We start from the raw sequence: 576,716 nt of genomic DNA on the forward strand, positions 1-576,716 counted from the left end.
TAGCACCACAGATTACTTTTGCCTCATCTAGAACTCGATAGAGATAGACACTTTTGAATTGCTAATATCATATTTTTCTTCAGATGAAGCTGCTCCTGAACACATTCTCGCACTTGCATTTCCAAATCGCAAGTAATTCTAGGTGACATGCTGGTCTACCCTCAAGATTTTGTCCTTTTCTGTGCATGGTCTCTTTGTAAAATATTTTCTTCCATCTGCTAACTGCATTATACACAAAGGAATGAAAGCATGAGAACTGGTTCATCACATTGTGAGTTTTATTTAGAACATGCAAAAGAAAAATGTCTGTATTACATACACCAGTCATCTCACTGTTACACTGATGACACAGAACTAACTACTCAACCAGATTACGTGTTTGCATTTGAGATGCCCAATACAATGTTACAGAGCAGGAGAATATCTCTATCTGTTAAGTGAAACATGTATCTGTTTAGTGAAACTGGAAATCCTCCTTTAGTGGAGATGGATGTTCTTGCCTGGATCCTGACAGAATGGGGTGATGAGTAGAGGAGAGGTTGGAGATGACTTTTCCAGAAAGGGAAGGGAGACAAAAGGAGATGACAGGGGCATCAGGTGAGTGGGAGATGTGGACATCACAGCAGAAGCCTCACAAAGGAATGAAGCAGATCTGGTAAGGAGGAGGCAGAGAAGCCAACCCATTGACAACTGCGGTGGTGTCAATGTCCTTGGGGTCAACAACAGACTTCAAGGTAAACTTCTGTAAGATGGTGGTCAGGAATAAAAACAGCTCCATGCGGGCCAGGCCCTCTCCTGCACATGCCCGTTTTCCTGAAAATAACAAGCGCACAGAGGAGATGATCCTTGAACACTGTGTTTCTGACGTCAGAAAAGGAATGTATAACATACTGGATGGTATCACTTACAAGGAGAATACAGAGAAACCAAACAAAAGGTCAAGAAAAGTCAAAACTGGCAGCTGAACACAGAACTCAGCCACACAACACAGGACGGGAAGGGAACTGGAGAAGGAGCAAAAGAGGGAAGGGATGAATCCAAGGGATATGGTGATGGCTGGCGGGTGATACAGTGGCAGGAGAACTATGGGGAATACGATGATGTATTGGAAAGTGGAAATGGAAAAAAGAGAAAGGGAATTTCAATAAATAATTGATGACAGGGTGAATGGATGGATGGAACGGGATGGTTGGATATAATTGGACAAAGGGTTGAAACACGTGCTCTGACTTGAATGTTAAAGGAACAGGTACCCTCCTTACAACAAATGTTTACTCAGTATCAGCACTGTACTGAATAGTTCATTAAGGATTCTCAAATTATAACTGCCTGTTTGACACCTCAATTTTCCAGCCATATCTTTCTAGAAACACATATTTTGGCCGTGCTTTCTTCTGCATGGATCTGGTGGCTCATGATCTTCTCATTCTTCACTGTCTCAGTTCTGCACTCCACATAGACCTGCTCTCTGCCACTCTCCAATGCACCGCAAAGTTTTATATTACAGTGCTGTTCCTTTGGCAAGATGCATGACTCTTATATTTTCAGGCCCTCATACTAAATCATTTCTGAATTTGAAGAATTGGATCAATTCCCCAGTTCTGCAGTGATCTGGCTCAACGAGAAGACTGCATCATGAGGAGGGAAAGTGCATGGACACAGGGTTCGGTGCTCCTGCTAACAGACAAGCGCATCTGCACCAGCCTTGGAGAGGGTACTGTGGAAGCTCCTAACAATCCTCACAAGGTGTCTTGTCCTCTGATGCACAAAGAATACAAAAGACACACTACCTGCTGAAAAAGCCATGAAGTAGTCACTCTTCTTAAAGTTGCCACTCTCGTCCAGGAAGTGACCAGGGTCAAACACCTCTGGGTTGGGGAATTCTTTGCTATCATGCAGCACAGAAGTCAGCGACACCAATATGGTGGTGCCCTGGAAGAAAAGATTTAAAATGTCTTCTGAAGCCGTGGAGCTTCATGAAAAACCACAAGTCATTTAGTTCAATCTTAGCATCTGAAGATTAAAAAAAGCCTAACACCATGAAGGAAAGGGCATTTTAAGTCAGCCAGAATAAGTAATAACAAGAACGAGCATATGACCAGTGGCCGTGATGCTGCTAAGTGGCACCTGAAGTAGTGAGTGCCCGGACCCTCAGGTGCCAGGCCTCTGAAGTCATTCTGTTCATCATATTTAGACCTGGGGGTATTTCCTCGTCAGTACCTTGATTTTATCATTTCACTGTTTACTCATCTCATATATGGATTATGCTTACAAATGGAAATCTCTGTCTAAGCTTGAAATGTCTGCAGTTATCCATAGACCTGTTGTAATCAGACAATCAAATTAAAAATAACTTATGTGATAATAAAGTAAGTACAGTAGCAACTACACTGTCTTTATCACTGTGCCAGCAAGTGGTTTCTATTAATTCAAAAATATGGGGTATGGAGCTAGAAGGAATTATGCTCACTGAAATAAGCCAGAAGGAGAAAGAAAAATATCAGATGATTTCACTTATAACAGGAATGTAGGGGAACCAAATAAGGCATCAGTGTAAAAAAAAAAATAATAACAGTACAAACCACAACAAAGCAAAAACAGACAATTATAAACCAGAGACATACTGCAGGGTAGGAGGAGGGAGAGGCGTGAGAAGGATGGAGGGAGGAGCACAGGAGACTGTGGTGATGGTGCATGTGTACCATAGGGAAGGAAATTCTAGGGGTACTCAATCTGAGGGGGTGGGGAAAGCAAATATTGTCTAAAAAAATGTTAAAAATGATAAACGTTAAAATAAAAAAATATATAGGATATATTTCATCATAGATTGATCCCAGCCACAGACAGAAAGGATGACAAAAAGAGGAATATAGTCATTTTGCAACAACTATCTTATGATCATGAATTCAACTGATTGTTATCAAAGGATTTAGGATTGGATGAACGGTTAGGTAGCACCATACTCACAATCTGGCAGGTACCATGATATTATGTGGGGAACATAGCATGGCCAAAATGGAATAAGTGGCTTCATGTGCCCTCAGCTGCCTCACTGGGTTTCAGTGGGACATTCAGAGCACTATGTACTTCTCTGGGCAAAATCATAATGGGAAGCTAGTCCCTAGGAAACTTCGCACAACATAACTCTGAGGAATATTTTTATGACCACAGCCAGACTCTTCACAAAGCTGAATGAACTGAAAGAAACAAACAGAGCAAAGGCAACTGACCCAGAAGAATAAATGGAAAAGACAAGCAAACTATTTGTGGTTCCTTGATGGAATATAAAGAAAAGAAAAGTTATTCTGGGATAGTTTAGGGAAGCTGGGAACACTACATAGGCTGCACATTAAACATTATTTCATAATGGTAACTCTTGTGAAATCTGCTTTTCTGTCTATAAATCGTTATTTGGATATATACATTGAAGACCTGGGGTATGCAGGGTAGATGGTTTCATCCATTATATATACATGTATATACCTTTAATGTGTTCAGATTTTTTAAAATTTAATGCAAATTTGGAGAAAATTCCATTCCCTAAGTTTACCATATAAAAATTCTATATCTCTATTGGAAAAATTATTCTGTTTATATTGAAATAATCAAATATGAAAAACGTTTTTAAGATACAAAAAAGCAAAAAAAAAAAAATACAGCCAATATAATCTCATCAAGTGTTGTTCAAACAATGGATACTCATACAGAAGCATGACCACTACTTCACCACTGCTTTTGCATGAGTAAAAATTAGTTGAATGGATCAGTATGAAACATAGGAACTAAAATGATAAGTTTCAAAAATAGATGAAGGTAAACCTTGGACCCTGTGCTGGAAAATTGGGTACCAAAAAACCACAAATCACCTCACATCATTTCAAAGTGTGCTGTTAGACAGAGAAAAATAACAACCCATGTGCAATCAAGTCTATCCTATGTCTTTGGTTGACCCTGGACGTAAGCATTTTCCATTGAAAAAAACTGAGGCAGAATAAATGTCTTTGGTACATGAAAAGTGTATGAAGTCTAAACTTGGGCTTTCATAAAATTGAGAAGTAGTCACTCACATTTGTTTACAAATGTCTGTGATGGATTCCCTGCTACAATGACAGATGTCAACACTGTCATCAGATACTCCAAGCCCCATAAAATTTGAAATGTTTAAAATCTGGCCCACTAGGGAAAGTTTTTTTTACCAGCTTCTGTCTTAGACTGTACCTTGATCCGTGGATCCGGTTTGGATTAGAAAACAGTATGTCAATGGTAGAAGGCACACACAGCCCTGCAGTGCTGCCTAGTCTATGTCAGTATATCCCCAAAAAGGGGGAATGATCATTCCCAATTGGGGCAGATGGGAAATATGTACAATCCTACTTAGCCCAGTGCCCTATTGTTATTGGCCTTGAAATAGCAGAATGAGTTCAATTAAATATTGCTCTTTGACCCCATATTCAAAAAGAACTCTTCTCATTTGGTGAAAACAGTGAATTTGATCCTAACCCCTGGAACAAACTGTAATCATCAGGAAAGTACACCACCAATCACAAATGTCTCTTACACATATAAATAGAAAGGTGCTATTATCAAAATTTGGTCTCAAACAGAAACAACGCAAAACCCATCAACCTGCCACATATATGATTTTTATAATTTGCTCATCTAGTCCAGAGGATTGGACCCATGCTGTGAAAAGAGGAACTTCTGAGTAGAATCATGAGGTCAGTAAAAGAACAACCAACCTACCTTGGGGATGAGATAGTTCCTGAATCTGATGTCATGGGTCACTGCATGGGGCAGGGTCATGGGGAGGAGGTCAATGTATCTCTGGACCTCGTGCACCAAGGCTTCCATGTAGGGCATGTGGCCCTTGTCCTGCATGCTGGGGCTCCGGTGTCTGCCAATCACACGTTCTATCTCCTCCTGCGCCTTAGCTGACAAAACACAAGTAAGACTGATGAGAACACCTATCACATCTGCATATCAGTTAAGGGACACATGAAGCATTGTATCAGTCTCACAACATTAAAAACTTCAACCCTGTGCCAAGAAACACACCTAGACCTAGAGGGATAATAGCCACAATATAGATACATATAACTCTCTTATAAGCTAGGATTAAGGTATAAATTTAATACTTATATATTAGCACAAATGCAAATTTCCTATCTATAATGCCAGAGTTGTTCACTCTCTGGACTTTATTCTCCTACTGCTGAATTTCAGGAAACAAGCTAGAAAAGGAGCTAAGATTCTCTGAATTCAAGAAATAGATTTTCTTACTTAACCTATTTCCACCTGCCAGTTTCTCTGAGTGTAAGGTCTTTTCTTTTTCTTTTTTTTTTTATATAAGAACCAGGGTACAGACCAGATGCATGGGAGGGTGAGAAGATTCACCAGAAACAGAGTGGGGAGCAGCACAGGCAGACTGATGAAATACACTGCTGAGGGGAGCAGCGGGCGTAACAGGAGAGGTCTGCAGTGCCATCTGGGACCCTCGCTGCAGAGGCTGCGGACAGCTTCACAGTGTGGAGATCAACCGCATTCAACAGCAGGGGAGGTCCAGAGGGCAAGGTCTTTTAGGTTCAGCTTCTCTACATAATTTTTTAAATTCTTATTTATTTATTTATTTATACAAGCACTGGGTACAGTCTGAAGCGTGGGAGGGTGAGAGAATTCACCAGAGCCAAAGCGGGGAACAGAACAGGCAGACTGACGAAATACACTGCTGAGGGGAGTAGTGGGTGTGACAGGAGAAGTCTGCGTGCCATGTGGGACCCTCGCCCGCGGCTGGGGATCGAACTGGTGCTGCAGAAGCTGCGGGCAGCTTCGCAGCCCGGTACTCAACCGCTGCGCCACCAGGGGAGGCCCCCAACTTCTCTACATATTAAACTTCTCTCATTCTATTGGATCAAAACAAATACCTGATAAAACGAGTTGTGGAGGGAATCTGGGCAGGGAAAGTTACCTTCTGCCTACTTCTCCTCTTTCTTTTTTGACTCTCCCAAATGCTACAACCTAGAGGGATACAAATGACTTCTTCATATATGTCTTCTTCTGACATTTACATGACAACTTCCACCTTTCTACTAAGTCACCATCACTGATCAAAATGCTATTTGTGTTTTAGAAACTGTATTTGTTAACTGTTTCCTGAGTTAGTCTGTCCAGATTTCAAGGACACATTCTCATTTTTCATTGGCTATAGTCATTTCAGCAGGTTCCTCACAGGATAATATAATGTTTCTATCCATAATGCATAACTGCAACTTATTAAATGTAAAACATAAAGATCTTTGTAAAAGACAGAAAAGCACGGACCCACAAAATTCATTTTGGCAAATATCACGTTACTGGACACATACTTCTGAATTCAAAACCTTCATGCACATCTTAAGACTGAGTAGTAGAAACACACATATGTGATTTAATTTTTTGACCACTTCCTTGACTGCAGAAATTATCTCAGGCAGACAACAAGATTTCAAAGCTTTCCACTTATGTTTAATAGGGAAATTTTCATTTTTTTTAACCCAGCTTTAGAACATGCATTTTCAGAATAGGAGAGATCTCAGATAATTTACCTATTTTCAAAGGGACCTTTTCTTAGGAAAACCAATATGCAGTCCCAGGTTGATTCATATGGACGTGCTTGCCACAAATAAGCTCCCGTGAAATGCAATCACTACCTGATGGCTTTTCTGACTGCCCATGGAGACTTCATTCCTATTCATCCTCCCATATTATATAAAGATGTCCCATTATTATATCTTCATTACACTTGGGAACATTAAGCTCGTCAGATAGATAATGAAATAATGAAGGTTCTCTAAGAGAAACAGGAGGCAATGAGCACTTGCAGTGTCTATCAGCAACTTCCCTGAAACTCACCCTGCCCACCACATTAGTCATACCTGTGACCTCTGGGTGCTTCAGCAGCAGGAGGAGAGCATATCTCAGGGTGGTGCTCGTAGTCTCTGTCCCAGCTCCAAACAGATCAAATACAGTAACTGCCAAGGATTCTAGAGTTAATTCCAAGTCTTGATTGTGTTTTTCCTAGGAATGATGAAATGACAAATTATTTTGCCAGAATTATAGTTAGTCCAAAAATACTCAGACTGTTATGAATTTTTCACCAAAATATCAACTGCATGTTCAGTTCTAAAAAAATTCCCATATGGTATTCAAAACACTGGAAGTCAGTAGATTCAAGTATCATTTTCTACTGCCTCACATGTAAGGCAAGCAAGGTATATCAAACTCTTCACTGGCTTCTTTACAGAAATTACATTATGCTAAATTCATAATGAAATACAAGGGAACCAGAACATCCAAAACAACACTGAAATTAGTATCTAGAAACAAGATGAATGTATTCCACTTAATTAGCTGTTTAATTTTATGACTTCCGGAGGGGCGGAGCAACATGGCGGCGAGGAGACGCTGCGAGTAAGATCTCCCATTAAAAAAAGTTAATAGGGAGGAAAAGCGGCAGGTCCCAGTGAGAACTGGGACACGGAAGATAAACGGACGACTCCAGCAAACTGCCCGAAGAAGAAAGTTGCCATAAAAGAGGACGAGAAGGGAGGGAAGCGCAGAACCCTGCTCCCCTCCCCCGCCCACAGAGGCGGCACTCTCCGACCGGCAGAGACCAGGGAAACAACAAACCAAAACGCCCAACAAGAAAAACGGATGCAGCAAGCGTGACTGTGAGTGGAAAGGAACTATTTCAGCCACCACACCCCGTGAACGGGAGCTGAGGCGAACCCTGCAGGATCCGCCGCGGAGGTGAGCTCCACGCGCCATTAAAAAGAGCCCCGCCCCCCAGGAGGAGACCAGCACCAGCACACAGCCCCGGCCACCCGGTAAGCTTGCGCGAAAGCGGCGCTCGGATTGCAGCTGCCCAGGTCCCCGCGCCTGCGACCTAGGCTTGCAGGGAGACAGCGGAGGCCCTCCCTGAGTGAGCAGGAACAAGGTGCCCAGGCAGGGGAGCGGGATTCAAAAGGCGCCATTCCCGCGCCACTGATCTGGGCTACAGCCCGCGTCCTGGAACTGAGGGCTTTGGAACTGAGACCCGGGCGGAGGCCCTCCCTGAGTGAGCAGGAACAAGGCGCCCAGGCAGGGGAGCGGGATTCAAAAGGCGCCATTCCTGCACCACTGATCTGGGCTACAGCCCGCGTCCTGGAACTGAGGGCTTTGGAACTGAGACCCGGGGCACGAAATTAGGGGCGTGGGTTCCCCACGACGGTGGGGCACAAGGCAGACAGAGCACCCCAAAGCTGTTGAGGTGTACCCTACCATCCCCGCTCTGCTCCCTGTCCCACGGGGTGGAAAATCAGCTCCCCAAGGCCTCTAGGAGAGATCTCTGGTGCCACCTGGCGACTTGGCCCCAGCACAGGCTACTGAAGGAGCTAGTGGCCAGCTGGGGAGTTAGCCCACACCGGGCCCCTTCTGAACAAGTAGTCTGAGCCCACAGGGAGAGCGAGCACCCACAGCCGGGGCAGACCAGGCGCGCAGAAGAGTGTGCCTGAGACCAGAAGCGCAGGGAGTGTGTCCCACATCACCATTTTAGAACAGGGACATTTCTTCAGTAAAGACTACCTGCAGAAGGCTTCCTCAGGAGCCAGAGGTGAGCGGGGGAAGTTCGCCCACGCCAGACCCCCTCTGGCCTGCAGTCCAAGCCCAGAGGGGAGCAGGAACCCACCGCCGGGGCAGACCAGGCGCACAGGGGAGTGTGTCCCCACATCGGCATTTTAGAACAGGGACCTTTCTCCAGTAAAGGCTGCTTGAAACTGACAGATGACTCCTGGAAGAACCAGAGGGGAACAGAGAAGCCCACCCAAGATGCCGGCCAGTCCCAACAACACAGTGTCCCAACGCATACGGCAAATTAGAAAACAGACAGTAGGGAGGAGAAGAACCACACGCAACCTAGCAACTCTCCAGAGAAAAAGCACACCACAAAAAGAAAGCCAGCCCCCAGATTGCAACGACAATAACTTGGAAGAATTTCTGAGCCTTCCAGAAACAGAATTTAAAATTGCCGTGATTAAAAAACTGACAGAAGTCATAAAGGAAAACAATGATAAGGGAAAAATAATCAACGATCAGAAGAATGCAATTGAGTCCCTAGAGAGGGAAAACAATGGTCAGAAGAAAGAAATTGAGTCCCTAAAGAGGGAAGTAAAAGAAATGCAGAAGATCAAAGAATTAATGGAAGAACTAAAGAATTCTGGGAAAAGCCATGAAAGCAGAATAGATGAAATGGAAGAACGAATAAGTAATCTTGAAGACACAGAAATAAAAAGAACCAAAACAGAAAAGGAAAGAGAAGTACGAAGGAAAAAGAACGAAGAAAGACTTCGGGAACTATCTGACTCCATGAGGAAAGGAAATATAAGAGTTATAGGAATACCAGAAGGAGAGGAGAGAGATGTAGGAACAGAGAAAATATTCAAAGAGATAATTGAAGAGAACTTCCCAAATGTGAAGAAGGAGCTGAAAATTGATATACAAGAAGCAAGAAGAACACCAAACTTCCACGACGAAAGGAAAAATACAGCAAGACACATAATAGTAAAGCTCCCAAGAATCCAGGACAAGGAAAAAATAATGAAGCTGGCAAGAGGGAAGAAACAGATAACATTCAAAGGAAAACCAATCAGGCTGACATCAGACTTCTCCGAAGAAACACTACGGGCAAGGAGAGAGTGGAGGGACATAGTCAACAGACTCCAAGAAAACAGATGCCAACCAAGAATACTCTATCCCGCAAAGCTCTCCTTCCTCTTTGAAGAAAGAATATGGACCTTCCCAGACAAACAGAAACTCCGGAATTTCATTGCAACTAAACCCCCACTCCAAAAAATACTACAAGGAGTCCTAAAGCCAGAACCTCAGAGCGACGAATAACAATGAAAGAAGGCCAAAAAAAAAAAAAGTTATTAAAAGAATAAATAAATAAAATCAAAGGAAAGACAAACACAATGGCAAATACAGATGTTAACATATCAATATTAACTCTAAATGTAAATGGACTAAACTCTTCAATAAAAAGACACAGAGTTGCAGCCTGGATTAAGAAACAAAACCCAACCTTTTGCTGTCTCCAGGAAACACATTTAGCTACAAAAGATAAAAATAGGCTCAAAGTTAAAGGATGGAAAACAATCCTACAAGCAAATGGACCAAAAAAGAAAGCAGGAACAGCTATACTTATATCAGATAAAACAGATTTCAAACTCAAAAAGATAAAAAGAGACCCCAATGGTCACTACATTATGATCAAGGGGACAATACTTCAAGAAGAAATAACACCCATTAACATATACTCACCAAACGAAGGAGCACCAAAATATATCAGACAACTGTTGTCCTCTCTGAAAACAGACATCAGAGAAAACACATACGTAGTGGGAGACTTCAACACACCACTATCAACAATGGATAGATCAACAAGACAAAAAATAAGTAAAGAAACCAAAGCTCTAAATAAAGACCTAGAGCAATTGGGCTTAACAGACATCTATAGAACACTAAACCCCAAAAAAACGGAGTACACATTTTTCTCAAGCGCACACGGATCATTCTCCAGGATCGATCACATACTGGGGCACAAGACAAACATCAACAGATACACCAAGATTGAAATCATATCAACCATCTTTTCTGACCATGAAGGCATCAAACTAGAAATAAACTATAAAAAGAAGGCAAGGAACTTTCCTACCTCATGGAGATTAAAAACCACACTACTGGAAGACCATTGGACTAATGAGGAGATCAAAGAAGAAATTAAAAAATTTTTTGAATTGAACGACAAGGAGGACACCAATATCCTAAATGTATGGGATGCAGCAAAAGCAGTAATAAGAGGAAAATATATAGCAATAGAAGCTCACATCAAGAAACAAGAAAGAACGCAAAGAAACAACCTAATCTCGAAGCTCAAAGATCTAGAAAAAGAACAACAAAAAAACCCCAAAACCAGTAGAAGAAAAGAAATAATAAAAACCAAAGCAGAAATAAATGAAATTGAAACTAAAAAAACAATCCAAAAGATCAATGAAACCAAGAGCTGGTTCTTTGAAAAAAATCAATAAAATAGACAAACCCCTAGCCAGGCTCACAAAGGAAAAAAGGGAGAAAGCACAAATAAACAGGATCATCAATGAAAGAGGAGAAATCACAACGGACACAGCAGAAATCAAAAGAATAATCAGTAACTACTATGATCAGTTATATGGAAACAAGTTCAACAATCTAGAGGAGATGGACAAATTCCTACAACTCTACAATCACCCAAAGCTAGATAAAGAAGAAATAGAACACCTAAACAGACCAATTACAATTAGCGAAATTGAAATGGTAATCAAAAACCTCCCCAAAAACAAAAGCCCAGGACCTGATGGATTTACAAATGAATTCTACCAAACATTCAGAGACGAATTAGTGCCTATCCTTCACAAACTCTTCCAAAAAATTGAGAAGGAAGGGACAATACCAAACACGTTTTATGAAGCCAACATTACACTAATACCAAAACCGAACAAGGACAACACAAAAAAGGAAAACTACAGGCCAATCTCCCTAATGAACACTGATGCAAAAATCCTCAATAAAATTTTAGCTATCAGAATCCAACAATGTATCCATAAGGTAATTCACCACGACCAAGTAGGATTCATTCCAGGGGCACAAGGATGGTTTAACATCCGAAAATCAATCAACGTTATCCAACACATCAACAAAAAGAAATATAAAAACCATATGATAATATCAATAGATGCTGAGAAAGCTTTCGACAAAGTGCAACACCCATTCATGATAAAAGCCCTTGAAATTCTTGGGATACAAGGAACATACCTCAACATCATAAAGGCCATCTATGACAAGCCAACAGCCAGTATCATTCTCAATGGTGAAAAGCTGAAAGCAATTCCATTAAGATCTGGAACAAGACAAGGATGTCCACTCTCACCATTGCTTTTCAATATAATACTGGAAGTCCTAGCCAGGGCAATAAGACAAGAGAAAGACATCCAAGGAATCCAAATAGGAAAAGAAGAAGTCAAACTATCACTATTTGCAGACGATATGATATTATACATAGAGAACCCCAAAAACTCCACAGAAAAGCTAATTCAACTCATCAATCAGTTCAGTAAAGTGGCAGGATACAAAATCAACACGCAAAAGTCAGTAGCCTTCCTATACACAAACAATAAATCTGAAGAAGAAGAAATCAAAAAGACCATCCCTTTTGTTATTGAAACAAAAAAAATCAAATATTTGGGAATAAATCTAACAAAAGAGGTAAAGGACCTATACAAAGAAAACTATAAAACACTGTTAAAAGAAATAGAAGAAGACACAAAGAAATGGAGAGACATCCCCTGCTCATGGATTGGAAGAATAAACATTATTAAAATGGCCATCCTTCCAAAAGCAATATACAGATTCAATGCTATTCCAATCAAAATTTCAATGTCATTCTTCAAAGAAATAGAACAATTATTGATGAAATTCATATGGAATCACAAAAAACCCCGAATAGCCAAAGCTCTCCTGAAAAAAAAAGAAGGGAATGGAGGCATCAGACTCCCAGACTTCAAACTATACTACAAAGCCATAATCATCAAAACTGCATGGTATTGGAACAAGAACAGACATACAGACCAATGGAATCGAATAGAAAATCCAGAAATAAACCCACAGGTTTATGGTCAACTAATCTTTGACAAAGGAGCAAAGACTATGCATTGGAGCAAAGAAAGTTTATTCAATAAATGGTGCTGGGAAAACTGGGTCGCTACATGCAAAAGAATGAAGCTTGACCACCACCTCACACCATACACAAAAATCAACTCAAAATGGATTAAAGAACTAGCATAAGACCTGAAACCATAAAATATATAGAAGGAAATATAGGCGAAACACTACGTGATTTGCACATCAAAGACATCTTTACAGACACATCACCCAAAGCAGTGATAGTGAAGGCAAAGATAAACAGCTGGGACTATATCAAATTAAAGAGCTTTTGCACAGCAAAGGAGACAATAACAAAAACAAAGAGAAACCCCACCAACTGGGAGAACATTTTTGCACCCAACACTAATGATAAAGGACTGATCACAAAAATCTGCAAAGAGCTGATGAGTCTCAACAACAACAAAGAAAATAATCCAGTCAAAAAATGGGCAGAAGAGCTTAAAAGAAACTTTTCTGAAGAGGAAATGCAAATGGCCAACAGGCATATGAAAAAATGTTCAACATCACTTGTCATCAGGGAAATGCAAATCAAAACTACCATGAGATACCATCTCACACCAGTGAGAATGGCACATATTAAAAAAACTAGCAACAACAAATGTTGGCGAGGGTGTGGAGAAAAAGGAACTCTTCTGCACTGTTGGTGGGAGTGCAAACTGGTCCAACCACTGTGGAAAGCTGTGTGGAGATTTCTGGACCTACTAAACATAGAGCTTCCATATGACCCAGCAATTCCACTCCTAGGTATTTACCCAAAGGACACAGAAACATCAATTCCAAAGAACACCTGCACCCCTATGTTTATAGCAGCACTGTTTACAATAGCTAAGCTTTGGAAACAACCCAAATGCCCAAAAATAGATGACTGGATCAAGAAGATGTGGTACATATATACCATGGAATATTACTCAGCATTCAAAAAAGATAAACACATGCAATTTGCTGCAACATGGATGGCGCTGGAAGGGATCATGCTCAGCGAAATAAGCCAAAAAGAAAAAGAAAAATACCGGATGGTCTCACTCATAGCAGGAATCTAGAAAACTTAAATAAGGGACCAGGAAAATGAATAACTATAAGAAAGTGAAAATCAAAATCAACAAAAAACTATGAACCAGAGACACTTTTAGGGGGGCGGGGGCGGGAGGGGAGGGATTGGGGTCAGAATGGGGGGCTGCTATTGTATGGGGAATATAACAATAAAATTTATAAAAAAAAAAAAAAAAAAGTTTTTCAGTTTTTAGCTGTTAGGAATAAAATTACTATGACTGTTGTTGAACAAAAAAAAAAAAAAATAATAATTTTATGACTTCCATAATACTTAGTGTACAGGCACATACAATGTAGGTATGAAAGAGCTTGGAAGGCTTAGCCACTGACCATTGAAACATCCCTGATAAATACAGAACAATTCCATGAACCATAATATACACAAGCAATTAAGTAGAAAAACAACTGTCATTAATTTTTACCTTTTCCATTTTGATAAGGAAACAATCAATAAAGTCGCGAGGATTACTAATATCAAGAGAGGCTTTGTGTTCCAATGTTTTCTCCAAAACATAACTTTTTATATATGCACTATTTTTCAATATTTTTTTATGACTCCCAGGAAAGAAGTCAAGGAGAATAGGGAACATATTACAGATCTAGAAGAGAAAATTAGAGTTTACTCAATAAAAAAAATTACTGAAAACTTATATGACATAGACAAGGCTTGGGTAGAGACTACATTATAAATACTCATAAAATGTGGTCTATATCTTGAGGAAAATTTTTATCTTACACATGCATAATTTTATAGACAGCTAAGAAAGTTGGAGAGAGACATTTCTGATCAGGGTATCATTTTCCATTCTCAAACATCACACTTATACTACAAGCTAATTTTATGTAAATTCCCTTTTTGCTTAGGTCAATACTGGAAATATGGATGGCATAAATTACTATGACTAAGACAACAGAGATGAAGAAAGGTTGGGGAACCTTATATAAAGCTCGGCATAGTCTCAGCCATTTCTATATATGTTTAGTAGCTGCAAACACAGAATCTGTACTTGAGAACAGGGAGAGTACTGAAGATACCAGGAAACACACCTCAACATTTTATGTGTAACGTAACTGCACAATTGTAGTGAAGTGACATTTTCTAGACATATCATTATGTATCAGGCAGTCTACAAAACACATTGGAACAGCACAGGGGAAATTGTGAGATTTGTTATGGGCTAGTTACCATAAAATCAATCAATTCATCATCCCCAAAACAAGTACCTTCACAGGTAGGATCCCATTTGATGCATCAAACACCCCAGCCCTAATATGTGTTCCTTGCAGCTTCTACTGTCTCGACTATTCTTCCTCCTTGAAAGAGATATTCTTTTTCTTCCTAAATTTGCCTATTTCTGCCAGCAGTGTGAATTAGACTTCTTGAGAGTTAACAGGATGACAGAGTTCTGGGGAATGGAAGTCTTTCAACAAGGACCTGGGGTCTATTTCATTCTTTGGACATGGTTTGAGGAAGTTACCAAAGAACATGGAATCTGGGTTTTGGAGTGTAGTAGAAACAATACGAAATAGTGTCAATAGGATTGGATCCAGCTCTGTGTTCTGAGAATATGATTTCTTTTGTATCTTTAATTGTCTAGGCCATCATTCCCAGATGACCACTCTCTCAGGCTGAATCTATCTTGGCAGGACTGTGGTGCTCACACATTCAGTTCACAGCTTGGTGCATGAGGAGATTTGGATTTCTTAGACAAAAGAACGTAAACAATTCCTCTGAAAAAAGGATCAGGACCTCACCTGCATCCATGGAGAGCTCAAAATCAATACATTTTCATTAAATCTTTCCATTATGTTTAAAAGCATTGGATCTTTATAATCAAAACGATTCTGGAAAATTATTGAGCAGATTATATTGCAGGGTGCACAGGCCAAGATAAAAGTTGGATCACAGGGTGACGCTAAAAAATCAGAAACAATTTGAAAACACTATTAAACAAAATACATACAGACACACACACATATATACAGATAGGAAAACACTTTGTTTTTAGATAACAGGAAAAAATATTTAAGAAAGTTCATTCCCTTTATATAAATTCCTTTAATAGTAAGAGACATCATTTATAAAAGAAACATATCAGTGAATGTAGACTAGTGCAGGATCTATGGAAAACAGCATGGAGGTTTCTCCAAATATTGAATAATAGATCTACCATATAATCCAGCAATCTCTTTCCTAAGTGTCACCAAAGAATGCAAAAACACTAATTTGAAGGGGTATATGCACTCTACGTTTACTGTAGCACTATTTACAATAGCCATGGTTGGATATAACCTAAGTATCTATCACCAGATGATGGATAATGAAAATGGGATATGTATACATGAGGGAATACTACTCAACTAGTATTCAGGTCTGAAATCTTGCCACGAGAGACAACATAGGTGGAAAGGAGAGGATTATGCTTAAAAAAGAAGTCACAATAAAAGATCCACTGGATGATTTCATGCATATGAGAATATAAAGAAACAAAGCAAAGGAACAGACCCAAACACACCCTTGAAATCTAATTGCAGAACTAGGCTACCAGAAAGTAAGGTAAAAGAGGGGAGGAAAGGAGGAAGGAGCTCATGTACATGGTGAAGGATTAAGGGAGGTTGGGTGTGAAGCATGGTGTGGCAACATACGATGGCAGCACTGTGAAGCTATAGCCCTAAAGCATACACAGTGTTTTCAATCATGGTCTACATAACAATGATCATAAAAATTGAAATCAACCTATCACTTTTTCATTAACCTGGGACATATGGTTCAACCTATCTAGTAAATAGTGGTTATTTTTGAATATTCAATTACTTCCATTGTCTTTGTTCATACACTTTCCAATCAGGTTGACTTAATAATAGGCAAATGGAAAGAAAATAACAAAAAAAATTATTGTTAAGATTTATTTTATTTCTTTATGCATACAAGAGCAGAGGTGTAGCCCAGAGGTGTGGAGGGTAAGAGGGTCTACCAGAGACAGAGTGGGGAGCAGAACTAGCAAACTGACTGAAACACACTGCTGAGGGGAGCAGGGGACAAGGTAGGAGAGGTCTGCTGAGCCATGTGGGTAATTTCCTGACTGGGAATGGCTTCAGTGTAGTGCTGACACTTAACCCCTTGAGCCACCAGTGAGGCCTTAAAACCATTTTTATATAACTATTAATAAAATTATCAGTGTTGTACCTCACTTGTACGCTAAGTCTACAGAGTTAAGCTTCCATACAGATAGAGGGAATAGTTAAGGACTTGAAAGCTTTTTGTTTAATAAATAAATACAGGAAAATACACAGTATCAGCAGAGGGCAAAGAAAGAGAGGGAAAGATTATGGGTAAACTCATGTACTTGAAAGAATAAATACAAAAGAGTCGGACACATCAATTTGACCTACAAGAAACTAAACAAGTGAATAGAAATTATAAAACACTGGGCCTCCCTGGTGGCGCGAGCAGTTGAGCACCGCACTATGAAGCTGTCCACAGTCTCTGCAGTGCTGGTTCAATCCTGGCCAGAATCCCACATGACGAAGCAGACCTCTCCTTTCCCGCCTGCTGCTCCCCTCAGGAGTGTATTTCGTCAGTCTTCCTGTTCTGTTCCCAGCTCTGTCCCGGTGAATCCGCTCACCCTCCCATGCATATGGCCTGTACCCAGATTCTTGTATAAAAAATAAATAAATCTTAAAAAAAAAAAAAGAAAGAAATTATAGGATACTTTGTTCAAAGCAGAAATCAAAAGAGAAATTTGCATTTCCAATATAAATCCCAGGAAACTCAAACCAAAAATGAAAATTGTTAGTTTTCATTTTTTCACATCACTGGAAATAAACTACCTTCCCTAGAAATCAAATATCCATCATTTCTACTCACCAGCAACAATTATTTATTTGGGAAAAGTTATGCTACATGAACTTGTAAGATTATGTTCAGTAAGAAGAAAAACAGTAGTATTTTCATTGATTTTTGAAATTTTTCCAGTCTAGGTTAGGTCAATTCTACACTCAGTAAAGAAACAGGTTTATTACCTTGGTAAGAGATCGGCAAACCCCATTGTGGCAACTTAATCACCACTGAAAGATTGTTTAAGGTGAAGGTCTAAAATTCACCCCTGTAGATATCATTACGAAAGATTTGAATCAATGTATTGCATAACAGTGACATCAAGAAATTGGCAGAATAGAAAGTGCCAGCCATTATTCAAGCATGAAAACACTGATTTAGCAATGACAGAGAGTCTGAAAATCTCCTAGCACATTTTGTGAAACCAGCTAAGGAGTTGCAGTACTACAGGGGAGCACAAATTTCAAGCACCCATTACAACAAAACCCATAGCCTCACTAACTGTGAAGGTGTACACAGTGTCACACAGAAATTTCATGTATAAATAAAGAAAATTCAGACTCTCCTGGAAAATCTAACTAGGAATACTTGGCAGGACTTTGCCTTACAAAAAGGCAGTCCATAAAGACAGGGAAATTGTACATTTACTTAAATGTCGGATCCCCACAAAATTAAAAAAAAAAACACAAGAATTCAGGAAACATCTCTCAGAACAGGTCTGAAAGAAATATCAGAAAGTGATCCCTTAGATAGTAGCAATTACCTGCATAAGGAATTTTGAAAAGTGAGAAAGTATTTCCTAATGAAATTAAATGAGAAACCATAATTGCTTAGATTAGCAAAAGGACATGCCTATCTGATTAAAATCTATCAACAGACGGCATTATTATTGGCCAAAACTACAGACCTGGTCTGGGGCAGTGTCTATCATAAGGGTGTGAGTTCTGTCCATATTAAACACATCGAGTGAAGTGAAAACACATGTCACTTGCTTCCCGAGGTCACTCCCACTACATGCTTGGCTGGCAGCCCTGGTGAAATGTGCTGCAGTATGAAACACCGCTCTCTCACTCATTCAGAAAATGACTCAAAATATTCCTCGTGATTTCTCATTTAAAAACAGACTTCAGGAGAAAAACAGATGAAAGGACCTTTGATACCTACACTGTACACACAATTATGAATGAACACATACACACACTCATGAACACGCACACACACACACACAGCATACATACACAAATGCTCCTGACTCTGTGCTTCAAACTCTCTGTCTCCACACAAGGCTAAACAACCACCACCCCTAAAGGAAGATTTGGGCCACCCTGATGTGTCCCCTAGGATGACACTAGAGAATACAGTGTGTTAAGGTCACAGCGACTGAGCAGAGAATCACCCACCACTGGTTTTTCTCAACTCCTCCACGAGGTAGCGGGCTTCCTCTTGAATTCGGTCCTCAATGCTCCTCTTCCCCATCCCAAAATTCCGCAGGGTCATGAGGGAGAAACGGCGCATCTCCTTCCATTTCTTTCCATTGCTGAAAACAACTCCTAACAGAGGGTAAATATAAACAGGGATGGGGTCCTAGGGAAGAAGAAAGCTGACACTTGACAGGGGATGGACAAAGAATATTTAGGAGATCTTCAAGCCCCATTTTCTGTCCTCCCCATCACAATAATCATAGTGCACATGTCACACCCATACATACCTTCTCCTTTATTCATTCTTTCTGCAAGGGGGAAATTGCCTCTTCCAGCGAAGTCCTCTCCCATATCAATCAACGCTTCCTTCACTGCTTCATATCCGTGCAACACCACAGTGGGCTTCATGCCCAGATACAGAGTGAACACAGGGCCATAGGCTTTGGAGAGCTGGGAAAGCACGTGCATATAGCAAAAGAAATCATTACTTGATAATGTATTGTGCCTAATTTTGAATACTACTTTCATATTGGGTAGATTGCCCCACAAAGCCTAAGTATTTTTGAATTTAAGATATCAATATGGGTGATTATTAGAGTTGCCACTTCTGGATGGCTTGGGATGTGCCAGGAATGGCCTAAATAAGTATTTGACACATTGCTTACTATTAACCTCACATTTGAACCTTCACCAAGTTTATTTGCCCTGCTTACAATAAGGAAACTAAAATCAGACAATTTCAATGTATTTCTAGGATCCCTTGACCACTATACAGAAGATTCAAATTTGAGCTTCTTGATGGTTCTCTGATCCTTGACAAATAACTTCAGATTCCATCTATAGACCAAAACCGAGCTCGTTACTTCAGGATCACCTACAGAGTCCTCCTGAGGAAACTGTGATACAGTAGCCCTATGATGAATCCTAAAAATTTGTATTTTAAAGGATCAATTCAGTTAATTCTAATACCCAGCCCAGCTTGTGATCTGCTGGTATTAGTAACAAAGTGTGGGCACTATAGAGTCATTGTCAGGGCCAAGGCATCTGAAGGAAGGATAATTTCTTCCACCCTGAAATAGTCATTAAGATCAGCTGTGTAGACCCAAATGAATGATGTTCCCACAGTTTGGAACTGACTGGTTACGTCTTTTCGTCTTTTGGTTGACTCATGCTCTTCCTGAGTCCAGAGTCCACTCTTAATACAGACAGAATGTGTTTCTTTACAGATGTTAAATTTAGTAACAATCTCAACAAAACACACAGCCATGTAGTAGATGACTTCTGGAATAACATCTGTAATCACAAAACACTTCTTCTACCATTCACCATCCACCAAAATCAGAGCAAATGGCAGCAGAACAAAGAACACTCCTCCCTTCTGTCACTTTATATTTTCAATTCTACCATCCAAGACCTGTTTGTTTACTCACTAAATGCAGAGAAATAGCAAAATGACTGGGAGCATTTGAATTTCAAAACCTTCTTGGATAGCATGCCACCATGCTAATATTTTATTATTAGAATGGATGGGTAAACAAGAACTTTTTTTAAATTGCATTTAAGTTACTTACCATTTGCACGCCACAGAGGAACAAAAAACATACTCACGTTGCTTAGAGATTTGCTGATATCCTTAACACCTAACTGGAGGATATTTCCAATAATGGGAAGTGGCAAGGGGCCGGGTGGGAGCTTCCCTCTCTCAGAAGTCTGTTTCCAGAGAGCAAGTAGGAGCAAACAGGAGAGACAGAGCAGTAGGGCCACACTCAAGTCCATTGTAGCTTTCTCTTCTTATCAGAAAACTGAGGGTGAATTCTAAAGCTTTTATAACAACACCCCTTGTTATTCCAACTTACGCTGCTTTGCGATACAAGGAGGCCAATCAGATACATCTACTCATATTTTCTCTAAGTGGCCTTTGGTCCACTGATAAGGACAAAAAAAAATTGTTCTTTCATCTTGTTTTCTTTCTCTCCAGTCATCACTCTGGACCTTTAGTTCAACTATTGGACTAAGGACTGTATTGATAACTTAAAAAAAAAAGAAAGAAAGAAAAACCAGTTCCAATGTGCAGCCAGGGTTCAAAACCACTGTTGAAAATAATTTGATACCAAAATGACTCAAATCTCTGGACTCAAGGCAATCTCAAACTGGGAATATTTTAATTTGAGGAGAATCTGGTGTTCTACAACTTTATATTGAAAATAACTAAGTTCAAGCTATATTAACATAGGATATTTTACTGTGGAAACTGAAGGGTCCTTAAATATTTTGAAATACTGTATTTCTATTACAGCTGCCCATATAGAAAATAGTTAACTTAAACTTCAATGACCAAGCACACAACTACTAAGAACTAACAACTACCTAAGAACTAACCCTTGAAAGCTCCCTAGAGAACTGAGCCATTCTGGGACTGAGGGGATGGGGAAGTGGTGAGGACACAGCGGGAGGGAGCACAATGATTTATGGTGGTGGAGGATGAGTACTTTGGTGGTGGGAGCACTGTGGTAACAGCTCTACGAGGGGGAGCCCATATTTTCAAAATACTAGAACAATGTAAACTGAAGTGATCTCAATAAAAAATTTGAAAGTAAAATAAAATAATTAGCTAAATAGATTTCCATGTCTTTTACCATGTTATCCTTTCTCACTGCCCTAACTCTGAAAACACTATAAAAGAGATATTTGAAAGGGGAGAATGGTGTCTCTGGGTAAACGGGATGTCTATGCAGTGTCCTATCACACAGCTCAAATTGATTAAACCAGGATTCAAAATGAGATGTGAGTTCATTGAATGCTCTCACACACCAGGTGCATCAAGAACAATTTTAGCAAAACTAATCTCCCAAAATCATTACTCTTCATATAATACTCCCTTCTGCCCCCCTATCCCCCATTCTGGGCACAAAATTAACAGGCTTACTTGTCACTTGATTCCAAGAATAAAGGGGTCATAGATTCTCAAGAAATTTAAAACTGGGAAAAAGATTCTACCCTCTGTATCACTATGGTGAAACTTGCTCACTATAAGTAATTGGAAGAGCCAAGTGCAGAGAATTTAGGGGTAAGGATTAAAAAAAGAATGACTTCCCTGATCTGCCAGTTGCTTTCTCCCAGCACAGCTGCTTTTTCAATGGGCTTTTGAATCTGTATTGTGGGAAAAAAAAGAATGAAGTATGCAGATCAAGGAAAGGAGACAAGAGAGAGAGAGTAAGAGTTTTGCATCCAGTGGAGGACTAGAGTCAGGGACTTCATTAAACAGACCCACAGCACAAACCACATATGCAGACCTTAATAAGAAATGGTACTAAGAGACCAATGGAACTGAATAGAAAACCCAGAAATAAACCCACAGATTTATGGTCAAATAATCTTTGACAAAGGAGCAAAGAAGATGCACTGGAGCAAAGAAAGTTTGTTCAATAAATGGTGTTGGGAAAACTGGGTCGCTACATGCAAAAGAATGAAATTTGACTACTACCTCACACCATACACAAAAACCAAATCAAAATGGATTAAAGAACTAGACATAAGACCTGAAACCATAAAATACATAGAAGGAAATATAGGCAAAACACTACGTGATATGCACATCAAAGACATCTTTACAGACACATCACCCAAAGCAGTGATAGTGAAGGCAAAGATAAACAGCTGGGACTACATCAAATTAAAGAGCTTCTGCACAGCAAAAGAGACAATAACCAAAACAAAGAGAAACCCCACCAACTGGGAGAACACTTTTGAACACAACACTAATAATAAAGGACTGATCACAAAAATCTACAAAGAGCTGATGAGACTCAACAAAAACAACAAAAATAATCCAGTCAAAAAAAATGGGCAGAAGAGCTAAAAAGTAACTTCTCCGAAGACTAAATACAAATGGCATATGAAAAATTGTTCAACATCACTTGCAATCAGAGAAATGCAAATCAAAACTACAATGAGATACCATCTCACACCAGTGAGAATGGCACATATTAAAAAAACTAGCAACAACAAATGTTGGCGAGGATGTGGATAAAAAGGAACTCTCCTGCACTACTGGTGGGAGAGCAAACTGGTCCAACCATTATGGAAAGCTGTGTGGATATTCCTCAACCTACTAAAGAGAGAGCTTCCAATGATCCAGTAATTCCACTCCTAGTTATTTACCCAACAGACACAGAAATATCAATTCCAAAGAGCACCTGTACCCCTATGTTTATAGCACCCACTATTTACAATAGCTAAGCTTTGGAAACAATCCAAACACCTAAAAATAGATGACTGGAACAAGAAGATGTGGTACATATACACAATGGAATATTGCTCAGCAATCAAAAAAGATAAACACGTGCAATTTGCAGCAACATGGATGGCGCTGGAAGGGAACATGCTCAGCGAAATAAGGCAGAAAGAAAAAGAAAAATACTGGATGGTCTCACTCATAGCAGGAATCTAGAAATCCTAAATAAGGGACCAGGAAAAAGAATAACTATAAGAGGGCCTCCTGGGTTGCGCACCAGTTGAGGCTGTTGCTCAGCCTCACCAGTTCCATCCCCGGCTGCTCCCCGGCTGCTCCCCGGCCACCGGAGGAGGGTCCCACATGGGGTGCAGACCTCTCCTGCCTCCTGCTGCTCCCCTCAGTAGTGTACTTCCGTCCTTCTGCCTGCTCTGCTCCCTGCTCTGGCTCTGGTGAATTCTCTCACCCTCCCGTGTTTCTGACTGTACCCCGTGCTTGTATAAATAAATAAATAAATAAATCTTAAAAAAAATTTTGATTTAAAAAAAAAGAATAACTATAAGAAAGAAAAAATCAAAATCAATAAACAACTATGAACCAGACACTATGGGGGGGGACAGGCGGGGAAAGGCGGGATTGGGGTCAAAATAAGGTGGTTGCAATTATATGGGGAATATAAAAATAAAATTTAAAAAAAAAGAGAAAAATCTAAATCAACAAAGAATTATGAACCAGAGACATACTATAGGGGGCGGGGGAGGGAAAGAGGGATTGGGGTCAAAATAAGGGGGTTGCAATTGTATGGGGAATATAAAATTAAAATTAAAAACAAACAAACAAAAACATAAATAAATAAATTATTTGAGTGAAAAAATAAGTAAATAAATAAGTAAATAAATAAATAAAGATAAAAATGAAATGGTACTTAGTGGTCATAAGACTAAATATCAGTGGAATATCTATGATACATTACTAGGTCAGTAATGACAATGCTTTAGAAACATAAGTTCTATAAGGATATGGTTATGTTTGTTCAGTCTTTTTTTTTTAACATTTTTTCATTTATTTATTCATTCGTTCATTCATTCAAGCACTGGGTACAGTCAGAACTGCGGGAGGATGAGAGAATTCACCAGAGCCAGAGCGCGGAGCAGAGCAGGCAGAAGGACCGAAGTACACTGCTGAGGGGAGCAGCGGGCGGCAGGAAAGGTCTGCGCGCCATGTGGGACCCTCCTCTGGTGGCCGGGAGCAGCCAGGGATCGAACCGGCGCTGCAGAGGCTGCGGGGCAGCTTCGCAACCCAGCACTCAACCGCTGCACCACCGGGGAGGCCCGTGTTCAAACTTGATTAGTACAGTTTTTAAGCTCCATTGGTAAGAAAAATAAGGTTGTTTTCCAAGACCAAATTAAAAAATTCTATTGCTCATGAATTTTCATACCCATCTTTTCTCTTTTGATTCTCTCATTACCTTCCTTGAGATAAACTTAGTCCCATGTTAGGGATGAGGAAACTTGACCTGAAAACTTCAAAACTTGTACCAGGCATGGTACCTACAGGTAGTGGTCTGAGACTAGAACCCACATCTCTTGTCATGCACAATCCCCTCCAAGCAAACATGCAGTTCATCAGATCATCCTATTTACTTAATGTGTGCTATGAATCAACATTGCATGATTCATCCTCATGGTGACCTTCCAGTTGTATTAGTTTAGTTAATAATTACATTATTAACTAAAATGGGGGTCAGAGAAGTTTACCCATAAAACCCTGCAAATTGAGTAAGTCCAAGACTCAATGTAACCTTGCCCAGAACAAAGAAAAGCAGCAATTTGATGGCTTCTTCACATAGTTCTATAGTCTAAAAGAACCTCACCTACTTATTTTGTATAAAAGAAATTCACATTCTTCGAACATCTATTTTATCCTTTGAGAATTAAACATCCCTCTTCTATGAGAGTCACACATATTTTAAAGATACAAAGCAACTAACCTTTATTTTTTTAAATGAGCAGTTGTGACTCAGTAAGATAGAGAATCACCATTGCATTAGTACAAGACCTTTTCTTCTATAGGATATAATAAAAATATAAACAGAAATAAATGAAATAAAATTGAAGAATAATCCAAAAGATCAATGAAACCTAAAGTTGGTTCTTCAAAAAATAAAATAGACAAACCTCTATCCAGGATAATGAAGAAAAATGAGAGAAAACACAAAAAATAGCATAGTAATTGAAAGCGAGAAAGTAGAACGGACTCAGTAGAAATCAAAGGAATAATCAGAGGTTAATGTGAATAGTTACATGCAGACAAGTTCAACAATCCAGAAGAGATGGACAAATTCCTAGAATAATATAATCATCCAAAGCTAGATAAAGAAGAAATAGAACACCAAAACATAGCAATTACAAGCAGTGAAATTGAAACAGTACAAACCCTCCCTAAAAACAAAAGCCCAGGACCAGATCTGCTTCACAAATGAATTTTACATAATATTCAGAAATGAATGTTCTGGATGTGCCTATTCTACACACACTCTTTCTTTAAATTGAGAAAGGAGTATCACCAAATATGTTTCATGAAGTCAACATTACACTAACACAAAAACAACACACAAAAAAAAACTACAGGCCTATCTTCCTAATGAACACTTAGACAAAAATTCTCAAACCCATCCTTGCCAACAGAATCCAACAATGCATCAAAAGGATGATACACATGACCAAGTGGGATTTATTCCAGGGACACATGCATGGTACAAAATCCACAAATCAATTAATGTAATCGAACACAACAACAAAAAGAAAAAGAAAAACCATATGATCGTTATCAATAGATTCTGAGAAAGCATTTGACAAAGTTCAACCTTCATTTATAAGTAAAGCCCTCGAAAGATAGAAGGAACATAGCTTAACATGACAAAAGCTATCTATGACAAAGTCATAGCCAATATGATTCTCCATGGTGAAAAGCTAATAGCCTTTTCATGAAGATCAGGAACAATGGGCCTCCACTGGTGGAACAGCGGTTAAGCCCTGGGTTGTGAAGCTGCCCGCAGCCTCCACAGCACCAGTTTGATCCCCGGCCTCGGGGCGAGGGTCCCACATGGTGCACAGACCTCTCCTGCCGCCAGCTTCTCCCCTCAGCAGTGTACTTCATCAGTCTGCCTATTCTGCTCTCCGCTCTGGCTCTGGTGAATTCTCTCACCCTCCCACGCTTCTGACAGTACCCAGTGCTTGTATAAATAAATAAATCTTTAAAAAAAAATCAGAAACAAAACAAAGGTGTCCACTCTCACCACTGCTGTTTAATATAACGCTGGACATACTTGTCAGAGCAATAAGTCAAAAGTAAGACACAAGGAATTCAAATGGGGAAAGAAGAAGTAAAATTATCACTATATGCAGACAATATGATAATGAAGAATTCTAAAAACTCCACAGAAAAACTAATTAAAATAATAAACCACTTTAGTAAAGTATCAGGATACAAAATCAACACACAAAAATCAGAAGCTGTCCTATATGCAAACAATCCATTTGAACAAAAAGAAATAAAGAAACCATCCAATTTAAAATCGAAACAAAAAATATCAAATACCTGGGAATAAACTTAATGAAGGAGGTGAAGGACCTATACAAAGAAAATTATAAAACATTGTTAAAAGAAATAGAAGAAGACACAAAGAAATGGAAAGACATCCCTGCTCATGACTAGAAGAAGTAACATTACTAAAATGGCCATCCTACCGAAAGCAATATATAGAGTCAATGCAATGCTGATAAAAATCTCAGAACAAATATAGATGAAATTCACATGGAACCACAAACTTCAAACTATACTACAAAGCCATAATAATTCAAACAGTATGATACTGGAAAAAAACAGACTCACAGACCAATGGAGTCGAATAGAAAATGCAGAAATAAAGCCACACATATATGGACAACGAATCTTTGGGAGAGGAGCAAAGACTATGCACTGGAACAAGGACAGTTTGTTCAATAAATGGTGCTGGGAAAACTGGAGCACCACATGCAAAAATTTGAAACTAGACCACTACCTCATATCATGCACAAAAATCAGGCCTCCCGCCCCTCGCGTGCGGGGCGGTGCTCCGGCGTCTCCGCTTGTCCGCTCGGCCTAAGATGGCGGCGGCTTTACGCGCCGGCGCCGTCGCGCAGCTGATGTGGTCCTGGATCCGCCCGCCGCCCTGCTCCAGGCGGACCCTGCACACTAGCGCGGCTTGCGCCAAGAACCGGGCGGCCCGAGTTCGAGTGGGTAAGGGAGACAAGCCAGTGACCTACGAAGAGGCCCATGCGCCGCACCACATCGCCCATCGCAAGGCCTGGCTTTCCCAGCACACAGGTAACTTGGATGGGGAGGACCATGCTGCAGAGCGAAGTGTGGAAGATGTTTTCCTGCGAAAATTCATGATGGGCAACTTCCCAGGGTGCCTGGCTGACCAGCTTATCCTAAAGCGCCGGGCCAACCAGGTGGAGATTTGTGCCCTGGTGCTGAGACAGCTGCCTGCACACAAGTTTTACTTCCTCATTGGCTACCGTGAAACTCTGCTCTCTCACTTTTACAAGTGTCCTGTGCGTCTGTACCTCCAAACTGTGCCCTCGAAAATTGTGTATAAGTACATCTAGATAACCCCAACCCGCACCCCCCCGCTTTATTTATTTATTTATTTATTTATTTTTTGCAACAAGCTCTCTTCTTCAGGGGACAGAAACACCAGGAAGGGGGGGGGGGGAGTATAAATGGAGAAGTACTCAGGCTTTGTTTTCAAAGTGCCACTAAATAAATAGAACTTACTTTTTACTTTAAAAAAAAAAAAAAATCAACCCAAAATGGTAAAAGCATTGAACATAAGACCTGAAACCATAAAATATAGAGAAAAAAATATAGGTAAAACACTACATGAATATATCTCAGTAACATCTTTAAAGACTTATCCCCCAAAGCAAAGAAAGTGAAGAAAAAGATAAACAGTTGGGAGTACATCAAACTAAAAAGCTCTGTATAACAAAAGAGACATTAACCAAAACAAAGTAACAGCCTACTGTTTGGGAGAAAATTTTGCACACAATACAACTGAAAAGGGGCTGATCACAAAGATCTACAAAAAAACTCACATGACTCACCAAAAACAAAGTAAACAATCCAGTCAAAAAAATAGGCAGAAGAGCCAAAAGGACACTTTCCCAAAGAGGAAATGCAAATGGCCAAGTATATGAAAAAAGTGTTCAACATCCCTTATAATAAGCAAAATACAGATCAAAAAAGCAATGAGATACCGCCTTACACCAGTAAGAATGGTACATATTGGTCCTCCCCTGGTGGCACAGTGGTTGAGCCCTGGGCTGCGAGGCTGCCCGCAGCCTCTGCAGACCCTGTTCATCCCCCAGCAGCCGGCGAGGGTTCCACAAAAAAAAAAAAAAAAAAAAAGAATGGTACATATTAAAAAAACAGGAAACAATAAATGTTGGTGAGGATGTGGGAAAAAGAACCTTTCCTACACTGCTGGTTGTAATATTAACTGGTCCACCACTATGGAAAGCTGTGTGGAGGTTAAAAATGGAGCTACCATATGACCCAGCAATTCCACTCTTAGAAATCTACCCAAACAACACAAAAATATTAATTCAAAAGGATACCTCCACACATATGTTTATTGCACCACTACCTATAATAGGAATGATATGGAAACCATCCAAATGCCCAAAAATAGATGACTGGATCACAAGGACATGGTATACATGCACGATGGAATACTATTCAGCAATGAAAAACCATAAACTCATGCCATTCGCAGCAACATGGATGGAGCTAGAAGGGATTATTATATTCAGTGAAATAATCAGAAGCAAAAAGAAAAATATAGGATGCTTTCGCATATAGGAGGAATATAGGGGAACCAAAAATGGATCAGGGAAAAAAATAATACCAATAAATTTAAAAAATTAGTAGGCAATAATAAATCAGACATTCTTCAGGGGAGGGGAAAGCAGAGGGAATAAAACAGAGAAGGGCAGGCACAAGGGACTATGGTGATGTTGCGTGGGTGAATATGGGGACTACAATGAGAGAAGAAAGCAAACATTGTACAGACGAACAATGATGTAAACTATATATAAATAAATTATATATATAAAAATGTATTTAGACAAAAAAAATATCTATTCTTCTAATCTCAGATTTCCCTCCCAGTTCAATGATATCTCATATCAAATAGCCATCCAATCCCTATCCTACGAACAAGAGGGCATTAAGCTTTCTGGTGTCACAGAGTAATGTAAACCTCACCTTGGCTAGACTTGTGATTTAAGGATTTTCTTTTTTTAATAGGTTTTTGAGTTTTTTTTAAGTTTTAGGGTCAAAGCAAAACTAAATATTAAGTACATGTTGCCATATGTCCCCTCCCCACCCACATGCAGTCTCTCCGACCATTAGGAACCTCACCTTCTGTTGTGTTCCATTTCTTACAACTGATGTAACAACACTGACCTTATATATAAAGTGCATAGATTACATCAGTATTCCCTCAAGTGTTGCACATTCTATGGATTATTTTTTTAAGATTTACTTTTTAAAACCTAAATAAGGGACCAGGAAAAAGAATAATTGTAAGAAAGAAAAAATCAAAATGAACAAACAACTATGAACCAGAGATACACTATGGGGGCGGGGGTGGAGGAGCAACTGGGGTCAAAATAAGGGGTTGCAATTGTATGGGGACTATAAAAATAAAATTAAAAATATTTATTTTTTATTTATAAAATAGCTGGGGTACAGGCCAGAGACGTGGGAGGGTGAGAAATAAAAAGAGGAGGACATGTATTTAACATAGTATCACAAGAATACTTTCACCGTCCTAAAAATCGGTGCTGCATTACTAATCTCTTCTATCCCACCCCTGACAACAACTGATCAGTGGTTGAGACAAAACTACAGCTAATATCATACTAAAGCACCAACAACCAAGTAACGAATCATCAAGGCACAGAAAAATCCCAATACCCTGAACAAGCGCCCCTAGAATCACCATCCTCTGAATCAACACAGCTCTGGATTCTAGAACGACGGATTACTTTTGCCTCTTCTAGAACGCAATAGAAATAGACACTTTTGAATCGCTGATGTCATATTTTTCTTCACATGAAGCTGCTCCTGAATACAACTTCTCTCACTTGCAAATCCAAACACCAAGTAATTCTAGGTCACACGCTGGTCTGCCCTCAAGCCTTTTGTCCTTGTCTGTGCAGGGCCTCCTTTTATAATATTTTCTTCCATTTGTTATCTGCATTACACACAAAGGAGGACAGCATGAGAAATGGTTCATCAGATTGTGAGTTTTATTTAGAACATGCAGAGGAGAAATGTCTGTATTACATACATCAACTATCTCACTCTGTCACACTGATGACACAGAACTAACTACTCAATACCAGATAAGTATTGGCATATGAGCTACCCAATACAATGTTACAGAGCAAGGAGAAGCTATACACATATTTGTACCGTGGAACTTTGGAAATCCTACTTTGGAGATGGATGTTCGTGCCTGGATCCTGACAGAATGGGGTGACAAGGAGAGGAGAGGTTGGTGACAACATTACCAGAAGGGGAAGGAAGAGAAAAGGAGATGACAGGGGCGTCAGGGGAATGGGACTTGTGGACATCACAGCAGAAGCCTGATGGTCTGTCCTTCCTCACAAAGGAATGAAGCAGATCTGGTAAGGAGGAGGCACAGAAACAAATCCATTGACAACTGCGGTGGTGTCAATGTCCTTGGAGTCAACAACAGACTTCAAGGTAAACTTCTGTAAGATGGTGGTCAGGAATAAAAACAGCTCCATGCGGGCCAGGCCCTCTCCTGCACATGCCCGTTTTCCTGAAAATAACACAGAGGAGATGATCCTTGAACACTGTGTTTCTGGCCTCAGAAAGAGAATATGCAATAACTATTTGACGAAAGCTGAGGTATGATGGAAGGCAGGATGGTTGGATAGATAGATGGACAAAGGGCAGACAGGAATGCAATCCATCTAATGTTAATGAATAGGTATCCTCCTTTCAACAAATGTTTACTTATTATCAGTCCTGTGCCAAACACTTAAGTATTCTCACATTACAATCACCTGTTGAACACCTAAATTTTCCATCAATATTTTCCTAGAAACACATACTTTGTTTTGTTTTCTGCTGCATGGATCTGGTGTTCATGATCTTCCTCGTCTTCACAGTCTCAGTTCTCCACTCCAAGTAGACCTGCTCTTTAGCAATCTCCAACACACCGTGAAATTTCAGGTTTTATATTACAGTGCTGTTCCTTTGCGCAAGATGCACTAATCTTATATTTTCAGATGCACTAATCTTATAATCTTATATTTTCAGATGCACTAATCTTATAATCTTATATTTTCTCAATCTAAATCAATTCTCAATTTGAAGAACTGGATTAATTCCCCAATTCTGCAGTGATCTGGCTCAATAAAAAAACTGCATCATGAGGAGGGAAAGTGCATGGACACAGGGATGTCCTGCTAATGGTCAAGAGCACCTGCACCAGCCCTTGGAGAGGTTTCTATGGAAGTTCCAAACAATCCTCACAAGGTATTTTGTCCTCCGATGCACAAAGAATACAAAAGATACACTACCTGCTGAAAAAGCCATGAAGTAGTCACTCTTCTTAAAGTTGCCACTCTCGTCCAGGAAGTGGCCAGGATCAAACACCTCTGGGTTGGGGAATTCTTTGCTACTATGCAGCACAGAAGTCAGCGACGTCAATATGGTTGTGCCCTGGAAAAAATTATTTAAACTATGCCCACGAAAAGGTACAAATCAGTCAGTCAAATCTTACCATTTAAAGATGAAAAAACCTAACCACGAAGGAAAGGACATTCTAAGTCAGAGAGAACAAGCAATAAATAAGAACTAGCATAACACCAGTGGCCATGATGCTGCTAAGTGGCATCTGAAGTAGTGAGTACCCAGACCCTCAGTGCCAGACCTCTGAAGCCATCCTGCTCATCACATTTAGACCTGGGGGTATTTCCTTGCCAGTACCTTGATTTTATCATTTCAGTGTTTACTCATCTCATACATGGATTATGATTGCAAATGGAAATCTTTATTCAAGTTTGAAATGTTTGGAGTTGTAGACCTTTTGTAAATAGACAATCGAATTAAAAATAACTTATGTGATAATAAAGTAAGTACAGAAACAACTCATTGCTTTTTTATCAAGGCCCCAGCGAGCTGTTTGTATTAATTCAAAAATATGGCATAGGACCTCCCTAGTGGCACAAGGTGTTAAGACGCAATCTATGAAGCTATCTGCAGCCACTGCAGCGCAATTTCGATCACCAGCCAGGGAGCTAGCCACATGGTGCCGCAGACCTCTCCTGACTTGCCCGCTGCGCCCCTCTGCAGTGTCAATCTGCCTGTTCTGTTCCCCACTCTGTCTCTGGTGAATCCTGTCACCCCCCACATCTCTGGCCTGTACCCCAGTTTTGTATGAATAAATAAAACTTCAAAAAAATATATGGCATTGATTTCATCACAGATGATCCCAGCCACAAACACAGAAAGGATGACAAAATTAGAAATATAGTCATTTTGAACAATTCTGTTAGGATCACTAATTTAATCGAGTGTGATCAAGGGATTCTAGTATTGGAGGAACGATTAGACAGCACAATACTCACATATTCCTAAAGCACCACAACACAGATTTTGATTAATGAATGTAAAATCCACAACCTTTGCCAAGGAGAGATCTGACAAGTACCATGTTATCATGAGGGGAACATAGCATGGCCATAATGGAATAAGTGATTTCAGGTGCCCTCATTGGGTTTCAGTGGGACATACAGAGCACTTATGTGCTTCTCTTGGCAAAATCATAATGGAAATCTAGTCTCTAGAAAACATAACTCTGAACTGAAAACCCAGAAATAAAGCCACACATATATGGTCAACTGATCTGTGACAAAGGAAAAGAGATTACGCAGTGCAAAAAGGAAAATCTTTTAAATAAATGGTGCTGGCAAAACTGGACCGCTAAATTCTAAAGAACGAACTAGATTATTACCTCACAGTACACACAAAATTCAACTTAAAATGGGGCCTCCCTGAACATTTCTGCACACAACACTGATAAAGGACTTATCACCAAAATCTACAAAGAGCTGATGAAACTCAACAAAAACAAAATAATCCAGTCAAAAAATGGGCAGAAGAACTAAAAAGAAACTTCTCTGAAGAGGAAATGCAAATGGCCAACAGGCATATGAAAAAATGTTCAACATCACTTGTAATCAGGGAAATGCAAATCAAAACTACCATCAGATACCATCTTACACCAGTGAGAATGGCACATATTTAAAAAACTAGCAACAACAAATGTTGGCGAGGATGTGGATAAAAAGGAACTCTCCTGCATTGTTGGTGGGAGTGCAAACTGGTCCAGCCACTATGGATTGCTGTGTGGAGATTTCTTGACCTAGTAAACATAGAGCTTCCATATGATCCAGCTATTCCACTCCTAGGTATTTACCCAAAGGACACAGAAACATCAATTCCAAACAGCACCTGCACCCCTATGTTTATAGCAGCACTGTTTACAATAGCTAAGCTTTGGAAACAACCCAAATGCCCCAAAATAGATGACTGGCTCAAGATGATGTGGTACATATACACCATGGAATATTACTCAGCATTCAAAAAAGATAAACACATGCAATTTGCAGCAACATGGATGGCGCTGGAAGGGATCATGCTCAGCGAAATAAGCCAGAAAGAAAAAGAAAAATACCAGATGGTCTCACTCATAGCAGGAATCTAGAAAACTTAAATAAGGGAACAGGAAATGAATGAGTTCAATTACTCTTTGACCCAACTATAAACACAGGAAGTATTTTCCTCATTATGTCCTTTGGTGAAAACAGTGAATGTGATCCTAATCTTTGAAACAAAGCTGCAATTATCAGGCAAGTCCCATTATCTCTTAGCAAAGCCATTAATTCTCTGTTCTCCAGAGACAAGCATTAGTCTTGCATCTTATTATATTCTTTCCTCAACAAAATACTAATGTTAATTTATCTCATTTTTAAATTTTATTATTTTTTTATATATTTTATTTTATTTTATTTTTAAGATTTATTTATTTATACAAGCACTGGGTACAGTCAGAAGCACGGGAGGGTGAGAGAATTCACCAGAGCCAGAGCGGGAAACAGAACAGGCAGACTGACGAAATACACTGCCTGAGGGGAACAGTGGGCGGCAGGAGACGTCTGCTGCACCATGTGGGACCCTCGCCCAGTGGCCAGAGATCAAACCTGCGCTGCAGAGGCTGCGGGCACATTCGCAACCCAGAGCTCAACAGCTGCGCCACCGGGGAGGCCCTCATTTTTAAATTTTAATAGTAAATATCCTGGCTTCAAATTAAATAGTAGTTTGCAGAATACCAAGTGGGAGGTGTGAATAGACACAGAAATTATGCGTTAGAAAGCACTGAATGGAATAAGAACACACAGATCAATGGGAGAAAACTGAGAGTCCTGAAATACACCCCAACACATAAGGAGAATTAATAAAGACCAAGGAGTCAACAGTAAATGATAGAACAAGCAAAATCTCTTCAGTAAATAATGCTGGGAACACTGGACAGCCCCGTGCAAACTAATGAAAGTAGACCACCATCTCACAGAAGTCTCTTACAAATAGAAATAGGAAAGTCCTGAACAAAATGTAGCAACTCAAATCAAGCCGTGTGTATACTTAAAAGAGATATCTAGCAGGAAAAGTGAGGCCAATATGGAAAGCCATACCAATAGAGACAGAAATTGATATTATAAACTTGATATACATTATGACAAAAAGTGATAAAAAATAAGAGGATACAGTTCCTAATATGATGAAGAGTATCTTCCGAGATATACAAAAGACAACATTTCCAACAGTGAGATGATAAATTTCCACTCTCCTACATATCAGAAAGGAAATAAAGATAGCAGCATGATATATGCAGAAATTACAAAGTAGTCTAGGAACAAAGTATCAGTAATCACTCTGAAGTTAAAAGGTTCTTGGACCTCCCTGCTGGTGCAAGTGGTTAAGTGTCAGCACAATGAAGCAATCCGCAGCTACTGCAGCACGAGTTCTGCAGCATGAGTTTGATCCCTGGCCAGGGAGGTGACCTACATGGCACAGCAGACCTCTCCTGTCTCACCTGCTGCTCCCCTCAACTGTGTATTTCAGTCAATCCGCTTGTTCTGCTCCCCACCCTGTCACTGGTGAATCTTCTCACCCCCTGCACCTCTGGCCTATACCCTAGTTCTTGTATGCATAAATAAATAAATCTTAAAAAAATAAAAAGGTTCTCTGTGTAAGGTCATCAGAGTTTAAAAGTGATTTTACTTCACTATGACAGATAAAAGTAATGTAAAGGGACTTAAAGATTATTGTGACAAGGGCCTCCACAGTGGCGCAGCGGTTGACCTCTGGGTTGCGAAGCTGCCCGAAACCTCTGCAGCACCGGTTCGATCCCCGGCTGCTCCCCAGCAACGGGAAGAGGGTCCCACATGGCGCGCAGACCTCTCCTGTCACCTGCTGCTCCCCTCAGCAGTGTATATTGGTCCTTCTGCCTGCTCTGCTCCCCGCTCTGGCTCTGGTGAATTCTCTCACCCTCCCACGCTTCTGACTGTACCCAGTGCTTGTATAAATAAATAAATAAATCTTTAAGGGAAAAAAAAAATTATTGTGACAACAATAACATTAAGTATTTAGGAAAAATCAAACACAAAATTTGCAAGCCAATGTACTAAAATAAAGAGAATATTAAAGAAAAATTCAATAACTCTTTCTGAATTGATCTAATATAATCCAGAACTCTCTTTTGGAATATTGACTCAGTGGTGCTAACATTATTTGGTAATATAAATAGTAAGATTAGCCACTCATTAAAGAGACAAAACAAATGTGAAAGACTTATAGTGCTGGTGCCCAAAACTAACATCAAACTTCGTGGTCTCAAATGTAAACAACACAAAACTCATCAACTTGTCACATATATGATTTTTATATTTTGCTCAGCTTGTCTGGAGGACTGCACCCATGCTGTGAAAAGAGGAACTTCTGAGCAGAATCATGATGTCAGTAAAGATACAACCAACCTACCTTGGGGATGAGATAGTTCCTGAATCTGGTGTCACGGGTCACTGCATGGGGCAGATTCACGGGGAGGAGGTCAATGTATCTCTGGACCTCATGCACCAAGGCTTCCATGTAGGGCATGTGGCTCTTGTCCTGCATGCTGGGGCTCCGGTGTCTGCCAATCACTCGTTTTATCTCCTCCTGCGCCTTAGCTGAAAAAACACAAGTAAGACTGATGAGAAAAGAGAACACCTATTATATCAGTCCCCCGACATCATTATTAGCATCAATATGTACCAAGAAATACACCTAGACATAAAGAGGTAATTGCACCATAAATATATATATATTTGTTTATGGAGAAACAATCCAACATGACAATTGAAGTTAATGAGTTTATGTCCAATGCATTTCCCATATTAACAGCTATTTCTTTAACTAGTTACCTATAACATTTACATATGGTACAGTCATACAGGCTAGCTTATTAATTCTCATTTAAAAAATATAATTATACATCTTTATTTTTTGTCATTTAAAAAAGTGACTTTTTTCCTTTTTTAATTCCCCTACTACCATTGCACATGTCGCCTTGTCCCTTTCCCTGCCCATCCTTCAGAGCCCTCAGAATGTTTATCAATGTCACTGATTTTTGAGTATTTTATGCTGTCAAATTGTAAATGCTTTGTAAATGCCCAGTATTTGTTTTTATCATTTTGACTTTCTTTGCTGCATTAAATCCCTTAAGGTTTCTCTCTATTCGTTACAATGGCTGCATTTCAGAAAGGCATAGAAAATTTACTTAAAAAAGTAATCTCAAAAAAACATCTCAGGGCCTCCCCGGTGGCGCAGCGGTTGAGCGCTGGGTTGCGAAGCTGCCCACGGCCACTGCGATGCCGGTTCGATCCCCGGCTGCTCCCCGGCCACCTGAGGAGGGTCCCACATGGCGTGCAGACCTCTCCTGCCGCCCGCTGCTCCCCTCAGCAGTGTACTTCGGTCCTTCTGCCTGCTCTGCTCCCCGCTCTGGCTCTGGTGAATTCTCTCACCCTCCCACGCTTCTGACTGTACCCAGTGCATGTATAAACCAAAACAAACAAACAAACAAATAAATAAATAAATAAGACATGCCTCTAGAAAATTAAAAAAAAAAAAACATCTCAACCTGTTAATTGAACCAGATACTGTAATCCAAGAGACCCAAAGAACTACAAACAAAATAATACCAGTCCTACATACACCAAGACACATAATAATAAATCTGTTGAGAACCAATGACAAAGACAAAATATTAAAAACTTGAAGAGAAAGAGGGTAACATAGGAGGTTAGCACCCATTGGATGTCAGCAGTAACATTACAAGCATTAAAGGACTGAAAAGAGGGCCTCCCTGGTGGCTGATTTCAATCCCCGGTGTTAGGCCCATTGCTCCCCTTAACAGTGTATTTCAGTAGATCTGCCTGCTCTGTTCCCCACTCTGTCTCTGGTGTATCGTCTCACTCCCTGCACCTCTGGTGTACATCCGAGTTCATCTACACAAAAATAAATAAATAAAATCTTTTTTAAAAAGTGTTTAAAGAGAGATTGCCAGCCGAAATCTTTTACTCAGCAAGATTAAAACATGATAGAAGGAAGAGATAGGAGCTTCTTTGAAAAGCAAAAAATAAAAGAATTCATCAACACCAAGCCACAAATGAAGGAAAGCCTAAAGGCATTATTATACAGCAATAGAACAATGAATACTGAGGCAAGAGACACCTAAATCACTTCACTGGAGGAGGAAAAGGAAAGCAACAACGTGGTCCACCAGAACAAGCCAGAGTTCCAACCATCCAGTGGGTTACACAAATAGCCCGTCATATACTCTCCCCAGTAGAAGCTTCAAAAAAAAAATAATAATAATAATAGGAGTAACACATAAAGACAGAGAAGTGGAACTTAAAGAAAATACAACAGGAATCCTCAAAAATAAGAATGACAAGATAAGCCAGAACAAAAACCAAACACAACAAAATGGCACTTAAGTCTCAATAATCACCTTAAATGTAAATGGCCTGAACAACACCAGGCAAAAGGTGAGCTGAATGGGTCACTTCAAAACAAAGTCCAACCTTCTGCTTTTACAGGAAATTCATCTTAATAACACAGACAAGAAAAGACTTCAGAGTTAAAGACTAGAAGGCGATTATACAAGAAAGTGGTCACTGACAGACTCAGGAGCAGCTATACCTACACCCAATAAAATACTTTCCATTAAGAAAGGTAATAATGGGCCTCCCCTGGTGACGCAGTGGTTGAGCACTGGGCTGCGAAGCTGCCTGCAGCCTCTGAAGCACTGCTTTGATCCCCGGCCACCAGCGAGGGTCCCACATGGCGCGCAGACCTCTCCTGCTGCACCTGTTACTCCCTTCAGCAGTGTACTTCGGTCCTTCTGCCTGTTCTGCTCCCCACTCTGGCTCTGGTGAATTCTCTCGCCTCCCTGTGTTTCTGACTGTACCCTGTGCTTGTATGAATAAATAAATAAATAAATCTTTAAAAAAAAAAAAAGAAAGAAAGGTAATAAGACACGCCAGGCGCCATCTGGCCTGCAGTCCCAGCCCAGAGAGGGAAGCGGGAATCCACCGCCAGGGCAGACCAGGCACGCAGGGAGTGCGTCCTGCATCGCCATTTTAGAACAGGGACATTTCTTCAGCAAAGACCGCTTCACCAGCAGAAGGCTCCCTGAGGAGCCAGAGGTGAGCAAGTTCGCCCATGCCAGGCCCCTTCTGGCCTGCAGTCCAAGCCCAGAGTGGGAGCAGGAACCCACCGCCAGAGCAGACCAGGCGCGAAGGGGAGCGTGTCCCTGCATTGGCATTTGAGAACAGGGACCTTTCTTCAGTAAAGACTGCTTGAAACTGACAGATGGCTCCCGGAGGAGCCAGAGGGGAGCAGAGAAGTTCACCCAGGATGCCGGCCAGTCCCAGCAACACACTGTCCCAATGCATACGGCAAATTAGAAAACAGACAGTAGGGAGTAGAAGAACCACATGCAACCTAGCAACTCCTCAGGAAAAAAGCACACCACGAAAAAAAAATCACCAGCCAGACTGCAACAACAGTAACTTGGAAGAACTTCTGAGCCTTCCAGAAGGAGAATTTAAAATTGCCATGATTAAAAAACTGACAGAAGTCATAAAGGAAAACAATGATAAGGGAAAAATAATCAACGATCAGAAGAATGAAACTGAGTCCCTAAAGAGGGAAGTAAAAGAAATGAGATCAAAGAATTAATGGAGGCACTAAAGAACTCTGGGGAAAGCAATGAAAGCAGAATAGATGAAATGGAAGAACGAATAAGTACAGAAATAAAAAGAACTAAAATATAAAAGGAAAGAGAAGTACGAAGGAAAAAGACCGAAGAAAGACTTCGGGAACTGTCTGACTCCATGAGGAAAGGAAATATGGGTTATAGGAATCCCAGAGGAGAGGAGAGGAGAGAGATGTAGGAACAGAGAAAATATTCAAGGAGATAATTGAAGAGAACTTCCCAAATGTGAAGGAGCTGAAAATTGATATACAAGAGCAAGAAGAACACCAAACTTCCACTATGAAAGGAAAAATATAGCAAGACATATAATAGTAAAGCTCCCAATAATCCAGGACAAGGAAAAAATAATGAAGCTGACAAGAGGAAAGAAACAGATAACATTCAAAGGAAAACCAATCAGGCTGACATCAGACTTCTCCAAAGAAACACTACGGGCAAGGAGAGAGTGGAGGGACATAGTCAACAGACTCCAAGAAAACAGATGCCAACCAAGAATACTCTATCCCGCAAAGCTCTCCTTCCTCTATGAAGAAAGAATAAGGACCTACCCAGACAAACAGAAACTGCAATTGCATTACGACTAAACCCCCACTCCAAAAAACACTACAAGGAGTCCTAAAGCCAGAACTTCAGAGGGACGAATAACAACGAAAGAAGGCCAAAAAAAAAAGTTATTAAAAGAATAAATAAATAAAATCAAAGGAAAGACAAAGACAATGGCAAATACAGACGTTAACATATCAATATTAACTCTAAATGTAAATGGACTAAACTCTTCAATAAAAAGACACAGAGTTGCAGGGTGGATTAAGAAACAATATCCAGGGCCTCCCTGGTGGTGCAGTAGTTGAGCTCTGGGTTACAAAGCTGCCCGCAGCCTCTGTTGCACCATTTAGATCCCCGGCTGCTCCCGGACCTCCGGAGGAGGGTCCCACATGGTGTGCAGACCTCTCCTGCCGCCCGCTGCTCCCCTCAGCAGTGTACTTCAGTCCTTCTGCCTGCTCTGCTACCTGCTCTGGCTCTGGTGACTCTGGTGAATTCTCTCACCTTCCTGCGCTTCTGACTGTACCCAGTGCATGTATAAACAAAACAAACAAACAAATAAAATAAATAAATAAATAAAGCATGCCTCTATAAAAAAAAAAAAAAGAAAGAAACAAAATCCAACCTTTTGCTGTCTCGCGGAAACACATTTAGCTACAAAAGATAAAAAATAGACTCAAAGTTAAAGGATGGAAAACAATCCAACAAGCAAATGGACCAAAAAAGAAAGCAGGAACAGCAATACTTATATCAGATAAAACAGATTTCAAACTCAAAAAGATAAAAAGAGACCCAAACAGTCACTACATTATGATCAAGGGGACAATACTTCAAGAAGAAATAACACTCATTAATATATATTCACTAAACGAAGGAGCACCAATATATATCAGACATCTATTGTCATCTCTGAAAACAGACATCAGAAAAAACACATACGTAGTAGGAGATTGCAACACACCACTATCAACAATGGATAGATCAACAAGACAAAAAATAAGTAAAGAAACTAAAGCTCTAAATAAGGATCTAGAGATCTTGGGCTTAGATCCAAGAAAAACAGAGTACAGATTTTTCTCAAGTGCACATGGATCATTCTCCAGGATCGATCACATACTGGGACACAAGACAAACATCAACAGATACCCCACGATTGAAATCATACCAACCATCTTTTCTGACCATGAAGGCATCAAACTAGAAATAAACCATAAAAAGAAGGCAAGGAACTCTCCTAACTCGTGGAGATTGAAAACCACACTACTGGAAAACCACTGGATTAATGAGGAGATCAAAGAAGAAATTAAAAAATTCTTTGAATTGAATGACAAGGAGGACACCAACATCCTAAATGTATGGGATGCAGCAAAAGCAGTAATAAGAGGAAAATATATAGCAATAGAGGCTCACATCAAGAAACAAGAAAGAACTCAAAGAAACAACCTAATCTCAAAACTCAAAGTTCTAGAAAAAGAACAACAAAAAAAACCCCAAAACCAGTAGGAGAAAAGAAACAATAAAAACCAAAGCAGAAATGAATGAAATTGAAACTAAAAAAACAATCCAAAAGATCAATGAAAACAAGAGCTGGTTCTTCAACAAATTCAATAAAATAGACAAACCTCTAGCCAGGCTCACCAAGGAAAAAAGGGAGAAAGCACAAATAAACAGGATCATAAATGAAAGAGGAGAAATCACAACAGACACAGCAGAAATAAAAAGAATAATTAGTAACTGCTGTGAACAGTTATATGGAAACAAGTTCAACAATCTAGAGGAGATGGACAAATTCCTACACCTCCACAACCACCCAAAGCTAGATAAAGAAGAAATAGAACACCTAAACAGACCAATTACAAGCAGCAAACTTGAAATGGTAATCAAAAACCTCCCCAAAAACAAAAGCCCAGGACCTGATGGATTTGCAGGGACACAAGGATGGCTCAACATCTGAAAATCAATCAACGTTATCTAACACATCAACAAAAAGAAATATAAAAAACATATGATAATATCAATAGATGCTGAGAAAGCTTTCGACAAAGTGCAACACACATTCATGATAAAAGCCCTTGAAATTCTTGGGATACAAGGAACATACCTCAACATCATAAAGGCCATATATGACAAGCCAACAGCCAGTATCATTCTCAATGGTGAAAAGCTGAAAGCATTTCCTTTAAGATCTGGAACAAGACAAGGATGTCCACTCTCACCACTGCTTCTCAGTATAATACTGGAAGTCCTAGCCAGAGCAATGAGACAAGAGAAAGACAAACAAGGAATCCAAATAGGAAAGGAAGACGTCAAACTATCACTATTTGCAGATGATATGATAATATACATAGAGAAACCCAAAAACTCCACAGAAAAACTAATTCAACTAATCAATCAGTTCAGTAAAGTGGCAGGATACAAAATCAACACGCAAATGTCAGTAGCCTTCCTATACACAAAAAACAAATCTGAAGAAGAAGAAATCAAAAAAACCATCCCTTTTATTATTGAAAAAAAAATCAAATACTTGGGAATAAATCTAACAAAAGAGGTAAAGGACCTATACAAAGAAAAGTATAAAACACTGTTAAAAGAAAAGAAGAAGACACAAAGAAATGGAAAGACATCCCCTGCTCATGGATTGGAAGAATAAACATTATAAAAATGGCTATCCTACCAAAAGCAATATACAGATTCAATGCTATTCCAATCAAATTTTCATTGTCATTCTTCAAAAAAATAGAACAATTATTGATGAAATTCATATGGAGTCACCAAAAACCCCGAATAGCCAAAGCTCTCCTGAAAAAAAAAAGAAGGGAATGGAGGCATCACAAGCCCAGACTTCAAACTATACTACAAAGCCATAATCATTAAAACTGCATGGTACTGGAACAAGAACAGACACACAGACCAATGGAATCAAATAGAAAATCCAGAAATAAACCCACAGATTTATGGTCAAATAATCTTTGACAAAGGAGCAAAGAATACGCACTAGAGAAAAGAAAGTTTGTTAAATAATGGTGCTGGGAAATCTGGGTCACTACATGCAAAAGAATAAAGCTTGACTACTACCTCACACCATACACAAAAACCAACTAAAATGGATTAAAGAACTAGACATAAGACCTGAAACCATAAAATACATAGAAGGAAATATAGGCGAAACACTACATGATATGCACATCAAAGACATCTTTACAGACTCATCACCCAAAGCAGTGACAGTGAAGGCAAAGATCAACAGCTGGGACTACATCAAACTAAAGAGCTTCTGCACAGCAAAGGAGACACTAACCAAAACAAAGAGAAACCCCACAGACTGGGAGAACATTTTTGCACACAACACTAATGATAAAGGACTGACCACAAAAATCTACAAAGAGCTGATGAGACTCAACAACAACAAAGAAAATAATCCTGTCAAACAATGGGCAGAAGAGCTAAAAAGAAAACTTCTCTGAAGAGGAAATGCAAATGGCCAACAGGCATATGAAAAAATATTCAACATCACTTGTAATCAGAGAAATGCAAATCAAAACTACAATGAGATACCATCTTACACCAGTGAGAATGGCACATATTAAAAAACTAGCAACAACAAATGTTGTCGAGGATGTGGAGAAAAAGGAACTCTCCTGCACTGTTGGTTCAGAGTGCAAACTGGTCCAGCCACTATGGAGAGCTGTGTGGAGATTTCTTGACCTACTAAACATAGAGCTTCCATATGATCCAGCAATTCCACTCCTAGGTATTTTCCCAAAGGACACAGAAACATCAATTCCAAACAGCACCTGCACCCCTATGTTTATAGCAGCACTGTTTACAATAGCTAAGCTTTGGAAACAACCCAAATGCCCCAAAATAGATGACTGGATCAAGAAGATGTGGTACATATACACCATGGAATACTACTCAGCATTCAAAAAAGATAAACACATGCAATTTGCAGCAACATGGATGGAGCTGGAAGGATCATGCTCAGCGAAATAAGCCAGAAAGAAAAAGAAAAATACCAGATGGTCTCACTCATAGCAGGAATCTAGAAAACTTAAAAAAGAGAACAGGAAAATGAATAACTATAAGAAAGTGAAAATCAAAATCAACAAACAACTAAGAACCAGAGACACTCTATGGGGGTGTGGGGGGCGGGGAGGGGAGGGATTGGGGTCAAAATAAGGGGGTTGCAATTGTATGGGGAATATAAAAATAAAATTTATTTAAAAAAAAAAGAAAGGTAATAAGAGATAGAGATAGTCACTATATTATGATTAAAGGTCTAATACAACAAGGAGAGAACACTCTTAATACTGAAGTCCATGGGGCCTCCTTGGCTGTGCATGGGTTAAAGTTTCAGTGCTATCAAGCTATGCCAGCCAGGCACTGTGGTGTGAGCTTGCTCTCTGGTCTGGCCTGCTGCTCCGCTCAGTAGTGTATTTCAGTAGATCCCCCTGTTCTGCTCCCCACTGTGTCTCTGGTGAATCCTCACACTCCCCCCTCCAACCCCACACCTCTGGCCTACACCCCACTTCTTGTATGCATAAATAAATAAAATAAATCTTTAAAAATAATAGTGAAGGACATATATCACAAATCAACAGCCAATATAAAACCCTATGGTTAAAAAGTAAAAGATTTCCTCACATGATCTGGCACAAGACAAAGATGCCTATTGTCACCATTTCTGTTTCAGTTGGTACTAGAGGTTTTGACCAGAGCTATAAGGCACAAGAAATAAAAAGAATTCAGTCAGAAAAGAATAAGTGAAATTATTACTATTTGCAAGTGATATATATACACTATTACATATGTGTGTGTGAACAAATATAAGCTTTAAAATACTCCATCAGGGCCTCCCCAGTGGCGCAGCAGTTGAGCGCTGGTTGCAAAGCTGCCTGCAGCCTCTGCAGCGCAGGTTCAATCCCCGGCCACCGGGCGAGGGTCCCACATGGCGCGCAGACCTCTCCTGCCGCCCGCTGCTCCCCTCAGCAGTGTACTTTGCTGCCTGTTCTGCTCTCTCCTCTGGCTCTGGTGGATTCTCTCACCCTCCCGCGCTTCTGACTGTGCCCAGTGCTTGTATAAATAAATAAATAAAATCTTAAAAAAAAAAATAAAATACTCCATCAAAAAATTATTAGAAACGGCCTCCCTGGTGGCACAGCTGTTGAGCGCTGGGTTGCGAAGCTGCCCGCAGCCTCTGCAGCGCCGGTTCGATCCCCGGCTGCTCCCCCGCCACTGGAGGAGGGTCCCGCATGGCGCGCAGACCTCTCCTGCTGCTCGCTGCTCCCCTCAGCAGTGTACTTTCGTCCTTCTGCCTGCTCTGCTCCCTGCTCTGGCTCTGGTGAATTCTCGCACCCTCTCGCGCTTCTGACTGTGCCCAATGCTTGTATAAATAAATAAATAAATAAATAAATAAATAAATAAATAAACAAACAAACAAACAAACAAACAAATAAATAAATCTTTAAAAAAAATTATTAGAAACAATTAAGTGAATACAGCAAAGTGACATGTTACGAAATCAACATATAAAAACAATGGCTGGGCCTCCCCAGTGGCGCAGCGGTTGAGCGCTGGGTTGCGAAGCTGGCTGCTCCCCGGCCACCGGAGGAGGATCCCACATGGTGCGCAGACCTGTCCTGACGCCCGCTGCTCCCCTCAGCAGTGTACTTTGGTCCTTCTGCCTGCTCTGCTCCCCGCTCTGGCTCTGGTGAGTTCTCTCACCCTCCCGCGCTTCTGACTGTACCCAGTGCATGTATAAACAAAACAAACAAACAAACAAATAAATAAATAAATAAAACATGCCTCTATAAAAAAAAAAATAAAAACAAAGGCCTTTTATATATATAATTAACATGTAGCAAAAGAAACTAAGACAATAACTCCATTTATAATTGCTTCAAAAAGAATTAAATACCTCAGAATCACCCTGACAAATGAGGTAAAAGACCAATACAATGCGAAGTAGAAAATGTCATTAAAGCACTTAGAGAACAACAAAAGGATATAGAAGGATACCCCATGCTTATGGATGGGGACAATCAATAGAATCAAAATGACTATCATGTCTAAAATGATTCACAAACTTAATGAAATCCCCATAAAAATACCAGAAATACTTCTCAAAGAAATAGAACAAAAAATAGTGAAATTTATATTGAACCACGAAAGGTCTAAAATTGCAAAAGTAATCCAAAGAATAAAGGAGAGAAATCGAGTTATTACATTACCTGACTTAAAACTTTACTACAAAGCAACAGTATTAAAAACAAGATGTTACTGGTACAAAAACAGATACACAGACTGATGAGACAGACTTGGAAGCCCAGAAATAAATCCATAGAAGTACAAGCATCAAATCTATGATAAAACATTCATGACCATAAAACTGGGACAAGACAGTTTTTGAACAAATGGTGCTGAGAAAACTGGAAAGCCATATAAAAAAATAAAGTTGCATTCATTACTCAACTTCACAAGAAAACCTCTATATGAATTAAATTTAGATATATAAGATATAAATTAAGACCTACAGCAATGAAATACACACAAAAAAATAACACTGGTGATATGTTCCATCCTATCAACAGTAAAGATACTTTTGGTGACTTACTATTCATGGCAAGGGAATTAAAAACAACAATAAACAATTGGGATTACCTTATCAAAGAGCTTCAAGAAAATATAAGATGATTAAATAGACACCATCCTAAACAGGAGAAAATATTCACATAATATATAACTGACAAGGAATTAATACTCAAGATATATAAATTCAAAAATAAATTTATACAATTCAACAATCAAAAACAAATAATCCAATTATAAATGGGCAGCAGATAAGAATACAATCCACCCAAGAGGTTACCCAGAGGCCAAAACATGCATGAAAAAAGGTTCATCATCAAGCCTAAAAAGAGAGATGCATATTAAAACTATTCAATACAGTGAGATAGCAAGTCACAGTTGTAAGAATGGCTCATGGTAAAAAGGTCCCCAACAAACATACTGACGGGAATGGGGTGAAAAAGGAATGCTGTGCACCAATAGTATACTATTATTGGTAGGAATGTGAACTGTTGCAATCATTATGGAAAGCAATATAGAATTACCTTAAAAATCTAAAAAGGAAATAATGCATAACTCAGCAATTCCACTCTTGGGTACATATACACAGAATATGACACCATCGAGAAAAAATCCTACATGTTCCACAATGTTCACAGCACATTACTTAAAATAGCAAGAACATGAAAGCAGCCTAAATGTCCACAGACAATTCAATCAAATACACAACACAAAGCATCACATAGTCATAAGGATCATTATTTTGAAAGTTGCATGTTATAAACTGTTTTAAAGTTGGAAATAGATATATACAAAAACACATATGCACATAAACATGTCTTAAATTTGATTTGTAAAATAAATGTCTATGAGTTCATAGCTCAAAAAAAGGAAAATAATTATGTCAAGAAATTACAGACACTGCCGGAAAAAAGGAATCAAACATCAAAACAACACATGAGTTGAAAAATGAATTATATTGAATCTACATGAATGTGTTCTAGTGCTTTTCTATATTGTATGCATGTGTTCAACTTATAATAGGACTATTCATCCTACCACGTGCCAAATGCTACCAATTTTCTAGCTGTTTCTTCGGAAATTCATGCTCCATTTCTAAACAGGGACCTCTGTTTCTATTTCTTAACCTGTTTTTAGAAAGTATCTGATTTTCTGGAATGGGAGGTGAGAGTTTACATCTCCATACCCATCTCATACAAAATACACACACACACAAGCACACAAGCACATTCTCTTGCTCTCTCCCTTTATTCCTTTTCCACTAATATGTTCACACAATTTTGACTGTTAGAATATTCATTATAACACCATTCTGAACATACAAACAATTCTTCCTATAAGATGATTATAATTATGTTTCATTTATGGTGTATATATATATTTTTTTAAAGATCATTTTTTTTTAAAGATTTATTTTTTTATTTATACAAGGACTGGGTACAGTCAGAAGCGCGGGAGGGTGAGAGAATTCACCAGAGCCAGAGTGGGGAGCAGAGCAGGCAGAAGGACTGAAGCACACTGCTGAGGGGAGCAGCCAGCGGCAGGAGAGTTCTGCATGCCATGTGGGACCCTCCTCTGGGGCCAGGGAACAGCCGGGGATTGAAAAAGCGCTCCAGAGGCTGCGGGAAGCTTCGCAACCCAGCGCTCAACCGCTGTGCCACTGGGGAGGCCCTCTAGCAACCCTTTTCATACTCATTTTCTTTCACAAGACATCCTGATTCCTAGAGCCAATTTTCCCTCTGACATGACTTCAGAAATTAGGATGAGAAAAGGGAAAAAGGAAGAGCATTTTTTTCAAATATACATTTCTGCTAACATCCTCTTTTAATTCATGCAAATTTGATAGTTACTTTTAAGCCTTATCCTTCACATATGACCTAATTATGTCATACATAAATCAAAATAACTTGTTATTTTTTCTCCCTGGTTAAGCACTGCACTATGAAGCAATCTGCAGCCAATACAGCACCAGTTTGATCCTGGCCCGCCATGGTGCAGTTGACTCTCTTGTCTCACCTGCTGCTCCCCTCAAAAGTGTATTTCACTCACTCTGCCTGATTTCTCCCCACTGTCTCTGTGAATCCTCTTACCCCCTGCATCTCTGGCCTGTACCCCAGCTCTTGTGTGCATAAAATAATAAATAAATCTTTAAAAAAAAAGATTCATTTTAATTTATTTATGCATAGAAAAACTGGGGTATAGGCCAGAGGAGCAGGGGGTGACAGGATCTACCAGAGACAGAGTGGGGAGCAGAACAGGCATCTATTGAAATACACTGCCGAGGGGAGCAGTGGGTGAGACAGGCCATGTGGGTTAGCTCCCTGGCCAGGGATGGAACTCATGTCACCATAGTTGCCTACAGCTCGAGAGCACTGAGATGTTAACCCCTGGGCATTCAGTTAGGCTCTATGCATGTCATTCCTTTCCTGTTTCTACCAGCATCCCTGAAAAGCAGTCCCAGGAGGATTCATACTGGCTCCCAGTATAAACACTGCCACAAACAAGCTCTCATGAAATGCAGTCACTGCATTTTCCTATTGTCCACAGTGTCTTCACTCCTCCTATCAATCTCCTGTATTATCTCTTCATTAAACTTGGAAACATTAAGCTGGTCAGATAGATAAATAATGAAGCTTCTAAGAGAAAGAGAAGAGAATGCAGCACTTGCAGAGTCCTTCAGCAACTTCCCTGAAATTCACTCTGCCAACCATATTGGTCATACCTGTGACCTCTGGGTGTTTCAGCAGCAGAAGGAGAGCATATCTCAAGGTGGTGCTCGTAGTCTCTGTCCCAGCTCCAAACAGATCAAGTACAGTAATTGCCAAGGTCCCTAAAGTTAACTTCACTTCTTGAATATGCTCCTCCTAGGAATGATTTGATGAAATTACTTAGCATATTAATTTGCCAAAATTATAGTTAATCCAAAGTAAGTCATATTATTATAAAATTCACCCCCAAAATAAACAGTAAGGCAGAAATAAACAGTTTTAGAAAAACTCCCATATGGTATAAAACACTGGAAATGAGTGGATTCAACCATCATTTTCCACTGCTCACCCCAAAGGCAAGCAAGATACATTAAAATCTTCACTGGCTTTTTGACGGAAATTACAACTTTATTCTAAACATAATGAAATTCAAGGAGCCAGCACAGTCAAAATAATTCTGAAAAATTCCAAAAAAGGACTCAGGTTTCTTAATTTCAAAAAAAAAAAAAACTTCTATAAAGGTAGCATTTAAGACTACCAGAGAATGTACTAATGACATAGGAATGAAATACCTAGGAAAGATCTTTCATCAACACAAAAAAGGGCCCTTACATTTTCAGTCAACTGATTATTGACAAGAGCGCCATGATGTCTCATGTGAGAAAAATAGTCTTTTCAACAAATGGTTCAGGATTTGTGCTTACAGATATAAATCTCCAACACCATATCTGTGCCAATATTATCAGTTAACTTCTCTCTTCATTCTACCAGCTCTTTCCCACCACACACCTCTGTACCTCTGCATATATCATTTACATATGTAAACTTCCCTACCCTATCATTATTGGAAGTATATTAAGATTTATCTCCAACCAGCAGACATGCAAGAAGTCCAGCCAGGCTGAGTCACTTCTTCCATTCTCTCATACAGTGTATGCAAAGATCATGACCATCTTCATATCATGGCATGAGATTTTGCATTTTCTAAATTGTTTGTAATTGTTTCCATTTCACCTGAAGTGTCACTTTGACCCTCCCATGTAGATTATTAAGAACCTAAAGAACAAAATCCATGCATTCCACTTATTTAGAAAATTAATTTTACCCCTTCCATAATGCTTAGTGTAGAGGCACATACACAGTAGGTACTAAAGAGCTGGGAGGCATTAACTGCCTGACCACTGAAACATTCCAGGTAAATACAGAACAATTCCATGAACCATAACATGCGCAAGCAATCAAATAACCCAACTGTCATTAATATTTTACCTGTTCCATTTTGATAAGGAAACAATCAATAAAGTCCCGAGGATTATTAGCATCTAGAGATGCTTTGTGTTCCACTGCTTTCTCCAAAATATAACTTTTTATATATGCAATATTTTTAAATAATTTGTTATGACTCCCTGGAAAAAAGTCAAGAAAAACAGGGAACATATTGCAGATCTAAAAGAGAAAATTAGAGTTTATTAAAAAACAAAATATTTCGTGAAGAATTATGCCACATGCCAAGCCTAGGTTAGAGATTACAATAAATGTTAATGATCTGTGTTAAGGGAAAATTTTTATTTTATACATACTTAATTTTATCTGCAGATAGACATATTAGAGAGAAAAATTACTGGCCAGAGAATCAAAATAATCATTTCCTATTATCACACATCATGTTGATAGTGTAAGGGCATCTTTATATCAATTCTCTCATTGTTGACATCAACTCTGGAGATATAGGATGACATAAATTAATATAATTCAGACAACAGAGATTAACGGAGGTTGGGCAACCTGTTATAAAGCAGAGTAGATCCAGCTATTTCTATTTGTCTAGTTGCCTTAAACACAGAATCAGTACTTGAGGACTAGGAACCTGGGTTTTGGAGTATAGTAAAAGAAACACGAAATAGGATCAATGGGATTGGACTCCAGTTCTGTATTCTGAGCATATGTTTTCTATCTATCTGTAATTGTCTAGGTCATCTTTCCCGCTCTCTGAGACTGAAGTCTAAGCAGGACTGTCCTGCTCACACATTCACTTCATAGTTTGCTGCATCCAGAGGTCAGGACTTTTTAGAGAAAAGAACCTAAACGATTTCTCTGGAAAACAAGATCGTGGCCTCACCTGCATCCATGGAGAGCTCAAAATCTTGGTGTTTTCATTAAGTATTTCCATTATGTTTAAAAAAATTGGATCTTTATAATCAAAACGATTCTGGAAAATAATTGAGCAGATAATATTGCAGGGAGCACAACCCAGAATATAAGTGGGATCACAAGGTGAACCTAAAAACCAAAAACAATTAAAAACATAATTAAAAAATATATGTACTAATTTTTATAAATATATGTGACTATGTGAACACACATACATATATACACATATAAGAAACACTGTTTTGAGATAATAGGTAAACATAATTTAAGAAGGTTAAAGCAATATCTAGCATATTAATTCCTCCAATAGCAATATATTCAAAATGTATAAAATTAACATATCAGGGGATGTAGATTAACACAGCTTCCATGGAACATAGTATAAGGTTTCTATTAAAAAAATAGATCTACCATATGATCCAGCATTGTATCTCCTAGGTATCTACCCGTAGAATGCAAAAAAAAACTAATTTAAAGGGATATTATGCACTGCTATGTTCATTGCAGCAGTATTTATAGTAACCAAGACATAAAAACAACAGCGGTATCCAACAACAGAGCAATGGATAAAGAAGAGATGATGGAATACTATTCAGCTACAAAAAAAATGCTGAAATTCTGCAACAATATGGACAGAACTAAAGGGGACTGGGCTGTACAAAGTAAGTAGAAAGACAAATACTGGATGATTTCATTCACAGGAAATTTGAACTTACAGTGCTGCAGTCAGACAACAAAGAACAGAAGTTCATAAGCACCTGATAAACTAGTAGTTTCACTAACTATAAAAACATATGCACAGATGCAAAGAAATTGCATCCACCAAAAGAAAAATGGTTTAGAGTTCCCAGAATCTCAAGACAGGATGAATGGTGAGGCTATTGCCTTTTACAGAATCAACCCATAGAGACTGACAGAAATGGCTATTTTCACATTTTTGGATCTCAACACAAAATTACAAAACATACAAGGAAGAAAATATGGCTCACGCAAAGGAATAAAATCAATATCTAGAATGTGATCCTATTGAAATGGAGTAAAAGCTATTGACTGAACAAAGAACTTTGTAAAGTGAGAAAATGACCTTCAAACTCAACAAATGATAAAAAGAGAAATAATTATTGATGAGATTAGCACCAGGACATGCCTATGGGAATAAAACCTAGATGGCATTATTACAGGCCAGAACTTTAGCCCTGGGCTGGGAAGTGAAGGTCATATGGGTGTGAGTTCTGACAATATAAACATATCCAAAGAAGGGAAAACACATGTCTCTTGTTCCCACCACAACACTTGGCTAGCAGCCTTGGTGAAATATGCTGCAATATGAAACACAGCTCTCTCACTCTTACAGAGAATGACTCAAACTATTCCACGTGATTTCTTATTTAAAAACAAATAGACCTCAGGACAGAAAGAGATGAAATGACCTTGTATACGGACACTATAATCATGAGTACACACACACACACCCCGACAACACACACAAGCATACATATACAAAGCTCCCTGACTCTGTGCTGCAAATTCTCCATCTCTGCACAAGAGTTAACAACCACTAGTCCTCATGAAAGACTTGGGCCACCCTGAAATGTTCCCAACAATGTCACTAGAGAATGTTAAGGTCACAGCTACAGAGCAGAGAACCACCCACCACTGGTTTTTCTCAACTCCTCCACAAGGCAGCGGGCTTCCTCTTGAACTCGGTCCTCAATGCTCCTCTTCCCCATGCCAAAATTCCGCAGGGTCATGAGGCAGAAGCGGCGAATCGTCTTCCATGTATTTCCATTGCTGAAAACGATTCCAACTAGTAGGAGACAAATAAACTAGGATGGGTCCTAGGGTAGGAGGAAACTGACACTTGACAGCCATGGGGTTGGACAAAGAACACAGATATTCAAGTCTCCATTTTCTGTCCTCCCCACTCCCATAAATAATGGTGTATATGTGCACACACACACCTACCATCTCCTTTATTAAGTTTTTCAACCACTGGGGAATAGCCTCTTCCAGCAAAGTCTTCTCCCATATCAATCAGTGCTTCCTTCACTGCTTCATATCCGTGCAACACCACAGTGGGCTTCATGCCAAAATACAGAGTGAACACAGGGCCATAGGCTTTGGAGAGCTGGGAAAGAATTGCATATAATAATAAAGAAAGTCACTATTTGATAATATAGTATGCCTAAATCAGAATGCTATTTTTATATCTGTTAGGCTGCCCCACATAGCCTGAAATATTTCTGAATTTAAGACATAAATATGGGTGATTGTATTATAGCTGCCACTTAAGGATGACCTGGGTGGCAGGAAATGGCCCAGTAATTGGTACACTGGTTACAAATATCCCCATATCAATACCCCACAGTTTCTTTGCCCCACTTACAAATAAGGAAACTGAGAGAAGACAATCTGAATTCATATCTAGCGTCTCATGGCCAGTAAATAGGAGATCCAAATTTGAACTTCTTAATTGTTCTCTGTTCCTTGACTAACTTATCAATCCCTAGTTTTCACCTTTGGACCAAACCCAGCTGACTCCTTCAGGATCACCTATAGAGTCCTCCTGTGGGAATCTGGATACAGTAGCCCTGTAATGAATACTAGAAATCTTAATTTAAAATTCAAATCTGGTAATTCTATGCCCACGCCAGCTTGTCATCTGCTGGTATTACTATCACAGACAGAGTGGGCACCACAGAGGCATTGTCGAGGTGAAGACATCTCACGGAAGAACAATTTCTTCCACCCTGAAACACATCTGTCACGGAGATCAGACACCAGGTAAATCATGCTCCCATAGTTGGGTCCTGACTGATTACTTCCTTTCATTCACTCATGCTGATCCTGAGCCCAGAGCTATTGGCTGACATTGAACAAAATTTGCTTCTTCAGGGAGGTTATCGGAACAAAATACATGGTTTATATAAATATTAGATGACTTTCAGAATAAAATCTATAACCACAAAACACTTCCTTTACCATTTACCTTCAACCAAAATAAAAACAAATGGTAATAAAACGAAGGGAAGCAACACTCCCATCTTTTGTCACTTTAATTATTTTGATCCTGCCCCCAAAAAGCTACTTTGTCTACTCATTCCACTATTTATAACAATGAAAGACTGGAAAAGGCAAGAGAAATACCAAAAATTAAAAGGAGAAATTTAACTTAAAATAACCTATTTTAACAGCATGCTACTGGGAAAATACTGTTCTTTTTAAAATTGGGGTAGTGAATGAGTAAATTGCCAAAGTTCAAGCTAATTTACTTACCCTTTGAAAGCCACAGGAGGGACATAAAACATACTTACGTTGTTTAAGGATTTGCTGATGTCCTTCACATCTAACTGCAGAATATTTCCAAAAATGGGTAGAGGTGTGGGGCCAGGCGGGAGTTTCCCTCTCTCAGAAGTCTGTTTCCAGAGAGAAAGGAGAAGCAAACAGGAGAGACAGAGCACCAGGACCACAACCAGATCCATCGAAGCTTTCTCCTCTTACTTTGAAAATGTGAGATTGAAATCTAAAACTTTTACAACACTCCCCACTAGGACAAGTGCCACTCTGAGATATAAAGAGACCAATGAGCTGCTCCCACTTTATATTCTAAGTGGACTTTGGCCCTATGATAAAAAGAGAATCAGCTTTCCTTAGTTTCATTTTCCTTCTGTCCAGTGAACACTCTGGAGATTCTAGTTTAACTGTACTGGAGTAAGGTACAGGTAGTGATAATTTAAGGGGGAAAAAAAGGTGGTTCCAAAGGGCAGCCAGGTTGACAACCACTCACATAAACAATTAAATTTCTGGATTCAAATCAATGACCCGTTGTGCATTTGTGACTTTTAAGGACCAACTGTTCTATGCCTTTTATAATTAAAATGAACTTGTAATGCTATATTAACATAGGATACTGTGCTGTTGAAAATGAAAGATCTTAAAAACTGTATGAACTTTATAGCTGCCTCTATATAAAAGTTAATATAACTCAAAACATCTTGGTAAACATTGAAACAGAGAGACCGTCACGTTGCCTCACAGCCACCAAGTCGCAGTCTACTTCCCCAGTCTACACTGGGCCTTCTGGGCTCCTGGAGCAGACGCGGAAGCCCAGGGCACAGGGAGGAGCTCCGCCCCCCGGTGGGTGATCGTCATGTGACCGCGCAGTCCACATCCCCAGTCTACACTGGGCCTTCTGGGCTCCTGGAGCAGATGAGGAAGCCTAGGGCATGGGGAGGAGCTCCGCCCCCCGGTGGGTGATCGTCACGTGACCTCCCGCCTGCGCGGGACTTCAGTACTTTGGCGCCTGGCGTGTGCCCAAAGGCATGGAGGCGTCTGTGGGACATGGAGGGAGTCCTTGGTGGCGAGAGCTGCAGCAGTGCAATGGCCGGACTGTGGCTAAGGCCCCACGGCAGATTCACAAAATCGCAGAAACTGAATCACGCCTGGGCCATCCAGCAACACCTCTGGACCCAAGTGTGCAGGTAGGGCAGCTTCCCAGCTACAAAGTCAAGACAAATCTGCCTCTATTCCAGCTGAAAGAAGCTGTTAGATGTTTGAATGACTAAGTAAACTAGAGAAGCAACATTGTTTCCCTGCTAGCGGGGAAAGCATTTTTGTGTCAACTTCCTTTTAGAGGAAAGTGATGGAATATCTAAATATATTCAACTTTATTGAAGGCAGTAGGGAGGGGCTAGAGCAATTAATAAACAAGGTCGTCGGTTATCCTCTGGCACAGAATGAACCTTGTCTTTTACGTTTTTGCAGGATATGAAATTAGTTCTCCACCTAAAACATACCCGAATTTCAGCAAATGCCAAAAACAACTTTACTGTGACTACTAATGATGCATATGCACCAGGGAAGAAATTCTAACTTTAGCTGCCACACAAAAACTGGCATAACATATCTAGTTTGTTATAAACTGTTTTGTTTCGGAAGTTGTCAAGAATTTAACTTCCTTTGGTGAAAATCCCTCATTCCAGCCTTTCTATATAGATAGCTTTTCCTTGCCATTTTATTTTACTCCGCACTACAGCCTCCCAAATCTGTTACTCCATTATAATCTGCAGTGTTCTAAAGTTACTGACTTGGTCTTGTATACAGTTCTGTCATGTTTGTTTCTTAAATCTGATCAAGTAGAATAATTTCCTTGTCCGCTTTCTAATGTGATGCCAGCTTACTTAATTTGTGTACTACTACACCACAGGTTTCCCATTTTCCATGTATAAATTACACAGGAGTGTACAAAGTATCTCCTCCATCAGATTTGTTAATAGCTTCTCCATGAAAGATTAATGAGGAAAATCTTTATATTCAGTGTAACAAATCAATGTACTAATGTAAGATTTTCAAGTAAAAATCCATTTCTGAAAATTAGCTCAGTAAATTTACATGCCTTTCACATGAAATTCACCCTCGCCAAAACACTGCAAATTAGAGACATTATTTCATACATTTCAAATTGGAGAAAAGGTGATTTGGGGGGAAGAAGCTGCCTGTCCAGTGCCCTTATCACTCAGCTCAAATTGATAAAACAGAAATGTCAATTGTGATGGGAGAAGCAGCTGTCCTGCCTGTGACTATGCTGGTGTTTTCCACAAATCTTTTCCCTTTGCAGCTTTGTGCTTGCTTATGTCTAAGCATCCTTTTATTTTTTTTTGTAACAAACCTTCCCTTCTGGATTAAAAAAAAAACATGATAGGTTTACTGTTATGCACTTACATCAGTGCATCAAGTAGTTTTAGCAAAACCAGACTAACCTCCCATATTACTCTGCATTTATACCCCCAGTGTTTACAAAATAACAGGCTTCACATTAAACATTTAGAGGCAGGGCTTAAGAACTTGTGACTTAGACCAGCCCCACTTGCCCCCAGTCATACTTGCTTTCTCTGGGGCTTTTTAAAATGTGGAAAATAATTAAATGAAGTATGCATAGCAAAAAAGGGAGATTAGAGACAGAATAAAAGGAGCAGATTTAGCCAAGGATTGGAAACAGGGATTTCATGAACACACAGCAAGGAAACACATGTACAGATCTTCAGAGATGTTTAGTGGTCATGGGACTGAAAAATCAACAGAATGGAATACATTACTAATCACTAATGACAATGCTATACAAACAAGCTCTATAAGGATATATTTTGATTAACTGCAATTGAACAGTACAGTTATTTAACTACAGGTAAGGGAATTTTTTTTCAAGACTAAATTGGTTTTCTCATGAATTTTCACATTTATCATATCTCTTGATTCTCTCAACTACCTCTGCTGAGATAAAATTATTCCCACCATTCCCACTTGGCCTGAAAAATCAGTACTTGGACAGAGGGCATAGTATCTGCAGAGAGTGGAGCTTAGACTAGAACCCACATCTCCTGACTCATGCACAATCCCCTCTAAGCAAAAATTCAGTCCACCCAAGTTACTGAATGTGTGCCATGAATCCACACTGCATGGTTCATCCTCATCTGTTTATCTCCAAAAACCTTTAGTTAATAATTATGTCACCAGTTCATTAAAATGGGGGTCAGAAAAGTTTACCCTTACAGATGTACTTTTGTGCTCTTTCAATTTGAGTTCACAATTCAGTGTAAAATTTACCAGGACAAAAAGACAGCCTTTTGCAGTCTAGTTGACGTAACTTTAAACTCAGAAAGAACCAAACCACCTGACTGGATGAAATAAACATCCCTAGAACAATGGTTTTATTGACATTTGCAAAGGCAGCAGAGGATTTTGGACTAAAGAGTGACAATTATCTGGTTGAACTGAAACAGTAACTCTGCTAGATTGAGGATAAACAGGAAGAAGGGTGAAGGCAGAAGGATATGCCAATAAAGGATGACAGTGATGTAGATATGTTGAGACTCATGAGATATATATTTTTTTTTTAAATTTTTTTTATAGAGGCATGTTTTATTTATTTATTTGTTTGTTTGTTTGTTTTGTTTGTTTATACATGCACCAGGTACAGTCAGAAGCGCGGGAGGGTGAGAGAATTCACCAGAGCCAGAGCGGGAAGCAGAGCAGGCAGAAGGACCGAAGTACACTGCTGAGGGGAGCAGCGGGCGGCAGGAGAGGTCTGCGCGCCATGTGGGACCCTCCTCCGGTGGCCGAGGAGCAGCCGGGGATCGAACTGGCGCCGCAGAGGCCGCGGGCAGCTTCACAACCCAGCACTCAACCGCTGCGCCACCGGGGAGGCCCTCATGAGATATATATATAAAGAAAAGGAAGTTTAATTTCTTGTACAGTCAGATGTCAAATGTGAGCAAAGGGGAGGAGTCAAGAACACCAAGACTTTTGTTCGTAACAACTGAAAAATGTAATTGCCATTTATTGAAACAAGAAAGATGCCAGAGAGGCTAAGTTGGACTGGAGAAAAAAGAAAATTCAGATTTGGAATAATTACCAGGCAATCACAGAAAAATGTCAAAGGCATTCCAAGAGAACCTTGGGCAGATCAGATTCTGACTGGAGACACCAATTTGTCATCACATAGATGGTATTTAAGGAAGGAGTTAAGACTATAATGGAAGTCCCAAGACATGCTAGGGACATTCTAAAGTCTAAGGATCAAAGACCTATGACATAAACAGGAAGGGAAACCAAGAGAGTGAGGAAAACAGAGCAAACGTGTTGCTAGAAATTTAGCAAAGAGAAGAAATCAATCAAGATTAAACTGGAAGGCCTCCCTGGTGGCTCAGGGGCTAAAGTTATCAGGGCTATCAAGCTATCTACCAGCCACTGTGACGTGAGTTTCATCCCAGCCAGGGAGCTAACCCACAAGGTGCAGCAGACTTCTTCTGTCTCACCAGCTGCTCCCCTCAGCAGTGTATTTCAGTAGCTCCTCCTGTTCTGCTCCCTATTGTATCTGGTGAATCCTCTTACCACCCCGCACCTCTGGCCTACATCCCAGTTCTTGCACACATGAATGGGAAAAAAAACAAAAACCTCTATTTTCTTTCAGCCTTCTCTGTATCGACTCAATGTCCAGTAGAAATCTTTATATAACATATGTGTACAGCACTAGTGAGTGAAACCAAATCAGCATAATGTGGAATCTCAATGGCAGTGAATACTGTTGCTATTATTTTACCCCAAGCCATTCTTTTTCTGAAAAATGATTTGATGAAATCTTATAACAAATATTTATTCAGCAAACTATTTTATAGAAATAGACCTTAAAATCCAACAATTTCTTATTAAAACATCAGAAAACAGAATCCCAATCTCTCCCCCATCAAAAGCCTGCTCCATAGCTTAAGTACCAAAAGCCCATGATTGTATTGCTAAAAGGGGGATAAAGGCATTTATTAAACTTCCACAGGAAGAGTGATTAATTCTGGCAGTGGTTAAGTACACATCAGCTTGTACCTAAAGAGTACTACAGAGTCTGAAAAATTAACTGAAAACCTAGACTTAATATGTCTTTGCTCTTAACAAGGCTCAGATAATTACTATCTATTAATTATGCAATGGTACTAGTTATATAATCTGATATAACCAAAAAAGGTAGACAATCTTAATTTCAACACCAACAAAGATATATCATTAGATATAAACAATAATATTTTAAAGATATTCTTTAGCTCCAAATTAAAACAAACATTCAGGACTGGAATCTTCAGAATTTGCTAGTATCTTGAAAATCCCATTCTTCTCTTTAATTGGTCTGGAGGCATTCATTTGATCTAAGAGAAAAATATCAAAAGAGGTACAGTATTTATTTTTTTAAAAGTAAAAGACCCTAATAAATCTTAAGATATCCAATGTTAGAAACATGAAACACTGTTTAAAATTTTAAAACCCCACCAAAATATGGGCCATTTTATCCTTAATTATTAAGTAATATAATAAGAGCAGAAATGTACACTGATCTCATTATAATTAGAATTGGCATCCAGGGAACGCAATCTGAAACAAGTTAGCTAGGTCAATCATGGTTAATTTAAAAGATGCAAAGCAAGACACCATAAAAATTCATGTGTACTCCCATTGTCAATATATGGTCTTCTACATTTTTTGTCAGTGTGAATTAAACCTTTAATTTGCATTACTCTGATTTCTAGGGAGGTTGGATCATCTTTGTATATTCACTGGCCTTTTTTTTTTTTAAACAGAAAACATTAATAAAATAAACAGTAAATTTATCTTATTTAATAAGCTAATCCAACACCTTGATTAATCTGACTTTAAGTCTTAATACCTAGTATGGACTATTTTGTTGCTCTTCAAAATTACCCTGGCCCTTAGCCCTTTAATCAGACATATATTTTTTTAACTTAAATTATAACCTTAATTTAAACAAAACCAGTTTGTTTATTTTTTTAAGATTTTTTATTCGTGCATACAAGAACCAGGATACAGGCTAGAAGTGCAGGAAGGTAAGAGGATTCACCAGGACAGAGCGGGGAACAGAACAGGCAGACTGAAATACACTGCTGAGGGGAGCAGCGGGCGAAATACGAGAGGTCTGCCACGCCATGTGGGCATCTCCCCGGCCGGTCAGGATCGAACCCGGGCTACAGAGGCTGCAGACAGCGTCACAGCGCCAGGCTCAACCACCTGCGCCACCAGGGAGGCCCCAAAACCGGTTTTTTATAGTTTTTTAGAAAGTCATATTGGAATTTTAATTAAAAGATTAATGGGAAGAATATTAATTTGGGGAATACCAACTGATTTTTGTATTAAATATCCATATCCATGAATAGTTAAATAATTCTCAGTCTTTCTGGTAATGTCCCTCAATGCTGCATAATTTTCTCCATAAAAAGCATTAGTTAGTGTCGTGGTATCATTGCTAAATTTAAAAACCCAAGCCCCCATTCTCACCATGTCATCTAGCTAACAGCCCTGGTTAAATGTGCTACAATATAAAACACTACTCTCACTCTTTCAAAAAATGACTAAAACGATCCCTTATGATTTCTCATTTAAAAACAAACAGACCAGGGTCTCCCCGGTGGTGCAGCAGTTGAGCACTGGGTTGCGAAGCTGCCTGCAGCCTCTGCAGCACCGGTTCGATTCCCAGCCGCCGGCGAGGGTCCCACATGGCACGCAGACCTCTCCTGCCACCCGCTGCTCCCCTCAGTGGTGTACTTCGGTCCTTCTGCCTGTTCTGCTCCCTGCTCTGGCTCTGGTGAATTCTCTCACCCTCCCGTGCCCAGTGCTTGTATCAAACAAACAAACAAACAAACAGACCAGGGCCTCCCTGGTAGCCGAGAGGTTAAGACGCAACCTATGAAGCTATTCGCAGCCACTGCAGCAGAAGTTCAATCCCCAGCTGGCAAGAGAGATACCCACACGGCACAGCAGACCTCTCCAGGCTTGCCTGATGCTCCCCTCAGCAGTGTATTTCAGTCAGTCCACCTGTTCTGTTCCCCACTGTCTCTGGTGAATCCTCTGACCCCCTGCACCTCTGGCCTATACCCTAGATCTTCTATACACACAAAAACGGTAAAAGTAGAAGAGACACTTACCAATGAGATCACTTCGATCTAACAACAACTCTAGATCTTTATCACTGATGACCTTCTCTCTTGATCCTTTTACTTCCCTACAGACGACAAAACATTCAAGTCTATCAGATAAATCAAAACTATGAATATTATTTTTCCAAAACTAAAATAAGAATCTTACCTCTCATAATCTCTAGATTTCAATAATTCCATTAACTCCTTAGGATCTAAGAAAGTCTTAGATTGATTTAATCCAGACTGACCACCTTTGAAATGATCTAAAAAAAAATTTCAAGAAACTCAACATTCAAAATTGCTTTTTAAACCAAAATAGGATGCACTACAAACTAATCAAACTAATTTTCATTAAAAAGGTCAAACAAAAAAACCAACTGCTAGAAAGTTTATTCTTATACTTTCCTAGTGGCATGTGCCCACAAATGGATTGACAAGAGCAGCGTATAAGAATTAAAACCTGCAAACTCCAAGGTTAATCAATAGAATGATCAACACAGTATTCAGCAATTACTTAGACAAAAACTTTACAAAACATAATGTCAATATTACGTTGAACAAAAATAACCAGACCAAAAAAATACATAAATACAAATTAATTCACCTATGAAATTAAAGGAAAAATGAAGTTATATGACAGAAATCTTAAGTGACTGTACTCTAGTGAGGGAGAAGGGGGCATGGGTAATGACTGAAAAGGCTGTATGAGGAAACTTTCTTGAAAGAGGGAAAAGTTTATTACCTTGTAGATTACACATAAGCACATGTTTCTCAAAACTCATTAACCTATACACTTATGATTGGGCATTTTGCCATATGTCCATTGTATGTACTCAAAAACCTGCCAACACTTTAAAAATTCCCTTCTCATTGTTCTCGGAAAATCTCTCAAAATACTGCAAATAGAATTTGTTAAAACTATATAAATCTAGCTAATTAAGCTAATACAATAAACAATTTTATTTATTGCATTATTCAAATTCCTACAGGAGCTCAAGAAAAAAATTAAACAAAATCTTACTAGTTTTCCTCTCTCCATTGCAAATTCCAGCTATAATCTGAAGGTTCCATCAAGTCAAATAAATGATGTCTAAAACACAACTCATATTGCCTTCAAAATCAGATACCCAGGAGAGAGTACTTTCAAGTAGAAAAGTAGCATAAAATAGTGACTTTCAACATTCTAATGCTTCCAATTTCTTTAGGCTTTATATCTTTTTTAAAAAAGATTTATTTATTTATACAAGAATATTTATTTATTTATTTATTTATTTATTTATTTATTTATGCAAGCCAGATGCGTGGGAGGGTGAGGGGATTCACCAGAGCCAGAGAGGGGAACAGAACAGGCAGACCAGCGAAATACACTGCTGAGGGGAGCAGCAGTGAGGGGAGCAGCAGGTGAGACAGAAGAGGTCTGCCGGCACGTGCCATGTGGGACCCTCGCCCACCGGCCGGATTTAATCGGCGCTGCAGAGGCGGGGGACAGCTTCACAGCACTGCGCTCAACCGCCTGCGCCACCAGGGGAGGTCCTAGGCTTTATATCTGCCATGGGTGAGGCAGACACCAAATTTGACACAACTGTTTACTAAAACTTTTGTAGATTAAAAAAAATTATTTGTAAAGGAGCAATGTGATCAGAACTAAAGAGCATTTTGGCATCAAATAGTTTTTGAAAAACTGGGTTCAACAAACTAGACTATTTTTTAGTACTCAGTATCTTTAAAACAATCTAATATTTAATATATTGAAGTTACAAGAAAAGATATGAATTTTTTCTTCAGCTTTTTTGGCAGGCAAATCTATCAAGTATAGGTTTAAGTCAGTGAAACACCCATTAGAGTGTAGACTGGCACTTCAAAATTGCCCTGAGCCTCTAAGTTCCTCGGTTCCTCATGTAGACATATGCTAATGTTTTTTCTACATTTATAGTCACTAACTTAATATTGCCTTTATAACTCCAAATATCCCACACTACCTACTCCAATCCTGCACTGATCAAAGTGCACTAATTTCTTTTATAAAGAAAATGGTAACAAAAATTCCAACACACAACAGAAGCAAAAAAGCACTGGTATTTACTTTTGTGGATGATCAACTTTTCCAGTTTCCTTTTAGCAGCTGCTCTTTCCACAATTTTCTGATCAATAGTATTTGCTGTAACAAGACGATATACAACAACTGGCTTTGTCTGACCAATTCTATGACATCTGTCTTGGGCCTGAAGATCAGACTGGGGATTCTTAAAGTTGAAAAGAAAAACATTGAACAGGTTAAGGTTATAATTACTTAAACTAATACTATGGGGTAAATTCAAGTACATGAACCAATCAGAAACTTTTAATTGTTTTAATTTGACTTCTGCAGAGGCTTCATTGATAACATATCCAAGTCTTTTGAATGCAGAATACCTGACAAGCTATTCTTATCTAACAATGATATCTTAAAAAAAAAAACAAACAACTCCCCTCTGGGTATTTTGAAGATTTATTTATTTATTTATACAAGCACTGGGTACAGTCAGAAGTGCAGGAGGGTGAGAGAATTCACCAGAGCCAGAGGGGAGAGCAGAACAGGCAGACTGACGAAGTATGCTGCTGAGGGGAGCAGCAGGCGGCAGGAGAGGTCTGCGCGTCATGTGACACCCTCCCCTGGAGACCAGGGATTGAACAGGCGCTGCAGAGGCTGCCGGCAGCTTTGCAACCCAGCACTCAACCGCTGCGCCACCAGGGAGGCCCTAACAATGATATCTTTCACAATGAATGAGATCACAATGTGCACATAGAAGGAAATGCTAAATATCGAGAATGAAAATATAATCAGCATATTGCTAGATGTAAACTTACCCAATCACTATCATAAATGATAACTGTATCTGCTGCAGTCAAATTAATGCCCAGGCCACCAGCTCGTGTACTCACTAAGAACATGAACACATCTGGATCTGTGTTGAAGTTGTGCATCTGAAAGCAAAATGGATGCAAACACAGGAATTAAATAATCAATAAAACGAAGGAAGAAATGATTTTTAATTACATGATTAACGGCTTATTCAAGTTGGCCAAACTGGTTAACTGAGATCTATAAAATTACACCAATAAAACATGCTCATGTCAATTCCATTTATTTTCCAAATACCTATTGTATGAATCACATCTTAACTGCTTAAAAAAAGACCCAATCAGGGGCCTCCCTGATGGAGCAAGAGGTTAAGGCGCAACCTATGAAGCTATCCACAGACACTGCAACATGAGTTTGATCCCCAGCCAGGGAGGTGACCCACATTGCACAGCAGACCTCTACTGACTCGTCTGCTGCTCCCCTCAGCAGTGTATTTCAGTCAATCTATTCTGTTCCCTACTCTGTTTCTGGTGAATCCTCTCACCCACCACACCTCTGGCCTATACCCCAGTTCTTGTATGCATACATAAATCTTTAAAAAAAAAAAGGGGGGGGGGGGACCCAATCATTACAAGATAAGTTAAAGGGACAAAATATAATATTCAGAAAAAATAATTGAGGCTATCGTTCTTCAAAAAGAGTGGCTGACTTGGGGAAAAAAAAAAAAAGAGTGGCTGACTGGGAGTTAGGGTGGGCAGGGAAGATGGGCTGACAGGGAGAGGGTATGAGGAACTTTCTGAGTTGACATCTCAATAGAAGGTTAAGTTCACACATACATATGTGTTCATGACAACACAGGGAAAAAACCCTTTATTTTATTCATTCCAGGATTTTACTTCCAAAAGACAACATGCTTAAGAAATTAGAGATGCATCATCTGTAGTTTATTCTGAAAAGCAATCAAAAAGGTAGAATGTTGGGCCTCCCCAGTGGCGCAGCGGTTGAGCGCTGGGTTGCGAAGCTGCCTGCAGTCTCTGCAGCGCCAGTTCGATCCCCGGCTGCTCCCGGGCCACCAGAGGAGGGTCCCACATGGCGCGCAGACCTCTCCTGCCGCCCGCTGCTCCCCTCAGCAGTGTACTTCGGTCCTTCTGCCTGCTCTGCTCTCCCCTCTGGCTCTGGTGAATTCTCTCACCCTCCCGCGCTTCTGACTGTACCCAGTGCTTGTATAAATAAATAAATAAATAAATAAAAATAAATCTTAGAAAAAAAAAAAAAGGTGGAATGTTGAATGGGAACTAAAATTGAAGTTACCTTATAGATATGTGATTAAAAAAGGAACTATAAAATTGTAAATCAAATTCTACATGATTTACAGGTGGTTATTTTAAAATTCTATCAAGTGCTGTATATTTGAAATTCTATTGATAAAATATTGGGGTGTAGAGAAAAGCCAAAAATTTAGGAGAAAACATTTTATCACTTCAATATTCTCACAATGGTAATTAAGTGGGGTAATATTCTGTAAGGCTGTGCCAGAATATATAATTTTAGAAACATTAAGAATTATTAATACTAAATCAAAATGACTGTTGACAGCATTGCAGGAGTTTTGGCCTTTCATACTTTTTTATAAATTTGTAGGTCTATTTTGAACATTACCTCAGAAAAAAAAGGAGCTATAGATAAGAATTCAGTATGTATAAGCAGTCTTACATTTTTCTCTCTTGCTGAATAACTCATTGATCCATCAAGTCTGCTAAAGTTGAAATTTCTAAAGTGGCAGTAATCCATCAAAATATCCAACATTCTCGTCATTTGGGAAAAAAGGAGCACCTAAAATTCAAAAATAGCTTAGTACTACCTACTTTGATAAAACAAAGGATAATCACACAACCAAAAAGTCCAATAAAAGTTCTACCTTGTGACCTCTGGTTTTTAGTTCTGGAAGCATTCGATCCAAAATTAAGAACTTCCCAGAATTTGTCACTAATTCTTCATCGATCTTAAAAGTGGGCAATGGGGAAAAAAAAACCACATTAAAAAAATCATAATAATCACTAATAACTTGTTTTTGAAAACCATGTGTACAATTTAATTTTAATGGCAAGTCCCAGTAAAACTTTCTAAAAATTTGAAATTGATTTATTAAAGAAACCAAGGGGCTTATTAAGCGTAAATATTTAAAATACTGAAATTTTCCTCCTTCTGATGAATATCAACCACCTTCTCAGACTATCTTTATTACTCAACAAAAAATTGCTAAAGCAATGGCTCTAAATGGGGACAATTCTGCCCTGTATCCCCCAGAGTATTTTTGGTAATACCTGGAGACATTTTAGGTTGCCACAATGAGGGGCAGATATTATTGTACTAGAATCTGGTGGGTAGAGGGCAGGGATATTACAAAACATCTCAAAGACTTATTGGCCTCAAAATGTCAGTGTTACCAGGGGTGAGAAAACTTGTTCTCAAGTTTTATGAAACGAGGTGGTAGAATTGTCATCTTAATACGATGCTATTTTTCTATCAACTGCCCAAAAAGACACTTTTTTTCACTTAATCTGAAAGCCCACAACTCAGTATCAACTTTCTGGTTGTCATGTTGCTATCTGTTGCTTTCAGCAATGAACAGTCAGACTGATTTTCAGCAAGCTGAACATCAACTAAAAGGAATTTTGAAAAGCTGACAACTACCTCCAAAATAAAAACAACATTATTTTCAACAGTACTCTCAATTTAATATTCACATAAATATGTAAATAAAAATATTAGGATAACCTCCCCCCCTCCAATAAATATTGGTTAAATATACAATGACTTTCATTCTAACTCATAAAGTTCTCTGAATTTAAGGATGAGAAGACAGTCTCACTTACTGGAAGAATTACAATCATCATACAACGAATAGGAAACTTATTTAAATAATAACAAATGATACTTTCCATAATCATAACAAAATTACAAAAACTGAAACATTACATTATTAAACGGTATTCACCTTAAATTCTTGTGTGACTGGATCTATTGGATACTCAATCAAATATGGATGATTACAGCATTTACGAAGTAGCATCATTATATTCTGCAGCTTCAGATTAACTTCAGATTCTACAGGGATATTCACTTGTACAACAGTTCTGCCATAAACACACATAATCCACAAATGTAAGAAACAAAACATACCACAGTTTAAAACACACTTAAATTTATTTTTAAACACACCTTTCTCGTTCTACCTCTGGCTGTATTTGACTGATCAATTTTTCCAATTCATTAGGGAAATCATCGACTTGGCTGTAATTTATTGATTTTCTAGTTCGCCGTTTTGGTCGTCCAGTGGGACTTAACTCAATTGTTTCTTTCTAAAAAAGAACAAATTAAAGAAATGTGTTAAAAGATATACCCTTAAGTTATACATCTATACAAACTGAGGCATATTTTTAGGCATAAAATGTTTTGACTTAAAAAATTAATTTTTGTCTTTCATCATCACCATAAATCAAGTATCCATAGACAACTGATATTATGTCAACACTGATGACAATTATCAGAGAATGAGAATAAATGCTTTCACATAACTGAAAACTTAAGAACGGATAAAATAGCTTAGAGATGAAGTAATGCTCCATAAATCAGCATTACAGAGGATATAATCCTTGGAATGGTATTAACACTACAATGTGTTCGTTAAGTATACAATACTTATACTTCTACTCTTAAGTTGCTAACAGCTAAAAACCAGATTATAATGAAAATAGGTGAACAGAATCTAATGGTTATAAAAATCAAAATATATAACTGTAAGCATTTTGAAAATCAATACATGTATGTAAGAGATAGTCAAAAACCTGAACATTTAAATGTTTCCTAATCTTCATTTATAAAATAATCACATTGCACTTCCATCTTTTGGGATATGGTGGGTGATTAACGAAAATATTTCTCTCAAATAAAGTGTTTTTGTTAAATTTGGGGGCTATCAGAAACGTAAAGGGACTGTTTGGGGGGAGAGGGAACATCTAGTTGTTAAGTACATAATAGGGCATTTTCAAACTACTATGTGTTTATTCATATATATTTCCAAGTGCAACCAGGGGATAACATGATTAAGGTTAACTTGGGATAGGTATGAGAAATCCTAATCAGCATTCCACATGACTACAAAGCAATTAATGCATTAGCAAACACTTCAATTTTAGCAGACAATAGACTTACTAAGAGAGAATTTTTGTTACTGGCTGTATGATTTATAATCCAGTTAGAAGTTCACTCTCAAGTTAATGCTGAGAACAGGTGACGAGCAGTAAGACTAAAATCAAACATGAACTTTTCCCTATTAACTGTAATTTACAATATATTTCAAATGCCACTCTACCTCACTGGATCCAAACATGTTTGCGATTGTGCGATTCACAATGGCTGTATAAAACATCTCTTGTTTCTTCGAAAGTGGTGCATACACAACTACTTCTCGTTTGGGAGGAACTTCAAGAGCAACATCAGATTTCAATCGTCTCAGTAAGAAAGGTGTTAGAATCTAAAATTTAAATGAACACACATGAATATTAAAACATTCCTGTTTTGAGTGGATACTCTCCCACATATCTCATACTTCATTTTTTCAAAATGTGTTTTAATAATTTAGCTCAAAAGGGAATTTGTTTTCATGTATATAACACTTTAAACTAACATTTTAAAAATGAATACAAATGAAAGGAAAAACAAGATTCCTAAGCATTGTTATCTCTAACTAATGCTCTTAGGACTGCCCTTTTCTCCAAATTAATTTATTTTTAACTGAGGTAACACTGGGGTACCCGGGGTACCCCTATCAGGTATTAGCACTTCAGTGCACCCACATTCTATCACCATAGACCACTGTGCTTCCCTCCCTTTGTTTTTACCTTTCTCTCACCCACTCCCCTCCTTGTTGCTTTAGTTCTGTAGTCAGCTATAAAGGGTTAGTTTTTAAGCTTGTCTTTATCTGACTATTAATTTAGTTACTTTATATCCACGTTAGTGATATCATCCCACCCTTATACCTTTTTTCTTAAATACTATCAAGTATTAAAAGGACAGAAACTACATTATCACTATCTGCGTGGGATATTAAGTACATAATCCTAAAAGGCAACATAAAGTACTAAATGATGCAAGTATTATTGACAAACTGACCAAAATACCAGTAAACATTAGGAGTGAAAACACATGAAAAGGGCAAAATTTCAAAAAGCATTTAAATGTTGCTAAAAGTCATGTGAACCCTGGGAGTGGAGGAAGGGCAGGCGAATTAAGTTAAATTGGGGTGAGGGAATCTTCATTTTTCAAAGTCTGAAAAGAGATGCAGGGTTTATCACTACTGCTAGGGTTCCCTTAATAGTGTTTGAGTCTACAATAAGCAGAATAAGAAGGAAAAAGTCAAAACCTGGTGCAGCATATGCAACACATTCTGTTCTCTTTCTTTAGCAATAATATCTTCAGCAGTTTCAGAAAGACTAGTGATATCAAACCAAGACTCAAAGCTAGAAAAGAAAAAAGATTACAAGTTAACATACCATAAGTCAATTATATTAACATGCTTTATATTTTTAATTTTACATTTCTGTACATAAGAATCATGAATATTATCTGATAGGCACATTATTTCTGATCTACAAATAGCATTACCAAAATTTTATAATAGTATGAATAAACAAAAAGAAGTATTAAGATACAAATTATTTAAATAGATGCAGAAATGAAAACTCACTTCAAACCAAGGCCTTATGGTCTCTCTCTTTGAGTATAAACAACCACAACTAATGTTTTTAAAATTCAGTAGGGCCTCCCTGTTGGCAGAAGGGGTTAAAATCTCAGCACTGTGAAGCTAGTGGCAGCCATTGCAGCAAGAGTTCAATCCCCTGGCCAGGAAACTAACCCACATGGCATAACAGACCTCTCCTGTTTTACCTGAGAATCCCCTCAGCAGTTTATTTCAGCCAATCTGCCTGTTCTGCTCCCCAATCTGACTCTGGTGAATCCTTTCATTCCCCGCACCTCTGACCTGCACCCCAGCCCTTGTATGCATAAATAAATCTTTAAAAAAAATTCAATATACACATGCCTTGATAAATATCTATACCACATATTCTTCGTTCTTTCTAATGTGTTTATTAAAAAAACTATTAAAATAAGCAATTAAGTATGTCTTACTAGGTAACACTGTAAGTGTCAGGAAATCCAACTGGGAGAAATACTAACATTGAAGTAGTTTCTAGGTGAGATATTCCCAAATCTGGATTATATGAGGTACTACCTCAATGTTATCTCAGTAGGTCTGCATAAAACCATTAAATCTTGTCCTTTAATTGCTATTCTCCCACATGAACTTTTGCCCTTTACTTATCAAAATAAGTATAGGCCATTTTTTTGCCCTCCTAATTTAATATTTCTATCTTCTTAACTTTTCTTACCCATTCTATGAATACTAATTTTTTCACAATTATTTGTATGGTTTTGTTTTTTTAATATGTAAGCTAAGATTTAAAAGTCTCTAAACTAAAAAGCACTAGGTTGAAACCAATAGAGCTTTGTTTTACTATGGCTCTGATATTAAGAAGTTTGTTATTAAAAATAACTTTCCACCTGGGTTTTTTTTTTTTTATTTTTTTAATAAATCTAATTTTTAAAAAAGATTTATTTATTTATTTATTTATACAAGCACCTGGTACAGTCAGAAGCGCGGGAGGGTGAGAGAATTCACCAGAGCCAGAGCGGGGAGCAGAGCAGGCAGAAGGACCGAAGTACACTGCTGAGGGGAGCAGCGGGCGGCAGGAGAGGTCTGGATGCCATGCGGGACCCTCCCCCGGTGACTGGGGAGCAGCCGGGGATCGAACTGGCACTGCAGAGGCTGCAGGCAGCTTCGCAACCCAGCGCTCAACCACTGCGCCACCGGGGAGGCCCACAGCTGGGTTTTTTTTTCAAAGATTTATTTATGCATACAAGAACTGGGGTACAGGCCAGAGGTGTGGGGGGTGAGAGGATTCACCAGAGAAAGAGTGGGGAACAGAACAGGCAGATGTACTGAAATACACTGCTAAGGTGAGTAGTGGGCAAGTCAGGAGGGGTCTGCTGCGCCATGTGGGTAGCTCCCTGGCCGGGGATGGAATTTGTGCTTTAGTGGCTGCGAATAGCTTCATAGGCTGCATCTTAACTCCTTGTGCCACCATCCACCTGGGTTTTCTTATAGGTCAGATAGAGCCTATCCTACTTGCTTGTTTTAAGACAAAATGAGAAAAATCCATTTTTTTTTTTTGGTGGGACCCTTGCCGGCGGCCGTGGAACGAACCAGCGCTGCAGAGGCTGTGGGCATCCTCGCAGCGCAGCGCTCAACCGCTGCACCACCAGAGGAGGCCCGAAAAATCCACTTTTTAACAGTTATTTAAGACAGCCTTCAATAGCTTTTATTTAGTCGATGTGAACAAAAACTTATGATTTTTCACTTACTTACTCTTACATAATTTGGGTTAAGCAGAAAATATATACTTCAAGAACTTGCCAAAAAAAAAAAAAATTTTAATCAAGGCTAACCGGAAGAAAGGAATCAATTACAATTAATGAACAGATTCTGAAAAGGTTGGAAAATACAGAAAATTGTTTTAAGTAACAGTTTACCTACCTTTTCAAGTCATCAAATACATCTGGCAATAAGAAGTTTAGCAGAGACCAAAGTTCTGATAAGTTGTTTTGCAAGGGAGTACCAGTCAGAAGAAGTTTGTTATCTGCATTGAACCGTTTTAATTCCCTGATTAGACGGCACTTCATGTTCTTAATCCTGTGTCCTTCATCTACTATTAAGTATTTCCAGTAGCAATGCTAGGAAATGAGAGAAATTTTTTTTACTAATTTCACAATTTTCCCTAAAGTTATAAAATAAACTCCTCTTTATTAGGGCCTGATGTCCAATTTTACCAAAGGGCCTATCTGTATAAAGATGTTTTCTTTTGATCTATAAATGGGATAAGGTTATTCTTAAAACTGATATATTACTTGTTATTGGAATAGATCTCATGAGGCCAGAATAATTAAAGTTCACCTACTACATATTTTAAGATTTCTCTAGTCCTTTGCCTTGTCATTTTGGTGTCAGTATTATACTTCAAGATTCCTGTGAGTTCAACGTTACTTGTTCCACATGCTCTGAAACATTAAATAGTATTAGAATTTTCATTCTTGAGTTCTACATTTAAGATCAACACTATTTCCTGGTGTTCTCAATTTTTTACAACGCTTGGTTTGTTTAGGTTTTCCTTTTCTTCTGGAGAGAATTTCATTGGTATCTTCATAACCATTTATGCTCATAATGTTAACCTCACCTTTAACACCTTTCTTCTTTTATGCTGACCAAACTTAAGAGTTCCTCTATTTTATTGTATAAAAATTTAGAAATATGTACTATTTCTGGAATATAAATCCCTAAATGACAAGTGTAGGTAAAATTAGGTAGCAGGATTTGGCAAATTGGTAACAGTATGAAATATGGCAACTTTAATCATATTTTATACATTCATAGCAGAATGAAAGATGAACTTCTTTAATACAACATTTTTAGCGAAAGCAAGTTGGAAAGAAAACTCTTTCTGATAACATGGCAAAGCAAATCATCTGAATTATTGCAGAAGACATTGACCTAAAAACGCCAAATACAAGCAAAAGAGAAGTCAATGAAACACAGATAACAAGAAATCTGAAACACTAAGCAAAGTTTCAGAAACTTTGACTGCTACTCAGAAGGTGATCCCTGACCAACTCTCCCTACTCCCACCCATCCCTAAGTCGGATCCTTTAATGTAAATTCATTCAAAGAAAAAAGTATAATATACCAGCCGTAATTCTCAGGTATCATAATTGCTTTTTTCTTAGTACTTTTGTATGATTTTTCCTAAAAACACCATGTATTACTTTTACTGTAAAGAAACAGTTTTGATACTTCTTAATGTAATTCATTTCTAACATAATTGACAATCATTCCCGTATTTCATCAGCACACAAGTACGATTTGATATACTGTTCAAAACATCACAAAACTAGTTGATAAGATATAAGCCAAGGTCAACCTTTCGATTATATTTGATAACAGTAGCTACAACATTTAAAAAAAAGACAAATATTACATGGTACATCCATTAAGAGTGTCTTAAAATTAATGTGCTGCCTTATTTTACTGTTATTTGATTAAAATTAAATGGGTAAGTCCTACATACTTAAACTACAGGTACAGATATATTTAGTTAAGGTCTATGGGTATTTGACTGTAAGACAGCTAAGTATATTAGTTCTACAGGTTAAAATGCCACAGGTTTCAATTTTGTTACAGATTATAACCTTGATCTAAAACCGTCTGTTAAGGGCCTCCCCGGTGGCGCAGCAGTTGAGCGCTGGGTTGCGAAGCTCCCCGCAGCCTCTGCAGCACTGGTTCGATCCCTGACTGCTCCCCGGCCACTGGAGGAGGGTCCCCCATGGCGCGCAGACCTCTCCTGTCGCCCGCTGCTCCCCTCAACAGTGTACTTAGGTCCTTCTACCTGCTCTGCTCCCAGCTCTGGCTCTGGTGAATTCTCTCACCGTCCCCCACTTCTGACTGTACTTGTATAAATAAATAAATGCTTGTATAAATAAATAAATCTTAAAAAAAAGTCTAGGAAGAGACTTAAAAAAATAATAAAAATAAAAAAATAAAGCCTTCGGTTAATATAAAATTCGTTTCTAAATGAAAGTGCACAATACAATCTATTCTATTAGGAAAAAAGCTAAATGTTACTACTGGATTGTGAGAAAATGTCATGAATTAGGAAAATTATGGTTTATGGAAATTAAAAGAAGAATCCAATCAAAACCAATAATACCTGTAATGCATTTCGGTCTCTCATGGCTATTTCAAATGAAGTGATTACCACAGGATGAATCTGCAGTGTTCCCTTCTGTTCATGAATATTTTTCACCAATTTTCGACGCTCCTGCTGGGTCCCATGATATAACATAGTAGGAATCTAAAAGATTTTATTCTGATTTGTAATAAACTTTAGAACAAAAGGTAAACAACTTGGAAAATAAAAATCATTATTGAGAGAATAAAGAATTTAACTTAATCTTATTTCTATTTTTCCATAAAAAATGAGGCAATCAATTCTAATAATTTACAGCATTACCAAGGAGAATAAAAAAAGACACAAACAAATCAAGTCTAAGGTGTGGCAGATAGCAAATTAAGTCAAAGATATGACTTAATATCTTTACAAAAGGAAAACAGGGTAATATGAACAGAATTTTAAATTCTACCTACATTTGCTCAAGTGAATCAAAGTATTCAGTGCACTGAAAATCATCCAAGGATATTTTTGACAAGATATCAGAAATTACTAATGCTTAGTCGTCTATAAGCTAGATATACTCAGTGATGATTAATTCAAGTATGTGCTTACATAGAAAACAATATAATTGGAGTTAAGAATTCTACAATTCAGACAACAAAGCAGAATAAATCATTTACAATTATCATATTTAACAAAAGGAAAAAAACATTTCTTACTTCTGGTGTAAATCTTTGGAATTCAGCCATCCAGTTAGGAAGCGTAGACAAAGGGCCACAGACAAGAAAAGGTCCAGGCACTCCTCTCTGAATCATCAATGCAATTGTGGCAATGCACTGAACTGTTTTTCCCAATCCCATTTCATCTGCCAAAATGCCATTAATTCCATTTTCCCAGAGCATCTGGATAAAACAATACATACTGTATTTAAGTTCAATTATAAAAAATTATCAAAGTAGGACCTCCCTGGTAACATAGGGGTTAAGCCTCAGCGCCATCAAGCTTTCACCAGCCACTGCAGCATGAGTTTGATCCCCGGCCAGGGAGCTGACCCACATGGTGCAGTAGACCTCTCCTGTCTTGCAGCTTCTGCAGTGCTGGTTCAATCCCCACTGGCAGTGGAGCAGCCCATATGGCGTGGCAAACCTTTCCTATCTCACCCGCTGCTCCCCTCAACAGTGTACTTCAGTAAATCTGCCTGTTCTGCTCCCCACTCTGTCTCTGGAGAATCTTCTTAACCTCCCCCGCCACCGCACTTCTGGCCTCACCCCAGTTCTTACATGCATAACTAAATAAAAAGAAATCTTTAGGGCCTCCATGGTGGCGCAAGGGGTTAAGTACCACACTATGAGGCAATCTGCAGCATGAGTTCGATCCCCAGCTGGCCAGGGAGCAACCCACATGGCAAGGCAGACCTCTTCTGTCTCACCAGCTGTTCCCCTCAGCAGTGTATTTTAGTCTGTCTGCCTGTTGTGTTCCCTACTCTGTCTCTGGTGAATCCTCTCACCAACCCCTCCCAGCACATCTCTGGCCTGTACTCCAGTTTTTTTATTTTTTTTTAATAGAGGCATGTTTTTTATTTATTTATTTATTTGTTTGTTTGTTTGGTTTTTTGTTTATACATGCACTGGGTACAGTCAGAAGCGCAGGAGGGTGAGAGAATTCACCAGAGCCAGAGCCGGGAACAGAACAGGCAGACTGACAAAGTACACTGCTGAGGGGAGCAGCGGGCGGCAGGAGAGGTCTGCGCGCCATGTGGGACCCTCCTCCAGTGGCCGGGGAGCAGCTGGGGATCGAACCGGCGCTGCAGAGGCCGCGGGCAGCTTCGCAACCCAGCGCTCAACCGCTGCGCCACCGGGGAGGCCCTGTACTCCAGTTTTTGTATGCATAAATAAATAAATCTTAAAAAAAAATAAATAAATCTTTAAAAAAATTATCAAATTAGCTTATTTCTTCTTTTTATCCTAAAGTAATAATTATGATGAGACTAATTAATATTGTAAGATATAATCACATGTATGGGTCATAGAATCACCAGTCATAGAAGTACTACAGCCTTTATTCCATAATTTTAGTTCTAAATATCTACTTTGAATAAATTGGAAAGTAAGCACGTCCACAATTCTTTTTAACCTAACAAACATGAACGAAAAAAACTCAAGCTGTGCTACATAACACTGTATATCATTATGTATATATAAATGAAATAGTATCTTATGCTAAAAATGAAAATTCATTACCCTAAGCCATTCCATGCCTTCCACTTGGTACCATCGCATCACTCCTCCTGTGAAGTATTTTGGTTGCTGAAAGGGTACTGGCTGTCCATTACATTTCCGAACCGGGTCAAAAAAGAATTTAGTATTCTGCCTCACAGTTTGAGACAATCTATTTTTAATTATACTATTTGAATCTTTGTTTTTCTGAAGATCTTCCACACAGAGATTAGAAGAGGAGCTATCATCCTGTGAAGACGTAAGTTTTTTATTAGAAGTTTGACACATGATGTGGACCTCTACCAGAAAATGTTACTAATCAAATATATACAGTCCTATAGACATTAGGTATAATGAAATAAAAATATGTTCAATAAATCCTAATAAAGTTAACACAATTTCCCCCACACTTGCAAAGCCAATGAAAAAAATTACTAAAATATCCCTTATAGATTACAGTAACATTTTTTAAATGACCTTAAAAAATACCTCTCCTTTCCAAATGTCTACCCAAGAATTTGTAAAACTATTTTAAAAATAATTATTATAAACTTAGTATATTATCTTAATAATTCCCTTTACTCACAGCTAAGAAAATCAATGTTATAAAAAGAAAAATAAAACTCTGAAAGAATACAAAAATGTTTACTTCCACATAAGTAATTATATTTACAGCAGAGAGCAGCTCAAAGTAAATAAGGTTTAAAAACACTACATCAGGGCCTCCCTTGTGGCGCAGGTGGTTGAGCGCAGTGCTGTAAAGCTGTCCGCAGCCTCTGCAGTGCTGGTTCAATCCCTGCTGGCAGTGGAGCAGCCCACATGGCACAGACGACCTTTCCTATCTCACCCGCTGCTCCCCTCAGCAGTGTATTTCGTCAGTCTGCCTGTTTCCCTGCTCTGCCTCTGGTGAGTCCTCTCACCCTGCCGCACATCTGGCCTATACCCCAGTTCTTGTATAAATAAAATAAATCTAAAAAAATAAAAATGAAAACTCTACATCACAGAGTGAGAATGTCAAGTAATCTGTGACAAACTACCAACTTGTGGTCAATGATAGGTATTACTTAGTGAGCAACCCACCATTCCATTTTAAGGATTTGAGCTTTGATTAAGTCAATTCAAAGAGAGAAGTCTTATAAATAATGCTAGCACAACTAGATACACAAATGGGAAAATATAAACCTTGAATTTCATCACTCCATCCACAAAGATAACTGGTGATGAAATCATACCCTAAATATCAAACCTGGACCACAGGACTTCTAGAAAACAGAGTATCTTGATATTTTGTGATAGGTTGTAGAAGCACTGACCACACCAAAGCAAAAAATTAATTAAGCTGTTACAAAATTTCAAACTTATGTGTATTAGAAGACATAATAAAGAAAATAAGTAGGAAGTCACAAACTAAAAGTATAGTACACATATATTTAACAAGGAACTTGTGTCTCAATTATTAAAGAATAAATAACCTATTAAATGTCCAGAAGATATGAACAAGTTTACACAAGATGAAAGTCATTAAGGACATGAAAATCATTTGCAATTAAGAAAATACAAAATAAATCCACACAAAGATATCAATTCAATTCAGTGGAATGGCTAAAATTAAAAAGACTGACAACATCAAATGCTGACAACACACTCAGCTGAAACTTCCTATATGTTGTATAGAAAAATGGTGTTTAGTTTGAAAAAAGATCTGAAACATACTTTACTATATAGCCCAGCAACTCCTTTCCAAGCTATATACCCAAAAAATAAGAAAACTTGTCCATACAAATTGTCACAGCAGCCTTCAACATAAGTCATAAAATGGAAATAATCCAAATGACCACCATGAAACTTAACAATTTATAGGACTATCAGTGATAATAAAAGATCAGAAAATTAAGGAAAAAAAAATTCTTGCATTTCATTTGTATGAAAACTAAGTGTAAACAGAAGTTTAAAAATTGGGCAGAATTATTTTGGGAAAGAAATAAAAAAGTGGTCGCCCTATAGGGGAGGAAAAGGATACAAGGGATTTGTCTACCGTAACCGTAATGTTCTATACCTTGACTTGGATTGTGGTTATATATGTGTGTACACACACACATATACACATTTGCCAAAACTCATCAAAATGAACATGCAATAAAGAAAATATGCAATAAAGCATCTAAAGTTGCTATTGTAAGAAGTACGTTAAGGCAAGAAGTGAATAGTTTTTTTTTTTTAAATCCTAAGAAATAGGAGCCTCCCTGGTGGCACAAGGGGTTAATTCTCAGCATTATGAAACTATCTGCAGCCACTGAAGCACAAGTTCGAGCCCCAGCCAACGAGCTAATCCATAGGCACAGCAGACCTCTCCTGCTGATCCCCTCAGCAGTGTATGTGGGTAGATCTGCTCCCACCTCTGTCTCTGGTGAAACCTCTCATCCCCCACACCTCTGGCCTACATCCCAGCTCTTGTATGCATAAAGAAATAAATCTTAAAAAAAAAAAAAAAAGAAATAGGATGTATCATGAGACAAAAATGTACACTGGTGATTGTAAGAGTAGGCACCAATGATCAGGGAAGAAAATGACTTCTAAATTTAATTATAATTCTCTTACCTCATTCTCCTTTTTATTTTTTTTAGCCACAGACAAAATTTCCTAAAAAAATTGAGAAAACAAAAATAGTGATATATAAGGCTCATTCACTTACTCAATAAATACTTGTTCTGTTTTGATTTCATGCCAGAAATAGGGACAAAGTTGTCAAAGCAATTAAAATACAGAGACTTCAAACAAAATTAAACTGTACTTTCTTGTAAAAGTTTGAATTAGGGCCTCCCCGTGGCGCAGCGGTTGAGAGCTAGGTTGCGATCCCCCGCTGCTCCCCGGCCACCGGAGGAGGGTCCCACATGGCGCGCAGACCTCTCCTGCCGCCCGCTGCTCCCTTCAGCAGTGTACTTCGGTCCTTCTGCCTGCTCTGTTCCCCGCTCTGGCTCTGGTGAATTCTCTCACCCTCCTGCACTTCTGACTGTACCCAGTGCTTGTATAAATAAATAAATAAATCTTTTTAAAAATTTATAAAAAAAAAAAACTTTAAAAAAAAGTTTGAATTAGCTGGCAATATTTAAAGATGTTTACTTTTGAATTTTACAACTTTTTAAATCAAAGTTTAGTTGAATAGACTAACTTCAAATTAACAAATAGCAACAATCCTCTAGTACAGGGGTGGGAAGACGACAACTTGCAGACCAACTCTAGCCAGCAATCTGTTTTTACAAATAAAATCTAATTAAAACAAAGTTAAGCTCATTTGCTTAAACTTTGTCTATAACTGCTTTCCAGTTATAATGACAAGATTTATTATGAACAATTACCCACAAAACTACTCAAAGAACATTTACTATTTGGTAATTTATGTTGTTTCCCAAATCTTTATCTAGATTCAAGTTTTGACAACTCCCTTTATTCAAGAACTGACTCTCAAATGTTTCATAGTTCCAACTCCACTCCACTATGCCTCAGTGGACAGATATCTGAGTTTACAGTCTTGAGCAAGAAGCAATGACAAATTAAAAGTACAAAATAAAAATGTTTGTTTCAAAGTGCCTAGTAAATGCTAAGTATGAAAACAAAGCAATACCTGAGACACCTAATGACTTAAGTATTATTTGACATCAAATAATCTGGAAAAATTGTCACTAGGGCATAATCATTAAAGACAAAGTTAGGATAGATTTTAAACTGAGAATAGGATGTACAGAAGACAAAGAGGATGAAATAGTATGATACATTAGAGAAATTTTAAGGCACTGCAAATTAAAGATGCAACAGAGACTAATAGGGCACATTAAGTAATTTATATACATATATATGTGTACATCATGTATATGTATAGAATTAAGTATGAATAATTCTTATTCTAAGGTCGAAGAGATCTTGTATCAGGAACTGACATCTCAAAATGATCACATAAAGTGAACAATTTTGGAGAACAATTTGTGAATGAATCAAAATACAAACACAGAATCACCTGTGATGTATTCTTTTTAAAAAATAAGCCCCTGACCCTGCTTCTTTCTACAGATGCATCCTTCACTGCCCTTTCATTTATATACAAACTGAAGTCAAATATAATCTTAAGTTTTTTGAACTGGCCAGTATCCTTTATGCTTCTGAATACTTATTAAGTGTTATTATGTCTTCCTAGAATACTTCAATACAATCTTCTCTGTATCTTGCTATTTTCTTATTAACATTATCATCTTTAAATGATTTAACATTAAATCCCTCAAGCTGCAACTCAGGTGGAACTTCATAGATTAAAAACTTTATGAAATTCATGCCCAAGTTAAGAGCTCCTCTCCACATTCTGAACAGCATCCAATTTTCCAATTATGGTTAAATACTTACTTCTATATATTGCTCACTGCATGTAAACTAAAGCCAAGACAATTTTACCTTTCTTTACTAATTCATCTTACCCACTTAAAGATTACCCAATAGCAAACACTCCTCAAACATCTGAAAAATAGCTGTGTCTGGCTAAATATCAATAAATCACAATAATAGTGTTTTTTAAATGAGTAAAGGAAAACAGAATGCCTAAGACAGAGATTATGTAAAATTTTATATTTTACACTTTGTAAAAATCTACTTTTTTTAAAGATTTATTTATTTATTTATACAAGCACTGGGTACTGTCAGAAGCGGGGAAGGGTGAGAGAATTCACCAGAGCCAGAGCAGGGAGCAGAACAGATAGAATGACAAAGTACACTGCTGAGGGGAGCAGTGGGCGGCCTGAGAGGTCTGCGCGCCATGTGGGACCCTCACCGGGGACCAGAGAGCAAACCAGTGCTGTAGAGGCCGCGGGCAGTTTCGCAACCCAGCACTCAACCGCTGCGCCACTGGGGAGGCCCTATAAAAATCTAAAGAGTTTGAATTTTAGGGAAAAGAAAAAAATGCAGTAGGCACTTAGAATTTTTCTTATGTATGTACATGATGCCATTAAAATATGCCTAAGAAATATTTAAGGTTTGTGAGAGTAAGATGCACTCTTTAATTCATCCCTAGTTTGAAATAACAAGTGAGAAAGTGATAAAATGATTTGGCTTTAGAAACGGGTGTATGGGGCCTCCCCAGTGGCACAGCGGTTAAGCACTGGGTTGCGAAGCTGCCCGCAGCCTCTGCAGCACCGGTTCAATCCCTGGCAGCTGGGCAAGAGTCCCACATGGCGCACAGCAGACCTCTCAGGCCGCCCACTGCTCCCCTCAGCAGTGTACTTCCTCAGTCTGCCTGTTCTGCTTCGTGCTCTGGCTCTGATGAATCCTCTCACCCTCCCACGCTTCTGACTGTACCCAGTGCTTATATAAATAAATAAATCTTAAAAAAAAAAAAAGGAAAGAAATGGGTCTATGATTTTAGTTCTCTAAAGGTTTTCAACAAAGAGTAAGAACAAAATTCTTAAGATAAGGTGTCATGGTTATGAGAAATGACTATTTTCTAATTAGGTCAAGCTCATATTATACTCCTTCAACAAACCAGGAAGATGGTGCTATCTTCCTTACAATACTCAAAAAGCTGAGAGGCCACATGAGTAACAGAAATCCACACAACTTCACTATGGTTCAAAGCCCACAAGATTTTTACTCAACATGGAATCATAAGTGCCCCAACCCCTTAAAATTTTTACCTCTTTTGACATGACCTCTGAAATATTGTATGATTCATCTTCTCTTCCTCTTTTCTTTTTCATAACTATAAAAAAAATCAATTTGTTTTGACAGCAATTAAAGCAAAAATATTATCATAATTCTTCAAAACTAGACCAAGGAAATTTACCTGAATTCTCTTCACTTGCATCAGTGGAATTTTTACCCTACAAAACAAGGACTGAGAATATTACTTCTTCTAAAGACTACACGGTATATATTAAAAGGTACTGATTAAGTAAATGTTCCTTGCAATTGAATAACTTTTCACTACTATACTTACCCATAATCACATTTTTCTGGTTTTCCCTATTATAACTTGTTACCATATCCCTTCGGATTTTCCCCAAAGATCTATTTTCCTCAATATTTTTCCATTTAAGAAAATTTCAAAATTAAACAGAGGGCATTTTTAATTTGTGATTACCATGTACACCTTTTATAAATGTACAATATGTCAAACAGTAATGGATATAATGCAGGAGTATATTTACAGTCAAATCTTAATACAACTGAAAGCAGGGGACAAATACTGCATGCAAAAATATTACTGAGATATGAGAAAAAAAGCTATTCTAAAACAAAGTTTCAAAATGAGAACTGGAAGCATTAATATTATCAAGTGTAGGTAGGCAACATATATGAGAAATCAAAATGACAAACCCTGATATAAAAAGTTAAAAAAGGCAAAAGGTTGGGGTCTCCCTGGTGGTGCAGGGAGGGTTAAGTCACAGAAGTCACAGCACTATGAAGCTATCGCCAGTCCTGCAGCATGAGTTTGATCCCAGCCAGGAAGCTAACCCACAGAGCTCTCCTATCTTACCTACTGCTCCCCTCAGGATTATATTTCAGTTGATGTGCTTGTTCTGCTCCCCACTCTGTCTCTGGTAAATCCTCTTACTCTCCTCCCTACCCCTTATACCCAGTTCTTATATGCATATATAAATAAAAATAAATCTTTTCTTTAAGAGCAAAAATCAAGGGTGGATTAAATCAACAGGTTGAAGGATAGGCAGTGAGAGTTAAGCAAGAGAAATTATCTCCTAATGTATGTTCTTCAAAATACAAAATAAGTTCCTAGAATGAGCAACAGAATTAACAAGTATCTCTTTCCAAAAATTACTCTTGTTGCAAAATTAGGTACTACTACATAGTAGAAGTGGTACTATGTAACAGACTTAAAAAAAAATCAAGTCACTGAACTTAAGAGTTCAGTATTTTATTTACTGGCATTTTTTTATTTCCTTAACCTCTGGTTACATTTTCATCAACCAATCAATATATAAACCTGTTTTATAATATGTTGCTATTTAAAGCCATCTTATTTAAAATATATGATTAATATTAAATTCAGGGACAAAAGCATTATAATTCAATCTGAAGGAAGCTTATCCAACATACATTTTCTTGATAAGACACATCAGTCTTTTTACATTAGAAACACTAAATAGCGCTTCAGCACAATGTTGCTTGTATAGACTCAGCACAGTATTAGCAAAATCAATCAAAATGCTAAAATTGTGGTATTAAAAGACTAAAAAAGGAGAAAAGGACAACTGTGTACAGTATGACAAATAAGGCAGTTACCACCTTGACTCGTACATGTTGGCTGACTCAAATTGTCATTCACGTCTCCCAAGAAGACATACAGGTAGATAGCCAACAGGCACATGAAAAATGCTCATCATCACTTATCATGAGAGAAATGCAAATCAAACCTATAAGATATCACCTTCATACCTGTGCAGAGACAGTAAGTATTGCAGAATATAGACTGATCTAGCCCTTAGCAAAAAGTGTGGAGATTTCTCAAAATCTGTACCTTATGATCCAGCAATCCACTCCTACATAACTACCTGAAGAATACAAACTAACTCACTCAAAGGGATAGACACTCCAAAATTCACTGCACTCTATTATTACCAATAGGCAAATATAGGAACAACCTATATGCCCAGATGGGTGGACTAGAAAGATGTGGTGCACATGCAAAAACAGACACACAAGGGCCTCCCTGGTGGCCCAGAGGTTGAGCCTCAGCACTATCACCACTATAGCGTGAGTCTGATCCCCAGCAAGGCGCTAACCCACATGGTGCAACAGACCTCTGTTACTCCCGCTACTCCCCTTTGCAGTTTATCTCAGTCAACCCACCTGTTCTGCTCCCCACTGTCTCTGGTGAATCCTCTCACCACCAACCCCTCTCTTGCCTACACCCCAGTTCTTCGATGCAAAAATAAGTATTGGAAAAAAAAAAACTCTTGCCATTTGTGGCAACATGGATGGAATTAGAGATTACACTAAGTGAAACTAGTCAGAAGGACAAATATTGGATGGTGTCACTTAATGTGGAATACAGATAAACAAAACAAAGGGCTAGATAACAAACCCTAGAAATCTGACTATAGAATTAAGGCTACCAGAGGCGGGAGATACAATGGACTGTGGTGAAAGATGGTGTGATTTAACATACATCTGAATCATATATGGGGTTATAAACCAATACTGTCTCAATGAAAGAAAAAATCTTTTGTCATTTTGCACACACAAGTCCATGAATGACCACTAAACTCAAGTACTAATTTTTAGGTTACAAATAAATTTTATCGAGTGGGCTTATTTGCAAATACGGAATCCACAGATAACAAGGATGGACTATACTTCGTCTCCTTGCATTAGCTTCTTTAAATATAAAATGGAGATAACGGTATCTCTTCCTAACAGAGCTAGAGCTGTTTTGAAAATTAAGAGAAAACATGAAAAGCTTACAATACCTAATACATACTAATCAATAAAAGTCACCTTTATTCTCTTCCCACTAGGTTCAACATTCTTTATATAATTCCCACCAACACCATTTTAAAACATATTCCCAAAGAAAGATCACATCTAAAATCAGGCAGTCCCTAAATGACTCCTCTATTAGGTAACATTTTATTAACAACACCATCTGCTCCAATTTTGGCTGCACTGCTGCAGTACACGAAAGTTACAAATTTTGATTACTGTTATGGTTGCAGGTTGACAAGACTTAACATGTTTCTATTAGACTGTAACAAGAATCTAAACAAGAAAGGTTACTAGATAAAAAGATTATTTATAGATGGTCAATAAAGTGAAAAGAACACAAAAGAAACTTTATTTAAGGTTGTCAGGGCAAGCCTCATTAAAAATAGTTAAATATGTAAAACATTCTAGCTTAGTATATATTACCTTGGTTACTTTTAGAGATTCCTTTTTTCTTTCCAGTCTCTCTTTCTTCTTCTGTTCCTGTAACAATATATTTTCTTACTCTAACAAGTAGAAAATGTTAAATATAACACACATCACAAGTAACATGGGTTACAGTGAAAAACAATAAAAATTTACAAACAGGAACAAAGACTAGTTATCCTCCTACCTTAAGCTACTAAAATCCTAACAAAAAATATTAAATGAATTTTCAGATGACATGCAGCAAAGGATAGTGAACACTGAGAGAAAGTGTGGTGCATTTATTTTTTTTTTTATAAATTTTATTGTTATATTCCGAATACAATTGCAGCCCCCCCATTCTGACCCCAATCCCTCCCCTCCCGCCCCCGCCCCCCTAAAAGTGTCTCTGGTTCATAGTTTTTTGTTGATTTTGATTTTCACTTTCTTATAGTTATTCATTTTCCTGGTCCCTTATTTAAGTTTTCTAGATTCCTGCTATGAGTGAGACCATCCGGTATTTTTCTTTTTCTTTTTGGCTTATTTCGCTGAGCATGATCCCTTCCAGCGCCATCCATGTTGCTGCAAATTGCATGTGTTTATCTTTTTTGAATGCTGAGTAATATTCCATGGTATATATGGACCACATCTTCTTGATCCAGTCATCTATTTTTGGGCATTTGGGTTGTTTCCAAAGCTTAGCTATTGTAAACAGTGCTGCTATAAACATAGGGGTGCAGGTGTTCTTTGGAATTGATGTTTCTGTGTCCTTTGGGTAAATACCTAGGAGTGGAATTGCTGGATCATATGGAAGCTCTATGTTTAGTAGGTCCAGAAATCTCCACACAGCTCTCCACAGTGGTTGGACCAGTTTGCACTCCCACCAACAGTGCAGAAGAGTTCCTTTTTCTCCACACCCTCGCCAGCATTTGTTGTTGCTAGTTTTTTTAATATGTGCCATTCTCACTGGTGTAAGATGGTATCTCATGGTAGTTTTGATTTGCATTTCCCTGATGGCAAGTGATGTTGAACATTTTTTCATATGCCTGTTGGCCATTTGCATTTCCTCTTCAGAGAAGTTTCTTTTTAGTTCTTCTGCCCATTTTTTGACTGGATTATTTTCTTTGTTGTTGTTGAGTCTCATCAGCTCTTTGCAGATTTTTGTGATCAGTCCTTTATCATTAGTGTTGGGTGCAAAAATGTTCTCCCAGTTGGTGGGGTTTCTCTTTGTTTTTGTTATTGTCTCTTTTGCTGTGCAGAAGCTCTTTAATTTGATGTAGTCCCAGCTGTTTATCTTTGCCTTCACTATCACTGCTTTGGGTGATGTGTCTGTAAAGATGTCTTTGATGTGCAGATCACGTAGTGTTTCGCCTATATTTCCTTCTATATATTTTATGGTTTCAGGTCTTATGTCTAGTTCTTTAATCCATTTTGAGTTGATTTTTGTGTATGGTGTGAGGTAGTGGTCAAGCTTCATTCTTTTGCATGTAGCGACCCAGTTTTCCCAGCACCATTTATTGAACAAAGAAAGTGTGGTGCATTTAACAATTACCTAGTTTATTGCCTAAAAGCAATTTCCAATAATAATGGAGAATTGAAAATCAGTTCAACAGACTCCCTGAGCTGAGACAGAGTACAAAACAGAGCAGTCACACACACAGGGTAAGTACCAGAGAGGTGAGAGCTACACAAAGCCCTGAGATCTAGCGTTGTCTTCTGCCTGAGTACCGATCTGTACATGAATGAAAGAAAACCAAGCCTAGGAACAATTTCCATTCCTCTTAGCCAAGGTGGTAAGAACTCCTCACATACAGAGCATCAAGAGGCTTAATCCCTCAAGAAGGACCAAGTTATTCAGACTAAAAACTCCTCCAGGAGGAGACTAAATGGGTAAAGGGCATTAGGTGTGTGAAGGAGAAAGAGGTATCAATTTAAGATTGTCAGGGAAAACCTCATCAAGAAATACTGAAGCTAGGGCTTGAAAATAATGAATTTAGTCAAACAGATAACCAAAAGGTGGTTCCAAGTAAAACACTGCCATTGCAAAAGTCCAAAGGTAAGAGACACCTAGAATGAGTTCTAAAAAGGTTATAGGGTTGAGGCACCCAAACTGTTTTATAGTTTTGTAGGTCATTATAAGAACTTTAGATTGTCAGAAACAATGTAAACTAAAAGCAGTTAAACACCGTGAAATTACTGAGGTATTACCCAAAAGAGGGGGAAATCCTCTATTCAGTAAAAATATCTTTCAAATAAAAAAAAGAAATGAAGACTTTCAGTCATATAAATGCTAAAAGAAGGTAATACAGTCATACATACATAAAGAACATACCCCCTACAGAAAATGCAAACGAATGCTCTAAGAGAAAGGTTATCTGTTAATAAAGACAGAAAGTGAGGAACTAGAATTTAAAAAGGCACAGGAAAATCTTTTGGAGTTGACAGTTATGTTCTTAGGTTGATTGTGGTGACTACTAGTTGACCATCAACACATAAATGTGTACGTTTTAAATGTGTGCATCTTAATGTATGTCAATCATATCTAAATAATGCAATTTAAAAAGAAAAACATCTGTAAACTTAACAACATACACTTTTTACTGCATGTAATTTATATCAATAACTTTTTTAAAAATTAGCTAAAAAAATAAAATTAGCTATTAGCTAGTCAATCATACATATATATGTATATATACCTCTAATTGCTGCTGTTCCATTTTCGTCAATAAAAATTTGGAGTAGATATTGCTTTTTTCAAGTAAATGTTGAAGTCTGCGGTACCGAATGTCCACGGACTCTCTATCCCAAGACAAACGAGCCTATGTAAGAGAAAATTTCTATAATTACTAACAAGTTTTCTGACATTTATATTTGCATAAAGTATATTGAAAATGGCTGAATAAATGCTTTAGTTAAATCTATTTCCTTGAAATTAATGGGGGAAAAAGAAAGACAAGATATGAAATCCATTTACTAAAAATATTTTCCAAACTACAACCTAAAATAGCTGAAAATATGAGTAAGTTCAATAGGCAATCTGGTAAGATACAGTGTGAATATCATATCATTGAAATAACAAGTACTGGACATACATAGTCACTGCCATCCACTGAATTGAGGGTCCAAAATTAAATTTTTAATTGAATTTGGATTTAAGTGTTTAAACGACCAGTTTTATTGGAAAGGGCATTAAGACCTAAAAAATAATTTCACTGACTAAGGATGAGAACACATTTACAATTTTAAAACTATATTGTCAAGATACTTCCACATGCTAAAATAAAAGATTAATTTCTTCTTCTCTTTCCTTATTGTATTCCCCAAAGCTTTGCCCTTAACCATTTAGCTTTCTTTGACATACTTATTAGCCTTTTACCTTTCACCCCTGCACACCTTCCAACTACAAATCACTGTTTTTCATATTACTTTCACACACCATTACTGCACTGAATGATTTCAAAGTGTCTACAATAGTCTAAAGGGTGAAGAGGAACCCTCAACTTGCACTGAGGAAAATAAAGTATTTTAAAAGAACAGTACCTGATGGCAAAAGATAGAAAACAAAGTGGGATCCACAAACCTTTCTGTAAAAACCCTAAGAGAAAATAAGTAGTCTGTACTACAAAACAATTCTGCCCCCCTCTAAGCCCCATAAGAATAGATTACATATAAATGGGGAGGAGTTAAAAATGTTATTTACATAAGCAGGCACAGGTCAAATTCAGTTCATAATTTGCTAACTCAATATAATTTAAATTCAAATAAAAGCAATAAATGGGCTGGAGTGCATCAAGTGAGAACTGAATTCATCCACTAAAGTAAAATTCATCCACTAAAGTAAAAACATCTTACCAGCAATTTCATTCCTAGGACAAAGTGTGTGTGAAAGAGACAAATTAAGAAAAACCTAGCTTAATTTAGATATTACACTGTAAACAAGACTCCAATGTATACTGGTTTTTATTTCGTAAGTTATGTCATCTCTAGTTTTATATAAAGGTTAATTTCTGCCATAATAAAACAGTAGGTATCTATGAATACAATTAAATACATAATTGCAGAATTAAAAAAAAAATTTTAAAAATCACCCATTTATTTAGCAAGAGATGAAAATTACTTAAAACTTTATAAAAATGGATTCTAATATTTCCAACTTTTAAAATTTAAGATTTTAGTTACAATATTTTGGGCTTAATTTAGCTACATCTACCTGTTACCTTAAATTCTGAAATTAGCATATTTTTGTAAGTAATTAAAGGTTCAAGGTGCTGTCTTGGAATAGTAAATTATAATTTTAATGATTTGAATATGATGCCAATTGCTGATATTCAATCCTTCTGTATTTCAAAAATAATCTGCAGTAGACCTTATCTATTATTGTTGTTTCTTGACCTAGAAATTTTATTTTTTTGCTATATATTAAGGTAAATTTTAGTTCGACCATTGGAGAGTACTAGGTGCCTGGCAGGGCACTCCTAGAGTAGAATTTCTCCACTGTGCACCCCCTTTCTTCTCCCCACAAGGAGAGGGAGAAGCAAGGCAAATTTCAGTCCACAAGCATTAACTATTTCTTTTACCTCTGCAAGAGGTCTCTCAAGTCTTACCTTTCTCCCTTCCCCCACACTACATACCAGTTAATGCCACTGTTAAGTCCCCAAGACTAATTAACTATGACTTCTTTCAAAAGAAAATGCAGGTGAAAAGCCAAAGAAAATAACCCATACAAATGAATGTCAAAGTCATTCTACAGGCTCTTCACAAACCTTAAAAAATCCTAAAGGAAAGTAAATACATTTCATTGTAGGACTTAAGCTACTTCTTCCTCTCTTGAGTACTCCTAAATGTGTGCCCATAAATATGGTATTATCCCAAAGGAAAGGAATCTTTTACTTTTGTGTAGTCTGTTTTAGGCTTCCAAGAACATGTTCAAATGGAGAGACTCCTTAGAACCTTCTCCATAATCATCTACAGATAACTCATAAAATGTCAACTGCACAAATTAATATTTTTTTTCAGTATCTATACATAAAAACAAGGTAACAACGGACCACAATATCGGTAGATTTTTAGCAAATCATGCCACATATTAGAACTGAAGCAGTAAATGCTTGCTAGTGAAGAACTGAAAGTGGATTAAGAATGGTGTTTTAAATTCTATAATGCCTAACTGTTAAGGAAAAGCTAGTTACATCATAACTATCCCTCGACATCAATTCCAAAAACTTTTAGGGCTGATTGCAAAATAGTTGTTCATAGGTTTGTAAATAAACAAGAAACTCACCAGTCACAGGAATTGGTGGCTATCATTGTTCCTGCCACATGCAATGATTAAGCAGCAGAGGACTTTATTACTAGAGTTAAATATACTTAAGAATTGAATTTTCAACAAGTTAAAAACTGCTTTTAATAATCTTCAGATGCCCTAGACCAGAAAGCCACAAGTGCAATAACTTGGCACTGAAAAAGTACACCACATTTTTACCCAAAAAACCATATTTAGCAAGAGACCAGGAACCCAAAAAGAAAGCAATACGCAAATGGACGACTGAGGTGGACAGCCATACTTCAACGAATTCACTACTGATTTTGGAACAATCATAACGGTTAAGCAGGTAATTTAAAAGCTTCACTTTACACTTGATAGAACAAGAGGCTCTCCCAGAAGCGTGGCTCAAAGCACGTGCAAAGGCTTCTCCAGATAGCATCTGTAAACACAGCCGCCTCACAGACCTGAGGAGAGGAACAAAACCACACCTCCGAGGAAGCACCACCGCGCGCTGACCCTGCGCCCCAACTTACCTTTTCCAGCATCTTCCGCTCTCTCTCCAGCCCAGCAGCCTCCAGCTGCTCTTCCTCTTCCAGCATAGCGGGGGTGATCACGGCGGTCTCCGCTTGCTCACCCATGTCTGCAGCTGGGTTCCCTACGAGGAGAGAGGGCTTTTGAGGTTGCAGCTTTAAAAAGCGACCTACTGCCCGGCTACCACAGTCAACAGCCTTCCTCCACTTCCCAGATGAATCTGAAGCCCAAGCTGAGCCGCGGGAACTCCAACGCCACCTCTCAGAAGACATTCTAGATTTTCACTATGTCGCCGGGACCCCAGTTTACAAACCAAGAAGCCCGACTGTGTAAAAACTGCTCTATCCGCAAACAAGTGCGAACCCGGGGTTCTCCACGGCTCTTAGCCCTCCTTGCCTCGGGCTCCGGCCGGGGTCGACCTCCCCCCTCCACCTCGGCTGCAGCCTCCATGCTGCCCCCCCACCCCCTTCCCGCCCAGGACGCCGCCGCCCGCGCCCGCGGGGAAGTTCTGGTCACTCACCGCCCGCAGGCCGTTCGGCCGGCATGGCTGGACACACTCTGAAACCAGGTCCCCTCCCCTCAGCGCCTTCGACGCCGCGCGCTAAATTCCCACAGGCGCCGGGGATCCCAGTCTTCTCACCAAATCCTGGGCCGGGGAAAAACGCGCGCTTCTCCTTCGCGGGAAACGTCATCGTATCGCGAGACTCCGCGCTCCAAGCCCCGCCCCCGACTCCCGCAGGCGCGAGATTTGGGGCGGTTTGGCTCGGCCCGGCCCGGGTACCGCCGCCGCGAGCGCGCCCCGGACCTGGCGTGGGGGGCTGGGTTCCGCCTCGGGGCGCGGCCTTTGTGTGTCCCGGGGGCTGGGCGAGGCTGCTCACGCTGCGGCGCCCACTTCGCTCTCGTGTTGGCTCGAGCTGCTGGACGACGCGGCTGCGGTTTTCAAAAACGAGCTGTTCCTGCCTCAGCGGTCCTAGTAACTTCCAAGTTCTCCCCGGCGGGCGCGGGCGCGCGGGTCCTCGGGGAGGCGGGAGAAGCAAGGGCCGCGGCCGCCCGCCCCGCCCAGGTCACGCTTGGAGTGAAAACACCCCGGAATTACCCGGAGAGCCCTTTTGGGGGTAGAATGCGAGAAATAGGAAATTGAACGAGTTCAAAAAGTTGTCTGAGGGTGAGGGGACCGAATGCAGTGACAAACCAAGAGGAATGGGCCGTGGAGGAGGCAAAAGTCGGTAGTTCTGACCTGCCAGTACTAAGACTGGGCCCGTGAAGAAGGAGCAGAACGTTCCTGTTCTGGGTTTTCACTTAAGCTTTCCTCCCTCCCATTCCAGCTTTTCCTGTTAGCATTTTTTAAATTCCTTTCATTTTTGAGCCCAACAACTTTAAAAACTGTATTTACACAAAACTTAAGGGTTTAGAATGCGCTTGCATCATAACTATCCAGCAATCTTCTAAAGCGCTCAGATTAGCAGGGTAGATTTTTTATTAATTTATTTTATGTTACTCAGCAATTAAAAAAGATAAACATGCAATTTGCAGCAACATGGATGGAGCTGGAAGGGATCGTGCTCAGCGAAATAAGCCAGAAAGAAAAAGAAAAATACCGATGGTCTCACTCGTAGCAGGAATAAATAAGGGACCAGGTAAAGGGCTAATTATAATAAAGAAAAAAATCAAAATCAACAGGGTAAATATTTTTTTAACTGTCCTAAATTGTTCATTAGGTAAGAATTTTACAAACATTATTATCAGCGATAGCGGTGGAGCTGGAGAGTATTGAGCCTTCTCCAAGCTGCACGGCAAGAACCACCAATAGTGGTGGAACTTGTGGCCCTTTCCGAGACCACGGCTCTTGTGGCCTGCAGATGTTAGCCCCCGCGTCTCCCTGTGCTTGTGGACTGGTTTAGTGATCCACTGGGTGTCAGGATTTCTGATAACTTTATGGAATGGATAGATGAGGATAAACTCAAAAAATTTTACGTGGAATCTTTACCAACCCAGTAAGAATTCAGAACTCTCAGAGCTCCACAGTGGCGTCCAGCTCGCTCTTCAGCAAGATTGAAGGCTTCTAGCAAACTTCAGCTGATTAACACCATGGTGGACTGGCTTGCCATAGGTTGCATCCTTTGGAACTGGACGTTTGGGGCCACCACTGCGCACACTGCTGCACCTCCCCCTGCAGTGACCTTTAGGGCTAATGGCTTTCGCCACGGTCCCTAGGTCAGGCTGGGCAAGGAACCAGCGCGCAGGGGAGTACAGCAAAGTTCGCTGGTCCGCGGCACACACGAATCCGATACATGACATAACCGTGCTTGGCTTTGTATCCCAGTCTTCCCGCTTTATCCCGCCGGGTGGGGCGTGGTGCCCTGTGGAGGGCTGACAGCTGGCGATACTGCCAGCAGCGCACCCTGAGAAGAAAGCGCATCACATCAGACTGCTTCTTCCTCCATAGTTCCTGGATGTATTTGTAAGCGCCCATTTTGGCTTACCTGATGTCTGCCGCCAGATGGAAAGAGCCCTTCAGGGTAGATTATTTTTAAGTGAGAAAACAGGCTAGGATAAATCAACTTGTCCAAAAAACTACAGTTGTTTTGTGATAAAACAGGAGTCAAATCTAGGTCTTTTGACACCTGATCCAGTATCAAGACAAAATGTAGTCAATAATTACTCTTAAATCCTACCTCCTAATGAAAGATAATAGCTGTTAGTATCACTAAGATTTTTCTTAAGATTTATTTATTTATTTATACATTTATACAAGCACTGGGTACAGTCAGAAGCACAGAAGGGTGAGAGAATTCACCAGAGCCAGAGCGGGGAACAGAACAGGCAGACCGACAAAGTACACTGCTGAGGGGAGCAGCGGGCGGCAGGAGAGGTCTGGGCGCCATGAGTATCACTAAGATTTTTGACCCTCACCAACCTAGCCTCCAAAATTTCTTTCCCTCTCACTTTTGAAACACTGCATTTTGCAAGGTCTTCCCCTAATATATTGAAAATCTTTTCTTCTTTGGAGTTCAGTTGTGGCTCAACTTACATCTTCCATCTGTTGGTTTTCTGTATATACTTTGTTTCCGCAGCAACTGCTGTACAGGATTCAGTGATCGGCTCAAAATTGACAGCTTCCCTTTTCATTCCCCACAGATTGGGGGCGATTTGGCCAAACACACATGGAATTCAAGACAATTCCATCTGATTCTCAGAGGACAGACACCACATCTAACAGCTGGTTACCACACTTAATACAAGTACACTGGTGCATTTCTTGCTCTGTGCCAGAGCCATCCCAGTGTCTGAAAAATTTTGTTCATTCACTTTTATGAGTCTACTTTTAAGTATCTCCTGGGTGCCAGAAACTTTTCTAAGAGTTATACAGCAATGGACCAGACAAGACCGCTGGGTAATATGTGGTTTGAATCTATAACTTCCACCTAGGTGGAGAGGTTTCACATATGACTCAAGTAAATGATATATACTTAACCATCACTTGTTGGAAAAACACATTACAATAACACAAGCATAGAATTCAATTAGCAATAAAGTGGGTGGCGGATGACAAAAATCAAGGCAAGAGAGTTATGGTGTTAGGGGTTGGAATGTCCCTTGGCTTAGCTAGTTGAAAGAAGTAGTGCTTTTTTGGGCAGAACTTCCAACAGGTTATTGCCAAAATCCGGAGGTTTCAGACACGTAGACATGGAGTCTAAAGCATCTCAGATTGGCTTAATTTAGCTCCTATATTAATATTGCTCTAGAACTGTATTATCAGAGTCATAGGTTAATTTTTTATGCTTGGTCCCTGCACAAGGCTTTTATCTGTCCTTGCCTCATGTGTCTGTTTATCAATGTCCTCATCAACAATTGGTCATTTTGATTTCAAGTTACGCTGTTTAAATTATAACCATTTCTTTTTTTTTAAATTATAACTATTTCTTGATCAGTTAGGATCATTACAATATCAGTATATATAACACCTTGATATGAAACTTACATTCAGGAATTAAGTAGCAGGGGGATAAGGTTGAAATTGTAGAGATAAGCAGTGCCCAGAACAGATAGGACCTTGTACAGCAGGGTAAAGAGTTTGTGTCAGTTTCTTATATTCCTTCAAATCTATATTAATTGTTAACATTTTTAATACAAAAATTTCTTTCCAAATATATTGTATTATTACAAAATCAAAATCATAAATAAAATTATAAAAACACTTTATTTCAATGTTAAATAAATGAAATACCTTTGCAATGCAACTTTTTTAAAGCCAAATTCCCTTTCTGGTGTGTATTAGAAAATAAACTTAGCCCATAGAATGAAATGCACATAGTAAAACCTCATTAGTTGGAACCAAAAGGAAGTTCAATATGAACTGTAGAATGTTTGGGAAAAAATACAATTTTGCTAACTTCCCAAACCTTTTAACTTTATATTGGCTATCAAAACATTGAGACAGTGTCTGTCACATAAACTTGGCTTATCAAATGTTCCTAGATTCATTTGAAGTCCCAAATATTTTGCTTCCTTTGTAACACTATTAGTAAGCAAAGAATAATCTTATGAAGCAAGGCTTTCTCTCTTTAAAGTTTCCCTGAAATTTTTAAAAAACCTCTATTGAATTGTTTTTACATGTTGTAAAGCAATGACATTCTAATTAATGAAGTTGTAATAAAGTTTACATTAATTCTAATTAATGAAGTTTACTAGCTTTGGGCATTTATATTTTGGCCACTGCTTTGAGAACAGCAAATTAGTACAAAAATCACTTTTTCCACCAGAGGTATAAGACTTTTTTAATCTGACACTGTATAGTGATGGTAAATTAAAATCTGATTTTTCAATGCTACCTCACTTGTTTTTGCTGTTTTATACTAATCTCTGCTGTCTGAATATGCACATGGAATACAATGTAACTGCCTTATCCAAACAAAATAGGAAATAAATTAAACCACGTGGCATTATGAAAATTATTTCATGATTAGATTGCTTTAGCATTAAACACTCTAACAAGGTAAGTGTTGATGAGTTGAGTGTTCTAGGTAAAAATAATATTAGTTCCCAAAAAGCTACAATGAAAGGCTGTTTTCCTGAAGTCAAAGACTTTTGGAAACACTACCTAATTTCTTTTTAAAAAAGATGTATGTATGTATGTATTTATTTATTTATGCATAGAACTTGGGTATAGGGGCAGGGGTGAGAGGATTCACCAGAGACAGAGTGAGGAGAAGACCTACTGAAATACCCTGGTGAGGGGAGCAACAGCGAAACAGGAGAGGTCTGCTGCACCATTTGGGTTAGCTCCCTGGCCAGTACTGAACTCAGGCAGCAGTGGTGATAGCATGAGGCCTGAGCTGACACTTAACCCCTACACCACCAGGAGGGCCCAACACTAATTTCCATAAAGTCAAACAAATATACTGAATACTCTTATATGAAGGTCATCAATGCAAAAGAAATCAGCAAGAGCTGACTTCAGAAAAATAAGCTAGTTATTGGAGTCTTACTAGTATTTAAATAATATAATGTAGACCCGGGCTGAAGAAAGATTAAAGTGAAAAATATATATTGAGTAAATAGAAACAAAACACCATATTATTAAATTTCACATTTGCAGATTTTAGGAAGAGTTATTTTTAATTCAAAATATACTATAACTGAAAAATAGTCATAAACTGACAATGTGAATAAACCCATACATACTACCTGCATCTAAGGTTCAAGGGAAGATACAGTACATATCTTAGCTAGCAGTACTATCTGTCTCAAGAAACTGAAGACCTAGTAATTAGAGAAATTTGGCAAAAAAGGTTATTCTTCTTCCCCCCCAAATGTAATTAAATGAACCAGATAACCTAAAATAATAATGACTAATTTCAAGTAATTACTCTGCTTATAAGTTTTATTTACACAGTAATTGTTAATAGTGGTTTTAGTGAATTCCTTGTATTTACATTTTATATATATACATTTATACTTGAAAGGTAAAGAAACTGTACAATCATAAAAATGAAAAAGAGAAACACAGTAACTTAAATCCACCTTGGAAAACAAATACACAAAAGTAAGATTAAGTTTAGTAACACAGCCTCAAAGAGATTACTGCCAGGTGTTACATTTCCTTTATCAGCAGCCAATAGCAAGGAAATTGTTACCAGAATTAAAATGTCATTCTACCTATTCAGACTCTAGTACTCCTTCAGTATTTTATTATATTACTGGCTTTTACTAAGCAAGCCCCTATGATAGTTGTTAACTTCTGAGGGTTCCACTAGTAATTCCTAGGCTAGAATGACCCATGGATAAAATATATGGGCACTGTCTGTTCCAATATTCCTTAAAAGGCAGTCACTACACTAATAAAAAATCTCAGGCTTGTTAGCTTGAAGACTATCTACCACTAACAGAAATAGGGTGCTTAAGTGTTGTTTCAAAATAGAATACAACATAAAAGCACACTATAAATCTATTAACCAAATAGCATGTTAAACAATATCACTCTTTAATACTCAAGTGATTTATTTTAGGTTCAAAACATAAATATATAATAAATTTAATGTCAATTTAACAATAATTAATAATTTCTTTACTATACCATCAGTTAGACTCATAAGAAAAAAGTTAACTTTATCTTTTTTTTTTAACTCTTATTTCCATTGATTAAAAAATTATGCCATAGTGTTTTATTATAAGACATGGACTTGGCTACATACTAAGATTTCAAATTTCAAACTGGAATTAACATATTTTGTTTCTACAAAGTCAAGGAATTTTAACTAAAAAATTTAGTCCTGCCAAGTAGCATGCTATTTAACAACTCTCAGAATTCATTACTTATTACTCTTACCAGTGAAAAACTTCATTTATATTTATGGACTTAATCCCAATAATCAAGTCTTCAGTCCACTAAAGTGCAAACAACTATATCCTCTTATCAGTTAGCTTTCTTAAATTACCAGATGAACAAAACCAGAAACCAAAAGGCAAAAATTACAGAAGAGAAACAATTTCACTTCAAAACAAAAAGACATGATACTTTGAAAAAAACATCTAAACAGATGCTAAAAAAACTCCAGTTCCCAGGTAACCCAATTTGTCCCAACCTGTGAGTAAAGATAAACAACTTCAGTGACATAAATAATTTACAATCAAAGTTGCTTCTTCTTCGTTAGTGGTATCTATTAAAAGTTGGAACTGGAGATATCTGTACTGAGGTGTTTATTTCAAATGGTACTTTGGAAGTTAAAGTAGTATTTAACAATCCTGCTCTGACCTCCAAAGTGCCTTTATGGTAACTGTAAAAAAAGTAAAGATGTTGTAAAAATTTGAAATATCTTTCCAAAACTGTTAGAAAAATTTATTGCATTAAACAGTTCACTCCAAATTATGGAGTACGAACTAGTAATTTAAACTTTCTCCATTGTAAAATCATTCTGCCTACAAAATACTTATTAATACTGTCAATAAGTTACTGATTTCATTTACTTTAGTCAAAGAATTTAAAATCAGCAATTTTCCATGTCTTGATCCTTTTAGATTTCTCCAACATTTTCTCCCATGCTTTTTACATTGGAAACAAAAAACTTTTATTAAAAAATCCATTTTTTAAAATTTCAATTAGTCTGTACACTTTGAAGATTAGCTTTTCAGAGCAGGACTATTATTCTTGTCTCCTTCTTTAATATCCTTCATTACAGATGCAAAGACCTGGAAATTATATAAAGTGAAGATTAATTCTCAAAAAATTACCATGCAGATTAAAGAGATTTAAATTACTGTACGTGAACATAAAAAGCCTAAGTATCTTAACTATCCTCTATAAGACTGCCATTCTCAAATTCTCTTTTTATACCCAATTTTATGGATATATATATATATATATAGAGAGAGAGAGAGAGAGAGAGATTCCAGTTCTTATCATATGCCAAAATATTCTGAAATTACTACTTGGTAATAGAACAGTTTCTGGACCAATATACTCTTATATATAATGTGAGCTTACATATATCTATATACATATTATATATATATTAGATATCTATACAATGCATTATATACATAATGCATTTTCTATCATTAATGGAAGAAGTGATAATGCTCTCTTTTATATGTCAGTTAAAATGTCAATATATTTGCTTCCCTAAAAATACTCAGCATCTAAAAAAGCAGGATATACATTATTTCTGTTGTGAATCCTCAGTATATGGCAACTATTTCATGCAATCATTGCTGTTTGAAATACCAAAGTAATTATATAGTTGCTCAAGCAAATACATGACTACTGTAGTTTGTATTTCACTAGCCTAAAAAACATTGCTGGACTAGCATAAAAATACAGACATAGGTTTGGAAAGATGACAGAGCAGCAATCTGTTTTTAAACACTTGCTTTTTCAAAGTAAAAATCTGAAAAATCTATTTTAAAAAGATTCTTTTTTTAAATTTAAGCATTAACATTTGAGAAATACATAACTTATTTAGAAGAAATAAAACGGCTGCATATCTACTAGAGACAAGGAAGTGTAACTCTACCTGAGTCCATTTTTTGGTGCTATTCTGCATCTGAATGGCTGCAATACAGCTGAACAGCTTTTCTGATGTGATATCGTCTGGCAATTTAGTAAGAAACTGTGCTATATGGATAAAGTCCATCTGGAGGAGAATATCTTCATATAATCGGAGGATTCCTAATCCAGTCCTAAATAAAAATTCCTCCCCATCTCTGCAAAATACATCCCAGACTCGACAGGCCAGATCAAGTGGTAGTGATTTGCTATATAGTGTGAAGATCCTAAAATTAGGAGGGAAAATAGTTATTGAAATTTTTCATTAACTTATTCACTTATTAAGCATCTCTATATAAAAAGAAGACAGCTTAATTAGGTATAAAAAAAATAAGATATGGAAACTTCCCCCAAAGAATTTAGTGGTGGAAAATTAGTAACAAAAAATGAAATTATGTGAATGTCCCACCTTATATAAAAGTACAGCCCAATACAAATAGGAGTGGCAGAAGAGCCTAATGGTTAAGGGTATGGGCTCCGAAACCAGAATACCTAAGTTTGAATCCTGGATTTGCTATTTATTACTATTACCTTGAGCAAGATATCTAGTCTTGCTGTGCCCTCAGTTTCCTCGTGGTAAGTGTAATAACAGGAAATAATACTGCCTATTTCTCAGGATTGTTCTAAAAATTAAAGTAGTAAATGAAAAGTGATTAAAACAGTCCCTGGAACATGAAACTGTTCCATAGAATTTATTTATTACTATATAAGGAATATAAGCATCATCTTTTAGTAACCTAAACATATACCCATAAAGTCTGATTTCTCTCTTTTCCTCTCTTCATCAAACTTTACTTATTACTACTTTCTCACTACTTACCTGTTGTTTTTCTTACCCTCACTTCATCAAATTTTACTTTTTTTGGAGGCATGTATATCCTCCCAAACAATCACTAGATGGCTTTTCCCATCTTTTCTGACAATGCCTGATCGTGAAATTCTTTATCCAGGGGTGCTTCAGAGAGGCATTCTGTTTGGTTAAGTAGGGTGAGTAGGTGCTAAAAAAACTGTTCTTGAAGTTCATTGGCAAACAAAGCACACATTTTTTATGAAAGACTTTATTTTTTCAGGTAATACTGATGAAACTTGATAAAGTAAAATAAAGTGGCAATAAAAGCTCTCCCACATACACAATATTACCCATTAGCACTGGTACATATTTATCCCCCTCCCCTTTTTTTTGCATAACTGATTCTGGGATTTATATTAATGAGCTCAATATTGGCAGCAAAACAAAAATCAAGTTTGCTTCTTAAATCATAAATACATTTAATTGCAAAAACAAAACCATACTCTTGGTAGTACAGAAAATACTCACTGTTCAAAATGAGAAAGAGGACCTACCAGCAGTAGCCAGGCAGTTTCTAGTACACAATGCTCATTATTAGTTTCATCCTACTTCCTATCTTCCTATATCAACTGTGATCCTGATTTGCCTCATATTCATGTTCCTCAATACAGAAAATTGTGGTTTTCTTTTCACTTTTTTTTTCTTCTTTTATTGGTTAATTTTAAAAGGACAGGTTCATTTGGAAAAGGAGAAAGAAAAAGAGAGGCCTCCCTGTTGGCCTAGAGGTTAAGTATCAGCACTATCACCACTATGGCCAGAGTTCGATCCCCAGCCAGAAAGCTAACTCACATATGGTGCAGCAGACCTCTCCTGTCTCACCTGCTGCTCCCCTTAGCAGTGTATTTCAGAATATCTGCCTGTTCTGCTCTCCATGTAGGAAGAGAAAATCTGCCTGTTCTGCTCTCTTCTCTGTTCACTCTGTCTCTGGTGAATCCTCTCACATCCCGAACCTCTGGCCTATACCCCAGTTCTTCTACACATACAATAAAGAGGCACCTACATAGTTACAGGTGGGCAGGAGAGTTGCTTTCTCCCCCCTTCTTTACAGACGTGGTATTTCTATAAAGAAGTATTTTGGGCTGCATGATATAAAACCTTTGTTTTCCCCATTAACTTGGGTTCTTCTCAGAGGAACTCTAATGAGCGAATACATTTAATATTAATTTACTTTTTAAAAAAGCCTAAATAGGGCCTCCCCGGTGGCGTAGCGGTTGAGCGCTGGGTTGCGAAGCTGCCCACAGCCTCTGCAGTGCCAGTTCGATCCCCGGCTGCTCCCCAGCCACCGGAGGAAGGTCCCACATGGCGCGCAGATATCTCCTGCCGCCCGCTGCTCCCCTCAGCAGTGTACTTCGGTCCTTCTGCCTGCTCTGCTCCTGGCTCTGGCTCTGGTAAATTCTCTCACCCTCCCACGCTTCTGACTGTACCCAGTGCTTGTATAAATAAATAAATAAATAAATAAATAAATAAATAAATAAATAAATAAATCTTTTAAAAAAAAAAAAAAAGGCTAAATAAAAGAAAGCCGAAACAACTGAGAAGATATATTTGCTCAATGTCATATTTCTTTTTTTTTTTTTTTTTAGATTTTATTTATTTATTTATACAAACACTGGGTACAGTCAGAAGTGCGGGAGGGTGAGAGAATTCACCAGAGCCAGAGCGGGAAACAGAACAGGCAGACTGACGATACACTGCTAAGGGGAGCAGCAGGCGGCAGGAGATATCTGCGCGCCATGTGGGACCCTTGCCAGCGGCCGGGGATCGAACCAGCGCTGCAGAGGCTGCGGGCAGCTTTGCAGCCCAGCGCTCAACCGCTGCGCCACCGGGGAGGCCCAATGTCATTATATTTCTATATTAAAACTTAACATCATTTACATGAAACCCACTGATTTTTAATGACTTAGGTTTTAAATAATTCAAATATATTCTTGGGCCTCCCTGGTGGTGCAAGGGGTTAAGATGCAACCCATGAAGCTATCCACAGCCACTGCAGCACAAGTTCGATCCCTGGCCAGGGAGATACCCACATGGCGCAGCAGACCTCTCCTGTCTCGCACATTGCTCCCCTCAGCTGTGTATTTCAATCTGCCTGTTCTGTTCCCCACTCTGTCTGTAGTGAATCCTCCCACCCACCCCACACACACACCTCTGGCCTGTACCCCAGTTCTTGTATGCATAAACAAATAAATCTTTTTAAAAAAATAATTCAAATGTATTCTTAACAATTCATCTTAAGATCAGCTACTTCATCTCATTGGCAAAATTCACTTCCCCCTCCACCATGCTATAATTAATTGGCTACAGCTCACCAAAGTCCTAGGCAAACCCTCCAAGTTAAAATTGAAAAGCTAGAACTACAAAGTTGAAAAAAGACATAAGAATTTAAGGCATCATTTCTCTATCAATCATGATTTGATATTTTCAAATCTTGGGGGAAAAAAACAAAGCCCTTTTTAAAGAAACATCATCATAGCTATCATAAGCTTTTGTGTGTTAAGGACAAAGGAATAGCAACTAACTTTCTGAGAGCCTGGCATTTCCAAGGCATTGAATGCAATAATCCCTGTAGAGCCACTCACAACTCAAACAGTTATTATTTCCATTTCTAGATAAAAAACTGAAACATAAACTAAGAGATTCTGATTTCAGCCCAGAGTCTATGCTCTTAATCAATGTCTTCCCCACAAAAATGAGTTTCTTTATTTCTAAGAGGATTTTTTTACATGTATGATCCTATGAATGAGAGTTACTCTAGTTCCTAAAACACACAACAAATTATACTTTGTTTCCTTTTAATTATTGTATTTTATGTATGTTATGACTTACCAGTCTATCAAGTATATATCTGGTGTAAGACTGTAAGATTTGAAATGAAGAAATAGCTTGGAGAGATTTTCTTCAAAAAATACTTCAAATGTTGCAAAATATTTCAACATCTAAAGATAGAAATATCAATAAATTTATTAAAGAATATACTCTAGAAATAGAAAAATTAAATCCTTTATCATAAATTAACAGAAAATCTTGCTTAGCACCTCTTTCTGAGTATTCAAACATTCACAAAACTATAATTCAATTAAAAGTATATTTTATATCAGATTATATTCAACTTTTAATTGTTTTTCATTCTAAAAGGACATTCATACTACAGAAATCAATAGTCAATGGAAAACACAATCCATTCTAAATGTTCCTACCATGCTGTGATCCACACGGAAAAAAGCTAGCTGGCATGGTTTATTCAGGAGATTTGCAAATGCAATGAAGGCATCTGCCTCTTCCAAATTGAGAATGAGTACAGCTGCAATGAAAGACATCCCTTGGACCTTCAAATGGAAAAGAAATTAATCAAAATGTACTTATAATTCTATAGTTTATATTACATTGTATTCTTGAAAAATTACAAATATAACCAAAATTTAATCAAGATTTCCAAGAATTAAACAAATAAAGATTTCATTTTCCAAAGAAGGTAAATACACAAAACCAGCTAATAATGATGAAATCTTCCTGACTTTACATTGCTCAGTCATGTATTGAGATTTAAAAAGTATTAGGGAAAATTTTGGGAAAAAAAGAAAAAAGGTATCAATTTTCATTTGCTACAAAAGCCTAGGTCAGTGTAATTCCTAGTTTTCATTTTCTCAGTCTGATGTCTCTGAAAATATAGTACATTGAAGAAGCTTAAAGAAAATCAAGTAATTGTCTTCATTGTTTTAACACACCTGTCTTAGGTAGAAAGTGAGAAACCAAGAATGGAAATAATGGTAAAAATTAGAAAAAGGTGAATGTATTTCTAAATTGTGAAAGGCCTTAAGTAGAAGGCTAAACTACTTTTTAAAGAAACAGTTATGTTTGCTAATCATTTATGGATACCTAGCTGTACACTTCTGAGCAAATAATTTGGACCTGCTATTGAAAACATATAAATTCTTTTATTATAAATAAAAGAGTTTATCAAGTACTTCTCGAAGAGATTGGTATACAGGATCTACAGAGTGAGACCACTAAAAATGTTTGCATTGATATCCCTGTCTCTTTTTCCAGCCAAATATTTTCAAAGGGTTGTCTACATTTACAAATTTTACTTTCTCAGTTCCTTTAAACTCTTTCAAATGCTCATTATGGAGTCCCACTTTCATTATTTTACTGTCCAAAAGGATGACCAAAGATATAAATTAAAAAATCAAATGAGTACTTTCTTAACCTCTTAATAGAATTTTCTTAGCTTCTGTAATCCAGTATTTCTGTTTTGCTTCTACTTTGCTGCCTTCTTCTGAGTACTTTCTGCAGACTCTATAATAATTACCTATTTGATTTTCTACAATATAAATTCAATGATGATAAAGCCTGTGCTAAGAATAATTTGCCCAAAAAATATGGACACCCTAATCCCCAGAACTTGTGGAAATTATTACAATATGTGATTAAGTTAAGGGTTTGCAAAGGGTAGATAATCCTGGATTATGTGGCTGGGCTCAAAGTAATCATCATGACAGCCCTCATAAGTGAAAGAGGGAAACAAGAGAGTTAGACTACACTGCTGGCTTCAAAGATGGGGCTAAAGGGATCAAAAGCCTCCAAAGAATATAGGCAACCACTAAAAGCTGGCAAAGAAAGGAAAATGGATTCTCCACTAGAATCTCCAGAAGCAACACAGCCCTGCCAATACCTTTACTTAAACCCAGTAAAATCTATTTTGGACTTCTGACCTCCAGAGCTATGGTATCAGATAATGAATTTGTGTTGTTTAAAGTCACTACATTTCAGGAAAATTTGTTGCAGCAATGGTAAGGAAACCAGTCTTTTAACAATTGTATCATCATATCACAATGTCTGCTGAATGGCTATAAGGGGCAAACTGTTAACTTACAGTAGGGTAGCAAACTGGCAGGAATTAAAATATATTTTATTGAACTCAAGATGCTGTTTATAATAAAAAACATTTTACATACCACTAAAAATGAAAAAATGCTGCTCATTACACAATGGCACTGTTTTCTTAGAATATTTATTCTATGCACATTCATAGCTATTTAAAGCTCATTTATATTTACCAGGTATCATTTTTACATACATAAAAAGAAAGTAAGTAAAATTATCTCTACAATATCTTCCAAATCAAATTTCCTGAATATTCTTTATTATTTATCAACTTGAAGTGTGATGCACTGAAATAGGCATATCATTTATGTAGTATTTCTGTGAAAAATGTATAACTTTAATCTAATTGAGGAGACGATAACACAAAAACTGCAAAAAAGATCACTGTGAAAACAATTAGGCTTGAATCTTCAGAAGTGTCACTATTGTGACAGATACAAAAAAGGCAAACAGGGCTAAGGAATAGCTCTAGATTAAAGGAGGTATGATAACTAAGTACTATATGAGACCCTGACGGGATCTGTAAGGAACCAGGGAGAAGAGAGCTACTGCAGCTTTTCTGTTAGTCCAGAGTTGTTTAAAATAAACATTTGATAAACAAACAAAACCCCACAAACAAACAAAAAACTCCATACCTACATATAAACCATCCAGTTTAAGAAAGAGAACTTTATAGCTACCTTATGTAACCCACCCACGTTCTGTTACTTGAAGTCTTTCTTTCCCTAAGCCTAGATAGGACATGGGAGAAAGTCACCTACTCAGATTCCCCATCATTTATTATCCTTGGAAACATGGATAAAATAAACCCCCCCCTCTCTTATTTTCAGGGTTTTACTGATAATCACTACAGAGAAACAGAGTTCTAATGAAAAAATGTGAGAAAGCTATAATTCTTAGAAAGTTGTTATGGTAATATATGAGTCCCACTCTACAGTTTCTGACCTGTAGATATTGGAAAATTCAGTCTCACTTTTCACATTCACTTTTACAATCTATCCATCTTAGAGCTCCACAATAGTGCAGGCTGAGTTGCTGTATGCTGACTGTATGCCCCAGGCAAATAATAACTACTACCTCTTTGCTTCAAAGGAGAAAGCTTACATCAGAGAATCATCAGACATGGGATACTCAAGATTGAGTTTTACTATACTCAGAAGATATCTCTAATCATTTCCTCACAGTGGAAAACTAATACCAACAATCTCAATAGCAGTAGCCTTAAACAAACATATGTGCAGTCTTGAAATCCATACTTTTGATAGTGTACACTATACCCTGTCACAAATTATTTATTTATTTTTTAAATAATAGATTTTATTTTTATATTCCCCATACAATTACAACCCCCCCCCATTTTGACCCCAATCCCTCCCCTCCCACCCCCCACCCCCAAAAAGTGTCTCTGGTTCATAGTTTTTTGTTGATTTTGATTTTCACTTTCTTATAGTTATTCATTTTCCTGGTCCCTTATTTAAGTTTTCTAGATTCCTGCTATGAGTGAGACCATCTGGTATTTTTCTTTTTCTTTCTGGCTTATTTCGCTGAGCATGATCCCTTCCAGCGCCATCCATGTTGCTGCAAATTGCATGTGTTTATCTTTTTTGAATGCTGAGTAATATTCCATGGTGTATATGTACCACATCTTCTTGATCCAGACATCTATTTTTGGGCATTTGGGCGGTTTCCAAAGCTTAGCTATTGTAAACAGTGCTGCTATAAACATAGGGGTGCAGGTGTTCTTTGGAATTGATGTTTCTGTGTCCTTTGGGTAAATACCTAGGAGTGGAATTGCTGGATCATATGGAAGCTCTATGTTTAGTAGGTCCAGAAATCTCCACACAGCTCTCCATAGTGGTTGGACCAGTTTGCACTCCCACCAGCAGTGCAGGAGAGTTCCTTTTTCTCCACACCCTCGCCAACATTTGTTGTTGCTAGTTTTTTTAATATGTGCCATTCTCACTGGTTGTCATAAATTATTTAAAAGGAAATCATTCCCATATCCTCAATTTACATGTCTTCTTTTCTGAACAAGGTTTTCCTAAAAATGTCACTATTCCCAGCAGCATGTGAAAATCACAATCCTTAACCATTGCAAAACTCAATATGGTAATAAGTATAAACAAAGGAATAATTTTAAGTGCCGATTGGGGAAGTCTCTGAATTCCTGTCATATATATGAAATATGGGGGAACAGAGATGAATGAGAACAATTTTCATCTAATGACCTCGTCTCTCCCACACCACGTCTTTCTATCCAGGAGGCATACAGCCCTGAGGGAGAGTCACGGAATAGCAAGCAAACCAAACAGCAGTACAGAATTGGCTCACAGGTCTTTCATATTTAAGTAGAATATGAACCATCACCTAATTTTTTCAGTGTGTAGTAAATTCCAAGGATAACATTTTTGTGAGATTTATTTATACATTTTAGCATGTGTTATTGATTTTGTCAAATCACACCATTATATATATATATATATATATTTGAACAGTTCAGGGTATTCATATCTTGTAAAATAAGTGGTTTGGTTTACTGATTAACCAGTGGCGTTACCAGTTAAATTATGCTCATATGACATAAATTCAGTAAGTTGATAAATCCACATATTCTATAAAATATTAATGAAGAGTATGCTTATATATTATTCATTAAATGAATCACATATAAAACATTACTGTTTAAATTCTATTGGATACTTTTTTTTTAAGATTTTTATTTATTTATTTATACAAGCACTGTGTACAGTCAGAAGTCAAAAGCACAGGAGGGTGAGAGAATTCACCAGAGCCAGAGCTGAGAGCAGAACAGGCAGACTGATGAAGTACACTGCTGAGGGGAGCAGCGGGCAGCAGGAGAGATCTGCACGCCATGTGGGACCCTCACCCAGCGGCCAGATATCGAACCGGCGCTGCAGAGGCTGCCGGCAGCTTCGCAACCCAGCGCTCAACCGCTGTGCCACTGGGGAGGCCCGGATACTTTTTTAAAGAAAAATATATCTTATTTTAAAATGTCCATATTTAACAAGTATTAAAAATTAAATCCTTTACAATTAATCTTATGATGAAAAAATGTGAAGGGGTCATGTGATGTTTTACGATTCTACTACAACATGAGCCAGACAGCTTAAACTCTGTTCAAATTTTACTTTATAAGAACTTCATAATATTGGGCCTCCCTGGTGGCGCAAAGGGTTAAGACACAACCTATGAAGCTATCCGCAGCCAATGCAGCATGAGTTCGATCCCTGGCCAGGAAGGTGACCCACATGGCACAGCAGACCTCTCCTGACTCACCTGCTGCTCCCCTCAGCAGTGTATTTCAGTCAATCTGCTATTCTGTTCCCCACTCTGTCTCTGGTGGATCCTCCCATTCCCCACGCTTCTGGCCTGTACCCCAGTTCTTGTATGCATAAATAAATAAATCTTTAAAAAAAAAAAAAAAAGAACTTTATAATCTTCCCAAGACTGGCACTTTCCCCTCTTTACCATCATGCTTTTACCACAGCACTCATATCCTTTTTAAATTTACATAAGATATACTGTGTGTTGTTCATTGTCTGTCACACCATCTAAATTGTAAATGTGAGAAGGAGAATAATCTTTCTTTCATTCACTGAGGTATCTCAAGAGCCTAGAACAATGTCTGGCATATAGCAATAGTCACACAATAAATATTTGCTGAATGAAGGAAAGAGGATACAAAAAACATGCAACAAAATAGAGTAAGTTGTAACAGAAAGCCACCCTACTGTGTGGTCTCTAAAATTCTTCCAGTTTAAGACAAAGGTAAAAAGATGAAGGTGCTATGACTTAAATCTTATGACTTTATGACTTTCAATTTGTAATTTCACGGCAATTTGAAGACTTAGGTTTTTCTTTGTTCCCTCTCAAACTCACCTAAATAACAGCAAAGAAAAAATACTAAGTGAAGAGAACAGAGAATGAAAAATAATATAAACAGTAGATAAAAATTATCAACAGCATTTTAGAAATTTCTGTCTAACTAAATGGAGAATTCTGAAACCAAACGATCAGCAGGAGAGGACACCAATAAACAGCAAGCCAATTCAGCCACAAAGGCTGGAATGCTTAGGAACTAAAGTTATTAGGTCTCTGAAAGTAAGGGAGAAGACTCAAATTAGGATTGTTAGAAAGTCTGCAAAATGAGCCAATTCCCTTCTCCATGCTATCTGGGCAGATGTCTGTATTTTTCTCAAAATGGCAGGATCTGAGAGATTTATTCTGCAAAGGCAATCAAGAAAAGAAGGGTTAGGAAGAAGGGGATTGCCCACACTGACGGCAATGGTAATGTAAGTTTATAAACTGAACGGTAAAATCCTGAGCTGTTTTCTAGAAAGCTGGCAACCAGACTTATAAGTCCCCAGTAGAAGATGGGAAGATTCCTTTGTGTGTATAAATTAATAGGCTCAAGAGAAAAGGGCATATGGATACAAACAGTTGGGACTTAATACAACAAAGTATCAAAGATACTTTGATAAAAATATAAGTAAAATGGCTATATTCAAATAGCAAACTTACATAACCAACATCAGGTCTGTAACATGTATACGCCCCTAAGACACTGTGTAAGACATCATGGTATGGGCCACCCTTAGAAGAGAAAAAAGAAATGTCAAACTATACAAATAATTATCTTTAAGCTAATTCTTAATTTACATGTGAATAAACTTTAGCATTTCCTCAATGACTAATTTTAGTATATTTAGTCATTGTCAAAATATTCTAAATACATGCTATCAAGATGTTTTCTAAAGTATTAATAAAACATATTTAATACTACACAACAACAAACAAAAGCCAAGTAAATTCACTTGAAGGATATAGCAATATATCCACTTATGGCCAATTTTAAAGATTAGATTAGGCACAATAAGATTATAATGAATACAGGTTATTCCACTTCATATAAGACAATTTTAGCAAAGAAAACCATCAGCTACAGTAAATTAACATTTATTCATAAAAAATAAAAAATGTATCTCAGTTTGCCTAAAGATAGAGGGATTCCACGTATAAAGATTTTAGTCACAATAAAGTATATGTAAAATGTAATCATTCTCTTATAAAGTATTAGCAATTTCATAACAGCCATTGCACAAAAAATACCCATTTCTTCCCATTTCAATAGTAATTCTGAAAAATTTTAAGCTATCAGACAAGATTCGTTATATTTTAATAATTTAGAAGGCAAAAATTCAAGTATCCTACAGAATAAAAAGGAAATTCACTTTCATGGAATTTCCTCAGTACCTTCTACATAAAAGACAGTATGTGCTTTAAAATTTTCCCACTAGTTTTTGCGTTTTAAAAAAATAAAACCTTGTAGTTAGAGAATTTGTTCTCTTCAACTCAAAGTGAAAAGGTAACACAAACTAGTCAGAAACCCTCACCTTCTGAAAAATGTAGAGAGATGGAAATGTACGGGATATGTCCAACTTAATCAATTCCAGACTAGCCTCCCGATCAGCAACAGACACACCTGCATTTTCTAGGAAGATAAAATTACAATGATTAATTGATATACAAACTTCAATCTTGTAACCACAGAATGACACATAGCATATTATTTAAGGAAGCTTAAAAGCTGAATACATAAGAGACTTAAAGAAATGAAACAAGCTTTTGCTAGACCTTATCGCTTCTTTTTAATGATGAAAATATCTATACATGTATCAGTTATAAGCTGAAGGATTTCTGCTTCTAATTTTTATAGAACATAGGGGCAATCTACCATTCACACAATGACAACAAAGAAAAAAACAAATAAACTTCCTTTTTAAAACAGGCATTAGAAAGTTACAGATTTAGAGAGGTGTAGATGATTTAAAATCCCAGAGGGGAAGAGCCTTTCCTAGGTGAGTGGATTACCAGTGGCCATTTTTCTTTCTAGGAGCATCTGCCAAGACTGGGCATGGGCTCAGATTGAGCCAGCCATGGACAAAGGTACTCTGCTTGAGCAAAGAAAAACCAGAAGAGTTTTTCATGACCAAGTAACAGTGTGTGGTTGAAAGGGTTTTGAGGACCCTAAATATGGATCTGGCTTTCCCTAATGGGCTTTTTGCTGAGTACTAATGTCGTGCAGAAGGCTAGGTTAACAATTGAGAACGAAGTGACCCAAAATCAAACGATCATTAGGAGAGTGAGAATGTCTCATTGGAGAGGGACGCCTATAATCAAAACAGGATAGTTCTTCCAATCAAGAAATTTGAAACTGAAGATTAAGTCCATCTAAGCTGCAAACTTTCCTCAATCTATTTTACTTACTGACAGAACTGAAGTGATGGCCCAACTGCCTACCAGGAAAGAGCATACTTCCTTTGAAGAGGAAACATCAGCTTCAGTTTATAAACTTTTTACATACAATGAATGCCAACCAATTTTAAAACTTAAGATATGCAAAGCAGCCGGAAAATATGAGATAATCAAGGGAAAAAAATAAGTCAACAGAAAAGACCTACAGGTGATCTAATGCTGGCATTACAAGAAAGCTACATGTTATAAATATGTTAAAGAATACAGAGGAAAGATGGGGAGAAATGTATGGGATAGAAGGGTGAAGAACTCCCACAAAGAATTATCAATTTACAAAAGAAACCAGGTGGACATTCTAGATTTGCAAAGTATAAAATGTGAAATTAAAGACTCATTGCAGATTTAATATGGATATAGGAGAAGAAAGGATTAGTAAGCTTGATTACATGTCAACAGACAACATTTAAACTGAGGTACAGAAAGAAAAAGATTAATAAAAATGTATAAGAGACTTATGGAACACTGCTAAATGATCCAACATTCATGGAGTTGGAGTTCCAGAAGAAAAGAGAGGCAGAAACAATATTTGAAAGTTAATAGCCAAAAAAATTAAATAATAACTACAACTATAAACACCAGGAAGAAATCAGAAATTTCAATAGAATATTGCTCCTGATTGGAACAATTATTCATTTAATTTCCTACTAAGTACAATTTTTGGTGACAAAATATCTCTGAGTAAAGGCTTACAAATGAAATTCTTATACTTTCAATATTTTGAATTTTAAAAGGATGAAAAAGCTGAGGTTCTGATTAAAAACTTCTTATATCATTATTTTCCTCGCACTTTTAGTTCCCACAAATAGCTGACATTGGGATGATACTTAGGGAACCCTTCTGGAGATCCAGTCATCTCTCTGACCTTGTTTAGTCAATTTTCCCATCCCACTGTTCACTTTTCTAAAGCAGAAACAAGGGTATTCAAGGAATTTAACAGAGTTGTTCACATATTCATAGAAGATCCCTATGAGATATACAATTTCTCTACACTAAGCCATGTTCATTTTTAGTTTTACTTACAAGCAAGAGAAGAGGGCTTTGTTTTCTCTGAAGTAGAATAGAGAAGAGTCAGACAAATAGCACCCCATTATTCAAGGAAAAGATATAGTTAACTAAAATGCCTATAATAAACTATAACAGGAGAAAAAGTATTCCTGCTTTCTCCAAATTATTAGGAAAAAAATCAGTGTGAGTGGCGCAAAAGTGGTCTATGAATGAAGTCAACAAAGCATAAGGCATGATAAGAATTATAAATACTTGGAAGTGAGTGAAAGTCAGTGGAATGGGGAGATAGGAGATCACAAATGAGGCGTGACGATCAACTGTCTTTAAAGAGTTGGCTTAAAAGTACTTCGTCCATAGCTTAGCTATTATAAATAGTGCTGCTATAAACAAAAGGTTGCAGGTGCCCTTTTGAATTAATGTTTCTGTGTCCTTTGGGTAAATACTTAGGAGTGGAGTTGCTGGATCATATGCAAGCTCTATCTTTAGCAGGTCAAGAAATCTCCACACAACTCTCCATAGTGGACCGTTTTGCACTCCCACCAACCCAAATGCCCAAAAATAGATGACTGGATCAAGAAGATGTGGTACATATACACAATGGAATATTACTCAGCAATCAAAAAAGATAAACACATGCAATTTGCAGCAACATGGATGGAGCTGGAGAGGATCATACTCAGCGAAATAAGCCAGAAAGAAAAAGAAAAATACCAGATGGTCTCACTCATAGCAGGGATTTAGAAAACCTAAATACGGGACCTGGAAAAAGACTAATTGCAATGAAGTAAAAATCAAAATCAACAAGCAACTATAGACCAGAGACACTACAGTGGGGGGCGGGGGGAGGAGAAGAGGGATTAGGGTCAGAAAAAGGAGGTGGGAATCGTATGGGGAATATAACCAAAATGAAAATGCATACATTATGCAAAAATGAAAAATTATGTAAGAATCATATAAAATAATTCATTTAAAAAAAAGTACTTCATCCAATTAGTCTTACTATTGTGATTAAATCTTGGGTTCTGGAGTCAAACAACCACCTAGGTTTAGGTATCACAGCTTCATTGCACTGAAACTTAGTTTCCTCTTTTATCATTCAGGATAATACTACCTACTTAAAGGACTATTAACATTAAAGGAGATAATGTATGTAAAGCAAGTACATACATTATGCATGACACATGGTAAAAATCACTATAATCTTCAGTGAATAGATTTTCATCCAAAAACTTTCATTTAAAAAAAAAAAATCAAACCTTCTGTATCATTCTCTGAACCTGATTCACTGAAGCTTTTCCACCGTTCTTTTGCTCTTGAAAGGAAGATTTCATAAAGTTCTGGGAGGAAAAAGAAAAATTCATAAATAATAGGAGAAAATATATTTATGGATTTTTACTTTTACTTCTAAAAAATAAAGATAGAAATCCTATTATAGGCCAGCTCTCCCTTATATAGCAGGTATCAAAAATGTGGCAAACTGAAGTGCTTGATTCTATCAATGCTGTTTATTACACAACCAGAAGATAACAAGTACGAAAACTGCTGAGTGGTTATACAAATATCTAAATACAAAACATCTGTGAGGTAGGAGGAAATGTTTCTCCTGAAAGAGTGTCACTGTGGACTGGCAGAAATGTAAATGTTTGGCATTGGTCAGACCTAAATTCAAAATCCAGCTCTACTACAATTATGACATATGGTACTTTAAGAAGTTATTTGGTCACACTGGAACTTGGCTTTCTTGGTCTGGTTAGTGGAGAAGCTAACACCTACTCACGGTGTTCTACCTACGGTGTTACCGATGATTAAACACTATAATTTACATAAAGTTCCTGACACCTTGCAGATCCTCATTAAAAGCTAGTTTTTATTTTCCTTTTCTCTTGAAACTGTTTTTTTCTATTATAATATTGCTATCTAAAACCACCTAAGTTATCTAAAGATACCCAAACTTAATTCACACAGGTGTGGTCAAATAAAAATGCTACCCCTAACTTTTTACTTTAAGTGTAAAGGATCACTCTATGCTTCCATATGCAGGATCTCACTAAAACTTCAAGAAACCAAAATTTTTTCTCAGTTTTCAATTTTTTTTAAAGATTCATTTTATTTATTTATGCATCCAAGAACTGGGGTGTAGGCCAGAGGTGTGTGTGGAGGGTGGGTAAGAAGATTCACCAGAGATAGAGTGGGGAGCTAAACAGGCAGATCTACTGAAACATACTGCAGAGCGGGGCAGCAGGTGAGACAGGAGAAGTCTGCTGCACCATGTGGGTCAGCTCCCTGGTGGGGGAAATTGAATTCATGCAGCAGCAGCTAGCAATAGCTTAAAAGCACTGAGACTTTAACCCCTGTGCCACCAGGGAGATCCTCAGTTCTCAAATTTTAATTATCATTATTTTATAACCATTACAGATATTTTGACTAATTATCATTATTTTATAACCATTACAGACATTTTCAATTACTTAAAAAAGTAAATTTCACTGACAGAAAATAATAAATATTTCTTGCCCAGATACCACACCAACATTTATATATTGCCCAAAACATCAAGCAAAAAAAGATTCTTTTTGCTTGAATTACTCTTTTAAAATTTTAATTTTAGGGCCTACCTGTCTTACCCAAGGGGTTAAGACACAACTAGGAAGCTATCCGTAGCAACTGCAGCATGAGTTCAATCCCCAGCCAGGGAGCTACCCACATGGCACAGCAGACCTCTCCTGACTCGCCCGCTGCTCCTCTCAGCAGTGTATTTCAGTCAGTCTGCCTGTTCTGCTTCCTACTCTGTCTCTGGTGAATCCTCTCACCCCTCACACCTCTGGCCTGTACCCCAGTTCTTGTATGCATAAATAAATAAATCTTTAAAAAAATAAAATTTTAATTTTGTTTTCTAAAATTCAAATAGTACAAATAGTTCAGAGTGAAAAATAAATTTGTTTCCCTCAGATGATATGCTTATCTGAGGCGCTCTCATGAACATTTCCACAAATGAAAATATGCACGTAAAAGAATATACATATATTGTTGCCTTAAAAAACAAATCACAACACATTTTACACACTGAACTATTGCATTTTGCTTTATTATATTAGAGTTTTTCTGTACTAGTAAAATAAATCTGCTTTAGCTTTTTTTTCCCTAACAATTGCACAGTATTTCAATGTATGACTGTATCATTGTTAAGTATTCTTTATCGCACAAAATCAGATCACTGTAAAATAGCTGATGAGGGTGTTTCAAACAGACTTATTATTCTAATCTTTTCTGCCTTCTCTTCACTTTTCATTACAGTCAACCCTTTATACTGGTGGGTTCCATATTAATATGTCAAAAACACTTACTATGTAAGTACATATGTAGTACATATCTAAGCACATATGTGTAACTACTATGTAGGCCTATAATGGCGGTGTTTGTATAGAACATATAGATTTTTCCTTTTTGTCTTTATTCCCAAACAATATAGTATAACAACTAGTTACATAACATTTACATTGTATTAGTTATTGTAAGTAGATGACTTTAAGTCAGAAGATGCAAATATTACAACATCCCCTTAGGATACTAAGGGATGACTACCACTAATAGTTTGGAAAGAAAAAGTTAAAGAAAAAAAATCAAACAAAATGTTTATTATTTGTGCTCACCTTCATCAGTGATTTAGTAGGAAAAAAGGCTATGATTCTAATATGTAGCTATACCATTTATTTTGCAATTAGTATCAAAGTAATGTTCAGATTTTTTATTTCAAACTGATTCTAGGTCAGATCCAATTTCACTATTCTCCCAAAATTTTATGATTATCTTGGAAGCAGAAAGGCTCATTAAACAAATCCAACACATGGAAATCGCAAAATCGATCCACTAGTAAAAATATGACAATCCATTTCAAAATACCAAACACCATCTCTACATAGAAGACTGACAACGCTTAGCTATAAAAAGATCTGCATCTCAGTTATGAAATTCTATGCTTGACTCCTCATGTCACACTTAGTTTATTTTGAACCTAAAAACGTTGAAGTAGACTTAATGAGGTACCTTGAACTTGAACAGAGAATACCTTGAGATCAGAGTATGTTTAAATTTTTTTTCTTCTGAATAGGATAGTCAGCAAATTTTACTTTCACTGTAATTTTACGTACACTATTATAAATAACTTTTAGAAAAATCCTTTAATACGCTAATGATCTAACACACAAACACAAACACATTTCATAAATGAAGAAAACTAAGACTTCTAGATGTTAAGTAATTTGCCCAAGGTCACAAACCCTAATACACAGTAGACCCATATATAAACGACATTTGAGTGAGTTTGGTGGCCTTATTCTTAGTTATTATTCTCTAACGGTCATAAATTTCATGAAAAAACTAATGTAAGAGGTAAGGAATCAAACCATCAGAGACATTGAAAGTAAACAAAGTTATCAAAAGTAAATTTACTTCAATAGAAATTTAGCATTTTTCCTACCACTAATGGAAACCTAGAGAATGAATATCCATTTCATTCCTGAATACTTAACTGTTTAGCAGAGAAAACAAATGACCCAGTTATGTAACAAACTATAAATTTCGACCTTAGGAAAAAAATTTGTTTGTTACAGTATAAGTAAAAGTTAATACCAACTTAACCAATATCTAACACCTAAATTATCAGGATGCCTAACATTTTAAAACCAAAGTTCTCAAAAAAAAACATACCGGAAAGAAAACAAAGCTTCCAACAATCACCAATACATCATCCCCTTATGTGTATACAAAACATTTCCAATAGGCTCAACAATAGGATTTTAACATCTAACAGAGTTCTGAGTATAATGTAAAAACATTTCTTTTTAATGTGTTCAAAGTACAAATGGTAAAAGAAACCTGTTTTATTTAAAGAGAACAGTTAAGTCAAGTATAATCTAACCTTTTCTAAGCTGTTTGAAATTCTAATTTCTTAAAGAAAATATTTGAAGTTCAATTAAAATAATATTTTCATTAAAGATGAAAATCAATTTTAAACATCATACATAATCATGCTATTAAAAGTTGGCATCACTTTTATGACTAAGCATTTACATTTTTATTGTTTTTCTGTCCAATTACATATAATGCTGACTGCTGCAATGAACATTTTTGTAGAAAACATTCTGCACCCAATCCCGATTACTCCCTTAGAGTAATTTCTTGGAACTAAAATAAAGAAGTCAAAGGTTATGATTTTTGAGGCTTTTGGTAACTATTTCCAAATTACTTCTAATCATATTTTCTGTAGTTAATTCTCATTCATTTTAATCACTTGTAACTTGAGAGGTGAAAAACAGCACCTTGACATTGTTTAAACATTTGTGTCTTTGGTTTGGTTATCACCAGGAAACAGTTAAATAAATTATAGTACAGCCAAACTGTGGTAAACAGTGCAGCTATGGTACGTATAAGGCATACTCATATGTACATGAAGGATGCTCAAAATAGATTATACTGTTTAAAAAAAAAAAAAAGCAAGCCACAGAATAATCTTATAGCACAAACTCCTTTTTGTGGAAGGGGGGAAAAGGGGAAGAAAAATAGAAGTCTTAAAAATTAATATATAAAGACATACGCATTTTTATGCACATAGAAAAAATATGTGGAAGAACATACACTATATTACTAATTTATACTTATACCTGGATCAAGACCAGCAGTTTGGGTAGAAAAGGAGAAAGAAATGAAGCTTATACTTCACTACTGCTTGACTTCTCAATAAATGTGTAAATAAAAAGTTTTTAAAGTAACAGTAACAATATTTATATTAGTATACTACAATCCCTAAGACTTTCTGTGGCACCAGTGTCTGTCTAGCATTATGATTTATCATTTGGACCTATTTACTACTTTTTAATATTAGCTATTTATATACCCCCTATTTGATATACTAATTGTATTTAATTTTTAAACAGTCATCAAAACTACTCTACATTTTAATCCTATCCTTCATGGTTTTAAGAAACTTAGAACAATAATTTGAGAATCTTCTTTTTTTTGTTTAACTTTATTTTTTTTAAATAAAAAATACAGAAGGACTGTTTTGGAGAGATGTAAAAAAAGAAATTTCTGGCCTTCACCCAATTTTTTTTTTTAAATAAAAGGGAACTCTTCCTACAGTTACACTAATTTAAATTTCCTTGTATATATAACTGTATCTCTAGTACTACCTAGAATCCCAGTTTTTGAAATTACCTGCAGTTATTTTTGTGTCAAGAAATTGATTGTTGTAAACTAAAGGAAAATCAACAAGTCTATTTACATAATATGAAATATAATAACTTACTGAAATCATACCAATTTTTAGAGGGGAATATAGAACGAAGCATGCTCTTAAAAAGAAGCTATACGGTAATAAGTTTTTAAATGCCCAACCTACTAATCTGCTTTGTAACTCTGAAGATAGCTATTTGTATATGTGGGAGTAACTGAATATAGAATACAAACCAGGAGTGATATTTAGTTCATTTCCTATAGCTAGACTCCAAACTTTCCCACGAACACTAGGGGGCAATCCCTGCCACCACAATTCTCGAACTCTTCTCGTACTACGCCTAGAATTAAAGGGGGAGAAAAAAGGAGAAAGTTACTTTTTATACCAAAAATACTGGCTGCATGATGGTTTACCCTAGTCTATGGTTAAGTGATCAAATGATTTTTAAGAACATAGAGCGTAATTTATGTGATACATTCTTTCCTTTGGTTCATGGTTGTAGACAACAGAAACCTAAAAAAACTAGTGTCCTAAAGGACAACAGTATATAAGGAAACTGCCTTCCACAGCTGCCACTTACACTAACAATACAATGAGAGAATCAGAAATATGTGGACAACTTTGAAAAAACAAGATGATGTTAAATACAGTAATATAATAATCTGTTGTCAATTCAGTACCAAAACAAAATCACAAAGTCTTTACTAAAGTAAAGCCCTAGTCTTTGAGAGGAAGTGTAGTCTGCTGAAAGAGTGTGGGCTTTAGGATCAGATAGACCTGAGTTTAAATCTCGTTTAACTATTCATTAATTATATAACCTTGGGCAAATCACTTAACCTCTCTGACCTTGACTTCCCTATAAGTAGGAATAAAGGGTGTAAGAATCAAATGTGATTATGTAAAGAGCCTAACGTAATATTTGTCACACTGCCAATATTCAACCATTTCCCCAAGCATATCCTACACTGCAGGTATTGCAGAAGACAGAACCTATAGTCTATTCTAGAGGGAAGATGAGGCAAGTTAAAAAAAAAAAAAAAAAAAACCTCAAAAAAATCAAAGGCAAAATAGGGCATGAAGTATGTTAGTCTCAAAATATAACGGAATATTACAGAGGGAAATACATATACTATATTCTCCTGATTATGAGAAACACACTAAAAATTGCTTTAATATATTTAAGATTTAATAACATATTTTGCAAGGAATATTTTCTTTGCAAAAACCTGCTATTACATCAGTAGTACATTTTATAATATCTGGTGTATTAGAATGAAGAAAATATGGTAACTGAGGAAATTAAAAGTTTCATGTATATAAACTAGCATGTCAGATGGGACTTAAAGAATATGTAAGATTTTGACAGACATAAAGGGTGTCAATAAAGGAAGTAGGTATTAGAGATTAAGGAATTTATCAAAGCAAAGGCACAGAGATAAGTATTAAATATTTCAGACTATGGTTAACAGTATAATTACTCAGAACATTTGAGAAACATACTCAAAATATTAAAAAGATAAATTGGAAACATGAGATCTTTGGAGACAGACTGGAATTCAGGAAAAGTCTGCTTACTTACATTACTTCCCAATTGGGCAGGATTTCATTGATCCAAATTACCATTGCACTTGCAATATTTTCCTCCTGTTTAAATCGTTCCTTCATTATTTTTTTTCTTTTATGCGCTTCTTTAATTTCTGTTTTAAACAAGAATCATTTCAATATCAAAAAGTTAGATCAAACCCCCTCTCTTTCTACTAAGTCTACAAAAGAGGTTTTCTGAAAGAGAATAATCTGATAACAGTAAGGAAAGAAAATAAAAAGATGGACTCGCAAAAGGAAGGGGGGAGAGGAAGGAGAGGAAAGAAGAGGAAATAGGGAAGAAGAAAAAGAGGAAAAAAGGGAAAGAAAATAAACTTGATTAAAATAATTTTGAAAATAACATCTCCAATTCTACAAAATAAATGGAACAATGAACAGAAAAATCATTTAAATTGCCCTATTGCATATTCTATTTGTATTTATAAATTAAAATTTGCCATGAATTTACTATATAAAACAGTTGCCTTTTTTCATATCAGAGGTTTATGAGTTTCCTCACATGACATTAAAAAATTATTTTGCCAATGACACTGCTACAGTGAAACTTCTTTAATGTTTTCATTTTAGATTGAAACTTTAAAATGCCCCCAACACATAGACATACACACAACACCCTCTGAAAACTGGAAAATTTCAGAACAAAAGAAGCTTCACAAACAGAGAAGTGAGTTATTTAGAACTGGAGGGGTCCTCAGAAATCAAACTGCTTTCTAGTTGTGTTTCACACGGTACCTAACAAAGCATCTTAAGGGGCAAGGCGGTCAACTAAACAGCTCCACATTCTTGTTTCACATATTCAGATTCTACGTAATATTTCTCTAGAGAAGATTCCACTGCTTAAAAAGAAAACATTTTGAAGGAGAGGTTTGAAAGTCTAAATCTAGTCGAACTGCTGCCCACATTTTACAGATGAGAACAATAACTTCAGTTATGTTTAGAGCATCACATCCAGATAGTGTCAAACATGATTAAAGCTGTGACCATCTGATTTCCCAATTCAGTGTTATTTCATTCAGATTTTGTTAGGATCATCTACTTATCAATAACTATATTAAATGTTAATTAAATAGAAAAGTCAGTGTTGACAATCAATTAAAAATTTGAATGTTAGAAATGAACATATTCAGTAAAATTAACTCAGACAATGCTTAAATTAGTCCTTTTAGAAAGATAAAACTAGACAAGATTTACTAGCATTAAAGAATTAATTTCCAAAATAGTGACACAAAGTAGAACTGTATACAATTCTAACACTCCATTCACTTAACCCAAAGGAAAAAAAATATTGCTTGTTAATAAGGCATATGCCTAAAAAAAATACATACCTGTGTAATATATTCTAAAAAATGTATCCTGGACTACTGGTAGTTAACAAATAAACACTGTTAAATTATCCTTATATTTTGGTTGGAAGAGAGAATAAACTGTGAATTTATTTATTTGTTTGTTTGTTTGTTTATATTTATGAATACAAGAACTGGGGTGTAGGCCAGAGGTGTGGGCAGTGAGAGCATTCACCAGAGACAGAGTGGGGAGCAGAACAAGCAGATCTACTGAAACACACTGCTGAGGGGAGCAGTGGATGAAACAGGAAAGATCTGCACCATGTGGGTTAACTCCCTGGCAGGGAATCGAACTCACACTGCAGTAGCTGTTAACAGCTGTGACTTTAACCCCTGCAGCACCAGGGAGGCCCCCTATATGTGAATTTATATATGAGTATATACATTTATATTCCTTTCCAAATGACCCAAATGAGACTACAGAAAACTTCATAAGCCATAAAAGCAGATTTTAATTACAAGTCATATTTGAACCATATAAGAAAGTTATCTTAAAATGTTAAAATTATTTAGTTACAAAATATAAAAAACCTAAAAATTATAAAAGTGAATTTCATTAATAAATTCATGAATGATGCCTCTGTTTATAAATTAAGATAACAGTAGTTGGGGCCTCCCCTGGTGGTGCAGCGATTGAGTGCTGGGCTGCGAAGCTGCCCACAGCCTCTGCAGCACCGGTTCAATCCCCAGCCAACAGCGAGGGTCCCACATGGCGCGAGAGACCTCTCCTGTCTCGCCCGCTGCTCCCCTCAGCAGTGTGTTTCATCAGTCTGCCTGTTCTGTTCCCCACTCTGTCTCTGTTGAATCCTCTCACCTTCCCACGCTTCGACTGTACCCGTTGCTTATATAAATAAATAAATAAATAAATAAATCTCTTTTAAAAATTAAAAAAAAAAGATAATAGTAGTTTAAAGTCTATAATTGCAATTATAAGGTTTGAAAAAGTACATGATCCTAATATGACCTTTCATTTCTCTCTTTTTTTAGAAGATTTATTTATTTTTTGCATACAAGAGCTGGAGTGTAGACCAGAGGTGCAGGGAAGGTGGTGAGAGGATGCACCAGAGACAGAGTGGGGAGAAGAACAGGCAGATCTACTGAAATACACTGCTGAGGGGAGCAGCAGGCCAGACAGAAGAGGTCTGCTGCACCATGTAGGTTAGCTCCCTGGTCGGGGATCGAACTTATGTTGCAGATGCTGCCCATAGCTTCATAGTGCTGAAACTTAACCCTTTGTGCCAGAGAGGACCATGACATCTCACTTCTCTTTAAGAATAAATTTAGGAAATCAGCATCATCTTACACACAGACTTGATCGATTTTACCAACCACCCTCCTTTTGAAATTAACCAATTAGTTAACTTCCTGTGAAAGTCAGTATATCAACTAAAATTTAGAGTTAAATTTCATACCTCGTTTTTTAGCCTCAGCCACCATTTCATCATATTCTTGTCGATGACGTAAAGCTTCTTCCACAGATTTGGCAGGAAGATTTCTGGGGGAAAATTTTTCTTTAAGTCATTTTTTAAAAAGATTAACTTTAACATGTATTACTTTATTTTTATAGATAGAAACAAAGAATCTCTAAACTACCCATATCATTTCATACGTTAAGAAAGCAAACAGTTTAAAAGAACTCTGCATTATGAAAAAGAATCAGAATCCAGATTGCTAATAGTTGATATATATATGTCACATGTATATATGCTTACATATTATTTAAACATGTCAAATCTTAGCCAATATTTGTTGAACAAACTTACCAGAGTTTTCTTAATTTTTTGATATATCATTTATACATAGTAATATTTACATACATATAATCTGAACAGATAGAAGTACAATTTGACTAGTTTTGACAAACCTACATACCCGTACACACAATCAACATACAGAACAATCCCATCATTCCACAAAGCATTCTGGTGACCCTTTTGCACTCAATATTTACCCGCTTCATAGGTGATCACATCTCTGTTTTTTATTTCTTAGTTTTAAGATATATGACAAACTTTAAAATTTTACATTTTACTTCTTCTCAAATTAGTCAGATTCCTCTGCAATGTTGTGGCAGGGAGGAATAAAAGCTCAGATTTCTGCTTCAGGCCATAGTCTATTAAGAGTAACCAGGATTACCCTGATCTTAATTTATTGAAAACTGAGCAAAATACATTAAAAACAGTTTTTAGATACTGGACAACAGTCAGTACAACACAGTGATCCTTATAAAGGAAGCAAACAAGATAATCCTACAACTACCTGAGTATAAAGCCTGGGGTTTCCATAGTCTGTTTCTATAGTCTTCTTTCATGAAGAGAATGCCCACATAGAATCCATCAGTTTTGTCGAGTTGAAGAAACAGAGTTTGAAGTTGCAGAGTTTGAGACAGCTAGAATTTGCAGATCAGAGAACCAGACAGAAGGGAGATAGAGAGGAACCCTCTCAAGTCTTTGAGTTCTGATCTATGCATGTATATGGTAGCCAGAAAAAGAAACACCAAAAAGAATAGGAAGAACATTCTCAATGATCACACTGAACCAGCTAGAGTAGAAAGACCACTCAATAGATAGGTTATCTGGTAGAGTCCTTAGAGTGTGACTCAGTAGTAAGGATAAATTAGGCCTAACCTAAGGCTGTTTTAGAACACCTCTAACAATTGTTAGATCAAAGCATCTAACCAATTCCAAGTAAATGGTATGCAAAAGGTCAAAAAATATATAAAAGAATACAAAAAAGTCCAGCATACAACTGTTTAAATCACAGTATCTAGTACATGCACCCCCCTCCAAAGAAAAATCACCAGGAATACAAAGAAGCAGAAACATACACTCCATAATAAAACCAATATTACCTTAGTAAAAATTAAAATAAATACAATCCATAATAAGTTAAAAAAATCAATCAACAGAAAGTCAGATAATGGTATAACTCAAGGATGATAAAACTGCTGTTATAAATATACTCAAGGACCTCCCTGGTGGCACAAGGGGTTAAGTCTCAGCACAATGAAGCTATCCACAGCCACTGCAGCACAAGTTCGATCCCTGGCCAGGGAGCTGACCCACATAGCACAGCAGACCCCTCCCGTCTCACCCACTGCTCCCCTTAGCAGTGTATTTCAGTCAATCTGCCTGTTTTGCTCCCCAATCTGTCTCTGGTGAATTCTCTCACCCCCACAACTCTGGTCTATACCCCAGTTCTTGTATGCATAAATGCATATATGCATAAATAAATAAATAAATAAATAGATAAATATACTCAAGAGGTAGAAGAAAGCACGTGTAAGAGAAACTCAAAATCTAAATCAAACTTTGTTTTCTAAAATGAAAAACACAAAGAAATGGGACTCACAAGTTTTACACTGTATGAGAAAAAAAAAATCAAGTTAATTTTACAATAGAAACTATACAAAATGATATAGAGGATAAAATATCCCCCCCAAAAAAAATAAGCCAAAGTGAGCTGAGAGACCTGAAACATTATCAAGCAATATACTATATGTCTCATTAACATCTCAGAAGAAAGCAGGGAGGGAGTAGAATAAGAAATAATGGAAGAAATAAAGGCTAAATTTTTCCAGAGTTAATAGTAAACCATAAATATACAAATACATTAAGTTCAAAAAGAAAGAACATGAGGAAAAGCACATCATATTCAAATTCATGAAAATCAAATGTAGAGAAAAATCTGAAACTATTCAAAAAGTAAAAGAATTTACAGACAAAAGACCAGCATTACAAAAAATGTTAAAATAAAATGCAGCAGAAGGAATGATACCATAAGGAAATGTAGAGTTTAATAACCTCTTAAAAAATAAAAGGTTAGGGCCTCCCCGGTGGCGCAGCGGTTGAGCGCTGGGTTGCAAAGCTGCCCGCGGCCTCTGTGGGGCCAGTTCGATCCCCGGCTGCTCCCCAGCCACCGGAGTAGGGTCCCACATGGCGCACAGACCTCTCCTGCCGCCCACTGCTCCCCTCAGCAGTGTACTTCAGTCCTTCTGCCTGCTCTGCTCCCCGCTCTGGCTCTTGTGAATTCTCTCACCCTCCCGTGCTTCTGACTGTACCCAGTGCTTGTATAAACAAAACTAAACTAACAAATAAATAATAAAAATAAATAAAACATGCCTCCATAAAAAAAATAAATAATAAAAGGTTAAAGAAAAAAATAATAAAATGTATGGTGTATAATAGTTAATTTTATGTTAACTTGGCTGCAGAATGTGTGTCCAGTTATTTGAATAGCCATTATCCATCACCAAAAAGGTGAATAAGGAAGAATTCAATCCTTCTCCTATTCCTCTCCGTATCCCTTTCCTATATTCCTGTATTTGAAGTTTCTATATTTGAAATCTTCTGACATTTAATATACCTAATGCTATTAAGAAGTTTTAATTATAAAAACCTAAGAAGTCAGTAATTATAAATGTTTCTGAAAATTACAGAGGCAGAGAAAGGAAAAACAGCATCAATTCACAAACTCCCTTTCCTAGGGTAAACTTATCCTCTCCTCATAATTATCACTTTGACTTATGGAAGAGGAAGTTTCCATTATCAATTCCATGCTGAAAAAAACACTGCCTCTTTCTCCACCCCCTCACAGAGGCTACTTCATAGAGGAAGTAATGGCATCACCATAAACCACTATAACCAAAATCAAGAGAACCTACACAAATCTCTGCCCCAGCTTACTGGCCTATGAAAATATGGGCATTAGTTGGCCCAAAACCATTTGGTTAGTATTCTGGGAGACAAAAAGTAGGAAATGTTCTTTAATATCCAAGTTGCACCCATGTACTCTCATCTGATTTCACCCTGAATAAAACTGAAGCTTACATTATGACTTGCTCTCTATATCTATTTCCCAACTGATGTAGAAAAAAGAGAGATGAATGATTAGGAACCACCAATATTCCAACATCATGGAAAACCTGTTCACTGGTTTTAGTTACATAAATGTAAGTCATATAAGTTGATTCCCCCAAAAATGATCTCTTCAAATTTCACAAAGTGAACAAACTTTTAATTTAAATCACATCAGGGCCTCCCCGGTGGCACAGCGGTTGAGCGCTGGGTAGCGAAGATGCCCGCAGCCTCTGCAGTGCCGGTTCCATCCCCGGCTGCTCCCCGGCCACCAGAGGAGGGTCCCACACGGCGCGCAGACCTCTCCAGCCACCCGCTGCTCCCCTCAGCAGTGTACTTCGGTCCTTCTGCCTGCTCTGCTCCCCGCTCTGGCTCGGTGAATTCTCTCACCCTCTCACGCTTCTGACTGTACCCAGTGCTTGTATAAATAAATAAATAAATCTTTAAGATGAATGAATGAATGAATTAATTAATTAAATCACATCATCTCAAAGATGAGCGGAACGGTAGCTATCAGGCTGAATCTCTGTATTAGATCTGAATAAACTCATATGGAAATGAAATAGAAGCAAAATTTATTATATTAATTTCAGACAATAATACAGTGAAAAAAGATTATTATAGCTGTTTATACATATGTGACACAAAGGTCCTTTTAAAAACTTACTGTATCTTGTGTATTCAGGTTTCAATTTCATGGAACTACTTGCACAAGTCATAAGAAAAATTTATAGCAACAGTTAGCACTGAACGTTGAAGTCAAAAAAGGCTTGAAGCAGAAATAAGATCATTGCATTCTAAGTGGGGGTAATAACAAGAGCAAAGGCATGACTGCAGACTTAAAAGAGACCAATCTGACTGTAAAACAGAGTATCATGTAAAGAAAAATTTGTCCCATACAAAGTCTAGAATACAGGCCTCCCTGGTGGCGTAGTGGGTTGAGCGCAGCCTTGTGAAGCTGTCCGCAGCCTCTGCAGTGAGGGTTGGATTCCCGGCCACCAGGGAGATACCTACATGGCAAGTCAGACCACTCCTGTCTCACCCGCTGCTCCCCTCAGCAGTGCTTTCGGTCTGTCTGCCTGTTCTGCTCCCCACTCTGTCTCTGGTGAATCCTCTCACCTTCCAGGGCCTCTGGCCTGTACCCCAGCTCTTGTATAAATAAATAAATCTTTATTAAAAAATAAAAAATACAAAACTTTCACATGTTCTCATAACTAAATATCTTTGTTAACCAATGGAAAAATGACTATGAACATATTCATAGTATTGGAATTAGAATTCTTTAATATAAAGGAATGCAACAAGAAAAAGAAAATAATGTAGTTATGTCTAGTCTTTTTTATTTTTCACAACATCTAAAAACTATTCACCTTTGCCTTTTTGGATCTAGATTCTATTATATATATATCAGGACAATGGACAGAACAAACTACAGACCAGAAAAAAGATATGGATTTTTTTAACACTGAAGGAAAGAGCAGTCAAAAAGAAAAAGAATAGATTCAGAGAACCCAAGAAGTAGAAAAGGAGTTAATAACTATGCAATGTTGCTTTAGGGAAGATGTACTTTGTTTGATAACAAATCCAGAGACACTATTTTTCTTTACAATTTTTTTTTTAAGATTCTTTTTTTTAAAGATTTATTTTATTTATACAAGAGCTGGGGTACAGGCCAGAGGTGTGTGTGTGGTGGGGTAGGGGTGAGAGGATTCACCAGAGACAGAGCGGGGAGCAGAACAGGCAGACGGACTGAAAGCACTGCTGAGAGGAGCGGCGGGCGAGGCAGGAGAGGTCTGCCTCGCCATGTGGGTTGCTCCCTGGCCGGCCAGGAATTGAACCTGCATGCAGAGGCTGCAGACAGCTTCACAGCACTGCACTCAACCTGCTGCACCACCGGGGAGGCCCCAGAGACACTATTTTGAAGAACAGCACCATTGTAGAAGGCTGAGATTGAGGAAGACAGAAATAGGAAGAGAAGAATTTAGGATGTGCTGAGTATTCAGGATCTACATCTATCCTTGGGTCACAGCTGTAATCTAAAAAAAATTAAAGCTGGGTCAACAAGATGTTGACAAAGGAGGTTCTTTTACTTTGCTTCCAAGCAGAACATCTAATAGTTAATGATAAGGACTTTACAAAGAGAGTTACACAGCTTAGGGTGAAACTGAAGTGCCCTCTGGCAACACAACTGCAGACAGGAGCCTCTGGAGAGATCCATGCTTCACTGAACAGGAGAGGGTAGAGAGAGACTCCTAGAGACAGGAGTCTGGGGAGGAGAATACAAAAGACAGAGCTGCCAACTGAGAAAGAAACCTCAGGGAAGGGAGAGCAGAAACAATGCAGAAGCACACACTCTTGAAAATGGGGAGATAGTACTGAGGAGTTTGGGTGCCCCAGGCAGGCTGTCCCAGATATGGAAACAAAGAACAACAGAGAGCACTTTACACTACACAATCCTTTCCCCAAACCTTGGAGACAGTACTGACCTCATAAAATGCACTAACAGTGCATATTGCTGAGTCTCAGATCTGGAACTCCAGAGAAGAGGGATAGCAGAGGTGCTACAAACACTAATAAGTCACCACCTCATCCTAACTCCAAGCACATTACCAACTGTGGTTGAACCCCTCAAGACCTCTCCCCCACTCTGCTGACTCAGCAACTGCAAAAAACCAACAACAACAACAACAAACACACACACACACACACAATTCAAATCAAACTAAGCACCACCTAAGGAAAAGCAGTTGAACACTCTAAATGTAAAGGTTCTCTAAATGCAAGGAGATCTACACCAAGATACATAGACATGAAACTACCAAAAGTTCAAGTCAAAGAAAAAATATATTTAAGGTGGCTGGGGCAAAAAGCAGATAAATTATAAAAGTACTCCTGTCAGGTTTTCATCAGAAGGAGATTGCCAGTAATAGACCTATTCTACAAGAAATGTGAATTGAGGTCTCCTATCCAAATCAAAGAAAAAAATCCACAAAAATTGAACAAGGAAATAGAACCAGAAAACTAAAGATAAAATTGCAGTAGAAAGCTCCCAATTATTAATCATCACCATTAATGTAAATGGAATGAATTCATCTATCAAAAAGGCATGAGTGGATGGCTGGATAAAAAAAGAAAACCCAACTTTCTGCTGTCTCTAGCAGACAATCTGAGCTAAACAGATAAACATAGGCTCAAATTAAAAGGTTAGAAAACAAATCCTACAAGCAAATGGTACCCTAAAAAAAGCAGAAACAGTCCTATTTATATATATTAAATAAAATAGACTTGCAATTAAAAAAGATTAACAAGAGACAGGAATGGACACTATTTAATGATTAAGGGATATACATCAGAAGGATAAAACATTCAACATATATATCAAATCAAGGAGCATCAAATATATAAGACAACTTTAAATCTAAAAACACACCTAGGGGGCCTCCCTGGTGGCACAAGGGGTTAAGCACCACACTATGAAGCAATCCACAGCCTCTGTAGCATGAGTTCGATGCCCGGCCAGCCAGGGAGCAACCCACATGGGGCAGCAAACCTCTCCTGACTCGACCGCTGCTCCCCTCAGCAATGTACTTCAGTCAATCTGCCTGTTCTGTTCCCCACTCTGTCTCTGGTGAATCTTCTTAAACCCCACCCCACACACACACACCTCTGGCCTGTACCCCAGCTCTTGTATACATAAATAAAAATAAATCTTTAAAAAAATTAAATTAAAAAAAATAAAAACACACATAGGCAACAACATAAAAATAGTAAGGGGCTTCATTGAGCTTACGTCAATGGACAGATCAACCAGACAGAAATTCAACTTAGAAACAACAGTTTTAAATGAGGAATTAGATTAGATGGTCTTGATAAAAGGCACTGCATCTCCAAAAATGTTGGAGCATTCTTCTGAAATGCACATGGAATATTCGCAAGGATACACCAAATGGGGTCACAAAACAAGTGCCAATAAATTCAGAATGATTCAAATTATATCAAATACCTTCTCTGATTACAGTGGTATCAAACTAGAAATCAATCACGAAAAGAACGTGAAGAAAAATCCTCAGATATGTAGAGACTAAATAATGTGCTACGGAAGGACTATTCAATCCATGAGGAAATCAAAGGACAAATTAAAAACTAGCAGATGAAATGAAGACACAAACAACCTACACCTATGGACACAGCAAAAGCAGAGATGCAAGGATAGTTCAACATACAAAAATTGACCAATGTAATTTACACCAACAAAAGGAAAACTAAAAATGATATGGATCCTATCAATAGATGCAGAGAAGATATTTGATAAGCTTTAACATCCATTTATGACAAAAACTTGAAAGAAAATGGGATAGAAGGAACACAGCTAACATCATACTCAAAGGAGACAACTGAAAGCTTTTGCTCTAAGATCAGATATAGGGAAAGATATCTACTTTCACTACTACCGTTCAATAGAATATTGGAAGTTCTGGTTTGAACAACTAGGCAAGAGAAAGATATAAAAGGATTCCAAATTGCCACTGCAACACAAGTTCAATTCCCGGCCAGGGAGCTACCCACATGGTGCAGCAGACCTCTCCTGACTCGCCTGCTGCTCCCCTCAGCAGTGTGTTTCAGTCGATCTGCCTGTTCTGTTCCCCACTCTGTCTCTGATGACTCCTCTCACCCCCAACTCTGGCCTGTTCCCCAGTTCCTGTATGTATAAAGAAATCTTTAAAAAGAAAGAAAGAAAGAAAGAAAAACAGAAGTAAAACTATCACTATTTACAGATAACATAATATACACAAAAAATTCTGAAGATTCCACTAAAATACTATTAGAAACAATAAATCAGTATAGTAAAGTGGCAGGCTACAAAATCAATGCACAAATACTTGTTGCATTCCTATATGCAAACAACAAACTAAAGGAGGAAGAAATCAAGAAAATAATCTCATAATGCATCAAAATGAATTAACTATCCAGGAATAAACCGAACAAAGGAAGTAAAAGACCTCTACAACAAATACTGTAAGATATTAAAAGAAACAGAAGACACACAAAAATGGAAAGATATTCCTTGCTAATGGATTGGAAGAATTAATATTGTTAAAATGGCCGTCTTGCCCAAAGTTATATAAAAGCCAATGCAGTCCCTATCAAGATTCAAAGATAGGGGCCTCCCTGGTGGCGCCGGAGGTTGAGCGCAGCATTGTGAAGATGTCCACAGACTCTGCAGTGCTGGTTCAATCCCCGGCGACCATAGTTCAATCCCCGGCAACCCACATGGCACAGATCTCTCCTGTCTCATCCGCTGCTCCCCTCAGCAGTGTATTTTAGTCACTGCCTGTTCTGTTCCCCAATCTGTCTCTGGTGAATTCTCTCATCCTCCTGCACATCTGGCCTCTACCCTGGTTCTTGTATAAATAAATAATAATAGTAAAAAAGATTCAAAGACATTCTTCAAATACAGGAAACATCACTGAAATTTGTATGGAACCACAGAAGACCCTGAATTATCAAAGCAGTTCTGAGAAGAAAAAGAACAGAAGTTATTACACAACCAGCCTTCAAACTATACTACAAAGTGATAGTAATCAAAACTATATAGCATTGGGCCTCCCAGGTGGCGCAGCGGTTGAGCGCTGGGTTGCGAAGCTGCCCGCGGCTGCAACGCCGGTTCGATCCCCGGCTGCTCCCGGGCCACCAGAGGAGGGTCCCGCATGGCGTGCAGACCTCTCCTGCCGCCCGCTGCTCCCCTCAGCAGTGTACCTCGGTCCTTCTGCCTGCTCTGCTCCCCGCTCTGACTCTGGTGAATTCTCTCACCCTCCCGCGCTTCTGACTGTACCCAGTGCATGTGTAAACAAAACAAACAAACTAACTAACTAAATAAATAAATAAATAAATGCCTCTATTTAAAAAAAAAAAAAAAAACTATATAGCATTGTAATAAAAACAGACACATAGACCAATGAAATCAAATTGAGACCCAGAAATAAACCCACATCTATATGGACAGTTAATCTACAAGAAGTCATGTATACAATGCAGAGAGGAAACTTCTCTTCAATAAGTGATGTTGGCAAGGGACTGTGGCAATGGATCACGGGTGTTATGGTTTGGGGAGAGCTACAGGGACTACTGCCCAAAAATTAACAACAATGTAAGAAAACAAATTTTTTTTAAAAGGGGGGTGCTGAGAAAACTGGACAGCAACAAGTAGAACAATGAAACTAGACCAATATCATATCACACTAAAAGATTAACTCAAAAGGGGTTAAAGACTTGGATGTTAAGACCTGAAACCATCAAATACAAAGAAGACAACACAGGCTTCGGAGATATATTCATGAACTCAACTCCAAAGGCAAGGAAAACAAAAATAAAAATAAATAAATGGGGGGCCTCCCTGGTGGCGCAGTGGTTAAGCGCTGGGTTGCGAAGCTGCCCGCAGCCTCTGCGGCGCCGGTTCGATCCCCAGCTGCTCCCCGGCCACCAGAGGAGGGTCCCACATGGCACGGAGACCTCTCCTGCCGCCTGCTGCTCCCCTCAGCAGTGTACTTCGGTCCTTCTGCCTGCTCTGCTCCCTGCTCTGGCTCTGGTGAATTCTCTCACCCTCTCGCGCTTCTGACTGTACCCAGTGCTTGTATAAATAAATAAACAAATAAATGTTAATAAATAAATAAATGGGACTATATTAAATTCTGCACAGAGAAAGAAATTATCATTTTTTAAAATTTGTTTTATTTATGCATACAAGTACTGGGGTGTAAGCCAGAGGTGTGGGCGGTGAGAGGATTCACCAGAGACAGAGTGGGGAGCAGAACAGGCAGATCTAATGAAATACACTGTTGAGGGGAGCAGCAGCAGGTGAGACAGGAGAGGTCTACTGCGTCATTTGGGTTAGCGCGTTGACTGGGGATCTAACTCATGCTGCAGTGGCTGGCAATAGCTTGAAAGTACTGAGATTTCTGGGTTACTAAGGAGGCCCAGAAACTGTCATTTAAACAAAAAGACAATTTATTGAATGGGAAAATATATCTGTGCATCATAAATCCAGCAAGAAGCTAATATCCAAGATCTACAAAGAACTTACACAATTCAACAAAAGAGAAAAAACAAACTACCTAATCAAATAATGAATGCTAAAAATGCTAGAAATGCTAAAAATGCTAGAAATGCTAAAAAGACACCCAATAAAGTGACAAATAGATGGCCAATAGACACCTGAAAACAATGCCCATTTCTACTTATCATCAGGGAAATGGAAATCAAAAACACATTGAAGGGGCCTCCCTGGTCGCTCTGGGGTTAAAGACAGCACTATCAAGTTATCACCAGCCACTGCAGCATTAGTTCGATTACCAGCCAGGCCAGGGAGGTGACCCACATGGTGCAGCGACCTCTCCTGTTCTTGCCTGCTGCTCCTTTCAGAGTTAATTTCAGCATATCTGCCTCTTTTGCTCCCCACCCTCTCTGGTGAATCCTCTCACCACCCCCCTCCACACCTTTGGCCTACACCCCAGCTCTTGTATGCATAAATAAATCTTTTAAGACACACACACAGGGCCTCCCCTGGTGGCGCAGGCAGTTGAGTGCCGCACTGTGAAGCTGTCCACAACCTCTGCAGCGCCGGTTTGATCCCGGCTGGCCGGCGAGGGTCCCACATAGCGCAACAGACAGACCTCTCCTGTCTCGCCCGCTGCTCCCCTCAGCAGTGTATTTCGTCAGTCTGCCTGTTCTGTTCCCTGCTCTGTCTCTGGTGAGTTCTCTCACTCTCCCATGCATCTGAGCCTGTACTCCAGTTCTTGTATAAATAAATAAATAAATCTTTAAAAAATTTCAATTAAATTAAAAAATAACACACACACGATGAAATAACACCTCACTGTCAAGAGAATAGCCCATAAAAAAATAAAAAAAAATACCAGAAACAATAAAGGTTAGCCAGGATGTGGAGAAAAATGAACCCTTATGCATTGTGAGAGCATAGACTAATCCAGCATATATGGAAAACAGTGTGGATGTTTCTCAAAATATTAAAAGTGAATCTACCATATGATATAGTGGCTCCATTCCTAAGTATCTAGGCAAAAATGCAAAAACACTGATTTGAAGGAATATATACATTCCTACGTTCACTGCAGCACTATTTACAATAACTTAGTTATGAAAACAACCTAAATGCCCAATAACAAATGAGTATATTAAGAAGATATGTTATATTTACACAACAGAATACTACTTGGCTATTTAAAAAAGATGAAATCTTGTTGCTATTTGTGAACCCATGGATGAAACATGGAAATAAAATAAGTCAGAAGAAAGACAAGTTATCCATGATTCACTCATTTAGAATATAAACAAAATAAAGTAAGACAAAACTAAACCAAAACAGATTCTACAAATCTGACTGCAGAATTGAGGCTACCTAAAGGGGAGGGGAAAGGTGGGGATAAAAGAGAAAAGAGACCCAATGGACTATGGTGGAGGATTATGGGTGCTTTGGTGGTAGGTGATGTGTGATATATACCTGAAGAAGTGTGAAACTACACCTCTAAATCACATATGGTACAAACTAATATTACCTCATTAAAAAAGATACAATTTTTAAAAACAGAATCTATTCTTAATAATAGTAAACTAACTGGTAAACAATTGGCAGTTACCCAGCACAACAGGCAAGGACAAATATAAAGTATGTATTAAATGTCAAGAAAAGAAAAATAATTGCCATATCATGTTAAAATAAAGCAGAGTAGGGTTGAAATAGTAACTGATATAAAAACCAAGCTTCAGTATTTCATACATTGTTTCAGAGACTTCTAGAAAATATGCATGATGCTTGGGTATCAATAATATATTCTTCCATAACAGTTTTAGGATACATGACAGGAATTTAACTTTTTATAATAAACCAATTTCTTTATCTAATTTCTCAATCTTTTATGTGACATAATAAACATAATTAAATTATGTAACATAATTAAACTTAAATTAAAAATATAAACATTGTGCCTGACGATCACTAGAACACTTACGATGGCCGATCCTCAAGAATCAGGGCAGTGGTAGAAAGGGGCTCAAATTCAAAATTCTTACGTCTTGAAGACTGAGGTGGTGGTTTACAGGTCCTCCCTGTTCGTGCTTCATATTCCTAGAATAGGTAAAAAAAATACTTTATGCGAAAGTTCTCAATTTTCTGTTTGTATTATTAGATCTGTATCACTGAGGATATACTATAATAAGGGGCACATTCAATTCACATATTAATTTGGTAAGAATATCAGGGAGACAAAGAGAAAGTCACTTATTTCCCCCTGAAGCAGCCTAAAATATGAATTTATATTATCAAAGTATGTTGAGAGGCAGACAGAAATGCAATAAATAAATTAGGCAAAGTTTTAGGGCAATGTTCTTGATGCTTTTAATGGTATCAGCTAGGCAAATTCAGTTTTTTTTTTAAAGATTTATTTTATTTATACAAGAGCTGGGGTACAGGCCAGAGGTATGGAAGGGTGAGAGGATTCATTAGCGACAGAGTGGGGAGCAGAACAGGCAGACTGACCAAAGCACACTGCTGAGGGAGGCAGCGGGCGAGGCAGGAGAGGACTGCTGCGCCATGAGGCAGGACAGGTCTGCTGGGCCAGCCAGGGGATTAAACTCGTGCTGCAGAGGCTGCAGACACCCACTGCTGCACTCGACCCACTGCGCAACTGGGGAGGCCCAGGCAAATCCAGTTTTGAATAATCTACAGGCAAGCATACTTTATAAATCTTCAGCCAGATCACTGATGAATATGTTGACACAAGTAACAGGTTATCCCTTGTAGTACTCAGAAGAGCTTTCTCAAAGCTGACATCAAAATTTTGATCAAAAATTGGCCTTGGGCCTCCCTCGTGGTGCAGCGGGTTAAGTGCAGCACTGTGAAGCTGTCTGCAGCCTCTGCAGCACGAGTTTGATTCCCGGCCAGCCAGGGAGATACCCACATGGCGCAGTAGACCACTCCTGCCTTGCCCGCTGCTCCCCTCAACAGTGTGTTTCAGTCAGTCTGCCTGTTCTGCTACCCGCTCTGTTTCTGGTGAATCCTCTCACCCTCCCGTAGTGCCACTGGCCTGTACCCCAGTTCTTGTATGCATAAATTAAATCTTTAAAAAAAAATGGTCTCAGATTTCAGTCTACTTTGACTCTAACTACTATGAATCTATCTTATTACTCTCAATTTAATTCACTAACATATCTTATTCAAATGGGGAAAAAAAGGTCAAGTACTTCACTAAAATTAGAAACTGTTACAGTATTTTTCCACTTACTCAAAACCACTAACTCTGCTAGATAGAAATGAATAACTTCATTTGAAGTTTTATTTATCTTCTTAGTAGATACAAATTTCTAAATTTGAGCATTTTTTTCATAACTTCACAAGCTTCTGAAATTTGCTGATAGTTGCTTCTAGAAATATTGCAAAGATTAGTAATAAACTTACTGACTTATAATTTCCAGAAGCCCATTTTTCCCTTAGGACAAAAATCAAGCCAGTTTGATTATCTCCAATAAACAAATATTTTTTTCATGTAATTCTCAAAGATTAGTCAATGATCTCATGAGGCAATCTGCAAGTTCTTTGGCAGGTACAGAAAAAATTAATTTAAATGAAGAAAATTAAATATACTTAAAGTGGTCAATGATTTTACTTACTATTTTTCCTACCACAGCTATCATTCTTTTTATATTACCATCTTTCCAACTCTTTAAAAAGTATTTCTGGGGCCTCCCCTGTGGTGCAGCAGTTTGAGCGCAGTGCTGTGAAGCTGTCCACAGCCTCTGCAGCACAGGTTCGATTCCTGGCCAGCCAAGGAGATACCCACATGGCGTGGCAGACCTCTCCTGTGGCACCCACTTTTCCCCTCAGCAGTGTTTTCGGTCTGTCTGCCTGTTCTGCTCCCCACTCTGTCTCTGATGAATCCTCTCACCCTGCTGCACCTCTACCCTCTCACAATGCATAAGGGTTCGTTTTTCTCCACATCCTGGCCAACCTTTATTGTTTCTGGCCTGTACCAGCTCTTATATGCATAAAAATAAATAGATCTTAAAAAAAAGAAAGAAACATTTACAAAATAAAAAAAAATGCTGTAAATTTTTAGAGAACTAAAAGCTTAAAAACATATCAACCCATTCTTATCTAAAAATAGGATTTATATATCCTGAATGATTCAAATATCTGCTGAATAAATTAAAGATGTTATTCTTATGTGATTAGAATTACAAATTAGAAATAGTGAAATCTTAAATCAGTACTTTCAAAATTGACTACAAAGTGGTACTCTAATTATTGGCTACGTTTTTTATTATAAATAACAAAACCCCAACTCAAAACAGGTTTAGATGAATTTATCAGATTACAGGACAAAATATTCCATATGATTGGCTAACTTCACACTGTTTGAACTAGAGGTTCACAGCATTACTGAGACTCCTCTACAGCTGTCAGCTATGCCCTCCTCCCTGTGTGGGCTTCATCTAGAGGCTGCTTGCTACTCAGATAAATGACTGTAACTCTACTTGGCACATCCTTATAGCATTTCTCAAAGATTCTCCCAGCTGCTCTTCTAGTAACCTTCACAAAAGGGAATCATTCTTGGAAATTCCCAGTGTATATCTCATTCTACATACAATCAGAATGACCTGCAAAGTAAACTTTATTAATATGATGAGTTAAAGTCAAAAAGGCCTACCCCTGTAGCTGAGGCAAATCACATGATTCAAATAACTCAAGTTAAAAACAGTAGAGTGCTTAAGTAACTGAGAGACAGCTGAAATATGTAGGACTTCATTTAAAAATATAAACAAATACAATCTCATAGGTGAAATTCCTGAGGTCATTTTCACTACAAATTCATGTGTATCACACCATACAAATTCCCCATATATTTCTTCTATAGATACTGAATAATGACCTAACTACTGATAATTTTATAGATTGTAAAGAAACCTTATATTACTAAAGAAAATTGCAAATATCATAGTCCAAGGAAATGAGTAAGTAATGCTACCTATAAAAGATTCACTACCTGAAAACAATGAATCAGACTGCCTCATTTTCTGTAAACAAAGTTCAGTTTTTACTGACTTATTTTATGAATAGTAACGAGATACCAACCAAATGTAACACAGGCTTTTATTCTTTCTTTTAATATACAGAACATATTTCTATAGGATGCTGTAATAAAGTCTATTTTTTAACTTAACTTTCATTTCCCACTCAAAAGGTTCTACATTTGAAATGTGAAATGTTTAACTGGGGTAACTAGAATAGTAGATAAAACTAATGCTGGGGCAGGTTGGTAAATATCTGCAGGATAATTAATTTTACCTACTATAAGAAAATTTGGGCCAAAGAGGCTATTTATTCTAAGCTTGATCAAGAGATGATAGGCAATTTTTTATGATCTCTATTTTTATGATCTCTATGATCTATTTTTTATGATCTCTATCTCTAAATTATTTACAATTCTCAGCCAAAGAAATACTGTATGTACATAGAAATAAAAGTTGTTTTTCAAAATAAATAAGTAAGAGAGGGAGAAACTGAACACAAAGTAAAAAAGGATTACTGGTCATATAACCAACCAAAAGCAGTTTTAAACATTATCTTAAAAAACAATTCTACTAGGTTGTGGAGATCATAATTTTCTATCTATAGAAAGTAAAATATAATGTATTTGGAAATTTGTGGCTTTGGACAAATTTTCCAGTATCGATACAATACATAGGCTTAAAAAAGCACTATTATCTCCTACAACTTGAATAAAAGTGAAAATGATATGCTTTGGGTTAAAAACCCCAATCTGGGCATAGCAATGCCTATCAAGTGTGTATACACTTTTAAGTAAAAAGGCACTATTTCCTAATATACTTTTAAATAAGTGATTTAAATATGTAATTCTAAATTTAAATAACTATTTGATTTCATCTGTATTCCTAAAAGTAACATATATACATGTTGGCCAAAAAATTTCTTCAGAAAATAGGGTATACTCCCAGTTGGTGGACTGGGTAGTTCACACCAACTTTTTTTCTTTTAAAAGATTTATTTTTTTATTTATACAATAGCTGGGGTATAGGCCAAAGGCGCGGGAGGGTGAGAGAATTCACCAGAGACAGAGTGGGGAGCAGAACAGGCAGACAGACCGAAATACACTGCAGAGGGGAGCAGCGGGTAAGATGGGAGAGGTCTGCTACACCATGTGGGAATCTCCCTGGCCAGCCAGGAATCGAACCCACGCTGCAGAGGATGCGGACAGCTTCACAGCGCTGTGCTCAACCCGCTGTGCCACCAGGGAGGCCCCATACCAACTTTCTTGATGAAAATAATTTTGTGACACCTGTCAATGGGAAAACAAGCAAGGTGAAGCTAGCAATCACCTTGTTGTGCATGAAAGCAATTCTGGACATCTATGTAATTGGCAACTCAATGAAATCCTGGCAGTTAGTTTGAAGTGACCATGCTTCTGAAATGACAGAAGCTGTGGTTTAGAGTAGCAAGAAAAAAGGACTCAATTGAGAAAGAGTTCCAAGTCCTCTGAATCTTTAGCTTAATACCAGTCTGCACATGTATTTGGTGAGATACGACAAGGATGGGCAAAAACAAAGTCTGACAGAAAATAGTTAACAAGGAGCAGGAAGCTAAACAGTTTCCAGAATTCATCTAGACTTCAGGAGTATCTCTATTCCACTAAGCAGAAAGGAAAGTCTGAATACCCAAAACAGGAGAGACAAGTCTGTTCAGACTCACCAGCAACTCTGCAAGTCAGAAGACAATGAGAACATTTTCACAATGCTCGGAGAAAAACAGTAACAAAGCTAGGGCAGCGGGAGGCTATTAGAATCCTATAATAAAAATAATAACCCAATTTTAAAATTAAAAATATAAAAAAAAAGTTTATACACAAATGAAAGTTGAGAGAACAGCTTGTCAGTAGACTTGTACTGTAAGAGATTTCAAAGGAAATTTCTCAGACAGACAACTACAAATCAGAGACCTACTGCAGGGGAGGAAGAGGGAGAGGGATCAGAGGGAGAGAAGGAGGAGTGGTGATGGTGGTGGTGATGGTGCACGGGTGCCTTGGGGAAGGAAATTCTATGGGGACTCAACCTGAGGGGGTTGAAAATATTGTTTAAAAAAAATTAAAAATTTTAAAAAAATTAAAAATTTTTAAAAAAGGAAATTTCTCAGGTAGAAAAAAAACATATAGTATGAAAGCATGAATCCACACAAAGAAATGAAAAGCACCAAAATAGTAAATGTGGATAAATACAAAAGGCATTTTAGAAGACATAAATAAAAGACAAACTATAGACAAAAAAAGAGCAAGTCATTATTTAAGTTTTTAAAGGGTATCTGAAAACTAAATGCAAAAATTATACCAGGGGGCCTCCCCGGTGGTGCATTGGGTTGAGTGCCATACTGTGAAACTGTCTGCAGCCTCTGCAGCGCGGGTTCAATTCCCAACCAGCCAGTGACAAACCCACATGTCATGGCAGACCTCTCCTGCCTTGCCCACTACTCCCCTCAGCAGTGTCTCTTGTCCATATGCCTGTTCTGCTCCCTGCTCTGTCTCTGGTGAATTCTCTTACCCTCCACACCTCTGGCCTGTACCCCAGCATAAATAAATAAACCTTTAAAAAAAATAGTGCTAAAACAATGTTGAATGAAACTGTTATGTGCTAGCATAAATCAAGGCGATGACAACAAGTTGTACAACTATTCATTATATTCTTCACAACATGCACTAAGTTAAAAAGGAGTGGAGGGACAAGCTTTACTTAAGAATATCTATGATGAAACAGTAAGCATTATTAATTTTATTAAATCTTGACTTATCAGTAAACATCACTTTAATGTCCTATATTATAAAGGGAGAAGTATACATAAGGAACTTCTGCTGCACACCAAAGTACAGTGGTTACCTATAAAGAAAAGTACATGTGCAATTATCTGAGATGTAGACTTTTATCATGAACATTATTTTTACTTAAAAGAAAAACTGACAGCAAACTAGTTTTCAGAATTGGGTATCTGGCAGACATTTTCTCAAATTAAGATAAAGTGGGCACTTCATCACATTGGTATTCCCCCTTCCATAAAGCATAACCCCAATCAAATCATAAAGGAAATAAAAATTGAGAATGTGGCATGAAAATATAAATATGGCATTAAACACACACACACACACACACACACACACAGTCTCTGACTTATTTTCTGGCACACAGGTCCTAAAATCCTTTGAACTCTTGGGGAGTGATAGGCACTATTTTGTGAACAAATGACTGTTGGCTAAAGGTTCTTGGACACTGCGGCTGTTTGCTAGGGAGACCAACCAATGAATTAGAGGGCTGGAACTTTCAGCCCTATTCTCACTTCTGGAAAGGGAGAGGTTGAACCAACCACTAATACTAATACTTAATCATTTCTACATAACAAAGTCTCCATAGAAACTGAAAGGTAGGGCATTCTTGGACAAGAGAGCCCTTAACCTGTGGGATCTGATGCTAACTCCAGGTAAACAGGACTGAACTGAACTCTAGGACCCCAGCAGGTGTCAAAGAGTTGGGCAGGGGCGTGGGGAGAGGATTCCAGTTGGTATTAGAAATACATAGTAGAGAACAGTAGCTTTTCTTTTACAGGACATTCTAAAAAATACCTGGCCAGTCCTCCTCAAAAGTGTCAAGGTCATAAAAACAAGGGAAGATTGAGAAACTGTCAAAAGCCACAGACAAAAAAAAAAAAAAAAAAAAAAAAAAAACACCCATTGTAATGAAATACAATATGTTAATGAAATCCAATCCTGGATTAGATCCTGAAACAGAAAAGGACTATTAGTAAAGAAAGTAGCAGTTTCCAGTGAAGGCTGAAGTTTACTGAAAGTAATATACCAATGTTGATTTCTTAGCTTGACAAACGTCCATAATAATGCAAGATGTTAACACTAGGGAAAACTGTACTTTCTCAACTTTTCTGTAGCCCTAAAGTTATTCCAATATAAGAAGTTGATTAAAACAGGCACAAAAGAAAGTGAGCCAGTGATCTCAAAGAAATCAACAGAAATAAATGTTGCAATAAGAGTCAACCTTTCAAGTGAAAATGACATTCTGCAAAATCTATAAATGCCACCGTGTTTAACAGTTCCCAATACTTAAATTTTTCAGGAGTGGCAAGTGTTGATATTATTGTGATTTTTGGATACTATATAATGAAATGTTACCACATTTGAATTATCTGCATAATTTCGTAAGTCACTATTTGTTAAGCACGTTACAAAATCACAGATAGGTAAAAACACTCAATTTAAATGCAAGAAAGACCAGTGGATTTTAATGCAACAAAGTTACAGGGCTTCAGATTCTACAATATAACTTACCTTTGAGAAACTACCACTTGTTGAGTACTGGAGTGGTATTAAAGAAAAATATCCACCATTATCTAAAAAGGTTTTTAAAGTCCTGTTCCCTTTACTATCTACATATCTGTGTGAGATAAGATTTTCTCCATACTTAAAGTAAAACTACATACAGCAAGAAATTGAATATGGGAGTAAATATGATTATACAGGTGTCTATTAAACCAGACATGAAAGAGATTTACAGAAATGTAAAACAACAACCCCCTCCTTCCCATCAATTGCATTTTTAATACGTTTTACTAGAATTAACATAAATAACATGGCATTTGTTCATTTTTAAATTATTTTAAAATGAATATTTCAATTTTTCAGCTTTAATTTTGGCTACAGTAATAATTGATAATCTCTATAAAACAAAACTCTTTGAGGTCCTTAACAACTAAGAATCCAAAGGAGTTGTGAAACTAAAACACTTGCGAACTGTTGACCAAGAGCAACACTGAAAAACTAAAACAATATTATATCTAATAAGTTAAAAATGAAGATAAAATAAAGTATAAACTATTCATTTAATCACACACCAAAAAGGGGAGGCCGGGGGAAAAAAAGACCAGACGGAATAACTTAAAATGAAATAGCAAGATAATAAATATGAGCCAATAATGACATTTTTTAAAAAGCAGATGGGATTAGACAGCATATAACAGATTCAAATATATGTTGTACCAAAAAAAAAAAAAAAAATTTAAATATAAAGACATAAAAAGTAAAGGAGAGAAAAACAAGTATCATGCAACGCTAACTAAAAAGCAAGCTGCAGTGCCTAATTTAATGACACCAGACAAACCATCTCAATAAGAATTATTACCAAGACAAAAAAGTTTGATACTAAATTAAACCTGAAAAATTATGGTGCTGGTGTTCAAAAGATTAATGAAAAATATTTCCTTCCCACCTCTCCCCCAAAAAAGACAAGCATTAAGAGGTTAATTCAAGACATTAAAACAAAGTTTCAAAATACATGGAACAAAAGGAGAAACAGCCAAATAGTTTATAGTAAAGATTTTATTACTCTTCTGTCAGTGACTTATTGAACAAGTGGACTGAAAATATAAAAATCATATAAGACTTGAACAACACTATCATCTAACACAACCAAATAAATATGTATAACAACATTCACCTACCATCTGCAGAATATATATTCTCTTCAAAAGAATATGCTATACCTGGGGCATCCCAACCAGAAATTACAATGTATATGACCATAATGGAAAAATTAGAAATCATTTATAGGACTATATCCAGAAAATTCTGAAATACTTGAAAATTAAAACAACACACTTCTAAATAATCATGGTAAAAGAACACAGAAAAAGAGAACACATTTTGAACTGCATGAAAATGAAAATACTGAAACTTGTAGAATGCACCTAAAGCATGATTACAGGGAAATTTATAGCTTATTAATACACTTACATGAAAAAAGATGAGTGATATAAACTCCATGAAGGATATAAAGTGATACAAAGTCAATACGTGGGAAAAAAGCAAAACCAATCCAAAGCAGAGGAAAGGACTAAAGAACAAAAATAAATGAAATAGAAAACAGGGAAAGTAAAAATCACTGGGGAAAAAGTTGTTCATTTGTAAACATCAGTAAAATGATAAACTTCTGGTAAAATTGACCAAGAGAAAATCCAAATTAGTAAAATCAGGAAGGTAAGAAATAACTTCTAACCATATGCATTATCACATATCCAACAAGATTTAAAAAAAAGAGATTATGAGTAATTTTATTCCAATGAATGCAACATAGATGAAATGTAAAATCTCTTCAGTGATTTGTTACCAAAACTGACTCAAGAAGAAACAGAAAATTCCAGTCCATTATCAATTAAAAATATAACATTTATAATTAAAATTCTACTAAACAACAATAAAAAACCCTCCACATCTGTTTTACAGATCCTCTCAAATGGGATTGATTTTGGTACTCAAAGGGTGTTTGGTAATATCTAGAGATATTTTTAGTTGCCAGAACTCTGGGGAAGTACTACTAGTATCTAGTGGGTGAGGCCAGGGATGCTACTCAATATCTTATATTGAACAAGAAAGTACCCTCAATAATAATTATAAGACCTAAGATATCAATAGCTGAGACTGAGAAAACTTGGTTTACATAATCCCACTAGTAATGTCTCTCAAACACTTAAGGTAAAAACACTAATTCTACACAAATTTTTTTGGAACAGAGGAAAGAAATAATTTCCAATTCATTCAAAATAACACTAACCTGATACCAAAATCAGATAAAGACATTAAAAAGAAAATTACAAACAAACTTGCTATAAAGCTTTTAAAAATATATATAATTATAGAGCAATATCTCAAATGAATATAGAAGTAAAAAGTACTTAACAAAATATTAGCAAAAAACTTGTGGTTTCTGGTCCAGCATGCAAAAGAGTTCAGAAGTTGCCACTTTATTGTGGCAAATAAAAAGTAAAAAAAAAAAATTTTAAAAACTAACTTCTTAGATCCATCAGAGAAATGAGTTCACGGAGCACCTACTGTCTAATAGATCAATTGATACAGAGAATCACAATTTACCATTTGTGGGAACCATTGTCGGAGCTGGAAACCTGAACTGTAATTGACAAATTGCCAGTGAGTCAATATGGAAAGGTCTGGGAGAAAAAATTCCATGAAGACACACTTCTTTACATTTTTATGAGTTTTAGCTCAGGAACTCTTCCAAGTCCACACAGTGAATACTAGGAAAAAAGTATCTCTCCTGCTTATAGCAGTGTAAGGAAAGAGGAACAATTTTGAAATATTCTAGAACATTCTGTTCCTCTTAAACAAGGCCTGAGCTCAGGAGAAACTATTTTACCATAAGCAAACATGCAGGGATTTTATCAGAGTCAAACCTATCTGCCACTGTAATGCCCAAATCCAGCTCCCTCTTACCATCCACATGAAGTTTAAAAAAAAAAAAAAAAAAAAAAACCCAACTTTCTCCCACCTGAGAAGCATTGGTAAAATTCAGAGTCCAGGGGCACAGGACCACCAAAAGACTGAGAACTAATCAAGGAAGTATCGAACTGTAGTATAATCAAACTACTCAGCACTATAAAGAAAAGGGCTATAAAGACAGGAAGGAAACTTAAATGTATATTACTAATAGAAAGGGTTAATTTGAAAAGGCAGAAAACAGCCTGACTCCAATTATATGACATTCTGGAAAAAGCAGAATGATGGAGACAAAAAATAGGTAAGTGAATGCCAGGGCTTAGTGAGGTAGGGATGAATTAAAAGGCAGAGTAGAAGGAATTTTAGGGTAGGGAAACTATTGTGTGCAATACTATAATGGTGGATATGTCTCTACACATTTGTCAAAACCCATTTAATGTATAATACCAAGAGTGAATCCTAATGTAAATTATGATTTTAGAGTGATATCCATGTATCAATGTAACTTCACTGACTTTAACAAATATACCACACTGATGAGGGATGTCAATAGTGGAAAAGGTTGTAAATATGCTGGGGCAGAGAATATATATAGAAACCCTCTATATTTTCTGCTCAGTTTGGCTGTGAATCCAAAACTGCTCCAAAACCTAAATTTCACCCATTTAAAGTGTATGTAATACATATATACATACTTGTATATATACACACATACATGTATATGCAAACTGAATCCAAATATGTATAAAATGGATAATATATGACTCCTCAGAGTTTATCCCAAGAATACAAAGTTAGTTTAACAATAAGAAGCCTTTTAACAATTTAATAAGAAAACAGATTGCATATGAGCTTTGCCTCATCTGAATGGATGACAAAACTAGACAGGCAGGTATCATGAGATACCTGAGACAAAAGCTCCAATCTCTAAATGATGGTTATCAGCTGTGCCTTCAAATTGTTTTCTACATATGTTGATTCCAATATTATACCAGTCCCCAAGCAAAGGTAACCAAGCACACAGAGAGATAAAATAGTATCTGCTAACAAAACTAGGAGCAACAATATTCAATATAGACAGACCTACATTATTTCCAGACATTGGAATTATACACAGGCTAGGAAACAACTATACTTACTATGTTTAAGGAGATAAAGGCCAAGCTTGAAATTTCAGCAGGGAACTGTAAACTGCAAAAAGTGATATAGCAGATTTGAAAAAGAATCAACTAGAACACAAGAATAGAAAAACAAAATTGACATTAAGAACTCAATGTATAGGGACAAGGGATTTGTATTCACTATGTAATTCACTCTGTTTGGGAACCAGAAGAATAGGCTACAATAAATATTAATGTCCTAATTTGTAAACCCACACTTTTCTGATTTAATTTCTACAATGCCTACAAATTTTTCTAATATATGTATTTGATGTCTTAGTACCTTACTTAAAAGTATTTTGGATAGAACCCAACTTTCAAATACTGTGATTAATGACCCTTCACTCTCTACCCTATATCCCTGATGTGAGTATGGCCTATTAACTAAACAAGTCTTGTGCATTCCTATCTGCTCAGGGAACTTCTTCTAAGTGAAATGGCTTTCCCCATGTCTTATCTACCTGGTGAATTCCTACAAATATACTTCAAAACACAATTTACATGTCATCTCTGGACAGAATTAATCACTTTTACCTGTACCCTCATATATTGCCCACGCTACTACTCTTCTCATCACACTGTTAAAATTGTGTATCACCTCCTCCCTCATTATACTGGAATACTGCAAATGATACAACTGATTTACTTATATACTAAGAAACTGAATCATAATTTATATACCGGCAATATATGTTGAATAAATTATACAACTATTGAAGTTGAAAGTCAGACAATCTTAGAGAAAAATTTAAGACCAGTTCAAAAGTTTTATCCCTCAAGTTTTGCTTAGAGTTTGCTAATGTGCAGTCACCTAGTGAATTGGTAGTAAGAGTGTTCTACCACAATCTAATGCCTTGGGCTCTTTATAAAGGATGCACAGAAAGAAGGTGTAGTAGGAGGGAAATGTGAGAAAAGGTCAGACTATAGGTTCACAGGAAGGGAAGGCAAGAATTAAAAGTTTCTTTAGGAACTAAATACAGGAATTGGGAAAAGGAAAGAATAGAAGCTTCTCTTCCAAAAACAATGTCAAAGTCAAAATAACCTGATATGTATACACGGACTCAACCTTGAGTTTCAGTAGACAGTGAGACCACTCCTCCTAAAATGGTTAATGTTAAACCCACATCAGTAAGTAAATCCTCGTGTTGTAAACAGTTTATAGACAGAAAAACATTTCAGAAATAGAATAAACTTCCCCATATGGACATTTCTACCACCTCAAGATCATGTCTGCTCAAGATAAATGGGCTCTTCTCCACAACTTGAGCTAAGAGCCAGGGAAATAATCAAGTTTGGAGTACAGAGGGTTGAACCAATTCTAATCCCTTTATTGGCATCAGAATTTTATTCTAGAATCTGTGAATTATGTGCAGTAAAACTATAACCCATCCCACAAGTCAAGCTTAAAGGAAACCCTGGAGTGAAACATACCATCTCTCTCTGGCATACAGGAGTGCCTTAACAAACTTCATTTTGCAAAGTTATTTGCACAATTTTGTTTCATTTTGCAAAGTTATTTGCACAATTTTGTTTCTTTAATCTAATCTGAAACCTAATATAGAAGTCTGACATAAAGACAAAGTTTTAATATAACTTGATACTCAAACTATAGTGATGAAAACAACAAGTAGTATTTTCAAATTGCAAGCCCTTTCCAAGGCCAGTCTGTCTCTAATAGGGAAAAATTTCCTCCAAATCTTACCCTGCCCAATTTGTGAAAATTTACTATTTTATTCTTTTCCTTTTTAAAAAATAATTTAAACTTTTCCCCTTCTGCCTGATACTTCTCCTCACTCCGAGAAGCATAGGCCCAGAATGTTAGGAATTACTTTCTCAAACTTCTGACCACACAAACTAAGTTTTATGAAACCCATCTATTCACACATAGGAAAGATAGAGTAATTTATCATTAACTATAAATAAAGAATACACATGCAGCTGGAAAGGTAGTTATTCAACTAGCTTTTCAAGGTTGACAATATATTCAGGAAATAAAAATAAAAATAAAACATGCAAGGGTGTAACAATTTTTGGGACTTTTCAAAAATAAATTCCGAACATAGTTCAGTTGCTCCACAATTTAACAATGAAAGAAACAGTTAAAGCCTCAGTCTAATTTTACACCAAAGGTCTCTATATATCATCATAATTAAAGCCACCAAACTATTTCAAATGTTCTAATGCTATACCAATAAAGTTAATAAACAGAAAAGCTATCTCTAAAACTTCTAAAATATACTTAACTAATGCTAACAAAGCAAATGTATTCTAGTCCTTTCCATAATGATGTTACTGCAGAACAAAATTTCAAAGGCAAATGCTTAATGAGGAGAGTGACTTATGCTACCTTTAGAAAATTTGAAGTGCTCAGATTAAGAAATGAAGTGTCTTAAAACTTTCTGTACCTGTCAAAAATTAAACTAAAGCTTAAGCCAGAAAAAGATGACTGATGAAAAACTTGAAAGATCTGCTAAAGTACTATAATCTCATCTTCTCAATAAAGATGTCAATATGAAAACAGTGCCTAGCAAAAAAGATCATTTTCTAATGAAAGATTGTCAGTTTGACATAAATAGGGTATATTTAATATAGTATGCAATCATGTTACAATTATACATGACATGGCTCATTTGAAATCTTTCTCACTTGCAATTTAAAAGTCATAAGATTGATGATGTAGTTGCATTCCAACTTCAGCCTATTAATTTAGAAAAAATAAAAGCTTGGGTCAATTGAGCTACAATGTTACTGAAATGTATTTATAATTAATTGATGCAATTATTTACATGGCTCACCAACTGGTTTAAAAGGTCACAAGCAGGAATTTCACACCTGCCAGAAAACACATGTAATAATCCTCATAAAGTAATATTATGAATATTCATGATTTGGGAATTGATTGTCAAATTAAATGCCAAATTGAGTCAGTCTGACTTTGTTATTGCCTAAAATGGTTTTTATATTTCTTTACTGTTAACATGGAATTGTTAACACTAAAACTGATTACACCTTTAGTAAAACTGAATTGAATTTTTAAAAAAATATTTACCCTAAAAGTATCTTTTACTTTATATTAACATTGAAAAGCTATAGGGGGCCTCCCCGGTGGCGCAGCGGTTGAGCGCTGGGTTGAGAAGCTGCCCGCAGCCTCTGAGGCACCGGTTCGATCCCCAGCGGCTCCCCGGCCACCGGAGGAGGGTCCCACATGGCGCGCAGACCTCTCCTGCCACCCGCTGCTCCTCTCAGCAGTGTACTTCGGTCCTTCTACCTGCTCTGCTCCCCGCTCTGGCTCTGGTGAATTCTCTCACCCTCCCGCACTTCTGACTGTACCCAGTGCATGTATAAACAAAACAAACGAATAAATTTAAAAAAAAAAAAAGCCTCTTTAAAAAAAAAAAAAAGAAAAGAAAAGCTATAGGTGCAAAAATGCACAAAGTTAAATTTAAAAATATATATGCATATCTGGTGACTTTATTCTTGAATTATAAAAAAATATATCTAACACCATATATGTAAAAAGATAGACACATAAAAATAAATATGTGATTTCTGTACAAAACATGAGTTTAGAAAGGTCTAAAAATATGAAGGAGAAATAAAATGAGACATATCTTCCTATGTGTTATATTTTAAATAAAAAATATAACTGTCACTTGCATAATTAACAATAGAGAAAAAAGCTTATAATTAAATCTTACTTTTCTATATAGTTTATAATCTTATAAGTGTCTTTCCACTTAAAAAAAAATCTTGCCCTAGTACATAATTATACCCATAGTTAGAAATATTACAACTCCTCTCTGAATATCTGTTTTTATAAATTATTCCTATGAAATAATGCAACTACTAAAATTTACCAAAAAGTCTCACTATTTTGCCACTCAAAAAGCAAAAACTTAGGTCAATTGAAAGCTCAAGGGAATTTACTTTTTCTTAGTATTTCTGGTGTTGCCTCACACTTTTTCAGGCAGTTTTACATTGGAATTACTAGCTACCTTCATATTCTACATTCTTTTTGTGTGTGTGTGATTACTTTTTTTTTTAATAAAAGATTTATTTATTTATTTATTTATTTATTTATTTATTTATTTATTTATTTATACAAGCACTGGGTACAGTCAGAAGCGCAGGAGGGTGAGAGAATTCACCAGAGCCAGAGCAGGGAGCAGAGCAGGCAGAAGGACCGAAGTACACTGCTGAGTGGAGCAGCGGGCTGCCCACCATGCGGGACCATCCTCTGGTGGCCGGGGAGCAGCCGGGGATCAAACTGGCACTGCAGAGGCTGCGAGCAGCTTCACAACCCAGCGCTCAACCGCTGCACCACCAGGGAGGTCCCCATTTTCTACATTCTTAATAGCAAAGATGCTACCCTAAAACATAACAGAAGTATCCTAACACTCTTCATGGCTTTTCTGGAATATCTTAATTTTTTATTTCCTATTCCACAATTATAATCTATTTGAAAGTATTTCAAACATAGTTTTATAGTCATGTCTTACAGAATTTAAAAACCAGGTTGTGAAAAAAGTTTTCAAGTGAAAGAGACACAAAATTCTAAGATTTCCATTACCATAAATAGAAAATCATGCCCACCTTGAAAATAAAAATTGCAGGGAAGAAGAGAGCAAAGTCTGACAAACAGGGAGTAGAGGAGTCACACAGAAGTAGGGAAAGAAAAAGGCAGAAATATGTTCCATTACATGGTGAAAAAGATAGTGATTATAAGGGTAGAAAAGGGTCAGAGTAACAGTGACTTCACTATCCATCACACCTTCCCAAAAACAAACACAATCATGGAAAGACACCAAAATGCACACTAATACCTACACAAGAATGCAAAGCTCAAAAACTAGAAGTAGCTGGGAGAAATGATCATCTGTAAAAAGGCCAGAGAAGGGACCACTGAGGACAGCAACTGCTTTTCCACTCCACTCCTCTTCCATACAAAAATAACATCTGTTCTTTTCCTGACCACTCTTCAAATTTTCACAAAATACATATAAAAAAGAATGTAAGGCCTTGGCTTATCAAAATGAAAATAGCACATTAAGAGCATAAGATATGAGTAAACAGATAATTATCCAACCAGTAACTGATCTAGAAACCTATATATCACATAATGTTAGTTCACATGATATAAAAGTCTATGCACATGCATATTTAAAGTAAACTACCATAAAGAATACAAACCTTCAATAGCAAGACCACTGTTTTGCCTCTAGAGGGCGAACTTGGTCTTCCGGAAAACTCTAGACAAAAGAAGTTATTTTCAGACTTTACCAAAAAAAAAAGTTAAGTTAAAACTTAAGATGATGAGATAGCAAAGATTCCCAACATTTCCTAGTTAATAATGTCCTTAGTGTCTCAGTACTTTTTTATTATGTCCCCTAAACCAATAGAAATATCTAATCACTATTAAATAGTTATGTCCAATAAAATAAGGATCGAAGTCCTAATGCTGAGTAACCATTTGAAATTTAATACACATAAATAGAAAGGGGAAAAAAAGTTTTAGTTCAACTGTAAATAACCACAATTACTAATTGGGTGTGTATATCTGATGTGTACTTTTAATTTCACAAGTCTTGAAATCAGATTGAACACCATTTTACCCTCCTTTCCTGTTCCATACTGACACTTGCACAATATTATTATCGCAACCTCAAAAAATATCAGATTCACAAATATACAATGCCACAGAAAATAATATAGTGCCATTTAATATTGAAAGTGTATACTACCTCAAGCTAACAATATATACCTATCCAAAGTTGTGGGGCATCACTGAATTTCTCCTGCACAGTAGCTGCAAAGTAGATGTGCATGTGCTTGGGCACACAGCTTGAGAAGCACTGCAGTTTAAGTTCCATAGTCATAGTTTTATGTACCATTCTATACATGTACTTGGTAAATAAAATTAACTGTAACAACTGGTTGAAGATCTAAAAATTATTTTCTTATATATTTTTGAAGTTAATTAAATGAATACTATTAAATCCTTAAAGAACGAACTTGAATGACGATTACTGGCTCGATATGATTATTTTTATAAATGCTGGTTGTATTCAATCTGTCCACTACAACTGAGAAGAGAAAAAGTTTATAAAACATATGCTTTTGAACATCTCTGAACTTAAATATGCTAGACATTGATTCATTCCCACTGCTTCTATGTCTCACTGATCTCCTAGGACTGAGGGGCAAGTTAGGAGTAAATAAGACTGAAAATTCTTAAGAACTCAAATATCGAAGTATCAATAAAATGATGAAAAGCATTGGCTCCTAAATTACCAGAGAGAGATCTATCTACTCACCCATCTCACCAAGGCATTGGTTTAGGCAAAACACCAGAAAAGTGACCAAGAAAATAGTTTAGCTTCATAGTCTATCACCCAGTTTTCGCTTTCTATTGTTTCATCAGTTTACAACTACCTATATTCATAAAATCTATGCCAATGGAAAATGTTACCATGTTCAGTTAGAATTTTTACAACCACAAAAGATAATTGAAAATGTGTCCTGTTTATTTAAAGAAATAGACCTTAAGATTACCACAAATACTGTAGTCTAAAACTGTGCATGTAGGAAAACATGAATGAAAATTACCAAGAAAAGAACATTTGAAAAGCTAAGATAAACTGTATAGCTATATTAGTACTTACCTGCTGAATGATTTTGGAAGTTTTCTGAAGATTTTCTCTTGGAGGGACTTTACCAAATAATTTCCAGCCAGGGGCACTATGGACAACTGATTTGAGATCCTTTGCCCTTTTTGGAAAAAGGTTTCTGAAACACAGAAAAGTTACATGAATTTTGTTTTTGGTTACCAGGGAAGTACTTAATTTTTAAAGTATGTATATTCCCATGACAAATACAAAAGTTTTAACTAAAATAATTTTTACTACTTGTGACTGTTAAATTAATAAGACTCAATTATAAACACCTGGCTTATGCAGACATACTAGGAAAATCAGCAGAGAGATATTAAAGAAATAAGCAAATATGGAGAAAAATAACAGCCATAAATAAAATGGACATATTTGCACTGAACAGCTATATAGTTTACATGTACTTGACAATACAAGAACTTAAAAACAAAAAAGTTAAAGAGAACCTATGCATCCATGCATCTACCGAACCCCCATGGTGTTAATGTGTATATGTAAATTATTTTTCTGAGGATAGCCAAGGCTCTTCTTGCTTCTGCATCTCCATACTGCTTGTTAACAGAATGGATGCTATCTGACCACATGTTAGCCAATCAATTTCTCTCTCTTTATAGTTGCCTTTGTAAATAAAACTTTCTATTTTCTATTTAAAAAAAGAGTAAAAAAAAGAGTAACCAAGGAAGAAAGTACCTCTCACTGAAAATTTTTAAAAATCTGCACAAGATTAAGGATTTTTTTTTTACCTATTACCTTTATGTCTTAACAATCAAACAAGGTATCTATTGCACATGTAAACAAAGATGAAATTCAAAACACATATTCATAAACACACCATGGGCCAATCAGAAAAGTACTGATGAATCCACCTGGAAAATCAACCCATCACCTTAAGGTGTGATATAAATGATCATAAAGAAAATTTTGGTTTGTACAAATAGCTCCAAACTGAAGTCCCAAATAAACTGGCTTATCTACACTCAAAATATCATGCAAATATGGAAATATAGTGATAAGGAGGTAAACTTATAGCACAAAATGTTCAGGCTTTTCTTTAAAGTTAGAGAGATATCAGTGGACTCCTACAAAATCATGCAAGTTAATAAACACTCATTTCCTTGGTGAGCAATGGAAGAAAACAGATGACAATGTAGAGTAATTTCATTTACAACACTCAAGAGTTCATCTCAAGAGACCATATAAAATAATTCAATTGTCTATGAAATCTGTAGGTTAGAGATTTTTGATAATGCTTACACTGAAAACTGGTATATGTATAACAATTTCAAGTCTCAAAGGATGACCTATAAATTTAAACAAGGCTTGATATCTTGTATGCTGTTTATCAATTTATTACCCTGCAGCTCTATAATCACCCTGCAATATAAGCTCTGTAATACAGACAGAATTTCTGAGCTTTTCCTTTAATATAAACATAAAATTGTTAAGCTTTCTCAATAGAAGGCACTGAAGGGACATTAGAGAAGTAAAGGGCTCTCCTCTGGTTTCTAACTGCTGCAGAGTAGGTTAGTGGTATGAGGTGTGAGGATGTAGGCTGGCACCCAAAGTTTTCCTGCCAGTGTCAATGTACCTATCCCCTGTATAAGCCCCATCAGCACACCTGTATTTCCCAGAGAACTCTCTCCAAGTCTTGCTCCCTCTATAAGCCCTTATGTGGTCTGCCTACACTCCAAGTATGCTATCCAGTCATGCCAATGACAGGAAAAAATGTCACCATGGTTTATGCAAAGAATTCTTGAACATGACATCAAAAGCATGATCCATAAAAATTTTTTAAAAATTGACAGTCACACCTAAAACTTAATGTTGTAAATCAATGTTACCAAAATAACAGAAAAAAATTGATACTGAACTTAATCAAATTAAAAACATTCATAATTCAGAAGACATCACTATCACAAAATGGAAGATGTAGAGCATTCCTTCTACCAAAGTAAAAACTGAGCTGGAAAGAGCAGCTGAAATTAACCATTTTAGAACTTAGAAGGTACATGAAGGCAGAGGCTACTTCTGTTCCCTCATAAGGGACCAGGATGTATGAACCAACTACCATCCTCATTTCTCATTCTCCCCCTCCTGTAACAGTGGTTCCTAGAATGACTGACACTACCAGGAAGGAACAGTTGGGACTATGTCCTTCTAAAGTTAGAGGTTGGACATTTTGGTTGTTCTGGCAGAGCCCTAAGGACCAGCAGACACCATTTAGTTTCAGTCCTTTCTGCAGCAGCAACCTCCACTGTCAGAACTTGAGAGAGATAACATTTTTTGTCCCTCTGTTTGGAACCACACATTTAAGGAAATCTTTCTCAGATCACAAAATGACTACAGAAATAATAGAAGAAAATTGTGACCCACTTCGAAAGTATTACACACTTTTTTTTAAAAAAAGATTTATTTATTTATGCCTACAAGAAGTAGGATACAGGCCAGAGGTGTGGGCAGTGAGAGGATTCACCAGAGACAGAGTGGGGAACAGAACAGGCAGATTGACTGAAATGCACTGCTGAGGAGAGCAGCAGGCGAGTCAGGAGAGGTCTGCTGCGCCATGTGGGTAGCTCCCTGGCCAGGAATCGAACTCATGCTTCAGTGGCTGCAGATGGTTTCATAGGTTGTGTCTTAACCCCTAGTGCCACCAGGGAGGCCCAAGTATTACACACTTTTGCTGTATACACTAACGTTGAATCATTATGCTGTACAAATGAAACTAAAATAATGTTGATTATACTTCAATAAAAGATGTAATAAAGAGTAATCTCATTATCAACAACCCACTACACACCCTAAGGAACTAGAAAAGAGCATACTAAATCCAAAGCTAGAATATAGCAAATTTAATAAAAAAACAGAGTGAATAAATGAAAGAGAATGGTTAAATAACAAACTTTAAAAAACAAAAGGTTGTCTCTGGAAAAATTAACAAAATTGACAAACTTTAGCTAAGTATAAGATTCCAATTACTAAAAGCAAAAATTAAAGTACATTACTATCTATTATCACCACTACTATCTATGCAAATACTACAAATAATTATTTACAATCAAATCAGATAAGTAAAATGGGAAAAAAATCTAGAAATATACTTACACCAAAATGGTAGTATGATCCAAGAAGACAAAATCTGAATAGACTTAGAAAGAGATTATCAGTAATCAAAAATCCCCCAACAAAGAAAAGCTGAAGACCAGGTAATGTGATTGGTGAAATTTATCTAACATTTAAAGAATACCACCAATCTTTGTCAGCTGAAAAACTCATTACAGGAGACAAGTATCACACTGATACAAAGACACATAGACAGTACAAGAAAACTACACACCAATATCCGTTATGCACAAATCCCTTAGCCACAAAAATTCTCAACAAAATGCTAAGAGAGAATTTAGCCGCTATTATAAGGATTATATACTACAATCCAGTACAACTTATCCATGGAATAAAAAGATGGCTCAATATGTTGAAATCAATCAAGACAATTCACCAAAGTAATAGAATAAAGGGTTAAACACAATCATTTTAAGTGATGTAGGGAAAAAAATGACAAAACCTGACTCTTCTGTGACAAAAGGATCCTTTTACAATATATAATAATTAACTCAAAATGAACCAAAAGATCTAAATTTAAGGGTCAATAAAACTCTTAGAAGAAAACAATGGTGTCTTAAGTATGCCAAAAGCATGGACAATAAAAGAAAAAAAATGATAAACTGAATTTCATCAACATTAAAAACTTCTGGGCATCAAAAGACACAATGAGAGTCAAAAGACAACTCACAGAACAATAATAGGAAATTATGCAAACATTTATCTAAGAGTCCAGTATTCAGAACATCTAAACAGCTCCTACAACAATAAAATCCAATTAACAAATGCATAAAGGACTTCCAACATTTTTCCCAAGAAGATCTAGAAATGGCCACAAAGCACATGAAAAGATACTCAATATTCTTAGTCATTGGGAAAAAGCAAATCAAAACACTTATTAATCATACCCATTAGCATGGCCATAATTTAAAAAGAAAGTTAAAACCAAAATAACTACTATTGTAAAGATGCACAAGCACCGGAACCCTGGTGAACATGTAAAATGGTACAGTCATGGCGAAGATCATTTTGCTGGTTCCTCAAAATATGAAATGTAAAATATCTGAATGACCCACAACTCCAAACATATAGACCTGAAAGAATTAAATACTGGTGTTTGAATAAAAATGTGTATACTAATGTTCATAACAGCATGATTTACAATAGCAAAGAGGTAGAAACAATCCAAGTATCCATTAATAGATGGTTTGATAAACGAAATATGGTATATGCACGTGTTATGAACTGAACTGTGTCTCCTCAAAATTCCTATGTTGACATTCTCTCAGTCCCTTATAACATGACTATATTTTGACAAGAGTGCCTTTAAGGAGGTAATTAAGGTTAAATCAGATCTATTGGTTGGCCCTAATACAATCTGACTGGAATACACAAGAGGAAGAAACATCAGGGAGACAATTCAAGAAAAGAGGTCAACTGAGGACACACAGGGAGGCAGCCATCTACAAGTCAAAAGGAGAGGCCTCAGAGAAAACTGAACCTTCAGACAGCTTCCAGAGTTAGCAAATAAAGTTCTGTTGTGGAAGTCCACCAGTCTGTGGTATTTTGTCATGATAACCCAACCAATGTAATGCAGCATACAATGGAATATTAATCAGTCATAAAAAAGGAATTAAGTTCTGATACATGAGGTAGTATGGGTGAACTTTAAAAACAATATGCTAAATTTAATAAGCCAGATAAGAAGAGAGAAAACATTAATAAATAGAATCAGAAATGGGGAAGAAATCACCACAGATAGCACAGAAATACAAAGAATTATAAGAGATTACAATGAACAATTATACAATAAATCTGATAACCTTGAAACAATGGACAAATTTCTAGATCAATTTAGTTTATAAAAACTAAACCCATGAAAAAGCAAGAGTTAAATAAACTGATCACATGCATGGAAATTGATATAACAATTAAAAAAAATTCCCCGTAAACAAAAGCCAAGAACCAGAAGACTTTACAAATGAATTCTATCAAATCTTTAAAGAAAAAACAATCCCCTTCTTGCTCAAAGTATTTCTAAACATCCAAGCAGGAATACTTCCCAATTATGATGCCAACATCACCTTAATGCCTAAACCAGATAAAGACAGACAGCACAAGAAAAGTACACACCAATAACCCTAATGAACACTAATACAAAAATCTTCAGCAAAATACTAGTAAATGGAATTCAATAATATATCATGAGGATTATTCATCATTATCAAGTGGCATTTATCTCAGGGAAGCAAGAATGGTTTCATATATGTAGACCAATGTAATACATTATCATCAACAGAAAGAAAAAAAAATGGTATGATTATATCAATAGATGTAGAGAAAGGTATCTGGTAAGATTCAACACCCATTTATGATTAAAAAAACACTACAGGGCCTCCCCGGTGGCGCAGCGGTTGAGCGCTGGGTTTCGAAGCTGCCCGCAGCCTCTGCAGTGCCGGTTCGATCCCCGGCTGCTCCCTGGCCACCAGAGGAGGGTCCCACATGGCGCGCAGACCTCTCCTGTCGCCCGCTGCTCCCCTCAGCAGTGTACTTTGGTCCCTCTGCCTGCTCTGCTCCCTGCTCTGGCTCTGGTGAATTCTCTCACCCTCCCACGCTTCTGACTGTACCCAGTGCTTGTATAAATAAATAAATCTTTTAAAAAAACACTACACAAGATGGAAATAAAAGGAAACTACCTCAACAAAACAAAGGCCATATATTACAAACCAAGAGCCAATATTCAATGGCAAAAACTGAAAACTTTCCCCAGAAGATGTGGCACAAGATAAAGATGCCCATTTCACCACTTCCATTTAACTCAGTATTAGAAGTTTTGGACAAACACAGGAAGTAAAGGTAACCCAAACAGAAAAAGTAGTGAAATTATCACTATTTACAGACAACATGGTATTATTTCTAGAAAACCCTAAGAAGTCCATCAAAAAGTTACTAGAAACAATAAATGAATGCAGCAAAGTGGCAGGTTACAAAATCAACATATAAATCCATAGCTTTTTTATAAACAACAACAAACAAGAAGCAAAAGAAATTAAGAAAATAGGCGCAGCAGACCTGTCCTGACTTGCCCACTGCTCCCCTCAGCAGTGTACTTCGGTCAGTCTGCCTGTTCTGTTCCCCACTCTGTTTCTGGTGAATCCTCTTACCCTCCACACCTCTGGCCTGTACCCCAGCATAAATAAATAAATCTTTTTTAAAAATACCATAATACTATTAAAATAATGAGACAGCTCTGTATAAAAGAAATTAAGAAAGTAACTCCATTTATAATTGCTTTAAAAAGATTTAAATACCTTGGACTCAATGTAACAAGGTAAAAGACCTAGACTAGAAGAACTATAAGATATTATTAAAGGACTTAGATAGCAACATAAGGGAATGGGAGGCTAGTCTGTGCTTATGGATGGGGACAATCAATATAAGAAACATTATCACCTTGCCTTAAAATGATACAAAAATTTCACAAGATCCCCATGAAAATCCCACAAATATTTTTCCAAGAAACTAAAAAATACTGAAATTTTGGTGGTGGGTGAAATATGGTGGCAATACCTGATGGGAGTATCCAAACATTACCTCAATTAAAAATTAATTGATTCTAAAAATATATTGAAATTTACATGGAAATACAAAAGGCCTTCAGTTGCAAAAGTAGCCTTAAGAAAAAAGGTAAGAGGGCCGCCCTGGTGGTGCGAGGGGTTAAGCACCACACTATGAGGTAATCCACAGCTTCTGCAGAATGAGTTCAATCCCCATGGCCAGGGAGCAACCCACATGGCGCAGCAGACCTCTCCTGCCTCGCCCATGCTCCCCTCAGCAGTGTATTTCAGTCAGTCTGCCTGTTCTGTTCCCCACTCTGTCTCTGGTGAATCCTCTCAACCCCGCATCTCTGGCCTGTACCCCAGCTTTTGTATGCATAAATAAATAAATCTTTTTTAAAAAAAGAAAAAGAAAAAAGGAGAAAAATGGTAGTATCACATTACCCGACTTCAGACTTTACCATAAAGCAACAGTATTAAAAACAACAAATAGCCAAAAAGTCCAGAAATAAAACCATGCATATGCAGCAATTAATTTACAATAAAACACTACAAACATTGAAGTATAGTAACCTTTAACAAAAGGTACTGAGAAAATTGGAAAGCCACACATAAAAGTTGAATTACTAGCTAACACCACAGACAAAAATAAATTTCAACTGGGGCCTCCGCGGTGGCGCAGCAGTTGAGCACTGGGTTGCGAAGCTGCCCGCAGCCTCTGCAGTGCCGGTTCGATTCCCTGGCTGTTCCCCAGCCACCGGAGGAGGGTCCCACATGGCGCGCAGACCCCTCCTGCTGCCCGCTGCTCCCCTCAGCAGTGTGCTTCGGTCCTTCTGCCTGCTCTGCTCTCCGCTCTGGCTCTGGTGAATTCTCTCACCCTCCCGTGCTTCTGACTGTACCCAGTGCTTGTATAAATAAATAAATAAATCTTTAAATATATATATATATTGCTCTCAAAAAATAAATAAATTTCAACTGGATTAAAGATTTAGATATAAGAACTACACAAAAAATACATAGAAGAAATTTGTCAAATCACTGGGGTTACATTCCATGATACAAATAATAAAGGTACCTTGGTGAAACCTTTGGCAAGGGAATTGAAAACAATTTAGGGCAACTTCAAGTTAAAAAGCTTCTAAACAGCAAAATAAACACAGGACAATTAAATAGACACCCAACTGAATGGGAAAAAGTATTTATACAATCTATAGCTGATAAGGGATTAATATCCAAGATACATTAAAAACTCGTACAATTTAACAATAAAAAAGTAAATAACCCAACAAATAAATGGGCAGCAGATATGAACAGACAATACACCAAAGAGGATACCTAGAAGGCCAAAAGACAAATGAAAAAAAGTTCATTATCACTCCAATAAGAGCCATGCATATTAAAACTTAATGAGATACCACATCACACCCATGAGAATGGCACATATTAAAAAGGCCCAGAAACTTGTGCTGGAGAGGATTTGGAGAAAAAGGAACTCTTCTTACACTGTTGGTTGGAATGTGAACTGGTAAAAGCATTATTAAAAGCAAGTGGATTTACCTATAGAAAAAAAAATATCAATAAGACCTGGTAATCTCACACTTGGGCACATTTTCACATAAGATGAAACCATCAACAAAAAAAACCCATATGGTTTTCAATATTCACAGTATCATTATTTACAAAAGTTAGGACACGGAAGCAGCCTAAATTTTCTTGTATCAAAAAGATATGGTACATACATACCATGGGATATTGTACAGCCACAAGAAAGTGAAATGCACCCATTTTCAACAAAATGGAGAGAATTTCGGGCCTCCCTGGTGGTGCAAGGGGTTAAGACGCAACCAATGAAGCTATCTGCAGCCACTGTAGCACAAGTTCAATCTCTGGCCTGGGAGCTACCCACTGGCACAGCAGACCTCTCCTGACTCACCCGCTGCTACCCTCACAGCTGGCTGTATTTCAGTCAATCTGCCTGTTCTGTTCCCCATTTTGTCTCTGGTGAATCCTCTCACCTTCCACACCTCTGGCCTGTACCCCAGTTCTTGTATGCATAAATAAATCAATCTAAAAAAAATGGAGGGAATTTCAAAGAATTATATGCAGCAAAGCAAGTCACAATGAAAAAACAAATACTGGTCATTCATATAAACAATTTGATAATGTATAATGATTTCAAAAAGAGCTGAACATCAAGCCTCCCTGATGGCCCTGGGGTTAAAGTCTCAGTATTATCAAGTTATCACCAGCCACTGTAGCATGAGTTCGATCTCCAGTCAGTGAGCTAACCCCCATGTCAGCAGCAGACCTCTCCTGTCTCGTCTGCTGCTCCCCTCAGCAGTGTATTTCAATAGATCTGCCTGTTCTACTCCCCACTCTGTCTCTGGTGACTCCCCTCACCACCACCACCCCCAACACCTCTAGCCTACACCCCAGCTCTTGTCTACATAAATAAATAAATCTTTAAAAAATCATCACCTCTTTAAACCAAAAGAGACACTCTGGGGTGCCTCCCTGGTGGCACAAGGGGTTAAATCTCAGCACTATGAAGCTATCCCAGCAACTGCAGCACAAGTTCGATCCCTGGCCAGAGAGCTAACCCACATGGTGCAGCAGACCTCTCCTGTCTGCCCTGCTGCTCCCCTCAGCAGTGTATTTCAGGAGATCTGCCTGTTCTGCTCCCCACTCTGTCTCTGGTGAATCCTCTCACCACCACCTCCCCCTCCACACCTCTGGCCTACATCCCATCTCTTATATGCATAAATAAAACTTTAAAAAATATGGGACACTCTCTACCTCTCCCCTTCTATCTTTCCTATGTACTACAATAATCAATTTCTTAAATTTAAATCAACACTACACTAAAGGATTCTTGGCAAAACAGACAAATGTGTCCAAGAACTCCCAATTTTTTATGGATTCTGGAGGTAGAGTTTGACTGTATAAATGGGATTTATACAGAAGTGTTGGGGTAAGGGTTGCTCTTACTCTGTATTCCTCACATTTTGTAGAGCAGGGAGGGATACCCTCTCTCTGTCCCCTTATTTATCTCCATTTGAGGGTTTAATTTTGCTGACAGACAATGCTGCCTAACAGTAGAAAGAATTCAATTTGTTCTGCTTTCCAAATATAAGCCTACGCTTCCTCTTAGCCTCTGTCCCCCACCCCACAGGAAAGGCAGTGACTCGTTGTATAAACTTAATTCAGGTGAAGTATTAGGAGGCCCACTGAAGTCAAAAGCATGTCTTTCATCCAGATTTCATTAGTTGTTTTTTTTTTTTTCTTCCAGATTTCATTAGTGTTAAAGCTGGTATTCTGAGGTCCCATTTGTTTGTGTCCCATGTCTTTTTTTTTCCCCTATTGATTCCAAACTCAGATGGGCTAAAAAGAAATGTTATTTACTGGTTGTCCTGAAACCCCAAGGTGAAAAGCATCTTATTCCTGTAGATAACTGAAAATACTTAAAGCCACATCTTTTTTTTTTTTTTTTTTTTCCTATTCTGTGACATATCTTATCAGCACATACAGAGAGCAGGGAATGGTACAGGTAATCCACCTTTGAATTTCTGCCATTAAATTCATTCTTCACCCAATCAATACTATGTTCACATGCACATGTATCTACAGAGACACAAAAACATTTTCCATTCTCTCCACTAATTTGTGCCCACTCTTTTTACAAAAAGAACCTGAGAAAATCTGTTGCCGTTAAGAACAGCACCAGCTGAAATATGGCAGTTCAATGTTTCTATCTTACTAAAACCTAAAACAAAAAAGAAGGCACACAAGAAAAAACAGATGTGGGGATTAGGAGGAATGGGGAGGTATGGATCTCTTAATGGCTTGTGGTAATAAAGGTTGACAAATGCCTCTTGCTTGTTAATATATGTTTAAAATGCCTGTGTTTCCGCTTTCCAAAATTTCTTCATTTCTTTTATTACATATGATATGAGTCAGACCGCTTGCCTACTATGCATTCGAGGTGTTGATGGTGCCCTGCAGCCCAATTTCCAACAGGTGTGTGGGTTCTGAGAATTTCCCACACCAACAAACAATTCTTGGACTCCAGCAGGATGCCCAAAAATTCAACTCAATTCTGACATTATCTACCCAGAGATGGCATCAGGTGCCACAAGACAAGGGCACAGTCTCCCAAGACCACCCTCCACTTCAGACACTGAACACAAGCCCCAGGCAATTCCACACTTCAACAAATGGCCACAGATCAGGGGATCCCATGACTTCCTCCTCAGACTTCACATGCCAGTCCTAAGCCCCATATTATCGATGCTTCAAACAAAGTGGCTATGAACTAGAGGTTCCTAAGAAAACACCCACCTCAGGCTCAATCAACTTGCTAGTAGGGCACAAAGAACTCAGGAATCCATTTACTCACTAGATCACCAATTTATTACACAAGATGATAAAGAAGAGGAACCACAAGTCAGATAGATGAGATGTATAGGGGAAGGTATAGGAAGAAAGCACAGAGATTACATGCCCTCTTCAAGTCATTCTCCCCCAAATCTTCACTTCTTCACCAACCTGGAAGGTCTCCAAAGGCCCTTCCTTTGGGCCTTCATGGAGGCTTTAGCACATAGGCACGAGTAATTATCCACCTCCAGCTACTCTCCCCCAGGAAACCTGGGAGTGGGGTTGAAGGTCCCAGCTTCTGTTCAAGTTGACAACCAGTCCCCACCCTTTCTAGAGTTTCACACAAGTTATCTTCACTGAAAACAAGCAACACCTTTTCACACACTCAACACTTAAACTCCTAGGAAAGCTGGTGAACCAGGACTGTGGATGAAAATATATTTTGGTTATCTGAATGATCAAATACATTTTTCTTAAAAATCACATTGTCATAATGTTATTAAAGGATAAAGCTAACAAAAAAGGGGCAAAACTTATTTACTCCATGGGAGTGGCTGATCATGATTCCTAAGGTAGCAGAATATACAGTGCTGGGGTCATTTACAAATTAGCAAACTCACTTATATATCTGAGACAAAGTCATATAAATTCCACGGTTTCTCAGAATATGGAATTTGACACTACAGAAAATTGTGACTGTTCTAGGGGAAAAAAAATTCACTGTTTTTGCCTAATGTTTACATCTGCATGACAATTTTAACTTTTTAGATTCATTAGATAAATTCTAATCATCACTTAAATGGAGTTGCACATTAAAAAGGTGTTACAGTATTCTTTCACACAGGAAAAAAAACAACTTCCATCAAGTAAAATCAGTTTAAAAAATTAGAAATCATGACCTGATCTTCAAACTGTCTCAGTAGGAGTCAGACTGCCAAAAATATATCAACTTCCTGGATTTTGTATGTAAGTTTCCCCAAAGTATAATAATAAGCCCAAAAGAAAACATTATCTAGTGATCATGGAATGCCACAGTTGACTATATAATTAATTCAAGGAAGTGTAAGTTCTGTCTATTTAAACTATATAATTAATTCAAGGAAGTATAAGTTGTCTATTTAAAAGTCAGTACACTGACTACCCTTGAGTATTTTGGATTAAAGATCTGGCATGTAGATTACTTACATTCTTTCCAAACTTCAATCATTTTTTACTTGAAAAAGACTTTCAGCTCATTATATACAAAAAAAGTACTTTTTTTTTTTGCCAGAAAAATTCCAGGAATTTTCCTTTTTAAGCTGGATCTTCTCTTTGTCATTATTACAAATCTTAAAAATCAAAAAATTTAAAAAATAATTATTTATTTAATAAACACTGTTTAACAAACCTAAGTATTTTTAGAGATCAGAACTATCAAAAAAGAACAATTCAGATTCATTTACTCTTTGCCAAAAAAAAAGAATTTCAAGGGCCTCCCCTGGTGGCGCAGCTGTTGAGTGCTGCAGCACTGGTTTGTTCCCTGGCCACCAGCGAGGGTCCCACACACACACAAAAAAAAAAAAATTCAAGACTAAAAGTCAATGCTATAATTTTTAAAAAATATTTTAAGATTAAAGCTGCAAGGACCACAAAGGTAAACCAGGTCAGAGGTTCTTTATTTACCACAGATCAATGAACCCACTGAATGGGCTGGGGGTGTGGGAGAGAAGAGGTGGATGTAGGGGAGAGGGGTATGTGGGGGGAATGAGAGAGGGGGAGGAAGGTGTTCAGCAGTCTCTTCAAACTGTATGCACAATGTGAAGTAAATGGTGTGCTTACAAACATTTTCTTGGGTCTACAGTTTTTATCAAATTCTCCAAGGATGCAATGTGCCACCCTCCACCCCTCCAGGGAAGGTTTATGAGTCCATAAAATCACCCGCCAAGTTTCACATTGCTAATCAGTGTTTAAGCCCAGTCTCTGCAGTTCCTTTTCTTTCTAACCAAACTTATTGACTCATATCCTTCACAGAACAGTCAAGATGTAAGAGTTTCACAACTCCTTCATCCTACACATTGCCAAGATGCCTCTTGATACGCATTTAAACATTTCAGAAACAGAAATTATTTTCTTATCCCTCCTTTATTCATGCCACCAAGTCACCTTGCAGTATGTCTTATTTCTTACAGTAAATGAGTTTCAGGCAGTATCTTACTGACAGGTCTTTTATTACCGTTGTTTCAGAGGAGGAGGAAAACAGAATATAGTTAAGGTGAAAAGAAGAAAACAACTGTATAAAATATTCTTGCTTTTGTGCTACATAGTTATCACACCATGAATGGAATGCTCCATGAAGAGAATTTCCACTGCTTTAAACCCAATGTAGTAGCTAAGATATTTAGAAGGAAAACAAACCACCATAAGATAAAAAGGATATAGAAGAGAACATTTAGGACAAGTACAAAAGTATTAACAATAAACAATATCTGCAGAATATGAGCAAAATATTCCAGTCACCATAAGCTATCTTTTTTTTAAAATAAATTTTATTTTTATATTCCCCATACAATTGCAAACCCCTTATTTTGACCCCCATCCCTCCCCTCCTCGCCCCCCACCACCTACAGAGTGTCTCTGGTTCATAGTTGTTTGTTGATTTTGATTTTCACTTTCTTACAGTTATTCATTTTCCTAGTCCCTTATTTAAGTTTTCTAGATTCCTGCTGTGAGTGAGACCATCCAGTATTTTTCTTTTTCTTTCTGGCTTATTTCGCTGAGCATGATCCCTTCCAGCACCATCCATGTTGCTGCAAATTGCATGTGTTTATCTTTTTTTTTTTTTTGAATGCTGAGTAATATTCCATGGTGTATATGTACCACATCTTCTTGATCCAGTCATCTATTTTTGGGCATTTGGGTTGTTTCCAAAGCTACCATAAGCTATCTTTTAATCAAAGAGAAACCAGGTAGAGAAAATAACAATATGTATGACTCTTTTCCATTTATTCCTCTTCTATACACAAAACAGAAACTCTGTTTACAATAAGGGTAATACATCTTCACATATATTTAATTTTCATAATGGGTATAGTTTCTTTGGGGGATGATAAAAAGGTTCTAAAACTGACTCTGTTGATGGTACACAATTTTGTGAATATAATAAAGTCCACCAAAATGTACACTTTAAAGAAGATGAATTGCATGGTATGTGAATTACATGTCAATAAAGCTATTTTTTTCAAAGTGAAAAAAATCAAAAGTGGCAGTGTAAAAAGAAAAACAAAACCAAATGGGATTTATCAGGGAAAAGAAAGCCCATGCAATACTCAAATCAATGTAATCCACAATATTAAAAGTCTAAGAAGAGGGCCTCCCCGGTGGCGCAGCGGTTGAGCGCTGGGTTGCGAAGCTTCCCGCAGCCTCTGCAGCACTGGTTCCATCCATGGCGCACAGACCTCTCCTGCTACCCGCTGCTCCCCTCAGCAGTGTACTTCGGTCCCTCTGCCTGCTCTGCTCCCCGCTCTGGCTCTGGTGAATTCTCTCTCCCTCCCGCGCTTCTGACTGTACCCAGTGCTTGTATAAATAAATAAATAAATATTTAAAAAAAAATAAAATAAAAGTCTAGGAAGAAAAACTACATGATCTTATCACGTGATGGAGTTGACAGTATTCTCATCCACTCTTGATTCATAGATAGACAGCTAGAAATAAAATGCAAGTTCTAGTTCTGGGCATCTATGAAAAAATGCTACAGTTAAGGTGACACTTCATTGTGAAAGACCAAATGTTTTAGGGATTGGAAACAAGGTAAGGCTGTTAGCTCTCATCATTTCCATTTGAAATCATATTGAAAATTGTATCAGTGAAAACAACAAAAATTCATCTCATAGATTTCAAAGGAAAAACCAAAATTTTCCATATTTTCAGGTATTGTATATAAAAACAACCACCATAGAATTCACAACAAAGTTCCTAAAACTAATGTTTAGCAGACTTTCAGGATATAAAAGGCAAACAAAAAACAATCATATTTCTATATACTAGCAATGAATAATGAAAACTAAAATTTTTTAAATATTTTATAATTTCAAAAATATGAAATAAGTATAAATCTAAGAAAATATGAACAAGATGTATGCTGAAAACCATGAAGCACTGATGAAGGAAATCAAGAAAGAACAAAATAGATGGAGAGATAAACTGTGTTCAAGGAATGGAACATTCAGCATAGTAAAGATGTCAAGTTTCTCCTAGTTAATTAACAAGGATCATCTGTACATAAAGACAAGCTGTAAAACTGATATGGAAGGCAAACAAAGTAGAACAGTAAACAGAATTTTGAAAATGTAGTTCGCTGTTATCTTCTGTAATATAAAGGGCACTCCAGGACATTACCACTACATCAGAATATGTGCTCTGTGTTTACCGCTCTATCCCTACTGCGGTGCTTGCACACTCGTGAATGAAAGTCTGCTAATTTAGACAGCTATGAAGACAAAAATAAATTCTGTCCTCAAACTTAGTTGCCTCAGTTCAGGCTACTATAACAAAATACCACAGATTTTGGTAGCTTGGGAATAAAAGAATTTTATTTCTTTCCATTCTAGAGTCAGGGACAAGGTAATGGTAAATTCAGTGTCTGGTGAAAGTCCTTTTCCAAGTTCAAAGACAGCTTTTTCACTGCATCCTTCAAGGAAGAGAGGATAGGGAGCCTTCTGGGGCCTCTATAATTCCATTCCTGAAGGTTCCACCCTCATGACCTAAGCACCTCCCAAAAGCTCCTCCTCCAATTACTATCACATTGAGGATTATGTTTTAGCATATGAATCTGGAAGGTAACAATCAGTCAGTGCACAGCATTAATGTAATGGAGGACTAGCAATCTTATGAGTCTTTATTTCTATGAACTTTTCTTCTTGACAAGTCAAATCTCCTATGAGTTTATTCTTTTGTGATACTTTTCACTTTTCACCTTATATACTGATCTGAATGCTATTTTTAAACTGTAAGTGCATTGAGAACACTATTTGTGTAACCTTCACACTGCCATGCAAATGACATATTTAAAACAGTAAAACTTGTTTAACAGAGTAAAACTGACTATTTTTTTTCTTTTGGTGTACAGTTTTTACAAGTTTTACCCCTTGTAAATATTTGTGTGACTACCACCAAAACCAAAATACAGAATAGTTTCATCACCCCCCAAAAAAACTAAGGACCCCTCTCCCTTACCCTGTAAAACAGTATTGCAATGAGCTGGTAGATGGGCTTACAAGTCAAATTCAGAGCCAGAGAAGTAAACCTTGCTTCCTACAGCCCCGGTTAGCAGCATATCATAACATTTCAATTTATGTTTGCATGTGAACATCACTTGCTTCACCAGAAAGGCCTTAATCTATCTCCTTCTTTTCCTGGAATATATTTTGTGCTCAAATATGCTTGTTGAACGAATAGTGAGGATTCAGATAAACAGAAATTAGAGAGGGAGAAAGAAGATTCATTCTTGCCAGAAAAAAATGCAAAGTATAAGCAGTTAAGTCTACAGCATTTCATTTCCTTGCCCCCCAAACCTACAACACTTCACAAACATCTATGGAAAAATTTTAATTCTTTATCCTAGCATTAAAGGCTTTTCACAATTTAAATTCAAATTGCCTTTCTAATTTAATTTCTACTATTCTTTCTACAACTTGGGAAAACGTATGTGGCAACAGCACACCTGCAATCAACTCCACTTCTTTGATAGTGCCTTTGCCTCAACCCCTTCTGAAAACAGTTGCCCAAAATGGCCATATCTGTGTATTATGCTCTTGACCCTCAGTAAGTGATTAGACTACATTGTTGACAAAACAAAGAAAAAATTATACATGAGCGGAGACAATCAGATTCCCAGGATTTTTAAAATAAAGTCTCAAGATGTTGCATCACAGGACAGTAGGTGTTTGAACCAGTAAATCATGCAGAGTTGGGAAAGACGTTATAGGACTTTGCAGGCACTAACCATGCACTGAACAACCAGAGACAGAAAGAAACTAAGAAAAACCAATCATCTCTTGAAAAGTAGAGGAATCGGGCCTCCCCGGTGGCGCAGTGGTTGAGCGCTGGGTTGCAAAGCTGCCGGCGACATCTGCGGCGCCGGTTCGATCCCCGGCTGCTCCCGGCCACCAGAGGAGGGTCCCACATGGCGCGCAGACCTCTCCTGCCGCCCGCTGCTCCCCTCAGCAGTGTACTTCGGTCCTTCTGCCTGCTCTGCTCCCCGCTCTGGCTCTGGTGAATTCTCTCACCCTCCCGCACTTCTGACTGTACCCAGTGCATGTATAAACAAAAAACAAACAAACAAATAAATAAAATAAATAAAACATGCCTCTAAAAAAAAAAAAAAAGAAAGAAAAGAAAAGTAGAGGAATCATTGTTCCAGGTACTTCTATCTTCAAAATGTCCACAGAGATGCCTATTACATGTCTATAATTAACCATCCTTCAGATAAGGTAGTAATTAGATTTCTGTTCCTTAAAACTACATGAATCCTATCATATTCATCAAATTACTCTCACACACTTTACCACTTCTGTGCTCTAGACAGCTACAAACACACACACACACACACATACTCCTTGTTTCCCCTATTAAAGCACAAATTACTTAAAACTGTCATACACCAAATTTAAAAGACCTCTACTTTTGTAAATCAAATGATACTATCAGTAAAGTATTCAGAATACTTTAGGGATTATAGAATAGGGATTTTACCGTGGTAAAAGCTCTACAATGGACCGCTTTGCAAACTCACTGGTAATGAAAGTGTTTTAGGCTCCACCAAAATTAAACTGATAAAGCTAGATCTATCCAAAACAACGAAGTTTAAGGGTGGTGTACTCCAAGTATATGACCTGATTTAATCGTTCAAAAGAGTACCAGAAGTCAAATTATTTATGCCTGTTATCCAAGCCTCAACTATTTACATATTATGTCTAATTGTTTGCCTGAGGATGAATCTATTATACTTACGATATTATTTAGTGTACGTATTACGTTTAACATACAACTGAACTTGCTCAGTTGGCTTCCTAGTGTATTTTGGCTATTACTGCCTTTCAAAATTCAATTCTTCTGTTCTATTTTACATTAACCCAACTAATTTCTCGCAGAAAATTTCCCAAAGACAAGTAACAAACATACAATGAGAAATTATTATTGCAGCAAGAAGTAGAGAGGCTCCCAGAGTGATCATTTTAAAAAAGGTTCCAACCATTTGACTATATAAATTCTGGTACCTTTTTAAACACTTTAATCCAATAGATCTGTGTTCCTATTATAGATAAGGCTCTATGTCACTATGCAGAGACATAAAAGCAAAAAGAGATGGATTGATCACTATCTCCAAGGAGTTTGTATCTTAGAAGAAATATACATGCAAACAAGTAATTATGAAAAGTGTTGGTAGTTTTGTCTTTACCTCATTCAAAAATGACTGATGAGGGCCTCCCCTGGTGGCGCAGCGGTTGAGTGATGGGCTGCGAAGCTGCCCGCAGTCTCTGCAGGGCCGGTTTGATCCCCTGCACCTGCGAGGGTCCCACGTGGCACGACAGACCTCTCCTGTCTCACCCGCTGCTCCCCTCAGCAGTGTGTTTCGTCAGTCTAACTGCTCTGTTCCCCGCTCTGGTGAATTCTCTCACCCTCCCGCGCTTCTGACTGTACCCAGTGCTTATATAAATAAATAAATCTTTAAAAAAAAATGACTGATGAGTACACGGCCACTATCTAATTTCATGAAGCTCGAGGGGAGTGGGGGAAAGCACAGGTAGAACTAGAACTTGAGCAGTGGATACAGCAAGTTGATTTTACAACAACTTTACTATCTTGGGGTTTTTCCTAAAGTTACTTCCTTTCTGATTCACTACAGTAGACTACCAGCTATTCTGGCTCCTCCCCTCATCAAATTCCTATAAAACATAGCAGACAAAATTTTCACATGACTCTCCATTTCATATCATTCCTTTTCCCTCAAAACAAATACCTGGGGCCTCCCCGGTGGCACAGCGGTTGAGCGCTGGGTTGCGAAACTGCGCGCGGCCTCTGCGGCGCCGGTTCGATCCGAGGCTGCTCCCCGGCCACCAGAGGAGGGTCCCACATGGCGTGCAGACCTCTCCTGCCGCCCGCTGCTCCCCTCAGCAGTGTACTTCGATCCTTCTGCCTGCTCTGCTCCCCGCTCTGGCTCTGGTGAATTCTCTCACCCTCCCGCGCTTCTGACTGTACCCAGTGCATGTATAAACAAAACAAACAAACAAACCAGCAAACAAATAAATAAAGCATGCCTCTATTAAAAAAAAAAAAAAAAAAAACAAATACCTGATTCAGAATTTGTTTTCATTAAAATTCATTAAAATTTCACAAAAAGGCTACTGGTATAAGCAAATGTACTCATTTTGTTAGCCATCCCTTCTGACAAGGCCTGAAAATAATGTTATTTACATAAACACTCTGGATATCATATTTTAATAGAGACCCATAAGTCACAAGTGTATCCAAGCCCCAGTTTCTCAAGTCTCAAATTAACTCCATACTACTACAAGAGTCACTGTTCTGAAATGAAATTCTAAGCATGCTGCCCTTATTTTAAAACCCATCAATGGTTCCATCCCTCATGGAATCAATTCAAATTTTTTCGTTCTTGACATTATTAACATGCTTCTGGGAGTATATTACAAAGATGGACATCCTGGTATTTGCTCAATTACTATGCTGGTTACTTTATGTAATAATTATCTAACAAAAGCTTTATCTTATTATTCTTTAGATAACAAATTTGGTGTTCAACACTCAATTCTGAATGACAACAAATCTTCAGTTTTCCAAACAACACCAAGAATTATCAATTTCTTTAATTCTAGGTAGTACCAATGAATTTTGAAAAGCAATTCAAAAGGAATAGGGTGACGAGTATTCAGGACCATGTAAGCAAAAAAGGCAACTTTAATTTTATCACTCTTCAAAAACAAAGAAATTAGTTAGGTGAGACCTTTTACTCATTTAAAACTTCAATGGGGCCTCCCTGGTGGCCCACAGGTTAATAAATCTCAGCACCATCCCTGGTCAGGGAACTAACCTATATATGGTACAGCAGACCTCTCCCGTCTCATCCACCTGTTCTACTCCCCATTCTGTCGCTGGCCCCCACCCTCATATCTTTGGCTCCTACCCCAGTTCTTCTACACATAAATAAATAAAATCTTTTTTTAAAAAAAAAACCTTCAATAACTTACTTTGAAACTTAAATTTCTATGTGAGATAGCCTCCTGGCAATTAACAATATATTTTCTCCTGATGAGTGAGAAAGATTTTAATTCTGTTAGATTTACCATAGCACTTGTAAGAGAATTTTCGGGTTTTTTGTTTTTTTTTTTTTTTTGCACTTGAACCAAAGAAAGAATACCTTGTGTAAAACTATATGTTGTATTTACTTTATTCTTTGATTCATGTACTTTTTAATACCTGAAGTTACCATACTAACAACCTAAACTTTTAAGGGCTAAATCAAACCATATATATACAATCTGTCACTAAAAATACTTCAGCAACAAAGTCTGTGTTTAAGAGGTCATGATGGGGTAAGAACATCAAAGAAGAATGAGAGGGATAGCGAATAACTTTAGAAAAGTTGTCAGAAATATCTATAGAGTTTAAAAAAAAAAAAAGGACATAATTTATGGTAACACTCTGAAGCCCACAGGTCAAAGTTTTGAGTACAGGGCTAATTTCTAGCTAACATTTATTCTCTCCAGCTATTTTTCTCTCTACAACCTCTTCAAAATCATTCTTTCACAGATTCTCTGGTCTCTAACCAGGCCTCTACATCCTTCAATTTTCTCTCTTTTCTTTCTTACCTCCTTAACTGGAAGAGTATTGAAAAAATTTTTACCTTTAGTTTTATTTTATACTCCCTGTCCTACTTTGCGAAAGCAGATAGTGTGACCATTTTATGTTTTCTAATAAAGAGTCAAACTGTTGTAATCCATAAATAACTTTTTCCTGGGACAACAGAGAAGTGTTCCCCCTACATTCACTAGAAGATAACCACAAACAATGAAGATAAAAACCAGATTTGGAAATTCTTTATAATGCCCAGTGTGTGTGATGGGCAGTTATAAATTGCATTATTTGAGAAAATAGCACAGATTTTTATTTCAAAACTATCATGTGCAGTACCAAACTAAAAATGTTTCATTTAATCTCTGTGGGGCTAGAGATAGGCAGATGGAAATATTTTTAACCAAGAAATGTATCCAAAATAAAATTCAAATTAAGAAGAAAATGAAGGGACTCCCTGGTGGTGCAAGGGGTTAAGTCTCAGCATTATGCAGCTATCTGCAGCCACTGCAGCACCCAGTTCAATCCCAGGCCAGGGAGCTAACCCACATGGCACAGCAGACCTCTCCTCTCTCACCCACTGCTCCCCTCAGCAGTGTATTTCAATTGGTCTGCCTGTTCTGCTCCCCACTCTGTCTCTGGTGAATCCTCTCACCCCCACATACCTCTGAACTACACCCTAGCTCTTGTTTGTATAAATTAATAAAATAAATCTTTAAAAATTAAAGAAGAAAATGAAAAGTCTAATTCAAATTTAAATACATGACCAAGTTCACTCTTAGGCTATTTCTAAGTACAATTTGTAGCTTGGTTTCATAAAGTAAACTTCTCTTAATTGCAGGAAAAAGCCTGCTGAAAAAACCAGACAGTCACATGAGTTTTCCTCTCTTTTCTTCCTCTAGCCATAGAAATAAGAAGTGCAAGAAAGGCTGAAGCAGTCAATTTTGGAAGGGAATGAACCACGTGCAGGATTTCTTCTTAAAGGCATGGAAAAGAGTAATACCTAGCAGCAGATGGAAAGAAAAATGACACTTTTTTTTTTTTTAAGATTTATTTATTTATGCATACAAGAGCTGAAGCACAGGCCACAGATGCAGGGGGTGCGCGGATTCACCAGAGACAGAGAAGGGAGCAGAATAGGCAGACTGACTGAAATACACTGCTGAGGGAAGCAGTGGACGAGACAGGAGAGGTCTGCTGCGCCACGTAGGTTTCTGAGACAGGAGAGGTCTGCTGCACCACGTGGGTTTCTCCCTGGCGGGCCGGGGATCAAACTCCTGCTGCAAAGGCTGTGGATTGCTTCACAGTGCAGTGCTTAACCCCTTGCAACACCAGGGAGACCCAGTACATCATTTTTTTTTTTTAATAGAGGCATGTTGTATTCATTTATTTGTTTGTTTGTTTGTTTTGTTTATACATGCACTGGGTACAGTCAGAAGCTCAGGAGGGTGAGGGAATTTGCCAGAGCCAGAGCCAGGAGCAGAGCAGGCAGAAGGACGGAAATACACTGCTGAGGGGAGCAGCGGGCGGCTGGAGAGGTCTGCGCGCCATGTGGGCCCTTCCTCCAGTGGCAGGGGAGCAGCCGGGGATCGAACCGGCGCCGCAGAGGCCGCGGGCAGCTTCTCAACCCAGCGCTCAACCGCTGCACCACCGGGGAGGCCCCCAGGACATCATTTTTAATAAACCATCAATAAAGAGAGGTAAAGTTATGAATCCATGTTGAAGAGGCCTGAGTAAAGTTTTGGGGCTTAGTGCTTCTCACAAAATAGGCAAGCATGACTATCTAAACACAATAAAATCAAAGTAGAAGATCCTTCTCATAAATAGAAAGGAAGCTAAGATTTAATTAGGCAGAGATAATTTGCAATCTAGACAGCAAAATAATTCTACATTTGTATTCATATATATTCTCTGTTGTACCTCTGTTCACACTATCAATTACATTATACTTAAATTTAATGACCCAATTTTAAATGAATAAAACAATGTGAGCTATGAATGTAAGTTATACCTTCTTTGGTTATTACCTGAGGAGACTTTGCTATAAACAATTATTTCAGTAATTATTGTCTGGGAACCACCTACATCACAATGCCTTGGGAGTCACTGGTTAAATACTGTATGTGGATTCCTGTTTGGCCCCATTTATGATCTACCAGGGGATGGAGGGTGGGGAAGAGGAGTGGGCTTATGGAAAATGTATTCTTAATAACTTCTCCAGGTTCATTTAAATGCTGAAGTTTAAGAATTACTGTAGGGTCCAAGCAACTATCAACTATACTTCCTGGGGACAATTATTAGCTAACAGAGTTCCTAGGAAGAAATAAGACTCAAAAAGAACTGACTTTCCCTTTCTGAATACATTTAGAGATGGATAACAGATGTATCACCTCAAAATCACCAAATGTTTCCATTCATTCCAAGCTTTCCTACCACAAGGTCCCAACTATGAAATGTATGCATGAGCCAAGTTAAACATTCCACAAACTTAAACTAAAAAATTGGCTTTGCCTGTCCATAAAATTCCTTAAAACAATAAAAGATACAAACATTTGAAAATCTTTCTCAATATTATCTCTTCTAAGTTTCTTCTGCGATTTGCCTCAAGACTTTTGGAAATGTGGTATCACTACACCAAAATCTATTTTAATACATATCCAATCCCAAATATAAATTATGTTTACAAATATACCACATAAATTACATAATGTTTCTTCAGGTAGTACACGAAAATTCATTCCAGTCTCTTCCTTTCTTTAAACCAGTCGATTTCAGTGATGGAGCTGGGGAAGAAAGATTTCGGTGGTCCTATTGTAGTTGAATAGTAACATCTGAATCCTGACTATATATAGCACATAATAAATACAATACACTTAGAATGGTCTCTCATTCAACCCACTTAAAAATCCCATGAGGTGTCACTATTATCCCTATTTTATGGGTAGTTGCCAAAAGTTCAAAGAGGTAAAGCTTGTCCAGAATTACACAGCTGATAAATTGATTAAAATCCAGACAGTCTAATTCTAGAACCAGCATTTTAACCACCACACTATAGTTGGAAGATGCCACTTGTCAAAAGCAAGTCCTCTGAATCTGACTAGGTACTGGTTGCAGATTTTGTAGAATCTAATTTTTTTTTAGTGTACTTCTTTAGGTGATTTTGAAGTATAACAAGACCAACAACTACTGCACTGGGCTGCAGTTCATCAAAGCGGAACATGGACAACCTCTGAGAAATAACTCATGATCTAGAAGTTAAAGTCTCAAATTCCAGTTAATTGATTAATCCAAATTTACTTATTATCCTGTGTTCTCACTCTACCAGCCCCTGGGACATAGGGGAAATAAGATCTAGAATTTGCTATTTAAAACAAAACGAAAAGGGCCTCCCCGGTGGCGCAGCGGTTGAGCGCTGGGTTGCGAAGCTGCCTGCAGCCTCTGCAGCCGGTTCGATCCCCGGCTGCTCCCCGGCCACCGGAGGAGGGTCCCGCATGGCGCGCAGACCTCTCCTGCCGCCCGCTGCTCCCCTCAGCAGTGTACTTCGGTCCTTCTGCCTGCTCTGCTCCCCGCTCTGGCTCTGGTGAATTCTCTCACCCTCCCGCGCTTCTGACTGTGCCCAGTGCTTGTATAAATAAAGAAATCTTTAAATAAACAAAAAAAATAAATAAATAAAACAAAACGAAAAAACCTAGAACTGCTGGCCTGGACTTTCTACATATGAGAAACTAAACAAAAAACAAAGATCATAGATGTTTACCATGATTACTCTGAGGCGTAATTAGACCTTTACTGAAAAAAAATACTGAAGGTACAATTTAGAATTGAATAGGATACTTCCATCTCTGACAACCTTCTCATTTTACAGATGAAAGCACATCATTTTTTTAAAGCATCCTCTTTAATTTCATTCATATTTGTAATATACAGCCAGAGAACATTTTCTATAGTCTGTACAAGAATCCTTGATAAAATATCACAGTATACTGGACCTGGAAGGAACTCTAATTTCATAGATAAGGAAACTAGTCTAGATACTTAGTGATGTGCTCAAGGTCACACAACTACTTTATGGCAGAAGCAGCTACCCAGGAGAAAAGCCAAGTTTCATCTCTCTCAAGCCAAAAGTATTACCACTACACCAAAAGCTATGTTTTCAGGGCCTCCCTGGTGGCGTAAGGGTTTAAGACGCAGTGCTATGAAGCTATCTGAAGTCACTGCAGTACAAGTTTGATCCCTGGCCAGGGAGCTGACCCACATGGCACAGCAGACCTCTCCTGACTTGCCCGCTGCTCCACTCAGCAGTGCATTTCAGTAAATCTCCCTGTTCTGCTCCCCACTCCATCTCTGGTGAATCCTCTCACCCCCCCTCACCCCTGGCCTGTGCCCCAGTTCTTGTATGCATAAATAATCTTTTAAAAAAAATAATAAAAAGCTATGTTTTCATCTACAAACTTCTTATACTTAAATGAAATCAGCACATTATCTTCAAACCCTATACCTAAAGTCTAGCTCTTATTCTTCTGTTAATTAATTATCTGACTTTGGGCAAGTAACTGTAATGTAAAAATAAACCCTACCCTTACTAGATCACTGGAATGTTTCAGGATTCAAAAAAGAAAACTTATAAAGGAATCACACATGAAAATAATTTTGGGAAAATGTGAAATTATGAAGAATTAAGATATATTTTCACAAGTTTTTCTGAAGGCAAATGAGCACTGGTTTCTTAATTATAACAAATGTACTGCAGTAATGCGATGTTAACAATGGGAAACTAGATGAGAGGTTTAGGAGAACCCTGTACTACCTTTGCAAGTTTTCTGTGTATCTAACACTATTCTAAAATGAAAAATATTTTAAAATATAAAAGGTAAAACTTACAAATACAAAAATTAAATCTGAATAATTCAGAAAATTTCTACCAAACAAGTGATATCAGAGTTAATAGTCTGCTTTGCTTATCAGGTATAGTGTTAAAATGTTAGTTTAGTACTTCAAAATAATATGCTTCAGCACTGAACATTATCTTAGTCCCACAAAAAATTGCAGCTTCCCAATACCGTCTGCACCATTTATAATTAGGTATGTTTATATTTATTACTCTAGGCATGTATTTATATGCTCTAGGCATCCACTTTAACAAGGATTTCTAAAGTAAAGTTCTTGAACCAATGCTGTTTTTCCAAAGCTTTAATGTTAGTGTTTTCTAATTTGTTTTTAAAGAAAGTAACTGAACTGAGGGAGGAAAAAGTGTCAAACGCTGGGAAAAGATATAAAAGGCTCTTAAGCCATTAACTACCTAACCTAATATTATAAAAGGTAGCTTCACAACACTCTAAAAGCCTACTAGGCATTTTTATTCTAAAGCAATTAACTACACATTCTTTCTAGCTTTCTCTAAAACTTTCAACATTTTACTTATATTACTATATAAGTAATGTGGAAAGGGGTTTCATTTGTGACATAAATGAGTACTTCTGTATTTACTATGATAATCTCACATAAAAATTTAGTATTTAGGGCCTCCCTGGTGATGCAAGGGGTTATGAAGCTGTCCACAGCCTCTGCAGCACAAATTCCAACCCATGGCCAGCCAGGGAGCAACCCAAATGGCACAGCAGACCTCCCCTTTCTCATCCACTGCTCCCCTTAGCAGTGCACTTGTCAATCTGCCTGTTCTGTTCCCCACTGTCTCTGGTGAATCCTCTCACCCCCCAACACCTCTGGCCTGTACCCCAGCTCTTGTATGCATAAATCTTTAAAATAAAAAAATCGGGGGCTCCCTGGTGGCCCAAGGGGTTAAGCACTGCACTATGAAGCAGTACACAGCCTCTGCGGCACAAGTTCGATCCCCAGGCGGTCAGGGAGCAGCCCACATGGCACAGCAGACCTCTCCTGGCTCTCCCGCTGCTCCCCTCAGCAGTGTACTTTGGTCAATCTGCCTGTTCTCTCCCCACTCTGTTTCTGGTGAATCCCCTTACCGTTCTCCCGCCATCTCTGGCCTGTGCCCCAGCTCTTGTATCCATAAATAAATCTTTAAAAAAAATTAATTTAAATCAAGATAATCTTCATTCTCTTTATAAATAATTATATTATACCTGTTAAAAGAACTGCTTGCTTTGGAGAGCTATAAAAATCTCTTAAAATTTATATGAAAAAAAATTTATAAGAAGCTTGATATTTTACTTTTTCTTTATTGAGATGTTAGGAAGGAACTGTTTTCAGAAATTGGCTTTAAAACTAGTAGTTTTATTTTAACTGGCTGTAAGGAATACATACTGGAACAAATAAGGGAACCTTATTTGACAGAGGTCTGTGATGCCCCACTCAGGTGAATTATGATTCTGTCGAGAATAAATCTGGATGGAATAAAAGAAAGTGGTGGATTCTGTTGTTTCTGAGGACCTTTAGATGTAGGAATTTTAAATTCTCAACATATTTCTTAAAAGAATATATTTTCTCAACAATTTAATATTAGGAAAAATGAAGACACTTCAGATATGAAAAGAAATCACTAAAAAATGTCCTTAGCTTCCCCTACTTAGCCAAAATGTAATAAAAAGAGCTCTATGGAAAAGCTTTTAGCCACAACATATAGGGAGTTTCAGAAGTTAAAAATTACAAGGAAAGGGCCTCCCCAGTGGCGCAGCGGTTGAGCGCTGGGTTGCTAAGCTGCCCGCGGCCTCTGCGGCGCTGGTTCGATCCCCGGCTGCTCCCGGCTACCAGAGGAGGGTCCCACATGCTGAGCAGACCTCTCCAGCCACCCGCTGCTCCCCTCAGCAGTGTACTTCGGTCCTTCTGCCTGCTCTGCTCCCTGCTCTGGCTCTGGTGAATTCTCTCACCCTCCCGTGCTTCTGACTGTACCCAGTGCTTGTATAAACAAACAAATAAATAAATAAATAAATAAAACATGCCTCTATTAAAAAAAAAATTAAAAAAAAAAATTACAAGGAAAGTTACATGAATCTATATATTCCAGAATCTATAGCTAATTTTCTTTTTATATAGAAGGGGGAAGAAATCTTCAATACTTACTTCCCTACCTTAGCTACGACCTTTAAGAACACAAAATTCATATGGTTCATCATGAAGACTTTGTTTAAAAAAAAAAAAATCAACACTACCAGGAGACACAGATAGATACCTATGTGTTTCTAATAAACACATAGAATTCTGCAAATTCTGCAATTCACAGAAGCCTCAAAAGGATTAAATGGCTTTAAAAAACATTTATTTATAGAGTGTACTATCTGAAAAATGAACCATTCTAGCTTGAAAACAATTAAGATATAAATTTGCTTAAAGGACCCATGGACCCATAGAAAGTTTTAAATCTAGATTACTGTTAAAAGACCAAACAGATCTTTGAAGAATAAAGGCTAGCCTGGAAAAACAAGAGACTTGTTAAGTTTACATCTTCTCCTCAATGCTGAGTTGGTGACAGTGGGGGCTGGTATCCACCTAGCACTTCAAAACATTTATTTACAGGTGAAAAAGGGCAAAGAGTCTGAAGAGATGTTGTTACTTCCAAGGCTCCCACAATCAGGGGTCTATAAACATGCAGAGACCCCCAAAGTAAAGCTAAGGTAAGAAGACCCCCAACAATGACTGAAATAGAACGAACTTCATCTGGAAGGGAGGAATGCAGTACCACCCAGGACCAAATTCCTGTATCATCTACAACACTTCTACCCTACCTATGAAGCTCCTGTCAATGAACTCATTTGAACTTAAATTTACAATAGTAGATAAACTGCTGTAAAATGTTTTCCTTCCTTATTGTTCAAGACAGAATTTAAAACAAACATGAACTATTTTTAAAGAGTATTTCTGTTACAGATTTTTGCCCAGTTAAGGGAAAGAGGGAAGTGGGAAGAAGAGAAAGATGGAGGATAATCAGGTAGGAGAGAAAAGAGCCACAGGTAAATGAAAATGATCAGAGGTAACCCTAGACTGGAAACCAGGAATCCTACTTTCTAAACCTAGCTCTGCCATCAGCTAATTAAACTGCCTAATTTTTAAAAAAGTATTTATGTATTTATTTATGCATACAAGAACTGGGGTCTAGGCCAGAAGTGGGGGGGTGGGGGGTGGGTGTGGGTGAGAGGATTCACCAGAGACAGAGTGGGGAACAGAACAGGCAGATCTATTGAATTACACTGCTGAGGGGAGCAGCAGGCAAGACAGGAGAGGTCTGCAGCACCATGTGGGTCAGCTCCCTGGCCAGGAATAGAACTTGTGATGCAGGGGCTGCGGATAGCTTCATAGTGCTGAGACTTAACCCCTTGCGCCACCAGGGAGGCCGCTAAACTGCCTTCTTTAGACAGTAAATTTCTGCATCAACAAGTGAAATGGGGTTGGGGGTGCAACCACGAATAAGAATAGATCTCAGAACAAAATATCCCTAAAGGAAGTTCTCAGAGCTTAAGAATGACAACAATGCACAGAATGGGAAAAACCCTCTTAGGGTGCAGGGGCAAGGTAAATTTCTAATAATTCTGCCTGAGGATCAAAGAGATGTTCAAATTTACAATGCCTAGAGAATAAATAGTAAAGAGGGTGAGCCCACATGTTGCCAATTCAACACAACCTGACCGGGGTTCTTCATACCTGCCCTAGGTATCATAAGTTCAGAGAGATAGAAGTCTCCACCTTTAAGGTGTTCAGGATCCAATTAAAGCTTTGGCTGAATGCTAAGAAACAAAATGTGCCTCTACCTGACTCTGACATCTAGGATCTGGACATTCAAATCTCAACTAAGAAAAATGAAACAGAGTAACTTCAGAGCAGCTAAGTTTTCTGACTTCAAATCTAGTGGTGAGGCACATGATTAGTGTGCCCAAATGAATGTCAACTAGCTGGATTAATTTAAAGTCCTATTAATCTACTGGTTTAAAAAAAAAGGATTTTCATTATATCAAAAAAATTTTAAATATATCAAAATTCCTGCTTACTGTTAATAATATCAAAGTCTCTTAATATAGGTTTGCTTGTTACTATTGATAAATTGCGATGCATACATAGCCACTTATCTTCAAACATACTACTATGCTCACTTCACCTCGAAGTCAGGCACCATTATCCAAATCCTCTCCATTCCTAATGGGTGGCACGGTGGGTGTATGGTTGAATTAGTGATCTCCAAAGGCCCTTCCAGGTCTAAAACTGCCTGACACTGCCATCAAAACAGGGCAAGAGACAGAATGACCAATAAACATACAAAGGCCAGCCACAACTCACCTTGACAGCTTTTAAAATATAGTCACTATAACCTTTAAGTATATTTTGCAACTATAGGTACAAATACATATCTCACGAGCATAAATTTTGTCCCATGAGTAACACAAAGTTAATACAATTTAGTCTTTATAATTTACTTGTAAAGTTCCAGAAGAAAGAAAAATAAGGGGTTAAAAAGTAGTAATAAGAAATAGTAATAATCGGAATATTGTGCTGTGTGTCTACTATGCCCACTGTTAGTATAATCCTCTAAAACTTGAGTTTTGTTTTTTTTCCCCTGGTGTTTGTCAGATCCCTAAAAAAGGGAACCAACAAAAAAATAGGACAGAGAACTCTGAAAGGGAAGGTTTTACAAGTTTAGAATCCTTTTCCATTTGCCTAGAGATTTTTTTTTTAAGGGGGGGGTGGTAGGAGGGATGGTAGAGAGGGTGTCAAAATTAGGCTTAAGGGAGACTGCTTTTTCATTAATGCGCAGAGATGAATATTTCGACCGCTTATTTGTTGCCATTAAACCAACAAAACCCACTTCTGAAATCTACAATGTACACCACCATAATTTAATTTCAATTACAGCAAGTCAAACACAAATACAAGCCCTAGAAAATTAAAAAGAAGTTGCTGGGGAAAGTGAATTCTGCCTACTTGCCAGAAACAGAGAAAAGGGAATTTTCCAGATAAAGCACCATAGCAATTTGACTTAAAACTCTGGGATCAAATTCTAAACACCAAACGGACTGAATTCCAATAAAGGTCCCAGAAACAAATGGTTTAACACCATGAAACGCAGCCACCTCTCATTTCCAGAATTCCCAAACGACTTGAATCCATTTGCACTCCACGCAAAAAAAGACAGCTCTGCAAAATGACTTCCCTTTCTCTTTCACAACCACACCCGAACACGCCGCCCCTCTCCCCCGCAACCCTAATTCCCGCAGTACGTTAAGAAAAAAACTGGGGCCGGAAAAGGTGGTCGGCTTTCCTAGAAGAGGCCAAGCCGCGGACCCGGCCGGAGCAGGTTCGCAGAGCCCGGCCACCCTGGAACCCAGGTGTGGGAGGCAGGTGCGGCCGCCTTCAGCCAACCGAGGAGCAGCCGGTCAGCGCTGCCCACAAAGCCCGCAACTTCTCGGGGACAGACCGCAAAGCCGCCCCAGCTCCCTTCCCCGGGGACAAATCACGGCGCGGCCCGACGCCGGCGACCCCGCGCCGCCCGCGCCCACCCCGCCCGCGCCCGCGCCGCCCGCGCCGTACCTGGCGAAGAAGTCGGCGAAGCCCCCGCTCCGTCGGGTCCGGGCCGAGGCGCCCGCGGGGCCCTGCTCCGCAGTCGGGGGCGGCTCCGGCGGCCCCGGCGCGGGGGGGAGGTCGCCGGCGTCCTGGCGGATCCGCACCTCGAACGTGTTCCGCGAGCTCCAGCGGCCGTCGGGGCAGCCGCGCCGCGGCCCGGCGCCCGCACCCCCGCGAGTCCTCGCGGCCGCGGCGGCGGCGGGGGACGCGCCCTCCTCGGAGCCGTCGGCGCCCGCGGCGCCGGGCCGGGGCCGCTCCGAGTCCTCGCTGCCGCCGCTGCTCCCGGCCGGGCTGCCCCCCGCGCCGCCGGCTGCGCCTTCGGGGTCCTCGGCGGCCGCCAGGCAGCAGCTCCGCAGCGGGTCCTCCAGCGGCGCGGCCCAGTCGCACGCGCCGCCCGCGCCGTCCGCGCCCGGGGCGCCAGGCCCGTCCTGGCGGGGGGCGCGGGGGCGCGGGCCGCGGCCGCCCGGGGCCGGCAGGAAGCCCGAGTCCCCGTTGGTCATGCCGCGGGGGCGCGGCGGGCTGAGGCGCGGGCCGGCGGGGGCCCGGCAGGAGCACAGCCCCGACTCCAGCTGCCCGCCGGCCGCCGCGAGGTAGCGCCGGAGAAGCTGCTGAGGCGGCGCCTCGTCGTCGTCCTCCCCCTCCGGCAGCTCCGCGGCGCCGGCGCCCCCGCCGAGGCCGCCCGTGGCCCGGATCGCCTTCCCGTCCTGGCCCGCGGGCTCGGGCGCCGGCACCGGGAGCAACTTGGGGTTTCTCCCCGAGCCGGCGCCGGCATCCTCCGGACCCACCATCTGGGGCCGGGCGAGCGCCGCCGCGGGAGGCGGCGGGCAGTGTGGGGGTGCAGGCGGGGCCGGGGACGAGCCCTGGGTGCCGGGGCCGCGGCGGCCGCCGCCGCAACCTTCCCAGGCCCACCCCTCCCACCCCGGCGCTCGGCTACTGCGGGAGGCGGGCGCGCGCCTGGGTTCGCGCACGCGCAAAAGCCGACCCGGTCAAGCGCTGAACTGGAGACTCCCGAACCATAGAGACGGTGGCTAGAGAGACCCGCTCCAGAGCACGCCGGCCGCCAACCTGGGATCCGCCATCTGGATGTGGGAGGTTGGCTGGCCAGGTCCGGCGTCGTGCTTCCTAACAGAAGCACGCTTAGGGCTCGCCTAGCAAAAATTCTCTTAAGACGTGGTAGTAGAATGCACAATATTAAAGGCGAGTAAGTCCTTCCAGCTCTGGTTGGTCATCGGGCTGCTCTACTCTCTGATATTCATCTTCAGCATCACTATTGCCCCAATTTAGGGCTCCATCGCCTCACGCCCACACCTTGCCTTTGCCACGTCATCTTTCTTGTCTAGCACTATGTTTCATCACATGGCTCTTCTTAAATTTTTCCATTATCACTCAGTGAGGGAGAGGAAGGGGAATCAGGCAAAGAGGGACCACTGAGATAATTCCAGCACCCCTGTGATAATGGATTAAAATGGGGTGATCATTGAGTGAATGGGTGTGTTTAAAGTAGAAATCACAAGATGTGAAAACTGGTCTGATCTGAGGAGTAACAGAGGGAGAAGAACCAGCAATAACTACAGAACTCTGGAGACTGAAATTGGTGTGGTTTGAAACATTAGGTCTTGGGGGCAAAAGAACTTGATTGTATGTGTAAAATAAAAAGACAGATAATAAAATATGGAAATCTAAAACTTGAGATGGGGTTAGGTTTGCAGATGCAAATCGAAGAGTCAGCTGAATAGCTATTGCAAGGATATGAGTCATGAGTGACATCGCCTGGGAAGAAAGAATAAAGATGGAGGTGGGGCAGAGTCTGAAAGGCCTCATTATTTCAGGATGGACAAAGATATTGTGTTATAAGGCACACGTTGTGGGTAAAATTCCAGGGAAATATAGACTACTCATTCTAGAAGTATGTCAATGACAAGCAGGACAGAACTCGGAGAATGGAGTAGTATGAAAAGTTTGAAAATTGCAGGAAGAAAATTGCAAGGATAAATTCTCTAGGCAGAGCTGAAAAAGGTTGAAAAGACAAAAAAAAATTGAGATTATCCTCTCAGCTACAGTCATTTTTGCCATTATATAACATACTTACATCAAGACATTTCCTATATTAAATTTTTATATTAAGGTGAAATTCACATAAAGTTAATCAATTTAAAATGTACAAGTAAGTGCCATTTAGTGCATTCACAATCTTATGCACCACCACCAATATCTACTGCCAAAACACTTTTTTCTCACCCTGTAAGAAAACACAATATCAATTAGGCTGTCCTTTCCTAGTCTCCCCACCCTTCCAACCAATTGCTGTCAATCACCAATCTGCTTTATTTCTCTGTGAATTTAAATATTTTGGATAGTTCATAATGAATTTTGAAAGATATGACCTTTTGTGTCTTGCTACTTGCATTTAGCATAATGTTGTCACATGTGTCAGTAATTCTTCCCTTTTTATGACTCAGTAATATTCCATAGGATGTATATATCTTAGTCTTATTATCCATATCTCTATTGGTGGCTATTTTGATTGTGACCACCTTTCCATTATTATGAATAGTGCTGCTATGAACATTCATTTACAGGTTTTTATTTGAATACCTGTTTTCAGTTCTTTGGGATATACATGTAGGAATAGCATTGCTGGGTCCTGTGGTAATTCTTTGTTTAACTTACTAAGAAACCATCAAACATTTTCCACAGCAGCTGTACCATTTTACATTTTTTTTAAAGATTTGTTTATTTACGCATATAAGAACTGGGGTGTGGGCCAGAGCTGCAGGGTTGGGGTGAGGGGGAGGGGATTCAGCAGATCTACTGAATTACACTGTTGAGGGGAGCAGCAGGTGAGACAGGAGGGGTCTGCTGGGACATGTGGGTTAACTCCGTGGCAGGGGATCACATGGATGCCCCAGTGGCTGGCGATAGCTTGATAGCCTTGAAATCTCAACCCTTTTGCCACCTGGGAGGCCCCCCATTTTGCATGTCTATTAACAATATGTGAGGAGAGTTTCACTTTCTTCACATTCTTTCCAACATTTGTTATTTTCAATTTTTCTTTAATATAGTCATCCTTGTGGGTACAAGTGGTATCTCATTATAGTTTTTACCTTGAATTTCCTTACTGAAATTAAAATTTTCCCGAACTTCCCTAATTTCTTTAATGCTACCATTCTGTATGTCCCTCCCTTTATGAATTCATTCTATTTTTAAACTGCTGTTTCTCTAAATTGTTTTTTTTGTTGTTCAGCTCCTTTCTCTCCCAGTATCATTAGTAACAAAGATTTTATGAACCACAATGGCTGCATCCATCCCTACTATTTTCACAGTGCTGTCTTCAAAATGGAAATGCATATTTTCTAACTTTGCCTACAATAAAAAGTAGTGCATAATAAATTATATTATAATTTTGCCATATTTCCCACTTCCAAAAGTAAAAGTTTTTGTCTTATAATATGCTATATCCTATTTTACAAATAAAAAGGATATACCTTCGGGGCCTCCCCGGTGGCGCAGCGGTTGAGCGCTGGGTTGTGAAGATGCCCGCAGCCTCAGCGGCACCGGTTCTATCCCCAGCTGCTCCCCGGCCACCAGAGGAGGGTCCCACATGGTGCACAGACCTCTCCTGCTGCCGGCTGCTCCCCTCAGCAGTGTACTTCGGTCCCTCTGCCTGCTCTGCTCCCTGCTCTGGCTCTGGTGAGTTCTCTCACCCTCCTGCGCTTCTGACTGTACCCAGTGCATGTATAAACAAAAACAAACAAACAAACAAATAAATAAAAAATAACACGCCTCTATTAAAAAAAAAGGATATACCTTCAAGGTATAGTATATTCCTTTTTGTGGGCCTTGAGAGTTTGATATTGCAACTTTTGATACCATATCACATTACTACAACTCTATACATAAATAGTATAACTTGTACATTCTTATAAATCAGGTGAAACTATTATGAAAGGATAGCATCAATTTTTGCAATAAAAATTAACTTAGTTAAAATATAGAAAACTTGTTATACTTGGATTTTAGAATTCCTAGGAAAATTTTACTGTCAGATAGTCTCAAAAAACATATAATTGATCCAATTCTACATGTATGACCTAATATTCATTACTAATATTAAATATTGTACCAAAATCCCATGTTTTTATGTTGCTACAATCATACTCAAGGAGAAAATAAAGTCCTCAAACCAAAGGCTTCAAAACTCATACCTTTCTTTAAACTTCAACCTTTTTCTTGAATATTGGATTCAAACATGAGCCACCTTCTGTCATTTAAATCATCACTATTACCACCCACATGCCATTAGAGCTATGTTTCTCAAACTTAGCTGCACTTTGGAAACATTTAAGAAGTTTTAAAAAATACTGATGTCTGGGCCTCACCCAAGGCCAATTAAGACAATGTCTTTGGTGGAGGAGCATTGGTATTTTTAAAAGCTACTTGGGTAATTCTAATTTATAGTCAAGATTGAGAAATACTGTCTTATAGTTACAATCTTATTGCTCACCTTCTCTGCATAAGCAAATGTCTTTTTTTTTAAGATTTATTTTTATTTATTTATGTGTATAAGAGCTGGGGTGTAGGCCAGGGGTATGCTGGGGTGTAGGCCGGTGGCGGGGGGAAGATTCACCAGAGACAGAGCGGGGAGCAGAATGGGTAGAGCTACTGAAATACACTGCTGAGGGGAGCAGCCGGCAGGTCAACTGTGTCATGTGGGTCAGCTCCCTGGCTGGGGATCATACTCATGCTGCTGTGGCTGCTGATAGCTTCATAGTGCTGAGACTTAACTCCTTGTGCCACCAGGGAAGCCCCACAAGCAAACTTCTTTAAACATGTTTCTTCATTGGGCACCTCCCATGTCCATGTGATACTCTGAGAAGGATACAATGTAGCTAAGAATGTATAATCTGGATCTAATTACGCAAAAATTATTAAACTCAAAATTGGGAAGATTCTATTTTAAAAAATTAATTTTATTCTTAAAAAAATGCCAGTATCATAAAAGGCAAGGAAAGGTTGTGGGCATGTTTAAGGTGAAGAAGATTAACACAATATGATAACTATGTGTAATACCTGCCCCTAAACTGGATTTCATACTAAATAAAGAAGACATTCTATGAAGGATTAAATGAGCCCACACAACTGTCATACACAGTGATTAAATAAAGCTGTTATGTCTGGAGGTTCCTCACTCTAGTAGAAATGGAACTACCATACCACCTGGCAATTCCACTCCTAAGAATCTACCCAAAGTACACAAAAACATTGCTTCAAAAGAACACCTGTACACCTATGTTTATTGCAGCACTATATACAATATGTAAAACCTGGAAACAACACAAAGGCCCAAAAATAGATGACTGGATCAAGAAGATGTGGCATATATACAAAATGGAATATTATTCAGCAATCAAAAAAGATAAACTCATGCCATTCACAGCAATGTGGATGGAGCTAGAAAGAATTATGCTCAGTGAAATAAGCCAGAAGGAAAAAGAAAAATATCGGATGGTTTCACTTATAGCAGGAATATAGGAGAACCAAATAAAATATCAGTATAACAAAATAATAACAGTACAAAACACAACAAGGCAAAAACAGACAATTATAAATCAGAGACATACTGCAGGGGAGGAGGCTGGAGAGGGATCAGAGGGAGGGAGGGAGGAGCACAGGGGACTGAGGTGATGGTACACGGGTGCACTGGTGAAGGAAACTCTATGGGGACTGCACCTGAGGGAGTGGGGGAAGCAAATATTGTTTAAAAATGAACAGTGATGTAAAAAATAAAAAAATTAATATAAAAAGGAAATAAATAAAGCTGTTAATGTAAATATTGATATTAACAACTGATAATAGCAATAATAAGGATTATTTCTATTGTTAGCAAATGCACACTGGATATTTAGGATAAAGGACAAGGATATATGCAATTTATCCTTAGGCAATTTAGAAAAAAATTATGCATGCACATATAACCACAGAGCAAATAATAAAGTAAATGAGAGAAAATGTTAACAATAGGCAAATCTGGGGAAAACATGATTGTTCTTTTTGCGATTTTTATGTCTGTCACCTTCTATAAGTTTAAGGTTTTGTTTTTTTTTTAAATGTAAGATGTTTCCGGGCCTCCCCAGTAGCGCAGCGGTTGAGCGCTGGGTTGCTAAGCTGCCCGCGGCCTCTGCGGCGCCGGTTCGATCCCTGGCTGCTCCCCGGTCACCAGAGGAGGGTCCCACATGGCGCGCAGACCTCTCCTGCCGCCCGCTGCTCCCCTCAGCAGTGTGCTTCGGTCCTTCTGCCTGCTCTGCTCCCCGCTCTAGCTCTGGTGAATTCTCTCACTGTACCCAGTTGTATAAACAAACAAAACAAACAAACAAATAAATAAATAAATAATACATACCTCTTTAAAAAATAAAATAAAATAAAATAAAATAAAATAAAATAAAATAAAATAAAATAAAATAAAATGTAAGATGTTTCCATTTATTCTGAAATAGCTTCTGTCCAGAATGCTCTCATTAATGACTTCCCTATTCCTAATCCAATAGAAAATTTTCAGTTGCCATCTAGCTTAACATTTCCAGCAGCATTTGCCCCGGTGATCACGCCCATCATTTTGAATCTCTCTGCTAGCTTTCACCTTTTTTTACAAAAGCACCTTTTCCTTCATTGCTTCTTACTCTATTGTCTCCATTTTTGCTCCTACTTTTTTATTTTTTTTTGTTTCTTCTAAGTATTGTTTCGAAGGATTTCTTCTTTCTTAATCCAATGTAGTGGCTTCTTTAAGACTATAGAGAAAATGTTTTTCATGATCTAAAAAGTTCTTCATGGTCTTTCATTGTCTAGTTCCTCTCCCACACATCTCCCAAACAACTTGAGCTTCATTCACATCAGTCTTTTTTTTTTTTTTTTTTTTTTTTTGGTGTAAACTTTTCTTTAATTGGAGGTTTTTTTTTTTTAATTAATAAATTTTATTTTTATATTCCCCATACAATTGCAATCCCCCCATTCTGACCCCAATCCCTCCCCTCCCGCCCCCCACCCCCCAAAAAGTGTCTCTGGTTCATAGTTTTTGTTGATTTTGATTTTCACTTTCTTACAGTTATTCATTTTCCTGGTCCCTTATTTAAGTTTTCTAGATCCCTGCTATGAGTGAGACCATCCGGTATTTTTCTTTTTCTTTTTGGCTTATTTCACTGAGCATGATCCCTTCCAGCGTCATCCATGTTGCTGCAAATTGCATGTGTTTATCTTTTTTGAATGCTGAGTAATATTCCATGGTATATATGTACCACATCTTCTTGATCCAGTCATCTATTTTTGGGCATTTGGGCTGTTTCCAAAGCATTCACATCAGTCTTTACTTGTACTTGCTGCAATACTCCTACAAGCTTCCGTCTATATCTCTCTCTGTGATGATTGGGTCTTTTTTTTTTTTTAAGTGGATTGTTTTTAAAGATTTTTTTTATTTATACAAGAACTGGGGTACAGGCCAGAGGCACAGGAAGGTTAGAGAATTCACCAGAGTCAGAGTGGGGAGCAGGACAGGCAGATGACTGAAAACACTGCTGAGGGGAGCAACGGGAGAGTCACAAGAGGTTTGCTGTGCCATGTGGTTATCTCCCTGGCCGGGGATCGAACTTGTGCTGCAGTGGTGCGGACAGTTTCACAGGACAGCACTGAACCCGCTGCGCCACCAGGGAGGCAATTGGGTCTTTATTAAACTAACTTTTTTCAGCCTCTCCAGCCTCATCTCCCATTTCTCTTCTCACTCATCTTTTAGACACAACCCCCTTTCCTTTGTTTCTGACACTTCATTCTAAGCCCTTTCTCCCTAAAGGTCTTCACACAAGTTAATCCACCTGCTTGGGGACTCTTCCTACCTTGACCTCACTAACTCTTAATCTTTCCTCAAAGCTCAGCTTTAATGTCATCTCCTCAAAGATGTCTTCTCTGGCCTACCATCCAGTTCTTAGGCTTGTTAAATATTTTCATAATGTCCTTTGTATTTGTAGTCAGTATTATAGCTGTAACTTTATAATCATTTGTACACACACATACACACACACACACACACACACTCTACTACAAACTTGTGAGGAAAGAGAGTATGTCTCATTTGTTCATTTAGCAATAGTATCTAGCCCAGTGCCATAGCATAGTAGCTATTTGGTAAATATATATTAAAGGGATCCAGGAATAGATAGATAAATAAAATCACTATCAAAATATGTAGCTGTTGCTAGAAAATTTCCAAGTCGACAAATTAAACCTATCTATAGCCCTCAAGCCATAATGTGAAACAACCTAATCCTGATTCTTATTTATATTATATAACACTCTTTAATACATGCAATTTCATCAACCATGGATGAACATTTCACCTAAAGATAATTAGCTATGTGTGAGCATGCATGAGTAAAACCTAAAATAACCATATGTTGTCCTCACTATATGCTGACAGAAAAGCTGCAAATCTTTGACGATGAACTGTTTAAACAAAAATGTGGTCAATATGTTGCTTTGAAAACTGGTGGACAAAACATGGAATTCATTTGGTATCAAAATCCAAAAGAAAGTTCTATATGGATGAAGAATGTACAATCTTCTGTAGGACTGTGCAACTTATATTACTACTGAAGTTATCTTTAACTTCTGCAAATGGTTTAAATTCCATGCATGCCTGGTAAAGCCTCAGCTGGTGAAAGAGGGTGACTAGGACTAAGGTTGTCGATTATTGTTAGATAACATGTCCTGAAAGGATGCAGAATGCTGATTAACTCAGCAGAGTAAGATAAGAGTGGCAAATGACCACAGACCAGTTGCTGTTTGGTAAGCCACCGAGGGGCAGCCACAAACCAAGAGTTAGATGAAAGATTTGAGAAATGCACACTGATCCTTTGGGGAAACAAATTGATGACACATATCAATGAGGCCTGTGATTCTATTTCTGGGACTCTTTCATAAGGGAATCATGCAAAGCTATACAGATTCTCTCTCTTTTTAAAAAGATTTTATTTATTTTTATGTAGAAGAACTGGGGTATAGGCCAGAGGTGTGGGGGGTGAGCTGATTCACCAGAGACAGAGTGGGGAGCAGAACAGGCAAATCTACTGAAATACACTGCTGAGGGGAGCAGCAGGGGAGATAGGAGAGGTCTGCAGCACCATGTGGGTCAGCTCCCAGCTAGGGATGGAACTCCTGTTGCTGGGGTGGCTACCAATAGCTTCACAGTGCTGAGACTTAACCCCTTGCACCACCAGGGAGGCCCCCATACAAATTCTCATGCAAAATATTTCATAGTTAAAAATTAGAATTTTTACTAAATTATCAATTCTGTGGGAAATAACAGGAAACACTGGGTTTATCAGTGAAATATTATGAAGGTAACTAAAATAATAAAAATGCAGACATGTGGAGAAATTGCACATATTGTATTAAATACAGACACAGTTGCATACTATAATTACAATGATATGTTGTAAAACTGCTTATTTCACTAGATAAAGGTAAAAAGGATAGACATGAAAAGAGAATGCAGTTTTTTAAAAGATTTTTATCCTTTTCCTTTTTACATTTAAAATTTTGATTAAATAGTAATCTTTTAAAGCAATGTTTCTAAAATACTTTTCCAAGTGTAAAGAAACAAGACTTGTAAATATTTTTTATGCTCCCACAGGGCATTCAGCTATATTGAATGGAAAAATTATCAGCTTGTATATGAAAACTATAAACAGATTTACAAAAACAATGATATTTATATAGTAAACTTTTGCAGATTAAAATAAATAAAAATAATAAATAAAGACCTCCCCTTCTTCCCTAGTTATTTATATTAGTGCATATTGCCATGTTCTCATTTTATTCTGTATGTTATAAAACATTATTATTATTTATTTCATTGCTGAGATTGTCCCATGTTTGTTCACTGGGAGTCCCTAAAGTTGACTCTTGTGTCCTTTTGACAGGTTCCCATCATTTTTTTGAGCAACTTTCTTCCTAGAACTTCAGGATATTCTATACTCTGTAGTTTTCCTGCCTCAAGCTTGAAAAGAGCCATTTCTCCAAAGAACCCTCATTCCTTTTATTGGAAAATGGTATGTATAAATTAAGATATGGCCACTAGGTATGCTCATTGATCCTGGAGTCTCCTTACTTCTAGGCCCTCTCAGCAAACAGAGGTAAGAAATACATGTGCACAGATACACACAAATAGACACTTATGCATGGGCCTGTATCTCTATAGCAACTTTTTGCAGCTGCATCTAAAGGAGCTATCTTAGAGCCTAGTCCTTGACCCTCAGAGAGGTGTTCAAATGACTATAGTCTTAACTTTTACCCATGCTGAGCCTTTAGAAACCAGTACCGTCTTGCTAAGTGACTGCTAGTATTCAGACTCACAGAAGCTGTGTAAAATAATAAATGTTTCTCATCCAACATTAAAATAACATGTAACGTGGATTGTATGTCCACCTGAGTAGCCGATAGGAGGCAAAAATAGAAGCAAATAAATCAGCCATCCTTGGAGGAGCCTGCTGGTATGGAGGAATGGGCTTTGTCTTAAAGAGAAATCAAAGGATTGGGACTTCCTGGTGAAACAGGGGTTAGAGTCTCAATGCTATCAAGCTATCACCAGCCACTGTGGCATGAGTTTGATCCTCATTCCCGGAGGTAACCCACATGGTGCAGCAGACCTCTCTTGTTTTGTCTGCTGTTCCCCTCCCCTCAGCAGTGTATTTCAGTGGATCTGCCTTTTCTGTTCCCCACTCTGTCTCTACTCTGTTTCTGGTGAATCCTCTCACCTCCCTACCCCAACCCTGCACCTCTGGCCTACACCCCAGTTCTTGTATGCATAAATAAATTTTAAAAAATTTAAAAAAAGAGAAGCCAAAGGATTGCAGGTAGAAAAGGGGATGTGTGACCAGTTGTATCCAGCAGGTTGCCCATTTGTTTAATCTACCCATGGGGAATTGGCAAAGGGGAAACTGTCCTACCAATGAAAGCTCTTTTATTTTTTTTAATTTTTAAAAAAGATTTATTTATTTATGCATACAACAGCTGGGGTACAGGCCAGAGACACAGGGGCTGAGAGTATTCACCAGAGACAGAGTGGGGAACAGAACAAGCAGACTGACTGAAAAACACTGCTGAGGGGAGCAGAGGGCAAGACAGGAGAGGTCTGCTACACCATGTGGGTTTCTCCCTGGCCGGCCGGGGATTGAATTTCTGCTGCATAGGCTGTGGATTGCTTCATAGTGGGGTGCTTAACCCCTTGTGCCACCAGGGAGGTCCCGAAAGCTCTTTTAGCCAAATTAGGTGCCAGATCTGGTATGAGGAGAATCTGTTCAGTCCTATGCAGGGAAGGTCAGCAAGGCCTGCCCAAGCTCTGCAGCTTTCCCAGAAGGTGTGCTGGCCTCTTGAAAGGGATTATCTACTGGTGGGTTCAAAGTCTCCAGCAAGTGCCTGTCTTCCTCTTCCTGCACCTCTCCTTTTACAACTATCGAGGTGAGGGTAAGACTGCTCTTTTTTGTACTATCAAATAGGACACTGATTTTTCTAAATCTAATTTATGTAGGGACGTGAAGTATGAAATTCCTCTAATTGACAAGTGAGCTTGTCCCAGTTAACCAGAATTTGTCCACACTGAATCTCAGCTAGAGTAGAAGGCTTACCTTCTCTTGAACCAGAAACAACACTGTATAAAAACACTTTAACACATGCAAAAAGATCCCCAGAAGCGCAAGTCCTAAGCTAAAGTTGAAAAAGAGCTCCTAGACGTATGCCCACAGAATCTCCCATAAGACAAAAATCAACTACCGTACATCAGACCTTATCAGGTTCCCCAAACCAAAACTTAAAAGTAAAGGAGAAACAGAAGGAGGAGGGAGGAGAATCATCTAAAAAAAAAAGGTTGTATTCCTGCCTAAATCAAAGTACACACCTAAGAAGAATCCTACTGAAAACCAATCTTCTCTAAATCAGAGACATCAAAGTCCTGCTACATGTCCAGCCATTGCAGTGCACTTGTGCTCAAGGGCAAGGAGGAGTCCCTTGGGCTGACCAGCCATGGGCATCTGGCACTACATTGGGTCCCAAGTTGAGGCTGAGCAAACAGGGGGGAGCGGGGAGGAGTCACCTGGTTGGTGTTGGTGTGTCCTCACCCCAGTATTTACAATTGCGGGACACCTATCAAAAACAGGCACACAGGGAGAGATAAGAGGATTTATTGGCAGGGAAAGAGAAAAGGGAGAGGAGAGAAGGAAGGAGGGAGACAGGGAGAGAGAGAGAGAGAATGATTATCCTAATCCTGCTCCAGATTGTGTAGGAGGTTCAGCATTGGGAGTCCAAGCAGTAGCCAGTTGTGGCAAGATGGTGGCACAACCCCACCCCCTCCCCACTCCCAAGCAGAGGTGAGGAGGTGGGAGAGGGAGAAGAAGCTGACTGAGCAGAGAGGGTTAGCCTGCAGAGGCCGGGGTGCAAACCTTGGGAGCTGGGGCTGAACACATGGAGTGGGGAGCCCAGGTGGCCCACTGAAGACTTGACCTAAGAGCTCCAGGATCTGGTGTCATCCATCACGGAAGAGCTGAGTGCGAGGGAAAAGCACATCCATGCACACTGCAGTCCACAGGAAGAAGCAGGGGCTGTTGCACGTCATGTGGTTTATTTTGACCTCCAGGGCAGCTCTGTCTGCCCCTTCCCCATGTTACTGGGCAACCCCTGTGTGAAATGGGTTGCCCAAATGTGGGTTCTCACCAGTGTGCTTAAAAGGGACTTATGATAGGACTCAACTGCAGGCACACACAAAAAGGTTAATAAAGGGTTTACTTATAAAAGAAGGAGAAATGAAGAAATGAATACCTCAGGGAGAAAGCGAGGGAGATAAATTGGTGAATGTGTCCTACCAGATCCGCTGAGCTGGAATCCCCAATAACACACTGACTGAGAGCCTTGAGAAACCAACAGACCCCAGGGCCCACATATGCGGTTATACACAAAACCTGGCTGCTTAACTCCACCCTCAGTTCCCTGTAATCCTCCCTTCAATGGTGATGACGTTATGGCATTTATAGTCCTTGGTGTCTTGGATCGCTTTGGTCTGGGGTGGGGGTGGAGTCCATAAAACCTCTTTGCGAAGTTTGTTCAGGACAGCCTTTCCCCCCAACTCCAGGAGCCTCTTTGCTCAGGCGGTGGAGTTCAGATCCTATGTTGCCTGCACCCACTCGGGGAGCTGGGCCCCAGACGTTCAGGGCTGGTGTCCCTCCTCTCCTCTTCCAGGTGGCAAAAGCACCTCTAGTGTTCAGTGCTAGAGGCTGTGCCAGCCAACTTGAGGGCCAGGGACGCAGGGATCAGCCTTCCTAGGCTGTTCCTCCAAGAGGGGCTGCTCCCACAGTATTGTGATATACACTATATCATGATTAAAACGTGGCTGTTTTGGGTCTGACTCACTGCCTCCTCCTCCTTTTCTCCATTGTTTTTTTTACCATGTCCATGACATCACAATTTCTTTTTTCCTGCATTTTAGAAAGTCCTTAATAGAATATTCAAAAGTCCTTTTACCCTAGTGGTCCCAAGAAAGAGATTCCTTAGTGGTTGACCTTTCTGGTGTGATAGATATTGGAGGGCTATTAAATCATCCAGACCTTTCATCTATCTGTTCATAGATAGCCATTTATTTCACTTATGTTTTCATATATTTGCCCCAGTGGATTCTAACTACAGCAGCGTTAGCTTGGAAAATGAAGGAAAACAATCAGAAAACCATATTGCAGGATAAGTAGGTGTTCAGGGTATATATGGATAAACTCATTAGTAGGAGTGCTTTCAAACTTGTAGCGAGAAGGACTTTGAGCTTCAGAGATAAGTGAAGTAGAGAGTAATAGAATAAGCAGGGTTGACCTCTAAGGAGGTGTGAGAATGGTACATGATGTTAGTTTCATTCCATATAGCCCCTTGGCTGCTCTGCTGTACTTCCCAGCAACAGAGGCTTAGAGACAATGTGTCCTTGTTTTACAAAACAATCTTTCACAGAGAGCTCCTAGCAGAGTCTGGTACAGAGCAGAGAGTGAGGAACTATTTCTGCCAAAGGAACTATCAGAAACTGTGCAGGATTTTGTGCATGGAATCTACTTCCCCTTCTGGAGAGATTTTAAAAAGCAATGAATAAAGACTGACAGCAACAGTCAGTGCAAGTAAAGAAAGAGGAAGTGCCTCCTGGTGTGTGGGGAAACCCAATTGCTCTCTCCAGGTAGCCAGTACTCAGGGAATTCTACAGATAAGTGTAGACTCTGAACTCCCTATGCCAACTGGAAGTCAGGATAAAGATGATTTATGGGATAACCACTCATGAAGGCCAAACTGACCAAGGTGAGCTCAAGTTTTGTCTTTTAAAATGAGGTAATCCTTTTTCCTCTGACTTTAGAAGTAGTATGCTTGGACCTCCCTGGTGGCGCAAGGGGGTTAAGCACGGCACTATGAAGCTAGCTGCAGCCTCTGCAGCGTGAGTTTGATCCCTGGCTGGCCAGGGAGAAACCCACATGGCGAAGCAGACCTCTCCTGCCTCGCCCACTGCTCCCCTCAGCAGTGTATTTCAGTCAGTCTGCCTGTTCTGTTCCCTGCTCTGTCTCTGGTGAATCCTCTCACCGCCCTCCCCACCCCCGCATCTCTGGCCTGTACCCCAGCTCTTGTATGCATAAATAAATAAATCTTTTAAAAAAAAAGTAGTATGCTTGGGTTTTTTTTTTTGTTTGTTTGGTTTTTTTTTTAATGTTTAAAGGCCTCCCTGATGGTGCAGGGGTTAAAGACACAGTGCTATCAAGCTATCACCAGCCACTGCGACATGAGTTTGATTCCTGGCCAGGGAGCTAACCCACATGGCACAGCAGACCTCTCTTGTCTTGCAGACTGCTCCCCTCAGCAGCGTATTTCATTCAAGGTGCCTGTTCTTTCCACTCTGTCTCTGGTGAACCCTCTCAACCGCCCCCACACCTCTGCTCTGCAACCCCGTTCTTGTATGCATAAAATAAATAAATCTTAAAAAAAATAATAAAAATGCTGGGCCTCCCTGGTGGTGCAAGGGGTTAGGCACCACACTATGAAGCAATCTGCCGCCTCTGTAGCACAGGTTCGATCCCCGGCCGGCCACAGAGAAACCCATATGGCGAAGCAGACCTCTCCTGTCTCACCCGCTGCTCCCCTCAGCAGTGTATTTCAGTCAGTCTGCCTGTTCTGTTCCCCGCTCTGTCTCTGATGAATCCTCTCATCCCCCTGCATCTCTGGCCTGTACCCCAGCTCTTATATGCAAATATAAATAAATCTTTAAAAAAAATAAAAATGCTTACACATTACAAAGAAGGAAAAAATAGCATTCATATAACAACATATTTATACCTGAATCTGTAACTATGGATAGTGAGTGTGAGTTCTATTATTTTTAATGATAAATTTTTGCACCCTCTTGACTTGACCTTGGGTATTATTAGAGGGGTGATCACACAGATTGGTAATGAAATCACAGGGAACAGAACAGTTAGACTAGGAAGAATCGGAAGATAGTAGGAAGAAAAGTGCAAATATGAAGACTTTTCTGTGTTGCTGGTTGATGTTGGAATTCTATGATGTGACCGAACCTTCTAAAAATATACACAAATTCCTCCTGGAGACAATGTAGAAGATGCCTCAGAGTTGTCCTTCCTTTGAGGAGCAAGAACATTGGTACACAGCTGACCCTTGAACAACTGGGGGACTAGGGACACCAGTTCAAATAACTTACATTGTGGTCCATCAGGAAATTAGGCTGCAGTATCTAATAATGAAAATTATAACTAACATAAAATAGTAAATTTTTTTAAAGATTTATTTACGCATACAAGAACTGGGGTAAAGGCAGAGGTGCGGGGCGGGGGTGGGGTGGGGGGTGGGGTGGGGCGGTGGTGGGAGGTTTCACCAGAGATAGAACCAGGAGCAGAACAGGCAGATCTACGGAAATACACTGCTGAGGGGAGCAGCAGGCGAGACAGGAGAAGTCTGCTGCGCCATAAGGGTTTCTCCCTGTCCAGCCGGGGATCGAACTCGTGCTGCAGAGGCTTCAGATTGCTTCATGCTGCAGAGGCTTCAGATTGCTTCATAGTGCGGAGCTTAACCCCTTGTGCCACCAGGGAGGCCCAAGAATCTACTAAATTTAACATACCTTTCAAAAAGGCTCACAGGATGTCTGGCTACAAATCCTGTGAGGCTAGTTTGGGATAATCCAGTGGCCTCTCTCACTTCAAGTGTTCAGGGACGATCTGGAGGATCTGAGAGGATCTAGAGCCCACATTGAACATAGCAGTGGATTGAGTGAATGGGAAATGACACAAAACCGGAGATAGTAGATTTCAACAACCAAAAGACCAATAAGAAAAACCAGTAAGTAGGAATCATAGAAAATATCATTTTTAATTTTGTGTTTAAACAATAGAGTGCTCAAATGCAAGAGGGGAAGGATTTAACTTGGTAGCAATTGCTTCAACATGATCCAGAGATTTTAGTTGATTACAAACTTAAAATGTGCCAAGAGTATTACTTCATTCCTAAAAAAGCTAGCACAGGCTGGGCTGTGATAATTGATGATACACAGAAGATAGAGGAATAAAAGAAGTGGAGGCACCAGGATAATACTACTTCTTTGTAAGTAAGGACACACAGGGAAGGAGTAAAATTAAACAGCAGTTAAAATGAGCCATTAGAAAAAAAATGCAAGGATGGACGTGATTTGAATTTGTTCACAGCTGAGTGGAAGGACCTATTAGGCAGGATAAGAACACAGGGGAGAAGGGATAACTAATTATACGGGAATCTGAGAAAGTTTGAACTGCAAGTTGGTTTTGAACTGAAAGTTGGTTGAATCTGAGAAAATTGGTTTGAACTGAAATCCTTAGGGAGACTGGAGAGAAAGCTGGAAGGATGGGAGTGACCACAGATAAATTGCTGTGTTTGAGAAAGAATTCATGCACTTGGGAAAGTGCATGGGCTAACGTTTTCAATTTATTTGATGACGTAATACTCCTCAGGGACAGGACTGCTGTTTCTGAGAATGTGTGTGGAAAGAGAGCGAGCAACAAGGAAATTGGGGAAGTTGGAAGAGAAGAGAAGTTCCAGATAAAATAGGATTCTTGGTTTTTGAAACAGCATCCAGAAATCAGCAGGTTTCTTCTGGGTCCCTTTAAGATAAACACCCACTAGCGAACTCAGAATTTTATGAACCTCTGCTGGCTTTCCCCACCTGACTCAGGACTGCCAGTCCAGGCTCAAAAATGCGTTCATGAATCATACTTAAAAAAAACAAGCTGAAGTGAAGTGGAATTCTTACTCAGGAAAAAAAAAACCTTTGAGACATTTTGAAAAACATTTCTTATTCTGGCAGTGTGTAACTTCGGTGGAATTACTACACATATAGAATTTACACAGAGGTAATAGGTGTAAAATATTGAAATAGGCAAATGAGTCTCAGTGATACAACTATCAGACAATGGTTAAAATTAAGGAAAAAAAAAACTTTCAAAATAAAACTTCAAGAATCAGATCTGGAGGGCCAGTTCATGAAAAATCCTTCACCATTCCACAGGAGCGCCCAGAGTCAGTTGGGGGGCCGGCATTACACAAAAGGAGTTTTTCTCTGCCCTCCAGATTTTATTGAGAAATACAGACTACAAAAGTCAGGATTTTTTTTTTTAAGATTGATTGATTTATGCATACAAGAGCTGGGGTGCAGGCCTGACAGGCGTGGGGTGAGAGGATTCACCAGAGGCAGAGTGGGGAGCAGAACAGGCCGACTGAAAAGTCAGCATCTTCAACAGAAACCTAAGTTCCGAGGAGAGGCAGAAAATACAGTAGCAGTAAGGTAACTGAAAAAAATCAAATTTTTCGTTCCGAGGGTAGGAGACCTATTTCTCAACACAGGGAAAGAAATGCGACGACAGTCACAAGATCCTAGAAGAGAGAAGAAAATCCCTCGGGCGAAACCAGCATTTGCCCAGCGCAGCCCTGGGCGAGGGCAGCCGAGGGGCAGGACAGCCGCCACCAGAGGGCGCAGGCCCGAGTCTGTCTGTGGAAGTCCCGCCCCCATTTCCGGTGACGCAAATGGGGCGGGCCCAGCGGGAACTTCCGGCTTGTGTGCGGCGTCGCGATTTCCGCACGTGTTTGATCCTCTTGGCGTATCTGGATTCTCCCTGCGCCTAGAGAATTTGTCGGGCCTGGGCTCCGATCAGCCGTGAGGATGAAGGCGGTAAGTCTTTTCAGAAGCCGGTTCCCGCGGCTCAGGTCCCCTTGATTGACAGTCACTGCCTGGTATAGCCTTGCGGCTGGTTTTCGCCCTCGTATAGGGGCGGTGACCTGGTTGTATAGGGGCTCGCTCCTGGCTGTCACTCTTCCATCGGGCGGTCCCACCGCCCACCTGAGCTTCCCTCGCTGCAGGGGCGAGATCAGCGAGCTCCGACGTGTATCCGGAGGATGTCAGACCTTGTAGGGTTGTTGGAGACCAGCTTTCGGACTCCTTATTTTATTGCTGAGAAGCAGAGTTCTGGCCTCAGTGAGTTTTTGAGTCTTGGGACCTGAGGCAAGGCTATTTTTGCCAATAAAGGCTAAGGGGAGAGGGATAAGCAAGTGATCTGCTACGGTTTTCACAGAAATTGGAGTCATCAGCTGGAGAGTTTGAATTCCGTTTCGCCTTCCTTAGTTTAGAGGTCTTTGACAAGTTAACACAATCTCTTTAATAAAGCCTTAGCTTCATCAGTAATGTAGAATGATCACAGCAATCCCTCAACTAGGGTGTGTTGGGATAATGTAGCAGTTTGTAAGCGGGAAAGTAGTATGTCAATATCTGTTATTGCTAAAGAAACCAGCTAGCATTTTTGCGCTGAGATGTTGAGCTGACCAGAAATAACTATTTGCCATTACATTTAGTGGTTCTTAACATTTTTTGTTATTAAGAGCCTTTTGGATAATTGTGTATTAACTTGAATAACTGATACCTTATGGCTGTTTTGTAGGATTAACACCATAGGTTTTTTTCTAGCGTTTATATGCAAGATTCATGGCTATGAGGCATTAAAATTGTGGGACTGGCTTAAGGAAATTTGTAATAAACTTAACCTAATCTTAAAGACAAATTAGTTTAAGTCCTTGGATATGCAGTGCTTCTCTGTTGTTTTCTAGAGAAGAAATAAAAAACAGGTCCCAAGCTTTCGGAAATTGATAAAAACCAGTAAAGTCAAACTTGAAAACAAGCTTAAAAATAAGCAATTTAAACAACAAAGCACTCTCAAGAAGTATCGAAAAGAACAGAGGAAACTAAGGCAAGCTGTAAAAGATGCTGTGTCTAAGAAACCCATTCCACTGGAGCACCCGAAAGAAAAACGACCAGGTAATTGTGAAAGTATTAATGTGCTCTAGTTTCCATTGATTTGTTCTAAAATGTACTTTATGAAATCACTTTGCTTTCTAGTAATCACTCTTCTTGTTCTCATATTTTCTTAAGAATAGCTAAGGTAAGGTAAAGATAGTTTGCTTTATTTTAGTATGAGAAATAATTCAGTATAGTATTCATTGTGAAAAAGAGCCTCTGCTTTTAGTTTGTATGGAAAGCAGAACTGAAGATAACACTATTTGGGAAAACAAATTCATAGCAGCCCTATAAGTGAATGTTTGTTCCCATGCAGTGCCACTTTCCCGTTCACTGGCAGTTAGCTGAGAACATTGCTCTTTCTTGGTGCATTTTTGACAGTGTTGCCAAGGTTAGCTTAGTTTTGTAAACTCTGGGCTTTGATTTGGGAACTTGGAGTGAAATAGAGTTGTGATTGTCAGGGTTATTGTTTTGTAAAACTATTCAAGAATTCCAACTACTCAAAATAGCTATAGAATAAGACCATTTTGAGTCAGACCAGTTCTTTACAAACTTAAATTATTCAGTCTTCTGTCATTTCTCTCTTAAGCCTGACATATTTAGTTTGATAACTTTGTGACATGATGTGATTGATAAAAAGACATTGGACCGGAAGTTAGGAAACTGGAGGTTTTCCCTTGATTTTTGTTGTGTACCAGCTGTGCGACATTTATTTATTTTGGGTAGAAGAGTTGGGGTGTAGGCCAGAGCTCTGTGTGTGTGTGTGGGGGGGCAGTGTTGAGAGGATTCACCAGAGACAGGGTGGGGAGCAGAACAGGTGGATCTATTGAAATCCATTGCTGAGGGGAGCAGCCTGCAAGACAGGAGATGTCTGCTGCGCCATGTGTGGGTCAGCTCCCTGTCTGGGGATAGAACTCAGGCTGTGGTGGTGATAGTGCTGAGATTAACCTCTAGTCCACCAGGAGGCCTGTGTGTGTGGCATTTAGTTTTCAAGGGTCAGAGATGCTAGCATTTTGCCTAGCTCAGGACATCCCAGTACAACAAAGAGTTGTCCAATATGGCAGTGGTGCTTCCATTTCAAAATACTGGTCTCAGGTATTAGAGAAGCATACACTTTTCTGATTGGGACATAAAAAATGCACAGTCGTCCATCTTTAATACTTGTTTCTCTCTTTTTAAATTTTATTTTATTATTTTTTTTGGTGGAACAGCTAAGCGGATTGAGAGGGAAGAGGAAGAAGAAGAGGAAGCCCTTCCTTTAGATATGATGGATGAAGATGACTTACAATTATTGCAGGATCTAGGACAAAGAGCCTCTTTCTTAACAAGAGATCTTTCTTCTAGGTAATGACTTCATTTAGATTATAATCAGATACTTTTGGGGTTAAACACTTGTATCTGATTTTTACTTAGGTGGTCAGTGCAAGATGTTCACCTCTGAACACGATGTGTTTCTTTTCTAAATAAAGAATGTTCACAAATAAAGCTGATTTTATTTAGTGTGCACCTTTTTTTCTTTTGAGTTAGAATAGTGAAGTAGAGGGAAGATGGGATGAATGCTATTCTCTGAAGAATGCTTTTCTCTCTTTGGTGGAATGGTTCTGAGTTCTTTTTGATTATTTTGTTATTCTCTACATTATTAAAAAGGCATTATTCCTATTCACGGAGGAGAAACTAATGCTTTCCCATAATCACAAGTAGTGGATCTGAAATTTAAACTTAGAATTTTTTTTTTGACTCCTAAGTCCATACTGTGCTCTGAAGGTTTTTGGGAAAGTCAAACAGCATGATGTCACCCTTGATTCTATAGACGTCTTCAAAATCAGATCTGCTGTAACTTTCACAGTGGGCTGCATCTTCATGGTAAACAGTTCATTTATTCATTTACTATTTTGAGTGCCTGGTCTAGTTGCTGATAATCTACATACTTGTTGAAGGTCTCGTTAAGTAGTTTGTTTACCTGTGTCTTAGGTTTCTGGCTTCCTTTTTAGATGCATTAAAACTGAAAATTGAAAATTTTTTTCTGCAGTGAGCCTGTTCATGCCAAGAAACGAAAACATGAGCACATTATAGATAAATATGAAAAAATACCAAGAACTCTGCAAACTGCACCAGAGAAGGAACTGATTCACTTGCTTCCCATCAAAGATAAAAGTGGTATAATCCCGCAGACCAGGGAGAAGCCAGGTAAATTTAAACAGCCAGTGTATTCAAAATATAGTTTCTCACTAGAATCACATTTTTTTAATGTAAAATTTTTTAATGTAAAATTAATTTTATTTTGACTTTTACCCATATCTACAAAAAACAGAGGTAACTACAATTAGTCATAGCATGCTTGATGATTTTGGCCAGAAATAATTATCTAGGGTGTCTGTTTTACTTTAAGTACCATTGAAACTGCAGTGTTAATGTGATTTTTTTTCAGAGCATTTCACCAAATCTTGTTTCTAAAATTAGAGCATATTCATATTGGTCAGCCCTTTTTTCTTATGTGTGTTTTTATTCTTGTGAAATAAAATACACAGAAAAGTCCAGAAACCAATGTTGTGAAAAACTTTGCCATAAACCACCATTGAGACAAGATACAAATATTGCCAGCAATACCCAGACACTTCCCTGGTGTGCCCTTTAATCACTAATTGCTCCTTCTTCACAAAAGTAACTACCTTGCTGAGTTTTATAATCACTTCCCTACTTTTCTTTGTGATGTCCCCACTTACATATTTTATCACATTTATAATATACATTTTCCATGTAGTTATTGACAGTAACCAAGAAGAAGAGGATCAAGAAGAGCTGGAACTTGAGGAAGGTAATATGATGCATCTTTATAGTTAGTAAATTGTTAGTTGAACATTACATTTTTTTGCGTAGTCAATAGTATGCAATGCGAAATGTAAATCAATCATAGGTGAAATCTGAAATGTGTATTTTTGAGTACTGGTCATTTCAACATCATTTTGAACATTTTCCCACATTTTGAAAGTCTCATTTTGTGGAATTTAATTCTTTGTTGCTTTTATTTGGAAAATTCTATGCATTTATGTGTGTAATATATAGGCAGGCATGACAAGTCTTGTACATTGGTAGTTTTGAATTCTTTTTAATTGTAAGCGAAGGACTTAGACTTGTCTACAGATAGCTTTACAAAATTACAAAAATGATTCTGTGATGTGAAATCATTTAAGTTCTTTCTGCGAGCAATTACACTTTACATATGTCTGTTTTAGGTAATCACATGTAGGTTTGTAGTAGCTACCACAGTTTTAATCAAAGTTAAACTGAATATGTTATTTGAAACTATTGGTCTGGGATAGAACAAGCTGGTTAAATTTGCTTTCACGTACAAATCTTATTAGTATAAATGAAATTACAGGTCAGAACTACTTAATTTTTTTTTTTAATCGGAGGACCTTTCTTTATTCTATTTTTTTTTTTTTTAAGATTTATTTGTTTATTTATACAAGCACTGGGTACAGTCAGAAGCACGGGAGGGTGAGAGAATTCACCAGAGCCAGAGCCGGAAACAATACAGGCAGACAGATGATACACTGCTGAGGGGAGCAGCGGGCTACAGGAGAGATCTGCGTGCCGTGTGGGACCGTCGCCCAGTGGCTGGGGATCGAACTGGCGCTGCAGAGGCTGCGGGCAGCTTCGCAGCCCAGCGCTCAACCGCTGTGCCACCAGGGAGGCCCAGAACTACTTAACTTTTTAATCACCCTATATAAGCTTACTATAGATTAGTTCTTTATGAAACCTAATTACATATGACTTTCTTCAGGTGGATAGATTTTGCATAGTTCAAAGGACTGCATAGCGTTGAAAAGAAAGGAGAGAGTATTCAATACTCTTAAAAAAAACTAAGTCCACTACCCCTTTCCCTTAATGAATATGAATTGTAATTTTATTGGCATAGTAAAGAGCATGAATTCAGAGTCAGGCTCTCTGGGTTTGATTCTTATTCTGCCACATTTATGAGCTTAGACAAGTTACTTTCCCTTTGCATCAGTTTATTTAGCTACAGTGTGGGGCTAAAGATTGGACCTGCCTCATGTGATTTTTTGAGAGGATGAGGTGTAGTAATCTTGTCTCATGGCAAGTGCTCAATAAAAGTTAATATTATGTATTATGTTAGTTAAGGTGCTTGGATATAGTAAATAAGACACACTTAAGATAGGAAACCTCTTCTGTTTCAGAGATCATTGAAGAGCCCATTAGAGAGCTGACATTAGAAGAACATTTAATTGAGAGAAAGAGGAAACTACAGGAGAAGAAAATGCATATTGCAGTCTTGGCATCTGCCATATTATCAGATCCAGAAAGTAATGTAAGTAACATTAATTTCTTTAGGCCCTTCATGTTATATGTGGTTTAAATATTTAATATATTAAGATTCTTTTATTAAGCTATATGTAAGAATACATAAAGCAGAGCCACTGGGTTATAATGAAATAGTAGACAGAATCTTAGCTTAATCCTGTGTCTGAATCTATTACTTCTGTGATCTTAATAAAGCCACTTGAACTGAATCTTATTTTCCTCATCTCTAAATGAAGCTGTTGAGCTTAATGTTGTAACTCTGAAAGTTGTGAGTGTAAACATGAATTGTGCTGGAGAAGAGAAATTTACTTCCAGGTTTGCTTGGCTGATCTATAGAGTTTTTAATAGGAACTAAGTCAGTGAGATTAGTTCAGTAATACTTTTAAGTGGAAAATATTTTTGGTGAAATTGGTCAGAAAGTTATCAGTGGTATAGTGTGAAGAAGGTGATAATTATGATGTGTGGACTCAGGAAATCTGAGATTTAATTCTTTGCTGAGGACTATCAGACTTTGGGTATGTTGCTTTACCCAAGATTTATTTTCTTCTCTAAAAAGTGGATGGTGCCTACTTAAAAACTTTATTGTAAGGACTGAATGATAAAATATACATGAACTCATTTAATGGTATTATTATATTGTTTTATTGGTGTCCCTTGCATCCTCCTGTGACAAATATTTGTTTATTGGACAATAAAATAGATATATACATTTATAGAAAAAATTTCATGTGAGCATGCTTTGGAGTATTATTTTTTTCTAATAAAGAGAGGGCATGATCGGGAGCAGAATTGGGAAAGGGAATTTGGACTAGTTCTCGCTTGTATTATAACTGAAAAACAGCCTTAAAAAATTCAAGTGGAGCCTCCCCTGGTGGTGCAGCGGGTTGAACGCAGCACTGTAAAGCTGTTCGCAGCCTTTGCAGCACTGGTTCAATTCCCGGCCAGCCAGGGAGATACCCACATGGCGCAGCAGACCTCTCCTGTCTCGCCAGCTTCTCCCCTCAGCAGTGTATTTCAGTAGATCTGCCTGTTCTGCTCCTTGCTCTGTCTCTGGTGAATTCTTTCACCCTCCCATACCTCTGGCCTGTACCCCAGTTCTTGTGTACATAAATAAAAAAAAAAAAATCTTAAAAAAAAAAATTCAAGTGATTTTTTTTTTTTTCCCCCATATTTTAACACTACATGCAACCCAGGTCTTCTAATTCTGGAGCCAGATGCCTCATTTCATATACATCAGGGATTACAAAAAGTGGTTTATTTGTGTTTCTATGGTGATGAACATTGCTAACCAACCTGAGTGTTGTTTCTTAAGATATTGCTCCAGCAGTAGCAGTAATTCATCAAGCCTGGTACATTTGTTGAGAACAATTATTCAACTTCTGCATTACATCAGATAAATAATCTTCGTATGAGTCTTGTTGAAGCTAGAGTTAAATGGATTATATTATATTTAATTCATGGATAGGTAATTAATATATTTGGTATGTCTTAATATATTTCAGTAAGTATGGGTAGAATTTGCAGTTATTATTTATTTATTTATTTACTTGTTTGTTTATTTATTTATTTTAAAGGTTTATTTATGCATACAAGAGCTGGGGTACAGGCCAGAGGCGTGGAGGGTGAAAGGACTCACCAGAGACAGAGTGGGGAACAGAACAGGCAGACTGACTGAAATACATTGCTGAGGGGAACAGCGGGCAAGTCAGGAGAGGTCTGCTGCGCCATGTGGGTTGCTCCCTTGCCGGCCGGGGATTGAACTCATGCTGCAGAGGCTGTGGACTGCTTCATAGGTTGTGTCCCAACCCCCTGCAGTTTTTTAAATTAAACAAAATTATGACTTACAACTTCAGTGATGTATCTGTTGGTAATATGCAGTGTGGAGTTATGTAAAGCTTGTCTAGACTCTTGTGAGTCGTGTAAATTCTTATGCCAGATATGGGGCTGTTGTCATTTGTTCGTAATTGTTTTGCCATGATTTCTCTAACCTTACAAGTTGTTTCTTTCACAGATTAAGAAATTAAAAGAACTACGTTCCATGCTGATGGAACAGGATCCTGATGTGGCCGTTACAGTTCGAAAGCTGGTGGTAGTTTCTCTAATGGAATTATTTAAGGACATTACTCCTTCATATAAAATCCGACCCCTAACAGAAGCAGAAAAATCTATCAAGGTAATTCTAGTTGTAGTTATTGCACAAAATAAGCTGAAAATTTTAAAGAGCTAGAGATGGGAGAAATATAAGTAGGTTTTTTGTTTATTTTTGCAGTAGTGGTGTAAGTAGTGAGTAGGCACTCACAATTTATGCTAATTTAAAGATTTAATTATTTTGATTTAAAAAAAATTGCTGAATTTTTTTTTTTCTTTTCAGACCCGCAAAGAAACTCAAAAGTTAAGAGAATTTGAAGAAGGCTTGGTTAGCCAATATAAATTTTATTTAGAGAATCTGGAGCAAATGGTTAAAGGTATAATAAGCATATCTTAAAAATATGTGTCATACATAGCTTTGGTCAGGAAAGTGAATTCTATATTCTGTGTTGTTTGTTGAAAGTCAGATAGTGTATGGTCAGGAAAAGAGGCTAGAGTCAGCCTTTTTCCTCAATATTCCATTGTATCTATATACCCCATTTTATCTGTTCACCTGTCCATGAAGTCTTACAGCTTTAAAAGTAAATAGAGATAAGGCTCTTAGTTACAGTAAGTACAGTATGTTAAAGGAAAAATTAAATATGTGAGAAGCAAGTTTAAAACAAAGGTACTGTCATCCGTATTATCTTTCTTATTTCTGTGTATGATGGAGAGGTTTTGAACCTACTCTAGGAAAAATAGCATATTTTCATATTCTCATAATAACATGCTGTGACAGGGGAACAGAATATGTATATAGAAATTCTAGAAAAGGGGTACTGTGAGTAATTAGTTACTTTGAAGGAGAATTTAAAAACTCTTTTGGACCTCCTGGATAAAAGATACCATAGAATATCAGCAAGAAGTTTGAAATGATGTTTTAAGTTCTTGGGGTTTTGCAACATGAAAGAGACTGTCAGAGAGTTTGGAATTTGCTCATATTCCTTATTAAATTAGTAGATGACTAGGATTTGAATGCAGATTTCTTGTCTTAGATCTAGTTTTTAGGGAAAGCCTTCTTAGAGCCCAACCCAGGGACTCCTTTAAAATATCCAGCTCTCTGTCGCTCTTTCTTTTCTTACTCTTTTTTTTTTTTTTTTTAAAGATTTATTCATTTATCCATACAAGCACTGGGTACAGTCAGAAGCATGGGACGGTGAGAGAATTCACCAGAGCCAGAGCAGGGAACAGAACGAACGAAATACACTGCTGAGGGGAGCAGCGGGCGGGACAAGAGAGGTCTGTCACGCCATGTGGGACCCTCGCCAGTGCCCGGGGATCGAACCGGCACTGCAAAGGCTGCGGGCAGCTTCGCAGCCCAGCGCTCAATCGCTGCGCCACCAGGGGAGGCCCCTCTTTTCTTACTCTTGAGGATGCTTGTCCTCTTAATATATCTTGTAGATTATAAAAAGCCAAGATTCTTGTAATTGTTGCTAGAGCCATGACGTGGATGACGGCAGACAAATTTGAATGATAACATTTGTTTTTTTAAGATTTATTTATTTATGCACAAAAGAGCAGGCCAGAGGCATGGGGGGCTGAAAGGATTCTCTAGAGACAGAGTGGGGAGCAGAACAGGCAGATCTACTGAAATACACTGCTGAGGGGAGCAGCGGGCGAGTCAGGAGAGGTCTGCTATGCCACGTGGGTAGCTTCCTGGCTGGGATCAAACTCATGCTGCAGTAGCTGCAGATAGCTTCATAGGTTGTGTCTTAACCGCTTGCGCTACCAGGGAGGCCCTGAATGATAACATTTGTACTGTGTGTAAGTATAGACACAATTCATTTAAGAATTTCCATGGTGTATTGAGTTTTCCTGTTATTTATATTATTACTGATTTTTGTGAATGAAAGCTAATTAGTAGAAGTGACAACTAATGAGTAAAGTAACTGTAGTTTTCTTTTGATTAGACTGGAAGCAAAGGAAGCTGAAGAAAAGTAATGTCCTTTCCTTAAAGGCATACAAAGGCCTGGCCGAGGTGGCTGTGAAGAGCCTGTGTGAACTGTTGGTGGCTCTTCCACATTTCAATTTTCACAACAACATCATTGTATTGATCGTCCCTCTCATGAATGACATATCAAAAGTGGTGTGTTGCTCTAAATAATTGTTGCTGTTGCCCTTAACAGAAAATGACAGATGATGTGATTTTTTAAAAAAGATTTATTTATTTATGCATACAGCTGGGGTACAGGCCAGAAGTATGTGTAGGGAGGGTAAGAGGATTCACCAGAGACAAGTGGGGAGCAGAACAGGTGGACCGACTGCAATACACTGCTGAGGGGAGCAGCGGGCGAGTCAGGAGAGGTCTGTGCCATGTGGGTAGCTCCCTGGCCGGGGATCAAACTCATGCTACAGTGGCTGCAGATACCTTCATAGGTTTCATCTTAACCCCTTGCGCCACCAGGGAAGCCCTGCAATATTTTTTTTTTTTAAATCTCAGATTTCCTTTGGAGTTTTTATTGCTAAAATAGAGAGCCTTTGATAAACACCGTGTCTGTAGGAAGAGTCTCTAGACAGTAGTTTAGTTCCGAACAGGAGGCTGTTTTGCCTTCCAGGGTATAAGAGGCCAGACAGTTCTGATTGTCATGATTGCAGTGGCGGAAGGTATTATAAGACCAGGAAGGCTTTAAGCTTCCTACAGTGCATAGGACAGTCTCCACAATGAAGAATTTATTTGGCTCAAAATGTCAGTAGTGCAGAGATTGAGTACATTGGTTTATTATAACATTTTATTTTTCAGATATCTGAAATGTGTTGTGAGGCAGTTAAAAAACTTTTTAAACAAGATAAATTAGGTCAAGCTTCCCTTGGTGTGATTAAAGTGATTTCTGGTTTTGTGAAGGGCAGAAATTATGAAGTTCGGCCAGAGGTAAGTAAGCCTTTTGTTTCTTTACATTTTATTGTTTTTAAATTACAAGACTGATTTTCAGTTATGTGGATTTTATTCCTTTTAGAGGTATAGAAAGTAAAATTACTCAATTTCCCAAATGCAATCCCTCTTGACAATTTGTTGTGTATCTTTATAAGATGTTTATCTATGCAGATGTAGACATATGTGCTTGTTTATATTTCAAAATAAAAAATGGGTTTATACTGTGGAAACTTTGTTTTAAAGATTTATTTATTTATGCATACAAGAACTGGGGTGTAGGCCAGAGGTGCAGGGGGTGAGAGATTCACTAGAGACATAGTGGGGCTAGGAGAGGTCGGCTCTGCCATGTGGGTCAGCTCCCTGGCTGGGGATCGAACTCAGGCTACAGTTTCTGGTAACAGCTTGATAGCGCTGTGTCTTTAACCCCTGCGCCACTAGGGAGGCCCCTCTTTTGTCTTTGTGTTTAAATGGTTGCAGTGGCCCATAAAACACTGACTTCCAAATTAGTTTCTGAATTTTTTGAATGATTTAAAGCCGTCCTTCTCATTGAGGTCCTTGGGCCAGCATTGGTTGGGAATTACAAATACAAATTTGGGAGCCCCATTTCGGACCTTCTGAATCAGAAACTCTGGGGACATTGAAACTAGCCATTTGTGCTTTAACAAAGCCTCTAGGTGATGCTGATGCTTGTTGAACTTGGAGACCTATTGGCTTAATGGAAAATAAATTGTCTTAAAATGAATAACACTAGCCTTTAAGTTATTTTGTTTTGGGGAAAAAAAGATGTTGATTGATACTATTGACTTCATAACTGAAACTGATTTGATAAATTAAAGCTGGCTTAGAAATACCTAATTTATGTTCTCTCCTTCTGCAGTGGTCCAGAGATGTTGTTAATTAAATGCTTGTTTTCTCTATGGTTTTTGAGGGCAGAATAAACATTAAGCTTGTGTTTGTGTTTTTATCAATATTAGATGTTAAAAACTTTCTTGTGCCTAAGAATCAAGGAAGTAGAAGTGAAAAAAGATACTGAGGACATTAATAAACCAAAAAAGTTCATGACTTTCAAAGAAAAGAGAAAAACCCTGTCAAGAATGCAGAGAAAGGTTTGATTTATTTCCTTTTCTGTTTTATTTGATTTTAAATTAAAATCACAGTGTAGGCATAAAGGAGTGGGGAAAATGGCATTTTGTTGAACTGGATACAGTACCTGGTCTTCTGCATTGTGTGTAAATAGATGTAGGAAGTACCATTAATGATTGTACTTAGATGATGTAGCAATAGATGATGTAACAATAATAATTTAGGGCCTCCCCCGTGGCGCAGCGGTTGAGCGCTGGGTTGCGAAGCTGCGCGCGGCCTCTGCGGCGCCGGTTCGATCCCCGGCTGCCCCCCGGCCACCAGGGGAGGGTCCCACATGGCGTGCAGACCTCTCCTGCCGCCCGCTGCTCCCCTCAGCAGTGTACTTCGGTCCTTCTGCCTGCTCTGCTCCCCGCTCTGGCTCTGGTGAATTCTCTCACCCTCCCGCGCTTCTGACTGTACCCAGTGCATGTATAAACAAAACAAACAAACAAACCAGCAAATAAATAAAAAGCATGCCTCTATAAAAAAAAAAAAAAAAAAAAAACCTTAAAAAAAATAATTTGGTGAGGGGCGTGGCATGTTCTTTCTTTCTTGAAAACTTTATATTTAAAATACAGAACATTTCAGAGACTAATATAGCATATCCCATGTATCTGCTATTCCACTTTTTTTCTTGAAAAGAAAGAAAACATCAGTGACAGTTGGAATCTCCTTTGTTCTACTCTCTGATCTCATTCTTCTGCCTTCCCTCCCAGGAGGCACTGTCATGAATTTGGTTTGTGTGTGGTGCTTATCCATGTTTTCTATAATTTTCTCATATTTCTATCCATAGATAGCCAATGATGTCATTGTATGAGATTTACAGTATTGATATATCATGATTTTGAAGGTTTTTTTCTCACGGGGTACATACTTTTTTTTCTATCTACTTTCAGTGGAAGAAAGCAGAAGAGAAATTAGAGCGAGAGCTTCGGGAGGCAGAAGCCTCAGAGAGTACTGAGAAAAAACTTAAACTGGTAGGCAGTTTCCATTCTCTTATGCTTTTAAAAAAACTGGTTAAGTGATTTTAACGAGAGATTTATTGCTTCAATTTGCTGTATAATGTTGATTTATTTCAGGAGGCTAAGGTACGTGGTATGAAAGAAACTGTGGTGTGATCACTGTCAGTTTTATGAAATCACCAGATGTGTGTCTTCATTCAGTTTTGCTGGCGCTCCTAGATTCAGTTGTGGCAGGGTGGGAAGGCAGAGCTTTGAGAGTCACAGTTATGGTGTAACTCAGGGGAAGGATAATAGATCACTGAAGTCTTTTTGTCTGTTTCGTCTCCCAGCACACAGAGACTTTGAATATTGTGTTTGTAACCTACTTCAGAATATTGAAGAAGGCCCAGAGGTCACCTCTCCTGCCAGCAGTTCTAGAAGGTCTTGCCAAGTAAGGGCTGTGTAGGTTGAAACCTTTTAGATTCTTTCTAAGTAGACTGATGTAGCCATGAAATTTACATAGGGTTCACTAACGATCACCCAGTATCCTTCTCACGTCTCATCCTCTTTTTTTTTTTTTTTTTTTAAATTTATATAAGACTGGGGTACAGGCCAGAGGCGTGAGAGGGTGAGGGGATTCACCAGGGACAGAGCAGGGAACAGAACAGGCAGAATGACCAAAATACACTGCTGAGGGGAGCAGCGGGTGAGACAGGAGAGGTCTGCCATGCCATGTGGATATCTCCCTGGCTGGCCGGGAATTGAACCCGCACTGCAGAGGCTGCGGACAGCCTCACAGTGCAGCGCTCAACCCATTGCGCCACTGGGGAGGCCCGGTCTCATCCTTTTTTCACCAGTCACCAGTCTTTCCTTGAAACTGTTCATAACACTGCCTCTTTTGGTTTTTTCATACCTTTTAATTTTCAGCTCTCCTTCACTAACTCCTTCCTTTGCTCACTAAATTCTAGGTGTCCCTAAGGTTCATCTGTCAGGTCTTGGTTCTTTTTTGCCCTGTAGTAGTTATCTAATATCACAGTTTGAGTGGTTTGGGCAGATGTATCTTGAGGCTTTTCTGCTCCAGCTTGCACATCATTGCTCTAGTCCAGTCTGTCAATTCCATTGAGCCTTTGGGAGATATCAGCTAAGTAATGGTTTGTCAGGCCTCCTGGTGGCGGAAGTGGTTAAGACACAACCTATGAAGCAATCTGCAGCCTCTGCAGCATGAGTTCGATCCCCGGCCAGGGAGCAACCCACATGGCACAGCAGACCTCTCCTGACTAGCCCGCTGTTCTCCTCAGCAGTGTATTTCAGTCAATATTCCTATTCTGTTCCCCACTCTGTCTCAGGTGGATCCTCTTATCCACCTCCACCTCTGGCCTGTACCCCAGCTTTTGTATGCATAAATAAATAAATCTTTAAAAAAAAAAAAGTAATGGTTGTCATGATAGTTACCTGCAATTTGAGGTGGCATCATGTGGAATTATGTTGTATATATTGTTCTGTAAATTTTTTTTTTTAATGTGAATTACTTCTTTTTGGGTAAATAGTTACTCTTGGTATCTTTCCACGTTAGCTTGTGTAGATCCATTTTTTTTTTTTAAGGTTCATAATACTTCATTTTATGGCTATATTATACTTTATTTGGCTAATCTCCTGTGCTGCACTGGAGTATCTTAGTTTTTAGCTGGTTAATTTCTGTTTTTTGGTTATCTTTTAACTAAGTTTTGTTTGATTCTAGGTTTGCTCACCTTGTAAATGTGGAGTTTTTTGATGATTTATTGGTAGTTTTACATACTCTCATTGAGTCTGGTGTAAGTAACTCTACTTATGAATTGTTTTTAAGATGTAAAAGGTAATTATTCTTCTTAATATTTTTATTTTTTTTAATATGGTCTTTTTTCTTTTTTTTAAAAGGACTTAAGCTATCAAGAGAGTCTTCACTGTGTCCAGACTGCTTTTCATATTCTTTCTGGGCAAGGTGAGATATAAAAGCAGGTTTTTTTTGCTTTTCCTTTGGAGACTGTAACACACCTAATTGATGTTTGTTGTCATTTCCAAGGTGATGTTCTGAATATCGATCCAATGAAATTCTATACACATCTTTACAAAACATTGTTTAAGTTACATGCAGGTATGTATGTTTAGATAACTTTAATAAATATTTATCTTTTAAGACTATGTTGTGACCAGAATTATAATCCATGAAATATGACAAGTAGGAGTTGATGTATCAAATGCTGGCCTGCTAGTCTGACTTTACTCTCATTTGAGACTTGGGGAGAGAGAACTTCTGGAATTGACTGGGTATGTGATTCAACCAACTGCATCTCTTCAACAGTGAGCACCCCTTTCTTGGGTTGGGTCCTGATTTGGGATAGGCATGACAGTTCATCTTGGGTTTTTCTGGAGTTCAGTGAGGTTCATAAAGAGAACATCCCTGATGGGTCCATCTACTGTTCTAGGTGCTACCAATGAAGGTGTCGAGATTGTGCTCCAGTGCCTTGATGTCATGCTAACTAAGCGCAGAAAGCAGGTTTCTCAGCAGCGAGCTCTGGCCTTCATCAAGCGCCTTTGTACTCTTGCTCTTCATGTTCTTCCAAATTCAAGCATTGGCATTTTAGCAACAAACAGAATATTAATGCATGTGAGTAATGATACAGATGAATAGGAGCTTAGGAGCTAAGGTTTTTTTTTTTTTTTTTAAAGATTTATTTTTTATTCATACAATAACTGGGGTACAGGCCAGATGTGTGGGAGGGTGAGAGGATTCACCAGAGACAGAGAGGGGAGCAGAACAGGCGGATCTACTGGAATACACTGCTGAGGGGAGCAGCGGGCGAGACAGGAGAGGTCTGCTGCACCATGTGGGTTTGCTCCCCGGCCAGGGATCAAACTCGTGCTGCAGGGGCTGCAGATAGCTTCATGGTGCTGTGCTTAACCCCTTGCTCCACTAAGGAGGCCAAAACAATATTAACTTAGAGTCTGTCTTGTGACTTTTTTTTTAATTCAAATTTTATTTTTATATTCCCCATACAATTGCAACCCCCTTATTTTTACCCCAAGCCCTCCTTTCCCCGCCCCCCACCCCTCGTAGAGTGTCTCTAGTTCATAGTTGTTTGTTGATTTTGATATTTTCTTTCTTATAGTTATTCTTTTTCCTGGTCCCTTATCTAAGTTTTCTAGATTCCTGCTATGAGTGAATCTTGTGACTTTTTTTTACAGACTTTTCCCAAAACAGATCTGTTGCTCGACAATGAATCTCAGGGAAGTGGGGTCTTCCTCCCTGAGCTGGATGAACCCGAGTACTGTAATGCTCAGAATACTGCTCTTTGGGAATTGCATGCACTGAGGGTAAGAGTAGCTGAATTTATTTATTTTAATTTTATTCTTTTTTGTGAACCAATTTTGTAAAGTTTCCCCCTGGTAGTTATAATTGCGAGTACTAATTTATTATCAGCTTCATTTTGTGTTGAGTCCTAGCCAGTTTCAAGGGGGTTTCACCCATGTTGTAATCCTGCACTGTGGGTAGCATTAGAGTGAGACTACAGAAAATGCTGACTAACTTTGTTTATACTTAAAGACATTTTGCATTTTGATTTTTCTTTTCATACTGTAAAATAAGACTAAGCCACATGATCGGTAGCTTGGTCATCAAATGGATTTGTGTTGTAATGCTGTGAAAAAATGATAGTCTTTCTGTGGATATGATTCGTGTGAATTACATACACATCTTTTTTAAAAATTAGTGTTTCTGAAAGAAAATCTTTGCTGTAGTTATTGATTTACAAATATGGTTGTCCGTTCCTGTTTCAGAGACATTACCATCCCATAGTGCGGAGATTCGCAGCTCACCTGATGGCTGGAGCACCTTCGGAAGGCTCTGAAGCACTCAAACCAGAGCTGAGCCGCAGGTAACGTTCAGCAGTGCCTCATCATCAAACTCCAGTTGCAGTGGGTGGCTGTTTACTGTGAGAAGTCTGTTTTGAATGGATTTTGAAACATAACGTGCTTGTTGATTATCTGAATTTGATCTCACTGCAGACCTGAATTACTCTAAAGAGAAAACTGTGATTTTGTTGTTTTGTGTAATCACTTAAACTTTTTTTAATCATAAAATGGCTCACAAATAAGAGAAAGAATAGTACTGTGAATCCTCACGCGCCTGAACACAGGTTCATGCAGTTAGTAAGAAAATGTGGTATTCGCTTTCTGTGAAGACCCTTGAGTTCCAACACAGCTTTACTCCCCCTCCCCCACTCCCTTTTTTTTTTTTTGAATGGTCTTTAAGGGACAGAAAGGGAGAGATGAGAGAGAGAAGTGACTTGGAACCTACCCCCCCAGAAGGGGTGCATTTTGTCTCCTTGGCTCTTGCGGCTGCCTCTGTACAACACCCCGACCTGCAAGAAGCCTGGATAGCTTCTTCCAGCTTTCACCTGGCATGCTTCCAGATGGGGAAAAGAGGCCTCCTAAAAAAGAAGTGGTTTACCCCCAAAACACAGAAATGTTGAAAATATAGTAATAACTTCCCGCTACAAAGCAACTTGGAAGTCCTTCAGTTACACAGAAAAGAAAATGGTATAAAAGACACCCTTGAAATAAAAAAAAAAAAAAAAGAAAAAGAAAAAAAAAAAGGACACCCTTGAAATATACCCACCACTCAATATTTCCTGTAGGTTTTTCTCCTTGGCAGGCCCACTGGTTTCTTAAATTCAGAGGTCAAACTCAGACGCCAGCAGGTTGATTTTTTTTTTTTTTTTGTCTCTTCATAGTTTAAACAAAAATTGAATTAGTTGCTCTTTTTTAAATATTGGGGGAATTCACCTAAAAAATCACACGTCCAGCTTCTCTTAAAGTACTGGAAGATTTGGAAAAAATGGTCTGTATTCTTACCTGGCAATAAGTCAGCTGCTTCCCCCTCTAAATGAGATATAAACTGTAGTGTCTCACAAACTCTTTTCCTTCTGGGTAGGATAAAAACGACTTTTGGCCTTACTAAATAATGGCCATTTATTTTTCCCCCTCATACTTCCCACCTATTCCCGAGCATTTTCTTAATTTTTCCCCAATTTTATTGACTTGCCAATCATTTGCACAGTGTAGAGGGCAGGACAGGACACAGTGCAGGTTTTCTGATCCCATGCAGACTGGGTAAAGGAGGAGTCAGAGTCCTCAGTGGTTTTGCAGGTTTTTATTGGGGTTCAGCGGGTACGTGGCAGGCAGGGGTGCTGGGGGGCTGGGAGGCTGGCAGTCCTCCCAGCCCCCAGCAAATCTCCACTCTATCTGGGCTCTCTGGCCTTTTCTGCTTCTCCTTCAGCTTCTGCTGCTTCTCGGCTTCTTCTGGCGTCCCCGTGACGCCGCCCTTAAAAGCCCAGTCTTAGCCCAGGTGAATCCCATCTACCTATGACCACACCCTATTCCAGGTGCCCGCCATCAGGCGTGCATTCAGGACTGCAAGGATCCATCATCTATCCTGACGGTGGGAGGGCAGAAAAGCCTGATATTTTTCCTTACCCTACACACAGCTATATAGTTTAGGGTTAGGATTTCACACCTTCATATGTGCACATGCTTGCTTCACTCACCCTCCACCAGGGTCCCAGTGCCGGTAGCCAGTCACCTTCCCTGTCCTACTCCCTCCTAGGTATCCCCACTGGTAATCATTTATATTTTTTACATACTATAAGAATTAGTTTTTGTTGTGTTTTGTCAGTTTATTTCCTTCCTTTTTTTAAAAAAAGATTTATTTATTTATGCATACAAAAGCGGGTACAGGCCAGAGATGCAGGGGGCTGAGAGGACTCACCAGAGACAGCGTGGGGAACAGAACAGGCAGACTGACTGAAATACTCTGGCCGGCTGGGGATTGAACTCGTGCTGCAATGGCTGCAGATTGCTTCATAGTGCGGTGCTTAACCCCTTGCGCCACCAGGGAAACCCTCAGTTTATTTTCTTTGGTTGTTTTTATTCCATAAATAAGTAAACCCAACCAGTAACTTTTACTTTCTTATTTACTTCTCTTGGTATAATCACCTTGAGATCCATTGTTTTTTGTCCCAGAAGGCACTCTGTCATCTTTTTTAATAGCTGAGTAGTATTCTGTTGAAGGCATATTCCAAAGTTTATCCAGTGTTTTGAAAAAGGGAGGAAAAACTTTTACTCTTTCACGATGCTTTTCTGGCACATTTTTGTCATATATCCTGAATATTTGCTTCAAGCCAGAAATTTATGTTTTGGGAAGAAAATGAGGAACAGGTTTATCCCAAGGTTTGAGAAGGGAGGCTCAAGATGATCACCCCCTGAACAATGTAGCTTGGGATGTGAGCTTAATTGCAACCCTTGGGTCATTGCCTGTCTCTTTGGGAGAATGTACACTTACTCAGAATCATTAAGAATTTGTTCACATCACATAGGTATAGATATGTATTCTGTCCTGAATGCCCTCTCCTTGCTTTGAATCCACGCTAAACGAAGGGTTGAGTACTTTGAAGCCCTTGGAGGATAACTCCGTTCTCCTCTGGCTCTAATGACTAAGTTAGACTTAGTTGCTTATTGTTCACATAATGGCTGAGTTGGGATATGATAGTATTGAGCATGAGATCTTCTGCTAAGTGTTCTCTGTCCAAGCCCGTATTTACTGATCCGACTCCTGAGAGGTGGATTTTTAGTTGGATGGTGCTGGGAATGTAGGATTTATTTTACATGTGTTGTTGATGTGTTTGTTTCAAAAGCAGGATTATAATGAATCTAATTCATTATATTAGGTATAATTTGGGTATAATCTAATTATTTTCAAGTTATACAAAAGATAAGTTGTTTATATTTCTTCTATTTGTGATTATAGATCAGCTGTAGAACTCTTTGAGATGTATAGCATGGCAGCAATGACATTCAATCCTCCTGTTGAATCTTTAAACTTGAAAAGGAAGGTATGTGATACTTTTATTTTTCTTAAAGTAGAAATGAAAACTAAGGTAATATATCTGTAAATAATGACTCCAGGTTACTCAATTGTTTTATAGGCCGATTTTTTTTACATTTCGGTGTTGATGGTAGGGTGAATTTCTGGGGTTGGAATTCTATAGAGACAGTTAGGAGACTACTTGATTCACTACACAATATATCCCAAGCCTGACCCAGCACTATCATTATTATGTTTCATGTACTGGTTTGGTTGTGTGTTTGCTTACCTGTTGGCTTTTGCTTATGACCCATATGAATTTTTAACTTATATATACAATATTTTTTTCCCCAGGATAAAGTTTTACAAGGGAATTCATTTTTGGATGAAGATTTAAATCAGCTAATAAAGAAACATTGCAATGAAGTTGCTACTGAGCTGCCTCTGGATTTCACCAAATATTTGGAAACATCATTACGGTAGCAAAAGAAAATGAAACATCAATGGACTTTCTTGTATCTTTGTGTGATTTTGCAGATACGTATAGAGACATGTTGTTAACTTAGGGCCTTTTCTTTTTATATAAGAAAGAATTCCTAAGAATGATTAACAGAGGAGGAAGAATTACCCTTTGCATACCACAGGGTTCTGCCCTGATTCTGAAAATGTCATCTTGATAAGAAAGAATAGTTAAAAGCCATCCCGGGTGCCGCTGGCGGTCACGTGTCCTGCCGCGGGCGTGTGCGCGGCTGAGGAGCTCGGAGGCGGCGCCCGCCGCGGGGCGAGAATACACATTATTGAAAAATTAATTTACTACTCAACATGGAAAATCATGAACCAGGTGATACTGCCAAAGAAAACTTAATTTTCATTATAGCCAGAAAAATTAACCAACTTCCAGAAGCAGACAGGAATCTACTTGAACATGGGTCAACGTATGTTGGAATTAACGCAGCTCTCTGTGGACTAATAGCAAATAGTCTTTTCCGGCGTGTCTTACATGTGACACAGGCTCGTATAGCTTCTGGCTTACCGATGGCAGTGATCCCATTTCTGACAGCGGATTTTTCTTACAGAGGTTTTGTAAATTTACCTTTGAATACAGGTGACTTAAATTGTGAAACTTGTACCGTAACACGGGGAGGATTGGTTGGTCTTGCTTTGGGTGGTCTTTACCCTGTTTTCTTGGCTATTCCTGTGAATGGAGGCCTAGCAGCCAGGTATAACTCAGCTCTGCTACCAGAGAAAGGAAACATCTTAAATTACTGGATTAGAATTTCTAAACCTGTCTTTAAAAAGATGCTGTTTCCCATTTTGCTTCAGACTGTGTTTACTGCATACCTTGGGTCTAGACAGTATAAATTACTTATAAAGGCTCTCCAGCTGCCTGAAACTGGTCTAGAAATTCAATGAGTGTTAAGCAAATGTGTATGCAAAAATAAAATTGTGCAATGAAAAAAAAAAAAAAAGCCATCCCCCCATATTTAGAAGTTTTATTTCTAATGATATTGCCTTATTAAACTTTTATATATATATATATTAAGTTTCACTGTTTAAAAAATCTTTGAGGGCATTTAGGTTTAATTCTGTCCCCTCAAATCCATAATGTTAAAGTCTAACTCCCTGTATCTCAGAAATTGTCTCTGGGGAGAGTCTTTGAAGGGGTAATTCAGCTAAAATTAGGTCACTAGGATGGGCCCAATCCAATGTGTCTTTATAAGAAGAAGAAATTTAGACACAGATAAAGAGGGAAGACCATAGGAAGACGCAGGGAGAGGACAGCTAGCTAGAAGCCAAGGAAAGAGGCCTTAGAAGAAACAAATCCTGCCTACACTTGATCTCAGATTCCTAGAGCCCAGAAGTATGGAAAAATAATTTCTGGGTATTACAAAGAATCTTTGAACTGAGCTTATTGAAATGCTAGATTAAAATGAGGGTTATGAGCACCAAACAATCATGGCTGAGACTGCTTTTACTGTTCGTTGACTGTTTATAACCAGGAACTCTGTAGCTAAGTGAGTCTTATTTTTATTGTATTACCATAGGAGGACGTGAGAAAAATTCTAAATTTGATTGAGTCTGTTTTATGATGATTTTGAGAAAAGAAAAAGTAGCTTGAGCTTGGATTGCAGGTTCATTGGCTCTCACTGGATTATATACTTCAAGAGTAACCTAATTTGGCCTTTTAAAAAAAAAAATGAATGTTCATTATGGCTATTTTGAAAGTAAGTTTGAGGGTCCCTTCAAAATTCTTCCATTTTCTGACAAGCTCTGGGGGAAGTTGGGGAAGAATGAGTCCAAGGTGGGAAGACCAGCCGCAGACTTTACCATTCTGCATTCTGTCTTAAGGATAAAAGTTACTCAGTGAAGGGCTTTTTTTTTTCCTTTTTTTTTAATAGACAAAATGCTTGTTTTTATGAATACAGTTAAAGCAGTATTTTATATAACAGCTATTGCCATATTCTAGGAATGGCCTATGAAGTAAATGTTTTTATGACCAGTTATAAATATTCTCTACTGTAAATATTGGAATAAAACAACTTTTTTTTTCCTACTCTTGTGATGTGAGAATTTTTTATAAAATACATAGCAGTTCAACTATATAGAGCTCCTCTTACTTTAGAGAAGTAGAAGCCAATTCTTGGGATACTAGCTTAACCATGCACATTAATCTTTCAGCATGTACTTATATATGATTTTTTAAAGTTTAAGATTGATTTTTTTGGCTTGATTATTTAATAATGAGAAAGATATGATTCAGCATAAAATTGGCTTTTAATCCACCTTTAGATAGAAAACAAAGTCCAGGAATGTTATGAATAGTTGTATGGATGACCGAACGGTCTGTCCCCAAGAGCACAGTGACGAATACATGTCACAAATCATTTATTTTTTAAACATGCAAATACATTTATACTTCACTTTGGCAACAGAATATAGGTGAAAAAATCAGTTTTGAAATAGAAATTCATTAGCTGTTTCATGCTTGTATTATACTTTTAACCTTGTTACAAAAAGAATCACAGACCATAAAATTATACATCTAGTATTTGAGTATCCTGTATGAATTTGATGAAAGTTAATTATTCATTCACTTATAGAGCCTTGTATTGATGAGTTTCACCTTCAGAACTAAATAGTTAACAATACACATACACATGACTTGAGGCCGTACTAAGCTACAGCCTTAGTTTATTTTTAACTAGACGAATATCGAGCACCTACTATGTGCTTAGCACTGTGCTATGCACTTAAAATGAAGTGGGGAAGTGGGTGTAAGATAGAGCCTTCCATGATCTTGCCCAGTGAGTCAAATTATTCACAAAACACTTCCAAAATGTGACAAATTCCCAACTCAGTGTCAGAATGAGTTATTTCAAAGTTCAGAGAAATGTCATCTAAAATAGGGACGGTTTCAGAGGCCTGCTTGATGGCAGACTTGAATACAGTATGTTTTGGATTTAAGAAATGTATATGAATAGCTTGGTAATCAGAATTCAATTAGTATTTAAAAAATACTCATTTCAGCTATTTGCAAAATCCTTAATCATCAGCCAAGGGTTGCTTTTAGGAAGTGCATACATAAAACCCACAGAGAACACATCAGTTGTTAACAGTGCACTGTGTCAAGGAAATACTGACCCAAGTTTGGACTTATTGTAGTAATTTTTGGAGGTCTCACACATTCATCTCTTCTTGCTTTTGCTGATGTGAGGGAAGGAACTGAAGGGACAGAGGCAGCCACCTAGAGTAAGTGAGGTTGCCTCTTACTCCAAGTATAAGATCAATGACCATCCAGGAAAGTCCTGCTTTTTATTGGCACAGGAGTGGATGGTGGTGCCTTGAGGTTTAGAGTTAATCTAATTATACCAGGCAGGTAAGCAAGTTTTTAGTACTTTTCAGGGTTGAATAAAAATTGTGAGTATATGGGCAGAGTACGAGAAGCTTACAGAGATACAAGAGAGGGAGAAAACAGATAAAGTGGAAAATATAGTTTAAAAAGAGCACCCACTTGCATTCATGAGCCGCCATTGTCTTCAGAGTGGTCCAGATGCATGAAAACAAATTTGATTAAAAACAAGGCACCTGTCATTAGCTGCTGTTGTGTCTGGACTTCCTATTTATCGCCAAACTGGAGAATTTATGAGTAATTTGTATTTACTAAGGATAACAAAAAAGAGGCTTTCAGTCAAGAGGGCACTTTCTGCAAAGGTAGTATTGTACAACAGTGTTGTACAATCTATACAACATATTGTACAGATTTGTCCTTGATCTTCAGCTCTTTAACATCCTCATGTAATCTTAATTTTGCAAAAAAAAAATTTCAGATGAATTGGTGGCCAAGAGGAAGTTAACCTGCTTCTTCTAGGCCATCACCCATTATGCTGGGTTCTTACTCCAACCCTTTCTTACCAACTATAGGTTTTTTTAAATGTTGGGCCCCATCTAACGGTGACAACTCGTGCTCCTTTTTTTTTTTTTTAGCTTCAGTTAATTGCCTTGAAATAATTTTCTTCAAACTCTTGTAATAAACCCAGCTTGCACATTTAGATTTGTTTCCATATCAGCCTTACTGATAAGTGATTTTTATCCAGATTTTTAGTAATCTGGAAGCTATTAAGTGGTAATGCTTATAGTCTGGGTGGCTATTTTAGATGCATTCTAAATAAGAGGCTAATTTCATCCATTAATATACTAATATAACTTTAATTCAGATAGCTGTAAATAAAAAGTTCATATTTTTGTGCTAGTGAATTGTAATATAACAGTATCGTAGACCCTTTACATTTTGAGCAATGTCTCCTAAAATCCCCAACAGTCAAATATAATGGAGAATGTACTTTAACCTCAGTGGAATGAACAATCAAGTGGGGTTGCAACTCGCTAAAATCCAGTCTTATGGTGCGTTTTGAATTTTGTGCTGCAGCCATCGCAATTATATAGTAAAGGCCATGGTGGAACGGGGTGGGCTGCCATCTTAGAAAGCATCAAGGCCAAATGACATTTCTAGAAAGTCTAGTCTGGTTTTTCATCATTCCTCAGCAGTTTTCATTTTGACTCTAGCCAGATGGACCGGTAACTCAGTTTTCAACAAGCCAGAGGAGGTAATGCCTTTTCGTTTATAGAAGTTGATAAAGTGTCTGGAGTATTTTAACAAGTGGGGCAGCATTGAGCATTTGTTATTGACTGATTAGTTCATATACGAAGAAGAAACCTGTAGCATGGTACAAACCTTGTCAAACTGGTATAGCCAGCATTGTCAACAAGCAAATGGTGGTTTTTCATGCTTTAAAGTTTTGAAGGAGTAAGAACTTCCACTGACAGGGGAGTTGTGGGGTGTAATTTTAATACTTCTGTTTTCAGAATATGCTAAAAATAGGTTTTATTCATTTCTGTAATTGGTACAAACTTCAAAACTTAGGATTTTTAGTGTTTTATCATTTGAAGAAAAATGTCTTAATATCAACGGGAATTTAAAATTTGGATTTCACTTTAGAGGAATACATATTTCATTTTAAAAGATAGTTTGCTTCATACCAAGAATAAGGAGAATCCTTTATACTTACATGATAGCTTTATACAGCAAGGTTTTAATAATTTACATTAAGCGGCAAGTATGACTTAGGTCAAATAGCTCTTCAGTTAATGAGATATGAAAAGGAAGCTTTTCGATGTGAAATTCTGGCCCATTTCAGGTATTCAGATCATACATTTTCTTTTTAGGAGATTTATCTTCAAATAGTGAAATAGAACCACTAATGCTTCAACCCATAAACCATAACAATGTGATGTATAATAAATATACAAGTACAGTGTCAGTACAAAGTTTGCAAAATAAATAAATTTAAACACCAACTCAATCTACTTTTGCTTTTAAAAAATGGTTAAGTTCCCTTATCTAGTATCACAACTCAGTAGATATTAAATTATACATCATTTTAAAATCGTTTTATGAAAACCGAAAGTGGAATAATCTGTGACTATATAAGTAATAAACTTCAAAAACCCAACATCATCTACATGTAAAAAGAAATCCGAAAGAGGAGTACTTTATGGTACACAATATAGAAAGTAAATTGAATTATTTTTTAATGAATCTTATAGGACATATTTACATTTGCAATGCCCCCAAACTTCCATTTTTCAGCTATAAATTGTATCACTAACTAGCTTGCTACTTGTCAGACCTCTTGCCTCTTGTTCCCAGTTCTAAGTTGGGCCAGAAAACTCTGGCCCCTAGGCCAAATGCAGCTGCTATCAGTTTTTGTACGGCTCTGGAAGAACAGTTTTTAAATGACTGAAAAAAAAAAAAGGAATATTCGTGATGCAAAAATTATATGATGTTTCAATTTCAGTGTCTGCAAGTGGTTTTATGGGAACACAGACACTCACTTGTGCATTGTCTATGGCTGCTTTTTGTTCAACAGCAGAGCCAAGTAATTGCAACAGAGACATGGCCCAGGAAGCTTAAAATAGTTAATACCTGGCTCTTTACAGACAAGATTTTCTGACCCTTGTTCTAAGTCAATTAAGGCAAGCCTGGCAATGGTATTCCAACCACTGACATTTGTAAAATGATAATCTCCTGGACTTGCTTCTTTCATCTGTGAGTTGGTCGGTAGCTAACCTTGAGCCACTTTGCTTTTCCTCACATCGCGTGAAGAAGGCTTCAGTTCAGAAATCATCAATTTCCAGTTTAAGCCTAATAAAAATAAAGAAATTATATTTATAGGTTCCACCATATTCATTCTTGACTTTAATTTCTTGTCAAAGAATTTCACTTGGAAAATTGAACATATGGGCTTATTAGTATATTTATTTTTTTAAACTTTTTTTTTTATTTATGCATACAGGAACTGGGGTGTACGCCAGAGATGCGGAGTGGGGGAGGGTTGAGAGGATTCACCAGAGACAGAGTGGGGAGCAGAATAGGCAGATTTACAGAAATCCACTGCTGAGGGGAGCAGTGAGTGAGATAAGAGAGGTCTGCGCACCATGTAGGTTAGCTCCCTCACTGGGGATCGAACTTGTGCTTCATAGTGCTGAGACTAATCCCGTGCACCACCAGGGAGGCCCTTATTAGTATATTTAAAAGGAAGAAGCAGGAACATTTAGTTTGTAGCAAGGGTTTAGCTTTGTTTAACCAACAGAGACCCCCAGTTCTGGTTGCTGTGTGTGTGTGTGGGGGGGGGGGCTGTTTCCTGTAAACACACTATTATTACTGTTAGGCTATTTCTGCCCTTCAATACCACATTTTTTAGAAATATATTTTTTTAGGTCACAATCAAATGAAGTTCAACTTTTCCAAAAAGGTGACATTCCTTTAACTAACTGTATTCATTACTTGCTTTTCATCTTGTTTCTCATTACACTGTTTACAACATAGGCAATTTACCCCCATGCATGTATCAATAGCTATTTTTAAAAAGAAGCTCTAAATTTTAGCAAAACTGAGGTCAACTACATGCTTCTGAAAGTCTGTTTGTTATAGGAAAATTGGTTGAAGGCATTCATCTAAATCATCAGCCTCCCTACTCTCCTAAAACATAAGCAATTAATAATGCTCATTATGTAAGCATTTTAAAGTCAAATTTCTATGGAGTTGTGTTCTTATGGACTCAGTGTTTTCTTGAGACATGCTGAGGCCTCATCTGCAGAGTGGATTTTTACTATATTATTATGAGTGTGTGTAACGTGACATCTGGACACCCATGATTTATTTCATGCTAAGATCTTGAAATGGAAGACGATATTTTCAGTTCTGACAGTGTCCTTGGGGAATGCTCACAGACACTACCATGATGAGTCATTTTCTAAAAGTTGGAGAGTTTTGGCTTTTGAAAAAGGTATAATTGTCTCAGTGACACTAAGGCAGAGAAAAAGTGAGCCTAGAACTTTTTTAAAAAGTTCCTGCAGGGAGAAATAAATGAAATTGAAACTAAAAAAACAATCCAAAAGATCAATGAAACCAAGAGCTGGTTCTTTGAAAAAATAAATAAAATAGACAAACCTCTAGCCAGGCTCACAAAGGAAAAAAGGGAGAAAGCACAAATACACAGGATCATAAATGAAAGAGGAGAAATCACAACGGACACAGCAGAAATCAAAAGAATAATCAGTAACTACTATGAACAGTTATATGGAAACAAGATTAACAATCTAGAGGAGATGGACAAATTCCTATAACTCTACAATCACCCAAAGCTAGATAAAGAAGAAATAGAACACCTAAACAGACCAATTACAAGCAGCGAAATTGAAATGGTAATCAAAAACCTCCCCAAAAACAAAAGCCCAGGACCTGATGGATTCACAAATGAATTCTACCAAACATTCAGAGACGAATTAGTGCCTATCCTTCACAAACTCTTCCAAAAAATTGAGAAGGAAGGGACAATACCAAACACGTTCTATGAAGCCAATATTACACTAATACCAAAACCGAATAAGGACAACACAAAAAAGGAAAACTATAGGCCAATCTCCCTAATGAACACTGATGCAAAAATCCTCAATAAAATTTTAGCTATCAGAATCCAACAATGTATCCATAAGATAATTCACCACGACCAAGTTGGATTCATTCCAGGGACACAAGGATGGTTTAACATCCGAAAATCAATCAACGTTATCCAACACATCAACAAAAAGAAATATAAAAACCATATGATAATATCAATAGATGCTGAGAAAGCTTTCGACAAAGTGCAACACCCATTCATGATAAAAGCCCTTGAAATTCTTGGGATACAAGGAACATACCTCAACATCATAAAGGCCATCTATGACAAGCCAACAGCCAGTATCATTCTCAATGGTGAAAAGTTGAAAGCAATTCCATTAAGATCTGGAACAAGACAAGGATGTCCACTCTCACCACTGCTTTTCAATATAATACTGGAAGTCCTAGCCAGAGCAATAAGACAAGAGAAAGACATCCAAGGAATCCAAATAGGAAAAGAAGAAGTCAAACTATCACTATTTGCAGATGATATGATAATATACATAGAGAACCCCAAAATCTCCACAGAAAAACTAATTCAACTCATCAATCAATTCAGTAAAGTGGCAGGATAAAAAATCAACACGCAAAAGTCAGTAGCCTTCCTATACACAAACAATAAATCAAAAAAACCATCCCTTTTATTATCGAAACAAAAAAAATCAAATATTTGGGAATAAATCTAACAAAAGAGGTAAAGGACCTATACAAAGAAAACTATAAAACACTGTTAAAAGAAATAGAAGAAGACACAAAGAAATGGAAAGATATCCCCTGCTCATGGATTGGAAGAATAAACATTATTAAAATGGCCATCCTACCAAAAGCAATATACAGATTCAATGCTATTCCAATCAAAATCTCAATGGCATTCTTCAAAGAAATAGAACAATTATTGATGAAATTCATATGGAATCACCAAAAACCCCGAATAGCCAAAGCTCTACTGAAAAAAAAAAGGAAATGGAGGCATCACACTCCCAGACTTCAAACTATACTACAAAGCCATAATCATCAAAACTGCATGGTATTGGAACAAGAACAGACATACAGACCAATGGAATCGAATAGAAAATCCAGAAATAAACCCACAGATTTATGGTCAACTAATCTTTGACAAAGGAGCAAAGACTATGCATTGGAGCAAAGAAAGTTTGTTCAATAAATGGTGCTGGGAAAACTGGGTCGCTACATGCAAAAGAATGAAGCTTGACCACTACCTCACACCATACACAAAAATCAACTCAAAATGGATTAAAGAACTAGACATAAGACCTGAAACCATAAAATACATAGAAGGAAATATAGGCAAAACACTCCGGGATTTGCACATCAAAGACATCTTTACAGACACATCACCCAAAGCAGTGATAGTGAAGACAAAGATAAACAGCTGGGACTACATCAAATTAAAGAGCTTCTGCACAGCAAAAGAGACAATAACAAAAACAAAGAGAAACCCCACCAACTGGGAGAACATTTTTGCACCCAACACTAATGATAAAGGACTGATCACAAAAATCTGCAAAGAGCTGATGAGACTCAGCAACAACAAAGAAAATAATCCAGTCAAAAAATGGGCAGAAGAGCTAAAAAGAAACTTCTCTGAAGAGGAAATGCAAATGGCCAACAGACATATGAAAAAATGTTCAACATCACTTGTAATCAGGGAAATGCAAATCAATACTACCATGAGATACCATCTCACACCAGTGAGAATGGCACATATTAAAAAAACTAGCAACAACAAATGTTGGCGAGGGTGTGGAGAAAAAGGAACTCTTCTGCACTGTTGGTGGGAGTGCAAACTGGTCCAACCACTATGGAGAGCTATGTGGAGATTTCTGGACCTACTAAACATAGAGCTTCCATATGATCCAGCAATTCCACTCCTAGGTATTTACCCAAAGGACACAGAAACATCAATTCCAAAGAGCACCTGCACCCCTATGTTTATAGCAGCACTGTTTACAATAGCTAAGCTTTGGAAACAACCCAAATGCCCAAAAATAGATGACTGGATCAAGAAGATGTGGTACATATATACCATGGAATATTACTCAGCATTCAAAAAAGATAAACACATGCAATTTGCAGCAACATGGATGGCGCTGGAAGGGATCATGCTCAGCGAAATAAGCCAAAAAGAAAAAGAAAAATACCGGATGGTCTTACTCATAGCAGGAATCTAGAAAACTTAAATAAGGGACCAGGAAAATGAATATAAGAAAGTGAAAATCAAAATCAACAAAAAACTATGAACCAGAGACACTTTTTGGGGGGTGGGGGGCGGGAGGGGAAGGATTGGGGTCAGAATGGGGCGTTTGCAATTGTATGGGGGAATATAAAAATAAAATTTATTATTTAAAAAAAAAACACCAAAAAAAATGTTTTATACAAGCAGTGTACTCTGTATGAGTCTTTTAAATGAAGTGCTAGAACAGGTGAACTAAGGTCAGGTAGGGAAAGCAGGACCGCAGTTGCCTCTGGGGTAGGGAGGCATGCCATTGATCTTGAACACACGAAACATAACATTCTGGGGTGAAAAAAAAAACCCAACATATCAACATATCAAAAAAATAACATGCACAGATGGGAAGCATGTCTCAAACCTCAGAGAACATAGTGTGTGCATTTCACTGTCTGGACATTTTACACAAAGAATGAACATGAAACTCTAGTTAACAGGAAGTGTGTGAAAACATTTAGGAAGGTGTGTACTGATGTATGCAGTGTACTGTAAGATTTTTTCAACGAGATGGGTTGCAGGCTGGATAGAAGGACAGGAAGAGGGACACACATGTGATACCACAATATGGTAAGATGTTCACGCTGAAATCCAGGCGGTGAAAGAGCTCACTGAAAAGCTTTCAACTGTGTTATATGCTTAACATTCTCAAAGGAGCTTGGAGGAAATAGAGTATGTACAAAACAAAGGACAGGGTTCCAGGGCTAGATTAGGTGAGGAGTAAACCTATTAAACTATTAGTTAATATACATTGTCTCACGTAAGCAAAAATAAATAAAATCAATTGATTGGGTATCAATCATGAAAAAAAAAAAAAAAAAGTTCCTGCAGGGCCTCCCTGGTGGTGCAGCAGTTGAGCACTGGGTTGCGAAGCTGCCCACAGCCTCTATAGCGCCGGTTCGATCCCCGGCTGCTCCCCGGCCACCAGAGGAGGGTCCCACATGGCACGCAGACCTCTTCTGCCGCCCGCTGCTCCTCTCAGCAGTGTACTTCGGTCCTTCTGCCTGCTCTGCTCCCTGCTCTGGCTCTGGTGAGTTCTCTCACCCTCCCGCGCTTCTGACTCTACTCAGTGCTTGTATAAATAAATAAATAAATAAATAAATAAATAAATAAATAAATAAATAAATAAATAAATAAATCTTTAAAAAAAAAAAAAAGTTCCTGCAATGCCGGGTGCTCTTAGTAGAAAAGGGGCTGAGCCCTTTCAGAGTCTGATATGCCCAGAGCTTCACTGCGCTGGCCATGTCCATTATCTGCTGCCATTGGGGGTGTGGGTTGCTCCCATGGAAAGAACTTTCCTCCCAACGAGCCTTTGCGTACAGACCCTGAACAACCTGGAATTCTTGGAAGAGCTGTAATGGAGACCTACGGGAGTAGGCATGTTCCTGATTTTGGCTCTGTCTATTCTGCAAGGGCACTGGAGGTGTGAATGGGGCACCACTGATTTTTAGCTGATGCTCCTTAAAATAAGAAACATGAGCTTCATGTATTGGGTCTTCTTTCAGACTGTTATAAATCAAAATTGTCTCTGTCAAAAGGTGTCAATGATTTCTTTAATTCTAAACTTAACACAATTTATGCAAGAAACTTCTGACTGATAAGAGAGATGAGAAAGCTCTGCAGCATAAGTTATGATGCTTTCAATGTGCCTTTGGTATCTTGCTCAATTTTAAATCTTAGCACTACAATGGAACAGGGAATAATCCCTTGACATCATTTAGAAACTGAGTGACAGAAGAAATTTTTATGTGTGGTTTCTTACATGTTTTTCATTCAGGTGCCGTATAAATAATTTGCTTTAAGATAGAATGAAATTTACTCTGTATATGAATACCAAGCAGTGGGGCTGGCAACCTAAGTTACTGCAATTTCAAGATAGCGACTACTGCTTATTTTGCTTTCTCTTAAACCATCACATCCAGGATGACAGATTTTTTAAAGAAAAGATTTATTTATTTATATATATAAGAACTGGGGTACAGGCCAGAGTTGTGGGGGGTGAGAGACAGAGTGGGGAACAGAACAGGCAGATCGACTGAAATATACTGCTGAGGGGAGCAGCGGACGAGACAGGAGAGGTCTGCTACACCATGTGGGTAGCTCCCTGGCCGGGGATCGAACTCGTGCTGCAGTGGCTGCGGATAGCTTCATAGGTTGCGTCTCAACCCATTGCGCCAACAGGGAGGCCCCAGAATTTTTTTTTTTAATTGAGGCAGAAGAAATTGAGCTTGTTGAGGCTAAATCAAGCCTAAATTAGAAGAACATAAAACTAGAAATCCAAAGGAATATAAACTGGATGACTCACAGCAGCCTGTCAAGAATGTTTATGTGAAATTAAACTTTGTAACTGACTCTCAATAAAAACAGGCAGTACAGGGTCTCCCTGGTGGTGCAGGGGTTTAAAGTCTCAGTGCTATCAAGCTATCATCAGCCACCGCAGCATAAGTTTGGTCCCCAACTAGGGAGCTAACCCACATAAGGCGCAGCAGACCTCTTCTGTCTCACCTGCCGTTCCCTTTGGCAGTGTGTTTTGATGGGTCTGCCTGTTCTGCTCCCCACTTTGTCTCTGGTGAATCCTCTCACCCCCCACACCTCTGGCCTATACCCCAGTTCTTGTATGCATAAATAAATAAAAATAAATCTTTTAAAAAAGTGTTTATGTGAGTTATCAGTAATTAAGACAGATCTATTCTGATGAAATGAAGCTGCTGTAATACTTGGGGGAATGTTGGTTGTTCTCTTGGTGCTTTGTTTAGTTTTCTACAAAATGAGATCTAAAATTATAAATGCTGGGGCCTCCCTGGTGGCGCAAGGGGTTAAACACTGCACTATGACGCAATCCACAGCCTCTGCAGCAGGAGTTCAATCCCCGGGCCAGGGAGCAACCCACATGGTGCAGCAGACCTCTCCTGACTCACCCGATGCTCACCTCAGCAGTGTATTTCAGTCGATCTGCCTGTTCTGTTCCCCACTCTATCTCTGGTGAATCCTCTCACCCCCCCACACTTCTGGTCTGTACCCCAGCTCTTGCATGCATAAGTAAATAAATCTTAAAAAAAAATAAAATTATAAATGCTGAAGTTGAATTGCTCTTCAGAGCTCTGTTCCTGTTTTAAGGTACCATTCCTACTTGCCTTCCAGGGACACCCTCCTCTTAGAAAAAAATAAAAGGTACTGTCAAATAAGGTCTCCCAGGTAGTCTAAGTTGACTCCATTTCAGAATGGGCAAAGACTGTACCTGGGTAAAACCTGCTTCCCTGGGTCACTGCCGATAGTCTATCACGTCGGTGGAGGACAAGCTGCCCACAGGTTTCTCCTCCTTATTTTGGACACTTTCTGAAGCCAAGACCAGAGATGGTGATGTAAGTCCTCGGGGCTGTTTGGTTGACTTGGTGAGCTTCTTGAATTCACTTGCAAAAGAAATGCCTTTTCTTTTGTCTTCTCGGGATGCCTGTGATAAAGAAGAACCTTCCATTGATGTTAGGTTAAAGCCAGTATTCTTCATCACCTATCAGAAGAAACCTTTCCTCCACCTTCTTTAGTAAGTAGAGTTTTGGAAAGAAGGGCTGAGGTCTCCCCTGGCAGGACTGCTTACCTACAGAGGTGGATACATTTCATACAGAGAAAAAGCCAAATGTTTCCTCCCAACCAAATTCCTTGACTCAGGCACTTTCTCCTAGATTTCACTAGCTCCCATTACATTGTAGTTATAAATAGGAGATAACGTGGGAGGAGAGTGAGATAACCTTGAACTTTACCTGCACCTGCTCTTTCAGCTTAAGGATGAATTTTCCTGCACCTTTCCACTTGCTTTGGACTTGAAACACACACTCCTGATCCAAAAGGACCCTCTGGGAGGACTTTGGAGCAGACGTCTTCTTGTTGGTAGTGTCCTTCACCACCTCTTCCAAAAGCACGTAGTCACTTGGGTTGGGGTTGCTCAGGATGCTATAGGAATATTTGGCTTTGCATAAAGTCTGAAAGGTAAGTTATAATCAAGTGAATAAACACATTGCTTTTAAAGGCAAACATGTGCTCTGAGCCGAAATGAAACTTGAAGGTGGACAAATGTCAGAGACTTTAGAGGGGGTCATTCAGGTCCTCGCATTTCTCATTTCATGTGATCGTGTACTGTCCCACATGACCTCACTTAGCTGTGCAACATTCCACGATTTGGGTTTTCTTATCCCCATTTTCAGACAAAGAAATGTAAGCTGATAGAGGCTGCCCTAATTCCAGAGCATGCACATAATAAGTAGAATAAGGACTTGAATGACTTTCTGCATGCACCAAGGCTCACAGACATGATACTCAAGCAGGGTGGGACAGACCCCTGGCCCTCTGGGGTCTTGTTCCATTAGCTGCCTCTCTCGCACGGTCTTGGATGTTGAAGGCATTTTAGAACTCATCTGTTATCACTTTTCATTTAGTGCAAGATTATCATTCACTTACACATTTATTCACACATCAAATGTTTCATGTCCCCGACACTGTGGTATTGTTTGGGAAGACAGAGATGGACAAAAGAAACATATATGTGAGAACTCTTGGAGTACAAAGTTGATTAAGGAGACTGATGTTAGCCAAACGATCAGGCAAGAATAGTAAATAGCAAATAGCACTTAAATAGTGCTTACCATTGTACTAGGCAAAGGACTTTACCTATATTCACTTAGAATCTTCACAAGCACTGGGTGAGGAAAACACTACTATACATACTTGGGCCATGCTATCTATGTGATGACTTACTACACAGGCACATGTTAGAGACAACTGAAGTCGGGTGTGATGGGTGTATTTATAAACAGCAATTGGCAAACACTAAAAATCTGGGCCTTTTGTTATTATTATTATTATTATTATTATTTTAAGATTTATTTATTTATTTATTTATTTATTTATTTATTTATGCAAGCACTGGGTACAGTCAGAAGTGCCAGAGGGTGAGAGAATTCACCAGAGCCAGAGCTGGGAGCAGAGCAGGCAGAAGGACCGAAGCACACTGCTGAGGGGAGCAGCGGGCGGCAGGAGAGGTCTGCGCGCCATGTGGGACCCTCCTCTGGTGGCCGGGGAGCAGCCGGGGATGGAACCGGCGCTGCAGAGGCTGTGGGCAGCTTCGCAATCCAGCGCTCAACCGCTGCGCCACCGGGGAGGCCCTGTTATTATTATTTTTTAAGATTTATTCATTTTTTATACAAGAGCTAGGGTACAGGCCAGAGGTGCGGGAGGGTGAGAGGACTCACCAGAGACAGAGCAGGGAGCAGAACAGGCAGACTACCGAAACACACTGCTGAGAGGAGCAGCGGGCGAGGCAGGAGAGGTCTGCCATGCCATGTGGGAATCTCTCTGGCCCGCCGGGAATCGAACCTGCACTGCAGAGGCCACGGACAGCTTCACAGTGCTGCACTCAATCCCTTGTGACACTGGGGAGGCCCGTAGGCCTTTTATTATATATTTTTAGAAAGCAAATTCACCAGTGTACCACTGTAACAAAGACATGGATGCTTAAATAACTGGCCCAGGGTCTCAGAGCTAGTAAGAGGTATAGCTGAGGCTGGAACCTGGAGCCCGGGGATCTAGGGTCTGTGCTGTTGACCTTATGCTAGTTCTCAAATGGGTGTTTAGGGAATGCAAACCTGACAAGGCCTTGGAGGAAGGAAATATAGTTTTCTGAAACCATTTTACAAAGAAGCATGACCTTGAGGAGGGGAGAAGATCAGAGTGAACCTCTTGCAGGTCCTTCCAAGGATGCTGGAGAGATCAACAGTGGGTACCGGGGTATGCATTTCTGGGACAGTGAATCACTATGTGGCAGGGCCAACTAATGAATCTGTTATTATCAGTTTTTCACAAAGAGCCAGACGCAGAATAGGAACCAGGTAAGTATCTGTTGCAGGGATGGATGAACTAAAATGTCCTAAATATCTGTTGCAGGGATGGATGAACTAATATGTCCAGACCTTAAGAGGCACATTCTCCCTTTCTGGGATCCTATTGTTTTAGAACTTCATTCATAAAAAGAGCTGACATCTGATTTTTCCCAGTGATTTACACTGAGGCCAGGGCCAAGGGGAGGAAGGGACGGCTTGCACCTGCTGGATGACGTCCTGCGCAGTGCTGACGCGAGGCGCTTTGATGACCGTTCGAGGTTGCTCTGGGGAAACGTCGTGGACCTGGACGAAGAAACTCTCCATCTCTGAGCTCAAGATCACCTCCTTGTCGTCTTGAACGATGCATTTCTCTTCGAAGTTCTGTGTTAAAATAGAAGAAATGTGGGTAAGTGGTGAAACGATGCAGAATAGGAAAAAAATCCAGCAAAAATTTGAGATGTATCTTGGTAGTGTGGAGACAATTTCTTAGTTTTCTATTTCAAACACTAGTTAATATTTCATCAACGATTCTAAAAGGATATACATGACTTTTGACAAGAAGAAAGCAAGGTAGGGATTTCTGCTGATGTTAACAGGATGATAAGGTCTGACCCATAAGAAACCAGATCTGCTACTATCAGCTGCGGATTTTGTGTTCAAATCAACTGCAGGTAAATTTGTAAAAAGGTGATACAACACTCAGTGAATTGCCAAAGCCCAATAAAAACAAGGTAAACCTCCACCCCCCACACACACCTGGAGCATTTAAGAAATGCTTGATGTCTGAAAAGTGAAATATGAGAAAGTGACTTTCAACTTGGCTGGACAAATAAAAATCCACAGTAAAAAGGCTGAAATAATGGCTGAAGGTAAGTCACATTGAAACAAATATTGACAAAAATCTTGATAATTATAAGAACTGGTCATCAGGTTAGTTCAATTTTTATGAAATGATTCTCAGTGAATTTTTAAATATTTATCTGTATTACCATAATTACATAAACCTATAGGCGCATGTATCTTATCAACAGTATAGAAATAAATCAATAAAAAGGCAAACTTTACTATTCTCACTTCCCCTTTTTCTTCACATACATCAAAATCACTGTTGCTAGGTTATATTTGCTTCTAAACAATTTCTATGGGTACACAAAGGTATTTTTTATATGTGGATAAATATGCACTGGAATGATGTGAATTTAGATATAATGTAATGGTCAAAAGGCTTCTGTGCTCTGTTCCATTTCAGGAAGTGAGCATTTGGCAGGAAAGTCCTCAGCATTCTCAGCCTAGTCTCCTCAGATCAGGCCGCTGAAATGGTGCTAACCAACCACAGACTTCAAGAATAGCTCTTACTATCCTGGACGTTTCAACCAGTCATAGGACCCAAAATTGTCCCCACTGATGGAAGGCAGAGTGGACAACTGCCACCAGGTGGCGCCAAACTGCAGCCAGGACCAGAAAGGACTGGCTCCCTCGTGGCCAACCAGCTGCACAGGCTCTGGAGCCAGTCTGTTCATTCCTCCTGCAGTCTGAATCTCCACCATTTATATGACTGGATTTTTCGGTTCCCCATTCACTATACTATAGGTAGCAGGGGGAGAGCTATTTTCTATTTTTATTATATACAGTGAGACTGTCCTCTACTATGTATGCTGTTTCACAATTTGCTTTTTTTCTCATCACTTCAAAGATTGTGGTCATCATTTCCACGGTAATTCCTAGAGATTTTGCTCCCTAATACATCATGGCATTGACCATAATTTATTTAACAAGTTGGAGAGTATGTGGGGCTGGGTGGTAATTCACATGACATGTTTATAATCATAGAGTCCTAAAAACCAAGAAGCAAGCAAGCAAGCAAGAAAAAACTAGTTCTAATTGTCACATAAAATATTCCAATAACCATGCAGTAAATATTATTATTAAAATTTCTCTTTAGAACCTCATTCAGAGCTTATATATATTTTTCTTTCTTTTTTCTCCCATTTTAATTTATATATTTTTTACATCGTCATTCATTTTTGTACCATGTTTGAATTCTCATCTCAGGTGTTGTCCCCATAAAATTACCACCACCAAGACACCAGAGTTTATATATTTTTAAGGAGTGTTCAGCTGCATTATAAGTCATAGGTGGTGGTTGTAACAATAGCCCTCAAGGTAACCTTTTTGAGCTAGAAGGGGATGATTTCTACTATGTAGATTTTACTAATTAGGGCACAGAGCTTTACAGAGGTCAGATGAACTGTCTAGGCTCATCTAGCCTGTGGCAGAGTCAGGTTTGTCTGATGTCCAATCCAGCAGGTGTCAGAGGAGGATGTTGTGACCCCAGGAAGAAATGATACCTTGACAGCTTGACAGACCAGGAGACAAACAAATCATAATAGGCAGGAAGGAGAGATCCAAGGTCACAGTTCATGGACTTTTAATACAATTGCAAACTGCTTACATATCTTATTGGTTCCACAGAATAAAATAAACAGAAATACTTAAAGCTGAAATCCATTAACTTTGCTATTGTCCACTTGTGTTTAGTAGCATGTGAATTCATTTGTCCAATTAGCAAATACGTATTATACATCACAATGTACCAGGTCAGCCTAAATACATTAAATGTGATATTAGGTACCCAATAAATATTCATTTCATCAAATTATTGAACTAGCTTAACTGCTTCATTATGACATCTCATGATGCACAATTGTCTATGTTGGTGAAATGGCCTTATGTCATTCTAAAAAATGGCAGAAAGTTAGTGGGGCTCTTATCAGTTTTTCAGGAAAAAAAGTTGCTTCAGTAACAAACTCCAATAGGAGCCAATGGGTCTGGAGTGGACATTCAGTTACTGGGGTGTTTCCTCCATGGCCATTCCAGTGAACCTAATTGCTTTTACTAATTCTGACCAAGCCTGAGAGATTATTCTTATTTTGTAGTATGAGGTGATGGAATATTTTCAAATAAACACTGTTGTTTTACTTGTAAGTGCAGGGCCTTTAATGAAAACTTTAATAGGTGTTAACAGGAATTCAACTCACCCCCAAAAGTGAAATGCCCACAGGCCTTGCATGACACAATACAGTGACTTCACAACCACGTCCTTTCACACATATAGACAAAATACTAGGTCGATGGTCAATGACACACATACAGTTTTGCTCCCTTTTGTAATATGCGCAGGAGGACAAAACATCTTTCCACATTTACTTAAGAAGAACAATATAAAACAAGTTGCAAATATAAGAAATTCTGAATTTCTTAAGTCCAGCTTAAGGGGGTTAATTACACTTTGAGTTGTTACCACGTAGGCTGTTCCCAGACACACTTACTTCCTGCTGGGTTTTTAAGACAATCCTGCCAACATATCCCTCTTCTGGAAACCAGCTGCTTAAGATCTGGGAGATCTCTTCTTCAAGACCGATGACTCTCTGGAACGGTTGTTTCCTACATTCATTCTTTTCTTTAGATATAAAATATTTTTCTTCCATCAAAAAATAGTCTGTGGCACTAGGGCTGATGTCTTGTTCAATGGTTAGAATCTTAAAAAAAAAAAAATAAAAAAGCAAAGGCAAATTTAGGCACACCTCTGAGAAGTGGGCAAAAGCTTTAATTCAAAACAAGTCTCTTCATGGCGTTCCGATAGGCTCCATGTGCAATTTACAAGCACAACCAACTCAGAGTGTTGCATAATTCTTTTTGGAAGCTCTAAGAATTCTCTTATGTCCAAAAAGGATTGTTTATGTCTATTCTGGGCAATGACACAATTTATTCATAATCCCCAGACAGCATAACTATTTTTCCCACTGCTGGAATGAAGCTCCTAGTGAATTAAAAACTTTAGATTTTTTTAATCTATGAATTTAGCTCTTCTTGATCTTGCGCCCTAAGGTGGAGGGCAAGGGACCCAGAGCAGCTTTTACCAAGATAACGCCTTTTTCTCGGTTGGAACTACTCAATCATTTTCTAATCTCATCTGATCTAAGTGCCTGGGAATTCTCCTTTCAATAACTCTTGATGGTGTGTCTAGAGGCTTGTTTCCTGTGTTGGCTACTGCCCCTGGGCAGGGAAACAGAGCCGTGGAGACAAGGCGCCCTAGAGCCAGACAGACCTGGGTCTGAGATCTGCCTTTAATATATACTGGCTGTGAGGTGTTGGGCAAGATAGTTAACCCCTTGCAGACTCAGTTTCCCCATCTATAAAACGGGAAAGTAACAACCTCTTAATTTTGTATTGTCATCTGATGGTGGCACTGGTTGTTTCCACCAGTTATAAACCACAGGCACATGATGAGAACTGAATAAATACTAGACATTATTATATTTGCTGGCCCTGGTATATTCTTTCACATTCATCCGGTACAGGTTACTGACAAAAGGCTGAGCTGTAGTGGGTGATGGTGGAAGGCGGCCACCATCTGGCCTGGTGAAGCAAGCATCCTTCTAAGGCCGCTCCCTCCCCCCCAAAGATGCAGCTGTCAGAATCAGCACTTGGCGCTGCTGCTCCTCCTTGCTTGGAGGAACGGCAGATGAACTGAGGATGGTAGGCAGAAGAGTCTCAGGAAGGCTGCTTCTTTCACCCAAGTCTTGGCCTATATCTATGTCGGGCTACTGGTTCTAAGGGGCAGGGCAACTACTACAATGTAATTTATGATGTGAAGCTTCCAAGAGTAGGATGGTTTGATAGGGGGCTAGGAAGGAAGGGAATACACCAGACCTAGTGCACTAATCTGCACATACACACCTAGCACAGGCTGTGCGTACCCACTTAAATGACTAATGATGTGTTTTCTTCAAACTAAAACCCTTGTTTGAAACTGAGATTCCTGTCCTGATGGTGCCAGACATCAACACCATCAGAAATTAACCAAGCAGGCCAGGATGCACCAAGGTCAAGATAACCGAGAGGCTGATAACAAGCTCTGGGGACTGAATGTGATAAATACCAGGAACATCAACTGTGACGGGCTGTTCTGATGGGCTCTTTACTTATGCTGTCTTTAGCAGACATTATAAAGAGACCAGTTTGAGATGAGAGGTAAGAACAGTTTCTTCTGGGTGTATACTCATTGCTGGCCCACAATCTGAAGGACGAAAGCACCTATAGATTCAATTCCTGTCTCTGCTTATTGGCTTTCTGGGAGTGACAGGCAGCACCAGACATCAGCCTATTCTGCTATCAGAGCCAGTGTCACTCCCTCCTCAGTTCTGCTTTACACCATCCATGCACTTATTCACATAGCAATCATTCAAAATTCTTCTCTAAGTTAAGGTAACAAGGTCCCTCAGATCATTCTTATGATGACCTCAGTGTTGAATAACAGGAATAAAAAGGAAGACCATCAATACGAACTTCTGTATATTTCTGCATGCATGTGCACACATGCACACACACACATGCACACACACACATATAGGTTAGAGGTTGGAATCTCCCAATCAGGGGCTCTGTCGACTTACCTGTTGGAGAAGCTGCTTTGCCTTGGTGCCTCCATTTATACAGAAAACAGTAAAGGGCTCTGGACCTGGGACTCCATGTACTGTGACCCTGTGAGTCTGCAAATATTTTCTTTCTTCTGTGTTAAACATCTGTCAAGGAAGACGGTGTGACTGCTTATTCATTCTAAATAACATGTGATTTCTAGGCTATATTCCACACAGAAAGCAAGGTCTTAGAAGTGGTGCAAGGGGTAAAGACACAGCACTATGAAGCTATCCGCAGCCACTGCAGCATGAGTTCGATCCCCGGCCAGGGAGGTGACCCACATGGTGCAGCAGACCTCTCCTGACTTGCCTGCTGCTCCCCTCAGCAGTGTATTTCAGTCAATTTACCTGTTCTGCTCCCCACTCTCTCTGGTGAATCCTCTCACCCCACCTCACCACTGGCCTCTACCCCAGCTCTTGTATGCATAAATACATAAATCTTTAAAAAAAAAGAGAAGTATGTAGAGGACATGTCAATGAAAAAGAAGAGAATTCATCAACCACCAATGATTTATTCAATCTGGCCTATGCAATGAAACACTCAAAAATGCCCAAAAGATGCAGTTCTGGGAACTTCTGGTGCAGGGAGGGTAATGTGCCCAGAGAGGGTATGGAGGAGCTGCACCCCCTTTTCCTGTACCTCACTCTATGAGCCTCTCCCATTTGGTTGAGTTATATCCTTTATAATAAACCAGAAATGGTTAATTAAAGCCCTTTCCTGAGTTCTGCGAGTCATTCCAGTGAATTAGTGAGCCTGAGGAGGGAGTGTGGGGGTCCTTTTGAAATAGCAGTTGGCTGTCAGAAGTACCAGTGACAGTCGGGACCTGCTGTTGGCATCTGAAGTGGGGCTGGCTCATGGGAAGGAGCCCTGGTAGCATTAACCCCGGGAGGATAGTGCCAGGGTTGATGTGAACTGTAGGTCACTGTGCTCTTCTCAACCTTGGCAAGACATCAAAAGGAAAAAGGGGGAGAACCAAAGAAAACTAGTTCAGCCACAGAAAAGAAACTCACAGGGTAGGGGAAAGAGAAGCAGGGAAGCAGCAAAGCTATTTGGAGGTGGCAACAGTGGTGAAGCCAATGCCCAGGTGAGCACCTCTGGTCTTTCCAAGGCTTGTCAGAATGATGCTGAAGGGCAAGATGGACATGACAGCAAACTGATGATGAAAGAGGTGACTGATGGACACCCTTTCAAGCTAATTCTTTAAGAGCAAGCATAATGGAATTAGAGAGCCCATTCAAGCAGGGGTACTTGTTTAGGCAAACAACATACTGGAGCTGAGCATTGCTGGGGTGAGCGCTGGGCCAATGATTTTCCAACTTCAGCAGGCACAGACATTACCTAGAGGACTTGCTAAAACACAGATTCTGCAACTGTGGCACTTGTTGCCATGCTCTTCTCCCATTCCCTAGAGCACAGATTTTCTGTCTCTCTATGTGCCAGGGTGCCAGTTATGCGCAGCCGGCAGGGCCTGGCTGTCCACCTCAATCTGCTTACCTGTGACGTCTGTCCCTGCATCACTGGAGAAGCAAAGGCTTTTCCTAATCTAAGCTCAAGTTTCTAAGTATCGTGATGCTTTCGAGCAGGATTGGCTTAATTAACTCTTTCCCCACGTTGCTATTTTTTTGCTCCCTTCTTCGGCAAGCACCACGGTGTGCTTCTGTGAGTATGGGCTTTGGCACTAGAGAGCTGTGTGATCTCAGACGTACTGAGTTCCCACCCTTCCCATCTGTGAAATGGAGATGGAACTAATCACTATTTCAGGAAGCTATGAGAGCACTGAGTTAGTATGTGAAGTGCTTAGAAAGTGCCAAGTACCAGTCATTGTTATTATTTCCAGAGCTACCTGATTAGTGAACCTAATTGACCACATTCCTGAACCACCAGAAAGCTCCTCCTGTGTAATAATGCCCACAAATATACTGAGTGAAATAGGATTTAATTACCAAAGAGGCTGGCATCGTACTGCCAGAGGGGTTTTCTTCCATCCTTCTGCTGTTAATGAATAAACTAGAGATTTCCAAGACTTCATTGTGGAGGTTTCGCAACTGAAGATGTCGATATCCTGGAATGATGCAGAATTGGGAACAGCTTGTTATTCATGCACTGCAGGCAAAGAAGATACCTCAGGATGTCAATAAATTTCAGGTAGAAATAAGACAGAAGATGGCAGATGGCAAAGGGAAGGCAACTAAGAGGTGTCTTTCACTGTGTAATTCTGTCCCTGGTAGTTTTTTTTTTTTTTCCAGCATTTCATTTATTTTTATTTTCTTACATCATTGTTCATTTTTGTACAGTAATTAGTTTTTCCCCTCAGATGCAGACCCCATCACCATATTCCCTTGTGTTCTTTCCTCCCTGGGAATAGCTTTGGGCCACCTAGTGGCAATTAACTTGTCCATTAGTTAAATAACTTTTTTGTAACTGTATTCAGCAGAAAAGGGTAAACTCAAACAAAACATTATACAAAAACCTGATCTTTTTTATATCAAGGCATCTATAATCAGTTTTACAATTTTTCCAGCTTAGAAAGCTTAAATGATAATGTAGTCTAACAATAAGGGGTAATTAAGCAGGTTATGGTGTGTTTGTACGTATATAAAATGGAATACCATGCAGCAAGTAAAAGTATAATGTAGGTGTGTAGTTATTAACATGAAAAGTTGCTCACTATATATAGTAGTGAGTAAAAACCAGTAAGTTGCAAACATTGAGATTAATAGGCATTTCATTTGTTGAAAATATATATTGTATGAATATGTACTATATGAAAATATTTACTATATGTACTACAGGCTAACCTATATATCCAGGGGAAGAAAAATAAAGCCTGTAAAAAGACACACATAAAAAGTGATTATTTTGGAGAGCTGGAATGATAGAAAATTAAACAAAATCATTTTGCTTCTCTATTTTTTTTCATATTTTCATAGTAACTTTTATAAACTCAGTTGCATCTTCCCTAAATTCACATGTTGAAGGACTAACGCCAGGATGCCAGGTCCTGAAGACAGGACCTTTAAAGAGGCTATGGAATTAAAATGGGTCATTGGGGTGGGCTCATGTAGGGTAAGGTAAAAGGTATCAGGCTTTTCTGCCCTCCAGCCACTAGGACAGATGACGGAACCCTGTGGTCCTGAATGCATGCCTGATGGCAGGCACCTGGAGTAGGGTGTGGGCATAGGTAGATGGGATTCGACTGGGCTTTTAAGGGTGGCGTCACCGGGACGCCAGCAGAAGCCAATGAAGAAGCTGAGAAGCAGCAGAACAAACAGAAGAGCAGAGAAGCAGGGAGAACGCCAGAGAGCCCAGATAGAGTGAGGATTTACTGGGGGCTTGGAGGACTGCCAACCTCCTGGCCCCCCAGCACCCCTGCCTGCCATATGCCTGGTGTAGGGTAAGGAAAAATGTCAGGCTTTTCTGCCCTCCCACCATCAGGATAGATGATGGATCCTTGCGGTCCTGAATGCATGCCTGATGGCGGGCACCTGGAGTAGGATGTGGGCATAGGTAGATGGGATTCACCTGGGCTAAGACTGGGCTTTTAAGGGCGGTGTCACGGGGACGTCAGCAGAAGCAGAGAAAGAAACCAAAAGAGAAGCTGAGAAAGAAGTAGCAGAAGCCGAGAGAGAAGCAGAGAACACCGGAGAACCCAGATAGAGTGAAGACTTGCTGGGGGCTGGGAGGACTGCCAGCCTCCCGGCCCCCCAGCACTCTTGCCTGCTGTGTACTGTGTAAATCCCAATAAAAGACCTGCAAAAAACCACTGAGGACTTGGACTCCTCCTTTACCCGGTCTGCTAGATCTGAAAACCTGCTCAGTGGCCATTCCTGCCACTAGACCTGGTAATCCCAATAAAAACCTGCAAAACCACTGAGGACTCTGACTCCTGCTTTACCTGGTCTGCTGGATCATAGAAAACCTGCACAATGTCCTGTTCCTGCCCCTACAATTGGCGTAGTCAGCAGGATGATCCATGCAGACAGGTATAGAGCCCTCCGAAGACCTGGAGGGACTAAGGGGTAACAGACTGTGTTTGCCTGTGATGACGCTGGAGATGTCATGGTGGCACAGGAGATGGATGAGGTCCGGGAGCTGTGGGACGAGACCTCGCATGGAGGAGATGCCCGAGAGGACCAGCCAACGACCCCCGAGGCAGCAAGAATCATGGGGGAAGAGAGGACCGCGATTCGGAGCTCGCCAGTGTTGATGGAAGGGGAGGCCTAATGTACTTGGACTAATGTACTTGGACTGATGAACTTGGACTGACAATCCCGCCAGAAGGTGGAGGAACTTTGGCAAGTTAAATTTTTAGGACCCTGGGGGAAGATGCTATTGTTTGTACACCACAGGAGATGGGAATCTGGGGGTGGCCAATGAGCCTTGATAGCCAAAAGCAGCCTGTGTATGCCCAGCAGCTAGGCAGAGGAGAAAAGCCAACTGAGAAGGCAAAAGCTGGTGCTGATGCTAAGTTGAGAAGCCCTGAGTGGCTGTTAAGCAGCCCAAGTATGCTGAAGACCAGTGAGTCTCGTAAAATCACCTGTGGGTGATGCCCTGCTCATTCTCGAGTGAGGGTGAGGAGCTGAGGAACAGTCCTTGGGGGACGGGTGGGGAATGTGGCTTGGGGTGGAGCCCAAGCCGCATGTAGAGTTTGGATCCCCGACTCATGTGCTTGTGCAGTGGGTTGGCCTGAGTGCAGGGGTCTGAGTGTTGCATTGGTGGCTATGAAAGCTGAGTGTTGGAGCGACCGCAGACAGAAACTCTGAGGGTTGGGCGATTACCCCCAACAGTAGAATAGAATCGCCAATCCCAGAGTGAGTGCTTCCTGGGGGTAGATGCTGTGTGTGGCTTGTAGCTGAGACTACAGCCAGAGAAGGCCAGGCATGTGGTCCCGAATGCATGCCTGATGGTGGGCACCTGGAGTAGGGTGTGGGCATATGTAGATGGGATTCACCTGGGCTAAGACTGGGCTTTTAAGGGCGGTGTCACGGGGACGCCAAGAGAAGCAGAGCAGAAGCCGAAGCGGAGAAGCAGAACCGAGAGAGAGAAGCAGAGATAACACCACAGAACGCCGGAGAGCCCAGATAGATGAAGACTTGCTGGGGGCTGGGAGGCCTGCAAGCCTCCCGGCCCCCCAGGACCCCTGCCTGCCTTGTGCCTGGTAAATCCCAATAAAAACCTGAAAAGCCACTGAGGGCTCCAGGACTCCTCCTTTACCCCATATGCTTGGATCATAAGAGATCCTGCTCAGTGCCCATTCCTGCCCCCACAGACAGATTGTACCTCGTCTGAGTGCCTTGAGGGGGATGATTCTCTGAGCAGTGATTGCCGAGCTGTTGTTTTCCACGACTGCAAAGCGAAGGAACAGGAGATCTTCAAAGTGCACCCGGAAGAGAAACTGCTCATTCCACATGGGGTTCAGGGTGTTTCTGTGGATGGGCTTCGTGCGGAAGTGGCAGCTGTCCAAAGGCATGCCGAGGACGTCAACTTCGATACATGGGCTTCCTGTGCTGTTGCTGGGGCACACATTTTGACCAGAGACAATCTGAGGGGGGAAGGAAAGGCTCAGAGTCATTCAAGATGAAAAAGAAACAACCCAGCCTCTGTACCTCACCACACCCCTCCACAGTGAAAGAAAAAGAGCACGTGGAGTGACCGGGCAAAGGGCTGCATGATAAATGACAAAGCTGCTTAGAAAAAGAGTAATTGTAATCATCACTACAGACTGGGATCATGTGAAAGGCTTATTTTGTCAACAGCATTCACCTACCTACAATCCTTCACTGTTAAAATGTTCAAACCTCTTCTAAAACTAAGACATTAAGGTAAAATTTAATTTCTTACAGAAGGTGAGAGACAAGAACAACTTAGGCACTGGGACCACGAATTTGTTGCTAACATTCTGCGCATTTTATAACTTCAAAATCTTTTCCTTGAATAGTTTAGTTTTGGGGTAAGTTATAGGGAATGTTGTTAAAAATCAATTCGTTGCCTTCTGTAAACAGACTAAACAATACTTGACTATAGCTAAAATGGTCAAATAGAAAAGAGGCTTTGCCCTACTGTTTCAGGGAGAGAAAAAATCAGTTGGGATGGTAGGGACACCTGTGAGCAGGGCTCTCCCGGGGTTGGGGGTGTCAGAAACAGGGGCTGTTTGGTATTCTTCCTTTGGAGGGAAATAGACAAGAGCCAAAGATGGATAGAAGAGATTACTTTATTCTGCTTGTCATTCCTATCACCAATCCAGTGGTTTTCCCCCCTTGCAGTCAGCTAAGAGGGAGAGAACAAGGAAATACGGTTGAGTAATGAGCTAACATGTTTCTGCTATTAGGGAAAACTGTGGAGTTTTGACAATTAGTTAAGTAGACAATAAAAAATAAGGAACAGTCCAGGAATGAAGAAAGTCAAAGTGTAAAGACAAAGGATATTTAATTGTATTGGTATACTGATGCCTGTTTGATCTTCTAATGGCTTGTTGGAGTTTAAGATGAGCTGCTGTAATAAGGAGCTCAATCTTTAGGGGAGACACTTATAGTTCTGATTTTCAGATCCCTGGAAAATAGAGGTACAGATATCATTACATAGGTGAAGCAGGGCACTTATAGCGCCATCTACTGGGTTCTGGCAAAACCAGCATATCTAGACTATGAGAATATAGCCACTGCTTTCAGAGAGGTGAAGAAATTTTTTAGGAATTTCTAACTATTTAGGAAATAAATCAGCAGTGACATGACAGCTTTGTAATGTCTTCAATCAAAACTAGTACACATTCAGGAAGGTTTCACCACTTTATTCTATTCCAACAATAAGGCCATACTTACAGTTAAGGAATAGACAGCAGGCTCCATGTTGTCTAAGTCTCTTTCCAAAGGAGAAAATTTCTGATACATGGGACAATTCTTGTCCCACAGAACCGGGGGTTTCAAAACATAACCACAGCCACCATTGGCCTCAAACATGGCAGCATTTAAATGTAAAGGGAGATCTGTGAAACAAAATCAACGGTGCTGGTTATTTTCGTGCTTAGGTGTCATCTTACACATTTACTCTGAAGTTCAGAAGTGCTCTGTATTGATCTTCCTTAAGCTTAAGAAAGAAGAGATAACTATTCATTCCATAGAGTAAGCGCCTGCTGTGAGCCAGGTTGTGTTAGGTGCTGGAGATACAGCAGGTAACAACACATAAAATCCCTGTCTCCCCAGGCTTACAGCTATGGGATATATCCAGTGTTCCCACTTCAACCCAGTTTCTACTGCTTAAAAACTCTTTTTGTAAATAAAAAATTTCAACAACAATCTGAAAAATCTTTGGGCCACTTCATTTTATACTGAGTTTTAGAAAGGACTTCTTATCCCCAAATGCTAAACCATGCAGACAACTATATGACCAAAGCTTGCTTTTTCAAATATAAGATAAAAACTTAATTATTTGTGAAAGAACAGAATAGCCTGAAAACCTATCATTCCTTTAGATCTCAATTTCAAACCATAAATCACAATACTTTACTTCTTTCTTTGTAGTTAAAAATGAAAAAAAATAAAACCAAAGCCATTACATGTGATTCACATCATGTCCCCAAATTCCCTAATCATAAACTCTGGGAACCCTGACAAAGGGCTTCTAATCTTTTCTGGTCATATTTTATCTGGCATAGTTCTCTGATGAGTGATTGGATTCCAGCATTGTGTTTGGGCGCTTGCATATTCATAGGCTCATCTGACAGCTCAAGTCTGTCTAAAAGTTGCCCAAATGAGCAAAAAGTTTATGGGATACACCTGGCAAATGTTCTCTCTGATAGATAATTTCCATGTGTAGAGTGAACTCTGCTACATGGACCAACTTCAAGGAAAAGTGTGGAAAGCACTGTAAGGGATGAGAAGCTGGCCTCCACTCGTCTCATCCATAACTTTTTTTTGGTGTGTATATGTGGGATTGGCTGGGATTGGGTGCAGTGATGCCTTGGGTAGGATGGTTTTTGACATGAAAGCTTCTTTGGCCTCAGTCTTATCTGTAAAGTTAGTGGCCTGAACCCCACCTCTCATGACCCATGCAGCCCCCTAATGGAGCTGATTTATTGAGGCTAATTGCTTTGCCTGCAGGGGAGAAAATTCCCTTTCCAGGCTACTCTGACACAGATATAGACATGGGCTGGGATGGCTGTGTGAGTGAAGCAAACTAGCTCATGACGGGTTGGTGAATGAGGAAAAAAAAATATGTAAAATGAATAACAGTAACAGCAGCTCATACTTCCTATGCTTATACTCTGCATCGGGTTCTATTTTAAGCACTTTTGTGCGGCAGTGCCTTCTAATCATCCATAAGATAGATTTTCTTAGTAAGCGGTGGATGCTAGGGTTTGAATTCAGACTGCCTGACCATATTCCCGTCTTACTACCCTGCCATATAATGTACATCTCATCAGAGTTTCATAAAAATAAATCAGCTGATGTATGAAAGTTCCTATCCCAGCATATGGCACATAGAATACTCTCAATGAACAGCAGCTATTAAATTCTAATTATGATGTCAACACCCATTTGGTCTTGAAGTCTGATTGCATTAGCATTGTGTCTATCCTCGTAACTTCCTAAAACCTTAAGGCATTTTTTCTTAATTAAAAGCTTTTTTGGTGATTCTATATGTAAAACAGATCCATGTGGAGCTTTGCCTTTGAAATACTGATAGGCCCTCATATCTAGTCCTCCTACCACCTCTTAGTCTCAGAACTTTATCAAGGGCCATTGTCACAGGCCCCTTAGCCAAGTGAGAGTGCACTTGGATCCCCAGAATCCCAGCATGCTCTCTGTCAGTGCACGTGACAGCAGATCAAACACACCATACTTTTATGGCCTTCTGTTCATTTCACAACCCTGTATTAAGCAGACTCCAGTATCACAATAATTACTCCTTTATTTTGGGAATGGTAAAGTCATCCAAAAAGTTGATCATTCAACAAAGCACAGCAGTATTAGCAGGGTGCCTTAAAATTCAGGAAGTAGAAAGGCATTTGGAACTATTTGGAGGCTGGAGGACACTGAGAGCAGTTCTCTGCTGTTTGATTTGGTTGCTTTATGGAAAATCATAGGCATACTTTTCAACAATTAAAAAAATAGTGATTCTACTGTTGACTCTTATCTATTTGGACCTGTAGTTCACAGAGAAGCACCTAGAAGGGATCTAGAGTGAAAATAATCAAGAACCACAAGTGAGGTTCACAAGTAGGGTGGATAGGGACAATCTGTTTCAGCCCAGCAGACATTTATTGAGCATCTACTGTGTGCAAGGTCTTGATTAGTCTCTACCCCCATTTGCAGAAAAGAAGGCCATTTTTATAAATAAACACACTGAAACTACATGCCCAGCATGGGCAGATGTTCAGTCATTGCTTGCAGCATTGAATCAAGAGAGGGTACAGGGCAGCACTCACCCCTTCTTGAGTTGGAAGTTTATGTGGAAGAACTTAATTGTGAACCCCACACATAACCATCTGCCTCCCTTGAGTGGAGCAGCTCAAATGAGTACTCCTGGTTTGATTTGGGAGGGAGTTAAGGCCTTTAGGGGTGTGTGGGGGCCATGCTTCAGCCTCAGTGTGTGCTTTCAACCTGGGGGGGGGTGTCCCAAGGAGGGGCATTACCCTGGATCCTTCAGCTATGGTTCCCTTTGCCATGGATGCAACTGGTGTGTCTGTACAGCCTCAGCCTTCAGGAGAAAGGGCACATGGAAAACCAAATTCAAGTGCAGCTCAGTTTAGCTTCAGTATAAAAACTACAGATTTTTGTATAGCTAACAAGATTCTTTGGAGAGAAAATACTTTTTAAAAAATGTAGGTTGTAGCTTTTTGAGGAGCTACTGCATACAGTTAGATTTTAAAGCTTCGGATGCTGAATATTTCTAAATATTTGGTGGTTTCTTTAATTTCTTGACTTGTGTCTGGTAGCACAGCAAACTTGAAAGAATTATCAACAGAAAATGTTTGGGTTTTTTTGAATGTTACATTTTTTTTAAATTGCAGTAAAATTATACTAATAACACCAAATGTATTACCATTTCCTTGAGAAAATCATTTTGCTAGTTATTTCAGTTTGCTTAAAATATTTCTGTATCATAATATCTGAGAGTATCTGTGGACACAGGGCTACAGAAAGGGCCAGAGATGTGAGCCCACAAGCTACGTGAGACCGAATGAAAAGATTTTTACAACTTTGAAAACATTCATTATCATTTCCACTTGTGAGTCCAAATACTACTGCTTTCATAACTTATCAAGAACACTGACGGACAGCTAGCACTTGTGGAATGCTTTCTAAGTGCCAGGCATGCCATAAGGTGTGGTGCTTTACTTGCATCATTGTCTCTAACTTAAAGAAGGAAATATTAGAAGGGCCCCAAAAATATGACTGCAATCCCTGACCAGACAACGTAGGCCAGCCACAGATGGGGGCTGTTGGTGCGGGTGCCAGGCAGTGAGGTGGACCCCGAGCTACAGCTGTGGTTTGGCCTTGGCTGGAGACTGGACTACGCTGCGGTTGATGGTCAGCACGGTTACTTAGGATCTGATTTGCTTTATGTGAGACGCATGAGGACTGCTTGCTGCCTGACCAGAAGAAAGACTGGACTTTGAATGTGCTTCTAGGAAACATTCCTCATCTATTCTTTCATCCTCTGCAGTTCCTCCTTTTCTCAGCCCCCATAACCCAATAGAAATCAAGTGCTTCATCCTCTAAATCCCTAGATGCCTTGACTTTATTACAAGTCATTCTGGGACCTTGAAGAAATTAATTGCTCTGTCCCTTGGTTGGCTCACCTGAGAAATGGGGATCATAAAGGCATCCATGTCTTGGAGCTGTTGTGAAGATTAAATGGGATGACATGTGGTCAGCACTAGCTGTCCCTCTGGGGGTCTGGGCTCATCGGTTATGCCTGTTCTGAGCGTCTGACAGTGGAGAAGCCTGGACTCTACCTTCCCTGTCCATGTCACTCACACACTTGCTTTGTGTTAGCTACTCATGGCTCATGACCGCTAATCCCATGTCAGCCTCAAAGGAATGAGAAGAAGCCAAAACAGTTTTCAGTTACACAGTTTGGGAGCAACACTGCTATTGACTGTAAGAACAATAGCCCAGCAAGACGGCTGTGCTAGTGGGTGTTAGGAAATCTCTGCCCTGAAAGATCTTTAAAAACAAACTGGACACAGCTCTATCAAGAGCAGTCTCATATTTAAAAATTGTTCTAAAAAGGGGTCAGGAACAGATGATATTGGGGAGGGGGGTTTTCTTCAAGGTTCTCTTCTGTCACCTTAACTGAAACATCAAGGGCACACACACCCCAGTATCGAATTCACTTCTGTTCTCTGCCATCTGCATTCCCCCCACCCCCCTCACTTATGGGGGGGAACCTTGACCCTTTAAAAAAATGTTCGTCAGACTATGTTACTGACATATAAGGTGCAAAAGGGAGCGGAGAGGCTGCACCCCTGGCCCATTACCATCTGTCTGGTAGTTGAGTGCCACGAGCTGTATCCCATGGAGCCAGAACATGAGGGGGTTGGGGTTGGAGGAGTCGATCCGGGTGGCGGCCGGGTAGGCCCTCAGCAGCTGGCAGGCGGTGTGCTGGATCAGTTTCTGAGAATACCTGCGACACAGACGTTTGGCGGCATTTTCATTCAGCGATGAGATATGGTAACATTTGGGAGTTCTAATGATAGCGCTGAGGGATGTGGTTGGGTTGAGGGGGGAAGAAGATTCCTCCCAGGCCTGTCGCATTCCTTCACAGGAACCTAAACCCCCCAAAAGAGTAGCCTCAGATTAGTGCAGAAAACTAAATATTTTAGAAAGATAAACCCGAACAACATCCCAGTACACAATCATAACACATGGCTTGCTCCTCAGAGGATGCCTGGAGAGTTAGTCCTCCACCTTGAAACAAAATGATAGCTACTGAGTTGTAAAATGAGTGGAGTAACATTGATATGAGTGGAATGTGTCCAAGTCCCCTGTAGCACTTCACCTGGCCTGTGCCTGTATTTTCATAAATATACAACAGCGTATGTACAAGGGGGTTCATTCTAGCAGGTTTTTTTTTTAAGAATTATTTATGCATACAAGAGCTGGGGTAAAGGCCAGAGTTGTGGGGAGTGGGGGTGAGAGGATCCGCCAGAGACAGAGAGGGGAACAGAACAGGCAGATCTACTGAAATACACTACTGAGGGGAGCAGTGGGAGAAACAGGAGAGGTCTGCTGTGCCATATGCGTCACCTCCCTGGCCGGGGATTGAACTTGTGCTGCAGTGGCTGTGGTTAGCTTCATAGTGCTGTGTCTTAACCCCTTGTGCCACCAGGGAGGCCCTCTAGCAGTTATTTTATAGCAAAAACAAAAAGTGCCAAAAATTTCCAGAAGCAACCCAAATGTTCTACCCAGTTAGCAAACAGTTAAATGAATGACAGCGTATCCATACAATGGTGTGTCCCAGAGGCATTCAGAAGAATAAGGGGATGTGTGGACAGAAAGCTATGGGAAAAGTTATAGCAAGTTATACAAGTGTGTTCAGTTTTACCCCATTTGGATTACCTTAAAAAGGATCTTATTTTTCTGAAACAAAACATAATAAATTTAATAGTGGTTACCTCTGGAGAGTTGGACTGGGACACTGAGAGTGGAAAGGAATTTTAATAATACTCTGTATTATTTGAGTTTTTAACTATGAGAATTTATTACTTTTATAATAAAAAGTAATTAAGGATAAAATGGATATATCTTCCTGAGTTATAATGGCGAAGAGGGAGGTTCCAAGAACCACTAGCATGTTCCAGGTGGCTCCAGTTTTTACTTTTGAGGCAAACACTGCTAGGACATCTTCAGTGAAGTGCTACATTTTTTAGAAGTTGAAAGGATACTATACCTAGGTAATATGAACATTCATGAAAATAAAAATAATTTAAAAGTTCAAGGCATATGCTTAGAGAGTAAAATATCGGAATCATGCCATGTGCAGAATCAACAAAGATATTGTCAGAAGGTAACTTTACTTTTTCCAGATGTTTTGTTAAACGGTGCTGTCTCCCCTGGGCTCATTCTGCCCGGATTGTTGCCAAAAATGGACTTCCTGCTTTTCCTTTCTTTTCCTCTGTTAGAGCCAGATGCATTTAGAGTTGACAGGCCTGTTCCCATAAAATAAAAATAAATAAGCCAAAAACTACAAGCAAGAGAACTCAACATTTTCCATCCCTTTTAATGTTTATTTTAAAGTCCTACTACTCCCACGTAACCTAGTACAGAAGATCTACTAGCATTTCAGCACCTTTAATAATAGTATTGTAGGCACTGATAGCCAAGTTCCTCTGTCTGTAGGCTAATATGACAAGAACTGCATGACTATTACAGAGCGACCATGGAATCACATGTACCTGCTTAATTGTGCACTGGAAGGACACTGAAAAACTGCAAGAAAAGAAAGTGCTGCAGCCAGCATTTAATTCTCAGGGCCTAAATACTCAATTCAGGGAGATGAAAGAATGGATAGGGGCCTGAGATGGAATGTTACATTGTTTAGGTTCAGTTCGGCCATCTACCTTCTCCATTCCTCGGTTCCCTTATCTACAAAATGGATGTGATTATGGGAACTCAAGGGTTATCCGAGGATTAAATGGAAAATGTATGATGATGAGCATGATAGAGAGAGCATGGCTTCTCTTTCTCACTCCTGGTTCAGTCATTACCTGGAACCTTCCTGCCTGGCACAGTGCCCGGGGCAGAGTGGGAACTTAAGAGATACTTGCTGAATGAGGAAACAAATGCACATGACCAAGATCCGGCTCCAGCGCAGGAGTGATTTAAAGGCACCAGCTGAAGCCAGAGTTGCCTCCAAATTGTTCCCACTGTCTACAATCGCCAGTGCCATTACAGGGTAATTCCTTCCGCTGAAGCAGCATTCAGGAAGTCCCTTTGAGGGGAAAATACACCTTCCAAGAACATCATCAGAGAAGATAGGATGATGTAATAGAATGTAGATGTTAGGGTTAAAAACTGTTCCCATCAATCTATCAATCAACCATCTATCATTTACCATGTTTTGGTAGGGAAAGCGCTCAGTCCATAGCAGCTGTGGGGTTTTGAAATTTTCTCTGGAGTATCCACAACCACAAAGTTGCACAGTACTGGACTACTGAGTTTCTATGCTTCATCTAAATATTTTATATGAATATTTCTCTACAAATTGATGTAACAATGGATTTTCTCCTATGCAAAACTGATGGAGGGATGTGTTCATTTGGGGGCTTGGCGCACAACATGATGTCTGTAGACAGCCTGGGGTACATGGGCCCCTCTGTGCAGAGCCTGGTTGGGGGAGGAAGCAAGACCACCAGGGCTGTGTGGCCTAGAAATGGGAAGGCTCTGGATTGTGGGAAAGGTCCAGAGAAGTAACTGAAATGTAACTGAAAAGTAAGAAACTTCAATTAGTGAAACAACCTTCCCCTGCCCTGTTGGCACACTTACTGGTGATGATAATCACTGTCTCCAGAGAATCAACTTCTTTCTAGATAGTGTGTGTAGGGTAAGGGAAAAATGTCAGGCTTTTCTGCCCTCCCGCCATCAGGATAGATGATGGATCCCTGCAGTCCTGAATGCATGCCTGATAGCGGGCACCTGGAGTAGGGTGTGGGCATAGGTAGATGGGATTCACCTGGGCTAAGACTGTGCTTTTTTGAGGGTGGCGTCACAGGGACGCCAGCAGAAGCTGAGAAGAAGCCAAGAAGCAACAGAAGCCGAGAGAGAAGCAAGAGAAGAAGAAGCTGAGAGAAGGCCGGAGAGCCCAGAGTGTTGACCTGCTGGGGGCTGGGAGGCCTGCCAGCCTACCGGCCCCCCAGCGCCCCTGCCTGCCGTGTACCTGGTAAACCCCAATAAAAACCTGCAAAAAGCCACTGAGGGCTCTGACTCCTCCTTTACCCGGTCTGCGGGATCATAGAAAACCTGCCCAGTGTCCAGTCCTGCCACTACAGTGTTAATCATATTATATATTTGCTGAATTTTACAGTCCTGCAAGTTAGCACTGATATGTCTCCTTATAGATAAGGAATCCAAGTGCAGAGGAGTTACATCAGTGTCCTACTCAAGGTCACTGAGGAGCTGAGCCCTGTACTGAGGTACGTTCATGACTTTGGAGAAATTATTTTACTTCTGGGGAAGGTGGTACCACATGATCTTCATGGTGCCTCCCAATTCTTAAGAATTTTTGTATATGGTTCCTTGGAAAAGATTTGGAATGGAGAAGGATGAGATGCATTGAAATTGATAAAGTAGCAAAATTAAAATTGCTAGTGTAGCAAAATGAACATTTTATGGTATTTTCCTCATGACCATCAGACAAGTCATAATAACAATATATCTTTAGATGATATTATAACAGTGATTTTGGCTATGCAATTTAATTATTTTGAAAGAGAAATAAATTAAAATATAGTATATCTATAAAGAATGTATGCAACATAAGCACTTTAAAAAACACACTTGGCATTTAAAAATAAGCCAAATAACCCATGCTTAGTCTTTGCCTCAAGTCAGAAGCCAGACTAAAAGACCTCTTGTCTCTTTCACAATTCTTATTGATACAGAAACTTTATCTTTCACATTGACTTTAACTATTTTGGAGGATCTCTATTTTTTTTTTTAAGATTTATTTTATTTATGCATCAAGAACTGGGGTCTAGGCCAGAGGTGCGGGGGGCGAGAGGATTCACCAGAGACAGAGTGGGGAGCAGAACAGGTGGATCTACTGAAATACACTGCTGAGGGGAGCAGCGGGTGACACAGGAGAAGTCTACTGCACCATGTGGGTCAGCTCCCTGGCTGGGGATCAAACTCATGCCACAGTGGCTGGAGATAGCTTGACAGCACTAAGACTTTAACCCCTGCATACCAGGGAGACCCAGGATCTGTGTTTTTATTGATTTAGTGCTTGAGAAGGAAAGACATGCTAGTGGGATGATTTCGGTGTAGTACTGGCTGTATTTATAAAGAACAAGAGATGCAGACAGCATGGTTCCTGGTCAGAGTGGTCCTCACACGTGATGGAGGCTACATAGCCCTGAGACTCTTTGACAGGCTAAGGGTTTTAGCCCATACTACAATTTCACCAGCTCAAATATGTTTATATTGTACTTAAGTGACAGAAAGTTTCACCATCTGTGAAAGTCAACCTATATGACTAGGTTCTTGTATTTCTTTGAAATCTTCACTTATTCAGTCATATTCTCAATAGAATTTTCTAGCCATGTTGCTGCCAAAAGTTTAAGTTTAGGGGAGAAAACAAAATCAGGTTGTATTAGCAAGTTGTACCATCTTGAGATCACAAAGGGAATGGGGGGCCAACACAGTGGAAGGAGAGTGAAAAATGGGGAGAAAGTCCTGGATCTAGCTATACCAGAAACTTGTGAATCCCTTCGTTTCAATACATGAGCTAATAAAGTTCCTCTTTGCTAACGTCAATGTCTGTTACTTTGAAACAAGAGTCTTAACTGATACACTCTGAAACTTAGGCAGATTACTTCATCTCTCTCACTTTGTTTTATTTAAAAGTGGGGATAAATCCACTTACTTCATACAATAATTATGAGGATAATAACACATGTAAAATAGCACAAGTACTGGTAGTTAAGAGCTTAATAAATTTTAGCTATTAGATAATATCACTATTATGAAAATACATAATGTGATCTGGAAACTGAACAATTTATGATGCTTTCCTCATGAACATCAAAGCTAATAATAATAGTAATAAATATTTAGAAGACATTTTAACAATGAGCTCAGTAACAACTTAATTGCTTTGAAAGCATTCACAATGCTCAATTAAATAGCACATTTTTATCTTTTGGTGTCCTTAAATGTTATAGATGATATTGATTACTCTTACCTGGAAATTTCACTGCTTGGCAATAAATGACAAGGTCAGAAAGCTCTGGTGCAATCTGTCTGCTTTCCTTTTTATTCTGTGGAAGATAAAATTCTTCTCCCAATTCCATGTCATAAACCTATGAAGGGAAAAATGAGGCCATTTCACATGGCAGGTATAAGCCTGCCATGAGTCCCCAAAGCTCTGAGTCCCCAAAGCTCTTTATCACCAGTGTGCTTCACTGAGTCCCCAAAGCTCTTTATCACCAGTGTGCTTCACCTTCTTCTGCATTTATCCACATGCACACCCCAGAATCTTTCCTAAAGTTTTTTGAGTGCAAAGGATGCATCTAATTCATCCTTCACCTCTCATCGGGGCCTAGTCCAGTGTCTTAGATGTGGAATGGTCAATGTACATTTGCTGAATAACAGATGATTACATATGTATCTTCGGTGGCTCAAAGTTGTGACATATTTTATTATTCTTTTCTCCAATAATGTCACTGAGACTACGTTTACAGATTTTCTCAGGGTCTGTAGACTGTGAGGCACTGGAGGGGAGTCTGGATGTCTCCTTTATCTTTTTATTGCCCTTCCTCTGTCACAATCTAGCCCTTGTTTATATTTTGGTTATCCCAAATGCCTTGACAACCTTTCATAATTCTGTGAAAGTGCCAGTCTGTCCTGTTGGCTTGAATGCCCTGTTTTTGTCTGCCTGGTCAAATCTTCCTTTTCCAACATTATCATCCCTGATCCTCTGATAACACTGTGTAGTCACTGCTAATTGTACTGATGTGGAAGCACTGTCCACATGTTCACTTCCACCATCAAATTACCTCCTGTGCCCCTCAATGCCTGTTACACATGCACCTTCAGTGGAAACTGGCAGGAGAGAAGTCCAGCATTGAGCCACCCATGCACCTTCAGTGGCTAATGGTTGGATGAATCTGTGACTAACCTTCTATAGGAGGCAGGTGGGTGTCCCATAGCATCACCATGTGGGCTTTGACATCTAATGGAAAGTGAGGGGAAAGGTGAAGGGCTGCGAGAGGGAGGGAATGAAACCCCACCTGAAACTGAGAAGAGTAGTGCCTTTCAAGTGCCATTAAACAGAAACTGTTCACTCACCTTTCCTTTATTGTAAACAGAAGTATCTGCTTTCTTTATCCTCTTGGGAATTTCTTCATTATACTCAAACTGAAGCTTGTCATTACATGATTTATTTTCAGGTCTGTCTTCTAGAATGTTGTCTGAAAGTGAGTTGGCAGGCTTCAGTGAACAAGAACCAAGTACTTTCTAAGAGCTATATCTACATCATTGCAAGGACATCCAGGGACTTATGCTTGGCTACCAGGCTGAGGCTCCAGCTGCCTGCTAGCAAAATGATGGGTTGAAGTATGATGTTTTTTAAAGTTGTGAAATGATGTGGTTATTTTTATTGAATAGACTCAGTTTCCAGTAGTTTTTGTACTATATAGACATAATCCAAATGAGAAAGGTTCATTTTACACAGCTGATTTGAACTGTGCAAACATTATGGGAAATACCCTGTGTCAAGATTTAGTGGTTGAAGCGTCTAGATGTAAATGTATGTATTAATTAACTCTCACTTTAAAATGAAGTTATTACCTTCTTTTACTTCTAGAAATGTCCAAAACAGAAGAAAAAGGACTGTTATTTCCAGTGCAATGTTTTCACAATTAGAATTAATTGGAAAGTAAAGTTTTCATGAATGCTTATAATTAAGTGAAAATCTTAAGGATAGGAGTTAAAACATATCTAAAATAAAGTATGGCAGGTAACTTTACACTTGGTTATTGTTTTGGCTCTTTTATTCAAAACTCCTGTAAAGGTATTGGATGATTATCATAATTACCATGATCATGTCTTTTTAAAAAGAAAAACAAGAAAATTCATTTCTCACCGAAGACTTACTATCTCATCAGAACACAAATACTTAGACCAAAATATCCTTATAATAAATCAGGGCCATGCAGGTTGCCAAGAAGTAAAAGACATCAACCATTTTATGATATTTTTATTCATGTACGTCACAAATTCATGCGAGTCAGGCCTAAGAAATTGGAAATAGAATTCTAGTATTCATGCAGTTAAAATGCTCAGTTCAAAAGGCTTTACCTTCCTGACTGTTAGCAGCAGGAGAAGCAGTAAGGATATCTGTTACAGAAAAACAGAATCAGAAAGGAGAAAAGAGTAACGAGAATTAAGACAAAAAGCCAGAAAAATTAAATTAAGGTCTGAAGCAAAACATAAACAACAACAGCTTAGGTTACAAGATAAATGAAATAAGAACTTTCCACTGATTTAATATTTTGACTAGTATGAGACACGAGGGCTAATAGTAAAAGAAATGCAAATGCTGTGAATGTTAGTCATGCTGCCACATTCCTATTACATATTCTCAGTTCTGATTGAGGTAATACTTCCAATCATATGGAGAGAAATTGATTAACTTGTTAGAATCATGCAGTCACTGTCACAGAACATGCCTAAATTGCAAGTTCTAATGTGTTACTCCATTGCATGTTTAAAGCCAGTCAAGATAAATAGCAAGGTTGGGGAAAAATTAACCTATATTTATTTAATGAAATTTATTGAAAAAATACTCATTAAGAACTCATTGACCAGGGACTCCCCCGGTGGCGCAGGCGGTTAAGTGCTGAGCTGTGAAGCTGTCCACAGCCTCTGCAGTGCAGGTTAGATCCCAGCCGGTCGGCTGGCGAGGGTCCCACATGACAAGCAGACCTCTCCTGCCTCGCCCGCTGCTCCCCTCAGCAGTGTATTTCATCAGTCTGCCTGTTCTGTTCCCTGCTCTGTCTCTGGTGAATCCTTTCATCCTCCCACACATCTGGCCTGGACCCTAGTTCTTGTATAAATGAAGAAATAAATCTTTAAAAAAAAAAAGAACTCATTGACCAAAAGGTAAGGTAGTAATTAGCCTCATTTGTAACATCATTTACCAATAGATCTTCTGGAAGTAACTTTGTGGCTGGAAATCATTATATTTTTTATAGCCAAATGTGACATTAGACTAATTCTCTTGTTTTATACATATAAAAACTGAGTACTATAATTGTCAGAGATCAACGGGGCAACTGGAAGATAGGTTCTTTTTTTTTTTTAAAGATTTATTTATTTATGCACACAAGAACTGGGGTACAGGCCAGAGGTGTGGGTGGTGAGAGGATTCACCAGAGATGGAGTGGGGAACAGAACAGGCAGACTGACTGAAATACACTGCTGAGTGGAGCAGCGGGCAAGACAGGAGCAGTCTGCTGTGCCATGTGGGTTTCTCCCAGGCCAGGGATCAAACTTGTGCTGCAGTGGCTGTGGGTAGCTTCATAGGTTGTGTCTTAATCCCTTGAGCCACCAGGGAGGCCCCCCCGGAAGAAAGGTTCTTAACCTGGAATCGCTGTGAGGGCCTCAGAAGACCTGGGAAACTCCTGCAATTGTAAGTAGAATTTTGAGAACCTATCTATTTCTCTGAGGGGACTGGTTACAACTTCCATCTCATTTTCGAAGGGACCCATCAAAACAGGACATTTAAGAAACTTTGAGGTCTCCTGTCTACTTATAGCAGACAGGTTTCTCTTTTCTCATCTCAGCTGGCAAAAGCAAAGATCACAGAGGAAGGTACAGAGATGGGTGAGGTACCACCAAGCATGACCAACGGTGTAGATGGTAGATGTTCATGCTAGAAGGGAAAACATCAGCCAACATAACAGAGACTTTTCATTATACATCGAGGGACCTACGGCTAGAGTGCTGAAAGGATCATACTCAAGGTGTCTTCATCCATTGGAGCAGAATCTGGTGGGGCCCCTTTCCAATATACCCCACTCCAGTCTATGTGGATTTTAAAAAAGCAGGCAAGTATCTTAGAAATTCAGTGGGGTGGGATTTAAATTTCACTCTCCTAATTAAAAACCAGAAAGCACCTCTTCATTTAGTTTTGCACATCAAAGACATCAAAAATTAGTATTAATAATAATTCTAAAAATGAAAAAAACTCACCTTTCCTGTTCTCAAAGGTACAGAAAAAAAAAAAAAGAGTAATTTAGGATAGTGAATTTACCTTTAGTGGACTAACTTCTTACAGGGAAAATAACATCTGGATTGGTTGATTTCTCAAGTGAGCTTTCCATTCCTTATCTGAACAAATTTGTCTATGAGATGAAGTCACCATCATTGTATCAAATCCATGGGGAAGAATAAATCAACATAAAATATTCATAGTCTCACAACTCAAGGAATAGGATATAAGAAATTATTTTGACTTTTGATTTTTCTCTCTTCCTACCTCTCCATTAGAGAATAGGCCCTGATGGGATTTCAGGTCAATTAAACTGGCTTTCAGTGGATGACATGAAGCAATCAATTACTACTAAGGATGACTATTAAGGGACATCGACTAGTAGCATCATTGTGGGGCAGAAATACACTGGACCATAACTGCTGGCCATGATGGAGGCTCAAGGAAACAAACAGGACCAGTGGACAATCCTGCAGTGTGTGCAGCAGGTATTTGGGGAAGTGGCTTGGCTGGCTTGATGCCAGTGGGAAATGGTTGCTGGTCTGGGCATATCTGTTTATTGCCAAAACAATTATCCTACATCGAAGCAATGTATTATATATTTAATGTTTATGTAAATACTTTGCCATTTTTTCATTACTATACTGCTGTTTTCCACGAATCTATGCAACAGTCTATCATCAGCAGTGGCTCCTGAGGAAACATTTCACAGTCATTGAGTGCAAAAGAAACATCTGAAACCTAATTCTCACAGGAAGAATCCTTCCCCTATAGATAACATCATTCAGGTGACTTTTGGTATCGTATCATGAGCCATCTCTAATGTTTTATCCCTTTAGAGTGGTCAGAAGGAAATGTTGTGATGACTTTGTAATGTGAGAGCCAGGGAAGGTGGGAAGGGATAGGATGCTGCTTTCTTTCTGACAGTCCTGGAAAGCAGGAGCAGAGCACAGAGCCATGATGCTGCCTCCTGTTTGTAGTGCAGACAGAAAAGATTTAGCCACAGTCTCTGATTCCTATCAAGAGCATCAGTCACGACAGAGACAGAAAGGTTGAGGATGGAGTCCCTTTGCTGTAATTCTACCTGTCTCTGGAAACCCACATAGGAATGACCCCAATGTTGCTTCCCCCGTCTTCTTTCTTTGAGTGATGGCAGCGTGGCTAACAGAATTCCTCTTTTTTGCTAAGTGACAGGGTTCAGAAACTCTTAGGTAACATTACAATAATTTGTATTATTGGTTTATGAAGTGCCAGACTTATTTTCTGGGAGAAAAAAAGACATACACGCACAAAACCAAACCCATCAGAAAATCATCCAGGCATTTCCCTATGTACAGCCTTGGTTTTTGTTTCTCTTACCATCAGAGAGGGATTCATAATCATAATCATATTCATCCTCTTCATCTTCCTCTTCCTCATTATTAGCAGGTGCAGAAGTGGCATTCCCACCATAATAAGCCTGAGCTTGCATGGATGCTAACTGATGAGCCTGCAAGATATTAATAATTAAAGTTACTGAACTTTCATTTGTAGTTTCCATTTATAGTTTCCAAAGTTAATACCACAGTCATTAACAGTGCTTAATGTGCTTTGATTCTTTTGACAAAGGAAACAAAAATCTAGATTCACTTAAAGTGCAATATTAATACTTGGGTAAATACTAATATCTCTACAGAAGGAATCCTGAGGATTTTGGAAACAATTACAAGGAATCCTTGTGTGGGGACCATTCACAGACATGCAGGAGAAAACTTGATAATGGTTTCCAAGAGGATGAAGAAGTGAATCAGCCCATCAGTTTTGGAAAAGTAAATCTCTGCTAAGAAATAATTTTTCCCCTTCTTAAAATAATATCTAAATATTTGACCTTGAGAAAAAATGTTGGGGTCCCTATGGACAAAGAGACCAAAAGAATAGTTGTTGGCTTAAATAAAACTTCTTCACAGACTTTATCTAAACCATCAATTAGATAAACAAAACAGGCTAGAAACTTGATGTGCGCTGCCAGGGAGGTCGTGTGCCTCTCAGTGGACCAGAATTACTGTGAGGTGATATCACAGGACTCAAAGTTAGTAAAAGTGAGCATGCATTCTTTTTTCCATCTAGTTTCACGAACCCTCCTGAATTCTGTCTGTGGATATTACCAAGGTTAATTTACCTTTGTAACACAGGTTATGTTTGGCTTTGGAATTAGGCATTTTTTTTTTTTAAAGATTTATTTATTTATATTATACAAGCACTGGGTACAGTCAGAAGCACGGGAGGGTGAGAGAATTCACCAGAGCCAGAGCGGGGAGCAGAGCAGGCAGAAGGACCGAAGTACACTGCTGAGGGGAGCAGCGGGTGGCAGGAGAGGTCTGCGCGCCATGTGGGACCCTCCTCCGGTGGCCGGGGAGCAGCCGGGGATCGAACCGGCCCTGCAGAGGCCGCGGGCAGCTTCGCAACCCAGCGCTCAACCACTGTGCCACAAGGGGAGGCCCCTGAATTAGGCATGTTTTAAGAAATGTTCTAATAAACATGTATAATAATAAATATGTACCTTTATAATAAACATGTACACTCAAGGAAGATACAATTTAGCCTGTTTACATACAGTCTACATACAGATAAAATATTTTACTATGCAGTACATGCTAGATATCTGACATTGTTCAGGCTGGGATTTCTCAAGTGGGTTTTAGGGTACACGAGCTCAATGGGTGTTAATAGCGATGATGTAAAAACTGACAATTAACAGTAGCTATGAAACCACAATGGAAGTCTGAAACAGCAGCCTGAACGACTGAGACTTGTTCCTGCTATAGGGTTTCACACTGCCTTCATTTAACATGCTAAAGTGCATTCCTCACAGATCTCCAGTGCAGCATTTCCCAGGCTTATTTAACCAGGTAATTTTTTTTCCTTTTCTCAGCGTGTCTCATAGGATTAGTGTTCAAAATTTTGGGGAATTTGCTCTAGGCAAAAGCAGGTAAGTCTATTTATCATGGATAAGAGAAGGGCCTTTATACAGTATGCATTCAAGGTAGAGCCATGGGCTGGGAATGGCGGTGCAAAGGGCCTGGTAGAAAGTGTCAGACTGTATAAGATCCCTGCAAAGACCCATGGACCAGCAGTGTCAGAAAGAGTAGCAAGTCCCTTAAATGCTTAAATATTTCCATCAGTGCAGAATTACATGAAGGGTGGCCAAATAGGCAGCTAGGTACTGACCTCCTTATTCTCTGCAATATCCAATTTATTCTAAGGCAGAAAAATATGACCCCACTCGTGGAACAAAGGCAATTCAGGGGCCTCCCCAGTGGCGCAGCGGTTGAGCGCTGGATTGCGAAGCTGCCCGCAGCCTCTGCAGCGCCGGTTCGATCCCCGGCTGCTCCCCGGCCACCGGAGGAGGGTCCCACATGGCGCGCAGACCTCTCCTGCCGCCCGCTGCTCCCCTCAGCAGTGTACTTCAGTCCTTCTGCCTGCTCTGCTCCCCGCTCTGGCTCTGGTGAATTCTCTCACCCTCCCGCGCTTCTGACTGTACCCAGTGCTTGTATAAATAAATAAATAAATCAATAAATAAAAATAAATCTAAAAAAAAAAAAGGCAATTCAGATATGGGTAAGTTCCCTCCTAAATAGTTTAGGCAGTGTCATTCTGTGGAATAAGTAAGAACAACCTGACTTATGGACACAGTGGTCCTGGGCTTTTACTTTCTCAGGGATCCTTGGGTTGAAGGCCTTCCTGAACAGGCAGGTTTGTGATGCTTGGGGCATAGATCTCCATGGGTGAGGTGGGTGTAGGAGTGTCTCAGGGTTCACAAGCCACAGTAGTACACTGTGTCAGCTCCCATGCTGGCTCCACAGGGTTGCTGCTGTCTGAGTCCCATTACTGACTTCAGGAGTCACATCCTCATATCTAAGGGTGATCCCTAATGGGGGCTCTTTCTCAAGGAACAGTGGAATCCATAAACTTGAAGCCGAGTCCAGAGACAAGGTCACATACTACCCTGCTCAGAATTAATTATCAGAGGTACATTCTCCATGGGAAATGAATTTCACAGAACAAAATTTTTGGTAAGTGGGATGAGAGTATTTATTGGTCCATTAAATGGAAAGCCAACACCAGAGGGGGAAAATAAGGGTGAGAAGCAAAGTGGGGAGAGGACCTAATGGGCTGTGGTGGAGGATGTTGGGTGCTTTGGTGGTGGGTGGGTGTGGTGTGGTAAGATATATCTGAAGAGGTATAAACTCATACCCCTGAATCATATGTACTCTAGTAAACCAATGTTCTCTCAATAAAAAATAATACAAGGAAAAAGAAAGGTAACAAAAAATAATACTTGAATAAAGAACAAGATTCTAGGACCTTCTGGGTTCATGAACACACAGATGTTCTTGTGGGGGCCTGCTCATCCCAAGGAAATACAGAATCTCTCTACCCACTAAACCCCACCCATATCTACCCACGTTGCCCTCTGCGTGTCTTTCCTTTGGGTTTTACTGAGTTATATCCCTTATAACAAGCTGATAATGTAAGTAAAGTAAAAAAAAAATTCTTTATAAAAAAGAAGAAAAGTCAAAAATTAAATGTATCATTCAAGGAAATGCAATCTTTAAAAACTGGTTAGCCAGCAGGTCACCTGACAGGTTAGAACAACATTAATTTCTTTGTTCTGGGCATGCAGCACACACACAACCACCTAAACAAGGAGAGTACCTTCTGCTTTAAGATATCTACTGGCGTCTGATGGGCTTTTAGCTTCTTATTTTTAAGAAGCACTTTCCTCCTGAGTTGGTCAGGTGAAGGAAGCATTGGGTCATCTGAGAAATCACTCTCAAATAAAAATTTAGCGACCAGTTTTTCTCCAAACACAGTCTAAAAAGAACAAAGGAAAACATATAATCAATGCCTTTTACTTATACTTAAATTATTCAACTAGACATCTCAGCACAATTGAATTATTCTAAAAATCCAAGGAAGTGGATTTAGGAAAGTTGTGTCCTCTCCCTCCAGAAGCCGCAGTTTCCTTCTGGAAGGGAGGGAGGTATTTAGAAGGACAGGAGAGAGGTCCAGCCATTGTGCACATGGGCCCAGCTCTAACCATGTAGGGAGGCACTCTGGGGTCTGATGTACTAAAGAAAACAGAGATTCAGTTAGAGGCCACTGTTTGTGGGATGTTGTCTTTTCCTGATGTGGATAAGAAGTCAAAAGATTGGAAATTTTGAATAAGTAGGGGGTGGGGACAAAGATGTAAGATACGAGGTAGCATCTGTCTCCATTTAGTAAACCGCAGACCCCACCCTCACAGGGATTTTTCTGAGCATTGGTCTCCAGAGTGAGATGAGTGTCCTTTAAGGAGGTGGGTGGTGGGGGTGGGCACAGGATGACCCAGTGGGGTGAGGGCAGAAATTAGGGCAATTTCTATTTCTAGTTGTTTTTTAATTAGAGAAGCTTACTAATTTAAAAGTACAGACTGAAAACTGCGGCCTCCCTGGTTTATATGCCAGGTGCATGAAGGAAGTCCCTGAGGCACAAGGGGGATCCCCCGATAGTGGTTTGCCTTAAGTTCACTGAGACATGTGTGGTTTGGGTGTGGTTAGCTTCACAAAAAAAGAAAACTTTTCTTCAAAGTATTTTATAATTTGGTGAAAAATGACTATGAAAATCTTTTATACCACATAAGATTCCACACTATATTATGAAGCCGCAAGTAAGAAGTCTTCTTGTTATGCTTTTTTTTTTTTTTTTTTAAAAAAGAGTACCCTGAAAGTTCTGGCTTTTTTTATGCTCACAGTGTGTGGTGGTACTTAATGTTGTTACTACAGAGCAATAATGGTAATAATAATCATCTCACATTTTATGTGTTAACATAAAAGTTCTGATAAATGCACACTCAAGAAACCTGGATGTTTATTTTCTGATGGTTAAAAAATCTTACAAATGCAGGGTATTAGTGGAGTTTAAACTCATTTGTTAAAAATATCAAAGATCACTTTTCAACAAGAAAAACTAATTGATACCAGGAAGCACCCCGAATAGTCTAGCCAAATTTCAACAAAAACCGTAATACCATTCATGGCATTGAGACGTGAGTACTATGATGTGACAAGTACAGCAAACAGCCTTTTCCCATCTGGATACATGTGTCTTTATAAGGGGTCCTTATCAGGTTATGTAGCTTAAAACCACATACTGAAAAAATAAAACTTAAAACCCCCAGAGAGCCATATTTCTGCAAATACCTCCAGCTCTGAAGGAAGGTAAATGTAGAATGTACATCTGCCCTCAATCTGTCTGCACCATCATTCCCTTGTATAAAGAGGGGCAGAGTGTTAACACAGCAACTGTCAGGTCAAGCTCTTTGCCAACTTGGTTCTGTGTATCTACAGCATGGGTCACAGGAGATTCGATTTATTATCCCCTGAGATATTTTCAGCTTTTCCATATACAACTAACAGGTCATCCTGGCATCCATGATTTCAGAAACAGAAGCATTGCTCTTATCTCCTAAGGCTTCCTGGAAAGGGTCAGAAGACCACAGAACAATGCTTCTGTCACCCCAGCTGAACTGTTCAAGAGGGAGTTCAAGCTCCCAGGGCACCCCCACTTATCAGATCTGAGGGACCCTAACTGTACGTGCTTGAGGGCTGAGCTTCAGCTGTGGTGTGATCCATGGGGGCCCAAATAAAAGTCAACAACAGTTGCAAGCAAATACCATTCTGCTACTTAGCTCAAAGTTTACCTTGAAAATTTCTGCCATTTTTCGTTGCTGAGGCAGCGAACAGTGGTTCTCAATGGATATGATGATTGGCAGGTCAGAGTTGATGAAGGCACTGCGATCTATGGCTTCTACCACCTCCTACAAGAGCCAAAACAGCTCATTAGAGCCCACATATCTGCCCAGGGTGACACAAGACAAGGAACTTATAGCCAAGCATCTAAATTGTTGTGTGCAGAAGACGCTGGCCAAAGGTGATTTTTATCTGTTCAAATACATTTTCAAATGAAGCCCAAGATAATGCTACTTTATATAAAGAAATTAAACTTTTCATGTTGAGTTTTGTCTATATACTATAAGAAACAGCTATGAGCATGCTGAATTTAACAACTCAATGTGCACACACGTACATGCTTACATATTTATGTATATATATTGAATATACTGTAGGTTAAAAACTTTAGTTATAGCATCAAAATAATATGTAAGATATTTTCTGAATATAAGAAGTTTATAATCTACTTGGGACAATAAAACATATATTTGTGTGTTTATAAAAACAGTTATCAACTCCTCCCTTTAATACAAAGTACAAGAGTTTTAAAAGGGCTAAACAGGAAAATGAGCTAGAGAGAAAAACACATTTTAGCCATTATCACCACAGATAACATGGAAATAATATTCCTTCCCAGCCCAGGCACAATTCAGAGAAAAATGATGGCATACAACCCAAAATCCTCTGAATGAGTATAGTAATTGCACAGTGAACTAATGAACTACTTAGAATTTGAATCAATAATCCAGTCAGACCAGTATTCTATTCTATATTTCACCAATATTCTTAGGTGAAATCAATTATCATTATTTTATAATGTCAATTATTTAATTTCCTAAAAAATGTTGGCCTTTTTAAGCAGGACACCAGAACAAATGACCTTTAATTCCTATAGCTTTAATACACCCATGAGCTTTAATAGCCCCTGCCTTTTATAGACCATTTTATGATCTAAAAGTTGCAACAATATTATTAAGTGATAACTAATTTAAGATAATGGTTATTAAATTTTGGTTGAGCGAGAATCTAATGAGAGTTCTAGATCAGAACTTTCTAGATCAGAACCCCCACCTTAAAATGCAATTAGGTAGAATCTTTAAGTGATGAATGAAGATAATGGCTCTATGTGAATTAAAGAAAGTCAGGAAGCATTACCTTGAAGGGGATCTTAGTTGTCAGTGTGTGTCCATGATAAATGATGGGCATCCCATCATCACCATCCCAGCAGTCCAACTCTACGCTCCTACAGCCTTGCAGCAGGACCTGTGTGGGCAGTGAATGGACCCACCCCAGTTGAGCAAATGTAGATAAAACCTTAGATTAAATCTAGCCCTGCTTCTGCCTCTTTAATATGTTCACATATCAAAGTGGACATGACATAAATGGCTAGAAAGGAAACAGGGATGGAAATTCCAGGTGAGAACAGAACTTTTTCTCACTTTTCATCTGCCCCACAGAGCAATGTTAGAAGGTAACTGAAAGGGCAGGGAAGAGTGGGTAGAAATGAAGTGAAGGGGTCTCATAATAAGGTTAATTTTGTCTGTGAGTCTTTGGTGGGGCTGTGTCTTATTCAAAGCCTGTGATGATCTTGACTTGACGTGTAATGCCAAAGAGTTAAGAAAAACTTGGAAGCCAAAAAAAGGAAGTGAAGTAGGGAACTGGCCCTTGTTGTTTTCCTAGGAGAAACAGACACAGGTACACACACACATACACACACTTTTTTTTTTTACCCTTTATCTCTTTCCGCTGGAACAATGAATCTGAAACTTCTTTTAACGTTAGAGCACAGTGCAGATGGAGGGCCAGCACTTACAGAGCAGAAAGGAGCAGCACTTCAGCTGCAGTGGGGGCAGGGCTGGGACCTTTCCTACTCTACAGGTTTCTTATCACAGAGTCAGCAGCTGATGCCCCATGGCAGACTGCTATTTTGAAAATCACTACTTTAAGGACACACTTTAATTTCATAATAATAGTCACTTAGTTAGATTTTAGTGTTTACAATACATATTCATATTAGATAAGATTTGGGGCAGAAATCTGAACCCTCCTTTGAGGAATATCTAGATTAATTTGGAAAACAAAGGAATCTCAAGCCTGCTGGGTTTGTGTAAATAATACAATTATAATTTTCCCACTTGGAACTTTCCCATATGTGAACATATACACATACATACATACAACCACACATTTATATCTCCAAGACCTAGCCCAGCTCCTTCCTGGTAACTCTTCTTGTAGGCATTCATAGAACCGGCAGCAGAGACGAGGAAGTGGCAGAAAATAAAGAAGAAGCAACTGACATGGAGATTATTGAGAGCTCGATGTTTAGGTTAAAAGAATGTGCTTCTTCTACTCCACAGAATCTACTGAATTTCAAAGAACATTCCCATGAATTTAAGTGTGTAGGGACAGTGCCTATGGTCTGTGCAAATTTTTTTTTTTGTTATGTCGGTTACCATAGGGATGGATTGATTGTCTAACAAATTGCAAAGCAAAACAAAAATATTTTGGGAATAACTTTGTAGTAAGTTGCATTTTCTACCATGGTTTCCCACTACAATATATTGATTTATTTAGCATTTAGGGAAACGATTAGATAATTTTCCCATGGGAAAATCTAATTTTAGTTGGAGTAGGTCAGACTAGGATCTAAAAGCTATGAGTCTCAAACAAATGCTTTCTTTTTTTGCCTGGAATAAAAGTTAAGTATAGATAGAGGGAAAAAAAGAAAACAAAAGAAGAAAACAACTGTGCATATAGGCAGTTTTCCTATATACTGTTCCTCACACTTCACATGTAATAGTTTATAAATTCTTCAAAGGACTCTGAGGTCAGGATTTTGTGACTTTGGGGGTTATGTAAATAGGTTTAATGACGTCCAGATTTCAAGTGGAATTCTCTGTACCTGGCTGTAGAGTTCTACTGAGGATTCTCCTTTGAGCTGATGGCCTGTGAGGTAGGTGTTGTGTGAAGATGCTATGTAATAGTAGGAGAGGGGCAGCTGCAACTCCTTAGTGCTCTCCTGTGACTCATCATTTTTCGAGGCAAAATTATCTTTATCCATCAGAAACCTAGAGGAAACAAATTTTCTTAAGACCACATTGGGAGGGCCTCCCTGGTGGCCTAGGGGTTAAGTCTCAATACTATCACTGAAGTGGCCTGAGTTCAATCCCCAGTCAGGGAGCTAACCCACATATGGCGCAGCAAACATCTCTTGTCTCACCCCCTGCTCCCCTCAGCAGTGTATTTCAGTAAATCCGCCTGTTCTGCTCCCCGCTCTGTCTCTGGTGAATCTCATCGCCCCCATACATCTGGCCTGCACTCCAGTTCTTCTATGCGTAAAATAAATAAATCTTTTTTTTTTTAAAAAAGACCATTTTTGGAAAAATATATACTTTTAAGTGATGTGCTAAAACTATTTTAAAAGTTACCTTGCAAATCCTTCAAATGACATGAGGCCCTGGTGACACATACTAACACTAGGCTCGAATTTCTGCAAAGGACACAAAGAGTGTTAGTTAGGTAAAGGAAACTAAGGGGAAAAACAACATATCATTTTTAAAAGCTGTTCTTTTTCATCAGGAAACATCTAAACCAAATATTTGAACAAATTTAGCTATGCATTGGTAAGACGTAGCTTTTTAGTACAAAAGAAAACATTTATTTTAAGTGAGTTTATCATATGGAGTGTATTTAAGAGAAAATGAACAGTAAGAGAAAAGAATAAAGATAGTTTATATGAAAACAAACTATCAGTTTATCTGGGTGAAAATGGGAATAAGGGCAGTTACTACAGAGTTGGCACAAGTGAAAGGGAACACTCAGTACAGTGCCTATACTCAAAGCTATTGTAGCGAGGATTCAATCATGTGACAGCAATCTATTTTCAGGATTTCCAGAGATCAAATTTAACTGTTGGACAGCTAATCCATGAATTACCAATCAGTTGACAAGGGAGGCTGACAACCTAGACTAATTTCCATCACCCTCTAACTGAAGTCATCACCATCTCTTGCCTAGTTTACTGTGACAGCTTCCTATCTGGTTTGTTTCCACTTCTTCCCCAGTACAGTTTATTCTCTGATGTGGCCAGAATGTGTTCTTAAAAACATAAATCACATTACTTCCTTGCACAAAAATTTTCAATCACTTTCCTTTTCCCAAGGACTAAGGTTAAACTCATGGCCTAAAATGTCTAAATGATTCTGCCCCTGACCAAGTGTCTGAAATCATGTCTACCTTTGTGTCCTTGTCTTACATGGCTCCCATTACAGCAGCCCTTTTTGATATTCTTCAAAAACCTGAGCTCGCTCCTGCCCTCAGCCATCAGTCACATGACTTCTTCATCCAGGGTTCCATCCAAGTGTCACCTCCTCAAAGTGGCCTTTGCTTACTCCACTTGGCCCTCCTGCATCATTCCATTCCTTTACTCTGCTTGAATTTTTTTCAGAACCCATTATGATCTGAAATTATACTATACCTCTGTTTATTGTCTGCCTCACGCACTAGGGTCAAAACTTGATCTTATTACTACTATCATCCCAGTTTGTAAAAGAGTGCAAGTTCTGTAGTCAAAGCTAATAAATGTTAGTGAAATGACAAAAGAGGTTGAAAACTTAGATGAACTCAGTTGTATTTTTTAGAACAAGAAATACAGATTCCTTATAACAGTTACTGAGTATGAGAAGGCCTGGGACTTATGTTAATTATATGTTAAAAAGGAAGCTTATTTGTTAGAACAAGAAATACAGATTCCTTATAACAGTTACTGAGTATGAGAAGGCCTGGGACTTATGTTAATTATATGTTAAAAAGGAAGCTTATTTGGTATTAAAAAAAAAACCCTCTGTCTCTGCCCTAGACTTGAAGATTTGGGAAAGAAGTAGGAAGAGTAAACATTCACCAGGAAATAATTAGAATAGCAAGGCTTCACACATACAAACCTGGATGATGCTGAGGATCTCATCATAGGTCCAGTGCTCTCCTTGGCAATTCACGAGGAAGTCATTGAGCTGGAGTATGCCAACCCCGAAGATGCCCAGAGACGTGCTCTCGACCCCAGTACCATTTGTCACGATGCTTGCAGCAGCAATGGCATCAGATATCTGCCTTTGGTTGTCCGACAACTGCTGTTTACTCTTAATGAACAAGCCCAAATCTGAGACATTTCTGGTCAACAAATCTGAAACAGAATCCACAGAACACAGACATGCTAATCAGCATCTTTTACGAAGTTTATATTGGAGATAATGGTGCATGGAATTATGCTGGAATAAATCTTCACTAATCTTGCTGAACAAGCCATCAATCTCAGTGCTTATTCCTATATTCACATAGCTGAAGGAATAAAAAATGGACCAATGAATAAGTAAATAAAAGAGAACGATGCTTATGATCTTGAACTCCTATGAGCTTTAATATTACATGGGAGTTTTGATATTACTTGTATACATTTATACAAAATGTGTATTTTACTGGGGACCTGAGGCTGAATTTGGATTTTGGTTTTTGAGAATAACTACTGTTACATTTTTATGTTTGCAGAGTCTGAAGATGTACCCTTAAATTTACAGTTTATCTATATTTTAGAAGGGTAACCATAAACATTTGTGGGCATGTTTCTGTATGATTATAAGTTTTCAGTTCATTTGGGTAAATACCAGAATGTAATTGCTAGATCATATGGTAAGAGTATGCTTAGTTTTTGTAAGAAATTGCCAAACTCTCTTCCAAACTGACAAACCATTTTATATTCCCACTGGCAAGGCTCTAGTTGCTCCACATTTGCATGAACTTGGTGTGGCCAGTTGTTGAATTCTGGCCTCTTTGTAAAATAACCTGGCTGTTTCTTACAGAACTACACAGAGACTTACTATACAGCCCAGCAATTGTGTTCCCTGGTGTTTACCCAAATGAGTTGACAACTTATATCCACACAAAACCCTGCACACATTTATAGAAATTTTATTTTTAATTGCTAAAAATTGGAACACCAAGATGTCCTTCATAGGAGAATGGATATACTGTGGAATATCCATACAATTGAACACTCTTCAGTGATAAAAAGAAAGGTGCTATGAAGTCATGAAGAGTCAGGAAGGCACCTTAAGTATGGTTGCCAAGCGAAAGAAGCCAATGTGAAAAGGCTAACTTATTCTATGAGTCCAACAATAAAACATTCTGGAAAAGGCAAGACTATGGAAACAGGAAAAAAGATCAATGGTTGTCAGGGATTCAAAGGGAGGGTGGGAGGAATAAAAAGGTGGAGCATAGGACAATTTTAGGGCCACCTTTAGCCTGAACTCTACAGGTCTCAAACCTCTGCTGATCTTTTTTTTTTTTAAATTTTTTAAAATTTTTGCATAGAAGAACTGGGGTATAGGACAGAGGTGTGGGGAGTGAGAGGATTCAGAGAGTAGGGAGCAGAACAGGCAGATCTACTGAAATACACTGCTGAGGGGAGTAGCGGGTGAGACAGGAGAGGTTTGCTGCACTATGTGGGTAGCTCCCTGGCAGGGGATCGAATTCAGGCCATAAACGTAATAGTGCTGAGACTTAACCACTAGGTCACCAGGGAGGCCCTAAGCTTTGCTTTTAGATAGAAAGGCCTCAATGGGAAATACCATTATACAAACCGAGGTCAGGCTGAAGGTCGCTGGTGTTCTCATCGATTGTCAGGTTGGTGTAGAGTGGGGCTGGCTCGGGGCTGGCTCGGTTGCAGGGTACTGCGTAGATGTCAAAGAGGTCCTTCAGGTCCTTGCGGCTCCTGACACTGGGCGAGGGAAGCAAAATGCCTCACGTTTAGCGTGGCGATAAACATGGCAGGCTGAGAATGATAAGAAGAACGTGCCTTACCTGAATGATTTGAACAGCTCAATGAATTCAACAAAACTCATGTTACTGTCTGAAACCATGAGGTTTTGAAAGCCCTTCATTCCTCCTGTGATCCGCCCATGCCAGCTGCTGCTGCTCCATGCACTGTAACAAAGACAGGCTTACTAGGCAAGACTGGGCAGTGCCCACCATCTGCCCCCGAATGTTCTCGGATTAACAGCATGAGCTGAAAGGTGGGTTGCAGGCCGTTTAAGGTCCAGGCTATTGTCCATACTGTCTTTTCATTTCTCTCAAAGTTAATCTATACTGTGTCAGGAGAAATGTAGCATCTTATGCACTTAAACCATTTCACGTATGGAGCCTATTCAATAAGAGTGCAAGGCTGAGGTTCATATTTCTCTGCTAATCATAAAAGGTCTTTGAGATCACAGGATGATGGGGGGAGGGTAAAAAGCTCTAAGTTCAGTGTTTTTGAAGAAAAATAATATTAGAGTCCCAAACTACTTGTCATGATCTATGGAGAATAGTGCATGTTATTTCTAAATTATAGAAACATTTAAGAAGGAAGTCTTGAATGTATCAATGTCTTCTCTTTTTCCTTTTTGAACTGGTTCTTAGATGAAACTAGGGGAGGGCTTTTAATATTTTTTTTTAAGATTTATTTATTTATACAAGAACTGGGGTACAGGCCAGAGACACGGGAAGGTGAGAGAATTCACCAGAGACAGAGCTGGTAGCAGAAAAGGCAGATGGACCAAAAACAATGCTGAGGGGAGCAGCAGGTGAGACAGTAAAGGTTTTCCGTGCCATGTGGGTATCTCCTGGCCTACTGGGAATCGAACCCGTGCTGCAGAGGCTGCGGACAGCTTCACAGCACTACGCTCAACCCGCTGTGCTCAACCCGCTGTGCTCAACCCACTGCGCCACTGGGAAGGCCCAGGGCTTTTAATATTAATGGAAAACGTGAGTCACAAAAACTTGAAGAATGGAAAACACCTTTCAGGGTTAGATTTGCACCTGCCCAGGCTGTTGTTACTCAACATAAAGATATCCATCACTAGGTCAAAAACTCAGTCTAGCTGTTTGACAATATTTTAAATTTCTTACACTGGTTCCCTCATAGGATAGTAAGAGAAATGTTTTGATTATGGTTTTCAGTTAAATTAATGAAGAGTATCTTTCTTTATGTCATTTTTCAAGACCTTTTTCATTTATTAGTATTACTTTTTAAATTTAAATATTTCAAATATATTAAGAGAGCATAGGGAATACTGTAATGAATAGCCAGTGGATCTTCAATCCTGCTAACAATGCTTATTCATGAGAATTATTCTGTGTTGGTATCTGAAGGTCACCTCCATTAAAGTAAGAGTATCCTAAAAGGATGGATTAATAGTTCATTGCAGGCATAGGTTGTGGAGCCCCAATGTGGTGTAAGAACAGAAGGTAGAGGTTCAGGAAGAACAGAAAGGTCAGATGAAGGGATTTTATCATTTGCATTTAGACAAGCACATTCCTGTCTTCCTTCCTTCCAGTTCCAGCTTTAGCTACCGTCTCTAGGTACCATTTCCCTCTGACTTTTATTTTTTTAAAAAAAAGATTTATTTATTTATGCATGCAAGAGCTGGGGTACAAGCCAGAGATGGGAGGGGGTAAGAGAGTGGGGAGCAGAACAAGCAGATGTGCTGAAATACACTGCTGAGGGGAGCAGCGGGTGAGACAGGAGAGGTCTGCTGCGCCATGTGGGTAGCTCCCTGGCTGGGGATTGAACACGTGCTGCAGTGGCTGCGGATAGCTTCATAGTGTTCTGTCTTAACCCCTTGCACCATCAGGGAGGCTTTTTCCTCTGACTTTAGGAAACTGTACTTGTCTTTCCCCACATGACTCAGTCTTACTTGAACAGTGTTTTTGGGCTGATTTTTCTTCTCCTGCCTTGTCTTTTCTTTCTGGTTTAGACTATTTGGTGGACACTGGTGGGGTCCTGTGATCTTGTACCTGGCATGTTAGTTTTTTCCTTCCACCCTATTTGAAAGTATCTTCTCTTACTCTAACCTTCCTTTCCTGGCTCATGAGTGGTTGAAATAAAGGGGACAGCCACTTAATCCAAGTTATAGTAGCTGAAAGGCGTAAAGAATTCTGATTCTTTACCCCGGCTGCTCCCCGGCCACCGGAGGAGGGTCCCGTATGGTGTGCAGACCTCTCCTGCTGCCCGCTGCTCCCCTCAGCAGTGTACTTTGTCAGTCTGCCTGTTCTGTTCCCCGCTCTGGCTCTGGTGAATTCTCTTACCTTCCTGTGCTTCTGACTATACCCAGTGCTTGTATAAATAAATAAATAAATAAATAAATCTTTAAAAAAAAAAAAAGAATTCTGATTCTTTGTAATTTTTTATTTTGTTACTAAATTTGTGGAAAAGTTGCAAGAGTGGTTCAAAGAATGCTCATGTACCCTCAACACAGTTTCACAAGTGTAGAAATCTGAATGTATAAAGCATTCAATTTTGTTCATTATTACACTGTGAAAGAAATATTCCATTTTAAATATGACTTATATAGGATTCTTATTGAGAGAGAGAGAGAAAGAGAAAGAGAGTGTTTAGCATTTCCAAAGCCAATGTCTGCACAGTCCCAGTTCCTCCTCTTGCCCTTTGATTAAGTGGAATGGCTGTTTTATCTTGGTTCTGTCTGGAATCTCTATAGTTCTTAAACTTTAGTGTAGGCTAGAGGGGATGGGCTTGGCATTCTGGTTTCAGTGAAACCAGCAGAGATGATTCTCACCTTGTAATTTGCATGGATCTTATAAAATGATTTACTATTAATATCAGCCTGAGAATTATATCTGAACATATACAACTTGCTATAATAGAGCCATGTCTCCAGGCATATATACTACATATAAAAAGAGAGTATTAAACTGTATTTCAATAATTAGTAAAGGGTAAAGCAGCTTATATTAAAACTTAAGTTATAAAGCAGTGTTATCGAACAGAACTTTTAGCAATGACAAAATTGTTCCACATCTGCACTTCAGTACAGTAGCCTCCAGCTGCTTGGAGTTGTGGGGCATTTCTAACATGGCTGTTGTGACTGAAGATCTGAGTTTTAGATTTAATTTGCATTTAAAGAGCTACTATATTGGATAGTGCAGATTGGAGAATCACAGCTTGCATTTCACTTCTGAATGGTTGGTTTCTCAATTAGGAGCAAGTATAAGTAATATGACAAGTAGGAGTATAAAATCAGGAAAACTAGCAGCACTTAAATACATATATACATATATGTGTGTATATATGTGCACACACACACACACACACACACACACACACATATATATATATAAATTTTCAATGTGATTGGTAAGTTAAAATTAGAGACAGTTTTTCCATAGTGCCCTGGAAGAATGCACCCTTCTATACAATTTGAATGATGAGAAGGGTCCCTCTGTTTTATCATGTTAAGGCCCCACCTGGATGGGATCTTGTTTGCAGACAGCACAGGGGAGGACACTGGCCTGATGGGAGATGACGTCCCGGCAGCCAAGTTAGGGGAGTTAGCCGTGGTCAAAGAGTGGGCTCTTCTGGAAGGGAGAGGGTTAGGAGGGCTAGCGATGACATTCGCCTCTGTGAGAGTGAAAGACAGAAAAGAGAATGACTTCGATTATACTTCCTCTCAGAAGTCAGATGAAAATCAAAGATGCTTCTAAATGTCTAAGCAAGTCAATCTCTCTGCAGGCAATTTCAACACTAGTAGCATTCAAATATTTTGGATGAATAGACTTATCTGGTATGTTCTCGACCCTGGCTATACATTAGAATCATCTGGGGAGCTTAAAAATATATAGAGGTCCAGGTTTCTGAATAAGTTGGTCTGGAGCATCCTTGTCCAGAACATCCAGACATTTTGTTTTACAAGCTCTAATATTCAGGCAGGGTTGAAAGCACTGGTCTAATCTATCAAATTGTATCTTGTAGAGCCAATAATCCTTATCAAAACTGCAAGTTAATTAATGGGACCTTTCTTCTAAGCACACCAGGCTTGCAGAAATACTTCTTGGGTTCCATTATTGAATTAAAAACAAAGCCAAAAATATTATCAATAAAAAGAGTAGTGTTAAGAAAGCCCACAGTACTTAAACAACAACTTAAAACTTAATGCATATTTTTTCCATAAAATTAAAAATAAATCTCAGATGTGGAATATGCTGCTTTACCTGATTCTTCTTGTTCATTAACGTCTTGAGGGTCAGACCCACTCCGGCTCCGACACTCTTTGTGCATTTTAGCCTTTCTGGTGGCCATCTCGTCATCAGTTGCCTCTCCACTCTCACCCTGGGGACACAAAACTCAGTTTCTCATTCTGTATTTCTCTCCTATGACTATGTAAGTTCAGGTAGGTCCCTGAACTCTGAAACCAGCAAAGACCTAAGCGAAGCCTGGCCATTTATCTTTCACTATAAAGCAGCATGCCTCAGGGAGCAGGCCGCCACGATGAGCCATCGGGCCCTGGAGTCTCTGAATAGAGATATGTCTGTATGTCTCAATATTCTACGAAGCAGATGAAATTTTATCTAGGCATCAACGGCCTCCCACATGCAAACCATGGAAAAATATATTCCATGTTATAATGATAATACAGATAATGTAACACATGTGATATGGTATATAATATATAGTGATAATTATATATATTTCTATTATTTCTACTTCAGTTATGATAATGTACTGAAGGTTCATTCACATTGTAGCAGATGGCAAGATTTCCTTTTTTTTTTTTTAAGATTGAATAATATTCCATTGTATGTATATGCTACATTTTCCTTATTCTTCATGTGTGGATGGACATTTAGGATGCTTCTTAAGCTGTGCTCTGTATTATTTTGGCTACGAACCTTCAATATCTGATTCCTTTTCTTGCTATTCCTTCCTTGCCCATCAGCAGAGCCCATGTTCCCACTTGGAGTATGATCCCATCACTGCATGTGCTTCTTTGAACAAGTCAAATCCTTTTCTGCCTCTTGGTTTTATACCACCTCTTATCCCAAACCAAATGATCTAAGGGAGTTTATAGTGGTGAAGACCATTCAGTAGTCCTGGATGACTGGGATTGATGCTTAATAAATAAGTAATACTTTACTCTCATAAGGATTTTCTTCTTTTTCTTGGTGGTGCTTATGCCCAAGGTGTTGTTTCTCTGCATGTTAGGCTTCTCGGCACTCTTTGCTGATGTCCCAGGGCTGGGGTTTCGAGTACTCCATCGTCTGCCACCAAACAACTCCACAGCATGAGCCAAAGTTGGGCCTTCATATCGCCCATCATCCTATAAAAGAACCACATGCCAAACACATAAGGGAACAGCAGGCATGTGGAACTGAACATATTAATGACTTCCAATAAATTCCCAGAGGTGCAATTGCCCTGGCAACCAAAAGAATAATGATCTGTCCACACAAGTGGCTGTTTTCTAGCTATTGGGATTTTCTAGTGGACATTTCATAATGTCCTCTGTTGTCCTGATCAAATCTCTGCTAATATGCTTGATGGGCCACATGCAACTGGAATTATCAAATACATATTTTTCTTTCCAATTTCAAAGTTTATGTTCCAATGTTACCATTGTAGGAAAAGTCATTAAAACATAACTCGCAAATCAGGGCTTTGGTATGTATGTATGTATCTATGTAAGTAAAATCAAGTTCTATTTGTTATTGTATCTCTCCAGGTAGATTTTCACCTAGTTTGATGCTTGGGACAGTCTGACTTGAAATACAGGGAATTCATTTGGAGGGCTCTGGGGAGCACCTTAAATAGTTGGACAGCTATCCTCTTGAATGACAAATATGTAGGGATAGAGAGCCTGGGGGACTTGAACACCATGTATGTTATGATGCTGTGAGTTGCAGAAACATAAGTGAGGGGCAGGTTAATGGACTATAATAGTTGCTTCTCATAAGGCAATTCCATATAATTTACACTCAGTAGCAACAGTGATTTATTAATAAAACAATGGTCAACAAATCTCCCTATAAGTCAGGAAAGTAAGTTAACAAACTACTAACATTTGCATATGAATCAGAGATAATATTGATGATATTTCACACGTTGTGGAAAAGGACTCTTTTAAAATTAATTTCCATTTACTCTTTTAACTTTCTTCAGACTTTGAAGATTAGTCCTCTTGTGCAATTCTAAAGGAATGCTTATAAATACATTTTGCTTAGTAGTAGATAATATGTAAATGATAAAGAGGCTTTGAGTGTGTGTGTGCTTCTTCATCCTAATGGTCAATGACTAACTGATTTTGACTTAGTTGTGACCTCCCACTTCCTGTATCCTGTTTTGGATCCCTGGATGCTAAGTAACTTGGATACTTGATGTGGGAAACATTTTGGTGATCTCTGGTAGTGGATATCTGTGTCTTATGCCTGTCCATTAATTATTTCTCTACTCTTTCACTATACCCCAACTTTACTTTATCTCTTTTCCACTGGATATAGTCTTGGGAAACATCCTCCCTTGATCAATGGTTGTCACATGACTCAAACAAGGCAATCAGAATCTCCATCCTGGAAAATGAATCTTGACTGAAATGTTACAGAGATGAAAATGGTTGAGACAAGTCTGCTGAAGAAAGTCCTTTTAATAAGTCACTGAAACTGACTATGAAGAAAAATAAACATTTTGTTTCAATTTCATAAATAAGTTTTAACTACTTTATTGAATAATATACTCTGACTCTAAAAGAAATTTTGTAAAAATTGTGTCCATGAATTTTAACCATTGCATCTTAAAAATCTTTAGTAGAACCCTTCATTAATATAAAAAACTTTTGCCCTGCAAAAGGCAATGTCAGGAGAATTAGAAGATAAGCCACGAACTGGGAGAAACTATTTAGAAAAGTAACATTTGACAGAAGACAGTTATCTAAAATATATGAGGAATTCTTAAGTTCAACAGTATGAAAACAGATAGTCCAATTAAAAAAATGGGCCAAAGGTGTCTTAACAACACCTTGCTGAATTAGATATACAGATATCAAGTAAGCATATGAAAAATGGCTCCACATCATACATGTGTCACCAGGATTCTGCAAATTAAAACAATGAGATACGACTACATACCTATCAGAATGGCCCACATTCAGAATATGGATGCCACCAAATGCTGGTAAGGATGCGGAGCATACTCGGATTGGGAATGCAAAACAGTGCAGACACTCAAGGCAGTTTGGCAGTTTCTTATAAAACTAAACATACTCCTTTCATATGATCCAGCAATCACACTCCTTGTTATCTACCCCAGAAAGCTGAGAACTCATATCCACACAACAACCTCCACACCAGGATGTCCTTTGTAGGCAATGGATAAATAAACTTTGGTACATCTAGACAATGGTATGTTATTCAACACCAAATAGAAATGAGCTATCAAGCCATATAGACATGGAGAGATTTTATTTTATTTTATTTTTTTAAGATTTATTTATTTATTATTTATTTATACAAGCACTGGGTACAGTCAGAAGTGCGGGAGGGTGAGAGAATTCACCAGAGCCAGAGCGGGGAGCAGAGCAGGCAGAATGGCGAAGTACACTGCTGAGGGGAGCAGCGGGTGGCAGGAGAGGTCTGCGCGCCATGTGGGACCCTCCTCCGGTGGCCGGGGAACAGCCAGGGATCGAACCAGCACTGCAGAGGCTGCGGGCAGCTTCGCAACCCAGTTCTCAACCGCTGCGCCACCGGGGAGGCCCAGACATGGAGAGATTTTAAATAAATATTAGTAAGTGAAAGAAGCCAGTCTGAGAAAGCTAAACATAGTTGGATTCCAATCATAAGACTTTCTGGAGATGTAGAACTATGGGACAGTAACAAGATCAGTGGTTGCTAGGGAAGACTGGTCTGGGGTCATAGGAAGGGATGAGTAGGCAGAGCACAGAGGACTTTTAGGGTAGTGAAAATACTACATATGATATTATAATGGTGGATATTATATATTATATATTTGTATAAAGCCATAGAATGCACAACACTATCAATAAGAATGAATTCTGTGGTAAGCTATGGACTTTGGGTGATTATGTGTTAATGTAGGTTCATCCTTGGTAAAAAGTACCATTCTGATGAGTGATATTGGTAATGGGGAGGTTATGCAAGAGTGAAGGGGGGTTTATGGGATATTACCCTACCTTTCTCTCAATTCTATTGTAAACCTATAATCTACACACAAAAATAAAATCTTTAATTATAAAAACAAAACCTTACTAAATCCATTACCTATTATACATGAAAGAATCAGCATCATTAGCCTGTAATGCTTTGGTTTTGCTCAATTTAGATCATCCCAGCATGTTAGCCCTACTAATGGAAATATGTTGGGCCTGAAGAAGCAGAATGCTTTTGTTTAATCCTTTAGGGAGACTTTCTGGGAACTAAAATGTCATTTTGAATCTTGTTTGGAATGGGTGAAGGATGTATCTTCCTTTTTAATGTGGGGGAAGGACTGTGGTTAGTGAAGTAACATTTTCAGTTTTAGAAAACATTTCTTTTTTTTTTAAATTTTATTTTTATATTTCCCATACAATTGCAACTCCCTTATTTTGACCCCATCCCTCCTTTCCCCGCCCCCACCCCCCATGGTGTGCCTGTGGTTCATAGTTGTTTGTGGATTTTGATTTTTTCTTTCCTATAGTTATTCTTTTTCCTGGTCCATATTTAGGTTTTCTAGATTCCTGTTATGACTGAGACCATCCGGTATTTTTCTTTTTCTTTCTGGCTTATTTCGCTGAGCATGATCCCTCCAGCTCCATCCATGTTGCTGCAAATTGCATGTGTTTATCTTTTTTGAATGCTGAGTAATATTCCATGGTGTATATGTACCACATCTTCTTGATCCACTCATCTACCTTTGGGCATTTGGGTTGTTTCCAAAGCTTAGCTATTGTAAATAGTGCTGCCATAAACATAGGGGTGCAGGTGCTCTTTGGAATTAATGTTTCTGTGTCCTTTGGGTAAATACCTAGGAGTGGAATTGCTGGATCATATGGAAGCTCTATCTTTAGTAGGTTGAGGAATCTCCACACAGCTTTCCATAGTGGTTGGACCAGTTTGCACTCCCACCAGCAGTGCAGGAGAGTTCCTTTTTCTCCACATCCTTGCCAACATTTGTTGTTGCTAGTTTTTTTTTTTTTTAATATGTGCCATTCTCACTGGTGTAAGATGGTATCTCATTGTAGTTTTGATTTGCATTTCCCTGATTACAAGTGATGTTGAACATTTTTTCATATGACTGTTGGCCATTTATATTTCCTCTTCAGAGAAGTTTCTTTTTAGCTGTTCTGCCCATTTTTTGACTGGATTATTTTCTTTGTAGAAAACATTTCTTATGGAAGTTGGTATTAGAAAACTGATTCTCTCAAAATAGCCATACCTTTTAATCCCTTGGCTTATCTTTTTTTAAAAATTTTTAATGTACCATTATTTTACACCCTTGTTTGTTTTTTCACAATATAAGATTTCTCCCCTCAGGTGTGGTCACCATTGTTTCCCACCACCAAAGTAGTGACAGTCCTTGCATATGATATCTTGAGGACTGTTAAATCCTTTGATGACAACACCAATCTCCTGGAAGATAGCCAAAATCTGTTTCTGCTACTCATGACCAAAGACATTTGCATGATAATCCTGTATTTGACTTTTTCATCTTCCCAGGGATCTTTCCAAATACCCAGGATTATGGGTCCTCACCTCTTTCCATGATTAGCTGGAGCAAAAGCTCACAATACCAGTCTTCAAGCCATATCCCATGTTAATTTCCCTGCAGTTTATTTTCTTGTATTCCTAGACTTCATTAAATATTACTATTTCTTCTTGTCTTCTACTTAGTCTCCTGTTAGGTCCATTTACATTTAATACTAAAATATTTTTGGTATTTGAAAGTAACTTTACATACATTTATCACACAAGGGAACTCAGATATGGAAAGATTATTTTCTATATAAGCCCTTTTCAAACTGGAGATGAAAAAGAAATACACTAAAGGGTTGTTAGCAGAAGTTTGGAAGCACCCAAGACTTCTCATAATTTTTTTTTTACCTTATAGTTACATTTAAATAGTTTTCTTTTGTACCTTAGATTTGCTCAGAGTCTTAAACGGGCTAAAGCTATTATTCTTAGTCACTAATAGGGGCATGTAGCAGTTAAGCATGGTGTCTATTTGACCTTTTATCCTCTAACTACCAAGTTAACATCTTTTGACTTTATTTTCTAAGACAGTTTGGGAAGTGGTCTGTATGATGTGAAAAGACCATTGATTTTTTTTTTTTTTTTTTTATAGAGGCATGTTCCATTTATTTATTTGTCTGCTTGTTTGTTTGTTTTGTTTATACATGCACTGGGTACAGTCAGAAGCGCGGGAGGGTGAGAGAATTCACCAGAGCCAGAGCGGGGGCAGAGCAGGCAGAAGGACCGAGGTACACTGCTGAGGGGAGCAGCGGGCGGCAGGAGAGGTCTGCGCGCCATGTGGGACCCTCCTCCGGTGGCCGGGGAGCAGCCGGGGATCGAACCGGCGCCGCAGAGGCCGCGGGCAGCTTCGCAACCCAGCGCTCAACCGCTGCGCCACCGGGGAGGCCCAGACCATTGATTTTTTTCACTTCTTTTTTCAGAAAAGAAATCTTGACTGTCAAATCTTGAGAAATATTATTTGTAAGATGTATTGTCTATCTTCCGAGGTGACTGATACAGAACAATAAGGGGAAGAACAGTATCTGTGTTTTCAGAAATGACAGGCATATGGAGCTCTTTTGCTTTTATATTTGCAACTGTGAGAAGGGATTGGTGTGGCTGTGTTTGCAACTGAGTGTGCTCCAGGTCATTTCATTCATCCCTGATCCAGCAGTACCTCTTACCTCTTATCTGCTGTTCATGATCTCAGCCACTGCCTCCTTCAGCAAAAACTGAAGGCTGCCACAGTAAGAAAGAAACCAACTAGACTTTATGCGTTAATTCAGTTACTTATGCTATAAGCATGGGAAGGAAACAAATGGAGCAAATAAACCACATTGGCTTTGTGACAGTGATTGTAATTGAGTTCAAAGATTTTGCTTTATCCAGGTTAGACGGATTTTCATGATTCTAGAGGGCTGGAGCATGATTAAAATTAAAAATCAATATTCATAAGACCTTTCTTCCAAGCAGCTAACTGCATTGAATGCTCCCTGTGGAGTAGATAGGAAGCAGATAACTTGGTTTCCATTTTAGATGAATTAACTAAAATGAGTTAACTTTGTGCTGAACAGCATTAGCATGATCATACGCACAGCCCTATCTGATTTTAATTAATTAATCAAGTTAGTTCCTCAGGATATCATATCCTGAGTACATAGTACTGCCTGGGTATGGGGAAAGAAAATGGAAAAGCAGTCTATGTTCCTTTACTAACTTCCCAGAGGGAAAGCTGTTTAATGATCAGAAGTATGTATGTGAAAAGTGTATGAAATCAGTCATGTGATTACTTTAAGTCACTGTTCTATATTTATGCTGTGACACTCTTAAAAAAAAGGCAATTCTTCCCTTAAATGATAGAAAAGCAGAACAAAGAAAAACGGAACACTTTGATATAACTCGTCAAACAACGCCATTTCAATAGTGTCACGTGGCTGGGTTTATGACTCAATTTCCAAGCAATCTCTGCCTCTGCCCTCTCTCCTTCCTTTCGCCTAACACGTGAGTCTGGTTACGCTGCACCTGACTTAGTGCAGTCTGGCTGCCATGCTTCAGTGGCATGTTAATGTAGCCAATACCTTGGGGCTATGGAGAAACTCACTCAGTTTAAGCAGCTGATGTGAGAAACTGTCTCCTAAGGGCTGTGGCTACTACAAATCTGCTTAGGAAGCTCTTCATGTATGATTTACCCCAAATTTGGGAAAGTTTCTTTTAACCTTAGAAGTTCTAGTTAGAAACAAACATACAGTAAGTTAAATAACTAAGAGTCCTGTAAAAAGATTCTAAAAGAACCAGCTAATCCCAAATTAGTAATAAAAGCATCCAGGTTGCAATGTTTTCGATTGGGATGTTGAGTAAGTTAAAATGATTATATGAAGTCGTTACTATCCAGATGTGAGAAGTACAATGAACACAGTCACTATTTGCATATAAAATAGTATTGGGACCTACTGTGAACCAGACATTCTCCTTTCACAAATGAATTTACAATATGGCAGTGCACATATTAACATGGTTAAATCTCATAGTCACCCTATGAATAGGTATCATTATTATTTCCATTTTATAGAGAATAAAAGGAGAGGTTAAAAGCTGCCCAATATCACCTGGAGAGTAACTGACTAAGCCAGGAGAATGAGTTATGGCATCTTATTGCCACAAGTGTGTTCTTACAAGATTTATGTCTTGAGAATTATGCTACTTGAGAATTATGAAGAAAAAGGGAAGGCATTACCTGATAGAGGCTGACATACTGTTTCCTCAGCCACTGCTGTCTTTGGTCGGGAAACTTCCTCATCTTTCTTACAGCTCTAGTGAGTTCCAACAATCCACTGAAGAGCATTTTAGCTGTGTGCTTTGGGGCCACAAAATGCAATAATCTATTATCTGTGGTTTGAAGTCCATAGAGCAGTGTCACACCAGTCTCTGCGAGAAGCATGCTACCCAGTTTGTTCTGAACACACACAGTGTGTATATCAATGCTAGGGTGTCCCATGTACACAGCCTTCACTGAAAACAGGTCCAAGACCCCCTCTGCTAGGCCACTTAATCCAGCACTGCCCAGTAACGGAAATTTACCAGGCTCAGATGTGTTACTAAGCACACCGAGTTTTGCTTTAGTACTGGCTGAAGAGGCCGTGGTGGGCTTTGTCCAGGTCAAGGTGCTATTGTCAGGCTGAAGCTGGAGGAAGCAGCGGGCAGAGAGGTGAGTGTCCTGGTCATAGTGGATGACTGTGGCCCCCTGTAGCAGGAACTGATGCACATCGGCCTGGATGGACAGCACATACCATGGGATGAGCTCTGTCCCATGGTCAAAGGCCTTCTGTGGCTCCTCTGACCCATAAAGGTCCCATTCTTTAGACTGTTCAAAGATGTCATTTTCAGAATCCAGCAAATCTCCGATTATAAACCTGATGGAAAGAGATACAAATCTGTCTTAAAATCAGAAGTGAAAATTCTCAAGACCTCTTACTGACAGTAGACTTCATTTTTCATTTCATTATGAATTCAAAATAGGGTAGGAAATATAAAAGTCACAGAACAATTTTTAATATTTGTACTCTAAAACCTGACATTTAGCAATATATCTAACTTAGGCATAAGGAAAGGAACTACTAGATCAACTACTGTATCTTTTAATACTAACAATAATCGTGTATTAGTTTTTTGTGTGTCAGAAAATGCATTAATACTTTATGTATATTTTGCATCTAATTTGATCTACTTGTGAAGTATTTTTGTTTATTTATTTATTTATTTGTTTATCTATATATTTATTTATATATAAGGAAACTGAGATTCAGAAGGGGTGAGAAACTTGGTCCAGATGACACAATTCAGAAGAGGCTACTAAAGGCAGGATTTTAGTCTGATTCTTTAGCCTGGAATCTTCATAGCTAGGTTTGTTTGTCCTCTACTTGATCATAAACAAAGTCATGACCTGAATACATTAGCGCTAAAACAGGCAAAAAAAGACTTAATGAGCTGGCCTGAGAAGTGTCTCTGCTAAATACAAAATACAAGTAGTTCAAAGATGCTCACTGGGAAATATAGTAATGGTGGCCGGAGGAACAAGAATAGCTCTCCTTGACTTAGTCTTTGATTTTCAGTTTGTGTGTGTGTGTGTGCATGTGTGTATGCACTTGCACATAAGGGACTTGTCTGCTTGGAAAATTTGGCAACTCAGGAACCTGGATATTAGGGTCAAGAGGACCTCCAGGAAAGGGAACATGTCTTACCCCTGTTGACAGTTACCTGACTGAGGTATTGGTCATGTTCCAATGTAAAGTTACCTAAAAAGAAATAAAACTTCTTTCTACACAGTCCTCTTTGGAAGGAACTCACTACGAGCAGCTCCTATTTAGGGAGTAGGGAGTTATGCGCTGCCTTCTAGAGGGCAGAACATTCAGTTTAGTTATTTGGAATTATTCTGCTTGGGAGATTTATTTCATTCTCTCCATTTGTTTATTAATTATGTACATGGACTCATGGACTTTATTTTATGTTTTGGACTATAATCTCATACTACTATATTTTGCTGCTCAAATGGTTCTGGTTTTGTCCCTCAACTTCTTTTATTTGGTTCTTTTGTCCCATTGCTATATGCCATTATTATGGGATTTTCTCGTTTTTTTTCCCTCCCTCCCCACCCCTTTTTCTTCCCCCTCCTTTCTTTTTACTTTCTAGCACAATAAGATGCTCCAGGCTCCTCCTCTGTATTTCCTACACCAGCCCTAGAACCATCCATTTCTCCAAGGACTTTTGCTTTCTTTTATTGAAAAATGCTTTTAGAAATGAAGATCTGGGTGCGAGGCGCAAATATATTCTATTTTATGCACTTTTATTATTATTACATTTCACCATAAAAAGTGAAGAAAGAAAGAAATCCTTTGTGTCTAACTTAGTTCCATCCCTCTGAAATTAAGGGAAAATCAATACTTCAGTCCTCTTATATAATACTATGTCCATGCTTCATACATGTGGTCTGGTGGCTAGGAACATGCCCTCTAGAGTCACCCTGGACTTAATTTGCTGTGTGACCTACTCAAATTGCTTAGCCTCTCTGAATCTCACTTTACTTATCTGTTCATGGCAAAAAGGCAATGACAATTTTACAGAATAAACATGAAGTTCAAATAATAAATCACTTGTTAAGTCTTCAATACAGTGTCTGACTCAGTAAAGTACACCACTGTAACAGAAGATAGAAGACTGTGGTTTCATTCCTGTCACCTCTCCTTTCTGTCCCCCCAGGCAAAGTCAGTCCAGCTGTTTCTCTAGCGGGGATTTCTTCAGGGCCACATCCAAGCCCTTTAATCTTTTTATTTCTCTTTTCTGGGACCATATCCACATTCTCCATATCACACTTCTTGTTGCTGTTTCTGTTTTAAGAACAAAAAGGATTCAACTGGTGAGCCTCAGTATCCATGAAATACAACGTATGTAACCTTAGACATAGACCTTCTGATTTTAATTTAGCAAAAGAAAGGGGGTTTCCCATATTCCTTTTAATTTGACTTCTGAGCTAACTCAAGTAATTTTCCAGTGAAAAACTACAGGCATTATGAAAAATAGTGTCTGGAAAGAAAAATGATGAGGCATCTCTGGAGCCCATTACTGCTGTGCTGAAATGATGTAAGCTGGGAGGACACTGTCTTTCTTAGCATCTGGTTCTGTTTTAGAACACAACACAAGAATGAATGCTAGGTGCTACTAATCCACCAAAAAGCATGTTTTGGGGACTGATGTCCAAGATAAAATTGACAATTGTTTATAATGACAAATTCATTTCAAGAAGGAAACTAATAGCTTTGTCACTTAGATCATATAGTGAATATCATACACTTGTGTGCCTGGTTCTCTCAGGAGAAAACTTTCTGTGGCTTGATGTGAAGGAATAGGTGGAACTTAATGGGTTATTAAGGAGCCAAATAACATTAGCCAAAGATCAAAGACGTGGCTTACCAGTATAGAAACTACATTGTCAAACTTAGGTCACATGCCTTAAGAAGAGGACCAAAGTCCAACCACTATGGAGAGCTGTGTGGAGATTCCTCAACCTACTAAAGATAGAGCTTCCATATGATCCAGCAATTCCACCCCTAGGTATTTACCCAAAGGACACAGAAACATTAATTCCAAAGAGCACCTGCACCCCTATGTTTATAGCAGCACTGTTTACAATAGCTAAGCTTTGGAAACAACCCAAATGCCCAAAAATAGATGACTGGATCAAGAAGATGTGGTACATATATACCATGGAATATTACTCAGCATTCAAAAAAGATACACACAAGCAATTTGCAGCAACATGGATGGAGCTGGAAGGGATCATGCTCAGTGAAATAAGCCAGAAAGAAAAAGAAAAATACCGGATGGTCTCACTCATAACAGGAATCTAGAAAACCTATATATGGACCAGGAAAAAGAATAACTATAAGGAAGAAAAAAATCAAAATCAACAAACAACGATGAACCAGAGACACTCTTGGGGGAGGGGGAGGGAAGGAGGGATTGGGGTCAAAATTGGGGTTGCAATTGTATGGGGAATATAAAAATAAAATTTAAAAAAAAAAAAGAAGAGCACCAAGGAATGAAAGTGAAAGATATTTGTATCCAGTCTCTGAAGGGGTTCTGGAGTATCTTTTAGCTAGAAATCTAAAGGAAGATAAAGGAAGATAAAGAATTTTTCTAATGTTCCCTGATGAAAATCTTTCTTTTTTAAAAAATTGAAATATAATTGACATGTAACATATTAATTTTAGGCATATCCAGTAACAATTTGGTATATATATATATATATATCCCATGAAATGAAATGAAAATCTTTTATTAGAGGGTAAGTGGACTATTTGTTAGCCTGGTGTTGTATTTTCCTCAATGGTTCATGACTTCCTATAAATTTAATAAGATTACATGAGCATGATTCATCAAGTGATAAACATAACCTAAATGGAATCTTTCAAGACTGAAGAAAATATACACTTTTCCCAAAGAACTGGCTGCAGCTGCTCCCTGTAAAAAATTCTTGAGTTTTAAGCTGACTTCTGGCAACTTCTTGCTTTTAATTAACCTAGCACCTTCCTCAATACAGGCAACTTCTAAATCATATCTGGACAGAGTGTGGCCTTTGGAGCCAGCAGCCTAAGGTTAAATCCTTTGCTAGCTGTGAGACCTGAATAAAACTATTGTGAGGATGAAAGCATTCAGTTTATGTAAAGTATTTAGGAAAGTGCTGAAAGTTGCTTGTCAACAAAAAACAGCATGTTAAGTAGCACTAATAATATTATTGTCTGGACTATATTTACAAAGTCAATGTCCTAGAACATAGCCACTCACACAAACATTGCTTCTGTGTAAAAACGGTATCCAAGTTCGAAGTTGGGATTCCAGTAATAAAAAGCTTAAATTAAATACTATGTAGACAGTGGGAAAATGGCTTTCCTTGTCACAGGTCATTGAAGCAGGACTGGGAGGACTGGGTCTCAGGTACAGGCCAAGGAGACAGGAAGAGAGAAATAGAAGGTTCCACGTATTCCTGGCCCCAGAAACTTCCAGCAAAGTTGTGATCAGGGTGTGGCAGACTGTGAAGAGGCCTGTCCTGAAGCAGTCAGCTGTACAGGTTAAAAGGAGTGTGTTAGTAAGTTTGGGACATGTCTGCACCATCCCCTGGAGAGTAAACTGATTGGTCTCCTATCATTTTATTATTTTGTGCAAGCGTATGTACATGTGGTAAATCCTGGTAACTGTTATCTTTTTGCTAATACTCTACTTTCTTAGAGCTTTCTTATTTTATATCCCTGTAGGGTTATATCTTCAGGCAAGTCTCTAAGGAGCTTGTTGGGATTGGAGGGTTCTGGAAAACAGCTCTTCCAGTGATGGAGGGGTGCGCCAAAAATGGAGTCTTCTACCAAGTTGCCCAGGACCCTCAGCTTGGTATGTGAACAGTGAACGGGCAGACATTAATTATAACAGTCACCATTTATATGGCATTTAGAATATAAACTTGCTTGTTTCACCTGCATCATCTTACAAATTCTCATGGCAGCCTCATAAAGCAATGTGATCATTCTTATTTCACAGATGAGAATGCTGTAGCTTAGTAAGATTAAGTCGTCTACCCAAGTGATACAAATAGTGATCGAAGTGGTGGTGGTAAGGTTCAGTTCCAGGCAGTGTGACTGCAAGTTTGAGCTCTAATCAGCTCAAACCACCGCCATTCTAACACTATTTTAGGAAATACTTGTTATCTAATTATGACCAAGTTGTCCAAATGCAGCTTCTTAAGCTGCAGCATCTTAGAGAAGGTCAGTAATACTGACAATAAGAACTTTAGTTCCAATATGACTCAAAACTTTTCTCCACACTCTGTATATTCTTAATTTCCATTTTCTAATAGTGGTGCTGCTCTATGCCTCTTTGACTTGCACATACTCACAGAGGCAAAGTCTATTTATTCTTCACGCTGTTAACTTTAAAAAGTCATTATTAAAGAGTTTATAGGTCATATGAAATGTAATTGGAAAGGTTTTAGAATTTAGATTTTCCTAATCTACAGGAACAAGAAATGAAAAGAAGCTGGGAGTTCCTCTACATTGATATTTTGATTCTCTCAACCCTGTTCCTTTCCTCCTGAGGTTTTCAACTTTTATGATTATTTTCCTGGAGTTTCTGGAGTGCTTCTAATGGGTTTTCTAGCAGGAGTGGCTGAGAGATTTGAGAAAAATTACAAGAACATCTTGCAGCTGAGAAAACCACAGGAACATGAGATTTTCCCTTCTTTCTTTCATGTAATTTTCACGGGGTGGTGGCTGCCTCATGAACAGAAGCTGGAGATTACTGTTTATAGAGTCTTTCTTTCAGCCAAATCAACAAGAAAGCATGGTTTATATGAGTTGTGGGATCTGGAAATTCCTTTGTCACACACAACCCCGAGCTGGATATTTTGATATGGGGCTTTGGAGGCAGAATGGATTCCCAAGCCCTTACAAATTGTCCTAGAAACAGACCTTGCTGATATGGTCTCACTGAATTTTATTACACAACCTCAGTCCCATCTTATATGTCCATGGTTCTTTTTAGTACAGTCCCTCAGGGTAAGGAAATGATTACTAATACTGAGGTATATAGATTTTATTGTGAGGATTTCAGCATGACATCATAGACTTATAAAACAATTGTTTGCATTATTCTACTTTTTTCCCTTTAGGAGTGTTTGCACTCCTAAAATTCTGGAAAATGGGAATTGAAAGAGAAATATTCTTAGGATGTAGAGGATAAAATGTTTAGGAAGGGGGCAAGGGAATAAGCAGAAAATTGGAAATAAATATGTCCATAGAAGAAAATAAAAAAAAATAAAAAACAAACAAATGTCACGAGAGGTAATGGGGTGATGCAAGGAATTTATCATTTGAAGGAATACCAGGGAAAGGAAAGGAGGTAAAGGGATCTCAGAGGCTAGGTCTCTGGGGTTCAATCATGGTAGCTTCCTAAAAGTATTTTAGAAAGGTTGACACTTTAGGTAACACACACACACACACACGCACACACACAATATTGACAATAAGAACTTTAGTTCCAATAGGACTCAAAACTTTTCTCCACACATCTGTATATTCTTTTTATTTTATTTTTTTTAAACGTTAGGTTTTTTTTTTTTTTTTAAGATTTATTTATTTATTCATACCAGCACTGGGTACAGTCAGAAGCGCGGGAGGGTGAGAGAATTCACCAGAGCCAGAGCCAGAGCAGGGAGCAGAGCAGGCAGACTGACGAAGTACACTGCTGAGGGGAGCAGTGGGTGGCAGGAGAGGTCTGTGTGCCATGTGGGACCCTCGCCCGGTGCCCGGGGATCGAACCAGCGCTGCAGAGGCTGCAAGCAGCTTCACAACCCAACGCTCAACCTCTGTACCACCGGGGAGGCCCATATCTGCATATTCTTAATTTCCATTTTCCAACAGTGGTGCTGCTCCTTCTGAATGTTATTATGAAAAGGTGCCTAGTGAATGTTATTATGAAAAGGCACCACATCATATTCATTATTTTATCTATTCAGTATCTTCGATAATAGGATAGAAGGAAGGAATTTTGTAGATCTTGTTATAGGGCAGCCCTGATACAAAACGGGGTGCCTGACTGTGGGTCCTCACCTGCATGCTTAAAAGGACTTATCAATACTCTACTGCAGGCACACGCGAAAGGTTAATAAAAGGTTTATTTACAAGGGAAGGGCAAATGCTGAAATGTACAACTCGGGGAGAAAAGTGGGAGACAAAGTTTTAAATGTGTCCTACCCTATCCGCTGATCAGGTATCCCAAATGGCACTCTGTGAGCTGGCCGTGAGCCAGGAGTCGTGAAGCCAGGAGGCGGGCGACAGAACGAGAGACCCCAAGGCCCACGTGTTTGGTTTTTATACCCAACCTGGCTGCTTAACTCCACCCTCAGGTTCCAGCCACCTTCCCTTTGGTGGTGACGGGATTTGTCTTTCCCAATGTCTTGATAACTTTGGTCTGGAGTGGGGGTGGAGTCCACAAAGCCTGTATGGGATTAGCTCAGAACATCCTTTCCCCCTAACAATCTCAGTGTGAGGAAAAGGTACACATCTCCCAAATATCTCTGATTTTTCTGGAAAACACAGTGACTCTTGTAATGAACGGTGACTCACAAAGTTTAGTTATTATGTAGACTGTATAGTACACATTTATGAATATACTATTTTTTCCTATCGTATTTTTCTTAATATCCTCAATAATTTATATTTATTCTAATATGCATTCTGTAAAATCTTTGTGGAAGGAGACAAATATATACATAGATATATTGATCACTATATAAATAGATAGGCAGAAAGAAGTAGATCTAGATTAAGGACTTCAATGGGTATAAAATGCTTTCCAAGCAGAAAAATGCTCACTTGTAGATGATCCTCTCTGTATCTACAGATTGCCACTTGTGTCAGCAAGATGTAGTAAGAATATATTCAGCTGACCTCTGATTTGAGATAAGCCTAATAAGAAAAGGTACTGTTAGAAGATACTTGTGAGACACTGTGGGAAGCACAGTCACAGTTAAACTTTGAACACCTGGGTCCTCTATGGAGCGATGGGCTGGAAAGTGAGGTATGGAAGAAAGCTCAGAGGTTTTGGAGAATCCGGACTATATAAATTTACCTCCTTAAAAACATAGCAGTGTTAGGGGATACAGACACAAGAGTTCATTTCTGTATGCACAATTGATTCTAGGGATCTAGCACAACAATGCCAAAGAAGTTATTTTCTGGAAGCAATGTAGGTTCACACACAGAGACAACCAGGGAAGGCTTTGTAAGACAAAAAGCAGTATCTTATGCACATGCATACATAGGTCTCAGACAACTATGAGGTCTTACTCATGCATACTGACTACAGATAAAACCTTTCCTGGCAAAGTGTCAAGGTCAGTAGAACTATTGTGGATGGTGCTTAAGGAGTCCTCTGGCTGGGCCAGGTTTTGCCACTGAGTTAGGTTTGGCCCAGAAGAGATGCCCCAGCACCTCTGATTTCTGCACTTTTCATCTGTTTGTTGGTGAGCATGCCTGCCCAGACCACAATGCCTGCAGACAACCAGTTGTTGGAAAACTGAACAATGACTGAGCTGCAGCTGCAGAGTTCACCTTAAAACATCGCACAAAGCACTCTTCTGAACCCCTGGTCTAGAATCAACTAGAAGCTGGGGTGCGGGGGAGGGAGGGAGAGCTGCTAAAAATACTGATTTTGGGGGTATCTCTCTAGCTCTAATACATCAGTATAGTTAATTCAAAAATATGTTAATACTTGCCCTATGTCTCATCAGTGACAAAAACCCCATTTTTATAGAAGCTAGGAAATAAATAAAAGATCATGGTTCTAATACGGAAATTGAATTTTTTAGAAATGGCAGTCTAGCCTTAGTTTTTTTGTTCTTTTTTTTTTGGGGGGGGGGAATAACAGCAGGAAGTTTAATTATTTGCAGTAATTTTAAGACAAAGCAACCAGGATAGAAAGGTCAATTCTAGTTCAGAAATGGTAAAGTCTAAAGATGAAGAGCATTGTTATCAATAAGAAATGGTGGGTTTTGAATTGCTGTCTTTCTGAAACCAAACTGAAATAGGAAAAAGAACAAACAGGCACTCCAGCTCTTAAAATATAAAACTTACTGCCATCGGGCTTTATCCTTCAAGGAATTCTTCCTGGAGCTGCTCCCTTCCCCCAGGCAGTCCTCTTCCTCCGCCTCCAGGCTCCTGCTGCAGCTCCTGATGATCTGAAAGATGCTGTTGACTGTGGACTCCTTCTCCGAATTCTTTAAGCCATTTTGCCCCACTCTTTGTAAGAAATTATCTTGTCCACTGTAATCGGCTACAAACTGCAGAAAAATATATGGAGAATATGCTATTGCAACTTCATATAATACCTCTAACTACTTGGTTTGGGAAATGAAATCATAATAGTCATAAATAATGGCATTTGTGCTTATTTTATTGGGAAGAAAAAGAACCTCCAGGAAAAACATTTTTTCACTTCACCACATAAAATATCAAAACTCACTCTTGTTTCCACTAAGACAACTTTAATCCCTCTAGGAATCTGCGCTCCACTTTGAATTTAAAACACAAAAAGCAATGTTATTCCAAGGTTCCCTGGGGAGGTTAGCCACTTTACAGAGGAAAGACTGGGTTATTTTATCTTGTAGTGAGAAGCTAGAAAAACCATGACAAAAGTATATTATTCTACGGAACCAGTTAAAATGATTGGGACCCAGTGAAAAGAATGAGAAACGGTGACATTTTCCTTTATTTTCCATATATCTTAGTGTAACATGCAGCCTGCCTGGTGGTTTTTAACCTCTATTGTCTGGATTCTTGATCAGGAAGTTTTTCTTGTCAGTGGGAAGAGCTGAGCTCGGCTTGGAGAGGCTGTGTTTGCTCCCTGAGAGGCTGGTGTGGGCATATCCTTGATACTTGCTTTAAGCCACGTTTCCTGCACTTTCACCCCCTTAAATAAGCCAGAGAGATGCAAGTTGTAGGACTGTACCCGCCTGTACCAGCTAGGGGCTCTCATATCTCTCTGATATCAGTCCTTTGTCCCCAGGAAGAGGCTAAAGTGTAGCAGTCTTCCTACTGCTGCAGAGAAGGAATCTGAGTGAGTGAGTGAGTACACGTGTGTGTATAGGAGGGGTCGGTGCGGGTTGAGGGGGAAGAATATGAGAATGTGTAAGTTAAGTTATGAGTGCCGTCACTTTGGTGAGAATCATCCTAGATTTAGGTGTGAGACTTCCAGGTATGGGACATCTCAAAATTTGCCATGAAGTTCCCCCATTTTAGTCCCTTCTTTCAAGCACCTGATGGGGTGCTTCTTCTCTCCCTGAGAGAAGAATGTCCTGAGTCAAAGCTCACAATGTCCTCTCCACTCAGGTACAAGAAGCAACTGACGTGGGAGAACTGAGGCAGCTGTGATCAGGAGCTGGAGCTCATCCTCAGACACAGCACCTGCTTCCCCAGGGTCCTCCCATAAAGGATGGAGAAAGGCAGTGTTGACTTGCCCCTGTCCTTTGTTCCCACTGATCTGGAAAAGTTAATACTCTAACTTGATTTCTCTTATCCCCTGCATCCAGATATTCCCACCCAAAGAGAGATGAATCCCCACCAACTTTACAAATAAAATCAGAAAGTATCAACCAATTTCATTTATACTTTGTCATATAAAATCAACTTTAATATTAAGCCCCAAACAGTACTGGTTGGCATTCTTTTCTCTGGAACTTTCAAGAACCTACTGTTACCCAGTACAGCAATGACTACTAATAGCCCTAGGCCCAGTAAGTTACCTCTTCTTAAGGTAATAAGGGATGACTAAGTAGACCTTGAGGTGGCCATGCTGGCTCCTCAGATCACAAGAACTTTGAAAGGCCTTACCTCTAAAGTTTCTTCTTGGGAATTGTACCTCGGGCAAAGCTTCATGAGGCCAGAGGCTCCATCGAGCACTTCACAGAGCTCCTTCAGAAACACCCCACAAAATGGAACCACTTTACAGCCAGGGATGTGCAGTGCCCGGGTCACCACCTTCTTGTACTCGCAAGAAGATTCGTGCTGAGCCATTGCGTCCTTCAGGCTCCTCATGGTCTCCAGATCAGACTGGTCCATGAACTGCCACATTTTTAAAACTTTTCGTGACCTGTTGCAAGTAAATGATATTTCAAAATTTTAATTAAAAATTAAATTTTTAAAAATTTATTGAGGTAATGATGGTTTATATTGTCATTTGTATTTTAGGAATATAGGACTCCCCCACAAAATAATATTCCATTGTGTGTGTGTGTGTGTGTGTGTGTGTAATGAATGAATTATCCATTCATTCATTGATGACACTTAAGTTGTTTCCATATCTTGGCTAATGTAAATAATGGAAGGAACATGGGAGCACATATATCTTTTTGAGTTAATGCTTTCATTTTCTTCATATAAATACCCAGGCAAGGAATTGCTGGATCACATGGTAACTCTATTTTTCATTTCTTGAGGAACCTCTTTGTTGTTTTCCATGGTGGTTGGAATGTATGTTCCACAGTGGTTCCAATGTATGTTTCCACAGTGATTCCAATGTATGATCTCACCAACAGTGCATGAGGCTTTCCTTTTCTCCACATCCCTTAACATTTGTTATTTCTTATCTCTTAAATAATAGCTAGTCTGACTTTTTTTTTAAAGAAAAGTAACACAAATTCTTTGTAGAAAATTTATCACAAAGAGAACCAAGTCATCTGAAATAGCCTTCTGTTCTTCTAGAATTTTTTCCTTCTTTGAGCCATGCCTGGTGCATTTCTAAGACTATTTTAAATGTCAGTGACATGTTCATTTGAGTTTATTCTTAGTTAAGAAAGTTCAAAAGGACAAAAAAAATTCCAACTCTGAGAATTTTCCTCTCCTCTCCCAACCCTATGTAGGGACCTGGAGAATCAAAGAAAAAAAATCTTGATTATGTTAGGAAGCAAAATCTATTTATAGTGAGAACCCTGGTTAGAAAGAACAACAACTATAGTAGATTCTCTCTATAAAGACTTTCTATAAACCAGACACACATGCTAAACAATTTAGATTATCTCATTGTATCCAAAGTAAAGAGGTAGGTGCTTTTATTATTGTCCCTGTTTTATAGGTAAAGAAACTGAGGCTCCAGGGAAAGAAAATGAGATGTAAGTTCAAGTAACTTACACCTATTCCATGGGGGAGACAGGATTTGATTCACTATTATTACGACTTGGCAATTCACATACTTTGTCCTCATACACCATGCTGCCTCCCACAAGTATGAAGGGCAGCTGATAAGGATTGTGACTAGCTTGCAGGAACTGAGTTGTGCAGCATCTGTGAGGAACAGGACTCATGGCACTAGCAGAAGACAATATGTTTTCTAAAAACGATCATATCAATTGTCTAGTTTGGGTAAAGGTGGTCACCTGGCAACTGATTCAGTATCATTCAGCTGGTTTTCCCTCTATCCATACCTGAGGCCAGCCAAGAACTCCATGACAGCGTTGTAGTTGCCCATGTTCCAGCAGCATTTGGCCACATGCACCAAGTATGAGAAGACTTCCCGCTTCTCCTCCATGGAGCCTGCAGTGAGGATCAGCCACGTCACCCAGGAGCTCACCTGGAAAACGCAGAGGGGGGCATCTACTGAAACTGTATGTTGGCCTTTTATAATTATTTTCCTGGAGTTTCTGTGAGTGCTTCTAATGGGTTTTCTAGCAGAAGTGGCTGAGAGATTTGAGAAAAATTACAAGAGCATCTTGCAAGCAGAGAGAACCACAGGAACTTGACATTTTCCCAGTTGAGAAATCTGAGGTGAAGCTCTAACCATCACTGCTGTGCTCTGGGTTTCTTCATTTTCGTCTTTAAAATCAGAAGGCAGAAATGTAACTCAGAATTCCCCTAATCTATAAAATTCTATCAGGATGTAAGAAAATAAGGCCTAAAGATAATATTGATTTAAATATATTTGATGGGTGTACAGCAAGATTAAATATAATCAGTGTACTTAGCCTATAAATGAATGATATTTATCAATAGTAAATTACATAACATCAAAGGAAAAATTACAAATATATATTTGAACTAGTTTTAGTTCTGTGATGCTGCTCAGATAACTAAATAATGAGAAAAACAAATACTTACATAGCACTTACTATATGCCAGGGCTTGTTCTAAGCTCTATATACGTGAACAGATTTATCTCTCACAACAATCCTAAAAGTCAGGGACTATTATTATCTGCATTTTATGGATGAGGGAACTGAGGGACAGATAGCCTGAGAGACTTGCTCAAGGTCCCCTACCAACAGGTGGCAAAGCCTGAATTTGAATTTGGTATGTGCCCCAGAGGTAGCACTATTAACCACGCATTAAATGCTTAATGTGTACACACGATCTTTACTGTTCTCATGCTCTGGGCTTAAATGGATTCTAATGTGATTTGATTTTTCTACTACATAGACTATAGTATGTAACAATAACCCATTACAAAGTCCCCCACTTTATATATACAGTCTCAAGATCCTCTGCTTAATCTCCTAAGATTATTTTCTGCTACCTAAATTTTGTTGCTTGGACACCAGAGTCCACCTAAGCTATTTCTCTATCTTGGCTTATGTCTGAGCTGATAAGTTGCTAACAAACCAGAGAATCCATTCTGATGGCCACCAGCCCTCCCTGCCTTGTGGCCCATAGCTGCACTTGGTCCAGCAACAGTGCTGGAACCTGGGGAGCACTCAATTTCCTGGTCTGAGTGAGAGGTAGAGATCATGGTGACCCATGACAATTGCAGGGGGAGAGCTCAAGGTTTCCGACATTAATAAAAGAATAAAAGAATGCCATTTTGAGCTGGCAACAAGCACTACAACAGTAAAGTCTGACTTTGTTTTTCCAGATCAAGAATCATGGCTCATGGGAGAAGTCACAATTCTTGATGTTAAAACTAGGACTCAGGTGCTCTTCCGTTTGATGACAGGTAACAGGTTCCTTAGACTTGGCACTGGTTAGATCATTCTAAGGACTCAGTAAGAGCTGCATATTTGATGACAGAACTTGAGTACCAAAAAACAATTAAAGAAATGGAAAAAATAGAACAGAAGAGATTGATGCTGAACAACTGTTTTCTCTCCCTACACAGAAACAAATAGGGAAATAATAGCAACAGGGAATTTTTTCCTTAGTGATAAAACAGGATTTTATTTTCTGATACCAGCCAGGGGGACTGAATTAATTATCTGCCTATTTCCTTCTGAAACTGGCTGATCCAAAATGTAATGGGTCACTTGTATCCCTGAGTCCAGCCCCCGTTCTGTGGGCTCTGAACATGCACCTCTGCTCTCTACCTGTTCTGGATTTGCAGGGCTCTTGATCAACATCTGGAGAACAGATTGGAGTGAGCCCCTAGGGACAAGCCCTGGTCCAGACTATCCTGGAAGACATTCAGATCCTCGTGGAAAGAAGACAACTGTTGATTTGCTTTAGATGAGCTCTCTCCTACTATGGGAAATGATGAGCAAACACTCAGAATCATAAAATCTTCGACTCTGAGCTGGAAATTCAAATCCCTCTTACAAATAAAATGGTTCTTCAGAGATCCCTCATGCATTAGTTGCTGTGTTCTCTTTCCATGGCTTTGTTCTTTTCCTGTTGAAATTGATAGCAAATCAGGGTCTCTGGAAATTCACTGATCTTCCAGGTTATTCTGGCAATAGCAGTGACTTCTTAGTCCAGGACCTGAAAGGGTTAACTCACCTCCCCTTGGAGAGGTCTGCTTCATGCAACAGGTGCACACCACTTGGTTCGTGCCCCAATCCTGATCACACATCCAGATTTATCTCCTATCAGTCAAATAATTTTCCATATACTTTCCCACAAGGCTAGGAAAAAAATAGCGATACTGTATTTCACATGGAAACCTAATTTAAACCAACTGTTCCATCTCCAAGTGTGAGTCCCCAGGGTCTGGTTGTTGAGATTATGTAAGCACTGTTATAAACACACACACATGCACACACACACACACACACCAACATCTGCTTACATAACTCAGGAATAAATCTTATTATGGCCTAACATTCATATTTTCATAGGTAGTCAATGATGAAAGTGTTATTACCAATTATGAAAAATAAGTGACACAAAAAAGGAAATAAGGATTTGGTAAAGATGGTAAAACGTTACCCAAAGCACAAACAGTGGTCACATTTACTAAGTGGAAAATGAGATGTGTTGTGGATCTGAAAAGAATTTTGGGACACTGAAATCATACCCAGACTCACAAATATTCTAAATTACCATAACTCAAGTTCAGGGAATACCCCGAGAACATAGAGCAGAAAGGTGTTCAAGGTGGCAGATTATTTTGCCTTATTTCAATTGTGAGCACAGAAAGAAGAGAGAATCTGGCCTCCAGCCCAGTTCTGTGAGCATTCCTCCCTGTGGCTCTGTGCTCATCCCATGACCCTGGGCCCTTGGTACATGTCCACAACCCTCCACAACTGCTCCTCTCCAAATGTTTTCTTCCTGCCTTCTCTTGCTTTTCCCAACATTCTGAGCTGTAGTCAGCTTGCCCCCTCTTCTCATATCACATGTCTTATAGGCATCCTACAAGCTCATTTTGGAAGGAATGCTTTTGCGTCATTCAAAATGAGCCTTCTCTTGTCTACCCATGTTCTCTGTAAAGCCAAGTCCTTACCTTAGGTCACTAGGCCCCTGTCTGTTCTCAAAGTCATCTCAATTTCTGCCCCCATTCCCCACTTTTAGAAAAGTGAACCAGGTTTTTCCAATCTCAGGGGTCATATACTGGTTGTTCCTTTTCTGGGAAGGTTTTCCCCATCCCCTGCCTTGTATTTAGCAAACTCTTACTCAACCTTTAGGCAAAACTGCCCTTTGACCCTGCAGCCAGGATCCCTACCCTGGGCCCCATGCTTTACAAGGTCCACAGTGTACTCTTGTCCACAGAGTGAGAAGCCTGTGGGGGGAGGGAATATGTCTGCCCACTGGCTGTGTTCTCACTTCCAGATTATTCACCTCTATAGAGCTGACTCTCAAATTCACTCACCAGAGAGCCTCAAGCCTACTTCCAGGCCTGTCTGGGTCAGTTCACCTGAGGTAGATCATAACTCTAGGCCTGAAGACTGACCCAGGGGTGGGACATGTGCCTCCGTGTGTGTGTGTGTGTGTGTGTGCACGCGCGTGTGTTTGTGGGTAGTCTGAACTTGAGGCCGAAGTGTCCACCAGCACAGGAGCCAGGACTGAAAGAGAAGATAGAGGCCATGGGCTGAGGCCTCCTTTATACTTAGAACTGGCTTCCCTAAAATCAGGGCAAAGCTGCGTTCAGGAATGAAAGCAGCACTTTCTTGAGGAGGGCTGCCTACTTGGGCTGGGGTGCTGTGCTGTTATGCAGGGTCCCCATGTCTCCTTGTCCCCAAACATTCTGCACAGTCAGTACTTTGTTCCCCAGTAGGTGGCATCTGGTGAGTGGTGCTTGCTGGCAGCAGTGCCACTGTGGGTGCTTAATGAGTTGGCGAATGCATGGTGGGTGGATGTGACCACCTCTTGGGAAGCTTTTCTGATGGCCCACCTAGTACCTCACACTCAGTTTTTTCCTGTTTCTTTTTTATTTAACATTGAACCTTGAGTCCAAAATTATGTCTGCATTTGCATTCTCACTGCTGCATGGATTTGCATCTGGATTATTTTAGTTGTATCTGTGGGCCTGACTCTTTCACATGGGTTTGTTCTGTCTCCCCCACCAGACCTTAAGTCCTCAAGGACAGAGACCATCTTTCCCACATCTCCAGTAAGGGATGCTTGGTGCCTCTGACCGACAGGCAGGCCACCCAGAGTCCCAGGAGGCTGTGGGCAGTGAGGATTCCCAGCCTCCAGATGCTCAGGGATTATATTTGGGAAAAGGCCTGAACGCTTCCTACTGTTGTTCCCAGGTCCAGAAAAAAGGAACATATGACTTTCTGCCAAATTGGTTTTTCAAATATACTGAGCAGAAGTTTTCATAGAAAGATGATGCTTCTATAATGGGTATCTGATAGCGCTAACTGGCAAAGGCTGGGTTCCGAAGGCGAAATCCAAGGAAGACAATGACAGCATAGACAGAGATACTCTAAAGGCAAAAGCCATGACTTATTCATGCTTGGACCTCAGTACTGAGATTGTCAGGGCCATCAAGTTACACACGCCCAGCCATCTTCCTTGGCATAAAGTGGGTACAGAAGAGGCTCTGGAGCTCTTGGTGCTGCTTGGCATGTTTCTACCCATGTCTTTTTTAGGTGTTACCCAGAAGGGAAAAGGGAGGTACCTAGAAGAGAAGCCCCAGACACATCTTGGACTCTAGGTCCCCTTTCCCCTCAAACTGCATCATCAGTAACTATCAAACAGACGCTAAACCCTTTTTTATGGTGTTAGAGCCTGGCACCATCTGATTCAATATTCTATCTCTAGCCTTAATTTCCACTGTTGCCCACCTGTCTGGGGCCACTCACCTGTCTGACATTCCTATCCTAACACTTTATGTATCATTTCCTATTCTCCATCTGTTTCTATCTCTATCTGTTTCTATCTCTATGGTATTGTTCCAGTGGCTTCCTTGTGTTGTAAACATATAGGGGATTTTGTTTGTTTACTTGTTTTGCTTTGGCTGGCCAACATCTCTTAGTTGAATGATCCTTTTTTATTTTAATATATACAGATTATCGAAGCTGCCCTTTCCCTGCCTTTAGGCCTGGCCTCAGCAATTTGTTAAAAGATGAGTGTATGACCCAAGTCAGGCCAAGTAGAGTCCTCCTTGAGTCTTCTGCTGAACGTAACAGGAAAAGAGACAATTTTCTTCGTTGGAATCACAAACTGCAACATGAGCCTGGAGCTATGACAGCTGTCTGCCACAATATCAGGGGAGCATTCCTGAGAGTGACACTAACATAAAACAAAGATAGATATGGATTTCCGAGGAAACTGGTCATATTCCAAGACCCAGTCTTGAGGCTCTTGGAAGATTCCATATACGTAAACCAACACTATCCCTTATTTTGTCTAAGTAGGTTTGAGTAAGGTTGTTAAATTTAAAACAAAAATAAAGGGCCTCCCTGGTGGCGCAGGCAGTTGAGTGCAGCGCTGTGTAGCTCTCCGCAGCCTCTACAGTGCCGGTTCAAACCCCTCTTGCCTCGGAGCAGCCCACATGGCGAGCAGACTTCTCCTGTCTCACCCGCTGCTCCCCTCAGCAGTGTATTTCATCAGTCTGCCTGTTCTGTTCCCTGCTCTGTCTCTGGTATATCCTCTCACCCTCCCGCACTTCTGGCCTGTGCCCTGGCTCTTGTATAAATAAAAAAAAAGTTAAAAAAAAAAAGAAAATAAAAACTTGACAGATATATCTGATGACACCTTTTCTTCTAATAAACACTTATTGAGCATCTGTTATGGATTGTGCATTATGCTGGATACTAGTAAACATGGCAGACATGGTATCTGACCATGGAGAGTTTGGAGCTTTGTGGAGGAAAATGACCTAAGCAAATAATTAAGTAGTGGTATGGTTGATATTATGATTGGGTGCAATGCCAACTTTACTTACTTATATACTACACCATCTTTGGAGGTTCAGTCTTTCTAATCTCCTTGGTTCCAGTTACCCTCCCAAACCACTTTATTTATGTCTCTTCAACAGTTCTTATTCTTTCCAAAGCTACAACTTGTGAATTTGCTAGGAACTATGCTAGGCAAGGGGGCAGGAGGGTTGAAGTAAGTATAAGGAAAGTAAAATACCATACCCTGCTTGGCAATTGTCAGTTGTATGTACATCCACCTTCTCTAAATTGTTAACTTCTTGAAGATAGAGACCATGTTATTCCAGCACCATCTTTCTATAGGTTGCAGAATATCTTGTCCATAGTTTATAAAAGATAGTTGTTTATTCTCAAATTCTTCAAATTCCTTAAATACTCAGAAATTAGTTTCTAAATTCACTGGAATTACTTACTGTTTTAAAATCAGCTAGTAGAAATATTTTGGCTTAGACATGCAAATAGCATTTCTAGTTGAAACAACTTCAGAGAATTGCCAACAGCTCTGCAGATGCATTATCCTCTTCTCTTACATATTCATTTGAATGGACAGTTCATTCTGCAACCAATTATTAAATGGTATGGCAGAGGAAGCCTCATTTCACACATATTCTCCTTCTTGTGAAAGCATTTATTGATAGCCCTAGAATAGTATCTTTGTTATTTCATCCTATTTTAATAGGATTAAAACTCTTGGCCAGCAGCTAACATAAAAGGTGTTGACATGAATGAGCTGTTAGCTCACAACTATCATAATGTTATCGCAAGGCTACTTATGAATTAATTTTTTCTCCTCTTTTCATGATTTAAAAAATGACACAGGGCCTCCCCTGGTGGCGCAGCGGTTGAGCGCTGGGCTGTGAGGCTGCCTGCAGCCCTGCAGCACTGGTTCAATCCCCAGCTGCGGGTGAGGGTCCCACATGGTGCAACAGACCTCTCCTGCCGCACCTGCTGCTCCCCTCAGCAGTGTACTTCATCAGTCTGCCTGTTCTGCTCCCCACTCTGTCTCTGGTGAATTCTCTCACCCTCCTGTGCTTGTGACTGTACCTAGTGCTTGTATAAATAAATAAGTAAATCTTTAAAAAAAAATAAAAAATGACACAAAAGCAACAGCTTCCAAGATAGTGGGCATGTACTTGTGACAGGAACAGTGCTTATCCCACCTAATCATCAGTCCTACATGGCTGGCCTCATTTTATGGAGAAGGAAGTTGAGGTTCAGAATAGCCTGCCCACAGTTACACAACTAGGAAGTAGCCAATCTTTTGCTACCAGCCAGCTTTTACCACCTTCTATTTTCTCTAATGAAAACTTGACCAAACAGTGAATGCATTACAGCTTTTAGCACTGACAGCCACCCTGATCTGCTGAGTGAAGAAATGCCTTGGCAAAGGCTACTGGGAGCTCAGCTTCTTAAGATCTGAGAAATGCAGCCAAGTCACATCCCCTTTAGAAATAGAACGTTAATGTGCTGAGAAGTCACAGAGAATGTAGGGCTGGCGCTCACTGGTTGTTTACCAACATTCCTTTTCTGTCACCCTACAACAATTCTAAGTTTTCTATGACACACTCAATAGGGAAGGATTTTCCTGAATTAAGGAGTCCAGTAGTAGAAGGAGTGTGTGGAGAAGTTCAGGGAGAGCAGTCCATTTCTGCAGCTCACTCATGGAGAGAGAGCCAGGAGCCCCAGGCCTATGAGAGTCGGGAGATTTCCCCAAGAAACCTGCTTCCACAGCTGCTGCCACTGCCGAAGCGTTCCACCTCCTTCCTGCTCCCTGCAGCCTCTTCTCCTACCTATGCTTTAGCATATACAGTATTAACTGGTAGCCCCCTCAGGAGCGCCACTCTGTCCAGAGCGGGCACTGCTCTGGACACTGGGGCATGCAGTGAACAAGGCACAGTCCCTGCCCTCCTGGGAGTTGGTGGCATCTGCACTGCCCAGCATGACTGTCCCATCCTGTCCCAGCTGTGACTTGGCTCCCACGAGGGCTCTTTTACTTGGCTCACCAGGAATCTAAACTGGGCAGAATCAGTTGGCATTGAGAGTCTGACTCTACCATGAGCTGTCTTCACACTTCTTTGACATCAGTGAAACAATAATGATGTCAAATGCTTTTATAGAGTCTACTTAAGTAGATCCTGAAAATCACTTAACATGTATTAATTCATTTAATTCTACAATAACCCACTGAGAATGTTTTATTCACTCACCCTCAGTCACACTGTTAGTAAGTCGTGGAGATGGAATCCCAGCCCAGGCAGCCAAGCCCCAGAGTCCATGCTCATAACATTGTCCTCAACTGGCATGAGTCAGGTCTTAAATGTTGGTGTTTCTTAGGGTCTGTCTTCAGCCCTTCTTTGATCTTTTTTGCTCCAGGAGAGCAAAAGTGAGCCCAGCAAGTCATGATTTCACTTGCTGATGTGGATGGGTGAGCAGGTAATAGGAGACTAACAACTACACCAATACTAATAATTAAGAAGGAAAAGAGAATGATGAGAATAGAATGGTTTCATGTTTGACAGAGGACAAATCTGTGTGAAGAAATAAAGGCTTGGTATCCCAACAAGATCAATTACATCCTGGCCCTGCTGGACACTGTCAAATATAATAGATCATTAAGAAGAAAATTAAATCTGCTGTCTGTGTAGCACATGTGTGTAGGGGTGAGCTTCTGTAAATTAAACTTGTTAGGGAATAAATCTTATGAAAACCAGAATTCTGTCTCTTTAACTTCCTTGTTCACATAATGGGGCCAGGGGAGGAGGGTATGTGATGGTGAGAACAGAGGATTTAGACCCAAAGAAATGCAAGTTCCTTTCTTGGTACCATTTTTCACTATTTCTGTGACCTTGAACAAGTTTCTTAGTTTCTCCGAAAAGCAATTTCTCACCCATAAAACAGGAATAATAATAAATGTCCTGTATCATAAGGAGTGTGGTAACTAATAAAAGAGGTAATATATGTATATGTAAAGGATGCTTGGAGCAGAGTACATACTTAAGAAATGTCAACTAATATTGATAATTTTAAAAAATAATAAGGAGCTCCTTCTTCAAGATGTTCTGTTTGTAGAAATAATGTTGGCTTTTTTTTTTTTTTAAGTGCCAGCTTCCTTTTCTATTTAGCAGAGAGGGACTTCCCAAGGATTAGATCCTCAGAAAGAATGAGCCTTTATTTCCTTTAAAGAGGCCAAAAAAGAGAGGCAGAGGGAAGATGGAAAGAAAAAAATTCAGAAGAAATGTGTTAATAGAAAGTCTAAGGAAAGTTGGCAGTGAGAATTGGGAAGAGGAGATGAGGAAGTAGGGTGTGGGGGAGGCGAGGAAGTAGGGTGTGGGGGAGGCGAGGAAGTAGGGACACAAGTTGAAAAAAAAAGGTACATGGTTTGCTAGGAGGGGAAGTGTTGGAAAAGCAATGCTGAGTACAGATTGGTTCTACAAGGATAGCTGCCTGGAGAGCCCAGGCCCTTTCCCAGGCCTACTGGGCTGAGCTATACCTGAGCAACGAGTTCAAGGACAGATGTGGCACTGGGCATGTCAGCATCTCTCTCGCTTTGTGAAAAGGTGGGTCATTTTTTTCTGGTGAAAGAAAAGATTCCAATTCTGAATCAAACCCAACAGAACCATACATGAAAGGCAAACATTCGAGGAATTTCAGCACTGGATAAAATTACTGGATGTGTCTCACTAACCACCTAGTCGATAAAAATAAACAATGAATGTCCTGCGATAATATCATGTAACAAGCTGAATGGTGTCTTCCCTGGTGGAGTAAAGCAAAGAACTGGAGGCTGACAGCTGAGAGCATGGAAATTCAATTCAGGAAGTCAAACAACTGCCCAGGGGCCCAGTTCCAGAGCTTCCATGCTATGCTTGAACCTCATTTGTCTTGCTGTTGACTGACCTGTTGATTCATGTGTGCCTGTCCCCCTGTAGCTTTAGATTTTGAAATTTTTGACTGCCAGACACTTAATCTGCTAATTTTGAATTATTCACATATGTTCTACATATTGTAGGTGCTCAATAAATATCCCAGCAGCTGCAGTTTTCCTTTTCTACACTGAAGACCTAGAGAGAAATAGGTCATCAATGTTTTCTGGTAATGTTTCACAAACTGTGTTCCAGGAGATATGTTCTACCAGATGTTAAGTATTTTGTGAGGAAATTGGGGTCATATCTGTTTTGGAAATGCTTTATCAGCAAGATTCCTTGGAACTTTTAATGTGCTAATGTGCATGCGGGAGCTAGTAATCATTTCCCATCTTCAAAAGAACACTAACATCTAGAAAGATACTGAAATATTGGCAGTGGGTATCTCCAAGCTCCTTTAGCCTGGAGTGGACATAGCCAGGGGTTTGTCTCCACTGGCAATTAAATTTTTTTAATTATTTTATACTGAAGTAATGCTGGTTTACAATTTATGTATGATTTTAGGGGTGTGGGTTCACCCTATGTCACCACACCACACCCACCACCAAGCACCCATAATCTATCACCATAGTCCAGGGGGTACCCAAACCCCTTTACTCCCTACCCTTCCCCCTCTCACTCTGGTGAGAGCCTCACTTCTACCATCAGATGTCTAGGGTATGTTTTGGTTTAATTTTACCTAGTTCCTTTGTTTTGTTTCCCTATATTCCACATATGAGGCAAATAATTCAGTATTTGTCTTTCTCTTTCTGACTTATTTTGCTTAGCATAAATAATTCCCTCTGTTCTTTCCATGTTCTCACAAAACTGCTGGTAGTTCTGGAGACCCCTCCCTGAACTGCCTAACCTGATAGCACATCTCTTCATTACTACAAACCACGTGGGGTAGATGAGCTTCTGGAAATAAGAAGAGTCAGAAATTGTAGGGCATGGCTTTACAGCTAGTGTCTTAAATCCAGAATCAATACATCATTTGAAGAATTCTAAAACCAAAGCACAAAACTTTTTCTTATAATCCAAAATGAGGAGATTAAACCTTGTGGGCAATTAATATTTCTTAGCCAAGCCTGTCCTGAGGGAAAAAAAATCTCAGTGAGCAGAATGGCTTTTCCATGACTTAATGTGACAACTAAATATATCAAAAGCCCTTAAAGGTTATTTAGTCCACTTCCCTTATTATATTGATGAAGAAACCAAGAATTAGAGAGGTAACTTGCCCAAGGTAACCAAGCTAGTCACTGGCAGACTTAGGGCTAGAACTCAGGTGTCCTAACCACGGGGGGTCCTACAGTTACAACCTGTTAGGCTTCTGTTGTTTCTGTGAAGAGGACTTGATGCAATGCCAGCCCTGCCTCCCTGCCGCCTCTTCATGCGGGTCCTGGGAGGCAGGTTCCTTGGGGTTGCTATTTGGCCTTTGTCAGGTGGGAGCTGACCTGGTGTGACAGAGAAGAGGACAGCTGGAAGTGCAGAGAGTTGCTACACTAACTCACACAGGCTGCGAGATGATGACAGCAGTGGAGTGGGTCCTAGTGGGCAAAAGCCGAGGAATAAAAGGGAGAGGGGTCAGAGCAAGGAAAATGAGAGTGCCCAACACAGGGCTGCCACTTTGCAGTCCTCAATGGGCAGCAAAGCTGCCTGCAGAACTGGAGACATACTGAGTCTTGAACTTTTCCCCTCCATCGTCAGCCCAGAGAAGGGGCTCCAGCTCTGCACTTCAGACCAATGGGAGGGAAAGACACAAGAGGTTGGAGATTTGGTCAGAATTCTAGAAGCTGGGCCAGAAAGACAACGGGAGAAATGACAAATAAAAGAAGTTGGTGTGGTTGCCATTTGTTTTCATTAGGCAGGGCAGGAGAGGTCAAAGGAAAAGGTAAGAAATTTCCTCTCCCTTGTGAGGGGAGGGGGCTGGCAGGAAGAACTCTTCCAGGAAAATTCCTGCCAGGATCTGTGTTCAGGAAGGGAGGGAATGGCTGCTCACTGGCTTTGCCAGTGGATTATGGGCTGGGGACCCTGATTAACAGCTCCAAGGGCACAAACCCAAGGTTAAGAGCTGTAGAAATTCAAAACCTTGGATGTGGGGAGGCTGAAGTAAGCTTCAGACCAGCAGAAGGGATTTATTTTGGAGATGGGGCCATGTGGCTGGCAGGGCTTCCCCGTGATTTTGCTGAGGGGGCTGAAGCTAAAGCCTGCTTGTTTTCTTCAGGAGAGTCAGGTAAAGAAGTTTGTGGGGGGAGGGATGTTGACAGTTTCTGAGGATGTGTTGACAGTCCTGCAAAAGTGACACACATGATTGGGTTTGGGGGACTGATAATTTGAGGGTTACAGGGAGTCATGGTAAGAGGAGTGGTGCCAGAGACCAGCTTTGCTTTTCCTGTAGAGAGACTGGGAGTTATAACTCCAAGGAGGAAAGACATGTTTTATATCTGGATCAAGAAATCTCCTTGGAGAAATATTTACTTGGAAAGTGATTAGATTGTAGAGGATAGAAAATTAAAAGTTAAAAACACCTTTCAAGTATTAAAAAGTGACACATCATCTACCAAAAAAATGAAACCAAAAAACCAAAAACAAATCCAACCCAACCCAGACCAAATCAAACTAGACCAAGATCATGTTTTGGGCAAATCGAATGGACAAATATTCTTCACTAGATGCAGTTGGAGGACGTGATGGGGGGTGCCTGGGCTTAAAGTCAGTGGGTTGGAATCAAGTCTGACTTCTGACATTCATTAACTGGGTGATCCTGGGCCAGTTGCTTCATCTCCTTCAATTCCTTCATTTTAAGCAATTTAAGCCTATGAGCAAGAGCTCTCTTATGGAATTGTAGAATTAAGGGGGAAAGGTGAAATTGCTTTATATACTTATAAGCCCAGGGGAAAGGTTAGCCAATTTTTATATTTTACTATTATGAACAGGTACATGTTCAATGGCACCCAGAAAGGGCATTTTGTTTTGCGACTATCTGGTACTTCTTTGAATGTAGAAATAGTACTTTTTAAAATTCCTATCTTCTTGTTTCCCTTATTGTTCCACTGGCCTCTCTGCTCCATGGTAGGACTGGAGAACATCATGTTTTAAACTTGTGCTAGAAAACACCTATATTACACTCACCCTCACTCTTTAAATTCTATATTTTTGTATCTTTCTTGTGGCAGAGGAAATTAATAAAAGAAGATGCCTGGTTGTGTTCATGAGGTACTATAGGTAACTCATAATGAAAGCTAATTTTGTTACGAGTTCATGAGAATTGAGCTAAACAAAGAACATCTGAAAACTAGACATTTTCATATAAAATTGGTTAAAGATTCTATTTCCCCCTAATTTTTTAATAGCTGGAAAAACAGCATAAAACTGAAATGCTTTTAGTCAAATGTTTGTCTGAAATAAAATGTATTCATTTTTTCTGATAACTCTAAATGAATAGACTACAGTCTTCTATCAAATATTTCCAGCACCTGTAGTATATAAATGCAGTCTCAGATTTCCTAAAAATGCTGCACATGTTTGGTATTTTAATGATAAAACCCAGATGTCTTGTTTTGCATGCCCTGGAAGAAAAGAAACATACAACAGTACAAAGAACACTCACCATTTTAAATCTGATTAAACTCTATGCCAAACAGGACTGGGAAGGAGTATGCTGTTTGTACAAACAATCTTTTAAAAAGTATTTTTCAAATCCACTTAAATGTCTTGGAAAACTCCTGATATGTGAACCAGCAATATTTATTTACATTCCACCCTCCTGCATTGGAGTATTAGTTTGGGGTCACATCTTGGTGCTTGGAATAGGAGTTGTAATGATCAGCTTATTTCTCTAATCTGTGTTCCGAGGCCCAAGTGGAATGCATCCTGCTTTGATCATTTATGCACAGACATTACCATTTAGATTCTGGTGGTTCTAAAATATGGCTCAGCATAAGACTCATCTGGGAGAACTTTTTTTTTCCATTATAGAATTAAATTTTTAAAAATTTAAATATTTAGTATTTTATTTTAATTTATTAATTTGCTTTTATTGTGGTAATATTGATTTTCAACACAATGTGTTTTAGGAGTACAAGTTATACTTTTTCGAATATATGCTATCATAGTGTTAGGGGAAAAGGATGTCCCAAAGCTAATTCCATATAGGCTTTGTGGACTCCACCCCCACCCCAGGTCAAAGCCAAAGACACTAGGAACTCCAAATCCCATCACCACCAAAGGGAAGGTGGCTGGGACCTGAGGGTGGGGTTAAGCAGCCAGGTGGATATAAAAGGCAGACACGTGGCCTTTGGGGAATCCCCCAATTTTGGCTCTCCGCCAGCTCACAGCGACCGGCCAGCTCTGAGAATGACTTTGGGTTTCCAGGTCGTCGGATCAGGTCGGGTAGGACGCATTAAAGACTTTATTTCCCTATTTTCTCCCTGAGTTGTACATTTTCCTTATTTCCTTTTCTCTTGTAAATAAACCTTTTATTAACCTTTTGTGTGTGTCTGTAGTAGAGTATTCATAAGTCCCTTTAAAGCGCGCGGGTGAGGACCCACAGCCAGGAACCCGTTTAATATCGGGGTTGCTCTATAACAATAGCACACCTACTACCAAAGTCATAATAACCCTCCACCACCTCCACCACTGTCCACTGGATCCCCTCCACCCTTTACTCTCACTCCTTTTCTCCCTCCTGTAACCTCAGTTCTGTTGTCAGGATGCAAGGGGTTGTTTTGCTTTGTCTGTTTGCCTTGCTGCTTTATATTACACATAGGAGTAAAATCACCCAGTATTTGTCTTTCTCCTTCTGATTTATTTCACTTAGCATAATCCTCTCAAATTCTATCCATGTTGAATATGGCAAGACTTTGTCTTTTTTTATAGCTGAGTATTACTGCATTGTGTGCACTCTCTCGCCCTTCCACCCCTCTGTCTATCTCTCTTTCTCTATGTTTATAGTTCTTATATATTCTTATTTAGTGCACATATTTTTTTGAATTAAAGTTTTACAATTCTTTGGCATAAATTTCTAAGTAGATACCTAGATGTGGAACTGCTGGATCATATATGTGACATTTTAATTTATAAGAAATATGCATTTTGGTCATTCAGATGAAAAAATATGTACATTTCTCATAATTTTTTGGCCTTTCCCCAGTTTGTGTCTTACAGCTCTCCCCAAAGCTTTAGAATTTCCTAAGAATCCAGCTAATGTGCCTTTTGTTACGTTAATGAAGGTAAACAAAGCACCTTTGATATGTTAATGGAGGATAGCTGAGGTTGGGGACTGGTTACTAGGGAAGCCAACTTGAATGGAGGGTTGGGACTTTCAGTCCCATCCCCCTGTCTGGGGAGGGGAAAGGGGTTGGAGATTGACTTCAGCAGCCAACGACTTTGTCAGGCATGCCTATGTAATGAAGCTTCCATAAAACTCCCCAAAGGTAGGGCTTTGGAGAGCTTTCAGTCAGAAAGGAAGATAAATGCCAGATGATGTCACCGATATGTGGAATATAAAGTAACAAAATTAATAGTCAGGTAAAGACAAGCTGAAAAAGTAACCTTTGATAGCTGACTACAGACCTGAAACACCAAGATGGTGAGGGGACTGGGGAGTTGGGGGCAACAACAAAGAGGGAAAGAAGCACAATGGTCTATGGTAGTAGAATATGGGTGAGCTGGTGGTGGTTATACTATGGTGGTAATATCTGATGGGAGTACCCCAATATTGCCTCAGTGAAAAATAAATTAAAAAGTACCCTTTTAGTGTCAAATTTCATATACTTAGGGAGGGAATTAGGTAGGTATGTATCCTTTAAAAAAGACTTCCTAAGCAATTCTGCCAAAGCCTTGTTTTGGGGAACTACTGATCTAGGGCTCTTACCTTGACTCCGACACAATTTCACATAGAAAGAGATATGAAACTGTGAGAGAGAGGTGGAGAAAGAGATAGAGAGAGACAGAGAGAGAGAGAGACTGAGAGAGACAGAGACAGAGAGCGCAGAAAAGAAAAACAAAACGGAACTCAATGGTAGTGTAACAGGGTGGTCCCCAGGAAAGGGGGAGGTTCCAGGTTCCCTGCCCCACCCAAGGAAGGGTGGAGCTGAGCAGGAAGAGGAGAAGCTGCAGAAGAGACTGAGGAAGAAAGGAAGCAGGATGGAGCCAGGAGACCTGGAGGAGGCGCATGGAGCCTAGAGACATGTGAAGAAACTGTGCTTGTCTTTTGGTCGTGGACTGGGTGACACAGATGTGGGTGAGACCCGTGGGGAGGTGACCATGGCAGCTTTTATCTTGATGTTGATTTTGCTCTTTTCCTTCCGGGCTTGTCCAGTTGTTTGTGACCCTTTTCTGTGGGTCCCCACTGGAAGATGCTTTAGACTTGTAGCAGGCTTTGGGGCCTTGCTCTGGGCCGATCCCATTTGGATGGACTTTTACCCACGAGGGGATGGGTAACTTTGGGTGCTTGATTTAGAAACTAGATTCTTCGCCTTACCTGTATTGTTTCCTAGTTTTATTAAAGTTCCTTCCCATTAAAGTCTCCTATGTTTTGTGTTGATGCGGCGGATGGCAGAACCCATTTAGAATAGGCAGGTTTGCGGGGTTTGGGCTGCCCCTCTCCTTGCCCTCTAACAGTAGAAGCATAGAGTACCCAATAGAAAAATATAGAGCAATGAAATTGAATTATCCACGGCTACACATATCACAAATTTTCAAAAACATAAATGAGACAATCAGTTAGAAGGGAATATACACAGGACTATAAAATGAAGTTTCTTCAATAAAAAATAATATAATTTAAAAAAGAATATACACAATTTGGTCAAAGTCTTTCAATGACTTCCCATATCATTCTGGATAAAACCCAAAGGCCTACAAATGTTTTACTTGTCTAAATCACGTTGGGCGCCAAATCTGTTATAGGACAGGGAGAGGGGCAGCCCAAGCCCCGCAAACCTGCCTATTCTAAATGGGTTCTGCCATCCGCCGCATCAATACAAAACATAGGAGACTTTAATGAAAAGGAACTTTAATAAAACTAGGAAACAATACAGTTAAGGCAAAGAATCTAGTTTCTAAATCAAGCACTCAAAGTTACCCATCCCCTCGTGGGTAAAAGTCCATCCAAATGGGATTGGCCCAGAGCAAGGCCCCAAGGCCTGCCACAAGTCTAAAGCATCTTCCAGTGGGGACCCACAGAAAAGGGTCACAAACAACCGGACAAGCCCGGAAGGAAAAGAGCAAAATCAACATCAAGATAAAAGCTGCCATTGTCACCTCCCCATGGGTCTCACTCACATCTGTGTCACCCAGTCTACAACCAAAAGACAAGCGCAGTTTCTTCACGTGTCTCTAGGCTCCATGCGCCTCCTCCAGGTCTCCTTCTGGCTCCATCCTGCTTCCTTCCTCAGTCTCTTCTGCAGCTTCTCCTCTTCCTGCTCAGCTCCACCCACCCTTGGGTGGGGCAGGGAACCTCCCCCTTTCCTGGGGACCACCCTGTTACACTATCACACTGCCTGACCTCAGTTCCTAAGCTTCTCTTCTCTACTCCCCCACAGGTTTCCTCCATCCCAGCCACACCAACCTCCTTCCAGTTCCATGAAAGTGGCAGGCATGCACCCACCCCACACCCATCTCGAAAGGACATTTGCCCTCTGCTGTGAATGATCTTTCTGATGTCCACATAGCTCCCTCCTTCAATCCCTTCCTATCTTTAGCCAAACACCAGTGTCACAGTGAGGTCTTCCTTAATTACCCTACTTAAGTTACAATAGCCACCCCTCCTCCATTTTCCCTATCCCTCTCCCTGCTCTATTTTTCTCTCCAGCACTTATCACGACATGTATTTTACTTAATTTATTTTTCTGCACTTAAGCAGAATCTAATCTCTGAGAGTAGAGATTTCATTTGTTTTTTCATGGCTGTATCTCCAGAGCATAGAATTGTGCCTGGCCTATAGTAGGCACTCAAATAATATTACTGGATGAATGGCTGAATGAACAAATGAATGATATTCCAAAAGTGGCCTTGAGAAGCAAGGTCCTAGCCAACTGATGACAGGAGGAAGAGCTCATTCCCAGTTATGCTGGTCCAGAAGAGTGTTACTGGCAACCTGCCTCTGACAAATCTAGTTGACAGATGAACCCATTTGGGAATTTGAGGGATACATTTTGAGGCTGCTCATCCTAGAAAGGGCTTTAGATGTTGTCCTACTCAACAAAGCATTTTAGAGAAGTCAAAGCCCATTTGTTTCCTAAATGAGGTGGCCAGTTGGCAAGCTGGCTGGTTCTTGCTTCCATGTTCAATTTATTTAGTCATTTAACAAATATTTGTGGGGCTATGTCTAAGTGACAGGACTGCATACGTTTATTCTTTCTGTTAAACAGATCTTTCCACATTTATTTGCATGCAAATGTTACTTCATTTCTTCATTCTCTCACCCTTTCTTCTTTCCTTCTTGTCCACTCTCCTAGTCTAAGGCTTGATATCAATTTCATTATATTGAGTAATACAGATTTGTTATGAAAACAAAGATCTAACTATATAGCATTCTATATAATAGAATATAAAATTCTCTCCCTGCTTCCCTCATTCTGGGTCACCGTAATAGTAAGATGTGATGGCCCTCTGGGCAGGTATATATGAGAATAAAAAGGTGGTGAAAGGGAGGAGACTTTGCAAAAACCACAATTACTTTTATATACAAAAGGACTTGGTAGAAATCTCAGTTTTTCAACTGTCTATAGCATGCCATACATGTTAAAAATGTGGCTGAGGCAACTGGTATTCCAGAAATACATCCTAAGGGTGATACCAGGCATTCACTCATTCATTAAATTTCCCAAGCTTTATCCCTTCACCAAGTAAGACTGTCAGAAGGCAACACATGTGGGCTAGATTTTCTTAGCTCTCTACATGCAAACCTTTAAAGAACAATGTTATTTTTTAATGATTTCCTTTTATTGAGGGTTAGTAGACAATATGACAGAAGAGACTGTTTCTGCAAGTGTTTTTGTCTTCAATACTGCTCTTGAAGACTATCATATCTTAGGAGACATTTCATCCCAGAGTTTGACTTGGATTTTCTCACAATCTGATTTCTTGCTTATTTTTTGCTTTCTTCCTTTTCTTCCTTTTCTTTCCCTCTATGCTGTGCTCCTTTTTCAGATAATAAAAAAAAAGAATCCATCATATGTTTCTTCTTGTGTAGGCTACTAGGAAGTTCTGAACAACTGGTCAATCAAAGCCATCAGTGTGCTTTTGCCTAGGCATTCTCTAGTTTTCTTGCAAGATTCTAGGCTTTTTACTCCATTGTTTTAAAAAGTTTCCTGAATTTTTTTCTTTCTTTTTTTTTTTTCTTTTTTGCAAGGAGGATCAGAGAGACTATCTTTGCTAAGAGTCACAAGTACTAGTAAATGGAAACTTTCAGACCAAAGCCCAAGGGTTTCTACCCTATTAGTGTCCTATACAGTTTCAAATTAAACACTGATGAAGTAAAAGCTACTTTCATACGATGTGGATATTCATTCAGCTTGAGTTCCTTTCTGACCTGCTTTGGGAGAGAGAAGTTTAGTCTATGGGCTGTATGATCTTCTCCCCACTCCTCACCATCAATGCCCAGGACTGACAGGTCTAGGAGGGAAGGAGATATCATCTTACATCTTTTATGCTTATGGAGATCCAGCTCCAGCAAACACCGTATTCACCCAGGACCTCAGACATAATAATGGGATATATAGACAAAATAAGTAAGAATCGAGGTATTTCTGAGCTCTACGTTTTTGTTAAGGAGTATAAGGTCACTAAATGGCAGGATACAATAAGATTATTGCAAGATGAAAAACTCCAATATTAACCTGAAAGTAAAAAGTCCTATTTGCACTTTTATGTTTCCTTGTATGGAAAAATAATGTCAAGTAAAAAGATGGGTCATAGGAGTGCTACTAGCTTGGGTAACTATTCAGAGTAGGCAAACAGTGCTGCGGAGATGGGGGGAGGTCACAAGTTGTGGAGAGAGGAGAGTGTGCGATTGAGCTGGTTGAAGTATCAGTGTATAGGACTTAGGGTTGGGATCCCAGCTCTCCACTCACAGCTTTTGTTGTGTGTGTTGTGTTGTTGTGTGAACCCCAACATGTTTTCTAAATTAGTTGACCTATAGTGTGCCCATCTATAAAATGGAAACACAGTAGCTACACCCTACCCACAGGTAGATGATTTAAGAAGGCTGTTTCTTTGATGCACACAATGTACTTCTGATCTATTTAAGTGCTCAACTAATCTTAATTATTGCCATTTCTGAGCCAGGATAGAGCAAGAATTATAGCTCGTCAGTAACTATTTTACTTAACTAACTAGGGAAGAATCATAAAGGAAAGTTGGAGAAGACACAGTAGTCACAGAAGGACCCAGCTGAAGAGATACTATGTCCATTTAGCTGAGCATAGAATGAACACCCTGGGGTAGCTGCAAAGATCACAGCTGTCAGGCTGAAATGACCACAGGCCAGCCTGAGGGTAGGGCAACTCAAATCAATGAATGAACTCCACACCTTGTAATTGTCTAACTCTATTGGACTTAGGGAACTTGTAGCCAAGAGGCCAGGTTTCTTTACATTGTCATCAAGTCATAAAAGGCCAGCTCAGCACATAAGGAGCCACCATATCCCTGGAGATTTGAGGGAAAGACTATAATCTTACTCAGAGCCCAAGGAGAAGAAACCCTCAGGCAGCCCTGAGTTGGGGGTGGGGGTTGGGGGTTGGGGTTGGGGAGCATAAGCTTCTATGGGGGTTGGTGATGTCAAAATTCTTGGCTCAGTTTTGTCACAGACCTGTGATTTGGATCTGAATGTAAAAACAACCTGGGAGAAACTTTCTGATACAGGAAACACATCAGAAAGCAATGAGAGATTAAACTGCTACATAGCCTTTAAAGGCATGGCTATAATCTAGGGAGAGGGAAAGGGTACTGTGGCAGGAATAAATTAAGTTGATAAAAGCAATATGGGAGTTCTCCCTTGGTATAAAACATCTTGATTGCCTAACCAAGACGGTCCAGATGTTTGTACATGGACATATTCTACATGTGATGGTCACATTACACAAATATTGGGTTCTTTAACATTTGAAGTAACTCTTGTTTGTATAGTTGCTCTTATTGGTTGGTATGAAAAGTAAAACTAAGTAACATTTTCAAGAAAAAAAACCCTAAAACCAAGCTTTGACTTCATTTTTAAGTTGGCAGAAGTTTGATTCTGTGCCAGATATCCTATGCTGGATATACTGAATCTGCTGGCTTAATTTTCTTTTTCTTTCTTTTTTTTTTCCTAACCAATTAATTCTTCCATATTTCTTTAAGCTTTAGAAAAGAAATGCTCCTGCAAATGTCTATAATCATTTTTCTCTTTGGGTATCTTAATGAGCAAAATATAAAAAAAAATTATAATAAGTGTTTCATTTCAGCTCACATGATCCATGTCACATAACCTTAAAATGAACATATATTGTTTAAAATTCCATCCAGATTCAACTGAAATTCTTCAGAGAATATTTTTCAGTGGGACAAAATGTTCTAAATAAACAGAAGAAATTTTACATCTTTTTACTTATTTGTGAGGAGATTTTTTAAGTAAATTTTTTATTTTAGAAAATTTTAGATTTATAGAACAATAGCAAACTTGACAGTTTTGAGAAATATTAATCTGGGATTTTGTAGACTATCCTTAATTGGGATCTGTCTATTGTATTCCTAAACGTTAGACTGGTGAGAAAGGCTATGATAGCTGGTGAGCTCAGCTATCATACTGATATCCCTGTGGAAACCTTGATCACCTGGCTGAGGTGGTGTTTGTCATATTTCTCCACTGTAAAGTCACTTTTTTCCGGTCTACACTATTCTTTGGAAGAGAGTCACTATGTAATACTCAGGAGTAGGGAGTTAAGCTCGGTCTCCCAGAGGGTGCAGTTTCTATGCTAAGTTATTTGGAATGCTCTTGCATAGCAGATTTGTCTATTTCACCCATTTATTTATTCAATTATTTACTTATATCAATACAGTTTATGAATATTTATCTTATACTTTGAATCATGCTGGAGTTGCTCATGGTGTTGCTGCTTTGGCATCTATTTGGTGTATCAAGCTGCCTGTGTGTGTGCGTGCGTGTGTGTGTGTGCATGTGTGGTTTGCACTGACACTGACCTCTCTTGTTACAATGTCCTAGAAAACAGCCTGTAGAGTCACATGTAAATATAAGTTCCTGATATGACTCTCCCCAAGACCCTTGAGATAAGCATTCTCCTCGGCTGCTCAAGACTTTCCCCTTCCTTGTGTGCCCTTTAAAACTTACTGATACCTGCTCTTTTAGGTTTCAATTGACTGATTTGGCCTTAGTCTCAGAGCCCCAAAGCATTCTACCCACAGACCCCAAAATAATATATACCCCAGGTTCTGTTATGCTCTCCTCCTGCACTGTGCCTTCACACCCCCCCTGTGACCCTCAAGGCGTGCAGTGTGCCTCTTCCTCTAGTACCATTGGCAATAAACTTCTCTATTACACTTTCCCTAGGGGCCTTTTGTTGGACCCATCATTCTGCTTAACCTATACTACTTAATTTTGTTCAAATTTGTCCAGCTTTGGTGTCTGGGAGCTCTTTTGGTAGCTCCTGGACCTCACTGACATATTCCATCATTGTGGGTTTTTTTTTTCCCCACTCCCTCATATTCTCGCATTACTAGATACTTCAGGTTCATCTTGAATACTTCCTGCCTGGTCATTTATCCAAGGAGCCCTGGTTCATTTTACTGAAGAATGGTATGAGGCCCCCAATTCTGAGTATGAGGTGTGCTTGTTGCTACTGGAGTGTCAGTACCATGAGGCCCTTTCAGGTAATAGGGCAAAGAAATAGATGTGTGTATATGTGAATATTTCTATATGCAACTCTGTATATTACACTAAATATCAGTTCATATGGATGTTAAGGAGAAAACTTTTTTGCTTGTTTATTACATCTTTCTGTTTTGAACATGAGAAAATGAAATTTCAAATTTGAAAAAAGTAAGTTGAAATGATTGGTTTTTATTGTTAGTTTTCCAAATCATCCCTTCCACCTTCACCAGAGTGGGAGTATTTAGACAGCCAGTCCTCTTAATTGCTGCAGTAGTCCTAAATGTCTTACCCTGGGGACACTGCCTGCATTTATTTCTCCCACAGCATGTCATACTGTCTGTCCAGCTGACTCCACTCCTGCTGACTTCCATCACATAGGGTCATTTTTCTTCACAGAACTGACTCACACTTGATGATTTACATCTTGGTCATTTATCTGCTTCTGTGAAAAGTTCAAAAACTGGAGCCAAAACAAATTCTAAAATGTATCTAAGGCAAAACCTCTTGTTGCTTTAGACTTGCTGTAACTCACGTTGTCTGCCAAGAAGTAGAGGGAAAAAATGAAACATTTAGCTCATGTGGGAACCAACTTTTACTTCTAAGTGGACATGATTACATATCATCATAAGCAGCAGTATTTCTTAAGTAGGCCTAGCACTTTAGTTTAAAACACTTCCGTTTATGCTGTTTCACTTTTGTTTCTTTCTATGATCCTGAGAGAGTAGTATGACAGGGAATGCTTGTTCAATTTACAGACAAAAAAACCTGAGGCTATGAAACAAGTGCTGGCGAGAATGTGGGGGCAACTGGAACTCTCATGTACTGTTGGGAATGCCAAATGACAGTGCCACTTTGCACAATATTTTGCAAAATGGGTTAGTATTTAGCCAAGAAAAATGAACACATATTCACATGTTTGAGAATGTTTTTAGTGGCTTAATTCTTAACAAGAAAAATAAAAAGGAAAATAGCCCAAATATCTTTCAACTGGTGAGTAGATAAATTATAATAGTCATAGATTGGAACATTAGAACAAATTGCTGATATGTGCAATAATATTGATGAATTTCCAATGTGGTATGCTAAATGAAAATGTCAGGCCCAGGAGGCTACCTACTGTGAGAATCCATTTTTATGATATTCTGGAAAAGGCAAAAGAATAAAGAGAGAAATGAGATCAGTAATTCCCAGAGGTTTGCAGTGAGGGGAGGAGACTGACTACAAAGGGATTAAGGGACCTTTGGAAATGAGTGAAATATTCTCTCTCTTGACAGTCATTACATAGCTGTAAGCATTTGTCAAAATTAACCATAAACCAAAAAGGATGAATTCTACTGCATGTAAATTTTACTTTAATTTTTTTAAAAAAGGGAAAAAACACAAATGAAAAGGAGGAGTGAGAAAGGGAAAATTTAAAGAAGCTAAGTTACCTAGTAAGCAACTTGTTCAAAGTCACCAAGTGAAACAAGGAATTGAACCCAGTCTTCTAACTTCACATCCAGAAATTTTCTATTGAGAATAGACAGAGTCTAGAAAAAAAGTAATTTTCTGCCTTCTTTGCTTATAGATGTCATCCCAATTAGAGTGGGAATTCTAAATGCTGACCCTTTCCTTCTTGCCTACATTTGGAAGTAGAGCTCTCACTTTCCCTATCTTGGACACATATTCATACTAAAGTGCAAGAATAATAATAGCCAATCCATGAAGGACGCGATTATATCTTTATGTTTGCTTCACTGTCAGAAATGTGGCAAGAAAGGATTAGGATGGAGAACACTGCAGAGAAGATACACAAGTAATAGCACATGAAAAGGTACTCAACATCATTGGCCATTTAGGGACATAAAATCAAAACCACAATGTGTTATCACAATGGGTTATCACTTCCCATTAACTAGGATGGTTATAATAAAAAAGATAGGATAACAAGTGTTGTTAAGGATGTGGAGAAACCAGAATCCTCATATGTTCCTGGTGGAAATGTGGATTTGTGCAGACACTTTGAAACACAGTTTGGGAGTTCTTCATAATGCAAAACATTGAGTTATATATAACCCAGAAATTCTGCTCCTAGGTATATACCCAAGGGAAATAAAAACATACCTTCACACAGAAATTTATACATGAATGTTCACATTGTTTACAGCAACATTATTTATAGTAACCAAAAAGCAGAAACAACCCAAATGTCCATCAACTGACGAAAGGATAAACAAAGCAAGTATGTACAAATCATGGTATACTGCTTGACAAAATAGAAAGAAGTACTTGCATGCTAAAAGCAGATAAACTGTTAAGACATTATACTAAGAAAAGAGGTAACACACAAAAGACCACATAATGTATGAGTCCATCAGTGTGAAACATCCAGACTAGGCAAATGAATACCCTTGACTAGCAATAAAGCTACCAAAGCAAACTATGGTGATTGCACATGAGGATTGAAATCCTACATTGCAAAAAAAAAAAAAAAAAAAAAAAAAATCACAGATGTTTAAAAAATTACAAAAAAAAAAAAAAAAGAATGAAGAGCAGAGAGCTAACTCCTGGCATTGTCACAAGGACAGGGAATGAAAGTAAAAACCAAATGATAAGAGTATCTGCTTGTTAATTGCTGTCACATATTTCCTATCTATGTTACTATTGTCACATGACCTACCCACATCTAAGGCAAAAGTTCTGTGATAGGGTGGCTAAGCTATTAGATAAAGTAGGATATTTAACTCTGTATGGATTTTTATTAGCAGAAAATTTGGTCCCCTCATTGTCACATAAAAGGTATCATGTTTTATTTGGAATAAGGGCATTGACTAAGTCCCTGTGTCAGGCTTGAAATTCTCCATGGATATCAATTATGCTTCAAAATAGTGCAAAGTGAACATTTATGAGATGTTAATAAGGAAGTCACACTGTAAGAAACAATTAAAAATGTGCTTTTCTCATTTCTGGGTATTTATCTCAAAAATACAAAAACACAAATTATGAGAGATATGTGTACCTCGTGTTTGCTGCAGCATTATTTATAATAATTGAGAACTGGAAATAACCCAAATTGCCATAGATTGACAAATGGTTAAGATGTGGTAGACATACACAATGAAATACTACTCAGCTATTAAAAAGTGGGCCCAGGGCCTCCCCTGGTGGCACAGCGGTTCAGTGCTGGGCTGCGAGGCTGCGTGCAGCCTCTGCAGCAATGGTTCGATCCCGGGTCACCGGCCAGAATCCCACATGGCGTGCAGACCTCTCCTGCCGTGCCTGCTGCTCCCCTCAGCAGTGTATTTCGTCACAAGTAATTCTGGTGAATTCTCTCACCCTCCCACGCTTCTGACTGTACCCAGTGCTTGTATAAATGAAAATAAATAAATCTTTAAAAAAAAAAAAGTGGGCCCAGAGAGACTTATGCTTAGTGAAACAAGTTGTACAAAGACAAACACCATATGAGTTCACGCCTATGTGATTATAATATAGAGGAAACAAAGAAACAGATGAACTAAATAAAATGAAAACAAACCTTTGGACTATAAGACTGATTAGTGGTTATCAGAAAGAAGGGGAAAGGGTGGGTAAACAGGGAAAAAGGTGACAATGGTATGATGGACAGATTTGGACTTTTAACAGTGAACTTAATCTAGTATATACACATGTTGATTCTCAATGATGAACACCTGAAACCTCTATACTGCTATAATGCAATGTTGCTTCAACTAAAAAATGAAATATGAATTTAAAAATACCCCACCTGCAGAAAAAGAGTTTTATACAACCCTGTCATTGGATTTAGCATGCTTATCTCATTCACTGGTTGGAGACCAAAATTTTAAGCGCTTCAGCAGGGAAGCCTGTCTTGTGTTTATGTGGCAGTAGAGAGAATTAGTTTCAACTCACTTGCAGAAGTGGATTTCAGAGGAAGGGATTTGACAAAGTTGTTAAATCCAGTGAAGGCAGAGAGGAAAGCTGGACTGACTATATATCTGTGCACTGTCACTCTGAAATTCATTTTGGCCTCCAGGGTATAAATACACTTCAGTATTTTTGTTAAGATTGCCAGAAAATCAGCAAGTGCTCACTTTCTTTGGCCAACAAAAGCATGACTCTCTGTGCAAAAATTTTCTGCACATTTATAAACAAGAACATTTAGAAAATCCCCTCTTGCTGAGAGATATGACAACAGATATATTTAACTGTACCATAAAATAAAGCAGATACTAAGAATACCATTGGGCTCATCCAGCACAGGAAAAGTTTTTGTCTCTCTGACATAAACTTACACGTCTTCCTGTCCACCCCCCCACCCCCTCCAAGCCCCCAAATAGCTTTCCTGTACCAGGCTGGTCTGATGAGCCGCCATCCAAATTTGCACCTTTGTTTACTGTTAGCCTTCTCCAGCAAGTATTCCCAACCCATCACCTATATTTTCTCACCACTGCACTCTGGTTTCCCTCCCCGCACCTCTTGCGATGGTGATCTCTATGTACTCCATGGCCTCCCACCCCAGTATAAGGCAAAAACTTCTTCCCCACAGAATCTCCAATAACAAAATGTCCACAGAATTATCTCTAACTTTCTGGCAAACTTTTCTGTAAAAGGCCAGATCATTAATATTTCACCCATTCAATTTTTGTTGCAACAACTCAGTCCCACCACTGTCATGTGAAAGCAGCCAGTAGGTTAAATGAATGAGCATGGGTGTGTTCCAGCACAATTTCATTTATGGACACTCAAATTTGAATTTCATATGATTTTCATCTATTACGAAATCTTCTTTTGATGTTTAAAAATCATTTTTAAAATGTAAAAACCTTTCTTAGCTCACAAGCTGTACAAAACAGGTGGTGGGGTGGTTTTGGCCAGTCGGCTATAGTTTGATCTAAGTCAGCCTCCCAACCAAACCAGACATTTGTTCCTAGTCAGCCAGCCAGCTACGCTGTGTATGAAATCTTTCCAGTTATGTGAAGCTCAGGAGACACCTGCTCTAAGGCCAGGATAAAATGACCTGGACTAGTTGTTTGCTAAAGTCACAAAAAAATAACAACTTCCTCTTCGCGGAAACCCTTCAAAGGCTGACATGTGTACACCCTGACCACCTCAGAATTCTCCCATCTTGGCAAAATAGTTCAGGTTTCTTTCCTTTTTTTTTAATTTTTTAAAAAAATTATTTATTTATTTATACAAGCATTGGGTACAGTCAGAGGTGCAGGAGGGTGAGAGAATGCACCAGAGCCAGAGCGGAAAGAACAGGCAGACTGACGAAGTACACTGCTGAGGGGAGCAGCGGGCGTTAGGAGAGGTCTGCGCGCCATGTGGGACCCTTGCCCAGTGACCGGTGACCGGGGATCAAACCGGTGCTGCAGAGGCTGCGGGCAGCTTCGCAACCCAACGCTCAACCGCTGCGCCACCCGGGAGGCCCCAGTTCAGGTTTCTTTAACTGTTGCTTGTACAAACATTTTTTTTTTTTAGTGTTATCTCTGCTCTGGTCCATAGAAATCCTTCTGCAAACTTGGCCTCTGAATACATTTCAGGCTTGACAGGTTTAGGGCACAGGCGAGTAACACTAAGTCATTCTGTGATCTGTTTGCCATTCTAGACTGTCTGCACTTCTCCACTTTCCTGGCTCAGGATAAAATGCTACCCATCCCTGCAATTCTCCCTGCTTGGTTTCCATAACCCAAGCTGCCTGCTGCTCTTGTGATGTCCACATTCTCCTTGTCACTGGATCCTTTTATCTGCCATGATGGTGGGTGTTACCAAAGTTTGATGCTTGGAACCTGTGATCTCTTTTATGCTTGATGTTTTTAAAAGCAGATTAATTCTCGTGGTTCACCCCACTCCTTCTACAGGAATTACTCCCAAGTGATCTGTACAGCCTCCATCTTGAAGTACGTGACTTCCATGCTCATACTCCATGGCCTACTTCCAGATCTTATTTAACTCTCACCCTAAAAACCGCATGTCCCAAATTGAATATTTGCTCACAAGATGATGACAATGATGGTGATGATATAATAGATGAAGTAATAACAGAAATAACAATAACATTTGTTGAGCACTTTATACTGTGCTAAGCACTATCCCAACCTCAGGATTCTATATCTTAACCTTTGCAACTACCCATAAGGAAATGCCTCTTAACCCGTTGTGTAGTTGGGGAAATAGGCTCAGATAAGTAAAGTAATTTGGCCAAATCCATTGTGCTAGAAAAAGGAAAAGGTCAGGATTTGAACCCTTGTCTGTTTAAATCAAAGCATGTGCTCCTAATCACCTTGGGAAGTCTTTGAAACTGCCCAGATGATGTCCAGATGCCCTGTCTAGAAGTCTGATAGCAGTTTTGATTCTTTTCTCTTCTTCAGTCTTCCTACCTAACCAGTCACTGCACTACTGGGTTTCAAATAATTGGCAGTCACTTTCCCCTTTTATTCTCACTAGCATCCTCTTCCAGACCCCTTGTTATTTCCTGCTGTTCACTCTAACTTTCTTCTGAGAGGCACCTGTACCCAGATTCCCTTTTCAACCCATGTGTGCTCCTGCCCAGAATATGTTCATTCAAGCTCTCACTTGAAATGTCTTTCCTGCCACCCACTTCTTTATAATTACTTGTTTCATCCACCTGGAAACTGTCCAGCCCTAACTGACCTGGAGTCCTCATCTTAAGGGGGAGCAGAAGAGGAAGGCTGGAATGTGTGTTAGATTTCACATGCATCTCTTTTGTTCGTTAATATTTTTTGTCTTTGGTTGTATCAAGAACAAGCTGTTCTGCAACACCAGAGAAGAGGCAGAGTTAAAGCTCCAAGTGAAATGCATTTGAGAAATGTTAGTGAATTAAGTGTCTTTATTGCTGGACTTCTTGAGCCTTCAATATGCTAATGAGCATTGGGACTATCAATCAATATACAAGGGGAATAGAGCTGAAAGCTGTTTCTGGAAGGTACTGAACTATGAATCCTTTTTATTTCTTTCTCTCCAGCCCATGTTGAGAAACCAAGTTTCTACAGACTATTTGTAGGATAAGTCACTCTAGGAGTATCTACCCAAATGGTAGGCAGGTAGCAAGAGTGACAGGCAGCAGTGATAGAAGGGTCAGAGCCCTGGACTCAGAGACGGAAGTACACAACAGAGTGCTAGATCCAAAACCAGAGTCACCTTGGAGATAATGCCTGTGAGTTCTGTGTAAGTGTAAAGGCAAGGTTTGTGTGTACAACTGTTGATAAAGGGTTTTAAGTATACCTTAAAAATTTCCCCCAATATTGGTTGTTGGTTTCTCCCGTTAAACATTAAGAAATTATGTTTTCCACAACAAAGAAAGTTTAGAAAGTATTAAAGGACTTAAATGGGCAGATTTTTATTTTCTCTACTGCCAGGAAATATTAGTTGTTCTTAAATATTTGATCCAAATAACTGCCATAGGTATATGATGATCTTGTTTTTCATTGAAGAGAGTATTTTTACATATTACAAAATGATTCATAACAATAAGATAAAACAGATTTAGCATGATTTGGGGCTGTTCAGAGGACTGGGTGTCTCATAGGTGCTGTGGGTACCCAAGAAAAGGGGAGAGGGAGAGAGAAAGAGATGGGTGTGGTGGCTAGAGATGCCAACAAACTCATTGGCTACATTTTTTGTCATGGCCAGTCCTGCATGCTTTCTACTCTAATGATTTATCCTTAATTCTCATGTCTGTATAAATTTTAAAGTATGAGGTGTAATGATAAAGGAATGAAACTTGTGTTTGTATGAGGTTTATGAAATCCTAATCATGAGATTAAGGTCTCACCTTGTAAATCCATGTGGTCCAGACTCATGTGCCAGGATGAGGGGGCGGCTAGACTTCATATTCCACAGCATGTGCCCTGCTTTGACCTAGAAATAAATCCTCACTTCTTTCCCTGATTTTTTGGTGGTGACTAAGTGACTAAGTGCTTTGGTCAACTCAGTTCAATTTTCTCCCCTCTACGACATACCACTCATCTCCCCTACATAACGGTTTCTGTAACTTGTACTGGCTTAAAGATACTCAGCACTCAAGTGTGTGTAAAACGCTGCATTCTGAAAGTACCCCAATGTCTATTAGCAGAATAAATGATCTGAGAAGTCCTGCAATGAGGAAACTTACTTGTCACTGTTTGCCCAGCATGTGGCATATGTGTTTGGACAATGGGGCACCGTTTTTTCACAGAGTGCACACTGACATCCACACAACTCAGTTTGGGAGATGTTGTTCTAGTTCCACTTGGTTACCCCTAAAAGCTCTCAAGTAAACTAGCACTTTATGTCTCCATTTCTCTTTTCATGATATGTCCCATGACAAGTATTTAGTGAGCAAATAGATGCACAGTGCTATAAGCATATAGCAACATAATAAAGAGTTTGTGCTTTGGGGGGGTCAAAAACCCTGAGTATCATTTTGACTTGGCCATTTCCTAGCTATGTGATATTAAGCAAATTATAAAGCCTTTCTTATATTCAGTTTTCCTATTTGTAAAATAAAGCAATGATTCCCATTTTTCAGGCTTGTGTGAAAGCTAAATGTGATTAGGTATGTGAAGTGCTTGGCACAGTCCCCACTGAAAGGCACAGAATTAACAGTAGCTATATCATTAATTTCTCTATCATCATCATCATCAGCAGCAGCAGCAGCAAATGGAAGAAAAATTAAACATCCTCTAGAAGCTTACTGTCAAGTTAGCCAATTTTTTTCTTTCCTTTTGAGAGGATAACTTGATTTACATGTCAAGAACGTGTCTTGGTTTTAGGAAGTTACTTCACAGAGTATCTCAAGTAATAAATAAATAAAATGAGAAACATCTGTTGGATGACTGTCATTAAGGAAATTCACATCTAGCTTAAAGACTCCATAATGAGGGGATTAATGGTTCAAGGCCAAGTGATGAACAGTGTCTGGTGATATGCCACAAGGCTTTCCACTAATTCCAACCTGATTTGACATTTTTACCAACAATTCAAATAAATATACATGAGATGTTTACCAAATCTGAGTATGAAAAAAAATCAGGAGTTGTAGGTAATTCAATACATGACTGAATTAAGATTCAAAATTAAATTTAATAGCCTTAAAAAGCCAGAAAGACAAAAATTTATATACAAATATAAATTATCACATCTATGTAAGAAAATAACTTATGCACAGGGGAAAAAATGAGGTTGGTGGCCATTCATACACTAAAATTTTAGGAGTTTTAGTTGAGCTTCAGCTGGACTAATAATTAAATAACATTGAAAGAAAAAAATACACTATCATGTATTATGATCAGGATGGCCTAACAGCAGGATGGAAGTGTTGAAACATTGAAAACAGATCAGGGAGCCTCATTTTAAAAAGGAATATTGACAAGTGAGGATGATATGGAATTTTAATGGTATGGACAGTGTCCAGCTTCAAGAGGACTAAACCACAGAAAAACAGTTTCTGTTCCTTTCAAGTGACAGTTTGGCTTAAGGAACAAATCAAGCTCCATCAACAAGGTAGGCTCACTGAAATGGAGTGCATTCTGTCTTTGAAAGTTTTTATCAAGAGCTGGGTAAGATTCTGTAAAGGAGTGACTCTTACATTTGGTAATGATAGCAATATATACTGTAACCTCATCAAAGATCAAGTTCATAACTGGGCCTGGCAAAAGTCCTCCCAAGTTCAAGGCTCTGAAGCCTTGGGTCATCCACAGGGGTGCCTCTAGGAGCTCTCCCCAACACTCACAGTTCATACAGTCCTCATTATTCATTTGCATGAAATCACACTATATACCATTTATTGAATATCCATCATGTGAGATTATTTTATGTACTTTATTTTGTTTATATGTCCCAAGACCCATGTAAAGTTGACAAAATTATCCTGTCTTATAGGTGAGAAATGAAAGCTGAAATCAGTTTGTGTCAAAGTCTCATAATGAGTAAATTACTTACTTAACTTACTTACTTGCTCAGAGTCCCATAATGAGTAAATGACAGAATCAGGACTCAAATCCAGACTTAGCCATAGAATCACACACTTTCCATTAACCCACAGCACTTTTCCAACCATGCTTTCTCAGATGATGACTAATGTTTTGCATTACTTTGTAAAATGGCACATTTACTACTTTGTATCTCTTATACGTTGAGCTAGAGTGTAAATTCCTCAAAAGACTCTGTCTTTGTATTTATATAGCACTTACTTAAACATTTGTTAACACTTGCATTATTCATTCATTAAATACTTATAATACTTATAATAACTTGCATTATTCATTCATTAAATACTTATTTACTGAGCACCCATGATCTAGCCAGCGCTTTGTGAAGAACCGGACATATAGCAATGAACAAGTTAGACAGATTTCTGAGGGAAACAAAGTAAGCAAGTCAATGGCTTCCCTAACTTGTGAACTGCCACTTGACCAAGAGACAAGAGCATCTGTGGTCTGACCTGGGGGAAGAAGGTTTTGGGCAGAGGGAACAGTAAGTGCAAAGGCCATGTGAAAACAAAATTACTCAGCACGTTCACATACAGAACAAAGGGCAGTATGTATGGGATGGAACCAGAGAGGGGTGGGGGTGGCATAAAGTTAGGCTGGAGAAGGAGGCTTGGGCAAGATCAAGTAGGGTCTTGGCATTTTGTATTTTATTTCCAATGTATAGAATTGTCATTATGAGACTTTCAGCAGGGAGTATCCCGAACTGCTCTGTTTATAGAATATCATGCTGGGTGGAGAATGGATTATAGGAATGCAAGTATGAAGGCGATAGTAGGTGGAATGCTAAGGAGTGGGCCAATTCAGGAAGTATTTTACGAGCAGAGCAAATGGGACTTGCTGATGGTGTGGATGTTGTGGGTTTGGGGACAGAGAGTGAGCCTAGGTTATTAGACTGAGTTCTTGGGTAGCTATTGAGATGGAGAGGAGAGTGTGTGGTAAGTGGGAAATATACTAGGGGATAAATGAATGGAGAAGTCAATAGTTCCATTTAGACATCTTTGAGATGCCTTTGACACATTAATTGAATATAAGCTCTGTGAGGGCTGGGGCTCTGTCTTGTGTGTTGTATCCCAAGCACACAAAACAGCACTTAGTATATAAGCTGGTACTTGATAAAATCTGGTTGAATGAAAAAAGCCAAGAGGAGGCATTGAGAAAACATTTGGATTTATGAATGTTTAAATCCCTTGGGAGAATGTAGATTCCTGGCTAAGCATAATACATTCCTCCCTGGCTCCTCCATGTGCAGTAAAGATCTCTAAAAGTGGCTTTTCAAATAGCTGACTTAAACATTGTAATAGGGTCAGTTAATGCAGCTCTGGATGAAGTTCAAAATCCCATCCACTGACTCTGGTATACCTGGTCTTTCCCAGTGATCAGTGCTACGGAAGTGATGCCTGGGTGGCAGACAACAGCCACCTGAGGTGCCGCTGCACTGCTTCTCTGTGTCTGTACTGCTTCTCTGTGTCACGTTTACTGTTTCTAATAATAACAAATGGTAACACTTCTCACATATGCCCATGTTCTTACTTGTCTATGTGCTGTTTGTCCATTGAATTCATTCTTATTTCTACCAGACCGAGGATTGAAGTGCTAATACACATGGAAATGATGTCCATTTTAAACAATAAAACAGGTCAGAGGTTAATGGTTTGGGTAGTTGACCTTCTGGATTGGTTAAATCCTAGAGACATGCAAGACGCTTTAGGGAGGCTAACCAGGAGAATACAAATATCCTGTCATAGGAGCAAAATATTGATAGTTTGGATAGATAAGACTTCAAGCACAGTCCTGTACTGCAGCCATAGGTCCAAAGAATGAAAAAAAACACAAAAATAAGGGAAGGAGGGAGGGAGAGAGGGACAGGGAGAGAGAGCAAGCAAGTGAGCAAGCGAGAGAATACCATGCATTTATTTACTTTGGACAATTTTCAGCTATCTGCACTAAACAATGATCTTGAAGACAGGAATTATTTTCCTCCTGTTTCCTTTGTTCTCTTTGAGTATCAGTGTGGCTGGTGATCCAGAGCAGCCATTCTCAACTGATGACATCAGAATTATTCTTTGGCACTTTTTAAAAATACAGAGGGCCTACCATGTATCCATGAATCCAGTTGTGAAGAAAATGGTTTTACTGAGGGTAAGAAAACCAAACTAAGGAGAAAAGGCTCCTTCAGCTCTGGAATCCACAGCTCCAGGTGGATGAGTCAGGAACAATGGCTCTGGAAGTGAGGTCACCTGGGTTCAAGCCCAACCTCTGAAACCACAGGTCACAGACCACTTCTCTGTGCTTTCTTGTCTGTTAAGTAGAGGAGTAACAGCAACAACAATGGGATCTATTATAATTACCAGTTATTCTGAAAACGCAGTTGTTTTAGTTATTTTAGTTTTTGGGGGGATAACCAACATCAAATTATGACGGTGTCTTGGGTCCTCACTAAGTACTTTACACATGTCATTTCTCTGAATAGTCACATAAACCACTTGAGATAGGAATACTATCCCTATCTAAAGATGAGGGCTTAGGTATTTGGCTCAAGTGTACACAGTTGGGAGCGGTGCATTAGCACTCAGGCAGGCCACCTCCAGCACTGCACCCTAAGGGAAGATGTACCTGGACACCCACCTCACTTCCAGCCAAGCTGTTTATTGTTATTGTAAGTGGGTAGAATTCTGTGGGTGCTGATTGCCAAGAACTACTAAACACGATTTGCTATCAGTTGATTTCAGGGCAAATGAGCCCTTACAATAATCTTACAACTAATCTTGCTCTAAAATAGTCACTGCACAGCTGAGCCTCTATGGTTTGATCGCCTACTATATTTGTTAGTACAAAAACTTCTCTACTAAAATTTCTGTTAACCCAGGAATGTGCAGTGAAATATCCTGGGGAATGAATACAATGTCTGCTTTCAGAGGTGTGTCTCTGGGGAGATGTGCTTCCCAGGGAGAAAACTGGTCTCCAAAGTGAGCTGAAATTTCTGTTATCCAAGTGCTTTTTAACAGTTAATCTCATGAGGGCCCATATGTGAGGGAGAGACTTTGTGTAACAGCCTTGAACAGGTGATTTGCTTGCATAAAAGGGGAGGAAAAAAACTCTGAAAGGAAATTTTCTAACATGGTTAAATGTGCAAATTTGAAACCAATATTTTAAGTGAAAGTACACATTTGGGCATGAGGACCATCCCTTCATTATTCTCATATCATACTTTTTCCTAACTGTGCTGAAATGGTCTTTCCCTGGTTATGACCAGACAGATTTTTTTAGATGCTGTGATCATCACTTACTAAATATCTAAGGCCTGAAGGAACCAAGCTCAGACAGCCTCTCTCTTCCCAACTGGTTTACTTATTCTTACAATTTTTTCAGTTAAGCTCCACCTTGGTATTCTTTAAAGAGGGGGTGGCATTTTAACTGTTGAAATGATGTCTGGTGAAACCGACTGGATGAAAGGAACAAATGTCACTTTGGCTGTCCACACTTGTGGGCTGGAGAAGCATAATAATGGTTATTTGGGGGAAGGGAAAGGTCTGGGGCAAAAAGCCAGGTGGAATCGCTCCCAGAGTCTTCTGGGGTCTGAGACTAACTGTGGGCTCAATCTTGGGCTCATGACTTGCCCTTGGGCCAACTGGTCTAAAAGAGGAGCCCAGAGAATGGTCTCGGTAAGAAAATTCATAAGCAAAATTAGCCTTCTTGGGCATAGGAAAAAGTAACCCCTTGAAGCTAAAAACCAGCCCTCAGCCAGAGCAACAGACTGTTCTACAAAAGAGTGCCTGGCAGAGATAAGTTATGGAGATCCTGAGGACCAGCTACAGATGTAGACCATGAGGAATTCCAATCCCAAAGATGGTCAGTGAGTGAACAACAGGACAGGAAGCTGAAGCCAGACTGAGGAGGCATAAGGTTTGAGAACTGGTAGACTCAGAAACGTGATCCAAGAATAACCCTCTTCCACCCTCCATATTCCATCACAGTCCTTTGCAGGAAAAAAAGGTATAAAAGTGAAAGAGGTCAGACGAACTTCAATCTCTATTTACTTACCTCTCATATGTTTTTAACTGAATGCACTAAAGTATGTGATCTCTTTGGCGAAGTTATCGACAAAAAATGCCTTTCTGTTGCCTCTAGAAAAGATAAATGACTCTGGAATTTGTTCTAAGAGAAAAAAAAATTAGTAAGATCAAAAGGAATTTGAGCCAGAAGTAGTGGCTAGATAGGGGAAGGAAAAGGAAGGGAGAAGAAAATGATTTGAGACTGTCAAAGCAGGAAACTTCCTGGGTGGCCTGAAAGTGAGGTTGCTCAACCTAAAAGGAGAGTGAGAACACTGGCTTCTTGGAGCTGCAGATCAAGAATATGACTCAAGGGAGGCATCCAGATCAAAAGGGTTCAGGAAGGGCCTCCCTGGTGGCACAAGGGGTTAAGACACAACCTATGAAGCTATTGGCAGCCACTGCAGCAGGAGCTGGATCCCCAGGCGGGGACGTGATCCACACGGCACAGCAGACCTCTCCTGACTCATCCTCTGTATTTCAGTAGATCTGCCGGTTCTGCTCCCCACCCTGTCTCTGGTGAATCCTCTTACCACCACCTCCTTGCACTTCTGGCCTGTACCCCAGTTCTTGTATGCATAAATAAATCAATCTTTAGGGGCCTCCCTGGTGGCGCAAGGGGTGAAGACACAACCTATGAAGCTATTTGCAGCTACTGCAGCACGAGTTTGATCCCCGGCCAGGGAGGTGACCCACATGGAGCAGCAGACCTCTCCTGACTCACCCACTGCTCTCCTCAGCAGTGTATTTCAGTCAATTTACCTGTTCTGCTCCCCACTCTCTCTGGTGAATCCTTTCTCTTTTCTTGAAATTCTCCAGTGTGTCAAGGAATATATATATATGGTTTTGACTGAGGAAAGTGCACAGATTTTGTATACCCAATTTCGACAGAACCAAAGTCTGGGCAAACAATGCCATACATTTTCATCATATACTGCTAATTTCTTATTTAAAAGGACATTTTGACACTTTGATAAAAAAGAGAAGGTTAAGGGGTAGAAGGTTTTCAATGAATATCAGCTAAGCCTTGGGTGAATGAATGAATGAGCTACTGATGGCACAAGTCTAGATAAAAATAGACACAGAAAGAGGAATAGAAAAAGGACAGATGCACAAGAGCTACAGAAAGGAAGCAGAAAGAGGAGAGAAGTGGGAAAGAGACCTGAGGGTCAATAAACTCTAACCAGACATTCTGGTTTTTCCACTAACTTGAACTTGATAATTTGACCAGCAGAAAGGCAAGGCACTAGGGTGAAAAGAGAACAGATTGAAGACAGATATCTGAATTCTGACTTTTACTTAGTCATTGTGTGACCTTGGACAAGCAACTCAACCTCTGTGAACTTTTTTTTTTTCCTGAAGAATTTTAGATTTACAGAAAAATTGCAAAAATAGTACAGTGAGTTCCCATTACAGCCTTCATCCTGCTTCTCCGAAGTTAGCATCTTTCATAACCACCAAAACCAGGAAATTCACACTGATATATTAGCACATTACACATTTTATTAGAATTTCAGTAGTTTTCTAGCCCAAGAACCAATAAAATCTATACTGTGTTTAGTGGTTATATCTCCTTGTCTCCTCTAGTCTCCGGTCCTCAGATTTTTCTACCTTTTAGGACCTTGATACTTTTGAAGAGTAGGCTGTCCCTCAGTGAGGGGTTGCCTGATTTTCTCCCCCTCATGATTAGTTTTGGGTTATGCATTTTATTCATTTATTGATTCACTGAGTCAATCAAGAACTCCATGAAGATGATGACATGCCTTGCATAAGGCATCCTATCAGGAGGTACTTACTAAGTATCATGTCTTATTACTGATCATGTTGACCTTGAGTACTTATTTAAGGTCGTGTCCACTGGGCTTCTCCACTGTTCTATGATTTCTTTCATAATTAATAAATATTCCATGCAGAGATACTTTGAGACCAGGCAAATAGCTTATTTCTCACCATATGTTTGCACAAAAATCTTAGCACTCATCAGTGACTTGCCTGTAGCAATTTATTATTGTGGTGTCCTAAACGAGATTCCTATTCCCTCTTTCCTTCTGCATGTACTAATTAGAATTCTTCTCTAAGGAAGAGCTGTACCTTTCCTCTCCTTCCACTGATTTATTTATTCAATTATTTATTTACATCAGTATGGACTCATGAATATTTATAATCCAATACTATCAGTATTTACTTTGTTGTTTAAGCTTCATTTTCCTCATCTGTGAGTCGGGGATAATTAGAATGGCCTTACATAACTGTCATAAATATTAAATGGAATTGAAAAATGTGAAGGTGTCCAGTGCACCTACAAAATAAATTCTAGCTCCTTCCCTTCCTCTTTTTACAGAAAGCGAAATATGAATTTATACATTTTCTTTGAATGCAATGCTGCTTTTCTACCCTAAGGTATACAAACAACTAGCATTAGCTATCTCTGCATTGTCCAGTGGAGGTTATTTGGAATCTATTGTAATGTCTATGTAAGGGGGATTTTGACTTTATTTAGTGTTTAAAATATAGACCTTTTTTTGTTATGATGTTACAGGATTACTTTGATTCTTCCAAAGAAGAAGTGCATATAAAGAAATTTGAAACAAAACAGAAAAATAGCAACAAAACCAATAGCTGGAAAGAGACGTTTGGAATATCCTACCTTACTATTTTCAATACTAGGATTACCACTACTATGATATAAGCACAGACCGATGTTTCAGTCAACAAAGGACCACATATACAGTGGAGGTCCCCAAATTCCCACTGTTTAGTGATAAGACTGATTTTTAATCAGCATATCATAATTTATATGAAGATAGATGTTTGAGAATACTTGAAAACAGTGTTCTCTAAAGTAGTTTAAGTGTTTTTCCAGAAAGCTTATTTATGTTCTAAAGTTGCTTAGCTAAACTATTTTCAGAGATAGTCCAAAGCATGTCTTGACCCAGCTGGAGGTCACATCATCACTAATTCTGAATTAGTGAAATCACTGATTCCTTTCTGATTTCTAAGGTCATGGTAGTGAATGGAAGAAATTCAAGTTTTCCTTCTCCAAAATAAATTTAAGAGTAGAGTTTAAAAGCTCAGGCAAATCACTTTTAAGTCCAAGTGGAATTTCACAACAACAAAGGGCAAGGATAGAGGCCTAAGGGTGCTTGAGTGAGTAGATCCGGAAGTTTAAAATAATTCATGAAAAACAATAAAATCCACTAATAAAATTACTCCGTTCACTAGAGCATTCACTTTCCACCTCCTTTTTTTCCTGTTTTGAATTTAGAGAAGAGGAACTAGGTTGTATCCTCTGCTGCTGTGCATTTTTTAAAAATGCAGATATAATTGATATTCTATCCTGTCTTTATCAGTAAGGAAAATCAAGAACATAGGTTTACTTTTGCAAGCAACTTCGGGGCAGTGTGGTTCATGAACTCTAGGTGAATTCTCAGAGTCTGCCTTACTCAGTTTGGTATGGGACCAGAAATCTGAATTTTTAGCAGGCGTCACTCTCCAGCATGAGCCTGATATAGGACACTTCATGGTTCAGAGCTCAGTTCTGGGGCATGACGATGTGGGTTTAAATCTTTCGAGTGCTTAGGCAAACGACTTCACCTCCTGTTCCTCAGTGACCCTCTTGGAAAGATGGGGTTAATGAAAGTATCTGCCTCGGACAATTATTGTGAAGAGAAAATAAGCAAATATTAAAGATTACCATGCTTGATGGATTAAGCATCTGCTGTCTTTATCGATAGCAGACCTCCCCTGAGGAACAGTGTCCAGGGCATGTCTGGACACAAGGGGCAGACTGCGCCTAATGCTTTCTGCATCACTGGGCCTTGCTGTGGTTACTGACACAACCTCCACCCGGGTCATGATTGGCAGGCCACAGGGCTGCAAGGTGAGTTGCTATAGTTAGAAACGGTCTAAGTAACGGAGGTTGATCCTCTGTCAATTACAGATACAGAACCCAGAATTAGAGCATCCTCTTAGCACCTAGGTAGTTTATTAAATGACTAAAATAGGAAACTTCTGTGTTTGTTGAGTTAAGCCAATCAACAACCAACAAACACTGAAATTTTGTGTTTTAATGGTCAAGGCAGTAGAAATCAAGTCTAAAAGAATGAAAATGCACAGTAGAAAATGCTGAGTGTGAGATTATACTGTGGAGACAAAAATGCTCTCTGACTCCAGCATTGCAACAGAGACATGATTCTCATTCCTGTCCCTCATCCTGGCCCCAGGGCCACAGACACCAGCCATTAACTTCCCATTCCCACATTCTCTCCTTGGGCCCTAGAATTGCACAGTGGCTCCCTTCAGTGTTCCCTGACTCTGTTTACAGCAGTCCTTTTCATAACTAGCTCTAGCAAGGTCTCAGAGGCCTTGTAGGGCCTTTCTGAGGCTCAGGATCTTGATGTGATACCCTTCAATCCCACATTCCTCCCTACTCTCCTGACCTGACAATGCTGGTTTTTTGGTTTCTGTGGAGGAGGCCTGGTAGAGGGAGAGGGGTGAGCCATCTGGATCCCAGGGATCATGTTGTCAAAACTCAAAATTGGCACCTCTGGCCTTAAAAGACCTTTAGGAACAGGGAGAGAATATTGGAAAATGGGTCCAGAGAGAATATTTGGGGGACTTGTTGTCCTAAGGGGCAAAGCCTGTGGACTTGGTAATGACAAGAAATGGAAATAGGCTTAATGAGGCTTAAGGGTACGTTGGAATGAAGTGAAAGGAAGGACAACAGTGTGTTTTTTAGCTCATTGCCTGGAAACAAAGCAGTTATCATGGAAATGGCAAGCAGAGAGGCAGCTGAGACATCAGTAACAGGCAAAACTAAAAGGAGAAATATGCTTAAAAGTTATTTGCTGTGATTCAGTTAGAAAATCATCCTAGAGTGACTTCTTACCTCATTGAATCTCATCACAAGATCTTCAAGGGCATTGTGTTCTCCATTCTGGGAGGTAAGAATTGCTGCTGAGATGGATGCTTTAAGGGAGGGCAGGGATCTCTGACATTCTGGAGTGCCCAAGTCCCGAGTTAAGAAGCAAAGGTAATCAACCGGCAAGACCCTCCGGTAAATATTCTGTTCCTGCTCCATTAGGATGCTGGCGACTTCCTCTGGGAACTGGATGAGGGGCTGTAGATCAACCAGTTCTTTGCTGATCCCAGCTGAACTTGAAGGGAGGGCACTGGAATTAGCCATAGAGGTACCTGGTTGGCGTTCTGAAATAAAGCAACAAGAGTCAGGGTTACACCACGGCTGGCATTTCCAAGAACAGAAATTCACCTGCAAACCTTTCAAAATTTTGTAGATTTTTTAAACCAAAGTTGCCACACTTTCTTATTATGAAACCATCTTTGGTAATTGTCTTGTATTTTCCAGATGGAAGTGGAATGAAGGGTGAGGGGGGCAGAGATAAAGGTGTAGTTTTCCATTTTAAGGAGCATCATTGATCTAGCACACCATTCTGTAACCATTTCTCTACCATTTGCTTCCTAATCTTTCATCAGAATGAAAAGAAATGAGGCCAATGGAACTGAGCTAATGGAAATGGAAGATAAAGAAGGCTGTAGGGAGAGGGGATATTACATGTACATGGTGTGTAAACATAGAGGAGACTTAGGGACCTTTTGCACCTAGGTTTTAAAACATATTTAAAAAACTTGGACCGGGCCTCCCCCGTGGTGCAGCGGTTGAGCGCTGGGTTGCGAAGCTGCCTGCGGCCTCTGCGGCGCCAGTTCGATCCCCGGTTGCCCCCCGGCCACCGGAGGAGGGTCCCACATGGCGCGCAGACCTCTCCTGCCGCCCGCTGCTCCCCTCATCAGTGTACTTTGGTCCTTCTGCCTGTTCTGCTCCCCGCTCTGGCTCTGGTGAATTCTCTCACCCTCCCGCGCTTCTGACTGTACCCAGTGCATGTATAAACAAAACAAACAAACAAACAAACAAATAAATAAAAAAAACATGCCTCTATTAAAAAAAAAAAGTTTAAAATAAAAAATAAATAAATAAATAAATAACTTGGACCTACCCCTACCAATGTCTCTTAACTTTCTGCCTATAACTCATTCATTTATTCATCTACTTAACCATTCACCCACCCAATCTTTTAAAACACTCTGAAAAGCTATCATGAGTTTTAGAACAGGATTTCCCAGAGTATGAGTGGTTTTATGACCAACAAAGTTGGGGAAATGTCACATATTCACATCACACATCTCTTCATGGGAATACATGAGGCACATGGGTATACCGTTAAAGGTGCGATAAAAAATTCCATTTACATTGTTCAGCCGAATGTTCCTCTAGAGTCATCCATACTTTATAGAACAGGGCATCCTGGGAGACTAGCATTCCTTGGAACCACTTCAGGAAATGCTGCCTGTGGGTGAAGCTGCTCTCACTCTCCATCTAGTTCATGTCTTCTTTCTGGCTGTTCCTCCCTGGCCAACCTCCTTCCCCCTCTTCCTGTGCTTCAAGAGGGGACTGCATTCTGCTTGCCCAGAATCTTTCTTTACATTCCTAGTTGCTGGAAACACCCCTATTGACTCCTTGACAAAATCAAGCTCGTCTGTCCTCTCATGGCACCAGAGTACTCTCCACTGACTGTCATCTGGACTTGAGCAGAGGGCATAAGGATGACTTCCCCCACCACAGGCCTCAGTCTCCTGAGACTCTTTTTGTCTCTCTGTAGAAAACACTGGATTCATCACTTCCAAAGACTCCACTGTATATTATTGAATTCTAAGGTCATTACCCCTGAATTTGACCTTTTTCCTTCTACCCTTTCTGTTCTACTAAATTTTCTGTGTTTTCAGCAGACTTCTAGATCCTTGGTCTTGGTCTGGATGTGTGGCTGGCTTTTTAACATGGCACCACCAACATCTAAGCCCCCTTACATTCACCCTGACTTTCTATCACCTGTACTTCCCAATCCTAGACAAGCTCAACCAGTCATCCTTGCCTTCTGGGCTGCTTGCTACAGGGTCATTGACATCTGCACTTCTTAGCAATAGGACCTTTTGTTAATTAATGTTATCCAAATTCAAAAAAAAATTCAGCAAGACAATCAGGACTCCTTCAAAACTGACACGTATTTACAGCTGACCCATGAACAACATGGGTTTAAACTGTGCAGGTCACCTATGAGATTTTTGAGGACATAAACTTATGGTATCAACAAATTGGATTAAATTTGGGGCCTCCCTGGTGGCGCAGGCGGTTGAGTGCAGCACTGTGAAGCTGTCCACAGTCTCTGCAGTGCCGCTTCAATCCCCGCCGGCCTCAGAGCAACCCACATGGCTAATGGACTGCTCCTGTTTCGCCCGCTGCTCACCTCAGCATTGTATTTCATCAGTCTGCCTGTTCTGTTCCCCGCTCTGTCTCTGGTGAATCCTCTCACCCTCCCACGCATCTGGCCTGTACCCTGGTTCTTGTATAAATAAAATAAATCTTTAAAAAAGAAATAAGAGTAGCATCACAGCATCAAGGAAACATCACAAGGAAATTTAAAAAAAAAATTGTAGGCAGTTTTTTTAAATTAAATATTAGATTCATTAACTATATTTTAATCTTTGAGTGGCACCATTCCAATGATATAACCTAAGACAGAGAAAGGAGGGATGTTGATTCCTTTTTATAAATGATTTAGAGTTGGCTTAAAGACTTGAAATCTCAGGCAGAGTTGAAAATTGCTTTTCAACAGGGAGGCGATAGGTTTAGAGAAAGTTTAGTTAATTGGAGAGTCTCATTATCTGTTATTGGTTCTCAGAGCAACAAATCAATCTTGTAACATGTCTAGCTTGTCCTCAGTCTACTTGAGAAAGGTTAGCTCACAAAATCAATGAAGCATATTATTTTTTAGTCAGCACTTCAAAGAAAACAAAAAACAATATGCTTAGGTTGAGAATTAAGTCATATTCAGATAAAATAGTTCATCATACTGAAAAGCCTAATAGTAGAAAAAAATCTGACAGAATTCCTACTAGTAAAAATAACATCTTTCCAAAGAGAGATGATGAATTCACTATAAAAGCATGAAAAATCTAGAGACTTATAAAGAAGAAAATAAAAATAATCTATAATCCCATGCCCAGGTATAATTGTTGTTGCTAATATTTTTGTTGAAACATTTCATATTTTTTCTATAAACACACAGTATTTACAAAACTTTAAGTTTTTAAATAATCTTACTCTATGGTACACATTTCTCCAACTCTAAAACTAGTCTTCTAATATTTGATTTAAATAACTCTTTTGTAGTCAATATTTATGTTTACTACCTTTGATGCAATTTTAAATAATACTCTGAGGAACAGTGGAACAGTATTGTAAAAATATCTTTATATGGACTTTTTATGTCATATAATAATATTGCACATGAGAAAAACTCACATTGGAAAATTTCTAGGGAGCAGTAGTTTCTTTTCTTTTTATAGTACAGTAACTAGTGGTTTTAGCAGTATCTCCTACCTATTTCTGATGACCTTGGGTAAACAAAACTAACTGAGCAAAAATTCATTCAGTAAGCAGCAACAGCATGTTGCTCTGTGTAGAGTACAATGTTGAATAGAATTGGTGAGAATGGATATCTTTGGTTCCTGATCTTAGGTGGAAAGCTTTCAGCCTTCCACCATGAGGTATTATGGTGGATTTTTTACAGATGTTCTTTATCACTTTATGCCACACTTGTCATAAGTGCAATTTATCAAATGCACAATATTAAAATATCTGTAGTATTCACAACAGAATACCCTTCTGCTTCTATTTTTTGAATGCTTTTCTCTTAAACGGGTATTAGATTTTTGTCAGATGCTTTTTCTGCATCTACTGAGATTATGATGTGGTTGTGATCCAATTGTTTATTAATGTGGTATGTTAATCTGAATGATTTTCTTGTTTAACTATACATTTATTTTCATATTGAGATACTACACGTTTAAGTACAGTCTGAGAAGAGCTTCATGCAAAAGCAAAAGACATTTATTGTCTATTCTCCATTCTGGTCCTAATTTGGATCTGTATATTGGACAAGAACAGATGGCAAACTGGGGCATGATAGTAACCATGGATTAAAATCACAAAGTTTCAGGGGCCTGCTTAGTTGCTGAGGGGTTAAGTCTCAGCACTATTACTGCTAGGGCCTGAGTTTGATACCCAACCCCAGAGCTAACCCACAGATGACGCAGCAGACTTCTGTCTCACCTACTGCTCTCCTTAGCAGTGTATTTCAGTAAATCTGCTTCTTCTGCTCCCCATTCTGCCTCTAGTGAATCCTCTCACTCACCATACCCCTGGCCTACACCCCAGTTCTTCTACGCAAAATAAAGTTAAATAAAATAAAATCACAAAATTCCCGATACTTAAAAAAAATGGCTTGTTTTAAATAAAGGAAATATATATTTTTAAAGTTCATATTGAATGTGCATTCCCTATTGTTGTTGTATTAAATCACACTTTCAATCCTTGAAGATATGAGTGTTGATCAACAAATCTCTATGACTTGTAAGATAATTAGTGCTAATTCTGATTTAGAACATTGTAGAAGCTATCTCAACCAGACTTAGGATAGGTCAAAATCACTTAATAAGAAAAACACATATGAACCTGGAAATTTTTTTTGCCTGTAAAAGCCAAAAATAATAGTACCAATTTCATTACTTGCTAACTATTTAAGTATCTACTTTAGTTCTCTCTACTACTAAGTATGATTGATATTCTACTTTACAGTTGAGGGAACTCAGAGAGGTTAAGTAACTTGCCCAAATATTCACAGGTAGTAAGTAGTAAGGCCAGGATTCGGATTCAGGCCCATATGACTCCCAAGACCAAGTTTCTTACCATAACTTGCACTTTGGGTACTAGAATTTAACTTATGCACATACACAAAACTATTTATTTCCCTTTTCTAGTAAAATGGGGCCAAAATATGGAAGGTCATATGATTCACAGTGTCCTACTTGTTGACCAAATGCTATTTCAAGTCAAAGACTCACTACTATGGGAATTCAACTATGTGATGTACTATTTAGTAGTGAACAAGGCTGTACTGGAACTGCTTTGTATTTAATTATGCAGTTAATGACTTTTGGATTATGATTGATTTTAGTAGATGATATTCACTAACATAAAGCAAAACCCATCTGTAACAAGGAAAACCTAGCAATGCTAAAGTGGTTAATGATATATTTGAGGAAATTATGACTTAGGGCATTAAAATCACCAAAGAGTTGTTGTGTACAGGGAGCCTGATAATCTCCAACTCTAAACATAACACCGTGGACCAGTGTTCTGGCTCTGGACACTATACTATGTTGGCTTTCCTTTCAACAGCGATGGTACTGGTTTCTGGGTTTCCTTGTAGCCTTTAGCCTGAACTCTATAGGTCTCAAGCCTCTTCTGATCTTTCTTTTCCTTTCTTTTTTATTTTATTTTTGTGTACAAGAACTGGGGTGTAGGCTAGAGGTTACAGGATTCCCCAGAGACAGAGTGGGGAGCAGAACCGGCAGATCTACTGAAATACCTGCTCAGATGAGCAGCGGGTGAGACAGGAGATGTCTGCTGTGCCATAGGTGAGTTAGCTCCCTGGCTGGGTATCAAACTCAGGCCTTAGCCATGATATCAGTGAGACTTGGGGAGGACCTGATCTCATACTGGAAAAGCTCATGTTAAGGTATAAGCATCACAGGTAAGTTGATGCCTTGAAAATGTGTAATTCCATTTCTGACCTCTCACTCGATTCTATCCTAATCTTCTGTCGGGAGTATCTACTTGAATATATAAATATCTCAAAGTCAAGAGATATTTAGATATTCATTTATCCATATCCCAAATCTTAGAGGCATTTGCTATTTGTCCATGCCCTGTGCTGAATCCGCATTCATTCATCTATCTCTTGCGAGAATTGGTCTCTTCCACTCCATTCTCATTGTTTTCCCTCACTCACATTTACATGCATGTCTGTAAGGGTCTCCTGACTGTCTCTAACATGAGAGGCCCAGAGGAATCTTTACAAAACTCCTCTTAGTCAACATCCAGGGGCTTAGAAAGGCCATTTGACCCTGTGAGGTGATGTCCATGATGGCAGTAGAAAGTAGGAGAGAGAGGAGGTCAGCTCAATAGAACTCGTAAAGAAAACATGTGGTTTATACACATCTGGGAGAGATCTCATACTTTCTGAAGTCAGATCTTCTCTGATTTACTATAAAACAGTCATAAGACCTGGAAGAACAAGCTGCTCTTGGGTGAGTTGAGCATCAGAGACAACAGGTATTGGTTGGAGAAATGAACTCTGGAGGCAAGAACCAGGAGGAGCTGCTGGGCAGGTCCTTGTCCTGAGGTTTGCCTTGACCAGAACCCACCTGTAGATCCAGAAGGGACTCCAAACCAGGGCGCCCTGCCCAGCTCCTTATCCCATGGTTCCATCTGTGTTCCCTCCATCCTGCCAAAGCTGACATCTTGAAAGCTAACCCTAGGTGCTTGCTGTTTTTGAAATGTCTTTTTTGCTCCATCTCTACATTTTTATGGCTTTTTGACAGACTGCTGATCACTTTATATTCATTAACTTTATCCCATTATAATTCTCGGAGATATCACTCTGCATCATTTCTACTTTACAGGCAAGATGATGAAACTCAGAAACAGAGGAGTTAAGTAATTTGCCCTAGGTCACACAGCTTGTTTGTGGTAGATCTGGGAATTTAGGGATATCACCTTATCACCTGTCACCGAAGTTCATACTCTTTTTTTTTTTTTTTTTGAAGTGGTCTTTGCCAGTAATTTATATAACATGGCTTACTGTAGAAATTATAATTTATAATAATAACACAAGCCAATCCATACAGTATAATATCTCCTAATAAGTCAACAAATAAATAACATATGCCAAACCAATGATAGATTATCAATACTGTTCCAAGCAAAGGGGAACTTCAGAAATAAGATGCTTGGGGTAATCAGGTGTCCTCAGGTGATAAGCTGCTGAGAATTGTGAAATATAACTGATTTCTGGTTGTGTTTTGAGTATTTATTCTGTCCTGTCCGTGATGTAAGAAGCCAAAGTCCATACTCTTAATTGCTAGTATTTGCCTCCTGCGTATCACACAGCACCACGTAACCCCATGTTCATGTTAGTCTCCTTGTCAAGTAAATCACCATCTTGTAGAGAGTAAGAACCATCATGGTTTCCACTCAGTCAATGCTCCCTGTGTTGTGCTGTATTTCCTGGAATAGACAAGAGACAGCCAAGAGCTTCAGACCAGGTCCCATTATCCTCTTTGACCTCTGGGTTTATGAGCATTGGGACTTGGTTCTTAGCTACTCTGGGCCTTGGTTTTGTCATTTTTCAAAACCAAGATTGAACAATGGGGAGGGAGGGGCATTGTTTACTTCTTCCATCTGCCCCATTCCCCGTCCCCACATCATGCCCAACACAGTGGCCAGTCCACAGTGGGCTCGAAGCTTACTGCATGGTGAATGAATGAACATTCATAATTCTCTGTGAATGTACCCCCCCAATTAAAAAGGGGAACAGAAAAAGAAAATATACCACTTATCTGTTATGGGGAGAGATGCACAAAGTCAAGCTATTTTATGATATAGAAACTAACTAAACTATCAGACTGGAAACAGTGACAAAGGATATTGAAAATAGAATTTGAGGTTGGGAACTTACCAAGACCCTGTCTATGGAAAATGTGAATGCTCCCTGGAGCTTTTCCAGCCTAGTTCCTGAGCATGCAACACAGTTCCAGAATATTTAACTTGAGCTTTAACATCCCATTAGCAGAAAAAAAAAAGTATTGTGTATGTTATAGGTTCACAATGCCATCCATTTGTGGGTTTACAACCGAGGTGTTAGGACACTTTGTGAAAGACTCGAGTGAAGCAGCTGAAATGAGACATTAACCCACCCGGAGATCTTTGAGGCCTCCAGCCTTTCCCCTTGGGTACCTCTGAAAGACATCCAGCAAGTTCCAATTTGGGCAGGGGTTTGTTTATTCTGCTTGGTTCAAATCAGGGCTACAGATCCCTAATGGTTTTCATGTCTCTAAAGGTTTTCCACATTTGGGCAAGATCTATGCCTTGTGGAAGCCCGAGGAGGCCCTGCTCCCAGCCTCTCTGGCTGAGCTGAAGCCACCAAGAGCGCTAAAACACCCTGGCTCTGGGGAGAAGGTTAACAGTGTCTACCCCTTGGCATGAGCGGGTAGATTTTCACAATGGTGCTGTGTTGTAGTAAAAATGCCTCCATTCTTAACCAACTGCAATTTTTATTACACTTCATTTTTTTCCCGGTGATGCTAAATTTTCAAGACTAGCCTTTTTCTGTAACGAGTGCCCTGTGCCAAGGAAAACGAAAAGGGCTCCCGCTGGCTTCTGGTCCTTTATTTTGAGTGCACCATTCCTAATCTGAGAATAATTGCTCAGGTCTGCCATGACTCTCCTTCCTCCAGAGGGTATCCCTGCCTCCAGACTCTGGGCCTAATATGCACGGTTGATCTAATCTTCCTAAAATCCAGTCTGCTGAAGAGCCCAAGATGGTTCTCTGATACTTCAGGTTCACATGATTTGTCACCTCCTCCCTGAATTGTCACCATCCTGGCCAAATGAACCTTCTCTCTCATTGTGTCCAGCCAGGAGATCATTGCTGAGAATCATTCCCTATTTGTTTCCCAGGCACTGCCCTCATTCCTGTTCCAGCCCGTTACCTCCTGTGCTTTTCCTGCCTGTCTCCCAGGGAGACACCGAACCAGCAATCAGTTCAAAGATGACTTGTGTGTATCTAGACCCATCTCCCCTTTATCCCAACTTCCAGCCCAGTCTCCCACATTCGTGAACTGAAATCCTCGACAGCATGTGTGAATCTCAGAATCATCCAGTGCAGAGCCAAGCCGTAAAACAGTGAGACCCCCACTTGGCAGAACCTTGAAGTATGGCCATGTGTGGCTGGGGAGGGGGTGTGGGTCAGGGCCAGCCCACCCCTCAAGGGAGAATGGTGGCCTGGGGTTGCTGAAGGAGTCAGAACTCTATAGTTTATTTAAAAGAATTATTTATTTATTTATACAAGCACTGGGTACAGTCAGAAGCGCAGGAGGGTGAGAGAATTCACCAGAGCCAGAGGGGAGAGCAGAGCAGGCAGACTGACGAAGTACACTGCTGAGGGGAGCAGCGGGAGGCAGGAGAGCTCTGCGCGCCATGTGGTATGCTCGCCCGGAGGCCGGGGATCGAACTGGCGCTGCAGAAGCTGCCGGCAGCTTCGCAACCCAGCTCAACCACTTTGCCACCGGGGAGGCCCAGAACTATATTTTAATACATTTCCTAACATGAAAAATACTGCCGTTGTTAAAGGAAAACCCATAACCTGGATTTGGCCTGTGAAGGAGTTTTTACACCCCAGGTATAAGCAGACTCTACCACGTCTCTTAGAACACAGTGAGAGTGGCATGTGGAGGAAGAAGCATCAGCAGTCTTCAAGGACCTGGAAAGTGAGTGTCTTCAATCCCTTCTCATCCACACCATAAGCCTCTCTTCTAAATTTCTTGGAATGCTGTTACCAGGAAGTAGAGACAGCTGGGTTACTAGCCCATTCCTCTTTCTCCCACCTTCTCAGAACAACAACTCAGCACTTCAGCTAAGATGATCTGGATCTCCATTTCAAATAATCACTTGTTTTTGGATTCAATAGCCATGGCAATTTTAAGTGTAAAAAATTTTATTTGGGGTCTAAAGGTTGGAAAAGGCAGTGCAGGTGGGGACATCTCTAGTTTGTTTTTATCAGACTTATCCTTTTGTAACAAAAAATTTATTATGTTGCTTTTTCAGGTTAAAACCATCTGTTGGTGTTCCATTGGTCCTAGCGATAAAGACAAGGAACCCTTAACAAGAGCCTATATAATTTGTTTTGCCTCACACATGAAAATAGGTGCCTTAAATGAGATAACACCTAAAGACAACATCAGGGTATAAGCACCCCATACCTTTGAGTCCTTGTTCTGACTTTCTTGATGAACCCTCTACTTCTCCATTTAAATCTCAAACATGTCGGGCCTCCCCTGGTGGCACAGCGGTTGAGCGTTGGGCTGCAAAGCTGCTGCAGCGCTGCTTCAATCCCCGACAGTGGGCGAGGGTCCCACATGGCGCGCAGACCTCTCCTGCCACCTGCTGCTCCCCTCAGCAGTGTACTTCGTCAGTCTGCCTGTTCTCATCCCCGCTCTGGCTCTGGTGAATCCTCTCACTCTCTCTCACACGCCTCTGACTGTACCCAGTGCTTGTAGAAATAAATAAATAAATCTTTTAAAAAAGTGTTAAAAAAATAAATAAATCTCAAACATGTCACGTTCCCTGCTGCCACATAAATTACTTCTGATGAGAACACTCTTCTAGTTTCTCCTCTCTTATTTATATCTACTGGAACTTTAGCCCTCAGTTGAAACTTTGCCTCAGAGAGACCTTCCCTGCTTGGGTCAACCCCCACTTCTAGATGTTTTCATGTAGTCATGTACCTCTCCCTTGTAACACCAAGGTGACACTGTCACTTTTTTTGTAACTACTTTTTACCTACTGATCTTTAAGTTTCAAGTGCAGAGGGGATAATGTCTGGTCTGTAATCAGAAACTGGTAGTGCAGCTATTTAATAGTTATAAAGTAGGGCCTCCCCGGTGGCGCAGCGGTTGAGCCTGGGTTGCGAAGCTGCCCACAGCCTCTGCAGCGCCGGTTTGATCCCCGGCTGCTCCCCGGCTACCGGAGGAGGGTCCCACATGGCACGCAGACCTCTCCTGCCGCCCGCTGCTCCCCTCAGCAGTGTACTTTGGTCCTTCTGCCTGCTCTGATCCCCGCTCTGGCTTGGTGAATTCTCTCACCCTCCCGCACTTCTGATTGTACCCAGTGCTTGTATAAATAAATAAATAAATCTTTTAAAAAAATTAGTTATAAAGTAAATAAATTCCCACTACCAGTGGCTTCTCCTTGGTGTGCTGGGGCAGGATAATGGTATGGAAAAAGGATTTTCCCCAAAGATACAGAGGAAATGAGATGCCTCTCCTAACTTGAAGGTTGGAGAACAGAGGTGACCTAACCTCTTTGCTTAGTAAAGAGACTCCTGGACCTTCTAGTGCAGGTTTAATGCAGAGAGTCAGAGTCCTCCTTCTCCCTTTCTCTTTTCTCAACAACATTGTGGGCCTACTTTGCAGAGATAAGACCTGCAAGAACACTTATCAACTGGCCCTGGGTATGAATACAGATGGGACGCTATAGATACAGACCAGAGAGAAGGCTTTCTGTCTCACAGTGGGTCAGCCAATAACTCCCAAGAGGACAGGACTCTCCTGTTCTGAGACCAATGAAAATCAAAGGTTTAAATGTGCCTTCTATGGCTCTCAGATGACCTATTTTCTGCAGTCACCTTCAGTCACACTGGGCAGGGTCTGGACAAGTCCAAATGATTTTTGTAAATGAGGCCTGAAAAATAATCTTGCTAGTAAATTAATTTTTTATGTTGTTGATGTTCATAGGATAGTATCAAATGGCTTCAAATATTCCTCCCTGGTTTTAGTATATATAACTGTGTGTTTATCTAGACCTGTGTTTCTGGGTTCAAAAAGTACTTTCTGAGGTCCTTTGCTGTACCAGACATTGAATGGCTTTTATTTGTAGAGAACAATACACTGGTTTGGTCCATTAGCTAACAGGAGTCCCTTTTCTGATTTGATTGATTCTATGTTGTTATTACTCAGATGTAGGAGGGAAGATTTCCTCATCTACCCTCATCATACCCTCCAGAGAATGCCATGGAAGTGAGGGCTGCCCCTTCACTCACAGGGATGTCCTGAGGTCCTTGGAGGTCACTAGGTCAAAGAGGCAGCAGGTACACAGGAAAATGATCAGTTTTGGAGTTAGATGGATCTGCTTTCAGATGGGGAGTTGTATGTATGTTGTACTTATATGTGTATACACACACACACACACGGTCAAGACACAGGCTGAAACCTGAATGGGAGATAAAACTGGAGTGTTTCCTAGTGGTTAAGAACTTGGATTTGGGCATTAGTGAGATTTGGGATCAAATGTTGGCTTTGCCCCCACCCCAGTTAAAGGTTTTGGTTCTGGATTTGGTAGTCTATAAGCCCAGATCCTGTGAGTTGCCAGGCTCTCTGAAACTTTTTGTACTCTGAGTTCCCTTCAAAGATTCCAGATTATCTATGATAATAACTGTTTGAAATTGATTTTAGATGAATCTGTTTATTAATGCAAAAATGACTCTAGGTATAAATAGGAGTAAAATACCCATCATTGAAACAAGGGTATTTCTAGTGATTGCAAAATCCCCAGGGAAAGCATCAGAGGGGTCATATATTTGTCCAGGCCTTCACAGAGTCACTTGTGGGATTAATATTATAGAAATCATCAAAAATATTAGTTGTCATAATGACATACTTTGTTAAAATACTTAAAATACTAAATACATACTTTCATTTGACAACATTTTAGACTTCCTTGGAGATGATAAAACACCTTGTTAGAATTCAGCCTATCATAAACACTTTTACAATGCCATTTAGATGCTTTAACTGGACTACTAATTTCTTGGTTTTTAGACTCAATTCCAATAGAAGTTTAAACAATGACTCAGACTATCTTGAGATTTTCTCTTCCCCTCCTCTTAAATATTTGCTACTGACCCACATGTTATTATAAACAAATTATAAGCATATTCCATTATGGGCTATAAATGTTCTCATGGACAAGAATTTTCATAGCTCATTTAAATGAGCTTTACTTCTTTAAAAGAATAAACAATTTTAGAAACACTCAAAAGGATTAGTTACATGTATGGAAAAACCTCATTTAATTTTACTGTAATGAATAATGCATCTTCATAAAACTGTACAAAGTTTAATTTGAACAGTAAATTATATGCCAGTAGTAGCTTTTTAGACAGGGGTCCCGATCCCAGGAGTAAACGCTTAGTATCATTTCTATTCTGGAGGGAAGAGAGATGATACAGCAGAGAATGAAACAGAAACAGAAGCTTCATAATATAGGTGAGGGCTTGTTTTCCTTATTAAGTAGGTGTTCATCTTTCTCCAGGCTCTTAAATGGTTTTAGAAACCTTAGGCTTCACTCAAGATGATGCAGGGACTTCCTTCTGAACCCCTACAACATATGCTGATTTCAACTGTAACTTTGAAACCATTCTAAAACTGCATGTTTATTTGTTGTCTTTTCCACTAGCAAGTGAATTCCTTGAAAGTTAAAACTATCTTATTCACTACTTCATCCTCAGAGTCTAGCACATGCTTGGCAAGGACTAAGTGCTCAGCAAATGTTTGCTAATTAAATGATGAATAAATGAATAATCTGATGCATGTGTTCTAAGGAAAACTAACTAAAGAAGTTATATCGGGTGGTCTAAGCCACTAGGTAGCTCCTCTTAGGTGTCCTATAAGGTGTGACTGCCCTGAACCCACAGCCAGGGAAACCTGGAGGACTCTTTTCCTTCTTGTGGACATCTGTGACTGAGCAAAGAGTAGAATTAATAACAGTGGTGGGCTGTTTTTGAAGGTGCTAGCAAAGGGTGACAGCAATCATCATTACCACATTGTCCTCCTCAGCATCACCATCATGATCCTAACATATACTGGACATATATTAGGTAGCAGATACCACATTTGTAGGACTTTCACAAAATATTCAGTTTACTAGCTGTTAAGCAAGTTTTTCTGGAAAGCCTTAGAATCTAATTGCTGCAATTTCTTTGGGTGTAGAGTTTCAAGTAAGTATCTTGCAAATATGTTTCTGGAACACGGCTCATTCCAAGTTTCTGTAAGTAGGACATGACATTTTTATAACCAATTCAAATATAGGAACTCCAAGTGACTAGGATTCTGGAGTTGCTGTCCCCACCAATCACCTATCTGAATTCAATGATTAGGATTTAAGCCATCCTTAATATCTTCATTTCTTGAAGTGATAGGGGGCCAGTGGTGAGAGTATGAGCAAATGACTTTTTATTTATTTATTTTTAAAAGATTTATTTATTTTTGCATAGGAGAACTTGGATGTAGGCCAGAGGTGTGTGGGGGGGTGGTTAGAAGATTCACTAGAGACAGAGTGGGGAGCAGAACATGTAGATTTTACTGAATAACATTGATATGGGGAGACAGGAGACGTCTGTTGCGCCACATGGGTCAGCTTCCTGGCCTGGGATGGAACTCAGGTCTTAGTGGTGATAGCACTGAGCCTTAACCCCTAGGCCACCAGGGAGGCCCAGTGTACACTTTTCATGTGTTCTGCACCTACACCATGTGAAGTTCTTTCCTTCCACACCAAGGACAAGCATCTGAGGTATCAGAGACTTCTAATTCAGAAGCCCAGAAAGCTATACATGGATATTCCTGCTGGGTGATCCTGAGTCAGGCAGGTTGAGGATGATACTCTAAGAAGCCTCACCTTACATTACAACCAGATAGCTCTTTCTAGAAGCCCAATTTGAGAACATCATGGTTTTACTTTGAACATTTGTGCCTCTCACTTTTTGCTAGGTAGAACCCCAAGCTCTTTATCATGAAGTACAGCTCCTGGAGACCTAGTTTCAACTGTACCTCCAGTCCTGTGTTCTGCTTACTTTCTGTACTGACCAGCTTGGGTCAGAGCAGCCTGGAAGACCAGCAGTTTCTCCACCTGCTCTCTGTCCTCTGGGGGAGGGTCCCTCATTAGCCAACACTCTAGGTCTCTCTCTAATCCACCAGGTCATTCTTTACAAAGTTTCACTGGGACCCACTGCAGAAAACAAAAGATTATGTTTTTATTTTTCGTAAGATGGGCTGGTATAGTTAAGGGGGGCTCTGGATCCCCAGGGGCAGCAGGGACCTGGGGATGAGGGGAGAGGAGTTCATACTAGGAAAATGGAAGGTCCCAGAGATAACCCAGCAACTGAGTAGGCCAGCACTTGATGAATTCTACTAGGATAGTAAGGGCTACCTTAATAGACCTGAAGCTTAACATTACATTTTCCCTGAAGCAAGAAATATTATTTTACAAATTGAAGACTTCCAGATAGGGTATTTTTCATTTTTCTTAGGAGTGACAAAGCACTGGGCCATAGTGAGCAGCAAATGAAATTTTTCAGTTGAATAACTGGTAAAGAAGGAAACCTCACATTATATTCAAGCATACTTTTAACCATCTAGAAAATAATTTCAAGGTCACAATACTAATAATTCAGGGGTTTCTTTAAATAAACTTAATTCTTGGAATTAGAACTATGTACTTTCCCTTCCTAGGCCTGATAAGCATGGAAAGGGTAATTGTTTTGACTATGAGGAAGTCAACTAAGACAACCTTTATATACCAAATTATTGATGCGATACAGTCAATAGGTCAAATATGTGTGTATTCCTATTATGATTACTTATTTTTATACTTCAAGGCATCATCTTCGGAAAATGACTTAAATTGAATATACTGAAAAAGTAAAATAAAATTAGTTGAAAATTTGTTGGAACTTTCTATTAGAAGAAAAATATTTCTATTTTAAAATAAGAACATTAGATATTTAGGGAATGTTTTGTTTTCATATTACTATCTATTTAAGTGTATATGACCTGTAACTTTACAGCTATTTTATATATACATATATATATATATATATATATATATATATATATATATACACACACACACACACACACATTGAGACTGGATAAAAGTGGACAGTGGTGTTTTCTTTTTTCTTTTTTAAAGATTTACTTTATTTATTTATACAAGCACTGGGTACAGTCAGAAGCACCAGAGGGTAAGAGAATTCACCAGAGCCAGAGCGGGGAAGAGAACAGGCAGACTGACGAAGTACACTACTGAGGGGAGCAGCGGGCGGCAGGAGATTGTTGCCGGTTGTTGGGATTGAACCCGTGCTGCAGAGGGTGTGGGCAGCTTGGCAGCCCAGTGCTCAACCACTGCACCACCAGGGGAGGCCCAGTGGTGTTTTATTTTCTACCACATAAGTTAAATTAAAGTTAAAAGCAAGTAAGCTTTGTCATGGTTATATGTAATTAATAAGCCCTTAATTTATCAATATGGGAATGAAAAATTGAGTTTAATGTATAAAATTTACTATTTTGGCTGGTACAATCTACATATTTGAAAACACTTAGTTGCCTTATATAGGAAAATCCCCTTCCTCATCACAACTTTATACTTCCAATTTTGCTATGTCAGTGCATTACCTTACTGTCACCTTACCTGCATTACCTTTCTCTTTCTTGCTCTTTTTACTTAATCTCTCTTTTGTAATTTTTAATAAGTAGCATATTGGAAGAAAAAAACAAAAACATGATGGATTTAGAAAACTTCCTGAGTTTGAAGACAATAATTCTTTAGAACTCTACTGCTATATGGAGTTGATCTTGAGATTCTAGTAAGATTCATGCAGATGGAAGAAGGGGACCCAGTTGGCAAGTAAAGATCTTAATTTTACCAAGCCAGTGGATGTCCCCAACAGGATGGTGTAAGGTCTCCATTTTGAGACAGCATACCCTCACAAGGCACGTTCTTGCTGATCAGTGTTTCATGCCAGCAATATTTTGCATTATTTGGCAAACTTTCAACTGAGTAGACAGACCATGCTTGATGGGTCTGAAGGCCCAAAACCAGAATGCTTGTGGACTGACTGTTGCCTATCTTTTTAGAGCCACCTGTACCACTGCAGGTATTCAAGCTCATACAGATATTGAAAAGTTAGCTGTATCCTGCAGACTTTGTGGAAGTTGCTAGGGTACAGAACTTTGACCAGTCAATCTCCTCCTCATCTTTGAATTTTTCAATTTTTTTTTGGAGTAAGATACATAAAAACTAATCTAACATCTTAACACTTTTAAGAGTACAGTTCAGTGGTTTTAAGCATGTTCATATTGTTGTACAGCCATTGCCACCATCCATCTCTAGAACTCTTTCATCTGCAAAACTGAAACTCTATGCCAATGAAGTAATAGCTCCCCATTCCCCTGCCTTCTGCAGGCCTCCTCCTCACCCCCCAGTTCCTGGCAACCACCTTTCCACTTTTTGTGCATTTGAGTTTGACTATTTTAAGTATGTCATATAAATGGAATCATACAGCCTTTGTCTCCCCCCCCCCCTTTCCTCTGCCTTTCTCAACGCTATTTAATCCACTTCAAACATGATCACCCTAATAAAAGATGTCATTCTTTTTGACTCTCTTCCTTATCCTCACTCTGGGAAAATTTTTTTTAGAAACTTTTCCCTGCCTCCCTTTTCCCTTCTTCACTCCATTTATAAAGCTTTCCATTTAAAAAAAAGTTACTGGTACAATACTTTTCTGATTCATTCATATGATGTGAGTCTTGAAATGTAATCAGCCATAAGAAAAAAACCATAGCTTTCAGCATCTAAAATCTCTGAAATAGCCAAAAGTTCTTCTCAAAATACCCATAAAAGTTTTACTTGAATTCTATACTCATCTTAATTTAGACTATTTCCCTTTAACAAGAAATAATCCTTTTAACTCACTTGTATTTCATTGTTCTAGGAGGCTGATTCCCAGTGTTTCAATAATCACATTTTGATTTTCATTTCATGGGAAGTGTGTAGATTTCAACTGTTATGTTAAAGAGGCTTTTGAGGACTAAAGTCTGGGAACCAAATCACAAAGTTTATAATACCCCTGCTCCAGGAAAGTGTTCTAAGTTCCACACAGCTCCTGAGAAATGAAACTGGAACACAAACCATTTATGCACTGGGTACTGAGTGTGCCCCACAGATACAGTTCATAGATTTTCATCAGCAATACAGAGATGAAGGCTGTTGGATAATCTGATGCCAAAGGACACACACTAAACAGAAGAAGAGGCAGACAACCCAGACACAGCAAGCAGACCCTCTGGATTGCCACCAGAGCTCAAGTCCCAACTAGTCAACATGCTGAAGTGCATCCATGATTCTATAAACACTCTGTCACCTCAAACATTCATATGGTTTCTTGATGCATTTTCTCCCACTGCGTGATGAAGCAGCATGGTTCAATGTGGCACATACAGACCCTTGAAAAACTCAAGGGAGAAAGCACCGAAGTTGAAAATGGTTCCAAGAGAGCAAGCCAGGAGCTGCAGAAATAAGCCTGGAGCAGGAAGCAGCTATCTAATTGTATTATTCAGTAGATGATACCTCCAGAGAAATGTCAGAAACCATTAAAAAGCTGAAAAATAGGAAAAAAAAAAAAAAACCTGTTCCCAACTCTTACATAAAATGACAATTTCAAGTTAACATACTAGCTGATGGGCCAGTGAGTCTCAGTGCAGGGAATGTGGATCTATGAGCTTTTGATCTGAATCAAGTCATGCAAATAGCAATTGAGATCAACAGACACACTAGCCAGCAGTTTCTTTTTTGTCCCCAGTAGTCAGTGTCAGACTAGAGGCAGTCTGCCTGGGTGAGAACCTGGAAATCTGTCCCTTTGTAATTAATGGAAAAGAAAGAAAGTAGCTTTTATTGTATTTTGTTTGTTTGAGGCCAACCAACCCATTTGTCACCGAGAACATTAATTCTTTCTCCAAACTCTTTGATCACTTAGAGCTACTTCCACATTATTCAGAATGTAATCTCTGTAGTCTCATACTATTCTTTGATTACTTGATACATGCAAATCTGGCTTTCTTGTTAGGATCACAAATAACTTAAGGCAAATAACTTGACTTGCACTTCATCAGGACCTCTCATAATACTTACACCCTGCTGGGCACAGAGCGGGTGTCTGATAAACATGGGTTAATTAACTTACAAGATGGAGCCCTCGGCTGGAGTCACAAACACTGAAGCAATGCCAACTCCACATGCCAATCTCAACCCAGCTTCCCAGAAAGAGCACTGATGCGGAAGGTAAGCTTGGCAGTCACCAAAAGCCGTATCACAGAGAAATCTTGAGTGCTCTTCATAGGGAAAGTGTTTACCTCCCAGAGACTCTAAGATCCATGAAGGCAAGAGCTGTGTTTTTTTCCCTACCCAGCACCTAACACATGGTAGGGGCTCAGAAAAAAAACAAAAACACAAAAACCCACGATGCATGAATGAAAAACAGATGAAACCAAGTTTTTCCCGTTTAGTCTATTTTTAACCCCTTGGCTTAGTGTTCCCATATCTTGAATGTTTCTTTCTTCACCATTTATAACCAATTCACAGTTCAGGTCACTCCAGAAAACAAACTAACATGATACCCAATGGTACGCAGGGAAGCATATAAGTCTTCTCTAAGAGTTCAGGGTATATACAGGGGCTTGGGGAGGTTGAGGATAAAGGTCATGGGCCTGTGAGCCTCGAGTCTGGGGTGTGCTGAGGAGGGACAGTAGATGCTCTTCTTGAGAGTAGGAGCCAGATGTCAGATTGAGCTCTTGGCAGCTCCCAGGCAGTGGAACGCTGCTCTGCGTGGTCCCCGTCTGGTTGGCAGCTTCCTGCCAGGGAAGGTTGCCAAGCGGGTTGTGACAGCTGTGCAGTGTGCAAGTCTCCGAGGCTCTCTGGTGCACTGCCTTTCCTGACCTGCCTGTCTGCTCTTCGTGGGAAGTAGCTGGGAGGTTCAAATGCCAAGAGACCCCGTTTTCTATTGGTTTTCATTTTTCAACAGGATGCCTGACTATCTGTCTCTCAAGATGGGAATCACTGGAAGATGGCCTTTAGCTTTCTGGTCTACACACACCTACTGATTCTGTTTAGGAGGGAGAACTCCATGCCAACCGCTGTCGGCTCTCATTGTGACCACATTTGTTGAGGAACTTGTTATCATATAATTGTCATCTGTCATGAACTACCACTAGGAGAAACTACCTATCCGAATAAATTTTTAAAAATATTAAAGATAGCCTTATAACCATTTATGCTTTTTGAAAAAGAATCATTAAAATCTTAATGTTATTATATGTCATGCTTACATCTTATAGGATTTTGAAAAAAGACTAACTTTTTACCTTCATTAAAAGTTGCTGATAAGTAAATTGCATCTTCCATCAGATACATAAATGTTAGCTTAGATTCTTTTCTGCACTCCAAGATGAAAGGTTGAAAGTGAAATTTCAAACATTACCTTTCAGCATCATGCGTCCAGTGGATCCTCCGAATGTACTGAGTAGGCCACTTCTTGCTCCTAAAGATGTGGTCGCTTCTAGGAGAGAGCCGGTGATGTACTGAGATATGGAAGTCCTTTGGAGGGTAGCACGATACTCACTTACGGTGTCCCGGACACACGGCTTTAAGCACGGGCCAATGCTAATCCTTTCATGGGCTGCCTCTGAGGTTGGGAGCTTTATGAAGAAATGGAGAAGAGATCCAATTGTATCTTCTGTTTCTTTTCCCCTTCTCACTGCATTGTAGATCTGTGAATAGCACACAGCACAGGAAGTATAAATCTAGTTTCTTAGAAAAGCAAATTAACTTGTTGACAAAATGCCAAGATGACTTATTAAGAAAGAAGGCTCAGTTGCTCTGAGCGCAAACACTCTTGAGCACTGGACTCATGCATTAACCTGAACATTCTACAGACACCATTTATTTGGAAAAGCTATGTGTAGTTATGAAATAGGCCATTTAAACAACTCTGCTATCAAACAGAGCACTTACAAGTTGTACCAACCAAAAATATATTCAGCTCCAATTTCTCCTCCTCTTTCTGCTCAGCAGAGCAAATCTCTTCTGCAGAGTGACAAGGGCAAATATTTCCATTTTGTCCTTTTGGACTTTCCTGAGCAATTGTCCCTGGTCTATTGGCCTCCAAGGAACACAACAGCTTAACATTCATGAGGAATCTTCTCTCCATGCTCAGGCTGAAGTGAGAATGAGAAGGTCACGGGAAGGAAAAATTATATAGCTAATCTCTTGGACATAATTCTTCGATCCATAAGCTTGGAGCAAAGTCTTTGAATTTTTGCTCTCTTCTTCCTCCCTCACCTCCCTCAGCTAATGAGTTGACAGATCCTGTCCATTCTTCCTGTTCTGTCTTAATCACTATTCTGATTTTCTCATCCCTTTTCACCTGAATTCACCAAGAATTATCCCAAGGAGACTTGGATCAAGACTATTAGGACAGATTCTGAACCATGATTCTAATCCATCCCAATGCAATTGTTCAACATGCATTTATATAGCTCCTGCTTTGTGGAAGGCACCGCGTTGAAAGATACGGGGTGTGTGCAAAGGATAACATGTGATTTTCTTAACTAGCAGGAATTTAGCAAACTTGATGCAAAAAAGGTCTTAAAAATACTTGTGCTTTGACAAACTTTGAAAGCTGACCATCGATCTGAGACATCCAGGAAGAGAGAGGGAAGGTAAAAATATCGAGAAGGTGGGAAGAGCACAATGGACTATCGTGAGGGGCTGTGGGTGCTTTGGCAGTGGGAGAACTACAGTGATAGAGCATACCTGAAGGGAGAGACCATATATTGCCAAAAAATTCACAAGGATGTAAGAAAAAGATACTTCATTAAAAAATAAGTTAATTGAAAAATGCTTGTGCTCTGTGGCTTGTTTTTTTTTTGCTGCTTTTGAGAACTCTGCAAACAATTACCATGTGAAGTCAGAGCTAGTTTACTGGAAGATAAGTAAACACAGCCCAGTTACTCCTGTCACCTTGGCTGCAAGCCTGCCAATAGCCAGACACACAGTGAAACTATCTTAGATCTTAAATCATCCAACTGCTGCCACACATACATGAGATAGCCCAGCAAAGAGACCAGCTGATCCACACAAGGAGAAATGCCCAGTCAATTCATAGAAATAGGAGCTAGCCAAATGACTGCTGGGAAAAGTCACTACGTGTTGGGAGTGTTTTTTTAACAAAGCACAAATTAATTAACAATGATGATGTATTGGCATGTACTGGCACAATGGTAAGTATTTATGCGTATGAGATTGAATTCAAATACTAACTCTATGAGGCTGATTCATTTTGCAGATGGGAGTGTAAGTCTAGAGAAATGGAGAAATACAGTCAACTTTACAGATAGTAAGAGACTGACCCGTATTGAAATTCATTTTTTTTGAGCTCTATGATCCAGCTTTATCCATTTCTCTAAACAAGGTCACAGTCAAAACCCAAGCAGTGAGAATAAAAAAAAAAAAACAAACCAAAATACCAAAAGAAAAACCAAAAAACATTGTTTGACAAGAGTTTTAAATGGTGACTACACTGTGATTTTATTGCTTTTATTTATGATAATTCCTTTCATAGTTACCCTAAATTACTTTTGAAAATAGTAATTTTATGAGTTGGTCATAATTTGATTAATGAATGACCACATATGTTTCCTTTATATGGAGATTTATAAATTCAAAATAAAAAGTGAAAAAAACATATAAATGTTATCTCATTTGATTGAGGTAGAAACTAGACAGACTACTGCTCTGTATGGGCCAACATCTTTCTTGAGATAAAACCAACATGTCACAACATGGAATCTGAAATTGATGAACAGACATGTGCCAATTTATTGGTTTAACAATTGACTTACATTTCTTGAGCACATACGATGGGCCAAGCCCAACTGCTGAGGATCCAACAGCAATCAAGAAGAGTTTTATTTTAGTGGGGAAGACAGACAATAAATTAGTTGGCCAAATGCATTAGTTAAAAATTGCAAACTGTTATATATAGTGAAGATGTATTTTGGATGTAGACTACAGGACTTGAAGTTGTCAGGAGTGAGGAAAGGAAAGAAATCAAAGTTTCTATATTTGACCATCATTATGTTCTGAATGATTTAAGATTTTTTATAGAGAGCTATAGATCAAATGCTGCAAACATAGCCCACATGGTCCCTGTATTTATTCACTACTGTAAATGGTGAATGACCCTCTCCATGGAATTATACTACTCCCACTATGGCAGGTGCTGCATTTGGGCAGAATGGCCTGGTTCTTATGGTCAGAAAAGCAAGCAGTACTTAGACAACACAGAGAAGACATTGGCAGTTTCTTGTGACTCAAGAAAGAGGGATGCCTTGTTAGAAACCAGCACTGGGACATGAAGTTCAGGCCCAAAACAAAATAAAATAAACATACTAAGGCTGAAAAGAGCCAGGGTAATTCAGACAGAGACAGACTCAAAGAGTTTAGTGTACCAAAAGGCATGAAGCAGCCAAACACACCATGTCCACAGCACCGACCTCGGAAGAAAGCTCCTTCCTTTACATGGCCAAAAAGGACTTTGTCTTGACTTCGGCTTGGGTCAAAGGGGGCACTTATTAAGAGGAGTCAATTTTGTACTTGCTCTGTTTCAAAACCTATCTTTTTGGGGTTATTGAGGAAAACTATGATGTTCCAATATCTGATAATATACCTTATGAAATCTTAGAAAGCTTGTCACTTATATATCCATTGACTCTTAGTAAGAATACCTGTAATAAGCTCAGTATTTATTTAGTGCTTAAAGTGAACTAGGGACTGAATATTGAGACCTGATTTCATTGAAACCTCAGGACACACATATGAAGAGTTCTTACTATCATCATCACTTAAAATAAGGAACTAATGTGCATATAGATAGCTAAGACTCACATTAGGACTCTCTATCTCTAAACTGGGATTGCTAACCCCCAAACTGAACAGTTAGGGAATTCTACTACTGATGTCAAAGAAACCACTTTCAAGAGAGAAGTAATTATAGCAACAATCTGTCCCTCTCTTTTTGTTCATTGTCTCTTCCTCTAGCATGTCAGCTTCACGAGGACATTTTTTTCATTGCTGTATCGCCAGCTTCTCAATAAGTACTTCTTATAGCTTCTCAATAAATACTTCTTGATTGAATCTTTCTATTCTACATCTTCACCAAATTTTGCTAGGATCTGCCAGTTTTGTGGTGATGAATCCATTGGATCCATGTCACATAGGTGACATTGTATTGTCGTCTGTATTTGCTGAACACCAAATTAAAAATAAATCACATGAAACGTTATCAAATTCTTACAAAGTACTCAGAATATTTGTAGCCAAATGAGGCTACTAACCAAATTGGGCCTATTATGAGAAATTTACTAATAGTTTAACATTATTCTACTATCATTTGCTGATTAGCTTAGAGTTAAGAATGCTTAATATTTTCTTATTCATCATCCTATTTTTTGTGATATGGATTCATATATTGGCTTTTCTAATTTTCATGCAACAAATACTGAGTTGTAGTTACAGACACTGCAGAGATGCTTGAAAACAATGACAGAAGAAAAAGAGAGATGAACCCTGTGACTGAAGCCACCCCTTTCTCCACATTATTCTTATCTTTAACATGAAGAGGTCAGCGAAAAATACCTCCAGGGTCTCTTTCAATGTTACTGTTCATACTCCTGGCTTTCTTAAGTGGGAGATAGGGGTTGTTAATTTCCTAATTGTGGTGGTAATTTCATTATTCTCTAATGCATTGTGTAATTAGGGGCTCATGTTTCCTTCCTTTTTATCAGTATTTCCCTGCAATATCAGCTGTCATTTTTTACTTGAGACTATATATTTACTTCTAATAGCACCTTTATCTGACCCATGATGTGATTTTTAAAGTACCTTGAGCAAGAAAAACAAATAATAATATTTATCTTAAGTATGTTGACTCTGAGTTAATATGCTGGCTAACAATGTTAGGGCCTCCCTCATGGAATCAAGTGTAAGAGACTTGTGCTGTGGTTTGGAAACCTCTTTTACTGCTCTCAAAGGTCCCTTTCCTAACTTCTGGAATCTAAATGGTTGAGTATGTTGGAAATTTGATTTCAGATGGATTTGTATATCCAAACAAATGCAATGCTATAAAACCTGCCAAATCTCCCACAGGGTCAACAGAACCAATGTGGCTGCTGGACAGGGGGTGGCTGCTGAGGTAGCGTGGACATCCAAGGGGCAGTAGGATGGGGAGTAGGATTTTGGTAGCAAGCTGTCACTTCCACTGTTCTTGATTCCACATTCCTATCAAGTGCTTGAGCAAAGAATTCCAGTCTACTGATAATATTCAGACAATGTACGAGACACATACTAACTGAGCTCCAGAGAGCCAAAAATACTTTGCTAAGGTCAGGCCAGTTAACCAGAGCTGTGCCACTGACCTCTACAGGAAGTAAGCCAAACCTCTGTCAGTACAGGAAACATCTAAGGTGCATGAGAGGATGTCCCAGGACATTTGATAGTCTGAGGATTTAATAGGGGAAATACCATTCTACACAACTTCTTTCAATCCACAATTTACGCATATATTAATTAGAATTTTGCCCTCTCCATGTACCCTCTCATGGACTTTAGCAAGAAATAAGCATTTTGTGCAAATTAAAACCACACTAAGATAACACCTTACACCAGTAAGAACAGCACATGTCAAAAAAACAAGCAACAACAAATGTTGGCGAGGATGTGGTGAAAAAGGACCACATCCTCCTGCATTGCTGGTGGGAGTGCAAACTAGTCCAACCACTATGGAAAGCTGTCTGGAGGCTTCTCAGTCTACTAAAAAATGGAGCTACCAGACCACCCAGCAATTCCACTACTAGGGATCTACCCAAAGGACACAAAAACAGTGATTCAAAAGAGCACCTATACACCTATGTTTATTGCAGCACTATTTACAATAGGTAAAACCTGGAAACAACCCAAATGCCCAAAAATAGATGACTGGATCAAGAAGATGTGGCATATATACACAATGGAATATTATTCAGCAATCAAAAAAGATAAACTCATGCCATTCGCAGCAACATGGATGGAGCTAGAAGGAATTATGCTCAGTGAAATAAGCCAGAAGGAAAAAACAAAATATTGGATGGTTTCACTTATAGCAGGAATGTAGGGGAACTAAATAAGACAGTGTAAAAAAATAACAGTACAATACACAACAAAGCAAAAATGGACAATTATAAATCAGAGATATCCTGCAAGGGAGGAGGAGGGAGAGGGATCAGAGGGAGGGAGGGAGGAGCACAGGGGACTGAGGTGATGGTGCACAGGTGCACTGGTGAGGGAAACTCTATGGAGACTACACCTGGGGGGGTGGGGGGAAGGAAACATTGTTTAAAAATGAACCATGATGTAAAAAATTAAAAAGTAATTAAAAAAATAAATGTATAAGTCCTGGAAAAAATAAATATTAATATATAATTATTAAAAAAAGATATAAGCATTTTGTTTTCTCTTTTCCAATTGTCTGTATGGGGATTCTATATGCTTCCTTCATTTTTGTGAAGTAGGGAAGTCACTGCTAACTCCTGTTGCAGGCTGTGAGTTCTGAAAGGGTAGAGACTATGTGTTATTCCACATTTTGCTTCCATCACAGAGTACACGACTTAGCATGACACAGGCAATGAAGAAACATCTGGAGCCTGAGATCCAGGTCCACAAAGTGTGGGTCTTAAGAAATGCAAATTCTTGAGCCCCGTCCCATATCTATGGAATCTAAAATTCTGGGGCTGGGGACAAACAGTCTGTATAGCAACGAATCCTCTAGGTGATCCGGATGCCCCCTTATGTTTGAGACTCATTACCTTAGGCTTTAAGAAGAGCATATTACTATTCATCGCTCACTGCACTTCTCATATTGTCCATCCCAAAAACACTCTCATCCATATGGTCTTCCTTTTAAAATGGGAACTTTTGCAGGCAGGGGTTATTAAGGTCCTACTAGTCTTTATTTCCCAAAGCTGGGAGCTCAGAGTCTAGTGCAAGGCAAACTTGGCTAATGCTAGCTGAAGGAAGGGGTATCTCTGGCAGGAATTCCCTGTGGTTGTAAATGCAACAGGCCTTTCTGTAAATGATGTGTCCAGCTGAATGTTTCCAAAGATGAATCACTTCGGAGATACTAATTCTAATGGGAATTACCATACAGATGAATCATATTGTAATGAGAAGACCTGGCTGCCAAGGATGCCTCTTGAAAAGGAAAAATCAAATCAGGACAAATGGATTATGTTGTTAGGCTTGTGATGTCAGGCTGTGAATTAGTCTGACAGAAGGGATTTAATGGTCTGAACTACCAGGCTCCCTGTAGCTCTAAGAAGCAACGGGTCAATTAATGAATCACATGGGGACAAAGTCCCTGCAAGACACAAAACAAACTTCCACAATTCCTATAGGTTGTGATGTCCTGACTCAGGGCTCAGGGGCAGCATCCTTGCTAAGGTGTGCATGTCTGAAGATGTGAGGGACAGAAAGTTCCTGATGTCCTGTAGATCCAGGTGTTGTGTGTCTACAACAGGTGGAGGGGACCAAGGCCAAGCCAATGGGCCAGGTTATTTGATGCCTGTAGGTCCAAAGTACCTCCATTCACATCATCCTGGCTTCTAAATCCTTCCCTGTGTCCAGCTAGATAGGGTCGGTGTTGCCACCTATGCTCATGGTGCCCAGACGCCCCTTTCTGCCTGGGTCATCGCTACCTGGACTGATACGTTACTCTCCTTTGCTCTTCAGTTCTCATTTGGCTGATGACTACCTGAGACTGATCGGCCAGAACACACTGCTCTACTGAAATGGAGAGGTAAGAGTCTGGTTTATTGCTTCACACTGGTCATGCTGGGGACAATGCAACATGCAGTAGCAGTGAGAGTATCACTGGTGCTTCTTTAATGGAGATTACTGGAGAACATCACAGGCAGTTATAAGCCAGGATCAAATGGGAAATGTGAGTTCTTTATCTTTAGTTACACAGCCCGTGAGGATCCCAGTGGTAATAATAGCATCAATGCCTGAATCTGTAGAGTTTCAAAGTCATGCCTGCTTATAGGACCTGAGACAACTTTGGACTCTCAAAAGCCACCACCTATACTTTCTAGTTAGTTACTAGTATTCTTAAAGTGGTGGGGCCTCTCCTATGCTCAAGACTAAGTTTGCTTGTTTTTCCACTCAACTCTCCTTGTTGAGGTGCCTGCACTAGCCTTTGCAGCTGGCCAGGCTCTACCCTCTGATATTGGGGCTGGGAGTTGGGGAGATCAGTCATCTCCCAGCCTCCTGAGAGGCATATGAACTCATACGGAGATATCTTGTTTGTTTTCTGGGCCACAGCTCCACAATCAGTCATATTCTGAATTCACTTTGGAATTAGTGTACCAAACTATGCTATAAATGCAAAACCTTAGCACCGTGCTTGGCACATAAGGGACACTCAATCAGTAGGATCTTATTAGTCCTCTTCTTTAATATGGGAGTTATGATGAATTCTCCTGTTTTTCCCTTTCTCTCAATTCTCTGCTTTTTTCTTTCCCTTTAGGTTGATCATGAGGTGTTTTCTCCAACTTTCTTTTGTTTCCCATGGCTTTTTTACTCACAATTTTTTTATCCCTTATTTCCAGATCCCCCATTTTATTTTCTTTTTTACATTCATCCCATTTTTTTTCTTGCTCTATCCTGATCTTGTTTTTCTAACTCTCTCCTTATCTTCTCTTTATTCCCACTGCCCATCTCTTTCCTCTACCCTTCTATTCTCTTCATTCTGGATCCTCTGACCTTTAGTTTCAGGTACAAAGGAAGGAGGGAAGAAGAAGGGGGTGAGTTGACCAGTAGAGGCTGCAACCAAAGACCCTCATCCATTTGTTAGAGGACAACATTATTGAACATGGTGTTATGTCTTCTACCAGAAAGCTGAGGTGATTTATTTCTTGAATGTCTTTCCTCTAGTGTAACCAAGATAATAGCCACCAGAAAGAAGCTGGGGCATTTTCCCCTCAGTCTCCCAAGGAAAAGGAACTCAGTAGTTGAACAACACTAGACCCACCTTTAGGAAGTTGGTCTGACCTTGGCTAATTGAGCTGACTGCAGGAATGATGGCATCTACTTCAAAGCCTCATGTCCACTAACAAAACGTGAGAGCTGTTTAGAACAAGCAGTACTGACTCTCAAGTTTCATCCAGGATAGAATCAGGCTTAACAATCAGTTAGTGAATACATTTCAAGCAGAGTGAATGGAATAGCTAGTGATGGGTGAAGAGAGTCCATCAAACTTCCAGAAGCCAAGAGCTGGCACTGAGCTCAGATGTGTCAAGAGGACATGGAATGTGGGAGATAGGTTACTGCCTGCTATGGGAAAGACAGAAGGGGCTGGGACAGGATAAAGTGGTTCAGGAAGTACAGAATAGGAGGATAATGCAACCTGGTGAGGGAATGTTGGGAGTAATATGTTCTAGAAGGCCAGCAGCAGGCAGTGTCAAGCAAGTGAGATGTTAAGAGGAGGGAAACATAGTATTGGTCCAGAAGCAATGACCTGGGCAGAAATGGGCTTCTGCAAGCTCTGAGAATAGATAGGCACACTAATCCTATCTGGTTGGGCAAAGGGAAGGAGGATAGATGATGGAATGAGGTAAATGGGGCACAGTCCTTGCCATTAGAGGGGTTGCCTCTGGGAGTAGCAACAAGGCTTACCCAAGAGAGTCCTCTGAGAAACTTGGGCAGGCAACCAATGAAGACACCATCTCTGGCTGCACTTTAATTTCTGAAGGGGAAGAAATCTATACCTACCAATGTCTTCCTTTGTTTGGGCTTCACCCATTCAACAATTACTTACTATATACTTTGTGCCAAATAGCATTCCAATGGAGAGACAATGAATTTTGCATAAAACTCCATGACAGTCTTCTGTTCTCAAGAAAACCAATTATCAGAGAAGGTAGGCAAGAAATAGGTGATTCCACTACAGCATGTGATTCTGCAAGGGTGTGAGCACTGAGTGCTTTGAAACACAGAAGAGTTTTAGAAGGTTTTAGAAGGCAAAATGTGGAACATTTTGCCCAGAGGTTACCTCTAAGACACAACCTAAAAACAATAATAGTTAGGCAAAGTGAGGATGGAATAAGATAAGAAAGAGGAAAATGTTCTAAACACAGGAAGTATGTATGCATAGTGGCTCCACATGGTTGGAGCTAAGAGAGGGCAATGAGTCTAAGGAGATAAGCAGGGTCCTTTGAGTCCTTACAAGTGGATACAATTCCAGTCCTGAATGAGTTCCTTTCACGAATATTTTCTAAGTCAACTACTATGGAAGTGATTTCAATAACAACAACCACAATAAAAGTTTACAGCTAGAGGGTTACATCTCCTATACCTGTGGATGCCCATCACCCTTCTAGAGGTTTCATGCTAAATTCCACAGGCAACATCAGAAAAGACGAATACTTGACTCTTCAGGCAGCCAGTGGGATGAAGACGATTGCTTCTGTGAGTTTTTATAACTTGATGGTTTCCTTGATACTAACAAAAACCAACAGGAAGGGACAAATTATGTACCCAACATGACCTACTATGTTGGAACCGGATCGAGATCATCTACTTCATTCATTCACACCATGGAGAGAGGCATCCCACAGGGTGGGCAGCTATTTAGAACTTTCCTGTCTTGTTGGAGGTATAGAGCCAGAAAGGAATTGGAAGTCTTCCAAAAAACCTTCCTCTTTACCTTTGGAAGATAAGAGTGGAAAGGTAAGACTTCAAGAAGATTCCAAAATGTTGGGGACTAGAAAAAAAAAATAAGCAGATGATGGCATTAGAATTGTACTGAATTCATGGAGAGGGGTCAGGGATTCTACCTGTCTCCAGAGAGTGTGTCTGTCTTTCTACAAAGGCTCTCAGCTATGTGTTTGTATGAGCCCATATGTTCAGGGGTGGTAGGATCATGCAGAGAGATTGAAAGTCAAAGATGTCATGCCTGGAGGGCTTGGGATGTGGGAAGTCAGCACCTCCCACCTCCCACATTTGTGCCTATCTTGTATTCATGTAAGAAAGCTATGGTCACCCCCAACTGTCTTTTAAATAATTCCATGGGTAGCATGAAAAAAAAAAAAAAACAGGCTGAAGTTGGTTAACATTGAGGGCTACAGTCATATTAAAAAAACAGCTTCTAATTTACATTCCAAAAATAAGGCATTTTAGCCCTTCCATTTTATCATTTAAAAAGCCTGTTCTGTTGTTTCTACTGAGCTTAAGGTTTTTCTTGGCTATCAAAACAAAGAGGTCTTTTGTTGACAGAAACAGGCGACAGTGTTTTGGTGAAAAGATTATATACAGAATAATGGTATGAAGCTCTATTGTGTAAAGAATAGACTTAAGAGCTTTCCCTGTCTCCGGACTCTCTGGGTTTCTTGCAACAATCTACAATCCTGTTGTCCTTCACTTTGTGGAACCCTAACAACTGGATACAGGCATTATTCTCTAAGCGGTAATAAAAGATACTTTGCCGAGGTGATGACATGTAACTAAGGTGATGTCAACAACAAAGTACATACTAACTACAGCTGTGCCCAACCCCACAGGGATCAATCACATGTAGGAGTCCCCAGGATTTTCTCTTATTTGTATTCTCCATGGCATGTTGAACTGCATACAGTTGGAACCCATGAACTATTCCTTGAATTCACTACAGCTGGCTCTGGGCATCTACATTGGTCAGACATCATCAGTAATGTCAAAGGCAGAGGGAAAAGATAATGCAGCCAGAGTTGTCACAGCAGTCCTGGGCCAGGTGGGCTGGGAGGGGTTGGGTCCCTCCTTGCATAGAGTGGGAAGGAGTCAGAGAAGATATAGATAGGGTGCTTAATTAGAAGAAGGGGCCTTCTCTATGACGCTATCTGCAGCCACTGCAGCATGAGTTTGATCCCCAGCCAGGGAGCTACCCACATGGCTCAGCAGACCTCTCCTGTCTAGACCGCTGCTCCCCTCAGCAGTGTATTTCAGTCAGTCCGCCTGTTCTGCTCCCCACTCTGTCTCTGGGGAATCCTCTCACCACCCCTCACCCCTGCACTTCTGGCCTAACCCCAGCTCTTGTATGCATAAATAAAATAAATCTTAAAAAAAGAAGAGGCTTTCTGTTGGAGCCACACTTGGGTGTAAGTTCCAGTCATTTCTGCAGCTGCTTTGGACATCAGGAGCATATGACGACTCAGCTGGTGGGTTCTATCATCCATGGACCAAAAGTCAGACCACCTTTTGTTCACTGAGAAGGTCATTCCTTACACTGTCTTTATTCAAAATCTTGTGCCTCTGTTCAAGAACTCTAACTGTGCTTAACCATTACTGTATGTGCCCGAAAGGGGGAGGACAAGAGTCTAGTTACTGTTCTCATAATGGTCGGGGAAGAGCACATGTGGGGGACCTGGGGCCACACTGATGAACAGACCATGGGGGACCCTCACAACACTTGCTTATTTGTGAATCAGTATGACATGAGGGTGTGCTACAAAAAAGGACGCAGAGGCATTTGGGATGCAGCCGGGGCTGCTAGGAGACAGGCTCTGGGGGTGCTCTCAGAACTTTCTTTTCTTTTGATGTTTTCCTTCCCCTTGCGGCCATGGAGAAGTGAATGCAATCTCTTCTAGGAGGGAGGACATACTCTGTTTTAGGAAGGAAGACACGGCTGTGCTCCGCTGGCCCAATTTCGGTTTCCCACAACAGGTTTCATCATCAGCTCGTCCATGTTTTGCCTGTACACATTCCCAACAATTCTCAAGACAGACTTGGCAACCTTTTCCTATTGAAACCACAGATCCTTTCCTCATTTCCAAAATCAGAAGCCACACACAAAACATTAAAAGGATCATAGCATTATTTTCAAACACAAGATATAGAAAAACATCGAGAAAAGCCAAGTGCTGTGCGTGTAGCAAACGAGAGGATAGGTGAGGTCTATATTGTGAGCAGTTAAGAAACTGGGGGTGAGGGGGTGGGAGGAATTTGGCAAAGAGAGAACCCCAGAAAGATACAAGGCTGAAGCTAGTGAGGGAGGGAAGAGGGAGGCCAAGGCAGGAGAGTGAAAAGTGAGATGAGTGTATCTGAGATTAGTGTGCGCCTGAGAGGCCTGCTGCTTGTCGACTTCTGCACATCACAGCCATTAGCACTCCTCTGTCCTACCCTGGGAAGTCCTCACCCAGGACTGATGACTCGCCCCTCCACCCCCCATCCCCCCTTACATGAATCGAGTGTCTCTTACATGACCAGGGATGCCTGGGAAGGCAGGGCAGGTAATGCAGAGAGTTAACTAACAGGATGTGACAGGAGATAATAAGTGAGAAAAGAGAGATTTCACCAGAATGTGAGCAGCTACTAAGCCTAGAATGATGCAAGGGTAAAAATTAAACAAAGGATCATCGAATGGACCTACTGTGAGGCAGGGGGATGAGGAAATAGGAAGGAAGAGCTGTACTGCGACCTGGTAAGTATGTGCTGTAACGTGGAGATTATACCACTGAACAAAGCTACCTCTAAGTGAGGGGTGATGAGACCTGGTATAAAAATCCAAGCACAACGGGAAGCGAGAACAGGGGGATCATAGAAAAGTCTTCACACATTAACTAAGCCCAAGACAAAGCTGGACTAGGAAGGTTGAGGGGATTGTGTTCAGGGGGATGAAAAGCTGTAGCTGTAAAGTGCAGATTCAGGTTAGAGATCAGATGTCAGCCTGAGAAGCTAACGGGCACAGTCTCCGCATCCCTCCCTCCTCTGTCCCTTTTAGCCACATACTGTCTGCCCCCACCTGTCCCAGTGGGGAGGGGAAAGGGCTGGGAAACACAATTTGCTCCAACTTTGGGAAAGTGAGGGGGCCAAGCAAGACAGGCTTTCCTTCCCCTTTGGAGAGTTCACCTCTTTGGTTCAGGAGACTTGGTTCCAAATGTCCTGAGCAACTGCCCCTCTACTAGACAACCACTGCTCTGCTTTCTGTCTTTATAGATTTGCCTGTTCTGGACATTTCAAATATTCCCCTGGCTTTTTAAAGGGGCCAAACTCATTTTTTTTGAGTCATCATTAATCTCTTCCCCCAAAATACCCATCATAAAACTAGGCACATTACAGGCACCCAATAAATGTTCTGTGGAATGAGAACCAAAACATGGGTTCAATCAAGTTAAACTTTTTCTTTTCATTTTATCTTTGGACCTTGTTGGTCCAAAGCAAGATCAGGAAAATAGGTCAGAAGCAGAGTAGCTGAGTTTTGTTTTTCTAAGTCTTAGAAAAGTTTTGTTGAGCCTCCTCAAAGTGAAATTCTAGTGCAGTTGTTCTCCGGCCTGGCTGTAGCATAGTGTCACCTGGGGAGCAAAAAATATGGACGCATGAACTTTCCCCTCTCCCTCCACACCCAAGGTTCCAATTTATCAGTCCAGAATAGGTCCTATCAGTTTTTTTTAAGTGTTCCTCAATTTTAAATATGATTCTATGATCAGAGTTGAGAACTTATGTTCCAATGGAAACAACCATTTTAAGCAAGAATAATCTGTTGAATTCCATCCATGCCCAGGATGAAACTTTGCCAAAGTTTTCAACTCTGTCTTCAGGGAAATGAATCTCTGAATTTTTAAGGAAACAATAAAAAGCAAAATATTCATTTCTTTATAGCTAATGTCACTATAGACTGAACCATATGAAAGTGCTGATATTTGACTGTTTGTGCATGAAATGGAAATTTCATATCACTCAACCTATTTGAATGCATTTATTTCATGAAATAAAAGATACACATAAAACTCAAGCTGATGTACCATTTTACTAATCCACTTATTCATTCCTTGTGTTTCTCAGACTTTGAAAAGGAACATTTTAAGCTTTATTAAATACATAGTTCTAGTAGAGGATGGAAAATAAGTTAGCCATTAAAGAAGACAAAATCCTGACAATTTGCAAATAGATTAAACAAACACCAACTTTATAGACAACCTTCATTTTTGGCTATGCATTATTTCTGGAAAGCACATCATAAAATGGACTCTCATAAAGCCAGTTATATTTTCCCATAGAAAAAAAATTTATGATTAGGGATTGTGTTCCTGAGTAGACATCATATAAATCAGAGATATGATCAACACAGGTCACAAAAGCAAAGCTGCACAGCTATAAACCTCCATAAACATTTAAAATAATAAATGTATTATTCAAGCGCTATAAAATGCCAAAATTATATTTTACCCTTTGATCGTCATACTGTCACTTTGAAAGGTAATTTAGCACTGCCCCTTAAAATCCAGGGTGCAGATCCTTTGATTCTCTTTTAGAGCTTATCACTATAGGAAAACTGGTTCCATCTCTTTCCCCACTTAGAGGACTAAGAATAAGCATCTCAGCCAAGACCTGAAACCCTGCACCATCTCACTTCTGATGGGCCAGTGCCCTCAGGGCCCTTGCTCACCTCCCACCTCCTCACCCGAGATTCCTCCTGCCCAGAAGGTGCATGCAGGCCTGGTCCTGAGGCCAATCAGGAGGAATTAAGGAGCTTCAGTTTTCTGGTGCAGGCCCCCAAAGTCTAGTCAACTGCACTTCTGTTCCCATGCCCACCTTGGCTGGGAGGCTGGGTGGCTTCTACTTTCTTCCTGTGACTAAAACTTGATCTCAGTCCTTGAGACTCAAAGAGTCTTGTTGCTTGCCAGTCCCCCCACCCCCACTTCTGCCCCTGCTACTTCTCTGCTTTACTCCATTTCTGCAAGGGGCTGAAATCCCCCCTTGAATCCCACCGCATTGCTGGAATGGATCCTGCTACTCATTGCCACACTTCTCTAATGCCATGTGCCTCTCTGGCAAACAAGTCTTTCATGAAAGAACAAATTTCTAGATTTCTCCATTATTGCACACAACTGGACAGCCACTGCTACCTTTTGGGAGATCTCCCTGAGTCAGTTGGTTCTTGGGCTGCTGGCCACCATGGCTTCTTTGTGAGAATCATGTTTTGTGAACCCCAGCTCAGCCTTCCTGATTTCCCAGCATCTGCCTTACCCTCCCTGTTCCTTCTTCCTTGCTACACCAATATAAGGCCTTATGAAACTCTTACACAAAGAGTTATGTTGATATTTTGAAGCATCTCAGAATATTAAAAATAGTTTACCACATGATCCAGCAATCCTACTGCTAGGTATTTATCCAAAGAATGTGAGAACATTAATTCAAAGAGGTATATGCACTCTTATGTTCACTGCAGCACTATTTATAGTAGCTATGGAAACAATCTACATGTCCCACAACAGATGAGCGGATAAAAAAGATGTGTTATATACACAATGGAATACTACTCAGCTATAAAAAAGAAGGATGAATTATGCTAAGTGAAACAGTCAGAAGAGAAAGACAAATACTGGATGATCTTACTCTCGTGTGGAATATAACGAGACAAAGCAAAGGAATAAAACTAAACAAATGCCCCCCCCCATACCCAACCCAGAAATCTGATTGCAGAACTGAGGCTGCCAGATGGAGAAGCTGTGGGCTGGAAGCAAAGGAGGGTGGGGCCTCAATGGACTATGATAAGGGGTGCTGCCTCAATGGACTATGATGGGCCTCAACGGACTATGATAAGCACTGGGCCTCAATGGACTATGATGAGCACTGCTGCTCTGGTGGTGGGTGTAGTGTGGCAACATACAATTGAAGAGGTATGAACCTACATCCCTAAAATATATATAGTATTGGAAATGAATGAAGTCAATAAAATGAATAATCAGTTTTAAACTTTTTTTTAAAAAATCTCTCCAGATCAATCCCTGGACATTCTTTTTCCAACTTCCTCATCTCTCTGGTCTCTCATACACTGCACAAAGGGTGCATGTTTGCTAAGTGTTAGCATATGATTCTAGAACAGTGGCTCTGCTCCTGAGGTGATTTTGCCTTTAGGGACTTTTGTCAATGTGTGGAGACATTTTCTGGTTGTCACAATGAGGATATGGTATTGACATCTAATGGGGAGAGCGAGTGATCCTGCCAAACACCCTATAATGTGCTGGGCAGCTCCCACAACACAGGATTATCCAGCCCCAAATTCACTGAGGTTGACAGATGCTGTTCTAGAGAAATCAAAGAAACCTGTAGTACTGTGACCAGATCAAACTGAAAATTACCAACCTAGAAGGATGTTTCAGTTTTCAGTAACAAATTTTTCCCCATCCAATGATCAAAATTCATGCTCATTATAGAAAAAGTAGAAAATAAAGAAAAGCAAAAGATTGCATGTGATACCATAATCACTCTATTTTTACATACCTGTGACTGTATTATATATAACTGATATTCTGCTTTTTCTATATAACATGACAGTCATACTTTTCTCCCTACTAATAAAAGACATAGTTGTTATAGGACACCATTCCCCATGATCAAAGCACAGTGTACTTAGTCAGTCTCTTGTTAAATTTCCATTGTTGCTAGGTTTTCACTATTATAAAAGTTGTTGTGTTATACATATTTCTGCAGAAAGTGTTTTGTACATAGGTGGTTATTTGCTGAATGGTCCTTAGAAAGGGTTGAAGCTCCTGCAATAATAGTTGAAAGACAAACAGGACTTGCCAAACATCAAAACCCATGCCATATGTTCCCCTGGCCCCTGGCCCCCAGCTCTGCTCTGGTTTGAAAACATCCTCCAAACTTGCAAACTAAAGAGTTCCCATTTGAGCAAGATCAAAGGGGTCAGAAAATAAAATCCATTCCAGAGCTTTCTGAAGACAACAGAGCAGTGGATCATGAGAACAAAAATGAAAGGTCTTGTGATTTCTGGCACAAAGAGACATAACTAATATGTGCTTAAGATGGCAGGATTTACCGGTTACAGAAGCAAAATTATTTTATTGAGAATCTTTCTTATAAGCATTATGCTATTTTTTGTTCATTAAAGTAGTTCAGTTATTTTATTTTGTTTTTGGTTGTGTTTCCCTATTATTTCACGTATTTATTTAGGCCTTTGGGAATGCAACAATTTTGACAAATATCTTAACAGCTATTTGTTCGGATGAATTCAGAACATTTTGAAATAAGAATAGGTCAAAGACAAAAACTTATTTTTCATTAACACCCAAACAGTTTTCCTAAGCTTTAGCAGCTGATTGCAGTGTTGTTATAGAGAAGTAGACATTAAATCCTTACTTTTCTCCTGTTCCCAGAATCAAAGGAAAACTTACAAGCATATGTAAATGAAAGCAAGACATTATTTCTTGATGCGTAAACTCAAATGATGGGAGAAAATAAAGAAGAAATTGGGAATCGGAGGACGTAGGCTTGTTTGTATCACTTGCTGTGGTAAGTCACTGATATTTGGTTCTCAATTTCAAAAGAGGAAGACTATCAAATATGAAAAAAATGTGAAACAGAATATGCTTCTGGAGATAAAGTGCACTTCTCTAAATATGTTGAAAGCACAAAGAGGGTTGTTATTGTGTGTTTCTGAGTATCATGCAGTGTCCTTTATGGTGTCAACTCACATATAGTCAAAGACAGAAAAAAAAATCAACACTGAGCAGGCGAGCGTGGGACTAGAAAGCAGCAGGCAGATGTCTGTGTGGGGAATTAACGGTTCAGAAGCAGTTATCATTAAGGGAATCAAAAGTCCCTTCAAGGTCACACGTCTGGGAACCAGGATATTAGTAGTGATGGTAGGAGGCATATAAGTGACCAGCAGCAACTAAGATTACTGATACCACTGTTTACCTTACTGTAGACTCTGCTAAATATTTTACTTCCACTCTCTCAGTACACCTCATAAGTGTCTGATAGAAGCTGTTACAGAAACATAGACAAGACAGAGAGGCTTAGCGAGGGCTTCAGAGTCACACCAAATCTTACCATTGCAAAATGACCAAGCAGACATTTCAACCCCTGTCTTCTGATTCAGAGTTCAAGGGAAAGATCAGACAAGAGTAGGAGTTAAATGAGGAGCTCAGTGACAGCACAGAAGAGCAAACCTATGAATCAGGCTAGGGTTGAGGCTGAGGCCTCCCTAATTCTTCTTCCTCAGTTACATAGCAGGTGAAGCTCCTAGGGGGGTCATGGCTGCTGCAGAGCCCAGACCCTACCTGGGGGCCGGGTGGGGTGCAGGCCTGGAGGTTTTACAGATGGACTAGGCTTGTTCCATAAACGGGAAACAGCTCTTGCCTATGCACTTGCCCTCTCTTTCCTTCCTCCCCCATGGCCGGGACAGGAATGGACCAGGACACCGGCAGGCTCTGATCTCTATTATGGGAGCGAGGGGAGCGGCTTGGTCGATGGATACAATCTGCCACAGTGCGCTAGACTCACAGTCCATTCAGTTCAGGGTTCGTCTCCAACAGTAAAACCAAGCAACTAATGCAATGGTTTGCAGACTTTATTTTTAATAACAAAAAATTCTTTTCAAAAGAAAGTTCAGCATTTACAAATGCTGAAGTATAGAGATTCTGGTTTAAAGAGAGAGGAAAGAAGCCTTCTTCCATCTATTCCACCCATAACACTTTTGACCCTAACCATGGTCGGACCCCTCAACATCAACACAAACGGCTTAAGACCCTAAGCAGGGCCTCCCTGGTGGTGCAGGCGGTTGAGTGCAGCTCTGTGAAGCTGTCCTCAGCCTCTGCAGCATGGGTTCAATCCCAGCCAGCTGGCAAGATACCAACATGGCGCAGCAGACCTCCCCTGTCTCACCTGTTGCTCCCTTCAGCAGCATGTTTCAGTCAGTCTGCCCGTTCTGTTCCCCACTCTGTCTCTGGTGAAACCTCTCACCCTCCTGTACATCTGGCCTGTACCCCAGTTCTTGTATGCATGAATAAATAAATCTAAAAAAAAAAAGACCCTAAGCACTCTTACCTCCTTAGAAATCCGGTGGCAACCATGAACACACAGTTTTCTAAAACCTTAAAAAAATCCCTTTACTTTTTCTATCTGCACTGCAATTTTAGTTACAGTGTCCACCACTTATTTAGCCCTTTCAGAAGCACCCCTTACTCAACCTCTTACCCTAGACATTCTAACTTCAAGGGGTATCTTCTCTTCCTAGTAGCTAAAGTAGAACAATTTATGACTTTAGAAAATTTGTTCACATCCTCCTCCTCTTCCAGACAGAACATTCCTAATCTGTTTAGTCTGTTCTGAGTGGAGGATTAAATGCAATAACGTATGTAAAGCACCAAGCAGGGGAAGCAGCAGAAAGCGGGGGCCAGCAAGCACGATGCCTGTACCCTTCCTGTTCCATCTCCTTCGTCATTTAACAGGTTCTTCTCTAGTCTCATTGTGACCCTTTGTTCCTTTCTTAATCATACTCATTGCTGTGCCCCAAATAAGGGGAGCAAGATGATGGGGTCATCTTTACCAACATGGTCAAACACCGATACTGCCAGGCTGTGACCATCAACCCAACCAGCACCATGCAAAACATCATCACAGCCGGGAACAAAGAGTACAAGCTTGTCTAAGCCTGGGAGTTCCCTTGATAGGAAAATCAGGCAACGAAATGGTGGCTGGAATGAGCATCTCTCTAATGTTTTTACATAACTGAGAGGGGACAGAAAGGATATAGAGAAAAAAAAAGGGTGGGTGGAGAGAGAGACAGAGGGGAGGAGAAGCACAAGTGTGATCAGGGAGGATTTGACGTGGTATAAATATGTCCTCACTTAAGACTGTCCATAGGTTCTGGGAAACTGACTTGTGATATTAAATTAATACAATTTTGCCATAGGATAACTGATAGAAGAGTTAAGTTTCTTTTTTTTAAAGATTGATTTATTTATGCATACAAGAACTGGGGTACAGGCCAGAGGTGCGGGAGGTGAGAAGATTCACCAGAGACAGAGTGGGGAGCAGAACAGGCAGAGAGACTGAAGTACACTGCTGAGGGGAGTAGTGGGCAAGACAGGAGAGGTCTGCTGCGTCATGTGGGTAGCTCCCTGACTGGGGATCAAACTTGTGCTGCAGTGGCTGCAGATAGCTTCGTAGTGCTGACTTAACCTTGTGCCACCAGAGAGGCCTGTCTTAAGTGTTTTTTGTGTGTTTGGAGGGAGATGATCAGGAAGACCAAGGGGTTATCAGTCAGGAGGCCACTGCATTGTTTGGGTGATGAGAGCCTGAAACACAAAAGGGGTCCAGGTGGCCCCTTGTGCTGGTGCAGTAGTGCAGTCAGGAAGTGTCAGACAGGAAGGGGCAGTGGGCCAGAGAGGCTCTCAACACCAGATTTTCAGAATTCATCTCAGCATCAACCAACTCAGTTGGCATTGAGTCAAGCAACCCAGTTCCAGTCCCAAGTTCACCACCATGGCCCTGGAGAATGGAACTTCTCTGGGCCTCAGAATCCTCTTATAAAAAGGAGAGAGTCACCCTGGATCAAGAAGATGTGGCATATATACACAATGGAATATTATTCAGCAATCAAAAAAGATAAACTCATGCCATTCGCAGCAATGTGGATGAAACCAGAAGGAATTATGCTCAGTGAAATAAACCAGAAGGAAAAAGCAAAATATTGGATGGTTTCACTTATAACAGAAATATACGGGAACCAAATAAGACATCAGTGTAAAAAAATAATAACAGTACAAAACACAACAAAGCAAAAATGGACAATTATAAATCAGAGACATCCTGCAGGGGAGGAGGAGGGAGAGGGATCAGAGGGAGGGAGGGAGGAGCACAGGGGACTGAGGTGATGGTGCACGCATGCATTGGTGAAGGAAACTCTATGGGGACTACACCTGGGGGGGTGGCGGGAAGCAAATATTGTTTAAAAATGAACAATGATGTAAAAAAAATAATAATATTAAAAAAAAAAAAAGGGAGAGAGTCACCTTTGATGACCTTCAGGTCCCCTGTCAGTTCTAACATGCTATGTGGAGCAGAATGTCCTTTCCCGTACCAACATATTTTATGCCAGAGTTAAACAAGAAGTCATTACAACATAGGATTCAGATGTGAAGAATAATGTATGAGAAGGCTGTTTACATTCATTTTCTTTTTGAGAAAGCACCTATTGAATTTTAAGCCAAATCTATGTGTCAAGGTCTGAAAATGGGTTACTCAAATAATTCCCTTCCGTACGTGCAGCTGTTCTAAAGTATAAACCACACTTGTCCAGTAAAACAATCATCTGTTCTATCACGAATATGAGCATTCATCAGGCCCTTATTTTTAGAGTAAGAGGTCAAATGCACAGGGGTGAAATATAGTCGAATCCATTGTGCCAGAGGCAGACTGGAGGTGAAGGCCAATTATAAATCATAATTTCTGAATTTGTGGGTATTTAAATTAGATGACTTAGAAGATCAAAAGAAATAAATCATGGAATATCAAAGTGGCAGACAGAAGCTGCAAACAAGTCCCCCCCCCCATTTGTTCATTCATTCAGTAAATTGCTCTCACAAGTAAATCACCAAAATAAACAGGCCCTGACTCATTTCCCATTGCTTGTTGGAGTTGGGTTCTTTTTTTCCCTCCAGGGTTATGGAATATGTGAACTTCTTCAGGCTTACACTGTGTGAGAAAAACCCCAAATGAAGACAATCATGCGTGTTAAAAGAATCTGTAACTTGCTACCACCCACCAGTATCAGGCACTGAAGTTAGGCTGCCTAATCCTTGATCTAGCTTTGCTTTGGGCAAGTTGCTTAGCCCCTTTCTGCCCCAGTTTTCCCCTCATTGGGTTGAGGCATGAATGTTGCTATTTCTACATTGTTTTGCACAGCGCCTACTGTACAGTACAGTAAGCCCTACACATGTGTTTATAAAAGAAGTCTCAAGGTAGCCGAGAGCAAAGGCACTTGGATTCTCTCAAGGACACTTCATCTTTGCTCATCCTACTCACAAACGTGCTGCAGAAAACCATACATTCGATAATATGTGAGTCAGCTGTTCTTCGTTTTTACTTAGAAAGGGCTGGGAAGAATTCATACAGAAAAACCTCCTGCTGGGGTGACTGAAATCAAAATGACTCCTCTCCTTAAAAAGGAGATACGAGTTTGTTGGTAGGGATGATATGAGGTTGCCTTGGCATGGTGCCCACCGGCCTCCCAGTCTGTAATTTCAACCAACTGTTTGCTAGAGTTATTTGAATCCATTTTATTCTTAGCTGTTCTGGCCTCTGAGTGAGTTGTGTGTGTGGGGTGTGTGTGTGCCTGCATGTGTGTGCGAGCACATATGTGTGTGTGAGCACTTGCATGTAAGGTGGGGGAAGAGTAATCACCCTGGAGGAGACAAGATTTACTTGAGTGCCTGTGTCTGGGTCATTTTAGCTGCAACACTGAGAGTTGCTACCTAGTCTTAGCACCTCAAAAACTGCAACTGAAAAATAGTATTGACAGGCAGTCTTCTGTAAGTCTTTACTGCGCCAGAACCTATTCAAGGTTTTGATTTTATAATGATTGCCCCACCCCCACGCTCCCAGGACAGCCAGCAAATTGTGGCCACACTGCTGGTTAAGATATACCTGCAGAGTGTCTGTCAGAGCAAGTAATTAAGAGCAGACATTGGATTCATGCTGTACAGTCAAGCCCCAGCTTTGTCACTTATTATTTTGTGAACCTGGGAAAAAAATCTTTATCTAAGCCTCAGCTGTGTATCTGTAAAATGTGATATGTGATGATAACAGCATCTATCTTATCAGGTGGCTGTGGGGAATAAATGGGGACACTCTAAAAACACCTAGCATGATGCCTGACGGTGCTCATTAAACATAATAATTAATCTTAATAATAGCTGTTCTTGTCCCCAAGTACCCCGTGAGATATTAGGTATATTCATCTTGGATTGTGATGGGCAGTTTATTAGCTGGATTTTATATTACCTTTTAAAATCCCCGGTGAGAACTCTTAAAATATGCCATCTGCTTCCTCCACTATTTTTCTTTTTTTAATTTAAAAAAAAAAAACCCGGCTATTTAAATTTCAAAACAAACCAGCTATTTTAAGTGAGAGGTTACCTATTATTCATCAGAAGAGATACCAGATTTTTTGTAGGATACACTGGTCCAAGAAGCTGTCTGTTCTGTTCTTTCTTCCCTCTGGACAGTCCCTGCAATGACTGGAGCTTTCAGTACTTTCTGTCCAGGTGGTAGGACCTGGGTGGTGGGAGTGCAGCTGATGGTGACAGGCTGGAGGAGTCGGCCAGAGAGTTGGGAGGGATTTTTGGCCCTACTCCTTCCAGTAATTAACTGTGTGACTTTGGATAGGTCACGTAAACTCTGGAGACTGTCCTGTCTTCATTTGAGACACGAAGAGACCTAGCAATGGGCAAAAACCAGGAAAACACACAATGCACCCAGGAGGATAAACAGAAAATACACTGCTCCCTTCACGAATTAATCAAAGAAATGCAAACTATAGGAATATAAGATCATTTTTATATTTATTAAAATAAAAAATTAACAACAATGTTGCTTGTGTTTTGCATTTCTGGGAGACTTGGCAAATTAGTACAGCTCCTTGCAACTGGAAGACACTTTCTATTGTGTCTCAACAAAGAGTAGGAGATAAACTTGGGTGTGAAACTGCATCTCTGTAACTCACTAATTGCAAAGCTCAATCTTTTTGAGACTGCTTTTTTACATTAGAGGAAAAATGAAAAGTGGGGATGATGATAATAACACCTCCTTGAAGGGTTATTGTGAGGTACAGAAATAATGCAGATAATAGATGTAGCCTAGTGCTTGGCACATAACAGATGCTTGTACTGTTGTGAAGAGGAAGTTGAAGATGCTGCTGCTGCCCTATCTGCCAGATTGTAATGCTGCTGGAGAAAACTCTTTCCCCTCTCCTTTCTTGGAATGCTTGTCAGAATCTGTCTTCTCAGCAGGCAGAGCAGACTGCTCAGGTGCGGACCCGCTTCCTAAGGCATTCTGATGCATGGATCCACGGGTTCCCAGGCAATGCCAAGTACATCCCCCACACAAACATCTACTGCACACACGTATAACCACAGGTCAGATGCCAGTCTGGCCTGCCTGCCTGGCACTCACTCAGCCTGCAAACAGCCTTCTATCGCCAGGGCCAGTCCCCTGCAAGTGTCTGCATGCAGAATAGGGACTGACATCTGTTTGCTGCACCCCAATGTTTGCCAGTATCTCCCTCCAAGCAAACACCCCTCCCAATTGCTTAAGCTCTCTGACACATGTCTGCTGTCACCATCACTCTGGCTATGTCCCAGCCACAGCCACCATATTTACCAAGTAACTTATTCGACCCTGGGGAGGCCCTCATCATTTGTTTTCAAACACCCATTTACTCCGAGGAGCATTTTTCTCTTCTTCCTCACATTTGTCCTGTGACTCATGTCTTGTTTTTTGGTAATTCAAACCCAACTTTGACTTGAATTGTCACGGAGTCTTTATCTACTCAATATCAAAGATGTTTCTTCTCAAATGTTTCTTTGAATTCTTTCTCAATACCAGGTTCTGTTTCTGTTCCCATTTTGCAACCTAATAAGGTCTGAAATCTGTTTTCAGTAGTTACTTGATTTTTTTTTCTTTTCTCAGCCTTAAAAATAATTTCAGAGCTGTTGAGCAGAATAACTGAAAGGAAGCCATTGAGTCCTCACTTCATTCATGAAAAACTGAGGCCCTGAGGGTGAGCTTTGTGGTGGTTGGGCAGTGGAGAGGTACCCAGGAGCAAGGTCACAGGTGACGGACTCTTAGGAAGGGCTTCCTACCTCTCAGCCTGTCACATGCTAACCCAGTTTTCCGTGGTGTGGCTTCTTACAGACAATCGCTGTACTTCCCCGTGGAGAGATATGAGGCTCCTGGCAGTTTAGCAGAAATAGCTGCCCCCAGGTGTCCCAAATCCATCATGGACTTGTTCCTCTTTCTCACCTCTGGCCTTTGGCAAATGCTGCTTCCTCTTCCTGGTACTCTGACCAAGTCACATTCATTTTCTAGGTGCTTTCTCCAGGAAGGGCACCTGACCCTCCAATTCTAGGGAGGGAGCCCCGCACATGTCCCCTGGCTGTGCTTTTTACACCCTCAGCAGGTGTTCCCTACTGGTTTTGCAATGGATCATTATCTATTTGCATCCATATTCCAACTGGTCTGCATGCCACACAGGGACAGAGCAGACACAGTTAACTGAGGGATGCTGCTAAACACAACTGCATAAGAACAGCCCCACAACAGAGAATTATCCAGCCAAAACATCACCACGGCTAACATGAGAAACCCTGCTCTAGCATAATGGTTTTCTTGCTTATCTTTCCCACATGACTACCTTATTCATATTTGTATTCTCAGGACAACGTCTGGGACATTCTAGGTGTTCAAAAAAATACTCGCTGAGCAACGGGATGAACTTCACTCCAGTTTCCATTTCTCATTACTCCAACTTGCTTTGACCCTGACTAATTACTTGTACTGGCTTCTCAGTCTCATTTAGCCCAAATTCGATTCTGACTCTGACTAGGTCCTCCTAGTCTACTCCCGCTCTATACACTGCAGGCCATGGGTGATAAAGAATGAGGACTACCTGCAGCTAAGCAGAGAATACTGGCTTACTGGATGACAAGATCAAACAGGATTAGACGCAGTCAAGACCATGAGAAAGGGAAGGAAACCTGGACCAGGTGGGAGCAGGGTCGGACCTCAAGGCAACGGGGCAGCTGGGCAGTGCAGTCAGGGGCTCAAAAGCTGTTCAGTTCCAAACCCTCCACATGCCTTTATTTAATCAAAGGACTGTGAGTGTCTGTTCCCAAGGCTGCAGGAAACTTCTGCCCCTTAAAGTAGCACTACATGATGCACACTTTCTTGAGTCACTGCCCATTTGTCTCTTTATGCTTTTGCTCCGGAGGTCACATGCAGACATATAAGTTTATTTTACATGGTTGGAAAGGGTTGGGTAATTCTCAGCAATTTCAAGAACGAAATGTTCACAAAGACTTTCAAGACTGTGATGTAATACGGTTGGGGAATTTAAAATCGCTGCTATGTCTTCCTATTTGATTTATTATATTTCATGTCTTACTTATATATTCTAATTTATGTTCCAATAATGTAGCACAGAGATGGAGCCACAATTGTACCAGACAGTGACAATTTTAGGGAGTGGCTGGGTTTCTGAAGCTGGAAATTAGTTGCTTTTACCAATAGTGCCACAATTTCATCCTTGAATTCCTTTGGCACTCTTGGATGAGAGCCAACCTGTCACTGTGATTTAGCCACATCCAGTTTGTCAGTTAGGTCTAGAACATTCTGTTCATTTATGACTACTGGATCTAGTACCTCTGCTTCCAAAAATGATTTGAGAGCAATATCCTTTTTAATAAATTACTCTGCCTGCTGCCTCCTTTTCATAGATCCAACGGCAAGCTCTAAGCCTCTCCAAAGGTTTGACTAGGTCTTTAGCTGGCTCCTTCACCTGATTACTTTAAAGGCTCTTATTTTTGCTTTTATGTCTATTCTGTATAAGAATACTCCTTAAATTATGTGTGGATCATTTCTGTGGTTTCCCTATTTTTCTGAGTGAATTAACTCTCCATGTTTTCCAAAAATATCTCTTTGTCGTGGATCTGTCTTTGGTCTGAGCATCTGTAAACAGTGATTATCATCCCAACCTTCAGGGGGATGATCACAACCCAAGTCCACAGCATGAAGAGGGCTAGGCCTGATGCAGAGGCACAAAGTAAGTTTTTATGCAAACATTTATTCCTATTGTTTTGCCCAAGGAAGGTGGAGTAGGAAAAGGAAGCAGGTTCTTCTTAAACCCACCACTCAAAATGGCTTTTTGAATCCTGTTATACTTTTTGTTTCCTCAAGGGTAATGTTTCTTTAAAAAATTAGTTGGCAAGATTTCTGAGGTTTATTGACAATTTTTTCATAGTTACTGCTTATGTTTTTCTTAATTCTCCTGTTATGTATATATTACCTTGGTTTTCTGGTCCTGCACCAGACTGTTCATCTTAAACCTATTAGGGTCATTAAATTACAGTGGTCACACACAGATACTCCCTGCACCTTCTATGATGCTTCTCTTCCTCTTCTGCAAAATCATTAGCACGGGAAATGATCATTTGTTCTAATTCACCCCAGGGAGGTAATCTGCCAATCTACAAGCGAGCAAACACCCTCATTATTACTAATTGGCCTGATATTTTAGCATGGCCAGTCCCATTGCAGTTTCCAGCTCAATCACATTATCTTTGTCAGGTGACCCATAACCCTTTTCTACTGCCATATTTTCATTGACTACAGGCTAATTTCCACCCACTGAGCATTTCCTGATGGCATTTTTATACTGAGGTTCCTTAGATTTCTCTACTATTCTGAAATCTGTTTCATGATCTTGGTTTTTTTTTTCACCCTCCGCTGACAACTGTCTCACGAGATTGTTTTATTCCCGAGAAACTCAATAGCTCTGTCTCCGTACTCACTAAGACCCTCAAATTCTACCTGTTTTTTTGGAGCTTTGTACTACTGCTATATAACGGACGGTGGCCATATTTAAAAAAATGAGTTGTCGATCAGTAATGAGCACAAAAAGACTCTGATCTTCAGCTTTTTTCTCAGCTCACCAAATTAGCCTGCTTTGCTCCCAGGTGGTGGTACTGGGCTTGTGGAGAGCTGGGTATGTTACCCCTAGCATTTCCTACCTCTGCTGCCATTCTTCTCACCAGATGGTCTTTACCCAATTAGTGCCAGTGTGCAATTCCCTCTGCCAGTGGTTGCAACAAGGGCATCACTGTTCTGGAAAGCTCAAGGCTTTCCTGTGTCCTGCACCTGCCTAGGTTTGCAGACCTTGCCACATTTCTTTCCTCATGGGTGCGATTTGCTGACCCCACTGGATTCCTAAGCTGGGCTGACTCACATGGAGAAATCACTGAACACACACCACCTCTGGCAAAGCCCCACAACTCACACATTCACCTGCTGCTTCTCCATCCCTGTATTGTAGCTGAGAACGTGGAAATTACTAGAATGACATGTGGAAGCAGTGTGAATTCAACCGGCACCTTGTCATCACGTGTGTCAGAGTGTGAAAAGAATGTTAGTAAACAGAGGCATTTTTCCCTTTTTGTTTTTGCTGCAAAAACTCCTTTGGGAAGTGACAGGAGTGGGTGCCAAATATGCATGCTCTCTGTGAATGGTACAGTGCTGACTGTTGAAGTTACAGCTCCTGCCTCTGAACAGCAAACTCCTTGAGGGCAAGAACTATGTTTTACTCTCCTGAGTATTCCCTATAGTCCTAACATTAAGACTTGCACTCTGTGTTTAATTCAACAAAGCATGAACTGGAAGAGATCCATCCATTCAACCAGTCATTTAGTAAGACCCTAACTTTCTACCTTTCCCTTCTCAATCCCCATGCTAGGCCATCCCTTCCTTTCCCAGGAATACCTACTGTACATGAAACTTCATATGAGCAGGGACCATGCTTGTCCAACTCACTGCTGTATTTCAGGGCCTGGCAGTGTCTGGCACTTAAGGACCCCAGTGAACATTTATTGAGCCAACAAATCAATGACAGCAAATCTGTTTCCAACTCGGGTTGGTATCACAGAAAATACTTTGCTCAGTACCAAAGTGGGAGCCAAGTTCATTTGTGCCCAGCAGATCCATGGATGTCACTTGTCAGAAGCCAGCCTAGGTGTGCTGACACTTTTGGGGAAGCAGAGGTGAGAGGGCAGAGTCAGGGTCATTTTTCTAGCATGTATGCACATAATTAGGGTAAATGTTCAAAATTACAACTTATAAAAGATTTTTAATGGGGTCTGTACTTACTTGCGTGGATGGCATCATTTCAGATGTAATCTAGGACAGAACTTATACTGCACCAACTGTAAGGCCATGCTGGTCACTCAGCGAGTGCATTTGCTAAGTCATCATTATTCACACAGATACCTTCCCCATCACTACTTCTTTACTCCAGTTCAGAGTGTAGATATGAGTTATTTGCTGCTGCAATTTTCTCCCAGTGGGTTATCATGAGTATTAATTTCAGTAGAAGTTGTTCTGAAAACTGGATGCAGAAGAAGGAGGCATTCGGTTTTAAACAATGTTACTTGAAGTGTGGTCCTTTGCTAGAAATGCAAATTCCAGGGCCCAATTCCTGTGTTCTAGAATCAGAATCTCTGGGGTAGAGCCCAGAAGCTGTGCTGTAACTGATTCTGCCAATGTCACTTTTGCATACTAAACTTTGAGAAGCACAGTTCTTAGGTACTGCTTATTCTTTTTCAAAATTCTCAGTCATTGCCTACATGAGAATATACTGGAATCCATGGAGGAGGTTTTTCATTATTTACCTTCTTATACTGTTTGAATTTTTCCCAACCACTACATGTCTTATTATTTCAATAGAAATAAAAACAACAAACAAGTCAATGGGAACTTTATCAGGAGCTCATTAAGAAGGGTATTACAGCAACTGTTTCTGGATGTTTCTGGTGTAAGATGAATTGTTCCTCAACTATTTACCTGGACAATTTCCCTTCTTTCCAATGTAACAGGTGAAGAGGAAAAAGATAGATGCGGTAATATGTTGAGTTAGATTTTGTTTAGATCTTCTAAAAATATTAGAGGACTGAGGACATCCCTTAACAGATACCAGTATGGCAATGAATAAAATTGGGACAAGGCCAGGGTTTGCCATTTCCACACTATCCAGCATGCTTTTTTAATGTAAGCTCAATTATGGAAAGTATTTATAACAAAACTTGTCTAGCTTCTTCAATAATCAAAGGAGAATGGACACGGCATAAACAGGAGTGTGTATGTTTTAACCCTGTGAATGATTTTCTTTGCCCAAAGAATACAGCTGCTCTTACACCATTTCAAATTGAGCCTCAAAAGCCTGCCTTATTATTAGCCATTCCACTAAAAAGAAAACAGAGAGGCCATAATTCTAGATCTCAGTGATACAAAACACAAGAGGCTCTCCTGCCAAAGGAAAAGCACAGAACTACGTGAAATAAAAGGGCTCATCAAACAAAAAACAGCAAGAACTGGATGCAGATTTCCTCTCACCCAACCAAAGTTGCAGGGTCAGATCCTACAACATTTAACTTTTAATAAAAGGTTTTCAGTAAATAGGAGCAATCAAGAGAGCCTCACCTACCCCTCTGCCACACAGCACGGGCATTCCCTCTTACCAAGGCTCCCCACGCCTCGCCACATGTTCCCCTTCCTCACTTTGACACCCCACCATTTTCCTAAGAAAAAATGAGCTTGTGACAAGAAGCTGAGACAATTTCCCATGTTATTTTCTTAGTGTTGTTGTCCACCTCCTAGGACTGTAGAAGTAATGAACACGGAAATAAAAATTTTAACCCTAATACACATAAAACATCAAATATTCTTGAAAAGGGTTATAGAAATTTGCAGATATAATTGTGTAAGCCACTTTAAGAGTAGTCTTCATAGCTTGAATTCCTTAAACATAGTACTTTGCAATGAAGTTAGCCAAATACAGAGAAACAAAACAGTTTTCAAGTTTTATTCTGGGTTATTTTTAACTGCAGATTTTTTTTTTAAAGAAAAGGAACAGAATTTGGAATTGAGTTGGTGGAGAGCAGAAAACTACTCTTTCAAAGATCTATTCTGGTCCTATTCTTATCACAGGTCTAACTTGCTTTTAATGTTTGTGAATAAAAAGCTTAACTACACAGATAAACTATATTAGCTTTCCCATAAATTACGGGCATTTACACTAAAAATTTTATTTAATGAAATCTATTTGAAGCATCAACCCGGGACGCAATCAAACCAGTTTGCATTGAACTGCTCAGTATAGTTTTTTCCCTCTTAAAAATTAGGTACACTTAAGGATATTCCTTACCAGTACAATATTCACAAAAATCAAAAGATAACAAAAGGAAACAACCAATCAAGTGTACAAAAAAGATCAGCTTATTCAAAAGGTAGCATTCTGAAGAGCATCATGAATATAGTGAAGTTTTCATGAAACAAGATGTTGATACTTAAAACACAGGTCATTACAAAAAGAGGGAAAACGACATCTAACAACCCATGAGGATTCTTTTCAAAATCTTGTACAGTAAAAATGCAAAGAAGCAATCTCATGACTGTGATTTCAAAGAAAGAAAAATTCACCTTTCTGTAGTTATTTGGGGGTACAAACATTTTAGAAACTTTCTAAACAAGGAAAGGAACTTCCCTGAGACTCTCTGTGAAATGTCTCAGAGGAATTGTGTCTTGGCTAACTGCACAGCAGTGAGAGTAAACGGAACGGTCCCCAGGATTCATGCATTAAGAACATCAGGGCACTTGCACACTGGGAATGCTTACCTGGTCTTCTTTAAGCCTCCAGCATCCGCATCCATCCTTTAATAAGGTAAATTGGGTACCGCAGAGAAAAGGAAGAGCGAACCACCCCCTAAGGCAGGCTGAGAGCATGTGAAGCCACAGCTGACAGCCTGCTTCCCTCTCCTGAGGCTCTCTGCCTAAGAGGCTGCACAGAAACCAAACTCGGTGCCAAGTCTTAATCCCTTAGCAGAGTCTCACATGGAGCTGCCTCACCTCTTCCATTCCCGCAAAGCCGCTTCCTGCTGCACTTCCTTCTGAACCATTAATCACCGCCATGACCCACTGAGTGGAGCCCAAGCTCAAACTGTACTGAAAAGTCCTGCAACACACAGGGTGATGAGTGTTTACATTAGCTGAAATGAATGATGTAATATCCAGAATCGGGGAGGGCCCCCATCCAGAGTCAGGGCGTTGTAAGAACCGCTGTGAAATACAACTTTTCCAGATGAAAAAAAATTCACCCTTTGGGTTTTATTAATCTGGCCTCTGTAAATTTAGGGTGATTTGGGTTGTTTTTTGGTCTCATCAAGAGGACCACATGCTTTCCAAATAGAAACTCCGAGAACTTCTCAATTACCCGTAGTTTTAGTTTGGGGGGGGGAAGGAAATGGAACCCAAAGTGCACTCAGGTACAAACAAGTTGGTATCAAGGGGTAGTAGGTGGGGGCCACAATCCAGGGATGTAGGCATTTGCTCTCCTGCCAGATACCAGATCCCACCAAAGATGCAAACACCTTCACAGTAAGGGAAACCGCCAAGACAAGCAATGTTTGAGTCCAAAGTCTTTTTTCTTCCTATAACTTGTGATGAAAGAGGAAGCACAGAGTGATCTCACACCCATCCTGATGGACTGCTATTGATGACTTCAGGATTTCATGGCCCCTACCTGGAGTGGGATGGGAAGACCAGGAGGCCATGGTGCTGCTGAATGAGAGCAAACTAGAAGAGGGGAATGGTTTTTCAGAAGCACTTACTGGGGAAAGAGACCAGGTAAGGATTCACAACTGATCAGAGGTTAGCTTGACACTAATGGGGATACCAGAGGTAGACTGTTTATTTGGGATATGTTACTGGTCATCCTATGAAAAATTTAAAAATATTCAGGGTGTCCCAGGCATTGTGCTGAGCCCTTTACACACATACCTCTGTTAACCCTCACAATGACCCTGATAGATGCTATTCTTGTCTGTTCTACCAATGAAGAAAGAAACCAAAGCTCAGAGAGGTTAAAGGGTGATAAGCTGCTAGGTATGGGACCAGGTTTGTCTGGGGTGTGCTCTTTAACTTGCAGTCTGTTGCTCCTGCCAGCTTTATCAGCTACACACCCATATCACCATCAGCATGCTCCTCACTCTGCAAAGTGACCAAATGTTACTACACCAAGGTGTGGGAAACATGTGCTTGTAACTCCCCAAGTATATATTCTAAATCTTAGCTACCACTGCCTACGAGCACCAGGCCCTCAAGATCCTGGCTTGTTTATAAGGCTGTGGGAAGGTCAAACCTCCACATGGAGGGGCAAGAATCAAATGCCATATAAAAAGAGTTCTGGCCTGGCACAGCTCTGCAGTGTCCAGTCATGTGACCTTAGCCAATCCACTTCCCTTGTGGATCTCAGCAAATTTAGGAGGTCGGACCTCGATGAGCTCTAGGGCTTCAGGGCTCCTCCTACTGCATATGATTGCAAATGACATGACTTCTGGGTGTGTTATTTAAACACAACACCAGAATCTATGCATCCAAATAAGAATTCACTCCAATATCATCACCGTTACCACTGCTACTTCCATTTGTTGTGTACTGTGCAACTGACACAGTACTTAGGACATTCATTACATGGTTATTTTCTCTTGTCCTTATAAATATCCCCCAGGAGGCAGTTTATTATGCCTACTCCACAGCTGTGGAAATGGAGACTCAGGGGGAATGAATGATTTGTGTAAGGTCGCCACATGGCTGGAAAAGGGGTTGGGTCAGATCTGGTCAATTCCGGAGCCTGCATATACCTGTCTACACACACTGCCCACTGTTTCAATGGCATCCTTGTTGCTTAGAGCAATTCTGGAATGGCTTTTTGGAAACTTCCTTCAGATCCTGTACGTTGCATTTAATAGATCTGTATATTCAATACACAGATTCAAAATATCTGCTCCATGCTGGGCAGAGGGTATAGACATAGAGTCCTGCCTCCCAAAGGCTCCTCCCTCCTCTGCAGGAGAAATGGGGGACTGAAGCAGGTTAGTAGGCTACATGGGAGGTGTGTTACAAAGTGTTACAACAGAGGCACCAAGGATGAGGAGGGTTTGGGCAAGTGAGAAATTATTTCAGAATTATCCAAATTACTGCTAATATGCTCAGTGGTGATAAATATCCATCCTTAGAGGGTGGATATAACTTTGGCTCAAGGGAAGTCCAACAGAGCCAAGTCTGGGGAGTAAAGTGGGTCATCAAGCTGGGCAATACCATTTTTGGTCACAAGCTAGGTGTGGCTATAAAATAGTGAGAAGGATTTTCCTGTGTGGCCCAGACCAGCTCTGAACACAATTCCTAAAGGGCAGTTTCAAGAATGTTTCCAGCAATGATACCATCTCCAGATAAAAGGCAGCGCCACCCAAAGCGATTCCACGAGACAAGGCTTCCCTGAGCACAGCACTTGAACATCCCAGATACAAAAGCCTGCAGGATCATTTGCTGTGAGCAAACTGTTGGCAGATGTAGATCAGCTTGCTTGTTGTTCTACCACCCCCGCCCCCAACTCCCTGGTACCTGGGATGGTGCTTGGCAGAGAGGGAGGGTCCTATTTGTTTGATGACTCAATGAGAGATACTTTTGAAATATGAAAGTTATGGATTATTTGGTCTAAAAACTGTCCCATTATTTGGTCACACTTAGACATCAGAAAATTGATGGTGATTCCCAGTTGAGCTCTATGACCAAATCAATACTATATTTTCCCAGTCTGTCTACCAGAAGACCCTGGGCGGTCAGCCCAGCTGTAACTGGCTGTGACAATTTCCCATCCTGCTCCTGCTCATGGCTGTTCTCGCATTTGGTGCAAGAGAAGTGAGCAAAGGCACTAAAGTTGCCACCAAGGAGGATTTGCCCGAGACTTGAAGCCCAATGGGCTGACAGGTTCCTTGCGTACTACCAGCTCTGGAAATCAGACCACCACTGAGAAATGCTTCTACAGGGTCATCAGGGGTGAGAAAGGCACCTCAATGGACATGTAAAGCACTCCCACAGCCCAGCTGGTCTCCAAACAGACCTACATCTGAGGGAACCTGAACTGCTCCAGCCACCATCCCCCAACCTCAGTTCACCCATACACAGTCAAAAAAAAAAATGGGGGTTGACACCTCTGAGACTCCATAGAATTCCCCAAATCAATAGAACCAACTGGAGTTCAGAATAGATTTCAGGGTAGTCAGAAAGAAGAAAAGTTTCTCCAGTCTTCTGTAGTCACCAATTTCACAGTCCATCCTTGCTTTTATTCTTGGTTTCTATTTGTTAGGGGTTGGCTTTCTAGTGACCCACATCTCTGTCTAAGGCCTATCTGCTACTAGGAATTCCAGGAGCAAAGGCATTCTTAGGTTCTAATGTGACCCCCAGGGCCTGTTTGTCCACCACTGGTGAAGAAAGGCAGTGGTCTCTCACCAGCTGTGAGATCTTGCCAAGCTATGTAACTTTCCTTTATCTTTCAGACCCAAACACACATTGTTGAATGAGAAAATAAAGTACTTGGGAAAGGGTGAGGCCCAGAGTGTATCCTTACTCCATATTGTGAAGAAACAGCCAGAAGACAGAGGTGGCTGACAGTGAGGAAGAGGACCCATGCATTTCTTCACTGATTTACTATTTCATTCTCATAGATGATTTGTGACCTGCTTAATGCCACTAAAATTTTCGGTGTCATTTCTACATTAAATACATAAAATCAAACAACAACAATATCCAGGGCTAAGAAGGACTGAGACCTGAGATGTCTGAGGGAAGCCACTATCACCGACCACTGCGTTTAGCTCTGAGCTTCTTGGCAAAGGGAGTAATGAGAGAAACATACTGAGGGGTATTACAGATGTTGTCCTACCAGAAAAAATGTAAGGGTTCAAGCTGAGAGACACACTCTTTCCTGGCTTCAAGTTTCCACAGGAATTTATAAACTGGGATATACAGGCACTGGGAAACATAAAGGACCATGCCTTCCTGAGACTTGCATTAAAGATACAGAGGCATCTTTCCCAAGACCAGGACCTTAAGTCTTCCCCATAAAAGCCCAAGGCTCATGTTAAACTGTAGTTGGAGGGAGGCGTTTATGGTTTCACAGAATGTCGGCACTGGAAGGGACTTAGTCCATGGCCCTTGGTTTTATAGAAATAGAAAAAGCAGCCGGGGAGCTGAAAGGACAGCTGGCTGGGGACCCAGACTCAGCTTCCAGTGCACTGCCCCCAGCCCCCACGCATCTTATCCCTCATTTCTTCCATCAACAAAAAGAAGCTTCTCTTCGTCTTTTTCCCTGTGGGAAATAACAAAGCAGCCATTTTCACACTGTGGGAATTCCTTTTCTTTAAAAGTTTGGTTAAAAATAAACTTGAAGGGCCTCCCCGGTGGCGCAGCGGTTGAGCGCTGGGTTGCGAAGCTGCCTGCAGCCTCTGCAGCCGGTTCGATCCCCGGCTGCTCCCCGGCCACCAGAGGAGGGTCCCACATGCTGAGCAGACCTCTCCTGCCGCCCGCTGCTCCCCTCAGCAGTGTACTTCGGTCCTTCTGCCTGCTCTGCTCCCCGCTCTGGCTCTGGTGAATTCTCTCACCCTCCCACGCTTCTGACTGTACCCACTGCATGTATAAACCAAACAAACAAACAAATAATAAATAAATAAATAAATAAGACATGCCTCTAGAAAATTTAAAAAATAAATAAATAAATAAACTTGAAAATGTTTAAGTTTTCAAAGTCTAGGCTGGAGTCTGCAGCACAAAGCTGCTCTCAGTGCTGAGATGCACTCCTTACCCAAGGTCCAGATTTAAAAGGTTGTGCTTTAGCAGCTAACATTCTTAGAAGCTTTCTAAGTGGCCCATGGTGTGCTAAGTGCCCTATGATAGCCTCATTTAATCCTTCCAGCAACACCACGAAGGAGTTTCTATTATTAAACTAGGAATTGAATCTTACAGGTTGGCTTCAGAGCCCAAGGCCTTTGGGGTTTGAAGTTACTCTCAGGAACTTTGCAGAATGAGTCCTTAGTGGGAGTTATAAAGTTTGGTTACAGTTTAAGCAACAAAATTTCTGAGGCCAACACTTGTCAAATTATGATTGATTATCCTGAGGTTCTAGGTGATTCTCTGGAAAGATAAAATTGGAATAATTCTTTAATTGTGGTGTGCTGAGGGCAGTATCAAAACAAGGCCCCAAAGTGAATCCACATGCCATAAAAACATAACAGGGAAAATCACTAGTCAATCACAGGAAACTGTGGTTTGCTATCATGGGCTAGAGAAAAGTGGGGGCTACAGAGCTGGGTGGTTGGGTGAATAGGCTGTACATTTCCCAGACCTGGGTGTGGTTTCTGGCTCTGTCATATGCTAGGGTGTGACCCTGAGCAAATGGCTTAGCTTCATTGGGCCCCAACTGTCTCTTTAGCTTCATTGGGCCCCAGCAGTACCTTCTTTATAGAGTTATGGGCATTATATGAGGTAACATCAGTGACTTTGTTTAGAAAAGTGGCAGGCACACATTGTGGGGAAAATAAAAGTTTGCTAATGACAGCAAACATGAGTTTTAAAGCAGATATACAAATACAGATTAATGGTTGACATCAGTAATACAAGGGTCCATAATATAAATCCAACGTGGCTAAATGTTCGAGGCAGTTTTGCATTTTCTGTGTACAACCTGATTTTATTTTACCTATGGGTTCACCTAAATTCCTAGAAACACCCTTTATTGGCAACAGGTAATATCCAAGACTCTTGACCAAGAAGGAAAACTCTAATTCTGTTTTTCCTTCTTACTAGGAACTTGGATAATAATAATCTTGGATAGTAACAATCAGAGAGAAATGTGAAGAAGTATGTTCAGCCTATCTATTTCTTCTAAAATCTTCTTTTTTCCTCTTTTAATAAAATAGCTATGAAGCTTTTTTATCTTTTTTTTTTTTTTAGCAAACAGAATAAGTGGTTAAAATGTATAGTTCTTGATCAAGTCAAATCATTGGAAAACCACATACATAACGTACCAAGATTTTTACTTCACACAATTTTTTTTTTAATGAATTTGCACCTATGTCATTGGTTTTCAGTGCACAAGTTTTGCACCACTGTTGTTAAATTTACTCCTAAATATTTTATTCTTTTTGATGACAATGTAAATGGAATTTTTGCCTTCATTTCACATTGGTATTGCTCATAGCTAGTGTAAAGAAATACAATTCAGATGTATAAGATTACACCTCCATCGTCAGACTTCTAGGGTTTGTTATTTGCCTCTATCTTGCTTTTTGTTTTGTTTTTCTCTGTTTTACATATAAGTAGAGCCATCTAGTATTTGTCTTTCTCCTTCTGACTTATCTCACTCAGCATAATCTCTTCCAGTTTCAATCACATTGTGACAAATTCTATTGTGTATAGGTATCACATCTTCCTAATCCTCTCATCTGTCCTTGGGCACTTAGGTTAATTCCATAACTTGGCTCTCGTAAATAGTGCTGCTTATATCTTTTTGAATTGATGTTTTTGCATTCTTCAGGTAGATATCTAGGTATGGAATTGCTGGGTTGCATGGTAGATCCATTTTAATATTTTGAGAAATCTCCATATTATTTCCCATAGGGGCTGGGCTAGTTTACATTCCCACCAACAGTATACGAGGGTTCCTTTTTCTCTATATCCTTGCTCACACTTGCTGTCTCTGGTCTTTTTTTTTTTTTTAATAAATTTTATTGTTATATTCCCCATACAATTGCAGCCCCCCCATTCTGACCCCAATCCCTCCCCACCCGCCCCCGCCCCCCTAAAAGTGTCTCTGGTTCATAGTTTTTTGTTGATTTTGATTTTCACTTTCTTATAGTTATTCATTTTCCTGGTCCCTTATTTAAGTTTTCTAGATTCCTGCTATGAGTGAGACCATCCGGTATTTTTCTTTTTCTTTTTGGCTTATTTCGCTGAGCATGATCCCTTCCAGCACCATCCATGTTGCTGCAAATTGCATGTGTTTATCTTTTTTGAATGCTGAGTAATATTCCATGGTATATATGTACCACATCTTCTTGATCCAGTCATCTATTTTTGCGCATTTGGGTTGTTTCCAAAGCTTAGCTATTGTAAACAGTGCTGCTATAAACATAGGGGTGCAGGTGTTGTTTGGAATTGATGTTTCCGTGTCCTTTGGGTAAATACCTAGGAGTGGAATTGCTGGATCATATGGAAGCTCTATGTTTAGTAGGTCCAGAAATCTCCACACAGCTTTCCACAGTGGTTGGACCAGTTTGCACTCCCACCAACAGTGCAGACGAGTTCCTTTTTCTCCACACCCTCGCCAACATTTGTTGTTGCTAGTTTTTTTAATATGTGCCATTCTCACTGGTGTAAGATGGTATCTCATGGTAGTTTTGATTTGCATTTCCCTGATGACAAGTGATGTTGAACATTTTTTCATATGCCTGTTGGCCATTTGCATTTCCTCTTCAGAGAAGTTTCTTTTTAGTCTTCTGCCCATTTTTTGACTGGATTATTTTCTTTGTTGTTGTTGAGTCTCATCAGCTCTTTGCAGATTTTTGTGATCAGTCCTTTATCATTAGTGTTGGGTGCAAAAATGTTCTCCCAGTTGGTGGGGTTTCTCTTTGTTTTTGTTATTGTCTCTTTTGCTGTGCAAAAGCTCTTTAATTTGATGTAGTCCCAGCTGTTTATCTTTGCCTTCACTATCACTGCTTTGGGTGATGTGTCTGTAAAGATGTCTTTGATGTGCAAATCACGTAGTGTTTCGCCTATATTTCCTTCTATATATTTTATGGTTTCAGGTCTTATGTCTAGTTCTTTAATCCATTTAGAGTTGATTTTTGTGTATGGTGTGAGGTAGTGGTCAAGCTTCATTCTTTTGCATGTAGCGACCCAGTTTTCCCAGCACCATTTATTGAACAAACTTTCTTTGCTCCAATGCATATTCTTTGCTCCTTTGTCAAAGATTAGTTGACCATAAATCTGTGGGTTTATTTCTGGATTTTCTATTCGATTCCATTGGTCTGTATGTCTGTTCTTGTTCCAATACCATGCAGTTTTGATGATTATGGCTTTGTAGTATAGTTTGAAGTCTGGGAGTGTGATGCCTTCATTCCCTTCTTTTTTTTTTCAGGAGAGCTTTGGCTATTCGGGGTTTTTTGTGATTCCATATGAATTTCATCAATAATTGTTCTATTTCTTTGAAGAATGACATTGAAATTTTGATTGGAATAGCATTGAATCTGTATATTGCTTTTGGAAGGATGGCCATTTTAATAATGTTTATTCTTCCAATCCATGAGCAGGGGATGTCTCTCCATTTCTTTGTGTCTTCTTCTATTTCTTTTAACAGTGTTTTATAGTTTTCTTTGTATAGGTCCTTTACCTCTTTTGTTAGATATTCCCAAATATTTGATTTTTTTTGTTTCAATAACAAAAGGGATGGTTTTTTTGATTTCTTCTTCTTCAGATTTATTGTTTGTGTATAGGAAGGCTACTGACTTTTGCGTGTTGATTTTGTATCCTGCCACTTTACTGAACTGATTGATGAGTTGAATTAGCTTTTCTGTGGAGTTTTTGGGGTTCTCTATGTATAATATCATATCGTCTGCAAATAGTGATAGTTTGACTTCTTCTTTTCCTATTTGGATTCCTTGGATGTCTTTCTCTTGTCTTATTGCCCTGGCTAGGACTTCCAGTATTATATTGAAAAGCAGTGGTGAGAGTGGACATCCTTGTCTTGTTCCAGATCTTAATGGAATTGCTTTCAGCTTTTCACCATTGAGAATGATACTGGCTGTTGGCTTGTCATAGATGGCCTTTATGATGTTGAGGTATGTTCCTTGTATCCCAAGAATTTCAAGGGCTTTTATCATGAATGGGTGTTGCACTTTGTCGAAAGCTTTCTCAGCATCTATTGATATTATCATATGGTTTTTATATTTCTTTTTGTTGATGTGTTGGATAACGTTGATTGATTTTCGGATGTTAAACCATCCTTGTGTCCCTGGAATGAATCCTACTTGGTCGTGGTGAATTATCTTATGGATACATTGTTGGATTCTGATAGCTAAAATTTTATTGAGGATTTTTGCATCAGTGTTCATTAGGGAGATTGGCCTGTAGTTTTCCTTTTTTGTGTTGTCCTTGTTCGGTTTTGGTATTAGTGTAATGTTGGCTTCATAAAACGTGTTTGGTATTGTCCCTTCCTTCTCAATTTTTTGGAAGAGTTTGTGAAGGATAGGCACTAATTCGTCTCTGAATGTTTGGTAGAATTCATTTGTAAATCCATCAGGTCCTGGGCTTTTGTTTTTGGGGAGGTTTTTGATTACCATTTCAATTTCGCTAATTGTAATTGGTCTGTTTAGGTGTTCTATTTCTTCTTTATCTAGCTTTGGGTGATTGTAGAGTTGTAGGAATTTGTCCATCTCCTCTAGATTGTTGAACTTGTTTCCATATAACTGTTCATAGTAGTTACTGATTATTCTTTTGATTTCTGCTGTGTCCGTTGTGATTTCTCCTCTTTCATTGATGATCCTGTTTATTTGTGCTTTCTCCCTTTTTTCCTTTGTGAGCCTGGCTAAGGGTTTGTCTATTTTATTGATTTTTTTCAAAGAACCAGCTCTTGGTTTCATTGATCTTTTGGATTGTTTTTTTAGTTTCAATTTCATTTATTTCTGCTTTGGTTTTTATTATTTCTTTTCTTCTACTGGTTTTGGGGTTTTTTTGTTGTTCTTTTTCTAGATCTTTGATCTTCGAGATTAGGTTGTTTCTTTGCGTTCTTTCTTGTTTCTTTTTTTTTTTTTTTAAAGATTTATTTAATTTATTTATTTATACATGCACTGGGTATAGTCAGAAGCGTGGGAGGGTGAGAGAATTCACCAGAGCCAGAGTGGGGAGCAGAGCACGCAGAAGGACCGAAGACACTGCTGAGCGGAGCAGCGGGCGGCAGGAGAGGTCTGCGCGCCATGTGGGACCCTCCTCCAGTGGCCGGGGAGCAGCCGGGGATCGAACCGGCGCTGCAGAGGCTGCGGGCAGCTTCGCAACCCAGCGCTCAACCGCTGCGCCACCGGGGAGGCCCTCTTTCTTGTTTCTTGATGTGAGCTTCTATTGCTATATATTTTCCTCTTATTACTGCTTTTGCTGCATCCCATACATTTAGGATATTGGTGTCCTCCTTGTCGTTCAATTCAAAAAATTTTTTAATTTCTTCTTTGATCTCCTCATTAGTCCAATGGTCTTCCAGTAGTGTGGTTTTTAATCTCCATGAGGTAGGAAAGTTCCTTGCCTTCTTTTTATGGTTTATTTCTAGTTTGATGCCTTCATGGTCAGAAAAGATGGTTGATATGATTTCAATCTTGGTGTATCTGTTGATGTTTGTCTTGTGCCCCAGTATGTGATCGATCCTGGAGAATGATCCGTGTGTGCTTGAGAAAAATGTGTACTCCGTTTTTTTTGGGGTTTAGTGTTCTATAGATTGATGTGGGCCATTCTCACATGTTTGAGTTGGTATCTTTGTGGTTTTGATCTGCATTTCCCTGGTGATAAGCTATAATGTGCATTTTTCCATGTGCCTGCTGACCATCTATATGTCTTCTTTGAAGACATGTCTATTTAGCTACTTTGTCTATTTTTTTATTACATTATTTGTTTTCTTTTTGTTGAGCTATATGACCTCTTTGTAGACCTTGGATATCAACCCCTTGTCAGATGCATGATGTACAAAATATATGGTTAATTTTTGTGTATTGCTCATATACCTAACCAGAGACTTTTATTGATGGATATTATAAATTGTATTTTTTTTCATTCAAAAAATACATTATGATGCCTATTATATGTCAGACTCTGGTGCTGGGTTTGTGTAGATAATGAAGATTATAATAGATATGGTGTTCAAGTCGATTAATGTCAAGTAGAAAAAATAGGTTCAGCTAAGACACAATTCCCATTCTGAGTTACTAGGTGGTGTAATAAGACAGGAAAAACAAATAAGAAGTATAAAGATGGAAACAGAAGAAATGTACCCAACTACATTTGGCAACTTGGTTGTAATAATTTAAATTTCTACCTAATTACAGAAATAAATCCCAGATGAGAAAAAAGCGAAGCACTTAAAACTTCTTGAAGAGAATATCTTTTCAATCATAGGATAGAGGATTACTTAATAAATTAGAAGCAGAAGTCATATAAAGGAAAATGCTAATTGACCTTAAAATCTAAAATTTTTATATAATACATGATACTGTAGATAAAAGATAAGATATGAACTGGAAGAATGTATTTGCAACATACATAACAAGCAAAGGAATAATCTGAATATACATGGGCCCAGAATGGGAAATAGGATGTCCTAGAGAGAAGACAGGAGAAGAACAATATAAAGGCCAGCAGATCCAGGCAGTGGAAAGGACAGGTGATTGATGGCAAGAAACAACCACATTATAGAGAAAATATTGGTCCAGAAAATAAAGTTTAAAATCTGAGGAGCTGTTTCTCTGGGAGTCCAGAGAAGTACAGGCCTTCCTTGTCTACTCACTGCACAAATATTTATGCATTGGAATATTTTACCCAGTCCCTGGCCTAATACTATATGCAGTCTCCTGTTAGAAACAGACTCACAAAATAATCAGTAGTGACTGATCTTGACTACAGGCAGAGGTATAGTGGCCTGGGAAGGTTTCCCTGAGACTGAAGTTAACCATCAGATACAAAGAGACTGGTTGGTAGAAGAGTGTGTCCTAGTCAGAGAGACCAGCATGTACAAAGACCCTGAGGCAGTGAGGATTTTGAGTCTGTGGTGTGGTGCAGAATCTAAAGAAACCTCTATGAAAAAGCGCTGTGATGAGGGGTCAAGGGGAAGGTACCTATGTCTTCCTTAAGGTCCAAAGAACAGAGAACTCACCCAGGGTGAAGGTCCAAGGGTATAAAATTGAAAGATACCTTAAAGGAATAACCAATGCCAGCAGGAAAAGGAATAACAGAAGTATTAACTGGTCTATAAACAGTTTATACCCTGATATTTCCTTTCATTGAAGTAAAATCAATTATCAACTTGACACTGTAAAACAAGTCAGTAGGTTGAGCTGCAGAGGACACAGAGGAAAAGGAACATTGGAGGCTTTGCCTACAAATGGGAAGGTTTCTTACATACTGACTTTGGAGAAACTTAGAATCAGGAGACAGCAAAATGGATCATGTCAGCGGCAGCTTAAAAAAAAAAAAAAAACAAGTAGCATCCTTCTTGGATGCAACCTAAGCTGGTTACACACAAAACATTCAGTAATCACAAATTCCAGTTGGCTTGGTATATTGGCTCTGCTGTAGAGAACAGAAGATAATATTTTTTACACCTGCAATTTTCATAATGGAAACTGACATCTTCTTGGGATCAAACCAAGAGAAATAAATATAACTGAAAGCTTTCCTTTAATATCATATCAAGGCCAGATTCCAGGAAGGACATTCACATTTTCTCATTTTAAACAATGCTCTGGGCTAGAGTTCACTGGTAAAAGAGCATGTGACCTCAGATTTGCTCCAATGGCTTTCTCTTAATGTCATGATGAAAATACCCGTTTGACTTGAGTGGCATTTGCCTATTTGCCCTCAAGTCCAAGTGCAGCCCCTTGAGAGAAAAAGCAACTTGGGACTAATTTTTTTTTTTCAGATTTTTTTTAAGTGTCCACCAATGCAGAAATATTAAAACTCTGTCCATACGTGGGAAAGTGAGTTGGAGTAACATTGGAGAGGGTGTAGCATATACAACCGTAGGCTTGGGTCTACCTCTTTCCAGATTTGTTACTTTGTCCAATTCATCAACTTTCTGAAATCCAATTGCTAAGAATAAATTGAAGATAAAAGTCCACCTCCCAGAGGTTTTATAAAAGTAAGACCTGGTAATGTGTGTTAAGCACAAAGAACAGCAAGCACTCAATTGTAGTTATTGTTTATGTTTTAAGTGATTTTCATAACTATCAAGGCAAATAGTGCTTCTCAAGGTCATATTTCATGTTTCCTAAGGGGGTAATTTGCATGGAAAACTACAAGAATAATGGCTTAAAAACATGTAACTTTTCTTGCTAGGACCAAAACTACCTTTAAAATCGGGGGTTTAGATGCTGAGAACAAAGTTATCACAGTTTCCACTCCCTGTTCATTTTCACATGAGAATTATGAGTTTAAATACTGAAAGTCATTATAATATTTAGCAAAAAGTTTAAAGAGCTTGGAAATAATTTTTTTCAGATTTAGAAAAATCATTGGATTGCTTATACCATATATAGTGCAACATCCTCATCAGGGATCGACGCAGTATGCTACAATCTCAAAGCAACTGAATATTAACATTAAATGTAATTAATAAAGATTAAATAATTAATATAACTACCTTCATGCCAGTTCAAGACAGATGTACCATCAAATGAACTTACTGTGATTTTAAGAAAAATGTTCATTTTTTAGGGATTTTTACTTTCAAAATGAAATTCCTGTCCCCAGGCATTTTACTTTTATGTATTTTTCTTGCAGAAATAAAATCTCACAGTGCACAAAGATGTGAAAAAATGTTTACTATAATCATTTTTATTCGCAAAGAGTTAGAACAGCCTAAGTGGCTGCCAATAGGAAGATGGATTAGGACAGGCTAGGAAATCAACACTATAGAATACTACACACCCATTACAAGGAATAGGGCTCTCTGGCTCTCAACCTTGGCACTGTTGACATCAGGAACTGGATTAATCTTTGTTGTGGGGGCCATCCTGTGCGTAGTAGGATATTTGCAACACTTGTGACCTCTACCTAGTAGATTCCAGTAGCTCCCAGCCCCACAATCTAGTTGTAACAATAAAGATGTCTAGTCATTTGCCAACTGTCAGCTGAGAGACAAAATTAGTTCTTTAGATGAGAACCAATGTTCTAGAGACAATCATATATGTGAGTATTCCTAATACACTAATAAATGAAGAAAATAAAATGCAGAATGAAACTGCATGGCCTCAATTTTATTTAAATGGAGGTATATAGTTGCATATGTACAGCAATATGTCTAGAAAACTATATTACAAACTCTTAAGGTACAACTTGAGAAGCTGGGGTGGCCATAGGTGGCAGACTTTCCTTTTCTACTTTATCCATTTACAAACTGTTACAATTGATAAATTTTTATTCAGAAATGCAGTTTTTGAAAAGCAGTCACGATACACAATTTGACAGTAAATATAAAGGTTTAAAACCAGGACTAAAAGACTTGGACAAGAAAAGGACATGTGGTGGGGACAGGGAAAAGCCCCCACTTGAGATGGGTGTCTGGCAGGGCTCAGAAAAGAACTGTGATTGCCAGCGGCTCCTTCCAGTATTCCAGCCTTGCATGAGACTAAAACCATTACTGACCATCTGACTACAGAGAAGCAATCCTCTAGCTGCACACTGAACTTCTCATGAGGCCTTTTTTTTTTTTTTTTTTTGTAGGCAGAAATGAAAGGAATCTTGCCTGAAAAGCAAGAGCTTAAAGATTCAGTTCTGTTTCCACCTACTGGTAGGAAAAAAGACAACAAGGCAAAGTTCAGAAAAGGCAGCACAAGCCTCCAACAATTCTCCTTGACCTTCTCTCATCCTCATAAAGACCTCTGTCCTCTGAACACCTACTGCAATGAACCAAAGTCTTAGAAATCACCTGACAGTAATATAAACTTACTGATCAAATCAACCACTGTACAGTTTTTATAGCATCTGTATTTATGTTGGGCTGAGCGCTTCTTAAGAAAATACAAAGTATTTCTTCATTAACTTCCTATGAACACTCTCTGATAAGGGCATCCCCAGGGGCCATTCTATTTATTTAGCTCTGTTATGAGGTTCTCCAGGAAGGCAGCATAACATGAAGATAAACAGACACATCTGTGGTCAGAAAGAGCTGGATTTGAATCATAGACTACTTGCATTTGAATCATAGACTACCTCAAGCAAGTCACTAATCTCTCCAAGTTGCTGCTTCCTCTCCTGTAAAATGGGAGCCCTAGTGTTACCACCTATAAAGCTGTAGTTAGGATTAAATGAAATCATATATTCAGTATAATACTTGACTCATAGGAAATAAATGCTAGCTATTTTTTTATTTGATAATTTCATTGACTTCCACCCATTTCCCATATGGAAAACTGAGGCAAGGTATGACTGATGCTTGAGAGGAAGGGAATGCAAAACAGTGGGACACTTTCTGAATGTTACTCCCTCATCCAGGTCATGATGCAGGCCTCCTCAGAATTACTGCTTTTCCCATTTTACTCAGGAAGAGGATATGATCTGTTGTCATAACAGAAATTCTGGCGTGTTTGTCTCATGACATGCATGTTTCCACTCATCTGATCCAAATACATTCCCTTCGCTCAAATGGAGGTAGACTCAGTTTGAGACAGACACCAATACCAATGCTTTCACCCTGTGGCACTTTTATTGTAAAAAACAGAATGCCAGCAGTTTAGTCACTAGAAAAGTCATTCCGTCTTCCAAGATGAATGATTCTCCAAATCCACACTTATGGAATGGTCAACTAATTTTACACCAATTTTGCTTTTGTCAGCACGAACACAGATACATTTGTACAAAATGAAAATTGCACTAGCCTAACATCTAAAAAATGATATACTAAAATCATTTAACCAAAAATATCAAATAACAAAAAAAAAAAAGGATGCATCTGGTGATTGCATTGTGCTGGGGAAGGGGAGGGTGAAAGGTGAGGCACATAACTGGCCTAAAAGAGGGACAAACCCATCTGGAGTAGTGGGCATGTGCCCTAAAATAGCCATTCTGTAAAGGTACAAAGAAAAAGTGCTACAGAGTGGAGAAGAGGGACTGGTCCTGATGGTGGATGTGGCAGTTCAGGAAAGAGCTCACAGGAAAGATGATTCTTGAGCCAGTTATTGAAAATAAGGATTAAATGTCAGAAGGCAAAGAGGAAGAAGGCACAATGGTGAGATCCAGAAAGGCTCAGGGGCTTGAAATCCTATTGTCTTTATGGAAAAGATGTTGTTCAGGCATAAGTTGTCTATTGGATAAGAGAGAAAGGGAGCTTATTAATATAGCAGTTGCAATAGGCATTACAGAAATTATTCCTCAAACATCAATACCAAGTTCTGGAAAATGAATCAGTACAAAATTGAAATAGGAAATAGCTATTAACATCAGTAACCAGACTAATGTCACCTTTAAAAGCAAATGGATTTAGATATCAGTTAAAAGGACATTGGTGTATCTCTATGGAATTTATATCCCAGAAGAACAGTACCATACCGTTTTTGAACAATTATATTAATGCAGTTATAAATGAATGTTTATAATTCTCACTGAATAAAATCACTCATAATATATTCCCACTGAGAGACAAAAGTCACCAGGTTGACCAAAACCCAGGACAAACAGATTTCACATTGCATGCCAACTTTAATCCACTGGTAGAAGTATTTTGGATGTTTCATTATGAAGGATTTTTAGGTCATGCTTGGATTTGCCAAAACAAAGTGTTCTGATAATTAGTAATGCCTGCCCTGGTGCCGTACACATGTACCCAGCATTGCCATCCCTGACTTGAAGCATGAAAGAAAGCTACAGGGAAGGAGAAACTAAACCATTCAATTGGCTGTTGTTTACTGAGTAGTAAAAACCCCTCCCCACTTCCCTTACACTGTCTCATATCGATTCTCCTCTTGTCTCTTCACTCCCCTGTCTGGAATATCTCCTTTCCAACTTCTACATATCCCTCAAAGTCCAATTCTGGGGCTATTTTCCATGAAGCTATTCCTGATTTTCAGCCTCACTGAGCTCTTTATGACTTTAGACATATGAGTTATACATTTATAAGCCAGTCTGGGATTCAGAACATATTTACTCATAGAAAAGGTAATATAAATGCTGATTAGTATCCTAAGCTAGTCTATAAAAATATAAGTAATGACATAAAAATGTATTTATTAGAATGCTTATTTAAAGATAAACTGTGATGAGTTGCTTGGGGTTTAAACACCAAGAAAATGTCCAGAGTTTGGAGGAGGCAGGAAGCTGGATGTGGAAGGATAAAGACAGGAGCTAGGAAAGCTGGATGCTCCCAGGGGGTGGGGATAGTGGGAAGGGAGAACTTTTGGTGGCACCTGGCAGAATAGACTTTGCAGCTGGAGGATTCCAAGTTGTTCTGAGGAGAAGGTGATGTCAACTCTCTCCTCAACTAGACTCCTAATTGCTCACCGATGCTTCCATGTGAGGACTTGATGCTTTGGGGGAGAGCTCTAAGAGGAGGATGACCTGAGGACACCCAGTGTCATTCACAGACCCTCTCCCATGCCATTACATAAATAAATGGAAACAGAAAACTCTTATTACAATTCCAGGAGTTAAATGTAACCAAAGGATAACATCATTGTTGCTTAAGACAAAAACTGGTTTATTTGGAAATTAGTGGAGATTTTGGAATAAAGATATTGATGGAGGCATTCTGAGCAGTCTCTAAGTTTTAACCTGTCTAGATCAGAAATTCAAATACCTACAGGAGTCAAGCAGATAAATTAAATGGGTAATCTGGGCAAAGAGGTGGAAATAGTGCAGGGGAAAGACAAGGTGCTGTCTAAGAACATTCCAGTTCTAATTTAGGTTTAAATAATAATGATAATACCCCAACATTCAAGGAATATCACATATTGACTTCAGTGACTTGTCTCATGCCTATTTTATAGATGAAGAAGGAAGAGATTCAGTGTTTGTGTAACGTGAGACACAGTATAAGGAGTAAAATCCAGGCAGAAAGATTGTCCCACCCTAAATCACACCCTGGGCTATGGCTCTCTTAATCTTAACACTGTCCAGGTATTTTTCAGCTCCTCAGTGAAGTAAAAAGGGTGAAAGAGAAAAGAAGCAGAAATAGGAAGATGAAAGTTTCTATAAAGGACAGGGGAGAGAGTACAAATATAACCAACAGAGAGGAGAGCAATGAGGTAGCGAAGAAAGAGGAAGACTTTCTGTTATAACCAGACAAGGGCTGAAAGAGGGAAGCAGGTTTAAGATGCATACATATGCTCAGAAAGTCTGATGAGCAGGAATGGAAGGCAGATGAGCAGGAAGAATTGTGTTGAATACCTGTTCCCAGAAGAGCCAGCAGCCAGGCTTAAGTGATGCCACCAGCTCAGAGAAATATATCCTGAGCCAGGAAAGCTGTGGGGTGTGAGAGGAGCAGAAAAACAGGATGTGAGTACCAACAATGCCTTCATTCCTTGGTCTCAGCATGGTGTTGCCCAAGTTAAACATTCTTGCTTTGGAAGCAGAAGTGCTTGTTTCACAGAATTGACAGGTAAACCCAATATCAAGGCTTGGATTCCAGCTCCAGTACTTACTAGCTATCTGATCATGAGCATCATCAGGGATGCTTAGCCTCCCTGAACTTCACTTGCTCACTTCAGAAATGCCTCTTTCCAGATTTGTTGGCAAGATTAAATGTGTTAATGGGTGAAAAGAGTCCAGCACAGTGCCTGGCACATGGCATGGACAAAGTTGCTGTCAGGAGGAAAGAATTAACACCAGCAGTACTATAAGGAAGGTTTTATAGAGGAGGGACCCCAAAATGGGTAGGATTTGAAAAAAAATGAGAAAGGGAATTGAGGGTGAGGTGGTAGAGGTGATGGGAATTGGTGAGAGAGTGCTTCAAGGCATAGAAGCACCAATGAACCCAGATCTGTTCTCTGTGGGAACCAGGGGGGAGGTATATCCAATTAAAGGGTTAACTGTCAGGGCATTGAATTATGGAAGACTAGAAATATCTTGAGAACAATGACCTAGTAGTTGGCAATTAGAGTTAGATTGAGATAAAGGGAAGAAGAAGCAGAGACTTCCAGGCACTAGGAGAGAGAATACAGTGGCCTGTTGTGGGGTCAGTATTCCTAGCGAGTAAAGGAAAGCCTGATTTTTCTCTTTAGGATGAAGCTGTTAACAGGGGGTTATGGGTTTAGAGGAGGACTATCAGACCTTGGGACACTTCTACAGTGATGTCCTTCACATATTTGCTCAACATTTACTTGTTGGAGCAAGGACAAATACTGATGCTCTATTAGTAAGAAAATGCACACCTCACTCAAAAATGCATATTCACTTATAAAGAACAATTGATTACAGTCACCCCTCCCCAAGCCATACATCTCTAGTGTTTTAAAATTTAGATAATAGGTCATTATCATGCCACATGTTTTTCAGTTTCAAGATTTATTGGTACAAATGTATAGATTAATGTTTTGTATTTTTCTTGAAAACAACCTGTTATGACGGGGGAAAAACATGGACTTTGTAGTCACAGGGACTTGGACTGAATTAATAGTATAGGTCATGACAGTGCAAGTTATTAGTGACTCTGAGTTACTGTCTCCTTAAATGTAGAGAGGGGATGTTTGCAAAAAATTCCTTTCCTCTGGTCACCATTCATCATCTATTAAATGTCCCCTATTTGCCAAGCTCGTTACTGAGCATTGGAGCAAGGCAAGGGTATAATGAGAAAAAGATAAATAAATCACCACCCTATCCATGTGAGTTCACAGTTTAATAGAGGAAGACAGACATGTGAATAAATTAATGCAGTCGAGTAGTACTGGGGCTGTGAGACTTTATACCAGCGTGGTTAGCAGTGATAGTCAGACTATCTGGCTTCAAAATCTGGCTCCAGGGCCTCCCCGGTGGCGCAGCAGTTGAGCGCTGGGTTGCGAAGCTACCTGCGGCCTCTGCGGCGCCGGTTCGATCCCCGGCTGCTCCCTGGCCACCGGAGGAGGGTCCCACATGGTGTGCAGACCTCTCCTGCCGCCCGCTGCTCCCCTCAGCAGTGTACTTCGGTCCTTCTGCCTGCTCTGCTCCCTGCTCTGGCTCTGGTGAATTCTCTCACCCTCCCGCGCTTCTGACTGTACCCAGTGCATGTATAAACCAAAAAACAAACAAACAAATAATAAATAAATAAATAAGACATGCCTCTAGAAAAATTAAAAAAAAAATCATAAAAAAAAAAAAAAAACCAAAATCTGGCTCCATCAATTATTAGGTAGGCGATCTAATGCAACTTTACTTAACTACTCTGTACTATAGGGATAATAGATTTGAGGTGAAGATTTAATTAGTTAGAATATGCAACTTCTCAGTGCCTGGCACACAGTAAGCACTCCATGCGTGGGGCATGATGGGAGCAGAAGGGGACGTGGTCAATTGTTTTTGGTGAGGAGTCTGAAGAGAGACTTCGTGGAGATGGTGTCACTCCAGTTTAATTCTTCAGAAGATTTGGCAGTGGTTAGGTGAACAAGAACTGAAAGGGGATTACAGGCTAAGGAAGTCACACTAGCAAAAGACAGCTTGGGAAGGCCCAGAGTTCCTGCAGTCTACACAGACTGCAGGGGAAGGAGGGAGGCAGGAGGAGGAAGCCTGATGGACAAGGATATTGTGTGCCACCATAAGGGTTTGACCCCTAGTCTATGTGCAGTGCTTAGGAATCCATACTGGGTAACTTCTCTGTGTGTGCTCCACTTCCCTCTCCTACCTCCCTAAATCCCACTCTTGTCCCTTCTTCACCAAGCTTCATGCCCAAACTTGTATGTCACCAGAGGGGTTCGTTTTGTCATTTCTCTCCAGTGGTATGTGGCAGTCCATGGCTAGAAGTGGAGAAGGCAGTAGCCAGACTGATTACAGTTGGGGTCTGCAAAGGGTTGCACAGGTGTAATAGAAAGACAAGGGGCCCAGGGTGTTGAAATCACACACAACCATGGGAGCAGCAGCACTAAATCATGAGGGGGAGCATCCAACAGATGCTGTCCTTGGTCCTGAACTAGCAATGCATGCCAGGGCATTGTCATTTTACTATGAAGTGGATTGGTGCATGGTCCCCTGCTCCTCCATCCCACCATACAACACTCATGGTGTTAAAAAATTATGCATCCAGATCCACATCACTGTGACTGTGTTAATGTGGAGCCAACACTCTGATACCATCATTTGCTGAGAGATACAGTTCCAATATTTAAGGAATTAATTTAACAAATACATATATACATATATACATATATATATACATTTTCCATATGCCATACATTGTATTGAGCAGAATAGATAGAGCAGTTAAAAAATACAGAGAAAGTATGTATTTTGACCACCCCTAAGTTTGCATTCGCTACACATAGACCTTTTACTATTGTTCTCCTTCTCCTTGGGAAGCCATTGTTCTGTAGATGATCTTAGCTTCTCAGCCAGCTGGAATACTACCTCTTTTGGAAGAGAGAGCAAATGGAAAGCTAGAAAAAGCAACAGTAGTCTTCAGCAGGCTAGAGAATGAAGAAAAGTGAAAATCAATATGCTAATATTTATGTCATATCGATCTTTAGAAAGTCCTCCCTAAGCAAAGAGGGAGGCCACCTCATTGACTCTATTAGCTGATTGTGGAAACTTTCCCCAAATAACTGGAAACCAACAATAACATCACACATTCCTGCTCTCTTCAATCAGTCAATGGTTCAATTCCTTCAGGAGGGCATTATTTGATCCTAGTGTTTTTGGCAGGGTGACAATTTCCACTTAATTTTGAAAAATTTTAATTAAAGGTCTTCTTTTAGTTTCTAGAGCCTGAACAAAATGCTGGTAATACAGAGATAACTAAGGACAAACTCTTTCATCAGAGATTTCATAATTTAATATTTTCAGACAAAAATGATGCAATAAGTTCTATGTTTCTCCCTAACTAAGGTACACAAAAAATGAGGCATAGAGAGATGAATTATTTTTTGGTATCATGAGCCAGAATTGGCAATAGGAATCAAAAAGTCATGTTTCTTACCTAGGAAGAAATAAAGAAAGCAACAGTACTAGCTAGCTTTTACACATAGGGAATTAGGCCAGAGAAGGCTGGACATAAGTCTGGGTCTAGGACTAGAAAACAGGGTTTAAGTTTTCCCTAGTGGTAGGTGTCAGTGGCAAGTCTTGGCTCCAGAGCCAGTAGGTCAAAAGGAGAGAAACGAATACATAGCTATCACCTACCCAACGCAATCCAAGATTCTGGGACCAGATAAATGGATAGTGGAAGCCAAGACAACTAGGTCTCAATGATCAGGCCAGACAAGGGTCCAGAACCCAGGACAGGTAGAGGCAGAGCTCAGTGAGCAGTGAGTGGGAAATACAAACATAGGGAGTGACAGGCAGAGACAAGCTAGTGCAAGGCTTGAGAACAGATAGTTTCCCAAAGGAATGCTGAGTGAGAATCGGAGGCCAGGACTACATGTGGGAGTCAAATGCCCTTGAGAATAGAACAAGGTCATATACTAAAAAAACAGTTGCAGAACAAACCATCAAAAGTCTAACCTCTCACCCCATTATTGCTCATGGCTCTACTGAGAAAGGTAAAGAAACAGCAGAGAAATGGCTGGGTTATTCTCTTTCCTATTACACAAAGGCTCTAAATGCATCTCCACCTTGAACAAGCATTGCCAAGTAAAGAGCAAATAATATGACTCAAGTTCTGTGCTCAGAGATTTTGTGGAATTTGTTTATTTAATCTTTACCAAATGCATATGGCAAGGATTTTCACCTTAAATTTTGTTTTTAAAGATTTATTTATTTATTTATACAAGCACTGGGTACAGTCAGAAGCGCGGGAGGGTGAGAGAATTCACCAGAGCCAGAGCGGAGAGTAGAACAGGCAGAGTGACGAAGTACACTGCTGAGGGGAGCAGCGGGCAGCAGGAGAGGTCTGCGCGCCATGTGGGACCCTCCTTCGGTGGCCGGGAGCAACCGGGGATCAAACCGGCGCTGCAGAGGCTGCGGGCAGCTTCGCAACCCAGCGCTCAACCACTGCGCCACTGGGGAGGCCCCTCGCCTTAAATTTTAGATGAGAGAATGTAAGCTCTGAGAGGTTAAGTTGCCCAAGATAACACAAAAGTAGGTAATGAAAATAGAATATTAACCACAACTGCCCAATAGCAGAGTTCATGCTCTTAACCTTCCCACTAGCCTGCTCAACCACGACTAATCTGCTCTGGATCTGGTAACTGTTATCACTTTGAGCTGGAGATAAGGTTAAAAGAAATTTATCGGTATAAAAATGTATGATGTGTAGCAATATCCAGGGCAAGAAAGCACTTATACAGAGCTGATGACCACAATATTAAGGAACATCAAAGATTCTGAAAATTAACGCTGAAGCCCCCAAGCCTGGGCCTTGCCCACTTCTCACAGTCCTGAGCTTCCATCCTGGCTCATGTGCTGCTGGTCTTCCTTCCGCCCCATTAAGTGTGTACTGTGCTTCTTTCCTCTCCTGGACCTTTGCATATGCTATCCCCTGCCTGCAATACTCCTTCCTCCTCCTCTACTAGCTACCTTGATCTAACCAATTACTATTCCCCTTATACTGTAGAAATGAACCTTGTTTCCTTATAAAAGCTCTCACTGACTGTATCTATTCTCCACAGAATTCTGAAATTTTTCTTTAAACATCACAATTCTCATTGATTTGTTTAAACAATATATCCCTCTCTTAGTGAGAGTGAAAAAGGAATTAATGATAGGCACGTGGGGTCAAAGTGGTCAAAAATCCTGCTGGTCGATAAGCTCCTTAGCAAGAACCATTCATTCACTCAGTTCACTCAATACACATTAGAATGCCTACTATGTGCCAGATTTTGTTCTAGATGTTCTCAGTATGGGATTATAAAAACAAAATATGGAAATATTACAGCACAACTACTAACAGATGGCATGAGCATCATATGAGAGTCAAAGAGAGTTGGCAAGTCAATAGTCTACTCCCAGCTCAGGGCAATGAGAAAGCCAAATACTCTCTTCCCCATAAAGAAAGTGAGGCTTCCATGAGTGAAGAAGGAAAGAACGTGATGTATTCGATTAAGGACGAAACTGCTGTAAAGGAAAGGACAGAAAGGAAAGTCATGAATAAGGCAGAAATACAAGGTCTGCTCGCAGCAGACGAACTGTTCTGAAGAGAGCAGGAAGGAAGTGGGTGGGGAAAGCATCCAGGTGAGATAGGGCTGGTTAGGTTTTTGGGAGCTGGGACAAAGGCAGCAGGAGGGGAAGGGGTATGAATAGTGGGTGTGAAGCCACGGATGAGTGAGCAGTGGAAGAAGGTGCTGCTGGGTGACAAGAGTGGGTCAAAGGAAGTGAGGACATCAGGGAAGAAGGGTCTTTAGGAGATCTGCTAATATAATCACATTTTTTTGTGAAGTTCAGAAGTACAGAGTTGAGAGTCTTGTGATGATTCATGCACTTTCCAGGAACCTAAAGTGTTGCCAAGATCAGCTATAGAATCCCGTGTCTGGAGAGTAAATTCAGACAGACAATTGACTGTGTTATTTGGAGGCCAACATAAAATCTGGGAAGGCTCTTCCAGCAATGGGAGGTGGAGATGAGCCCCCATTTCCAATTTTCTGCCTGAGGACTAAAACTATTTTTGAAATCTGAAGACAGGAAAAAATCAAGAAACCAATACGTGACCCTGACTATGTTTGCTATCTACCAGGCACTGTATGAATCATGAATCGCTTTGTAAATGTTACTGTCCTATCAGCCCTATATATAAAGTAGGTATATAAAATAGGCCTATAAAGTAGGTATATATTTAAAAAACATAAGACCATGAGAATTTAAGTAACAGGTCTAAGGTTGGCTCACTAGGAGAACGGCACACAAATTCAGGCCATATGTATCCAGAGCTCATACACTTAACCACCAAGTTATCAAGATAGTTAATCCATACCCAGGGCTTAATTTGTATGTTAAGGACTGTTCTTAACATTATACATTTATGAACTTCCATTTTACAACTCTGAGGGAGATATTGCTATGCTGCCATTTTAAAGATGAGGGATCTGAGCATGAGGAAACATGGTCAAAGGTGGCCGGACTGTCTGGCAAGCAAGTCTGGCTCCAGAGTCTGCTCTCCAGCACCACAAGGGCTTGTCACATGAGCTGCCCCACCAAGAGGCATGAAAACTTTGTTTGGCAATTTAGATGCCATTGGGTAAACTTTCACTTCCCTACTTGCCTGAACAAAAAAATGGATAGAAAATCCTGGAGGTTACTTTCTTGATCACATAAGTATAAAAAGCAATTTCTCTTTGGTTAATGTCAGGCACTTTATGAGAAATCCAGTTACAGTTTTGTGTGCCCTGGGCACCTCCACTCTAGGACCTGGTCTTTAGCACATTCAAGCCCCCCTTACAGGTTTCCTTGGGTTTTTTTCCCTTTCTTTGGACTCCCAGGGGACTACAGTAGAGATCACCTCCTTAAGGCCACCTTTTGATTTCCAATAAAGGAGCTTCGTTTTTATCACCAATCTGTTAAAATCTTCCTACATAACTGGTTTCTCTAGCTTGTCTCAGCAAGAAACACGTTTTGTGGGATGTTCTCTCAGACCAGAGGAAAGCAAAACGGGCTTTGCTTGAAACTTGCCTTGCTGAGCATCCAGTACCTTGGCCCCACAGTTTCCTCCTTGCTGAACAAACACTTGGAGGCATGCTGTCACTTACTTACTCTCACAACAGAGAAAACAGTAAGGTTTCATAAGAGTTGAAAAGGGCAGGAAAAAAAAATTACCAGTAATTGTGCCTGGGTTCATACTAACATTAATGCATCACAGCTGCAAAAAATATTTCCTACTTTGCAATCAGAGAGTCCAGGAGTTCAGTATGAATGTACTAATCCTTGTAATTTTCTTGTAAGGCAAGCCACAAGAGTACTCATTTCTTCAAGGCACAGGGAAGTAAAGTCTTGCCAAGTTTACAAAACTAAGAAGCAGACATTTAGGACAAACTAATCTTATGTCCCCTATTCTCCTTTATTTTTAGATCTCTTTATTCTTCTCTGTATCATCATAATTTCTAACCAATTTTATTGGCTATAGACCTCACATAGCTCCATGCTAATAATAATAATAATGATAATAATAGTCCCTATTTATTGAGCATTTACTAGGTGCCAGCCACCATGCTAAGCTTTTATGTATCAACTCAAACCTTACAACCACATTAGGAGCAAGTAGCACAATTACCTCCACTTGACAGTTTGAGAAAGTTGAAGTTTACAGAGGGAAAGTAACTTGACCAAAACCAGGCATATGGTAAAAGTTCATTTCAAAGCCACCCTGCCTCTCCCACTACCTAGGCCCTAACCTACATATCTCATGCCATTAAAGTGATGAAAATTTTTTTGTAATTTTTTTAAAGATTTATTTATTTATTTATACAAGCACTGGGTACAGTCAGAAGTGCGGGAGGGTGAGAGAATTCGCCAGAGCCAGAGCGGGGAACAGAACAGGCAGACTGACGAAATATACTGCTGAGGGGAGCAGCGGGTGCAGCAGGAGAGGTCTGTGGGACATCGTGCCATGCGGGACCCTCCCAGGTGGCTGGGGATCAAACCAGAGCTTCAGAGGCTGCGGGCAGCTTCGCAGCCCAGCGCTCAACCGCTGCGCCACCAGGGGAGGCCCCTAAAGTGATGAAAATTAAAGAAGTGTCCATGTGGAAATTGTGTTTAGCTGTCTTTTTAATTTTAAGAAAGCAAATAAAAAATACAAATAGCACTTTGACTATTTCTTCATACAATTTAACAGCATGCCAAGTTTAATCAAACCCAAGCACTTCTTCCAAAGCCATTGTGAAAAAGAAAAAAAAGCCATTAGGCGCAGTAAGAGAATGCTGAGTGCTTGAATTGAAACAGGGACCACTCATTACCTTTACAAAGACATAAAGAAGTAAATGGAACTCGAAGAGCAGTATAGATGGCAACTGTATTGAAGCATTGTAATAAATTAACCCTTGAACAAGGCAGAAAATGTGTTAAGTGGAGTACAAAGATACCTTCCTAGTGCAACAGGATATGAGTAAATAAGATTGGTCTGTAACACAAATATTTCTGATAAGTGAAGCAATGGAGTTTTTGTTTTGTTTTGTTTTGTTTTTTGTGGGATCCTCGCCGGAGGCCGGGGAACGAACTGGCACTGCAGAGGCTGCGGGCAGCCTTGCAGCCCAGCGCTCAACCGCTGCGCCACCAGGGGAGGCCCAGCAATGGAGTTATTTTTATTCCCAGTCCCACTTCCCAATGTGCTTGCCTGTACTGTTTACCAGCTAGGAAGCCAGCTAGACACCTCTCCACTCTTCCAGATCTCAACATACCCTGTGAAAAGTATCATTTCATCTTTAAATCAGTTTCTGTATACCTTCCCTGTTACCACCAATGACACCATTTCCTCTTCCGAGATCTCCATCTTGGAGTTACCAGTAGTTCCTCCTTCTCCCCCAACAAACAGGGCCTCATGACCCTTCCTCTGCACAACTCTAGTCATGGCATCGCCCACCTCTGCCCACCATGGCCTCCTGGTCTTAGCAGCAATGATCTAATCTGCACAGATAGAGCAAATGTCAATGCAGCACAGCTCACTAATTGGTCTACATCACACTTTTCATAATGTGAACTCTCCGCACAGCAACTAGTGGGGTCTGCCAATTAGTCTCATGTCATTCAAGGTTCTCAATGTATTTCTTTCTTCAATTCCACTACGACTGTGTCCTTTCAGCTAAATTTCTTTTCTCCTTTTCCATTCATATTTCACCAGACTGTGGGTTTGATATACAGGAGCATACACATGAACCTGTTATTTAGACAGATCAATGTAAGCTGTACACTGATATACATAAGCATTCATGCTATGGGACTACTCAAAAATTCATGAGGAAAGATTCCTATGAGCCATTTGCTTCTCAGAACTCCAACAGATGACTCTGATTTTTGTTTTTGGTGTGACTTTTGTTATTATTCTATTTTTGGCAAGGTTGTGTTAATGAGAAAATTTTCCTTTATATTTTATAATAAAGTAAATGACAGAATCCTAAAAAGCTAGAATTAAGACTTGAAGGTACCTACTAAACATAGAGCTTCCATATGATCCAGCAATTCCACTCCTAGGTATTTACCCAAAGGACACAGAAACATCAATTCCTAAGAGCACCTGCACCCCTATGTTTATAGCAGCACTGTTTACAATAGCTAAGCTTTGGAAACAACCCAAATGCCCAAAAATAGATGACTGGATCAAGAAGATGTGGTACATATACACCATGAAATATTACTCAGCATTCAAAAAAGATAAACACATGCAATTTGCAGCAACATGCATGGCGCTGGAAGGGATCATGCTCAGCGAAATAAGCCAAAAAGATAAAGAAAAATACCGGATGGTCTCACTCATAGCAGGAATCTAGAAAACTTAAATAAGGGACCAGGAAAATGAATAACTATAAGAAAGTGAAAATCAGAATCAACAAAAAACTATGAAACAGAGACACTTTTGGGGGTGTGGGGGGCGGGAGGGGAGGGATTGGGATCAGAATGGGGGGGTTGCAATTGTATGGGGAATATAAAAATAAAATTTATTATTAAAAAAAAAAAGACTTGAAGGTATAATTAATTCCCCATCCTCATTTTACTAAGGACTAAGTAGCATCCTAGATGAGTTAGGTGACTTGTCTAGATTCTCAAGATTTACCCCTTCAGAGTCAAGGTTTAGATGACTCACTCAATCCTGTTTCACTGCTCACTGGAGATGCAGACATCAGAGTGCCCATAGCATGCTCATTCTGTAACCAAGGATACTTTCATTCACTAATTGAAACATGTTCCTTACTGAAGAACTTCTCAAATGTTCCTATGTCCCAGGGATTTTCTCAGGAGCTTAAGAAGAGTAGGAATACCAAATGCAATGTTCCCTAAACTTAGTTATCATGGGATGCTTGGCTCAAAAAATTATACTTTCTTGGCAAAGTGGATGTTTCTCAGGAATTTGAGGTCCATCCCCTTAAGAGATTCATGTCTTTGTGATCGGGGTTTTTTGATGCCATTTCTGTGCTGTTTCGGGATTGGTTTTGTGTGGTGTGGTTCCTGGACTTGGCCATATCTGCACTGAATCCTGCAGCCCTGCAGACACCCAGGCTAAGGATATTGGCTACAATACAGGTTTCCAAGGGCTCCAGAATAGAGAACCCTGTCTGCCCACATGGGGACAGAAGGACTGGTGTCACCCCTAGGCTGCTGTCTGCAGGGCTCTGTTACCTTCCAGTGTTATTTTTTTTAAGATTTATTTTTTTATTTATGCATATATAAGACCTGGGGTGCAGGCCAGAGGTGGGGAGAGGTGAGAGGATTCATAAGAGACAGAGTGGGGAGCAGAACAGGCAGATCCACTGAAATACACTGCTGAGGGGAACAGTAGGCCAGACAGGAGAGGTCTGCTGCACCATGTGGGTCAGCTCCCTGGCCGGGGACCAAACTCATGCTGCAGTGGCTGCAGATAGTTTCATAGGGCTGGGACTTAACCCCTTGCGCCACCAGGGATGCCCCTTTCAGTGCTATTTGTACAAATAAATATGGAGCAGAATTTCTCCAAACAAAACAAAAACATGTATTTTTCAGGACTGGAGTCTCACAGAATCCACTGGTGAAAAATCTGTTACAATTATTGACATCTTTGCCTTTGAAGTTTCTGATTCCAGAGACAGACATAATCCTGAACAGAACTGAGAGGCTATATCCAGCTCTCCCAAAATGTGCACACCAGGAACAATAGCTATGACTTGGGTAGCACTTGACCAATTTTAAAAAGCATTTTAACATGTAGTAACAAGCAAAAGAAGTATTAAATCTCCATTAAAAAATGTCTCTTTGTCACTGTTAATTGAAAGGGTCCCCTGAAAGGCTGTGTGACACAAATTCAGTTATAGTTAGGTTTCTGTTGCAGAAGGATGACCATGTAGATAACAAACTGTAAAATGCTAAAGTAAAACTAAAATTAATCGATCACTTGTTCTCAAACTTAATACCTGTAAAACATAGGAATTCAATTACTAAAAGTACTATGCCTCTTGCTAGTTAAAAAAAAAAAAAGTCACTTAATAGAAAGCATGAGAAGGAAATGCCTTCTGTCAATGGCCAGGAACTTGGAAGAAAATCCCAAGCTCCAAAATGCCAATAGCAGCCCCACCTGACACCTTGCTTTTAGCCAGGTGAAAGTCTGGCAGAGAACAGAGCCACACCATACCAGATTCCTCTTCTACAGCAAAGTGAGATAATAAATTGTTTAAAGTGATATGATAAATTGTTTAAACCACAACTACACTTGTGGTTATTTGCTATACAACACTAGAAAATATATATATTTTTGCTAGGTACTCACTAGAAAAATAGGCAAAGGACATGACAAGGGCCATCCATACAGTCTGGTGCAAATGCAGATGTTAATCTTTCTTAGAGGAAATGTGCACTGCTATCAAGGCTCAAATATGTCTATGCCCTTGACCTAGCCACTCTACCCCTGGCAATTTATTCAAAAAAAAAAAAAAAGAGAGAGAGGAAGACAAACAATGCCATTGCATCATTATTTAAAATGAGAATAATAATAGCTCAATATGAGGAAAGTGGGTGACTTAACTAACAATGTGTAACTACAGCTATAAAAAAATCATAATTTCAAAAAAACTAATGTTTTCAAAGAAAATTTAGCGACACACACGGATGATTGTGAAATAATGCTAGATGAAAAAAACAGCTTATTAAACATTACAAAAAGAATACAGTCATTGTGGGAAGTAATTTGGTGATTTCTCAAAATCTTAAACATAAATGACCACAGGACTCAGCATTCCTCCTCCTAGGTATACACCCAAGATAGCAGAAGACATAACCACACAAAAACCTGAATGTGATAATTGACAGCAACATTATTCAGAATAGCTGGAATGTAAAAACGAGCCAATGTCTATCAACTATTGATTGGATAAATAAAAAGTAATGCGTCTACACAATGGAATATTAGTCAGTCAAAAAAGAAATGCAGTACTGAAACATGTTACACACAGATGACCTTGGAAACACTGTTAAGTGAAAAAAGTCAGTCACAAAAGGCCACCTATGTATGATTGCATTCATATGAAATGTCCAGAATAGGAATAGAGACAGAAAATAGATCAGAGGTTTCGAGAGGCTGAGGAAGGGGGGATGGAGTGTGACTGTTAATGGGCATGGGGTTTTCCTTCAGAGTGATGGAAATGTCAAATTGACTATGGTGATGACTGTAGAAGTCTGTGAATATGCTAAAACAGAGTTGCAGGCAACCACAGAGTTGCATGCTTTTAAAGAATGGATTTGATGCTATGTAAATTATATTGCAATAAAGCTGTTCACTTTTCTAAAAAGTCTAAGAAAAAATATATGTGATATGAGTCAAATAATGTAGAACAAATATGTGCAGAATAAAGATTGGAAGGAAATTTGCCAAATACAAACACTAGCCATCCTTTGGTGATTGTATTTCACATTATTTTCTTCTTTTTCTCTTTTATGTATTCTTGATTTCATGGAACAGATACATAATTACTGAAAACTGAAATTATTAAATGTTAAATATTAAAATACTTTATATCATGATATTCCTAGCTATTTTATGTTCATATACAGCATTTCATGGTGTTTGACAGAGGAAGCCATAAATTCTAGGGGATCTTCCAATTGCAAAAAAAAAAAAAAAAGGAATACTATCTAGTCCAATCCCTTCTCTCTCGTCAAGCCCCCCTTTTATATTGATAAAACCCGATACTAATTAGTATAAATATAAGAATATGGTGCCATGTTTTAAAAGGAAACCAAAATAATGAATCTTAGCTTTCTGGGAATTCATACTTACTGCGGTAAGAAAGAGTGCTCAAAAAAATAATCTTGCTCTACAGATATGCATAGAATAACCAACGCACAAAAATCCACTGCATGCAGACTATTCAGGGGGAGGAGGAACATGCCTCAGAATAGATTCAAAGGTTCTTTGACAATTCAGACCACTTGTAGCCACAATAGTGATATAATGACTCACATCCCCATGAAATTACATATCGCTTTGAATGGTTATTCAATTCTTGTGTGTCATACCTTCTTACACGACACTCTGGTCTCTAGAAGCAGGGATCACAGAGCCCTAGTCCAGGGCAAGAAATCCCTAAAATAACTTGAAGAGAAGGTCACAGATTTGTGCATGAGCCACTGGGGAGGAATCCATAAATGACCTCATAACTCCTACAGTAACTCTTAGGTAGGTACCCAGTAACTCTTAGTATGTGTTCTTAGCATCTCCACAGGTGAGGAAACTGAGGCTTAGAGAGATTAGGTAATCTGTCCAGGGTAACAAAAAGAGGCAGAGCTGGGATCTGAATTCAGAAAGTATAACTGAAAAGTAAGACAACCAAAACAATAAATAATTTATTACAATTTAGGCAATACTTTCATGTTTTATTAATTTTTGTATGCAATTATTAGCTTATTTATGATGCCATATTAACTCACTCAATCCTCAGAATAGCCCTATGATAGAGCACCAATTATTATCTCATTATATTTCCTCTTTTCATAATAAAATGATTCATATTTCTCTTTCAGATCACAGCTCTCAAATTTCAGCTCTTCAAAAGTGACTAATCTAGTTAAGGTAATCTACTTAAGATGGCCCTTGCATTCTCTAATTGAGAGGGTATTTTTCTTTTACCTGAATAATTTGTGTGGCCGTTTAATTTTTGTCTGTTCATCTGCACTATAAGGAATGTTATTAATGGCTCAGGAAATTCCCATGACTGTGAGGGAAACACCCTGAACTCTCAGGGACATCACAGACCATTTTATTTTGGGTTCATGCAGTCAGTTAGGAAAGGATCAGTCAAGTCAGATTAGCAGGAAGACATTCTCGTTGCCATTCGTGGAACCAGGCTCCTTGCATCTTGCCCTCTGCCTCTCCTGAGGCCTCTAGTCCTTTGCGTCCAGCAGATGAATAGGGAAAAGAGAGACAATGTAAAGGATCGACTAGGCGGTTTAGTGGGCCAGGCCTAGATAGGGTGCATTTACCTTTGAGCACATTCCAGTGGCTAACACTCAGGCATGAGGGGTCTGGGAATAGGGCCTATCTGAGCACTGAAGAGGAAGAGAAAAAGGGTTTTGTAAACAGAACTAGCCTCTCTCACAAAATGGATCACAGACTTATATCTTTACATCTTCTGTTAGTGCCAGGGATTATGCAGAAATGACAAACTAGCCACCCTTTCATAAGCTCTTTTGGTCTGACTCAATTTCCATGATGAAGAAAGTTTCCACAAGGGAAACTAGGTCTTTCTTATTTTGTTCATCATAATTTGTGTAGAGTTAAAATGCTTTTTTGTTAGGACCTGAAAAAAATTATTAAGTCCTGAAGCAAAAATATGAAAGAAAAAAATACAATATCAAGATTAATAGATGAAATTTCTTCCAAAGGTAACATGTCAATTAGTAAAATACAAGTACAAGTCAATTAGTAAAGTACAAGTTTACATGGTCAGGCAGAAATTTAACAAAGCTGAAAAAGCAGAACCATATCATTTATTATTTAAAAAACTAAAAAGGATAAAAGTCCCTTCAAAAACAAAAATTCTACTTAAAATGATTCATATGATGGGGGAAGAACTTCAAAATAAAAGTCTATCATGGGGTGAACGAGATCATCACTAAAAGGCCCTCCCATACAGCATTGCATACTTAGAAGGTATTATGTTGCCATTTTCAAACACTATAATGTTTGAAAACAATAATAAAGACCTTTGAAATTCTTAACTAAAATCCCAGAAAAGCAGAGGTCTTAGAAGAAGGAAACTGAAGGTTTGGTGAAGATGACCTGGGGTAAAAACAGTATTATCTATCAGAGGGTAAGGGGAAACAGAAGGTAAGTGGAGTTGGACTTAACCTTGCTCTCTCTGGCCAAATCTTTTCTGGGTCTCAAGGGTTTAGCAGGGAAAATCTGTCACCTTCTCATTAACAGACCTATTCAAGAAAATCTGCATTTTTTCAGTTGGGGTAGGTTTGATTTTGTCAGTGGGAAAGATCAGCAAGTTAACTTCATTGACAGCTGATGCTTTTGGAGCTGACTATCCTTACCTCCCACGTTGTAAGATCAGTTATTTATTTTTTTTAAATATGCCCTAGGCTCTCAGACCTGCATTTTATTTGCACTGACACTCTTACTGCCTATTTCTTCAATCTGGACTCTGGGAATTTACAAATCTGAATTTCATTTACTTTTTATAATTTAAAATATTTACTAGAAAAAGAAATAAACTAATCTGTCCCCTGTAAAATGGACTAACTTCTGTTTTTCAAATCTGTTCTACTTTTCAATTTCATTCAGAGACTGGACGGCTGCCTCTTACTATGGTGACTAGGTCCTTGGCAGCCCTAGTTCCTGGATGTCATGAGAAATCCCAAATCCCTATTTCTACCCTTCATTCAAGAACTGTGAGGATATTTCTAAGACAGAACCCTCACATTGGAGCAGACTGGAATCCAGCCCTTCACTTACACCTTCCCAGTGCAATTCAAAAAACCGTTCTTGAGGACCCACTGAATGCAAACCATTCTGAGAATTGACCAGCAAATACAGAGCTTAATATTTGATATATGTAAGAATGGACCAGGAGGTATACAATTGAGGAGGGGCAGTGGGCTACAAATAACTACCATTCAGCAGATAAAAAAAATAAAAAAATATCAGGTGTGTTAAAGATACTGGTAATGTATATAATATTTGCTCTGACAGAGGATACATTCTTTCATTATGGAAATCACAATTCATTATTAATAGCAGCAACAGTCATAGAGATCATAACCATAATAGCACCATTAAGATTTGTTGGAATAATTTCTATGTGCTATGTTCAGCATACTATCATATAGCTAATCCTCACAATTCTGCATTAGGTGTATTTTCATTATTCTCATTTTACAGGTGAGAAAAACTGAAGACTAGGGCGCTCAAGTAAATTTCCGAAGGCTCTGTTGCAAGTTAACAGCAGAGCCGGGACTCCTTCCAGGGTCCAGCATTTAACAACTCACTAGGCTGCCTGTATAACACATTCCACACTTATGAAAACTCAGAGAAATGGGGGTCCTTCCAGAAGTTTTCCCTTCAAAAAACACTCCTCAGGACAGTATACGCTTCAGATTCACGGAGAGGATTTTAAAGCATGTCCATGGCAATTAATCAGGAATGGCTTGTCGCAGTCCAGATTTTTTCAATTTGCAAGCACCAAATAAACGTTTAGTCATGGAGTTGGAGAATAATAAAATAAAAATGAAACCTTGGGGGAATAATATGAATCATACCTTAAGACTATATTTTTTTAGTCTTCCAAAGACATTGTTCTTTATATTTAAAGACAAGTACTGATTAACTAGGGACGAGACATGATGCTCACTACCTTTATTCCCAAAGCAATAATTACTTTTTCAGTCCAAGTAGGAAAAGACACTTGGATTTTTTTTCTTTCTTTTTATTTTTAATTAAAAAAAGGAAAGAGGGAAAGAAAAAAAGTTCTCTGCCCATGTGCTCAAGGAAATAAAATATAATGTGTTCAAATTGCAGTGTGGAGTCTAGATATGTTTTTACCAGCATAATTTCGAGTTTCTCCAAAACACATCTGTAAAAGAAATTACCAATAAAAATACTCCACAGCAAATTTTAGAGTCAGGTGATACAAAATAACAGATTAATCTACTGCTAGGTCCCTCTCCTGTCCTGCTCAGTCTCCCCTTTTCACCACCCTTTGGGGGTGTAAGAAGGAGAGGTAGAAGAGGAAATCACGCACACCCCTTCTCCAGGTTTTATTATCTCCTTGCAATTTGGTATTAAGGGGGAAGGAAGATATAGAAAAATAGCTATCAGAGGGCTTCTTTGAAGGTTGTTAGTGCTATTTCTTACCAAATGCAATTGAATTGAACTTCGAAAACACTGCTTTTGGCTTTTTACAAGCCCCTAATTCCCCATTTGGGCATTCGTTTTCCCAATCCCGATTTAATCAATCGTGAGTCAAATACACATGCTCTAAAAAGTTTTACCAAAAGCACTATACTGGGTAGAAAGAGTTACAACATTAAATAAGAAAGTCAAGAAGCTTAAAACTTACATAGAATTCACAGGAAAAGAGCTAGAACCAGAACCAACACAACTGTGAATTTAGGGGTAGAATAAGGATGGGGGAAGAATAGGGAAGGAAGAATCAATCACTTAATATTTTTGTGCACCAAATTTTCTTTACAAGGAATGTGTATTACTTTCATATTTTTAAAAATTAAAGTCTAGTTACAGAGAAAATATACAAAACTACAAACTATGGATCTGAGAAATGGATCATATGACCATAAGCCCACCTGTGGGTCTGTAGGTGGTTTGCTGGCCACTGTTCACTTTGGACCATATTGATGAGAATATTGATGTTCAGCATTTTCAAGTACCCTCAAGCACCAAGGGATAGACCCTATTCAGCCCCAGCCTATTTTGATTGTAAGTCCATTTTTTTATGCTAGGGGTGACTTTGAATTATTTCAGGACTTTCATGATACAGAATATACTTTAATTATGTCACAGTCCCCAACATTGCATGTTTGACTAGAAAGTTCTGGCTAGCTCTAGTACACATGTGCTTATCTCCAGAATTTGTGGAGTGATGTATCCTTATGATACATAATTGTGAGTCAATTATGTATTATATGATGTACCTGGCTCATATTTTCTCCTTGAAGAAGGATGAAATGGATGTTATCTATCCTAATCACCTGTTATACTTATTGAACTCCTTTTACTGTCCCCTTTCTAGCTCACATGACAAGTGAGCTCAGTTTCTACATGTTTAGAAAAACTTTCAAAATTCCTTCTTAGCAAGTAGAATCTGGATAATAATAATCTTATAAAACTTTTTTTCAAGAACTCTTCCCAATATTGCATTTAGGGTTCAACTCATGGGCAACAAGCTTAAATGTCCTGACAGAGAATAACTTGGTATATTGAGTAGACTTAGAAATGTTCACAAAAAGGATAGGACGTACTTACCAAGGCTTTATAAAATGACCAGAATCATAAATAGTGAAATGAATGGGGGTATGAAAGGAAGAGAGAACCAGTTTGGACAAGGGCTTACAGGCTGGCAGGAAACCTAACAGCACCACTCATAACAGCTTCAAACAGAAAACAACTTAAATGGACTGTTAACAGTGGAATATATAAAGAGTAGAATATTCATAAATTGAATGGAATAGTAAATAGTAATGAGAATGCACTGAATACAACTACATTCAGTAATATGGATGAATCTCACAGATAAAATTTGGGGTAAGAGAAGCCATACAAAATAGAAACTACTGGATTCACTTATATAAAGTTCAAAAATAGGACAAACCAATCTATAATGTTAGAAGACAAAATCAGTTATTTTGGAGGGGGAGGTAGAGCGAGCAAGAGACTGGAAGAGAATATAAGAAAGGTTTTGGGGGTTCTAATGCTCCTTTTTTAATTTGGTGCTGGTTATATCTCTGCTCACTTTGTGAAATACATTGAGCTGTTTACTTTGTGTCATTTGTATGTTCCTCTGTAGGAATGTTGTACTTCAACAACAAAAACAATAGTAAAAGAATAAAGAGCCAATAGTAAGGATATCTCTGAAAACAAGATGTTAGGACTTCCTAAGATTATTATTATTATATTATGATAATTACATTTAACATAATATAATATCATTGCTATTATTCCTAATATTATTATAATAAGTTAACCAGCGAACTAGATTAAAGGGCTCAGAGAAGACCAATGCATGTATGGAATTCTGGTTTATGACAAGGGTGGTAGGTTAGAGGTGGAAAATGGACATAAATATAGAAATAAATCAAAATGGGATCCCTGACTCACACCATTTGTAAAATCAAGGTTTTAAATGGATTAGGGACCTAACTGTCAAAAATAAAACTTTAAAATAAAACTAAAATTTTCTTTCTCAAAATAATTCTAAAAAAAAGGAATGCCAATGTGAAACTAGAAGTATTTCCCATAACACAAACAAAAGAGGATACTATCAGAAATATATGAAGGACTCTGGCAAATCAATTAGAAGCACAAGCATTCAAGTAGAAGATGGGCAAAATAGCTGAGACATTTCACCTAAGAGGAAAAACATAGGGGCAATGACAATATGAAGGTCTGATTAACATCATTAGTGATCAGGCAGATGCAAAATTAACCACAGAGAAGTATTTTTATAAAGGCTTGATCAGCAGATATCAAGAATATAGAACAAGAGAATATTTTATATATCATTTCTGGGAGATTGGAGGAGAGTCTAAATTGATGCAGTCACTTTAAAAAAAAAGAGTTTGCCATTAACTCCCAAACTGAATACTTGCATACCTATGTTCCAGAAATTCCACTTTCAAGGACAAAATTTTGGACATGTATAATAAGCAGCATATATAAAAATGTTAGTGGAGGTACAATTTAAAACAGCAAAGACATGGAAACAATCTTAAAATCATTTGACTACAGACCGTGAGTAAACTATGGTATTTTATACAGCAATCAAAACAAAACTATAATGGCATATAACAGTATAAACACAACTTAGAAACATTTTGTAAAAATAGTTTTAAAAATTTACATGTAGTATACCTTTATGTAATGTTCAAAACAATTAAAACCTTAAAAGTATAGATTTTTTAGATTTTTTATATATTTTTTTAAACATTCTTTTTTTTTGGTATAATGTTTGCTTTTTTTTTTAAGATCTATTTTTATTTATTTATATAAGCACTGGGCACAGTCAGAAGCGCGGAAGGGTGAGAGAATTCACCAGAGCCAGAGCGGGGAGCAGAGCAGGCAGACTGAAGTATACTGCTGAGGGGAGCAGTGGGCGGCAGGAGAGGTCAGTGCTCCATGTGGGACCCTCCTCCGGTGGCTGGGCAGCAGCCGGAGATTGAACCAGCGCTGCAGAGGCCGCGGGCAGCCTCGCAACCCAGCGCTCAACCGCTGCGCCACCGGGAGGCCCTATTTTTTAAAGCATGTAATTCAGTGGCATTTTGTAAACATGTTTAGTTCTTAAGAATACATGTAGAGGGGCTTCCCTGGTGGCACAAGGGGTTAAGTCTCAGCACTATGAAGCTATCCACAGCCACTGCAGCATGAGTTCAATCCCTGGCCAAAGAGCAACCCACATGGCTCAGCAGACCTCTCCTGTCTCATCTGCTGCTCCCCTCAGCAGTGATTTTCAGTCAATCTGTCTGTTCTGCTCCCCACTCTGTCTCTGGTGAATCCTCTCACCCAATCCCGCACGCCTCTGGCCTATACCCCAGCTCTCGTATGCATAAATACATAAATCTTAAGGAAAAAAAAAAGAATACATGTAGCTGGAACAATATGTAAAGAAAGGAGAGTAAGGGAATAATTAGGGAATGACAGAAACAGCATTGCGTGGCAGGCTGAGGTCTGATGTGACAAAAGAGGGGGCTTATATAGACAGACATGATTTTAAAAATCCTAGCTTTAGTTTTGACTGATGAATTTATAAGTGTTTATTTCATTATTGAAAAATGATCAACCATATAAAGAAACAAACAAATAAATAACCAAACCAATTCTCTCTGCCTCTCATCAACAAACATTACTGATAACCTCTTGCAAAGTACGAAGGCAAATTTCACATTTGAAAACAAAACAGGAAAATTCATATTCTATTGAGAGAAATTACATTACTTAATTTTTTAATTGTATCTTTTGTCTTTTTTAATTGTATCTTTTTCATTTTTTTTTAATTTATAGCACTGCATATAATTTAGGTGTATGGTGTATGTTACCATGCCACACCCACCACCTAAGCACAATTAATCCTCCACTGTAATCCGCTGGGCCCCTCCTCCCTTTGCTCTCTACCTCTCCCCCTCCCTCTCGGGTAACCTCAATTCACATGAAGTAATTTCTTTGGGGAAAAATGGCTAAGATGAATGGCAAAAGGCCAGAATAATGGAACATTCTGCTTTCTCATTGCTGGAAGATGAGCAATCTTAACTCCTGAAAGGAAATCAGTTGATAGCACACCTCTTCCAGGAAGCTTCATACTACACAAATCCTCTTACCACTCTTACAGCACTTCAAGGTCATATTCCATGATTTAAAGTTATTCTGTTAGGGTCCTTAGAGAAAAATCTGTATTTATAGGGAGATACCAAGGGATTTTGGTTAAAAATTAAGATTTAGGAAACAAAGAGGAAAGAATTAAGACTTAGTAATCAAAGAGAAATAACAATCACAATAGTAGCTCCAGGTATTGTTCTAAATGCTTTACAATAAGAATATTTTTTGTTAACAAGTTAATATTGACATCTAACAATCTATTAATCTTTACAACCTAAAGAAGTAGATTATATTATTATTCCAACTTTAGAGAAGAGGAAATAGAGGCACAGAGAGGTTAAGTAACTTTCTTTAGGTCACAGAGCTAATAAGTAGAGGATCAGATTCTGAATTTATGTAGTCTGGCTCCTGAGATCATAAAGTTAACCACTATGAACATCAAGCCCTCAATAACTGTCACAATATACTCATTTCTGCTCCAAACCTATGGGTTGGAAATAGTGTTTGGCATCTGGCACAGGGCAGGAGCAACCCAGATTCTAGGCCTGATTCAGAAACTGATGCCTGAGCAGACCTGGGCAAACTTTGCCTCTCTTTGAGCCTCAGTTTCCTTCTCTGTAAAATGAAGTGTTGGACCTGATGATCTCCAACGCCTTTTTAGAGCCGATGTTTTATGAGCCTGGGATTCCTGGCTCAATGCCGTGCATCCCAGGCCACATTGGCTTTTCTTGGGTCAGGTCTGGCTCCTCCTGCTGGACTCAGTGTCTTGTATTTGGCTCTGCTTCCCATAAATAAGAGAAAAAGAACAAGGGAAAATATCCTCCTGAGAGACTGGGAGGGATACCATGGCTGCTCTGTATGCTTTGAAGAACTTACAGTCATTAACCAGAGAGCTACCTGCCAAGTGAAGGATGGAAAGAAACTAGACTAAGGGGAGAAATGAACTCACAAAACTTGGCTGCATTCAAATTAAAAGGGCACCTCTGAGTACTTATAGAACAATGTAATTGCAATAAGATGAGCCAGTTTCTTAAAGAATTGAAGACAGGATAAGCTATAAAACTTGGAATGGATGGGAGAGTACAGGGAAAGCCTGATAAATCATGTATCAACCAACTGCATTTACAACTGGGGAAGAGTGGATTGCATGAAAGAGAGCCCACCTATCTGCCTCTCCCACCATGAGGTCTTCCAGGCTGGCACTGCGTCAGGAATCTATGCATCCCAGGAACCATAAAGGTAATATGGTTCAGAATCAGTTGACATGAACAAAGCCTCTTCTATGTGACAGGCTGTATTATATATTTGTATCCCATTTTAGAGTTGGGAAGACAGTCTAGGCAGATCCAGATGTTAGTTCTGTCTTCCAACATTAGCTATGTGAGCCTGGTCAAGTAGCCACCTGTCTAGTGTCTTGGCTACCTTATTCATAAAATAAGGGTTTGAATAAAGTTATAGGAGATGAGCCTTCGAGTGCCAGAATACTGTAGATCATTAAGTTACCAAATACTTATTTTATGTTAACCTAGAAAAACATTCATGCTGGTCTGATTTAATTTGTTTATGATTCAGACCATTGGAACTCAACAGATCTCATTGAGTTGAGCACATAATAGGGACTCCAAGAGGAAAACAACTGTAGCTCTCGACTTTAGATCTTCTGATTCTCTTCCATGTGGTACTACCCAGAACGTATGGTTGGGAATGCTGTGCCCTTTACAAGGACATCTGGTCAAGAGTGGTGGGGGAGATACAGGTAAATTTCAGTTTTCCCTCTTGCCTGAACCCTGAGTCCACAAGGTTGAGTCTGAACCAACCAAGGTGCCTTATGGGTTGTGGGTTCTTCTAAGTTAGCCATTGACACTGAAGTAAAGTATTGAGCAAGGCTGTGAAGCAATGGCCAAGTCTGTATTGTTTGCAGAATTTGTAATTTTACCTTTGCTCGCTCGATACACATTCAGATACTCCTTCCTGCAGTCAGTGTATAAGCCTTTCAATAAAACGAATGCTATCCTTTATAGTTATATATTGATACTGACCCAAATCACTATTAGCTGGGGTACTTGAATGAACTATTTCTAAAATCACAATCCAAGTTCAGAGGATTAAGATATTTGTATAATGGCTACAATAATGGAAAATTGGACAGCTCTTCAAGATACTTCCTTAGAATGGGATATCCCTTATTTAGCTGAGCTTGTCCTGGTGTTTAACATAATCTATTTCATTCACTTCACACTTCCAAAGTAAGGTAGTTGCCAAATACTTGGCAAAAATACAGAAAAATAACTGAGAAAAATATTTGCTAGATTCCATTCTGGGTTTGCAATGTGTTGTCTTTATTTTGGATAGTGGTTCTTTGCCACTACCACCACCATGTCATTTTTTTAAAGAGTCTCCTGATTTTTCTAGCAAGAAATTAGGTTTATAGTAGTTTATTCAGATTCTTTTTCCTTTATATTGAGATCAACAGCCACCTAGACCTTTCATTCTGGATTTCCTAGGTCAGTTTCAATTTCAAATATCCTGCTCCTCTCCCCGTCCAAAACTTTTTATGTGGAAAATATGGTTACCACAATAATGGCATTACCCCCTACAAAATATCAGCCATGCTGGAGTCACATCATCATTACGGTGTTCATATTTAGTTTGCGGCCATCAAAAGGAGAAGTTCAGGGCCTTCCAGGCCCTGAAACCATTTTCTTGGTCTCATTAAAGAGAAAAATAATGCATGTGCTAAACAAGTTTTGGAGTCACCAATTAAGAACTCAAATGAACTTTCCCCTTGTTCTAGAAGAGCTTTTCAAGGCTAAGAAATTGCTATTTGATGGAAGGGTGCACAATCTGGAAAAACTGAGACCATGGGGCTTCCCAGCTGCCAAACTCCCACACGCTGGCACCCACAACACATCCACACTCACTATGAAAGTGTCACTGTTTATAATTTGGTGCTGAGTCTTTCTGAAGCTAGGCTACTCAACATGACCTACCAACAAATTGATTCCTTATTCTGTTAAAACATGGGTTGGTGATAAAAGTTACCTAAACTCAAGTTGAAAAAAAAAGTTGCTAAAACTAGGCCAGCGTCATGAAAGGGAAAGCAGAGTTGGGTTTCAGTAAACATGTTCAACTCCAGGTTTCCAGGGTTCATGAAAAGAAGCAGGCTGACTCTGGTTTTATTTTGCTGTCTCTGCAATAGTTTTGAGTTCTCTTTCCCCACAGGTACTCCTCTCAGAACCCTAAGAACATGGAGCAAGAGTAGAAAAGTTATTTGCAAGGATATTTTATCACGTTTGCTTGAATACACAACAATCCAGTTTTCTCCTCCAGTCTCACAACCTTGTGACAAACTAGGTGAAACCTTCATTTTAATGGTGTGACTGTGGAAAGAAATGTTACTGAGTAATGTTTTTCATCCACAGGTCAGCTAGTCAGAACCCTTGAAGATCTCAGACAACATTAAATGAAAATGGAAAAACACTAAATTATGGCCCCACTAGTTTTGGTTATTTCAGCCTGATCATGAATAAGCTATAGATTCTGAGTCAGATGTGTGCAGTTTGCTTTGGACTTTGTTCTTGCTTACTTACTTATAAAACTTTTAAAATGTACTTCTAAATTACAGCAATTCAGTAAAAAATTCAAACCTTCAGGCTCGGTTTCCTCCCCTTAGCAGGCTGAGTCATAAAAATAAATCTTAGCCATTTCAATAGCCAACACGCCCCTCACATTAAGAATTGGTATTGTTCCCCAAGTCTCTCATTTCATCCAAAGGTCACACCCAGCTCACATTTGAAGAAAGAAACAGCTCAAGGACTCATCCAGTTCAACATTTGCACATTTAATAAGAGAAAAGATCCTCTGCCAAGTTATAGGGGTGAGTTACATCAGAATCTTCCAGGGGAACTTCTGAGGAGTGGTAATGAGTATAGGCTTTGAAGAGCCAACCTGGGTTCAAGTTTTGATACTGCAACCTTGGTCATTTTACTATAATGAGCATAAAATGGGACAGTTCATAATATCGACCTTGTAGATAGTTGCTGTGAAAATGAAAGGAGAGAAAAGAGAAAAGATGTCCTGGAAACACAGTGCCTGGCACAGCAGCCGAGCTTGCTGATATACAGTTGCAGGCATTGTAGGGCTTAGCCAGGAGGAAAGGGTGTCCTACTACTCCAAGTGCTGGAGAGAGACAAGTTCCTTTCCAAATCAAACCTCAAGGAGGTACTGCTGGGGAGATGGAAGATGCACTCAACCCCACCCCGGCTACCGCTGATCAACAAAAGCTGGATTCCCTCTGCCTGTAGAAACTAGGGGTTCTGAGGGGCAGGAGAGAATTCTGAGGTCTCAAAAAATGGGGGCACCTTTCCTTCCTGGCCCACTGTAGAACACAGCAGTCTCTGTCTTTCCCCTGGGATTTTACAGCTGCTAAAATTTGCTGGGGCCAGGGTGGTAGGGGGAGACACAGGGAGGCTAAACATGATCGCTCTTTGTCATTTTGGCCAAGTTTGTGGAAGTGAAAGCATGGATCTTGGGGTTCACTGGACAGAAAAAGACCCTTTTGAACTTCAAGCTCTGTGGGTCAGGGGGATGCCAGTTAACAGTCCTGCATTGTGTCTGGGGAAGGAGAGGAGATATCAGCTGCAGGTATAAACTGCATTTCTTCACTTACAACTCAGGGAGTCATTCTCTGAGCACCGTCAGAGAAACTTTGGAGTGGGCTTCAAGGTGTAGGAAGGGGGCTGGCAGGAAAGACCACCCACCCAGACTATGTGAAATCTAAGCTCAGGACTAAAGGATGGGTAAAAATTATATAGGTTAAAAGGGGTGTCCTTAGTCAGGGAGAGACAAATTTTTTCTGCAAAGGACAAGATAACTAATATTTTATTCTTTGCTGGTCATAGACTCCATTGCAACTACTCAACTCTACTGTTACAGGGTCATAGCAGATACAATAGATTGTATATGAAGGAAGGAGTGTGTGCCTGTGTTCCAATAACCTTTACTTGTGAACAGTCAAATTTTATTTTGTGTAATTTCCATGTTATAAACTATTCTTCTTTTGAAAAATGAGGAACCACTCTTTGCTTAAATGTTAATGCCTGTATTAAGGTATACTGGTGTTCAGTCAAGTTTATTCCTGAACTAGGAAGATGATACATATTTCTAAACCACAGATTCTCTTAGACCCTGATACCCAGGGCTAGGAATAGGATGAGAGAATTGAACTGTCTAGGACTCAAAATATAAGGAGGCAGTCACTAATAAGTACAAAGTTAGCACTTGTGAGACCCTACTGAGGTCCTGACTCTTTTTGGGCCACTTTCTAACCGGGGATGGGTACTTTCCAGCTGCCATTATGAGGGGCATTCAGTGGGAAAAGGTGGGAAAAATCATATTGCTGATACTGTCCCAAGAGCACCATGAAGATAATCGTGGCCATGAATACACTGACCTAAATTTAGAGGACTTTTTGTTCTATTTTTTACCAAATCTGAGCCAATGGAAGTCTATTTATCTTGGACTGTCTCAATGTAGCTAATAAGGAACGCCATCCCATCATCACAGAACTGCCTTCTGATAAGTGTGTCACATTTTCCACTGATCCATTAGGGTGACTAAGTTGCACAGGGGGTGACCAGCCGCTGATTTCCTTTCACTGTGATCAGCAAAAGGGAGTCAGCATCCTTCTACGTTAATAATCTGACATAACCCTGAGTAGGAAGAAGAACCTGGCTTGTCTCCAAGGCTTTCATTCTGTCCTCAGTACCTTGTGAAATTATAATTATTTCAGGTCCAAATTGTACCCAAGTTGCAGGAAGACTGAATTTCCAGATAAGAAAATAAGACATGTTGCTACTTCAATAGCCACTATTCTAATACCAAACAGCAGGGCTCAACTGGTATTTGATAATCCACAAAAGTTACAACTTAGAAGATGAATTTAGTATAATAGAGACATTTTATCTCTCCTAAATTCAACTCAAATAGAAAGACAAAAAATAGAATAAAAATATAGATATATTCACACAGGTTAATTTAAAAAAATGTTCATTGCCTCTTAAATTTAATTTTCTCTGTAGAAAGAATAATAAAGTGAGAAGGAAAAAAGACACATTTGCAAAGAAGAGAGCAGAACAGGTAGCAATATAGAAGTTGATTTTGACTCTCCTTTTTAATTTACACTTTTCTAGCCTGATATTTTAAGAATAAAACTTCTTTTTTTCTATATCGGACATATATTCTATTTTTAAAAATAAATTTATTAGTTCTTTTAATTGAAGTGCATTAGAATTCCCCCCACCAGTTGTCATACATAGTTTTTTTTTTTTTAAAGATTTATTTACTTTATTTATACAAGCACTGGGTACAGTCAGAAGTGCGGGAGGGTGAGAGAATTCACCAGAGCCAGAGAGGGAACAGAACAGGCATACTGACGAAGTACACTGCTGAGGGGAGCAGCGGATGCAGCAGGAGAGGTCTGCGAGCCATGTGGGACCCTTGCCGGTAGCTTCGCAGCCCAGCGCTCAACCACAGTGCCACCAGGGAAGACCCCATAGTCTTGCTTAGTAGGTCCTCTTGTGGATCAATGTGGGGAAATAAATGAAGCTCCATTAGAGAAGCTGGTGGACCTTCTGCCCGACCCCCTCACTTTCTCCATCTGCAGTGCACATGGAACTAGGTCACATGACAGATTCCAGCAGAGGCAGAAACTGCCTGTCCTTCAATATTCAGAATAACTCTAACTACCGAAATTACCCAAAATTCAGGCAGGAAGCAAACTTTTTAAAAGGAAAAACGCCCTTAACCAACCTTTAACCTGGAGACGTTGGCCACCTGCCAAAATATGTGACTTGTTCAGCTAATAAACCGAGAGTTAGAGAGGAGTATGGCTGTAACTGGATGAGGAGTAGGTTTTAATTTTTTCACAAGCAGGGGGAGGAGGATACCAATATGGTTAGTAAGTCAACAAGCATTAATCCTTATTAATGTCTCCCGTTCAAATTTATTCTTCTCTACACAGCTGTGCAAATACAAATTAATTGCAGTGTTTTGATGAAGGCAGGCAAGAAAAACATGTTAATGTGAGGCAAAGGAACTAACTGGACAAATAATAAATTTTCAAATGTGTGGAAGACTTGCTTAAGCTACCTCATCACAGATTGCAGGATATACTGTCAATGTCACATGTGAGAAGCCACCAAGAGAAGTAGGTGGGGACAAGCTTGCAACAAAGCATGTAATAAATGGCCAGAGTGAGCATGGGCCTCATTCCTTACCAGGAACTGAGCATAACTCTTTGGCATTATTTCATTTAATCTCCTAGTAAGACCACCATTCTTTGTTTACATAGAAGATAATTAGAGACAAAGCCATTACAGAACTTGCACAAAGTCACATGGCCTGTTAGTGGTGGAGTCAAAGCATTACTTTCATTGCAGGCTGATTGATTCCCTGAGACTGTGCTTTCAAAGAAGGACATTATCCTGTCTTTTTGATATTTGACATTTTGCTTGCATTATGAAGAGTAGGAAAAAGATAGGGCTGCTTCTGGCCTTTATTACGTTTACAAGCTGATTGAGAAACCTGGATGGCCACACATGAAATATCAGAAAATAGGATCAGGAGCTTAGTCTTAGGTCTGCAATTTTAAGATGAAAGATGCAATTTAGTAGAGCTAGAGGGAAGTGACTATAACTCATCTTTTGAGAAGGACTCTAGAGAGACTTTGACTTTGAGAAATCCACCAGGCTCCACACTAAGAAATGAGCAGCAGAAAAAATAGCATATTTTAGAAAATACTGATTCATTCCTGCTATGATGTGTTTGAACATTCAAAAAGGACTCTCCCTTTCAGGAATCTGAACAGCCAGCCCATCCCCCTGCTCTGTTTTAAGGATTAATAAAAATGCTCAGAGCACCCTGGGACCTGGGAGAGATATTCCTGGAGTTCATTTTGAGAGAGGTGTGGCAGCCTCTCCCATCCTTCAGAGGGAGATGATTTGAATCATCTCTTTGGTTCTTCTCATTGGAAATTAACCTTTCCAGCAACTGACAGAAAGGGGATGGTTTGGGCTTGGGACCCAAGAACATTCTCAGAAGCAGCAGCAGCTGGGCTCCAGAAACTGGAGCAATGAGTATTGGCATGCCAAAATTATTCTGAAATTTATACCAGCTTCATGACGCTCGTGCCTGTACGTGTGCAGGGAACTATGATAATGGTTCTCAAGCAACCAATTTCCCTTAGCTTTGTTATATTTAAATTTTTGTAACCTTCTTAATATTTAACTTCAACGGTATGTGAATTAAAAAAAAATCACTGCCTTTTAGTGGGACAATGCGTTGCTCTCAGCAGCAGTTCGTGGTGGGGAGAGGATCACTGTGTAGGCAGAACACATGCCTAAGATGAGCTGCTCTCTCCCTGTGTGGACAAAAGTCCATCAGGAGAGCTGTGAAGCATGTGTACAGCTGATACCACCTTATGTGGGACTCGGGTTTCATGAGGAATCAAGTGAAATCTACCACTTTCTGGAGAAAGTTGAAAGTACAGAAAGAAGGGCCAGCAGGCTGTCATTTTTCAGGCAGACTCCCAGGTCAAACCTGATACCCTAACAGTCCAAATAGTGTCAAGGTCTTTAGGCAGAGCAAATATTCCTGAAATCACCTGATCAAGAAGCAAAGAGCCCAATGAGTTTAATTTCCTGATTAGAGGTTTTTAACGCTATAGAATATACAGAATGCAGGGAATCACGAACAGAACTTTGAAAAAAATACGCATGCAGTACCCTGCCATAACAATTCTGATTAAGAGGGTCTGGGGTGGGGTCTGGACACTGTGATTCCAACACATAACCAGAGTTAAAATCACCAAATCTAACACGGTCGAGTCTGAGAAACCATAACAGACTGGGTTACTCAATCAGCAGATGCTGCAATGAACAGAATCCTCTATTAGTTCAAAATTTTATTCTAAATTTTCTTTCTTTCTGGATTTTGAGAAACTACCTAAGAGTGTCAGCTGCCTGAATTACAATCCTACTTATACTACTTACTAGCATAGTGATCTTGGAAAAGGTATATGACTTCTTGAGACTCCATTTTCTTAGCAATACGTGGGATTAGTAGTGATACCAATACCAGAGAGTAGTTGAGATAATTGTATGAAATCAAGTATGCAAATTGCTTGGCCTGATACCGGGCACATGTAGAGCACTCAATGCATGGTATCTACGATGACTGATGATGGCGAAGTAAAAATATAGTAGATCTTTCAATAAAATAAACGTTTTCCTAGACTGAGCATTTAGGGCCAAATTTTAAGGAAGGAACGTGAAAAACTGGAATGTGAGAGTTTTAGAAATGGTTCCTCATGAAGATAAGTTGAAAGAAGCAGGGCTGGGCCTCCCCGGTGGCACAGCGGTTGAGCGCTGGGTTGCGAAGATGCCCGCAGCCTCTGCGACGCCGGTTCGATCCCCGGCTGTTCCCCGGCCACCGGAGGAGGGTCCCACATGGCGCGCAGACCTCTCCTGCTGCCCGCTGCTCCCCTCAGCAGTGTACTTCGGTCCTTCTGCCTGCTCTGCTCCCCGCTCTGGCTCTGGTGAATTCTCTCACCCTCCCGCGCTTCTGACTGTACCCAGTGCATGTATAAACAAAAAAAAAAAAAAACAAACAAACAAACCAGCAAACAAATAAATAAAGCATGCCTCAAAAAAAAAAAAAAGAAAGAAAGAAAGAAAGAAGCAGGGCTGATTAGCCAGAAAAAAAAAAAAAAACTGAGACAGCACCAGCTCCAAATGAAAGGATCAGGTACAAGAGTGGGCAGCCTGATCATGTGCATTTTAAAGCAGGATTCTCAACTTAAAAGGAGGAATGGGGTGGAATTCAGAGAGTCCAGAAATTTGGATAAAAATATTTTATTAATCTCAAATAGAAATTTAGCATTTGCTTCAATTATGAATGCACGCACCAAACCTCAGTAGCACTGGCAATAACTGTGATCATGTCACCAACAGAAATCACAGATGTTTCCATTTATTACAGTCAGGGTAGACACCCTAAACCAGTATTAACATTTAGGGTGATGAACTGCCCTGATTTGTGCAGGACCAAGTGGTTTCCAGATCTCGGATTTTCAGGCCCTAAACTGGGAAAGTTCCAGTCAAACCATTCCCTACTTACAGTCATCATGACTTTGAAAATAAGACAGTTGTCACATACTATTTAGTATGTTAATGAACCTTGATACATCACAATTTTAAAACATCTTGATAAATGTATGTGTACAAAATTTGTCCCCTTTATAATGCTTCCTTTGATGCATTAAAAGCATTATTATGAGTTTATAACTTCACCGCATTGCCAAAGAGGTCCACAGGCCTTCCTCCCAACACACACACACACAAACACACACATAGACACACAAATTGAGAGGGGGAAAAAAAACTAAGAACATTGGTTGGAAAGTGGAGGAAATGCTCCCTGAACATGAGCTACATGGTAGAAGAGTGTGTATCTCCAAAAGACAGAACCAGGTCATCATCCATGAACTTGGTTTCCCACTACCAGGAGTATCTGTTCTATAATCTTGTGTACAGTAACCAGATAATCTTCCTAATTTCTCTGCTCCAGATGACACATGCATGTGTGTTTTGTTACTTACTTGTTTCACTGCAGATTTAGCTCAATCTTGACAACTTTCAACTAGAGTACGTTAGGTTTCCTAGCTTCCAGTAATGACAAATGAATCCCCTAAGAATCATAATTTGACAGAACTCAAATTTTCCCACGAATTAGGACAGTGAGAATTTGAATTTTTAAAGAGCAAGTTTAAAGAAAGGAATAAAAGAACATTAAGGCTTACCAGATACCACTGGGCTTCTGGCTGATATCGCCTCCCAGCTTGCCGCATCACTGCTGACAGACGTTCCATCGCTCTTTTGCGAGGCAACAAGAGACTACTTCTTTTCTGATCAACGTAACTCCAAGCTCCCAGTCCAATGTGACCAGAAGGCAGAGTTCTCACAATTGCCCTTGTCCCGGTGTACACAGATTTTTTAACTTCCCTGTCATTTTTACAAAATCTCCTCACTAACAAAGTAGACCGCTCCTTTTTGCTCTTAAAAAAATCTTCTGCATCTTCACAGTTATCAGGGAAGTCCTCAAAATGACTCAGAAAGGTCTCAGCAGGTGGACTGTCAGCAATCTCCTCTCTGCAAAAGCTTTTGCTTGAAAATACTTCGTTGGCCTTCTGGCAAGAATCTTTAAAGCACAAGTATTTGTCATTCAAGGTGTCACAATGATCACACCGCAGCTGCCCATTCTTATTGTCACAGTTATTTGCCAGTTCCATCAGTTCACAAGTATATGCCATGTACTTTTTCTTTTGCTCCCTCCCAACACCAGGCAGTGGTACACAGTTTCCACAATCATCCAAAATCAAGTTATCTGGGAGGGCACAGAAAGGGTCTGACATTCTTCTGTCAACTTCACAATGAAAGTGAAATACTGCCACATTGCTGTCAGGGAGTGCCGTGCCGGGTTCTTTGATCTCTGATTGATTTCCTAAAGGACTGATGTCCATGGGAGGTCCTTCTACTTCCAGTTGAATTCCAGGGAACACCTTTCTTTCCAGGGAAGAAGGGATTTCAGTTTCCAAACACAGGCCTTCCTCTGCACCAGAATCACATGTTTCATAAAAGTGGCTCTGAGGAAGGCCACACTGATGGTTTTTCAGTATGTTGTTGCAGTTAATGTTAAGATTTTTCACAGAATCTGGCATGCTTTCCTCCCAGCACTTTTCATTACTGTTCTCATCACTCATTATTTTCTCCCGCGTTATTGAGAGAATCTCAGGCAAGTTGCTTTCAGAAGACTCTTCTCTAAGCTTGTTCAGTTGTGAGATGGTAAGAGAAGTCTGCCTGACTGTATGCACTTTTGAAACGCTGATGTCTGAGATGTTTTCACTACTTTCATCCATAGCTGTCTGGGAAGGAATCACTTTTCTCTGAGTTACAGGTCTCAGAACAGAAGCTGCCATTTCTTCCGAAGTCATCTTGACTGACACACAGGTTTTAGCTGCTGCTCTGTTATTCCTTCCTGGTAATCATGTGAAGATTTTCAAACAACTGACTATTAAAATAATTCAGCTTGAGAAATAAAGTGGTGATTCCTTTCGTTTAGATACATTAAGAGCCAAATATATTTTCCCAGTTATTACTTTCCAATCTGTGCAGTGTGTTTTTCTAGATCAAAGTTTTAAGTTGGTAGATCAATTTTAACTCCGATATTTGAAGCAAACACATTTGAAAACTTTCATTGACTGTATTCTGCAACTTCTGATCCATCACTGACTTGCAATAATTAAAAAATCTCATTTGAACATTTCCTGTAAGAAAAAGGAACAATGTTAATGACTTTGGCATGAAGTAATTTTTAAAAATGAACTCATAAATCTGAGCTCGTGAAAAATACAAACAAATTTTGAGGAAGGAATTTTGCAATTAGAACTTAATTTTAACGTTTTAGCTATTTTTCTGATTGAATATTTCAGAACTTGTGTTTTCAGTCAAAATGGAATAACAGAGACCAGATTCACCCTCCTGCCTTAAACAACCGAAAAAAAATCAGAGAAAAAGGAAGTAACAGTTTTCAGACATTGAACAAAGACAACACTGAACAGTGATCTCTGAAAGAAGCAAAAGAAAAAAAGAAAACCTAACAACAACAACAAAATCCAAATGAGATGAGTACTATAAATACCCTATGCTGTAAGAGGGGAAGGGGATGCCAAGTAGAACTCAAAAGTCTGCATGATTTAAAGAGAAAAAGCTGAGAGTTCACTGAAATGAAGGAAACTGGAGGAAGAAGACACGTGAAGTAGAGAGGAGCAAAGGTAAGGATGATAACAGACTTTCCATGAGAAGCAATGCAAGTCAGAAGACAGTGGAGTAAATCTGTAAAGTAGTAAAAAAAAAAAAAAGAACTGCCAATTCTATACATAGCATATATAGCTTTCAAAAAATGAAAGTGAGATAAAGACATTTAAACAAAAAAACTAAAATAAGTCATCATTAGCAAACCTGTATATAAGAAATGGTAAAGGAAGCCCTTTACCATTGACCATGAAAAGAAAATGACATCAGAAATCTGGAGCTATACAAAACAGTAAAGAGTCCAGAAAATAGTACATGGGTAAATACAGCTTGTATTACCTTTCAAATCATTTAACAAGATAATTGACCGGCTAAAGCAAAAATAATAACAATGTGTTATGGGGTTTCTAACAAGTACAGAAGTAAAATGGATGACCATAATAAAACAAAGATGAAGAGAGAGGGAAATGAACATATAATAAAATCATTTTCCACATGGATTGGCATAATATAAATTTAAGGCAGACTGTATTAAGTTAAAGAAGCATACTATAAGCTTCAAAGCAACAGTTAAAGAAAAGATATATGAAATAAGTCAAGATACTAGAATCATAAAAAATTTGAATAACAAAAAAGGCAGAAACAGTAGAAAAGGTGGACAAAGAATAGATGTGACAAATGGGGAACTAATGGTAGATTTAAATCCTTATAAAACAGATCTAAGCAGTGTTTTCAACTTTCCCGAATATATTTATTTAAATCCCTGTTTCATTTAACAAGAAATTATTCAGCTGAATGTCAGAAGACACAAAATTGTTTCATTTAAAGGCATTATTACAAAAATAACTTATCTTTATTCTCCAAATTATTGAACTCTGCTCTATGTTGGGAACTATATATTGAGCTAGAATGCAGGACCTGCTTGCATGGTCTATTAAGAGAGAGGTAGAACTGAACCAAATTCAATTTATCCGATGCAATTATAAAGGTTATATAAGGTACCATGGTACCATAGGTTACTGGTAATTCAAAACTATCATTCCTGCATCAGTAAAGCTATCTTCTCCAAGGCAATGGGTGAAAATTCACACTGTTGTCCACACCAGATTCGCCCTGTCTTTTCTCTTTGCCACACAGAATTCTCTCCTCCCCTTGTTTCCTCTTTTCCTCTTTTCACCAAGAATTATCAATCATCCCTTGCATATATATGTCTCCTCAGACCTAATCAAAAACTCTTACCTGCTCCCAGGACATACAGGTCTTTACAACTACCTGAAGGGTCACAGGACACGCTGTCAGTCAGGTACTTCACAGGGAACAAGCCAGTCCCCATTAAGCAGCAATGTCCTGGCTCAAATCCTAGTCCTTTCCACATCTTTCTTCCATCTTGGTTTCCTTTTTTTTTCCTTTGAAAAACGCCTCTGCTATTTTTGTAGATATATTCTTAGTGTAAATTCAAACAATGCAGAAAAACACAAAGGGAAAATTTTTTTTTTAACAACACAAATTCTACCACCCAGAGATAACCACTATTAATATTTTGAGGAAACTCCTTCCAGAATTCTCCCTATCCATCCATGTACAGAGAGACAGACAGACAGACAGACAGGTAGATAGAAAAAATTACACAAATGCCAGACCATATTGTACATGATTTTTATACCTGCTTTTCAAAATTCAAGACATGAACAGCTTTTCATGTCAGATAACTTCAATTGTAATGGTACTAACTTGGTTTTAACATACTTGCTTTATTTTTAAGAGACACTTTCCAAGCCAAAGCCTTCAAATTGACAGCAAATATGTCCTTTCTCACCAAGAGGAAGGTAATTCAAGTGAGTTGCTGCTTAAGTTCCATTCTAAGCACTTTGCAATTATTATCAAATAATCCTCACCCAGCCCTTTAAGATAGTGCGGTGGTGCTTAAATATGTGCACACATTCTTTGATACTGCTCCCTTCAAAAGGTAGAGCTTACTTTCCCTCCCCTTAATATGGGCTGTCCTTAATGACTTCCTTTTGATATATACAATGTGGTGGAAATGATAATAACAGTGTGTGATTTATGAGAATAGGTCGTATAAGTCATTAGGGTTTCCCTCTAGCTCTTCCTATCCTGCTTACTCGGCAGGGGGTTGGGGGGGTGGATAAGTTACCTTGTAAGGAGAGTTCCCTGTGACAACAACTGAGGCCTCTAGTCACCTGCCTTGGGAGTGAGTCATCTTGGAAGTGGACCCTCCAGCCTCAGTCAAAGCTTCTGATGACTGCTGCCACAGTCTACATCTTGACTGTGACCTCATGAGTGACCCTGAACTTAGCACCTTTCAAATTCCTGAACCACAGAAACTGTGTGACAGTAATTGTTTTGTTTTGTTTTGTTTTGTTTTGTTTTGTTTTGTTTTGAGATACTAAGTTTGGGGGAAGTTTGTTGCAGAAATAATTTCTATCATTAACTACATTTGACAGATTAGAAACCAAAGCACAGAAAAATGAAGTCACTGCTGGGAAATGGAAGAGTCAAGATCAAACCCAAGAAACCTGACTCCAGAACTTGGCTATTCACCATAGATGGTGCTGCTTTCTTTTCTATCTAGTCTGAAACCTCATGGGTTTGAGAGTCTGATGTTCTTTGGCTGCAGAGATCCATGACTTCTTGGATGATCCTTTCATTTGAGTTTGTCTCTGGAAAGCTGATGTTTTTGGTTTGCTTTCTACTGTAGTTAAGAATGAGCAATATCTCAGGGGGCTTACTCACTTTGTTCTATCTCAGGACATTTCTTTATTCAATAAGTATTTATTAAGTACAAAATTAAATGAGACAGGAATCTCACCCTTGCTTTCCTTACATGCTAATAAATCATTAGGTAGGGTACAGTACAAATGGAGCTACAATCTGGGTTAATACAGATGAAGAACATCTAAATAAGATGGTGGAGACAGGATGGGGGTGATTGCCAGGGAGGGTTTCCTGGAGAAGATGATGATCAAGCTGAGTTTTGAAAGACAAAAGTTAAATGGTCAAAGAGGTGGGGTTTGATTTCTAAGAGAAAAGCAAATGTGGACTCTATAGGGAAAATGGATGTTGGGACTTGAAGCCTTAGGCAAATATTTTTAACAATTTGGGATTTGATATCCTCTCCTCTAAAACAAATAAAATCACCTATTATTCCATAAGGGTCTGAAAGAAATGCTTTGAAAACCGAAAGTTCAGTGCAAATGTTATTCGGCACCTTGTGAACATCTTGAGGAAAGAGGATGATCAAATCTCAGAAGCTCTGCTGTACCCATGATAAGATGTTGAATTTACTTTTAGCAGAGGTACACAGTCTACTCACGAGGTCCATTGAAATTTGAATTGCAGCCTAGAACTGGAATCAACTCCTTGAAACTCAGTTGCACAATCATGAGTTGGTTAAATTACCAATCCTGAGTTACACTTTCTGCATCCAGAATATTGTAATTTAACATACACATTTTATGTCAGCAGCACCTGACCCATCAATATAATGGTAATTTTCTACCTATCTCCTCTCGGGCAGCTCTAGGCTGGGTTAGACTAAGGTTATAGTTAACTCTAGACTATTGATTGAAGAAAGCCTGAAACACAGAATGATGGCTATAGTCTAATAGGTTTAAGGAAGAAAGGGATGGAAAAAGGGATTTTACATTTCTTAATGTGGACATATTTGTGGGGAAGATTGGAGAAGAGCCAGTCTGGGAGAGGTCAAGGGATGTGTGGACTAAGAACATGGCAGAACAAGAAGAGACTTGTCATGGTTACATTTCCAAGCTAAAGATGACTTGCAGTGGATAAATCTGGCTGTGTGAATGGCCAAAAAACAGAGCTTTGGAAATGCAGCCAGTGGTAAAAATCCTAGCCAAAGTAGTAAGATAAGAAAAAGAAATAAAAGGTATAAGAAGAATCAGGAGCGACAAAGAAGAAGTTTTCTGTTGGATAGGGGAATAGCAGTCACAAATATCCTTGTTGATAAGTTTCCAAGGGCTAAATCAGAATCTGGCAAACCATAGCCTAAGGCCAAAGCTGGCCTGTTGTTTTTGTAAATAATATTTTATTGGAACACTGCCACTCATTTACAGAATGTCTATGGCTGCTTTTGCATTACAATGACAGAATTGATAAGTTGTGACAGAGACCATGTGGCCCATAGGGTCAAAAATAGTTACCATCTGGCCCTTTACAGAAAGTGTGCCAAACCATGTGCTAGATAAATAAAATAGCTGTTTAGAGAAAGAAAACTAAGTGGAAGATTTAATAACTAAGTGGAAGGCAACTCTTCATATATTTGAATAACTGAGATGAGGAAATTGACTTATTCATATTGCTTCAAAGGATAGGACCAGAGCCAAAACAAGTGAATAATTGGGAGGCATGCTTTGGCTTAGTTTAATGAAGAATTTCCTAACTTTTAGAGATGTTCAGTAAAGGACAAGCTATTTGGATGGAAGTCTACTTCTGTTGTTGATAGAGGAATTTAAACAGAGAGGCACAGTATCCAGCACAGCAGGTGTTCAATATGTATTAAACCAGTAATGGGGTGAATAGATGACTGCCTATAATGGTTAATTTTTAAAAAAAGACCAACAATGGCTATACTTACTGAACATGTATCATGTGACAGGCATGTTCTAAGCCAAGTGTATATATTGTCTCATTTAATCTTTATAATAACAGTATCTGCAGTGTGGCAGAGATTGCTAATTGTCCCCCAAAATTTGTTTTCATTTTGCTCAATAATAGAACCTCTGAATTTTAGCCAAGTACATGGTTACTCCTTTATCAGCCTCTTTTGCAACTAGATGTGGTCAAGTTACTGCTATTGAGATATTAGTCACACTGGTTAGCAACTTCTAAAATATGTCATTAAAGAGAGAGGGCATGATCTTCTTTTCTTTCTTCTTTTTGCAGGCTGGTGGGAAGGACTGATGGCTGAAGCAGCCATACTAGACCATGAGGATGGATACCTCACACAGCAAAGAAATAAGATAGGAGCCTGGGGTACCTATTTCCTGGATTTGGGAGAGAACATAAATTTCTCTCTTGTTTAATCACCACTATTTTAGGTTCTCAACTGTCACTTGCAGCCAAATCTTTCTTAACTAATAAAGGTGAATACATACTAATACCATTCCCATTTTATGGATGAGGCTCAATTAGCCTCAAATAGCATATTCAAATAGCATATCTAAGAATACAGAGATGTGCTATTAAAAGGAAGGTCTCCAGAAAAGTCTTTATTGGAGGAAAAGTTACATGTATTAATTTCTAGTATGTTTCCAATTTTATGGCTTTATCCCAAACCAAGTTGAATCCTTTGTGTCATAAAGAATAGTTAATTTAGAACCATATTAATTATAAACATACTATCTCTTCTGATTGTAGATGTTAAAAGAAGGAGGGAATTAACAACAACAACAAAACTAATTTATCAGATAACTATCACTAAGTTATTATGCACCTGTTAAATTCCAAAAGTCAGAAGGTGAAAAAGAAGCCATTGACCAGATCAGTAAAGCTCCAATGGAGGGGGGCTTTAATTGGAACTTTGTAGAGATGTAGCAAAAACTTGTATCTATAGAGGGGAAAAGAGACACTGGACAGAAGGAACAGGGTAAAGAATGATTAAGAAGTAGGAAAACACAATGCATAATCACAAATTCATCTTAAATTCTTAGGAGAATATTTCATCTAATTAGACAAAGTGAAAATCAGTAATTTCACCATCATGGAAAAGAAACACTAGGATATCTATCAAAGCTGGCAACAGAATTTAATAGTTTTGATAACATCTTTAAACTTACAAACTATTATGGAGTCTCTTTGATTATTGTACATATGACCAAGTTAGTTATTTACTTCTGCATTCTCTCCCTTACAGCCCATCTTGAAAGAAATTAAAGAAAACATTTTGTCTACACAAGCCTTTCCTCCCTGTTTTCTTATCACATGCACACATTTTAAGTGCATGCACACTCATACCCAAACTCTACGTGATGAGTCAGCCTCTACTTTCTACTGCACTCAATGTCTGCTGCTCTACTTTCTCTCCACCTCCTTTTTCTGTCATGATGAAATTCCATAACTCATAAGGAAACAAAGTTTAAAAAAAATTCCCAAAAGGCACTGGTGTATTAATCTAGGTCTTTTTCTAATCTGAGCAGGAAACTCCAGAGAAGAGTTTGACATTTGCTGTCAAATTCATTGACAACCACAAAGAATTTGCTGTTTTGAAAGTGATGGCTGAGAGGCTGAGATGTAGATTACCAGTTTATTAAAAATGGACAGAACTGAGGAGTAGCCAGAGAGAAGAGATGCATAGAGCAGAGTATGGGGGAAAAATGAGGAGTTTCCTGCTCTCCAAGAGCACCACATGCCCCAAATCTGTTCACCAACTGGGAAACGCCACATATTTCATCCTCCTCCTTTTTTTGTCTTAGGCATCTGAAGTCTGTATGTATTCTGAGTACTCTGTTTATGCTTATGCATCTAGTTTTCAAGTCATAGAACCAACTTAAGTGCCCATCAGCCATGGATAAGAAATTGTGGGTCGTATACACACATATCTTTATCCCAGTATTTTTTTTTATCTGCATAGAGGCCTTACATATCTTTTTTTTAAAAAAAAGATTTATTTATTTATACAAGAACTGAGATATGGGCCAGAGGCGCGGGAGGGTGAGAGGATTCACCAGAGGCAGAGCGGAGAGCAGAACAGACAGACAGACCGAAAGTAATGCTGAGGGGAGCAGCGGGTGAGACAGGAGAGGTCTGCCGCACCATGTGGGTATCTCCCTGGCCGGCCGGGACTCGAACCCGTGCTGCAGAGGCTGTGCACAGCCCAGCTTCACAGCACTGCTTTCAACCCACTTTTGTTAAATGTGTTCCTATGCCAGTGCTGCTGTTATAAATGGAATTATTTTACATCTCATTTTTCAGTTGCTTGCTATTAGCATGTAGAAGTAAAATTGATTATTGTGTGTAGACATTATAATTTACACCCTTGCTAAATCCAATTATTACTTCTAGCAGATATTTTGTAGGTGACCTAGAATTTTCTACAGGGGCATTCACATCATTCTCAAGTAAAGGTTCACTTCTTTCTTTCACTGCTCTAGGATGGATCTCCAATTATGACGCTAATATAAGGATGAAGAGCACACATCCTTGCTCTGTTCTTAGTTTTAGAAGGAAAGAACATGTGTAAGTTATTACACGACTTCACAAGAATAGAAAAACATAATCCCTGGGAATCATTTGCTATTACAGAGTCATAAAGAAAAAACACAGGATATGTGCTAATATAAAATAATGAAATGTATAGCCCAGGCAGCTAAAAAGTGGAGGAATCATTCAATGTGTGAACTGATTGTGTAACAATTAAAAAAAAAATGAAGATAGAGATGACCGAGATTAACATGAACTCATGTCATCAGCAAAACTTTCCCAGAAAATGGAAGAAGGAGAAGCCTTTGCTGCATCTCATAGATGGTACAGAAACTCCTGGCTGGTGCAAGGAGGCTATTCTTCCCTGGCGATGCATAATCTCAGAAAAGGTAGTAGAACTGTCTTGGACAGCTGGAAAGTTATCATACCAGGTTAAGGCAGCACATTTTGGAAGCCTTACATCAAATGGAGAGAAGGGAAGGACCCACAGATGCTTCCTTGAAAGTCTTGCAATGCCCATCGCACAAATCAAAAATATAACAGATTTCCCCAGCAGTTAATTGGCACTATTTAGTTGGAGTACCTGTAGCTCTTGCTACATGCAATTTTTAATTAATTGATAGACAAATCAACACACCCATTAGCTAAATGTTTTTTTTTTCAAACTGGTATTCTACAAGTCATTTTTTAATTAATGTAATTGTCTTTCCAAAGAATTAAAAATACATGTGATGAAAATGAACTCACTCTGGATGCGATAAACATAACAGAACTGCTCTTCTACCCTAACACATTCTCACATTACAGGTGCTGGGTAAAACAATCCTGATTTAATCAAAATAAGACATGATTCAGCTCCTGCAAACTCTTTTCTCAGCTATGCTTTCCGCACACCCTCTCACCTGGTTGCCCACATCTCATCACTAGCTTACATTTCATTATCACATGGACAGGAACAATTTCCAGATTAAATAACTCCAGTTTCATAGTTTCCCTCCAAAAGCCCTATCCAATGGGTAGCATTTTAAATCCACATACTCAAATATATTAAGATATGCATTTCTAGTCATTTTCTTTTGCATATTTACATTATATTTAACACTAGTACCAATAAAAGTCTGGTGGAAAAATCAAATACGGTATAAAAATTAACAACGGTGTAAGAAAATAAATAATAAACAAAAATTAAAGAAAGGAAAAAAAAGTCTTCAGAGGTTTCTCTAGTCAACAAGCTTAAAAAATTACTCCTATTCCTCACGGATGCCCACCAATGACATCACATACTGGGTAGAAGCCCAAGCCAACAGCTGACTCAAACAGTTGATGTCATTCTAAGGGCTTGTTTTGGTAGAGTCAAAAATGCAAATAGAACACCTCGTTAAAACTCAAAGTTCATTTTCACTGTGCCTCTGATTTATCACTGAGAAGTCACGGTTCAAAGGTGAGAAACAATATTATTCATACTTTTTATCTGACTGAAAAATAACAAAGTGAACTAGGTGTGTGTGTGTGTGTGTGTGTGTGTTGCCATTATTTAAATTTGGTAAATCTGTAAGCTAATACCTGGGAACTTTTGCTATTTTTCAGGATGGTGTAACCCAAGGTTCCAGAGCTGTTTGCTATCTTCAATCTGAAGCAGGCTGAGTTACTCTGACCTGTACTACCAGCCTCAAGCCATTCCTGAGCCTCTATCAAGGGGTGGAGGATGAGGGAGATGCAGGTGGAGGATGACCAATTGATATGGCCAATTTCAGGATCTAGATGGTATGGGTTCCAAAATAAATGTACTGTGTCACACAACATAGGCAATACTTATACTGGGTTAGTATGGTAAATCCAGTTCAATTTTGGTATCATTATGTCATTATTTCTCTTATCAGTTGTGATTTTTATAAGTACTAGCAATAAAAAAAAATAAGTTTGACTTATTTTTATCCTGTAAGAATAATATTGTTTAATATTATATTATCTAAAGAAAAGAATTTTAGATGGAATTAAATCTATATAAATGTTAGCAATCCCTTTCCCAACATTCTTAATGTTTTAAAAAGGGATCATGAAAAATGATATGCCCTGCCCCATGAAATCATAGCTTAATCTCATCTGTTTTAAGTATTTGTAAGTCCTGCTCCATCCTTGCAGTATATGCACTTCAAGATCACTCAGTCTTTCTTCTAAGGCTGAACACTAAAGCATATGATTCATTTACTCATTCAACAAATACTTTTGAATACCTACTATGTGCCAGATTCTGTGCTGGGACTGAGTACAGACTGTAAAACTAGTGGATCTAGTTGAAATTTATCAAAGGGATATTTGCTAGATTTAGATGATACTTTATGGTATTTAATTAGGCTAAGGAGTCAGGATTGAGAGTGATCTGATCAAAACTAGCCTCTCCAATCTACCAAGTTGAAAACTACCTCAGTGAGGGTGGTCAAGCCTCTGTTCCCTAAACTTGCCTATTCATCCCTGTTCTGTGCCCTGCTCCCAGATCCATCCACCTCTCTGTGCAGCCACATTATATGCAAGAAGCTTTTCTTCCCAGTGGTTGTAAGCCTCAGTCTCAAGCAACTATAGCATCAGCCAATCAGAATATTCTTCAGACAACTCTAAGTGGGAAGGAGCTAAATATCCAGTACAGGTGCCAGAGTTTTTCTTTTTTTTTTTTTCCCATAGTTTATCCCATATGCATTACTACTTAATCACCCAACCAGTCTTCTCAGAAACTACTCCTAGAAATCCATCCCTAAGAAGATTTTTCAAGAAAAATATTACATCTCAGATGCCATCCTGACTGATAAGTTGCATGATCCATGAGGAAAGGTACAACTGTGAGACATAAGGTAAAGAGACACAGGCTCCCAGCTGGTCCTTCCTCAGTCTGGGGCTGCCTGTGTACTCTCCAAATTGAGGTGACAGGGCCCATGCTGGGCAAGTGGTGCAGCTCACTTCAGTCCACCTCATCCTCTCCCTACCCCAGCTTGTCCCTCACAAAATTCATGGATTTCCAGGGACATGGCAAAGAGGGGAGAAACCCACGGGAGCCAGGAGAATCTGCTTCAGGGCTTTGAAGTTCCACCCTGAGACCTTCAGGAAGTCACCCCACTTTCCTCAGGGTCACTGGACCTGTTCCTTCTCACTTTTCCAATTTCAGCTCAAGTGTCATCTCCTCAGAAAGACTTTGCCTGATCTAAAGCAGCCACTCCGCCATCCCCCATCACTCTCTGTAATATTATCCTGTCTGATTGTCTTCTGAGCATTTACCACCACTGGAAATTACATTTATTATTTATTTGTATACTAGTTACTTGACTAGTTCTGACTGAAACCAGAATTTCCCAAGAACTGGAAATGTGCTGGTTTTGTTCACTGCTATATTCCCAGCACCTCACAAACAACCTCATTTGTTTCATTGTGTATACTCAGCAACTTCTATGACCCAAAGTGATTTGCAGGAAAGGTCAAATGAATCTGGGTGTGCCAAGGGTGTTTGGTAAAAGAAAAGACTATGTGTGAGGTAGGGTTGTCCCTCATGGGGGAGGAGGTTGGGGGGTAGTGCCAGAGAACCTTCCAGGGCCTCTCCTGTAACCTAGGCACAAGGATGTGGTCCCTCCTCACTTCTCCATTCCTCCTAGGCAGAGACTTTATTTGGAATAAAAAAATGATGACGTTCTACCCCACAGACCAACCAAACACAACATAACCCAATTCCTCACTGCCAGCAGAGGACCCTCAGTAAGTCTGCTCACTAACAGAGCTCAAATAACAAACTGCTACTTAGGAAGTCAGGGATCTGCCCAGAGGGCAAACCCAGAAAAACCATAAAGCTGCTCTGTGCCCCAGCCCTTTGGCTTCAACAAGCATGAGCTGAATGGCTGGTAGCATTTTCTGCCCGTCTTCTTTCTTATCTGCTTCTTCCTCTTGCTTACTACTAACCAACAAACATATCCCAGTTTCTGCTGGAGTCTCCTATATATTGCAATCTATAAATACCTGTAAGATGAATAGATAAAATAGATATACTCCATTGATCAGGGAATGACTCATACCCAGGAAAGCAGATCTAGAAAAGCTGAACTGGAGAGATTTCTAGAGCATATTGTTACATTAAAAAAAGACAATGAACATAGTATAAGCTTATTTATATAAAACAAACCACACAAAAAAGCCAAATATATGCCTTTATGTGTGTGTGTGTATAACTATATAAATACAATGAAAAACAATCTGTAAAAATCCCACCAAACTATTCACAATGATAAATCTTCAAAAAAAAAAAGTTATTTATTTATTCTTACAAGCACTAGGTACATTCAGAAACGAGGGAGGGTAAGAGAATTCACAGAGCCAGAGCAGAGAGCAGAGCAGGCAGAAGGACTGAAGTACACTGCTGAGGGGAGCAGGAGAGGTCTGCGCGCCATGTGGGACCCTCCTCCGGTGGCCAGGTTGCAGCTGGGGATTGAACCGGAGCTACAGAGGCTGCGGGCAGCTTCGCAACCCAGCGCTCAACCGCTGTGCCACCGGGGAGGCCCTCACAATGATAACTTTTAAAAAGAAAACAAAATTGAACAGAAATTAATGGGGTCTTTTACTCTGTTGGTAGTGTTTACATTCTTTACAATCAACAATGTATTCATGTATTAGTTGTAATTAAAATTAATTAAAATATAATTTTTAACCCTACAATTAGATGAGATTTTTTCTCTTGCAGAACTTTGCTTTAACGAGTTAAATAGCTCTAGGAAGGCTGTAGAATTAGTTCCCACTCAGGCACCGGTTTTTGTTTATCCTGCTTATCTCAAGTTAGAGCAAGCTATGCTAATGATTCTGAATAGCACTGCCACTCCCAGGCCTTCCCATCCCCTCCCACCCGCTGCTTCAACTATCACCTCTCTGTGGATGACTCCCAAATGCCTCTTTCCAGACACAGCTTCTCCCACGGGCTACTGCCTTTCCCTTCCTGCTGGTAGAGCCAACAACCCAAACTCAAAACCAGACTCCGGCCCTCCCTTCTTTCCCTAATTCAGTTCTTTCAGCAACTCCCTCCTTTCTATTAACTGGCACCTCCTTATCCCCAGGAAACCAGAAAAGAAACTTCCCAGTCATCTCTAGCCCTCTTTACCCACACACCCACCCAGTCAGTTGTCATATTCCAGTAATTTTTCTGAAAGGATTCTTCTCAACTGGCCACTGACACCACCCCAGTTTAGATCTTTTCCATCTGCCACCTGAACTAGAGCAAAATGAGATTAAAAATGATCTCTTTGCCCCTGACAGCTCTCATCTACCTGATAGATAGATGCCTGACTTCCCGTTTGGTGAAGGTCCAACATTCCAGCCTATCAAGGTCATTTTAAGCTTCCATTCCATCACCTATTGTATTAGCTATTCATACAGCTTTGAATCATCTGCAAATTTGGGAAAAATGATTTTATGCCTTTGTCCAAGTATCTGACAAAAATGTTAAACTGGGTGGAGCCAAAGACAAGCTCCTAGACTACAGATCTCTTTCCAAGGGAACTCAGAGCTTATCCCTGGAGGAAAGAAAGTAACTTAAAAAAAAAAAAGAGGTCCTCCCTGGTGGCGCAAGGGGTTAAGTGGCAGCACTATGAGACAATTCACAGCCACTGCTGCATCAGTTTTGTTCCCAGCCAGGGAGCTAAGCCATATGGCACAGAAAACCTCTCCTGTCTCACCTGCTGCTTCCCTCAGCAGTGAATTTCAGTACATCCGCCTGTTCTGCTCCCCACTCGGTCTCTGTACCTCTGGCCTGCACCCCAGTTCTTGTATGCATAAACAAATAAAATAAATCTTTTTCAAAAAAGAGTATTAGTGTTACTTTTTTTTAAAAAAGATTTTATTTTTATTTATTTATACAAGCACTGGGTACAGTCAGAAGCGCGGGAGGATGAGAGAATTCGCCAGAGCCAGAGCGGGGAGCAGAGCAGGCAGAAGGACCAAAGTACACTGCTGAGGGGGGCAGCGGGCGGCAGGAGAGGTCCGTGTGCCATGCAGGACCCTCCCCCGGTGGCCAGGAAGCAGCCGGGGATCGAACCGGCACAGCAGAGGCTGCTGGCAGCTTCGCAACCCAGCGCTCAGCGCTCAACCGCGTGCCACTGGGGAGGCCCTAGTGTTACTTTTTTATACAATATATCATTTATACCTTACAACTATCCTTGATAGGTGGTATCATTATTCTAATTTTAGAGGATTTAAAACTGAATTGAGACTGGTTAGGTAATGTGAGATAAGGCTCACAGCTGTTAAGTGGTATTGTATTGATTTGCATGCATGTCTATTGATTCCAGAGCTCAAGGTTTTTCTACCCAGAGTGAGAACCTTTCATGTTGAGGATCTTCAGTATTGAGGATCTTCCACAATCAGCTCTGAATTTACCTCTGCAACAGAAGAGACTATACTATGTATAGAGATAATGTTAGACATGCTTTATTTCATTTAATCCTTACCACACACCTATGCAGTGGTACTATAATTATGTCCACTTCATAGATACAGAAAGGGATGCATAGTGGGATAAAAAATAACAATCTGGGGCCTCCCTGGTGGCACAAGGGGTTAAGACACAACCTATGAAGCTGTCTGCAGCCACTGCAGCACGAGTTTGATCCCCCAGCAGGCCAGGGAGATACTCACATGGCGCAGCAGAGCTCGCCTGTCTCATCTGCTGCTCCTCTCAGCATTGTACTTAGGTCAATCTACCTGTTCTGTTCCCTACTCTGTCTGTGACAGGGTGGTCCCCAGGAAAGCGGGAGGTTCCCGGTTTCCTGCCTCACCCAAAAGAAGGGTGTTGCTGAGAGAGAGAAGAAGCTGAAGAGACTGAGGAAGGAAGGAAGCAGGATGGAGAGCAAGAAGGAGACCTGGAGGAGGCACATGGAGCCGAGAGACACATGAAGAAACTGCGCTTGCCTTTTGGTCGTGGACTGGGTGACACAGATGTGGGTGAGATTCGTGGGGAGGTGACAATGGCGGTTTTTGTCTTGATTTTTATTTTGCTGTTTTCCCTCCGGACTTGTCTGGTTGTTTCTGATCCTTTTCTGTGGGTCCCCACTGGAAGATGCTTTAGACTTGTGGCAGGCTTTGGGGCCTTTCTCTGGGCCAATCCCATTTGGATGGAGTTTTACCCACGAGGGGATGGGTAACTTTGGGTGTTTGATTTAGAAACTAGATTCTTTACCTTTCCTGTATTGTTTCCTAATTGTATTAAAGTTCCTTCCCATTAAAGTCTCATATGTTTTGTGTTGATGCGGTGGATGGCAGAACCCATTTAGAGTAGGCAAGTTTGTGGGGTCTGAGCTGTCCCACTCCCTGCCCTGTACCACGTCTCTGGTGAATCCTCTCACCCCCCCCATATCTCTGGCCTGTACTCCAGCTCTTGTATGCATAAATAAATAAATCTTTTTTAAAAATCTGTAAATAAAAAATTCTCTTAAAAATTTTTTAAAAATAGCTTAATTAAGGTTACCCAGGTAGTAAACGGTAAAACTGGATTCCAAAACTGGGTCTGCCTGATTAGAGAGATATTTGGGAGGGAGAATGGGCAGGAAGTTCATACAATCAACATATATTTATTGAGCATCTTTATCACAGTCTCAAAATGTGATGGGGCTGAAGATAATGAAGTGAACTCTGACAAGAGTCCCTGCCCTCGGCTGCATGGATCATACACTGCATTGGGAAAGACACTGAAATGAAGGCAGCAGATGAGGAGCATATAAAGAAGGAACAGCTCCCAAGTGCTAAGAAACCACTGAGTCAGAAGGAGTGATCTTGGAGAGCTGAGGTTTTTGGTCTCAGCAAGACCATCAATAGAGGCTCTAATTCACTGCAATGGGGAATACAGGAGAAAAAGCTTTGGGAAAAGATTGAGTTCAATTTGAGACATGAGTTTGAACATATACTGTTGCCCAGAATATGCAGCTCTAGAGCTCAGAATGAGAAGAGGGTAGCAGATAGGACTGGAATTGTTGATATAGCGGTGAAACTCAAGTCATGGAGGTGAATGTCAAAACTCTAAGGAACCCTATTATATACCCTGTCTGCCTAGTCAACTAATGCTCTCCTGTGCACAAGCATCCTAAAGATTGCTTTACATCTTCCCAAGCAAGAACACCTTTCCATCCTTTTCATCAAGCCATACCCTGTCTCAGTCATGTCCTCATTCTGCATAAGAAAACTCCAGTTCAGAGCTCCCTCTCCTGGACTCAAGCCATTTAACAGCTGGCCAGAGACAGCAGTTTCTTGGTAAGGACATAGAAAATTTCAGGTATCTGTGTGCTGTCTCCTTAACTGGACTAAAAGATTTTTGATGGCAGACTGTGGGCATGAAATTAGGAATACAGTACACATTCACTTTATACAACCAACCAAAAGTACGCAATTTAAAAGTGTAGTAATGCAATAAATCAAGAGCATAGCATTCTGTGAACTAGTTACTCCAGATGAACCTGAATGCCTTCCTCAATACAACAGTAACCAAAGTCCTGGGCTTTCTCCCAAGTTTCCCCCAACTCTCCGCACTGAATAGAGCTGGTCACCAGGTAAGCATTTGTGGTCTTCCCTTGTGCATTCTATTTAAGATTTATTTATTTATTTATTTATATAAGCACTGGGTCAGTCAGAAGCGCAGGAGGGTGAGAGAATCACCAGAGACAGAGCAGGGAGCAGAACAGGCAGAAGGACCGAAGTACACTGCTGAGGGGAGCAGTGGGCAGCAGGAGAGGTCTGCGCACCATGTGGGACCCTCACCTGGCAGCCGCGGAACAAACCAGAGCTGCAGAGGCTGCAGGCAGCTTCACAACCCCGCTCAGCCACTGAGCTACCAGGGAGGCCCCTCCTTGTGCATTCTAGTCTATTCCGTGAGATGTGTTGCCTAAATCCCCAGCTGCTCTTGCTTCTAAAATTCTTCAAATTGAAAAGATATTTCTTCAGAAAGGGACAAGGGTGAAGACCTTTTTTACTTGAGAACACGCCATGGGCCAGCAATCGAAGTTTTTCTCTCCCATGAGTCAAATCACAGAATTTTAATCAAATCCTTTCAACAGAATTTGTCAAAATTTACAACTTTTAAGTGATTCCTCATTCATGATGCTTTACCCTACACTTCCATAAATAAATAAATGTCTGAAACACTGAGAAAGGAGGCGAGTCAGTGACATATTTTTTCACAAATGATAGAAAGTTTCAGGTTCTTACCTGCCTTGCTACCTGACTCAAGCAAGCTCAGGTGGGTTGAAGCCCCCTGGGAATCCTGCTCAGCAGAAACCTCCAGCAGCCAACTCCTGACACATAAGAGTGACTGAAAATGACTGTTGATTGGTTGACCATTGAATGGATAAGAAAGGTTGGGGGAAAAAATGAGACAGGGAATGCCAAGTGCAACACGTGAGTAGCAAGAACATGAAGATGCCTAAGGTAAAGAAAGCACCACTTCCTACAGCAAGGCTCAGCTTCTCCTCAACTTGTCCACAAAGATATCCACACAATAGCAAAATCTTTGAATCAGTTTCTTAGTCCCACAGCTGTCCAAAGCACAGGTACAGTCTTCACCACTTGCTATTTAAGTTTTATAACTGCTTCCTAGTTTCCTTTCTATGCACCTTAGGAACACCTTTTTTTTTTCTTTTTAACCTTTCACCTAAAGTAGTCTTGACAGTGGATTGACCACGCTAGATTCTAAGGCAATGATGCAGCATAAGCTTTGGCTTTCAAGTTTGCTGTCCTACTATTTAACATCCCATTACTCCAGAGAGAGATTCACATTGTGGAATTCTCAAGGAGCATACCTAACCCTCTAATGGTAGTTCCAATTCTGTCTCTCTTAAGAGGAGCAAATGGAAATAAGAGTGACTGAATTTTTTTTTAAAAAAAGAGGCATTGAATTTTTTACTCAAAGAGCCCTAATTAGCCAATCTATGGTGTACGCTTCAACCTTTCTTACGCTCACATAAAAGTGTCCTCAGCTCCTCAGTACATCTGGAAGCTGCCCCTGTCACTCTCAGAAAAGCATAGGGTAGGGGTGGGGGACCCCTTGGAATTCAATCTACACATACCCTGAGCTGCAAGCTAATTTTAATATCAGCCTTTGATGACCATGGGTAGTGTTAAACACACATTTTAAAAATCCAAAGTACATTCTACATGGGTTCTAGATTAATATCTATTTTAGAGATAAAATTTATTAACAAAATGATAGTAAACTTCCGCAGGGTGCAAACCTGGTTTAATAGGGAACAAAATAGGAAATCAGTTAACACACTGCATCAGTAGGTTAAATGTGAAAAAAAGCACACAATCATCTCCAAAACTACTTTTTTTGGCATTTGAGAAAATACAACTCCCTCTCATTTTCTTTTTGAAATCCAGGAATATAAAACCATTTCCTCAAAGTGATTTAAGGTATTGCAAATCAAAAGCCAACATCATGTTTACTAGTGAACATGAAAAGTATTTCCATTAAAATCAGGAATAAAATAAAGAAGTTTAATTACCCTCTCTCAGTTATTAATGTTCTGGAAGTTCTGATTTAAAAGATAATCAATGTTTGTGGATTTTATAACTTGACCTGAAAGCTCAGGAGAATCAGGTAAATATGCAAGCTGATGAAATAAAAAAACATAACATTTTAAAAAAAACAAGAAATATATGATTAGCATGAAGACTACAAGAAAACTAAAATGAGATATATAAAAACATGGTAAATTAAGAAATATATGAATATGAAAAGACTAAATACTGTGATGTATTCATTTTTCCTGAATTAATATATAGGTTTATTATACCGCTATCAGAATCTCAGTGGACTTGAGCTTTTAACAAAATGTTTCCAAATTTAATTTGCAAGAGTAAACAAAGAAAAATAAGGAAAATTTCAATAATTATAATGAGAGGGAACTTGTTCTATGTGATGTTAACATACAAACCTAACATAACTAAAAGTGTAATATTTATTCAAAAATTTACAGATAGGTATCTTAGACTTAAAACTTACACAAAAAGCAATTAGAAATTGTCTAGGATTTTCCAACAAATATATTATTTAAGGCAATTATACAAAATTTATGAATATAGAAAGGAAATTAATTTAGAAAACTGGTTGTCTTTAATTCACAACATATAGAAAAAACTGATTTCAAATGAAAAGCTGAATATAACTAAAAAGCTAAAAGGTATAGTTAATTAAAGAAGTAATAAAGACTACAAATTTAAAGGCCATGGAAATAACTGTCAGAAAAATACAGACCATCTGGACATATGGAAATTAAATTTGGGGGGTTTATTGAGAAACTATTATTTGAAATCATTTCTTCTCTCTCTTTTTGCACACCCATGAAAAAATCCTTCACACTAAGAGTCAGCTTACTTTGCCTTTGTGTACATGGATGGCCTGACTGCTTTTATAGTCTGCTCCCCTTAAATGCTTGGGGTCTCTCTCTGTGTACCCCTAGCAGTGAAACACAACTACTAAATGTCTAACAATAGGGGAGTAGGTAAGCCCTCTACAAAACCACATGGTAGAACGATATTCTGCCACTGACATCAAGGTTTGGAGACAATTAGTGGCACTAAAACACTTTATTAAAATGTCAAGCAATAAATCCAGGACCCAGATTATGTTTTTGGTATTATGTATTTACAGTATGATATCAATTCTGTTTGAAGCAAACACAAGTCTCTGTTCTGCCATTCCCTAGCTAGGTGGCTTGGGTCAAATCTTCAAGTTCAGTTCTTTCAACTCTAAAAATGAGAGGGTAACACTTGGATTCCCTTCTTTCAAGCCCTCAATTTTCATTATTGTATGACGTAGCATTTCATAAAAAAGCAATAAATGAATCATAAACCGATGCATACTGTCTGCATTAATAATCAAAAGACAGACTTGTATTTGTTAAAAGTGCTTTGGATTAAAGATTCTTTTCTCTTAACTCCTATATCCTAAATAGATGACATTCTTTAGACCTGACTGCTTAGACAGTGAGAATTCATTAGAAATATGCTGCATGGCTAGAAATAAGCACACTCTCGGTGCTCTGTAACGAATTTGATCTGGGCTTGCCTGCCTGAGCCTGGAACATACTTCACCTGTTGTTGGGTATCCCATGACTTGGCGTCGGTGAACCTGGCTCCATTCACAGTCAATAAAGGGTAATCAAAAACCTAGATCCAAGAGATGTCACAGGAGAACACACAGGCTGTCTGAATGCTGTGTTGCACTGACAGAGAAAGAAAATCACATTCTGGAATTTTTTGCACATTTATATATCCTCTATGCACAGCTCAAAAAAAGTTCCTGCCTCCCTCTTGTAGATTCAAATGATAATTCAGCATATTTCTTTCACAACTGTCTTAAAATGTACCAACCCCTCCCACTGGGAATTTTGAAACCGTGTCAGGAACATAGTGAAAGACAAACCTCGCGCACAGTTAAACTGGCTGTGTAGCAGAGAAGTCAACAGGCTCAAACTCCAGCAGTTACCAAACTGCAGACCAAGTGAGCACACATTCTGCCTGTTATCCAAAGGTATTCTGCCCTTTGAGGGGCGGGGGCAGGGGTGAGGAAGAATACAATTTCATACCCAAAGTATTTAACTCCTGTGAGTTTTATCCACCTCTCTGAGACTGACAAGCCAAGCGATCAGACAGTGTCTCAATTCTTTCAGGCCAACATTTCATAGGTGAAAATAGGATCATCAATGAAATCTGAGTTTGTGTTAATAATAACAACAAATGAATTGTGACTTTCTTTAGAAATGACAGTAACTTGAACCAACTCCAGTGATATCCAAATTAAACTGTGTCATATGATATTTTAATCTCAGATGTGTATAGTATGTGCTCAGTCACATGTGTTTTCCCCAATGATTTTTTTCCATTCCTCAGATTTTCCATAGTCAGTGATATTATATAGCTTAAACCTAAAATGAAGTCATCAAAACAGACTCTCTCCTTGCTTCTGCCTCTTCCTTAATTCTGAATATAGCAACCTTGCCATTTGACCATTATAATCTAGTTGCTCTCACAAAGCAACAAAAACACACAAAGGCTGGGACGTTTGTTATAGCTCTGAACTCCTTACACATGCAATCACCAAACAGACCTTCCAGTGTTTTTATAGATGGAGTGCGTTTTCTTGGGGTGACCATGGAGCAGATCACTCCACAGAGCCAGCAGCAACACCCCACTAGGTAATAAAGACACAGGCCAGCGGCCAGCACTGTTTGCCAACAACGCTGTGAAGCTTAGTTGCCCTATTTATGTTCATTTTTTGCTCTGCTTTCAAAATTTAAACCTTAAGGGTAGAGAGCAAAAGATTCTAGAGTAATAAGTCTGTAGCAGAGAGCAATATTTTGGAGAAGGGAAGACTCAGGAGTTCACTCTGCCCCTTCCATCCCAACCCCTAGAACTGATAGGAGTGGGGAGGTAAAGAAGAATGGTCCTGCTAGTTCTGGAAAAGGAACCTTGCTTCCTTCGACATGTGGGCCTGCTCCATGAGAAGCAGCCCATGTTAATGCACCTGAAGTTACCTGTGGTCAGGGACGACGGGCATTTCAGTGACAACCAGGCTGAGAGAGGGGTATAGGAAGTAGAAGTCCCAGCTGCAGTAGCACCAGAGAGCAGAATCCATTGGCAGAAGAAAAATCATCATGAGAGGTCGTGCTCTGTTGATTTCTTGTTGTATAGCAGGCACTGTGCTAGCTTCTTTACATGAGTGACCTCATTTATTAGGTAGGTATTATTATTATCCCTCCCATTATCTCTGAGAGGAAATTGAGGCTCTAACAGACCAAGCATTTTGCACAAGCTCATATAGATTGTCAATAAGCAGTGGAGCCAGGATGTAAATGAATCCAAGTAACCTGGCTCCAGATCTCCAATTGTAAAACACAATTAGAGAAAAACTAAGTGATATTTCTTATTTATCCAATTCCTTGGGATAAAGATCATTAAATACAGTGCTTGAATTCAGGATTAGTTCTTGTCAAACTCTCTGTTTCTCCAGCAATAGGACCCCCTTTTCATCCTAAATCAAAGGCAGAACCTCAATATATCAAATGAAAAAGAGCAGGACTGCTCAGAAGCAGGGTGAAGGGCTGGAATCCTCATTTCTCTCATCACCCTCACCCAAAAGAGGCCCCAAGCATTTCTGGAACATAGTCTGAAAACCACTGGTCCAAACCAGTATCACTCTGAATTATGTGCTTAGAGACAAAAGAAACATAGTTAGAAAACCAGTAAGAGCTAGCAAATAAATCAAAAGGAAAAGGCAAAAATATCCTCTCATTCACTGTCACAGAGGTGCCACCTCACAATCTGGGCCTGGACAGTAACCACCTCAAGTTCGAGCATGAGAGCGGCCAAAAGGAGGTAGAATTCAGGGCTGGAGTGAGAGTCAGAAAAGAGGCAAATCCAATAAACAGGCAGAGGTGGGAAGCAGAGCCAACTGAGTGCCAGGGCCAGCGGTCTGTGGTAAGCGAGCGAGGCTGCTGCAGGAATAGAGGTGGGAGCGTGAGAGGGAGGCCAGCACAGGAACTGCTCCCCCAGCCAGCGTCCTTAGGCTTCAAGCTGTCCACACATATTAAAGGAGGTAGCAACAGCAAAAACCCACCACATACTGCAATAACCAGTTTATGGGGAAAAAGTGCATGGCCTTCCTTCTCACCAACCCACATATTGCATTTTCCTTACACACAGCAACATACTGTTCAATGGCTAATACTGTTAGACTTAGCAGAGAAATGCCTGCATCTGGAAGCAGTGTGGTTAACAGTAAAGAGTGCCAGACTGCTGAATTCACATTCCATCTTGACCCTTTACTAGCTGTGAGACCTTAGTTAGGCAAGTTACTTGAACTCTCAGTGCCTCAATTTCCTTCTCCGTGATATGCAGATAATAAAAGTACCTATCTCACAAGGTTGTGAGAATGACAAGTTAATACATATGAAACACTCTAAAGAGTACCCAGCAAAGTTCACCCTCAATGCTGGCTGTTATTCTCTTATTTTGAGAGTTTTCATTTCACCTCCTGACCACTTCTTTTTTTTCATTTTTCTCTTCCATTCTATAGTAGCTTCTGTTTGCTGCTGTGACAAATTAATTATATTACATTTAGTGGCTTACACAGTACAAATTGTTATCTTGTATTTCTGGAAGTCAAGAATCTGAAGTGAGGTGGCAGGATTACATTCTTTCTGGACACTCTCAGGAAGAATTCGCTCTCTCGCCTTTCCAGCTTCTAGAGGCAGCCTGCATTCCTTGGCTCTTGGTCCCTTCCTCATATTACTCCTACCTCCTGCTGGGGACCAATATGCTAAGCCTCTCTCTTTAAAAAAAAACCTTTACAATTAGGTTGGGCTCACCCAGAAAACTAGGGATAATCTCTCTCTCAAAATCTTTTTAATGACATCTGCAAAGTCCCTTTTGTTATGTAAAGTAGCATACGTACAGATTCCTGTATTAATATTTGGACACCTCTGAGAGGTCAGTGGCATTATTCAGCCCACTACACAAGCTTCTCCAAAGTCAATGATTAAAGACCAGCAAGACTTAGGTGGGTCCAATTTAGCCATAACTCAGTCTAAAACTTTCTAGTGAGCTCAGTTAAAAGCTACTTGGTTTCATCCAGTGAAAAGAATGCCAGTCATTTGTTTTGGGCAACAAATCCAGAGCGCGAAGCACAGTAGCCAAGAGAATGGACTCAAGCCAGCCTGCTCTGACTGAATGCTGGCTCTGACAGTTTTTCTGCTGTGGTTTTAAGAAAGTTACTTAAACTTTTAGTTCCTCAGTTTTCCCATCTTTAAAATGGGCATAATAATGGAGATCTATATGTTCTTATCCAAAATCTGAAGGGCAACTGTGATTCAGAAGCTTTTGGTTTTTTTACACTGGTGGGACAGTACAGGTGCCATGGGGTCCACAACCAACATGTTCATAATTTCTGAAACACAAATGACTGATTCATTTTCACCAGGGGAGAAAAAATTATAATCACATCACATCAGCACAGACCAATTTTGTAGCCACACTCAAGAAAACCAGTTTTCAGATTGCAGGTAAAGAATACTAGATGGTTGGTACTTACTGCCTCATGCTGGAAGGATTAAATGAATTTATAGATGTACAGTGCTTAGAATACTGCCTGGCATGTAGTAAGCACAATACATATAAGTGTTAATCAGTAACAAATGCAGTTGACCCTTGAACAACACTGGTTCTGGTTTGAACTACCTGGGTCCACTTATATGCAGATTTTCTTCTAACTGTGATTCTGCAATCTCAGATTCAACCAACCACAAACAAATTGAATCCCAGGATGGGGAAACTCCCCTACAAGGGACTTGAGAATCCTCAGATTTTGGAATCATAGAGGAAGGTGGTCCTGAAACCACTTCCCCCAGAGATATGAAAGGATGACTGTAGTTATACTCAGTCCTAGGGGGGGTGGAGGGGTTGGGTGTTGGCACACCTGACCATCACATGCTCATGGTCAACTCTACCATTATTTTCTTTTTCTTTTTCTTTTTTTTTAAAGATTCATTTATTCATATGAGAACTGGGGTACAGGCCAGAGGTGCAGGAGGGTGAAAGAATTCACCAGAGATGAGCGGGGAGCAGAACAGACAGATGGACCGAAGACACTGCTGAGGGGAGCAGAGGCGAGTCAGGAGAGGTCTGCTGCACCATGTGGGTTGCTCCCGGCCGGCAGGGAATCGAACCAGTGCTGCAGAGACTGCGCACAGCTTCACAGCAGGCGCTTAACCTGCTGTACCACCAGGGAGGCCCTACCATTATTTTCATCTAAAAAAAACTTTCCAGGAGACAAAACAGAAAAATTTTATTTCATAACTAAATTTGGTTTGGAAATCAGTACTTTGGAGAAGAATAGGCATTAACTCTTTAGAACAATATTCTGGGGCAGAATTTCTGAATGATGGAAATGTTCTTCATGATCCAGTATGAGAACAAGTACCAACTATTCAATGTAGCTCCTGAATACTTGGAAAGTGGCTAATTTCATTTAACTCTAATTAATTTAAATTGAAATGTGGTTTGTGGCTGCCATATTAGTCAGCACAGCTGTAGAGGGCTGTGTTCCCAATTTGGCCCAAGGAAACCTCTTTAAGCCATAATGAAGATGAATTATAGTTTTAAAAACAAGCCCAAGTTCTGCACCCTGGGAGCAGAGAGCAACATATGATACATGAGAGTTTTATCTTTTCTTGGCCCTATCACTGACTCATGGCAATGTGCATCTTTGATAACTTCTTTTTTCCTCTACTACCCACTCTTTCATCTCCAGCTCTTCTCTTGGGACCCCTCACAACTGGGCCATATGCTTCTCAGAGCCCACATTAATACCTCCCAGCCCTTCTTCAGGAGAACTGTGCTTCCCAATCAAATTCTAACTTCCCTTGACCAAGCAAATTCCCACGTGTTCAATTCCAAAGATCTCAATGAAACATCAGGAGAAAAGCATCTTGATCATGCATATTCATACTGTAAGCTGTTATAGCTTCTCCTTCTGCATCCAGTATCTTGAAATTTTTGTGTCCGCCTCCGCCCCCCAGTCATCCTCACCTCCAACAGAGGTAGCCCAGGTAGGGAGGGGCCCCCCACACTGAAGCAGCCACTATGCCAGCCGGTGTGTGGAAGGTGGGGACTAGCTCTGTGCAAACACCTCCTTTCACCCACATGGGAATCATTTCAGAGTCTCTGCTTTAGAAAACTATACTATCATGCACAATTCTTTTTAATCTTCCTTTATTCGTTTAGAAATTTGTAGTTAACAAATCAGACATCAAATGAATTTTCAAAAGTATACCACAAAAATCTAGAGTAGGCTGTGACTAAGAAGGATTGCAAATAGAGAAAACCAACCAACTTCATTTGAATCTAGCTACACCACAACTCACTTGAGCATGGAATTTTTAATGGCACAGGTCAAACTTGGGACAGATCCAAGGAGCTTATGTTACTAGAAGGACGGGAAGAACATCCCTCCAGCTAATCTCACTTCTCACTTGATCCCAAGGCATAGACCATAGATGATTATTATACACAGCTTCTGGGTATAGAGAAAATTTCCCCTGTGAGGTTGTAAATGGAGGACAATGTGAATGGCAAATATTATGCTTTTCTCCAAAGCCTTTTGATTATATCTCTCCCAAAGCAGAGATTTGTGAAGAACCAAACTCAAAACATTTAAAACGGATTCACAGTCATTTCTAGAGGGTCTTCTAGGTGCAAGCACTGCTCTAAAAAAGCTACAGTAAATGTCTTCAATAGGGAAAATGAGACGTGTGCACAAATAACTTCACAGAAAGGAGAAAGAGTAGGCCAGTTAAAATACTGCAGGAATCAGAATACTGGAAAGGTGAGTATTTGGGGCTGGGGGAATCACAGAAGGCCTCACAGCAGCAACAAACTCAGTTTAAAGGATGGTTAGGATTTACAGTGGTGGAAGTTGGGGAGGAAGGGCTATCACAAAATAAAAGGACCGTCTAGATGAAAGCATGGACAGGCATTCTTCAGTAAGCATTTGCAAAGACATGGCTGCAAACAGCATCCCGAGATCGTCTACCTCTCTGGTCCACCGTAGGACAACCGGGCCCCCATACAGGCATCTATGGGGTCACCTGCATTCATTTCCCAAAACAGGCTCTCAAAAATCGTCCCTTTCGGCCTCAGCAGTGCTCATTCTGTGGCAACGGCCCCACCCTCTCCCCAATAGGGGGTTCCCACAAGAAACAAGGGAACGAATTAACCTTACAGATATCTGAATGACCTATGGGTACATTCTGTATAATGCAACTAAAACTATAAACAAATAAAACCTTTTTGGTGAAATGAATCCTACCGAACACCTATTCGGGAAGCTCACTATTTAAAATGATGCTGCGCTGATAAATCTTGAAACGATAAATCTTTCTTACACAGCATAACTGGTTGAATCAGTTGAACCAAGGATCTCACGACTAAATTACCAAGTCAGCGGTGGGGTCGGGAGGGGACACCCCTAAAGGTATACTGTGCATTTCACATTAGCCAGGACGGAGGGCTTCTAACTCAGTTACTCATTGTCACAGCATTAAAGAAGTTGAACAAAAAGGCGTCGCCATGCTTCCAGTGAGTGACCAGCTAGAGTGGGACCAGGTCCAACATCGCATTTCCTAGGACTTGCTCTAGATACATTTCTCCAGAATAATCTGAGCACCTTCCATGAAATACTGTTGCTAAGTACTGCCCCTGAAGAGTTTACATTTTACTTCTTCGTACCGGCCACCTCCACGCGGCACACCAGCATGAGGTGGCGCCCTGAGGCGAACCTCGGAGGGCAGGCGTGCGGGGCACCCGGGGGCTGTCCAGCCCGGGTGAAGGCTGGGCGCGTCCCCGGGGTGGCGGGGGCGCGCGGTGGGGCGCAGGGGGGTACACCCTTCCGCCAGGTTGGCGGCGTCAGACGCTGCCCCTGGCGGGGCTACCCGGGCCGGAGCTCACAGCCCGTCTCTGCCCGTGTCCACGCTGCAGGAACCGAGTTACAGAGTCGCCTCCTCACCTTTCCTCTGCTAGCCCGTCGCGCGGAGTCCCCAGTGCAGCGCCCCGCGGGGCGCGCCGATGGCTAGCGGCGTCGGGCGTCCCGGCTACTGTGTGTCAGAGGCAGGGCGGCTGCCAGGAGGCGCGAGAAGCAGGCAAGTGCCCGGGAGGCAGAGCCCGGGGCGCGCCCGCCCCGCGAGCCCGCCGGGGTCCGCCGCCCCCGCGCCCGCCCGCCCGCCCCGCCGCGTCCCCGGTGCGCCCGCGAGGGCGCCGCTGCCTCGCTCCGCGCCCGCCGAGCTCTGCGCGCTGCCCGGACGGCTGCGCGGGCGGCTGCCGGGCCCCCGCCCTGGGCTGGGCTTTCCCAGAACTCGCCCGCCCGGGTGGAGAGGCCGCGAGCGCCGCCGCGGGCCGCGGGGCGTTCGGGGGAGCGGCCTGAGCCGGGCCCGCCCCCGGCTTTCGGGAGCGCGGGGAAGGCGCGCGCGGGGGGCGGACCCCTCGACAGCCTCGCTGTCGGCGGGCGGAGGCGCGACCCCCGCGCGGCGCTGGCGGGGCCGGGAGGGTTGCGGGGAGCCGGCGAGAGCGCTGCTCTGGGGAGGGCGTGAGCGCTGCACGCTGAAGGCCCCGGGGATTTAAGCCACCCCCACGGGACTCCCTGCGTGACAGACATGGAAACTGAGGCTCATGGAGGATATTTTGCTGTCTAAGGTTACTCTAGTAAGTGGCAGCACCAAGTCTCGAAATTCATTAGGTCATTGGTCCATTTAACAAATATTTATTGAGCGCCACAGTGTGCCCAGGCGGTGCCAGGCTCGTGCAGGTAACTCTGTTTGCCCCTAATAGTTGCCCTCGAATGCTGTGGTTTCCGAAACCAGCGCTCTTTCATTCTGAAGCAAACTTGGAGATGGTCACAGCTGCCAGAAATCACGAATCATTCCTTAGCCGCTGGAAGAGTTTTTGTAGCCAGCTGGCAGTCTCAGGAGGGCCTGGGACCTGGAGAAAAGTGGAATGCTCATCTCTTCCTTTTCCCCTAAACCTGTGCCTCTTCCTTCTGTCCCCCTTTCTATGCTTCCATAGTTCTGACCTCTCCTCCAACGACCAGGGGGACCCACTTCTGTGGCTAGTATCCCTTACATTCTGTCCTCTCCTAGGAACAGAATCATCCCTCACCCACAGCCGTGTTCTTCAACTCTCTTCTGTGCAGGAGTATTCATTTTATTTTATTTTGTTTTGTTTTGTTTTATATATTTTTTACATCATTTTTCATTTTTACACAATGTATCCATTTTCATCTTGGTTATAGTCCCCATACAATTCCCACCGCCTTATTTTGACTGTAACCCCTAGTGTGTCTCTGGTTTATAGTTGCTTGTTTATTTTGATTTTTACTTTATTATAGTTAGTCTTTTTCCTGGTCCCTTATTTAGGTTTTCTAGATTCCTGCTATGCGTGAGACCATCCGGTGTTTTTCTTTTTCTTTCTGACTGATTTCTCTGAGCATGATCCCTTCCAACTCCATTCATGTTGCTGCAAATTGCATGAGTTTATCTTTTTTGATTGCTGAGTAATATTCCATTGTGTATATGGACCTCATCTTCGTGATCCAGTCATCAGTTTTTGGGCATTTGGGTTGTTTCCATAGCTTAGCTATTGTAAATAGTGCTGCTATAAACATAGGGGTGTAGATGCCCCTTTGAATTAATGTTTCTGTGTCCTTTGGGTAAATACCTAGGAGTGGAATTGCTGGATCATATGGAAGCTCCATCTTTAGTAGGTTGAGGAATCTCCACAGAGCTTTCCATAATGGCTGGACCAGTTTTGTGCAGGAGTATTCCTTGACTCCCTACTGCCATCCAAATTAACTCCCCAGGACAAGTGCTGGTTCATATGGAGCACCCAGCATGGTGAGTCTCTCACCACAACTTTACCTGTCTTGGGCTGAGCTCTACCTGGAGCATCACCACTTCCTCCCATACACTTCCCTCTGTTCAAGTTTGACCCTTTTTTTCAGGTCCCTCTTAACAGTGACCTCCCCTTTTTTCAGCCTCCAGGGCATAGGAGAGGTTGGAACAAGAATGCACGGGAGAGCACCAGGGAATTCTGCCTATACGAAAAATCTGCCAGCCTGCTCCTTAAACTGTTTTTCTGTTTTCTCACCACTAGGATTTTAATGAAAATCAACATTACCTCCTCCCTTGAGAGCTGGTTTTGGAAAGGTCTCTGTAGAGGACACTGAAGAAACTCTTTGTTCATTAAGAGCTGGAAATTTTAGCGATAGAGCAATGGGGAGTGATTATTTACTGCAATACTTGAGCCTACACTGTCCTGGGCAGGTGAGTGGAGGAGCCAGGAAAAAGGAAGCATCACCAACGATAAACAAGGTAGGCTTGTTATTTTATATGGTTTTGTAATTTTTTTATTGAATTTAGTAATGTCAAACATCACCAATCACCTGATGACCCCGAAGATGAATTATTTTTTTAAACTGGGCGCATGGGAATTAGATTACTACAAACCGATGGATGCATAGCAGTTAACATTGAGCTTTCCAAATGAGTCATTACTGTAAGTAATCAAAGCAAATCTAGGTCCACTAAGCAGAAAAGTATCTGAGTGTGATAATCAACATCACCCCATCCTGGAAAAGATCCTTCTCCAAATCTTTGCAAAGAGAGCAGGTTCAGATCAATGTCCTTTGCTTACCCCCTTACTCCCTCCCTAAATGAGGCTGGAGGGAGCCCTGTCCCTGAGGCTGCCTCACCACATTGGAATGTCTGAGCTAACAGTGCTTCCAGAGGGTTCATTTCTCCTCTGAACAGCACTGCCCAGACTTTCTGGAGATTTTAATTCACTCCCCAACCTCGCCAACAGTTGCACACAAGGTGCCTTTTTTACACCCTGCTCTCTGTTCAGTGAAACACACAGACCATCTCAGGGGAACAATGGCCCCATTCAAGACTTTTTCAAAAGTGCAGCATATAACCTCCATGCTGTGGGTTGCTGCCAGCCATTATCTGGAGGAAGAAAGACTGTCAGATAAAGTGCTGCGAATTGGAGCACTGAACAGTTTCCATGGAAAAATTCAGCTTCAATAAGCTAAGTTATGCATCTTGGTCTACAAGACCATTCAGTCTAGTCAAAAACAACAACAACAAAACCCCCAAGATACAATGCTGTGGAGACTTTACGTAAATATGGTGCATCTATGTTTGAAATTTCAGAAGCAAGCCCACACCTCTTTTGACCTTGTTACATAACAGTCTCCATTTGATGGAAATTGATTTAAATAGGTGATAAACATTGGAGCTAGGGAATTTAGTAGTAAAATCATTTTAAGTAATGGACTCATCTTCCTACTTTCTTTCTTTCTCTCCTATCCTGCAATTTTTCAAATGAGGTAAGGGTAAGGGGGTGGTCTCTGACTCCATGGGTATTGCTGCCAATGGGAGGCCCCACACCCCCTACTGCACATAGAAAAAAGATTGGCCTTTCGCCACTCTCAACAAACCAGCCATCATTTAACCCATTTTTAAACAAATCTGTAGGCTGGGAACTGAGTTATCAGTGTAGGCACGATTGACAAACATATGGATCTTTGTTAAACAGGAGCTAATTTGGAATTTGCCAACAGACATCTGGGTAACCTTGAAAGCCAAGGAACCACTGAGGAATAAGCCCTAAGTTAAGTAGCTGCCATTTCCTTCCACTCCATGACACTGTATCAGACTGTACAAGGTTTACCAACTAGGCTCATGAATTCAGACAGTGAGGAGAGAGCCAGAAACACACTTTCCAGACTTAGTACTGTGAAGTTAGCAGGCTAAGGCAGTTTGAGGTTGATGAAAACAAGTTTATTAAAGTAGTAGGTGACTCCTTGAGGTGGTTAGGAGTGAGGGTGGAGAAACTCTAGTGGGAACTCTGAGTGAAGCACAGAAAGATGATCCTAAATATGATCTGTTAACTCAGGCAGTATGAGGAGCACAGAAAGGGATGACTTAAGTTTCACCCTCTAGCTATGAACTCTTGTGCTGGTTACTTACCTATCTGTGCCTCATTTTCCTGTTCTGTAGACTGTACCTAACCCCTAGGGTTATTGTAAGGATTTGTTAATTAAGTAAATAAAACCCAGAATTTTATTTCCATTTATACCTGTAATAATTAAAATCCATTATCTCCTTTGAATATTGCAAATATCTTGCTAATATATTGATAGAAATTCATTTTTTTTCATGGGCCATTCTTGAATCTCATTGTACTATTAACAAAAAGTTGGTCCACTCAATTGTCTCAGGGAGCCATAACTAAAAATTATAAAAGCACGATTTTAAAAAATGTTTCAGCTTTTCTAGTACTCTAAAGCATAGATATCTACAGTAGAGTTCTGTAGATGTAGTTTTTAAGGTTTTATGTTGTCTTAGTGGTCAAAATGTTCCTTAGAGGAAGAGAGTCTGATATAATTATGAAAAAAGTAATATGTTTGAAAAATATAATTTTTTTTTTCCGAAAACTTTGTTTGATTAAGTCTGTTAGGAAAATGGCTGTGCCTCCTGCGTGACCCTAAGAGCTATTAATTGTCAGTAGATCAGACTGGCCCCTAAAGGTGGGGGGAGGGGATTTGCCTAGGCCAATTTTTTCACTGATTCTTTATTTATTTTTTTTTTAGATAATAAATTTTATTGTTATATTCCCCATACAATTGCAGCCCCCCCCATTCTGACCCCAATCCCTCCCCTCCCGCCCCCGCCCCCCTAAAAGTGTCTCTGGTTCATAGTTTTTTGTTGATTTTGATTTTCACTTTCTTATAGTTATTCATTTTCCTGGTCCCTTATTTAAGTTTTCTAGATTCCTGCTATGAGTGAGACCATCCGGTATTTTTCTTTTTCTTTTTGGCTTATTTCGCTGAGCATGATCCCTTCCAGCGCCATCCATGTTGCTGCAAATTGCATGTGTTTATCTTTTTTGAATGCTGAGTAATATTCCATGGTATATATGTACCACATCTTCTTGATCCAGTCATCTGTTTTTGGGCATTTGGGTTGTTTCCAAAGCTTAGCTATTGTAAACAGTGCTGCTATAAACATAGGGGTGCAGGTGCTCTTTGGAATTGATGTTTCTGTGTCCTTTGGGTAAATACCTAGGAGTGGAATTGCTGGATCATATGGAAGCTCTATGCTTAGTAGGTCCAGAAATCTCCACCCAGCTTTCCACATTCACTGATTCTTTAACTGGAAACTTAGTGCTGGTTAGTTATATAAGTCCCTAAATGGCTCATTCTTTGGTTTCTCCACCACTTCTCATTCCCTAATGTTAGTGTGTTACTATCTGTTCACCTTCCCAGACCCTTTATTAATAATTATCATCCTAAGAATATCCCCAATCACTTTTTCTGCCAGAAAATGATAATGATGGCTGGAATTTAGTGCTTACTACTGTGCCATTCTTTTATTCATTCATTCAGTAAACATGCATTGAGCACTTAAGTGACAAGCATCATTGTTCTAGGTTCTAGAAATGTATCAGTGAATACAACAGTCAACAAAATCTCTGCCTTCGTGGTGCTTATATTTCAGCGGGAGTAGACAGATGATAAACTGTAAAGAAGTAAAGCATATAGTATACTACAAGGGGATAAATGCCTGAGAGAAAGAAGGGAGGAAGGGAGACAAAAAGCACTGCAGGGCTCGAGAAGGACTGCGATTTTATTTAGAATGGTCAGGTAAGAACTCCATGACAGCTACCATTTGAGTAAAAATTTGGCAGAGGTGAGAGAGAGTATAATATGCTGCTTGTTTTCCTTCAGTATCTATTCTCCATTCTGTTGCTGGTTTTTGGTTACAAACTACTCTTCTCCACCTTATTTTAGGTGGGTTCACAATTGCCCACTGCTTTCACACACTTTTTAATCTGTGTATAGTCAAATGCCGGCAGCTGGTGTGTGAACAGAAAGTAAGTATGAAACATCCAGTAGTGTCCTTCAGGTTGAAGTGCTTGCCCTATGGTTTCTTTTCTCCCTTGCCATTTTCTGAGAATTGGCAAGGTCAGGGGTATCTGTCTTGGCCCAGATATGGCAGCACCATGTAGAGCAAGCAGAGCTTTCTCAATAGCAAGGAACCACTCCCTTTGGAACTACAATGGGAAGTCAAGTGAGGCTTTGTCTTTTCCCAGCTGGGTGAATTAAACATGTTGCTATGTGGATTAGGCTAACATTTGAAAAAGTAGATAATGCAGAAGAAATAGTGTGAATTTGTGTAAAAATCTCATTGAGTGAATGAGAGGGGCTGAGATATAATTCTCAAGTGAAAGGACTGACCTTGAACTGGAGCACAGTGAGTTCTTTTAAAGAAACAGAGGAGACGACAGATTGTATTTTCCAGAAGTGACCGTGGCAATCTCCTTGGTCCTACATGCTTTTCTAGAACTTTGCCACTGATGTTGATTGGAGTCTAATTCCCCTCCTTGCAAACATTGGGGCAGCTTGGGTGGCTTCTTAACCAATAGAATATGCTGGAAAGATGCTGCATGACTACAATGCCTATTTTATGAAACTTGGTTATTTCATTCAAGAACTCAACCTAGGAACATAGACTCTGTGTTATGAGGAAACCCAAACCACGGTGATAGGCCATGTGTAATAGTCCAGCTAGTCATCTCAGCTGATGGCCAGCATTGACCTTGGACATGTGAGTCAGCATGCCATCCGGGGATTCCAGGCCCCAACCCTCAAGCCATACCAGCCATAGCAAGTAGAACAGGCAAAAATTACTTCTTCCAAGTTCCAAGCCCTGCCCAAGTTGCAGGTATGTGAGCAAAATGATTGTTGTCAGTCTTTAACCTACAAGTCTTGAGGTATTTATTACATAACCTTAGTAACTGAAACAATAGGAGTGGATGTTGGGAGGTGGGCAGAGTTGATAAAAACTTGTGCAAGTTTTCTTCAGCTTGCTTCTATTTTCTCAATAAAATGGTAAATAATATCGTTAGGGTAGGAGCTGCAAAAAGTTTCAGAGTGTATGAGGAAAGTGGAATAGGAATGCATAATGCCAGATATTAAGTATTCATTTTTTTCTCCTAAATGTAAAGTGAGCCAAGCAATTATGATTATATGTATATTTTTTCAGACAGGTTTGGTCCAGTGGGTACTTGAGAAGAAAATATGGAGAATTGGATTTAACTACTGCTGTTAACAAAGCAGGAAAGGAGTAAGGATATAGGATACATGAAAAGGAATATTTATAATGATTGACCATAAAATTAAACCAGGAAAGTAGGAACATGAAGACATATGACTTATGAGGACCAGGGAGAGTGAAGCTTACTGTTCAGTGTGCTATGGATTTTATATCCACGATGTCTTGTAGTTATTTTCACAAAACCCCAGAAAAGTATTGACACTACTACAATTTCCATTTTAGAGATAATTAAAACTAGAGTTCAGAAAGGTTAAATAATTTCCCCAAGGTCACACAGCAATATAAACTTGAATCCATGAGACTATGGCAATGATAATTTCATCAGCTGGACATACCTATGTGAGATGTAGATTCAGGAGTGAACAATTTGAAGGAGGCTCTGTATAGAATATATTTTGCGGTGAGAATCACAAGAGACATTCCGCTTTTGGGGGAGGTTGTAAAACTAGATTCTTGGTGCCAAAATGGCTTCAGTTTTGGTAGAAGGTGGGGTTCCAGAAAAGTTCAGTTCCTGCAACACTGCTAAATTATAGCCTCCATTGCCTAAAGTATGGTTTGGGGCATTATTCTTGGAAGCTTTGAGGCTGATTCTTGAGATCTTTCAACAACTCTTCATGCTACTGAAATTCCTTTTGGTAAATTGCTTTCCTGCCTAAGTTTGTTTCTTTTACTTGCAACTAAGAATCCTGATTGACTCAATGATCAATGAAATAAGTTAGAATAACTAATTCATTGCTTCAATATTTACTGAGAGACTTTTAGGGTAGGAAGTGTGGAGGGTACTAGGAAAACAGAAGTAACCAGGATGGACTGAAACAAACTCTACCTTCATAAAGCTTCTAGTCTAATGGAGTATATATCAAAGAATCCTCACCAAAAAAAGTTCTAGCATGGTGTTTCCAAAGTATTTTCACAGCACTAGTTCATTAATGTAAAGGGGTTCTGTGACCAAATAAATTTGAAAATCCTGGAGGGGTGCAAAGCACTTTGACATGTTATGGGAAGTCCTAAAGTGGACAGTAATTTAAGTTGAACCCAGAGGTTTCATTTGTTCCTTCTAAACTTTCAATGGGTATAAATCAAATGTTCATAAAATACTTTCCAAAGCAAAGAAAGTATAATAATTTCCCCCAATGTGTCTAACCATGAAAGTCCTCAATATAATATAATCAAACTAAATTCAATAGCATATTATAAAATCATCCACTGTGACCAATCAGGGTTTATCACGAGTTCTAAAGATACTTGAATACTAGGTTATCTAATAGTAAGCATATTCAGTTCCATAAATGAAAAGAGCCAAGTTATCTCAACAAATAACTGAGAGTAATTTCTTAAAATTAAACACTGCTTTTTGCCTGATTAAAAGTATTTTAAAAACAAATAACTGGATCTTGCCCCTTTTGGTCCAAGCCATTTTCTGAATCTCCTCCAGCCTTCCCAGGGATTCTGATATATTCTTTTCCCACTTATATTACTTAGACTTGGTTTTTGTTATTTGCAACCAATAAACCTAACTTGAATGGCTTAGAAAAAAATTTCATAGCTAAAGAGAATCATAACGGAAATTATGAATACTTAAAACTGAATAACAATTAAAAAACCAACAAACTACATATCAAAATTTGTTGGCTCTATCTAAAGCAATACTAATAGGAAATTTGTACCCTTCAAATGCATTAATTAGAAAAGAAGAAAGACATATAATGAATTGTTTAAGCAGTCAACCCAAGAAACTGACCAAAGAGCAGAGGAAACCCTAAAGAAGAAATAATAGATTTTAAAAGGAATTCTTTAAATAAAAAGGTGGATTTCTTTTTAAAGAATTATTTTATTTATTTATGCATACAAGAACTGGGGTGTAGGCCAGAGGTGGGGGGGTGGTCATGAGAGGATTCACCAGAGACAGAGTGGGGAGCAGAACAGGTGGATTGACTGAAATACACTGCTGAGGGGAGCAGCAGGTGAGACAGGAGAGGTCTGCTGTGCCATGTGGGTAGCTCCCTGGCAGGGGATTGAACTCAGGCCACAGTGGCTGTCGATAACTTGATAGTGCTGAGACTTTAACCCTTGTGCCACCAGGGAGGCCCTCATGACCAATTTTAAAAGACATTTGGCAGTCTGGCTCTGGAGCATCTATTCTTCACTATTGTGCTAAAAATTAACATAACTAGAGCTTTAGTAGAGCATAATTGTCACATGACAATTCTATTAAAAATTATGGCATTAATTTTGAAAAGAAATGAAATGAACAATTTATAATGTGTTATATTTTTGTTTGCATTTAAAGCAAATTTATGTATTAACTACCAGACAATGTAGTCTTCTAACTTTGTTGTTCTTCAAGGTTGTTTTGGCTATTCTGGATCCCTTACATTTCCATATGGATTTTAATATCAGCTTTTCAATTTTTACAAAAAAAGGCAGCTGGGATTTTTGATAGGAATTGTGTTGAATCTGTAGACCAGTTTGAATCCTTTCGTCTCTGTTTATCAAGGTACATGGAAAAAAATTCAGACATATAAACATAAGTTCCTTCTCCCCCATTATTCTCTACCACCCATTTTCCTGACCCAGACACAATCACTCAGGCATGTTCCCAGGGTTGTCCTATGCATATTGGAATCTTTATTTATACCTTCTTAAAAATATATATATAGATAACCTGTCATGTAATATGTACCTTGACTTTTTCCTCTGACAGCCTATCCCAGAAGTTTTCCCACAGTTGTAAGCAGTTTGTCAACAGTCAAACTCTAGGATGTAGTCATTCTATTACTTATGTTACCTAGTCCTTGAGTTGTTTCTGTCCTTTTGCTATTATAGAAAAGGCCGCAATGAATAGCCTTGTGTACACATCATTTCACTCATGTGTAAGTAATATTTGTGCAGGAGAAATTGTTATGTGTTGGATTGCTAAGTTTTAAATTTAAAAATTACTGTCAGATTGACCGTGACAGAGGATGTAACAATTTATATTTCTACTGGCAAGGTAGGTGAGCACTTGTTTCCAGCCCCCTCCAACAAAGTGCTTTTTAGGCTTCTTGAGGTGCTTCCAACATGGGATTGTTGGATTTCCCTTCAGGGTGTGTTATTTTCTTTGGCTTCTTGCCTCCTTTGTGGGTGGTTTGCAGCCTTGGGTGTCTTCTTTAGGAACTTCCTCACACCTGTTTAGCCTTCACTGTATTTGGCATCCTTTCTTCATGTGCTTAGAAGATGTCTGAGGCCAGTATTAATTTTTTCTTTAAAATGATGGGATCCGCAGTAACATGGATGGAGCTAGAAGGGATTATGCTCAGTGAAATAAGTCAGAAGGAAAATGAAAAATATCGGATGATTTCACTTATATAGGAGGAATTGAGGTGAACCAAATAAGACACCAGGGGAAAAAAATAATAACAGTAAAAAAAAAAAAAACAACAAAACGCACACCTGGGCTTCCTTGGTGGCGTAAGGGGTTAAACACTGCACTATGAAGCAATCCACAGCCTCTGCAGCACGAGTTCAATCCCCGGCCAGCCAGAGCAACCCACATGGCTCAGCAGACCTCTCCTGTCTCCCCCACTGCTCCCCTCAGCAGTGTATTTCAGTCAGTCTGCCTGTTCTGTTCCCCACTCTGTCTCTGGTGAATCCTCTCAGCCCCCATGTCTCTGGCCTGTACCCCAGCTCTTGTATGCATAAATAAATAAATCTTCAAAAAACAACCACAACGAAACAAAACAAAAATAAACAGGCAACTATAATCAAAGACATTTTGCAGGGGAGGGGGAGAAGGAGGTATCAAAATGAGGGTACAAAGAGCACAAGGGTCTATGGGGATGGTGCACGGGTGAATTCGTGGTGGAAAATTTATGGGGTCTACAGAGAAAAGAAAGCAAACACTGTAAAAAAGAAAACAATGCACAGTGATGCAAAATATAAATAAATAAATAAATAAATAATGTTTAAATAAATAAAATGATGGGATCATTTTCTTTTTTTTTTTAAATTTATTTATTTTTATACAAGAACGGGGTATAAGCCAGAGGCACGGGAGGGTGAGAGGATTCACCAGAGGCAGAGCAGGGAGCAGAACAGCAGAAGACAGAAATACACTGCTGAGGGGAGCAGCAGGAGTGACAGGAGAGGTCTGCTATGCCATGTGGGATCCTCCTGAGCGGCCGGGATAGAACCTGCACTGCTGAGGCTGTGGACAGCTTCACAGCACGGCGCTCAACCCGCTGTGCCACCAGGAGGCCCTAATGGGATCATTTTCCTGGGTGCCTAAAGGACTTTTTTTTTTAAAGTATGTCACATAACTTTAATGTTTTATTTATTTTTCAAAGATTTATTTATACAAGCACTGGGGTACAAGCCAGAGGTGTGGGAGGGTGAGAGAATTCACCAGAGACAGAGCAGGGAGCAGAACAAGCAGAAGGACCCAGATACACTGCTGAGGGGAGCAGCCAGCAAGACAGTAGAGGTCTGCTGCACCATGTGGGTATCTTCCTGGCTGGCCGGGAATCAAACCGGTGCTGCAGAGACTGGGGACAGCATCACAGCACTGCGCTCAACCTGCTGCGCCACGGGGGAGGCCCCTAAAGGACTCTTTTTTTCCTTTGATAGCTGACATACAGGAGTCTAGATGACTCTGGAACAGTGGATAAAAGAAGGAGACATACTCTACCAAATTTAAAAAAAAACCACTTTATAACACTTAGATAAAATATAGGATAATCAATCAGTGTCTCAGAGTAGAAAAGGCTTTCTTAGATGGTATTCTTTAAAAAAACTAGAGAATTAGAGAAAATTGGTAAATTTGGCTCTAACCCCATAGCCTATATTATTACAGTTATTGTTAACAAGATTGAAACAAAATCCAAAGCTTGGGGAAGAAAGTTGCAATATACATAACAGACAAGTTATTTGTGTCCATTAAAGAGTGTCTTAAATCAGTTGGAAAAATGGAAAATGGACAAATGACATGGACAGGCGATCTATAGAAGAAAAAGTAAACCAAAAGGATGATAAAATATGAAAACATGCTAAATCTCATTTATAATCTGGGAAAAAAAATTTAATAAGACAGTTCTTTATTTTTCATTTTTATTTTTTAATTTTTAATAATTTATTTTCTTACATTAGTGTTCATTTTGTAGAATATTTAATTTCTTCCCTCAGGTGTAGTTCCTGTAGTTCTCCCACCACCATAGCATCCATGAACCATCTCCATAGTCCCTTGTGCTCTTCCCTCCCTTGTTTCAAGCCCCGCTTTTCTCCCTCCCCTATGGTATGCCACTGAGACAGTTCTGTAAACCAACTTCTTGACAAGGAATTTTAAGTCTGGTAAGAACAAATGTTAGCATTAAGGATGTGGGAATTCATATGCCAGTGGTGAGAGTGCAAATTGGTACAACCACTTTGAACAGCAGTTAGTTCTAGTAAAGTGGAAGATAATTGTTAACATTACAAATTCAAGTTCCACATCTATGTCTATGTTATGAGGAATTGCTGCATATACACTTAAGGAAATGAACTATAGATTTTTTTGCCGCCTTGTTGGTAATTGCAAAATTGGGGATGGGTGGAGATTGAAACAAGCCTAAATATTCCTCTATTGGGAAGAGCATTAAAACATTCATTTTTGTTTGTTCATGTCACAGTTGCTATTCAGTAAAGTGAGAATGATTAGGTTTTAAAATATCAACATGGATATATCTCAAAAATATGATATTGCATGAAAAGAAATGTTTCAGGATAACATGTACAATATGAAGTGATTGTAAAAGTTTAGAGTAAGATATCTGGTTCATGAGTACATGTGAAATGCGAGTATAAAAACATGGACAGAGGTATGCATATGAACCTCATAGTGGTGATTTGTCTCTAGTAGGTATGGAAATGGAAAGGTATAAAAATTACTTCAATTATATCTGTAATGTTTTTGGTCTTTAAACATATCTGAGATCAAACACTGTATCAAATGTTTTACATGGTGTTCTTATTCAGTCACCAACTCTATAGCATTGGAATTTTCTCCTCTTCATAGATAAGAAATCTAAAGTTCAGAGATATGAAGTTCAACTATGGGAAGCAAATCACAGTGGGTCATGAAAGCAATTTAGTGGGTGTGGCTAGGAGTCATGGTGATGGTGGGGAAATTTAATCTGATATGAGGTATTAGCCCAGCTTGGGTGGAGAAAAATCCAGGATCATTGACAATAAAGTGATCCCAAAGGTCAAATCTGAAGTTGAAGACAAGGATTAAAATGGAGGGATGAACTGCCAGGAGGAGATGGCTCAGAACTAAGGCAGCAAACAGTGAGATCATGTGTGAAAAGCTACCTGGACTTGCAGGTGTCAGAATCATGGGTCAGTGTTTCTGCTGTGCCTTCATGGGGGAACTTGTATCCCTTTTCTGCCCAGTAGTTCACATGTGCCAGGCAAACACCCTGGAGCCAGCCAGGTAATGGTGTGCAACAGAATTCCTCTGACAAGTAAACAATGCCACCTGTCATTGCCATGGGCCTCCATGTTAAACGACCTTTCCAATCACCCATCCTCTAACCATCAATACTTGAAACAGACCATTGCCCTGATAAGTGACAGTAGTTACCATGTGTTTGTAACAGCACTTACCCTGTGAGTTGAGAATATCATGGAATCCTGACATTGACGAGGAACAAATATTAATAGTGCATATTTATTGTGTGACTGCTCTGTGAAGGTCTTTTAACACATTCTCTTTATTTTTCCCTAAAAAGAGCAAACAAGATAATTTTCAGAGTTTGAGGGAGGAAGGTGGGTCAGGGAACAGACAGGCTCCACCCAGGTCCTCCCTTTTAGTTATGCCAAGTCTTCACAGATGCAGAGGCATTTCCCAATACAGATGTATGTCCAATTAAATCATTTTAAAAATGATTTATCATAATATATCTTAAGATAGTCCTACTAATACCCAAAACATATGACTTCAGTAGAAAAATATGTGATTTATTTCACAGAACATTGATATATATGCCCCTCACTGCTAGCTACTGTGTAAACTATAACACCTTTGAATAAATCGCAAATACAGTTTCCTTTATTTAAGCAATGATGTTTTTACACCATGGCTCCAGAACTTACTATATGATACAGTCATTGGATAAAGTAAAGTAAGCACCAGCCTCTGTGACTGAAATAACCAGAAACATGCATCAGCTATGGCAATAGCTGCTTGCAGAAAACTCCCAGAAAGCTACCAGCTGCTTGCAGAAAACTCCCTCTGACAATGTTCTCTGGATAGAAATTCCTGGAGCGATCTGGGAGTCTTACTCTGTGTTGCTAGGAAGTGTCACCCTAGAGGTAAAATAGAAGTACTGGAATCTCATTTTGTACTTATTGTCCCCAAAATATTCCGTAGTGCCATCCCTCAATCCCTTCAGGTCTTTGCTGAAATGTGCCTTGATTAATGTAAACTGAGTAAGTATAAGTTATAGCAACATTCACTCTCCAGCATTTTTTGTCCTCTTTATCCTATTTTCTTTCTCCATAGCACATGTGGATGGAGAGGGTTTGGGTTATTATGACATCAAGACTTAGGATATAGAGATAAGCATGATTGACCAGGCTCTGTAGAAACAATCTAATAGAAGAAACAGATTTTTAAGAGAAAATAGTAACAGAGAACAACAGTTATAATAGAAGGATGCCAAACTATATTGGTGGACACAAGAGGAACACTGAGGAAGACTTAATTGAGACTGCAGATGAGGGGGGTTAGGAAAAGCTTACAAGCAGGACAACACAAGCTGGGTTTAGAAGGGCATTAGTGAGTCAGTCTTGAGAGAAGTGGGGTGTAGACATCCTAGTGCAGCAACAGTATGGACCAAGGGCAGTGGCATGATGACCACCATAGCTTTGTGAAGCAAGAAAAAAATGAACATATTTTAACTGTTGGTTGTTAGAGAGACTGTTTGATCCAGCATGGACAGTGGAGGAGGATGGGGGTGTGGGAAGGAGACTTTGTTTTCCCTCTGCCCAGAATATAGGTGCTCTGGGTCTTTGGGTATAGACATGGCTGAGAGGTAGGGAAATTAGACAGGAGAGTGAAGGCCCCAATCTCAGCTTCAGGGAAAATTTATTCATTTTTGTCCTCTAGTGCCAAGTTCAAGCTTCTGCAAAAACTGGGTGTTCCCCCAAATGCTTTAGACAGACTGGCAGAACAGCAATACAGGCAGCCAAAACTGTGAACAGGCTCCCCAATTGTTCTGGGGCCTTGCTGTTGTCCAGCCCTTTACCCTGAGGGACTCTGAAGGCTAGGATGTTGGGGCCTAGTATTATCTGCATCGACAGAAATAGCCTGGAAAACCAGGCACATAATGGGAGCTACAAACCCGGCTATGTGGGTGTGTACTCGAAGATGCATTTTTACCCTTGAAGTAGACATTGAATATTTCTGACTCTTTTCCACAACAAAAAACTTGGACAAAACTGCCTGTAAACAAATTAATTTCTCCAAGTTTCTGCCTTTCATCATTTAACAATTCAATTGCAATTTATTGGTTTCTAGAATTAGATTAGTCGGTAGTCATTGATTCTTATTAAAATAATATCTGCCAAAAAGAAAGACTCCAAGTTGGTTTGAACTTAAAATGATTCAAAACATAATATCCATATTTTCTATCTTATGTTCCTTTTCTAATCCTATTAGAACTATCTGAATTTTGTATAAGTTTCATTTGTCTTGATCAGAAGGTTAATAGACAAAATTATTATATTTTAGATGGCTCTGAAGGGGATTAAAATTTATTTTCTTTAAATTTACAGGAAAGTCTGTTTAAGCTAAATTGACTTAACTTCAATAGCCATTTTTCTTTTGTGAGGAAGTCAAGTGAGTTTCAGTGGCAGAGAAATAAGCAAAACTGGTCTCTTTCTTTAACAAAGTATAGCATTTAAAAATTTAATCAGGCCATGTCTGAGTGGATTGACTATTTCTATATGACCACAACAATTTTTAAGTGGCTGTTTTAACTCTCTCCCCTATCTTCAGTCATAGAAAAATATAATAACTTGAGGAAATAAACGGAGCATACATATGTCTACAGACAAGCAGCAGAATGGTAAAACAGGTTCTAGTTTCCTGGTGGTGGTGATGGCCCCACTTTGTGGGAATACTAAATCGTACACCTTAAAATGTAACCTCTACCTCAGTTTTAAAGAAACTGTAAATTTGACCTCAGTTTTAAAGAAAATGCATGCACTGCTTCACAGGATCATCAATATGGGGAAGCTTACATAAAAGCCTTGTAGGATTTTGTAGAACTGTGAAGATCAGTTGTACTCTTTGAGAAGGTTTTCTTTTTTGTTTATTTGGTTGGTTGTAAGTAACAGAAACCTAACTTAAGGCTTTGCCGATTCACATAACCAAACTGCAATTGCACTTAAACATTCCAACGGGGCTTCTTTCCCTCCACCTCTCATCTTGGTTTTTTCCAACCTCCATTCCCTCAATTGTGGCCAGGGATAGGTCACTAGACAGGCCACCAGACAGGCAACTTTTGTCACCAGAGAAAGGTCAGGATCTTCGGTTATCTGGCTTGAAGTTCAAAATGACTCCTGTTGGCCTCGTTTGCTTAAGATATGTAATCTTGGAACCTGGGGCTTGCACCTCCCTTGCATCTTGGGAAGTTGTGGGTCCAGTCAGGTCCTGCTGGGCCCTCAAAGAAAGTTTCTGCATCAGATCTGCCTACTATTGATGCTCTAGTAGCCTCTCTTCTACTTTGGTCTAACCAAAAGAAGGAGCCTGGGGTGTGAAGAGAAAGGAGATGGCAGCCATACACCCAGATAAGATGGTGGACTAGCAGGATCCTGGAGTCATCTCCTCCAGGGACACAGAGGACCTGCTTCTGTGAGGGAGCAACTGCCTTTGGAAGAGAACTACATTTCTAATGAGGTCTTAATGACCAGTGTTTCCAGAGGGAGGAGAGACAGAGACTATCAGAAAAGGTAAGAAAACCTGAGATATGGATCTACCAGGAACAATGTTGGCTCATTGGGAAAGGCACTGGCCCTTCTGTGCCCAGACTCACCAATACTTCCTACTGCTCCTAGCCTACTGTAGCCAGGCAAGTGTAGTCCTCCCTGAGAGAACACCGTGGAACTGGCATGGAATGCATGGCACATAGGCTACCACTGAGGCTGGCTTCAGTGGTTACAGGACTGGACTCCCACCTCGACTTCCAGAGTTTCTGGTGGCTTGCTGGATTGCTGTAACCAGGAAAGCATACATCTTCCCAACAGAATGATTTCTGCAGGATAGGTTGAGAATGGGCACAGACACTGCCCAGGGCTGCTTGTGGCTAGCACTGGTGGTCCCAAGAAGCAGCTGCCCCTCTCCTATATGGACAGCCTAACTACTACACTGTTACCAACTTCCTGAAGTCCTGCCTGAAGCCTGACCCCACACCCTCTCTACTTGTGCCTAAGTCTCAAGGGAAAGGCTCTACCTGTAAAATCTGCTGAGATCAGAACTAGGTTGCAGCTGAAGGATCAGTTGCCTTCCAGGGCTTCTGGAAGAGCATAGTCAGTGAACTCTGCCTTGACCAGGCAGTGATTACAGATCCCTCCCTAAGCTCACTCAGCTGTCGCACACCAGGAGGTATATGCCTTTGGCACTCTCTGGCAGCAACTTCTTCACCCTTGTAATCCTGGCCCACCTTGTAGCATGGGTTTTTCAACTACCACCCTGTGCTGTCTCTTGAGCTCCAATCATCCTGATTGGTGAAGAAACCTCAATCAATACAACAACAGAAAGCACAGCAAGCGAGGCCAGTACCCTACAGCATTCGATTCTAATGTAAGACTGTAACAGAACTGAGAAGGAAAGCTGTCTATCTTAATCCATAAAAAATGAACTTAGAGTACCAAATAGAATGAGGAACCACAGGAATTCACCCTACTCAATGGATCAAGACAAAACCCTGGTGAGGGGCCTCCCTGGTGGCGCAGCAGTGGAGCGCTGGGTTGCAAAGCTGCCCGCAGCCTCTGCAGTGCTAGTTCGATCCCCCAGCCGCCTGGCAAGGGTCCCACACGGCGCACAGACCTCTCCTGCCGCCCTCTGCTCCCCTCAGCAATGTACCTTGGTCCTTCTGCCTGTTCTGTTCCCTGCTCTGGCTCTGGTGAATTTTTTCATCCTCCCGCGCTTCTGGCTGTACACAGTGCTTGTATAAATAAATAAATAAATCTTAAAAAAAAAAATACCCTGGTGAGGAAACACTAATGCAGCAGAACTAAGCAAATTATTGGAAAAGCACCAGTCTTAATGATGCTTACTGAAATTAGGAGAGCAATAGATAAACAAAAGGAGAAATATAACAAGGACAGAGGAAAATATGAAAAACTTCCAAATAGCAACATAGAAATAAAGAATGCAATAGTTAAATTTAAAAATAGAGGGGCTCAATAGTATACTCAAGGAGGCAGAGGAATGTATCAGCAAGGTGGAAGATAAGGTAATGGAAAGTATCCAAAAGATAATAAAAACAAAAAGGAATTTTAAAAAATGGAGGTAAACATGAGACTATGGGACGGCTTTCTTTATAGCTATTGAGATGATCAAATGATTTTTATCTTTCCTTTTGTTGATGCAGTAAATTCCATTAATAAATTATGTGTTGAAAACCTGCATTCCTGGAATACATCCCACTTGGTCTTGATCCTTTTTAATGAATTGTTGAAATCAGTTTGCTAAGAGAGCTCAGAACTCCAGAGAGAAGATCTAATACAGCAAATGGGTAGACAAAAAACTCAACAGGGCCTCCCTGGTGGTGCAAGGGATTAAGATGCAACCTAGGAAGCTGTCCGCAGCCGCTATAGCACAAGTTTGATCCCCAGCCAGGGAGCTACCCACATAGCGCAGCAGACCTCTCCTGACTCGCCCTCACTGCTCCCCTCAGCAGTGTATTTTAGTTAGTCTGCCTGTTCTGTTCCCCACTGTGGTGAATCCTCTCACCCCCCCCTCACCTCTGGCCTATACCCCAGTTCTTGTATATGCATAAATAAATAAAATCTTAAAAAAAACAAAACAAAAACTCAACATGTGGCAACTTGAGGCCTCAAGGGAGTATGTCACTCTGCAGAAGACCTCAAGGGAGAGAACAACTCTGCAGAACTCAGCCACTAAGATAGGGAAGATCTTATCTTCCTATAAAACAGTTCAAAATTGCTGTGATAAATTCAGAAAATTGGAAGCCATTGCAGAAAAAAAGGAAATAATATGATTTGAAACACATGATTAATGAACAAAAAATAGAAATTGCAACAAGAAAATAAAGATGCAAAAAAAAATCAGTAAAGGAACTGAAAAAGTTTTACAGAGTTTCCTAGATTGTAGCACCTCATTAGTTGAAAACTATCGGTTTAGTCACAGTTATTTAATAGTGTCCAGTCTCCAGTGACAAAGGTTTCCTTTCCTTAGAATAAATACAAATGTATAATTACTTAAAATGAAATACAAATTAAAAAATAAAATGAAATACAAATAGATGTAAGTGGTGCAAACCGGCAACTTTATTTAGACACATCCCATTTCTGGAATAATAAAATGCAGGGGCAAATGTGTAGCTCAGAGTCAAGGAAACATCATTCTTTTTAGGTAAGGCTTTAAAAGATTAAGTGATTTGCCCAAAGTAAGATCATGCATTATGTGGCCAAGCCAGAAATACTACCCAGTTTCCCTGATGCAGGAGTTCTCTAGATTTTCCCCCACTAACAACTTTCCTTGACAAGAACAAAGCAGTTTTCAGGCAAAATCTTCTCAACTCTGTTTGGTCAGCAATTGAATTAGGAATTCCCTGGGGCTTGTAAGCAAAATTTTCAAGACCTAACCTATCTCTCTAACCTATATCTTTCAGTGAAAGCCATTATTTCAAAATATTGTTAAGAAAGAAAATAAGACTTTAAGAATAAGAAGTGGGATAGTTCTTGTTCAATAGTTAGCATTCAATTTTTCTGACATTGTTCCATTCTTTCTTAAAAGGTTATTTAGTGGCCTCCCCGGTGGCACAGCGGTTGAGCGCTGGGTTGCGAAGCTGCCCGCGGCCTCTGCGGCGCCGGTTTGATCCCCGGCTGCTCCCCGGCCACCGGAGGAGGGTCCCACATGGCGCGCAGACCTCTCCTGCCGCCCGCTGCTCCCCTCAGCAGTGTACTTCGGTCCTTCTGCCTGCTCTGCTCCCCGCTCTGGCTCTGGTGAATTCTCTCACCCTCCCGCGCTTCTGACTGTACCCAGTGCATGTATAAACAAAACAAACAAACAGACCAGCAAACAAATAAATAAAGCATGCCTCTATACAAAAAAAAAAAAGGTTATTTAGTTATATGAAAATTAAATGCTATTTTTTTTAAAGAAAGCAAAAGAGAACAATCCAGAAATAAAAGAGTAAACATTAATCTCCCTCCCCATTTTTCTGAATGATCATCCATTTGGTGAATCTTTTTCTAGAACATAACTGTCTAAATAAATTTTTCTTTTTTACAGTTGGATCATATATATGTAGGCTGTGACTTACCCTTTTCATTTAGTAATACATAGTGAGCATTTACATTATTTTAAACTAGAAGGCAAATCAGACCCCTCACTGTAAGCATATTGAATTGCTTTTGTGACTCCAGTTGTTTGTTTGGCATTAGAAAAGTTTCCTTAAATGCAAATCTACTCTCTGGCTTAGTAAAACTCTCTTCATAAATCAAATCAAATCTGGGCAAGCTGGCATATTCTTTGCTCTTCTGTGCTGACACACAGAAGGCTAAATTTGTGGTTTCCAACATTGGTGGGGTGATTGTAGCCCCCTAATTTTTCACACCTCAGATCCGTGGTATACTGATAAATGGACTGTGAGTGGGGATGGAGAAAAAATATGATTGATAGCTTTGGTGATTTCCATGGTGTGAAATCTCCCATGATGGCTGATTGTGGTTTTAAATATCAACAGTTTAAAAATTGGCTCATAAACAACAAATATTGGCGAGGTTGTGGAGAAAAAGGAACTCTCCTGCACTGTTGGTGGGAGTGCAAACTGGTCCAACCACTATGGAGAGCTGTGTGGAGATTTCTGGACCTACTACACATAGAGCTTCCATATGATCCAGCAATTCCACCCCTAGGTATTTACCCAAAGGACACAGAAACATCAATTCCAAAGAGCACCTGCACCCCTATGTTTATAGCAGCACTGTTTACAATAGCTAAGCTTTGGAAACAACCCAAATGCCCAAAAATAGATGACTGGATCAAGAAGATGTGGTACATATACACCATGGAATATTACTCAGCATTCAAAAAAGATAAACACATGCAATTTGCAGCAACATGGATGGCGCTGGAAGGGATCATGCTCAGCGATCATGCTCAGCCAGAAAGAAAGAAGGGATCATGCTCAGCCAGAAAGAAAAAGAAAAATACCGGATGGTCTCACTCATAGCAGGAATCTAGAAAACTTAAATAAGGGACCAGGAAAAAGAATAACTATAAGAAAGTAAAAATAAAAATCAACAAACAACTATGAACCAGAGACACTCTATAGGGGGTGGGGGGCAGGGAGGGGAAGGATTGGGGTCAAAATAAGGGGGTGGTAATTGTATGGGGAATATAAAAATAAAATTTATAATAAAAAATAAATAATAAAAAATTGGCTCATAAAATTTCTGAATTTTGTGATAATTTTGTGATAAGTAATAATTATCTCTGAATTGCTAAAGCACAGAAATATCAGGCCACTCAATGATTGGTGATAGCACCTATGCAGCACTTTGGTCTGGATAAAAAAACACAATTGTGGCTGATTTCCTATATATAGTTACTGCAGCCAAAAGAAAGGTGGGTATAATGGAAGAAATGACCAAAAGCCAAACATGGGAGGAAAAAAAAAATGAATAAGGGAACACCCCTCTCATATTTCTTAATTAGCTTGGAATTTCTAGAATATAACCTCTAAAATAATGAGATTCTTCTGTAGAAGTAGGTATAAATATTATTTTGCTAACATTTCTTCTTTTCTTGGATAAAAGTAAAGTAACCCACAAGTGTGGTTTTATGTGGTTCTTTGCTATTTTCCCTTCCACAGCTGTTAAAGAGCTTATATCTCCAATATTTTTCCTTGCATAATGATTTTTATGGAAGCTAATATAGTAAGCATTTTAAAGTCTTACTAGTTGGGACAACAAAATAATAGGACGTTTAAAATCCAATCATGACTTGGAAAGATAGGAAAGCCATGCATTTCTGAAAAACCACACATTTGTTCATGATGAAGATACCATTTAGAAATCCCCTTTTTCACTTGTCTTTAACACAAGATTATGAGGAATTAACAAAAATTAGTTAGCTTGCTCTATGGTACTGCTACATATGTTTTAAATTCAAAACAGAACCTCTGATAGAAGATAAAGAGCTATGGTTTTGGAATCAGAAGGTCTGAATTCAAGTCCAATCTCTGTACCCTCCCAGTTTTATAACTCTGCATATCCCTTAACTTTTTTCCACCTCCTGTCCTTCCTCTGCAATTTGAAAATTAGAGTACTACCCAGGAGTTGTCCTGAATTATATGAAGCAAGGCATTTTTACAGCACCTTGTGAAATAAAATGCACTATCCAAGTATGAATTATTATTGGCCCAGCTTGATTAGAATTGAATGGACTTGGCTATTTCCAAAATTTAGATCTAACTACAAAAAGTGTGAAAGTTCCATTATTGAAAAAGTATTCACATGAGTATGGAAGAAGCTCTGATACCTCAAATTAGTTGTTGAACCCAAATGAGAATTCAACTGGGATCCAAATAAAGTATTTCCTCTGCTAAAGCCGTTCTCATTTTCTACATCCTTAGCATTCCCATTTCTTCCTAATCATCTGCTTCCATACCTACTCCATTGGGTGAAAATAGCAAACACTGGCTAAATGAAGGGCATTTGTGAAAAATGAAATTTGAAAGGATCCTGACTAGAACATCATCATCTCTGACACCCAGCACCCTGGACTACCTAGTCCTCCACCTTTTGAATGGCTGACTCTAGTCCTGCAGCTATTCTTGCCACTTAAGATCACCTCCTCCTGAAAGGCAGGATTGCAGATTCCACAGTTTAGCACAGGGCACAAGTCAGCTATTCTGTGCAGTCTGAGGCTATAAGTGAGAAATTAAGTCCAGACACAGTCACCTGAACTAATCACAGTGATCCTATCCCCAGCCTAAGAATGAACTATTTAGCCAGGTTACCCCATTTTCTTGCTGTAAGATTAATCCTTTGGGATCTGCTAGAACAATTACTGAAGTCTGTCGTCTTAAATACTCCTTTCAAATCTAAAAGTATTTTCATTTTTTCATGTTGACCAAAAAGAAGCAGCAACAACTTAAATATCCTGACCGTGCTTGCCCCACATGTAACTTCAAAATAATATAACAATCATTTATAGCATTATCTCCCCCCCCCCATTTTTAAAATAGTGCCTCAGTATAAGAAAATAAGTAGCCCAAACTGCTTAATATTCTGAGGGGAAGAGAAAATTTCTCACAGATGGCTATAAAGTTTTCATTTATGGTGCTGAATTATCTTGTAATCATAACAACCTTACAAATCAAGGCTTTGCGTAGGCACCCTCTCCAGATTCCACTAGGTGCAGCATAGGGTTTTGTAGTTTGTACAAGTAGGGTATGAAGTGCCTTTTAAAAAAAGGCAAGCACAAACCTAATATTTGAAATAGTTTATAAGATGTAATTTTTGCAGTGACAGATTAAACACAATGAATAATACTCTTACCCAACATTTGTTAACCTTAGTAGAGCCACTGTAGATTATTAAAAAAAAAAAATAGCCTTCAATTTTTTAAGGAGTCCCTCGAGGTGGGCAAGTCTCAGGATGATGGCTCTATTAGTATTCTGTGACTATCAACTTGGATACTGAGGTTTCGAAGTTTGAAGGTAAATTAGACACTGAAACAGCAGACCAAGTGTTCATATGTTCTCCTTTGACAGTAATCAGTAATCAGATGCATTTTGTAAAACATCCAGTTATGTATTTTCTTATTTTCTCTTGCTGCCCTAAACATTTACAAAATATACCAAATTGGTCCGATTACTTTGTCCTGTTAATTATTAGTTCCTCAAACTCAAATAGAACCTCCTTGGTCTTAGTGTTAATATTCAATAAATTACCTAATCAGGAAATAATTAATAGCTAGATTTAGCATTTTCACTTTTCTCCTAATAGAGACTTAATAGTCCTTCCCAAGGGGTATTTACAAAATTTACTTTAAAAGTGATTCATGTTTGCTGTTGAAAAATACAAAAATGGGAATAAAAAAATGAAGACAAAAGTCACCTGCAGTCTCACCACTAAAAGAAAACAAAAAACAAAAACAGCTGAGCCTTTTGTTGTATGTATATTATACTTCAATTGAAAATATATTTATTAAGTGTTTAAGCAAAACCCAGAACTGCTTTGGGTGCTGAGAGAAAAAGATGACTGAGGCTTGGTCCTTGTCCCCAGGGACTCACAAAGAGGGTATTTAGGTCATTGGTTTGTCAATAGAAGGGTTCGTTGACATTTGATAATATTTGGTTTTGCATAAGCCTTGGTTTGTCTTAAGCCTAATTGAAAACAGTTCCATGCTGAATCTGTCATAGTCTGCTATGACCTCTTTGCATTGACTACAACTTTATTTTAACTTCTTGCTGTTCGTAATGTTATTCTTTTGGCTGTGATTGTAATATTGTGGATTTGATGTGTCCAGACATGCTTATTCATATGGGTTGTTATGTTGGTTTCTTTAGGAAACATCCACTTTTTGGGGTACTTTAGATGTTAGTTTTTTGAGATATAGATAGGTGTTAATAGGAAAAATATTTCAGGGCTGCAAATATTTGTGAAATTCTGAATCCATCAATTTTTTGATGTGAGACCAATCTAAATATGGAAACTAAACTATAAAACTTCCAGAAAAAATAGGAAACTATTTTCATGGCCTTAAGGTAGGATTTCTCAGCAGGACTTCAAAACAAACAAACAAAAATTAAAAATATCAATTAATCAAAGACAGGGTTTTTTAAAAAAGAAATAATTAAATTGAAAAACAATTCACGTACTGGGGGGAAATATTCACAACACACATATCTAACAAAGGACTCATATCCAGAATATATAAAGAACTTCTACATATCCATAATAAAAAGATAAACAATTAAAAAGAAAAAAAAAACTAAAAAGATGGACAAAAGACTTGAAGAAATACTTCACAAAAGATGTAAATGAGCAATAAACATGTGAAAAGGTGTTTGACATTATCAGTCATCAAGGAGATTCAAATTAAAATCACAATAACATATCACTTCACATCAATTACAATGATTAAGACAAAAAAGATTTAAATACAAAGTAGCAGCAAAGACCTGGTCCAGCTGTGAACCATTGTTTTATTTTTTTATTTTTTCAAAGATTTATTTATTTATTTATATAAGATGTGCGGGAGGGTGAGAGGATTCACCAGAGACTGAGTGGGGAACAGAACAGGCAGACTGACAAAATACAAGAAGGGGAGCAGCAGCGGGCAAGACAGGAGAGATCTGCCTCGCCATGTGGGATTCTCGCTGGCTGGCTGGGATTGAACCCGCGCTGCAGAAGCTGCGGACAGCTTCACAGTGCGGCACTCAACCGCCTGCGCCACAAGGGAGGCCCGTGAACCATTATTGTTAGGAATATAAAATGGTACAACCACTCTGGAAAATAGTTTGTTAATAAATAGCAACTGACAGTGACTATAGATAGTCGCTCACCTACACACACATACACACACACACAGGTGCACACAGACAGTATCATCCAGGAGCAATGAAAATCTATATACACAAATGACTGATAAAGCTTTAGTTATAATCGGCATGATTCACACAACATGATTCACAAAACCACAGAAGCCAGGGAAAGAAGCAGGCACAAACTGCTCCACCCTACCATTTATATGGAAGTCCAAGAACAGGCAAAACTAATCTATGGTGATAGAAATCACGAGACTGATGATGCCTCTGTTGAGGGAGGGTGACTGGGAAGGAGCCAAAAGGGAACTTGTTGGAGAAATAAAAACTTTATCTTGATTTGATGATGGTACCATGTGTGTGCTTTCTTGTCATTTTTAATTTTGATATAATTTTCAACTTACAAAAGGTTGTGAAGCTAATATAAGGAACTTGATAGTCTCTTTATCCAGATCACCAATTGTTGGGTGTCCATTGAAACTCGTCGCGCTGTATCCTTTCTATTTGTCCACATCACTATGCATCAAGTTTACCTTATAAAAAGGGAACAAGGCTATTTACTGAAAAACTTTTCCAAATTTGTTAAATCTTCAAAAGACTGTTGTATATTTTATGTATTACTTCCCACTGTGGTGTTTTTGTTTTTTTTTTTGGATGTGAAAACTCGCTTTCGATTAAAAGCTGCTGCACACATTCTGAGAAATACTTGACAAGATAGCATTCCCCAGCCCTGACTGCACATTTGAAGCACCCAGGGAGACTTTAAAACTTCTGAAGTCTAGGCTGCCCCCCTCCCCTGAGACGAGTGAAACTAGACTGTATTGGTGGGATGCAGGCATCAGCCTATTCAAAAGATTCCAGGTAATTCCAGTGGGCAACCCTGGTTGCGAACCACTGTCTTTGGAAAAGTGTTTCTCTTTCTGACAACTCTACTTGTCTAGTTAGAGGATGTCACACACTTAATAACCATCATACCAGTCCAGGGACCTGGTATGCTCATGAATGTCACTGGGCACAGAGTTCAGCCTTACTGGCTAGTACCCACCTGGCTGGACACTACCCTCTGGAACTCTGTATCCTGCCCTTTAGACCTGTAGTTCCTGCCTGCTCTCGGCCAGGCGCCCATGTCCACATATAGTGCATGCCCATTTTCCTCCAGCTCAACTCTATACTACTTGGTGATCTGATTGGTTTCCAAGCCCCCTGCCATGTGACCAGCACTCAATGAGAACAACATTTTGGTCGTTTGGGCTGTTCAGTTTATAGACTGAACTCCCTCAGGCCAGCCCCTTCCCACTCTGCTTCCAGATCTGTTTCTGACCTCAGTTTCTGGCCTTTTGACTCATTCTTGACCACAGTCTCAAACTGACCTCTTGGATTTGGCAGCTGATATTGCTCCTTTAGCTCTGGTCGTTGGCTCCAAATGCAACTGCACCCTACGTGTCTAGCATAGTAGCCTCCTATCCTCCTTGGTGCCAGAACCTTCCAACACAAAACCAGGACACCCCCCCCCCCCCGCCAACCCTGGTTTCAATTGAGTGAGGCCCAGCTCAGGAAAGGAAATGGGGCAGTTTCTCCCTCCCTCAACTGACTTCCCTGGCCCCAGCTAAATGTGAAGTTTGAGCCTGACCTTCTTACATGGCAGGCCTGACTCTCTGACCTGGCTAGGCCATCTTTATTCTGTTGGATGTCACAAAGAGTTGGAATTAAATGAGAGAAAATGCCTGGATGTGCACTAGGCTGAAGCCATTGTATCAGGTTTCTGTGTGTTCTGAGGGGCTGGTGTCTGCCCCACATTCCATTCCGCTGACCATGTGGTACATTCTCAGTGCAGGCGGCTGGATGAAGAAAATACAGCTGCTCACCCCTCAGAACTCCAAGTGCCCTCTCATGTCACCCGCCTTCCCTGGCTCCTGCCTGCCCCTTCCTGGCTTGCACTATAACTTTGATCCAGGGTTTATCTTCATGTCTATTCATGGTTTGTATCTGTTCCTGGCCTAAACCCATGTCACGGATCCCTCCAAGGGGATAGAGAGGCCAAATTCCTGACATCAGGTTCATGGACATCTGTTGTTTTTGCCTGTCCAGTCTCCATCCCCTTCTTTTGGTAATAGAACCCAACTTTTGTTTGGGGGAGTCTGTGTGCACCTCTAATCAGAAATAACATATATCATGTGTGTGCAGTGTCCCTCCCTTGACCAAAGCAAAGGCAGAAGTCCCAAGGTAGGTTGTTCTGATAGACGTGTTCTCTTAAATGGAGCAGATCAGCAGAAGTTTTACAATGACCCTAAATCTTCAGACCTACTTGTCACGATAATTTTTTTTCTGTTTCTACCATTTAGACCTCCCAAACTCTTTCCTAAACTTCGTTCTACAACCCTTTCTTCAATTCCCAGACTTCCTTTGTTTATCTTAAGACAGCAAGAGCTGTCCACTGTTTGTGACCAGTAGATACAACTAGTTCACAACAAAGCTCTTTTCTTTTTCTTATTATTGACTGAATTATTTTGAAAAAGTGATTTATATTCCAGGATTATGTTAAAGGATTGTAGAGTATAACTTCCCATATAACTTTTATATTGTGTTGAGGAGGAAACTGAAATCTAAAAAAGTGAGGTAACAACCCAGTGTTACCTGATCAGTGCGTGCTAACTTTACATTAACGGAGGTGTCTATAATCACATCTAATAAATGGGGAGGGGAGCTCTTGTTTAATAATTGAAGCTCCCCCTACATACAAAATGTAAATTCATTCAGCTACATTTTTTTGAAAACAGCATCTCAGAGCTTCCAAAATTTACTAGTATTTTTTTTTTCCTGTTAAAGGGGAGCTCTATAACTTATATTTGGTAATTGAAAATAGAGAAACTTAGTCAGATTTTTTCAATTTTACACAAAATTTTCCCCTCATGAAAAGATAAAATACCTTTACCTTTTCTTTTTTGGTTCTGGTTATTTGTTAATTAGTAGCATCTGTTTTTGCCAATGCATATTGCACAATTCATATGTAAAGATAACATTCTAGGTCCATCATGAGTGTAAAGAATGCAATCAGAGTGTTATTATAGGGTAAAAAAAGGACCAGCTCTTTCAGGCCCCATAGATTTTGTCTGTGATCTGAACAATCCTAGCCAAGGTCATTATTTTGCATCTCAGAGATTCAACCTCCTCATTTATGAAGCAGTGAGTAGTGGTAGCTATCACATTGAGACCCCATGCGTGTTGGATGGAAAAATGTTAACTCTCTCCTGTTGATTGCCTGACACATAGCAGGCAGGCAAACATGTGTTGCATGAGGCATTGTGTGTTACTTCTCAGATCCAGGTTGCTTCCCCAAAACATTTTCTTAAAATTATGCAGTAGGCAGTTGATATAACAGTCCCTGGGACTGAATTAATGAAAGTACTCCTACAAAGTACATTTTGGGATATTTGGTCCAGGAACATAGCCAGTGATTTTGCAAGCATATGTCTCCAGCCCCAACAAGACCTTTGTACAATAGAACCTCTTATACCTTTGGCTTCCTGTCTATTGAAGTGCTCTACTTCAGCACCTGCACCCCTATGTTTATAGCAGTACTGTTTACAATAGCTAAGCTTTGGAAACAACCCAAATGCCCAAAAATAGATGACTGGATCAAGAAGATGTGGTACATATACACCATGGAATATTACTCAGCAATCAAAAAAGATAAACACATGCAATTTGCAGCAACATGGATGATGCTGGAAGGGATCATGCTCAGTGAAATAAGCCAGAAAGAAAAAGAAAAATACCGGATGGTCTCACTCATAGCAGGAATCTAAAAAACTTAAATAAGGGACCAGGAAAATGAATAACTATGAGAAAGTGAAAATCAAAATCAGCAAAAAACTATGACCCAGAGACACTCTATGGGGGGTAGGGGGTGGGAGGGGAGGGATTGGGGACAAAATAAGGGGGTGGTAATTGTATGGGGAATATAAAAATAAAATTTATATATATAAAAAAAGAATTGTTCTACTTCTACAGGTGGTCAAGTTTAACCTGGAAGAGACTGGGGTCTAAACTCTAAGCTCACTGTCTTACTGAGGAGGAAACCAGGGCAAAGGAGAGACAAAATGTGTCTCTTGCCCACTAGCACAATGTTAGTAGGAATAGAAAAGGTGTGTGTTTGTTTTTTTTTACTGTCTTATGCGCTCTGCCTAACATTTGAGGAGTTGTGCTAAGGGGAGGAATAAACCTCTTGGATAAGAAATCATAGAGTTTTGTCTCATTTTAGGCAATCTTCAGTTTTTGGCATGAAAAGCTCAAGAAAGGTAGAAACTATGGATGCTGAGTGCTCAGAACGTAGACTGTAGTTCTGTTCAGCAAATGCTTTAGTCAATGAGTTTGTCAGGGGTTCCTTCCATCCTGTTAGCCCAAATTCATTTCTAATAGTGGATGCATTTCAATTCTGTGTGAAACTGAAAGACACTAAAATAAGAAATAACAATAAACATTATGTTGATACTGATTTTGCTTTTCTATTCTGCCTATCTTATAGAAACTTAAAATAATTCAGAGAAGGTTTTTCATTTTTAAAACCCCAAACCAGCTGTACCTGTTGAACCAAACAAAAAAAAAGAACAAAAAGAAGGGACGGAGGCAGGAAAGAAGAAAATAAACTTAAATCAATGTGGGTATAATTATTGCCCAAATAGACTCTGACAGTTAATATACCAGATAGATACATGAATAGTGTCTGACTCATGAAGACATTCAGTAAATATTTGTTGAGTAAATAAATGATAAACAAATATTTGCATGAGTAAATCAAGTCATCCATTAATTTTTATGGTAGATTATGGAATATGAAACCGAAAAAAACCAGAAACACTGGTTGAGTTTCAACTTTTACAGAAAAGCAACTGAGATTAGGGAGGTCATTTGATTTAAGTACAGGCTGGTAGCAACTCTGGAAATTTTTTTATTTCCCTGCAAGTTTTCATGTCAGAACTTTTTCTGTAAATTGACTTTTAAGGTATAAATAATTACTTTAACTGCCTTGGTAAATTTCCCCCCTTAGTTTGCCCCAATAATTTTAGCAGTCTTTCATTCACATAGCATATATTTATGGAGTGTTATGATGTATCACACACTATCCTAAGCAGTCACAAAACAAACCAAAACCTTGCATTATATTCTCGTATATAGTTTTTCATTAGCATAATCTTTTCAAGGTTTGGTCACATTGTACCATGTATCAATACATGGCAGGCAATGAAAAAGAATGTAAGTAAATATTTACTAGAAGGTAATAGGTGTGCAAAGCCTATTTACCGTTGCATTTACTGAATCAAAAGCATATTACTATGTTTAGGTTTTCATTTATTCTCTTGCAAGTTGACTTGAAAGGGAAAACAAACAAACAAACAAAAAACAGTAAGCATTACGCTTACTTTTAAATGTGAACAACATATCTTGTTTTAATAAGTGGTTTCCTTCTCATTGGGGACCAATGGCTTTTGATTGGAGGGGAAAAAAAAGACCTGCCGTGGACTCCAAATCTACACAAGAGTGCTCAGAAAGATGCCTTTGGTCAAGGAGTGGTGAATTAGGAAGGGGGAAAGGCTATGCTATTTATATATGCTACATAATAGACAGAAATTGATTTTTGATAAGGAAGTCGGCAGCTGCAAATACTGACGTTCAGCTTTCAAGAGAAATGGGTTGCACTATTTTAGGGTTCTTGTCAAAGCTGGAACAGGTGCTGACATTTTTTCTCTTTTAATCACTCATAGCTCCCAGGGGTTTAACTGAGGAGAAGGAGGCTCACACTCAGTGAACTTGTACCCACATGGGCTGCTGTTCTGACAGCACAAGCCTCTAGCCTGCTCGCTGCTCTGATAGAACTCCCAAAGCCTTTTTGAATAGTTGGTTAGGGGGACTCCCACCCATATTAAAATTAGAATTGCACCTGCCACATCCAGCATGTGTTAAGTTTCTGAAAATACTAGACAAGGAAGATGACAAAAATATTCACACCAGTGTCCTTAAAGAGACTAGTTCTAGGACATGGCAGATGCGGGTGAAAGGAAATCATCAATGCCTTTGCTTCTAAAGGCTTCCATTTAATTTAGGATTATGGGAATTCTTTAAGTGAATTGTGGTGAAACATTTGTTTCACCTCTTTATTTATTTCACAGTTTTCAAACTAAGCTTTGTTTTGTAAACTTCTGAGTACTTTTGCTTCTTTCTTTCTATATTTATTTATTTTTAGTTATACTTAAAATTTTGCTGAGAACAGGCTGTGATGCAGAAAACTGCCAAGGAGGAGATCAAAGGGAGCAGAGGAAAGTGCTAAGTGGCTTTTATGAGAGCTGCAGGGAATTCACATTAGCCCCTATTTGTCATTCGGTGCCTATAGAGCCCACAGTTCATATAGATGGGTGTAAGGAAATTGGGAGTGGCAGAGGCTGTCACTGAGGGTCTGCTCAGCTAGAAAGCCAGTTGCTGCCATGTGATAATGTGGATTCAGTGTTGACAGACCTGAGTTTTCAAACTAGAAATCTGGGTGCTATCTAGGATTTCCCAATTTTTGACTCTCTAGGGAGGTCAAGCAAAACACATCTGCCAGCTTCTGTAGCCAGTGGGCTGCTGAATTGTGACCCCTGCTCCAAACAGCCCCAGGGTCTTCCTCATCCTCCCTAAAGCCCCTCACTGCCACCATCACCGCTGTTAAGTCTTAGCTTTCACCTTCCCTCCCACTGTCTCTGATGGCCTTTCTGGCCTTGCACAGCCCGTTCTTTCATTTAACACATATGTATGGTTGCTTGTTATATGCCCAACTCTCTTCTAGGCTTGGACAAATGAATTGGAGAGGCAAAAATCCCTACCCCTATTCAGCCCACATGCTAATCTTGGCCAATCCTACTTCCAGATCCACAGACTTGCATGAAGTCTCAGCATACCTGTGGCACCTGGGGACTAGAACAGAGTGTCTCAGCATTTAAATTCTCCCCCTAAAATGAGAACTTCTTCACAGCAGAGACGATGTTTTCTCTTTCTTGGAATCTCGCACCTCTCCCCCAAATGATGTTGAACCAACTGTCTAAAAAGGTTCAGTGCTTAAACTGATTTTTATTATAATGGAGTGGAGTACAGCAAGTAATCACTTCTTATCACTGTTCTTGGAAAAGGAGATTAAAAAACTTTCTTTACTTTGTCAAATTATAACATTTTATTTTGAAGTATAGGTTAACCTCAGAGAATAAATAGTTTGGATTTTAGACACTCACTTTGGGGACTTTGGGGTGTCTGTAGTTGGAAGCATAATTGGAAGATGGGCTGAATGATTTCATTTTGTAAAAAAAAAAAATCAAACCAATTATGTCTATCTGTATTAAAAAAAAAACCACTATGGGGGCCTCCCCGGTGGTGCAGCGGTTGAGCGCTGGGTTGCGAAGCCTCTGCGGCCTCTGCGGCGCCGGTTCACTCCCCGGCTGCTCCCCAGCCACCGCAGGAGGGTCCCAGATGGCGCGCAGACCTCTCCTGCCACCCGCTGCTCCCCTCAGCAGTGTACTTCGGTCCTTCTGCCTGCTCTGCTCCCCGCTCTGGCTCTGGTGAATTCTCTCACCCTCCTGCACTTCTGACTGTACCCAGTGCATGTATAAACAAAAACAAAACAAACAAACAAACAAATAAATAACATGCCTCTATTAAAAAAAAAAAAAAACCCACTATGCCGCTTAGCATCCAGGGAGGTAAATGTGGGAGTTGAGTCTTCTATTTATAATTTACACATTTGTGTATTGTTTGCATTTTAAAAATACCACCTAGAAAGGGCAATGACATATATTTATTGCAGCAACATTGGTTTTCAACACTATATATGATTCAAACTTATAGATATATTTTAAGAAGAATAGTTCAAAATATATTCCCCAGGACATTTGAAAGCCACAGGATAGCATTACCATTTAGATTCAAACCACAAGGGGGTGCTGTTGGACTTTGGGATGAATCACTTCACGGGCACCTCAGTTCACCTTTAAAAAGGAGTTTGGAAACAACCCAAATGCCCAAAAATAGATGACTGGATCAAGAAGATGTGGTACATATATACCATGGAATATTACTCAGCATTCAAAAAAGATAAACACATGCAATTTGCTGCAACATGGATGGCGCTGGAAGGGATCATGCTCAGCGAAATAAGCCAAAAAGAAAAAGAAAAATACCGGATGGTCTCACTCATAGCAGGAATCTAGAAAACTTAAATAAGGGACCAGGAAAATGAATAACTATAAGAAAGTGAAAATCAAAATCAACAAAAAACTATGAACCAGAGACACTTTTAGGGGGGCGGGGGCGGGAGGGGAGGGATTGGGGTCAGAATGGGGGGCTGCAATTGTATGGGGAATATAACAATAAAATTTATAAAAAAAAAAAAACATGATTATAAAATAAAAAAAAAATAAATAAATAAAATAAATAAATAAAAAGGAGTTAACTCCCCTTAGCAGGGAAGTGGAGCGGTGTAGACGTCAAAGTTACCTGGTGTGTCCTGGTTGCCTGCCTTTAATTTTCCTAAATCTGAATGGGGGTTGAGGGAAGGTTAGAGACCAAAGAACCCTTCTTCTGATGCACTGTATTTATAAAAACTGAAGAAAGAATTGAATATTTAGTTTCTTCCTTTGACCTAAATAGCTTCTAACACAGAACTGGAAGTCACCTTTCTTCGGTCACACTTTTCTTAAAGAACTGACAGACATTATGCACCTTAATTCCAGGAAACTGCATGGACGGCTGAATTTTGAATACTGTTCTGGATTTCTCAGAACTTGATTAAAGAGCAGTCATTTATTGAATCCAATCACTTGATTTTACCCAGGAGGAAAATGCAATCCAGAAAAAATCAAGGCCATGGGACCAAAAGGAAGGACTCAATCACATTTCCTCATCCCTGGTTTTCCACACATTTGCAAATGGGGGGGTGGGGGGTGGGCAGGGAAGGACCAAAGCCTGTACAAAATGGTGGCGGTGCCGTGGCGAGGAGACACTCACTGAGACGAGTTTCTGCACTGGAGCTGCGTCCACCCTCTTAAGAGTCAGATTCATGTGTTTAAGTTTCCTCTGTTCTTTTAAAATCAGCAACTAGTTAACTTTAATATAAGATAAGCTACTGTTCCTGGATGGTTCTTATGGGGTCTTCAGTCACCTCATTTAGTCCTCACAGGGCCTCTATCTAGGTGGCTTCGTGGACTCACTGGAGCAGCCCAGATCTCCTTTGCTGCTGCCTGAGTGCTAGGTTGCCTCAAACTGGCTGTAATGCTCCCTGACCCCACCCTGCCCTACCTGCCTCAGGGAACCAGTGCCAGTGCTGTGGGGTGATGTGTGCTCTAGCGCCCGCAGGATCAGACCAGGAGGACTTCACTTGGAATCACACCCTTGCTGGCAGCTCTCTCTTCCCTATGCTGTTTCTCTCAGCCCTCCCAGGCTTTTCCTGAAGAGCATGCCCCTCTCCCCAATAAATCACCCAATCCCCAATCCCAGTCCCATTCTCTGCTCCTAGGGAGAGCCAAATGGTAAATTCCCTGATTTGTGTGTGGTTTCCAGGCACATGATGGAAATCATTGATAAGGTTCACTTTATAAAATCATACCTGAGGGCCTCCCTGATGGTGCAGGGGTTAAAGCCTCAGTGCTATCAAGCTATCACCAGCCACTGCAGCATGAGTTCTATCCCTGGCCAGGGAGCTACCCACATGGCATAGCAGATCTCTCCTGTATCGCCTGTTGCTCCCCTCAGCAGTGTATTTCAGTAGATCTGCCTTTTCTGCTCCCCACTGTCTCTGATGAATCCTTACCCCTTGCATCTCTGGCCTACATCCCAGTTCTTGTATGCATAAATAAATAAATATTTTAAAAAATAATATCACACCTGAGACCTCATCTGGCCAATTTACAGAAGGATATGTGTATACATATCCATATATACATATATCCCATTAAGAACACTTTATATGTGTTTAAATATATAATTTATTACCCTGCTTTTCCTGCTTAGTGATATAATTATTTTCCTTTATAAATGTAGTTGTGAAAAGATGTATAAGATTCTAATGTATAAATGTAACTTTTTAAAAAACATAATTTACTTGAACAGGGAATAGTTACATTTGTATTATTTATAAATATAAAAAGGAATATCTTTATTAAGGGCTTATTTCTGCATTCAGATTATTAGGAAAGAGTCCTAGAAATAGAGTTACTAGACCACAGGGTATGATCCATATTTCAAATTTAGTTTCAAAAAGATTTTACCATGTTATACTCATAACTATATTGCTATCTGGTCATTTGAACCTCTAGCAAATATGGAGTATAGTCATTAAAAAAACTTCCCCTAAAACAAAAACTCTAACAAAGTGAAAAGAACTCAGTGTTCTGTTAATATACTTTATTTGTGGCAAGCTTGACCTTTTCTCATATATTTATTAGTTATTATACTACAGTCATTAGAGTTTCCTGTTTGGGGAGTTTCCCTTTTCGTTAGGGGTTAAATAATAAATTTATACAGTTTTTGAAGGTCACTCTAAAAAATATACTTCTATGGCTTAGTTTTATGAAGTCCTTGACTTAGAGACATTTATCCTGTATTTTCTCCAGAACAGCATTTTCTGCCTGCTCTGTGACAAAGTATATGGGGAAGATTTGGGCCTGCCGAAATTCCATTAGTAGTAACTTTGAGCCAGATGTACCTCCCTCCCCAGAAGCAAGTAGTGTCTCAAAGAGAAGATTTCTAAACATAAAGTGCAATGATGTAATTTAACAAAATATTTTAAGTGGAATGGAGGCAGAAACTAAAACATTCTGGTGGAGCTAAAAAGGTCTACACATTTAGGACATTGTTCAAAACACAAGGATTAGGGTAGCACAGTCCAGACACCTTGAAGGTACTCACAGACACAAGGGTCCCGAAGTAGTCGGTTTGTCTTATGAGTTCTCTTTGTGGTTTTGAAAATGTTTCTTGTCTGTTTTCTTATTTCAGAAACAAGGATACATTAAGAAACATCAAGTTCAGTAGATCGTTAACACTGAAAGCCTAGCCTCCTTCCTGTAGTGGTATCAATGATAAAAATTTTTGGGTGCTGACAAATTTCCCAGACAAGACTAAATTCTATATTGAAATTCTTCAAACTTGAACCCAGGGGTATACTTGATTTTGGAAAATCTGAGAAAATAAGCTCACTTAATTTTGAGGAGTAGAAAGAAGGATCCTGAAACACCCCTTGCTTCTCCAGAGGTATATTTAATCTAGCACATTCCTCACAGTAGCTGCTCCACGTCTTTTCCACTTGCCCCAACACCTCCTAAAATCTGTGTGGAGAAGAGAGAGCCGGGTGACTGTTCTCGTCAAGCTCCTTTTCATCTTCAGGCACCCCCATATCTTCTCTCACTCAGTTATAAATCCCCCTCAAGCTTCTTAGCTTTATATTCCTCGTCTCCTCGGCAAAAAGCAGGGTGCCTTGTTGTGGAGGCAGGAACAGACCACAGTGCAGGTTTTCTGATCCCATGGAGATCAGGTAAAGGAGGAGTCAGAATCCTCAGTGGTTTTGCAGGCTTTTATTGGGATTACCAGGTACCCGGCAGGCAGGGGTGCTGGGGGGCTGGGAGGCTGGCAGGCCTCCCAGCCCCCAGCAAGTCTTCACTCTATTGCTCTCCGGCCTTCTCTCGGCTTCTGCTTCTCTCGCTTCTCTCCCACTTCTCTCTCGCTTCTCTCTCAGCTTCTCTCTCAGCTTCTCTCTCAGCTTCTCTTTCGGCTTCTCTTTGGCTTCTGCTGGCGTCCCCATGACGCTGACCTTAAAAGCCCAGTCTTAGCCCAGGTGAATCCCATCTACCTATGCCCACACCCTACTCCAGGTGCCCGCCATCAGGCATGCATTCAGGACCGCAAGGATCCATCATCTATCCTGATGGCGGGAGGGCAGAAAAGCCTGACATTTTTCCTTACCCTACACTTGTTCATAGACATTGTTCAATAATTAAGATTTTTAAAGTGAATGGGGCAAACTCAAGTTAAACAATATGGACTCCAGATTGTATCTGTGGCAGACTCTGACAAGAGCCCATTGTCTTGGAATTGTGAGCTAGGAAAGGTTGGGACAGAAAGCTTCCACACTTGTGTGAGTTTTCATGCAAGGGTGAATCTGGTTCTACCATCATTAACTGGGTGAAGCACAAACACCTTTTTGTGTTTTTCTACAATAATGTCTTACTATAGTGACATCTACTGGTAAAGTTGAACTCTCAGCCAAGGGAATTGTGAGCTTTACAGCCTTAAAGTTATTCTAACTATTCTTTTATCCTTAAGTGTAGACCAGGCAGATGTCCAAATCAGCATTCTTTGATAATGAGAACTACTACACCAGTTCATTAAAATTATTTTTCTGTAAATGATTTCAGAATCTTAAAAACTTTTGTTTAAAATACCATGTCTATCTTTGCTGAAATGTAGTAGACCAAACTGCCAGACAATAGGGCCATATATGAAAAAACACAAAATTTTAGAAAAATATTACATTAAAGTAACTCATTGAATTGAAAGGCTGGGAGCTAGAACTAACATAGTTTCACTATTCACTGATAGATTCCAGAGCATTCAAGCTGACAAATGAATTATTACTTGAAAGTTAATTTGTGTGCCACCTTGGAATTTTGTCTTCTATATAATGCTTTGTGCAGTGGTTAAGCTCTCAAGGTATCCAACAATAGCTCATTTTATACAACATAATTGAAGTACTGTATGTTGAAAGAAACAGGAAGAGGAAATAAAAAATTATGTTTGTGTAATATTAGTAAATAATTAGGGTATTTAAAAATTGAAAAATGAAGCTTTTTAATCCTGGATTTTTAATTACATTGAATTCTGGAGGAGAAGTGACTATATAATTCTTTAATAGTTGATGGTTTGCAAAATATTAGCTCTCGTAGTGCCACTGAGTTTTTATCAGTCAAGGTGCCTTTGGCTAGGTGTCCTCATGGTTACAAGAGGCTACAGCAGCTCTAAACCTCACTCCCTTACAAAGCAGAAAAGGTCCTTATCAGAAAACTTGTGAGAACAAGACACTCTCAGAGGTGTTGCTTGTAGAATTCCCTTCTGTAGGGTAAAGAAAATGTCAGGCTTTTCTGCCCTTCCGCCATCAGGATAGATGGTGGATCCTTGTCCTGAATGCATGCCTGATGGCGGGCACCTGGAGTAGGGTGTGGGCATAGGTAGATGGGATTCAGCTGAGCTAAGACTGCGCTTTTAAGGGCGGCGTCACGGGGGGACGCCAGCAGCAGCACCAGCAGCACTAGTAGCAGCAGCAGAAGCCGAGAAGCAGCAGAACGAACTCCAGAGAGCTCAGATAGAGTGAAGACTTGCTGGGGGCTGGGAGGCCTGCCAGCCTCCCAGCCAGCACCCCTGCCTGCCATATGCCTGGTGAACCCCAAATAAAAAACCTGCAAAACTACTGAGGACTCTGACTCCTCCTTTACCCGGTCTGCATGGGATCAGAAAACCTGCACTGTGCCCATGTCCTGCCCTTACAATTGGCGTAAGTTGGCAGGATCCATGTAGACGGGTATTGGAGCCCTCCGAAGACCTGGAAGGGACTAAGGAGTAAGTTTTTGCCTGTGACGACGCTGGAGGCGCCAGGGCGGCACAGAAGATGGATACGGTCCGGGAGTGCAGGATGGGACCTGGCGTGAAGGAGACGCCTGAAAGGACCAGCCAACGACACCGGAAAGGACCAGCCAATGACCCCTGAGGCAGCAGGCCGTTGCTGACGCAGGGAGAGGCCAATGGACTTGAACTGATGGACTGATGGACTGACATTCTCGCCAGAAGGCGGAGGACCTTGCAGGTTGATATGTTTTGGGACCCTGGGGGTGGAACAGTTTTGTTTGTAAACCCCAGGAGATGGGAATCTGGGGGTGGCCAGTGGGCCTAGATGGCCAAAAGCAGCCTGTGCATGCCCAGCAGCCAGGTGGAGAAAAGCCAACTAAGAAAGCAAAAGCTGGTACTGATGATAAGTTGAGAAGCCCTGAGTGGCTGTTAAGCAGCCTGAGTATGCTGAAGAACTGTGAGTCTTGTAAAATCACCTGTGGGTGATGCCCTGCTCATTCTTGAGTGAGGGTGAGGAGCTGAGGAACCCGTCCTTGGGGGACGGGTGGGGAACGTGGCTTGGGGTGGAGTCCAAGCCACATGTAGAGTTTTGATCCCCAACCCATGTGCTTGTGCAGTGGGTTGGCTTGAGTGCAGGGGTCTGCGAGTCGCATGGGTGGCCATGAAGGCCTAGTGTTGGAGCGGCTGCAGACAGAAACCCTGAGGGTTGGCGATTACCCCCAACAGAATAAAATTGCCAATCCCAGAGCTAGTGCATCCTGGGGGTGGATGCTGTGTGTGCCTTGTAGCCGAGACTACAGCCAGAGAAGGCCAGGAAGCCTGACGGCTCCTGGTGTGATATAGTAGATGCCGTGAGTGATTCCCCTCCCTCGTATGAGCAGTGCCTTCGGCAGCAGATTTGGTGGCTCATCTGCTGGTACCAATAATTGTCTTTTGCACTTGGTTGGTGCCCTGCCTGGACTTATTTGTGTTCTGTTGTATTTTGTTGTGATGTATTTGCTTTTGTGGGCCATGGCTGCACTGTTTATGTTTGCTTAAAAAATTGTATATACGTAGACTATATGGCAGAAAACCCTGAGGGGGTGGACTGTAGGGTAAAGAAAATGTCAGGCTTTTCTGCCCTTCCGCCATCAGGATAGATGGTGGATCCTTGTCCTGAATGCATGCCTGATGGCGGGCACCTGGAGTAGGGTGTGGGCATAGGTAGATGGGATTCAGCTGAGCTAAGACTGCGCTTTTAAGGGTGGCGTCACGGGGGGACGCCAGCAGCAGCACCAGCAGCACTAGTAGCAGCAGCAGAAGCCGAGAAGCAGCAGAACGAACTCCAGAGAGCTCAGATAGAGTGAAGACTTGCTGGGGGCTGGGAGGCCTGCCAGCCTCCCAGCCCCCCAGCCAGCACCCCTGCCTGCCATATGCCTGGTGAACCCCAAATAAAAAACCTGCAAAACTACTGAGGACTCTGACTCCTCCTTTACCCGGTCTGCATGGGATCAGAAAACCTGCACTGTGCCCAGTCCGGCCTTTACACCTTCTCATCTCATTAACCAGAATTTCTGTGTCACTGGCAAAGTGACAGTCACTGGCAAGTGGATTAGAATCTTCATGGTAATTAAAATTCACTCATACTTGGCCCCTCTCCCGAGATTGGAGTCACCTTCCTAGCAATTAAACAAAATTGGTGATTGTCAAGTAAGAAAAAAGGAGGCAGATGGATTTGGGTAAGCACCAGTGATAATTGAAAGTGGGTGGTAGGAAGGGAAATGAGGCAGGTAAGGGTGATTCCTTCAGATGTCTAAGTTTGATGGGAAGGATTGGGATAATAGTAAAAGGGAAAGGTTAGAATTATGGTTTGTTTGCTTCTATTTGGCTTGAAGATGGGGAAGGGCTGAACTTATTTATACATAGGAGAAAATTTATATGTAGAAAGGACCAGTACAAGTGAGTTTGAGGAATTAGGAAAACAAGTTCCTACAGTATGAGAAAGATGGTATCTCCAGCCAGGCCCAGACTTTGATATTTTGAAGATCAAATTCCTGAACATGTGAGTTCGTCAGAGAATTGCCAGCTTTTATTTCCTTAATTAGGAGCACTAAAGTTATTGACCCTCTTTTATTAAAATGGCCTTCTTAGCAGTTGCAGAATTTTAAACATTTTTGTTATTGACTTTGGAACTGTTTAGATTTGTTTTTCAGTTTGCTTGTTATTGGGAAAATTGGTCAAATCTGAATAAGTTCACTATATTAGAAAATAGCACTGTATTTATGTTAATCGGATTTTGCAATTTTTTTCCTGTGGTTATAGAGAGAATATCTTTTTAAAGGAAATATACACTGTAGAATTTTATGGGTGTGATTCTTAGTTCTCTGTGTCAAATTGGCTAGTCTGTGATGTCCAGTGGTTTGGTCAACATCCATCTAGATGTTGGTGTGAAGGTTTTTTAAAGATGTGGCAGACATTTGTATCAGTCAACTTTGAATAAACCAGATTGTACTCTATAATGTGGATGGACCTCATCCAATCAGTTGACTTTAGGAGCAAAGAGTGAGTTTCTCAAAAAAACCTCAAGACTGCAACATAGAAAGTCTGCCTACATTTCCAGCCTGCTAGCCTGTGGAATTCAGATTCAAGGTGCAACATCAATTCCTTCCTGAATTGCAGGCTGCCGGGCTGCCCTATGCACTGCAGATGTGTTAGTCCCTACAATTGAATGAGTCAATTCCGTTAAATTCTCTCTTTCTGTCTCTCCCTCTGCCCTACCTAATTACTCTTTCTACTATCTTATATATTCACATATATATATATATATATGCATGCATGCATGTGTGTATGTATGTATGTATGTGCACTAACCCTTGGACAACATGGATTTGAACTTCATGGGTCTGCTTATATGACGATTTCTTTCTATCTGCAGGTCCTGCATCCACTGTTTCAATCAACCAGCATATTTTGTTAATTGAATCAGTGAATGTAGAATCATGGATAGGGAGAGTGGACTATAAGGAACTGTAAGAGCTTTGTGGGATTTTGGATCAATGATGGCTGTAGTTAAGTCTTTGGGAGTCAAAAGTTCTACATGGTTTTCAACTGGGTGGGGTTGGTGCTCCTAACACCTGTGCTGTTCGAGGGTCATTTCCATAGATGACCTATAGTAATAAATATAGCTTATATTACACATAGTGATATATTTAAATTTATAGATGGATAGATAGCTCCTACTGGTTTATTCTCTCATGAACTCTGAATAATACAAGGGATAAATAGCATCATGTCGGGCCTCCCCGGTGGCGCAGTGGTTGAGCGCTGGGTTGCGAAGCTGCCCGCGGCCTCTTCAGCACCAGTTCAATCCCCGGCTGCTCCCCGGCCACCAGAGGAGGGTCCCACATGGCGCACAGAGCTCTCCTGCTGCCCGCTGCTCCCCTCAGCAGTGTACTTCAGTCTTTCTGCCTGCTCTGCTCCCTGCTCTGGCTCTGGTGAATTCTCTCACCCTCCCACGCTTCTCACTGTACGCAGTGCTTGTAGAAATAAATAAATCTTAAAAAAAAAAAAAGAATTTAAAATAAATAAATAAATAGCATCATGTCTGCCGCTTACCCTCAAATGCTCACTCTTAGAAAATCTAAGTGAAAGGTAATGGAATTATTTGTACAATTCTTGCATCATTTCAGTAAAAACATACAAGAAAAACAAAACTTATTTGAAAGCCAGTTTGGAACATGGCTTTTTAAAAATATACACAAGCATGTAAATTTGGCTAAGTTCCCAAGGTAGCTGACAAAGGACTATTTAACACATAATGTAGCTGAAATATGGTACCCTCCCAAGGTAATTAAATAGGAGAAGGCAATACTTGTTTTAATAGTAATTCAACTAGGAAGGAAAACATTCAAATAGAATAATAGATTTTATTATTTTTTTTAAACTTTTTTTCTAAAGATTTATTTATTTATTTATTTATACAAGCACTGGGTACAGTCAGAAGCATGGGAGGGTGAGAGAATTCACCAGAGCCAGAGTGGGGAGCAGAACAGGCAGACAGACGAAGTACACTGCTGAGGGGAGCAGTGGGCAGGGCAGGAGAGGTCTGTACACCATGTGGGACCCTCGCCCGTGGCTGGGGATCGAACAGGCGCTGCAGAGGCTGCAAGCAGCTTCGCAGCCCAGTGCTCAACCGCTGCGCCACCAGGGAGGCCCTAGAATAATAGATTTTAATTAATCTTTATTTTCGGTGGAAAAACCATTGAAGATTATTTGATATTCAATTGCCAGTGTGAAAAATTGTGAAAATAATCCAGGTGAAGGGTTGAGGAGAGAATGGCAAGAAGAAACAGGTGCTTGGGTATCTAAAGTGGAAGGGACGAGAGTTTAAGGAAGGTTTTATTTAATTTGATTTACTTGGAAAAAATTTAAGCATATTTTTGTACTGAGAGATTGGAGTTAGGGTAGAAGGAGTAGTTGAAATTACACTAGAAAGGAGCAAAAATCAGTATGTATGAGAAAGGACAAAGTCTTAAGTAATGTTTTTTTGATTTTATATACCACTAAATTAAAAAAATAACACAGGAGGACAATATATGGTTCTTAACTTCTATATTTGCCAAGTGAGGACATTAAAAAAAATAAAGCCATGCAAACAGTGACTATTCACTATTACTGTCATTCATAAATAAAAGGTATCTAAACTCTATATAGAAAAGGATAATGTACACATTTATTAAATTTAGTATGATGTTTTCATTTCTTTGAGGACTGTTCAGACGGGCTCTAACTTGGAAGTTAGGCCTTGCTGAGCATGGATAAGCAGCTGTGTCTCCCAAGGTCACCCGTGAGGAGATTAAAGGGCAGAGTGTTTCCACACACACTGTGGGTGGCTGTGTACATCACTTTCTCCTCCACTGCGACCTTGGCTCTTCCTCTGACTCACTTTCCTTTGCCCTGTAGTCTATCCAGGTAACCCCTAACCTGACTCCAGGCTATGGTTTCTCCTCTCTCCCAGGACAACCTCAGAGGCAGGACTCCATTGAAATTGCATATTTATCTGCCAAGGCTGTGATTATTTTTATATTACCAGCTCTGACCTTTGTTAATGTTCAAATTCATTTATCTCTTTCTGATTAGTGTTGTTTTCCTTTTGTCTTCACTTTATTTACCCACTCACCATTGCTTCTCAAAATTTTTTTGGTTGGAGAAGTTTGTCATCACATTGCTTCTCTAATTCCCATAATAGGTGTCTCTTCACAGGAAACACCTGATTTGGTTGCACACCTTGCTAAGCGATGTTAGTGCTGTTTCTCTGAACTTTGTTTAGGTCCTTCCGCTTTTCTTTAGGGTAAAGTCCAGAGCAATTCATCTGATATCTATGACTGGGAAGCATGAAATCAATTAGAATGTGCTTTGGGCCAAACAGACCTGCTGTGTCCTCTGCCCTTGGCTGACTATGTGACTTAACATAAATCTCTTAAACTCCCTAAATCTTTCACATTTGTAAAATAGGGAAAAGAACATCAGTCTCATAAGGTTATTTTAAGGAAGAAATGAGAGAACTAGGAATGGAGTTTTGGTGTACACTGGTATGTAGCTGGACTCAGAAATGATAGCTGTTATTATAATCCTTTTTCCTCTTATCACTTTCTAAAACTGGACTGTCGCATCTGAAGTGGGGATGGTCTCAGTTGAGATCTACTAGAATGGCAGACTATGCCCCAGACTTTGAAGACTTTGTATGACAAAAAGAGTATCTCACTAAATATTTTAATATTGATTACATGTTGAAATGGTACTACTTTGGAAGAAAATTTTTTAAAGAAAATATTTAAAAGAAAATTTTTTAAAGAAAATATTTTAACGAAAATATTTTATTGCCTTTGCAAAGGCTGCGATTGTGAAATACCACAGATTGGGTGACTTGAACAACACAATTTTGTTTCTCACAGTACTTGAGGGCCAGCTGTTTAGGATCCAACTTAGATTGGTTTTTCTTTGTGGATCACAGAGTCCCATGTAGGGCATTGTGAATATGGAAGTTATGTCAGATTTGCTGCAAGGGATCTAAGGCATCATCATGTGCTTGGGGTGTAGTATCCAAACTATATATACCTAGACCCTAATGACCAAGTTCTAGTGCCTCATAATGATCATGGCTCAGTATACCTAGTTGAGAGGCCAATGTGTTATCAAGTACATCTGGCTCTCTTCCCACTAGATCACCATCAAGTTATTTACTTTTTGGGTGAACAGGTAAGGTATTAGAAGAGTCATGCTGAGTATAGAGAATATGCTCTATACAGAGAACTCATTCTCCCGGTTAGAGATAAGTATACTACAGAGAACTGCAGCTGAAGCCAGAACTGAAAAGGTGGCACAATCTATATAAAAGGACTAAAGACTATAAAACTTTGGTTGCCCTTCCTGGTAGATCAGCCAGGAAGTGAGAGCTGTGCAACAGTGGGGTTCTGTGTTAGTAGGGAGGAGATAACAGGTTTGTAATCTAGAAAAGTGTTCCTACAGTACCTGGTAAGACTGCTTGAGGTAGGGACCAGAGGAAGACATCATTTTGAAGAGTGAATGCTCAAACCTATAGTATTAACCACAGTTCAGACTTAGTGTTTTTATCTTCTTTTGGGGTCTGTAAGTCCTTCTATGACACTCCTTTGTAGCATAGGTCGGGCAGTAATATTCTATTTAACAAATGGTGAAAACAGGTTCAAGGACCTTAAGTGACTTGCCTAGCTGAGACATGATAAAATTACACTCAGATGTTCAGACTCCTAAATCAGTGCTTTATTCACTTTTTCAAGGTAGACTAATGTGGGTGGGAGAAGCTGGAGACTGGAAGAAACAAAAGTTTAAGCTGAGCCTTTGGAGGCTGACTTAGAGGGTAAGAATAGAGTAGACAAAGAAAGTAGGGAAAACAGAGGAAGGAATCTCTTCGTAAATATGAGAGTTGGTGGGGAAATTGATCTGATAATTGAGTATGGTGGTACATGGAGGATACGGTTGGAAAGTGGGAAGATGACCAGATGAATAATTTGAATGTGATATGTAATAAGGCATTCTTATTGTAGTTTCATGGGTACCTGAGTAACAATGAAAGTAGGACTTTAGAAAGATGGTCTGACAGTGGTCTAAGGAACTGAGTCGAAATATCTAGCAGTGGTTAAATGAATTAGGATATTATTGTGGCAATTTAGGTATTAAGTGATAAGTCTTGTACTGAAATGATAACAGTGGAAATGACAAGGAAAGAATGAGTCCAGAAGGCACTAAGAGCATGGGAAGTGCAGGACTTAGTAAGAGATTAGCCATCAGAACAACAAGTACAGAGTTGAAAGCTACGCCAAGCTCTGGAGGTCAAGAGACTGCAGGCCTCACTACAATAGAAGATTAGGGCCTTAACTTTTAAGAGACTGAATTTAATGTGACAGTATCAGAGGGACAGAGAAACAGTTCAAAACTTGATATAATGTCACAGCAGAATGGCTAGCGCTCAGAAAACTCCTTTATAAAGTGATTTTTGAAGCATATGGATAAAAATGAAATGTTATATTAAATAACACATTGCTATATCATAAAAACCAAAATATACCTTTTTCATATTAATTTTATTAGTACTTATAAAATAAAAACAATTTATGAAAATAGTTTCCTTCTCAAGATAGACACTACAATCTTTGCAAAATATACACACCCATATTGGTTACAATACATATCCTTATATATACCTGGAACATTAAAAAAAGCATTTAAGAATCACACCCTGTAAAAGTTGGGAGAAGAAACATTTTTTGTGACATTCTAGTACTTAAACCACACTGTTGAAATAAAACATGTCTCTAATATATAGGCCCAAAGGAATTTAACTTTCAAGGTCCCATAGGTTCTCTTATTATATATGGTAAAGAACTGGGAAGGGATCCCTGAGAGTTAATTTACTTTAGAGAGCTCCTCAGTGGTTTACTTTTCATACTTGTCATGGAACTAAGGGAGGGGGAAAGGCCATGGAAACCATTTCAGTCAGATCTTCTCTCTAGCATCTTTATCTACAGAGCAAGAGAATTTCTAACCATAGAACTCTAAAATGCTCCAATTATATCGTTACCTAAAATACTTACAAAACGATGCTTTTGCAACTCTCAACCCCAATATTGTGGATTAGGATAAAGTTATGATGATATAGGTGACTCCCCTAAATAGACTTCATTTAGGAATTTTCAAGTGGGAAGCATTTGGGAAGATCAGCAAGTCAGACATTCCTTCTTGGAAGTATTGGAAAAGATCCTTTCTCACTCAGGCATATACCTCAGAAGCCAAGTTCCTTCTTTGGAAGAGTTGTGATGAGAAGATGGTGAAAATCCCTACCATCTTTCAAATCTGTAGGCTTAAGATAATATTAAACAACAGGGTCTGACACAGTAAGAGCTGGAGGCCATTATACCTTCACCCATAAAGGAATCACTGTGACAAAAGGATCATTTGCATTACTTCCTGCTTAATTTCCCAAGCTTTCCTAAATATTAAATTCTCTCTTTAAATGCAGAGTATTGGCATGAAGTTCCAGATATAAAATGTGTTTTTTGAGATCTTACGCTGGTTACATGGTAGAGCTTTGACATTTAATATCATACTGATACAGAAAATGAACTGATTTTTTTCTTTTCAAGAAACTACAAAAAGTCAACCAATGATTCACAGGTCTTTACATTTAACATATAACATAAAGCATTATCACATGTAACTCATAAGGGAAAAAGACTATAAAAATAAGTTTAATTAGGATTACCGTACTTTAAAAAGTTATTTAAAAATATATATATATATTTCAAAGTCCTCTAAGTATTTGGTTTAGAGGGTATGAGAGGTATCTATTAGGAAAAACCATAAGAAACAACAGTGTTCTTAAGTTAAAAAGGTAAAATCTCAGCAATTTCATATGGTTCAACCTAATAAAATCCTGAGAAAATCTTATTTGGCATCACACTATAAATTCAAGAAGAATTTACAGGAAGTCATATTTTTAGTGAGGGGAAAACACTTCAGGATGGAAATGTGCATGCTAGTCATGCCAAGACTTCTCTTGTGATTTAAAGACCTGAAATCTTAGAAAGTTAAGAAAAAATTAATACAGCTTCAAAAAACAGAGGGCAATTAAAATTATATAATGAAAGCTACAGTTGCTAATAAAATGCCACCTAAACAGAAAACTATTAGCCAAATTTGGTACTTTAAATTTTTTTTAAAGTTTACATATAAAAATTCCAGCATTAAAATGAAAAGGCACAAATATGAGTTAAAAGAATGATAATCATTTATAAAAGCCTTGATAATAAGGCCACCTCATTTGTATTATTAACACCATTAAGTAGGCACCTATTATACCAAGTTTCAGCTTTGGCCTCCTAAATGGAATTATGTTTCAAATGAATTATCAACATACTAATTATAGCAGCATTATTACCAGTAAGTTCCTTAGCATCTACACTAACTAAAAGAATATCTGGAATTTCTTTCCCACCTTTAGTCCATCAGTACCAAAAATACACTTTAAAAGTTACATAGAATAGTCATATTTTTTCCCCAATTTTTCTTCAATTAATGAGTTGTCCTCTTGCCAGCGCCATCCTAATAACAACAAAAATCCAAATCCAGAACAAAAAAATAATAATAATAAATTGCTAGACTCAACCAACTGGCTGTTCTTACAAATTGAAGACATACCATGTTCAAAAAGGGTACTGGAATTACGAACCTTATTCCATATAATCAATGGAGTAAAGTCATCCTTTCTAGATGTGTGGATCTGTGGAGGGTCTGAACTGGGTGACGGTATATTTGAAAACACATTCGTGATGACGCTTCATTTGGAACTCTGGCACCATTTACGAATGGCTGTTCCAGTACTACTGGCTAGAACGCACAGGGCACCACCCACTGTCCACCACGTGGGCACATCATTAAAGAAAATAATCTGAAAGATGAAAGCGAAGACCACATCCATCGTCTTCATTATTGCTACTGGTCCTGCTTTTTCTATTTGAATGGCTTTGGTGAGAAACACCTGACCGCCCAGACCAAAGAGCCCAATCAAAATGAGAAACAGTCTGTCCAGCCCACAGTACGGCAGACTCCATTCTCCTAATATAAAGAGGACGATGACGCATTCGATGAGGCCAAGGATTACATAATACCAAATGCTCAAAAAGTAGTCCACAGATTTCCCCATTTTTCTTAGGATAATGAGAGTCGAGGCACCAAATACAGCATGTCCAATGGCTGCGAACGTGCCCTTCAAGTGAACGGAATAGTTTTCTTCCATCCCTGTAGTGTTAGAACCAAATAAAAACGGGGGCCTGACAATGAGGATCACTCCTGTGATTGCGAAGGTGGTGAAGAGAGCATCCCACAGACTGTATTTTTCCTTAAGAAATATCCAAGCAAATATAGATGTAAATACTGGACTGCTGAACGTGATGACTGTGGTGTCGGCGAGCGACGTGGACTGCAACGCGTAGTATAGGAGGATCATTGCCGTAGACCCCAGGACGCCTCGGAAGAGGAGTAAGAGTCGCTGACCTTTTGGGCCTATAAACCCAGTTCTGTCAATTCAAGTAAAGGATGCATATTCAGTGAAGTTGGAATGTGTTCTTAAATTATAAGTTTGAATTAAACATCATTGTATAAGTCCCAAGTATTGAGAAATAAGGAAATAGTGATAATTATGATAGTATGCATAATTGAATATTATGCACCTAAATATTTTGTTTAGGATACTGATATTAAAGTATTCAAAGTGTAAGCAAAAATAGTACAAGAGAACTGTAAAATGGTATAATTATAGTGCAGTAAATATATATATTATTTCCCATATATGTATATATTTACAAGAAAGACAAAATAGGAAATATACTAAAGTGTTAACTGTGTTTGTATAATAGATAGATGCATAAGTAATTTTCCTTCTTTATTTTTCCCAAATCTTCTGTAGTGAAAATGTGTTTTACAATAACTATAAATTTCAAGATTTAGCCACTATTGATTATGGTTAGTGGACACTCAGTCTTATACTTTTTCTGTAAAAGCTAAACTTGTGTTAAAATGTAGTTATTAAATGCAAATCAACTTTTTAATGTTCTCATTAGAAAAAGAATTAAAACACATTGGAAAAGAATAGATGTATAATAATCACTACTCAAATTTTTTCAGTGAATATTTACTAAGGAGGATACTGTGTTAAGTTCCTGGCTAGGTGTAGCTCACTGATCTGGAACAGTGCTGGATATCTTTAGGGACACATCTAGGCCTACATGGAGGCCCCAGGGTCTTGGGAGTTAGAAATGAAAGTGTGGTCACCTTGTGTTCATACTTCAAGAAGCTAACGATCTTCAGTGACAGAGAAACATAAAATGAGTTAAAAGATTACTGGCCAGGACTTAAGAAAACTCTTCTAGTGTCTTCTCCCTACTGAAGCTTTCTTTATAAAAGGGGGAAGATGACTGTGGTAACATCAGTGGTCTGTTGCCACCCTTAGAAGTGTCTAAAGTCTCACCATCATTTCCTAAAATATTGTAGCTTTTCCACACTTACACAGGAATATCTTACTTAAAAAAAAATCCTCGATATATTGAGTAAACCTTTTTTAAGTGAATCTGCACTGTGTTATAGATAAAAGAAGACTTTGGTGATAAGCAACTGAAGGGTTTATGCATTTGCCCCCAAAGAGAAAGTCAGGCAGCTACCAGAGGTCCAACTAGTCTATTCTCCCAAGGTTCTGCTAACACAGGGGCATATACAGGTTATCACACACCCTATAAAATTTTAACCTGGGATGTGGTTAGGGCTGGGGTCCATATGGGGGTGGAAAGTGGCTGGGGTGGAGAGAGAACAGTAAGGATGGAAAATAAAAATAGTTTTCATATACTGATACATTCTACATAAAACACTCCAATCTATAATAAATTTCATTGACCCTGACAACCACCATGAGGACAAAGAATATCATCCCCTCCAGTTCACAAATGAGGAACCTAAGCAGGAAAGGACTTAAAAGACTTGTTTCAGTATTACCTTTCACTTTCCAAATCACCCTTGGAGAAAAACCTAAATATGACTGTAAACGTCTGTGTATACTGATGAGAGAGCAGCCTATATTATATAAAGAAACTCTGGACATTAGGAGGCACTACTACTTCCTCTTGGCTATTTTTTTTTTCCTGCCAAATACTAATTATGCCAAAGGAACGAATGGAGGGTGGTACAAGGTGGGACAGTATACAAAAAAAGTTTTGTTTTCAAATGGGGGGTGTTGAGTATCTGAATCTTTTTCTCTTTTTGTTGAGCATGTGGTTTGTGTTTACAAGAATCTCCTGTGGGTGGATCTTTGTGATTTTTTCATTAATCAGCGCCTAAGGATATAAGAACTGGGAAATTTATGAGTGGGATAAAGCAGATACTATGGAACAAACAATTTAAGCAGGCCAAAGACTTACAAAATATTTATTATTATCTTCTACTTTGCAGCTAAGAAATACTTACTTTCTGTATATTAAGCAAGGGATAATGACTAGCATTTGGAACACACATCGAAATCCGCTAATTTCTACAGCATGGACATCTTGCACTTTTTTAACAAATAAAGAGCCCACTGAGAAAAGGAAGGCAGACAATAATGTGTAAAACAAGCCAAGTCCAGGACAGGGTGTTTTCTTCTTGGCTTCTGAAAAAGATTAAATTTTGGTTAGTCCTTGTTTCCAAGTATATATATTTTATCATTTTCACTAAGAAATTGAGAAAAATGGAACAGTGTTAATGGCCTAGCAGGCTACAAATCCTACCTCCTATGCATGTCCATTCTCTGGACCTGAACCTTTTTTCTCACCAAGAAGGAAGAACCATAGATGAAGGAAACATTTTAAGCCTGTATAAAATGGCTTTCCTTTGGCTTGCTAAAGAATCATCCCTTGTTTATAGGTTGAAAAGAAGTAAAAGCTTATGAAGGTGGGGAAAGAAATCTTTAAGAAACATTTGCCAAGATGCTAGAGAAAAATGCTTCCAAAGGATAATATTTTATAGAATCTCACTGGTGAACTGGGCTTTACAGGAAGAAGTGTTCTCTTCTGGAAAATCAATTTGTAACTGTTATATGGCTACCTGATTATCTGACTTCTAGAAGCCTGGGAACACTAAGGCTCAGCCCTCAGCTGTCTTGTTCATCCGTGATACATAGAAGACCCTGTGTTCTTTTCTGAATGAAAGAATATGAGAGAGGGCCTCCCTGGTGGTGCAGGGGACTAAGTACCAGACTATGAAGCAATCCGCAGCCTCTGCAGCACGAGTTCGATCCCCGGCCAGCCAGGGAGTAACCCACATGGCACAGCAGACCTCTCCTGTCTTGTCCGCTGTGCCCCTCAGCAAGTGTGTTTCAGTCAGTCTGCCTTTTCTCTCCCCACTCTATCTCTGGTGAATCCTCTCACCCCCTGCATCTCTGGCCTGTACCTCAGCTCTTGTATGCATAAATAAATAAATAAATTTTTAAAAAAAAGAATATGAGAGAAACTCATTGAAAGATGCAGAGTCTGACACCACTGGCAATGGCATAATCCAGGGAGGCTTCTGTTTTGTTATTTTGAACAGTCTGAATCAAATCTTTATTTGAATTGAATCTTTAACTTTTTCATGGTTTATGACATCTTTCATTTAGAGCATAAATTCTTTGAGGGCAGGAACTGGTCATCTACCTCTCTGACCCTGATTTTTTTTTCTTTTTAATTAGAACTGTCATTTGATGTTAACTTTGTGGCTTGATGTGAACCAAATTTCTGCTTTCTCCAGATCGTCAAGTATTCAACCAATTAATGACAGTGCATGAACATGAAACTGTTTTCAGCCACTTCCTGCCTTAGGTGGCTGAGACAGAAGTAGAAGCATGCTTTTAGTCTCAATCAGAGGAGGACAAAATGGAGCAGGATAAACAGAGGACTGCCTAAAAGATAGGCCAGGCACTGAAAATGTGTATATATTTTGAAATTAGCACAAAACCAAGAAAGATAATAAAGTAGGATAATAAGGACACTACTGGTTCTCATCAGTTAAGAGCATAGTGGAGCTGAAAGATATGCAGACACATGCAATTTGCAGTAAAACCAGGACTGTCATTCCAATCCAGGAATTCGTAATTTGTTACTCAGCTATGGAACTGTATTGTATGATAACGATTTTTTAAAATGCCCTTCTCTGATAAATGCAAATACCAGGTAATACATTTCAAGGTTTTCATGTTAGCTAGATACCTTTGCCTATAAGTGACAAGTGCTTTGATAATGAGTAGTTATTTAAGACTTTCTACAGTCTGTCCATTATAATAATGGATGCCATTCTGGTCAGAGACCTCAGCTTCTTCCTGTTCTAGGTTCACAGCTGAAGAGAATGATTTGGAGCTAGGAGCTGTCATGTTATAGGCCATATGTTATAGATGTCAGAATATTCCATGTTCTGTTCTGTACTCATACCCTTAGTTACTGCAGAAGCAAACTGTGCACACCCACTCAGCCCATGAAAAGTAAGCCTTAGAAGACTTCCAAGTTGAGCACCACAAAATACATGTCTTGGCTGTGGTTAGCCTTAGAGTTGAGCTTCTGAAATTTCAGAATTCAGGTCCAAATAAAATAGTTTTTCTTAAAAGAAACCCCACCTATACATAGAACCTACACCTTAGAACAGAACAGAAAGGGAAGGTCAAGGACAGAAAACATCTCCCTGGTCTATATTTCAAGGGTCTTCTCCAATTTAAACTTTTAAAATTCTCTCCAGGGATATTTTAACTTAACATGATATTTTAACTCTTTCAAAACTTAATTTCACACCCTTAACTTTGATGATCTTTTTCCTTAAAACACACACCACTCGCATATTTTCTTGCCTATAAGCACTTAAGATCCATCCTTCCTGACTGGGAAATTGTTACCAGGGCTAGCCAAACTTGATTATTTATTGAGGATAAATACCTTTGGAGGACTGGTGCTACTCAGGCAAACCTCAATCTCTTGCTGAATAATAATTTCGATTCTTTCTGTTAATGGAGATGAGCAAGAGAGTAGCATGATTCAAAGAGGTATTTGCTTATGTAATATGTTTTCATGTGCATATTTTATTACAAGCTTATCTAATAATTTGGCAAATAAATAATTCAAATTAAGTAAGTGGTTACAGTGCAATTTCCTGACTGAAAAGAAAACGGAAAAGTTGCTCAGTTTCTTTATCCTTTGCCTTAAATTGGTGATTCACAAACCTGGGTTGGGAATTAGAATCGCCTGAGAAAGTTTTAAAACTTCTGTTTCCATGCTTTACCCCGGACTTTTTGCTACAGAATCCCTGTAACTGTAAAAAGCTCCACTGTTTAAGATTCACTGCTGCCCAAGAAAACGCACTCCTTCTGGGTGGAGGTGAGGCACATATCTAAGACACATACTGTCCTTGAAGAAAATAAATAGGCATCTTAGGATAGCTGTGCTGTCTGTTAAGGTTATCTAGGAATGTAAGAAAGTGGATAACAGTTTCAGTGTGAACTTGAAAATAAACTTTGTTGAGATAACCAGTTCCAGTCAGGCTAAAATGATACTGTAACAAAGTTTCAATGACCACAATATAGTGGTTTAAAATGTGTTCTATGGCAATCTTGTTTTTGGAATTTTCTGATTACTTATAATATCTGTCTTTTGGACTTAGTTTTGGGAGTATTATTTGGTTTTGGAATATTATCTGGTAACTTTCTTTGAAGTTAAAAGATACTAACAAGACCTTTTACTCCACCCTACTTTTCCCTTCTCCCTGTGAAGAGCTTTCCTTCATTCAATTACTCGTACTGGCTTGTCATTTTGCCACATGCTGCCTATGTATACAATACTGGTCTTCAGTTCACAAATGGGAAATGTTTACCTTTTTTGAGGACTAACTCAGTATTCCACCAGAATGACATTCAGCCATAGGACAATAAGGTGAGAAACTGACTTCCAAGGGCTGCATATCTGGTCAAGCCAGCTGGGGGTAATCCCTGCTCTGGAGGCACTAGCCCAAGCGGAAATGACAAAAGTCTGATTTAGGACAAAAATGGAGCAAGAATTATCTCTGTGGGGTTGTCTCTAAATTGGGAAAAGTGCACACAGGCAGAAGGGAAAAGTCGGGTGGGGTAAGAGGCACAGACATCCCAGACACAACTTAGGGGAGGTGAATCAGGGTGCTGGGTGCTGTGTGCTGTGTAACTTTGTCTTCAAAGGAGATCTGCCTATTTCCCCTTCCACGACACAGCTCCAGGTGGGTGGTGGAATTCAAGGAGGAATATGCCTGCTAAAGCAGCACTCTAGTCAGTAGAAAAGGCCCTGAGCTGGGTCACTGGCAAGCTGGAATCCTAACTCTGATGTTGCCCAGACCTGTGCACCAGTGTCTTGCCCACACAGGCCAGAACTAGGGGAAACCAACCACACCTCCCTCCACCAACACACAAGTCCTCACCTTCACCTGAGCATCACTTTCCTTATTTATCAAAGACATAGGTTGAACAAACCAGTGGCTTTTCACCAGTTCCTTGGGGATGGGTCCCGGAACATCTTAGTGTATGAAAATTGTGCCTCTGCCTCATCTTGCATCAGTTGCTAAAAAGTCCTCATAACCCAAAAAAGGTTAGGAACCTGTGGCCCAACTCCACTCTGCCTTCACAAGATTCTAAGACTGGACCAAACATTTTCGAGAGTCCATGCCTTTTAACTCCCTCTTCGAGGAACATCGTTTATCACCGACCTCAGCAGTCATGGCTAGCTTCCTCCCAACCTCGACAGGCTTGGGGATGGCCTCTCCAGCTGACACCCCCCACCCCACCCCCAACCTCCAACCTCGGACTGGGTGCACTGAACAGTACTGTGACTCCACGGTTCTACCCTAATTACATAAACCATTTCAGAATTCTAGAAAGGTTCCAAACACAGAAACTTTCTCCTGTGTTTGCGCCGGCGGGGGCGTACTGGGCTTCTGCTTTGCAACCCCCCAGGTGACAGCAGCAGGATTTTTCCGATCTCAGAGCAGGGTGGGTTTGGGGAGCGCAATCTTCACTGAGTCCCCAGCCCGCGGCAGCTGGACCCCAAAGCCCTGGCACCCGCCCGGCCCCCCAAGGGCGAGACCCGCTCTCGGGTCCGCACCCCGCACTCACCCGGCTGCGCGCACGAGCCGCACGGCGAGGAGCGGCACAGGCAGCACCTACTGGGGGCGGGAGTCTCCCCTGCCTCGGCGGCCGCCGGCTCCGCCTGTGCGCCCGGGGGCTCACCGTCCGTCAGTGGCAGCCCAGGTTCCAGCGGCTCGGCGGCCCCGGCGCTGTCCAGGGGCCGCATGGCGCGGCCAGCGCTGTCCCGGGGGCCGCCGGGCGTCTGGCGCCCGCAGCAGCGGCTCCGCTGCCGGGTTCTTCCGGCCCGCGGGGCGGCGAGGCGCATGCGTGCCCAGCCCTCCACACCCCCGCCCCTCGTCCCGGGGCGCGCGCCAGTGCGCCCCTGGCCTCCTACCTTCAGATCCCGCAGCCTCCTGCGGAGCGGGCGGGCGCCCGCCTCCTCTCGGTCGGGCTGCAGGGCCCACGGTGCCCCAGAGACGTCCCTCCTGCTCTGCTGCGTCCAGCTATACTAGCCGGGGTGTGTTTGGAGTCATCTTTGCCGAGGCACACGAGACCCCTTTCTGTCCTTGCAAAGAGAGGGGGACGGCTGCGGGTCCGGGGGCGGTCTCCTGTGGCTGGAGGTTAGGAGGGGCGCATTTGTTTACTGGCGTGGCTGCGCATTCTGTACCCCGGTGGTGCCCTGGAGACCTTGCAAGCACCGTGCCTGTCTTTGAAGGACCAAGGTTTTTCCTCCAGTTTCTCACTGACACTTTTCCAAGGAGGGCACCGATTTTAGGTTTAAAAAAAAGAAGAGAATTAGTGCGTAATCATAGGAAAAATACATCTATAAAATTGGCATAGAACCCATCTATAGTTTTTGGTTTTGTTTTTTTTTTTTTTTTTAAGATTTATTTATTTATTTATTTATACAAGCACTGGGTACAGTCAAAAGCGCGGGAGGATGAGAGAATTCATCAGAGCCAGAGCAGGGAACAGAATAGGCAGACTGATGAAGCACACTGCTGAGGGGAGCAGCGGGTGAGTCAGGAGAGGTCTGCGCACCATGTGGGACCCATGTCTACAGCTGGGGATCAAGCCCGCGCTGCAGAGGCTGTGGGCAGCTTCGCAGCCCAGCACTCAACCGCTGCACCACCAGGAGAGCCTCTCCCCCCCCCCCCATCTATATGTTCTTTTTAAGAGTAGGCATTCATTATTGATCTATGTTGCTTTTCTTTCTCCTTCCCTACTTCCTTCCTTTCTCTTTTTTCCTCCCCTTCTTGTGTTGACTGAGCCATCCTAATTTGGTTGATGTAAGATTCCAATAATCTGATGTAATTACACCTACTAAATCAAAGATATATGTCATTTGGCCTCAGGATTCACTAACAGACTCTTAATGTTTACATAATTCTTCTTTCGTCTTTTTGCTTGCTGTAAATGTGAAAGGACAGTCTCTGGCAAGAGCAAACCTGTCTCAACTGTTCTAGGTCCAAGTACAGGTTGATTACTTGTTTGCAGTTATATTTACACACAGCAGTCCACTGCTGAACATTATTGAACTTGATGTCAGAAGTCCTAGGTGAGTCTGTCACTGAGTGTCACTGAGTGTTGCAGACAGCCTCGGTTACTTCATTTAATAGAAATAAAATGCTTCTTTTCTTACTTTGCAAAGTTGCTATGCATATGAAGTGCTATTGATGTGGCCAAAAGCACTGTGTCACCTGCAAGGCACTTTACTGGGGCAGCAGGAAGGAAAGTTGTATTTTTAACTAAGGTGAACAAAGAATTTATCCTCCAAACTGGAATTTGTTTCAAGAGTAAAAAGGGGAGATTTGTAAAAAATTATGCAGGGCAATAGACATAAACTGGGACTAACCTGCATAAACTGGGATAAAAGGCCACCTGAATTTTAACTTAATTAACATATATCTTTGACCTACCTTTAAAAGCATTTAAGGCTGTTTACAAGAATATTTGCAACTGACTTTGGTGGCAGCGGTGGTATTTTAGGATGGAAATTGTAGGGAGGGGCTGTGAGGATGACAGATCGTCATTAATAAAGCAAGAACCAAGAAGCTTCTTCAGACATCTGGAAATCAAGTACAATTTCACAATTGCATTCTGAGATTTAGATGTGCAGAGGGTTTGAAGAATCTCCCTCTTCAGTGGCTGAAGATGACGACTAATAAGTAAAAGGAAGAAAGGATTAGGATGATTCAAGAAGTAACTTGACTATTTTGCTTTCAACACCATCCTCAAAAGGGAAAGAAGAGAAAACGGATACCATTCCAGTGTTGGCTAAAATGACTAGGAGGTGATGGATAATTTTTACCTTGCAATTTATTCTCTTTAACTTTCTTCCCCACTGCTATTGAACTTACTATATGGATGGTATGGGCCTTAGTCATTTTTCCATTTTAGCCAAACAAACAAAAGCATTTAAGCATATAAAGTAATGGGTGAGAAAGGTATAAACTAGACAAGAAGTAAAAAACAAGCAACAACAAAAAAAATGACTATGTTGCAGAGCCATCCAGCAGAGGTGTGGTGTGGTTAGGTTCTTTGAGTATTGACATTTCAAGCTTTGGTGACAATGACATTGAGCTGGTGACAGGCAGATTTCCCCAAGGTGTTAAGTGTGGGGCAGAAATCCTGACTGAGGGTGAGACCAGTTTAGCACCCACTGCAGTGATCGAGATGAGGGTCTTACCCAAAGCTGAGGAGGCAGGGGAGAAGCGATGCTTTTGAAATAGCTAGGAGAGAGAATGGACAGGGCTGTTAGGGTAGGAAAGAGCATTGTTTCTCTGTGTAAAATCATGCAGTGTCCCAACTGAGATTCTTTTGCTTCTAAAGGAACTCAGTCTTCCTCCAGTGAGAATAGATGTTCTTACTATGATGACAGGTAACTACAGTGGGGGTGGCACCAGAGTTTTGATATCAAGGAGAGAGGGAAATGGAAGTAGAAGAAATGTGGGGTCTAACGGTCACATTAAAAAGTAGGAGTCCCAGATGGTCACCATCTCTGTGGCAGTAGACAAATATCCTCAGCTACTGCAGAAGGAATTTGACTCCTGATGTCTTCTGTTGCCTATCAGGATGTTCATATGTGAAACACTTGTAAATCAGAAATCCCATTTTCCTGATATGTCTACCTGACTCATATCAGACTTGTATCTTGGTACTGATTGGAAAAATTGCTTTTTCTCCCCCTAAAAAAGTGCTTTTTTTCTTGACCCTTTTAAATAATGTACCATCTGATATGGAAAATAGCAGTTTGTTCCAAGGAGTGAGGTTCAAAATTTGTATCTTGGGGAACATTAGTACTGTAGAACATAAGATCACAATTCTAAATCCCTTAATAAATGAAAAGGAATAAGCAAAAGAGGTGTGGCTTAGAGAAATGTAGGATAGTACATAAGAGGCAAAATAAGCTGTTTAAGTAGGCAATGAGAACTAATTCTGGAAATACATAGGAAAAAAAATTACAGGGTCAGTTCCTCAAAAGATATAAAACAGAATTTTTAGGGCCTCCCTGGTGTCGCAGGGATTAAAGATAGTGCTAATAAGCATAAGTTCGATTCCCCAGCTGGCCAGAGAGCTGACCCACATGGCGTATTGGACCTCTCTTGTCTCATCCAATACTCCCTTCAGCAGTGTATTTTGGTGGATCTGCATGTTCTGCTCCCTGCTCTTTCTCTGGTGAATCCTCTCACAACCCCCTTCCCCTGCACTTCGGGCCTACACCTCAGTTCTTTAATGCATAAATAAAAAAAAAACCAACCAATTATTATATGATTCCACAATTCCACTTTTGGTTATATGTACAAAAGAGTTGAAAACAAGGAATCAAACATACTTGTATACCATTGTTCATAGCAGCAATATTCTCAACAGCCAAAATGTGTAAACAATCCATCGTGTACATATCTCCATGCAGTGGCATAAATTTCTGACACATGGCACAGCATGGATGACCTTGAAAATACTATGCTAAGTGTAATATACCAAATCTAAAAGGACAAATATTGTATGGTTACATTTATATGCAAGACCTAGAGTAATCAAATTTATAGAGACAGAAAGTAGAATAACCTGAGAATATTGCTGCTATGAACAATGGTATACAAGTAAGTTTGATTCCTTGTTTTCAACTCTTTTGTACATATAACCAAAAGTGGAATTGTGGAATCATATAATAATTGGTTGGGTTTTTTTTATTTATGCATTAAAGAACTGAGGTGTAGGCCATTATTGTTAATGGGTACAAAGTGTCTAGGTTGATGAAAGAGTTCTGTGGGTAGGTAGTGGCCATGCTGTCCGGCAGTATGAATTTGTTAAGTGCCTCTGAGCCATACACTTAAAAGTGGTTGAAATGGAAGATTTTGTAATATATATATTACAAAATAATTTGAAAAGTTTAAAAATGTCAGGGAAAACCTGAGAGTGTACATTAGACAACTAATAAATCAGTATGTAGATCCAACATTGAAATAAACCTGGGTCTGTATATAGAATGAGGCATGAAAGATCTTTTCTCCAGCATTGGCTAGAGCCTCTCTTCAGTTCTGGCTTATACATAGAGAGATAATGATACATAAAAAAGGAAATAATTGGAGGAAAAGAAGTATGGTGTGTTCCAGACTTCTATAACTCTTTCATCCAAATATCCCCCATAAGTTCACGAGTGTAAACTTGGAACTCTAAACTTTAATTTCTGGAGATAGCATTTAAAGTCCCTACCGGAAACAGGAACTTTCTTTGAAATCCTGTGTCCCATCTTAAGAATTTGTCAATTTTCTTTTTTTTAAAAAAAGTATTTATTTATACAAGAACTGGGGTACAGGCCAGAGGTAGGGGAGGTGAGAGAATTCACCAGAGACACAGTGGGGAGCAGAACAGGCAGACGGACCAAAGACACTGCTGAGGAGAGCAGCAGGCAAGGCAGGAGAGGTATGTGGGTGTCTCTCTGGCAGGCCGGGAATCAAACCCACGCTGCAGAGGCTATAGACTGCTTCACAGCTCAGCACTCAACACTCTGTGCCACCAGGGAGGCCCAAATTTGTCAATTATCCATTCAATCCCCAATATATTTATCATCCTACTATTTTTCATGTAACTTATTCAATTAATATATTTAAGTCCCTACACTGGTTCATTTCTAATTCTCAGCAGAAGTGCTTTGCATGGGGAACAATGGCCACAGGGCTCAGCCCTCGCAGGGATGGGGTGGAGGATGATAGAGGAGGTGACACTAGCAGTACCTAGCATCTAGCAAGACCAGTGCCCCTGCTGTCTCATTTAGCTTCTTGTTTCCTCCCATTTCAACACACTGGTGTGGGAGTCAGGACAGTGGGTTCTGTGTGTTTCTACAGATTGGGACGATCTGTTCCATCTCTTGCCTCCCTTGCCTCAGCTCATAAGTCATTCCCTGAATTCCCAAGCAGTCACTGTTGGGAGGAGCCCTTCTCAGGCCTTGACAAGGCCAGAATTTTCTCCAGCACTTTCTTGCTTTCCTATGCTCCTCTGTTCCCACGCTGCGCAAGGTAACTCCCATATAAATGATTTCTGGCATCCAGGGAAACCTGTATCCCTCCTGTGGGAACTTGCTTTTTTGTATAGTGAAGCTCTGTCAGAAGGATGCCTCAGTTTTAGAATTACCCCTAGTTGATAAAAGTGTAACTTAATCCACTTTAACCCAAAATTTATTATGGTTTAGGATTTGGATTCCACAGAGTGCTCATTTTAATAAATGTTCTTTATTAAATATTCAGAATATGTCAAGGACTATGAAATGCATCATTTCATGTAGTCCTCAAAGTGAACTTTAACAGGCAGTTTAGCTTAAAGGTTAAAAACAGAGCTGTGGAGTCAGACTACCTGGTGCATGCCTGGCTGCCTCTCTTATAGCTGTGTGACTTCAGGCAAGTGACTCAGCTTCTCTGTGAGCCTCTATTAACACTTCTATAAAAATGGGATTATTATAGTATCTAGGTGCTGTGGGGATGAAATGAGATAATACACATAGAACACTAGATATAATTACTCTTTTTTAAAAAGATTTATTTTTATTTATTTATACATACAAGAACTGGGGTATAGGTCAAAGGTGCAGGGGCTGAGAGAATTCACCAGAGGCAGAGTGGGGAGAGCAGGCAGATCTACTGAAATACACTGCTGAGGGGAGCAGCAGGCGAGACTGGAGAGAGAGGTCTGCGGTGCCATGTGGGTAGCTCTGTGGCTGGGAATTGAACTCAGGCCTCAGTGGCTGGTGATTGCTTGACAGTGCTAAGACCTGTACCACCAGGGAGGGCCCAATAGTAATCACTCTTAAAAAAATAATGTGTGTATTTATTATTCCCATTTTACAAATAAGAAATTGAAGCTTAGAGAAGTTAAACAACTTGCAAAGTCACACTGATGGGAAAGGGCAGAGGCAGGATAGGAACCCAGGCCTGTCAGAAGTTGAAGTCCATGATCCAGATAACTGTACTCACCCAGGGGGCTTAGTAACCAGGGTTCTGACTTCTGAGAGGACTATGTTAGAGCAGTTTCTTTCATGTTATGTTCTGGCGTAGATCTTAAGGCCATTGCTATGGCAACATTCTGTGAGTTCTTTCTAGACTGCAGTGATGCTGTGTAGCTTGCATAGGTTTATGGTGTCTCTCTAGCATCCTAACTTTCTTGGAGTACAATACTATGAAACGAAGAAGAAAAACAATTTTTATAATGATTTTAACAAAAACCAACCTGTTTCTTCATCTACTATGAGAAGAACCACACTGCAGTGTCCACAGCTTGGATTCCTTCCTAACTCACTTGTTGGGAGACTGGGGTCCAAAGCTGGGGTCTTAGCTAAGGGCATGGGGAGGCTTCATAGGCAATTGCAAAGTGAATAGGTAGCAAGTGTAACCAAAAATGCCACACACCTGACTTTAGCCCCTTCCTGATTTCTCCGCCTGTCTGGATACTCGATTATTTTCCTTCTACTATCTATCTTGCTGTCTGCTCCATTTTTCTTTTCCTTGAATCTTCTTCCAACTTTTCATTCTGTTGAACAGAAAAGGCAAATATTAATTTTTTTGTAATATGAAACTTTTAGGAAGAAGAAAACTTAAGCAAAGCATCAGTAAGCAGAAAATTCCAACATTTTATCAGAAAGTGTTATTTAATTTACAGGTGTTCACAGACACACACACCACACACACACCACACACACACACACACACTCTTGGCTACCACAGCCTAACCCAAAGCCAGCACTAGTTTTCTAAAGCAGCAGCAATTTCACTTTCAGTGGTGTTAAAGATAGAAAGCACTCAAAAAGTTCCATTTTAATTCAAATCCAGGTATATATTTTGAAGTTTTCATTTCCTCCACATGACTTCTTAAATTATAGAAGTAGATTTTGATGTATTACACAATCAATATTTAATACATGATAGTACTTTTTAACAATACAAATTGGCATATTATGAATAATAGTCTTTCTCTGTTTCTACAATAACATGTCTCATAGGCAAGTGTGTAAACAATTTTTGTTTGTAACTTTTCTGGTGGTTGCCATTATATTCTTATATATTATTAGATGTCTAGTTACTGATTTATGAGCTTTAGAGGATTTCTTTTGTTCTGATTTGGAGGCTAAAGTTCTTTACTATCTTCTTATTCTTGTCATATTTTTGTGATCATCCAGTGTCTGGCCAAGCAGATATTTGGCAAAGTAAGGACATGTTTGAACTTACAGGAATGGTTCCTGTTGTCAAGTAAAATCTCCTACTATTGCAATACACTGACATTTTACATAAGATAATTTAATCAGTCTTCACACCCACACTAGTAAATAGATGAGGAAATTGTAGTTATGGCTAAGGGTCCTGTAGTCAATAGCTGGTGGAATTAGAGTTAACCTGGACTGTCTAACACCCATGTTCTTAATAATTTCTGCATTTGAGCAACAAATACTGTAAGGTTAGTGGAGGTCTGCTAAGGTAAACATTTTCTTCATCCTGCAAGGTGTGTGTGTGTGCAGGTGAATTCACTTTTATAACATGGAAATGAAATATATGATAATTATGACAATATTATCTTTAAAAAAGTGGTGAGGGGTGGGGCCTCCCTGGTGGTGCAATGGGTTAAGATGAAACCTATGAAGCAATCTGCAGCCACTGCAGCACAAGTTTGATTCCCGGCCAGCCAGGGAGCTGACCCACATGTGCAGCAGACCTCTCCTGACTCACCCGCTGCTCCCCTTAGCAGTGTATTTCAGGAGATCCGCCTGCTCTGCTCCCCACTCTGTCTCTGGTGAATCCTCTCACCCCATCCCCACACCTCTGGCCTGTACCCCAGTTCTTGTAGGCATAAATAAATAATCTAAAAAACAAAGAAGTGGGGAGGGAAAATGAAAGGTTATAAAGATTATTCATATATAGATGTATTTTTATTGTTTGAAATAGTCAATTTTCTTTTTTTTTTAGATTTACTTCTGCTTATCAAATACTTGCCCTTTCTGTTACTCTTTATTCTTTTGTGCAGATCTGACTTACCATGTGCTATCAATTTCCTTCAGCCTGAAAAACTTCTAAACACCCTTCTTGCACAGATCTGATCGCCACTAATTCTGTTTTATTTGTTTGCAAAACACCTTTATTTCTCTTTTGTGTTTGAGTGATATCTTTCTTAGATATGCAGTTATAGGTTGACAGTTTTTTTTTCTCTCAATCCTTTAAAGAGCTGTGCCATTTTTCTCTGATTTGAAATGTCTCAGATGAAAAGTCAGTGGTTTTCTTATCTCTGTTTCCTCTGGCAACTTTTTATCATTAACGTTCATCAATGTGTTGGTGAAATTTATAGTTTTCTTTGTGCTTATCCTGCTTGAATATCATTGAGCTGCTTGGACCTCTGGGTTGATATTTTCATCAAATATGGATAAGTTAGCAGCTATTTTTTCCTCAAATATTTTTTCTGTGCCCCCAAACTATACTACTTCCCTAATTTTTGAGGCGTTTGAGGCTTCTTGATTTTGTTTCACAGATTGCTGAGATGATTTTATTTTTTTTTTAAGAACTCTTTTTTTTTTTTAAGATTTATTTATTTATTTATACATGCACTGGGTACAGTCAGAAGCACGGGAGGGTGAGAAAATTCACCAGAGCCAGAGCAGGGAGCAGAACAGGCAGAAGGACCAAAGCACACTGCTGAGGGGAGCAGCGGGCGGCAGGAGAGGTCTGCGCGCCATGTGGGACCCTCGCCCAGTGGCCGGGGATCGAACCGGTGCTACAGAGGCTGTGTGGGCAGCTTCACAACCCGGCGCTCAACCGCTGCGCCACCGGGGAGGCCCAGAGATGATTCTATTTTTAATCATTTTTTTCCTCTGTGCTTTGGTTTGAATAGTTTCTATTTCTCGTTTTCATTTTTTTTTCATTGTGTTCATGTTTTCCTTTAAGCCCTCAAATGTATTAATACATCTTTATAACAGCTTTAAAATCCTCAGATGCTGTTTCATCATCTTGTAGTTTCTGGGTCTCCTTATTGACTAATTTCTCATTTTCTTATAAGTCATACTTTCCTACTTCTTTGAATGTCTAGGTTTGCTTTTTTTAAATTAGAGACTGTATGCAGTGTAGATTTTGATATCTTCCTTTAAGGAGTACTGAGCTTTGTTCTGGACTGCAGCTAATTTATTTGAGAATCAAGTTGATTCATTCAAAGCTTGACTAAGCTCTCCCAAAGTGGATCAAGAATAGTTTTATGGTTAGACTATTTTTATTCATAAGACCTGGAATTTCTAGACTTTCTAATGAGTATCCTAAGGGTTTAATAAGATCTTGCCACTTTGGCTGATCAGAACCCAAAGTCCCTCAAAACTTTTTTTTTTTTTTAAATAATCATTATGATTTTTTTTAAAGATTTATTTATTTATTTATACAAGCACTGGGTACAGTCAGAAGCGCAAGAGGGTGAGAGAATTCACCAGAGCCAGAGCAAGGAACAGAACAGGCAGACTGACTAAGTACACTGCTGAGGGGAGCAGTGGGCGACAGGAGAGGTTTGTGTGCCATGTGGGACACTCGCCTGATGGCTGGGGATCAAACCGGCGCTACAGAGGCTGCGGGCAGCTTCGCAACCCAGTGCTCAACCGCTGTGCCACCGGGGAGGCCCCCCTCAAAACTTTTTGAACAACCCATTATAGCTGTTCAACTAATGGCTCCATGGTAGTTCTTTCCTTAGTATTTTTCTCCCTAGACTATATGTAGTGTCTTACCTTATGAAGAGTACATCTCAGAATCAAGGATATCCTTGTGCAGATTCTGGAACTTTTCTCTGCACAGTATCTTTATCTCTCTTGCTTTCTCTGAAATTCCAGCTGTCTCATCTCCTGGTTTGCTTGGGTTCCACCTCTCTGGGCCAGAATCTAAGTGACTTTAAGTCTGAAGCTAGGGGAATTGTAGGACTTACCTCATTTGTTTCCCTTCTTTGGGAGATTACAGCCTTACATAAACTCTTGTTCAATGTCTATAATATATGCTTTTACTCTTTGTCCATTTTAATTTATATTTTATTTATGGCAGGGGCAGTAGGCTAATATATAACTTATTACTAGGTTACTCAATCATAGCCTGAAGTGGAACTCCTCTAATCTCAAAATTTTGATCTAATGAAATGAAGATCTGAGAAATGATATGGTCTTATCAAATAGCAAGGGGACACTGGATTTTGATCCATGCAGAATTACATAGTTATCAGCAACCCCTTGAACCAATAAGCCAGCCAAGTCTCACACACCTGAAACCAATCAATTTCTTCTTTCCACTGTCTTTTCTTATTGATCAGAAGTATAGGTTTAACTAGTTGCTTAATGCCATACTCTTACTTTACTTATAGAGATTATGCTTTACTGTTACTGTTTCCATGAGGTATTATGTATCATAACTATGATACATAGTTTTGTGAAGTAATATTTTATTGCAGTATAACAGTTATATAAAAAATGCACAAATGCTAAGTATACAGTTCAATGAATAACCATAAAATGAACACACTCATGTGAACAACACCTAGATCAAAACATAGAATATAACCAGTTCTTCAAAAGTCCCCCTGTGCCCCACTCCTGGCACTACACTCCCTCCAAAGATAACTACTATCCAGACTTCTAAAACTATGTGTTAGTTTTACTTGTTAAACTTCAAATGATTGGAATTACACAGGATGTACTCTTTTTTGTGTAGCTTCTTTCATTCAACACCATATTTGTTTTTTGTGAGATTGTTCTTATTCTGTAGGTGGTTTTAACTGCTTCATTCTCTTTACTGTATGACATCATATTGTATGAATATATCATTTGTTATCAAAATTGACTATTATAAGGGACATCACCACATTTAGAACTATAGAATATCTTTCCCATTTACCATATTTCCATTCCAAAGCCTTGGAAAGACTGCTGGGCCTGAGTTCCATAAAGTGTTATATTACATTCTATATATACTGCACTCTGGAGCTAAAATTCATATAATTTCACAAATATTTATCAGCTGTAAATATACTATGTGTCAGGTATCAGGCTAGACACTAAACTGGGAACCTTGAGCTTTCATAGTGTAGTGAGAATGGGTAGACTTTTAAATACATACGATATACTGTGGTAATATGTTAGGGCTTAACTATGACTTTGTTAAGATTACTTTGAATGTTGTAATTTTTAAAACATTCATTTTTTCACAAAACTCCTCTGGCTGTATTAAGGGATCAATCTTCAAGAATTCCCAGGGTGCCTTTACAGAGAATTTAGACAGATTTAGAAAGATTAAAAGAGTCATTCTTTTCAAAGAGTCTGTGTTCAGTCAATTGAGAAGATCCCATTATGCATCAAAGAAATGCCAATGTCATTTCCCACAGGTTTTCCTTCCTTTGTGTTCTCCTTAAATGACCTCAGCCCTTTTCATTTCTCACTTATGTCTTCTCTCAACTATTTTTTGACTTTAACTACCATTTGGATCTGTCCATGACCTCCATATGTTTACCTGTATTCCACTTCTCTTTCTGAGTCCGTATCTAACTATTTTACCTCTCCTAGCACTTCAGTACAACAGTCTCTAACTGAATGGATTAATGTATTTCTAGTTCTCTGCTTCCTTTTTTCCTATCTCGATGGAAGCACTACCACCCAATTAGACTGAGAGCCATTTTAAATCTTTCTCCTCCTTCACCTTTCATAGCCAATCAATCAATTAAACTCCATCAATTTTACCTTGTAACTATATCTTGAATCTCTCAACTCTTTTTATTTCAGTGAGTAATAGTCTGATTTCACCTCTTGCCATCTCTTTCTGGGTTCTTACTGTTTCGACCCCACAGTTTTCCCTGACTTAAATCCGTTACTTTACACTGATCTATCATCCAAATCATGATGGAGCGTTGTTGAAGATTTTTATCATATTTCCTGGCATAAAAATCTTGAACAGCACTCCCTCATTCACATTAGAACTTCCCCCAAAGATATGCCCTAATTGCATGTTGCAGTGAATTAAGATGTGTCAGGGCAGCCAATGTTAGGCCAGTTGTTTGGCTAGAAATAAGCTGCCTCAATCTTTAACTCTAGTGTGCTACACATTTTCGCTTTCCAGATGTTCTCTGAATGGGAAGGTTAGTGAGGACTGGCTAAAAGATTTGGTCTAAACTCCAGACATTTGTTCACTTCTTCAGTCTCAAATACAGCCACTTATCACCTCACATTTTACTATCTAATTATTTCCATTTCCTGCCACACACCACACCTGGCTTCCCTGGCACTGTGCCATATATAGAGGTCAAACTCTTACATCAACCTGGAATGAACCACTCCCTCTCTCTAGTTGGCAAATTTCTACACATTTTCAAGAGAATGTAACTCAAACTCTTCCAATTTGGGTAGCCTCTCTGAGTTTTCAGGATGGCCATACTACTATAACTCATAATCTACCTCTTTTATGGCTTCACCACACTGAAGAATATTTTTTGGTTGATATATTTATCTTCCTTGCTAATCTGAAACTGCTTGAGGGTTTTCATCTTTGTTTTCCCAGGGCTTGGCACAAAGGAAGCTTAAGGTCAGGTGAACAAAGTTTAATAGTTTATGTTAGTCAGCATTAGATTATGCTAATGTAACAAATGACAACACAGTCAAAATTTATTTCTCAACCATATTGCAATCATTTAAGTTGATGGATAATCTATATTAACTACGTATGGTAACTTGTCCCTCTGGAGAATTATTTTTTATCTCTCACCACTTAAAAACTGTATATACATACATAATCTTTTTTTTAAAAAAGCACAGTATAGTACATATAACATGGAATTTATCATTTTAACCAAGGTGTACAATTCAGTGTCATTAAGTATATTCATTATGATGCAAAACTATTATCTGCTATCTAAAGCTATCTAAAACTATGCTACCTAAAACTATCTAAAATTATCTATCTGCTATCTATTAAGTATACTCATTATGATGCAAAACTATTATCTGCTAGTTCCAGAAATTCTTCATCACTCCAAATGAAAATCCCACACCCATTAAGCAGTCACTCTCCATCTTCTACCCCCACCCCATCTCTAGTCTCTGGCAATCACTGATCTAGTTTCTTTATTTGTTTATTTGATATTTTATATAAATGGAATCATATAATATATGACCCTTTGCATCTTATTTCTTTCACTTATCTCAAGTTTCATTCATACTGTAACATGCATCAGTGCTTGATTCCTATGTATCGTTGAATAATAACACATTGTTTGCATATACCACATTTTATTTATCCATTTGGGTTTGTTTCCAACTTTGGCAATTATGAGTTGAGTTACTCTGAATATTCATGTACAAGTTTTGTTTCAATTCCCATTTTTAGGTCTTTTTGGTATATAACTAGGAGTAGAATTGCTGTATTGTATTTAATTTATTGAGAAACAACCAAATTGTTATCCATAGCAGTTGTACTATTTTACATTTCTTGTAGCAATATGTGATAGGTCCATCTCTTTACATTTCTGTCAACATTTCTTATTTTCTATTTATCATCATTATCACTGTTGCTTCTACATACTCTTAATATATTCACATCACTCTGCTCATATTTTATCAGTCAAAGCAAGTCACATGATCATGCATAACTTCAAGGGGAGCAGGAGGTATGGTCCTACCATGTACCAGAAACAGGAACACCAGGATGTTTGCGAGCAGCCCTAATGATCATCACACAGTTAATAGCAAGAGAGATGAGAAATTAGATCAAAATGGGCTTATTATCCCTCTGTGAGTTCATGTTCACAAATCACACCAATATCTCGTATTTAAATATTGCAAAGTTTCCAGGGCCTCCCCGGTGGCGCAGTGGTTGAGCGCTGGGTTGCAAAGCTGACCGCAGCCTCTGCAGTGCCAGTTCGATCTCCGGCTGCTCCTCGGCCACCAGAGGAGGGTCCCACATGGCGCGCAGACCTCTCCGGCCGCCCGCTGCTCCCCTCAGCAGTGTGCTTCGGTCCTTCTGCCTGTTCTGCTCTCCACTCTGGCTCTGGTGAATTCTCTCACCCTCCTGCACCTCGGACTGTACCCAGTGCTTGTATAAATAAATAAATAAATCTTTTTTAAAAATAAATAAATATTGCAAAGTTTCCAGAAAGAAAATGAATAAAAACTTGCTGAGTATGCTAAAGATGGGAGCTAAAAGAAGAGTAGGGAGGAATAAAGACCAGAGGGAAAGGAAAGAAACAAAGGGGCATCTTCTAAAATAGAATACCTTATTTTGTTAATTAATTATACATTTTTGGAAAACATTTTACAAAACCTCGTTGCTTTGAAAAAAATTAGATCTTCTTCTTGGTAGCACAGAATATAGTGTAGCCAAATACCACCCTAACTCTGGTAATTAAACTTTCATTCACCTCTCAGTGGCTTCACCAGTAACTGTGTAGTATATTTTGTTAAAATTACCAAGTAGTCATTTTCTGATGAACCTACAAAATCAATCTGAAAAATGTGGAAATAAAAGTCTTCTGCATGGAAGGATTTTCCTGAATAGGAACACTTCATGTCAACAAGTTCTCAGTCACCCGGCAACAGCTTCTCTGGAGTTGCCTTTAATGGGGTAATTTCAGCTGGCAGCTGGTACAACCTTGAAATGATCCTGTTTGTTTTCCTGCTTCCCCATGTGTAGAGGTCACCACTGATAAGAATGTGGTTGTTATTCATTATTATCTGGAGTGTGATAACATGGCAGCATTGCCTTGAAATGCCCTTTTTAAAAATTTTTTGACATTGATTCTGTATATACAGTTGGATCACACTAAATGTACATTACATTTAATCATTTTAGAAATAAAAATGACCAACATGGGTGGTGGTGGTGGAGATGAGCATTGTAATAAACATTGTACTTTGTCCAGTTTGTAACTGTTCAGTCAATAAGTCAGCATTCACTTTTTCAAACTGTTTGCTTTTGAATCTCAGCTCCACCACTACTAATGGTGTGTTCTTAGTCATGCTGTTTAACCTCTCTATGCTTTACTGGAATCATCAAGAAAATGGGGCTAATAATTGTATTTAGCATCTAAACTGATGAGGATTAAATGAATTTATACATTCAAGTGCTTAGAATGATGTCACACTCAGTAGCGCTAAGTCAGCAATGATGTTGATGGACAAATCATACTTTTTTCTCCCACCCTTCGACTGCTTTAGGCACTGTTTCCTGTGTGTCTCTGGCAGGTCGTACTGCTGTAACCACCTATTACCCTCCAATAACTGAGGGCTCTGCTGGATAGAGACCGTCCCTGTCCGTTAACCACTACATCCCCATGTATTGGATGACTTGCTCACCTGAAGATGCAGAAGCACCCATCCTCACCTACTGGGGAACTAGACTTTGGTCACAGAAGATTGACCTGAACTTTGCAGGGACTGCTGAATCACAGCATGCATTTTGAACAGGGAATTACTTTTTCCCCCACCATGTATTTTTCTGCTCCATCAGTTTTCTTCTAATTATTTTCTTGGAGGTGGGTGCAAGGGAGTTTGGGCCAATATGGCCAAAATTATAAAGGATTTACTTACTTTTTAATTTACTTTCCTACCACCATCCCTTATACCCTTTTGACCTTTTCCCCTTCTTCAGCTCAGACACCTCACTTCATTTATTAGTGCTGCTAGTTTTTTTTTTAAGTGTTCTGCCTTGCTGAACTCTCTTCTGTGTACATTTCCAGTCCTTGCCTTTGTCATTCTGACTTGCTTGACTACACATCATTCCCTCCAACTCCTTCCGTTTTACTGTAAATGGTGACATTATTTTTTTCCCTAATGATTGGACAATATCCCATTATGTGGATATACCACTTCTTCCTAATCCAGTTCTTTATGAGTGGACATTTAGATTGTTCCCATGTCCTAACTATTGTAAATAATGCTGCATTTAAACATTGTAAAGCATATAATTTTTTGAGTTGATGTTTTCATATTCTTCAGATAGATGCTGGGTCCTATGTTATTTCCATTTTTTTCTTTTTCTGTGTGGTAAATCCAGATCATTTTCATTAATGGCTGCATCAGTTTTCATTCCCGCCAGCACAGAGGATGATATCTCCTCCTCTGCAGCACTTGTTGATAGGCATTCTCAGAGGTGTGAGATGGTATCTCATTGTGGGTTTAAACTGCATCTCTCTGATTGGAAGTGATCATGAACATTTTTTCTTATACCTGCTGGCCTTATGAATTTCCTCTTAGGTAAATTATCTGTTTATATCTGCTGCTCATTTATTAATTGGGTTATTAATTTCTCTTCTGGCAGTTGTGTAAACTTTTTATATACCTTGGATATTAATCCCTTGTCAGTTATATATTAAATTTTTTCTTCCATTCAGTAGGATGTCTTGTTAATCTTCTTATACTTTTTTTTGCACTATACACACTATTTAACTTAAGGTAATCCACATTGTTTATTTTTGCTTTTATTTCCCTTGCTATAGCTGTCGAGTCTACAAAAACATCTTTATTGTTGATTTTATCAACTATATCACCAGTATTTTCTTCCATGTATTTTATTGTTGCATTATTGTATCTAAATCTTTCATCAGTTTTGGAATTTATTTTTGTATATGGAGTTAGAGAGATCTAACGTCACTGTTTTATGTGTGGCCTTCCAGTTTTCCCAGCACTGTTAATAAGAGATTCTCCTTTCCCCATTGTATGGTTGTGGCTGTTTTATCATGGATTAGGTACTGACATATACATGGATTTATTTCTGGACTTTCAGTTATAGTCCATTGACCCAGGTATCTATTTTTGTGTCAATATGATAACTTTTTTTTTAAAGATTTATTTATTTATTTATAGAAGCACTGGGTACAGTCAGAAGCGCAGTAGGGTGAGAGAATTCACCAGAGCCAGAGCGGGGAGCAGAACAGGCAGAAGGACCGAAGTACACTGCTGAGGGGAGCAGCGGGCGGCAGGAGAGGTCTGTGCGCCATGTGGGACCCTCACCCGATGGCCGGGGATTGAACCGGCGCTGCAGAGGCTGTGGGCAGCTTCGCAGCCCAGCGCTCAACCGCTGCGCCACCAAGGGAGGCCCAATAAGATAACTATTTTCAGTGCATGAGCAGGGGGAAGTACTTTCATCTCCTTAGGTCACTAAGTCATTTAATAATGTCTTACACTTATATAGTTCCTTCACCTCCAGAGTTAGGTTAATTCTAAGGCATTTGGTTCTTTTTGAAGCAATTGCATATGGTGTTATTTTCTTTTTCTTCTCATTTGTTCTTTGTATGTAAAAATACTATGTATTTTCGTCTGCTGATTTTGTAAGACATCAGTTTGCTGTATTCAACTATTGTTTCTAATAATTTTTCTGTTAAGTATCTAAGGTTTTCTATATATAATATCACATTATCTGCAAATAGTGATAGTTTCACTTCTTTTCCAACTTGGATTCCCTTTATTTCTTGTTTTTGTTTGATAGCTCTGACCAAAACCTCTGATATTGAGTTAAATAAAATGGTGGCAGAGGACATCTTTGTCTTGTTCCTGACCTTTAGGTGAGGATGTTTTTCTTAATTTACTTACATTTTCTTTTGCTGTATAAAATACTTTTGATTTGAGGTAACGCCAATGTTTATTTTGTTTTTATTTCCCTCACCATAAGGGCTGAGTCTCCTAAAATATCTCTACTATTAATGACATGAAATCTATTGCCAACGTTTTCTTCTCTCCATATTTTTTTGTTACAGGTCTTATATCCAAGTCTTTAATCTATTTGGATTTTATTTTGCCCATGGAGTGACCCAATTTTATTTTTTCTATTTGTGACCATCCAGTTTTCCCATCACCATTTATTAAAGAGTTTCTTCTTTCCCCATTTTATGCTTGGCTCCTTTATCATTTATTATTTTCATATGCATGGATTTATTTCTGGGATGTTGATTCTGTTCCATTTATCCATGTCTATTTTTATGCCAGTCCCATGTTGTTTTAATTATTGTTGCTTATAGTGCATTTTAAAATCAGATACCATGATTTTTCTCTAGATTGCTTTTGCTTTTCAAGGTCTTTTATGGTTCCATATAAATTTCAATACTTTTGCTAAAATTTTTCTTAGAAATACTCTTGGTATTTTGATAAGGATTGTGATACGATCCTTTGATAGACTGCTTATATACTGCTTTGGTAGACTAGTCATTTTGATTATATTGATTTTCCCCATCCATGAGCAAGGACTGTCTTTCCATTACCTTATGTCATGATTTAAATCCTTTAATAATGTCTAATAATTTTCATTGTGTAAGTACTTAACCTCTTTGTTTAGGTCAGTTGCTAGTGGTTGAATTTTTTTTTGAAGTGGTTGTGAATGGAATTATTTTCTTAATTTCTTCTTCTCATTATTGTCTGTATAAAAATGTGATAGGTTTATGTGCATTGATTTTATAGTTTGCCATTTTGCTGTATTTATTGTTTCTAATTTTTTTGTGTGATATCTTTAGGGTTTTCTATATATAGTACCATATCATTGAGCAGGAAATAATACAAATTTGAGGTCTTGAAACATTATTGCTTGAACATGTAGCACTTACTTACTGCCCTAAGAGTATACAAAGGTACACAAATATTCCTTATCTTCTCTTTGAACCCTTTCTTGCAAGGAATGAGACTCAGACTAGCTGCAGAAAGGACAGATAGAGGGGTATATATGTAAGAACATACAGAGCAGCGATATAACTGGGTCTTCTGCAGGATTGCCACCAAGAAGTAAGGCAACCCTTTAAAATTCCTCCCTCTGGGCCTCCCTGGTGGCATAGGGGTTAAAGTCTCAGCACTATCAAGCTGTCACCAGCCACTGGGCATGAGTTTGATCCCCAGCCAGGGAGCTAACCCACATCGCACAGCAGACCTCTCCTGTCTTGCCCACTGCTCCCCTCAGCAGTGTATTTCAGTAGGTCTGCCTGTTCTGCTTCCCACTGTCTCTGGTGAATCCTCCCCCTCCCCCCACCTCTGGCCTATATCCCAATTCTTGTATGCATAAGTAAATAAAATAAATCCTTAAAAATAAATAAATAATAAAATTCCTCCCTCTGTCTCTGGAGCCAGATGGTTCCTTGATGCTAGATCTCCCTGACCATCTGTTTCTTTCTTCTTTCTTCACTTCGCTGTTCAGTGGAAGAAAAGTCTCTCAGCTCCTAGGGTTGTATATCGCTCAGTTCCAGCTGCATCCTGAGAATAACTAGCTGTTGCTTAGCTGCCAAATTTAATTTCCAGGGTAAAATCTGATTGGCTCACACTGAACCAGATGTCTCCCCTGATCTAATTTATAATTGCCAAGGATCATCTATTACAAATAAGGTTGCTAGGAGTCCACCCTCACGGGTGAGCAATTCACTGTGACCGAGGTCACTGAGAAAGGGCAGATACTCCAGTAAATTTCTATTAAAAAATGTTTAAAATGGTCCCCAATGTTATTCAAGATTGGGAATGAAAAATAATAACATGGAGTATAGAGTATATTTTAGTTAACTAGAATTGACTCAGTTTCAATAGTTTTCAAGTGTTGTCCTTTTAATGTCCTTAAGAACACACAAACAAACAAAACCTCTCCTGGATGACTTTATTCACTGTAGTTCTTTGAAAACAAGATGTTACATGCTCCTCTCTTTGCTTGGAATGCTTTTCCTCTTCTACATTGGACTAATCCTTAATCCTTACTCATTTTTCAAATTTCCATTTTATACATTCCCTTGATGGAGAATATGTTTGATGTGCAAACACAGGTATGCAAAATATGAGCACTTAGTTTTCAGCAATGAATTTGATATCTATTTAGAGTCTCCATCTGATTTGAGTGGTAGCCATTTAATCTTAATCAGGTAGGGATTTCACATCTCCCCAAGCAGTACATCTAAGTCCTGGTGTTTGGTGTTAAAGTACAAGTAGGACAAGTGGAATGCCTGGTTTCTGTTGCTGGCATCTGCTAAGAAGTCCTCATACTTACCGAGGTTGCAGCTGAATCATCCCACCTTAGGTCTGGGACTCCTAGCAATCTGGGTGTGCTTTCTCAAGAGCATGGGTTCCTGGTCTTCCACATTGTGCTAGGTCCACAGAACTGCTTGGTGGTTGTCACCCTTCATGATGCCTGAGTTGTATTCAGAGGGATGAGGCACTGTCCCTTGGAGGGAGCTATAGTGAAGATCTCTCAGGATCATCTTCCCGGACCACTATAGCCATTTCTAATCTAAGGTCTTGCCTCTGGCTCTTCCCTGAACTCAGAACCCCAAACCTATGTAGAGTTTCTGATGTTTTGCCCTTACTGGGCTTTACTGGAGAGAGGGATCTTAGGTTGCTCTAAAATTAGAACTCCAAAACTTTTCAGGAATTTTTGTTTTTCCCCTTCTTGCTGAGACAAGCTGACTGGCAGAGGGTAAGAAACAGGGTGAAGTGTTTCTCTCTTAGAACCAAGGTACTCATTAGCCAAGGCTAGAGAAACTATCTAGTTTGGAGATGGGAGATAGAAGAGTAGGTAGAATTTTTTTTTTTAAAGATTTATTTATTTATTTATACAAGCACTGGGTACAGTTAGAAGCTTGGGAGGTGAGAGAATTCACCGGAGTCAGAGCGGAGAGCAGAGCAGGCAGACTGACGAAGTACACTGCTGAGGGAGCAGTGGGCGGCAGGAGAGGTCTGCGCGCCATGTGGGACCCTCACCCGGTGGCCGGGGATCGAACCAGTGCTGTAGAGGCAGCTTCGCAACCCAGTGCTCAACCACTGTGCCACCAGGGAGGCCCTGGAATTTTTTTTTTAAAGATTTATTTATTTATGCATACAAGAGCTGGGGTACAGGCCAGAGGTGGGGAGGGTGAGAAGATTCACCAAAGACAGAGTGGGGAACAGAACAGGCAGATTGACCAAAGTACACTGCTGAGGGGATCAGCAGGCAAGTCAGGAGAGGTCTGCTGTGCCATGTGGGTTGCTCCCTGGCTGGCCAGGAATTGAACTCACTGCAGTAGCTGCAGACAGCTTCATAGTCTCCTGAGAAGGCACACCCAGATTGGTAGGAGTCCCAGACCTAAGGTGTCATGATTCAGTTGTGACCTGGGTAAGTATGAGGACTTCTTAGCAGATGCCAGCAACAGAAACCAAGCATTCCACTTGCCCTACCTGTACTTTAACACCAAACGCAACAGGGGAGGCCCAAGAGTAGGTGGAATTAAAGAAAGGAAGGGAAGAGAATAAACAAGGCACAAAAACAGGAATAAGGAAGCGAAGTCTTAAAATGCTTTCGTTTATCTAATGAAAACTTCATTTAATGAATCTTTTATCCCCTTGGAAAAGCAGTGGCCCATGGAGGCTAGCAAAAATCCATGAGCTAAGTTAACTTATTCCTTTTCTTCTTGATAATAATTTTCAGAGTTGGAGGTTCAAGGCCGTGCAGGAGATAGTGTTGTAGATTTAAGCAAGTGGAAAAGCACTGAGAATCACTGAGAGTGAGAATCACTGAGAGTCAACATAAATTGTTAACATTATTAGGTATTTTTAGATACATTATTTCACTTAAATTTATCAATAATCCAATTAGCTCCAAAACATTAATATCTGAATGCCAACCTCAGCTTCTATACAGCTGAGAAAACAGAATTGTAGGTAGATATTATAATTTCTCCGAGGTTACATGGCTCGTGTATTAGTGAAAGTTCTCTCAATTGCAAATTATACTTGACTGCTACTTAAACTGAATGTTTTAACTATATGTTGCTATATAATATACTTCTTCATAATGTAGTTGCTTAGGAAACCATCCATTTGTTTATTTGTAGTTTGGATAGGGCTCAGTGGGGAATGCTTGCCAGCTGGAGCAAGGAACTCTGCTTCTGTGATGCTTCACTCATGTGACTGGCACTGGTTTTTTCCTGGGAACCTCAGTTCTTACTATCAGGTGGTGTGAGGGTTAAATTTTTGACTAGCCTAAGGGATGGCCAGATAATTGATAAGTGCTTCTGAGTGTGTCTGTGAGAATGTTTCTGGAGGGGATTGGAATTTGAATCAGACTGAGCAATGAAGATCACCCTCACCAATACAGGTGGGTACCACTCAACTCGCTGAGAGCCTCATGAGAAAAAAAAGTTGAAGAAAGAACAGTTTCCCTCTCTGCTTGAGCTGGAACATCCACTTTCTCCTGCCTTTAGCCCCTGGCACCTCTGCTTCTTCATACTCAAACTGGAACTTACAACATTGTCAACATTGGTTCTCAAGCTTTCTGATTTGGACTAGAAGGACACCACTGGCTTCCTTGGGTCTCCAGCTTGCAGACAAATCAAAGGGACTTTTCTGGCTCCATAATCTCTTTCCATATCTCTTTGTGTATCCTATTTTTGTTTCTGTTTTCCTGGACAAACTGACTAATGTAGCAGGGCCCCTCAGTTCTCTCCCCTTTGCTTTTCTACCTGTTCGGCCTGGAATTCTTCATGGTATCATGGTCTCAGGGTAATTGGACTTAATATGCAGTGTCTGGTTTCCATGAGTGCAATAGATAAAATCTTAAGCCGAAGGCACAACCCTTGCACAATGTGATTTTCACCACAGTTTATTGGTTAAAGTAAGGCAGATTGCCAGTCCAGTTCATGGAGAGGGATTACACAGGAGATGAGTACTGAGAAGCACAGTTCATTGCGGTTTACTAAATTTTAATAGTCTAACTACATTGGGCTAGGAATTGGCTCATGTTTCTGGCATGTCCAAGCAGTATAGTGTGGGGCATGCCAGTAACAAGACGCTCAAATGAGGTCAACAGGAATATGCATCTCTTTGCCTCTCACTGCTGGTCCTCTGCGTTGACATCATTCTCTGGCAGATTCCTTGATAATAGTGGCAAGATAACCACAGTATTTTTTGACTTTCAAGGAATCATATAGGGTCAGGCATCTATGCATCTACCCTTGTGCTTATCCCATGACTGTGAGGTTAGAATATGCTAATTGGCTAGACTGGTCATGGGCTTACCTATGGTAGTCACTGCTGATTAACTACCTACCTGAAGTGTTTCCCAGTTCACTTTTCCACTGGCTGAGATTTAGAAAAAGCCAAATATTCAATTCCTCAACTTCTCTTCCAGCTAGCATGTAAGTCTGGCAATGAAGCAAAAGAGGAGGTGGCATTTTAGGGAAAGATTTTGTAGAGTTTAAATAAGCTACTCAATAGTATTGTGGCAATATATAAATCATATATTGTCTTGAATTTCCGTTTTGTTTGACCAAGCTGCCAGATGGGCCTTAAACTGTCACTAGCCCCTCACACAAACTCATGTCCTAGATAACATCCCACAGAATCACAAGAAATTATAAGTTCCTGTCCCTTTGCTAACAGCCCATATGATCAACAGTCTCCCAGGGTCTTCCCCTGTGTACACTTAGAAGAGATCCTTGTGGGGCTTAACAAAACCCCACTCTTTCTGGTTTGACTTGTCCAATTTGGCCTTAGCCCAGGAAACCTGAAATATTTCACCCACGGACCACATTAAAGGCATGGGCCCAGATCCTGTCTGTCTCTCTGCCTGCACCCTGCCTTTATCTCCAGTTTTGTTGCCATGTACTTCTTCTAGAATCTCTGGGTAATACACCTCTCTATTTCAATTCCTTTTGTGGTTTTTTTGATTGAACTATGGTTCACCATTCAGCACCACCAAGGGTGCTCTATTCAATAAAGGTTAACAAAGTTTCAGTCTGTCTGTCCCTGTCTCTCTCTCTCTCTTTCTTCCTCTCTCCCTTTCTCTCAACCCCCCACCAGCCCCCAAAACAGACCAAGCATTTAATAACAATTTTGGCCAGTAGGTGTCACCATCTATCACAAAATGTTCAATTGCTTCAGCCATGTTTATGTTTAAAATCAAAGATTCAAATTAGGTAAAACATATTACCTTCCTACTTTATTCTTAGAAGGCTGTAATGCCACTTCCAAACTTCCCCTTTTTTCTCTCTATATATCCAGGAATTATATTTTAAACATTAAAAATGTGGGAAAATGTTTGAGGATAGAAGTTGCCTGCTAGATAAAAAATACTAATATAATTCACTCATTGATCCATCAGTCACTCATTAACCATCTTACTCAATATATTCAGTGATAAAGGAGCCAAGAGTTTTGTAGTATAGCACCTGCATGCCATAAGACACTAAAGTTTAAAATGATGTGTTTTTTATACAGATAGATTTGCTTGAAACAAACTTTCAATTTGTAAAATAAAATCATTACCTATGAAGTGCAATAAGGAGAAGTACAATAAAAGGAGGTGTGCCTGTACACTACAAGCTATAGTAATCAAAACAGCATGCTACTGGAATAGAAATTGACACACAGATCAATGGAACAGAATTGAGAGCCCAGAAATAAATCCATATACATTTTATTGGGGAAGAAAACATTTTCTATACCTTTATAGGTTTTTAATTGAGACAACCCTATAAATTGCTAGATTAACAGACGACAAGAAAACAAGTTTAACTTTGAATTTTGTATATATGGGTAGTCCACATAGATCTGAGAAGTTTGAGGACATAGTGGTAAAATAAGGTATATATATGCCTTTCTGAGCTAAGGAACTGCATAGGGGCTGGGACTTAAGTAAGGGGTAGGGGTGGGGGAGATGGCAATTCATACGGCTATAAGACCAGATAGTCCCCAGTGAGACTTTTGCCCTGACATACAGATGGGTCATTAATGTTATTTCTGGAAATATTCTTATTATGGGCAGGCCCCCAATTTAAATTCTTCAGGTAATTAGGGAGAGGCAAAACTTTCTCTTGTCCATAGTGTCTTGATTACTGTCAGTTGAAAATAATCTACATACCAAAGTGGCACACATTTAGAGGCCTATTATGAATGCCTTTAGCTTCAATTACCTGACCTGTATGTAAATTTTTTTCCTCTGATATTCTGTTCTTTATTACTAGGGGTATCTTTGTTATAGGACAGGGAGAGGGGCAGCCCAAACCCCGCAAACCTGCCTATTCTACATGGGTTCTGCCATCCGCCGCATCAACACAAAACATAGGAGACTTTAATGGGAAGGAACTTTAATAAAACTAGGAAACAATACAGGTAAGGCAAAGAGTCTAGTTTCTAAATGAAGCATTCAGAGTTACCCGTCCCCTTGTGGGTAAAAGTCCATCCAAATGGGATTGGCCCAGAGCAAGGCCCCAAAGCCTGCCATGAGTCTAAAGCATCTTCCAGTGGGGACCCACAGAAAAGGGTCACAAACAACTGGACAAGCCCGGAAGGAAAAGAGCACAATCAACATCAAGATAAAAGCTGCCATTGTCACCTCCCCACGGGTCTCACCCACATCTGTGTCACCTAGTCCACGGCCAAAAGACAAGCGCAGTTTCTTCACGTGTCTCTAGGATCCATGCGCCTCCTCCAGGTCTCCTTGCTCCATCTTGCTTCCTTCCTCAGTCTCTTCTGCAGCTTCTCCTCTTCCTGCTCAGCTCCACCCTTCCTTGGGTGGGGCAGGGAACCTGGAACCTCCCCCTTTCCTGGGGACCACCCTGTTACATCTTGACCAAGAAACTAGAAGGGTAGAGGGAAAATTACTTTTCCTCTCATACAGTAGCAAGCAATATTTTTGCTTTATCGACTATGATAGTATTGTTACTGCGCAGGGTGATGGGGTACCCCAGAATCTCCAGATCTGACATCTGCTGCATCATCAAGACAAAACATACTCTAGTGTGTAATACCTTCAATGCAAAGGAGTGTTAATACAATTAGTGTGCAATAAAGAGTAAGGAAAGAATGTAGTTTTCAAATGAAGCACCCAAATTACCCATCTCCTTGGGGGTAAATGTCCAGTCAAAAAGGGCTGGTCCAAAGCAGGGCCACACAAGTCCAAGGCACCTCCTGTTGGGGTCCTCCTGTTGGGGACCCGTAGGAAAGGGGCAGAAGGGACCAGACAAGTCTGGAAGGAAAAGAGCAAAATCAAAATCATGCTTTTGCAAAAAAGATGATTAAGGTCAGTCACAAAAAGTTTCTGGTAAGAGATAAAAATGAAAGAGAGAGAGAGAGAGTGAGAAAGAGAGAACAAGCAAAATGAAAATGGAATTGTGAAAATAAGACTTGGCATTTAATAGTTTAATGTCCTTTATATAATAAGGAGCAGTGGCTTGAATGTTTGTAATAAACACTAGAAGAAGAATGTGCATTTGTGATGATGTTTAACATCTCACCGAGGGCAATTTTTACTAAACAGAGACCCCTAAACTTTAAAGGCTCACTAAATCCTTTAAAATAACAAAAATTGTGTAAATGAACCAGTTACAAGCTCATTCAAGATTATTTCCCTTCAACAGTACTTGGAGCAGGATGTTAGCTTATTTTTTGCAGTCAATTAATTCTGCCTTTGTAAAAGAAAGTGTCTGATTGCTTTAAGCAACCCTACAGGGAGACTTTTTTCCCCTTAGAACAAAAAGCCTTCTGCATAGTTTATGTTAATGAAAACCTGCAGGTGGCAAATGACTGCTGTTTGGAAAGAAGGCAAATGGGTACTTCTGAGACTATTGAGATGCAATAAGGCTCTTGATTTGACAAGAAGAAAACATTGCAGCAAGAAATAAATTGGTCACCCCTCTGATCCTTTGTGAACCTTGGGCTCTTAAGCCCAGTAACTCTCCCAGCCCTTGGCCAACCTCTCCCTCCCATCCTATTTCCCATTCTCCTCTTTGCTGTGATCCTTGAATTAATAAACTCTGAGAAGGAGGCAACTTAAAGTCAGTGTCAAATCACCCCTACTCCCAAAACTTTTCATAAACCATGCAATGCAGAAATTCTTCACAACAGGAAACTAACCTCCTGGAGCTCAACATTAATTAATGATGTAAAATTTTACATCATTATAAGAGACTATCCGGTCCATTCACCTAATTTCAGGCAAGAAGAAATTAATGATGCTATGCCCATTTTATTGATGAATTAGCTGAGTCTCTATGGATGAGATGAGTCTTAGAATTAGGATTAAAACCCCAGTTACCTAGGGAAATGTTCGTTCTGTTACAGGGCAGGGAGAGGAGCACCCCAGCGCCCACAAACCTGCCTGCTCTAAATAGGTTCTGCCATTTAATGGAAAGGAATGTTATAGGGCAGCCCTGATATTGAACGGGTTGCCTGGCTGTGGGTCCTCACCCGCGCGCTTAAAAGGGACTTATTACTACTCCACTACAGGCATACACAAAAGGTTAATAAAAGGTTTATTTACAAGGGAAAAGGAAATAAGGAAAATGTACAACTCAGAGAGAAAATAGGGAAATAAAGTCCTTAATGCGTCCTACCCGATCCGCTGACCTGGAAACCCAAAGGCACTCTCAGAGCTGGCCGGATGCTGCAAGCTGGTGGAGAGCCAAAATGGGGGAACCCCTCCAAAGCCCGTGTCTGGCTTTATACCAACCTGGCTGCTTAACCCCACCCTCAGGTACCAGCCACCTTCCCTTTGGTGGTGATGGTGTTATAGGACAGGGAGAGGGGCAGCCCAAACCCTGCAAACCTGCCTATTCTAAATGGGTTCTGCCATCCGCCGCATCAACACAAAACATAGGAGACTTTAATGAGAAGGAACTTTAATAAAACTAGGAAACAATACAGGTAAGGCAAAGAGTCTAGTTTCTAAATGAAGCACCCAAAGTTACCCGTCCCCTCGTGGGTAAAAGTCCATCCAAATGGGACTGGCCCAGAGCAAGGCCCCAAAGCCTGCCACAAGTCTACAGCATCTTCCAGTGGGGACCCACAGAAAAGGGCCAGAAACAACCAGACAAGACCAGAAGGAAAAGAGCAAAATCAACATCAAGATAAAAGCTGCCATTGTCACCTCCCCATGGGTCTCACCCACATCTGTGTCACCCAGTCCACAACCAAAAGACAAGTGCAGTTTCTTCACGTGTCTCTAGGCTCCATGCGCCTCCTCCAGGTCTCCTGGCTCCATCCTGCTTCCTTCCTCAGTCTCTTCTGCAGCTTCTTCTCTTCTTCCTGCTCAGCTCCACCCTTCCTTGGGTGGGGCAGGGAACCTGGAGCCTCCCCCTTTCCTGGGGACCACTCTGTTACAATGGGATTTGGAGTTCCCATTGTCTTTGGCTTTGGCCTGGGGTGGGGGCGGAGTCCACAAAGCCTGTATGGCATTAGCTTTAGGACATCCTTTTCCCCCTAACAGGAACTTTAATACAATTAGTGTGCAACAAAAAGTATAGTTTCCAAATCAATGCCAAAGGTTGCCCATCCCCTTGAGGCTAAATGTCCAGCCAGACAGGGTTGGCCCAGAGCAAGGCCCATCCCCTTGAGGGTAAATGTCCAGCCAAACAGGGTTGGCCCAGGGCAAGGCCTGAAAGCCTGCCATGAGCCTAAAGCACCTTCTGGCAGTGACCCATACAAAAGTATCAGAAACAGCCAGACAAGTCTGGGAAGAAAAAGCAAAATCAAAATCAAGATAAAAGCTGTCATTGTTGACCTCCCCCATGGGTCTCTCACCCACATCTGTTTCAACCAGTCTACAACCAAAAGGCCAGTGCAGTTTCTTTTTTTTTACAAAGATTTATTTATTTATACAAGCACTGGGTACAGTCAGAAATGTGGGAGGGTGAGAAAATTCACCAGAGCCAGAGTGGAGAGCAGAACAGGCAGAGTGATGAAGTACACTGCTGCGGGGAGCAGCGGGCGGCAGGAGAGGTCTATGTGCCATGTGGGACCCTCCCCTGGCGGCCAGGAATCGAACCGGCATTGCAGAGGCTGCAGGCAGCTTCGCAACCCAGTGCTCAACTGCTGCGCCACCAGGGAGGCCCCAGTGCAGTTTCTTTATGTGTCTCTCTGCTCCATGTGCCTCCTCCAGGTCTCCTTTGGGTTCTCCATCCTTCTTCCCTCCTTCTCCAGTCTCCTCTCCAGCTTCTTCTCCTCCCTGCTAGGTTCCATCCTCCCTTGGGTGGGACAGGGAACCCGGAACCTCCCCTTTTCCTGGGACCATCCTATTAAAATTCCACTGTATTCCCTTTGCTATTATCTAGAAACTGCAAAGACAGGCAGTCTCTAACTTGCAAACATTATTTTTCTGAAAGTTCATTTGTATGTCACATGTTTCGATCTTGGGCCACATTTTCTCATAGAAACATCCTTGTTTAAATGTTGACTGGGGGCCTCCCTGGTGGCGCAGTGGTTGAGCACTGGGCTGCAACTCTGCCCGCAGCCTCTGCAGTGCCAATTCGATCCCTGACCGCGGGTAAAGGTCCCACATGGTGCACAGACCTCTCCTGCTGTGCCCGCTGCTCCCCACTGCAGTGTACTTCCTCAGTCTGCCTGTTCTGTTCCCTGCTCCGGCTCTGGTGAATTCTCTCACCCTCCCGCACTTCTGACTATACCCAGTGCTTGTATAAATAAATAAATAAATCTGAAAAAAAAAAAAGATATTTAAAAAAAAAATGTTGACTGGGTTCTTTGGTCAAAGACCTATTTTAATCCATGTCACTGTTGCAGTTAAAGAATAGGCCTCCCTAGGATGGTCTGAACAAGTCTAAGGCATGCAGGCTCTATAGGTGCATGAGAAACCACTCCCAAAACTACCTAAAAGAATGAAAATTGGGGCTTTTACACAGAATTCGGGTTTTTGGCCTGAAATAACCTTTCTATCAGAGAAAACTACATGGCACAGCAAATATCTAATTACAGAGTAGCTGATCAACACATGAGTCACCCTCTGCTTGTCATGTGCATCTCTCTCCTCTCTCCTTGAAGTCCTTATCCCATTCCTTAGCTCAGGATTTATACCCCTATCTTCTTCACTGACCTTGCAATCCTTATTTATTTGTAGATAACTCTGTATTTTAGAATTGAATTTGTTTTTTCTCCTAATAATGTGGCTGATGTTAATTTGATTACTGAATCAGCCTGAGAAGAACCTAGAGAAATAGGAAAAAGTTTTCTCTCCTCCTCAACACTATCCTTGGGGCAATTTAAGCCCCTCTGAGTGTGAGTGCTAGACCTGGCACTGGTCATAAGCCTATCTGAAAGGTAATCCTCAGTGTTTTTGGGAAGCCCAAATGGGCCAAATTATAGGAAAAAGGAATAAGACTGATGATAAGATTAGGGCATCTCTTGGTATCTTAGGGGTAAGACGAGACAAGGAGAGGTCAGTCTGAAAACTTCAGCCATTATGTTTGGGGGGATGGGAGAAGGGGACTTTTCAGGGGGTGGGTATAGTTCAATAATGAGACCATAGGTGGCCAGTGATAGGGTGAGGAAAAAAAGTTATTTTATAAGTAATTCCTTCATAAATCAGGTATTCTGATAGGTTGTAAAAAACCTAAATGAAATTTAGATAAGTTGGGGAGGGGGTCCTTTTTATAGTGAAAGAAGTGCCAGGGACTCATTTAAAATATTCCCTTAGCAGGGGCCTTCCTGGTGGCATGAGGGATTAAGATGCGCAAACTGTGAAGCAATCAGTAGCCACTGCAGCACAAGTTTGATCCCCAGCCAGGGAGTTACCCACATGGCACAGCAGACCTCTCCTGACTCGCCCACTATTCCCCTCAGTAGTGTATTTTAGTAATATGCTTGTTCTGTTCCTCACTCTGTCTCTGGTGAATCTTCTCACCCCCCACGCCTCTGGCCTGTACCCCAGTTCTTGTATGCATAGATAAAGCTTTAAAAATAAAATAAAATATTCCCTCAGCAGAGTAAATCATTGGATTAGTATATCATCTGAAGCTGGGTCCTAACAAGATACTTATGGGTCCCCAGGGTGACTAATGCCAGGTCCCAGACTTTCCTGGTTATGTTCCCCCAGGGGATGCCAGGGTAAGTGAACTGAAAGTGTTGAGCATCTCTCCTTTCAGGAGCCTAGATGCAGGGCACTCTTGGCTGAGCTGCTCTCTGCTCTCAGGATTTCCTGAAGTTGTGCTTGAGATCTGGAACACATTAACATCATGGCCGCAGGTGACCAGCATGACCTCTTGGACTTAAAAAACCAAACCATTTCAATGCTGATGCATAGCCTGCTGGATTTACTAGACCCTGGCAATATTTTGAAGTGTAACTTTTATTATTGCTTAAGAATTCAGAGGCCAATGATCAGAAGACAATAACCATTGAGAAGATAGCTTTGTTATGTGCAGTTCCAAAGAGGAAGGGTCAGGTCATACCACAGTGTATATGGGGGACTGGTGGGTGCATGGAGAAGCACCAGAGTTAGTCAGAGACAAAGGGAATTTGGGGAAATAATTGGTAGAAACCTTTACTGTGGTTTCTTTAAAAAAAAAAAAAGATTTATTTATTTATGCATACAAGAACTGCGATACAAGCCAGACGTGTGGGGGTAAGAGGATTTACCAGAGACAGAGTGGGGAACAGAACAGTTGGATCTACTGAAAGACACTGCTGAGGGAAGCAGTGAGCAAGACAGGAGAGGTCTGCTGTGCCATGTGGGTCACCTCCCTGGCTGGGGATCGAACTCGTGCTGCAGTGGCTGCGGACAGCTTCATAGTGCTGTGTCTTAACCCCTTGAACCACCAGGGAGGCCCTATTGTGGTTTCTATGGGAAGAAATAGGTTCAGCAGTTTCAGCATGTATAGGATTGACTAGTTTGGATGATTTCAGCAGGCATTGGGGTGTAGGAGCTGTTTCTAGCTGTCTGGTACCTGGTCCTGGAGTGATTAGGGCAGAGGAATGGTAGCTGTGAGTATGAGTCTTATAAAACTGGTAGAAGGGGTGTAGGTTCTGCATTGGCAAGTTTGCTTATGAAAAGCATACTCTGAGCTCTTTACTATCTCGAGGAATTAGTAGCCCTGGGAGGGGCAGTCTTTCTAGGGTCAACAAATCCCAAAGATGTCAAAACATCTGAAATAAAGGGGGGTATGTTGGGAAGCATGCTAGTACTCCCTGCAATAACAGGAGTATGGAGACTGAAAAGATTTCCAATTTGGCTAAAGGGACATATCTCCACCCCTAGTTACCACTTTCTCCCACAGTTCTTAGATAATACAGGGACAACATGCTTCCTGCTTGTAAGGTAGCAGAAAATTAGAATTATAATAATTAGAAAAATGCTGAGATGTAACCACTTTTGATATCTGACTTTGTGCAGCATTCCCTGCCAGTTACACTAGTGAACCCTCAATAGATTAAGGCTCAAATATACAGAAAGAAATTTTTTTAAAGATTGATTTATTTATGCATGCAAGAGCTGGGGTACAGACCAGAGATACAGGGGGTGAAAAGATTCACCAGAGACAGAGTGGGGAACAGAACCCGCAGAATGATTGAAATACACTGCTGAGGGGAGCAGCGGGCAAGTCAGGAGAGGTCTGCTGTGCCATGTGTGTAGCTCGCTGGCCAGGGATCGAACTCGTGCTTCATAGGCTGCGTCTTAATCCCTTTCACCACCAGGGAGGCCCATATACAGAAAGAAATTTAAAGCACTTCCATTTCAAAATTTCCGTGCAATTTTCATTATCTAATAAAGTGAAAGCAGAAGGGAAACGGATGAATATTTAAATCAATTTAAAATGTATTTACCTGGGAAGAACATATGGAAGGCTGGGTAATTCCTCAGGCACTGCCCACTTTCAGAGAACTACAATTTGGTAGAGGCCAAATGACATATGAAAGTTACAGTATATGCTATCCCTCAAATATGTCTCTTGGCATAAGGATTATTTTGAGCTAAAGGCCACTGAGAATCAGCAGGTGCAGAAGGGCTCTTTACCTCCCCCTAACTGCTTAAAAATAGAGTATAAGTGTCTCCTTTTGTAAAGAAAATTTATAGTTACAAAGGGAATTCCTATATAAAGATGTCTTCATACCAGTAGGAGACCTAATCCCAGAGACAGTTCTTGAAACTGAGGTCCAATTGCCCTCAGGACCTTAGTCTACATCACCAGCCATCGTAACCCAAATTTCCTAACTTCCCCTGTAAGGCTGTGTTCACAGAAGCAGCCTAACTAAGCCTGGCTCTTGGCCCTGTCCCTTGTTCCTCCTCCCTCTGCAGTTCCACACAGCATCTTTGAGGACAGAGTTTGCAAGAGGCAAAGCAATCCAGAAGTAGTAATCTTGAGGCCCAGGTTGTTGATGGGTGTGCTGAGCAGAGTCACCACACCACTGCTGGTGTTATCAGAAACAGCTGGGTACACTTCTGAGACTTTTGGGGCAGCAGAGGGGAGTCATAAAACTGGAGCATGCACAAAATTAATTCAAACCTATTTGGAACCAACAGATGACCAACAAGGATGAAAATGGCAGAAGGGAAACCATCCAGGCCATAATTAAAAGTGTTATGTCAGTCTGTCCACAAAAAGGGTCTGTGTATTGGGGGAAAAAAAAAACCTCTCCATATGCAAACCAATTTGAAACTAATGAACTTCAGCTAGACTCACATTCCTTTCTCTTTCCTTAACCTAAGGAAGAACCAAATCCTCCTTTTGTTCTCAATCCCACTCACTCCAAATCAATATAAACTCCTCCCATTTCCCAGATGGGAAGCTAGATAGAAGCTTTAGCTCCTTTCTCTTTGCCAGTTGACTCCTCAAATTCTTTCTCCTCTCAGATGCTAGTGTCACAGTGTTGGCATCTGTACAGATTGGACAATGAGTTCTTTGACTCAGTATCACTCATCACCTGAGAAACTCTTATCTATATACATGACAACACTTTTTGGGGGACTCAGATAAAATTCAGTATTGTCAAAGGCTGAGAAACATATTCAAAGTTAATTGACCAGTAAGTGGCCCAGTTGAATTCAGGTCCATTCTGACTAGTGCAGTCTGTTTTGGATTTGTGACCAGAACATCACTTTCTATAAAAAGAGAGACTGAGTGTTTTCAGCCAGGAAAAGGCAGGCAAGGGAAGTCTCCAGAGAACAAGGTCCAGACCCAGTTATCCTTCAGTCTGGATGCAATCAGAGTTGGGTTCTGACAAACCAGGGTCCAAGACCAGGCCCCAGACTGGGCAAGTGGAAGCGAAGTTCCAGGTTCCCTATAAGCACGGAAAATAACCAGGAAATGGCTTGGACCCTGGGGTAGAAGCTATCTTGGCTCCCCTTTACTTGAGACACCCCTCTGAGCTTTTGTAGACAAGGCAGGGGAATCGGAGAGAGAGGCCAGTTTCACTTCTAAGGAGCTCCTCTGTGATCCTAGCAGCTAACTGCTGGCAGAGCAGCCAGGCTGTTTCACATTAATTAGTCATCATTCTTACAGACTCATTAAGCAAGTTCAAGGACCTTTGTGACTTTGTTGACTGAAGGGTAAAATGAAAATCAGTTCTTTATACTTGTGAACTTTAATAATTAAAAGAGAGGTAGTTCTGTGCTTTCTAACTTGTAGGGTTTCAGATAAACTTTTCCTATGGCTGCTAGTACCAATATTCTCTCATTTAATAAATATTCAAATACCCAAATTTTGAGTATCCACAGTGTGCTGGCCACTAACATAGACTGTTCAGTGAATAAAACAGATAAATAGCTTTCCTCTGAAGCTTATATTCTAGTAGAGTAAGGAGACAAGGAATGCAATAAATAAATGATGGAGAATGATAGAACATACATGCTTTAGATAAAAAGAGAGCATGGTATAGAACTTAGGGGCCTTTATAAGGACTTTTTGCTTTTGCTCTGAATGAAATGGAGGTTAGGACATGGTATCGTCATGTTACTGTAACTATTTTTATTTGTGTACTCTTGGGAAGTAAGGCTTGGATCTTTTTACTCACAGGGAATTAAAGACATCAACCTGGAATAAAAATGCCAAAGTCTAGAACTCAGTTTAGGGCAACAGTCAGAGAAGTTGGAGTCATAAAAAAAGATATCAGCGTGAGGGCAAAATTGATATAAAAGCTGTTCCTAAATCTAGGTAATCTGCATTTTTTAAGGTATTATAACTATTTCACCTGGGGCTTCAATTGACGTTAGTTCTGCATACCAAAGAGAAATGCATTGAAAAAAGCCACCTCTGGGCACGTTGGAAAAAAACCTAACACTTTTGGCAAGACTGCCTACAGCTGGGACCTGGAGATTCACCACTTTTGTGTCCATTAAGAGCCTGAAATGTAGCCATGAGTCCAGTGATTCTGTAACAGGGTGGTCCCCAGGAAAGGGGGAGGTTCCAGGTTCCCTGCCCCACCCAAGGGAGGGTGGAGCTGAGCAGGGAGAGAAGAAGCTGCAGAGGAGACTGAGGAAGGAAGCAAGATGGAGCCAGAAGGAGACTTGGAGGAGGCACATGGAGCCTAGAGACACGTGAAGAAACTGCACTTGTCTTTTGGTTGTGGACTGGGTGACACAGATGTGGGTGAGACCCGTGGGGAGGTAACAATGGCAGCTTTTATCTTGATTTTGATTTTGCTCTTTTCCTTCCGGGCTTGTCTGGTTGTTTCTGACCCTTTTCTGTAGGTCCCCACTGGAAGATGCTTTAGACTTGTGGCAGGCTTTGGGGCCTTGCTCTGGGCCAATCCCGTTTGAATGGAGTTTTACCCACGAGGGGACGGGTAACTTTGAGTGCTTGATTTAGAAACTAGATTCTTTGCCTTTCCTGTATTGTTTCCTAGTTGTATTAAAGTTCCTTCCCATATAAGTCTCATGTTTTGTGTTAATGTGGCGGATGGCAGAACCCTCTATGGAATAGACAGGTTTGTGGGGTTTGGGCTGCCCTTCTCCCTGCCCTGTAACAATTCCAACTGCTAAAATGTGGGCATTAAAAATTAAACACGATCCTATTTTATATGTGAGAGATTGCATTACCTGTATATTGTGGTTACATTTGTTTGACAGGAAGCCTCTGGCCTGATGTCATAAATTTCCACTGGCTTTTTTGAACTGGTTTATAGTATGATATTTTTATAGATACCAACTTTGAACTCCCTATAGCCCAGACAGCTGAATTCTGAGAAGTGGATGAATGATTCATTGTGAAATCTCTCGAGATTTAAGGAACAAAGCTGATGAAAAGCTGTGTCATGACTAAATTGTATCATGGGGTAATGAATTCCTTCTATTTCTAAAATCCGCACGAGTAGGAAATCATTACCAGTTACCCAAAGCCATCTCAGGATATCCCTGCCTCCCATTCTCCATTCATTCATTAATTCAGCCAACAGGTATGAATTGACCTTGTCCATGAGAAAAGGGACTCCTATTCCCCACTCAGCATATTTTCTGAGAGCTTTCCATGAGAACAATTTGAGTGAAGATGGAAAGGCTGCTCCTATTACTTAAAATATTTAAGTCATTTTACCTTTTCATATCTCCCAATGCCTCATTTGCTTTTCCTTGAGATAGGCTTCATAGCCGCTTTCCTCTACATCAATAATTTATTTTAACAAAACATTGGTTCCCATAGCAACTTCAAAGGTTAACAGCTCCTGTGGGCCAGAGGAATCGTCAGAAAATTGTTTATGATAGAATCATCAGATCTTCCAAGAAAAAATGCTTAAAACATTTAAAAGCTTAACACTGAGAAAGAATAAACACACACACACACACACACACACACACAGTTGACTAATGGTGTATTTTAACATCTTATTACAATGTAGGAATGGGACAGAATCCCCTAAGAGAGGTAGGTACACACCATACTAGAGGTGTGGGGCTAGAGAAAAGAAGTGAGTCCTAGCAACAGTAAAAATAATATTTTTGCTGTAAAGTTTCAAGGGGACTTTGGGGTCCCAGAGCCAGAGTCTCTCATCTTTGTTAAATGCTGGAAGAATGCTTGTTTCCATGATCGTATCTTTCATTATAGAGTAGTAATACAGGCTTACAGAAAAATGATACTTAGAAAGCAAAGGCTGAGAACAGACAGTAGAGCAGAAGAGGATGGGGGTAGCGATGAAAATGCACCACTCTGATTTTCTGCTTTGAAAAGTAAAATCGCCTGGCAGTCCCAACTCCTTCACTGTAGCTGTCCCTAACCATTGTGTTGAGTTCTGCTTCTCTGGCCTGGGCCTGCTCCAACTCCCTCTGCAAGAGCACAAGTTCATCCTTTCTGTGAAGTCCAATTCATCAATTTTCTTTTATATTTTGTGGTTTAGGTGTCCAATTTAATAAATCTTTGCCTACTCCAGGGTCACTAATACTTTGTTATGCTTTGTTTTATAAATTTTATTCTTTAAACATTGGATTTAGGGTTGTGATTCACTATAAAGTAATAGTTGAAGTTCATTTTCTTTCATATGGCTATTTAGTTGTTCTAGCAACATTTGTTTCTTTTCCCCATTGAATTACTTTGGTACCTTTATAAAAAATGAACTGATCATTATATAAAGGTCAATTTCAGGACCTCTACTCTTTTCCATTAATCTGTAAGTCAATTCGAATGCCAACATCACTCTTTCTTGACTACTGTTCATTTCATATTAAGTCCTAAATTCAAGTAATTTAAGTTCTCCAGCTTTTTTCTTCCAAAATTGTTTTGACTTTTTGAGATTCTTTGTATTTCCATATAAATCTTAGAAATAGCTTATCAATTTCAATGATAAAATTAATGGGATTTTTAATTGGCACTGAGTCTATAGTTCAATTTGGGGGAAATTGATAGCTTAGCAATATTGAGTCTGTGAAATTATGTACATGTATATATGTCTATATGTATGTATGTATATATTTGCCCTTATTTCTTGGCATAGAACTCCTAAAACCCTTGTTTATTTATTAAGTGATAAGAACACCTCTTGTTCCAATATTTGGCCTTTGACCCTGTCCCTGACATGTAATCCCTTTTAAGTTCCTAAGTGATAAGATCACCGGAAGCATTTTTGTCTTAAGGCAACTCTGGTTGGGTTCCTGGATGGGGATAGTTAACAGAAAAAAGCAAGCCATAATTTGAAGGTTGGAATTTTTAACTCTATACTCGCTTTCCTAGAGAGGATTCATAATTGATCATATCTGCATGAGGAAGCCTCCATAAAAATCCCAGGTACGTGGGACTCAGTTTCTAGGTAGGTGAACACAACATGGACACATATTCCCAATTCCACTGGACTAGAATAGTAGCTTCTTTGCTTGAGACCCTTCCAGACCTTACCTTATATATCTCTTCATTTGATTGTTTGTCTATATAACTTTGTCATATCCTATATTATACTGGAAATTGATAAATGTGTCTTCTAGAGTTCCTGATCTGTTCTAGTGAAATTTTGAACCCAATTGAGAGGATCATAAAAACCCTGATTTAGAACTGTTTTGTGAAAAACTGGAACTTGTGATTGATTGGCATGTGAACTTGGCAAATCTGTGTGACTGAGTTAAGCTGTGAAATCTTTTGGTAATTCCAGGTAGATAGTGTCACTGCTGAATTGAACTGTATGAAAGCAGCTGGTTTTAGAGGATTGTCAGGATGGGAATAAAACCATGCATGTAGTGTCAGAATTATTGTTGAGTATGAGAAAAGAAAAAAACAAGAAGTGTTACCTAGACTTTGTCTTCCACTTCAATTACTTTCTTTCTGAATCCTTTTGCTTTACTTCCTTTTTGTTTTACTTTCTTATTTTTCTGCCCCTCCTCATTACTCTATTACAGCTTTATTTGGGTCTATATTATTGGGTACTTGTAATTTAGTCTTCATTAGTAAGATGTTTTTGCTCCCCCCTGACCAAGTTCAATAAATCCATCCATCCATCCATCCATCCATCCATCCATCCATCCATCCATCCATCTATCAATTGATCATCTATTTCTCTGTTCATTTCTGTTCTTCGACTTTGAATTTCTGATTTAAGGTGGTTTGTCATATTTTAAATGCTTGTTTTGAAGATATTAATTCCATTTGGAGTGTTGTGTTTTGTGATTGTTTTCTTTGGCAAGAATTTTCACCAGCAAAATGCTTTGACTCTTATTTTTCCTAGCATAGCTTTGTGTGGATTTATGATGTTTCATGTTATGTCATACCATGTCATTTCATCTCATCTCTTCATTTCATGGACTTAGAGTGATCTACCATTCCTGGTTCAAGAATGCCCTCTTCTGTTAGTGTAGCGAAGTACAGTTTCCTTAAGGGATGCTTTCATTTTTGTATTAAATTGAGAGTGTATAAATTTTATGTCCTTTTCATAATTTACCCATTTCAGTTTCATATTCTCCTGTTCTGGCTTTATTGGTGGTATCACATTTTATTTCCTTGAAGACTTTAAACAGATTCAATTCAAAGTTCTTTTCACATTCTTCTTGTATATCTGTCACCTCAGGTTATAACTCTTTTGTGACTACTTTTTATATGCTAAGTGTGGTTTTCAACTTTTTCCTCAAAATCTCATAGTACATGGGAATTTTCTGCATACTTCCTTTGTCTGTGAGGCAGCTTCTTAACCCAAGCCACATGTTTGCAGCTCAGCTTAGAGCTCCCCATTTCTGGGGTGATAATTATCCACAATCCATGTGGAGTATAGACCAGAAGGACACTGTGCTATGGACCCTAGCAAGTCGTGTATTCTGCCACGTTCCTGCATGGATGGAACGCTGTTGCCCACTCTACTTGGGTTGTTCCTATTGCAGGAAGTGCATGCAGGTGTCTTCCCTAGTTGGTGTTTAACCCCAGTCCTGCTTGCCTGGGTCCTGCCTTTTGTCTCTCTGGCTTTATAGTCTGCTTATTGTTTTTTTCACTTCTGTTTTGAACTACTAAGATTTTCCTCTTGTATTTTGAGGGAAGCATGCAATTACATATTTTGATATCTTTTCTCTCATTGTTATAGATTTGGAACACAGAAAATAGGATTATGAGGGTATTTACTCTGAGACCTTAATCCAGGGGTTTCCACACCTTTAAAAAAGTGAGAATGACAATATTTATCTGAACCAAAAAAAAGAAATCCTTTGATCCAGTAATTCTGCTTTTGGAAATTTTATTTTAGGGAGTAATCTACAGGGTAGGGAAAAAATCTTCATGCACAAGTATGCTTATGATTATTGCTGATTATAAAACTCTGGATATAAGGATATCTCAACAATAGGGAGCTATTTCATAAGCATATCTGCTCACCATAGTTGTGTAGCTGCTAAAAATAATAACCTACAAATCATGTATAATAGAAAAGAAGCAAGGGTGAAAACTGTCCTTAGCCATTTCTTTTTGTTATTTATACAAGCGTCCTTAAAAAAAAGCATAGAAGATAGAAAAATGGAAGGAAACTACCAAAAATGATATAAAATGGTTGTCTCTTGATGCTTTTTTTCTTTTGTTTTCTATATTTTCAGAATTTCATGTTGTGTGTATGAGTCATTTTTATAATAGGGGAAAACCATGTAAATATGTTCTCAAGAAGCTGAATGGCAGAAAAATAAAATTTTTAATAGGCATGCTTTCT

At 39.6% G+C, this 576,716-nt stretch overlaps 7 protein-coding genes and 1 pseudogene across 21 annotated transcripts; 2 read left to right on the top strand and 6 right to left on the bottom strand.

Moving 5' to 3' along the window:
• Window positions 1–631: 631 nt before the first annotated feature.
• Window positions 632–55,254, bottom strand: LOC311179106 (cytochrome P450 2C9-like; the record flags this gene model as incomplete). Of its 7 annotated transcripts, XM_084246028.1 has the most annotated exons (15): window positions 632–813; window positions 1,791–1,932; window positions 4,744–4,931; window positions 6,912–7,053; window positions 14,244–14,420; window positions 15,577–15,737; window positions 19,060–19,209; window positions 31,978–32,119; window positions 36,503–36,690; window positions 49,636–49,777; window positions 50,891–51,067; window positions 51,741–51,901; window positions 53,427–53,579; window positions 53,738–53,900; window positions 55,087–55,254. In XM_084246028.1, the coding sequence occupies 15 exons, from the start codon at window positions 55,252–55,254 to the stop codon at window positions 632–634; spliced, it is 2,436 nt and encodes an 811-aa protein (XP_084102154.1). The 7 variants fall into 7 exon arrangements, with proteins under 7 accessions (XP_084102154.1, XP_084102158.1, XP_084102157.1 ...); XM_084246032.1 differs by lacking the exons at window positions 31,978–32,119; window positions 36,503–36,690; window positions 49,636–49,777; ... (2 more) ...; window positions 53,427–53,579; window positions 53,738–53,900 and adding an exon at window positions 19,368–19,530; XM_084246031.1 differs by lacking the exons at window positions 31,978–32,119; window positions 36,503–36,690; window positions 49,636–49,777; ... (3 more) ...; window positions 53,738–53,900; window positions 55,087–55,254 and adding exons at window positions 19,368–19,530; window positions 20,689–20,856.
• A 5,116-nt stretch (window positions 55,255–60,370) lies between these two features.
• Window positions 60,371–91,937, bottom strand: HELLS (helicase, lymphoid specific; the record flags this gene model as incomplete). 5 transcript variants are annotated; one of them, XM_084245106.1, is made up of 21 exons in its annotated part: window positions 60,371–60,465; window positions 62,254–62,330; window positions 62,414–62,510; window positions 64,331–64,490; window positions 65,095–65,211; window positions 66,803–66,922; window positions 67,008–67,091; window positions 68,088–68,226; window positions 68,312–68,451; window positions 69,465–69,626; window positions 70,515–70,611; window positions 72,747–72,943; window positions 75,067–75,114; window positions 75,654–75,836; window positions 77,175–77,399; window positions 79,749–79,790; window positions 82,823–82,887; window positions 82,972–83,008; window positions 86,055–86,111; window positions 88,730–88,852; window positions 91,833–91,937. In XM_084245106.1, the coding sequence occupies 21 exons, from the start codon at window positions 91,935–91,937 to the stop codon at window positions 60,371–60,373; spliced, it is 2,370 nt and encodes a 789-aa protein (XP_084101232.1). The 5 variants fall into 5 exon arrangements, with proteins under 5 accessions (XP_084101232.1, XP_084101231.1, XP_084101235.1 ...); XM_084245105.1 differs by having other exon boundaries at window positions 74,971–75,114; XM_084245109.1 differs by lacking the exons at window positions 70,515–70,611; window positions 72,747–72,943.
• Window positions 91,938–93,572: 1,635 nt separating this feature from the next.
• Window positions 93,573–94,303, bottom strand: LOC311179051 (large ribosomal subunit protein eL15-like; annotated as a pseudogene). Its single transcript has 2 exons — window positions 94,107–94,303; window positions 93,573–93,985 (listed from the first exon to the last, which is right to left on the bottom strand). The product of its transcript is annotated as a large ribosomal subunit protein eL15-like (transcript).
• A 5,147-nt stretch (window positions 94,304–99,450) lies between these two features.
• TBC1D12 (TBC1 domain family member 12) lies at window positions 99,451–186,878 on the bottom strand (the record flags this gene model as incomplete). Its single annotated transcript, XM_084245110.1, has 13 exons — window positions 186,043–186,878; window positions 154,673–154,796; window positions 136,510–136,625; window positions 124,040–124,122; window positions 121,262–121,379; window positions 119,916–120,022; window positions 114,707–114,787; window positions 111,524–111,612; window positions 110,652–110,723; window positions 104,423–104,551; window positions 104,052–104,161; window positions 100,344–100,602; window positions 99,451–99,519 (listed from the first exon to the last, which is right to left on the bottom strand). The coding sequence occupies exons 1-13, from the start codon at window positions 186,861–186,863 to the stop codon at window positions 99,451–99,453; spliced, it is 2,178 nt and encodes a 725-aa protein (XP_084101236.1). The 5' UTR covers window positions 186,864–186,878.
• A 17,447-nt stretch (window positions 186,879–204,325) lies between these two features.
• Window positions 204,326–224,216, top strand: NOC3L (NOC3 like DNA replication regulator; the record flags this gene model as incomplete). The annotated part of the gene is made up of 21 exons (XM_084245424.1): window positions 204,326–204,334; window positions 205,264–205,471; window positions 206,662–206,794; window positions 207,480–207,637; window positions 208,212–208,265; window positions 209,650–209,780; window positions 211,785–211,946; window positions 212,145–212,238; window positions 213,811–213,986; window positions 214,641–214,769; window positions 215,747–215,878; window positions 216,791–216,871; window positions 217,186–217,286; window positions 218,574–218,646; window positions 218,750–218,813; window positions 218,895–218,966; window positions 219,298–219,479; window positions 220,058–220,186; window positions 220,649–220,746; window positions 223,677–223,761; window positions 224,088–224,216. 21 exons carry the CDS (start codon window positions 204,326–204,328, stop codon window positions 224,214–224,216), a joined length of 2,400 nt encoding a protein of 799 aa, XP_084101550.1.
• Window positions 224,217–224,342: 126 nt separating this feature from the next.
• On the top strand, window positions 224,343–225,146 carry LOC311179026 (transmembrane protein 126A-like; the record flags this gene model as incomplete). Its single annotated transcript, XM_084245876.1, has 1 exon — window positions 224,343–225,146. Exon 1 carries the CDS (start codon window positions 224,556–224,558, stop codon window positions 225,144–225,146), a length of 591 nt encoding a protein of 196 aa, XP_084102002.1. The 5' UTR covers window positions 224,343–224,555.
• A 12,600-nt stretch (window positions 225,147–237,746) lies between these two features.
• Window positions 237,747–451,654, bottom strand: PLCE1 (phospholipase C epsilon 1; the record flags this gene model as incomplete). 2 transcript variants are annotated; one of them, XM_084245919.1, is made up of 31 exons in its annotated part: window positions 237,747–237,935; window positions 238,243–238,461; window positions 240,577–240,735; window positions 243,684–243,893; window positions 245,811–245,939; window positions 247,779–247,897; window positions 251,116–251,377; window positions 252,654–252,817; window positions 257,318–257,608; window positions 258,857–258,988; window positions 262,741–262,858; window positions 263,847–263,968; window positions 268,132–268,261; window positions 271,468–271,626; window positions 273,494–273,610; window positions 274,680–274,787; window positions 276,430–276,595; window positions 276,956–277,017; window positions 278,468–278,706; window positions 280,160–280,296; window positions 280,380–280,502; window positions 283,866–283,974; window positions 284,565–284,682; window positions 285,488–285,670; window positions 292,801–293,476; window positions 302,240–302,445; window positions 303,995–304,253; window positions 305,584–305,729; window positions 347,367–347,683; window positions 367,540–367,828; window positions 450,464–451,654. In XM_084245919.1, the coding sequence occupies 31 exons, from the start codon at window positions 451,652–451,654 to the stop codon at window positions 237,747–237,749; spliced, it is 6,849 nt and encodes a 2,282-aa protein (XP_084102045.1). The 2 variants fall into 2 exon arrangements, with proteins under 2 accessions (XP_084102045.1, XP_084102044.1); XM_084245918.1 differs by having other exon boundaries at window positions 283,821–283,974.
• A 76,986-nt stretch (window positions 451,655–528,640) lies between these two features.
• On the bottom strand, window positions 528,641–536,227 carry SLC35G1 (solute carrier family 35 member G1; the record flags this gene model as incomplete). Of its 3 annotated transcripts, none has more annotated exons than XM_084245786.1 (3): window positions 528,641–529,379; window positions 531,316–531,496; window positions 535,979–536,227. In XM_084245786.1, the coding sequence occupies 3 exons, from the start codon at window positions 536,154–536,156 to the stop codon at window positions 528,641–528,643; spliced, it is 1,098 nt and encodes a 365-aa protein (XP_084101912.1). The 3 variants fall into 3 exon arrangements, with proteins under 3 accessions (XP_084101912.1, XP_084101911.1, XP_084101910.1); XM_084245785.1 differs by having other exon boundaries at window positions 536,030–536,156; XM_084245784.1 differs by having other exon boundaries at window positions 531,316–531,493; window positions 535,979–536,156.
• Between the last annotated feature and the right edge of the window lie 40,489 nt (window positions 536,228–576,716).

This window comes from Talpa europaea, assembly GCF_964194135.1.
Source record: "Talpa europaea genome assembly, chromosome: 10".
NCBI classification, from domain to species: domain Eukaryota; kingdom Metazoa; phylum Chordata; class Mammalia; order Eulipotyphla; family Talpidae; genus Talpa; species Talpa europaea.